At 45.2% G+C, this 428,622-nt stretch overlaps 1 protein-coding gene across 3 annotated transcripts; it reads right to left on the bottom strand.

Moving 5' to 3' along the window:
* Nucleotides 1-11,865: 11,865 nt before the first annotated feature.
* Nucleotides 11,866-337,261, bottom strand: CALN1 (calneuron 1). 3 transcript variants are annotated; one of them, XM_064478594.1, is made up of 6 exons: nucleotides 337,021-337,261; nucleotides 261,661-261,781; nucleotides 174,312-174,455; nucleotides 131,374-131,486; nucleotides 23,870-24,026; nucleotides 11,866-12,108 (listed from the first exon to the last, which is right to left on the bottom strand). In XM_064478594.1, exons 1-6 carry the CDS (start codon nucleotides 337,144-337,146, stop codon nucleotides 11,981-11,983), a joined length of 789 nt encoding a protein of 262 aa, XP_064334664.1. In that variant the 5' UTR covers nucleotides 337,147-337,261; the 3' UTR covers nucleotides 11,866-11,980. The 3 variants fall into 3 exon arrangements, with proteins under 3 accessions (XP_064334664.1, XP_064334663.1, XP_064334662.1); XM_064478593.1 differs by lacking the exon at nucleotides 337,021-337,261 and adding an exon at nucleotides 301,511-301,689 and having other exon boundaries at nucleotides 261,661-261,785; XM_064478592.1 differs by lacking the exon at nucleotides 337,021-337,261 and adding an exon at nucleotides 264,297-264,455 and having other exon boundaries at nucleotides 261,661-261,785.
* Between the last annotated feature and the right edge of the window lie 91,361 nt (nucleotides 337,262-428,622).

Below are 428,622 nucleotides of genomic sequence, written 5' to 3'. Positions count from 1 at the left end.
CCAAGAATCCTCCTCCAAATAAGCATGGATAAGAATGATTAATTTTAGGAAGGCGGTCATGCCCGAAGAGGGAAGGGAAGGAAGGATGATAGCACAGGGCTGTGACATTAGCCATATCCCTAAGGTTTTATTTCTTCAAAGAGAGAAAGAAAGAGAAATCTCAGTCAAAACATTCACATCTGTCAAATGGTGGTAGACTGACTGAAGTCTGTTACATTATTTGATACTTGTTTGACATATTTCATAATTTAAAAAATTTTTAAGTTTTTAAAATCAGCAGTGCTCCCTCGTTTGTCTGACGATAATCTCCTGTGAGGACGTCTTCCCTAGGGCTCCGGATCGGGCTGCGAGGCAGGCTTACACTCCCAGCGTTGTGTTTATGCTTCTCTTCGCATCCTGCTGGTACCTGGTGGACATTTGCCAGTTTCTCAAGTGAGTCTCCAAAGCATCAGCCACATAGTGAAGCCTGGGGCCACACGGTGGCCTTGGCGGGTGGCAGGTGCTGCCGGAGACCTGCAGAGATGGGATGAGGGAGTTGTGCAGAGCGGTTGGCGGAACCACAGCCAATGATGTGTTGAGGCTTGAAGACCTTGAGCTCCCACCTTTGAACCAAACCAAGGGGAGTGATGCTGGGGCTCCCAGGAAGGGGCGGTGGGCTTGTCTTCCAGCCGGAGGAGAGCCCAACCCTGTGGCCCCACAGGCCCTCTGGGAGCACCCTTCAGGGGAAACTGAAGGGGCTGAACTTGGTTCTTCAAAGAGATAAAGGACTTCCTGGACAGGCTGGAGGAACTAACACAAAACAAAGAAACACAGAGGGTACCTGATTTTGACGAAGTTGTGGGAACCAGGGTGCGAGAACAGGAGATGCAGGAACGTGGCAGAGGGGAGGAGGGCCCAGGAACCAATTCTGCGCCACTGGAGAATTTGGGAATCCGAGCAAGGTGAGCCAATCTGATGTGTTTGTTTGTTTATCCACTTAGCAAATGTTTCTGGAGCACCTGCTATGTGATCAGTGCGATGCTGGGTCCCGAGAACACAAAGATGAGCAAAATAAGCTGTTTTGTGGCTAAATAAGCTCATTTTATTTTATTAACTTTTTTACTTTTAATTTTTAAAAAATGTTCAGTGGGAGGGAGGCAATAGGCTTGTTTGTTCATTTACTGGCTGGTTGACTTAGTTTTCACTGGCGCTGTTAGGCACTGAACCTAGGCACGCGCTCTACCACTGAGCTGCACCCTTGGCCCCACCCCACTAAGCTTATTTTAGTCACGTAACTGAGGCCATTTGTCCACCCAGGGTCACAGATAAACGAGCCTGTGTGCAGCCCCCCCCCCACCCTGAACAACACAGCCCCGTGTCCTCCCTGATGACGGCCCAGCAGACACCTCCAACCCCCAAGTTCTCCTTTCTAGACTGGACACGTCACCCTCAGAGGAGAAGGCTGGCGGAGGCACTGGGGGCTGGCACTGGCCGGGAGACTGACCCGGTGACTGCCCCAGAAGAAGCCCGTCCATGCGGTTCCTGCACCAAAGAGTCTCAAATGCGTGAGGCCCAGGCTGGATCCTCTTCATTCTGAAAGGCTGGGGCGAACCGAGGTGGAAGAGGGGCCTAGCAGAGAGCCTCTCCGGCCGCGTGCCCACCACGCCTGGCCCGCACCTCCTCTGGGGAGCAGGGCTTCCTGCCCGAGGCACCCGGGGGCGGCCAGCTGGCGCCAGCTGCCCCACATCCCTGCCGGCGGGCTCTGCACCGTCCCCAGGCCCCCACCTCTGGCTTCTTCTTTCCGAGCCACGTTTGTACTCGTTTCTTATAATAGCATTATCGAGACGTAATTCACACACCAGACAATTCACTCCTTCTCCAGCTCAGTTTTATTCTGCTCTCATCCAGATTAATCTTAGGGAAGAGTGGGAGGGTGTCACTCATTCTGCACACTCCACGCCCACCCCTTGGCTTCCCAGGGACAGCCTGGCAGTCGTGGCTTTGATATTGGAAAGGCAGGAAGGAAGAGACGGAGAGCTTCTAGTATATAAGCCCGCCACACGTCCCAGGAGGGGGAGCAGAGGTGTCTGCCGCCCACACGGGTCTCTGCTGCTGCGCCGAGGGAACACGGGCTACCGCTGCCGGTGACAACCTGGAGGCCATGCCCAGAAAGTTCCTCCTGAGACCCAGGAGCTGGGAGCATCACTGAGGGGCCACCGAGGAGAGGGCCCCTGCCCCCAGCCCTGCCCTCTCAGGCTGCTGAGCTGACTCCGAGTCCCGATCTCCCTTCTGAATATTCCCCAGAAGCATCCTTGAGTGACCTCCCCGCCACCCGCAATCCTGTCCCCTGATGAGGTTCCAATTCCACAGATCTGAGGGGAGCCCCAGCACCTCGGCATTTACTCAGTGTCTGGTGATTCTGATAATCATCATAATTCTGTATTGATTCAGATGTCCATCATCATAAAAAAACAGTGTTACCAAGACAGAGGTCTCAAACTTGCGGGTGCGTCATGCTCAGAGTTGCCTGCAGGGCTGTTGTCTGTTCCACCTGCAGGGTCTCCGATTCCTCGGGCTGGGGCATAGCCTGAGAATTTGCATTTTGAACAAGCTCCCAGATTCTACCTGAAGGACCACACTTTGAGAACCACTGTGCTGAGAGGACTGGTATGCTTCTCCAGAAATCACCCAAATCTGAACAAGGAGGCGCTCCCTGCCCTAGCTCTTCACCCTGATCACTGTCGCCCTGGGAGTGAAAACCCCTGAGGCTCTGGCTTCATCCCAAAGCCATAGAGCCAGGATACCTGGGGCAAGGGCCAAGACATGCTATTTTTTTTTTAAGTCCCCCAGGCAGTTCCCATGTGTAACCAGAGTTAAGAACCATAGCCCTGAAGGGGACTTTGAAACTCAGCTAACATCCAGCTATTGTGAGAGCATAAAAGAAAGATGGGGAAAGAGTTGGAGGAAAAGGTGATGAGCGCCAGAGTGGGGCAATGAGCCCCAAAGGGTCTAGCAAGTGTGTCACCTTAGCCCAGGCCTGAAGCATCTCTTCAAGGAAGCACCAGCATTTTCTTCCTCACTCTAGGAAATTCGGAAGTGAGAGCAGGGTCTTTGCCAGCTCAGAGCCCTGATCCCCGAAGATTTCCCAAGTCTGAGGAGCCTCCTGGCCACACATAGGCTTCCACTTGGGGGCTGGAAAGTGGCCCCCAAGGGCGGTGCCTCAGGACCAGGGGGCCATCAGCAGGGTAGGTTGGAGCACGGCCACTTCCTCCCTGGGCCCGTTGCCCAGTGATGGAAGCCCAGGTGTGCTGGGTTCAAATAAAACCAGGGAGTGTAGAATAAGCCCGGAAACACAGCCTCGGGTCCTCACATCAGCTCCGTCACCAATCCTTTGCCGCTCAAGGCCAGGCAGCTTGCTACAGGTCAACCTTCTGGAATTGGCAGGAGAAGCGATGGTTCTAATTGTGTGCACAGCTGGACCAAAGATACATTTATCTGAAAGAAAAGCCTTTGAAACCCATTTATCACCAAAGTTACGGGAAAATCCCCATAGAATTCAAAGATACGTTCACATTTTAAGGGAGAGCTTTGATTTACCTCGGGTATTATCTGTGAGTCCACGGCTTCGTTATCTCTGTGGTCAGGGGTCAGACTTGGCTTCTGTTCCCAAGTCCCCTGGTGGGTGTTTGGTCCTGCAGGACACTCCCTGCTGGGGTCAGTACTCCAGGAGAATGAATATTCATAACTAAATGTTCCCTTATAATAAAAAAGTATTCTTAAAACCCAGATTAGAGAAGATAAAATTCAAGTCATTATCTCACTAGAATGTGCCAGAGGCCCCCTTGAACAGAGGGGAAAAAAATGCGTTTTATGCCTAGGATACTCTATTTTTAGAATTTTTAAACAAAAACAAATGCTGAGTGATTTACCTCATAGGTTTCCCCCAAGAAGGTGTACAAAATGCAACACTTAGAACTGAGGACCTTGAGAGATTCTGGGAGATTCTACCCATGGGACACTCAGATTTTTGACTTAATTACAAGACATCTGGGGTCATGTGCAATAACATTTTTGGAACATGAAGAGAATATGAGATGCCGTCATGAGGCTTGGAGACAGGAGGCTGGCGTTATGGTCCAGATCCAGGCAGGACCCCAGGTAATGCCTTTAAGTAAGTCACTTAATTTTTTGATGTCCTTTGTTTCCTTATATACCTGTAAGGAAATGGGTGGGGTTTTTTTCCCCTTATGCCCCAGAAGCTCAGATAACATTAAAAATTCTAAAAGCTTACGTGAAAGCTATGCAGTGCCTGAATGCTAATGTTGGGACGGGCTTGGCAAATGGAATCCCAAAAGGATGACACCATTAGCTTGGGTGTCTGCAAAGTCTTCTTAATTATACTGTCTGCTCCCCAGCCGGAAGACGCTTCGTAATTCTCACCATATGCTCCAGAGTCTGAGAACTTCCCCTTACTTCAATCATTCCCCTCCAAAGCCCCACCAAAGACCAGATCCCCAGCTGCTTCTCAGAAGGAGGTGATGCTGGATTGTCATCCAACAGATCTGGTTACCCATCAGGGTCCCAGGGATAAATTTCATAAGCCTTTTGCAAATCACATCCTTCCCCCCGATAATGAGCTGAATCTCTTGTCAAAAGAAAAAAAAAACTTTTATTTTTTCTATTGCATAAATAATGGTAAATTAGACTCTTTTTTTATACAGATTATATATTTACAGACAAGTTTGGTTAGAGAAAACATCTGGTAAATATGGCAGTCAGTTGTCCTTTATACACTAAGATAACATATTAATAATATGTACTTCATTGGATTGGTAAATCGCATGCCAAGTTAATTTATATTAATATTTACATTTTATATAAAGATTTTCTCTTGACTAATCTGCTGACTCTCTTATCATGTAATAGCAGAACTCATCAACTGAAACTGAATGGAAAAAAAAAAAAAAAGGAACGTGAATGAGGTAAATGGGAAGATTGTGACCCAGGACTTCAGTCTTGGTGGCCCATCCTGGACATGAGATCTGCCATGCGTTGGGTCATCCTACTTGAAACAGTCCTCAGCTGGGCTCCAGTTTGCAGCCATTTACCACTGTGCTTTGAGAAAAAAACTCATGTTTCACATCTAATGACCCCTGGGATCACCATGACCCCCCACCCCCACAGATGACAGCTTTCCAACCAGCTCCCTGGCCAGCTTTTCGGGGCTGATTTCCCTCCAAGGGCATTGCCTTTGGTTAGTCCTTGGAGAAGATAGCTTCTTCCTGGCATCAGGATTGGGGAAGAAAATCAAACCCCACTAAGAAGGCATTCAAGGACCCCTGATGCCTGCTTTCCAGGTTGGAAAGAAAGAATGTTCTTTGATTTTCCTTGGAGAGAGCTGAGAGACGGTAACTTGAGTAAATTTCCACCAGGAGCTGAGAGGGCCCTCTCCTGGCCAGTCTGGGTCTTTCCAGGCAAGAACGGCTGCATGCGCTTGCTATAAAAACAATGGAACCTCCATCCCCTTCGGGAAGAGAAAAAGGAGAAGAAAGGAGAGAAGCCTAGGATTTTAGGTTGTCACAGGGCAGGAGGGCCAGGGACTTCTGCGGATCCTGCAGCCTCCCTCTTCCTGCCCTGTGTCCCTCATCATGGCTGGACCACATCTAAAGCAGGCGCCTGTGCTCAGTATCACTCATCAGCCATCTAAAGGGCCATTGCAGGCGTCTGGTCTCCCCAGACTGTCAATCGAATCCCTGACAACCACCAGAGATCATGATTCTCTTCCTTCTGCAGTGTTACGAATAATTACAGCTACTATCACATCCACTGGAACTGCTGTCCAGCGGCTAGAAAAAAAGAAAAGGAAAGAAATGACTAGAAGTTGTGCTGTTTATTTAGTAACTTCTGGTTAGACCTTCTCAGATGGGGGAACGGCGTCTTTTCCCCTGGACTCTGGCTTTGTTTCGCCCTACTTCGGCATGAATTCTGACTCCCGCGGCCTGTGGTACAGTGATCACATCCCCTTCACTTTTACACTGGCTCGACGGGACGCAAAGCCCACCTCCGATGCTCCCTTGAATCAGCAAGCCCTTAGGGCGTAAACAAAACCCCTTGCCTGCAAGGCACACTCGACAGAAGCCGACTGGCATTGTTTCGTCTACAGCCAGCGGACGCCAAAAGGGATGCTTTATTACAACTGCCCCTTGTGACTTGTTTTAAAATAAGAAGCTGCCAGTCCCTGGTGCAATTCACAGGGGACACAGGGGCCCTCCCAAATGTAGGCATTCACTCTGATTCATTTCAGAGTCACGAAAGGAGGGCTCTTCTGGGCCATCTGGTTTACCTTTCCTCTTGCTTTAGAGATGAGAAACCTGGGAAAAGGAAGGGAAGTCACTCTGACATACCTGGCTGGTGGGGGTCCTGCCTCCCGTGCCCTTCCTCGCTCACAGCACTGCTTACATGTCCAGGTCTAAGCTCCTGTCTCCTAGCCTCAGTTCAACAGGTCTGAGCCCAGCCTGGGAAAGGCATTTTGGGCTTGGCAGATGTCAGCATCCCCCGAGGAAACGTGAGCCTCCTCTAGAAGTTCCCAGCATGCATCATGGGAACAGGCTGACGGGCAGCAGCCCCCTGGCCCTCCAGCCCCCGTGTGCTCCCAGAGTGGACCAGACATACAGGGAAGATGCTCAGAGGTCAGCCTCCACAGCCCTTTACAAACTCTCTTTCCCTCTCTCAGGCCCAGGGCTGGAGCAACATCACACTTGAATTTTGCATTCCCTGGAATATTCCTCCCTAATTATCCTGCTGCTCTACTCCCTGGGAAAATTCCAGCCTCTGCATCCATTTCATTTGGACAATAACGTCAGACAATGTGAGAAGCACCAGTTTGAAAGCCAACCCATCACACTCAAGGAAGGTATGCCCAGCACGGCGGGGTAGGAGTCGGGGGTGTGCTCAACGGATAAGCTTCCCAAAGGAGGAGCCGGGGCAGGACACGGGGCAACTTTTCTCAGGTCTCAGAAGTCTGCCTTTGTGGGGTTGGGAAAACCTGATTCTTTGTGACTATATTTCAAGCCAACTGAATCAATTTAATTTTGACTCCAGGACTTTGTGAGCATTGTTATCATGTCTCTTGAGACCTTATAAAAAGGGTCCCAAACGAATATTCAGGAGAAACGACAGTGGTTGACATGACCATGGACTTAGCATGAAGCATAGGCTATTAAGAGAAAGGCTTGGCTGGTTTGTGTGTTCTGACCTTTTCCCTCCAGACCAAGTGTCTATGACAAGGCCACATAACCAAGGACAGCCCCTGGAGTGACTTAGTCAAGGGAAGCTGAACAGGTCTGACATTCAACTTGTTGTGGAGACCAAGTCTGTCAGAGGCAGCCCAAATTCTCCTTTCTCTGCCATAGCCTTCAAGAATTCAAACTGAAAATCCTAGCTGGTGAATAATGTTTCTTTCCTGTTTCTGATAGATTTTTTTTTCCCCTTCTAGGGGAAGATGGCCATGGCGAGGCCATTAGGTTCTGGACTCTTAGCCCCGTGAGGATCACAGAGGCGCCCAACGAGAAATCTCTGATCTGTGGTCCTTTCAGACAGATGCTCTCCAGGGAAGGCCGCTCCGCCACCCTCCTGGTCACACAGCCAGCACGTGCCAGCGCCCAGGAGTTTAAACTCCGTCCGTCTGTATCGTCATGGCATGCTAGGAAAAGGGGCCCCTCTTCTTTGCAGTGGGGTTCCAGACCTTCTGTCTCTCTCAGGGGGACAGGATGAATAAAATGATCATGACAGGCTATTGGAAAAACAGTCAGTGCAGTAAAATGACCCAGTATGGTTTGAGACCTCCAGCTGGAAGGAGCAGGACTCAGCGGCTTCCGCAGGGATGGGAGGCAACAGCAGAGCGGAACAGGGCTTCCCAGCCACGTACGGCCACGCCAGCCAAGCCACGCAGCTGCGCCTGGCGGTCACACCTTAATTCTCTGGTCATGGCTTCATCTGGTCCCTGGGAGTCTGCTAGCTATGGGTTAAGAGCAAAACTCTCTTTGATTGATGACCTGAGCCTGGACTTAAGCCTAGAGACGGCATTTGGAATAAAAGATAAATTTCTCTCTCCCAGTTCTTAGATACATCACTTTGTGATTCCGTGGATGGGAGGTTGGGATGGGGCATTATTGTCAAAATGAGTTTGCCATCTTTCATTAGGTCCTTTTGGCTAGCCGCAGAGAGTGGACTATTTGTCATGTGAAAATTGAGACAGGAAGCAGGTATCAGGAAAGAAGGCCCGCCGTACACATCTTGTTCTCTGCAAATAAAACACCTAGAAACTTCTGAAACCACTGGGCTTGCTGAAGACCACATGTAAACCTCGGTTCACTTTAGTTCCCGTTTCTGGCTTGTGGTAGAGTGTCTCGACAGGCAAACAGATGCTTTTAAAGACTGAGGCTTAAAATATTTTTTGTCTTTCAGGTGGCATCTCTGCCTTTTTGCCCAGATTAAGGGGTCTTTGCTTGGGGCTCTGGGCAGAGGGGAGGGAACCTCCCGGCTCACAGGCAGCTCCTATTCTCCAGAGAAAATGGAGGGACAGGTTTAAACAGAAGAGGAAAAGACAGAGAAACCACTGGATCCTTTGAGGGTAATTTCTCCCACCAGTGGGACATGGATTCAGGAAGTCAGGATGCAATCAGGCAGAACCCGAGAGTTTGTTCTTTAAGGAAACATTCCCTATTTCTGTGTGCCTTGGCAAACTCAGGGTGGAATGCGAGGGTTGCCGTGGCAACACCTTTTTTTTTTTTTAAATTACAGATTGGTCGTGTGGGACCCACGCACATTCTGGAAGCCATGGGCTAATAGTTCCCATGCTGGGTCCCCTTTGGGGGCTCTGGGAGTGATGGGAGACCCCTTCTTTGGGGGCCAAGGGGATCGGGGTCCACATCCCTCGGCTCCCAAGCAAAATGTCTCCCTGGTCATCACTTTTGTGGTTGGAGGGGCAAGAACGAGCCAAGCTTGGTTCACCCACCAGTCACTCAGCCAGCCCATGACAGACTCCTGTCTATTCGCTGGGAGGACAAAGTGAGATTTGGGCTCCTCCTTCTCAGTTCCTGTGGAGGTCACCTCCGGCTGGGGCCACATGGCACACCTCGGAGGTGAGCACCAGGACCTTCCAGAGTCTTTATCCATGCGCATGGTAAGTCTGGGGGTTACTGGCGCGGGGGTGTGGAGTAGCACTGGTGTGGACAGGACTTGGGGTGGGGCCGTGGGAAGCCAGCATCTTAGGCCTTACAGAGAAGCCCGACACCGCTGACAGACCACCCAGGCAAAGCTGCCGGGGAGCAAGCTCTCAGCGCCCAGAGTCTACGGGCTGCCTCTCGCTCTGGGACGTCCCCACACCCCGAGCTCCCGGCGCCACACGTGAGGTTACCACGGTAGGAAGTTAACTCTGAACCCGTCACGGAGAATTCTATGGCTTCTTTCTCACCCTGTCTCCCGGGCAACACCTACAAAGAATGCCTTCTCCTAGTAGGATGAACTCACTTCCCCGTCCCTGGGGGAAAGGAAAGGGCCCTTTTTAGGGAGATGATGCTGAGGACTTGGTGGGGAACAGGCTGCTGGTGCCTCTCCAGAATGCCTTTCAATTCGCACCCTTGCAGAGGGGCTAATATCTCTTCCAGTGACGTCCAGCCCTCAAATCCTTCAGGGCCCCTGTTCTCCAGTGGGAGGCGGAAGAACTTGCAAAGCAGCCTTCGAAGAGGTACTCATTTTCCTGCCCAGAACTGCAATCCCCCTCAGAGGTCAGGATCCTTTAAGAACCATCCCTGGGGTCTCTATCCAGTCTGCTTGGGGTCCCTTCCCCCTCTCCCCAAGAGGACAGGGCCTGGTCGTTCATGGTGTCCCTCCCACCCAAGTGCAGTGGAAAGAGAGAGCAAACTGCTTCGGGCAGAAATGAAAGATGAAGTTGTCCTGTGTGTCCGTGTTCTGCACTTGGACCGTTCTCGTTCAGGAGCTGGGTCCTGAGGGGCGGTGGTGAGTCGGGTGCGGGGAGCGGGGGAGAGGCAGACGGGCAGAGCCTGGCAGGGCGGGCAGGAGGGGTGGGCAGGCTGTTGCCTTACGTGGCCTGGCTATGTCTTCCCAGGCATTTTCAGAGGGACTCTCCCCGCCCCTCCCCAAACCCCCACCCCGGGAGCTCGCACCTGCCCCTCCTCTGCACTATGGCTCAAACCCTAGTTTTACTTGTGCTCATTGTGAATATTTGCGTTGAGGAAGTTTCTAGAAGTGTTTGCAGAGGGGATGTGGAAGTAGACCCCCCCAAGCTGAGACCTTGGATGCTCCAAGGCTGAGAAGGCTAGAAGGCAGGGCAGGGAGGGAGGGGAGGCTTGAGGAGGGGTTCAGGGGTTCACACACTGCACCCCAAAGCGGCTGCCGTCAGAGAGGAAGGATTCCAGCCCCTCAGTACTGAACGGACAGGGACAAGAGAGAGGGGGAAAGCCTGGAGCTTTAGGATGCAGTGGAAAGAGGAGCCAGACAATCCATTATAGAAATAAAGACCTGAGCTTGGTGACACACAGAGGGAAATATTACAGCAAAAGGTTATCAGTGAATCAGACTACGCAAGCTTGCATTAACAGCCGTGGCTGACAGAGCATCGAGGAAAAGTCAGGGAATCAGAGACTTGAAGTGGTGTTGGCTTCGGTTCCCTTCCCCAACAGAAGTATTTTACCTGTCGAGTCAGCTAAGCTTATTCACATCTTTTTGTTTCCTCGTGAAAATGAGTCAGTTGCAGGATCCGACTGCCGGAAGATGTTATGTAAAATACAGCAGTCTGATCTTTCCATCTTTCCCGTGGGGACTGTGTTTCTCTTTCGATCTTGGGGAAGACTAACTAACAAAGCAAATGTTAAGATAAGAAAAAGGTATGATGCACAAGGACCTTGACTCACAGAGGTCTCCTGGCGTGGACATGAGTCTGGACTCCATTACTCTGGACCACAGGGGCGTGGCTTGCAACACCTCCTCACCATCAGCCCCAGTCCCTCCCCACCCCCAATCTACACCCAAAGGAGGCAGGGATGCGCGCCGGAGGACAAGCTTCTAACGGCAGTAAAGCGATTAGGGAAGATTGACGTCACATATGAAGAAGCCCAGAGTATACGTCAGTCTGCGTGTCTGTGTTATAGAGATGCCCACGGTTATACTTCTTTTTTGTCTAATGGCAGCAAGGCAGCAAAGCTGGGAGAAAGGCTCTCTGCAGATTCCAAAATGCTGGTGCGTGATGGGCTTGAGGAACAGAAAGCCAAGTGCCGACGGAAACCGAGAGCTCCCCAACTCTGCCAACAAGAGTCCTGTAGAAAAGGCAGTAAGAACGGAAGCGAAGGGGGCGCAACTTGCAAACCGCCAGGCGCTGCACCCCGTGCAATGGCTTTCCCCTCACGCCTTGGGGGGCTCCACTGGGTGGGGGAAGGAAGTCAGGGCGGGATGGAAAGCCCCCATTTCTGCAGCAACCCGGAAGTCAGCCTCTTGGAACTGAGGGTTGCCCTGGGGTGGGTGTGGGGGTGAAGGGGAGTCCCCAGTTGACTCCTGGGTTGAAAGAATGGGGCGTGGAGGCGGCTGTGTGTTCAGCCTCTCTCTTGCTCTCACACCACCGACCTGGATGGCCATTGGAGTTCCAAGATGGAAATGAAGTCTCTCTTTTGAGTTCCTACCGAGGGGTTGAAGCAGTCATCCGGAACTCCTGGCTATTTATTGCATTAGGAAACAAGACCATTAAAGCACTGAAGACAGCCCTTTTGTGTACCTGCCAAGGGGAGGAAGTGGGTTTGCAACAACACGGGTTGCACTGCAACCTCGGGTTCGCTGCCGCTGCCGCCGCCGCCGCCGCCGCCGCCTGCCGGTGCCGCGTCTGCACCGTCCGTGTCTGCTTTCGTGGAGGAAGAGTCTGCCCGCGGGGCAAGCACATGCGCGTGAGCCGGGAGCTCGGCTGCTGGGGGCGCGGCTGCTGGGGGCGCGGCTACTCCATGCCGCTCCGGAGGATCTGGTTGGCCGCAATCAGCATGACGCTTATGATGAAGGCCATGGCGAAGGCGCAGATCAGGCTCTTCCGGACGCAGGTCTGTCTGTTCTGCTTCTGGGAATGCACTGGAGGGGGGAGGGGGGAGGGGGGAGGAGGGCGGGGAGCAGAGGGCAAGGAGGCGTGGAAGGAGGGTGGACGTGGGGGAAGGGAGAAACAACACAGTAAAACAGGTTGCCCGTCTTCCTCAACAACACCCTCTTTAGGATGAAGGCTGGTCGCACAGCGGAAAGCATTTCTGGGACGGCTCTCGGAGGAGGCCCAACGCCATGTCTCCTGGCAAATGGTATGACATGCCAAAACTTCAATAACCCAAATCATGACACATGTGATGTCAGAGTGAGGTACGGACTTCCAGATGTAATAGAGTTGCGGTGATTTCTGAGCAAGAAGGTACATAACATCTCAGAGTGAGTCTCACCAAAGACACGATCCGGCCGTGGCCGTGGCCGTGGCCGTGGCCGTGCCTGGCTCCTGTTTCTGCAGCTGCTGTTACAGACAGAGCGAGGTTGGGGTGCTTCCCTGCCCATTCGTGCCGGGCTGGAGGCCACTTACCTTTCCTGGGTTTGTTCTTGGGTGACTCTGAGGGACTTCCGGCACTGGGGCAGAGCTGCACTGCCCGCAGCAGTGGTTTGAGTGCGGGGGCCCCTGAGCAAGCAGGAGCCTATCACCAACCAGGAGCTTATTAAAAATGCAGATTCTCAGGCCACCCCCTGCCCCCTGCAGATCTATCGAATCAGAGACTCTGGAGGTGGGGCCAGGGATCTTCCCTGTTTAACTGGTGCCTGCTGAAGTCTGAGACCTGGGGAACTGCACACGCTGTGGACAGGATCAGTGCCAAGCAGGGAGGCAAAAAATCCTCTCAGTCTTTCTGGAGGCAGGGTGTTTCTCCCCCCAGATCCTTGGGTCCTGGGGTCTGACCTTGGGTCCTGGGTGCTAGTCTCTTAATACTGTTGTTAGGTCAGGTCTTGTGTCATCATTTTTATAAGGCCCCCGAGAAACCCTTAGTCGGTCTTGATCAGAAGGCATTCACTAGTGGGTTACTAACAGGGAAATGGAAATCGCAAGAAAGAAAAGCTTCAATGAAGGAAGAACAGGTCTCTACTCCAAGCATAGTTTCCCACGCCAGCATCTCTTTCCCTTCTCTTTCCTCTTTTTAACTACACCTCCTCCCGTGTCCACCCTCGTCCTGCAGTGATCTCTACATACCGTTCACCGATTAGCTCAGGGGAGAAGTCTGCTCCTGGCCTGCAGCACTGGCACCGCCTGGGCGTCTGCCATCCATCAATGCGAATTCTCCAGCCCCATCACAGGACTGCTAACTCAAAACCTCTGGGCGTGGAGGGCAGGAATGTGCGTTTTAATAAGCTCTCCAGGTAATTAGGGAATCTGGGCTCCATTCCCAGAGCTTTTGATCCTGTAGGTTTCAATAGGGCCAAAAAATCTGATAGAGTTTGAGTTGTGGGGACAGAGGGGTGTGTGTGTGTGTGTGTTTGTGTACAGGAGTGTGTGTGTGTGTGTGTGTGTGTGTGTGTGTTAGCAGCAGGGGGCTGGAGGGTTTCAGGAAAACCCAATGCCAGGACAGAAGAACATTTTCAGATGACCTTCCATTTTGAAAAGGGGTCCTGCTAGACATTACACTCTACCTTTGCAGAGAACCACCAGCTGAGGGAAAGTGGTTTTTCTTTAGGCCAAATTAAGTGGGAAAAAAAAGAAAAAGAAAAGGAATGTAATTTCCCTTAAAATTGCTCTCTGCAGGAAAGAAGACTGGCAAAAAGGAAAAGGTCAAGGTAGGGTCCACATGCCTTTAAAGAACCTTGAAAGCGTTCAAGTCCTTCTCCCCCTGGAAACTTGGTGGCTCCTCCAAAGCCCTGGAAATAGTAGGGAAGAAACAGGAAGCTGGCAACGTTTGCAAAGGCAGACAAACTTCCCCTGAAGGCCTCTTGGGGGCCTGTCAAGGGGCCTTTAGAAATTACATCCAGCAGGAATGTAATCCAGCGAGCCACCGTTCCCAGAGCCCCCACGCCCCCGGCACAGCTCCGGGCTCCCTCCCCGGTACTCGGTGGTTATTTCTGCCTTAGTCTCTTAGGTCTCCTCTTGTTACCTTCAGTCCTTCTGGGTCCTTTGAGCCTCTGCTTCCCTGGGGTGATTGGAAGTATTTTTGGCTCCGTCCTCTATGTGCTCATCACGTCTGGGTCTTAGACTCTTACCCGTTCTTACCCGGAGGAAGCATTTCCTGGGTGCGGAGATGTGCCTGCCCCCAGGAGTGGGCAGATGCAAAAAAAGGCAGCAGCCCTCAGGAAGGAAAAGGGAGGCGGCATTTGGGGAGGAAAGGACGGGAAGGCAGAAGATTTGGATGTGGAAGCGGCGGATCTAACGGTTTCTGAGGACGAGCTAATTCATTCCGGGCTGCTCCTCAGCGGAAAGATGCTTCTGAAGGCAGACATCTACCTTTCTATCCTGAGGGCTGGCGAAGGCTTAGGGAAAAGAAAAAATGGTGCGATTGGGCTGAGGGAGACATTTTTTTTGCTGAAGCCCTTCTTTACTGAAGGACACTCGGAAGACAAGGTTACAGGCAACAGGATTATCCCCCTCCCCGGAGAGCAGCTGCACCTTTGATCTAAAAATCCTTCAAAGCAGTAGGAGGGGAGAGAGAAGGAGGGAGGAAGGGCCTGGAGGCCTAGCAGTTTGTACGTGAGGCCACACGAGTCCGGATCCAGACCGGAGTCCTGCCGGCAGAGTGAAGCTTCCAGCTCACTCCGGGGCTGCTCTGACACCCATCATCATCTGGGTCTGTGATTCAGACTCCACAAGGGTGAGAATTCATTCACACCCAGTTCTGATGTCACTGTAGGCTGTGTGGCAGAGTGAAACAGCAGTGACTTCCAGAGCCAGACCCAAATCTGAACCGTGACATTATCCCACATGCGAGCTGTGTGACCTTGGGCGAGCCAAGTTCCCTGGGCTTCAGTTTCCTCATCTATAAAATGGGGGTATTAAGGATTAAGAACATATGAAGGTACTGGAACATCGTCTGTGCCCAGTGAATGCTAATTCCCATCTGTAAACCTTGAACAAAACTCTGCTTTACTTACTGAGCACCCACCCCACTGGGCTAGGCATGTGTTCTGTGCTTTGTATACGTTCTTGCAGAATAGACAGTGAAGGTGTGCGGTCCTCATTTAGTAGGTCAGGGGCCTGAAACTCCAACAAGTGGAGTCCAAGCTCATTTTGGAAAATGGTGGAGGGGGATTTGAGCCCAGGTCTGAGTCTAATATCCAGGTCCAGAAGTTCTGCAGAGACTCTCCCTTCCTGATCCCCCGCTTAGCAATGGAAAGTTCAGCCATGGGAAGAGCCAAAGAAAACACACGTCACACACCTGGTGTGGCTGACAGAGCACGACCAGGCACTAATGACGTGTTTGTTGGTAATAATGGAATGCCTGCTTTGGCTGTCATATGTTCGCACTGCACTGTATCTTTGTGTATTTACTTGTTCTCGGTGTCTCCACCGGATTTCCTCAACAAGACAGTGGCCATCCCAGGATGACCTGTGCATTGGACATATGGCTTCTTCCTAACTGCCACTTAGGAAGAGCCCAGGGCACGTGACTGAACGTCTCTGAGCCTCAGTTTCTCTCTCTGTAAAAGGAGCTAATGACAATGGTTCTGCTAATCCCAAGAATTATTTCAAAGATCAATGGGTTAATAAAAAAGCAAAAGCTATGTCCAACTGTGAGTTGCTAGAGAAATGCAAGGTTTCCTTCTTATATCCCCTGAGGGCTGGAGAAAAGACTTGCTGGTTTTTCTCCTGTTCCCTGCTGCCTGTAGCACAGGGCTGATCCTATAGCAGGTGCTCCCCAAACTTTACTTTGGTCTCTTGCCTCATTAATTCATCCCGAACTGCAGAATGCTGTCATCACCCTAGACACATTAGAAGTCACTCCTCATTCCCGTCTCTCCCCAGCCCCTGGCAATCACTAAGCTACTTTCTGTCTCTACAGATTTGCCTATTCTGGGCTTTTCACATACATGGAATCATATACTATGTGACCTTTTGTGTCTGGCTTCTATAGTCTTCCCTGGGTTCATCCATGCTGTAGTGTGTATCAGTACTTCATTCCTTTTTGTGGCTGAATAGTATTCCATTGAATGGACGTACCACATCCTGTTTATCCATTCACCAGTTGATGGACATTTGGGTTGTATCTATTTTTTTGGCTATTATGAATAATGCTGCTGTGAATGTTTGTGTACAAGTGTTTACATGGAAATGTTTTCAGTTCTCTTGGGTAACAATCTAGGAGTCAAATTGCTGGGTCCTGTGGTAACTCTATGTTTAACTTTTTGAGGTACCTGTTCCATTTTAGATCTTACCAAACACTGAAAATGGCAAGAATATATCATGCTGCTGGCGATCTTTTCTATGTCTTTCTTCCCAGTAGATTTTGATCTCTCTTTCTACATAGTATTCGACACAGTAGGAGTCCAGAAAGTACAGGGGGATGAAATGTGAGTTAAGGGAGGTTGACACGGGCAGACATACAAGTGAGGTTTCCTGCTTTCTTGAAAGCTCGTTAGCGAGTCGGTACGCCGACAGACTCCTGGCTGCTGTGACAGGACCTGGGTTTGTCAGTTTTAGTGACAGACTGTTCCTTCCTCCTCTTATTTTAACAGAGACTCACACTGCTCTGCTTGGGAAATGTCAGGCCATGGCTCTTGAATTCTCTCCTGGAGACAGGAGTATACATGGATTTTGCCACTGACCAACTGGGTGACCCTGGATAGAATGGGTTCATAATCCTTCTGGCTTCAGTCCTCAGAGGCAGTGGCTCCCAAAGAAGGCAAATCAGAATCATACCAGTTCTGATTAATTGCCCCAGCAGAGACCGAGGTCAGTGATGTTTCTGGCAGGGAGTTTGGAGCTCAGCAAATGTTAGAACAATATAAAACCCAGCTCAGGTGATTTTCACAATAATCCAGATCTACCAGGTCTGGGGGCTATTAGAGTTCTGTGATTTCCAGGTCTAACATTATTGTATGAAATTGGATATTTCCATAGCCTAAAATGGAACTAATGAAGAGCTTGTGAAAGAGATTTTTCTACACATCAGTGATAACAAAAACATCCGGGCACCCATGTAAGAACTGGTGGGTGTGGCCTCTCAGGGAAGAGAGCTGTGTGTTTTATGATGCTTTTGTTAAGAGGAAGACGGGCCACCTCTACCTGTATGGGTGTGAGCTGGTCCCTTCTCCACCATAAAACTGTTTCTAGATGTCTGACAGCTGTGACTGGACTTGAGGCTCCCACCAGGACCCTTGGTGTGGCGTGGCCAGCTGTTATTTTGACTTTTCCAGCCATCCTTCCCCCTGCTTGTAAGGAAATTCATCTTTCAGTTTGGGACTCTTGCCTCTCCACCTCGTGGAACTCTCAATCCAGGGCCTCACCTTTCCCACCGTAAGGAATCAGATTGACCAGGTGGCGTGGCAGCCCGTGCTCTTGGCTTGGTCCGGGGGTAGGCACGCGGGCCAAGCAGAGTCAGTTGGAGCCCCTTCTTGGAACAGAGAGAGCTGAATCTTGAGAGAAATTCAACCTTGGGAGAGAGAGCCTGACCAAGGATAAAGCCAACCGAGAGGAAAGGACAGAGAGAGTGAGAGAGAGAGAAAGGCGAGGGCAGGGAAAGAATGCTGCCTGAGCTCTTTGGGTCCAGGTCAGCCAGAGTTCATCCCTTTGGCCTCCCCTATTATTTGAGCCAATGCTTTTTAGTTTAAGGGGATTGAACTTCTATTACTTGAAACCAAAAGAATCTTGACCAATGCTTTCGGGAACTCCAATGTTGGCAAGGACTTGACTTTAGGAATTAATTTGTCAAGAGGATGGTTCAAACCCTGTACATTTGATCTCTGCCCCATCTTTCAAAGATGTGGGCAAAGATTCACACATGCTCCTCAATATCTCCAGGTAAAAATTACACTAAAAAGAGAGCTGGGACCGGGGACCGGCTAGTTTTATCTGTTTGTTTTGAGTACTTACTAATGTGTTAAGCATTGTACTAAATATTCTCCCGTGTTACCCCATTTAATCCTCATAACAACCATAGGAAGTAGGTCATGATACGATTCCTATTTCACAGATGAAGAAAATTAGGCTCTTAGTATTTATTTATGAGCCTTACTCAAGTGACCTATACACGGTGAGGCAGGATTTTAAGTCAGACTCGTTCAGAGTTCAAAGCTGGAAATCTTAACCATCATGTCTATTTATCAAAGATAGCTCTCCTGGTCTCTATCTCATATCTCAGAATCTCCTCCTTCCTCTCTCACGGCTCCTGAAAACTTTCCTACAGGTTTGTTGTGAAGGGTCTCCAACTAGAATAGGAAAATCCTTTTTAGGCTCAAGCCCCAACTTTCTTTGAAAACTGTCTCCTGTCCCAACACCAGCCTGGACCTCACTTACACTTTAACCTCCAACATCCACCCGAGGAGAACAGGTTTTATTTCAGGAAAAGTCACAGCACCAGGCAAGCTGGGAGCAGATGGTACAGATGACACATCACGCCCTTTTCAGTTGGATGGACATGAAATGCCCAAGGTGCATGGCCAGGTCTCTCCATCCAGGTGTGCATCTGACATCCCGACAGAAACACTGCGACTTCCGCAGGGGCATCTGGGCTGGAGACCTTGGACATGGCTTCAAAGTTCTTTCTGACCTTCCAAGGAGCCCAGAAATGTTTGAATCCAGGTATGGCCATAGTTGTCCCATCTTGGCATTGGACAGATGAAAACATACAGCTCAGGGGTTTTTAAAATAAGTTACCCAGGGTCCTATAGCTAGTCTACCCAGGGCAGGAAACAGAAGCCACACGTCTGCACAGTGATGCTTCGGGGGCCACTCGGTCGGGGTCACCCCCCTGACACGTGTTTCTCTCGTCCGTCACACTGAGGTGCTGAATGGCAGGGAGCAGCTCCGCTGTGTCTTTCACAGCAGCCGTTTACTCTCCAGTTGATGGGTTTTGCTTCATCTCCCTCTCCCGTGCATGTTGTCAGAATGTCTACGAGAACCCGACAGCTGGTGTTCCATTTAGGGACAGCACTTGGGGGATGTGTCTTGAAAGGGCTCGCACACAGATCTTGCTGCACTCAGCGTCCAAATAGAATATGATTTCATTGGCGATGGAAAGGAAAAGGAGCAAGGACGATGAAAATCTGTTCTGTGAAGAGTCTCTGAAATGCCAGAGCCCCAGGGAAATGACCCAAGGCCAGGCAGGAAGAGCCAGAACAGGGTTTGGTCAGGTGGACCCGGGTTCAGATCCTTACTCGCTATTTGACTTTGGGTAGATTACTCCACCTTGCTGAGCCTCAGTTTCCTCATCTGTCCCACAGGGGCCACAGAACTGACCCCTCAGGCTGTGCCAACAGGTCAGCCCCACGTATTAACACAGGACCGGCGCTCGGCAGGCTTGACGGATGGCTCTCCCTCCATCCCTCCCCGCCTGGACTCAGTACGCACTGAGCAGGGATCCTGCTGGAAGCCAGCACTACCGAACTGAACACGGAACAACCGATCATAAGAACACTTAATAAGAATCGGGTGATAGGGCAAATGGATGATTCAGCCACAAGACCGCTCCGTATAGGTCAGCGACTGGAACCAAATGATAAAATATGAAACTTGTCTCTCAGTGTCACCGAGCTTCTGTTCTCCAAAACCAAAGTATCTGGTGGTTACGGATGGTCGAACCAAGACATCTTACAACTCTCCTATTTAGCACGGCGGGGAGTGGGCGCCGTGTGTGGTCACACCGCCTTATTGCTAACTCATTTTGGCAGGTGCTGACCTACTTATTTCCCCAAATAATTAGAACACAAATATTTACCACGCATCAGTACATCAGGCATCATTTATCTTAGTAAAGGAGATCAAAACTGTCTGAGGGGTTGGGAGAGTCTGGAAGTCCTACTTTTAGCCAAATATTCTAATTATTTTGGGGATGTATAGACTGCCGGCTAGTGGATGATGCCAGAGGGCCCCTGCGTTCAGTGGGGTCAGGTGACCTCTTGCCGGGAGCACCCAGCACAGGGGGTGACACCCAGTCAAGTGCCCGACACAGTCTGATGACTTCCTACCTGGAAACCAGGCTGTGAAGGAAGGAAAGTCCCTGTCAGAGCCCCTGAGTTAGATTCTTCTATTCTTCCAGCTGCTTTCGAAGGGGTGTCTGCAGACACTTTCTTTTGGTGCTTTAGGAAAATGGGTTCTACACGTAGTGTGAGCTCTGGGTTCAGGGTTTCCTGAAGAAGCCAGGGAAACTTCCCTTATATGTAACTTGTAATTTCATTCTGTCTCCTCTTGCCCTTTCCTTGGGAGAAGACGGGAAAAAGCAATGCTCACCTAAGGTCACAGAGCCCCACCTACCACACAGATAAGGCACGCTGGACTGTGTGAGGGGCTCCGTGTGTGTGTGTGTGTGTTGATCTAAAAATCAAAAATCAAGGCAAAACAAAAACTAAAAAGAAGACAAAAAAACCCCAAAGCTCTCCCATCAGGGGCACCACACCCTTTGCACTGTTCTTTTTTCCTTCTCTGTTCTTTTTCCTTCCGTTCATGTGGAAGCAATAATCAATACTTCCTGACCGAATGGACGGAATCTGAACACCTGTGTGAGAGCAGCAGACCCAAGTCTTACAAAAGTGAAAAACACCATCACTGACATAAAATGATGCTGACGGCACCTGGAAGCCCTCCGGGTAATTTCTAGCTGCCTCTAAGGACTCACACAGGATGCCCCCCGCTGCGTTACCCAGCCCCTCTCCCACTCCAGAATCGCAGCCCAGAAGCTCCGACTTTGCTGAGCTCAAAGCCACGTGACGTGGTCTTCTTTAAATCTGACTCTGCTACAAAATGCCTATTTCGTTGTCTGTCTCCTCCTTCCTTGCTCAGAGACACATGTGCCCTTTCACCTTTCTAAGGCAAAGTCTTTCTGCATCTTTAGGTTTTTTATTGCTCGTCGATTCCCTCCTCTGACACCAAATAGAGCGGGATTTCCAAGCCCCACGGGTCACCTGGCTCTGTGCGCGAGCTAGTCAGCATGGGCGCGTATGTGCTGCAGCAGAGCTCCAAGGAGGGCAGAGGAAGAGCTTCCTGAGCGGGGGTGGGAAGCAAGAGTGCAGGGGGCTGAGCGGGGCTCTGGAGTCGGGGGGAACATCCCACGTGGCTCCCTGCCCTCTCATCCGTCATTTGGGGTTGCGGAGAAGAAAAGAGTTCCACTGCTAAAGAGAGAAAGAAAGGAGATCACCTTGTCCCTTTAGAGTTAGGTGCCGGATTTATCAGGACGTGGGATGGTGGCAGCTGGCAGGTGGGAGGGGGATTCTGAGATGTCAGTGGCGGAGGGGCCGAAGGGGCTGGACAGGGCGGGTGTGCAGCCTGGGCCAAGGGCCAGAGCAGACAGGAAGCAGTCGACCACTCGGGGACAGGGAGACCCAAAGAACTGGAGGTTGAGAAGATTTAGGAAGCGCAAGCCGTTCACCTGTGAGGTGAGACTGTGGGGTAAGCAGGGCGAGGCTCAAACTGCCAGCAGGTCCCTGCTTGTGGGCAGCAGGCATGGGGGAGAGACGGAGGGGAGGAGGCCGTGGTCACCACAAGGTCTCTTGGTCCCAGGGCACCAGGGCGAATTCTGTGCCTGTGCATCCCTCTCTTCCCAGACACCTGTGCCCAAAGTACCATCAGGGAGGCCCTTTCCTGAATCTGGAGACAGCTGCAGGCTTTAAATACATGCACTGGTGACTCTGCTCATAGCTGAGATTGGAAAGATCTCACATCTCAACACAAACCAGTGAGCCTGTGTTTGCAGCCAAAAAGCGCCAGCATATTTTAAAAGCCCTCTCAGACATAAAAATTCGTAAAAAGGATTATGTAATCCAAGTCAAAGAGGTCATTCAAGAAAGCAATGTGCTAATTACAAGTAATGTTTCTTTTATTAAATAAGATCCTGGATTGTGAAGCATTTAGCACAGCACTTGGCCCTGATGGAGTGCCCGCAAATGGTAGCCGTGGCCAGTGCTGTGCCGACTGGTCATTAAGACAGACCGGGAAGACTTCTCCTTGAAACCCCTTTGTCAGCTATTTATTTCATTAATATATAAGCTTTTGAGTCATAAAAAGACAGAGCTTAGAGGTCCTGTTACTCTCCAGTGCAGGCTGACCTTTCTCAAATTATTAAGACTTGTGATGTTTCTCTGAACAAAACACCAATCCATAAACAAAGGCTCTTACCGAAAATGTAAGGCCCAGACTCTTCCCGCCCATTTCAAGAGCGTGGCTGACAGCAGGGGGGCTAGAGCCCCAAACACGTCTACTGTTTGAGCACAGAGTCTGCCAGCTGAGAACAAGAGAGAATGGGGAGGCCAGGCCTGCTGTTTTCCCAAATTTTAGTCCAATCCCTGCCCTCCTCACCCCTACTGGTCCTCCCAATCCCCTGCCTGCCTGGCTGTCAATGGCATTGGCTGTGATCCCCCTGCCCTTGTGTGGTCTCTGTGGCTGCGACTCCAAATACAGTCATTGATGCTATGGCCCAGGTCCCAAGTAGGGAGACCAAGGCACCTTCTGGACCACAACTGAGTTTTGTTCGCCATACACAGCACTTTTGAAGATTTTCAGTGTGGACGCCTTTACAAGGAGGCCTTGCTGTCAAGTTTACCTCAATCCTCCCTACGCCCTATTTCCCTGACTTGAGTTAATTTTGTCACCTCGCCTAGAAGCCATCACCTGTCCCCTGTAGCGGTTTCGCCCGGACAGGGCCTGGAGGAGCCCGGGTCTGGATGTGCTGCTGTGGCCACCAAACTAGCTCCGCCCATGTCATCTGCCTGTCATGAGGCTCGGCAGGCCCTAACACAGCAGCTCCGAGACCAGGGAACCAAATTCCATTCTGGCGTCTGTGTAACCGCTGACCGTCTGTACCTACTGACCTGTTTAAATGTTCAGAAAAAAAAGTAGAAAAAAAAATAGTTGACCTTTTTAAGAAGTCTCAACCTTCAATAAGTTTAAAAAAATTGCTGGTAGCCTGCTATAATGTTTTTAAAATTTTTAAAAAAATTCTGTACATCAGAGCTGTTCCAGAAGCTCGGATTTTGAAAGGTGGAAAGAGGGATTAAATTATTTAGCTTCCCTGGAACTCTCTACTGATTAGGGGGCAAGGTTGGCTGGTTTTATTTTTTCCTTAAGTTTTCTTTCGTGAGCCCAAGAAAAATGACCTCTCCTGGGTCTCTTTTTTGGCCTCAGAAGATTCTTATTTCTTCTGTAACTACTTGGTTGAGTTCATGAGAGTTTTTTCATGAGCAGGCCGTTTTTTCTTTTTTTTTTTTTCCGTCCCATGTGTTCAGAGAGCATAGCATAGAAGTAATCCATTTCTAAGGACCTTGTGAAGTAGGTGCAGTTATCCTGCTGTGTAGAGGTGTGGAGACACACTCAGAGAAACTACACCCCTTGTCCAAGGTCACACAGTAGCCACTGGACTTGATCCAGGTTTGTGGGCAGCTGAAACAGTCTTCAGGCACCACCCCACGCAGCCCCCACTAAATAAAGGCCAATATCACAGAGCCACACGTCAAATCACAGACCTTGGAGTCACAAGGAAGGGTCAATGGAGGTCTTGCAAAGATGCAGAGTTTGGGGAAAGAAATAGGAAGAAAAAAAAAAAGAGAAATGTACTGCATCTTTGCAACAAGGATCCTTTAACCTCAGTCCTCAATGTGTGGCTTCCGTCCAAGGCCCCTTCAGCCCAGGAGACTGTAAACACGTTTTCAAACAGAGGACATGGAGGCGCTGGGTACCTACCGCCCTCGAACTCCGTCTGGCAGTTCCCCGCAGTCTCGTTCAGGCTCTCTTCCTCATTGACAATGATGTTCTCGATGTCCTTCATCGTCAAGTGGTCCCGGAAGGCGTGATAGAGGACGTGCTTCAGCTCCTCCAGGGTTATCCTCTGCATGTCGAACTGGGGAGAGAGAGAGGCATGAGAGCGTCTGGGGCACGTGGTGGGGGGAACTCAGCGTGGGGCGTGACCAGCAAGCCCAAACCCTCCTCTATGGAAACACGTCCCTGCTTTTCAAGACATCAGATGAGCAGTTTTCCACCATGTTCAGCTCCAAGCATACTTGTGAACCTGCAGGGACTTACTGGGAATTGAGCGAGAGCAACTTTTCCCCTTCAGTTGAGATTCTTGGAGGGAAAAAAAAAAATTGCCACCTGCTAGTTTGGTTTCTCACTCACCCAGCCATCTGCTCCCACACCTCCACACCTCATGTACTTTGGAGCGGTGTCGCACCCCAGACAATGCAAATGTCTCTAGAAAGTTTTAAATCTTCCAAGAAGCCAGCAGTTCTCATCTGGCTCTAAGTGTGCACCTTGTTCGAACAAGACAAAACGCGCGCTCAGAGCCGTGTTTATGAGGAAGAGCAGCTGAAGACAAGGTGGAGCGTTTCCAGTTGTGCTCTCCCCCTGCGAGTGAGAGGATATATTTTTTCCACAATTTCTATCAGATTTGGTCATATCACTTTCTTGGCCAATGAGTAGAAGTCACAGAGGCCACATCCAATTAAAAGCTTTAGAGGGGAGGGTATAGCTCAAGCAGCAGAGCACATACTTAGCATGTATGAGGTCTTGGGTTCAAGCCCCAGAACCTCCTCTACAAAAATCAATAGATAAACCTAATTACCTACTCCTACCAACATACGCACATAGCACTTTAAGAGCCATTGTCTGGTTCTATCCTGCATCCTTTTCCCTCTGCTGTGATGCAATGAGAAATGCTAACTCACCCTTCAGAGAGGCTTTCCCTTCTGTCTGGGTCCCAGAATGAGGCTCTAGTGGAGAAGATCTCCCATAAAGGAAAAGTCACATGAGTAACAAATGCCCTTTCTTGTTATTAGCCTCAGAGATGTTGGGCTTCCTTGCTGCCGTAATATAACTCGATTTAAGTCAACAACACAGAAATCAGGACATAAAAATGAAAAGCTACCATAACAAAATTCTAAAATATGGTGTATGGGTTCCAGGGCCAGGCAGCGGGAAATAAGAAAACCGTTATTGGAGGCTGGACAGACAACAATCCATGTCATGCAGCAGCGAAACAGTTGATAAAACTGTTGCCTGTTATTGCTCGGAGGGTAGATACATACTGAATGAGTTTGTGGCTTTTGGTAAAAAGCTGGAGACACAGAATGCTCTGGTTGTTAACTGGTTGTATCTGACAGGATGCTACAGTAGAGGGATGAGCTCAGGATGAAATAAATCAGACAGAGAAAGGCAAATTCTGTATGGTCTCACTTAACCGTGTGGTCTGAAATACCAACCAACCAACCCCGTGCTCTTAGATCCAGAGAACAGGTTGGTGGTTGCCAGGTGGTTTGTTTTTGGTTTTTGGTTTTTTGGTTTTTTTGGATGAAGTAGAAAAGGCAGCTTTATTTATTTGCCAGGGGGTGAGGAGTGGTGAAATGGGTGAAGGGGATCAAAAGGTTATATATAAACTTTCAGTTATAAAATAAATACAGACTGGAGATGTAATATCCAGCATGGTGACTATGGTTAATAATACTGTATTATATATTTGAAAGTTACTAACAGTAAATCTTTATTGAGTTTTTTTTTTGAGGAGGGTAGTTAGGTTTTGATTTATATATTTATTTTTTAATGGAGGTACTGGAGAATTGAACCCAGGACCTTGTGCATGCTAAGCACGTGCTCTACCAGTGAGCTACACCCTCCCCACAAAGAGAGTAGATCTTAAACATTCTCATCACACGCACACAAACTATGTGTGGTGATGGGTGTTGACTAGACTTATTGTGGTGATCATTTCACAATATATACAAATACCAAATCACTATCTTATACACATGAAACTGATGGAAAGCTATATGTTAATTATAGCTCAATCTGGAAAAAAAAAAAAAAGAGTGAAAAAAAGAGATGAACTCAGGAAAGAATCAGTTGGTTTGCAAGCCAGGGATAGAAACAAACCCAAAATTCCTGGTCTTACAGGATTGAAAGAAGCAATTGTTTCTTATCTCAACTAGGAAGAGATAAAGTTGAGAAATGCTATAAATAACAATCCAACTGTATTAAATTAAAGTCTCCCTTGTTGAAACCTCTGAATGCATTAGGTGGCTCTCCCAAGAAGCTGATCATTAAGTTGAGAGAATGTCTCAAAAATAACCGTGGACGTGGCTATTAGCAGAAACCAACTGAAGTCAAATCGATTTTTAAAATGACTAAGTTTTTGAGATAGCTGTACTGGCCAAGAGCCAACAGCCTCAGACGAAAAGACTCTATGACTATTGGAAACTTGCCACAATCTTTGGGCTCCCAACCTTCTATGGGCACAAGTCATTTTGAGGATAAGCTACAAAGAGAACAAAGGAAAAGGATGGATCTCCTGGATAGTGGGGAAATCACGCAAAGAAATAAAGAGCAACTTCCAGGAAGCAGAACTAGGGTCTAATCAAGGAACATTCCTCACCCCGGGTTCCACTCAACAGGATCTCAGAATCACATTGCGTCTGTGACTGCTCTGTGTCTTCCACTGTTTGCTTTCTGGATGGGAATGTTTTGGTGGTCAGCCTGACCCTGTTCCACTGCCATATATTGAGTATGTGTATGGGGGGAGTGGGGTGGGGGTGGGGGGTGTGATTTGTCTTTTTAGTTCCTATATCTCCAGATCAAGAGAAGTCACACCCAGAACTGAAGGATATCTTGTGATTCTAGACCTTGAGTCTTGAGTTGTCATTGGATGGGACTTCTGGGTGTCTCCCTTGAGGAGGAGACGAGTATATTTTGTGGGTGAAGGGAGGGAAATAAATATTTATGAGCAAGAGCCTGGGCTGTAACAGGTTATGTTATTTCCAATGGTTTCTTTTGCCTTCCTGTGAGAGGATTGTATCTCCCTGCCCATTGGCACCAGGTTTTGGCCAATTAAACAAGAGTGAAAGTGACACATGAAAGTGTTGGAACGTCCAAGAGGAGTCTCAGAGCCCTCGTGTGTTCTGACAGTTCTCTTTTTCTTCTGCACAGAAACACAGCAAATAGGGACTGTTTTCCTTCATCCTGGGTCCCGGAATGAATGCAACGTGGAGCTAACCCACAAAGGACATGTAATTTGAGTGAGAAATAAGCCCTTGTTGTTAGCCACTGAGACTTCGCGATTTCTGCAGTATGACTGACTCAGTACAGAAATCAATGCTTTACGTTAGTCTGGATCATGATGAAAGGGAGTTTTAGACATTTTTTTCTTTCTCCCTGGATTCTTTGTAAAGCAATTCCTACCTTGCTTTAAATATGCCCCTTGCTCTGACGGATTAAATCGGGTTACTGGAACTTGCTGGAAATCTAAATGACTCAAGCTCAAAGCCATTTATATGAGTAAGAACAACCAAAGTGGTGTGTGTAAAGTGAGTTTGTTTTCTGCATCACAGTTTAACTGACTGTGGAAGTGGATCCTGAGATACACTGAGGGCTGACCCATGACATAATCTCCCTTTAGATTTGATAGGAGACAAGGTGGTGGTTAGCCTGGGGCTGGGAAAAGCCTGGCAAAATGCACGGTGGGGGTGATAGACTTCGCAGATGAGAAAGTGGGGACCCCTCTGCCACAGTCAGAGGTGAAGAGCGACAACACCAGAGAGACTCCGAGAAAATGAGTAACCATTTCCTGGAAGACCAACTGAAGGACTGGTGTGCCTGGAAAAACTCTCACCAGCTGAGAATTTGCTGAAATTCAGAAATTAGGTGGAAAAAATTGGCCAGGAGCTGTAAGAAGAGAAAGAAAGATGGAGATTCCGGAAATCTATCTTTTTCCTTTTATTTGGCTCTCTGGGTCATGTTCTAATATTAGGAGATGAATACTAGAGCAAAATTAGTTAAGTAGAATTCCATGTTTTCTGTATTGTCAGTATAGATCTGTCTTTTACAAGTTTGAAAGAAATCACTACAAAACAATGTGGGCACAGTGCCAACAAGTATTTCTTCCATGATCATCAATCTATTTCACTTTTTAACTTTTCTGGCGTCAGTTTTGGAATCATGTACTTTTTCAGAAAACCAGCCAAAAGATTGTCATTATTGTCAACGTGTAACTCTGCACAACAGCACCACAATTTTCAGTTTTTCTCAATACTTCTTATATCCCATTTTGGATCTTTAACCCTATTTATTTTTCTTCTAGATTTGATTTTTGTTGTTTTATTCTGTTTTCAGTGGACCTTAGTTAAAGAATGTAGCCTGTACATCCATTATTTTTTAGGAACCTGAGGAGATTTTCATGAAGTTAAAATCTCTATAAAGCCAATCACACAAATACAGTTATCCTTAGTAATTACATGATGCAGCCTTATAATTATCACCTGTATCTTACAGAACCTCATCTTTGGGGACTACTTGATTGGTCAAAGACCAGGACTAACATATTGCAGTCTGTGGAAAAGAACTGCATCTCCATAAACTGTTCTTTCAGTCCTAATTTTTTTTTTTTTCAGTGAGGCTCTTCTCTAGTGCAAAAAGATTGATACCCTAATTCAATGAATGGTCAGCTGATTCCACGCCAGACACTGTGATGGGGAGAATGGTGAGCAAGATGTTGATCCTGCTCTCAAAAGACAAGCAAATGAGCATTTAAAAAAAAAATGGGGGGGGGGAGGAGGTAATTAGATTTACTTACTTATTTATTTTAATGGAGGCACTGGGGATTGAACCCAGGACCTGGTGCACGCTGAGCATGCCCTCTACCACTTGAGCTATACCCTCACCTCCTACAAATGAGTGGTTTTAATCCAGTGTGATAACTCACTGTGACAAGGGCAGCACAGGATGGCTTGGAAACCCCTGGGGAATGTAAAAGCTCACAGGTCCATCACATGGTCATTTGTGGCGTTCTTCCGGGGACTTGGAGCAGGAGAAGGTGGTAGGGGATGAGGTGAGAGCTGTGGGTGGGGTGCTAAGCAGTAAAGGCCCAGATGCCGTGGTGAGGAGCTTCGCTGTCACTGTTGTTCTCGCTTTTAATTGAAGTATAGTTGATTGACAGTGTTGTGTTAGTGCCAGGTGTGCAGCAAAGTGTCTCACTTATACATATACATATACATATACATATACATATACATATACATATATATTCTTTTTTCAGATTCTTTTTCATTATTGGTTATTAGAAGATATTGAATATAGTTCCCTGTGCTATACAGTAGGTCCTTGTTGTTTATTTTATACATAGTAATGTGTATCTGTTAATCCCAAACTCCTAATTTATCCTCTCCCCTTTTCCCCCTTTGGTAACCATAACTTTGTTTTCTATGCCTGTGAGTCTGTTTCTGTTTTGTACATAAGTTCATTTGTGTCATTTTTTTTTAGATTCCATATATAAATGATATCATATGGTATTTGTCTTCCTCTGTCTGACTTGCTTCACTTAGTATCATCATCTCTGGTTGTTTTTTGTTTTTACTTTTTTTCTTGTGGTCAAATATATATAACATTTACCATTTTATCCATTTTTTAATGTGCAGTTCAGAGGCATTAATACATTCACACTGCTGTGCAACCATCACCACCACCCATCTCCAGAACTTTTTTTTTCGTCTTGCTCACCTGAAGCTCCTTACCCATCAAACACTATCTCCCCAACCGTCCTTCTCTGCCCCCGGCCCCCGGCCCCCACCACAGTCACACATGAATTTGATCCATGTGCACAGATGCCTCTGTGTTTGGGGTCTCGCCCTACGTATCTTGCCACTGACTTGGATCCTTTAATAGCCTTGTAATAAACTGTAAATCTAGTAAGTAAACTGGCTTCCTGAGTTCTGGGAGCTGCTCGAGCAAATTAATAGAACCCAAGGGAGGGGGGCGTGGGAACCTGAGAATGACAGACGAGTTAGAAGCACAGGGGACAACCTGCACTTGTGACTAGTCACCGATGTGGTGGGTGGGGTGGACAACCTGTGGGACTGAGCCCCTAAGTTCTGGGATCCATGCTGTCTCTGGGAAGGTAGTGTCAGAACTGAGCTGAACTGGAGGACGCCCAGCTGGTGATGGAGAATTGCTTGGCGGTGTGGGGGAAAACCACACATTCGGCATGGGTGCAGCACCACTGCAGTGTGCCTTGTTATCAACCCCCTCATTAAAAAATATTTAAATTCAATGTGCTTATTTTTAAAACAACAGCAGACACACAGACATAGAAAACAGACTATGGTTACCAAAGGGGAAAGTGGGGGGAAGGATAAATTAGGAGTTTGGGATTAACAGATACAAACTACTATATAAAAATTAGACAAATTACAAAGTCTTACTATAGAGCACAGGGAACTATATTCAGTATCTTGTAATAACCTACAATGAAGAAGAATATGAAAAGGAATATAAATATATTATGTAACTGAATCACTAGGCTGTGCACCAGAAACTAACACAACATTGTCAATCAACTATACTTCGATCAAAACAAACAACAAAACTCAAGTGCTTTCTGTTTGAAAAATATCTATTTTTACATTAATATGGCTATGCTTGTTTTCTTTCTATTAAATGTCTTCCCTTTGGTTTATAAACCATCTGTTATATTAAACACAGGTCTGTTTAAAATGGTAACTAGGACATTGGGCTGCACACCAGAAATCGACACACTGTAATTGACTGCACTTTAATTAAAAAAAAGGCATGTCTTTTATAAAGCAAATGTACGGGTCTTATAAAGTGAATAGAGTTGAATTTTTTAAAAATCTGACGTGAGATTCTTTGTCTTCCAACAGCAGAGTCTAATTACATTTTCATATACCGTTATAACCATGTTTGGCTGTGCTTTTATTATTTCGTCTCTTGCTTTCTGGTCTTTAGCCCTTCCTTATGTTTTCCTTACCTTTTGTCTTTTGAAACAAAAAAAAATCCCTACAGTTGTCCTAGTTTTGATTCTAGTGGTAGCTATCTTTCCATTTATCAAATGCATTCCTTAAGCCATAATTTCTTATATCAAAATTCGAGAAATTAAATTGCATTTTCTCATATTTCTCTACCTGTGATAAGAAAATGTTCAAACCCTCCTGTTCCTACCTCTTACCCTACACTTTATAGTCTTTGCAAGTTTAATTTGAGATTTATTATGACATGTTTTCCACTATTTGCAACCTGTTCTAGAACAGTAGTTGGTTTCCGCATTAAATTTTGTGACAACGTGTATAACAGCAACTTCATTATGTTTAATTGACTTCAACGCCCAGTTCCATTTTTGTATGACTTTCCCGACCCTGGGTACCTGATTTCCATCCAAATATCTGCTACAGAAAATTAAAAAATAGTTTGACAGGGAACTATACTCAATACATTGTAGTAACCTTTAATAAAAAAGAATATGAAAATAAATATATGGATGTATATGTACGACTGAAACATTGTGCTGTGCACCAGAAATTGACACACTGTAACTGAGTATACTTCAATTAAAAAAGAACAATAAGAGAAAAAAGATACTTTGACAATGAATCACTTGTGAGCATTACATTTCCTGAGTTCTTATAATCTGATAATACTTCCCCCTGCCTGCCATGTCCCATGACAGACAGCTTAGTTCTGTATAAAATCCTAGAATCGTACAGAATTTTCCCTCTAAGCTCCATGAGAATTTGTCCAGTTCCTTCTCTTGCTTAACGTGGGGGAAGAGCAAAGAGGCTGGAGGGTGGCCCGAGTTTCAACTTTGGAGATCATTTCTGTTTTCTTTGTGGACACTAGGAGCAATATGTCATTATCCATGAAACTAAAAAAAAAAAAAAAAAAAGTTTTCCATGCTATGCTAAACTATATAGTGTTGCATTAACCTTGGCTGGAGTTTTGTGAGGGGGTTTAAATTTTTTACACCGATGTCATTTTCTGCCTCCTGTTTCCTGACAGCTACTTTGATGCTCGTCTTTCTCCTGTTCTATCTAACATGGTCCTTCCCTCAGAACACATATTCTTAGATTTCTACTCTTTGTTTCTAAATGTTTCACTTTTCTCTAATAATTTTCATCACTTTATTTCATATTTCACATCACTTATTTTTTTTTTTCTTTTGCACTGTTAATTCTGCTCTTACCATCTCTAGATTTTAGAGAAAATTTTAACTGTGCTGGATCATTTTGTTTCCTTCCATACTATTTTATTTTATTATTTTATTTATTCATTCCTTTGTGCCCCTAATGGTTATGGTCGCTGCTTTTAAAAAATCTAAAAATCTCTTGTCACTTTTAAAGATGAACATACCCGAAACACGAGACGGGCATCTTCTTCAAGTCCACCTGGTTCCCCTTTCAGAGCTGCCCTGCTTTCTTTCCCTTGGGCGTGCTAAACCGTAATTAAGCCAGCGTTATGGGCGCTGCTGTTTCTGTTTCCGTACACGTAAATGAGAAACAGGAGACCCAAACACAGGACCTGCCACAGGAGAGAGCGGCTGCGATGTTCTCGGCCCCTGTGGCCGGTTGGCTGCGGGGATTTTCTCTAAGCATCAGGCGCTGTGCGCGTCCGTGGGCTCAGTTTACCGTTCCTGCAGCCGTCCCTCAGCTGCCCTTTTGTGGGTCCAGATTATCTCTTGCTCAGGAAGCTTAGAGTGGGAAGACCGCTGTTCATCCTCGACTGGTCCAGCCCCGTGATGCTAAAGTGTGTTCCCTGGACCAGCAGCACCGGCATTACCTGGAAAACGGTTGGAGATGCAATTTTCCAGCGCCGTCCCAGACCTGCTGAATCACACACTCTGGGGGTGGGTCCTCGCAACCTGAAGCAAGCCCCCCAGAGGACCCCGATGCTCACTCGAGCTCGTACTAAGGGGCATGAAGGTCTAGCACAGAAAGGAGAGCCGTGTCCCAGCACAGTGGCCGCCCACGGTGGTGGCAAAGCACCCTGGCTCTGCTTGCTTCCTCCTCGTAGGCTGGGAGTGACAGTCCCTTAATCAGTGCGTCAGCAGAGGAGTGATGGGACCTGGAAGCCCGGCGGCATGGCGGCTCCCGACAGACAGAAAGGAGCCCTCTCTCAGGATCCCCTCTGTCTTTGTCTTCTGGGCGGTGGCCGTGCCTGGGAGTTAGATGTGAACCGTGGGGGTGAGTCGGAGGATTCCCCTGGCCTTTGGGGGTTCTCTGTCCTGGTTTGTCTCTGAGGGGGGAGCACGCAGTATTGGCTGGACTTTCTGGGCCCACCTGCCTCCAACATCTCAGGGGGCTTGCATGGGGGCCCCCACGGCTCTTCCCGCTGGGAGCTACTTCTGTGTTTGCTGGCCGCTGGCGGTAGATGGCGAGGCCTCCGAGGGGTTCACTGCATCTTAGGCAGTGTTTACACTCAGTCCTCTTACAGAATCTTGTATGCAGGACAAATGTTTGCTGAATGCCGAGATGTGACTCCTTCACCTGCTTCCAAGCCCAGTCTTTCCCACGTGCCTTCCATCCCCACTCAGTGTCTCCCCCCAAATCCGTGAGAGAGCTGCCTGTGCGGCTCCCGTGATCAGAGCAGAGAAACTGAAGGTCTTCTCCTGCTGCGAGGGGAACCTCAGGGGGGCCTGCATCTCTAGGCAAGTCCTGGGTCCTTGCTAAGAGAGATGCCTGGCTGCCGCCGCAAGGATGGAGCCTTCCGCGCTCTGCTGCGTGCTCTGCTCTCGGAGGCCTGTGCCTCCAGGCCTGGTCCCGGCCTCATGCTGAGAACTGCAGGGCTTCGGGGGGTCACATCTTCCCTGACCTGCTTTTAGGTGAATTCAAACCCATTTCAACTTTCACAGAAGGTGTGAAATTAATTTCATGACATGGTCCTTTCTCCTCTGGAGATAAGGATGAGCTGAATCAGCTGCGCGATGGTGCCCATTTCTAGTTTTGTCTCTGCCCATCTACAAAGGCACCATCCTACTGAGAGAGCACTGCGCGGAAGATTGGTGGGCAGGGCCTCCCCACCAGGGGGCGGAACTGGTTACAGTTTGGCACGGTGGTGCCCCCTGTTGTCTGGGGCATCTGGACAGGGCCTTGGACAGAGCCCCATCCACAAGGCTCATCTGCTTATCTCAGTCCAACGTAAAAATAGAGCCATTTTCTAACTGTGCCCTGAATGTCAGTGTGGCAGGATCATGCGAGGTCATCTGAGCAACAGAATTTCCTGCCTCCACCTCCCCTTTCCTGGTTGGCCCCACACCATGGGCAACACAGTTTCCTCTGTCTAATGAGAACCCCCCTCAAGGGTGTGTCATGCCATCAGCCTGCCAGTGGTGGTGTCCGGATGCAAAGTACAGGTGACACCAGTGTCACCAGAGAGACTTCTGGAGTCCTTCCTGGCTCCAATATTTCCCCCACATGAAGAATTAAACAGTGAGATCAGAATGCAAGGCATTATGAGGCCCCTCCCCACCGTGGACAGAGGCAGACATGCCGGGAGCCTTGGACGAGATGTGCAGGTCGGACAGGGGAATGGGAGCTTGGGAGAAGCCCTGCAGAACACCTGTGGGTGCCAGGCTGCGACGACTGCACCTGGACGCGTGCAGGGTATGGCGGACTCGGTATGGGGGGGACATAGGGACACAGAGAGGAGAATGCTGTGTTCTTTAGTCCCACAAGGAATCAGTTTAGGCCAGCGCGGGGCCTGGGCGCTAACACGTGGCGCAGCTGCTGCAAACGCCCCCTGGAATGCAGTGGCAATGCGGAAGATGAAAACCCACAGTCACACCAAAACTGAGATTGAGCACCTATTTACTGCCACCGTCTGGAAGGAATTTTCCACTCTCTGCCAGACCTACAGAGCAGACACGCAGTTCAGAGTTGGCGGCTGATACTGACAAGCTTTGCCCTCTGAAGAGTCTCTGTCCTGAATGAAAGTAAAGCGATTCAACCTGCCCCGCTAACACCCTCGGCAGGCTCCCCTCCCCAGCCTCTGCCCCTGAAGCAGCTCTGACCCCAGCCCTCCCGGCCACTGGTTCTCTTTCTGCTCCTCTTCAAAGGGGATGGACCGCACGGCAGGTTGGCGGGGATGCTGAAGGGGCCTGTCCAGCGCCCGAGAAGGCCAGGTGGGCTTTTGCTGTTCCCCCCTCTGCTCTCATGTCCCACAGGCTCGGAGGTCACAGTAGTGCCTCCGGCTCCACATTTCTTGTAGAGCGCGGCCCCAAGCATAAGCCAAACACACGAGTGATGCTCAGGTGAAGAACTGGTCTCCAAGCCCTGGAGGAAACTGCGTACGTACTGACATGCTCTGGCCAGAGTCTGGAGTCATGCTGACTCTGTGTGGCTTTCGCCTTGTGCCCGGACCCAGGCTCCATGGAAGATGTGTTTCACTGCAGTGTGGGTAAGAGGGAGTAGCATTTCAATTGGCAATGCCTTTCTAGAGGGAGATCGATAAACACAGAGAACTTGCCTGGGGGCTGTGCCCATTGCTGGGTCCTCTGGCTGCAGATCTGAGAAGGGACATCTCCAGGACCAGACTGTTTGGATGTCAAATGCCTAGTGGCCAGCTGGTCCGTCTGGTAGCAGGCGGGAGCAGAGGTTAGATGCAGGGCAAGCTTCCTCTGTGTCAGTTACACTGCAGGCGTGACCTCATTGAAGCCTCATAAGGGTTACTGCTCTGAGGAGGTGGAGCCTACATCATGCCCATTTTACAGATGAAGATGATGGAGCTCAGAGAGGTGAAATAATGTAGCAGAAGATAAGGAGCAAAGGCATGGGATATATGATTTCAGATTTGGCATGAACTGTCTTTGTGCACACATGTGAACCTAGGAGAACTCCAGAGAACAGAATTATTTCTACCCTCCTAGAAGTGGGTTTCATGGTTAGGCTGAATAATGGCCCCAAAGATACCCACAACCTAACCCCAGAAATTTATAAACCTGGTCCTTTATATGGTAAAAGGGACCTTGCAGTTGTGACTAAAATTAAGGACTTTCAGATGGGGGACCACCCCGGATCATCTAGGTGAGCCCTGAATGTGATCATAAGGGTCCTTCTAAGTGGGAGGTGGGGGGAGATTTGGCTAAAGAGGAGATGCAGAGAATGAAAGAAGCAGAGACTGAAGGGATGAGCAAGAAGATGGAGGACGGGGCCACAAGCCACGGAATACAGGTGGTCACTAGAGGCTGGAAGGATGGGAAAACAGATTCTCTCCTCTGAGCCTCCAGAAAGAACACAGCCCTGCCAACACCTAGATCTCCGCCCAGTGAAAATGATTTCAGGCTTCTGAACTCCAGAACTCTAGGAGAATCAATTTGTGTTGTTTTAAGCCACAAAGTTTGTGGTCATTTGTTACAGCAGCAATGAGAATCTAATACAGGTTTACGTTTGTTTTTTGTTTACAAAGTAAGGGCATTTTGCCAACAGCTCACTGAGGCTTGGGAAGAAGGCATCTCCTTTTTGAGAGTTTGGACACAGGGTACCTGTGGTTTGTTGGGCGAAGGTGGCACAGCTCCTAGACGGCCCAGTCTGGGGGCAGAGGGTAAACTCTGGACACTTTCCCAAAGAGCTGGTTCCCATGAGACACAGGCAGACGGTTCCAAGAGTGAGCCCACTCTATTCAACCCCTGGGAGATGGTGCAGAGTCTGCAGTGTCTGAGGATGATGAAATGAGGACACGGGAAAGAGGCAGGGGAGCAGAGGGGAATCTTCATGTCCTCACAGCAACTCTGGAGAACAGAAGACATACAGCATTCCCCTCTGCACAGCTAAGAGGATGTGCTAATGGCCCCAAGTGGTTCACGGTTTTAATGTGAGCCAGGGTGTTCAGGTAGGTATGCAAGATGGGTCTGACTGAAGGGGAAGGCATAATGGAGAAGCCTGTGCGTGTGCGCGTGTGTGTGTGTGTGCGCGCGCGCGCGCATGCGCGGGCATGTGCACACAGAAATAAACTGTAGGAATAAATTGAGGACAAAGTCCATAACCTTGGTTTCTGCTTAGACATTGTCATGTACTGGCTGTGTGTCCCGATGAAAGCTACTGAAGTTCTCTGTTCCTCAGTCTTCCCTATGCAAAAGAGCGATAATGTTATTTATGTCATAGGATATGTGGACAAAGCCTTTTTTTAGTCTAAAACACACCGTTCCTTGCCCTTCACACTTTTTGCTTCTCGGACCCTTGGTTCGCTGTGGCTCACAAGCGGAAAGTTAAGTGGAGCCCGAGTCGCTCTGTGAGTTATCACAGACAAAGACTCAGCTGATGCCCAGATGCCCTTAGGTGGCAGTGATGGTGGTTTCAGGAAACGAGATGAACCAGCCGAGTTACCTGCACCATCGTGCAGATAAATGCAGAAAGGGGTTCAGAGTATTTGGGGGGGCGGAGCTGATGGGAAGGTCCTATGTGCCGGGATGCACAGACTCACAGTCTAGAGCAAGTTCCACCACTAACTAGCTGAGTGTCCTTAGGTCCATCGCTTAATAGCTTGGCATCTGTTTCCTCATCCACTGAATAGGTAACGGTAATAATACAACGAATAAGAGCAGTCATAGCGAGATGATCGTAACGATCATACCTGCCTTATCCACCTCACAGAGATTGTCTGAGTATCAAATAAAATCAGAAATAAATCTTTTTAACAACAAAAAAAATGCATGGTTAAGAGGAACAGAAGATAGAATTTTGGTAGGCCTATGTGTGATGGGGTACCCGGTTTCATCTCTGTATTTCAGCTCACGGTCGCCATGTCCGCCCCAGGCTGGAAGCTGACACAGGCTAAGGCATAATTCTGTCTGAGAAGAGTGAGGCTTCGGCTCCTCATGGCCAGGGCACACCAGCTTTTTTTTTCCCCCTCCTTATTTAAAGAATGTCCTTTAGGCTTTTCAGGATGCTTCTGACAGCTTCCATCTGGCTTCCAGCAAAGCCATAGGATGAGACATCAGCACATCACTTGTCTCGCTCTGGAACATTCCTCTCACCACACCCATGACTCTAGACAAGTAATTCTTCATGACCATCTTCTGATAGAGACAGAAACCATTTCTGATGGGGGGTGGCGGGTGGGAGGTGGGGCGGGGGGAGCCAAACAGCAACCCGCTACAAATACAGATGCGAAAAGGTAGATTTTCTCCGACTGAACAAATGAATGAGATTTGGATTTAATCTGATTCTGTCTGCATGAACTGTGACCTTTCTAGACACTGGTACTTGCCCTAAAATCAGGTCCCAGAAGCCAAGTGACCTACTGAAAACCCTTCAGTGACTCCCCAGAGCTTTCATTATGGAGTCCAAGCCCTTCAGCTCAGCTTCCCGAGAGATTCTGTTATTCAGTCTTGCCACCTGTCCTGCCTCATCCCACCTGCTCCCCTGAATCCTCCATGTGCTGCCCAGCCTAACCTCCTCAGGGCTTCCATGTGCACTGAGGTGGCTTTCGTCTCCGGGCTTTTGTCTGTTCCTTCCATCCAGAACACTCCTTCTGACCTGCGTCCTCCTCCAAATCGATTCATCCTTTGGGCCTCACCGTCTCTGACATCGCTCTGGTCAGCCTTCGTGAGTTCCGTGAGGTTAGATGCTCTTCCCCCTGCCCCGCGATACAATCCATGGGATTTTATCACGGCACCTACAACAGGGTATGGAAATCTCCTGTTGACATTTCTGTCCTGTCCACTAGACTGTAAGGCCCTTCGGGACAGAGATGTGTCCTGTGGCAGCGCTACCTGCACAGTAATCTAGCAGACGTCAGCCGTGGATCGAACTCTGTTGAACAAAAGAACGAGTACCTGTTATTTTGGGAAATGAGTAAAATGACCAGTGCATTGAGGAAAACCCCCACGCGTGAAGAGAAACATACAGCAAATGGAAATACTCAACAGCGTGAGCCTTGCGCACATATGCCTGTTAAAACAAGAAGAGGAACTGAATACAATCTAGTGACAATTAAGAGACCTAAAGAATGGAAAATATGGAATATGAAGTGGATGAAGAAAAGAAAAGGTGCCCAGAGTATGAAGAATCAGAAGACTCAAATCAAATGGGTCCAGGCTGAATGGAGAGTAGGGAAAAAATGAGTATGCAGACGTTAGGGAAAGTATGGCAGTGCAGAGCCATGTGTCCCTTCCACGCTATAGAAATACTAGGATCAATTGTAAAAAAATTATGAGAACTAAGATACTTTGTTCTGCAATTGAGAAATGAAACTAAGGTGATTTTTTTTTTCTTAGAACCCAAAGTTAGAATATGACCCAATTTGGGTTCTCAGAGGAAACTCAGCACAGTTCAGAGGCCGCCTTCTTCCTCCAGGAAACAACCAGACAGGAGCCCGAGGTCAGGCCCATGGTCCTTGGTTCACGGACCAGATCGCAAAGGCAGGCTGGGTTAAGACATTCACCTCTTTGTTTTAGTGACTGGAACCCAAATATGGTACGTGGGTGTGTGGGACAGCACTCTGTCTTAGGAGCTGGACCACAAACGTGGCACTTGGTTAAGCCCCTGGCCTTCTGTTTTAGTAACAGATCACAAGTGGAGTACGTGGTCCAGTTGTAAGGTCAGCTGCTTGGTAACCAGATGGCTCATCTCTTGGGTAAGTCGTGTGTCCCTCTGTTCACCTCATCCAATCACAGATACGGCCTGTGGTTAGGAACGACAGCTCTCTGTAACCAGATCACAGACATGGCACATGGGTAAGTGTTGGACTTTCCAACTGAGGGGCCAGACGACTCGCTTGGATTGCGGTTAGGCTGTGGCCTCTCCCTTTTAACAAACAGATCACACGTCTGTCAGATGGTGGCGCCTCTTAGATCACAAACAGAGCGCACGGCTGAGCTGCGCAGGGCTGCATTTAGTGGATTCAATTATACATCCCAACCTCATTTTTTAAAATTTTATTTGTTGCCTGTGAAACTTTAATTAGCTAAAGGAAAACTGTTTCTAGAAACAAGATAACCGAGGCCATAAAATCACCAGCTCCTTTAAAGCACTTAAAAAGGCAGGTTGAGATCATGCCGAGGAAGTTAGGGAGTTGAGGTGAAGGATTCTGGAAGAAACATGCCGACCCCACTAGACTGATGTGAGAACGTCAGAGCAGCAATGGAATAGACCGAGGACGTTCCATCTGAAACTGTTTTGCAATTGTGGGTCATCACACTGGAGAAGAGATGGATGTCACAATTTGAATTACTGCAGAGCCAAGTATTTATTCCCCCATCTCTAGTGTGACTGGTGAGCGTTCTCACCCCATTGGTGTTAGCCTGGGCCACGTGGCTTGCTTTGGGCAATGAGATGGTAGTGGGCGTGGCATGAGCAGAGGCACACGGGTGTGGCCTCGCGTACAATGATGTCTCAGTGAGAGAAACTTTCCCTGAGCTTCTGCTGCCTGGGCCAAAAGGAACACACGTGGGGCAGACCTGAACCCAATCTGCACCAGAAGCAGAGCCTCCCAGCTGAGCCCCAGCTGCCCTACAGCCCCATGAACATCGGCATTGGTGCTTCTCGCTAAGTCACTGAGTTTTGGGGTGATTTGCTGTGCAGCATCATTGTGGAACATTCACTGATGTGCTTGGAATTTCTGAGCGCAAGAGACACCACATGGTAGGAGCGGGAAGCAGCACAAAGGAAAAGGCCACACTGCTGGAAGTGCCTCTGGAATGGAGGTCGAGTCCAACAGGAACAGAGAAGGAAAGCTGGCCCAGGTTCCCGGGTTGTACCCTTCTGGAGAAGCAGCCCCACAGAGATGAACTTCCCTTAATGGACTTGCTCCTGCTCTTGGCTCTCTCAAGAAATGCTGCTGCCTTAATGGAACTTGTACTATTAAACTTCCATTATTTATCCTCCTTTATGCAAAGGGCAGCTGTACTGGAGGAGATGAACACAAAGGTTGCAACCTGTGAAAGGGATTCAAGACATAAGAACTGCAAGAGAATCAACCACTTTGGACACTGAAGAAAACATACCTTTGAAAGATATTTACAGGAAATAAGAGTAAACTTGACCTAGCAATGGCTTTGCGCTCTCTACATACTTGTCGATTGGAAGAAAACTGGTTAATATACAAGAAGTAATGTTTAAGACTCTGACAGTGCCAGAGCAGGAAGGACAACAGAAGCAGGAAAGAGCAAGGATTCCAGAAGAGAACCCAGACCCAGTGGTTCAGATGGCAAAACAAGTACCATTAGCTCTGACCGGCAGAGAGAAGGATTCAGGGGTGGAAAACATACGAGAAGAGATGATAAATATAAAGAATATGAAATAGAGACACACAGAAAATCATTATTTCTAAGGAAGAGCCAAGAAGAAGCACAGAAACAAGAACCGAAAAATAGAATACAAAACAACAACAAAAACAAAAAACACATTGCCTAAGAATTTAGTTCTCTGGATCTTTAGGGCTTACTGTTAACCAGGGGACATAATTTGAAAACTGTCAACATTTTGATATATCTTTTTTTTTTTGTGGGGTTGGTGGGGGGCAGGTAATTAGGTTTATTTATTTATTTAATGAAGATACCGGGGATTGAACCCAGGACCTCGTGCATGCTAGACACACACTCTACCACTGAGCTATACCCTCCTCTTCATGCTTCAATATATCTTGATGATGTGTTTGAAATGCAAGAATAAAGGGAAAACATTCTGCAAGCATCTAGGCATAATGAGTGGGTTAACTACAGGGTAAGAGAGCCACGCCCTGTGCAACTCCAAACTCCAGGAGACAGCGGAGAGACGTCCCTGAGATTTTAGGGGAAAGGGCTTTTACTTAAGGACTGGGCACCTGCTGGGGTTATGATACATCTACAAAGGCAACAGAACATAAGTGAGCTGTGCAAGAGCTCCAAAAGCATAAAATCCAACACCCTTCCAAAATAAATTATTGAAAATGCACATCAGCCCACTGAGAGATGAATCCAAATACAGGACCTCAAGAATGCAGAGACAAACAAACTAAATTTACAAAACAGAAACAGACTCACAGACATGGAAAACAAACTCGTGGTTACCAGCGGGCAAAGGAGGTGGGAAGGGATAAGCTGGGAGTTTATGAGATTTGCAGATACTAACTATTATATATGAAACAGGTAAACAACAAGTTTTTACTATATAGCCCAGGGAACTAGATCCAACACCTTGCAGCTACTTATGGTTAAAAAGAACATGAAAATGAATACATGTATATTCCTATATGACTGAAGTGTTGTGCTGCACACCAGAAATTGACACAACATTGTAAACTGACTACACTTCAATAAAAATGTATTTTTTAAAAAAAGAATGTGGGAATCGTGGTATAAAGGAAACTTTTCAGAGAGCAGAAACCATCCAAATCTAAAACTTAACAAAAGAAATGTATAAACATGGCTACAGAACCAAACGCAAGTAAGGAGGCAACCTCGTAAAAGGGGAGACGTAAACACGAAAAACCAATAATTTAACCATAATCAATTGGATCTAAGTCCTCTACGGTGTAAACAAGATTTTTAAAAAGTAGGAGCAGGAGGAAGACAGTACTATGCGATTTCTTTACTTAAACAGGGGCAGAGTTCTTATCTCATCGTCCTGGTTACTAGATGGTTACGTGATAGTTCTTCTAATGAGCATATTTGTCGTGTGTCTGATTTTAACGGAAATGCCTTGAGAGGTTGTATATAATTGTACTGTCTTGTCCAAATTTTGTTTTGTAGAAAATAGTTACCAGAAGTGAAGTGCTCTTCAACTCCCCCCCACCAAAAATCAAGATCCTTTCATGGTAAATATGAATGAGAAACATGGTACATGCTTTCTCCTATTAGGAATGAAAAATATAATTAGTATAAATTATAATTTATATATTAGTATATTATTAGTATGTATATATTAGTATAATTAGTATAAATTATAATAATTTCTGAGCTAAAGAGATCACTTTGATTTTTTATTTTATTTTTTTTAGTGTACCGTTTGCCAATAATGAACCAGGGGAACCTTTTCTTGGGTAACACTGTAGCTGACACTGAAGTTGTCCCCTAACATCCATCCTGTCCCAGGTGGGCACATGGCCCATTTTTGACCAAAGAGACATGCTCCGATGCCTGCTGAGGGTCTTCGGGAAGCATTTTGTCCTTGTTGAGAGAGACACACACAGAAAGAGACGCCCCCTCTTTAAGCTCTGGGTACCGTCATGTCCATATGTGATGTCATCTTGCTAATCAGCAAGAAAATGACCTTGCTCTGGTATCATAATCTGTCTAGAGTCTCCAACATCTGGGACCTCATTTGGAAAGACTCAAAAGCTGGGGTGATTTGATAGTCGGGAATGAATCAGCTGAAGACTCGTTCACTCACAAGCCTGGAGCCGGGGTTCGGAGGATTCCAGCCTAGGACTGCCAACGACAGGGCCTCCTCGCGTGTCTTAGCTTCCCCACGGCATGGTGGCCGCGAGGTGGTTGGACCTCTCACAGGGCAACTCAGGGCTCCAAGCACAAGAGTTGCAGCACACAAGGCAGATACTGACGGCCTCTCCTGGCCCAGCATCAGAGGACAAGGCAGCATCACTTCCACTGCCTTCCACTCTCACAAGCTCACCCAGATCTCAGCGGGCGGGGAGCTGGACCCCTCTACTTATAGGAGGTCTGCCAAGGTCCCATCACAGAAGGTCCTGCAGTACTGGGGCCATACTTGGAGAACACAGTCTGCACAGATGTCCACACAAAGGAGCAGGAAGGGGAGCCCAGCCATGTACTCCACCAACCTCGAAGCCCAGGCAACTCTGGACTTCTGTTTCCTGCAATAATTCCTTACCCTTCACGCCCGTTCGAATGACTGTTTGTGCTACTTGCAGCAAAAGCACTCCAACCGAACCAGACAGCTGTTAACATCCCTCAGAGCCACGTGCGTTCAGAAAATGGTCTAGACCGTGCTTGTGTTCTGGTAAAGAAGGCAGACCTTTGAATAAGAGAGGCCTGGGATTTAATCGCTGGGTCATCGTGGACATGGCTGAACCTCTCAGGGCCGAGCCTCGGTGTCTTTATCTGTGAAATGGGAATACTACTACTAATTGGGTTGTTGAGAGGATGAAATGAACCAGCATTTGTAAAATGTGTACTGCTGCTCCTGCACAGAGGAAACGGTGAGTGGTCGCCTTCACCGGCCCTGTTTTATCATGAAATACACAGCAGCATTTGGGGGTGGAAAACCACACTTAGGATGTATCTTTTCTATAGTTCACCAGAATGTGTGTGTGTGTGTGTGTGTGTGTGTGTGTGTGTTAGGAATTTGTTAAAGTAACCCTTCCCCTCTGAAAGAATGCCCCTTTAAAAGGAAAAAATCATGGAAGCACCTGTCACGAAATGATAGCTGAGAGATCTTCCATGCCTTAGTGCAGACATTTTGCAAAGAACAGAAATCCATGCGAACTGAGTTAAGCAACAAACGGGGCTATTTTGGAAGGACAAGGGGGTGGGGACAAGGACAAGGGACAAAGGACTATGAGAGAGGAAGTGAAGGATGCGACAGTAATTCTCAGGACTCAGGTGCAGTCAGGGCATCCATGCTCCACAGGATGACTGACAGCAGAACACACCCCCGCCCCCCGAAGGTGGCTGCTGCTCCCTGCCCCCTCTCTAGGATGCTAAGACCCTCGATTCTTTCTGCTTCTCTGTGTCCATGCCAGGGAGGAGCCCTGCACGACCCTTCAGTTCGTGCCAAGAAAAGACTGAATAAAATCACCAAGGGCCAACGCCAACAAGTCTAACATCTCCCAGACCATCCCGGTCAAAGGTCCACCTGGGTTCTGGCTGTGGCAGGAGGGAGGGACGCATGGCTTAGACCTCACTTGGAGAGACGGGGTAGGCGGGTGTATGAAGTCACACGTCTGCCTCAGAAGGACAGGATTCACCGGGTGTGACATTTGGAGAATCGCAGCTTAAGCATGGGAACTCGGATGATTCAAGAAAGAAATGCCAAGCTGGCTCGCTGGGGCTGCCCGGGGCTCCTTTGGGGGAGTCCACGCTGGGGGCTTTGCAATGTTACATAGCAGACTCCGATTTGCCCGGTGTCCCTTGCAAATGTCTCCTCTGATGTTGACAGCTGTCATTTTGTGTCGGTTCCCAGAGACTCAGAATCCATCTTCAGGGGGACTTGACACTTGTTTCAGAAAATGCGGGGCTGACTCAGAACTCTTGGGATTTTGCCCCTGTGGCTCAGCTGATTTCTTTCCGGGATACTGGCAGCAGGGTTGGTGGCAGAAGAGCAAGACATCCAAGTTTACAGTGAATTCTAAATTCAGCAAACCTCCGTGTAGCTTGGAAGCCAGCCAGAGACATGCACTGCTACACTTGCTTCTGTTTCCATCTGCAGCCTTTATGGATGCCTGCAAGCTGGGCTTGTTACGGAGTGCTCTGATAACAGGCTAATACACTTAGCGAGGTAAAAATAAATAATGGGGCCTCTTGGAGCTTTCCTGGCTTTAAACCCCGTAACTCTGAGTACTTCTGTAAGTAATTATCCCAAAGAGCCTACGGGTCCTTCCCTGAACCCTAACGTTGCCTGATTTCAGAGTTGTGCCTCCTTGGAACTTCAGTTGGATTGTAACACAGCTATATTTGACTACAACGCTGCATCTTATCCTAACTATCATCTCTGTAGACTGCATCTGCTTTACAATGTTTCTTGGAAAATCAGTGAGGGAAAATCCTGGACACCCAGAATTCTAGGGTGGTGAGAGGCTGTTAACTTCTCTGCTAGACACTCAGTAATAAAGACAGAGATATGAAGGGTCCTGGGCATCCTCAAAGAAATGTGGGTGAAAAACAGAATTTTGAGTACTCTGATCCTCCACGATGTCTGTATCCGATTCTTCTTCTCCCTTACCCTTGACTGACAAGGGGACAGTCACCTTCCCCTCTTTAAATACTCCTTTTCTCTGATTCCCGAAGATCTCTTAGAAGTTGGGGCCACTCGCAGAGGCACTGGACCACCATCCTGACTCATGAGTGCAGAACATGGCAGCCGGCCACACCCACACGCCATTTATGAGTATGAATAAAAACTTAAGAAAAAATGTTTTAATCCTTTACCCATGTAAGAAATGAATGTTTTAAAAATACAGCTTGTCTTGATTGTAGTCTTTCACAGTTTGAAATGCACTGGCTCTTGGCGTCCAAGCATGTTGGTCCGAGGCAGCTGGGGGGCGGAAGCCTTCCATTGTCCCTGTGGCTCCTCCAGTGGTCGGCAGAGGCTTGGAGGCTGACGGTGGACGTGATGACAACCTGGCTCTTACGAGTGCAGGGTCTTGAGCCAGAATCCCAGATTCAGATCTCACCTCCACTCTGACGAACCCTGTGACTGACAGCAAGTTACTTAAGTGCCCTGTCCCTCAGCCTTGTCAGCTGTAAAACGTGGATAATGAGAATAATGCTGTAAGATTGTCATGAGGATTAAGGAAACTGTCCCTGACACCAGTCTGTATTAAGTCATGTAAGTTCTCTGTTCTTTTTATTTTTTTTTTTTAATTTATAGTAAAGAGCTAAGTTCTTCAGGGTGAAGCTAAGCCCGGGTTTCCTCGTTTGTCAGATGGGGCTGAGATGGAGCTATTCCACGACCGTCGCCTCACAGGCTGCTGTGACATGAGGCTTGTTAAATGTCTAGCGCAGGCCCTCAGTGAATGTTAATTTCTTCCCCCATGTCCCCTTTCTTCCTGGGCGGTGACTGAAGCTCGCACACCAGATGGCCTGTGTAGTTTTGCGCAGTGTGCTTTATTTTCTGGATTCATATTTAAGGGAGAGGAAGTGGAGTAAAGGAAGCAGACAAGACAGTAAAAGGCAGGTTACTCAAGACTTGATCTCAGCTGCTTTGTAGCCAATGGGATGCCCTGGGCCTCTGGGCCTCTGTGGAAATGGACCCTGAAGCTGGGAGAGTCCCGTCGTATCTGCACCAGGAGCACCGATGCGATTCGCCTTTTCTTTCTTTGCAGAGTGGGCTACAAACAGAGGAGGCCTGCTTTTCCGGGGGTGGAGAAGCTGTATTTCTGAAGCCTCACGCTTGGGGTGGAGTCCTTTTATGATGGTATCTGCTTCCTTCCTTCTCAGCTGTCACTGCCGTCCCTGCACTGGAGATTTGCTCTTCCCAGGAAAAGATTTTCAAGCAGAGCTCAGTTTCTTCTGAGCGAGTCTTACCTGACTCCTTGATCCTGACTCAAGAATGTGGTGCTGCAGGATATAACTCAGGTTCTCAGCCTGTGCTCCACTCACCCTGGAAAGAGCTGGCTGGTGAAGAGCCAGCTTCTCGAGTGCAAGTTTGCTATCAAGCCTTAGACCATCCATAAGCAGATAGATAGCAAATGGGGAAACAATTCAGTCATTTAAATTGGAACAATTTCCCAAAATATCTTCTTGTTATCACTTTGACGCATGAGACTCCAGAGTTCTTGGGAATCTATCAAAACATCTCATTAAAGTTTTTAAGATGATGGAAAGGGATTAATATTGAATGGGCTGAAGTGACAGCAGGAACTAAGACACTTGATGGGAAGAGAGGAGAGAAAAGGAAGGAAATCTGGATAAACTAAGACGTGACAGTGAAAAGGAATCATCGCCGAAAAACACATCGGAAGAAGGGAAGAAACACCATCGCACAGTAAATTCTGCCTTCACCACAGGGTCTACGAATTATTGGAAACATTACATGTTACAAACAGGAGAGAATACACTCCCCCATCTTTGCTCTGTAATTGTGTCATATTATTAATTCAGCTTTACAGAGGCTCCCGTCTCCTGATCAAACAACCTAAGTCTGAAAATCAATGTCAACTGAGCATTTTATACTTGGCGTCAATATGACAGAATGCATCATGCTTTCCAATTCCGCACACATGCTACCTGCCAGAAAGAAGGGAGCTGAGGGGAGGCTTGCGAGGGTTCACACTTGTGTTTTTGCTTTGGTATGGTGTGGCTCTGTGTATTTAAATAAATACCCCGTCTATGCTTTTAGAAGCCGGCATCCAATATAAAAAGCTCTTGGCAAGTCGGTGTCGTCATTGGCCCAAGTCTTGGTCCCTCTTGACCTTGCCCTCTGCTGCCTGACTTTCGTGCAAGGATCCCGACTTGCTGCCCTTCCCCCCAGCCCCGAGCCCTAATGCTCACCAGTATTGCAGGGGAACCTGTTACAAGTGAACATTCTCAGGCCTGAGACTCTGGGGGTGGGGTCCAGCACGTAGAATCCAGGTGATTCTGAGGCATCGCTTCTGGTGCTGACCTGGGTTTCCCTGGATTAACTGGTACTCTCCCATGTGCCCCCTGCTTCTGACCGCTTGAGGAGGGCTGGATCTCCAGCCCTGAGAGGGGCAGTTAGGATATATCAATACTGACCCTGTGAAATCAGATACATTTCACACTGGGTATACATTTAGGTCAAGGGCTAGGGAGGTGGAAACCCCTCCGATGGTGTAATGTCTGCAATTCTGATTCTCTTATTTTACAGAGATTCAGGGACGTCCGGGGGATGCCAGGATGAGGCTGAGGCCAGAACAAGGCCCTGTCCGTGGTTATGAAAGTAATGACACTGACCCTTCATGATGACAGGAGGGCTTTTAGCAGGGAAGGCGCGAAGCACGGCTCCTTGGGAGGGTGCACTAGTGAGGGTTCCCCAAAGAAACAGAAGCTGTAGGAGAGATACATTGTATGCATTTGCCCTGATTCTGTGGATGATTCTCTTGTTGACGGACATTCGCTTGCTCCTAGTTTGCAGCTCTGATGATTCAGGGTGTCATGAACAACCTTGTGCACATCATTTCACAGACTTATGCTTTCATGTCTCTCGAGAAAATTCTGGGTGAAGAACGGGAAGTAGGGGGAGTGCATGTTTTACTTTGTAAGAAATGACCAAACCGTCTGTTCCAAGGAGACGGTACCATTTTGCATGGCTACCGTCTACTCCCCATCCTTGCCAACACTCGGTATGGTCAGTCTTTCAATCTTCAGCGTGTTTTTGTGGGCGAGAAGTGGGTGCCTCCGGGCTGTTTTAATTTGCGATTTCTCTGAGACAGACGATGCTGTATTTCTTTACGCTTAGGGTCCTTCTTGGCCGTTTGTGCACATGTTTCTTAAAGTGACCAAATGTTGTGCACATTCTGTGTTGGGTTGTTTGTCTTTGTACTATTGAGTTGTAAGAGTTTATCTACACATATACGTATGTATGCACACAGAAATGTATATATCTGCAGATGTAATTTCTGAGATACATGTATTAAAACCATTTTTCCCTAACCTGTGATTTACTTTTTCATACCTGTAGTGGTTCTTGTCAAAGAACATAAGTTTTAAATTTTAATGAAGTTCAGTGTATCAGTTTTTCCATGGTTAGTGGTTTTTGTGTTCTGCCCAGAAAACTTTTGCCTATCTCCAGGTTGTAAAAACACTCTCTTATTTCCTTCTTGTCTCTTTATAGTTCTGGCCTTTTGGGTCTATGAATCACCCTGAATTGATTTTTTTGTGTGTGTATGAGTGTAGGGTATGAGGTAGGGGCTAAGCAGATGGTAGAATTTTAACTTAAATTTGGATCCTTGCATTTTGCTTAAAAAAATCTCCACAAGACATAGGCTCAGAAGAAAACGCCCCATGACAGTGGTTTCCTCTGAAAAGGCATGGAAGGGGAAAGGGCTTGGGAGAGCATATAAAAGGGCTATCAACCAGATCACAATGTGATTTTTTTTTAAGAGGGAAGAAAAGGTCAGAAGCAATTACAGGAAGGTGGTGATGTCTGTTAGTTTTGCACAGTGACTACACTGGTGTTTGTTGGAAAGGCATGTTCTCTTACGAATATTCCATAGTTAAAAAGAAAAAGTACACTATCGTGTAACAATAAAAAATGTTACTTTGCATAATGAAGATTGGCGGTTTCACACTAGATAATACAATTAAATGTGGTAGATATTGCCAAATCTTTCGCAAAAAATCATAGAAATTTTCAAACTTGGAGAAGCTATGTGGCTGAATCATTCTTTGTGAACATCTGTCACTTAGGGGGCGATATCCGTCGAGATACCAAGAGAAACTATTTAACGTGAAGTTAAACATAATTCAATTAAGCAAAGCAGAGAGAATGTGGCTGCTGGTAAACATGAACAGCACAAAACTTCAGCATTCTTTGATACATTGCAACATGATACTGTCATTCAAAACAGTGCTAGAAGTTGTTATGTTGACAGGTACATATTGTAAAAAGCTGGGTGTTGTTCCAAGGCTCTGCCTAAAGAAATGCTGATGGCCAAAAGTGATTTAAGATTTAGGACAAAAAACTGATTTTTCATATCAAATGTGAATGCAGTTTAAACGCAAACTTTGTGCTAGCGAAGAAGAAAGTAACATAGAATTGCACGCATCAGGGGTGTGCCACGGTCAGTTACAAATTAACACGTGCTCTAGTGTGACCTTCAAAGTGAGGGCTGCAGAACAGCAGCATCGCCTGAGCGCTCACCACAGATGCAGAGTCAAAAGCCTCACTGGTACCAGACCTGCACAATCTCGAGAGATCCAGCCCAGCAATCCATGCTTTATGAAGCCCTGACGGGGATTCTTTTCTGATGTTGGAAAATTACTGCTCTGGTGAAAACCTGACATTTCTTTTTAGACACACAGCACCTGCAACAGTTTATTTTACGTATCAACTTGACTAGGCTAAAGGATGCCCAGGTAGCAGGTCGAAGCTTACTTCTGGGTGCGTTATGTGATGGTGCTTCTGGAAGAGATTAGCATTTGAGTTGGTAGACTGAGTGAAGAAGATCGCCCTCACCAGTGTGAGCAGCATGCAACCCGCTGGGTGCCCGAGCAGAACAAAAAGGCAGAGGAAGAGTGAACTGCTCTCCGCTGGAGCTGGGACATCCATCTCCTCTGATCCTCAGACATCAGGACGCCTGGTTTTGGGACCTCTGGACTCAGGATGAATTGTTCCATCATCTTCCCTGGGTCTCCAGCTTGCAGGTGGCAGATTGTAAGCCCCCTCAGTTTCTATAATCTCATGAGCCAATTTCTATGTCTCCGTGTGTGGGTGTGGGTGTGGGTGTGGGTGTGTACACATAAGGGGAGATTTATTCTATCATAGAATATATCTCTTTTATTGGTTCTGTTTCTCTGGAGAACGCTAATTCAGCATTTAAACTTCCTTCCTGTGTCTGGAGAGTCTTCCATCCTGTGAGCCATGGAAAGTATCACCATCTCATCAGAGAAGCCCCAGAGGCCATAAATGTCACCAGCCTCATATGCAGCTAGAATTTGGGCATGTGACCCAGGCTTGGCCAATCACCCTAGACCTCTGATCTGGAGCTACGGCTGCAGAGAAGCCCTCTGGAGGTTCCATCTGACTTCAGGCAGTAATGATATGGCACCAAGTGGCACTCTGAGTCCAGGGGCGTCAGCAGAGGCTCCACTGGAGCTGTTCTGTGGTGGGATTTGGACTCTGGTGCTGGCTACACAGTCTCAATTATTTGCTGTGTCTCCCCCAAGCCCGGCCCACCAGCCTTCCTATCAATGCTATGAACTACCCAGCAGCAAAAAACCAAAATTCTTTTATTTAAATTAGCTTAAATTAGCTAGAGTTGATTTCTGTGGCTGTCAGCCAGTATCCCACCAACATGTGCATTTAATGCAGTGTTTATTGATTTATTTTTTTTCCGAAGGCTCTTTTTACATTGATAGTATATTTTAGAATTTTTAAAAGGCCATATACATGAACATACATACATCTGGAATATATGAAAGTAAAAAAATCTGGAAAAAATAAACCAGACTGTTTTATTGTACACCTTGCTGTATTTTAATATTTTGTCTTCCCAGGAATATACCTTAATGTCAAAATAAAAAATTATAAAAAAGTTCTTACTTTTGGACAGGATCATGGTTCATGTGTATGGTGTAAACTGTAAACTTATCAAGGCTTAAGTAGTGAAATCATGTTATTCAAATGGACCAGACTTCTATCTTTTAAAAAATCAGAAAATCACACAAAGATTTGTGTCAAAAATATCTATTAATTTGTAATTAGCACAAAGGAAGTGAGTTAAACCACCTCACAAATGGGCAATAGCTAAATAAATGTTGGCGTATCCACACCTGAAAACTTATATGGCTAGGTAATATTATAATTTTGAAGAAATGTTTATTACACGTCTTCATGCCTCTGGCACCTTCAAAGCCAATGCCATATTGCTGAGTTAAGAATTCAATATAAGGAACTCATAAGAAATTTGTGAAATGGGAATTCAGGCTGTGAATCAAAGAAAAGTTAAATGAAAGGGGGCTGAAAACGCTGGCTGGGATGGCAGCACATCCATTCCGGCTGAGAGCTGCTGCCTGGGGCGTTTCAAAGAATCGATCCCTTTGGAAATCACCGGAGGAGGTCTGCATGCATCCATTCCTTCATTCTAATCTTCAGCCAATTGGATGTCTCCCTGACTCACTTCCCCTCCCCTGTTCCTGCTGTCTCTCTGAGCAGAGTTGCCCACGCTCACTTAATCAGACCCGCAGCTCAGGCTCTGAGACGGCAGGGACAGATCGCCCCAGGCAAGAGCTCTGCAAACCTTCCTTGATTCTAACGTAAAGTAAATTGTTTAATTTACTCCTTCCATCGGAGAAGGGTCCAAGGACCGAGGTCTCTTTAACCGAGAAGTATGATGCAACTATAAAACAATAATTAGAAAAGGAAAGGGAATAATAAGTAATGGCTGAGTTTCTCATGGTTCAGAAGCTCCAAGGAGCACGCAGCGTTCACGGGAACATCGCTCATGCTGTATTTCTGTTGTCAAGGAAGCAAGCCAAAGAGTTGCAGAATCCTGGCGCATAAGAAATCAGGCAGTGATAAAAACGTTCCAGAAGATTTAAACTGAACAAGCTTCCCTGAGCTCAGAGTGCCAGCCTTCCTCTCCTCGAGAGCAGTTTTTCCTCCTTTTTCTATTTCCCCCATGACACCCAATCAGCCTCAGCCTACAATCTGTATGGCTGTGTCCCCATCACTCGATGCTGTCTTTGAAAGGAAGGTGTGTGGGTTGTTCCAGGAATTTTCATTTTTCCTTCAACTTCTAACTCCCAAGTTACATCATGACCCTTGGCGAGATGAATTTAAGACTAATTGTTGATCATATGAATTTAAGACAAAGCGTTGACTCCTGTATTGAGTGGACTCCACATTCGTCTGATCTGGTTCTTCCCCTCGTTCCAAACTTGAAAGTGTCCTCGTCAGTGAAGGATATCAAACTAGAAACCAAATACAAAACTGCCCATCCTGGCCACCTGGTACTGCCCCGTCTGCATTTGGATGGGCCCAGGATGAAATAACCATCGTTGCTAATTCACCCTAATTGAGCTCATGTTGACATAGACTCGGAGTTATGACATAACCTGCAAAAAATGGTATGACGTTGATCACCAGGTCAACATTATGCCACAAGCTTTGAAGGCCACCTAACCACTGCTGGGAGAGGCAGTCAAAAGTGGAAAGACAGAGAACAGGCAGTGAGGAAGTCTTCAGGGCAATGGGTGTGCACAAAAGGAAACTTCCAGGGAACCCTCCATCCATGGCACTTAATGCCCGAGCCATGCCAGTGCTCTCCCTCACTGAAGCCACAGGGAGCATTTGCTGAGGGACATTTACAGGCAGAGGAAGATTCCCCAGAGAACTCCGTGCAATCGCTGTACCAACAGTAACAAAGGAAAACATCTAGTGCAAGGTAGCCTACATTATTAGATTAACAAGCAATCCCATGTGGATCTTCAAAGAGGAACTCTGGGTCCGATATACAGACAGAATGAGGAAAGAAGAGTCATCAGACAGAAGGGACACTCCCAACCCACATCTCCGAGAGAGCTTCCCTTGTTGCTTAATGCGTGGAGATGCATGGTTAACACTGGACCTGGAAGACCACTTTGTATGTATGAAGCAATCTGGGGGGTCTGTGTGATGTTTACGCAGGTACGAGTCAGTCAACACACATCAACTGTGTTTCCACTGGCAGCGGGCACCAAACTTAGTACGTTAAGAAGGACACCTACCCTTGCCTTGAAAGTGCCCGTGATAGCTCTGCCCATGATTTGGAATCAGCGTTCTTCACTTAATTTTCTTTATTAAATCGCTTTTTTGAATCCCTTCAGGCATTATTTCACAGTGCCAGGTGAAATTCAGATTTGGGTCCTCCTCTCAGAAGGACTCCGTAGGCTACGAAATCTGTGTTCAAGAGTTATATCTAAAAATGTTGATTGGGTTTTGGGGCCTCAGGGACTTCACTTTTACCTGATATGGATCTTTTCAGGTCCCTCATGGCACCAAGAGCAGTCTCCTTTGTGGCTTCCAGAGTTGCTTGTCTATTAGGCGGAAATTTTTGACCATCCAAAAGGTCCTAATAGGTAGAAGCAGGGAATGGGGGAGCTTCACTTTGAAGCTGCTGGCAGCTGGGATGTGGCTGGTTCTTCAAAGGTGAACACTTTCTCTAAGACATGGTCATCTGATCTTTCCCTGACCTTCTAGGGCTGGACAGAGATCCTGAGCCTAATTCTCAAGAGTAACGAGCCTCTCATAATCAGCAAAGAAACCTGCTGTGAGCATCTCGGGATCCAAGGCTTACTCCCCCTTGAACAATAAAGAGTGGGGCTAGATTAAGATTAGCACATGCTGGAGACTCTGTCGTATACTGTTAAGACCCAAGCATCTTGAGCTAGAATAGGCAGATAAATCTATTCCAGATTCTGGATCTATAATTGCCAGAAAGATTCAGGCAATCTTGACAAGCTCACATCTTTGCATACATTATCTTGACCAGTATCCAAACTCCCAGATTTTGCTCAGTGTTTCTTCTAAGTAAGGCACTACGCTTACCTATGATTCCACTGGCTTAGTCCTGTCAAAGACCCTGAATGATGAGCACATCAGAGCTGCCCAAGATGAGAACCTACTAAATAGCAGAAATTCAAGCAGGAGGTAGGATGCCCTCCAATGTGATCAAATGAACAGAGAAGAACAAGTCTCCTCTGATGACAAGAATTCAATGTGGACAGAACTTGCTTCAAAAGAGGACCTTAAAAAGAAAGGAAGAAAAAAAACAACAACAACAACAACTAACTTGGTGCCATAAAAGATATACGGCAAAACAAGGGGGTCACTTCTGGGAAGACTCCAGGAAGGAGTCTGTCCATGAGACTGATTATAAGACTAAGAATGATAATTTAAGAAACCACAGCATCTGCAGCAATCTGCGTCTAAATCTGCCCCCTAGTGTTTTCGTCGAGTCTCTGGAGTTCACAGTCCACCCCGATGATGGTTCTCAATCTACACATCCAGCTCTGCTTTCTCCCTTGACGCCATGTCTGTCTGTCTAACTGTGAACTCTCGGTTGGATGTCTAAACAGAACAGAAATCTAAAATTCAGCACGTCCCAAGTTAAGCTCTTCCTTCCTGCCTCCATGTTCTTTCTGATCTCAGACGATGTTACGATCCTCCTCCTAATTACTGACGCCTAAATCCTACTCCATTCTCCAGGCAGCACCTGGTTGTCTTTGTTCTTTAGAGCCTCTATTGATGTTAGTTTTATTAACATTTAAATCAGATCTCCCACCCCATGATTATGATCTTTCAAACAGCTTCTCATTGCCAACAAACACAATATTTGTCTCCATTCATACTAGGGAGAATTCTAAGATAACCCTCAATGACTCACACTCCTCTATAATTCCCTCCCCGTTAGTGTGGGATACCACGCCTGTGATCAGGCCACTAATCGGCTGACCTCGAGTTAATCAAAGTTGAATACACTGGGAGGGCCTGACCGAGTACGAGGATCCTTTAAGAGAAGGTGAAGTCAGTGAGAGGCTCCCGCTGGCCTGGGAGAAAGCAAACGTCCATGTTGTGAAATGACTACGTGGTCCACATGGCCAGGAACTGTGGGCAGCCTCCAGGAGCTGACAGTGGTCCCTGGCCCACAGCTAGTGAAAAAACAGGGACATCCGTTCTGAAACCACAAAGAACTGAATTCTGACAGCAAAACAGAATGAGCCTGGATGAGCCTGAATTCCAAATGAGCACCGCAGTGCAACTGACACCCTGTGAAGCCCCGAGAGGAGGGTCCAGCTGAGCCTTGCCCAGACTCCTGACCAGTGGGAACTGGGGAGATGATCAGTTTGCACTGTTCTAAGCCACTTAGTTTGCGGCAGTCTGTTATGCAGCAATAGAAGACGAATACACTGTGGTTCTCGAAGCCCTAATGCATCTGTCTCTTCCCTGCTCCTCCGGCTTTGTCTGCCGTTACTCTTCTTCCTCACTCATCGCGCAGCCATGGCTAACCTCGGACGGGGGGAGAGGCTGGAGGCCTTCTGCAGTGTTGAAATATTCCCTTTCTTGATCCGGAAACTGGCCAGGTGTTTAGTTTATGAAAACTCACTCAGCTTTGCATTAAGACTTGGACACTTTAATCTGTAGTACGACAGATTCAGTATAAAGCTTACTTAAAATTACTTTTGTAGATTAATATTTAAGAACATGACAAAATGCTCATTTTTAATATTTAAGCCAAAGAAGTCCAGATAAAAATTGCCAATTTTGGAAAGAATAGCAAATGAAACTTAAAAGTATATTAATAGTTTTATGAGGAGTGCCAAAACTGTTTAAAGCTAGGAAAGTTTTAATTATTTATCACATATATATGTATTATGCAAAACACATAGTACGTATGTTATTATATATGTAAAACACTATTACAGATATTTCCCCCCTTTTGACATTTATGTTAATTAATATAAATATGCTATAGATTAAAAAATGTGGATGACTGATAGATTCCGGAAAGAGATTTGATAAAATGCAATATTCAGGTCTGATTTTTAAACCTTTTAGCAAGCTAATAGTGGAATGAATAGAATCCTTAACATGATTGGGGCTATTTAACTGAAACTACTAGTTAACATCTTACTGGATGTAGAAGCCTAGAGGTGACCCAGTTAAAATCAGGGATAATGCTGGACAACTTTCAATTTCCAAATGATTTAACATTACTCTGGAATTTCAAACCAACATAGTGTAGCATAAAGCAGAAAAAAAATTGAAGTGAAGAGGACGAGTTCTATTATTTGCAGATAATTTGTCTGCTAGAAAATCTAAGAGCACTTAGAGTAGCACTACTTGAACTAGTAGAGTATGATCGGAAACAAAAATAAGCATACAGAATCATTAGGTATCTTACACATCAGAAGAAGTCTATTAGAGAATACATGGGGGAAAGGTTCCACTGAAAATAACATACCCACTGTGTGGATATGCCACAATCTGCTTATCCGTTCACCTGCTGATGGCCATGTGGGTTGTTTCCAATTTGGGGCTATTACCAGTAAAGCTGTAATGAACATTCACGTGTAAGTCTTTGTATAAACATATGCCTTCATTTTTCTTGGGAAAATACCTAGGAGCAGAATGGCTGGATCATATGCTAGGGACGTGTTCCACATTCTAAGAACCTGCCAAACTATTCTCCAAAGTGGTGATACTATCCTCCATTCCCGCCTGCAGTGTCTGAGAGTTCCAGCTCCTCCCCATCTCTGCCCACACTTGGTATCTTTCTTTCTGGTTATAGTTATTCTAATAGGTGTGTAGTGAGATCTCACTGTGATTTTAATTTGCATTGTTCTAATAACTGATAATTTTGAACATATTTTCATAGGCTTATTTCTCATATGTATCTCTTTCCAAAAATACTCCTTAAATACTGGTGTCTGGTCAACGTCTCGCCTTGGGTTCTAATACTCCTGTATTTGTCCCTTCGTATTTCTTTGTATAAAACCTAACAGGCACTCAGTAGTTTTTGGATGTGAATTTAAAGTCCAGGGAGAGCATTTGGAGCTACTTTGGCACCATTTTAACCTGGGAATAATTTCATTCTTGTAACATACTGCCTGTATTTTAATATCTGTGTGAGGTAGTCCATTTCTTACCCCACCACTTGGGTTATTTTAAGTTATTTGAAGGAGAAAATGGAATCTTGTAATACAGTTGGAAAATGTTATAGAAAAGTAAGTGAGTGAGGTTGATGGTTGTTCTTACAGTGTCCTGGGGATGGAGACGGGGGTCACCATCTCCATGGGCGGGGCCTCAGCTTCGCTGACCAGACCCCTGAGGTTTCCTCATCTTGCCAAAACCAGGTCCATTGATTGATGCACGGCAGGCAGTATCCAGGGGCAGCCATTACCCCTGGGGAGGGAAGGGGGGCCAGGGATGGGCATGGACTTTATCTCAATCTTTATTTTATTTCTTAAAAAAAAAAGAATAAACAACAAAGTCCTCCTGTGTAGCACAATGGACTATATTCAATATCTTGTAATAATCTATAATGAAAAAGAATATATATGTATAAGTGAATCACTATGCTGTGCACCAGACACTAACACAACACTGTAAATCAACTATACTTTAATTAAAAACAAACATTGTATATTCTTGCCTCCTTTGTCGAAGATTAGTTGACCAAAAGTTTGTGGGTTCATTTCTGGCTCTCTATTCTGTTCCATTGGTCTGAATGTCTGTTTTTGTACCAATACCATGCTGTCTTGATGACTGTAGCTCTATAGTATTGTCTGAAGTCTGGGAGAGTTATTCCTCCAGCCTCTTTCTTTCTCTTCAGTAATGCTTTGGCAATTCTCGGTCTTTGATGGTTCCATATAAATTTTATTATGATTTGTTCTAGTTCTGTGAAATATGTCCTGGATAATTTGATAGGGATTGCATTAAATCTGTAGATTGCCTTGGGCAGTGTGACCATTTTAACAATATTGATTCTTCCAATCCAAGAGCATGGAATATCTTTCCATTTTTTAAAGTCTTTAATTTCCTTCATCAGTGGTTTATAGTTTTCTGTGTATAATTCTTTCACCTCCTTGGTTAGATTTATTCCTAGGTAATTTATTACTTTGGGTGCTATATTAAAGGAGATTGTTTCTTTACTTTCTTTTTCTGTTGATTCATCATTAGTGTAAAGAAATGCAACTGATTTTTGAACATTAATCTTGTAACCTGCTACGCTACCTTGCTGAATTCTTCGATCAGCCCTAGTAGTTTTTGTGTGGACCTTTTAGGGTTTTCTATATACAGTAACATGTCGTCGGCATATAGTGACACTTTTACCTCTTCTTTTCCAATTTGGATCCCTTTTATTTCTCTCTCTTGCCTGATTGCTGTGGATAGGACTTCCAAGACTATGTTGAATAGGAGTGGTGATAGTGGGCATCCTTGTCTTGTACCAGATTTTAGTGGGAAGCTTTTGAGTTTTTCACTGTTGAGTACTATGCTGGCTGTAGGTTTGTCATATATAGCTTTTATTATGTTGAGATAGGTTCCCTCTATACCCACTTTGGTGAGAGTTTTTATCATAAATGGGTGTTGCAGCATGTAAAGCAGTGAAGCTAGAATACTCCCTTACACCATACACAAAAATAAACTCAAAATGGATCAAAGACTTAAACATAAGACAAGATACACTAAACCTCCTAGAAGAAAATATAGGCAAAACATTATCTGACATACATCTAAAAAATGTTCTCCTAGAACAGTCTACTCAAGCAATAGAAATAAAAGTAAGAATAAACAAGTGGGACCTAATGAAACTTACAAGCTTCTGCACAGCAAAGAAAACCATAAGTAAAACAAAAAGACAACCTACGGAATGGGAGAAAATTTTTGCAGATGAAACCAACAAAGGCTTGATCTCCAGAATATATAAGCAGCTTGTATGACTTAATAAGAAACAACCAAACAACCCAATCCAAAAATGGGCAAAAGACCTAAACCAGCAATTCTCCAAGGAAGACATACAAATGATTAATAGGCACATGAAGAAATGCTCAATATCACTAATTATCAGAGAAATGCAAATCAAAACTACAATGAGGTATCACCTCACACCAGTCAGAATGGCCATCATTCAAAAATCCACAGATGACAAATGCTGGAGAGGCTGTAGAGAAAAGGGAAGCCTCCTACACTGCTGGTGGGAATGCAGTTTGGTGCAGCCACTGTGGAAAACAGTATGGAGATTCCTCAAAAGACTGGGACTAGACTTACCGTATGACCCAGGAATCCCTCTCCTGGGCATATATCCAAAAGGAACCCTACTTCAGGATGACACCTGCACCCCAATGTTCATAGCAGCACTATTTACAATAGCCAAGACATGGAAACAACCTAAATGTCCATCAGTGGATGACTGGATAAAGAAGATGTGGTATATTTATACAATAGAATACTACTCAGCCATAAAAACGGACAACATAATGCCATTTGCAGCAACATGGATGCTTCTAGAGAATGTCATTCTAAGTGAAGTAAGCCAGAAAGAGAAAGAAAAATACCATATGAGATCACTCATATGTGGAATATAAAAACAAACGAACAAACAAAGCATAAATACAAAACAGAAACAGACTCAGAGACATAGAATACAAACTTATGGTTGCCAAGGGGGTGGAGGGTGGGAAGGGATAGATGGGATTTCAAAATTGTAGAACAGATAAACAAGATTATACTGTATAGCGCAGGGAAATATACACAAGATCTTATGGTAGCTCACAGAGAAAAAATGTGACAATGAATATGTATACATGTTCATGTATGACTGAAAAATTGTGCTGAACACTGGAATTTGACACAACATTGTAAAATGATTATAAATCAATAAAAAATGTTAAAAAAAAACAAACAAAAATCCAAAGAGCACTCCAAAGCAAATATAGCAAAATGTTGATATTTGTTCCTCTGAGTTTGTTAATTATATTTTTAGACTTGTCTGTACATTTGAAATGATTCATAATTAAAGATTAATTTTTAAGGAAAAAGGCTTAAAAAGAGGACAAAATATTATTAATGCCTGTCTTTGAAAAGTAGGATTATTTTTTGCCCTCCTTCCCAATTTTCTCTATTTCCCAAAACTTTTATATTGTGTCTTTGTTACTTTTATAATGAGGAAAAAATAAACTCCCCCCAAGTTATTTTTATAATTAGGAAAAACTTAAGTCATGTCACTAATCAGCTGAGATAAATAGGGATGTACTGAGAAGGAAAATGGATCAAGGATGATGCTGATAAAGTGGCAAATGGAAAAAGGCAATGACAAAGCATAAAATGTGGTTAAATCTCATTAATCTGTACTTTGCTTATTCTGAATTAATTAGTGGACAACTTGGTTGGAACTGGCACAACTGGTGAAGAAAGACTTTGCTGATTGGTACCAGGTAGCAGTCTATTCTTGACTCTTATTCTATCCTGTAATCCGACCACACATTTCCTCCAGGCAGGAGACACGTTTCCTACTCGTTTGGTTTCTCTTTCCATCCCAGGGATTTCTGGGCTCTTGGCTAGCTGACAACCCACAGCTGGAAAGGAATGAGTCAGCAAAAAAAAAAAAAAAAAAAAGAGCAAAATTGCAGGGAGATTCTCTATCTACTTAAGAGAACAAACTCTTTCAATAGCTGTTAGCTCATTAAATGTTGCAATGTAAATATTGTAGCTGATTAAATACAGGTTTCTTTATCCATTTTAGGAAGATCCAGTGGAACTTCAATTACAGAATAAATTTTTAATGAATAAAAGAGCATTTAAAAAAGCTATGTATTTGATATCACTGACTGACCTTTTTTTTTTTTTTTTTTTTTTTGGTCACTGTGACTTACCATAAAGTCTCATTTCCCTGGCATCTGTGACCTGTAGAACTTTCTCAAACAAAAATCAGGCACATCCAGCTCACCCCCTACTCCAGGTCTGCACTCAACACAACTGAATGTGGCTGGAGAAAAATATCCACCAGGTTGCCTGGTCTTACTGGAAATTCATCAGTCCCATCCTTAAGAAAGTCCCCGCGGTACCCAGCCACCATCCCATGTTTCCCTGCTTAGGTTCTCCTACGTCCCTGGACAACGGAGCACACCACCTCCTCTGCCCTCCTTCCTCCTCTCTCCCACTCGCTTGCACCTTCTCCTTCACCAGAAAGCACTGAAGCAGGCAGAGGAGACCCTCCCCCAGATCCCGCCCGCCCCGCCCATTCCCCTGCACTGAGCCAGGACACCTGGCCCTCCCTTCTGTGCCCCTGCGAGGACTCCCTGACTTGGGTACCGTGGCTCAGCCCCGCTCATTTCTCCAGCAGTCTCCTCTCTGTCCCGTATCATCAATTTTCCTCTTGACTGGATCCTTCCCATCGGCATACAGATGAGCTACCATTTTTTTCTTATCTTACAAGAACAAAAACGAAAACTAAAACCTGTCTTGATCCCATTTTCCTTTCAGCTACCACTTACATTTCTTGTCTCAGCAAAACTCCTCCAAAGAGCTGAGGATGCTGACCGCCTCTCAAGCCCCATCCCCCATTCTCGCATGAACCCATCCCACCACGCCACCCCAATACCCTTGTCAAGGTCACCCGTGGCCTCCACGTTGCTAAATCCAATGGTTCACTTTCCCCTTGACCTGATGGTAAGGTGGCAATATATGATAATGTATTGTAATTTGAGTGTTGAGAATGAAGGGGGACACTATTAATAATTGTGACAGGAAAACAGATGGACTCCAGACTGTGCCTGGCAAATCAGGAAGGAGGTATGATTATCTGACCCGACAAGGTTTTTGACAACCTGAAATCCTTTCTTCTTTTGTTTTTCCAAGACACCACACTCCTGGATGCTCTCCTTTTCTTCCTCCTTCATTGGTCCCTCCCTTCGTTTCAGAGCTCATCATGTTCCTGTGCCTGGAACGCCTCTCAGTCCACCCTTCCCAGCTGGGTGACCTCGTCCAGTCTCATGACCAAGACACAGGTGGCTAGCAGAGATGTACCCTCCCTCTAAACTCCAGATCCGTGCATCCCATGGTCTCCTCCACTTCTCCACTTTGATGTCTAACAGGCATTACCATCTTAACATGCCCTACATTTGTCCTCACCAAGTCTGCTAGTTCCATAGTCTGGGGCATCTCAGTAAACGACACGACCATCCTGCCAGTTGCGGAGACCCAAAGCCTTATCTCTGGGTGGCGCAGCCCTGCCTCTGCTCCCTTATAACTTACTTCCGGAAAATCTTCTTCTCTCTACTTTCATTGCATATCCAGAATCTAACCATCTTCCCACTTCATTGCTACCACGCTGGTCCAGGTCACCATCACCCCTTATTTAGACTACTGTTAAAATCTTGTAACTGGTCACTGCTTCAGCCCCTGCTCGCTTTCAGTCTATGCGCCACGCAATGGCAGGGTGGTTCTCCATGCCTCTCCCAGCAAGAAGGGACGTCCTCACCAGGGCTTCATCCTCCCACCTCCCCCATTCCACATGGGGCTCCCTGTTGTTCCTGGACCTCCCCCGACTTGATTCCTCCTCAGGGCATCTGTGCTTTCAGTTCCCTCTCCTGGGATGCTCTTCCCTCTGATTTCCTCTCCTCTCTTTTATGCCTCTCCTCCAACGTCACCTTCTTAGAGACATTCTCTAATCGATTCAAGTGACAACTCCCCTGTTGCCACCATGGCCTGTCATCCTGTCCTGCTTTACCGTCCACTGTAATACATTTCATCCCATACCACAGTCTAGATCAGCACTGTCCAACAGAACTTCCTGCAGTTGGACAATTTCCACTGTGCAGTATGGTAGCCACTAACTACATGGGGCTGCCGAGCCCTTGAAAGTGGCTAGCGCAACTGAAGAGCTGAACTTTTAATGGTATTTAATTTTAATTTACTTTAAGTTTAGATAGCCACGTGTGGCTTATGGCCACTGTATTAGAAAGAGTAAGTCTCTAATTTACTTACGTTTCTGTAACTTACTTATCCCCCCAACTAGTTTGTTCAAAGGTTGGTTGCTGGTAAATATGATCTTCACAACAATATTTTTCTCGTCCCCTCCACTAGAATGTGAGCTCTGGAAAGGCAGGTGACTTCTGAGCCTGACACTCAGTGGGGGTTCAGTAAATATTTGCCGAATGGATGACCTTTACCTCAAGTGTATCACGGTAAGTGCCACGATTTGTTCTGATTTTAAACATTTTTAGAAACTGTTCTAAGATCTGTATGTCCTTTTCTTAATTTGGTACCAGAATATATGGTTTCCTCGCAACTTCAGTGTCACTCTTCCGAACATAAATTGTGATGTTGCAATAAATTGTGTCCTCAGAGATCGTTAAGACATCCTTTCATCAACTGCACCAGATTGCTGGGCTTTTATAGTCTTTCTACTAACTGAGTGTTTCTCAGTAAGTTTTTCTTGCTGCCCGTCTCTAGTATGTGCCTTATTTACTTTTCAACAGAAATCACTAGAAAAGCTTGAAGGTGTTCTCTTTGCCCACAGAGTTAAATGCATACGATTTGTGACTTTTGCTGTGGATACATTCACAACCTGCTCAGAGAGGCTGGTTGCCTGTAAAAACAACCCTCACGAAAATAATCTCTGTAATAACACAGAGGGTGGTTATCGCTGGTTCTCTCACATCGACTGGAAAGGGAAAATCAAAGGCTTGAAACCTAAGGCCACTGAGTCGGAATTAAGACCCAAGTGTTTTCCTCTGAGTCCAAAGTTCACTCATCTGATCCAGTTGCTCTCAAAAGCACAGTTCAAAACCATCCACTAAAAATCCCTTGCACTGGGCTCCCCACTAAACCTACTGGGTTTGATCTTGAAGGTAGGACCCAGACATCTAAGACTCTGAGATCTTCTCTGCTAAGCTCACTTTCTGATTAGAAGTATAAGCTACCATGAGTTTTTATTCTATAGGGGGAAAAAATGATACTGTTTTTATCAGCTCCCTACTGATAAACTTGTAACAACTACTCTCTTGCAAGCCAAATGAGTATTTTAAGCACTGATACATATGTTCAGTGAATCTGCCTGTACTGTACAGTCAGTAGAGAAATGCTCAATAGGAAGTGTGTCTCAATGACAGATTCTAGGGCAGGAAATATTTCAAGATTCTTTCAGTGCTTCCTGGGGAACTGAGAGCTCCATTTGTCAAGTATGAAGACCTAAGAGGATACGCTTGCCGTCAAGACTAATAACAGGCATCTGAAAGGTGTTTATTCCCTGAGACAAACAAGGTCATCTGCAGCAGGTGCACTGCGGCTAAGGGCACTTTCTGCAACTTGGTTTCCAGCACGTGCGAGGACTTTGCGATCGAAAGCCTCGGTGGATATATAAACTGGGACTGCCTTGAGTTTTGGTGTTACTTGTGTACAGGAACCAGTCACTGCGGCAACCAGGCTTGGAGGACAAGAGAACAACTCCTTTTCTGTGATTCCCCGGGGAGATTTCTAGCAAGAAGGGTTCCTGGCAAAGCTTCTGGTTTTGACTGTGACTTCTGAGATGCTGAGTGATGAAAGGCAGGTCCAGAGAAGACCAGGGTCAGTGGGAAGGCCAAGGAGAGAAAGGTTCAGAGCGGGGACCGTGGAGCCAAGTCAAACAAGGTGGAGCCCACAGTCAGGAGAGATGTGTGTGTTTGGGGGTTGGGTGGTGGGGCTGGTAATATGACGGCCCCTGAGGGCTGTGTTAGCAGATGTGCAAATACAAGGAGCCACGCAGGGGTCTGGAGCTCCACCGGGACTGGGACAAACCAGCCCACAGTGGGGGCCACGTCAAAGTCTGCCATCCAGTCTCAGGGATCAGTTTCCAGAGAAACCCGCATCCCCAGGCAGGAGCTGCAGTCAACAAAGGCTCGGGATGCAGAGCGGTTAAGTCATGTGGTGGACGGGGGAACGGCGTAGAGAGCCAACTGAGGGCGTGCTGAGTTGTGGTGCAATGAAGCCAGTTACTGGGGCTGTGAGTCACAGGGTGCAGTTCTCCACTATAAGCCAGCGGTGGGAGGTCACGGCAGGAAGCCAAACACTGGGACGCTGGCACTGGGAAGAGGGGAGGACGAGCCTGCCCTGCATCCTCTGCTCAGCCACTGAGTGAGCCACTGTGGCAGGGGCATCGGAGAATGACCTGCAGACTGAGGCAGGAAGGAGCTGCCGGTCTTGCCTTCGAAGGAGAGAGAGAGGCGGGCTAAGAGGGCCCATGGAGGTTCTCAGCACGTAGGACGGGCTCAGATTCCAAATCCCATTAGTGTCCCCGGGAGGCTCCATGGGGAGAGCCGTCCTGCCCAGTCCCACGCGGTGAGGAAAAGGTCAAGCCCATGGACCACGGTAAGCAGCAAACGTGTGCCTGGCTTGGCGCGCAGGCTCAAGGCCAACAGCCCACAGGAGAGCTCCGCCTCCACCCCCACGGGAGCCTATTTATCAGATCAGAGGTTGGGGCTGTTTGGCCAAGAAACCACACAAGTGACTCCCTCTGCTTCACGGTAGGTTAACTTTTGGCAGTTTGAAAGGAAAAAGAAACGTCTTCTCATGAAAACATCCACAGCCCAGAGGGTGGAGCTGACTTTTTGGAATTCCTTGCAATTTCTATTCCAATAACCCTGGGAAGCAGATACACCATTCCCTGTTTAGTACAGGGGGGGGATTGTGATTGAGAAAGAAGAAGCAAGTAATCGAAATGGACCCACATAATAAAATGCTTAGAAAAACACAGTAAAAATTCCGTAAGGGCTAGCCATTTTTATTGCCCAAAGTTGCTCAGTTTGCAAGTGGCGGAAGCAAGATCTAGACCCAGATGGGCCAGGCTCTGACCCTCTGCATGATCACTGTCCCTAATGATTATTTTTTATTGGAGTTTTGCCTAGTTGAGCTGGTCGAAGAGGAGACAGCAACAGAGTCCGGCGTCCCTGCATTTGGGTTTTAGCTATTCAGATTCATGCTGCTTCCCCCCTGGCCTCTTCGCTTCAGATAATTCACCCAAGTAAGCAAATGGGATCCATTTTTTTTTAAAGTAAAGCTAATGAGACAGGAAAATTGATTGAGACAGTCATTTGTGCTTCATTCTTACTATAGAAGGATTCTCCAAAAAATGAGAACAACACACTAAAGGGGGAAAAAAAACCTCACTGGAACTATCAACAGAGGTTAGAAAAACACTTGATAAAAATCAACAGCCAGTCCTAATAAAAATCCTGATTAAAATCAGACTAGAAGGAAAACATTTAAATGTATTAATGACCACCAGAGTCTAATAGCAAGTATTATTCTAAGTGTTGAAACAGTAAAGCCATTTCAAGTTAAATCAGGAACTAGTCAGGTACACTTGCTTTTCCTATTATTGTTTCAACATTGCTTTGCAGGTCCAAGTGAACGCAGCACAACAAAATCAAGAAGAGAAGAGTTGCTCACAGGAAAAAAAAAAAAAAAGGAATACAATCATCTTTTTGTTGGAAATGTCACTACTGGAAACTCCAAACTACTGGAATTAACAAGAGATGTTCATACAGGGACTATGTATAAGATAAATATTTAGTTACCTTCTAGTATTCTTTCTAGTTTAGAAATGGAAATGGGAAAAATATTTAACCCAATACAGTGATCTCAAACTATAATTATTTATGAGTAAATATGACCAGAAAGCCAGGTGACCTTTATAAAAAAAAAACGATAAAATCTAATTTATGACAAGTAAAAAGACATTTTCTCTAGTGTCACAAAAATGCCAGTTATCCCAACATTAATATACATTGACTGCAATTTCCATTGGAACCGCAAGCTTTTTGTTCTTCAATTGGGTGAAGTTATCTTCATGTTCATGTGAAAGAATAAACACTCAACAAGAGCCAAGAAATCTGAAATAGAAGACTACGCTGGGGGGGGGGGGCGGGATCAGTGCAACACATAAGCACATCCAAGAACAGCATTTTAATGCATCCTCGAACGTTAGGCTGCATCCGAATCTGCTGGAGGGCTTGTTAAAACGCAGATGGATGTGTGCCACCGGAGTGTCTCGTGCACTAGGGCTGGGGTGCGGCCCAGTAATTCCTGTTTGTGTAAGTTCCCAGGTGAAATCTGCTGCTGCTGCGCTACGATATTCTTTGCGAACCATTACTGCAACGAATCAAGGTAATACTGGGAATCAATCAGTCAATCAATCAAATAAACAAGCCAGTAGAGCAGACTAGAGAAACAAGAAACTAGCTTCATATATATGAGCATTTAATAAATGACAAAGGATATCCATGCGGTGTGACTGAGTAAGAAGAGTATGAAGCATGAACGTCTGTAGAGTGTGGTCTGAAAGAAAACACAATACCCTGTGTGTGTGTGTGTGTGTGTGTGTGTGTAAATGTATATATTTTGTATAGATGTGGTTAACAAGGGAAATGACGATGAGAGAGAAGAGGAGGAGGGGCATCCAGCCAAAAGGAAAAGGAAAAAAGCAGCGTTAGAAAATTGTCAGTATATACAATATGATCACCTGGATGCCCTGATGTAAAATTCCCCATGGCCACGGTCCATGGTCCGTTTGTGATTATGGAGTTAGAGCTGTGATCCAAAGACAATAGCAACTACGTTCCAAAGTGAGATGCCAGGCATGCCCATTTATCATCCACTTCACAAAGAAGTATTAAATGGCTGCAACGTATGAGACTCTGATCCAGACAGCAAACACAGCAAAGCCCCCTCTCACGCAGCTCACATGCTGTGGATCTGCGTCATGAAGAATTTATCCAAAAGACAGTGAGGGAAACTTGTTATTGGGCCCACATCACAGGGGCCGGCACCGCCGGGGAGAGGATGCTCAGAGAGAGTCCTCCCCGCTGGAAAGGGGAAGTGGGGGACCCCTGCCCTTCCTCTCAAGCCTTGAGAAGGGTCTCCTGTGAGATTCCTGCAGCTCAGGGGCAGCTTTCTGCCCTGGGAAGTCCAGAAAGCTTGCTGAGCGGCAGAGGAAGGCAGAGAGAAAGGAAAGGGGGTGGTGCTGGGTATTCTCCACTCTCAGAGGGTATGTAAATAGGGCAAGTGGCCACATAACTTTTTCATCCAAAATGGGACACTTTTTAAGCATGAAATAATGCTTAGAAAATTATGCTTAGAAAACAGGCATAAATGGGATGGTCCTGGACAAGCTGGTTGGATGGTCCCTGCAGGCACAGGACGAGCTTCTCATGGACCAGATGGGTCTTTTGAGACAGAGCTCGCATGGGGCTGTCCAGAGGAGAGGACCACCGCAAAATAATAGAATACATTATTTCTGCCTCCGGTTCCTGGCACTGAGCTCCTAAATCCCTTGTCATTTCAGTGATAAGGACACTGGAAGCATCTCTTATTCTTACACTTGGTCTTTGATCCTGGCTCCTGACACACAGCTTCCAAGTCCCTGGGGATTTCCTGGGTGGTAAGAGCATCTTTAGTTCTTGGCGGGCTCCTGGATGGGGGCTGGGCACCAGAAAGAACAAGTCATCGAAACTTAGTAACGTATCATAGCGTACCTGTTAGGATGGCTATTATTAAAAAGATAAGAGGTAACAAGTATTGCTGGAGTATGGAGAAAAGGGAATCCTTCCCCTGCACTGTTGGTGGGAGTGTAATTGGTGCAGCTACTTTGGAAAACAGTATGGAAATTCCTCAACAAATTAAAAACAGAATTGTCATATGATCCAGAAATTCCACTTCTGGGTATATATCTGAAGAATATAAAATTATTACCTCAAAGAGATATCTGTACCCTCCAGTTCATTGCTGCAATATTCACAATAGACAAGATATGGAAACAACCTAAATGCCCATCAACTGATGAATGGATAAAAAAATGGAGATATATATATATATATGTATATCCATCCATCTATATATATATATAATGGAATATTACTTAGCCCTAAAAAGTGATATCCTGCCATTTGTGACGATATGGATGAACCTGGAGGGTATTATGCTAAGTTAATTGAGCCAGACAGAGAAAGACAGATACTGTACGGTATCACTCATATGTGGAATCTAAGAAAAAACTGAATTCATAGAAACAAAGAGTAGAATGGTGTTTGCCAGGAGCTGGGGGGGGAGGGTGGTGAATAGGGAGCGGCTGTTACAAACTTCCAGTTGTAAGATGAATAAGGTTTGAGGATCTAATGTATAACATGGTGACCACAGTTGATAACACTGTATTATGTAATTGAAATTTGCTAAGAAAGTAGAACTTAAGTGTTCTCACACACACATAGACAAAGGTAAATGGATGCATTAACATATGGTGAGAATCTTTTCACAATGTATACATGTATCAAATCATGTTGTACACTTAAAGTATATTACAGTTTTATTTGTCAAATATACCTAAATAAAGCTGAAAAAAAGAGAAAGTGATGGAAAAAAATATTATTACTGCAAATTAAAAAAAAAAAAAAAGTCCAAGCCATGATTAGAAGCTTGGAACTTTCAGCCATTATCCCTACCTTCCAGAAAGGGAGGGGAGAGGGCTTGGAAACTGAGTTGATGGTCAGTCATGCCTACATGATGAAACCTCCATAAAAATCCCCAAAGTATGGGGTTTGGGGAGCTTCCAAGTTGGTGAACACACCTATGTGTTGGGAGGGTGGACACCCAACCCGTGGAAACAGAAGCTCAGGACCCTTCTGGACCTCACCCTGTGTACATCTTCATCTGGCTGTTTATTTGTATCCTTTAAAATATCCTTTGTAATAAAGTGACAATAGTAAGTAAACTGTTTCCTGATCTGTGAGCCAGGCTAGCAAATTACTGACCCCGAGGAAGGGGTTGCAGGAACCCTGATTCACAGTTGGTTGATTAGAAGTACAGGTGAAGACCTAAGACTTGAGACTGACATCTTAAGTGAGCGATGCAGCCCTTAACCTGTGAGATCTGACGCTATTCCCAGGCAGTTCATGTCAGAGTTGCTTGGTGTGGAAAACCCACAATTCTGGTGTCAGAAATGTTGTGAGTATGAGAGGGAAGGAGAAAGCAAAGGCGAGTGAAGGAGAAACAGAGGCAAGTAACCTCAGAGCAGAGAAGTCAGAGAAACCACGAATCCTCAGAGGCTGAGGAAGTGACCCGCTGGGTGGGAGGTGGGTTTGACCAGACATGGGACCCGCAGGGGACAGGTCCTGAGCCGTGGAGGGCAGGGGCTGTTCTGAAAAACAAAACAGAACAGGAAAATGCCCACGAGAGAAAGGGGAGGCTTTAACCAGCTGCCAAGTCTGGAGAGCTGAGATGCCCGATCCTCACAGCGGGGCCAGTCAATAGAAACACCCCCTCTCCTTCCCTGCACCCCGCTCTAGTCCCTGACGGCTCAGAGCCACAGCTTTGGAGCTGGAGGAGGAGCAGGAGAACCAGGTGGGGAAAGAGAGACATGTCACTCAAGCCCCTTCCCTGCTGATTTCCCCCCAACAGCCTGGGGCTGGGCTGGGGTCCTGGGAGAACGGTGACTTCAGATCAGATCTGCAGTTTTGGCCAGACACATTCGGGACTGAATTAAGACTGTGTTATGTGACTTAAAGTGACGATAGCATAGAACGTTTTTATTGTCTGAGAACGACCAGAAACATCTGCTCATGTTTTCCCCCAATAGCAGGGGAAGGATCAAGTTAAAGGACATGGGGAGATGAAAACAGAGTGGCTTTATTTCAAGATGTTCAATCTAAGAGTTCTATAAAATCATAAAATATTCAAATGCATTTCAATAGAAAAAAACTGAGATTGCTTTTCTGTTCCTGCTAGAAAAAGGTTGTCTCTGTGCTGAGTGGGGGACACCAAGTCTTGAGAGCCATTAATAGCTGTAGAGTTTCAGCCCCCAAAATGGAAAGGTCTGGTGTGTAAAAGGTAATCCCACCCATGTTCCCCTCTGAAGGTTTTGTGGGAGAGGTGGAGGCCTGTCGAGGGGAGGGGAGAGGCAGAACTGGTCTCCAGTGGGTAGAGGTTCCCCTTCCAGGGGCTGAGAAAGGGCAGGTTTCTGAGAGTTGTAGAGACCTGACCCCGCTTGTAGCTTCTTCCCTATGGGATGGAATGAGTGCAGGATAGCTGTCAGGCTGGCCAGTGTTTTCTCAGGCTTAGAGAATGATGACCAAATGGGAAGGATACTTTGAGGCGCATCCCGGCTCAAGAGATGGCAGAGAGGAAGCTTCTGAACATCATCCTACAGCAAAGGGCAAGGGTAACCATGGTGACCTTTTCAGAAGGACCGGGGGACCCTCCCTGGGCTCCAGGTACCACTTGGATTCTCATATGCCTCTGGAGAGTGAGGAGGTGCTCCTAAAACATAACAGAGGTGGAACTTCCTGCCACTCTGGTGAGGGAGACTCAGAGCCAGATTAAGTCTGATTGCAAAGTGAATTAATAGCCACTCAGGAACACGACATATTTTGGCTATCTCCACTGATGCTCCAAACATATACTGTAAGTGAAAGCCATGAGAAGCAGAGGTTACAGGGTTTCACATCTTCCAACAGTTGCTCAAGGTTGATTAGTTTGATCCTTAAATTGAGCTCATCCACCTTAAGGTGAAGCTGGGAAAGAAATTAGCCCGACGGTGCTAATTCTACATTTGATCGCATCCTCCTAGGGTTGAATCTGTTTCCTCTACCAGCTTGCATTCCAGCGCAGGAGGAATGTGATGAGCTCATCATTACTGTCGAGCGCACTTTGCTCGGCTTTTCTGTGGCTTGCATGGCTCAGGCTGGCCTCTAAATTTGGGAATGACCCAAGGCTCAGTCTACCTCTGGCTCCCCTCCCTTCCATCCCCTCCCTTTTCCCTGTCTGGTTCTCTGTGGATGACTCTTGTATTTACTTCTTTGCTGCAACCTCTCCCATGATGATGTGGGAAGATATACCCTTCCTGGGTTTCTCCGTTACTACCACACTCCCAATACTTCTGACATCAGATGTGCGGGGTCTTCCCACCTCGGGCGATTCTCTGTAGGACACCAGTATCTAGAAAAGTGTGCAGCACAAAAGAGGTACCGTCAAGTATTTGATGCCGTACGTATAAATAAATGAACTCATTCACCAATGTAGAATGACGCCAGGAATGAGAAGCTACCTTTAAGAGTTCTCAGGACTCCGGAGAACTTTAAGTCCCTAGTTGTCAGTCTTTCTTTTCCCCTCCCTCCACTTCTCAGGAATACAGTGAGCAAAAGGTGACACTACTGAAGCGGATTCCACATCTTGAGCGGTGTGAGCTCACTGCTTCCCTTCCCTCCATCCAGGCATCAGACGGGGCAGAGCATCACTCTACCGTGCCGCAGAATTCCATGAAGATCAATGGAATGGAGAACTGGACAAAGGCCACAGACCTTGGCATTGGAGGAGGTGGGCACTGGGGCCATAAAGTCATCATACTCTCAACTTAAGCCAGGTTGGTCTCTTGGTGGTGGCAGTGTAATACGGAAGAACAAAGCTGACTCCATGTGAGATCCGTTCCTCTAGCTCTCGCCCTGTGCTCTGTCTCCTGTGCTGAGTCACGCTGGCCCTGCACCTTTCATAAAAGAATGCTGCCTATGGGCTGAAATATACAGGACAGCCCATTCTTAAGGCTCTGACCTTAAAGGATATAACACTTTCCCATTCATATAGAGATAAAAAGTTGCAGAACAGAGAATAGCATTTGTCTTGTTGGAGCTTTACCGGAACAGCATGACGTGACCCACGTGGACAGCTGCAAGAACAAAGGATTCTGACACCAAGAAGTTTGCACCAACCAACCACACCCCCTCCCCTTTTAGTATAAAAGGAGCTGGAATTCTGACTTGAGTAAGGTTGTTCTCTAGGACATCTGTCCCCCATCTTTTCAGTCTACTGGCTTTCCGAATAAAGTCGTTATTCCTTGCCCCAACACCTTATTTCCCGATTTACTGGCCCATCATGTGGCGAGCAGAATGAGTTTGGGCTCGATAACAGTAGTGTATGTTGGGGATAGACATTTTTTAAAAATGATACTGTCAAAAAATGATACTGTCTCTCCCAGAAAGTGAGTTCTGTCTGGGCAGAGTAAGCAAACTCAGGGAAGTGCTGAGCTTAGCACAAACTATAAACAAAACAAATAAACAAGAGTGAGAGGCACTGACCTGGAGCAAAGAGATTCGCCAAATGTTGTTGCCTATTGCAGATCCCTGGCTCTCTATCTCTAAGGTTCTATTTTCATCCTTTCCCCCTTTGGGGAGAAATTCACAGGAGCATTGCAAATGTGGCCATACAGCCTGAAAATCAGGAAGGAACCACAGAAGTAACAAATTCGTTTCCATAGTAACAGGCTCCAATCCATCCCAGCTGCCAGTAGAATGCGTCGATTTGATTCATTCCAGTAAACAGATCCACAAGAATGACAAAAAGAAGCCAATTGGAGGATCCAGAGAAATAGCTTGCTCAGAAATTCAGTGTGGGTTCCAAGTCCTAACAAACAACCCAATACAATTTTAACGCAAATCTAAAAGGAGGTAGCAAGTTTTCTCTGCTTTGAAGGGAGTGATTCATCATCTCACTGTGACACACAAAGCCCTCACCCCCTGAGGCAAATGTCCCCTTTGAAAGCTTCGTTGTTAAATTCAGTGGGGTCCACATGACAACTCAAAGTCATGGCAGCCCCAGTGGACTCTACTGACCCGAAGTGCCCCGGAAGAGATTTCAGAAACAGCTCTTCCTTCCAAAGCCCAACATTTTGCCACTCCTGCTTCCCCTTAGCAGTCAAGTCTTTTTGTAAAGGCTTCAAGACATAGGTTCATCTGCTTATTCATTCATTCATTCATTCATTCATTCATTCCTGCAACAATTCTTGTATGCCTTCTATTTCGTGGGTATGGTATTAAGCACCGAGGATCCAAGAGCACTGAGAAAGGGTACTTGTTCTTGAAGAACTCATATTCTGCTGGAGCACAGAGACATGTTACAAAATCACAACAACGCAGAAATGCCAAAATAGGATCAGGTACGAGGTGTTGTGGGAACTTGAGGGGGAGCATCTACCTCAATCTGAGGTGACTGAGTCGCAACTTACAGGCTGCAGGAGATTCTGCAAAAGGGAAATTCTTAACAGGGGAAATTCCAAATAGTTTCAAATATCAAGATGTAACAAGGATGGTGTGTATGCAGAACACCGGGGATTCTATGCAGGGGGAGGGCTGTGTGAGGTTGGCAAGGCAGATAAGGTTCTGCTCAGGCAGGACCTTGAAACTGTACTTAGTGTGTGGGCTGGATCCGTTAGGCCGAGTGCACCGGCCACACACCACTGATGGCTCTTTGGCCAGCAAGTCTGTGATTACATCTGTAGTTTAGGAAGAGAGCCCTGGCAGCAAATGTGGACACAGGGAGACCGGGGTGGGGGTGGGGTCTCTGTAATCTGCAGGAGTCAACGCAAGAGGTGATGAATGCCTGAACCAGGACAGCAGCGGTACTGGAAGAGAGCTGGGATGCAGATAAGACACACTTAGGAATTTACAATAATCAGAACTTGGTCACAGGCTGGAGATGGAGGATGGAGGGGAAGAAGGAGGGTAGGATCGCATGGCTTAGCTTGAGTGACGGAGGGAATGACGCTACTGATTGTATGTGGAACAGGTGGCATCGGGGGAAGAGCACCTCTGATGGTGGAAGAGGTGAGCCAGGCATCCTTCAACGCACAGGACAGCCCCCCACTATGAAGAATTATCTGGCCCCAAAATTGTAATAATGTTGAGCAGCCTTGTTTTAACCCGACGACTACAATCTAGCTAAAATAAGATGTTTCTGGGATGTCTGAGGCTATGCTTTGAATTTCAAAAAGACAGTACTGTGAGATGGTGCCTTAGGGCTCCCTCTGAGCCTCTGTCATTCTTCTCATTTTGAGATTTGAGCCTCTGGGGAAATGGGAGGGCAGATTTGAGAAGCTGAGGAAATAACACTGGGGCAAGGTCATCTTTGAGGGATCTGTGGGCGACTCCTCTGCCAATCAGGCTTGGGCTGCTTCCCATGGTGCTGCCCATCAGATGCTATGAAGTTGATAAAACCTCCTGAGATTTATCAAGCTTGGAAATTTTGATCCCTTCTATTCTGTCAAGTTGTCCAGGTTTCAAAATCCCAGAGCTGCTGGAAGTGGGTCCTGGGTACCCGATTCCCTAACCAGATCCCCAAGTTCTACTTGTGGACTTCCCACAACTCTTACTTTAGTTCTCAGTAGTTTAATTCAGATTATTGCTATATGTTTCTTTATTAAGGTTACTCCTCTGTGCTTTATATTTTCATTGTCCTTAGGAGTGAAATCCTCTTCCGTATTTCTGACTGGTTTCTGCATATAAGAAAAACTGACTTTGGAATATTTATGTTGTATTGGGCGACCTTGATAAATTCTAATTTTAACTCTAGCCTTATTGCTCGTGATTCTCTTGACAATTTTTATCACATATTCATTGTTCCTCTTGTTTTTATTTCACTGAATTGCCTAGAACTGTTCGATGAATGTCAAGTAATTATGACGATCCTGATTTTTCATTAAGTCGATTGATGAATTGTTTTATTTCTGCTTTTGGTGGGAATGCTCCTTGTACATCACCTTTGGCTGGGCTGATTTCCCCCCTTCCCTGCTGGGGGAAATTTCTGATTTGGTCTCATGGGGACTGAATTCTGATATAAAGATTGCACTCACGCCTTATGGCCACCGGAACTGTCTCTAAGAGCTGTGGTCGAATAACAAGATAACCTGAAGGGGAACACAATTACCTTGAAAAGAAAGGACCTAAGAGGAGGAGTTAAGCCTTCCAGATATGCACCCACTGGTTACACGCAGTCAGACAGAGTTCGTGCCTGACTCCAGCTGAGAACAAAGCGATACGTAAATAGTTCTGCGACATCGTTATCTTTTGTCTTCAACTAGATGGAGGGATGCTACAAATTTCAATTGTTAATAAGGTTGGAACCATGCTGGCCATAAAAATGCCTTGATATACTTATTTCCTGAAAATAATAATCTCAGTAAGCTATCTAAAATAAAAGTAGAATGCCTATGTAATGCTTGCTGAGTCTCAGAAGTCAATTGAAATCTACAAAGGGCCCTGATTATTATGAAAATGACACATACAATGTCTTTCAGTTTCAATAATACATGCTTACGTTTTCTTTTAAACTCTGTTCATTTGGAGTCATCACCTAGATGTGAGAAAGGATGTGACTTGACTGGTAATGTCACATTTCTTTGCAGGACGCTGAGCCTCACAGACAACGTGAATACTTAAAAATCTGTGACTATATAAACTCGACAGCTGAGGGCTGATTTGTCACAACCCACCATCTCTCCTTATTAAGTCAGCATGTCCCGAGAGAATTCGGTGCTCTCTTGCAAGCTCAGCACTTCCTAATGTTTAATAAAAGATTAGGTTTCCAAGAAATAGCTGAGCTGGTTAAAATGGAATCAGCTTGCAAGTCCTGATGCAACAGTTCCCAAATTCTCATTAAAATACTTGGGAAAGAACAAAAAACAATAAACGCTGAAATTAGACCCGGATCTTGAAGGAATTCACAAGTACAGGTCTGCCATGCTGGATTAACAAACAGAAAAGGAGGGCTTGTGTAGATCCGTGAACCTTCCTTCTCTAGAGTCTGCAAGGGAGGAAGGAAAGGCTCCCTCAAGGCCGTGAGAGCCACAGACTGAACCAACAGCAAAGCTGTTCATGGTGGGAGGGGTACGGGGGTGCTGTGAGCACCTCCCCACCTTCGCTTCCACCTTAACCTCTTTCTCTGTCCCTGCAGAGTCTGCAACTCCCAGATAACACTCTGCTCCCCACTAGGGGAGGATTAGCCAGCCTCTTGGGAGGTGGGTTCTCACTGGCAAAGCCCTGCCTGTGGGCCAAAGTGGAGACTGGGATGTGCTGGGGCAGAGGTTTTCCTGTTCTTTTCCTTTTCTTCATTTCAGGGAACCATGAAATAAGGACATGAGAAGACCCCATCTCAGTCCAGCAGAACCTTACTGGATGAACATTTGCTAAAAACAAGACACAAACAAACTCCTGGAAATTTGCAAACAGCTCTGGAATTGAACGCATCCTCTAGCCATGGACATATCAGGATGATTCTACCTGCACCCAGAGGGCCAGTGAGCAGAACCAAGGATGTGCCCCATGGGCTCTGTGTTGGTGAATGCTAGCTCTGTACACATTTCTTCCTGTTCAAAAACTAAAAACAAAAAATAAAAAACTTACATTGAACCAAAAGAAAATTACCTTAACCCATGGTAAAGGGAATACATCCGTGAGTACTCAGAGTAAGTATAGATCTTTGAAAATTATTTCCTAAGGACACAGGTGAAAGGAAATTGAGCATCTGCTCTGTAGCAACAAGATTTAAGAGGACCCTGCTCTGGGAAATGAGAAGAGGGGCTGGAGGAAGACAACATCATTCCAGGCCTCAAAATATTTCTGCACATAGTGCTCAAATCCAATGTCCAGCAAACAATCAAAATAGTGCAGCCAGTAAAGACAACACGCCATGAGCCAGAACCAGGAGAAACAACAGAGATGGAAACAGACCTGCAGGGACTTCAACACTGACGTTACAGCCGCAGACTGTGAAACAATGAGGCTTACAGTGCTCACGATGAAATAAACCCAGCTTGACGAGTTTGGCAGTGAATTGGACACTATTAAAAAGAACACAAACATTGCCAACCAAAAAAAAAAAAAAAAAAAAAAGAAAGAGAGAGAGAAAGAAAAGAAAAGAAAAGAAAAAAAGAATAGAACTAAAAAATGATAACCAAAAATTAAAACAAACATCAGTGGATGGGTTTAAGAGCAGATTCAATATAGCTGATGAAAGGATTTATGAACTGAAATACAAGTCAGAAGAAAGACTCCAGAACGAAGCAGGCAGCGGTAGGAGAGGATATGAGGCATACATGAGACAGGGCGAAGATCCGACGTAAGATGACCCCAGAGTTGCGGAAGGAGAGGAGGGAATGTGGCAGAGGCAACATGTGAGGATTTAAAGCTGAGCTGCACAACCCGTGGTTTGAAGAAGCCCAGCAAAGTCCAAGGAAGACACATACAAAGAAATCCACAACTAGACAAGTTGTAGTAAAACTGCAAAATGCGAAGCAAAACCCCCCAAAGCAGCCAGAGAAAACAATGGGGGACTGTCCTCAAAGAAGTGATAGATGGACAGCGGACAGAGTAGCCTCAAAGAAACAATATTGACAGAGGGTTGTGTTCTCAGCACCAACAGAAGCAAGAAGACGGGATAATACCGTCACACTGAGGATGCGGGAAGGAGCTAACTGCCTAGAAACTTATTCCAGAAATAAGAGGCATAACTATCCAAAATTAGAAGGCCGAATTATAATTTTTTGAACTCTATATAATCATATTATCTATAAAACCTAAAAGACTCAGATTCAATGGGATTAATGAAATTCGGTAAAACCCGGTTGGCTCCCCTCGAGCCAGTACGACAAAGGAAAAAATTCCACTCACAACTTCCCTCTTCCGCTTTTCCTCCCAGACTCCCCCAACACCCTTTATAAAATGTCAAGAAATAATGCTAGCGAGAAATGCATGGGGTATCTATGGAAAATAGTAAAAAAAAAAAAAAAAAAACTCTACTGAAATTTATAAAGGAAAAATAAATATTTAGAGAGCCATTCCACGTTCTTGAATGGCAAGCGCCTCTTATCTTAAAGTAATTTAATAAACATGCCAATGATATTTATTTGGGGATTAGGGAAAAACATTCTAAAGTTGATATGAAAAATAAACATGGAAGAATAATGTGAGAGGCTGGATCTCCAGATACTAAAGCGTGTAATATAGTTCAGAATAATTGACACGATGTTGTAATGGCAAAATAATCCACATGAGTGCCTATGGCCCAGAATATGTCTAGACATATATAAGACACACTAGGAAATTTGGTTCTTTGGGGAAAAGCTCAAATGAAATCCTCATTGTGTAAATGAAAGTAAGTCCTGGAAGGATTTAGGAATTTAACGTTACTAAGTCAAGCCAGAAACCATAAAAATGAGAAGGATAGATAACTAACTCATCACTAAATGGGGAAAGAGTTTTTCATCATAAAACGATGGAGTAAATGACAAAATTAAAAGTTTCTGAACTCATCAACTTTAAATTTTTTAAAACTTTACCAGGTCAAAAGCATGAGAAAAAAAACAAAACAAAACAAAACAAAAACACAAAGGGAAACTTGTAAATCTTCTCCATGACTGTGACAGACAAATGTTTAACATTTTGAGTCTTGGAGACTTTATAGATTAAAAAGTTAAAATCGTTGCTCTTTTAGGCTAATAAGTAACACAATTCGGGTCACAGAAAAGAAAATGTATACAGCTTTGGTTATCTGTAAAAATGGCATATTTAAAGGAGGAAGTTTTAAAAAAAGATCAAATTGGCAAAACTTCAAAAATATATATGTATATAGTGTTTAATTCTGTGAAACGGACAATGGCTGCTGGGGGCCGTGTACTTCGTGCAGCCTCTCCAGCGTGTTCTGTCTGTCATTAATATAAATACTTTATGCTGTGGAGTTTGGCAGCAGTTAAGCATAACTTTCCATTTTCCAGGCTTTGGAAAGTGCTGTTCAGATGGAGACAAGGTAGTTCCGGGGCCAGGAGCCAGCAGGCAGTGAGGGGGAAATTAAGACACACTGATCCAGTTGCTTGGAATGTGTGGGGCGGTGTTTATGGGATTCAGAATTCAGGGAGGAACACAGCAGGTCACTGGAGTTCCAAAGCCCAGGACAGCAGGCACACATAAAGGTCAGGTTAAGAACAATGGGCATAAAGTTTCAGTTAAGCAAGATGAATACACTCTAGAGATCCTACGTTCAACAGTAATGTACGGACACTTGAAACCTGTTAAGAGGGTAGAGCTCATGCAAAGTCTTCTTACCACAATAAAATTAAAAAAAAAAAATATATATATATAGAACCTTAGTCAGGACCCAGGAAGATAGCACATAAGGATGGCAGGTAAATGCTGGGTCGAAGAGCTTTGATTCAGCAAATAACACGGAGCGGGAGCTGAGACCAGGCTCCGTGTAAGTGCTGGGAATACGATGGCGACAAGATTGCTGTACTCTAACAGCAGGGACCTGACAGTGTAGCTAGGGACACTGGAAATAAGATAAAACTAAAAGAAAACCAGGCAAACAGACAAAATAATGCAAGTTTTTGTGGGTGTGATAAAGGAAATAAACGTGACATTGAGACAGAGTTAGGGTGCAGGCCCTAATTTACAGAGTAGACCAGAGAGCAAGGAGGTGAGGCTGGCAGGAGCCCAGGTGACAGCTGGGTTGTTCCGGCATCAAGCAGGTGCGCCGTGTCTCTTTCTGGGGAAAGAAACAGCTGCATGCGTGTCAGTGGCCCATGGCTCTGCTCCACTCCCTGCCTCCGTGCATGTGGGTGGGGAGGTGTCCGGGCCTGGTTCAGGTGGCGGAGCTGGAGGGCAGGGCCCGGTACCGCCACCCTGGGCCGGGGCCGGCTGGCTGAGGACAGGGAGCCGTGCAACGGGTGTGGCATGGTTTGTGTGTCTGCTTCCTCTGGTCTTTGCTGCTTGGGATAAGTGAACATTTAAGTGATTGTTCCACTTCATAAAATATGATCCAGGGAGGCACTGTGTAAATTGCTAAGTCAATTTATTTCTAAACAGAAATGAGGTTTAAAAGAAAAAACAGCTAAATGAAGTCTTGATGTGTTTCATTGCAAGAGTCCCCATAACAGTGTACTTTCCTCGCTGTAAAGCCATGCTTAAACGTTCTTGGGAGGCAAAGCAAAATGACAAAGGTGGGGGATTTGAATGGCAACGTTCTCATTCTCACTTGCAAAGGTCAGAGATTCTCCATGCATAAGCTGTGAAGAATACCACGCGGGGCTTGACCATCAGCAGAATAACGTGGAGGGTGAGAACCTGGCTTGGAGTCAGGAAAAACAAAACAAAACTGAACTCTAACTTCAATTCTTCCACTGTGTGACTTGGGGGCAAATTACTGAACTTCCGGGCCTCAGTGTCCTCCTGTCTGAAGAGCCATTTCACTGACTTTGCTAGGTCTTGCTGAGAATTAGGTGACTTTATAACAACAACAGTAGCTAACCTATTGTAAGCACTTGTTTGGGGCCAGGCACAAAGTCGAGCACTCTGTCTGTGGATTCTCAGATGCAAATATCCCTGAAAGGTGCAACCAATTCATTTCCCATTTTAGAGCTCGTGTGTGTCACCTGCAGAGCACACGTGGCTGGTTCTCCCACCAGTCTGCACGATGACTGGTGACTGGTCAGGCTCACACTCTGCACTCAGAAGGGTTAGATCTGATGACCTTTATGCCCCATAAAAGACTAACCAAGAGTGCGTGTGCCCGAGTGCCTCTGTGTGTGTGGATGGTATGAAAAATCATTCTTTTGATTCAGAAATGCTTCCCATAGCAGATCATTGTGGGTTTCAGATCTAGGCTTCAAATCACTGTCCTAATCATTTTCATCTGGTTCTGCTGCTCTTCAGACACATGATTTTTCCTGACTTCCCATTTCACATCTGCAGTGAATGCAGATTGAATCCTGTTTTCCTCTCTCACTGACTCCCATTACCCCTAACCTCCACCCCAAATCATCCCATTTTTGGCCCCAGTCTCCCACAAATGTAAGCTTCAGATGCTGCAAACCTGGACTCTTCTCCTATACTTACGCCCTATAGTTTTTTTTTAATTACGTTGTTTTTACTTTGGAATTATCCTTCTTCCAATTGAGACTCAATCATGGAGCATAGAGTTTGGTCAAGAATAGCTACTTTCAATGCCGAAAGGAGACAGACCATAAATCAAAAAGTTAACATCACAAGGTTACTGAGGTTCCTGGAGAAACACCAAATCTAAAGGTGACCTGGGAGGTCTGGTCGGGGACAGAAGACAAAAATGACTTTGCTTTAATTTTTTAAAGTTCTCAGATTTAGGAGAAGGGCAGACATAGTAAAGAAGACTGTGAAATACACTGAATGACTAGGCTGCTTTTATTCAAAACTCTCCTGTGCCTGTCTTGGGATCTTTACTGCATCCTTAAGAAGCAGGGTAAGGCGAGCCCAGAAATGTCTTACTCATTCAACGTCCTGAAAGGAAATTGCACTAGGGGCTCCCACAAGTGGTCAACCCAAGCGGCTTGAGTTGATGAAGTCAAGTCACAGTGTCCACCACCAGTCTCTGGACCAACGAATTAACTGGGTCTTTTGATTCAGGGTAAATCTCTATATCTCTAGGGATGTCCATTAGGGGACCCAACAACTTCTAGCTGGGTCCATTTATGTTTTTTCCTGTTTCATTTCTGGACATATAACCTTAGGATTATATAATTATAATCTTATTTTCTCTATGATATTTACTTTTGAGTTTCCCGTTGTGTTAAGCCAGATTTACCTGTCAGACCTAACTTCCTTGGGATGAAATCATGCATGTAAGTACAGGCATATGTTTCTTATATAAACACACTACTAATTCCTCTTTCATACAAACTCTTGCTGGTTAAAAAAAAATGCTGGCTGCTAATGGAGGCATTTTGGGCCTGACATTTGAGGCACATTAGCTTCCTATCCAATGATAATTCTCTAAATCTCAGATTGATGGGATGAAAAGGCAGATGCTCATTTGAGCAGGATTGGGATGAAATGCAGGCTCCCCTATCTTTTCATCATACTTATGCTGCTTCAAGTTGCAAGCCAGGTTTCTCCCCAGGTTACATGATGGATGTTTGCTATCACTGCATTCCCTCTATGTGAACACTCTGTAGGACACTGTGTAAGTGGGTGCGTGGTTTAGGAGAGTCTGGGTTATGCTACTGAAACAACCCCAAAGACCATTGATGACCATCCTGCAGAGACTCAGTTGACAGAGGTTCCATTATCTTATTATGCTGCCATGAGGACACGAGGCCCGAGCGTTTGCCCTTGTTGGGGGAAATGTGCAGAGTCACACACCAGCTCTTAAATGCTTCCATCCCAGAACCAACCCACATGGCTTCCGTGCAAGTTTCATGAGCTGAATCAAGCCACGTGGCCATGCCTAACTTCCAGGGGTTGGGAAAGGTATTCCTCCCACATGCTGAAATTCAAGGTCGGGCGATACTGGTGAACACCAGTAATGTCTACACGCAGGACATTTGCTGGTTTGCGCTGTTCAGTGTCCACATCTAACGGGTGGGTAATCCAAGCTAGATCAACTGTACCTTCCCTCCAGGGTGTCTGATTCACCAAATGCTTGAGCTAGATAATCCCAAACTATGTTTATTTAGCCTGAAATACCAATGAACTCGAGGGGTCTGGAGATCAGATTCTCTCCAGGGACCTTTGCTCTTGAGTGGAGTTATGAAACAACTGGGGGAAAATAGGCTCGTTCATTCTAGCCGCCTTTCTCTGCTAATACTGTCAATCACTGTCTGCGGTCAGCCCCCTTTGAAGCTAGCGTTGCTTCCTGCCCCTTTTTGCTCAGCCTGTTTCTTTAACTTTCCTATGAATTTTGAGGGTTGCCAATACTTTTCTCCGGAGTAAGACTGGGTTTTTGTTACCTGCACCCCAAATTTTCCCAAACAGAAAACGAAAGCTGAAAATAAAATTCCCAGCTGATGTGATTTTTCTCGGTGTGATATGATTGGGGGGGGGGGTGCATGGGGAAGAGAACCAGGCTTGAAGCCACAAAAATGGAGTCCCAGTCTCAGCTTTGTCATTGGTCTTGCTGTGTAAACTTGAGCAAACCCCAAAACTCATCTGTAAAATGGGGGTCTGGGGCAAGCTGAACTTCCAAGTCCTTCCCAGCTCCAGGGGACCATGACTGTGTCATCTGGGGACTGTTGAAACAAGCACAAACCCTGTATTCCGGTCCCTGATTGAAACCAGAACCAGGCCCCACACTTGGATAAATAACTTGTCAACTCTATATATTTGCTTGGAATCACATTAGCCTAGGAATTCACGGATTGCTTACAGTTTCCATTTCAAATGCAGAGACACCTTGGCATCTATCTGAGGACACGCCATCCACCCTGGGAATTCAGTTCAGCATCAGGGGTGACATTCAATGCAAATGATCGTGCTCATCACTCCTCTGATTCTTTCTCATCATGGACCATGTCCTTTAGTTTCTTGAGATGAGTTTGGGGCCCTTCATTTCCATGTGGGCTTAGTACCCATACCCAAGAGGCAGAAGAACCTGACATTTCCAGAACGAGGTGCTATATTAATATCAATAAAAGTAATGATTACACAACCTTCAGCTCCCTGTCTCTGATTAGAAGAACCCTAGGCACTGGGCTGAGAAAAAAATCCTAAGTATGTCTCAGCAGGTGCGTGCACAGATGAAAAATGAGATGACTTTCCCTGTGAATAAGTTTCACCTCTGATTAAAATTCTGCACAGAAGGATGATGTACTGAGATACGAATGACTCACTAAATCAGAAGGGCCTCTCTGTACACTTTATTCTTTCTGCCTTTAGCCAAAGGCTGTCACTCTTATATTTATAAAAAGGGGATTTTTTTCAAGATATCCAGCCCTGGTGAAGAAAGAATGAAGTCCAGGTGCTACTGGGGGCAATGGTGATGCTCTGTCTTACCTACACATGAAGGGGCTTCACCAAATCACAGAAGGCCATGGTCAAGGGACTCTTGGAGGCCATTGGTTCCAGAGGCTGTGGTCAGAAGCAACCTCTGTTTATGAGCTTTTTTCCCCCTTCTCTGCAAATCTACCTGAGTTGAAAGGGCTCAATCTAAAGGCTTGAGGAGCTGAGCAGAAGAGACATCGGTTGCCCAGATGTTCCAGAAGATCCTGACAAGCCAGGGCCCCTCGTGTGAAATCTGAGGCTTTCCACTGGGCACAAAGTCCTGGTGGGACTGGCCCAGCAAACCTGCTCAGTCAACAATTTGAGGGTCCGGTGGCTCCAGCAGCCCGGCTTCTCAAGCGTTTCAAAAGCTGTTTTTCTTTTAAATGCAGTTGCAACTGTTAGACCATAAAACAGAGAAACCACCTGCGCAAACTACGTGCCTGTTTGCATTTGATGTCGGAAATGCGGCCTGAAACGTCTCCATCTGTAAGGCAGGGTAGGGGAACTTCTTAAACGATTTGCTTCCCCCCAGTTCTGGCTGTTTCTCAGCAAGGACTCAGTGGCAGATTAACTGAGCTCCTGCTGACCTTGGCAAGAGAGAGGGAACCCGGGAATTTGGCAGAACGGAAACCGCGTCCCTGCAACCCGAGAAGCAAGGAGTCCGACTGGGGACACGGTGGGCTGAGGGTGGGGAGTATCCCCTGCATCTGGGAACCCGGTGCCTGTTGGTTCTGTCAGGGCCTTCGCTCTCGATCTGTGTTTTGCAGTACTGGGTCCCAGGACACCACCTCGTAAAAACATGGGATTCGCATGGACTCAGCAGTTTCAGCTCAGATGGGCCAGCTGCGCTGAGCCAGTGGTGTGACTGAACCCGAAGTCCTGGAGCGCAGGCGTGGGTGCTGAGCTCGCAGCCGGCCAGCACCTGTGAAGTGGAGGCTGGGAGCAGCGTCCAGCACAAACATTTTACAGGTGATGGACAAGGAGTATTTCCCATTAAAGGCTGATGCTCAGACCAGATGTGCACCATGCCCCCCGGGCCTACCTCCTCACCTCGGTGTTTGCTGCCTCCCACCAGGAAGAGGGAGAGGTGAAGGGATGAAGGGAAAAGAGCCATGGAGGCAGCCCTGCAGGGCGTGGAGGCCGGCTTCCACCAGCTCCGAATTCCCGCAGTAAGTCACTTAGGATTCTCTGTGCCCAGCGAGGCTAAGCCCTGCGGAGACTCCTAGGAGTCTGCCATGTAGCTTCTAAAAGCTCCTCTAGTGGGGACTTATTCAAACAATCAGAGGGTCAGTAACACCCCAAGGGATGATGTTTCAGCTGAGGAGATAAACAGTGCCCACTGCATAGGTCCTAGTTACAGAATTCAGGGGCTGGTGTCTCTTTTTCAGGACAGAGAAGGATGGTGGTGCAGAGTCTACAGAAGGTTTTCAGCGCTCACTGACCTTTAGATCCTTATCCCAGGCCTGGGAGGGGGCAAATCTAGAATCAACGTCTCTGGTTTACGGATGGTTGAGCAGAAGTGCTGGGGGGATGTGCCCACCCAGATAACAGGCTAGGAGGGCGCAGAGCTGGAATTCTTTAATTTGCCACGCTGTCTCTAAAAGCTTATACAATGCCTTCAGCTCTTATTGAAGCATATATAACTTCTCTACACATAGAGTATGGTGGCAACACCAGTACAAGACCACTTCGTTGTGTTGTTTCAGGCAAAATTATAAAGAGTTTGGAATCTCTGCAACCCCGGGTTTCTGCAGGACAGCTTTCAAGCAGGTTTGGGTTTTCCTCCCGTTCATAACCTTAACTCTATTATAGGACTAAGTCTCACCCTCGGAGAGGTTGCAGCTCCTCAGAGCAACGAGAGACCAAGCAAGGATGAACACAAAGCCACACGTGTACTGCCTTCCTTAGAAATGAGAAAATAAATGAGGCCACCTCAGTGGCACTTCCTTTGGAAGAGAGGCGAACCAATTAGGTTCCTGACAGCCACTCTCTCTCTTTTCATGTCTTCCTCTCAAAAGAATCACAGAAGGCTCTGAAACCAAATGTCCCGGAATAGGGACGCAGCCTGGTGGATGACAAGCGGCCACAAAAAAATGCGTAGATAAGAAACAGCAACCAGCTGCCAGTAATATCCCCAGAGAGATACTGCATTCATAGAAAAGTAAAAATGCAATACTATTAAAGGAGTAATCAGAAAACATGAAAGAACTCTTAGAAATTACAAAATGCGAGAGGAGAAATGAAAAGAGAAAGAAAGGGATGAAAGATGAAGCTGAAGATATCTCCCAGAGGAGCAAAACAGTAACAACAATTAAAAAAACCCAACCAAACCCAACCAACACCCCCCCACACACACCAAAACAAATGGGAAATAGGAAAGAACATGTAATAAAAATAGACCCCTCTCTGGAAGACGCAGTATCTGTATGAGAGGGGTTCCAAGAACTGAGAACAGAGGAAACAGTGGGGAGAAAAATCATCAAACAAATAAATCCAAATTAACTTCCCGTAACCAAAAAACCCCGAGGTTCCAGATGGAAAGACTCACGAAAAAGACTCACGAGGGATAAAGATAGAGCTTCGCCAAGGCGTATCAGTGAAAATTTCAGAATGCTGGGAAGAAAGAAGAGATCTACACGATTTCACAAAGGAAAAGGGAAAAAACAGGTTACATATTAAGAATCACTAAGCACGCAGGCTCCCCACTGACCAGCCGTACTCCTAGAAGCCAGAAGAAAGTGGAACAATGTCGTCAAAATCACAAAGGAAAACAATTTCCAATCCAGAATTGTCTGCAACCAAAATGTCAATTAAATATAGAGACCAACTAGGGATATTTTCAGGTATGCAAATTACTTTGCTATATCCTGTGCACCCTTTATAAGAGAACTAGGAACTTCCTCTTAACGAGTATCCCTAGGAGTTCGGCACCACTCTCTCCCTTTTGCCCCTACGTTCTGGCTGCTGCAGCTTCAGGTAACTGAGAATGTTACATATGTGGCCTTGCCTTTTTTCCTTATGTGGTTAGATAAATTTTAAAAATAAACTAATCTTTATTATTAAAAAAAAAAAAAAAGAAAGAAAGAAACACCAATCTAACTAAGGAGTGAAGCAGGGCCCTGAGGCCAGGATACTTCCCTTAGGAGCCCATGCTTGGGATCTGGGGACACAGCCCTTTGCAGACCCAGCCCCCAGCCCCTGGAAATCGAGGGCACCATTGTCACTGCACATCTGCAGCAACACGTGCCTAGTAACTACAAGACACCACCCAAGGCCCACCAATTCTGGAGAGGAATTAAAGCCAGAGGGAGAGAGTATTTTTCCTCCTTGCTCTTTGCTTCCACCCCTTCCCCAGCCCAGCAGATCTCAAGACTGGATCCACAGTGAGTTTTCCTGGAAATCAATGCCAAGGGAGGGTTATTTTCCTAACATGGGATACGACATCTGAGCCAAGGCTGGAGATGGGTTTCAGCCCAAAGGGTTGTGCTCATTAAACTTGCCTAGCACGGCGGCATAAGAAAGAGGATCTCGAGTATACACTAGACTAACTAGAGGTTACAAACATCTGGCAGCCAATCAAGCGTTCTCAGTCCAGGAAAGGAGAGGTGACCAGGGAGGGACAACGTAGACTCTTTCCTCCGAAGAGATGTTGAGTCACCTGCGGCCAAGCGGAGGATTGGGTTGAAGTCAACGGGAATTTTGAAGAATCAAGACAGATGTTAGACACACAGCAGACAGAAGGAAAGAAAGGCTGGAGGGAACCGTTGAGGTTCTGTCCCTGGGCCATGGGCAGCCAAGTCGGAGCACCCTGTTGTCTCAGGACAGCTGGGGTCCTTATCAGACTGTGAGGGTCTCACCCAGGAAGTCAGGGACACCCAACTGTCACCTTGTACTCGGCAGAGATGACAAAAGCCAACACCTTTCTTCTAAAGATAATGGACACCACAGCCCAAGGGAGAGAACTGAGCTTGTTCAGGAGCCTCCCGGAGATGTGGAGACCTAGAACTTAGAGCAGCAGAAACACAGTGCTTCATCTTTCAGGAGCTTTTGCTGGAACCGTCTCATGAGCCATGGCATGGTTGGGACTATGATGGAGAGCTAGGGATCTTCATGAAACCCCAGGATCTGAAAAGTCCAGACTTTGGAGCAAACACATTTTGGGTTAATGGCACATGCTGCAAAAGGATTCTCTAATTTCTCATTTTGTTCCAGATTCCTCACCTATAAAGTGTGCATAATAATCTCTGACTTATCTAGAAGACAGGGATAGTGTCAGGATCAAACTGAATTACACATAGATGAATGCTTTGCAAAGTATACAGATGAAGGCTCCTACCACCATCCTCACCGATAATAAAACACCAGGGACCCCCGTGTGTGCTGCTGGGGTGAACTGTGTTCACGAAGACCTGAGAAAAAAATGTCTGCTGCCATCTTTGTCCAGCTGAAGACTCTCAACGTTTGTCAGGCAGGTTACTTACGAAACTTCTCCCTTGGAAATGATGTATCTGTGTGAATCCGGGAAGTGAATCAAGGCTTCTCAATATTAAGCTGATCCAAGATGGACACTGAATAAATACGTTAACTCTCTGAACCTCAAGTTTGCTCATCTGTAAAACGGGAATGGTTACTCAGCCCTTGTAAGGTTTCTGATGAATAAAAGAGGTGTGTCTGTAGGCTACTTTCTCACCAGGAGAACTGAGGCGTGTCAAGGTTTTTGCTCCTTTGTCTGCCTCTGCATACAAGCATCCGGATGGGAAAATCATGAAGGAATAGTTGGCCCTAGGCCTGACATTCTTGAAGAAGGTTTCTCACCTTCCCAGGCAGAAAACGCACAACCCAGGAAGGGTGAGTGCCAACCTGAACCATTCTAGACCAAGGACATTGGCTGAGAGTCACCAGGGAGGGGCCCTTCTTGATGTCCACCCAATGCTCAATCCAGCCACCAGCCCCTTGGAATTCCATCCATCTCTTAAAGCCGTGCTCAAGCCCCTCCTCCTTTGTGAGATATTCCCAGACCTCCTCATTTGTAATTTCTGTGGTTCCTCTCGTTCTCACCCTATCTTTCTCCCACTATATAGCATCCTTATAGTTTGCCATAGTTTATTATTTGCATGCATCTTGGTTCAATCTTTCCTATGAAACTTGGGAGAGCAAGGACTATGTATTTTTCATCTTTGTGTCCCTTACATTGCTCCATAATGATATCTACTTTTAGAATGAAATACATTTCAAACTCTCACCTCATCATCCATCTAGAGCTAATCCTATAAATAAGCAATGAGGGTCATCTTTGCCATCACCACGTAATTCCTGGATGCTGCAACACTTCTTAACAGACCTCTTGCCTTTAGACTGGCCTCCCCGATTCATCTTCTTTGAATGCCATTTTAATATCTTATTCAAATTTCCAACTTAAAATCTTTTAAAGGCTTTGCACTGCTTACATGAAAAGTAAAAACTTCAAAGCCTTGAGGGTAAGGCTTTCCACCAGCAGGCTCCAATCCAGCTATTTAAACTCATTTAACCCACACATTCCCAAACCAGTAAGGCCGGTTCACCCATTCACCCATCCATCCATCCATCCATCCATCCATCCATCCAGTATGGGTAAAGTGCCTGCACTGTGTTAGTCACTGTATTAGATATTAGAGCTCTCTATATAAAAAGGGATAGTCCCTGATATCAACGCGATTACCATCTAGAGGACTGGCAGAAAAGTAGAATATTGCAAGGCTAAGTGATAAGAGATCCTGGCCGTGTGGAAGAGCCAGCACCCAAGTCAGCCTGAAGGAGTCAGGGGAGCTTTTGCAGAACAGGGACCAAGTCAGACTGGTTTCCCAAGAAGACACAGTGAGGTGGGGTAACGAGAGGGCATTCGAGACAGAGAGAAATGAACATGCAGGACCCAGGACATTATGAGAACGTGGCAGAAACTTACAAGTGGTTCAGGAAGACCTAGTTGGAGCTGAATTCAAACTAAAAGGATCCCTGAGCTGTGTGAAGTGCTACCCGATTGTCTATGTCAATATTTCTCAACTTATGTTCTTGAACCCAGTTCTGAGAGGCATCAAGAAAGACTGCCGTGAGGACCAAAAAAACTTTTAAGGGTTCTGTGCTCAAAAAATTTTTCAAAGTAGATACATGTCTCTTCCACCTTGAAAGGTTAAAATATTAATAAGCATATTAAAGGTTCTGCTAAGTTTTGCAACAAAAGACGCTGTTTAAAGTGTCCCAAATTTATTTATCCAAAGAAAATAACACCACTGTGTATTTCCTGCCGAATGGGATCCAAGGATGGCCAATGGTGTGGAACACCGGGCTCTACCTCTAACCTGGACCACGGGCTTCAGGGATGAACACATTTGGTTTTGAACCTTGTCTCCATCACTTCCTTACTATCTGATCTTGAATAGGTTACTTAACATCTTTGCTGGACAGTTTCCTCATCTGTAAAATGGGCATAAAGTATACTTTCTCTATAGGGTGATTTCAGTGAGCAGATCTGCCTGACACATAAGATGTGCTTAAAAGAAACTTCTTTCATTATCAGTGGCTAACAGTTATGAATCAAATCTATTAGCTGAAATAATTGTAAGAAACTTATGGGTTCTACAGCTTGGTTCTTCCTTCAGAATTCTAATACAGTTTCTTTGCAGTGATTCTCAAAAGATTCTTGCTTACTGATATTCAAACTTCAGCATAAAAAATATTCCCTGAAAGATTGCAATTATAAAAATTTCAATATTATAAAAATCGCAATAGAAAGAAGAAAAAGCAAACACATTATCAGGAATGGGCTGATAACGTTCAGAATAACTCAACACTCTGTAGTGACTGAAAAATAAGCTATGTAAAATGTAGTCTTGAAAACAGAAATATTTACCATGTGGGGATTAAGATCATGGCTTGTTAGAGCTGGAAGGAATCTTAACCTGCAGGTTTTCGAAAGCCGGTGAGGACGTGCCCTTTTCCATGTATGGCCTAGAACACATGCTCTGTCTTTGGCTTTGAAAGCTCTTCCTTGCTTTGCCCCGTGGGAAATTCCCACACATCCTTGAAGGCTCTGCCCAAACCTCGTTTCCTTTTGTAAAGTCATCCCTGACTCCCTAGGCTGAGCTAGGGAAAACCACCTTGGCGCCTAAAGCATCCCGTGAACACTTCCGTTAGGTAACGTTTAACGCCTTCTCACCAAGTGGCCACAACGACCAGGGAGCGGAAGATGTAACTGATGGCCAAACAGGGGTGGGCCTGCCCTCCCGGAGCTTCGAGCCTGACGGGACAGCAGACACCAAGCAGGAAAAGAGACAAGCAGAGTGTTACACGTTGAGAAAGTGCTGAGAGGGAACAAAAGAGATGTCACAGAGCGTCAAGGGGTTCTGTCTGAAGGATTCACCTTGCCGTCTCCTCTGCTGGCTGTGACGTATTTGCGGGTAGTAGCTGGTTCCATCTGTGTGACCTGGCATCGTGCTGTCCTCACATCTACTGGGCATGACTGCTGAATTCAATGAGTTAAAACAGATACAGAGGGCTTGCCTGAGGTGACAGCTAATTAGTGGCAATTTAGGGTACTGCTTTCATTTACAGTGGGAGAACGCTCGTAAACCCACAGCCAACCTCAGAACAACTACTTCTGTGTTTTGTTGATACTTGGTTTTACTTGACTGCTTGTTTCTCTCAGGCCCTGTAAAAATGCAGACATAATCAATGGCTTCAAACTAGAGCTGGCTTGAAGGAAGAATGCGTTTTATTTGGGAAATGGTGGCTGCCCCCTGCAGTTGTGATTCAGAGAGGAAGCAAATGTGTATGATTCATCCAATTAACCTCAAAGGTGTACCTTTCCAGCAAGGTCCAGACAGTAGGCTCACTCCATTATTCCAAAATCCTTCATTAAACCAATTCCATCTGGAGCCCACACCTTCATGCCACTGTGCTTCTGAGGGGCAGGCAGTGGGATTACCTAATTGAATTAAAGACCTAGCTCATTGTTTTCCTTCTGGGTGCCAAGAAGATTTAGAGCAGTGACCTGGCTCAGGGATAATATCTTCATACAATTTTCAGATTCTATGAAAAACTAGACAGTGCACATAAGGACGCTCACATCCCTCCTGGACAGAGGCAGACAGAGATGCACACAATTTTTTAAAACATCACAAATGACAACACTGCCCCCCTCCCCAAGGCTTGATTTTTAAAAGCCACCAATGTTAGCACTATCTTTGATGAGTCTGTACCCAGAAGCTTGCTGCCTAAGACTGAGATTTCAGGGGGTTTTGTTTTGTTTTTGTTTTGTTTTGTTTTTGTTTTGTAGTGGCTGGCAGAACTCACCCCCTACCTCTGAACATGCTTTTCCAGGTATAGAATACAGTTTCTTGGTGGGAGATATGAAATTAAATATTTTCCAAAATTCTAATATAATATTCAGTACATACAAAAGAATGCATGTATGGTACTTGCAAAGCAATGAAGCATAATAGACCAATTGTTGGCAGAGACAAGGCTCAGGAAATAATCTTGAATTAAATGGACTGGATTTGAATTTAAAATGCTTGGGTTTGCAACGTTCATAGTGGCACTATTTATAATATCCAAGCCATGGAGGCAACCCAAATGTCCACTGACAGGTGATTGGATAAAGAAGATGTGGAATATATACAATGGAATACTACTCAGCCATAAAACAGAATGAAGTAATGTCATCTGCAGCAACATGGATGGACCTACAGATTATCATACTAAGAGAAGTAAGTCAAACAGAGAAAAGACAAATACCATATGATATCACTTATATATGGAATGTGAAAAAAAAATGGATACAAATGAACTTATTTACAAAACAGAAAGAGACTTATAGACAAAGAAAACAAACTTATGGTTACCAAAGGCAGGGGAGGAGGGATAAATTAGGAGTTTTGGATTAACATATACACACTACTACATATAAAAAAAACCAACAGGAACCTACTGTATAGCATGGGGAACTATATTCAATATCTTGTAATAACCTATAATGGAAAAGAATCTGGAAAAGTATATACATGAAAAGTGAAAAACAAAGTGACTTCATCACTTTTCTGAATACCTAAAACTAACATGTCATTGTAAATCAACTATATTTCAATTTTTAAAAATTTTAAAGAAAACAATGGAATCCCTTTGAGAAGTCTGCTTTGAAGTGAGCAGAATGTTAAGCTTTCTCAGTAGAGGATGCTGAAGGGACGGTGGAGGTGGAAGAGGCTTCCTGCAATTTCTGGTGTTGGCCAGGAGGAGTCAGTGTGCGATCTGTCAGAAACTGCCCTAGCTACCACTTAGAATGAGTTCTCCTGCCACCTTGCAGCCTCAGCCTGGCAGTAATCTTTCTATGTCCCTGTCAACTTGGAAGGCATATCCCCACATGCCTGCCTGGACTCCCTTGGCTAGCCCCCAAAGGTTTTGTAAACAGCTGCATGCGTCTTGAATGGTCATTCCTCCTGAAAGTTCTCCCACCCCCGGGCATGCCCCATGAGCTCTGAATGCCTTTTGCCCCTGCCAGCACCCAGACTTCCACTATATGCCTGTTCCCCAACCTGCATTTTGGGAGATTATCTAACGTTTCCTCAGTAACTCCAGACCAGCTCTGTCCTAGCCAAATGAATGGACTTTTCTGCTACCCAATAGCCAGACTACACCCCCTCCAATGAGGTCTATACCCGCTTCTACATTTGTACTTCCTTAGGTATTCCTTCTTAGTCCCAGGGTACCACATAGAGATTTCATATACTGTTTTACCATAATCAATAACTCTGTATATAAACCTTCACTCCGTTTAACCTACTGTGTGGTTTCTACCTCCTGATTAGACCCATACTGTTTATTATAGGATTGTCTGAGCTTCTTTGATCTGTGTCTTGATGTCTTACATTATTTGTAGAAAATGTTATTATTTCTTCAAAGAGTTCTTCTGTCCCTTTCTCTCTTTATAATCCTTCTGGTATTCCAATTGCATGCATTTTAGACTCTTTGATACTGGCTTATTACATTTGGATGCTCTGCTCTGTTTTTGCTTTTGTTTTTTTAAAATTATTTTTACTCTTTCTTTTCCTTTGTGTTTCATTCTGGGTAATTTCTACTGATCTGTCTTCAAGTTCACAGATTCTTTCCTTGGTTGTGTTAAATCTCCTGATAAGTCCATCAAAGCCATTCTTTATCTCTGTCATCATGTTTTGTATTTCTAGCATTTTCATTAGACTCTTTCTTACAGCTGCCACCTCTCTGCTGAAATTCCCCATCTTTCATGCATGCTGTCTATCTTTTCCACGAGAGCTTTAACCTATTAATCACAGTTATTTTTAATACCCTATCTGATAGTTCCAATCTCTTGGTCATCAGTGAATCTGGTCCTGTTGATTACTTTGACTCTTGACAGCGGGATGTTTTGTCTTGCATTTTTGTGTGTCTCATAATTTTTTATTGTATGTGTTACATTGTGATGTATGACAGTAGAGCTTGGGGCAAACAGTATTTATTCTTAGAATTCTACATGCCTGTTCTGCTGATAGCCTGTTAGGGTAGGATATTTTAAAAAATCTAGTTAAGAGTGGAGCTGGGTATGGTTTCGGTTGTTGTTAAGGTGACCTTCAGTGCACCACTGGTTTCAAATTCTTTCAGCGCAACTTTGTGCTTTGGGTGTGGGCTGGGTTGCTGGGAAGTTTTTCTAATATTTCTGGTTAACCCTTAGCTTTTGTCCTTCTCTGTGTATCTGTACCTCAAAGGAAGTCTCTCTCCATGCTGTTATTTCTCCTCATAGTGGTAGACTGCGGCTGCTACTTGGTGCTTGCTAGTCTAGTAATGATGTATAGGAGGGAAAGGGGTCTCTGCTTTCCTGGCAGAGTCTTGGTCTTAGGCAAGCCCTGTGTCTGCCCTGCATCTCTGAACCTTGGGAATAAGGCTTTTTCTGCAAACATGACTCTCCTCCCTGTAGCAGCCAAACTATAAATTGAATGGTTGGCAGGTCCTACGTGTGGGAGAGTTTCTTGCTCTTCCTCCAGTGGTAGGAGATCTTTAATGGTACAGAATGGGAGAAAATATTCACAAGCCTTATATCTGGTAAGGGACTAGTATCCAAAATATATAAAGAACACACATAACTCAATAACAAAACTGCAAAGAATCCAATTAAAAAATGGACAAAGGACCTGAATAGACACTTTCGCAAAGAAGACACACAACTGGGCAACAGGTTTATGAAAAGCATTCAATATCACTAATCATCAGGAAAATGCAAATTAGAACCACAATGAGCTATTGCCTCACACCTGTTAGAATTAAAGTAAAATTAAAAAAGAGATAAGGGATAAGAAATATTGGTGAGGATGTGGAGAAAACAGACCCTTATATACTGTTAGTGGAAATGGAAATTGGCACACCATCATGGATAGCAGTATGTAGTTCCTCAAAAAATCAAAAATTGAACTACCGTATGACCCAGCAATCCTAATTCTTGGCAGTGTATATCTGAAGGGATCGAGATTGGTATTTCTAAGATATCTGCACACCCTTGTTCACTGCAGCATTAATTACAAAAGTCAAGATATGAAAACAACCTGGCATGTTTCCAAAAGGTATGCTGCCAATATAATTCTTGCCCCTAGGAAATCTCCAGGATAGGTTCAAGATAGAAGCCAGCAACCTGCTTTGAATTTCCACCTTAGCAGCAGCCAGCATGCCACCTTTCGATGGCTCTGTATTGTTTTCTAGAGGCATGAAGCCTGCTGGGTGAGACGGCGGACTGTGGAGTCAGCCAACAGGGTGTGAGTCCCAGTCCCAGCCCCACCACTTCCAAGCAGTGTGACGTGAGCAACTTAGTGCCTTCTCTGACTCAATTTCCTTCTCTATAAAATAGGACGGATTGTAACTGTTGTGACAACCATCTGTAAACCCTAACTGTATGAATACTGTGGGCACTACTGTATCCCTAGCACCACCTCCGGCACATGGTGAGCACAGAATGAATACTATTTATCTATTACCTAATATTGTTGGTTCCTGACCTGAGTTTGTGTACCAAGAAGTTTAACATTTATACCTGCCTTTCTTCTGTCCTCTTATTATTTTACTAGAACTTTGCTGAAAATCTTTCTTCTACGTTGTATCATTTTGCTTCCTTCCAACATTCCACTTTCCATCATTCATTTATTCCCTCGATCTGAAAGTATGAAGTGTGTGTTCGGCAATCTGTTGCTCCTGTAAGCATGATGTCATCCCACCTCCTGCCATCCCTCCCTGCCTCTCTCAGCCCTTGATGGACCTCTGTGCTGGCTGCATCCCTCCAGGGCTGCTCTCACATCGCTCACATGCTCATCCATCCACCTCCCCTGGCACACGCTCACGCGCACACACACACACACACACACACACAGGCTATTGCGCCCCCCAGATAAGAAATTCTTGGAGCCCAGTCAATGACCCTGCCCTGATTCCTGCCCTTCTTATTGCTGACCTCACTTCATCCGTTCATTTATTTACCAAATGTTTATTGAGCATCTTCTGTATTCCAGGCACTGAGGATATAGCACTGAAGAGGCAACAAACTCTCTTTTTCTGGGCAGGGTAGGGACAGCTACTTATCTCCATATATGGAAATTGTCTATAGAGAATGAAGGTCCAGCATTCTTGGCGGAGGGTACCAGGGAAGCCTGTTTGGGCCTTTGGCACCAGGAAAGAACACAACCCCATCCCTATGATAGCCCTTTTTACTTCTGTCTCTTGGGAACACTGCCAATTTTTTGTCTGCGGAACAATTTTTCATTCTATAAGCTTCAACTCAGACGTCGCCTACAATGCCCAGACTTCCCTGACTCCTCCAAGGGGCCTGAGTGCTACATAAATCTGAGCTGGATACATACGGACATGGAGAAAATAAGTGCGGTTCTGGAAAAAAGCAACGAATTTGGTGCAAGTGTGGTCTCGCTTTCACTTGAGTCATGGATGGGACTTGGTTTTTTCCCCTTGAAGAGCAGCATTTCGGAAGAAGACATAGACACAGTCTTCAAATATTTACAATGTAAACATTTAAAGAGGTGCCTAGTGGAGTCTGGGATTGGGAAACAAAATTAGGAAAAGCCTTCAGGAAGGTAGACGACGGGGAGGGAACACGCTGGAAGTGAGGGCGGCTCAGCAGACGGGACCCACATGTCCACTCGGAGCCTTTGTTGCAGCCTCACATCTGACGTGGAGGGCCCTGTGTCCCGGAGCCCAGAGGAAACGGTGACCTCCCACCAACCAGAAGTCCCCAAAGCCCCAGAGAGGGGTTAAGTAGTATCAGCGGCCCTTCTGGCTGGTGTTCGGTGCCGGTGGAGTGAAGCGAAGCCCTGCGCACAGCTATTTTTAAGCAGTCAGATTTACACAGCCATGCCAAGAGGGCCTGGGAAACTGTTTACTGTTAGATTAAACCTGCGGTTTCCGGAAGCCTTTTTCTAACTCAGCAGGCTATGCGATTAGAGGCCTGACATGGTTTCCAGCCGTGGGGAGGAGAACTTCCAGGGTATTATTTTAAGAACGTCTCGACCCCGTGCACAACTTCACCCAACACACCTGGAAGTCTGTGCTCCGCTGACAAGTCAACACTCCCCACGTCTGCACTGTCAAAATGAGGCTATAGGGACAGGTTCCGAGGACAGCGGAAGCCGTGGATGCTCCTGCAACCCTGCAAATGGCATTCTGTGGCCGAGCGTCCTCGTTACCACTGGGCAGATGAGTACCTTCAGTCCACTCACAGCTAAAGATGGGGAAGCAGTGCCCCGTGCTGTGACAGGGGGGCTGTGTGCTGATACAGCGTCCAGACGGCCTTGCTCCTGGCAGACAGGCCTCTCCATCCTAGGGCCATGACGACCTCGTCTTTCTTTACCACTTACAGATCATTTCTCTTCTGCCCTCTGCTCTCCTCTCTTCATTCCGATCCTTTCTGGTCTGCGAATAGCTGAAACAACTCCTTAGCCAGATGCTAACAAATTTCTTCCTTCTATCTAACATCTGAGATAGCATATCTAGAATATGATCGTTCTTTGGTATTTCAAATCCCTTTGGTATGTCATGAAGACTGTTTAAGACAGAGGTTGCAAACTTCCGGCCTAAAAGCCAGATCCAGCCTGCGGACCTATTTTGTCTGGCAAATACAAGCTAAAATTTTTTAATTGGTTGCCAACATTTTTAAATAGGATGATTTCTTTTTTTAATGATTTTAATCAAAGTATTGTTGATGTACAATATTATATTAGTTTCAGGTATACAACATAGTGATTCAATATTTTTATAGATAATACTCCATTTAAAGTTATTATAAAATATTGCCTATATTCCCTGTGCTGTGCAATATATCCTTGTATTCTGTTTATTTTACACATAGTAGTTTGTATTTTTTAATCCTCTACCTCTAACTTGCCCCCCGCCCCCGATTGGTAACCACTAGTTTATGCTCTATGTCTGTGAGTCTGCTTCTGTTTTATTATATTTATTCATCTGTTTTATAAAATAGGGTGATTTCATATAAAAACTCAGATGAATTGTTCTGGAAAGAGGGGGCCAGCATTCCCACATGACAACTCCAATGAAGCCGATCACAGCTGCTAACTTTGCTCCGGGATAGATTTCTAGTTTCCTCCATCCTTGCTGCCCCGACTGCTCTGCACCCACCCCATTTCACCCACATACGTTACCTGTCTGGCCCTGGAGTTGATACCTGTCGACTCCTCCAGGGTCTGTGATTATCAATACCACTGTGAGCCTAGCTCTGTGATTTAGAAAGAGTCCCTCAGCCTATAGGACTTTGCATTCTAACTGCGAAATAAGTTAATATTTATAGAGAGAAATTACTCAGAGAACACAAAAATTTAGAAGTGCATTCTTTTAACACACTTCATTGAGCTTTTACGGACTGCCAGGCGGCTGTGATTCAGAGCTGAATGAGACAAAGTGCCTGCCCACAAAAAAGCTTGCAGTCTGACGGAGAAAATACATAGGAAAATCAACCATCTTTATAGCATGTGCACTGTTTGGAATTATGACAAGTAGGGATTCTAAGTGGGAAGAAACAGAAGAATAACGTCCCACGCCTACCTAGATTCTCATATGTACCTGTTGCGGTCAGGTGGTCAACAAAAGATTCTATTTGATGTAGTTTCAAAAGTATTTTTAGGGCACACAGAGAGTTCATTCACAGGATTGTTGGAAAGTCTCAGCTTCCATGAACCACTTCCCAAACCATACTACAGACTTGGGCCGCCAAAGAACCCTCTGCCTCTGGTGTGACAGGGAGGCTGCCAGTTCCAGGAGCCATTTGCTGAATCTGGAAGCCCCACCACAACTTCCAGCCCCAAAATCACCCCAGCAGCCTCATAATCCAGGCCAGCAAGTCGGACGCCCAATGCCCTGCTTCTCTCCTCCTGCGTCTGTCTCATTTCTGAATCACTGGGTTGTGTATGTACATGAGGTTAGCAGAACCCTAGAAGCAAAGCACAAATAAGTCTGTATCTTTCCAGACTCCGTAGACGGGGAAGACACACCAGAAGAACATCGGAATGGCTACCAATTGAGCCGATCTATAACACCTGCCACTGTAAACCCCTTATCACCCTCCTCAAAAAGGGTCCCTGGGCAGCCATTCACAGTTCTGGCTGGGGTTATACGCTATCCCTCAGATGTCTTAGATGTGAGAAAGGACTGGGACTCCTGCTCTAGAACAAAGCCAGGAAACTATGGCCCATCAGCCAAATCTAGCCCACCATCTGTTTTGGTAAAAATGGCCCAAAGCTAAGAGTGGTTCTCATGGATGAACACGTGCTATCAATTGGATGACTGAGGACACTAACTCGGAATCCCAATTGAGCAAAACGGTATCTCCCTTTCAAAAAGAATCCCATTTTTCATTCATAGATCTGTATTACCAAAAAAGAACTCTATTATTGTTATATTTTAATTTTACCAATTTTGAGGGGCAATTTGTTTTCCCTCTTGTTATTTAGGTACCTACATAATTTCCTTAATTTTGTATCTTGGCACACAAAGCTTAAAGTATTTACTATCTTACCCTTCACCATACAAAAGTTTGCAGACATCTAGAAGAACACACAGTCTTAGATAAGCACCCAAAAGCAATATCCAAACTGGACCAGGAAGTCCAAGAAGGCTTTGCCTTAGGTTGTGCTTAACCTGAAATGCAATTAAGAATTAACAAGATTAGGGGTGATGGCTAAACGGAAGAGGAGCATTTCTTTCTGCGGTGATGAAAAGATTCTAAAATTGACGGTAGAATCGCACAACTCTGTGCATATACTAAAAATCATGGAACCGTGTACTTTAAATATGCAAATTGTATGTGAATTTTCTCTTGGTAAAACTGTTCCCAAAAAATGAAATGAGCTCATGGAACTACAGGAGGTATTTTCTGTTGGGAAAAGAAGGTGCAGTGGAGGAGCCCAAGTACACAGGGGTAGTGCCCAGATAACACAGGGCACTCTGCATGCTCATCAATGTGATCTCAATTTTACTGAAGCATTTTAAGCAGAGGCGTTACCCGATCAGATCAGAATCTCAGATCACCCTGGCAACGGTATGGAGGGTGCCTTAGAGGAGGAGAGATTGGAAGTAAAGAGAAGAGGGAGGAGACTGCTCTAGCCATCTCACCTGGATGATTAAGCCAGAGGAGCTTAATGAATTAAGAGAGAAGAGCATAACCAAGAGACTAGAGGTCTTGATGTGATCAAAAGGACAGTGCATTAGGAACAGCACAGAAGAGATCTAGGCTGTTAGAAAATAAGGGTAGAGAGCGATTTTAATGAACTACCTCAGAGGTGGAGAAGTTACAGGTAATAACACAGCTCACTGTGCAGCTATAGGTCTGAATTTCTAAATTGTACTCAACAGAAGAAACATTAATGCCATTACAATAAGCAAGTGCATAAAAAAAGAGTGAAGTAATGCCATTTGTAGCACCATTCATGGACCTAGAGATTATCATATTAAGTGAAGTAAGTCAGACAAAAATCACATGATATCACTTGTAAGTGGAATGTAAAAAAAATGATAAATGAGCTTATTTACAAAACAGAAACAGACTCACAGACTTAGAAAACAAACTTATGGTTACCAAGGGGGAAGAAGGTGGGAAGGGATAAATTGGGAGTTCGAGATTTGCAGATACTAGCTACCATATATAAAATAGATAAACAACAAGTTCATACTGTACAGCACAGGGCACTATATTCAATATCTTGTAGTAACTTATGGTGAAAAAGAATATGAAAACGAATATATGTATGTTTGTGTATGACTGAAGCATTGTGCTCTACACCAGAAATTGACATAATATTGTAAACTGACTATACTCCAATAAAATATATGTGTGTGTATATATATATATATACACACACACAGAATCTATAGAAAAAAACATAATATAGAATGAAAAGAAGTAAGAAGTAGAAGATCTACAGCAGTGTAACATTCAACTATATTTTTAAAACACAAATACACAAAACAACACACTGTGTTTTAAAACACATGGGAGATACAGTCCTGCAGAGTGCTTAGAACTCGGGCTCCCTGTGTAAGCTGCCTGGGTTGAATCCTCACTCTGCCACGTGCTAAATGGGAAAGTTACTTAACATATCTGTGGCTCACTTTCCTCATCTGTTAAGGAGGAACAGCAAAAGAATTTATCTCACAGTGCTGTTGGGAGGATTAAAAAGGATAGAGTACGCAAAAGATGCTATTAACAGAGCCCTGGTAAACTCAACTAGAGTTATTGACAATTAGCATTTTTCAAAGACATTGGTTAAAACTCTTAGGATGGGTATATACAGGTAGGATGAAAATGGGGACGTGATGATGAAGACGGAAAAATAATGAAATAAGTCAATGCAGGGTGGTGAGGGAGGCAGTCTTTCATGGGCTGATGCTCCATAATGGTGCATCCTGAACTGAATAATGAGAATAATCAACTCAACTTTCTGAGCCTGAGATTCCCCAAACCTGAAAGAGCTCAATTTAAACCCTGTGCCTGAGTCATAAAGTGTTACCACCTACTAGGAACGCCGTTGTCTAAACTAAAACCTTACGTGACATCATCTATGGAGCTGAGCAAGACTACTGAGTAAATTTATGAATAATTTTCCTATTGTTTCTGATTAAGTTACTTGAAAACTAACTTCCGTTTAGTTAGTTAATAACTAATTATGAATTAGTCAATTACTTAACAGGTCCCACGTTGAGGTCCTATGATGTTTACAAACACTTGCTACCCTCCCTCTGATCTTGTAACTGTGTTCGTGAAGAAACTGGGTACCAATCTGGTACCCGCCGCCCAGCATTCTTGGAAAAGAGTGGGGGAAGAAAACACACTAAATGACTTCCCTCGTCCTGAAATCTAGCGAAGTGAATACTCAGAGGGCTCAGTTCAGTCCTGAGACAGGGCAGAACGTGGTGAGCGTACACGCAAGTGGTGAAGACCGTTCGTGCATCAGGAGTTCAGAGAGGGCAGTGGAGTGATGCCCTGGGCAGGTTTCTAAAGGACGGATCCACAAAACGGACTTGTGGTGAGGAGAGGCACTGGGGAGAGGCCGCTCTGGGGACGGCCCCTGGCAGGAGCCTGGATGCCAGCTTTGTAGCTCCATTAGGCAGCTCGGCCTCCAAAAGCATTTCTGGAAATAGCAGACTCCAGGGAAATGGTAGACTCTGGGTTCATTTTCTCTTAATTAGCTGAATAACATAACAAGGAAGAAAGTCCCTCCAAAGGAGGGAAATCGGGTAACTTCATACATTTCTATTTTTGTCTGTTTCCAAAGACCTTGAGTAACAAACTCCAATTCATATAAAAATAGTGATGATAACAAAGGTAGCCTGAATTTATATATATATTACCATTCCGAGGGCTCCAAGAACAAACACATAATTTCCCACAACTGTCTTAGTGAGAGAAGCACACAAGGCCCCCATTTTTTTCCCCTGAGATGGAAAATAGGCTTTGAGGTCTGGGGGGTGATGCCTGACACAGACTAGAACCAGGCCTCCTGATTTTGAATCCTGTGCAGTGTGTGATGGGGAGGAAACTTCTAGTTTGCAGTCATCTGCAGCCAGAGGGGAGTGGCTGCAGGGACAAGTGTTAACTGCCACTTATGGAGGGTCTGTTAGGCACCAGCTCTTTGCTGGGAGTTTTACGTTCGTTGTCTCAGTTGATGTGGCCACACCGTGAACGAAGGCAATTTTACTGAGAAATCAAAAAGGTTAAGCAGTTTGCTTAAGCTACGGTTGACAACGCAGGACTTTGCACTTGCTGATCCTTCTGCACAGAATGCCACTCCCGCTGTTCTTCCGCGCCTCCACGCTCGCATTCCTCTCCCAGCCACTCCACCTCCCTGGAGAAGTGTGCCCTCACCAGCCATCCCCAAGTAGCCCCAGGCTCTATTCTTTCACCCGGCTTTATTTTCACCGTGGCACTTATCAGTCACAGACATTTTCTTGTTTGTTTATTGACTGTCCTTCCCTCTGTTTATTCACTGCTGATGCCTGGAACCTGCCTGGCACATGGCAGGCTCCTAACGGCTCTGCTAATGTATGATTGCGGTGGCCGCCCGTAGGACAGAGCACACGTTTGGGGATGGCATCCTGGCATTTGATCAAAGAGCTCTAGCACCAGGCAGTCAGTTTCACGAAAATACTTCACTTCAGTGAGGAGGTGAAGAATAGAAACAAGGCTTTCCAGCTTCCGAGAGAACTCAGGGAGTTTAGTTCGTTACAGCATCTCAAAATACAGTCTTTGGACTTGAAGGTGTCACATTCCACACTAAGACCACCCAGATGGTAACCAGAAAAGCCAGCAACTTGGCTCGCTGGCTTGTTCCGCTGGGTTCACCCAGCATTTGAAATCAGAAGCACTTGACTCTGAAACGCAGTCAAGTGACCTGCACGGTCGTGGATCGCCTTCCTTCTCAGGCTTTTTCTGCGCTCTAGTTTGTCAAAATGCGGCCGCCTCCCCCTCCCCACCCCCGCCCCAGGAGGTGGACTCAGCCATCAATCACTTGCCCAAACTAACAGATGCAGCTGCTGATTGCAGAGTGAGAACCAGGGCGGGACCATCCCGGAACAGAGTCTGCTTTCTAGGGCATCCTGAAGGGAAACATTTGCTTGCTGAAGCACGAAAAATGAACAGCCTCGCCTTTCCAACAGCTTCCTCCTTGTGTCTCAATCAAGTCACTGATCTGTTGAATTAGGTACGCTGCCTGCCACTGCTGGATGGAAGAAATCAGAGGCAACTTGGCAGTGCTTTCCTGAGCCGTGAAATCCTCATGCTCATGCCTTCCCATTCCTGGTTCCACCCCTGGTGCCTCAACATCCTCCCAGGGGCCTCCCACATATAATTGAAATCAGTTCTTCTTCTACAACATCCCTAGCTGTCTTCCCCTGCCCTCCATCTACACGAGACCCTCTCAGCCCTTACCTGGACTATCACAGGAGCCTCCTTACTGATGCCCCAGGCTCTGGACTGGTCCTCCTTGCACAATCCACTAGGATTATTCTTTCTGAGATGAAGTTCTCCACATGCTCCTGTCAGCTCAGCACTGTGGGTTCCCTGCATCCTTCTCACCTTCACCACCAAAGTCCATCAGTCTCAAGACATCTCCATAAAGTCTGCTCTGATTCCTCGAGTGGTAGGAAACGCTTCCCCATCTAAACTCTGGTACATGCCTCTGCAATCTGCGTGTGTCTCAGTCCTCCACATCTACCACCTTGACTTGTTGGCGCCTGCCAGATTTTCTCCTCCACACAGCTGTGCGCCTTGCACTGTTTGAGTAGATGCTATCAACACACACTTGTGTTGAGAGAATGGGTTTATTATTTTGATTGTAGGCCAATAAAATGGCTGTCTCATTGACAGGGGAAAGATAATCACCTCATTTTCCCCTTTTTTGCATCATCAAGGGTTTTCTGAAAGGTCTACTTCATTTTTAATATATATTCTTTCCACAGTCCTTTTAGCTTTCTAAAGTGTTTTCACATCTGTTACGACATTTTATTCTGCACAACGGTTCTTGCAAGATGTGTTTAAAAGTGTTTTGAATAATTGTAAATACAATATTCTGAGAAATAACTATATACTGAGTGTCGTTTATGTGCTAGGCATCGTGCTAGGTACTGGGGCTGGTCAGGAGGGCCTGCAGGCTAATGACAGAGATGGACAAGTGCAGGGGCAATTTCCACATCATGTGGGAAGTGCTCTGATGGTGGGGGCATATGTTGCTATAGGGGCACGTAGGAGGGACCCCTCTCCCAGAGGAAGTGACAGCTAGGGACAATCTTGAAAGAGAGGGAGAAGATAGCCTGGAAAGATGGGGTTGGGGCTGGCAGTGCAAAAAAAGACACAACCCAGGCCCAGAGGTAAGAGAGAGCCTGGCTTTCTGGAACAACTGCAGTGAACACATTATTGCTGGAGATGCAAAAGTGGGATGGAAATGGAGTGTGACTGCTAGTATTTTTAGGGCAATTATTATTATTCTCAAATTTACAATGTGGAAACTGAGACTTAAAAAAGGGAAATAACTGAAGAGAGTGACTGTAAAGAGCTAACGCACATCCCAAACCCCTCTGGGAAAGACCCCCAGGAAATGCACAGATCTAATCACAGTCCGGGTGCAAGCCAAGCGCACACTCACATACCCTTCCTATTCTCTCTCATTTTACACCAGAGTTCTTGAATCTTCTGATTTCTGTCACTGATTCTTCCCAAAGAGAGTTATCAAAGGACATCAAAAGAATTCTGAAAGCCTGAAAGTGAAGTCTTTTATATATACATTTGACTTTGGTCATTAGTTAAACATCTCTTTAAAATGCTGTTGGTGGGCAGTGAGGGTTCAATAAATGTGTGTAGATAAAGTTTGCTTTATCTTTTCCACCACTTTTCACTGGCCCCTGCTAAAAAGAACACACAATAATGTAAAAACAGTATTTTTTGGCCTGGTGCTTCACGATTTATAAATAATAATAATAAGATAACTATAAAGACAGTAACATTTATTGGTACAGCCAGATACTGCTCTCACTGCTCAGATGTATAAATCTGAGAGCTTTTAGCATATTTTTAAATCCATGGGCACAGGTGGGGTCTACACTGAGATGAGTCCAGGGGCAAGAAGGGTCAGGGTCCTCCAAGGGTCAGCAGCCAGGGGTGAGGAAGAGCTGACCGAGAGAACAGGAGCATGTGCTGACCTGGGAGCCAAGCGAAGAGGGTGTTGCGAGGAGGGCAGCACGGCTGACTGGGCCAGGGCAGCTGGAAGGCCAAGCAGACAGGGCTTCTGAACTGATCTTTGGTGGGTGGGTATAGCTCAGTGGTAGAGTGAATGCCTAGCATGTATGGGGTCCTGGGATCAATCCCCAGTACCTCCACTGGAAAAATAAATAAACCTAACCTCTCTGAACAGAGTTTTGTTTGTTGTTTTTTAGGGGTGAGAGTTGTCTTAGGATGTCTGTATCCTAACGGGGCAGTGGAGAGGAAGAGGAGGATGAACATTATATATATATGTTGTTTTCTTTAAGCCTCAAAACTTTGCTCAGCGAGGTAGCTATGCTTCCTACTTTTAAGTGAGGACTGTGAATTTGTGAATTTAGAGGTGACATAGTAAGTGGGACAGCTGGATTTCAGACCTGGGTCTGCTGGGCCCCAACATGAGTGCTTTTCTCACGGTTCCACGTGGGACATGGAACAAACAGGCCACATCAGGTTCCATTTCCTTCCATTCAAAACCCAACTAATCACTATCAGGTCAGTGTAGGGGACAGACCTAAGGGTTTGGGGGTCCAGGCTCAGTGGGCCTGTGAGGTTCTGGAACTTGGGGGAGCCGCGCAGGCTGGAGACAGTTCTGATGCACTCAATGCCAAGTGGGTGAATGACTGCCCTGAGGAAGATCAGAGATATAACCTATTTCAGGAGGGCCTGGGGGCTTGAGACTGAAGTCAGCTGCGCAGGCTGGCAGCCGGCTGGTCCCTAGTGATCCCAGAGCCGGCGGTTCCGCTGAAAGCCCCCAACCTAGAAAGTGTAGACAGAAAAACAGCCCTTCTGTGATGCCCGGAGCACAGGTGTATGATGTGGGGGAGGGGCCGCAGCAAGGCGAAGGCTGCAGACACGGGTGCGCTCTGTGTTATCTCAATTCAAAGTCTTCATTGAACTTAGCAATGCAGACACCGTGGGCCAGGAGCATGTGTTTTTTCTTTTCTGATAGCTGCCCCCTTCATCTCCCTTCATGGGAGATTTGTGAATTGGTGGAGAATGCGGAAAGTTAAATGAGGCACCGAAGAGAGACTGAAATTAATCATCTTGTTTTTATCTCAGCGAAAGTCACGGTCTGGACACTCGAGCAATCTAACAGCCACTCAGCCTAGACTGACACTCCTCTTCCATTTTCTGTGAAAGAATTTTGATTTACTCTCTGGGGGAAGGCTGATGGGTAGTGGGTGGGACTGGGATTCGTTTTGATTCATGGTTCAACCTAATATTTTTCTTGCCTGCAAGACATTTATCATTATTGATTCTGGAATGATGAGAACATAAAGCAATCTGATATAAAAGCACAAAAAGTAAAACAAAAAGGTTGGAAAAAAATTAAACAAAGGCAGTCTTCTGCTAGAGGAAACTCCAGAATGAAATAGTTCACCCTTCAAAAACTCAAACCCCAAAAGACACTGCTCCCAAACTCTGAACTGGGTGTGGGTCCAATGAATTCACACCTAGGACATTTAAGGTGCACAAAGATCACCTCCCATCAGACACTCACAATGCCAGGCTCTGTGCTATATGGTGGGTATACAGTGGCAGAGAAGACAGACAAGGAATCAGAAATGGAGCTTACATTCCCTGGGGAACCTCTTCTCTAAAGACAGATATTAAAATCTTAATAGAAATTTGCCTTCCAAATGTATTTATAAATAGCACCCAGTTGCGCTCAATGATGGCAGATGAGATTTATCTGAGGAAAATGTTACCTTGTATTTCTACCTTGGGAATCTGCCTCATAGACCAGTCACGCCCCATCTCTTTTCTGCCATAAAATGCTTAGTAGATGATGTTCACGTTTCTACCACATTCCCATGGGGACTGTTAATTGAAATTCTCAAACCTCTTTCTCTCTTTGTTAAAAAAAAAAAAAAGGAATATGAAAATGTATGCTGGAAATTCTCTGTTTGCCATCCCCCCGCCCCCATCCATTTTCTGCATCTCCCTGTCCTGGGTCCCGGGGCGCTGGTCCCTGGGGGCTGCATCTCCTACACAACCTCGCTACTTGGCTTCCAGTTGGTTTAGGCCAATGGTAGACAATGGCAGGAAATCTGAGGGCAAGGCTGGAGTATTTCTCCTCTGTCCGCTTCCTCCCGGGACCGTGCGATTCTGGCAGTGGCTGTGCCCCTCGGTGACCCCAGCATGCACTGAGTGGCACCTCTTCCAGTTCTAATGGGGTTCCAGTAACCCTGCCCCCTTCAGCCACTGGTGGGTTGGGAACATCTTCCAGCTATATTAGCCTCATAATTCCTTGCTTGTTCCATCAACCTGCCTACACTATGTAAACAGTCTCTTCACTAATGCCTCCTCATTTGTATCTGGCTGCATTCTATTTCCTCATAAAATTCTGATACAAAATGTAAGTGATGGAGAGGAAAATTATTATGGGAATAATCTGAATCCAATCACATATGCACAAAACACTGATGCAGGAGAAGCAAATTATTTGTAACAAACCTCACTACCAGTATTGGCTCCATGCTGAGGAATGGCTGACCACGAGCCAGTCATCTGTGGTCCCCCTGTGTTCGCTACCAACGTTTGGATGGACATACTGGACTATATAAGAGTGACTATTTCCTCTCGTTTTAACCCTTTACATGGGTGAGACTGGGGACTCAAAAGAGTGAGATTGACTAGGGAGATTTCAAATTCCTCTAGGAACCTCCCATTATCCAATGACCTTTTAAAATTCCACCTTGGCCGCCTTGAGGAAAAGATTTTTCTCCTACGTCTTATCTACAAATGGCTGAAAATGTAAAGCCAGTTTTATCTGTGTTATGTCACAGTAAATGCGGGTCTCTCCCTTCCAACCTGTCAGGGATTGCAATTGGGATGTGGAAAAAAAAAAAAAGACAAACCCTGTTGAGTTAATAAAGTGTCAAGAAAAAGTGAAATCAGAAGCGATCAGCAGAGATCTCAACAATTCAACACTTACTCAAGTTTCTGTAACCTTGAAAGATTCAGGTACAACAAATGCTTACACGAGGACCCTAAGTTGGCTTTCAAATACTGTAACGAGGACAGCTCTAGACACGGGTATCTAAGATCTGAAACTGTTGTTGAAGCTTTGGAATATCAGATAGCAGGGAAACCTGGAAAGTTTACTCTGCCCAGTGTCACAAATTAAGATCACTTGCCCCAAACAGTAAGCGCTAAGTTAAGTTTCTTTTTCACTTTGGAAAATATTTTGGTATTTTTTTGTAAATGTAAATATATATGTAATATATGATCCAGCTCCAAGGTATTTACTCAACTGAAATGAAAACATATATATCCATATAAAGACTTGTGTATGAATGTTTATACAAACTTTATTCATAATGACGCTGCAAAGGAATGAATGAATGTAACTGCCCCCAACAACAAATCCTTATGTTGAAACCTAACCCCTAAGGTGATGGAATTAGGAGGTTAGTGCTTTGGGAGGTGTTCAGGTCGTGAGGATGGAGCCATCATAAACAGGATTAGTGCCCTTATAAAAGAGATTCCAGAGAGCGTCCTTGCTCCTTCCGCCCTGTGAGGACACACTGAAAAGATGACCATCTGGGAAGCAGGAAGCGGGCCCTCACCAGACACCCAATCCACCAATGCTGTGATCTTGGACTTCCCAGCCTCCCCAGTTGTGAGCAATAAATTCCTATTGTTTATACCCATCTGGTCTTTGGTGTTTTTGTTATAGCAGCTGAAATGGACTAAGACACACTCCAAGCTAGAAACAACCCAAATGTCCACTCACTAGTGAAGGGATAAGCAAACTGGGTGCAAGTTGTAGTGGGACACTGGAGTGCTGCTGGTACAAAGGAATGGACCACTGCGACACACGACACGGATGAATCTCAGAAGCACTGTGCCAAGTGGAAGAAACCAGACAAAAAGGTAACATACGGTATGATCCTATCTACATGACATTATAGACAGGACAAAACTATAGGAAATGAGGCCAGATCAGTAGCTGCAAGGGGCCTGGGGAGACTCACTCCAAAGGGGCAGGAGGAACTTCTGGGGGTAATGGGAGTATGTTATATCTTTATTGCAGTGGTAGTTATGTGAGTGTATAAGTTTGCCAAATTCACAGAATTGTACCTCTAAACCACATTTAGGAAATTATATCTCAAAATACTCCATTCAGTGTTCTTTTCACTTAGAGCCATGAAAGAAACATCTTGGCACCAGAAATGGCTACACATCTCTTGAGTACTGAGGTTGTTTTTACCTTTTGGAGACTGTGAATCATAGAACTGATTAGAATGATGTCTTTGCTGGTGCTGTGGAAGCTGAGGTCCAGGTGTCTGACATGGATTTAGTCTTACCCTGGCCATCATTTTATTTTTACTGTTTTCATTTGCCTTGTGACCTGACTTCTCCCTGACAAATTGTTTTATCTTAATGTGGTCTATGTGCTTTTCAGAGATGAAGTATTTTTAATCAAGGTACAGTACACATAACAAAATAAATAAATACATCATGGGATATGCAGTAAGTCATAGAAGTGTCTCCTCCTGACACACACATATAAAAGTACACGCCATAAAATCCTAATTCCGTACCATCACGCAAGACCCAACATGTTTTATTCATTTCTGGATGCTTCCCTTCATGAAGAACAAGCAAGCATGTTTTATTCATTTCTGGATGCTTCTCTTTCCAAGGAATGAGAATCAAACACAGCATTACTGGGAAAAAGCAGAATGGTACAGAGGAAGCAGAGGACTGGGGAAGCTTATCTTGGAGAAGAAAAAAGATAGGGCAAATATGAAAGCTGTGTTCACATATGTTATGGGTTGTCAGGTAGAAGAGGGGTGAATTAATTCCGACTGGTCCTACTGGATTAGGAATGGGACCCATGGGGACAGGTGATACAGGACCACCTGGGGCAAGATATAAGGAACAAACAACACGGATGCAATGTACTGACAAAGGAAAGAAAGTTTCTGGCAAGGGATACAGCCAAACATAGGCTGGATAATCACTTCGCTAGGGTCTCATTTAAAGATTCATTTAGATACACAGTTGCTCCTTTTTAATCTCCAAATCCAATAGTTATTTACTCTGACGAAAAAACAGGACCCTTCCAATATGAAACAAACTTACTTTGACTAAACAAACACTATTCTTTTCTTTCTTATCAATTTGTTTAGTTTTGTTAAATTGTACCCTAATCCCCACATGTCAGGGCATGTGAAAAGGTTGTAGCAAGCAGACATTCTTACAACTCTTCTAGGATCAGACCCCTGAAAAATAAAATGCAAAATTGTCACTAGAGCTTTATGGCTCATATTTGTAAAACACACCCTTTTCTTGCACAGCCAGCTGCCCTTTCCTGCCCTCTGGAAACAGGCAGGCAATCCAGCGCTCTCTGAATGGAAGTTAAAGTGATTTCCCGCTTTGTCCTTGTGCTTTAACACTGAGGCAATAAAGCTCATGACATTTTCAATAAAAAGCTGAAAAAGAGAAGTGCTACTTATTCATGGAAGAGCCCAAGCCAGCATCACCCCGGCGTGCTCCCGTTCGACAAAGCCCAGTCTTTGCCAAGCAACCAGGCTTAGGATTTAAAACTCACATCCTTCAGCACGAGGGACTGAGGGTTCCTGGTTCTGCAAAATTTGAGAGCCAATTCCAGGTGGGCTTGAATGCCTAGGTTCTGAAGCAGCGTGGGTTCCCTTGCATTCTCAAAAGACACAAGTAACTAACTGGTGAAAAACATCCTGAAGGCATTTTAAGTCTGATAACCACACTAGGAACTGAGCAGAGGAAAGAGTAAAAAGCAGCTTTATAGTATGAGGGGGAATTACAGACATAGCTACAAAAGGAGACCCCGAAGTCGGGGAGTAATGAAGATGCTTACTGAAAGGCAAGGTACAAAAGAGGCCAAAAACAAGGGCCTGGAGAGACATTTTTCCAAAGAAGACATACAGATGACCAACAGGTATGTGAAAAGGTGCTGAACATCACTAATCATCAGGGAAATGCAAACCAAAACCATGGTGTGATATTATCATCTCACAGCAGTCAGAATGGCTTTATATCGAAAAGACAAGAGGTAACAAGTGTTGGCGAGGACGTGGAGGAAAGGGAACTCCAGTCCCCCTGACGGTGGGGCTGTAAACTGGTTCAGGCGCTAAGGAAGACAGTAGGGATGTTCCTCAAAAAATTAAAAATAGAGCTGCCATTAAAAATGTCAACCCCACTTTGGGATATATAGCTCATACACACCCACCCACCCCCAGAGTATTATTCAGCCACAAAAGGAAGGAAATCCTGCCATTTGTGACAACATAGGTGGACCTTGAGGGTAAATCAGATAGAAATAAGTCAGAGAAAAACCAAGACTGAATGGTCTCACTCATATGTGGAATCTGAGAAAAAAAAAAAAAAAAAAACACCTTAGAAACGGAGAGTAGCTTAGTGGCTGCCAGGGGCAGGGGGCAATGGGGAGGTGCTGGTACACAGGATCTATAAAATTCCAGTTATAAGATGAGTAAGTTCTGGGGATCTAATATGTATGTGGTGACTGGGGTCAACAAGCATGTACTGTATACTTGGAAGTTGCTAAGAGAGTAGGTCTTAAACGTTATCACAACAACAATAATGTAAAAAAAAAGGTGAGGTGATGGAGGTCTTAACTAACCTTCTTGGGGAAATCGTTTTGCCATGTATATGTGTATCAAATCGTCACATCAGACACCTTAAATTTCCACGGTGTGATATGTCAATTCTCTCTCAGTAAAGCTGGGGAGGGGAGGAAAAGGCCAAAAGCAGGAGACAGCTGATGATGTCAAAATGCACCCAGCTACCCCGCCAGGTGTTACATCCTCCCCACACCCCAAGGAAAGCCCCTCATAGCAAAGAGATTGTATGTCAGTACTTTCACAGATCTTCAGTTTGAAAGTGCAGGCCCCCACCTGAAGGCTCTAGAGAATAAGCCATGGGCTGAACTGATAAACAGGCTGTGAGAAATGTCACGTAGCCGGCTGGATAAGAGATGGCCTCTTTAATGCATCCAGTGTGGACGGCTGGCCAGCCAATGACGGGTAAGAGCCTCAGAGGAGGACAACCTAAGACAGGCACAGCCGGCTGGGTAAGAGATGGCCTGCTTAATGAAGTTTCGTGACGAACTTTGAAACAATCTGTCCTTGATCATGTAACATCCTGTGCTTACTGCAGGAGCCTGGGAACCTGGAGCCTGGGAGCCTAAATGGCTTAAGATTATTAACATTGTTATAACTTAGATGATACGTGAGGCACCATGCATGTTCTATATAAACCCTTTTCTAAGAATCAATAAACAGAGTAGCCATCAGCTGTCTCCGCATACGGCGTGTATGTGTACGTGATATCGCGACACCAACAGAAAGTTCTTTTGCGGGGTTAGTATATGACAGGGGAAGTGGGAAGGACTCAAAACAATAAACAAATAATTATTGAGCACCTACTATGTGCTCAGGACCAAATTAGGTATTATCTGTACACTGTTCATTTCATCCTCACAACGACTGCGAGAGACAGCGTCACACTCTTCCCTTCACTGGACGTCTGAAGAAACAGATGGTCAGAGTATTTAACCTCTCTGTCCAAGTTCAGCCTAACCGAAAAGAGTGGAGTACAGGTTGAAGACCCACAAATGAATCCACCAAATGGACGCACAATGACCTCCAGACATCTGGACCCTAATGTACTGGAATTTTCCCCTTCCTCTGAAACCTCCAGCCTTCCAGGGCCACACGAGCCCGAAGCTCCGTGATGACATTCAGCTAGTTCTGAACTCCCCAGGGAACGTTTCCATAGTGAGCGACTGCATTTTGTTGCGTGCTTGGAGAAAAGAAACTTAGTGTGTATCTGACCTCAGAGTTGCTCTGCCCCAAAGACATCAAGTTTTGGGGCTTTTCTGGGGAATCATTACACAGAAGTCTAATCCCTTTTTTAAAAAATTGTTTTAGTTTTTATTTAAAAGGAGAACATTTTTGTCTCCTCCTCTGTTTTTGTCTGCTAGGAGAGAGTTCCATACGTGCAGGGAAAAAAAAAAAAAACAGAGCAAAGATGTGATAATTTGGCCAAAAGTGTGTCCACTTCTCTGTTCATATTTTGTCACAAGCGATAAATGGTGTCAAAGCTGTCAGATGAGATTTTGAAAGTGTGGAGGGTGGGAGCAATCAATCTCCAACTTAGGGAAGGTAGCAGGTTTTAATGAGCTACTGCTGCGGAGCACCATGCAGCTTTTAACTCCAAGCTTCACTGGCACGTGTGCCTGGCAGTGATTGATAAACTTTTTAACTCCTCTAATTTGATTCTTACAAAGCGATCAAGTGTCTTCTGTCTCAGCTGCAATCAGGAGAGGCTGGTTGGGAGACCTGCAGAGCACGTGGCCAGAGTGCAGTCTCCTGGGATCTCCTGCTTGTTCCCCGGATTTTGCAGCTCAGAATAATCATCTGATGCTCGCTCACGAAAAGGCCAGGTGCCCAGCGCTGAGTAGCGGGAGGTACCCAGCAGGTCACAACCACGCTTCCCCTCCAAACCCAGCACATCATCCCCAGACGGGGTAGTGGCTTCCTGGCGGGCAGATGCTGACACATTCGGGTCGGTGGTCTCCCAGCGCCCGGCACAGGGAGGTGCTCGGTACACTCGTGAGAAAATCATCCTGCACTATTTGACGCATTTCATGAAAACTGAATTCTGCTCCAAGGGTTTTCTGTTTCTGATGTTCACACCACAGAAAAAAAATGCATAAGCTGGTAAATATGGGTCTGTGAGCCAACAGAGAGCAGACTCACCGTGTCGTTAGGACAGAAATGTGTCTCCTTTTTTTGCTCAGGATGTAGGCTTTTAAAACTAACGATGCACTTATAAACTGTAAACCTTAAGGATTTTGGATTTGGCAAATTTGGAATTTATGATAATTTGATGCAAGTAGGGCCTAAGTCTCCCTCTTCATTATCACTGAAAAAAAAAAAAAAAAGAGCTGCCTGGGCAAAAGAATTGGGTAAACAAAATTACAGAGCTATGTTTAAGTAACTTGAGGAAACAGAAAACTGCTAGGGACTTTGGCAGCTCAATTGAGGGTATAAAAGGATGCTAATTATCAATGTGTCTCAAAGCTTCCATTCAAAAACACTTTTAAAAAGTAGCAGTTAATTCCAACTACCTTCGATACACAATAGTGTGGGGAAATACTGGGATAAAACCCCACTTCATGAAAATGCCTCGGTAATGCGATACCTCTAACGAATTCAGGCTGACCGTCCCCATAGAGTCCAAAATGATGCAGTTGAACCAAATGTGTAGCAAACAACATGGCCATCTTTATTAATTTGGGTCTTCTTTGTGGTGAGGGGTAGGGGCAGGGGTAGGGTTAAGCCAGGAGTCATCACTGCTGTTTGATCGTCCCCTGGGAAGGCAGGCCAGGTCCTCCCGGTCTTCCGAGCCCTTGCTCCTCTGCTCTCTGGAGTGTTTTCTTCTGCTACCACACTGATCGTTCCATCCCTAAAGCCTCTAGGACAGAATCTGTGGGCAACAGCGACAGCTGTGATTCTCCGTGACCTGGATGAGTTGGCAAGGATAGGTGGGCAGATTCCGGCAAGTTCTAAAGGCGTGAGCCATCCACAGAGACAGCTGTGACTCGGAAGATGTAGGAAGCAGATGTCGCTTCCTCGGCCCTGCTGTCAGCTAGAAGGAACTTCCCTGCCCCGAGGGAGAAGAGCTGGTCACAGCCTGGTCCCGGCTCTGCAGCCCCGGCCTAGGCGGGGCAGTGCCGCTCAGAGGAGGCGCGGTCAGGCTGGAAGCCAGCACGGGCTCCAACTGCGCGGCGGTTCCAGGAGCTGGACCGGGGCTCCTGAGACAGCCTGCTCTTTGTTCTCATTAACCTTCTGTCTGGGGGAAGCGGGTCCCATTCCCCCAGCCAGGAGCCCACCTCCCCTGGCCCCAGGCAGGGCTTCACCTCCACTGGGCCTTCCACCAAATCCAGTTAGTCCCTGGCTCCACTTCCTCCCATTGGAAAGGAGGGCGCTGTGCACGGATGTGCTTCTGGGGGCAGACCCTCCCTACACTGGCCCCGAGAGAGGCGCTGCACAGAGGCACATGTTTAGGAGGGAATCGAGCATCTCTAGCCCTTTTCCTCTCATGCTACCCATCTGACATCAGTGCCTCTGGTCGGTAACATCTCTGCTCTCAGTCACTTAAAAAAATGAAGTTTAAATACTAACTGGAAAAGATACTTGCACCCCTATGTTCACTGCGGTGCTAATTACAATGGCCAAGACACAGAAAGTGTCCATCGATGGACGAATGGACAAAGAAGATGTGCCATATATACCAGATACGTATATATTTCAATGAAATACTATTCAGACATTAAAAAAAAGAGAAATCTTGCCATTTGCAACAACACAGATGGATCTTGAGGGCATTATGCTAAGTGAAATAAGGCAGACAGAGAAAAACATACACCGTACGATCTCTCTTATATGTGGAATCTAAAAACAAGCAAACAAAAACCGCAAGCTCACAGGTACAGAGAACAGATTGGCGGCTGCCAGAGGCAGGGGGTGGGGCTGGGGCTGGGGGTGCAGAGTGAAATGGATGAAAGGGGTCAAAAGGTACAAACTTCCAGTCATAAAATAAGTAAGTCCTGGGGATGTAGCATACAGCATGGCGACTGTATTAGTAATACTGGGCTGCATACTTGAAAATTGCTGAGAGAGAAGATCTTAGAGGTTTTCATCGCAAGAAAAAAAAATCTGTAACTCCGTGCGGTGACGGACTTAGTGTAGTGACCGTTTTATCACACATACAAATATCAAATCATGATGTTGTTCATCTGGAAGTAATATAATGTTGTGCGTCAGTTGTATCTCAGTTTAAAAAACACCAAAAAAAAAAAAAAAGCACGCAGTGTAACACCAATGTCGGAGTGAGTACGTGTACCCCCCCTCCCACTCAGCACCCCTTGTGAATTTCCCTGGCGTGCTCCGCACCCAGCGGCGACCAGATGCTTCGTGGGAAACGCCCATGCTCGTGAGGCTCTGTGCCCTGTGGTCCCCCTTCTGTGCCTGACACGGCCCCGTCTTGCTCCTCTGGCCTCTCTTCCTGTCAGTTCTAGTATGAAGCACAGTATTACCGGCTGTAGGAAAGTGTTTCTGTTTGAGATCTCAAGTATGCTCTGCCTGACTTAAGGCTCCATAAGAGACAATTTGCACAACTGATTCAGAGGATTCTTGAGATAAACTTTGTTGGTGTTTTTTTTTCTTTTGGTGCTCAGGCCTTGGTCAACACTTGATTTTGTCTGGACAATGATTTCAATCAAGAACAAAAAAGTGTCCCCGGATAGAGTGGTGTGAAACAGATGAGGGTAAAGAAAAGGCCGCCCAGCTGGTCATGCCAGTGACTGAAAGGTCATGGCCACTGTCATGTCCCCGAGCAGGGCTGATTGAGAAGCCAGAGGAAAAGGCAAATTTGGCAGCTGGACTGGACATCCTAGGCAGCCGTTCCTTCAGAGAGGGCAGTGATGGGGATGGTCCACCACTCCCAATGCTAAGCGATGCTCTTTGTATCAGAGATGTCCCCTCCCCAAACACAGACATAGCAAGGGACTCTGTCCTTGAGCAACAGTTGCCTCGACAGACTCCTACATGGAACCTGGCCCAGGCTCACATCAGCTGGGAAAAGAGGGCTGGATGGGGGAAGGGCTGAGGTGTCCCCAGAGATGGGAGGTGAACTAGGTCCTGCCTTGGACACTTGGCCTATTTGTAAACACATGTGCTTGGCGAGGACTTCTAACCTAGAGGAGGTTCCCTGCCTCCTTCCACCGGATTTGACAGTCAGAGGGGCTGGCGTACGGCATGCAGCCTGACAGACCTGTCCCAGGGGTGACAAATCAGAGGATAACAATCACTCACCTTCTCAAAAAATCCTATAAATGATATAGTAGAAACAATCAAAGGAACAATTCCTTGCAATGAGACCAAGAAAAACATTATGGCCACTCAGCCAGCAAAGTTATCAGATTCAGATGGAACAGAACAGGTCTTCCAGGCCTTGTAGAAAGTCAGATCTCACTGGAGGGTGCAGGAGAGAGCAAGAAAGAACAGGCAGCAGTGTGAAATGGTTGGGATTCTTTTGAACATATAAATGAGGCGGCCAAGAAAGTACAAAGAATCCAATCAAGTAGGGTTAAATGTTCCATCTAGTCTGCAGGGTGTACAATCCACACTGAGTTGCCCTGTCATTGGACACACTCACCCATGAAATAAACAGAAATTTGAAGAGAGATTTACTGAGTCCCCCTGAAGAATCACAATAGCAAAAATTGCAAAAAAAATATGATGTTATGAAGGGGAACACTTTGTGTTATATATAGAAGGGTTAATTTGCTCCCCAAGAACTGAGAAGAGCATCTGGGTAATGCAACCAGTTCCAGCATCCAGTGATGCCAGCTAAGTCAGTTTAAGAAATAAACCATAGACTTACAAATCTTGCAGTTACCTCGCCACACTGTCCAGACAGTTTTACTCATTTTATCTAGATTCCTCTACAGGGGAAAAAATGGACCTCCTCTCTCGCCTGGGGAGGTGGTGATTTGGCATGAGTTTGTAACAATCTCTGCATAAATTATTCTCTCTACCTTTGCTAGTACCCAGGAGGACTGAGTCACCCAGAGGTAGGAGTTGAACAATGAATCAAACCAATCAATAAAAAAAAGACACACCACCGAACTGGAAATCTGGCAAAGAATATGAACAGGCAAATCACAAAAGAGAAAACCCAAATGGCCAATACGCAGAGGGGGGAAAACCAATCACCCTCTCCAGGGTGAGAGGCAGAGCAAACTGCAACGACCATGAAACTACCATTTCACACTCTGCATCTTGGCAAAGATGAAGTTGCCAAGGATGCTGGAAAGTGGGGGCCGCAGGATGCGCCGGTAGGGCTGTTAAATCGAAACAAGTTCTTAGAAAACAAATGGCCAATTCTTAATGGAGATGAAGGCGTGTGTCTCCACAACACAGCGATTCCAACTGCAGGTATGTGTCCTGCAGAAACTCACGCACAGGCACTTAAGCAGATTTTAATAGCGGCACTACTTTGTAAGAGGGAAGACCCGGAAGCAATCTAAATGACCGATGGGATGAGATGGACTGTATCACTGACGGTTCGATGGGCCACTTCGCAGCACTGAAAATAATCAAGATCTACACACATCAACATGCATCGGTCTTAAAAAGCATCTTGAGTAAAAACAAAAACCCAGCAAGGTACAGCACTACACCATTTAGATGATATGTTAAGATGAGCTCTTGCTTGAGACACACAGAGTGTGTGGGAGTCTGGCTGAGTGGCGCTGAAAGTCTTGATCTTTGCAGGCACCACCTCCAGTCGATACCGTTTATCTAAAGCTGTAAAATAAAGGATTGTTTACAGAACTTTGGCATAATGGAAGAAAGGGAGGAACATGAGCCCACGTCTATAATATTTAATTTCTTAAGAAATTCTGAAGAAAATACTGCACCCCGTTGCCTTTCGTTCAGTCTGAGTGATATGTTATGTAGCAGCGTGTTTGTTCCACTCGCTCGGTGCTTTTCTGTATGAGTTAAATATTTGATCCTTAAGAGTCTCGTGAACAACAACAAAAAAATCACAGGCTGCCAGGGTTTTCATCTGGCGGCAGTGTGACTGGGACTAGGTACACTGTAAATGGGCAACAGAGAACAGTGGTGCTCTGGTGACGTCCCAAGGGGTGCTTGCTCAGAATCCTGCTACCACTGCTGTCAGGCCGATGGCCCACGTGCTGTCACCCCAGCAGAGGCAGGAGGCTGTGAGGACTGGGGAGTAGGACCCAGGGCTGGAGGCTGAAGGACACACAGGCTACACTCCCGGCTCGGGGGCCCGAGGGTCTCCCCGGTTTGGGGAGTTGAGCAGGATGGGAGGGGCGGTCTGGGCACAGGTGGACGGTGCGGAGGCAGGAGGGAGGGGGATACGGTCAGGACTGCGGCTAGCTTGGGACGCTTGCTGGGTAGGCTTGTGAGGGCGTTGCCAGGGGCACTGGGCTGAAGCGGTGAGCAGGGCAGACCAGAAGGGGTTGTGGAATCCAGGCCTGTCCTGAGGGAGAAGTGGAGCTTTTGGAAGATTTAGAGCAGAGGCATGACCTTGAGGGATCATCTCATTCAGTTTCTTGCCTTGAGGCAGATAAATGTCTAAAGCTTTCTGGATGGCGGGCCTGTCTCTTCTGCAGCGTCTCCAAGGACAGACTCCGCCGTCCCCATCCTTCATCTCTCACAGCGTTGGGGCAGCTACAGCTGGGAGTGGAGAAGGTGACTGCGGCAGGGCGAGGCAGACGGGGAAGGCAAAACGGCAGCTCTGGGGGCCAACAGGCATGGGGTGGGGTGGCGGGGACGGGAGGGGTGGTGCATCAGGCCCGCAGAACGCGGTGTGCCCGGGTGTGGCAGCCTGCGCCGGAGGGTCTAATGATGACAACCATGATGGCCAACGTCAGCGTCAGTATCATCAGCATCGTTATTACGCAGCCAACACTGATGACGCTTGCCATGTGTCAGGAAGTGACCCAAGGGCTGTACACGGTTCAGATAACCCTATGAAGCAGGTACTCTCTCCCCATTTTAAAAAAGAGGAAAATGAAGCAGAGAGGAGGAGACGGAGTCTGGCTGTGGTCCCACAGCTTATCAGAGGCAGACCCTGAGTTCACAAGCAGCCTACGATCCTAACCATGACACTACATGGCATCTCAAAAAGGAACATTGGGAGAGTCCTGCCAGGCAGAGAAACATTGGCAGAAGGGTACCTCGAGGAGGAATCTCAGCATCCCAAGCCCACTGTCCATGTGGAACGGGTCTCTCTCAGAGAATGGAGTCCACGCGCAGACCAGGATCTGGACCACGAGAGCAGGGCTGGCTGCAAGAAGTCTGTCTGGATGCTTGCTGCTTCGATCAATGTGGAGCGCCGGAAACAGGAGGGAGGGGACTGAACTTACAAGATCTTCAGGTGCAGTTCCCATTTCACTCTAAACATCCCTGTCACGTGGATATTCCTATTATAGGTGGGGAAGCGGAGACTCCAAGAGGTTCAGTAACGGACTTACAGTCACACAGTAAGCAAGAAGCAGATCTGGGAGGAAGACCGTTTGCCTCAGAAGCCCTGGGTGTTTTCCTATTACCGCGTACTGCCTCCCGGGGTTTTTCCCAAGTATCCACTAACTGGATGTGAGTGCTGGCCTAGAGTCAAACTACATCTGCTTGCTAATTTCCCCAAAGAACACACACAGGGGTGAATAAACAGGAAAGACAGTCAGTACCAGCTGTGAACTGAAGATAAGAGAAGACCACAGGCCAAAATCTGGGAGGAATTTCCATTAACGGCCACGTTCCTGGGGATGAAGTTGGAAAGAAACCACCAACTGCACCCTCTGCGCCACAGGGGGAAACACACTGGCCTGAAGAAGCTGGGGAGCCAGGCTAAACAGCCTTTGTGCTCTTGCAAATCCCACAGGCTTCTTTCATTTACAAGCACAGTTGAAAAAAGCCAAAATGGATGGCAAATCAAAATTTAAAATTACGTTACAAATTTAAATTACATTAAGAAAATGACCTGCCATGACAACAAATGTAAATCCTAGAAACGTAAAAATTGTTTAATATTAGGGAAGTTATTAAGCATTACATCATATCAATAAGTCAAGACAGGAATAATCATGTGATCCTATTATTCGTGATTCAAAGGACACTTGGTAAAAGCTATCATATATTCATGATGAACAAAACTATTGGTCAGTAAAATGTCAATTTCCTAACAGCACATTTCACTCTTCTTGTGTATTATTAATAAGCAGGTTTCAGTCAATACAAATGGAACTAAGATGGATACTGCCAGAAAGGAGGAAACAAAATCACTGCAACTTGTAGACAAAGTCACAGCAGACACAGCGAACCTAAGAAAATCCCTAATTCTCTAATGAGAATTTGCTAATTCTTTAGTGAGTGAATTCAGTAAGGAAGCAAGATAAAAGCCAAAATTCCAAAACTGCTTTCCACTACACTGGCAGAAAGTGATTAGAAACATGCAATGAAAAATTAAAATCCTGTTCGTGATAGAAAAATAGGAAAATAAAAATAGTGGAACTAAAACAAGCAAGTTTGGGGTGAGAGCCTGGCTGAGAGAGGGCCAAGGAGCTTGGTAAGAAGGGCTCATGGACCAGAGGGAAGAGCTGCTGTGGTCACCTCCCCCTGCCTTTCTGGCTGCACCCGTGAACCTCAGAAACTCGATCATGTGGCATTGAGATCATTGGAGCCACAGACAGGTGTGCCTAGCAAATACTGTATATCACTTATATGTGGAATCTAAAATAGTCACACTCGTAGAAGCAGAGAGTGGTTGCCAGGGGCTGGGAGTAGAGGGAAGCGTAAAGGTGATGGTCAAACAGTAGAGTTTCAACTGTAAAAAATTAATAAACAGAAACCTCAATTAGAGTGGGGAGACCAGTAGGGGGAGCTCTCATGTCCTGTGATGATAGCAGAGCACAAGAAGACCCTTCTTCCTCAAGAAAAGCCCTAGACTGTATACTTTAGCCCCCCCCCCAATCCCCCAGCTTCCTTTTCCTTCTATAAAAGCATTCTTCTTCCTTTGCCCTGCGGGAATTTGCACACGCCTTACCACGGTTGCAGAGCTCAAATTACAATTCTCTGCTGATCCTGAATAAATCCATCTTTGCTGGAGAAATATCCGGCAGTCTGTTTATTTCAGCTCGACACAGTTATGCAAGAAAAGTTCTGAAGACCTATCATACAGCACAGTGCCTTCAGCTAACAATATTGCATACTTACAGATTGCTGAGAGGGTGGGTCTTAGGTTGTGTTCTTACCACACACACACACACACATACACACAACAACAACAACAATAATAATAATAATGGGGTGAGAGGAATCTTTGGGAGGAAATGGGTATGTTTCTAGCCTTCATGAGGGTGATGATCTCACTGGTGTACACTCAGCTCCAAACTCTGAGTTGTGTACATTAACTATGTACAGCTTTTACATGTCAATCATAACTCAATAAAATGGTTATTTTTTTAAGTGTCTCCAGGACACCAACCCCAAAGCACAGGTGAACCCCAACCCCTTCAAAGGTAGCCTACCTTTGGGAGCTACCTGTTGTGGGTTTTAGAGGATCCATCTGCCTGACCCCAAGAGGTCCCCACCAGCTTTGATGCCTGCCTTGTTCCTTGCTCTGCTTCCTCTGAACTTTAATGCAAGATTCTTCCCTTGACAGAATCGGTCCCCACCTAGGTAGCTTTGAAGGAGAATTCCATGCTTTTCTGAGGGTCTACAGTATATCCATACTACACATAGACCCTGCGTGTGAGATCTTTAATGTAAGTAGATGGAATAAAAGAAAGTAACTTTACATAAAAAGTGGGGAGAGTCCATCCAGAAGACACAATAATTGTCACTGGTGCCAGGACTTCCCTGGTAATATGACCAGTGCCCTTCTCCTCTTTGTGGCTGAGGTAACTTGCCAGCCCATCCCAGCCACAGACTCGAGAACCCATCATGATTTTATTTAGAAGGGATATTTCAAATTACTTTCAATTTCTTTTTTTTTTTTCTGATTATGAAACCAATTCAGGTATTCCCCTAAGGGGTGAGTTTTCAGCATCCTGACTGGATGTAAGGTGACTGACATGCTGGGGGCCCGCAGCCAGCCTGGGGTCTCCTGTGGCTTCCGCCGCAAGGGGCCACCAGGCGGCTGCCACGCAGGGGCCTCGCAGGAGTTCCTTTCCTCCTGACGGCTGCTAGCTGTCATTTTCAGTCTACGCTTTTATACTCTCATATAAATTCTGTGCTTTACTTACCACAACAATGAGCATGTGGGTTAGAAAATCCAATCACTTTTTTTTTTGCCACCGAAAACAGTTGTTTTAATATGATTTTTGTTAATTTGAGATTTCGTTAACTTCACTTTATAATAACAGAATAGATCATCTGGTCGAATTGCAGACATTTTGGAAAATACACACAAGAATAAAGGAAACTTGCGTTCACTTTCATTCCATCCATAAGCATCAGGATCGTCAGAATTACTCCATCCCCCCAGCTTTTGTCTCCGTGCATGTAATAGACGCAGACCAGCAATGTCATTACACTGTAAATTAAATCTCTAGGCTGTCAAGTGAAAACGTTGTTTTAAATAACAGGACAATCTTCCATCTTTGTCTACGTGCATTTTTCTACGTCTCTGACTAATTTCATACGGTGAGAGTCTCAGATGTAGGATTATTTTTAATCATAGGGTTTAACTCTGGAAAAGTTGCAGCTTACTATCACCAAATCGTTTTCAGAGAAGGTTTACAATTTACATTTCCACCAGTAGCACGTGCGTTTGCCCATTTGATCACACTCTTGATAGCACCATTATCATCTGTTTTATTCTTCTCTAATCTGATAGGTGAAGACTGTTACCCAATTACTATTTTAATTGACCGTTCTTAGATTTCCAGTGAGGCTGAAAACTGTTTTAGTACGTGCGTTGAAAGCATTTATCCCATAGAACTGTCTTATTCCTTATCCCATTTATCTATTGTCTATCTAGAGGTTTTCATATTGTTTCAGAAATGCTCTTCGCATATGTCTTAGACTATTCATTGTTGTATTTTTTTCTTGCTTATTACTTTTTGAAATATTCTTTCAACTTAATAGTTTAATAGTTTTTGTTTATGATCCTTCCATGGCTTTAATGCTTAGAAAGGCATTTCCTACTCAGAAAATTAGTTCTATATTGACAAGTAATTTCTCCATCTTTTAAGAATAATTAAAACTTATCCTTATATAGACTAAAGACCAATTACCCTGATGAATATGGATAAATGAAAGACAAACCCAAATTACCAAGGTCTGAGCCGGATCAGTAAGCCCAACGAGATGCCTGCCCCATACGCCAGGATGGCTGAAATCCCAGTGGCACTCAGACCTGAGCAGGCGTCAGTCACCGGGAGGGCATACGGAAGCCCAGGTGCTGGCCCCACCCTGGAGGTTCCGATGCAGTGTTTCCGGGGTGGGGTCCAGGCATTTGTATTTCTAACAAGTCTCAAGTGATGCCGGTGCTGTTGGTTCGGGAACCGCACTTTGAGACCCACTGCTGACGTGAGTGAGTTCCCTACTCCATACTTCTCAGGCAGTCACATCGCTTTGGGGATTCACGCGCTCGCTGTCAGTCTGACAGGACTCGTGATGGGCATAGCTACTGAAAGCTGTTTAGGTTTCATTAGATGATTAAGAACTGAAGAACAGCAGCTTTGGATCCAAATCCTGACAGAGTGGCACGTTGACAAAATATTGCCAGGAGAATATTTCTGTTGGTGCCAGATTTGATGGGAGGAGAGACTCTGCCTGCCGGAATGCAAGTTATCTCTGATAACAACAGTAAAGGTCCTGGTATTTGTAGGTCTTGGCCTCATGCAACAAATGCCTCACGTGAATGAACATGATTTCTTCTGTTTTATTTGCTTTCTCGGCAAGTTTTACCAACAGCCAACCTCATGGGACAGGTAACCTACAGTTTTATGGATGAAAAATTGTAGGTATTTAATAGGTATTTGACTAGCTGAGGACTATATTTTCTTTCTCTATTTTTTTTCTGATTATAGAAGTAACGCATGCCCACTGTGGAGATTTTGAAAAATACAGAAAGATATAGTCATTCATCATCCTATCACATATGAAACAGCAGTGTCAATGTTTTGATATATTTTTTTCCAGCTCCTTTATGCATAACAGATTTGGGGTCATACTATACCTGTCGCTTTGTGTAGGGTTTCTTTCCTGTGCTGTAAACATAGAATGTCAAGTGCTCTCAACTGGCCATGAGTCAAGAATTTTAAACCCAGCTCCCAGCCGATCTCAGCCATGGCCCTGGAACCAACAAATAAAGTGTCCCAAGCAAACGCTGGGACCTGGGCTACAGAGGACTGGCCTTTGGATCAGAGCATGGAACAGAGATCAAGAGTCCAAGAGCAAAGTAGAAATGGAAACCAGAAAAGACATGAGGCCAGAGTAAGAACTTGGGATGGAGAGACAGAGGCCAAGCCGGGAGAGGTTCCCAGGGAGCAGCTGCAGGTACTGTACTGCACCTGCTGTGTATTAGCTCACCAGCTGGGGAGGAGTGGACGCCTGGAAAGGATGCTGAGCAGGCCTGTGGGTGGGGAAGTCAGTGTGACAAGCAGGCTTTGATCTGGACCAAATCTGGGGACAGGTGCCCTGTGCACTTTTGTGTTAGGATATCTTGCAGTGCCTCGGACATAGCACACAGCTGAGAGAGAAGCCAGCTCTGATGATGAGCTTGCCAGGAGCAAGCAAAGGCTGGGGACATTTAGACAACACTCTCGAGCACCCACAAAGACCAGGGAGTCCTGTGAGTTTCTTACTTCTTGACCTCTAGCCCCAGACACATTCCCACACATCCAGCACCATCCAGTGAACAGATCCTTTTGCTTAAAGATTACTGTGTTTCATTTCTTAAATCAGAAACTCTAAATGAGTGAAGTCTTAGTGAAAGAAGTTTGATTGTGAATAAGGCAAAAATTTGAGCCAAGGAGCCAAGGTGTTTAACCTGCACTGTCCAGAACCCACTGTAAGACACCAATGGCTCCACTCTCCTTGCTAAGGGCGAGACTCATTTCTCTTTCTTCAGAGGGAGAAGAGTTTAACAGAAGTGTTGGCTGGACCCTGGGATAGATCAACAGAACTGTATGATCTCCTATGATCCCTGTCATCACCTTTGCCATCGGATGCTGTCTGCAAACTGTTGGCAGAGCACAGCTGCGCACGGTGCTGGAGGTCAAGGAGCAGAAAAGATGCAGGGTTGCGTGGAGACCCAGGTGAACCTGAGATGCAGATACTCTGCCACGTGGGAGCATCTACTGCATTAGAGACACATTCTTGGGCACAAGTGGCCTCATGGTGTGCAGTGCGAGTGACAGATGGAACCAAGTGACTTAGAGGACCCCACTTTTCTGCAGTTGCAATGAACCAGAAGCATTGAGCTTGAAAGCCCTCCCCGGATTCTGGGTTTGGTCCCCTCAGCCTCTCCCTCCCCTCCTCTCCACCATTAACATATACCAAGTCCTCAGGCTGATTTCAAACACAGTATCACAAGTCCTGCTCAAATACATCACTGCAGTAACAGCAAACACACAGGATTTTGAAGAATGCAGGGTAAGAAGACCATAAGAATTTCACAGGTTATTATTTGCTGCAGAAGAGAGAGGTTCTGAACTGGCTGCCAAGAAATCAGTGAGTCTCACACCCAGAGGGCTGAGTACCCTGGGAAGAGAAGACTCTGGGGTGTGGCCCTTAGACCAGCCTCCTTGGGAAGGAGGCTGGGGTAGTAGCCAATGACATTCCACCTTCACTGATACTAATTTCCTGCAAAGAGCCAGGGGCTCGTAACTTTCGGGATGAGCACCAACTGATAAATAGCTGTTTTTTCGCAGAATCCCATTTGATTTTATTTTACCCTTGGCACTGTAGGCTAGAGTGCCAGTAAGGAGCAAGCACTGGAAGACAGATTTAATTAGCAAGATGAGCCTAGGGCCTGGTGGGATCACTTCTCAGAACACAGAGAACAGCCACGGTCACGGTTTTCCTCTAAGGTAGGAAGAAACCAAAGCCTGCAGAAAATGAAAGGCTGTGACAGCAATGTCAGATCGGAAGTGGAAGCCCAATTATAGAATCTTTCCCCTTTCTGGTACCTAGTCTCCAAGGTGGCCCCCAATGGCTCCTGCCTCCGGGTATTTACTGGGAAGCAGTCCTCTCCCCACTGAACAGAGATGACCTGTGTAACCACAGGACACTGCAGAAATGATGGAGTTTGATTTCCAGTGCTAGGTCATAAAAGGCATCATGGCTTCTGCCTGGTACTCTCTTGGGTCATTTATTTTTCTGGAAGCCAACTGCCACGTCATGAGGACACTCAAGCAGCACCATGGAGAGGTCCACATGGCGAGCACCTGAGGCCTACTGCCAACATCTAGCATCACCTTGACAGTCACATGCATTTGAGCCACCTGGAAGCACACCCTCCAGCCCCAGTCAAGCCTTCAGATGATCACAGCGCCAGCCAGCATTTTGCCTGCAATCTTCTGAGAAACCCTGAGCCAGAAACACCCAGCTAAGCTGCTATCGAATTCCTGATGCACAGAAACTGTGAGAGAGTACAAATTCACTGTTTTATGTCACAGGCTTTTGGGGTAATGTACTATGCAGCCATAGATCACTAATACAGCTTTCCAAGTGTACCATCCTGTCTGTTTCCACAGGAAATTGATTTCATCCCTCATAGAAAGCCTTGTCAGTGTTCTCAAATGGATGGTCTTCTCCTTTCTAAAATATCACTCCCTCCAGACCCGTCTTTCCTCAGGCCCTAAATCCATTCCACCAGCAGGTCCTGAGGTCCTTCCCTTTAAAGTAGACCTTCCTCGTGGTCAGTGACCTTCCTTTGCTGACTGTCTCTACCTTTTTCAAACTCTCATCCTGACCAGCCTAGAATGCTCTCTTTCCTTTCTTTTCTCATTAACTCCCTCTCATATTTCAAGGTTTGAAGCAAGTGCACACACTTCCTGAAGCTTTATCTGACCCCTCAAGACCACGTGTGTCTCCCATCTTGAACTTTTATTTGTTCTACTCAAAACAATAGTTACTGAGAGCCTGCTGACTACATTGGGCGAGGTGCTGAGGGCACCACAACAATGAAGTCCCTGCTGCAAGGAGATTACAGACTAGTAACCATCACACTAGCTCATCACTTCTTTGTTCTCTCTCTCTTAATTGTGTTTCCCCAACCAAGTTCTTAAATAGTCAGGACTGTCTCTTAAACGCCTTTTGTAAACCTCATAGTGACTACCAGACTATGGGGCAAGTAACAAGTTCTTACTAAGAACTTGTAGGTTACATGCAAGATGGGAAGCAGAGTAACACTAGAGATACATGTCAACCACAATCCTCATCTAGGTTAGAGAAAAATACATTAAGAAACCATGCTCTGTTTGAATGGCGTTTCACTAAACAACAACTCAATTTAACTTGACAAATTATTTAAGTCAAATTTTTAAATAATTATTGATGAGCCATGCCCCAAATTCCACGATCACAAAATAATAGTCATATTTTAAGATTAAGGAGCTAATATAAAAATGATGTATAGCACATTAATAATTTGAAGGTAGATATTTGAAATTTCCTAAGAGATTTTACAAGACAGAAATAGAAAAAAATGAGAAGCATCAAATATAAATTTTTAGATAAAACCATTCTGTCCTATTAAGAGTTTTGATAGGATCCAAACACACAAGGCGACTGTGCCAACTTCCCAGCAAGGATCTCCTGGAACCAAGGACACAGTGGGCTCAGGTAACATTAGTGTCCTTTCTAAGTGACTCTTGTGAATCAGAAGTGGAGGAATCTCATTTCTCCAAAATGTAAAACTGTTTTTGTTATAAGGAGAAAAGAGGAAGCTATTTCACTCCTCCAAGCCAACCACTCCTGAGGTGGTTTCCTGATTTTTGGTCACAAAAGCCATTGAGTATAGTTTTGATTTCTTGTTCAGAGGACCCAGTATGGATCTCAACTTAGACATCCTGTTTAAGGAATGTATGTCATTTGAGCCCAGAAGAGATCTTCATGTGCAGAACAGAAGCTCAAAAACTCAGAGTCAAACATCAATCTTACACACGTTTACTGTCAAACTTCATCTTTAAAAAAAATTCTCACTTACCTGCCAAAATATGCTATCTATTGTGTTTCCGAGAAAACCATCGCGACCTTCAGAAGACACCAGTTTGGGGCCAAGGATTGTCATGAATTCATCAAAATCCACCTGGCCATCCCCTGGAAGAAGAAGATACAAATACAAGTTGAAAAGTAGTTGAAATTGACCTACCCAATGAAATAAGCATCTCCATGCTTTTCTCCTTGGCATGACCTCAGTCAATGAAGAGCTGAACCCATTACTGAAAATTGTGCAATATTCTTAAAACACCAAAAGAAATACAAGAAACTGGCAAGGACTGGTACCTCCAAGACAACATAGTCCTAATCATTTGTCAATATTTCTGTCTAAATACTCAACTGGTACCTCCCACTTAAATAGCCACAACGTTACACTTGCTGTACCTCCTGGACCCCAGCTGCTTGGCTGTACCTGAGAGAAATTACAGCTCCATCCCTATCTCTTCCTTCATCCTCATCAATCACGCATGAATTTAGACATCAAGTCTTACTGGTTTCACTTCTTAAATAACTATGGCTGGTCTACCTGCCTTGTTAAATCAATTGCTAGTCCCTTTCCAAAAAGACTGTGGTGGGAAAATGCTTCCAAGAATGAACGTTCCTAGTTACAGTTATAATGTTCCTAGTAAAATGGTTTGTGCCCTCACACTCTCCACACCACCTTCCATACGGTTGAGTTTACTTCCCCCAAAGCATATATGATCATGCTTTATAAACTTCAATGGCATCTTTGACCAAAAATAAGGAAACCACCTCAGGATAGTATTCAAGTCCCACTATTCCTTTTGGCACTCTTTTGTTCTCCACCTCTGCCCCAAATGCCATGCTCTTTCGGAGTGCCATGCCTCTGTGTATGCTGTTCCCTCCATCCAGATGCCTTCTCTGTGTGTCTACCTGGGGAAGGCCAACCTGTTCTGTAAGATGGAACATAAATACCATGTTCTCCTTCTGTATTTTTCCTGACCCTTCCTCATCTCACTAGACAGCGTTGGGCAAACTTTCTTCTGTCTCTCCAACTAACTTAATGTGTATCTATTTAGAACTTACCACCCTACATCTCAGTCACTAATCTGCATGCTAATCTCCCACCTGGCTTGTGAGCTCTGCAAGGTCAGGGACCCAGTCTGAAATGCCTGTCACCCCTGGTGAGGTCCCACAGTTCATAAGAGCTTTGAAGCTCGCGGGCATGAATCACGTTTTTACGAAGACCTCACAAGCCCTTAACTACAATATGTCTGTCAGACTGGGTCACACAAGCTTCTGGCCGTAGTGCAGAGGGCACCGCTCTCTCTCACTTGGGAGCCTGATGGGGTTGGGGATCCACAGGACACAGCAAAACACCTGCTTCTCAGCCCTGGGAGAACGAGGCCGTCTTTAACAATCTACATTCTGGGTAGGAAAGAGACCACCCACCTCTCCGAAACCTCCCCTCAGGGTGACAGGAGATCAGCCTGTGGAACTGGTACATTTCAAGGGTCCACAAGGAACTCTGGTCAAAGTCAGCAGGGCGTGCTCCCAGAGGGAGCCCTTGGCTGAGAACCCCAAACCCGAAGCTGACAAGTGGAAACGAAGCTCCAAACTACATCCTGGCCTCAATGAAAGGGGCAGCTTATCCACTACTCACAGCTTCGGCCAGAGGGAAGGTGCTAGGGGAGGGGCCTCAGGACCCTCTGGGCAGTGCCGGCTGCAGCACAGGGGGCTTGGCAGAGACTTTCCGCTCCTTGGAGGAGAGGTCTGGTTCACAGGAGGATTTGCTTCTACCTCCTTAACAGAAGACATCCGGAACCTCAGATTTTTTATTAGTCAAAATGTGATTCTCCACCCCCAGACCCTTTTAAACTATCATTGAGCAAAGGGAGATCCCTGCAGGCCCACAGTTGGAAAAATAATCAAGGTGGGACCCCCTCACCTCTGTCTTTCTTAGGATATTCTTAGTACTGGTTCCTGGGTGTGTGTGTACATTGCACCTTCTCTGTAGACTTTCAGTATATGAAGGCTCCTCCCGCTAACACACAGCTCAACACCAGTCCTACAAGCAGTGCAAGGTTCTATTTGGATTTAGACTGAGGAAAAGCTCTCTTCAGCAGATCCTAGTCTAAAGGGAAAACAGGCCTGGGAGCACCCCACAAGCTATCAGTGCCGCTCCCAGAAGTCTAGCCTCCATGTCTCCACCCCCTCACTCCATCCATTGCAGGAGAACTGAGACAAATACAACCTCAGAGAGAGGCTTTTCACTAAGTGTCTTATATGAAAACCACCTCCAGGATGAGGCAAGGTCTGGGAAGTCTGATGATGATCTTAATATCTAACATCCTGAGCACTCATGATGCAATGGGCATCATTTAAAGAAACTGCCACACCCTAGTTAATTTAAGCCTGCCAGCAGGCCATTCTACAGATGAGAAAATTGAGGCACAGAGAGGTTCAGTAACTTGCAGAAGCTCACACCGGGGAGCAGAGCTGGGATTCCAAACCCAGCAGTCTGCCTACGCTGTTGCTGCCTGGAGGTCGGGTGACATATGGACTCTGTCAGGAACCCTGTTTCGTCTGATCCTGTTACCGAGTCCAAACTGGTTCTCCTCGCCATATGACAGGCCAGTAAATAGGGAGACAAGGTGTTGGGGCAAGGTATAATGACTTTATTTGGAAAGCCAGCAGACCGAGAAGATTGAGGACTAATGTCCTAGAGAACCATCTTCCCTAAGTCAGAATTCAGGCCCCCATGTATATTAAAAAGGGGAGGGGGTGTGGTTGGTTGGTACGAACTTCTTGGTGTCGGAATCCTTTGTTCTTGCAGCTGTCCACGTGGGTCAGGTCATGCTGTTCCTGTAAACCTCCAACAGGACAAATGTTATTCTCTGTTCTGCAACTTTTTGTCTCTATATGAATGGAAAAGTGTTATATCCTTAAAGGTCAGAGCCCTGCGAATGGGCTGTCCTGTATATTTCAGCCCATAGGCAGCATTCTTTTATGAAAGGTGCAGAGCCAGCGTGACTCAGCACAGGAGACAGAGCACAGGGCGAGAGCTAGAGGAACGGATCTCACATGGAGTCAGCTTTGTTCTTCCCTATTACGATCCCAGCATTCCCTGGCCCGGGAGTCTATGGCAGCCTAGCACAGAGGAGCAAACTGAAATCTAAGTTGCTCCTGGTTTAGCTAGTGGGTCTCAGGTCAGCTGCCAGAGGTCCTTCTTAAGCATTTTAAAGAGTGATAATAAGCAGCAGGAAATACTGATTTAACATTTGCTCTGTGCCCGACACTGAACTCCAAGCCTTACGTATATCATCTTGTTTGATTCTACTGTGACTAGACACCGCTCTCCATGTTTTAATCATGGGAAAACTTCCGCGAGAAGAGGTTAAAAGTAACCAGGTCGAGGCCGTGCAGCTCACATGCGCCAGCTTGGGGATCAGCTTGGAACCCCTGATGTTACCTCCACGTTGCAAAGCCTCCCTCCGTGTCTGAGGCCCCTGCATAATTCCTGGCCCAGATTCATATCTCTCTTCAAAGTTTGAAAGTATAATGCGTTTTTCTATATGGGCATTTAGGAAGGAATTTAGTGGGAAATTGGGAGGATGGACTTTAAGGACATGAATGCAAACAGCTACCACTTGAAAGCTATTTGTTCCCCAAATTGCCATTCTGTCTGCAGTCAGAGTCTCAGTAATTCTCCTGGGGTGGTCAGTTCTCAGAGGATCCCAGTCTGTTGCATACAACCCTCCAGGTATCTGAAAATCTGAAACCCCTTCCACCGAAAAGAATTGGTCTGAGGAATGAGGCCCGTGTAAGGCCTTTCAGGGTGACATCAGGCTGGCATCCTGGATTCACATGTCCCCTAAAGACAAGGTGGGTGTCTTCTCAGACCTGCCACCTTTCACAGAATGCAAAGCTTCCTTTGGTCACATTGTTTTGCAAATCTTGAACAAGCAAGCAAGTGCAAAGTGAAAGAATGAAATTCACTCCTACCAGGCCTCATTCCCCCTCCATGAGCTTCCAAATATCATGATCCACTTATCAAGACATGCAGGAAGCTAACCTGCCCAGGACGGCATCTGATTGCTTCCCACTGCTATGTAAGTCAGAGTAATGAACTTGAACGAGGGCAGGAAGCCGCAGGAGGGCCGCAACTGCACAACATTCATTAAGACCAACCAGCTGAAACTTCCACAAAGAGGTAAAATAATGATAAAAATCCCTGCAGAATAAAAGGAAGGAAAGGCAAAGTACAGAAAAAAACGGTCCTAGAAGGGTGACAAGGAGACAGATTAGGAGGAAGGAAAAATGTCTGCCTGAGACTCTGTTCAGATCAATTGACTCGACTCCAAAGGCACGCCTGCTTGCACGGGAGGGATGAGAGGGTGGGCAACAGAGAGATGAACAGCTTATCCCCCAGGGGGTTGCAAAACATCACCCAGGACAGAATCAAGTAGGGGCCGTGACTGACCTAAAAGCACCGAGCTAAGGCAGCACCAAGGCGGGGAGCAAAGGCTCCAATTAGGAGATTCTCAGTGGCTCGGCAGAGAGTCCTGCAGAGAGAAGGTTCTAACCAGCAGAAAGAGATGAGGTGAGCAGACTGAGCAATGGTGGTGGGGGGGTCAGCAGGAAGGATGGAGGATGGTAGGGAGCAGCAACTGCCCGCCCTGAGTGCTGGGTCGATGGTTCTCATGGGAAGAGAGTGGGAAGAGATCAGCCCTGCTTGTCCTTGAGGCAGTCAGTGGCAAGTGTCCAAGTGGGGAGTGAGAGCATTACGCACCACCAGCTCCCTCCCATGCAGTTCTTCTGCCTAATGCTTCAACTTCAACCTCAAATACAGTGTCAGGGGATGAACTGTGTCCTCCCCCACCGCAAAATTCATCGGTGGAAGCCCTAACCCCCAATGTCACTGTATTTGGAGATAGAGACTTGAAAGGGGTAATGAAGGTTAAATGAAGTCCTAAGGGGAGGGGAGGGCCTTGATCCAATCGGATTGGTGCCCTTCTAAGAAGAGGAAGAGACAGCAGGCACGCAAGCACCGGGGAAAGACCACGTGAGGACGCAGCCAGTGAGAGGGCAGACGTCTGCAAGCCAAGAACAGAACTGCACCGACGCCAAGCCTGCCAGGACCTGGATCTCGGATTTCCAGCCTCTAGAACTGAGAGAAATAAATGTCTGTTGTTGTGGATGTCTATCAGGGGGAAAGGTGCATGGGGTGAAGTCTGGAAGAAATCAGGCACAAATTTCCAGAATTCTCTCCCAGTGGAGTCAACAGGAGGTGCTTAATTTCCCCAGAAATGTGAAGTGGCAACAGACGTGAAATCCTGTGTACCAGGAGAGCTCATTAGAGTCTCGCTGTCCAAGGTATTTATTGGGAACTAGTCATGGAGGCACTCTGTCCCTGGCACGTACTAAAATTCAAGACTCCCAGAAGGGATGCAGGTGCTTAACAGAAACCACACTGTAGGTACAGCTGAGGATCAGTGAGCCTCAGCTCTTATCTCTTAGGAATGATGGGAACCCTCCCCAAATCCAATGTTCCAGACCAGCCAAAGACTAACTGTGCAAGCAGGACTTTTTAAGGACAGCCTGTTGCGTTAACACTTTTTTGCACACATTTCTACCGTCATTCTAAGTTCCTGAGCCATTGAGCTAAGGCCACAGAAATCTATCAAAACCAACATTTATCCCTAGAACAGGAACAGATGCCCAGCTTCTCACGGTTCCGAGTTCCTGCTGTAGATCCCTCAGCTGCTGGTGACACAAGGTAGGGTCTTCCTAGATCTGCGAGGCTTCGGTCTGTGCAGCCCCGTGGCTCTGCCAGGACGCTGAAGGGGCTAGCTCAGTCTCTTCCTCCTCTGCTTCTGCTCACAGAACCTTCCGTACATCAAGTCCTCCTAGTTCCTCGTTCCCCATCCTCACCCTGTTGGTCAAAGCCGAATCGAGGCCTAGACAACCCTGAGCAATGCACCTGCCTCCAGCAAGCCAGCGTCCCAGGAAGCCTGTTTCCCACGTGAGCTGAACACTCAGCAGAGTTTTTACATCTGTTATAGAACACAGAATAATGGACCTAGAAAACACGCTTCTCCTTCCACTCTACATTCGAATGGGAAATGTCAGTGGACCACAGTAGAACAAAAAAGTCAGAAGGTAGTAGGGGTCAAGGCGGGGGTGGTGGAGGCTGGTGGCACCTCCCAGCACTGCCACTGCCCACTCTCACTTCTCCTCCAAAGAGGAGCAGGAGCTAATCAATAGGGCGGGCTCTCAGGCGGTGTGCAAAGTTCGTGCTCACAGCTGGGGCCCATTCCCTGCGATCATCTATGTGATAGGTTCATCAGGCTAGGTCTTGCCAGAGGAAGCCCAGCCATCCTACGTCCTCTCTTATTTTCTGCCTGGGGACACAAGCCATGAGCAAGAATGAAGATGAAGGGACATTTTATTTCTCATCCTACTGCTCTTATGCACACGTCTCCCTTGGGGATCCACATGCAAGAGAAACTGACAAGACAAGACAGACCATGCGTCTTACTAGTACCAAACTCCCCTTGTACTCCAACAGCAGCAAGGTCATTTCTAAACTTCAGAGAACAGTTTTGACTTAAAAGTTCTGAGAAAATGGATGCAATGACTGCAGAATAAGCTTGACGTCAGGATTAAGAAGAACAAAGACACTGAGCATCTTTTTACAGACCTGTTGGCCATCTGGATGTCTCCTTTGCAAAAATGTCTATTTAGTTCCTCTGCCCATTTTTTAATTGGATTGTTGGGGTTTTTCGGTTATTGAGTTGGATGACATTATTTAGGGTCCATACTCGCAACTAGTCGGGAAGTAAGTCCTGGAGATCTAACACACAGCCATTGATCGCAGCCAACAAAACTGTACTATAAACATTAAACTTGCTAAGAGACTAGATCTTAATTGTTCCCAACAATAGGAGAAAGTAATTATGTGACACGACCTGGTAATCATACTGCAGTATAAATATATCAAATTAAAAAAAAGAACAAAGATAGTTTCTAATGTGTCTTTGCTCAACTTTCCATTAAAGAGTCCAGGAAACTAGAAAAAGACCAAAAAAAAAAAAACAAAAAAATCACAGAAGTTCTAAAAGCTGAGGCTACCCATCAACCACTTGTAAAAATCTGGGGAAATGTTCATCGACCACAGCGCTGGTGAAGCAGGTGGAGAGATAAAACGGGTGGTCTGTGCAGGCTGCACTCTTGGAAAGGGTACTGAAGCACCCATCAAGAAGTGGTAGGAAGAGCCATGAGCACGATACACGGCCCTCCCCAAGCTCGGAGACCCGGACTCTGCAAAACCTAGAAACCCAGGCAACCAGTTCCCGAGCGTGCGTGCTTGGGTTGCTAGGAAGTCAGGCGCCTTGTCCTCGTCTCTTGTCACCCCTGTTCTCTCCTTCCCTGGTCCCCCACTTCCAGCTTCCATTCACAGGCACAAGCCCAGCATATGCCACGGGCAGAGGTTCCAGCATCGGCCAGCATCACGCTGCAGGCGCCAGTCTCCGCGCCCTAAGCAGAGTGGAGACAGGAGGAACCCAGAGCGTACTAAGTGTTGGGAACTGTTGTCATATTTTAATATACTGCTTCTTGATCATGATTCTTTAATCATAAATGCTTCTCAGATTTAGAGAATCGGTGAGTGGGAGCAAGAAAACAAAAACCCTGTCCAGTCCTCTTTTACTGAATACTTACTAGCCACCAGCAGCTGCACTAGGTATTGCCCGCTTCCAGCCCATAGCTGGAGTATTCTGAAACCCAAGTGGGAAAAGGAGGCAGTCCATGACACCCACACATGCTGGTGGTGGGCCAATACTGGGACCCAGGTCTCCATCGTTAAGAATTGAAAACTAAGGGGAAAAAATAGGGATTAGTCCAAAAGAGAAGAGAAACATTAAACTGAATACCCAAAGAAAAAAATTTACTTCCGAAAATCACTCCCTGTTAGAGACAGGAGGAAACCTACGGCATGCCTGCTTTGTATTCCCAGTCTGATAGGTGAGAACAGCCCTATGCCGGCAAGAGGTGGTGCAGACATATGAGGATGAGGCGAAAAGACAGGAGGCTGAGACACAAAGAAGGGGGACCCGGCCTCAGCAGGGAGAAAGTGTGAGGACACTAACGATCCTCTGGCCAAGTCAAGTTGGGACCCGCTGGCAATGAACCGCAACTCCTAACTCAAGCCAGCAAATAGGTACCCGAACCCATTATGTGAGAGCCGTTGTGCCAGGCCTGGGATGTTGAGTTCTCCAGGGTGGAAATGAGCAGGCTACATTCTCCTACTCAAACCCAAAGAAACTAGGACTTCACAGTAAATTCTCAAGCAGAAATCCCTGTATCTCTCTGGAATTAAAAACACTCTCCTGACCAATGAAAAATATAAATTTGAGATAAATTTTAAAGAAAATGGCAATGAGAATACACTGTAACTCAACTATGTAAGTATTCATCAAAGCTGTCCTCAGAGGTAAATTCAAAGCATTTAAAGTAATTTTGTTATTTTAAAAGATAAAGGGTGGGAAGGAAAGAAAACATTCAAAGAAACATTTAGAAAAGAAGTGAGACAAAAAGATAATAGAAGTAAGGATATAATAAAATTGGGGTAAGGGCAGACTTAATTAACTGGGAAATAACACAAATAGACATGGTAACCACTGTATTAAAAAGAAAAGAGCGAATTCTTTGAAAAGAACTATAAAATGTATAAATTACTGGCATATCAAATTTAGAAAGATTCAAATCAAAATGCAACTGAGAGGGTATGTAGAAACAAATACAGAAGAAATAAACTCATGAAATACTTTGTAAAACTGAACGCTAATAGATTTTTTTAAATGGTTGTGGAACTAGTGCTTTTATTGAAAAAGAATAATTTATTGATAGTTATTTAAGAAAAGGTAGAAAAGCAATGGAATAAGATACAAGAAGTTGAAAAGTAATTTTTAAAAATACCCGAAAAGCTTCTCAAATAGGAAAAATCACATCCAAGTTTCTCATGTTTTCAAGAAACAGATACTCCTCATGTCACATAAACTATTCCAGGATGAAAAAAAGAGGACGTGTCAATATGATTCTGATACCAAAATACACAAAAGGAGAACAACTGGAGACCTCACTTACAGATACAGACAAAAATCCTAAAGCCTGAACTGGAAAATCTCATTTAAAATACATTAAAAGCACAGCGTACCATAGCCAAGTACAGACTATTCCAGGACTTGAGTACCTAATATTAGGAAAATCAATTAATATGAGAAATCCAATCAATATATAGAATTAAAAAGCGGTGATCTCTATGGATACGGCAGAGAAGCTGAGTGAAATATAATATTCTTTCAAGACTTTATTTAAACTGGAAAAAGAACGATACTTCCTTGAGAAAGCAAGAGTGATCCGTCTCAAGGCGGCAGCAGGTCTCCTTGTCTAGGGAGGCATCCCCATTCTGATAAGCAAGACCCAGGCTTCTTGCTATCATTTTAATTCCACACTGTTCTCAACGTGCTGGCCAACACTACGATGCGAAGTGGAAGTGAGAAATAGGACCTCAGAAACGGAGAAGACAAAATTATCACCACTCAGAGGGCAGTGGTGATTGTCCGTCTAGAAAGAACAACAGTAATTCTGGGGAATTTAGTAACGGCGGCTAGGCACCAGACACACATTTAAAAATCAATAGTTTTCTTGTGTGACAGTGGTAACCATTTAGAAAATTTAACAGAAAAGAAGAGCCAAGGGACTTCTGAGCATGCGGCAGGGCGGCGGGAGCCTCTCCCTTCTCCCTCCCAGCCTCCTGGCAAGTTCCCTCTGCTGTGGGCCAGGGACTTCCAGAAATGATGGGAGGGGAGGTGGCGGGACAGTACAGAGACGGTAGTGAGGGTCCACACCTCCCAGGGGCCAGCAGAAAGGGGGCCTACCTCACCTGTGAGGCACCTGGGGAAAGGACCACACCTGTTCACATAAGCAGGTTGAGCGGTGGGGCGGTTCTGGACCCACTGACTCCCAGCATCTGGAGAAAATCTGCACGGTGGGCTGTGGTCTCCTGGCTCCTGGGTGGGGGAGCCCCTGCAGAGAGGGCTTCCTGCTGCAGCCTCAGAGGAGGACAGACATTTGTTCCCTGCTCATCCACAAGATGTGGAAACTGGGGGCTTCCCTCTACCTGTAACTTTGCCACTGACTTGGCTGAGAAGGAGGACAGAAAGGCACAGGCAGGCAAAGAAAAGGCAGCTCATTTCAGGGGATGTGATGACAAGAGAGGGTGACCATTTGGAGCGTTTAGAGCACTTGGCTCCCACTCATTTATAGCTGGAGGAGGAAGAATCGAATGAGGACTTAGAGGAAAAAGAAAACAGAGAGGAAAGAAATACGAGCTCTCAGTGGAATTAGAGCAGAGCAAAGTCTCAGGAACCCTAAGGCTTGATTTCCAAAGATGCAAATTCACAGACACACTGTGATAGCGGGTGGTAAGGGTGGAGGGCTGAGACAGTCGCCTGGCAGGAGGTAAAGCCTCATGGGCCTGGAGCCTAGATCCCTGAGACTCCAGGTGAGAAGGACAAGGATTCCAGAGAAAGAACAAAAGAGCAGGTTGGGTGGGGGGAGGCTACTCCTGATAGCTAGCTGAGATTCACTGAGCTCTTCCACCTGCCAGGCATTGTGTTAGAGCATCGTGAATTAACGCATTCACAGCACACTTACGAGGGAGGTCTTCTTATTGTTGTTTCATGTCCTAAATCAGTGCAAGCAGGAACCAGGGAGGTTCTGCCTGATTTGCACTGGCCAGACCTGGCTGGGTGGGGTCTGAATGCGGGCAGCCGGACTCCAGGGACCAGGATTTTAGCTACAAAGCCAGCAATGATTCATCAGTATATTGTGATTAAACAAATAATAGAGAAAATGACCCCCATCTAAAGAGGAAAGTTTCTAATTTATAAGCACAAGGAAGAGACAAAATAACCAGGAATAAACTTGAAAATAGTATTTAGGACCCATATGAAGAAACAATTTTTATATATACAATTTAACAATAATGTAATTATATTATTTATATATATTTTATATGTAAATGTCATATGTATGTTATATATATATATAGCTATACAATTTGAGTGAAATATTTTAAAAGCCTTTAAAGAAAATGGTAAATAATGCCATACTTCTTGATGGGAAGATTATTGTAAAGATGTTAATTGTTTCCAAATTAATTTATATGTTTAATGTAATTCCAGTTAAAAAGATCTCTATGGAATTTTTTTTGAAGCCCTCTCAGTGACTCTTAAGGTCATTTCGAAGAATGAGTAGGCAAGAAAAGCTTTAAAAATAATTAAGAACAGTAATGCTATAGCAAATAATAAAATGTATTACAAAAGCACAATAATGAAAAAGGATGTAAGAATGAACAGGTAAATAAAAGAGGACTGTTTGGAAATAAGCTACAGTAAACATAGATAATATAGAGAAATAAATGAATAGAAACTAGGTTTACTTGACAAATGGTATTGGGAAGACAGATTAAAAAAAATCAGTTTTCTCCTCATTTCATATTTGACTCTGAAAAGTTATATAGAGGAAATGTGCAGGTAAAATGAGGAATAACTTTTCTAAGCTTAAAATCAGTAAAAGAAAAGCAGAGATCCAGACTTGATAACATACTCAGCATGTTAAAAACACGAGAGGAAATTAAATATTTAGCAATAAACTAGGAAAACCGTATGCAATAAAGATGGCAAAGGGATAATACTGTTCAAATACAAAGGAATTCACTAAAAGACATAAATGCTACAGAATGTGCAGAGGTAATTCACAAAGGAAAAATGTGACTGGGAAACACGTGGGAAATGCTCAACTTCAACAGTGTGAAAATAAATGCAAATGAAAGCCATAATGAGATAGCATTTCCCACCGCCCTGGTACGGGAAGATTTTATTTTTAAGTGAGAAGACTCGGTGTGCAGTTTGCTGAGACTTCTCATTCCCACTGACGGGAACAGGCCTTGGCACAACCTTTCTGGATATTAATTTGGCAATGCCATTTAGATAAAAAGTTCCTCTTTAATGTTCTTTCCCTTCGATTCCATAATTTCTTTTCTGGATTCTGTCCTAAGGAGTTAATCAGAAATCTGAATAAATATCTCTGAACCATGTTGTTTCTTGAAGCATTATGTATAATAATGAAAAATGGAAAAGAATAAAGAACATTAATAGGAAATTAAAAATCAACATGTAGAAATAACATGAGTATTTTCTCCTAAGCAAATAAATAAACTAATTGAAATAATATTTCCCTGCCCTTTCTACTATTGGGAACATTTGCCAAGTTGTTAAAAACCTTTAAAACATAGCTGGTCATATAACATGTTACAGAGAGCCACAGTTTTCTCAGACAGTCCCCTATTTTTGGAAAGTCTGAATGTTTCTATAACAGCATGTAATATGGTTGTAATAAAACAGTATGTTATTTCTCTTGTTTAAAGCTTTTAAGTGTCCATATGAAATAGTTCTTAGGGGTTAATGGTTCTGCTGGACCAAGCACGCAGCTGAATGTTGAGGACTTCCTCTGTGGAGCACGTACCACTGCTTTCCGAATTGTACAGAAGTGAGATGGTGCTTGGCACCAATCCGTCTCATACAGAATGTTATACAACCGCCGCCCGCATCATTTCACGCAAAGTTAGAATTGTATAGAAAATTGCTCTTCTGGGGTACCACTGCTACATGACAAATAAAAAAATCACAGCACATTAAATACCTGTATATGCTACACATCTCATCCCAGTGAGTCCCTGGATGATCATAAGTTCCACTGTTCTGCCTCCAGAAATTACCAGCTTGACTGAGTACAAAGTAAGAGTAAATATTGGGGGGGGAGTGCTGGAGCTGATGAAGGCGGAAACCACCTGGAATCTCGAGAGCACACCCACGGGTATCTCCATAGCGGTGTGTCCACGCACTGGGCAGGAGGCCAAGGGTCCAGGGCTTTGGAAGATGGTGACTTCTAAACTGAAATAGCGGAGGAAAATAACTTCTCCAAATTCCCTATGAAAACTATGCCTTAACTCCATGTAGATCACAGGCGTGGGCCACACTGGGAGGTGACACAATACAAAGGGACGGTGACGTGCAAAAGAATCTATGACATTCTGCATTAAACAAACAAGAGCTGAAAATAAACAACTGTTGGAATTGTCCGGCTTGGAAACATGGCTGTCAACAGAGGGAAGTATAATCATTCGGACAGGTTTCCATTTCATTGAGGATTCAAGGTTTTAAATTTGGACTTAAACCTCGATGTTATGCTGCCTGGATTGTGAATATCCAATTTCATATACATATATTTTAAGCTGAAACTTTAGAAGTGTATGAAACAGTTCAGAAAACTCTAGGATTTACAAAAGACATGCAGAATTTGTTTCTTTTAAATGGTCTCTTAAAAAAACATTTATCAAGAAAAATGAACAAATCACTCTCAGGAATGTTACCCAATCTACGGATTGCAGAGTCTTTCTCCGTTTATTTATTTCCAAGATTTTGACCTCCTAACCTAGGTCAGGAAGGATTCCTTCCTCCCGACAACATCCCTGTCTCTTCCTTAACAACGCTACTGCAGGGATGGTGTAGCAACACTCACGTGAGAATATTAGGGATGAAGGTTCTTTAATACCACATGACAAAGGAAAGATGGGCAGATTTGAACCCCAAATCCTGACATTCGTCAGACTTAGGGAGCTCTCTAAGTATTACGGTGCTGACAGAAGCTTCCAGAAAGAAAAATCCAGTTAAGTCAGCACTTTAAACTAAATTTAATATAAACAATGTATTTGGAAATTAATTCACTTTGAAATTTTATTATAATTATATTATATTATATAATTTAAATAATTTATAATACATTAAATAATATGATATATTATAAGCACAATATTTTTTTAAAAAGAAATTAATTATAATAGATTTCAGGGGATGGTTGTCAATCACAGATGCAGATGTTCACAGAGAACCAACAGTGAAAGACTCACGACAGCTGACATCCCTGTTTCTGGGGAGTCCTGGGGCGTCCACTCAGTATTTACAGACCCTTGATTCTCCGCAGCTCACATATAGTGACTTCACTTATGATCGGACACAATTAACCGTGTACAGGCTGAAGAAAACTTTTGTGAAAAGCTTCCCAGGGTTTCTGGTTAGGGGTACACAGACCAACATTCCACCCCATCTCCTGCACTGAACGCAGCTGTGAAACCTGAACAGAATGCCTGGAGCAGCCATTTGAAGACTCTGAGACATAAACTGTGGCAGGGGCATTGGGGAAGGAGACCTGAATTGGAAGTATCCCCAAACCAGCCAAGAGTTTACTGTATTTTTCTAGTGACATTCCCAGACGGGATGCACTCCACTGTGCAGCCTGGAAGTGGACACTGGTGCGGGCAGTGCGAGCCCTAGGAAGCCCTCCAGCGCTGGCTTCGGGAGAGGGGTCTGTCCACGCTCAGAAAGAGCAGGGGGAATGCTTAGTGTCGCTTTCGCTTCTCATTCCCTCATGCCCACACCCAAGGTCACCTGCAGGTGCCTAAGAGCTCCGACTGAAAATGGAACTTCCCCTCCGATCAGAGAAGCCACTGTCTCAAGGAGGGGAAAACCCCTGATTGGTTTTGTTTTCTCTTTCTGTTCTCTTGCTGTTTGGACCAAGAGGCTGGCCCAGCCATGGAAAGTGTGCAACAGAAATGGGACAGAAACCCAGATTTCTGGCTGTAAGAATAAAAAAGGAAAGAACTGGAAAGTGAAGAACTTGGCAAAGCTACTCCATAATATTGTTGATGAAATCCCGGGCTCGCCCACACACTGCTCATCCAACATTCCCTAAACAACTTACCCGTGACTCTGAACTGGAAAATGGACTGACCGCTACCCGGATCCCAGAATGGCCAGTGGGTGGTGCACAAGCTGAACAGATCTGAACAGCTCTGCAAAGTCTTTGAAAACGGAAAAGACATTGGAATGACAACCTGAAGAAAGCTGGTCAGACTTAGCGGCTTAAACCCAACCGACTCAACTGCGCTTAAGCAGAAATATCAACATTCTCCATAGGATTTAAGAAGGCTCACTCATAAGATAGTATTCAAAATGTCCAGAGTACAATACAAAATTACTCAGAGAAGCTTCTACCTGCATAAGAAAATACAATCAGCAGCTGCCAATGACACACCTGTTGGAATTATCTGAAAAAAGGTTGGAATAAAACCATTATAGAAATACTGCAAGTGAGAGCAAACGTTCCTGAGAGAAATGGAAAGACAAAGAAATGATGAGTTAAATAAGAACTTAAAGGACATTTTAGAACTGAAAAAAAAAAAAATCCAACCACAACAAAACACCTCCATAGATAAGCTCAGTTACAAAACAGAAATGATAAACAAGTTGAAGATAGATAAAAATTTGGGGTCCTTCTCCTCTTGCGTGATTAATGTTCATTCAATCAGAGCCATGAAAAGAGATGAGAAAGGCTACGGAGAAGAAAAAAAGTGTTTAAGGGACTAATGACTGAGAACTTCCCAAATTTGTTCATCAAAATAAATCACCAGATTCAAGAAGCTCAGTGAATCCCACACAGGATAAACCTAAAGAATACACACCCAGGTACATCATCATCAAATGACTGATGAGTAAAGACAAAGAAAAAGGTCTAGAAAGCAGCTAGAGGAAAAGGATGCAATTTTCTCAGGGAAGCAACAGTTCAAATGGCTGCTGACTTTCCATCATGAAAGCCCTGTGGAAATGGAATAGCATCTTTGAAGTGCTAAGAGAAAAGAACCGTTAATCCAGAATTCTATATCCAGTGAAAATATCCTTCAGGGATGGAGGTAAAAAAAAAAAAAGTCTTTACATTTTCGGATGAAGAAAAGCATAGAAATTCATTGTCAACAGATAAAGGAACTTCTTCAGAGAGAAAGAAAATGATACCAGAGGGGAAACTTAGAACATCAGGAGTGAAGGAACGGTACATCTCTGGGTAAATGGGATAGATCATTCTTACCCCATTTTGTTCTTTTAAAAAATGTTTGAGGGTTGAAAACAAAACTGCTAACATGTGTGATGGAGTTTTCAACATACGTAGATACAATATATAAACTCTGAGCAAGAAAGATAAAGGAGATGGACTGATTCCTTGGATAATACAAAACTCACTAAAAATAAAAGTTATGATGACATAACCTGAATAGTCCTACTGAAGCAATTGCGTTCATAATTTAAAACTTTCTGAAAAAGAAATCTTGAGGCCCAGATGGCTTCACTGGCCAACGCTACCAAACATCTAAAGAGAAATAATATCAATTCTACACGAACTCTCCCAGAAAAGAAAACAGGAAGGAACACTTCTCAGCTTATTTTATGAGGCTAACATTACCATGATACCAAAACCAGCCAAAGACATTACAAGGGAAAAACCAAAAAACCAAACGAAAAACACCTAGCGCCCAATATCTCTTGTCAACTTAGACACGAAGGATTTGGGGACATGATTCAAGCCGTTCTGTACGCTGAATGCTGTCATGGTTCCATGAATCTACACATGTGTTAAAATTCATAGAAGCGTATACCCAAAAGAAGTCAGTGGTACTGGACGATAATTTAAAAATCTAAATTCAAAAGACAAAAATCTTCTAAGGCTGAAGCTCTCAGACTGTACGAACGGGCAGGATCCATCATCTGCAAAACCATACAATAACCTTTCATGGTGGTTTGACATGTGATGCAGTGTAAAGAAAGGGAGTCGGTGCTCTCTCAGGAAAGTCTTCCTCTCTTCTAAAAGGTGACACACCTTGCTCTGGATGTTGCCCTATGAAGGTATGTTGTGTGGCAGCCATCTTGCACCCATGAGGGGAAGCCAAGGAAACCGCAGAGTTGCTGGCTTAACACCTTGACACCTTGAGTTGCTGAATCAACCAGCCAGAAACTCATCCTACCTCCAGACTTCTCGTGAGGGCTCGTAAAGCCGTATCATTTCATGCTCTGGCAGCTGGAAGAGTCTAACCTGTAGAATAAACTTGAATGTATATTTAAATTACTCTGCACAGCTTTTATCGATGAATTGGAAACACACCCTCTTGTTAACAGAAAATAAGGGGAGGGAAATGTTTCTCTCTATAAAGATTTTATAAGCCTTCAAGGTAAAACTGTACCTTTTACTGAGAAAACTATTCAAAGTCCATTAAGGTAACATAAAGCCCTTTTGGCTGACACTTTTGTTTGCCGGATGGACAATTCTAAACAACCCCATCAGACTGGGTAACTTGTCGAGTTAGGTGGGGAAGAGTTTGGTAGCCAGCTCATGTGGACAGGCTATGATGGTGTAATCCCACTGAAAACTATATCTGGCAATAGCTATATTATTTTAACGTAGAAAGAGGTGTTTGTAAATCCTGGCATCCAGTCTTCCGACTCAAGGTCATCTCCTTCACGCTCCATGGTGCAGGACCCCTGGCTGTCCAGGGAGTACTTGCTCAGGCATTAAGTTGATTCCAAACTCACCTTCGAAAAAAATGACCTTGCTTTTATGTGGTTCTGGGGCCACCATATTTGGGCATGAATAGATATCAGGCTATTCCATTTTGATGACCTGTGTCAGCTATACATTTGCGATCTAGGAAAACATGAGCTTCCTTTATATCAACAACACAACATATCCTTAAGTCTCAGCCAAGGATCTCAACTCTAAACGCCTAGTTCTAAGGTGTACTCCCACTACCATCCAACCACCTGTGGACCACTGGAAGTGTTCGTAGTAAAAGCACTCCTGACTCTACACCAAACTGCCTTCAAAGGAGGGGTTTGCAACCACTGTCCTCTGTTTTAGTCTTGAGGGGCCCCCTAGAAACCATTTAATTCTTCAGCATGTCAGCCTTTCAAATATCAAGAGGCATCCTAAAATATGTGAAGACAGCTCTCACAACTTCCTGGAATCGTCTCTACAAAGCAGGCGTTAGCAGCCCCGCCTGATTCATCACAGAACACGATCCGGAGTCCGGCTGGAATTCCGGATCTCCCCTCCACATGGGCTCTATGGGATCTTAAGGTCAGGAGGCTAGAACTGAACTCCCGGCTTCATCTGTGGTCTAAACAGCAGGAGGAGAGGAGGGTGATTACTTGTCTTGTTGAGATACAATACCTCTAACTGCACAGCCCGGAAGTCCAATTCCATCGTGCCGCGGGTCCACGTCACAGCCGGTGCCGAGCGTCCGCACCTGTGCTGAAACCCACCCCTCCCTTGTCATGCTTCGTGCCTTCTATCCTTGCAGACCTGGATGTGCGGCGGCAAGGGCGAGACCTTGCAATTGTTTCTGCTCAGTCTCAGCTTGTTGGATCCAGCCTAATTACTCCAACCTGTCAAGACCTTTTTGGATCCTAATTCCATCCTGCACTGGCTTCAGCAAATCCCTGCTAAAATTTCTGAACAAAATAAAGTCGGCAGCAAAGCCCTGTGGCACGTCGCTAGGAACCCTCCCTCGGGCGTAGTTATTCACCCAGTTACAGGTCTACCCAATGGTAGTAGCATCCAGCCCATCCTTTTCCAGAGTGTCCATTAGTACTTTTCTATATAAGTGACCAAATGTCTTGGTGAAACTCTGACACACTCTGTCTAGGGCAGCCATTTCCTATTCTTTTCAGGACATTTTTTTTTTTTCAATAAAAGCAAATGCTTCCAAAACCAAGCATCCTTGTCTGCTTATTGCTGTCTGATCAAATTCAACTGTACAAGGATGGATCTGCCTTTGGTGACAATCACTCTATGAATTCTAAAAAGGATTCAAATCTTCAACAGACACAATGCTAAAATGATGATTTAAATTTGTGATTTGGCTTCTGCAAAGGCTAGTGGAAGTACCAGATGTCAGAGAGGACCAACTTTTGAGAACTCCATGCTCTCAGACACTGGTTTGTCCTGGCGGGGTCTGATGACACAGTGAAACTTTTTAAGGACTCCTGCGGGTCATTATGGATCCTGCACAGCAGTAGTAGAAAGAGACAGGGGTTCTCAGTGTCTGAGGAGCTCAGATTCAGAGTTATCCAGGCACCTGTTTCAGAAGAGGGCTCTCTGCCTGATGGAAAGACTTAGCGCGTCAAAATTAGCCTTTCCTGGTCACTTTGACAACAGCAATGATAACGTTAGCTTACACCTTTGACCACTTATTTTGAGGCAGACATCCTAAGAAATTTAAACGTCCAATTCACTTAATCCTCACTACAACCCTATGAGGTAGGCACTATTTTTATCTCCTATTTTATAGGTAAGAAAGTGAGGCACAGAGCAGTAAGGAGCCTCCCTGAAGAAGAAACTCCTTAAGCACTTACACCCCAAGTAGGACTGATCTGAAATAGAAGGAGAAGCCACTTCTATGTTTTGGTCTAGTGATGGGAAGATGAGAATGCAGAGGCCTCTGATGCCTGCAGAGCCAAAATGGGCTCCTCACTCCTTTTCCACGGTTCCCCAGAGCCTCCAGAACACTCTGGAGAACAATATTTTGTAGGGAAAAATGAAAAACTGTTCATCAGTTATCTTTTCAAAAAAGAAAAGTATAGGGGAATTGGTCAATGCATCGCTTTGCTAAGGAGGAATCGGCATGGGCTGCCCAGTGATGTACTGAACGGCCAGCCTCTGTCCTGTGTCCACACATCACACTGTCTGCATGGGCCCTGGTCCAGCAAAGGCTGACCTCAGGCCACCTTGGGTGCCTCCCTTATCTGCATAATGTGGCCAACAGAAATCAGAGGTCAAGGGCAAGGAAAGTCAGCTCATTCCATCCCACCTCACAATCATGGAGTATCTTAGTTTTTCAAAACTCAATCCCCCCATCCCTCTCTGCTTCTATGCGTGTTGTGTTTTAGTCATAGTTTACATGTCTGGCTCCCCGACCAGTCGATGAGTTAAACTAGACTAATTCAGTAATCTCATCACCACCTACCAGTTTGTGTCCACATGTTCAGGCATAAATATCGCCCTGAACCAAACCTCAAATCATCAGTCTGGGCTAAAAAGGACAATGATGAGGGAGAAGAGCAAACGCCCTACCTTTTCCAAAAGTATACACTTCCATCAGTGAATGAGTTTAAGATACATGTGACAATCATTTGCTCGTAAGTTAGATGCAAATGCTATTTACCTGTCAAATATTAGCAAAAATTTGATTTTCTCCTTAATTTTAGATTAAAAATAGATACGTGGAAGTTCTAGTATTTTCTTCCTGCACCTCAGTGGATCTTCCCTCCTAGCTGCATCCACACCACTTTGGATCCCAGAGGTACAGACCACGCGGAACTTGAAGGGATCCTGGATGATAACCATGGCTTTACATTAATTACTTATTGACCTGGAACACAGTCATTTCTCCTCTTTGCACATCACTTTCCATATTTTTCTACTGGACTAATCATGCTCGCTACGCTACCTTACTAAAGATGGTAAAAAAAAAAAATTAAATTAAAATTTAAAAACCTCTGAAAACCGTAACAACAATGCAAAACGATGCTATTTTTATTATCACGATTTATACATTGAAGACTGCATTAAAACTGGAGGGAAAAGACACACTGAGAACTCTCAGAAGTTGAAGCAGACTGGTTCTAAGCTGCAGTACAGTTCGGAACCATTTTTGAGCACAGTGAAAATCACTTCCCCATCCAGGACTAGTCAACCAGAACAGCAGATGTCAAGGCAGCACATGGGGAGCACAGGTGACACTGAGGAGTGACTGAGGACCTGTGCGTTGAATTACAGACTTCACGAGAACCACCGTGACTGTCAGAACTCTCTGATCTGGAATCGGTGGCAGTAGAAGGTACCAGTTTCAAGCAGGGTGGGCTTGGGCAGACACCCATCAAGGATGGGTGGGCCACTTATTTGCCTGTAGTAAGTGGCACCCCGGATTAGTTTCCTATGGCCGTTGTGACAGATCATCACACACTTGGTGGCTCAGAACAACAGAAGCTTATTCTCTCCCAGTTCTGGAGACTAAACCTGAAATCACCATCCCTGGGTCAAAGTCGAGAGCACTTCCTCCGGAGGCGCTAAAGGAGGACCCATTCCTTGCCTCTTCCGGCTTCGGGTGTCTGCCCTTGTTCCTTGGTTTGTGGCTGCATCACCCCAATCTCTGCCTCTGTCTTTGCATGGCTTTCTCCTCTGTGTGTGTCAACCCTGCCTTCTGCTTCCCAATTATATGTGATGGCATTTAGGGTCCACCCAGGTAACATAGGATAATCTTCCCAGCTCAAGATCTTTAATCACATCTGCAAAAAGACTCTTTCCTTCTATATAAGTTAAGTTCAGAGACTGAGAACCTGAGATCTTTGGGGGCCATTTTTCAGCCCACCTACTGCTCTCTAGTTCCCCTTACCCTGAGGTGCTATGGTACAGCACAGATAAAGCAAGGTATTATGTAAATGGCATAATGAGTTCAAAAGCAGTCTGGGATGGAGGCAGAGCCAAACCATGGTCCCCTGGGGATGTACGGAGGACCCACAGGGAGCATCCTCCCCATAAACATGGCGTCTGTTCCCCAAACCCCGTGGGGCACCGAGGAGAGTCCCAGGGCCTGCTGGTCCCCACACAACTCCTCCAGGCCCCAGTATGTCCTGTCTTCTTGTCCTTTCCACCTGATATTTCCTAACTGCCTTAGGAAAAACTCTTGTCACTCTGTCAAGACCAGTTTGGCCAGCCAACCATGGCGATGTGTATGGGAGAGGGCAGATGAAGGTGAAATGCTATCAGGGATGCAAAACAGTTATTACATTCTCATTTTTCTTCCCCCCAAAAAAGTGAGAAGAAAGCTTGCACGAGGTCATCATTTTTACATGGCTTCCTCTGGGTGCCCAGCATTCCGCTCTTCATGGGAGCCTCTGGAACTCAGCCTCAACCTCAAACATTAAATCTATTCCACCTGCTCGAGACAGCTATTTGCAATTTGTGGATCTCCTTTACCACCTTGGAATCCATGTATGCCCCCCAACTTCTCTCCTCTTCAAGAAGGGAGGGTTTCCTGAACTATGGGTCTATGAAGGAGAACTTACTTTTCTGTATACAAAACCTCTTGTTCAAGATCAAAGGGACCCCAAAGCACCAGTTTCAAAACCTGACGTATAATACTTTAATACTGGGCTATCTGTCTACAGTTATGATACAGATTTTCATCGTGTCCCCCTCGTAGCCTTTGCAGCTTCATTCCGAGGGGGCCAGATTTCGTCATGTATTTTTGTAAGGTCTCCTCCACCCTCCCTCGATGACTCAGTTTCTTAAGTCCTACTGGAGGGCTGATTCAATAGGCCTGCTGTGCAACAAAGCAGAAGTGCTTCTAGACCCAAGGCCTGAAGGAGCGCACCCAGAAGGTCAGAACAGAACCAGGTGGAGGGCCTCCGATCAGCCCTGTTTTCTCTCTAGTTCCTTGTGGCTTCAAGAAGCCATGATTCCAGACCACAAGTGTGGGTGTTAAACCTTTGCGGGGGGGGGGGGGGGGGCGAGTATCACAAGAGTGTTTTTTCTAGAAACATAAGAGGTGGGATTAGGGTTGCATTTAGCCCCTCTTGCAAAAATTTTTGTTGAGCACCTACTATGCACAAGGGGTCAATTAATGGAGGGACCCTGCCCTTGAGAAGCTGACCCTACCAAATGGATAGAGAAAATGTGCTGTATACATATACATACAGGAATATGATTCAGCCACAAAAAGGGAAAGCTTACCATTTGTGACAACACAGATGGTATTATGCTAAATGAAGTAAGTCAGACAGCGAAAGTCAAATACTGTATGGTCTCATTTATATGTATAATCTAAAAAAGAAAAACAAACTCAGAGATACAGAGAAGTGATTGGTGGCTATCAGAGGTGGGGGGAGGTGGGCAAAATGGATGAAGGTGGTCAAAAGTACAAACTTTTGGAAGCTAAGTAAGTCCTGGGGATATAACGTACAGCATGGAGATAGCTAACAAAACTGTACTGCATATTTGAACATTGCTAAGAGAGTAATGTTGTACACTGAAAATTAATACAATGTTATGTGTCAATTATAGCTGAATAAAAAATTAATATATAAAAAAGAAGCTGGCCATCCTACACGAGGCATAAACCATGAATACAGTGATCACGTCAGTCTTTCTAGATTAGACAGCCAAGATCAGCTTTTGGTCCATTAACTGAGAAGGCAAACCAGAGAGGTCACATCAAAAGTCATATTATGAGTTCAGAGAAGGAAAGTATCACATTTGGACTCAAGACAAAAACCATTTCCAGAGAGAAGATGCGGTCCAAGCTGGGTCTCAGAGGCGAGTCGGTGCTCTAGTCATAGGCCCCTCTTGATGGCCCTGTGTGGCCAGTTCCCCACCCCAGGACGAACTAGCGCATTTTATGGGAAACCCGGCATTAGATGCGCTTGCCTGGTGATCTGCTTGCCAAGTCCGCAGACGTTCACTTATTCCACTAATCAACAAATATTAACAGAATATCTACCATGTGGAGGGCGCTGTGCTAGGAGCCCGGGGAGCCAAATGCAAATTCAAGTAGCTCATGCCTGGGAGAAAGTTAAAGTCTCATGAGACAAGAGCTATTTTTAAAAAGATGTCAGAGTTATCAGTTAAATGCTATAAAAACTGAAGAAAGGAGACATTCCGTCTAGCCAGGCAGGAAGGAATTACTTTGTGGAGGAGAAGGCATCTGAAGATGTGAACTCAGAGACGGGAACGAGGGGCTGCAGGCAGAGGTAACAGTGGCCTATTACTCAGGGTTCCCCAGCAAAACAGAACCAATAGGCTGTGCGTATGCCTGTGTGTGTAGATGCATATTTATTACACGGGATTAATATTACAAAAAATTGGCTCGTGTGATTACAGAGGCCAAGAAGACCCAAGATCTGTATTTGGTGAACCAGAGATCCAGGGAGGCCAATGGTATAGCTCCAGGGCAAGTGCCAGAGGCTCGAGCTCCAAGACGAGCAGATGTTTCAGTGTTGAGTCCAAAGGCAGGACAACACCCCAGCTCAAGGCAGGGGAGTCCCCCTTTCTGGGGGGGAGGGGACAGCCTTTTCATTCTGTCCCACTGCTTGGATGAGGCCTACCCACACTGCAGAGGGCAATCTGCTGAAAGTACTCTACGGATTCAAATCTTAATCTCACCCCCAAAATACCCTGACAGACACATGGAGAATTACGTTTGACCAAATATCTGGGCACCCTGGAGCCCACTCAAGTTGACATATAAAAATGAGACATCACAGATCCACCCCTGATCAATCTGGCATCCATACTCATCTCCTTAAACCACGCTTAATTTCTTAATTTCTAAATAAAGACAACAGCAAGGTCATAATTCCACCTGACATGACATAGCTCCCCTGTGTACAGACAAAATGCACTAACTCGGTCTCCAGAAGAGGAGGCAAGTCCTCAAATGATGTGTAACTTTCTCCTTGATGTCCAATAATTTAAGTACTGTACCAGAAAATTAACAATACTTAAATACTATGCCGTATAGCACAGGGAACTATATTCAGTATCCTGTAGTCACCTATAATGAAAAAGAATACGAAAAGGAATCTACCTGTGTATACGTATGACTGAACTATTATGCTGTACACCAGAAACTGACACAATGTGGCAAACTGACTCTACTTCAATAAAAAAAATAATCAATTAGAAAAATCAATACATCTTACCTTACATGAAAAAGGACTAGGAGAAGAAAGAAAAGAAAGGAATTGGCCATGTATTTTCTACACACAAGAATAGCTTCATAACAGAAGGAGGAGGAAATAACCAGGACAGTCACAGCCCTCGTTTCTATAACTGGTCACACGTTTCACAGCTGGTAACCCTCTCCTACTACCCATTCTGGATGCTCTTTGCCTTCAGCAAACACTTCAGCTGGTATAGTTCTTTATGTAGTGGGGTGAACCAAACCTTCCCTCCTGAACGATGTGGACCATTAGTAGTCCTGCCCAGATTGGGCTGTTACAGTTTTCCATTGACCCTAGTCATAGGGCAAGGTAATTCTGATGCCTTCCCTGGAAAAAAAAAACCTATAGGGATGTGTGTGTGCATGCATGTGTGTGTGTGTGTGTTGATACCCCAGGATCTCACACAGACAGGCATGTGTCCAAGGAGACAAATGACACAGGAGAAACTTGCATTTGACTACCTTGTGCCCACGGACGGACAGGCAGGGGAACAGCCCTGGTGCTGCAGACTGTTTTCCAGCAAAATGCTGTTCTTCCCATGTCCACTACCTGGTAACTGTCACTCACAGCTGATTGGAAACCCCCAGGTCCCTGCCTGCCTAAAATTCTCCTCACCCATCAAGCGCAGGGAGAACAGTACAGGCTTCCAGACAGTTTCCGGAATGAAGTTGGGCTGGGCTCACAGGTCTGTGTCTGGAAGGCACGGTTGCCGTGGCAACCCGCGCTAATGAATAGGTATGTAAATGAGGGGAGAATGTATTCATCATCTGCCAGTTGTGCTAAGTGCCTGCCCTTTCTGCGGCTTAGGGGAGCAAGGGCTGGGATGTTAGAAAAGCACACGTTCCCTAAAATTTTGGTGAGATGTTTGTGTTCAGAGCTTGGCACGAGAAATGATTATTTTTGGTGGGACCCTCGTAAAGTGATGTATTGGTGGTTACCTACTCTGAGAGGGGAACTGGGATTAAACAAAAACACATTGGAAGAGGCCACCTGTACTGAGGGCCCCTCAGAGAAAACTGCAGCAAACATTTAAATCACAAGCAGTGAACCTAAATTTTGGTCCACCTGGGTACTGTGTGCCATAAGTAAGGCCTAAGAGACTCCCAAGCTGTCCCGGCAGCAAGCTAGCAGCGCCGGCCTTACCTTCTCCTGGTTCCTAATTAAAATGCCCTGAAAATCCACAGACAAAAATTGGCAACAGCAACTTATACAAGCGAAATCCACCTATACAATCCTGCCCAGATTTGCAGACTGTCAAGCAACCATGCTGCCTAGGGTAGACCCTCTGGGTAAGGATACTTCAATACCTTCCATGACTGGGAAGGAAACAGCCCCTCCTGCTCTGCAAATAGATTCTGTTCCTGCAAGACTTGGCATCCATATAATTTTGGGAGACCCTGGGCAATTTATTTAATTTCTCTGTGTTCCATTCTGTCATCTGGAAAAATGAGATCAATAAAAGAACCTACTTCATAAGATTGTTGTGAGGATTGAGTGAGTTAAGATGGGTAAACTGAATAGTTTCCCACTGAGAGAAGCTCTACACAGGCAGGGATGTGGCTTGTTTGTTTGTGTCATCACAGGTCAGTGCCAAGTGCCTAGAACAGTGTGTGGCACATAGAGGATGCTTAATAAGCATTTGGGGGAATGAATGAGTTGGCTATAGACACACAGAGGAATATTATGCAGCCATGAAAAGGGAATGGAGCTCTGATACATGCTATGACATGGATGAACCTCAAAAACATGATGCTAAGTCAAAGTAACCAGCCACAAAAGAAAAATACCGTATGATTCCACATATATGAAACATCTAGAATAGGCAGATTCTTAGAGACAGTAGATTAGAGGTTACCAGGGGCTGCGGTAATACTGTAATGATGAGTTATTGCTTAATGGTTATAGAGTTTCTGCTTGGGGTGATGGAAAAGTTTTGGAAATGGACAGTGGTGATGGTTGCACAATATTGTGAATGTACTTAATGCTGCCGAATTGTACACTTCAAAAAGCTTAAATAAAAAAATGCTTAAAATGGCAAATTTTATGCTCTGTATATTTTATTGCAATAAAAAATTCAAAAGTAAAAAGATATTTCCTGTCAGTCAAAAGTGGACGTTACTCTTCTCTAGTAGAAGTGCAATAAAATAAATGCTAAAAGATGTTTAGGCTGAAAGGAAATGAAACCAGATGAAAGCTCAGATATGCAAGAAGGAATAAAGAACACCGAAAAGGTGAAACATTGATAAGTACAATATAAAATATGGAGCAGTAAAATACACGACAACATAATTTATATGTTGTAAGATTCTTAGATCGTTCATGAAGTAGTATAAAATTATTTGAAGAAAAAATGTGCTAAGTTAAAGATGCATTTGTAATTTCTAGAGCAAACACCAAATACACATATACACAGCAACATAGCTATTAAGGCAGTACGAGGGATACAACAGAATACTCAAACACTCTCATTTCACACAAATGATGGCAGGAAAGGAGGAAGAGAAGAACATAGAATACATGGTTCTAATAGAAAATATATATCAATGTGACAGACTTAATTCCAATCTTACCAATAATTATACAAATTGTAAATTGACACAAATTTAAAAAAAAAAAGATTGGCTGACTGGATAAAAAGGAAACCCAATTATTTGAAGCTTCTAATAAACAGACTCTAAATACAAAGATGGTAAAAAGTCAAAACACTTGAAAAAATACACATGCAAAGCAATATAACTCGTGTGGCTATATGTACAGCATACAAAGTTGCACACCTCAGGACAAGGAATATTATCAGACATTTCATAATGACAAAGAATCAATTCATAAAGAAAACAATTTAAAACATGTGTGTGTATCTAATAATAGAGCATCAAAATGCACAAAAGAAACGATGGTAGACCAGGGAGAAACAGACAAGCCCACACAGATGGAGAATTTAACACCTCCTGACAGTATCAATAGAAAAGTTTTAAGGAAGATACAGAAGATCTGAACAACACTATAACCTAAATGACATTTATAGAATACTATATCCAATAATGCAAAACACACATTCCTTTTAAGTGCATAAGGAACCACATGCTGGATCACAGAACAAGGTGTAAATTTCAAAGGATCAAATTCATATAAGGTATGATTTCTGATGGCAATGATAATCAAATGATAACGGTAAGATATTTTGATGATATTTAATGATAACAGTAAGCTATCTACAAAATCTCCTATTATTTAGAAACTAAGCATGAGATCTCTATCCAGCTCGGGAGTCAGAGGGGGAAAAAAAAACAGATGAGAGAAATTAGAAAATATTGCAGACTGAAGATGAAAAAAAATCATATCAAGATTTATGGACTAAGCAACAGGTTGAATGTCTGGAAGAGAGAAAGCAGAATTCTCTGTGTAGCCAGGAAGAGCAGGTAGGGTCTCCTCCGTCTCCATTTCCCCTTTTGTCCCAAGACACTTCCCACCTGTGCAGCCACCCACTCACCCACACTGATCATTACAGGAATGCTGGAGGAACACGTCAGGAGAAAGAGGTGAGGACACTTTTCAAACATTAAAGATACTCATGTAGAAGCAAATAATTTCTATCATTGTTGTCATTCATGTTATTATAACATTCCAGGATCTGTCTTTACAGCGTGGCAGCAGGTTGGAATGAGAAGCCAGAAAAGCTAGAAGTGAAACCCCAGCCCCATTATTTACTAGGTCTGTGGCTTCTTGGGTAAGGCTCTTGGTTTCCTCATCTGTAAAATGGGTATGTGCTTCCTTCCTTAACACATGAAGGAAGTCCTCCATCAATGTTAGTCTACCTGACCTCTTTTCTCTACTCAAACCAGGCCCTATTCTCTGAACATATAATAAAAGTTACTATAATTTTCTAAAAAGGCTTTATAGAATGTGGCTAAAGCTTTAAATACTTGTACTGGAAAAGAGAGGTCTAAGGGATAAGTTAGGAGTTTGGGATTAACAGATACACACTACTATATATAAACTAGATAAACAACAAGGACCTACTGTATAGCACAGGGAAGTATATTTAATATCTTATAATAAACTATAATGGAAAAAATCTGAAAAAGAATATATATATATATGTATATGTATAACTGAATCACTTTGCTGTACACTTGAAACTGATACAACATTGTAAATCAACTCTACTCCAATAAAAATTTTTTTAAAAAGAAAAAGAGGTCTAAAATCAATGATCTAAGCTTCCACTTTAACAAGTTAGAAAAAGAAGAGCAAATTAAACCCTGGTAACTTGAAGAAAAGAAAGGTTTAAAAATAAAAGCAGGCCATCATGAAAAAGTCCACAAATGATAAATGCTGGAGAGGGTGTGGAAAAAAGGGAACCCTCCTACACTGCTGGTGGGAATGTAGTTTGGTGTGGAAAATAGTATGGAAATTCCTCAAAAGAATAAAAATAGATTTACCATATGATCCAGCAATCCCACTCCTGGGCATATATCCAGAGGGAACTTTAATTCAAAAAGATACATGCACCCCAGTGTTCACAGCAGCAATATTTACAATATCCAAGACATGGAAGCAATCTAAATGTCCACTGACAGATGACTGGCTAAAGAAGTTGTGGTATATTTATACAATGGAATACTACTCAGCCATAAAAAAGAATAAAATAATGCCATTTGCTGCAACATGGATGGACCTGGAGACTGTCATTCTAAGTGAAGTAAGCCAGAAAGAGAAAGAAAAATACCATGATATCACTTATATGTAGCATCTTTAAAAAAAAAAGACAAATGAACTTGTTTACAAAACAGGAACAGACTCACAGACATAGAAAACAAATTTATGGTTAGTAGGGCAGGAAGGGGGTAGGAAGGGACAAATTGGGAGTTTGGGACTTGCAGATACTAGCTACTATACATAAAATAAACAACAAGTTTATATTGTATAGCACAGGGAACTATATTCAATATCTTGTAGTAACCTATAATGAAAAAGAATATGAAAACAAATATATGTATGTACAAGTATGACTGAACTATTATGTTGCACACCAGAAATTGACACAACATTGTAAACTAACTATACTTCAATAAAACAATTCTTTTTACTCTGAAAAAATATAATAGCAGAAATCAAGGATATAAAAACAAACAATAGAGAAAATTGTCAAAGTCAAAGTCAGTTTTTAAAAAATGACTAAGAGGATTAAAAATCCTTTAACAAGACTGATGAAGAAAAAACAGTAAAAACAATTGACAATATTAGGAATGAAAGATCCTACAGACATGAAAAAGATAATTAGAAAATATTAAGAAAAATTTATGTTAATCAATTTGACAATTTATTAAAATGAACAAATGTCTTGAAATACAAAAGTGACACAAACTATGCAAAAGGAAATAGAAAATCTAAATAGCTCTATGATTTTAAAGAAGTATTTTATAATCAAAAACTTTCCCATGTAGAGGGATGAATGGATAACAATAAAGCAAATAAAGCTCTGCAAAATCAGTGTGATGAGTATGGGTGCTCACCGTACAAATGCATTCAACATTTCTGCGTGATTGAGAAATTTTCTAATATAATGCTAGAGAAAAAAAACTCCTTTTAACAAAGAAAATTCCAGGTCTAGATAGCTTCAAATAAACATTTAAGGAAGAAAAAAACGCCCATCTTAGACAAACTCTTTCATAAAAAAGGAAAAAAATACTTTCCAATTCATTTTAGGAGACCAACATAAATCTGATACTTTCATTTGACAAAGAAATGACAAAAAAACCCAGAAAATTACAGACCAATATACCTCATAAACATAGATGCAAAAATCCTTAACAAAATATTAGCCAATCAAACCCAGCAATATTTGAAAAGGAAAATATACTATGAGTTGATCTGGTGTATTCTAGGGATATAAAGTTGGTTAATGTGAAAATATATCAACATAATTCAGTACATTAACAGAATATAAGAAAAAAAACATGATGATTTCGATAGATGCAGAAAAAGTAACTGAAGAAATTCAACACCTGATCAAGGTGAACACTCTCAGTAGTCTGGAATAGAGGGAAGAAACTTAATGGTGAAAGATTCTCCCTGATATCAAGAAAGAAATAAAAATGTCTCCTCTTATCACTTCAGTCAATCCAAGCTGGTGTTATAAGGCAAGACAATAAATAAAAAAGACAAAACTTACAAGGGAAGAATCAAAACTAGTAGTCACAGACAACACCTTCGAGTATGTAGAAAATCCTGTGGAAGCTATTAAAAACTACCAGAACCAGCAAAATAGCAGGATACAAATTCAATTTTAAAAGCAACTGTATTTCAACACGCCAGTAGCGAACAATCTGAAAATGAAATTTAAAAACAATACAATTCATAGTGGCATCAAAAGTCATCAAGTACCCAGGGATAAATCTAACAAAAGATGTACAAGTCATCCACAATAAGACATACCAAACATTGTTGAGAGACGTTTAACACAATCTAAAGAAATGGAGAGACCTACCCTTTTATAAATTGAAGGACCTACTATTGTTAGTATGTCCATTGCATTAAAATTCATCTACAGATCTAATGCAATCAGAATCCAAATCTAACAGATAGTTTTGTTAGCAAAACTGGTAAATTGCTTTTAAAATTTGTGTGGAAATGCAAAGGGTCTAACCACAACAATTTTGAAAAAGATGACCAGTTTCAGGACCTACCCACCCTGATTTCAAGACTCTAGGAGTCAGGACGCTATGTGTTAGTGAACAAAAGAGACAGAGCAAAAAGATCAGTAGGAGAGAAGAGTGAATTCAGAAACAGGCCGTCACATTTGCGGTCAGTCGATACCCAATCAAGGTTGAAGTCAATTCAACGACTTGGATAGAAACGTCTTTTCTTCCTGTTTCTTCTTCTTCCTGTTTGGGACCCTCTGAGCTTCTTATACCTGGATGTCTGATTCCTTCTTTAAGTTTGGGAAGTTTTCAGTCATGATTTCTTCAAAAACCTGTTCAATCCCCTTTGATCTTTCTTCCCCCTCTGGGACCCCTATTATGTGAAGATTGGCATGCTTTATATTATCCCATAGGTCCTTTATGCTATTTTCATTTGTTTTTATTTGTTTATCTTGTAGCTCTTCTGATTGGGTGCTTTCTATTGTCCTGTCTTCTAGCTCAGTAATTCGTTCCTCTGCATTATCTAGTCGGTTTTGCACAGCTTTTAGATCATTCCTCATCTCAGTCAATGAGTTTACCCATTCTACTTGGCTCTTCTTTATAGCTTCAATTTCATTTTTGACATATTTTATATCTCTAAACACTATCTCTTTTAGTTCCGTCAGCACTTTGATCACTCCTTTTTTGAAATCTTGATCTAGTAGGCTATCGATGTCTGTTTCATTGATCGTTCTTTCAGGGGATTTCTCTTGTTCTTTTAATTGGGAATGGTTTCTCTGCTTCTTCATCTTGTTCATATGTCCAATTAAATAATATATATCATCAACAGGTAAAAGAATTGAAACTATATAATTCTTTCAATAGACGTCAAAAAGCTACCTAAGAGCCATTATTGATTTAAAAGAAAAAAAGTAAACCAAGAATAGGATATTACCTTAGCATAATAACTATATTTGTATTAAACAGCAATCTATGCTATTTGCAAGTTTAAGCCCAAACCCTGGGGATGTTTCCATTAAAATCAAAAATTTTAAAAAGTCTGAAATTACCACTATTTGGTCTAAAATTCCTAGCCACGGAGATAGGCAGAAAGGAGAAATGAGGTGAAGCCACATAGCCCAGACACTGAAACTTCAGGGAGCATTTTTGACAGGGGTCCCAGGTACACTGGGACTATAAGAGACACCTGCTTGGATTCCTTGTCAGTTTTCCTAGGTTGCTGAATAAGTGCCTGCCTGAACGCCCTCACAACACCCGTTCTCTGCGTGGCGCTTGAAGGGCAGGTGCTGCCCTGCACCCATCTCTGCTGGAGCCTGGTCCAACCCGACCCTGAGTCAGTTAGGCACGCTGGATCTGTCTTTATGGGAAAATCAGGAGACCCAGAAGGGATGCTGTGGTTCAAAGTCACCGCCAACTGTCTCAGAACTCAGCAACTGCCTCAGAACCCCTCAAACAGATGTACTGAAGATTGTTGGACACGCATCCAGTTTATTTCCTCAACAGCACGGGGAAGACGTCATATCAACCAAATTAGAAAAGGGACAAGAAAAAATTACAGAGATGAGAAGACACTGTCACAAAAATAAAATCCAGTGATCAGTAGACTTTTCAAAAGAAGGGAAGAAAAAATACATATATATATATATATATATATACATGAAAAATGTGTAAGACTGAAAAAAAAGATGGAGAAAGAACAGCTGTGAGGGGGAAATGCAGAGACCAGAACCCAGGATCTAACCTGCGTACAAGGCTAGAGAGACTGATAGCTACAAAGCCAAAAGGGTGGAAGACAAAAAGAGTGCAATAAATATTTTCTAAGGAAAAAAAAAAAAAAACTTCAGAAAATTGACAGTATGACTCACACCGCAAGGAACCCTAACATCAGTGACAACCGAGCACCAACCACCGTGAGAAACTACAACACAAGAGAAATAAACAGACGGATGAGATGTTCACACTTCACAGATAATGATCACGTCCGAAAAAATTAGCTTTTTCACAAGGAAAAAACAGTAGGTTAGTCATGAGCTTCCTGACAATATGTAAAACCAAAAATAAGGGAGTAGCAATCATAGAACTTTAAAAGCAAAAAGCTTAAACCCAAGAATTCTATAGCTAAGTCAAGTTGTCATTTGTGTGACTGTCAAGAGAAAGGTATTCTCAGATTTCTCAGAAGATTTAGGATTGAGGTAAACTTCCTGAAAAAAAAAGTGAAATTTTATTTTAGAAAGCTTATGCCAGAACAACATACATTAAATAAAGTAAGAAGCAGAAAATGAGTAAAATATGGCTGGTATCAGCACTAGAACTAAATAAATGTACAGGAAAAATAAGTGTTTCAGATAAGGTTGTAAAACTGACCAGTTCCTTAAAATTGAAAATAATAAAATTTGTTTTAAAAAGAGGGGAGGCATATTTCTAACAACCATATATTACATTAACAAAGATCAGAAAAGAGAAAGAGGGAAACAATTATTTCTCATCTTCCATGGGCAAGTATGATTAATTTGTAACTGATGTTAGGAGTTAAATGCCCCAAAACTTTATGGCTATTACTAGAAAAAGTGAAAGTAAGACATCTAACTTCCAAACAACTGACAGGGTAATATTTTTTTAAAAAAAGAAAAACACCCTTTCTGTACAGCAAAGGAAACCACCCACAAAATGAAGAAGCAACCTACTGAGTGGGAAAAAAATATCTGCAAGTCATATATCTGATAAGGATTAATCTCCATAATATATAAAGAACTTATACAACTCAACAGCAAAGAAAAAAAAGACAAACCCGAACAATCTGATTTTAAAATAGGCAGAGGATCCGAATAGATATTTTTCCAAAGAAGACATACAGATGGCCAACGGGTACAGGAAAAGATGCTCAACATCACTAATTATCAGGGAAATGCGAATCAAAACCATAGTATCACTTCACACCTGTTGGAATGGCTACTATCAAAAAGACAAGAAAACAACAAGTGTTGGCAAGTATGTGGAGAAAGGGGAACCCTTGTGCACTGCTGGTAGGAATGTAAATTGGTGCAGCCGCTATGGAAAACAGTATGGAAGCTCCTCAAAACATTAAAAATAGAAATACCATATGGTCCAGCAATGCCACTTCTGGGTATTTATCTGAAGAAAGTGAAAACATTAACTTGAAAAAATACCTGCACTCCCATGTTCATTGTAGCATTATTTACAATAGCCAAGATATGGAAACAACCTGTGTGTCTGTGGACAGATAAATGGATAAAGAAAATACAACACACACACACACACACACAGAGGAATATTATTCAGCCATAAAAAAGAGGGAAATCTTGCTACTTGTAACAACATGGATGGAGGCTGAGGACATTATACTAGATGAAATAAGTCAAACATAGAAGGACAAATACCATATGATCTCACTTACATAGAATGAAAAAAAAACAGGCTCAAATACAGAGAACAGATTGGTGGTTGCCAGAGACAGGGCCTAGGGGGTGGGCAAAATGGGTGAAGGCGATCAAAAGATACAGACTTTCTATCATAAAACAAATAAGTCATGGGGATGTGATGCACAGCATGGTGACTATAGTTAATAATACTATAACAAGACTATAGTTAATTAGTTGCATAATTCAAAGTTGCTAAGGGAGTCGATCTTAAAAGTGCTCATTACAAGAAAAAAATTCTGTATCTATGTACAGTGGCAGACGTTAACCAGACTTACTGTGGTGATCATTTTGCAATATACATATCAGATTATTACGTTGTACACCTGAAACTAATATATGATTGTATGTCAATTATACCCCCAATTAAAAAAAAACCTCTGTAGTCTGAAAAGAAGACAAATTAAATAGCCAGTGCGCATGGAAACCAGCATACAGCAAAGTGACAGAATTAAGACCCAACTGAAAAGTCCTGAAATAAATGATCAGTTAAGCTTGCCCATAAAAAGGCTCTCAGAATTATTAAAAATTAAAACACAATGGTACATGATGTTTTATACACCTAACAAATCACACAGAAAGGGCAGGAGTGCAGTGCACCGTGCTCCTGGAAGAAGCTGAATAATTGTGAATGTTCCCCAGTAACCACACACAACAATAAATGTTATGCAAACACAGGCAAAAACATTATGGGGCAAAAAATCAACAGAAAGCAAAAGCATTAACTCAAAGGTATTTCAAGAACATTTACATTGATAAAAGGTAAAATCCACTATGAGGGCAGACAAGAGCATTGAAAATTAAAATTAAAACTGCTGGAAGTAAACTAAGGAAGCAATGTAACAGCACTGGAACACATCACAGTAATTTATCTTGGATAAACTAACCAAAATACAGGTGGAGGGGATATAGATAATATGAAGATAACTTCTATGCATATATAAAAGCCTTAAACCATAGAGGCAATGTCTTCATAAAAGTTCATCTTATTCTTGCGTACAAAGAAAATCCTAGCAAATAGCAGGTCAGATTTATTTTCCAATGTGCAACGAAATAGAAAATTTAAATGTACACTAGAAATTTAAAGTCTTAGGAACTTGGAAATTATCAAATGCTTTCCTAAAAAATTAACAGAGCAGCAGAAGGAATTAAAATATGATAAAATATTATAGAGAAGACAATGAAAATTAAAATGATCTATCAAAATTTGGGAGGTATTATTCAAGTCTTCTCAGTGGCAAATTTATTGTCCTAGTTGCCTTAATTATTAAATAATGAGGAATTAAATTAAAATAAGTAATCTACTGAAGTTGCTAGAAATGTCAAACAATAAGCAAAACAGAAGCAAAAATAGAAAAACAAAACTAAAACACCCTACAATTAAAACTAAGGGAAATGAATTGATTGCCACAGCAGTGAAGGATGCTCTCATCATTCACTGGTCCATTTAGGCAGAGTCATAGACTCCCCAGCCCACAAGGACCAAGCTAGGGCATCAAAAGAGACCAGGAAGGTGTGAATACATTTGAATATATGTAAGACAATAAGGACTGGTGGAGACTGCGGCATTTGACCTGGCTAGAAAGGACAGCTACTCAACTCCACCAAATTATTGCAATGAAGGAATGCAGGGCTAGACTTGCCAAATTCTCTGATATTTTAAGAGGGAGAAATGTAGATTTTTGATATGAGACTTTCTACTTTAGAAAATGATGCGTGAGCCAAATTAAACATGGCTAACAGCTGAATTTGGCTGGTAGGCTGCAAGTACGCAACTTCCGATTTAGACTACTTTTAGCTTGAATCAGTTTCAATAACTTATATTTTTCCAAAAATCTCCATTTCATGTAGATGTTCAAATGTATTCACAAGAAATGGCCTCAAGTATTTTTTCAAAATCCCCCATGTTTTTCATTTCTACTTTATTTTAGTGATAACTCTCTTTAATTTTTAATTAAACATGCTTTATTTGTCAATTTGTTGCATCTTTTTCAAAGAATTGGCTCTTGGATCTGTTCATCACATTGAAAGAACTTTGGTTTTTCATTTTTAAATTTCCAAGTGGGTGGGATTCTTATTCAAACTTTTGTTATTAATTTCTGGTTTAGTGCATGGTAGTCAAAGAATGTGCCTGTAATGTGTGTCCTTTGGAATTTAATTAGGTTGTCTTTCTGGCTTAATACATACTCATGTTTGTTAATGTTCCAGAATCACTTCAAAAGAAGAGTTATCCTCTTTTCAAGGGTACAAAGTTTATACTACACGCATGCACACACACACTCATATACACACACATTCAGTGTCATTCAAAATCTGTTGCTTAGTTTTATCTACTTGATCAAGCTGCAAGGAATATGTAAAATCTCCCATAATAATCATTCTTGCCCCCTATCCATAGTATTCCTAAAACTTTTTTCCTGAGTTAAAACTTTTGCAATGAATGTGACATTCTAATAAAATATAGAAAAGGCCTAAAATCCTTAAGTCATCATTAGTGTTGTTCACCAAATATTTCCAGTTCATTCCCTTCTGGTCATGGAGTCAGATTCAACTTCCTAATACTCCTTGATATTAGGGACAGCCATGTGACTTGCTTTAGTCAATGAGATGTGAACAGAAGTGACAAAAACTTCAAGAATCCCTATGTGCTTCACTCAGTCTGTCGCCCCTGCCACTGCTGTCATGGAAGCACAGGGAGAAGTCTCCCTCTGCCAGGATTCCTGAGTGAGAATGACTAAAGGAAACATCCAGCCAATCCACAATGGCCATACAGCATGAGTGAGAACTTCTATTTTGTGATATTAAGCCACTGATATTCAGGGGAATTATTTATTACTGCAGCATAACTTAGCCTGTCCTTACTGAAACAGACCTTCCCCTCAAAAAGACAATCTGCAAAAGGAAAAGAAAAAAGGATAACCAATCACCAGATGAAAAATACATCATCTCATTTATGAAGGAAAAGAAACCAAGTCCCCATTTTTCACCAATCATTTAAGTAATGATTTGTTAAAAAATATTCAATACTGTTCAGCGTGTTCTGAGATGGGCATTTTCATTTAATCCTTTTGGTAAATCCTGCCAAAGAGAAATATCATTTATGTATGAGGAATTTCAGCAGGTTCTTATCTTTCACATAATACTCTCCCTTCTAGGAATGCAGCATGGTTTCAGTTTTCATGATAATGCACTATGTGATACCAGGAGGAAACAAAGTTCCCAGGTGGGATTCTGAGATTGGTTTGCTTATCTATGATCTTAAATGAGGGGCTGACCTTCCTGCTAATGAAAAATGGGATAGTTATCAATGGCATGACTGGCATCACAATTAACTAAATGTCATCTGTGGCTTCTTGGGATAAAATAATTACTGAAAGCAAGGATTCTGAAGACCCGTGGAGCTACTGTGTTCGACCTTCACACCAGCAATGATGACTACAAGGACCGTGGGGTGGGATGGCTGCGTCTAACGAGCTCAGCCCTTGAAACGCTCAGCTCAGGTTACAGTCAGAGAACTAGAGTACTTCGAGCGTAGCTCGCAAATAATCACTTACTTCTTACAACTAACTGCAGGGAAGACCCCAAATCTAATCGTGTGGTCGACAGAATTATAAGCTGAAATCTCAGACTCATCAAGTCTCTTATGTGAGATTTAGGACATTGGTTGGAAAGAAGTGGGACCTGAGGCTCAGAATGGGGACCTCTACGTGGATTCAGAAAACTGAATGGCTGAGCCTCCCTGGTGTCCCCTCTGATGTCTTCCTGAGGTCAGACAAGATCAGCTTCATGTAGTCTGTGGCTAAGCATCTTCCCACTCATACAAAAAGAAGGATGTATCTGAGCTCAAAATAGACCTATGCCGGTTCCAGAGCATCCAAATCAGTACACTGATTTGTGTGAATGTGCCGTGGCAGTCAGCTGGACTTGGAATTAAACACATACTTTTCTGTCTTCTAGAAGCTCACAGATGAAAACAGGAGAGTCATAACCATATGACTAATCAGCAAAGGATGAATGCTTGTAATGAATGGGTAGGAAGAGAGGAGAGATGTGGACACGGAGCCTAGCAGCAGGGACACTGCTGGCTTTCATGACTCCGACCATAATTTTGTTCTCTGTGGCTCAGTGGTTCGTCTCAAAATGAACCAAAAGTGAGTCTTGCCAACCATAAAAATAAGAAAATTCACACACAGTGGACACTAGATAAATCCTTTTTAAACGGAACTAAACTGAATCATAGTCAGCATCCAGTGGTGCGCCTAAAACAAGACAAAACTAAAAACCTGTCGAGAGATAAGAATGCATTTCAAACCCCCAAATCTGTTGGAGTTTCATGAGATTCTGCATCTCTGAGCAGCAGAAGGAAAGTCCAGGGTGTGGGGAGCAAGGTCTGCATTTGTTTTGTTCCTTAAGTGCAGGAGAGGCGAGGGCAGCTGAGAACAGGAGAGGGTCGCATTAGGAGATGTGAGATGCTGAAAACATTGCCTGCTTTGATAGTTTCAGGGAACTACCCACAAAGCTAGCTGGATTCAATCCAGACGGCCACGGTGGTGTGGCTGGTGAAACCATTAACACACAGAAGGCAGTCAAAAATGTCTCTTTGGTCTTGAAGATACCAAGCCCTTATTCCCCAGTGAATGATGCAGGATGCTCTCAGGGGCCCCAAGAGGTGCTGTGGGAACCACAGAGCTGACAGGAGCAGGTGGAACGGGGCAGAGCCCACAATCACTTTCTCAGCCCGCATCTAGGAAAGATTTAAGTTCAAGGATACTTTTCTGGGGGTGACAATTTTATCAGTTCTTCCAGGGACTGTACCTAACTGGTACTGAGATGCGTTGGAGAGAATTGGATTTCCTAAAGCGAGGAGTGCCTCAGGGCACTGGGCTTAAAGGCCTCCAGGGGCCTGAGTGAGAGGGCTGCAGGCTTCCAGAATCTGGGCTGAAGGAGAGATCCTGGCAAAAGCATCCAGGAAAGGGGAAGCCTGGTCTCCAACTGGTGTTCGGACAAAAGTCATCTCAGCTGCAGAGGCTGAAAGAAGCTTTGCAGGAGCGAGCCAAAGAGGAAGCTCTAGGCACGGGGCAGAAGTTTGGCTTTTCTGTTACTTAACTCCGAGCAGTCCCACCTATGCGGTGCATGCACGCATGCGCGCGCGCGCACACACACACGCACACGCACACGCACACGCACACGCACACACACACACACACGCACAGAGTCCCAGCACTGAAGGCAACTTGGCCCTGGCCAAGAGAACAATTCCAGATCCGACTGCCTGTCTTCCATTCTGCCTTCTGGAAATCCAGCTCCACACTCCCACTGGAACCGTCTGGCTCCTGCAGGCTCTGTGTCCAGGAAACCCCGCTGAGTTCCCTAATCCAGGGAGGTTACTGTTACACTCAGAGCCCAGCAAGGCCACCCCCTCCCAAAGAACCACCAAATGAAAGCCTCCTGTGCAGACCCAGGTTGCACAGACGCACGCTAATTCCATCTGGGCCTCGTGCCGAAGGTATGACCTCACCGTCGGGCAAACCGACAGGGACCCCAGCAGGGAACGATCAGTGTGTGGGCCAGACCTGCTTCTAATCGCGGCCAGCTGGGATGGAGGGAGGCACCGCTGCCTCTCTTGCCGCCCCTGGGTGCCAGGACCAGGGTCTGCGGACCAGGAGGCATGGTCATCTTACAGCGAAGAATCTCAAGTTCCGGCCCAGACACTTTTTGTCTGTAGTGGGCATTATCCCCATCAAAATCTCTGCCATTCCACAAGTTTCATGCCAAAGAGAAGCTTAATTAGGTAAGGCCAAATCTCTGTGGAGAATCCCCTGGGACAGAAGCTGGGAGAAGGGATATAATTAGAAACTGACTTTTTGTAAAAACAGAATAGCTCAAAAGACCCCATTAAGAGGACACTGAAAAACAGTAAATCTGTCCATATCCAGAACCCAGGACTGCAGAAATTTCACTTACCAGCATCATTTACAAAACAGAAAGACGGTCAGCCTGGGCAATTTTCCCTTGGCTCCTTCCACACTGAAGCCTTTAGCACACTGCATAAGGCAATTCCTCTTGCCTACACTGCCGCATGGTTTTTATATATTCTGAACTGAAACTTTCATGGGCAACAGAACAAAACTTCGAGGAAGCTACACTTCAAAGGTAAATAACTGTGTTTTCACCTGGTAGAGTCACCATGGAAAAGCTCATGCATGACTTGAGCTTCTGTTAAAGGAACTAATGGAAATTCTCTACACATTTTGCTTGGAAGTTCTGCCCTCAGCCTTGGTAGCTAAGTAGGATGTTCCAAATAAACTGGTGATGCCTGCAGTCTCTTAAACCGCATCCGCTCTAGTTTCTGCTTGAGTCCCTTGGACCGCACCATCACACGAGATCCCCTGGGGGCTCCAAGCCCTCATGGAATCAGGGAGGATTTGCAATAATAAAAACTTCCCCATGAGCCAGGGTCTGATGAATGAATATATAAAGACCAAGGATGGACTTTGATGAAGACCCTTAAATCTCATAGGAGTAACTCTCCCACGAGAGCCCCAGCTCATTTTGCCTAATGTTGCTAATTCCATTTTCTTTCAGTCCATTTGACCATGTTTGATTTCCTGAATTGTGGGAGGAGAATCAAAAACACAACAACATTCTTCATTCCATACACAGGGGTAGAGATGAAGATTTTTATTATTTTCAGAAAGAAACTCTTTCTTTTTTTCTGGAAACGCACCTCTGAAATGAGGATGAGAATCCATGGAAGAGACTCCACTCTACAACGTGGGCTCTGCTCCAGCTTCTCAGAAATACCTCTAAATACAAAGCAAGGTCGAACCAGGCCTGCAAAGACCCAGTGAGTCACAACCAATCGGAGTTGGAAGGACAGGTTGGCACGGCACACACAACTGAACATCCCTGATAAAACGTCTCTTTCCTGAACCAGAAAATAAATGCCCACAGCTGCACTTGGCGGTGGGTGATGGGGTCCATCCGCCATATGGTCACCCTTATTATCATCCTCTCAACAAGTCCAGCAGGATAATGGGACAGCCATGTTCTAATTAGTCTGCAGGCCAAGCAAAGATCTCCCTACCATGGTCTCGGTCTACTCCTCCAAAAGACTTCCTTCCCCTGCTCCTCTCTTCCCCTTTACTTGGTCTGTGCTTCGTGCTCATGGGGACCCGATAGTCCTCAGAGCCCCCCATTCTGGACGCCTTCTGCCTGGAATCAAACTGCTTTTCAGAGGGGAAGAGTGTGTGCTGAAAAAGCAAAATAAGGAGGCTCCTTCCTGGACCTTCAGCTCAGGCGAGATCTTAATGCCAGGAAGGTCACGGACAGTTTGGGACAAACTCTTAGGGTTTTAGCGCAGGAAAGAACCTGAAAGATAATCCCATGCGGTCACTTTTCAGAACTACTTAAACACAGTGGAACTCGTTCCCTCAGTGAATGACCCTTTCCCTTTTTCTCAATGTATCTGGAAACCTAGTATGTAAAACAGAGAGAAAAGAAGTGATTACAGCTAAACAATGGGATATGATCTGGCCGTGAAAAGCAGCGAAGTAGTGCTACAGGCTACAATACGGAAGAACCTTTCAAATATTATGCTACGTGAAGGAAGCCAGGTACAAAGTGTGTCATACGATTTCATTTACATGAGACATCCAGAGGTGAGTCCACTAGACAGAAAGCAGCTTAGTGGCTGCCTGAAACTTGGCAGGGATAGAGGACTTGGGAGGTGATGACTAAGATGGACAGGGTTTCTTTTTGGAGTGGGGAAAGTGTTCTACAATTGATTAAGCCATTGGTTGCACAAGTCTGTGAATATTCTCAAAGCCACTGAACTGTGCAGGTTCCCTGGGTGAACTTTATGGCATGCGAATTCTGTCTCAATAAAGCCGCTTCCAAAACAAAACAAAACTGTTCCCACTGGGCCACCAGCCAGGCCTCCTTCCTCACCCGACTCCCTCTGGTGGCCCCAGAACCACCTGTGCAGACCCCTAGAATCCTTTGGAATGTTGTCTGAAAAACCCTGATCTAGTTCAAGTTTCCATTCCTCAAATATCAACTGAGACATGAAACTGAGTCTCCCAACTGTGAACACGTGGCCCTCTGACCCCAAGGCCTCGCTGATGGGCCCAGGCTCGCCCCGGGGCTCACCGTCCATGTCCAGGCGCTGCATGATGATGGCCAGCTCCACCTCGCTCGGCATGTACCCCAGAGAGCGCATGGCCATTCCCAGCTCCTGCTTGGAGATGAAGCCATTCCCGTCTCGGTCCAGAACTCGAAAGGCCTCTCGGATTTCTACAAGGGGAAAGCAAAGAAAGTCCAATGGTCACGAGGCTTGGTCTACTGCATTGAAATCACTGGCGACTGTTGAAAGCCTCTAACTAAACTGCTTTACAAGTAGTGATATGTCAAAACCCTTTAATCCAGTAACAAGGTGGCCAAAAGAGGAACAAAAGAAAAGAAAGGGGCGGGGAGGGAATGACAGGAAAGGAAAAGGAGGAGAGAGGGAGAAAAAAAGAAAAACAGTTTGGAAGGAAGAAGGAGGTAACTGGCCTCGAGTACACTAAAACAGTGTAGTGCACACACAATTAGACAGTGGTCCCAGCTAAGGATCGTGTTAGCCAAGGACACTTTCCCAACAAGGATGAGGGTGAGGTTTTGCCTGTGAGAAGACGGCTACCTCTTAGCTTGGGCCATTAGGACAAAAGGAGAATGAGACTCCCCTTTGGCAGACTTTTATTCCAGCTCCCTGCTGCTGTAGGAACTGTGCAGAAAGCTTTTTCAACCTCATAGGAGGACAGGAATTAAGTATCCTGCTGTTTTTATTTCATTCCTCTAATTTACAGCATTTTTATGACTATAAACAACCTCAGATCAATAAGGGCGCCATAAAAAGCCCAAACGCATCTTTAATCACATTCTCTGGGGCTGGCGGAGAATTTGACTCCGCCATCACTAAGGCCATTTCACCCAGCAGGGGACTCCCATCCTCTTACCCAACCCAGAGCCCCTCCCTCCAGAGTCCCCGCTGCCTGTTTGCCCTGGGTCGGCTGAGCACTTCCTAACACACCACACCCCTGCGAGGCATGCCATGGGAATCTGATGCGAGATCACAGCCTCGAGATTAGAGGTTCGTCAATCGTATATGAGCACCAGGCATGGATGGCTTTGATTTTTTCATCAATAAACCTGGTGTGAGCCCAGCACAGCAACTGTCAGCCTTTCTCATTCCCTTCAAGTATTGGCCACCTATACCTGAGGTCATATCCATTTACTGTCGTTCCTCGGTGTCTGCAGGGGATTGGTTCCAGGACTGCCGAGGATATCAAAATCCATGGATGCTCAAGTCCCTTAATATAAAACGTATAAAATGGCGCAGTACAGTTCGCCCTCGTATCAGTGGGTTCAGCCCCCTTGGATACGGAGGGCCACGTGTACGCATCTCTTCTCCAAATACCTGACTGGCCTCCCAGCAATGACCTGGAACCCTGACCCAAGCCAGCTTTCCCTTTCCTACTTGTATTAAATTCCTGTGGCTGCTATAACCAATTACACAGACTTGGTGGCTTAAAAGAACAGAAATTTATTCTCTCACAGTCTGGAGGTCAGAAACCTGAAATCGGTTATCACTGGACCAAAACCCAGGTGTGGATAGACCTGCGCGCCCCCGCGGGCTGCAGGGAAGATCCTTTCCCAAGTCTGCTTCCGCGGCTCGTGGCCGCATCACTCCGATCTCTGCTCTGTGGTCACATCCCCTTCTCTTCTGTCTGTGATCTCCCTCTGCCTCCCTCTGATAACGATGCTCGTGATTGTCTTTAGGGACCTGCTGGACAACCCAGGATAGTTTCCCCATCTCAAGACCCTTAACTCAATGACATCTTCAAAGACCCTTTTTCCAAAGTAACATTTACAAAGTTCCAGGGATGAGGATCTGATGCCTTTGGGGGTTGTTTTTCAGACCTCTGCACTCTCCCATCCAGTACACCTTGCACCTTCCACTCTCCACCTGAAACACCTTGCCTTCCTCTTTACCCACCCAAATTACATGGGTCCTTCAAGGCCAAGTCAGGGGCTGTGTATGTCACCAGAACGCCTTTGCTCACCACAGCCAAGTTATCTCCCTCCCTGCCAGCTGTTCAGCAGGCCATTTACTCCTTTCATGTCACATCTAGCACGTGCTACCTAGAAACGTGATGCAGAAACACGGCTTCTCTGAGCCGCCGGCTCCTCGTGTGTTTCATTTCGCAGTACGTTCCCACCTACACTCTGAAGGGGGCGCTGGATGGACAGCTGTTCCACGGACTACGGGTCTGAACAAGTAAGGACCAGATATTAGCAGCAAATTCATTACTGATACTAATTCAGCACGCTGAGGTCGTCCTGTGAGTAAACGTGTGCTCCAGCAGAGGGAAGACCAGCCTGTGAGTCAGGACCTCAGGCTCCCGGCCAGGCGTATTAGCTAATTAGGTCTGCAGCCAAACCCCGAGGCTTCGGTGTGTCCTTGTGTAAAATGAGCTGGGTTGGCCAAGAGAATCCTTAAGGTCCTCTTAGCCTCTTTCTGAGGATCCGTAGACATCGTTAAAGTATTTAAGAAAAGAACAGGAAGCCTGTGTTCTCTTTCATACCCTATTAAACTGCTGTTCAAACATCCTGCTTTTTTCCATTGATGATATAGGAAATGTTTTAGTCCCATCCAAATTCTGAATCAAGGGGTCTGTCTGCACGTTTAGGCTTATTTCTCATCAACAAAACGTGCCCAAGATTACCTAGAGCAGCCATGTGTTTTCCTACCAGGTGCCAGGTGGCCCTCAAAGAGCTTAGAGCCACTGCTCAGTCTGAGGTCAGGGCACGTTTTGTTGACTATGGCCTCACTCGGCTTGAGCCCAGATGCTAAGGACAGGAGGATGCACAGGGAGGGTCTCCTGAGATGGGAATCAGCCCACAAGGAAGTCCGTCTGGCTCTGCCCTGTGATCAGGGCATCCCTCTCCCTCAGCCTCAGTGTTCCCATCTGAAAAATGGGTTGGCTTAGATCTCCTTCCAGCTTCCATGATAGGGTTTTACATCAGTGCTGACACATACCAGGCAACAGGAGATGTCAGATGATGACAAGGGCCCTACCTGGGGTCCCAGAAGAGGCTGGGCTCCCAGGTGGACCAGCTGTAGGTGAGTCATGCCCCCTCATTCTCTGGGCCACCTCTTTCCTGAAGTACCATCTCCTCTTCCCATCCCTCTGACTCAATCCTGAACTCCCTGGGTTGATGTTATCACTCTGAAAAGATGGTCCCCATTGGTTGACAGGGCCCAGCCTCATTCCTGTGGTTCCCTGCATGGCCTAGATCTTACTGGCAAAAGAGCTTGTATCCTTACACTGGCCAACCCAGAGGGGCCTGGTTGGGGTTGTCTGAGAACTTGACCTGGAAATGAGGGTCTTGGTAGATATGTCTCCCGAACCCCATCAGGCTGCCTGGGTCACTCCCGGAGTTGTCTCACCCCTGGGCTACCGGGTTTGGTAAATCAGACCTCAGACAGGGGTCTCCTCGGAACTGCCCTGCTGGGAAGGGACGTGCTCCCTTGAGGCCTCAAATACCCAGGGCTTACCTGTCTGCAGTATGCATCCAGGCTGGCCCCACCCCAGCCGGAGACAGGACAGGGCAGGGGCATCTCAGCTCAGAGCTCTGTTTTCTGGAGCCCCCAGGTAAGTGGGACAAAGCCATCCTTCTCTATTTGCATAGAATATCTGCTCCTGTGTGTGTGTGTGTGTGTGTGTGTGTCTGTGTCTGCAGAGGCAGACAAAGCTCACTAATTTCATTTTCTTTCTAAACAGCAGGGAGGGGAGGGCGCAGTACAAAACTAGAAATCTGTAATGGGAGCCTCTGGAGATTTCATCTTTCCAGGGTAGGGAAAGCCCAGGAAACGAGAAGCTTGTTAGAAGGAAACGAGAAGCTTGTTAGAAGGAAACGGGTCTTGCGGTCTGAGACACGTGACGTGTGCCTCATTTTATTTTTAATAGCAGAACAGGGTGTGAGAAATATGCCCATAAAACAGCGGAGACATGGGAGCAGGCCGGATCCCTCTGCCTCTGGCTACAGGCAGCCTAAGCGAAGCACGAAAGGGGCTCTGGCCTCTTTCCACCGCCCTGGGAAGTGGAGACCGCAGATCAAGTTTTCAGGAACACCCCAGTCATGTGGTGTGCTTTTCACTGGAATTTATCCCCTTTTGGGCTACAGTCCCTGGTGCTCCGGAGTTACATAAGCTTGCTATGCTTTTGGTCTCTAATTCAATTTCAGTTGCACACAACGCACGCACGCCAGCACGGCCAACACTACCCGCTCCAAGACACTTTCGTGGACAACAGAAGGGGCGTCTGTGATGGTGACAAGAGCCTGTCCAACTGTCACAGTGTGGAGCGTGACAGGAAACACGGCAACACACATCCTCCGAAAAAAGGGATCCACTCTCTGCCTGTGGAATCTTCTAGAACCAAAGTCTGCGATCCCACAGGGACCTGTGCCTCTTCTCCCTGGAGGGAGGCTGGTGTCCTGGAGCCGAGCCAGGCCTGGCCTAGAAATGATCCTACTCTAGATCCCAGAAGATTTACTTCTCATGATGCCAGCAAGTCTGTATTCTTAAAAATACCAACAGCCAACACTGGTACCACCTGCATCCTGACCCAGTGCCCTCTGAGAACCGGGCCTTGGTTCTGTGACGCTCCCAGGGACACAGCCAGCACAGGCAGGAACACTGGCAGAGGTTCGGTGACCACGCAGAACAGACCGATCAATCAGGTCGCCCAGATAGAGTGTGTCAGATGAAATCCAGACACCAGCTAGAGTCAGGATTCGCTGGCGAAGGGGCTACTCCTGCAGAATCAGCTGAAACTCATAGTGCTCATCAGCAAACTCCAACTGGAAATGAAGAATAATTTTTCCTAGCTCAGTCCCCGTTACATGTGAAATCTATTTAGTCTCCACAGAAAAGTATGTTTAAGAAGAACGTGGGGTTTTAACCACAAAAAAAGTGAGGGCTTTATGAATGAACAAGATGCATTCTGTTCCTACACGTCATCAAAAATTGGAGGGAGACGCAGTTCGGCGAGGCTAGGCAAGGCAATTATTAAACCCCGACACACACCAGAAAATATAAGATACAAATCTGGAGGTCTTTGTTAGGGAGAAATAATAGGACAGGGTCACTGACAACGAGTCAGTGACAAAAGGGATTTAGGAAAGCTTCCCCCTTCTCTGTGAAAGATCACACATGAGTATGGAGAGTGATTAATACAGCCGTTCATTCATTGAAGGGGTGTGGCTTATTTATTACATGCCACATGCTGTGCTAAGATAGACAGGTAGCCAGAGAAACTTCCCAGGCTCTGAGCAGCTCGTATTCCAGTTGGAGGGACAGAGAGGTGACCAGATGCTCTCAACAGAGAAGGACAAGCACAAGAATACAGGCCCACGCAAATCTCATGGGGGTCCTTCCATGTGACCGAGAGACAGCTCTACGAAAGGGTCACGCTTGGATCTTTTGATTCTTGAAGCCAAGAAGAGAAGGGAAGGGAGGCTAAGTGGGGAGAACGTGCCGAGACGGGTGTGTCTAAGGTACTGGCTGTGCGGCGGGTGGAGAAACGTGGAGAGACTTGGAGGACTGCAAAGAGCCATCGGAGGACTTTCAAAGCCATCGGAGCTTTGCCCTGCAGCCAGGGGTTGGCAAATGATGACCTGTGGCCAAACCTGGCCCACCACCTTGTTTGTTGATAAAGTTTTACTGGAACACAGCTATGCCCATTTGTTTCCGTACTGTTGTCCATTGTTCACTGCTTCTGTACTGCACAAATGTAATTGAGTCATTGTGACGGGGACAGTTTGGCTCACAAAGCCTAAAATAGTTACACTTGACTTTTTATAGTTAAAGCTGGTGAACCCTGCTGTAGGCCACAGGGAGTCCCCAGTGGTTTTAAGTTAAAAAAAAAAAAAAAAAAAACAGAGAGAGAGAGAAGGGATCAGATTGGATTGTAAACCGAGGGCTCTGGATCAGAGTGGCTAAGACAAGCGTGATGAGAGGTGAGAAGCCTGGACTACACCTGGAGCTGCAGGGAGCGGGGCCGAGAGACTTCTGGGTGGTCCGGGCTCAAGGAGGCTCCAGTGTCCCAGGTTTAGCAGAAGGACAATGTGAGGATGACACTGGATACTGAGGACTCTCGCTTGCCTGATGGGTGAGCAGTGATGACATTAACTGAGAGAGAATTCAGGAGGAAGCACAGGAGTCCAGGCAGGGAGGGATGGATGGGCAGTGGTATTCTGGCCACACAGAATACTCCAGGGCTCTGATACCCAAATGGTCAGGGCTGGTGAATACACAGAAATATCCAGTGAGCATTTGGAGATGGTGATACTGGAAATATGATGAGAATAGAAAGCAGGACTAGAATGACCAGAATTGCACATAAAATGCTGGTCCAATCCTGGTGTGGGTTTTCGTGTGAATGGATTCCAACTTAATTATAATCAATCAGTCCGCAAATACAACTAATCGGTTTCAGTAATTAGGGAACACGGAGGTGAGAGCTCAGACAGCGAGGGGGCGCGGCCCTCAAGGAGGAGGGGAACGTGCTGGGAGGAGGCAGGGATATAACAGGAACCTAGAAGTGTCCAGAATTCAACAAAGCTGACTCGGCACAGGCCACAGAGATGGGGACAGGGTGGGGGGTAGGGCGCTGCTTCGGATAATTCACTTTTTTGCCAGGCTTTTTTCTCCCTTGGTATACCTTCAGAAGGGTGAACGGACCCTCACTCCTAGGTTATTTGTTATTTGAGGTGTGACTGCGTCCATAATTGACTGTCCTTCCCTGAGAGCATAACATTATCTGTGATCCATGGTTAGAATCCAGGGCTAAGCAGGTAAGTTCCCTGGCCCCAGGCTCACCATGGGCCACTGTTAACCCTGGGGGGCAGGCGGTTCAAAGGCTCAGTGCTCAAGGCTGGTGGGACAGAGATTTAGCTCCATACTGTGGTTCTCCGCTGTCCCCACACTCCTGACATTTTTCCTCACCTCAGGGCCCCAAGGATGCCTTGAGTTCAAACACAAAGCCAACTCCTTCCCTAGCTAGCATCTGGAACAAAGAGCGTGTCAGTAACTTACTAGGTGGCGAAATTATGCAGAGCATCTCTGGTCATGAAAAAGCAATCATTCTCTCCTAACGCAGAGAGGCACCAGGCAGTCACAAAGCTAGGGGCCATTTCTAAGGGTTTCAGAGCTAGAACAGAGTTTATCTGTCCCCAAAGTTTACACCTCCATGGATTACGCTGAATTGATTTTAGCAGGCCGGGTCTGGTAAAGCTAATGGAAAATTCCCCAACAGCAAAAGAACGAAGCAAATGAGAGCTGAAACTAACAATGAAAGTCTGTCTGGGCCACGGGCACCTTGTGACAGACTGACCGCTCCCTGAAAGGAGAGCCAGGAAACTGACTTGAACATACATGGGAGTGAAAAATTGCTGGAGGGTCTCCATGCCAAAAAACAAGGGGGTAAGTGAAGAGAGAGGAAGAGGACATCTAGCAAAGCTGCAGTTTCCTTTGTCTTGAGGGCTTCTGGATTTGCCCTCTGGGATGGGCACAGCCCCCTCAAAAGACCAGAACTACATCTGCAGAGGGATGCTACAGTTTTTAGTTTATACGTTAATTTTTGCTTCTTATGAAAAATGCCCCCAAAATGTATAAAGAAAAAAAATAATCTATAACTTATTGGTCAGTAAGAACCACTGTTAACATATTAGGGTATTTTGTTCCAAATGTTTTTATGTACAAATATTCTTAATTAAATGGGGATCATGCGCTCTCTATAACTTTATATCTTTTTTTCATTTAGCATACTATCATTTCAGTCTTCTGTATAGCTAACTACTCTTTAAAACATCATTTTTGATAGCTACATAGTATTCCATTAACAGCCAAACTGATTTCACCAGATTCCTAGTGTGGGACATTTAGATCACTTCTGATTTTAAAGAATGCTGCAATGGAAATCTTTGTATATAAATTTTCATGTATTTTAATAATCATTTCCTTAAGACAACATCCTAAGAATGGAACTACTGGATCAAAGGGCAGGAACTTTTTTAAGGTGTTGAATATATATGGCCAGGTTGCCCTCTGTGATCTGTTTCTACTCACAACACGCCTGACACCAAATGTGTAGGGGGTTTTCCCACACCAACTAATTCTCCAGCTCTCTGGATACCAATCTGGTGTCCCAACGATTTAATCCAATTTTGATACTAACTACTCAGAGTCCGTGCAGACCCCAAAGGTTAGGCACTATCCTCACTTCAGATGTGAGTCACAAATTTAGGCCACCTGTCCTTGTGACCAACTGGTTATAAAGTCAAGGGTTCCCACCGCCCTTTCTTGGATTCGATAATTTGCTAGGCTAGCTTACAGAATTCAGGAAAGTTCTTTACTTACATTGGCTGGTTTATTATAAAGAATAGAACTCAGGAACAGATAAATGGAAGAGATGCACAGGGCCAAGTATGGTGGGTTCCAGACCCTTCCTGGGCACACCAACCTCCCAACACCTCCATGTATTCACCACTCCAGAAGCTTTCCAAGCCCCATCATTTAGGGTTTTTATGGAGGTTCCATTATGTAAGCACAGTTGATTAAATCACTGACCATTGGCAACTGAACTCACTCCCCAGCCCCTCTCTTCTCCCTGGAGGTCAGTCAATGGGGCTAAAAGTTCCAACCTTCTAATCATGCCTTAATTTTTCTGGCAACCAGTCCCCAACCAAAAGCCACCAGTTATCTCATTAGAATATGAAAGACATTCTTATCACTCCAGAGTTTCAGGAATTTTGTTTTACTTTAGTTTTCAGGGTCAATTTCAGACCCAGGGTTTCAGGAGCTTTGGGCCAAGAATCAGGAAAGAAGACCAAATATATTTTCCTTATTGTGTCACAATATCACACTCTCCAAAACGTCAGCATCAGTTGTTGCTGCCCTCCATTTCACATCATTTTTATGAATAGAAACTGAATCTCCTATGACATGTGCCTACCACCCAGCTATCCTGAAGCTCAAGACCCAGGTGGTTATAAAGGGGGGCGTCAAGGAGAGGGAGACCATTCAGATATTTTCTGAAAAAGACCAGCAGGATAACCACGGGACCCTGAGTGGACTCCACACTCAGCCCCAGGCCTGATCCAAAGGAGGTGTCCAGGAAACACCTACACTCATGGCTCAGGGGGCTCCCCTCACACAGGCAGAGGAGGGATCCAAGCAGAGAGAGCCACCCTCCTGACTCCAGGCCAGGACTTCCTCCAGGGCAGGATGCTGGGTAGTTTGTCCTAAGAAGAGATGGACCACCTCCGTGGTCCAGCAGATGAGACCGCATCATGGGGACAAGCCTGTTGCTTCTCCCCAGAAGGAGCCATTCTTCACCCAGCAACAAGCACCCGCTCAGGGAAACAGCCCAAGGCAGGAAACAGGCGTCGGACCACTTGGCACGTAAGGCAATACTGCATGGATCTGCCGGCAGCAAATTGAGTAGAATTTATCTGTGAGCAACATAGTGATAATCAATACAATTAATTTTTCATTAAGTCACACTGTTCCTCAGCTGAATATGCTGAGATCAGAGAATAATCAGCATTGGAGAAAACAAGACCATTTTGTAGATTTAGCACCGATCTGGAGGCCAGAAAAGCAAGGACACAAGATTCAAGTTCCAGAAAACAGACCAGAGGCAAAAGGCCTGGAGAGCAGGGGAGGGCGTCTCAGGCATAGCTTGCACCCCTCCCCTCCTGGGGATCTTGGGAATCCTCTGGAAAAGCTCAGTTTATCTTGACATTGTTCAATTCAACTCAATCCAACAAAGATTTCTTGGGCCAACTTCCCTCATATTTAAAAAGGCCAGCAAGTCAAAAGAAAATTGCTTAAGAATATGAGCAGACAGTCCCTAGGAAAGGAATTATGAATGGCTCTTAAACATACAAAACAATATTCAACGCCACTCATACTAAGAGAAATGCAAATTAAAACGACGTTTGTGTATTTTCACCAGTGAGGCAAGTAAAGATCAAGAAATTCGACAACACATAGCGGGTAAAGCTGCGAGGAACCGGGCCCTCTGACGCTTTGCTGGTAGAAATGTAAATCAGTATAACCTCTTTGAAGTGCAATACGGTCATCTCTATTCTACTAAAAAAAAAGGCACACTTTAACTCAACGACCCTACCAGAAATGTACCAGACAGCTACACCGACACACATGCAGTATGAAGCACGAACCAGGCTCCTGGTTGCAGCAATGATTATACATGTTTTAAATGATCAGATTTAATGGCACTAAGGGATTATTGTTCGTTGTGTTAGGTGTGATACCGGAACTGGTTTTTTTAAGTCATGTTCTAATCTGCACTAAAATAATTACTAGTGAAAGGATTAAATGTCTGGGATTTGCTTTAAAATAATACAGGAAAGGGGAGGGTTGGCAGAGAGGGTGCAGATGAAACAAGCTTGGTTCCAAGTTAAAGCTGGGGGATGGGCCCACCGGTGTTCATCACACTTGAATCTTCCATAATACAACATCAAAAATTGAAAAGATCAGAATCAACTCAAATGCCTATTAACAGAAGACAGGTTAAATCAAACATAGCATACCCAAGCAACGGGCGAGTATGCAGCTGTAAAAAGGGTAAGAATGTTGTTTACATCCTGATGTGCCAGGATGTACTGTTAAATGAAAAACAAGATGTATTGTTAAATGAAAAAACAAAGCAAGGTGCGGAAAAGTGTGTATCAGATACTACCATTTGCATAAAAGAAGAAGAAAAAAAGAGGATGCATACTTGCTTGTAAATGTACAGACTCTCCCTGGACGAATACATGGGATCCAGCTAACCCTGGCTCCCCTGGGGCAGGAAACTATGTGGGAAGGAAGGACAGGACAGAGGGACACTTTCATTACACACACTTTTCTACCTTGTGAAATTTGTAGTAATGATGCATTACATACTCACATAAAGAAATAAATATCTGATTGCTATAAATTCAAAATGGCTTAAAGACTTAAACATAAGATACTATAAACCTCCTAGAAGAAAATATGGGCAAAATATTCTCTGACATAAACCTTAGCAATGTTCTCCTAAGGCAGCCTACCCAGGCATTAGAAATAAAAGCAAAAATAAACAAATGGGACCTAATTAAACTTACAAGCTTTTGCACAGCAAAGGAAACCATAAGCAAAACAAAACGACAACCTACGGAATGGGAGAAAATATTTACAAATGATGTGACTCACAAAGGCTTAATTTCCAGACTATATAAACAGCTCATACAATTTAATAACAAAAAAACAAACAACTAACCTAATCCAAAAATGGTCAGAAGACCTAAACAATCAATTCTCCAATGAAGACATACAAATGGCCAATAGGCACATGAAAAAATGCTCAATATCACTAATTATCAGAGAAATGCAAATCAAAACTACAATCAGGTACCACCTCATACCAGTCAGAATGGTCATCATTCAAAAGTCCACAAACAATAAATGCCAGAGAGAGTGTGGAGAAAAGGGAACCCTTCTACACTACTGGTGGGAATGTAGTTTGGTGTAGCCATTATGGAAAACAGAGATTCCTCAAAAAACTAAAGATAGACTTACCATATGATCCAGCAATCCTACTCCTGGGCATATATCCAGAGGGAACTGTTATTTAAAAAGATACATGCACCCCAATGTTCATAGCAGCACTATATACAATAGCCAAGACATGGAAGCAACCTAAATGTCCAACAACACATGACTGGATAAAGGAGCTGTGGTATATTTATACAATGGAACACTACTCAGCCATAAAAAAGAATAAAATAATGCCATTTGCAGTAACATAGATGGACCTGGAGATCATCATTTTGAGTGAAGTAAGCCAGAAAGAGAAAGAAAAATACTATATGATATCACCCATATGTGAAATCTAAAAACAAAGAGAAGAAAACTAAAAAGAGGACACAAATGAACTCATTTACAAAACAGAAACAGACTCACAGACATTGAAAACAATATTATGGTTACCGAGGGAAAGAGGGTGAGAAGGGATAAATCTGGGAGTCTGAGATTTGCAAATGTTAACCGCTATATATAAAAACAGATGAAAAACAAATTTCTTCTGTATAGCTCAGGGACCTATATTCAATATCTTGTAATAACCTTCAATGAAAAAGAATACGAAAATGAATATATGTATATATATATATGCATGACTGGGACATTACACTGTACAGTAGAAATTGACACAGTGTAACTGACTATACTTCAATCTTAATTAGTTAATTATTTTAAAATGAAAGAAATGTATGATTGTTAAAATATACACTAAATTATGAATAGTGGTTGTTGCTGAAAGTTAGGGTTATGGGCAAGTATTACTCTTTTCCAAACATTCTGCAGGGAACACGTATCTCAGGCGATTCGGGGGAGAGACAGAGGTTGTGCTTGAAAAGGGAAAAACCAGGAAATGACTTAATCAAAGAGCTTGTCTGACCCGTCACACAGAGGGTGACCCAGAGACTCCGTGTTGCCTGATGCTGCCACAGCTCTCTTCCTTCCAGCGCCACTGAGCCTCCACGGGTCATCAGGGATCAGGCTGGGTCAGGACGTGATGCTGGGCGAGATCCGGCTTTGCCCTTAAAGCACTCATGATGGGGCAGGTGAGGGAAGGGGCAGAAACGCAAACAGGCAATTACAGCGCCGCGGGATAAGTGCTGTAACACTCACAACTTCAGGAAGCCGGACGTGGGGAGCAGTGTCACGGGAGGAAACTAACTTTTCAGTGGGGAAATGCATAAGGTCTTTAAAAATGGATGGTAATTGGAGTCAAGATTATATGGTGATGATTCGGTTTCGTGTCAAGGATAAAATGTCTGACCCCATTTGTTAACTGGCTTCCCATGGTGACTCGGCACTAACAAAGTTCCTATCCTCTGCACTGGTTCCCCGGGGCCGAGCTAAGCCGCAATGACTTTCGCTTTTCTGCTTTGACCCTGTATCAGGACAGCAATCTTGCTCCATTCCCAGACCCCATGATTCTAAGTAAATTCACTACCCTTAACCACTGCTTCTCAAAAGACTTATACTTCCACTCCACTCAAACCCAACACACGGCCACATTCCGGTCCCTGTATTCACCCAACATTGCTCGACTCTGGAATCGTAAGCTCTAAAATTTCACTCTCATACCACGATCTCATGTTTTTTCCACCTGTCACTCCCACTAGGCTGCTCTTCTACTTTTTAAGACCTTCATTCCTCAGCATTGCTCCAGTTTGTCAGCCCACCTATTCAACCCAAATAGACAAGTTCCCTGAAGCCCAATTCAACGCAACCACTGTCTTCCCGACACTCTTACCATCAACCTCCTAGTTTCTCACTAGGTCTATTCTCTGCATTCCAAGCAGCCTCTCCATCTCTGTAGCCAGACACAACCCTTTCCCCAGGGTTCTCTTCAAGATCTTCCTGAGTCTCCTCAAACTCTCCATCCCACTTCCTAAAACCACCCCAAGCTCTCAGTGAATAATGTAGTCCTCCAACTGCCCTTCAGAAAAGAAAGATGTTATCACTCCAGAATGGGTCTAATTTTTCAGCCCTTTTCCACTGTAAACTCACCTGCTACAACATACATTCTCATTTCCTCTCTTGTTGTAGACAAGTGCTACCCTCTTCCATTTCTATCAGCCTCCTGACCTCATCCCTCTCCCAAACTCTTGGCCACTTGCTTTGCTGTAGCTGTCGTCAGCATGGTGACTCAAATCAGACCCTGTTAGGGCCACGCAACCCCAAGGCCTGATGCCATGGCCAGGGTCTCTCACTCCCCTGTAGTTTCTCCATTTGGATGAAGCACCACAAAGTGTATGCAATCTGGCCGCCAAGGGGTGGCCAGATAGGTTTGATGACACACTCCAGAAGCACAAGGGTAGTCACTTCCTAGAAATTCAATTTTGACCAATTAGAAAGAGAAGAAAGGAGAGAGCTATGAAATAAATACCCTCTCTGCTCCTCTCTCCAATGGACTGTCCCCAGACAGTGTTTCTCTGCAGCCTATCTGGAGACATCTAGTGTCGCTGAGACATCACGAAACGGGGGCCAGCCTGGCAATGCATTCCTTGGGGTTTGCGTTCCATCCTTCCCCCTCTCACTCCTCTCTTCTGTTCTTGCTGCCCGGGCTTTGCAGCTCCCCAAAGACATGAGCACTGAAGCCTTGCCTCAGGCTCTGCCTTCCAGAGATCACATGCCAGGCAGGCTGTGGGTTCCAATACTTCCTTCCTGTCTGCAGACTCTGAACCTTCGTTATCCTCTCATTTTTAGAGCGTAATTTTTTGTAAATACAGAAAAGCCAAGGGAATGATATAAGTGAACCCTTATAAACCCACAACCAAACTGTATCAAATCTTAACACTTTGCTATTTTGGTTTAATTTTTTCAGAAAAAGGCAATGAGATTAGACACCACAAATAGAAGTGAAGCTCTCTGTATCTCTGTCCTGTTCCCACGTCTCTCACTCCCAGGCTAGAATCACTATCTTGATTTTGTTATTTATCATTCCCCATCCATGTTTTTTTAAAAAAATCTTTCTTTCTTATAAAATATTTCAAACATAAGAGTCCAAGAAAGAGAAAAGTGTAATACACATGTGTTTATTTCACCCAGCCTTATCAGATCTATTCATTCTATCATGTTTACTTCAGAGCCTTTTTTTAAGTGGCTTCATGGAAGCATAATTTACATACAATAGTTTGAAACCCCTCCCTCTAGGTCGCCTCTCTACTTCATCCCTCTCCTTCCAGCCCAATAGGAACCACTGTCTTGACTTCTAAGTACTTACTGTTGCCTCGGACTTTTTCACCTTTATTCTGAACGTGTATGCAGTCGTGTGTGTGCACGTGTGTGTGGTGGGCATACATATATAGTATAATGGGTACACACACACACACGTACTGACCCATATGACTCTGGTTTATTTTATCTACTGTGTGGTTTCCCATCACCAGCTGACTGGTATACGGGTTGCTGAGCATTTTTTCTGGGCACAGTATTCCCACAATGAGTATTCTTGCATCCTGTGTAGTCGGTGCCTCTCCGTAGCAGCTGCACAGCAAGTTACAGGCTGCGGTCCAGGAAATAATCCTGCCCAAATATGCTGGACTTGCCTCTGCTCTGTGTGCCAACTCTGTTTCTGATAAAATTCTGTGTTGCTGCCTAATGAAACAAGGGCTTCAGCAGGGGTCTCTCCCAGACCATGGCGGCCACCAGGAAGGCTGAAGCATTAAGTACATTTGAGGGACACAGTGCAATTACTGAAAATAATGTGGTAGAGTCTCCATGACATAGAAAATGTTCACAATTTATTGCCAAGTGGAAAATTTCTCAATTTTCTGTATTATGTGATCATCATTTTCAATGATGAGATTATACCAAAAAGATCCAGGAACCTGCCTGAAGGGGCTACTGCTACCATCAAAATAAACACTGATGGAAAGAGATGACAGTCTATTAAATAAAACAGGAATTGAGTTAATTCTGATATAAATGACTGAATGAATAAATGTGGATAAGAAAAGGCTCTTGCGTACTATGTAATGTCAATAAATCTAGAAGCAAAGATGGACTTAGAGAAACCATCATTTGGTAACCACCACAATAATCACTGATTCAGGCAAGGATCACTGATGGGCACGAAAACCAATGAGTGAAAGTTTAATGAGGAGCAGACATTTATATAGTAGTTCTACCCCACAAAACACTTAGTAATTATGAAGAGGAAAAGAGATGCTTTACAGTGAGAAGCCTGGCAGACTCTATCTTAATTCAGTGATCAAAGTTCGTATCACCAGTCATGGGACAAACCATCATTCCATGTCACCTGATCAGATGCCCTGAGAGGGACATGCCATCGTCATCTCTGTGATATTTCTGCCAAAGCTGCACAACTTAAATCTAATCACAAGGGAACAGCAGACAAACCCAACGTGAAGGGCATGTTGCAAAATAACTGGCCTATAACCTTCAAAAATGTCCGGGAGGCAAAAGTAAAAAGCAAAGCAAAACAGAAAACCTAAGGAAACTTTTGAGATTGGAGAAAACTGAAAAGACATCACAGGAAAATGCAAAGTACGATCCTGGATGGCGTGATTTTGCTGTAAAGGGCAGTACTGGGATAATGGGGGAAATGTGAATGGAGACTATCGATTAGGTGGCAGTATTACCCTACGTTTCCTGATTCTGCTGATTGTATCGTGGTTAGGCAGGGAAGTGTGGAAAATACATGCAGAGTATTCAAGATTAATTGGGACATCATATCTGCTGCTTACTCTAAAAACCGCACACATTTGGGAGGGAGAGAGAATGATAACGTAAACGAATCCAAATGCCAACAATCAGGGAATCTGGCTAAAAGATATGCAGGAGTTTGTTGTACCAGTCTTGAAATTTTCCTCTCTAGTTGAAATTACCTAAAATAAAACAGTAAAAACAAACAAAAAAAGACTATGCCGTGTCAATTTAATTATAGCCATATGGTAGAATTTACACACAATCAAAAGTCACCTTCACAAAGCGACATGAGAAAGTCTACTTTCTTAAAAAAAAACCAGATAAAAACTTACATGAACAATATGATTTTAAGCCTAAAAACATGCCCAGGGAAAAAAGACAGGAAGAAAATACAAAATGCAAAGGTGGGTTACCATGGAATGGTGACATTCCAGATGACAGCAGGCCGTTGGCGGTGGTCATGATACTTTATTTCCAAATGTGTTCATGAGTCTAATTTTCGTAAGAACCAAATGTAATTTTTACAAACAAGACCAAAGCCGTGAACGAACTAAGGGCTTAGGTATAACCTCTCTTTCCATCCCGGGGCCCATTTTTCTGTGACTATCTGAAATCTCAAAGCGGAAACCACGAAACTCAAGTCATCTGTTCTTATACGTGATTCCCCTGGAGACTCTTTTTTTCCCAGCTCAAATGCATCAGCTCAGCCTCAGGAACAAACCAGTCAGAGGCTCTGCCCTTAGGTGGGTTTCGAGGTGCATATTTTAGCAGGCGCTGACAACTGAGTGAGCTAATCGCCATAGAGGGCGCCTGCCATCCCATTCAACAACATAAAAAGCAATTTGTCTCGGGGGAGAGAAAAGCCATTTCAACATGAAAATTGGTTCACGACAACATGCTTGATAAAAAACAGCACGTAAGGAAAAGTGTCGGCAGGTCCATCTCCCCACCTGCCTCCTCCCTCTTTTATTCATTACCCTTTCTCTCTCGGGGGTGTCACCGCAAACGGAAAATGAGGGTTTCTCAATGGAGAAACAAATTGGGACTTTATTTTTTAAAACTCTAGAGCAGTGAACCGGGACTGTTTACACATGCTATGAAGAAGGAAAAAAAGAAAACCTACAAAACATGTTCTCATTCTGCGCTTTCTACCTGAACACATTCCAAAGGTTTCAGTGTCATTATCCACAGTTCAACCCCCAAAATACACCCCTCAGCTCCTCCCCTGCTTGGTGACTGTACCTCCATTATCCAGAGTTTTGGGCCTAAAACAGAACATCAAACCACAGTTTGGTGGGCATCAAATTCCTCCCTGCCCCCCACCCACTCATTAATTCAGCGAGCACCCACGGGGCTGCTATCCCATGCCGGCCAGAGCACTGCAATGGGGAAGGGCAGACCCCTCGCCCCACTGGTGGGCCAGGCTCTTGCCAAACGGGGCCTTGGCTGCCTTCTTCCTGCATCTCAGTGCCCCCCACTCCCACCCCCAACACAATGGGTACCAGCTTTTCCTTCAAGACTAAACGCTGTTCTGCTACTCAAAATACCCTCTCTCCTTTGCCTTCTGCAAACGACCAATACCAAGCTTTAAGATTTACAGCCAAAGTCAGGTTTCCCATCAAGCTCTTTTGCAGAAGGGAGAGAACTCTCTCTCTGGAATCCTGGGGGACAGGCTCCCGGATCAGCAGGCACATGTGCTCAGAAGGCCGTGGGGCCACAGCTCACCTCTTTGCCTCCTGCAGGAACTGCCCAGATGCTTCTGGTACAGGCAGCAGAACTGGGAGACCTGCTCAGAGGAAAGTCTGGTGAGGGCCTGTTCCCCTGCCATTTGTCAGAGGAGGGGAGACAGAGCAAGCAGCCCCCTGGGGGTGATACCCCAGCTCTGCAAGTGGGATGCGGTCTCTCTGGGACTGGGCAGCTCCACTGAGAAAAGGAGCTCAGGGCATTGAAGGCCAGCCACCTGCCAGATGGCACGTCGTGACTCATGTCCCAGTGAAATGTTGTCTCAAATAACTGCTCCTGTAGCTACTGGTCTACCGTCTGGTTCCCCCACACAGTGGTGCCCAGTAACTGTCTGTCAAACGGCAGAAGGAATCAATGAACCGGGGCAGCACTCGTTAGAGCTTGAGTAGCGTGAGCTGGTCCTGCACACGGTTAGCAGGGTGGCCTCGGCAGGGTCCTGGAAACTGCATGCGGCATCCCTGGTGGCGGGCTGTTGGAGCTCACGGACTTACATCACAGGATAGACTGTGGCTCTGCCTCTCTGGCTGCCCCGACTCCCGGGAGAGGAAGGGAAGGATGTGCAGGGCTGAGCACCGCCGCCCACCCCAGGGCACTGGCACCTTGCTCTGCAGCCCTATGGCAGCTGGTCTCCAGCTGTGAGGAGGCAGGCAGCACTATTCTGAAGCTCCCTACGAGGGAGGGTAGAGGACACCCACCTCCCGGTGGGGACCACGGCAGACTCGGGCTAGAGCAGCCCCCACGCACCGAGCCTGAGCTGGCACTGCGTTGTCCACTGAGCCCAGGCCACAGTCCCTGGCTCCAGCCTCTCTGCCTTCCGGGGAGAGTGGCAGCAGTCATCCCGTGGGAAAGTGAATTTCCCTGCCACCTTGCCTCCTCCTCCCACTTACAGGCCCGCGGAGGGGAAGACCCAGGGGCAAAGCTTCCTCCAGCTCCTAGTCACTGCGAAAGGGCTACAGGCCAGACGGTAGCTACCTTTTGTTTAACAGCTCTACCGATGCAAGATGGAGCCCAAGTTCCCCATGGGGGCTGGGGGTGCCCCCACGATTTGAATAGTTAAGTAAAGGGAACTGAGTTCTTGAATACTTTTTCTGCTTTGGGAACAGATGCAGTTTCTGGGATAGAGGACTGAAGAAGCAGGCAAGGTCCCTGTTCTCATAAAACTTACATTCTAGTGGGTTCAGACAGATGACTCATGAGTAAGCAAGAAGGAAGTTCCAGACAGTGGCAAGGGCTATAAAAAATAAAATAAAATAAAGCATGCAGCGTGTGGAGATGACTGGGAGGGCGAGAGGCCCTCCCTGAAGACGAAGCATCAGAGCTGAGGCCCAAATAGAAAAAGGAGCCAGTCATGCAGAAATCTAGTGGGAAAGCAATCCGGGCAGGGGAGCAGCCAACGCAAGACCCTGAGAGGGGGAGCGTGACACTGACAGAGCAGAGGGAACGTGCGGGGACCGGAGCTCAGGGAGTGGGGCTGAGGGAGGTTGCGTTCCGGCTTCTCCACCGATCAGTCGTGTGCTCTTGGACAAGCTTCTTCCTTCTCTGTGCCTCAGTTTCTTATACTTGTAAAATGAGAATACTAACATCAACTCTGTAGGGTGTTAAGGATTCAATGATCTAAGACGTATCAAGTATGTATGTCAGGCACATAGTAGACACTCAGTAAAATTAGCCATGATGATGATGATGGGGATGGTGATGGGGAAGATGATGGGGATGATGGTGAAGATGATGCTGATAGGGATGATGATGATGGGGATGGTGATGATGACGACAATGATGGAGAAGAAGATGCTGATAGGAGTGACGATGACATTGATGGGGAAGATGATGCTAATAGGGATGATGATGATGTGATGATGAAGATGGTGAAGATGATGGTGATGCTGTCATTGTCAAAGGCCTCCATTGTGAGGCTGGCATCCCCAGTGACAGAAACACTCAGCACTGTCTATCAAGCAGACCCGATTCTCACCCTTGGCCCACACTGCGTTCCAGTCCTTAGCATCCTCCTTGTTGGATTCTCACAAGTTCACCACTGCCTTTAAGACCCTGATCTGTTTGCTGGGGTTGCTATAACAAAGTACCACAGACTTAAACAACAGAAGTTTATGCTCTCAGACTTCTGGAGGCTGGAAGTCTGAGATCAAGGTGCCAGTGGGGTTGGTTCCTTCCGAAGATGTGAGGGAGAGTCTGTGCCCTGCCCCCTCTCCCCCAGCTTCTAGTGGTGTGCTGGCAGTCTTTGGTGTCACTTGGTTTGTAGATCTCTGCCTTCATTTTCACATGAAGATGTGTTTGTCTCCATCCAAATTTCCCCTTTTTATAAGGACACTGGTCATTTTGGATTAGGGCCCACGTGAATGGCCTCTTTTTAACTTGACAACCTCTGTAAAGACCCTATCTCCAAATAAGTTCACATTCTGAGGTACTAGGGAGTTAGGACACCAACATAACTTGTTTTTGTGGGGGACACAAGTTGACCCACAACAGACCCACACTTCCAATTTGGGATTCTGCCATCAGCTGCCTCATATGTGCAGGCCCCCTGTCCAACGCCATCTCCACTTTCACATCCAATTCTCAGATCAACGTTTCGGACCAGCCAGCCAGAGAACATTCTGAGTGTGACTGAAGACCAGCCAGGTACCTAGGCCCACGTTCCAGCCCAGCAGATATACATTCTTTCCAAACCCAAAGCTGTGACAGGAATTCATCAGTCTCTCTGCCTTCCCTATGGGAGGCCAAATGTTCCCTGTGAAGAAAAACATGATGCTCTGCTTCTGCCAGGTGACTGTGACTTCAAAGGTGGTCACCATCACATTTGCCACCCATCCCTGTAGATGACTGATTTCCTGTGAAAGTCTCACCGAGCCACGGTCTTTACGAAGCTGGACCTTGCATGGGCGAAGGGTGTAACAAAGGGAAGACAACCTTCCAGGGGTACTTCAGTCCATCCGATGCCCCGACAACATCCAGTGCGTAACAGCAAGGTTTCACACAACCTATTTCCCTGCCAGGAAACACTTGGGAACCACGGTTGCAGGAGTCCAGGAGCCCAGCCACAGGGACAACCTGGAGAAATCCATGGTTATGCTCCCGGAAGCAGAAATCTGAGGTGCCACCAAGGCAAGCACAGGATTCCCTGAAGGAAGCCTGGTCCTTGGGAAAATTCTGGTCCTTAGACTCAACTGCCTGCCACCAGCCAATGGAGAGGGACCCAGACAGGACTGGAGACTCTGCAAGCTTTCCATAGGATTCTGAATGTGACGGAAGCTTTCCCCAGGCTATGAGCAAGTCCCCCTAGGCTGTGCATAAGATGATTCGGGTCTCCCCAGGCTGGGGAAGGTTATCCAAGGTCACCCCGTTGTGGAGAGGTATATAGTAAGAATAAACAGTTCCAAATAAGGCATTGTTTTCCCCAAACCATCCCTGACCACTTGGACAAATAAACCCAAATACACAGTTGTATTCTCAGTGCCTGAAGCTACGTCCCTTCAAAGCTGAGTATAAATCAAGACTCTCACCAAAGCAGGACAAAAACTCAGGGCTTACACTGGGCTCCCTGGGCGAGCAGAATTGAGACACTTTTCCTGTAAATCGGTCTCAGGCAGTGATTGTTAAGACTGACACTTCTTGTTTGCAGATCCAAATTCTCTTCCAAGAAGTATATTTAAGGATCTGCCTCTAACACCTCTGGGCTGCAGTGGTCACACCTGCCAGTATGACACCTACGTCTGGGCCCCTCCACCAGGAAATATGCCCCCTGTTTCAACAAAAGGGGCCTGGTCCTGCCCCCTGGACTTTGGGAATCTCTAGGGTAGGGGCAGAAGTGGCTGAATCTCAGTCAGAAACTATCTGCATGTTGCCAGGGCTGGATTTCCTGCAAAATGTCAGACAAGAGGCTCTCTGAGGGGAGGGAGGTTTCTGCATTGCCCTGGGCCTGCGACTTCCAACACGGGATATCATCCTGGCAGATTCTGCTGCTGTAGAGCTGTCTGCCCGGTTTCAGTATGGGAGCTAGTCATGGCTAACGTAGGTTCTGGTGTCCAGAATCCACTTTCAGCCTCCAGAACTGTGAGAAAATAAATTCCTGTTCTTTGAGCCATTCAGTCTGGTTGCACTTTGTTATGGCAGCCCAAGCTGACTAATACAGCCTCATTTTGGGTTAAAAAAAAAATGAATACTCCCATTTGGCCAGACACAAACCCTCTGTACTAGGGCCATTGCAACATCAAGGTAGGGACAGTATATCCGCTTCCTATTTCTGCTGTAACAAATGACCACAAACTTAGTGATTTAAAGCAACACGCATTTATTCCCTTACGGTTCTGTACAGAGGTTGGAAGTGAGTCTTGCAGGTGCTGGGAGGAAAGGTTCCTTCTGGAGACCCCAGGGGAGAATCCTCGCCTTTTCCAGCTACTAGAGGATGCTCCTGGCCCCTCCTCCCACCTTCAAAGCCGGCTGTGTAGCATCTTCTTTCCTCTCTGAGCTCCTGCATCCCTTTGTGATGACATTGGACCCACTCAGATAATCCAGGAGAACCTCTTAATCACAACTGCAAAGTCCCTTTTGACACATAAGGTAACATACTTACAGGTTCCAGGATGCGAACACTTTTGGCGGGGCGCTGGTCAGCCTACCACAGGCAATGACTGGTCTACCAGCATTTTCTGGGCTTCTCCAGAAGAAGCCAAAGTCCAGGGGAGCAGAGGCCTGTAAGGCCACCGGGACCCAGCAGTGAGCCTCTGTGTCCATGCGAGGGGCAGGGCTTGGGTTTACCAGGCAATGGCAGACCACCTCCCAGGGGAAACCAGGAGCGGGGACACTGTAGGCAAAACAGCGTGGACAGGACAGGACCGGCTGCTCCTCCAGAGAGGCCCCCTGTGGGCAGGATGCTGGGAGCAGCCCCTGTATCCTCAGGCTGCGCTGCAGGAGAGGGTCTTCAACAGCTTCACGGGCAGCTGGACACTCAGAACTGAGCCCCAGGCCAGAAGCTTGGCTAGAGCCCCACGCTCACTGCTCACTGACAGGCCTGGAGACACCGGCTCTGTAACCGGGAGCCAGCAGAGAGCCGGCCAGGGGGACTGATCTAGCTGCTCCCCGTTTTTGCCAGTTTGGCGCCTTCTGGAAAAGTGGGAGCCCTCTGGGCAGCAGTCCCTACCAAAGCACCTCAGGATGAAGGAATCAGACAACATGACCGCGTCTGGCATACTGACCCTGCCCCCGACGTCCAAGGCCTCAGAGCCTCTGAGCCTGGACTTTAAACAACCCAGCATTTGATGAACCCCTTAATCTGTATGAGGGGCTGTGCAGGGCTTGAGGGGACACAAGGACTGCCGAGACACAGCCTCTGCCCACGGAGGGGGTGACCATCGTGGACGAGACAGATGGTCACGGAATGCTGACGGGAAGTATACAATAATGTCCTAATTTGCTAATAAACACTGGGAGGATGAACAAACAAATGTAGTGATCCCACCTGTCCCAGTGGGAGAACTTGACTGATGACCTGGGGACGAGGGGGTCAGAGCGAATTCATTTGTTCATTTACCCATTTGCCAAATATTTGTCAAATGCCCTGCGTGCCAAGTACCGCTCTCAACAAAGATATACAAAGATGAATCAGGATGGCTCTTGTCCTCAAGAAACTCCTGATCCAGGAAGATAAACAAGTACATAAAAAACGTCACTGCAGGGTGATAAAAACAGCAATAAACACATGCAAGAATGTAGTAGATAGACAGAAAAGGCAGTGTGATTGGCTTTGGGGGTGCCTACATTTTCAACTATTTAATCAGCCAGTCATTCAATAAATATTTCTTGAGAGCCAACCTTATTCCAGGCTGGGCACTGGGCATACAGCAGGGACAGGATCTCTGACCACATGGAAAGTAAGTTCCATTCTATGAAATACCCAGGACTGGCACATCCATAGTGACAGAAAGGAGGTTCATAGTTGCCTAGGGTTGGGGGGATTGGGAAAAAATGGGGAGTAGCTACTAATGGGCATGTGTATTTGTGGAAGGAGTGATAAAAATGCTCTAAAATTGATGGTAATGATGGTTGCATGACTCTATGAACACATTAGAAGCAATTAAATTGTACATTTTAAGTAGGTGAATGTTTTGAATGTGAACACTATCTCAGTAAAGCTGATTTTTATTTTAAGTGATGGTGGTAGAGAAACACAAGGTCACAACAGCATGCGATGACTTCTAGGATGGGCAAGCCCAGGAAGATTTCTCTGAAAAGGTAACATCTAAATTGAAATCTGTTTCCAGAGAAGGTCTGAGTCAGGCGAAGTGAGAAGCTAAAACAGGCCTAGGTGGACAGAGGGAAGCATGGAGAGGGAGGGAAGCATGGAGAAGGAAGGAACCACGCGGTGCATTTGAAAACCTGAAGAAAGTTCCGGAAAGCTGGAGAAGAGGGGAGGGGTGGGGAGGAGTGGGCAGAGGCGAAAACGCAGGCCCGGATCATTCCATGAAAAGCCTTACAAACAATTTCCAGAAAATGTGACTTTATCTCAGAGGCAGAGGGAAGGTATTTGAAGGTTTTAAGAGGGGACGTGACAGAATCAGGTGTGCATTTTGGTCATTCAGCCAACAAATAGCTAATGATACAGTACCTTTGATGTGGGAGGCCCTGTGCTAGGGGGTAAAGCTGTGAACAGAACAGACAAGGTCTCCTCCCTCACGCAGTCTGCATACTTACGAGAGATACCGGCAATAAACAAGTACACAAAGAAGCCAGCCAGATAACTATACGCTTGGAAAGACCCGTCTGGTAGCAGGAATGGGGGAGAGGACTGAAGGGAAGGACGACTAGAAACAGAGAAAAGGTAGGAGGCCCTGGCCACAGTCTAGGCGAGAGACGTGTGTATGTGTTATACTCTAATGAATGCCTCCCCAGAATAACGTTCCTTCTATCTCCACCGCCACCCATCCCAGTCTACCTCCTGGCCAGGAGAAACCACCCTCCACTCTACCAGCTCAACATGCCAGAATGTCACGTTTCCAGCTTTCTCTAGCTTGAGCATGGACAAGTGGCCCAGTCATGCCCACTGGGACCTGAGAGTAAGTCTGCAGTGGGACATCTTAGGAAGGCCTTCCTCATGCATAAAAAGTGACACACAGCAGGACAGGTCTCTCTTCTCTGCTTGATGCGGTTGTGTGCACAAGTGATGCTGAGAACAGCCAGCCAGCTCGTGAACCTAAGGGGATAACATCGTCGATATACCAAGCGTAGTGGAGTGGAAAGTCTGAAAGCACTTGTATCTTGATGATACTTATAACTCACCAGGTTAGCCCTAGAACTGTCCCAACACTTGTTTCTTAGTATGTGAGATTGATAGAGAAACAAACAAAAAGCCTTGTAGAGACTGAGCTGCCTTTTTTTGGGTATTCTATTTACGACAACAGAAGTCAGCTTCAGGGACGTGAACGTGCACTGCCAGTACGCTGGCAGTGGAAGTCTCAAGAAGTGGACCAGCGTGAAAAATGTTTAGGAGGAAGAAACAACAGGGCTTGGTGATTAATTATCAGCGAAGAAACAGATGCCTCTGAAGTCTGTGACTTCAACAGCTCGACAAGTAGACTGTCACTGGCTGTGGCAGGGAACGCAGGAAGAGGAGCAGCTGTGGACAATTTGGAGGTTCCTTTGAGATGCCCAAGTGAAGGCTGAATGAGAACAGACAGAGAGGCAGGGGCTGGTCTGGGCAGCCAACCCCAATAAACCCAGCGGGCATCCCCCCATCCTGTCAACTGCACTGTAAATTACACAGTGACAACAGAAGGGAACATGGGGCTTCCCTTGAGCAAGAGGTGACGCCATCCTCGAATTACAAGCTCCCCTCTGAGTTCTCATGATGCACACAGGGAAAAGAAGGCGTAAGTCCAGATCATCAGCATTAGGGGCACTTGATTTGTATGCAATGCTATCGTTACACATATTTTATATGTATTATATATGGTATATTATATAGTATATAAGATATGCAGTATTATATAGTACTAAGCTTAGTATAGCATCTATATAGTATCATATATATATAGTATAGTGCTAATGTCCTACAATATTGTATTATGATGTGCAGTAATCCTACACTATGTAATACTACATATTATATATTACATATCATATACTATTATATGCTATATATTACATCTGTATAACTAATATATATTATATTATAATAATATATACTAATATACAGATACTAGTATCAGTCAACACAGGTTCAGTGCTTAGATTTGTAGCTACCACATTACAAGGCCTGTATATTGTGTGTATAGATGCATATGTGTGTGCGTGTGTGTGGAAATGGTAGGAAAAGTTTCATACGTTGGTATGTGTACAGCATGGTGACTGTAGTTAATAATACTGCATCGTGTACTTGAAATTTGCTAAAAGAGTAGATCTAAAGCATTCTCAATGATTTTTTTAAAGGTAACTATGTGGGGTGATGGATGTGTTAGTAAGTTGATTGTGGTAATCATTGCACAATGTATATGCATATCAAATCATCATGTTGTACACTTCAAATATATTACAATTTTGTTTGTCAATTATACCTCAACATAGCTGGGGAAAAAACGAAACAATCCCGGTTGTGTCTCACAGACATTACGGTTTATGAATGAAGACAGACACAGAAGAGCACACACATTGTAAGATTTCATTTATACGAAGTCCAAACGCAAGGCAAAACTAATCTACAGTGATAGAAAGCCACAAAGTGTTTAACTACGAGAGGGTGAGAACTGAATGGGAAAGGGGACTGATGGAACTTTCTGGGGTGATGGAAATGTTTTAATACAAGGGTCAGCAAACTGCGGCTCATTGGCCAAATCCAGCCCACCTCCAATCTGTGTAAATAAAGTTTTATTGTAACACAGTCATGCTCACTTGTTTACATATGGGCCACAGATGCTTCTGCACGACAAAGGCAGAGTTGAGTATGTCAAACAGAGAGTTTGACCTACAAACTGTGAAATATTTACACCTGGTCATTTACCAAAACATATTACATAGGGTAACACGGTTACACGGGTGTATCCACTCACATGGAGTTATGGGATGAATTATGTCCAAAATATATACTGAAGTCTTAATGCCTAGGACCTCAGAATGTGACCTTATTTGGAAATAGGGCCGCTGCCAGTAAGCCTGGCATCATTATGAGAAGACAGTCACGTGAAGGCAGAGAAAGGGAGAAGGCTGTGTGATGAGTGCAGAGGTGGGAGTTGTGCAGCGGCAGGGCAAAGAATGCCAAAGACGGCTGGAAACCACTAGAAGCTAAAATTAGCAAGGAAGGATTCTCTCCTACATGCTTTAGACGTCCAGCCTCCAGAAACGTAAGACAATACAATTCTGTTGTCTTCAGCCACCCAGTTTGCAGTACTTCGTTACAGCAACCCCAGGAAACCAATACACGTGGTTACATGGATTTCTGTATTTACAAGGTTCCATGAACGCACACAGTTACCAAAACTCATCAAACTATGCACTGAAGAGCTGTGCATTTCACTGCTTCTAAATTGGTAGTAAAAAGGGGGAGAAATCTTTTTTTTTAAAGAAAGTATAAGCAAGATATCTTTATCAAGATATAAGACTGGAGATTCTGGTAGCAAAGAACAGATTCAGCATGATATCTACCCACCAGAACCTATTGTTTCAAATTTCTTTAAGGCAACTGCCCCTAAACTTAGGTCTAAGAAGGCAGAACCCGGAGAGTTATAGGAACAGGTGAGAATCATCAGATTTTAAAAATGATACCTAAATAAGATCTTTAGCTATTATTTTGTTGCCTGGAAATAGAGCTCCAGCCATGCGAGTTATTTCCTAGTAGAAATGTAAGTGCTGGCTAGATGAAATCAGGGAAGAAGGGCGTGACGTATTGTGCCAGGAAGCCATCATAATGGTCCTGGACAGGCTCTGTAGTTGGCTGACCTGGCAGCTGTTCCTAACCTTCTTCTCCTTCACCATTCTTTACTAAAGAGGCTGGAAAGCTAAATATTCACTTTTTTAGCCTCATCTACAGTTAAGACTGGCCATATGTTACAGTTCTGCCAGTAAAAATCTTAGGAGAAAGCCCCTCATCTCAAACAAGGAGAGTCTCAGGAAGTGAAGATGTTCTGCCCTTGTCTTTTCCTTGATGCTTCAGATGGCTGGTGTGAGGCCTAGACCTAGGCAGCCATCTTGAGACCATGAAGCACCAGACGTGAGAACAAAAAGCCAACAGCTATTTATACAGGGTAAAAAGCTGGAAAGAGCCTGAAGGCTTAAGGCCATCAATGTGTTGCTGCACCAGCCATAACCTGCCCACCTTCAGATTTCTTATTAAGTAAATAATAATTGTCTTTGTAATTTAAGCCACGGTTCATCAAGATTTCCTTGTTGGCATCCTCTAGCATGAAAATATCAAAGTAAAAAGTAAAGCAGTAAATAATGAAACAAGCAGGAGGAGAAGAAAAATAAGAATTGTTTACATTGATTGATGGCTTACTGGGTTCTAAGTGATTTGGATGCATTGCATTATGAATTCAGATAGGAACTCTTGTACCATGATGATATCAAGAAACAGTCCGAGTAAGGATGCTAAAGTCAGCCAAGTATCTGGGTCTGCTACCAAAATTGTGAACTAGAGAAAAGAGCACTAGACTGAGAGTCAGCAGATGAGCATTCTAGCTCTGACACTTCCACTTATGAATTTGGAGAATTACCCAATATCTCTGGGATAGTTTTTCTTTCCTTTGAGGCAATTATCCACAGGGTCCACTTAAGAGCTAGCATTCTAATTTCCAACCTGTTTAGTCTGGCTCAAGTAACTTGGCTTCAGTAATTTGGCCAGATTTGTAAGAATTTATAAAATACTTATGAAACATCATAGTCATGTCAAGGGAGCTATAGCCATTGATTATCCTAAGCTCCAAACACTTGGCATAAATGTTCAGGGCAGGATATAGAAGACAGAATTCTGTCAATAAAGATAATTACTTCCTAAGCCCTCTCAACATGCTAATACAGAAGCCGTGAACTTCAGGAGGAATTATTGTCCGGGTAAGACGTGGTTTTGTGATCACAGCTATAAATTCTATGTTAATGGCCAGGCGCCATTTGTATTTGACTTGGAGATACCATGATGGGTTTTTTCAGACAGCAAAATTATTTCTTTCTTGACTTCAGCGTTAAGTTAATTGACATTTTCTCAGCACACACCTTTTTTTTTTTTTTTGCAGAGAAAAAAAAGGACAAAAACAAAAAACAAAGAAGGACTTAGACCGTGACAATTGGGAAGAAAGCCTGAGATGAAATAGTCACATAGACAGTCCACAAAGCCAATAATCTTCAGGGCGGAGTAGCAAAAGTTGATTATTTATGAAGTGGACTGTGAATAAATTGGGAAAAACAGTTATTCAAGCTGTAGAAAACTACATGGATTTGTTTTTATGTTTAGCATCAATAGTAAAATTACATTTTTGAGTGAATCTACAGCTCAGAGCTTAAGTATAGATCTTTAAAATGCACCAAGCAGAATTCCAAGGATTACAAGAAATGTTTTATTTATAATGTTTGCATGCAGTGAGACACTGTGCCCATCTGTTTCTTCCAATATATTTTCAAAACCAGATTTATGGACTATAACTAGAAAAGCAAAAAGGGATAGTGTTCTGACTCCTTCCCAGGGTAATTCAGTCTATTATCATATTTTTCGTTTGCTATAAACTTGCCAGGATGATTGACCACAGTACCCTTTGCCAGTTTCATAGTAGTATGTTTTTTTGTCTTTTTTAATGATAAATTCTTCAAAAATGCAAAAGTAATATCTACATTTGATTTATCACCCCCTCCTCTGCAATGTCTACTTGATGCAGTGCAAGAGAAATAATCATTGAATGAAGGACCAGAACGCTATTACACTGCATCTCCTTCTTACGACAAGGACTTGAAGGAGAAAAATGTTCCCCACAAAAAGTGAAATTTCATCCTCCATGGTCCCTGCTTGCCTCTTGTCAATACCCTCACTCTCCCTCTAACTTACTCTTTTGCTGCCATTTAGTTCCACTCTCTTGTCTATTTATGGTCTCGATGACTCTGAAACTAGTTAAGAAAGCACCTCACTCCTTTAGCAATCATGACATCTAGGCTTCGATCACAGACAGGTCTGCTCTGAGCCAACTAGATGAGCAGCAGCTGCAAGCACTTGCAAGGCAATATTTAAAAGGATTTTTTAAAGTTCATGGCCATTTTTAAATAACTCAATCAGTCTCAGGAACGTCAGGCTGAAGGTCCAGTGGCATCGTCCCTGCCATTCCCCCAGAGTGTATACTGTATGATTCCATTAATACAAAACTCTAGCAAATGAAAACTCATCTGTGGTGACAGAATGCAGGTCAGTTAGGGACAGGGAGGAAGGAGTATGGAGGAAGGGATGGACTTCAAGGGGTGTGATTTTGGGGTGTGATAGAAGTCTTTGATGTCTTGATCATAGTAGTAGTTTCATATGTGTATACTTTGTCCAAACTCATCCAATTGCACACTTTAAATAGGTGCAGTTTATTCTATGTAAACTATATCGCAATGCTTTAAAAAAAAAAAAACAAGAATAAACCAGAGCAAATTCAGAAAAGGGTGAAGGGGCAAGAAAGCATCCCATCTAAGAAACAAATGAAGATCCTGGGGAACATAAGCACTGCCATCAGGTGTCCGGTGGGCCACTGAATTTACGAGTCCAAGGACCAAGGTAACCTGATGGAATCTGAAGACAACAAACTTCATCTGCAAGTAAGGAACAACTTCCTAACTAAGAAGAGTCATCTAAAAATAAAACCGGCCGCCATGTTGGAGAGGGAGTTTCTTGGTATTGGAGATATTTGTGGAGAAGAAGGGCCAAGTAAGACTTTGTAGAAACATTTTTGGAGAGGTAGAGGTGACCTTTAAAGCCTCTTCCAACCTGAAGGTTCTAGAATTCTGTAAGACTAGACGTGCCCTGTTGTTTGCTGTTAGCATAGGAAAGCCCAAAGTTACGCCATCTTGCTTTACTAGATGATTTTCCCGAAAGACAATTAAAATGTCAGGATGGAATTGAGGAGGAATTTTCTGCCCTCTCTATTTGCTCTGACCTCTAGGAACACTTTCACTGAAGATAGATGACTTTTGTTTTTGATCCTTTCCAAAAGCTCATATTATCATAAATAACTTGTCTGAAGTTAGCACAAACAGTGGTGGCTGAGTGGAAACTCCTAGTGTAATCTGGCGTAGCTGATTCTCAATGTCATTCTCATGTGACATCTAACTCACATCTTTGTCTCCCATCAACAACGTGGGTGTCAGCCTTAAGCATTATGACAAACTACAGAAAGTGCAAGCACTCATTCATTCAGTCAGTCATTCATTCATTCAGTGAACACATGAGCACTCTACTGGACCAGGACACTCTCCTCCCTGCTTTGACTATGAGCTCTTCTCAGGGTTATTTCAAGTGATTAACCTGACTTGGGGAGGAGGAAACTCATAGGAGAAGACACATTTAAGGAAGTTATATAGAAATCAGACCTCCTGGGCTGCCAGGTGACTTTCATGCGAGCCTGGCCAGAGGGTCAGTGATAGACTGATAAACAGCTCAGGACTTCTGCTGTTAATTTCTGATTATGCCCGAGAGATTTCAGGCTCATAAACTTTATAATAAAGTGGGACATCTTCTGGAGATCTGACCCTACTGTAGAATGAAGAGTCACTCCCCAGGCAAGGCAGCTAAGCGCTGGCTCCTTCTTGCCCCTCCTCTAGCTTTCCCCTTTCCAGACAGGTCAGTGTTCATGAACACCTTCACCAGGTGTCTGCAAGGGCGAAAAAGGGAACCCACACGGATCCCATCCCTTGTTTGCCAGCCAACTGCTCATGTTCAGCGAGGGAAGGCAGCAGCTCACTTGGTCAACAGCTTGATCGGAGGATTTTTAATTTCATTGATCTCCCTGGCCCCAGTTTGAAAGGATAATGGGGAGGTGTGTTTGCATTTAGTTCTTCCAAATAACGTCCCGAAAGTGCAATGGAAAACTCTGTGAGCTATTCAGATGGAGAATAAGGTCCAATGCCTACTGGGTGAAGGAAGGGGAATCCATGAAGAATAAACGAAGGATCGGAAACAAAGGTGGAGTCAGGCACGGGAGGAAAGACCCCTTTCCAGAACAATCCAGGCCCTGGTCAGCACTGAGAATTATTTCAGCTCTACATTAAAGGGAAATTCTAATAAAGAAAAGGCAATGGGAAATGTGAGCACCGAAAAAGGCTGCACTTAATCCCGGTTCAAGAGACCAAACTAGGTGACAGCCAACACATAATCACTGTGACGACTAATTTGAAAATGGGCCCTTTATTTTTTCAGAGTTAGGTAGATGACAAATCTACCTAAAGCATCTTTTTAATATTAATCAACTTACATATGAATAAACATTGAAAATGGGCTCTTTGACACATTCTCATTTTTTTTCACATGCTGAGTATTTTTTAAGCACACCATAGATGTCTATCTCAATTAGAGACTGCAAAATCCATTTTGTCAGATTTAGAGTTCATTTAAAAAAATGGTAAACTCTGAAATGCTTTTATCCTGTATTTTACGTAAAACTCGTTTGATAAAATCTGAAGTCTGAGCTTTTCCTGTTTGTTGGGTTTTTTTTTGTTGTTGTTGTTGTTTTTGTCTTTAGGCATCACAGCTTGCTTTAAAGACTGACTCTGAAACAAGATCCGGTCTCCTCTGAAACAAGCAAGATGTTATATGAAAAGTGGTAAATTTTTTAGACTAAAATTAACAAAGTCAAATTTAGACATTTTCTCAAGGGCAAGTTAAGTTCTTAGTCAGATTCAGACTTCATTTGGACTATGAGGCTGAAAAGTTGATCGGAATTAGAGATTCTTTAAAATAAATTTCTCATTACGACTTTCAAGGGCATTCAATAACAAAAGGAAGTAGATAAGAAAAATACTCTATTTACAGATCTAACCAGGACAGCTCTGAAGACTAACTACATTTCATGGGTAATTAATATCATTTGCATGAAGACTAATATGCCTGAAATTAAAAGCTCTTTTTCAAAGGACACAGAATTTTCTTGAATATCCCTTCTCCGTCTTAGAATAATGCCTGGCCCATGTGAACACATCTGCCCCAGAAAACCAAACAGGTTAAGGGAAGTGTTATTAAACACTCTAAGGCAGACCCTAGGTTCCATCCATCGAAAGTGGCAAGTTTTGTTTAATGAAGAGTCATCCTACACTTGTGGATAGCTTAACTCACCACAGTGGTAAATTTCAATGGTGAGTTAAATTACCACGGAAGTTAACACTGACGTGGAAAACCAGTATCATGTACATATAGATGCACGTACACACGTGTGTACATACACGTATATAATTGTATGTGTTATATACACACTTTCAAACATGCTCAGAATGACAGACATAGTAAAATGAACCCCCACATAACCATCGTCCAGATTCAATCAATTTTAAGACTTCGCCATAGATGCTTTATCTGTTTTCCCCCCTTTATTGATGAAATATTTTAAATCACATCTCAGACAAAATGTCACTTTACCCCGACATACTTCAGTGCACATCTATTTAAAAAAAAAAACTTTTTCTTACATAACCATATACTGTTCTCCCACTAACAAAATAAACAACAATTCCTCAGTATCATCTAACACTCATCCATAACCCCATCTCCCTGATTGTCTGGCAAGTTCATTTCACACGATCACATCAGACAGCAAACAAAACCAAAGGCACCCGTATTACCTGTCTTCATCTAGACCCGACCACCCTCTGCCCAGCCACTGACTTGTTACAGAAACGAGGTCCCCTGTGTATGTATTTTTATATACACATATAAACATATACAGGTAAAACCACTGAAATATATGTCTCTATATATCAATATATAATATATATATCACCATTATATATGTGTGTGTATATATACATACACACACATATGTATATATATGTAATCGGTACTTAGATTTTTTCCCAATGTGTTTTTACCAACTGCATTCAATATTCCTTTTGTTTCGTGTTTGTTTTAATTGAAGTACAGTTGATTTTTAAAATATTGTGTTAGTGTCCCATGACTCAGTGATTCAATTACATATATATATTCTTTTTCATATTCTCATTATTCTCATTATTCCTTTTGATGCTTACTCATATTATCCCATCTGGGGCAGCAGAACCCCTTCTTGTGGCTCCTACTTCTCATTCGTCATAGAACTTAACATGCCACCTAGCTCACAGTAGTAAGTTTTACCACGTTTTCCTATGATCCTGTGAAAGCTGAATTTATTTCCACATGAAAATGATCAATAAGAGCTCAACTATTCAGCTTCTTCAATACATCGATATCACGAGGACGCAGGGGGTCCCTACTCTGCAGCAGGCACCGTGCGAGGTGGCTGGAATACAAAGGCAGAGAAAACACACAGCCTGTTCGTGGATCAGAGCCGCTGTCTGTGAACAGGCACGCAGAACACCAGCACTCTAGGAGCAGGTGGGAAGTCTGCCGTAAACCATTTATTGCTTGTTGTAGATAAGAGGAGGGATGTTTGCAAATGGCTTGCTTTAAAACCCAAAAAAATGAGAACAGGTTCAATGTCAGCCCTCCAATGCTGACAGTCTCAACGCATCCCAATAGGGGGAGGACCAGGGGGCGGATACAGCTGAAGCCCTGGGCGATGTACATGGCAATGCGTCCCCGACACCTGCATCATCGATCAAGTGTGTCATGGGCTAAGGAAATGCTGGTCTGGTCAGAGAAACGTGTCATCGGATAAATATAACACGATGTGATAGGTTCGCACAATGCTACAGGAATACTGATGAGCGTATTCAGTAGGATTCAAAACATCTCAGTGAGAAGGGAAATATGAGCTGGGCTTTGAACAACAGCTGAAAACCAGCGTTGGTGAAAGGAAGGACAAAGGAGGGCATTCTAGGCAGGGACATCAGCTCTGCAAAGGTTTAGTGATGTGACAACTGTGTGGACACAGCTCTGGGTTTTGTGTGGACAGAAGACAAAATGCGTTTGCAAAGCAGCAGAGAAAGGCTGGGTGGGGCCGAGCGGTGAAAGCACTGAAGGCTGCAACCAACCAGAGGTCAGAATGTCATCATTAGGCTGCAGGGAACCATCAGGGTGGTTCAGTGAGAGCAATAAGGCCAGATATACGTTTTAAAAGGGTAACTCACAGGAAGCAGGGAGGGGCAGGGGGGTCAATGGATAAAAAGGGAGAAAAAGAAAAGAAAACATGAGTTAAAGCTTACTATAGACCAGGGGGAAAGCATGAGGTCTAGAAGTATTGCTGAATTTGCCAGAGAAAGGAGGCAGGGATGAAATTAACAAGTTTTTCAAAGGCAAAACTGCAAGGACTTGGTGACGGAGGACATGGGAGATGTCGGGGAGATGGAGAGGACCGGGCGACTCTGAGGGCTCTGCGTGTAAACAGGAAGTAGTTGAAATGCAACTCCCTTCCCTAACTAGCCAAATCAGAGTGCACATTGATTAAGAATTCATAGTGAGTGTATCTGCAGATAGGCAAGCTGCAAAAAACATCTCGGAGAAATAAACTCATCAGGATTTCCATTTTGAAAATACATGCAGGGCCACTAACATTTAGAGCCTATGTTAAAAATTTAATGTTCTGTTCGTAGTAAATTATGAATGTCCACTAGGCCAGGATGACAGCCCTGGAGTCAAAGAAGAGTCCCACATTTGAGGTATAGGTTGCCTAGCAACCAGAGTTCACTTGAGCAGAGAACAAATGATTTTTTTTCCCCCCAGTAAAGTCACAGATCTAAAGCAGGAGCAGGGGAAATGATCATTAAAAACTGACCTTATGACTTGGGTTCAGTTAAAGAAACTTGAATTTGCTCAGCCAGCAGGGGGCATCCTACCTTCTCCAAGAATCTGTCTGAAATCCTCAGTGCATGCTAGTGCCCATTTCTCATCCTTGATCAATCCCAGCACAGCGTCACCTCTTCTCACTGGTCAAACCGCGGAGACACAGCCCAGCACAGCTTCCCAAACAGACTGACATGCCCGAGGCCATACTCTCCCATGTCAAGGATCCATGTGAAGATACAGGCCCTGGAGCCTGGCTTCCTATCTAGGCTCCAGCCCTGATTATCTGCATGGTCTTGGGCGATTCTTTAATGTCTCCGTGCCTCAGTTTCCTCATCTGTAAAATGGGGATAGTAACAGTACCCTCCTGCACAGTGAGCATTAAGTAAGTTAAAATAGTGAAAGTGCTGGACACAGTTGGGGCACAGGGTGCACATTCAATAATCCTCGGACATGATGAGTGCTGCTGGTTGCCTGTGTCCTCTGCCGTTTCTGGAGACAGAAACACACAGCATTTGTTATTCAAAGAATGGATGATTTTCTGGTCCTTTCCCCACTGCTTCCTACCCCTTAATTCCACTCTGTAATAAAAATATTCCAATGTACCTCAGCGCTCCAAAGGTATCTCGGGAATTGGGTGAGAAGTCCCCAGGGCTGTCGGGGACAAAGCAGTCAGGCGGAAACACGCAGGGCATCTCCTGACAGGTGTGAGGAATTGGCATCCTGTGGACAATAGTCCTGAAGACCCTTTCTCTAGGTTAGGCAGCTCACCCCCAGAGTCCAGGCACAGAGCTTCCTCTCTAGTAACATAGACACCAACACATCAGAGGAAGGAACATTTGCTGGAGACGCTAAAGACTGCCTTCAAGACGAAAAGGACAGACCAAAAGGAGGATGAGCCTATGACAAATGGGGAGGCGCGGGGAAATGGTGTGAACATAGTCCTGGATGAGAATACTCATGGGTTATCATTACAGGAAATTAGCCAGCTTATTTGTATCCCAACCTTTGAAGTTGATGTCAAGGAGCCAAGTAGTTCTATTATTTCTTCTGCGTCTGACTTTCCAAAATAATATTCATAACACTATGGGGGAAATGGACATTTTTGCTTTACCCTTGGCTTTATGGAAAATGATTCTGTATCTCTATCAGCTAAAATTTGGTTCTTGGTTTCAAAGAGGATTTTATTATAACAGAATGATAAAGCTTTAGTTGGCAATAAATATTGCACTTTGTTAAATCATTTCAATAGGTATTGAGAGTATTTTTCTTCTCTTTCTTAAACTGTTAATAAGATGTGCTATGTTAATGAATTCTTTCATACAGTGTTATTCTTGTTTGCCTAACGTAAGCCTCCCTCCCTATCTTAGAATGCCATACTTTGAATGCATATGGCCAAGTTCTGTCCACTAGTAAATTCTTTTGGACTCTTGTGCCCATATCAACATTTGCTAAACTGCTCAGCAGGACGTTATTAAATGTGCAATGATATTTTAAAAGGGCCTATTCTCTGGCTTGAGGGGTGGTAGGTTAAAACACCATTAGCGGGTCTCTGCTGCGTGACTATTCAGGCTCTATCCTGCTAGCATGCACTGTGAATCTCAAAGAGACGGGGAGACTGGGCTGCATTTCCAAAACTTTTTTGACTACAGACGTTTTCCCCCCCAGCACAACTGCTTACATTTCCCGGAACAGTGCTCTGCAGAACACCCGTTTTCAAATTGCCAGTTAATTAAAGAGCAGGACTTGTTTATTTTATTTGTTTCTGAAATAGCTTTACTGAGGTTTGGATTCAGGATCCTGTTTGCCTAATGGAATAAATTTAGTAAATAAGTCCATGTTTCAGAAGGGCTTTTCAAATTTAGGAATCACTGATACCTTGAAAATTTCAAAGAATCCACTGTGATTCCGTCAGCTGTGTCTCACAGGAAAGGGCAGGATTTTGATAAATTTTATCAACATTAGTCCTTTCTTACCCTGCTCTAGTCCAGTATCCTGCTTTATCAGTTTACTTTTTTTAAGTTAAAAAACATGCTCCTTTGTTTAAAGATGAAAACCTGATTAGCATTCAGTTGTATGTTCTCATGTTCAAATATGCTTCCTTGCTATTGTCTTACACACACACGCTCATCTCTAATTTTGTTCAATCTTTTGCATTTGTTCATTGAACAAAGAGCTTGAAGTCACTCTTTCAGAGCAGGAACCAGGCATGAAAAATGGCTACGTTACTGTTTTGGGGGAAACTCAGTCTAGTGTGAGAGACACATAAACAAACAATTACGATTCCTTGTAATAAGAGAGGCAACTAAAGCAGGCAAACAAGCTGTGAAGACAATGTTAACATGACTAACAGCCTGGAGGGGCTGGTGCCTGTCTTCAAAGATTTCATGTCCTAAAAGATCAGTAGAGAACCACACAGCAATTTAGGAAGAGGCTACAGATGACACAAGAGGAGACAGAAAAATGGCACGTGAATTAAGAAAGGAACGGAGTCTGGAGAACGTGGGTTGGAGGAGGGCAGGAGGTGGGGCTGAGATAGTGAGTTTGAGCCACAAGTTTCGGCCTTATTAGTTTCCGACTGCTGCTATAACAGATCACCACAAACTTGATGGCCTAAAACAACACAAGTGTATCGTCTTACAGTTCTGGAGGTCAGAAGTCTGAAATGGGTTTCACGGCGCTGAAATCAAGGTGTCAGCAGGGCTGTGTTCCCTCCATAGGTTCTAAGGCAGAAGGTGTCCCTGCCTTTTCCAGCTTCCAGTGTCCTCCTGCACTCCTTGGCTTGAGGCCCCTTCCTCCATCTTTGAAGCCAGCAGTGCTGCATCTTCTTTCCTCTCTAACCCTCTGCTTCCTTCATCCCATTTTCTTCTCTCACTCTGACCCTCTGGCCTCCCTCTTACAAGGAGCCCCGTGACTGTGCCATGAGGTAACACATCCGCAGGGTCTGGGGAGTAGGATGTGGACAGCTTTGGAGGAGGAGGGTGTTATGATCTCAACCACAAGGACCTCCAATGCCCTGCCCGGATTCTGGGTTTCACATCACAGGCAATGAGGGGCCACAGGAGATTTTTAAGCAGGAAAGTGACATGATCAGGTCACAATAAAGAACTCTGGCAGCCTGGAGCAGATGCAGACTGCGGAGGTACAAAGACCCACCAAGATATAATACAAAGGCAATGTAGAAAGAGTGGGGATGGTAAGTGGTACCTAATCACTGAAACAGGCAGAACTGACGGGACTTGATAACTGACTGGATGAGGAGGGTGATGCCATCAACCAAGATCGGAACTCTCCCGAGTGGAGCATGTTTGGGTGAAGGGGTTCTCCTAACTGGTCCCTTCCCTTCTGTTCCTCCCTCCCCCCATACTATACCCTACTATTCTCCCTCATTCTTCTGTTGTCCCACGTGGTTTGCATTAAAATCAATTCTTCAGTCTAACATACGAGAGGCACTTCATGGTCTGGCCTCTACCCATGTCTCCAGCTGTATCTCTTACCACTAGTCCCATTCCAACCCTCAACATTACCCAAGTCAAATTGCTTCACGGTTCCTGTTACCTAGTCACAGGTAGGTGTCTTCATGCATCTGTTCATCCTGCCACCACTGCCTGGAAGGTGGGTCCCACTGTGACTGCACACATACTCATCCTTTGAGCCTCTGCACTTTTCCGTGGCCCTCCCGGGTAAAACAACCACTGCCCGCCTCTCATCAGTGAACTAGGTATGAGCTTCCCTTCTTTAAGCAAAGGCGCATGCTTAGAACCATAAGTCTCCCACTGCTGGAAAGTAAGCATTCTGAGATCAAGAAGAGTATCTGATTCATCACCCTATTCTTGGTTGCTAATAAAGCACCTGACATCTTATAGCCTCTCAATAAATGTTCAGTGAATCACTCAATGAAGAAAGATGAATAATGAAATAAAGTCATTGTAACTTGCAAGATGCCATAATTGGTCCATCAACTGGTGAATGGATAACCAAAATGTGGTACACCCATACAAGGGGATATTACTCAATGATCAAAAGGAATGGAAACATGCTACGACATGGATGAATCTCAAAAACGTGAGGCTAAGGGAAAGATGCCAGTCACAAAGACCACATATTGTGTGATTCCAGTCATGAGAAATGTCCACAATGGGCAAATCCATAGAAAGAGAAAGTAGATTCATTGCTCAGGGCTGGGGCTGGATCCATGAAGAGCTGGGGGTGTAAAGGCTAAAGGGCACAGAGTTCCTTTATGGGGTAGTAAAAATGTTGTAAAATTGATCATACTGATGGACACACAACTGTGTGAATATCTTAAAAGCCACTGTACACTTTAAGTGGGTGAGCTGTGTAATATGTGAATTATTATCTCAATAAAACTGTTAAAAAAACGATGTCGGAGGGGAGGGTATAGCTATGGTTAGAGTGCATGCTTAGCATGCACGAGGGTTCAGTCCCCAGTGCCTCCATAACTATCTCAACCTAATTACCTCCCCCCACCACACTCACACAAACACACACACACACACACACACACACACACAAACCCCAAAAACGATGTCAAATTTCACACCAAATATGACTCATCAGTGAGCAAAAAGAAAAGGACCAGAAAGGCACTGGAAGATAGACCCAAATGATGATGGATATCCACCCAGGCAGGAAGTGAGCACCAGGGACATGAATAAGAGTTAGTACCTGTTAAACTCCCACTGTGTGCCATTCACTATGCTGGGCACCTTATCTGCATTGTCTCCTTTAATTCTGTAAGTTAGGTATTTTTATTCCTACGTAAAGATGAGAAAACTGGAGCACAGATCGTTCCAGTCACCGGCCCAATAGCACCCAATTAGCAGGGGACAAAAGCCAGGGTTGAAACTCAAGTAGACCTGCTCCAAAATCCACACACTTGACCGTTTCGCTTTGTCCGTGGAGTTGGTGGGTATTGTTAAGAGTTTTTTTCTTTTCATTTTTGGCAAGAGAGGAGAATCTTTCCAAGTTCTTTAGTTGAATGAATTGTTTGTTTTCCTTAGTAATGAAAGTACTTAAATCTAGGAAATTACCTCGGGGTAATTTTTCAGTGAACTTTGGTCAGATGTCATTTGCGCGGACCTCAATTTTTTATTGCCCAAATAATTTGTTTTTTCTATATTTGCTTCCCTTTTGTTAGGTTTTCATTATCACATAGTTTGCTTCTTTAGAGCGTGTTACATTATTCCCAGAGAACGTGGCCTGCGCAGTTTCTGCGTTGAGGGATTTAATACATTTTCTTTGCGATCTAATGTATTATCAAGTTTTGTAAAAACACCAGAAAAAAGAAAAGGTTCATTCTCCTCTCTTACAGCAGAGGTGCCAATGCTCCCCTGATACAGTAAGTAAGTTTTATTGCTTAAAGAACTTCAAAAAAGAAAATTCCAGTTTCTTCTTAAGTTATTTTCAAAATAGCAACGGCCTTCTCAATAATACATTCTTAATGCAAGCAACACACGCAGAAGTTAGAAGAGGGAGAATATAGCCACGTAATTCAAAAGGCCAGAAGAACCCAGCAATTTGTAATCAGATATTTCAATCCTTGCAAGGCTTTTAACTTCAGCATGACAAATGGCCATAAAAAGATATAAACCTTCTTGTAAAAGACTTGGCTTCCTCTGCTTTTTACATAATCAATTTGACATTTGAATTTTGGCAAAGGATTGCAGGTACCTTGCTTTATTTATTACCTGAGATTAGATTAAAAAAAAAAAAAACATCGCTGTTATCAAACCATACCAGGCTTTTTCCTAAAATAATGTGCAATTTTTCAAGCAAAGATCACTGTGTCCTGACATCAACGTCTACAGAACAGGATTTCCAAGTAAATTATACATAGAAACCATTCTCCTCCCACCCCTCCAACCCTCTCCTCTCTTCCCTGCCCACTACACACCCCTCCCCTTAAAATAACCCACTCCCACCAATTCTGTCTCCACCAACCACTACATTTATAGCAGGGCAACAACCTAAAAAGAACAAAGAAGTACCAAAAAAAAAATTTGCCATCACAATTGTGCCAGAGAAGAGCAGAAGGGTCCTCAGGCACCCAGTCTGTCATTCTACATATTGTGCAGTCAGCACTGAAAGGCAGTTAGGCTCCTGAGGACCCCAGGTTTGCTTCTAGTCACTCTGGGCAGATTTTTATCACTGGGGACGGTCTAAGAAGTGCTATGACCAGAGAAGGGTGTCCAGGCCATTGAGCCCTCACCAGTGACCTTTGTGCTCTCAGACACCCCATGGATGGGAGGAACTTTCTAGAACGTCTGGAGAATGAGGAGCAGGGGAGTAAATGTATAGTGTCTAACGCCCACTCTCTCAGCATCCTATGAAAAGCCAAACCCCCAAGAGAGGGCAGTTCAGCTCACCCTCAGCAATGAAGCAGATGGTCAAACGACAGCCCACGTCTACCTGTGATCTCCCCATCCAACCCTCAACCAAATGGCTGGTTTGACATGAAGGTCCAGCTTCGTGGTACCCCCAGCTCTGCCCATCAAACAAAGACAGCCAGCTGGGAAAGTCAGCAGGATGCTTCCGCTGACCTGTACGTACTACCTGCCTTTGGTCTTCCCATAATAGCAAACTGAGCTGCCAAGTAATGAATTTCCAGCCATGCAGGGCACTGTGCACCCAACTTCCCCTTTCCCTCCCCCTCCCTCCATGTCCCATTGTCTTTCTTCATGCATTCTGATGTTCAGGTAAATCAACTCAAAAAGAGCCAAATGACTATGAAATGTGGGGAGTGGAGGGAGTGGCAGAGACACAGTGACACCTCTCTGCAATAGTACGCTTGGGGACAATGGTGAAGAGCTCAGGTTCTGGAGTCGACTACCTTGAGTGACAGCCAGCACCACCACCTACTTACCGGCTGTGCCACCATGGGCAGGTACCTCAACCTCTCAGGGCCTCGTTCCTGTCTGAATTGGAAATCCTGAGTGCCTATCTCATATTTTAAAACCTGTGAAGTACTCAGAACAGTGCTTGGCCAGAGTGTGCACTCAGGTTTCCAGCCCTTTACAAAGAGTCTCTCATATCATCTCATTTAATCATCACAATGCTTGGCGTCCCATCGTACAAATGAACAGACTACACAGAAGGCTCAGAGAAGCTGTGCACCTGGCCCAAAGCAACGGAGCAAGGAGGGGAAGAGCTGGGACTTGACCTGAGGGCTGACATCAGGTCTAGGGGCTCTTGATCACTCTGCCTCCCTCCGCGGACAAAGTCCAACACAAGGGGTCAAAGGGAATACCAACCCGGGTAGCGGTATATGGGTGACGATGGTTGTTTATCAGATGCTCTGTGGGTTTAAAATAAAACAGAGCCAGACAGCAGAGAAACGACAAGATGTCACACATCAAAGCAGCAGCTGTACTGGATGGAAGTGACTACACTTGAGACGTAGGTCGGAGTCTCCTACACCACACTTGACGGCAGCTTTCGAAGGAGAGCTGACTGCCCGTCACCCAACTGGACAGAAGCTGCGGCCCCAGAACAATCCACATACCCTGCTGGTTGGCAAGAACTCCATCTGGACAGACCTTGCTTTGAAATAAGTACGAGTAAAAACTGACAGGGAGGTCTGTGAAACCATTTCAGAACCACATCCCTGAGTCCTGGGGGAAGAGCATGCCTTAGAAGAGTTCAAGGACACGTGAAATTCATGAAACAGGAGCAAAAAAACTATAGCGAGGGAACAGCCTGAGAGAAAAAGAAAACAGGAGGAGATGAAAAGGGCTGTGAGTAATACAAGAACTGTAAGAAGTCAAAACGCATTTAAATCCACATGGAAGTGAGGTGGGACAGATACTGTGGAAAAAATCAAATCGGGGATGTTAAGAATACACTTGAGGAGTTCTCCAAGAATGTAGAGGGAAAGGATAAAGAAATTAAACTAATGAGAGTGATAGATATGGGAAAACCAATTTTAACATTCCAATAAAAAAGATAATTGATTTTTTGGAAGCATAGAACCGAACAAAAACAACAAACTAATGAAAAAGGGAAGAGAAAACATTTTTTTCTTGACCTTTAGAAAAATCATATTCTATGAAGAGAGAGCCTCACACGGACATATCCTAGGAAAAGTATTTTTATAACATATTGGGAAATTAAAAACCATTCAAAGATTGGAATAAAAAATACTCAGAAGGGAACAAAAATCAGACTGATCCTAGCTTCTCTGCCATAGAAAGTTCTAGAACGCACTGAAACACCATCTAAAAGTTGAGAGGAAGGATTAGAGGTCCAAGGAGTGACCTAAGATTCTGAAGACACACTTGTGTAGTCTGACGTCTGTGAAGACAACACCCTTGGCTATTCCTGCTTTGAGAACATATACCACCAATGGCCATCTTTTTAAAAAATTGTCTTAAACTTACATCCCCAAATGAGGAGGTCATGCTAAGATGGAATAGGTGGGTTTTCCCTTAAATTGTTTAGTCCCCAAACTCCAGCATCCAGTGGGTTAAGGCTTGTGAGGATGTTTCTGGGGACCCTGGGCCAAGCATCCAGGGATGCTTCCCTAAGTGGTTCCCTTTCTCTGTTTGCTTCCCAGGACCAGGGCCACATCCTGCACCCACAGTTCACACCACAAGTTTTCCCACCACTTTAAACAACAGCAGGTGCTTCTCTGCTCCACTCTAATCAGCAAAGGCTAAGTTATTCACACTGCTTGCTGCACACTGTGTAAGAATTAACACAAAGAGCTTTATTTCTCCTTCCCCCAAACAGGGCAACAAAAACAGTTTAAAAGGTGTTTTCATCACCAAACAACTTGAGGTCTGATTTTCTGTTTATTATTTAATAACTTTTGGGGGGGGGTGGGGGGGATGCAGAAGCAATACATATGCAATGCCCCAAAGAAAAGACAAGCACCCATAATCCTGATGCCCAAACAAAAACACTACTAACCCACATGGCATTCATCCTTGTCCCATGCATATCCCTCTTATAAGAGTACTGTTTCTCACATGAATGTATTTAACTAACTATACACAGGTTGTAGCTTCCTTTGTTTACAAAGTATTAAATTATTTTTAAAATTCTCAATCAAAAAATTATTATTTTTGAATGGCTGTACAACATTCTATGCCATGAATAATGGACTCACAGTTGACTTAATCAATCCCTGATCTTTGGACATTAGAGGAATTATACTATACATTGTAAGTATTACATTATGTATATTACACTACGCAATGAGATAACTCAAATTTAGATTCGGAAGCAAACTTCCCCGAAATCAAATCCCTGTTCTACCATTTATTAGCCATGCAATGTTAGGCAAATTAGTTCAACAATCTGTGCCTCTTTCTTCATAAGCTTAAGGGGGATTTATAACAGTACTTAACTCAGACTGAGTGGATGAAATGAATTAATACATGTAAAGGTTTTAGAACACTCATTGCAGCATGGTAAACAGAATATATTTAGGTTATTCTTTTTCCAGTTCTTTGCTACTGTGTGGAATGAGCGTCCTTCTATATGTATCTTTTTTTAAACTTACACAATTATTTTTGATAAGGAATTGCTGGGTCCAGAGGCAATTCACTTTTAAACTTGTATACTTATTGTCTAATTTCACATCAAAAAGTTGTGCAATTTTATAATCCCACCCACAAAACAAAAAAAAAAAAAAAAAAGAAAGAAAGAAAATGCCTATTTTCACACAACCTTGCCAACACTGGATATCTATTCCAGCTTCCTCTCCTGCCCAACTCTGATCAGACAGCAAATAAAACTGACATTTTGTATTTCCATTGCCAATAAAGCTGACCATTTTTTCTGATGGCTTATATGTCATTTTGATTTTTTTTCTCCTTTTAAGCAAAACCTGTTTGTGTTCTTTGCTTATTGTTTGTTAGGAGTATTTTTCTACTGACTGTCAAAAAAAACCTTTATACGTTAGGAAAAAACATTCATATCCTATATTAGAAATATTTTATCCCCATTTGTCATTAGCCTTAACTATTACAATGTTTTGGTTCTTTAATGCTTTAAATTTTATAACATCAAATCTAATAAACTCTTCCTTTCTAATTAAGACATTGGGATTATAGTTGGAAAGGCATTCCCAAGCCCAAGTTTGTATGTGTTTCACCTACGTTGTCATCTCTAAGACTTCTCTGTGATTGCATATTTTATATTTAACTCTTTATCCAAATCCAATTCATTTATGCATCAGCATAAGGGAAGAAACTATCAATTTTCTTCCCAAATATTAACAAATTTTCCCAACCACTTTCATGGAATCATTTGCCATATACTAAACATGTAACCTTAAACACACCACTGGCTTCTCCTTTCCATTTTAGTGCCCTCCCCATCCTGACACTAGCCCCCTCTCTATTATTACAGTTTTAAAGTGAATTCTGGTATCTGGAAGAGCAAGTGCTCACTCACCATTTTGTTTTTGTTTTGTAAAGGACTTAATTGGCTCTTCCCAGCAATTTATTCTCCAGATGAACTTCAGAATAATTCTGCCACATTCCCCAAAAAAAGCCCTGTGGGAATTTTGTTGTTGCTGTTAGATTCGAAACACAACAGCTGTCGTTTTCTTTGTTTTGGACTCTTCTTCGGAAACATCAATTATCCGTGTGTTGGACCTTTGCTGACTGCCTTCTGTGCTCATAACTTCTCGAATAACTTTTAATTTCTTGTCCTTGTCTTCTGTGTTCTAGGGTTTTTCTCAAACCCATCTTATCACCAAACAGACTCACTGCAATATTAATTCTGCTCCTCACTGCTCCTAACACTACGTACAGCTTTGCCTCCAAGAGATTTGCTTCCTTGCATTCTCTTCTAAACTCTGACAAATGCATTTTCATCCTAGTCTGTTGCCTTATCATGTAAGCTTACCTTATATTTTGTCTCTTGTAGAGTCTCGGGTTTCGTGAATTTCCTTGCGACTAAAACAGATGTGGACTAAAATTTGTTTTTGAAGAAAAATCTTTTTTTAAATATGCCTTTCTTTACTTAATGCAGGATATGTTTATCTCCATTCATGTTGCAGATTTGTTTATGTGTCCTATATTGAGGGCTGTTATTCCTGCTTATTCAGCCTTCACTGAGAATAGACTTACCCCATGATGATATTTTTCTCATCTAGCCACCTGGAAGCTGGGAATCATGTTGAAGGACGGAGGTCCTATATGTTTATAAGAAATAAAGACTAATCGTCTACCCAAATGCAGACATTATCTGTTATTAACCCCTCTAGATATCACCGTCTGTTGAAAAGCTGCTGAAAGAGTTCCTATATCATCTCTGTCAATATGCATGATAAAATACTAATTAAAACATCACACACACACACACACACACACACACACACACACACACACACACACACAAAGACCTTAAGGAACTACTCCAAATGTTGACAAGATCTGAACTTTGTACTGTGACTAGCGAGGACTTACACAATCTGGTTGGTCCCTCTCTGGTTTCTTCTCCTCCACTCTCTCCCCAAATCCAGCCACTCTGCACCTCTGTCTTTCAGTCAAGCGCAAACGTATTCCCACCTTTGAGTTCTGAGTTGAAAAGAATACTTTGCCCTTGGATCTTCCCAGGGCAGACAACTTCTTGCTTTTCTGGTCTTCCTTCTCATGTCCCTCCCTGCCTGACCATAATAACTACCCCTTTCCTGTGTCCTTCCAATCTCACCAGCCTGTTTTCTTTTCTTTTCTTTTCAAATATTTTTCCTTCTAGTTTTATTGATGTGTAGTTGACACAGAACACTGGGGTGGTGTGGAGGGATTAGCTTTTACTTATTTTTTAAATGGGGGTATTGGAGATTGAATCCAGGAGTTTGTGCTTGTTAAGCACCCACTCTACCACTGAGCTATACCCTCCCTCCACCATTTTATTTTCTTGGTAGCATTTGCCAGTAGCTAAAATCATCTTTGCTTATCCTTTATCATATATTTATATATCCCCTGTCAAAAAATATAAACCTGGTTCATAGCAGCATTATTTACAACTGCCAAGGTGTGGAAACAATCTAAGTGTCCATCAGCAGATGACTGGATAAAGAAGATGTGTTACATAGATATATAATGGAATACTACTCAACCATAAAAAAGAATGAAATAATGCTATTTGCAGCAACATGGGTGGACTTGGAGGGCATTATGTTAAGTGAAATAAGTCAGGGAGAGAAAAACAAACATTGAATGATATCACTTATACGTCGAATCTAAAAAATACAACAGACTAGAGAATAAAACAAAAAAGAAGCAGACTCATAGATGTAAAAGAACAAACTAGTGGTTATCAGTTAGGAGAGGGAAGAGGGGAGGGGCAGTATAGGAGTACGGAGAAACAAAAGATCATAAAAATATATGCATATAAACTTGTAAGAGCAAGGGTTTTCTCTGTCTTTTCATCACTGTAACTCCAGAATCTAGAACAGTTTTATGTAAGCAGCTGCTGCTACTTACATAAAACATGTAATACATGTTTGTTGAGTGAACAATGGTTATACATGAGAAGTAGGACCCTGGGTTTATTTTTCTCTTATTTTTCTTTATTTTTTATATTTTATAATGAATTACTTCTATAATATATTACCTTTATAGTTTTAAAAGTATATTTTAGAACAAAAGAGTCTATGTAATTTTTAAATGTTCAGTTGAATTTCAAAGTTTTTAGCAGCAAATCTTTTTACAAAATCTTTGTGGATTTTTCCAATATATAAAAGAAATAAAAGAAGTATTTCATTATTATCAATGACTTATAAAATTCAGACTATAACCTTTGCTTCTTATAAAAATCAACCAATAAAGCAATGAGGCTGTTTTAATGAAAACTTAAACTTTAAATTGAAGAGTATGGATGAACGTTTCTATTTAATGACAGCCTCAGCTGACATTCATTTATGTTAATTTAGCTGTTTAATATTGAGAAAAATCCTGATTCATGTAGATAGACGGTTGCAATGGTAACAGTTTTTAGTAAGCCACTTGTTCTTATGACGTTCTTAAATTTAAAAAGGTATCTAAGAGAAGAGTTATTCTCAAGTTTATACAATCACAAGCTAACCAAGCTCCACAAAATTTCACATCAGTAGTTTCTAATAAATTTGGTTTATAATGCATTCGATTGTGTTTTATTTTTGTTACAGCTCTAAATAGATCGAAATATATTTAAAATACTAACTGTGACCACAGCTCTTACACAAACCACTGAAACATGTCCATGGGAGGTGGCAGTTTCATAGAAAATATTTTTAAAAGTAGGGGTGAGGGGATAACTCCTATCAGCAATTTTGTAAAAGTTAATATGCAAAGTCAAAAGAGTTGAAAAAGTTCACCAATATGTTAACAGTGGTTCTGTCCAGGTGGTGATCTTGGAGCTTTTTAATTCTTTTTGCTTTTGTTTATTTTCCAGGGATTTTTGGATGTATGTGTATTAATTTGTAATGGGAAAAAGAAAACTATTCTTATATATATATATAAAACCAAATCACTTTGCTGTACACCTGAAACTACCACAATATTGTATATCAACTATACTTCAATTAAAAACAAAAAGCAAAGGGTGTGTGCAATATGGACAAATCCCACAAACAAAACGTTGAGTTAAAGAAGCCAGATACAGTAGACCATTTGGTTCCTTTTATATAAACTGCTAAAACAGGAGACGCAAATACACTGTGCTAGAAGCGAGGGCTGTGGACCCTCCGGGAAGGCTAAGGAGCTGAGAGGTATCCCCACCTGGGCTTTGAAATTCTGGTCATATGCCCACCCACCCAGCCACCTATCCATACCCACCCATCCTTCCTTCCATCCTTCCCTCCCTCTCTCCTATCTTCTACATACCAATGTTTTTTTTTTAAGTATATTCACAGATATGTGCACATCCAGTAATCATCACAATGAACTTTACATTTTCATCACCTTGAAAGAAACCCCGTATCTTTTATCTATCACCCTCTCATCCCCAGCCCTAAGCAACCACCAATCTACCTTCTATCTATAGATTTGTCTATTCCAGACATTTCATATAAATGGAATCATACAATACGTGGCCTTTGGTGTCTGGATTCTCTCGTTTAGCATCATGTTTTCCAGGTTCATGGTCTGTTTCTTGAACCAGGTGTTGCTCATCCCACTTTGTGAAAATTCTCTGAGCCTGTGCACCACGCTTTACGTGCTTTTCTGTGCATATAGGATACGTCAATAACAAATTCCAAATAATAACAATGAAACACAAAGTCCAAAGAGGGTGTTCCAGCAGTGACCACCTGAGGCTCGCATTTCTGAAGATGTGGACTCTCCCCGATCCTCGTCCACCTTGGGGGGCCCCTTCCCGCCCCCTCACCACATGATTCCCCTTCGTCTTCCTCAGAAGGATGATGGTATATAGTGAGGTTTGCTCACACTTACCCTCTGCCCTCTTCCCCTTTTGGCCCGCCACCCCCACCTCCTGCCACGCTGACGAGGGTTCTCTGAGAAGGACTCCCTGCCCGCTCCCCCTACCCCAGTAAGAATCCTCTTGTATGTAGTCTATCCCCTGGGAGTCTTGCTGCAAGTGCAGAATAAATTATTTTGTATTAAGATATTTTGTGCTGTCAGGGTCATTATTCTAAAATGAAAATGATTGTTACACCTCTAATTAAATCTTTTCAAAGGCACTCCGCTGCCAGCAAAATTAACTCAGGCTCCCAGGAGCCTAACCCTCCAGGCTGTCCCTGACCTGCCCCTTTCCCAGTTTCTCAGATCTCAGTCTGTGCACCTCTTTTCCTGCCCTATCCAGGCTCCAGACGAGGGGGCCCTTGCTCCCCAAATTCATGCTTCAGACAAGGAGAGTGTTGTGTGGTTCCCCAAGTCATTATGCTGTTCCACACACCCCTGCTTTTGCTGAAGCTGTTCCTTCTGCCTAAAATGCCCTTCCCTGTTTCGTAAACAAACACCTACCAGTTTTTTGGTTTTTGGTTTTTTTGTGGCTCAGCCAAAACACCTCCTCCTCCTGACTCCCTACAGTCAAGCTGACCAGCTCGTCAGCACAGGTCCATTTTGCCTGTTTCATCACCTACTACAGCCCGTGTGGAACAGCATGTGCCCTGCCTCCTGACTTTGGGCAGGTTGACTTTATCCCCCTGAACCTCAGAGCGTCCATCAGTAAGATGATGATAACGACAGAAACAACTCCACCAGTCCTTCCAAGAATTAAACTAGACAACACACCTAAAGCATGAAAAGCAGTGCCCGGCACATCATAAATGTTCAACAGATGCTATGATTACAAAACCTCATTGAATGTGCTTGTTCATATTTCTGTTCTGTGCTTCTAAACTGTGAGCTTCTGAGCGCCGCCTTACTCGTCTAAAGTTGCCACTGGTGATAAGCTATCCTGCAATGGTGTCAGGCCTGAGTCTGAATTTACATTCTGCTCCCCGTTAGCTGGGCCAGTTTCCACGTCTCTAAAATGGAAATATAATGGTGTTGTTAAGAGGAGTCATGAAGACAAGGATAACACGCGCTTGGCACATGCCCTAGCCCACATTAAAAGCACCATAAATTGCTTCATATATAATTTAAGACCTGACTCATAATAGACGCTTGACAAATAAACTTTTCCCTGGTTCCCAGACTTTGAATAGTTTTCTACTTCAGAGCCATTTATCTTTCCTAACCACCACAGAGAGGCTCAACCTGCCTGATACGCAAGTGACCTGGGACGACTAAGGGCTGTGACTGAGGAGTGCCCCGTCCCCCCGGCCCCCCACCACAGCTGCTCCACAACATCTTCTTCATCCTCAGTGACGCACTGTGGTTAAGACGTCAAAGCCCAAGCTTAACACGAACACATTTCTAAAGAGGGTAGCCCGTTACCCTGTAAATAGTTACAGCGCAAAGCGCCTTTCGTTGAGGGGAACGTTTGGCTGGGGACCCCCTAAAATAGAAAGAAGACCCAATAGGACCACAAGAATAAAGCTCCGCCCTCAGGGACCTCCTTGCTGCCGGACCCTCACTTCACGGAGCATGCGATCAGATGAGGAATTTCTGATCAGAACGAAAATCACTCTCAGGAAAGGAAAGGGGGCTATTTTGGCAGAAACCGTGTGAGCCCTAAGACACGCTCTCTCACGCCTCATTACGATCACCGTGAATGCATCTCGTGTCCTAATTAAAAATAACTAAAGTCTGTTCACACATCCTCTTCCTCCACCCTGAGCGAGTTGCCCAGGACGGTCGCTTTTGCCTCAGAGTCAGAGGAGGCCAAGTGGCAACCCTTCCAGATGAAGGAATTTTCTGGATCGTTTGCTCTGTGTCTTAACCTGGGCTCCTGAAGCAACAAAGCCCGAGGCAAAAGCTTATGGGGCAGAAAAGGCAAATCTAGAGAAGCAGGAGGCAGGTTAGCGGCTGCCCCGGCTGGGGGTGGAACAGGGATGACAGCAAACGGCTCCGGGGATGTTTCGGGGGTGATGGAAATGTTTTAGAATTAGATTTTGGTGATGGTTGGGCAATGCAGTGATTTTTATGGTCCCTAAATTACACATCAGTAAAGCTATTAAAAAAAAAAAAAAAAAGCTTAAGGGCTAACACTTTACTGAGGGACAGAATCCCAGGAAGCAAGGCAGAAGAGATGGGGAAATGAGGCAGAGAAGTGGGTACAGGAGCTCAGAGAGACAGCAGGGCCATGTCCTCTTGCTGACACCTTCATGAAGGTGGTCTGCCCCAGAACTGGGGGCCCCAGGCAGGGAGGGAGAAGGGTGCACCCCCAGCCCTTCCTGCACTATTGGGTTGCACATGAGCCCAAAGAGGCTCCAGAAGCTTCTAGCCCCTCAGGGGTGACAGAGACGGGGGAGCCAGGTAAAGGTATTGAGCCAGCTGAGGGTCGAGGAGCTGCTGCCAGGGGAGCCTGTGGTCTGGAGCAGCAGGGGAGGCAGAGGTGATGCTGTGACAACCAGAGGAAAACCAAGGGCATTGCTGGGGTGGCCTGACCTCACGTGGCCAGGCAGGGGTGAGTGCACAGAGCCGGGTGGTGCATCAGCTGAATCTCATCCACTCTGCAAAGCCTCCACTGCCGCCGACGTCACACTGGTCCCCTGGCCCAAACAGAAATGGCAAACTCAGCTCAGCAACTCTCTTAGATGTTAAAGTCAGAGGAGAAAAAGGGCAGGGAAGGGGTAGGGAATAGAGCTTAGCGGTAGAGCGCACACTTGGCGTGCACGAGGTCCTGGGTTCAATCCCCAGTGCCTCTGTTACAGGGAAACAATTAAAATTAAATTTAAAAAAATTTTAAAGCAAAAATCACAATGATACACACATAGGTAGGTAGGTAGGTAGGTAGGTAGGTAGGTAGGTAGGTAGGTAGATAGATAGATAGATAGATAGAATCCTACTTAAAAAAAACACAAAGCCCCAAGAGAAATCACTGTTGTCCAATAACACTCTGAAAGACTTAAAACCAAGAGAAAACCCCAAAAGTAGCATCTGTCACATGGCAGCCAAGACCTCCCTTTAAGACAGAATGGGTCTCTGCTTGGGAGCCATGGCTGTGCTCGCCCCGGGCATCCCCGCCCACGGGACCTGGGCCTGGCCACTCCCACCCAGCACAGACTCCCTAATGGGCAACCCTGGCTGCAGAGTGGCCCGTGGGTTGGGCCAGACTGAGGCTGAGGCTCGCCTTGCCCTGTCCTGCTTCCAGCCCCTTAGGTTTCACCATTATTATCTCCCTCCCCCAAACCAGCCTTGCATTCTCAGCATCTCAGCGTCAGCTGCCAGGAAGACCCAAATGGCACAGGCGGTGACCTTAAAAGTCCATGTGACGCCCCCTTTCCATGCGGATCCCAAATCCAAACCTGCCGTCGGTCACACAACCACTTCTGAGGCAAAGGTTTCTCGTCCTGGAGGTCATGAATCCCAAAGAGACAGAGTCCATGGCGAACCCAGTCTGAGGGGCTAGAGCCTTCTAGGGGAAGGCCAGATCTTTTGTAGGGGCCTGGAGGTTCGTACCAGTCTTCTGTGGCTGCTATAACAAATCGCTATAAACTCGGTGGCTTAAAACAACAGAAAAGAATTACTATCTTCTAGTTCTGGAGGTCAGAAGTCTGAAATGGGTCATAGCCAAAGCCAAGGCGTTGGCAGGGCCGAGTTCCTCCTGGAGACTCCAGAGGAGAGTCTGTTTCCTTGACTCTTCCGCCTGTCAGAGGCGGCCCGTCTCCCTGGGCTCCGGGGCCCCTCCGTCTCCAAACCCAGCACAGCTGGCTGAGTCTTTCTCCTGCATCACATTGATCCTGAGCTTCCTGCTTCCTCCTTCCGTTTCCAAGGACCCGCTGATTAAGGCAGGCCCACTGGGATGGATAATCTAGGACAGTCTCCTTATCTTGGGGTCAGTAGATCAGCAACCCGAATTCCGTCTGCGCTCTTCATTCCCCTCACCATGTATGACATACTCCCGGGCTCCGGGTATTAGGATGTGTGCATTTTTGGAGGAGCCATCATTTGGCCATCACAGAGCACATCCCAAGTGGATGGTACCTGGAATCCCTGGGAGGTCGAGAAGCATCAGCCGGAGCAGGGGAGGTGGCGGGGAGGAGGGGAACAGCTCTAACTTCATGTCCCTTTCTTTCCTCCTCCCCTGTCTTCTCACTCCTGAGATCTGACCTAAACTGGGGCTGGGGATTCCTCCTTCTGGTGGGCACTGGGCACAAATGTCGGGCCAGGTGCCCCTCGGGTACCAGGATAAAGCAGGGGACAGTGAAGCTGCGTGGCTTCTCCCCCCACCCCTGAGCTCTTTCTCCAAAAGAGGTACATTTTCAGCATTTTTAAAGCAATGTGTGAATGTGACAAGATGTTAAAGGAAATAGTGAGAACGCCAGAAAGGACTCAGAGGTGGCAGTTAATGCCTTTTCAGAGTGTTTGCTTCCCCGCTGACAGAGACGCGGGCCTGTCCCACCTCCAGGCTCCCTCTAGGGCTGCGTCCACTCCACCACGGCGAAACAGACGAAAAGGACAAGAGGGTTCCAGGAAAGCGAGCGAGCGCGGCACAGCCAGCTGCCCGGGGTAGGAGGGCAGGGCCCCTGCAGGGAGCAGCAGAGCTCCGGAGCCCGGGGTGGCGGCAGGTCTGGGGCTGGGCCTCCTGCAGCTCGTAGTATGACTAATACCAGCCCCAAACATCACTCGAGAAAACAACTCTATAAAGCACTTGTCCACGCCAATAAAGCTCTCTGCCTGGCCCTGACATCACCGCTTCTATGGCAACCGGTGCACTTCAAAGAGCAAAATGTGGGAGACTGAAAAAGAGAGTCAAAACTGAAGGCACTAAACGGTGCCAAATGAGTAAGTTGGCCAGAAAGCCACGTAACAGTTCAGAGGTTGTCATCAAGGAAGGTCTGGGGAAAGAGATGTAACAGGCTTCGTCAGGTCCAGACCAGTGTCCTGCAGCAACAGTGAAGTGGTCTGTTGTTGAGATTGCTTTTTTCCTGTCCTGTGGGGTGGGGGACTGGCGGTGGGGGCAGGGGTGGGTCTCTACCCTGGCCGTGCAGAGAACAGCATGTTCAATAAAGAAGTTTCAAAAAAATAAAACATCTTTTTGCTTTAGTACACAAGGTTTATATAAACATTAATTGTCCCTCAAAGAACAAAAGGCCACTCAAGGAGACGCTGGGAAGTGTGTGTGCAGCTTGGTCATCGAGTCCTTCTTAGGGACATGAGTGGATGTGACCCGACAAACAACCACGGCAGGGTACCATCTTAGTCTGCTCAGATTGCTCTCACAAAACACCGCAGACTGGATGGTTTGAACAAAAGACACCTACTTCTCGGGGCTCTGGGGCGCGGAAGTCTAAGATCCAGGTGACAGACCCGGCTTGCACACGGCCGCCTTCTCTCTGAGTCCTCACGTGGTGGACAGAGGGAGCTCTGGTGTTGCTTCTTTTAAGGGCACTGCTCCCATCATGGGGACCCCATCCTCATGACCTCATCTACAGCCAATCACCTCCCAAAGGCCCCGCCTCCTAATGCCATCACGCTGCGGGGCTGGGCTGCCACATGTGAATTCTGGGTGGAACAACTTTCAGTCCGTAACGGGCAAAGTGTCCACCATTTGATTCTCCTCTGCAGGGGGACAGTGATCGTGATCTATTCAGTGGCTCAATTCACCTCATCTGTTCTAGCCCGAACAGTTGCCAGGGAGAGAAGAGATGCAGACCTTGCTGTTTCAAGAGCAGCTGGACGAAGGGAAGTTCGGATGCCAAGGGCAGCACACGACTGAAACAGGAAAACACCCCCACCCGGAGTTCCCCACCCTGACGCTGAGTCTACCGACGTGCACTTTTACTGGATTAGGAGTTGTGTAAAGCAGCTCTCAGCCGTTCTCCTTCTTAGTTACCTTCAGTCACTCCAAGATCTGATCGTGAGGACAGAACATTAAAAATCCCTCCCTAATAAACAACGAGGACCTAGTGTATAGCACGGGCAACTATATTCAATTTCTTGTAATAACATATAATGGAAAAGAATCTGAAAAGATATATATGTATGTTTATCTATAACTGAATCATTTTGCTGTACACCTGAAACTAACACTGTAAATCAACTACACTTCAATGAAAAACCAAATTTAAAAAAAAAAATCCCTCTCTAGTGGCGGCCATACAGCCATTCTTGAGTCCAACACCCTTCACTGAAGAGTCAACTGAACTTCTGAGTCAACATGGAAAGCAGAGGTAGGGCATGTGGTACACCCCGACCCAACTTTCCACTAAAATCCACGAAGACGCATGCACACGCGCACACACACACATGCACACACATGCATACTTTGTGCCGCACACACGTAGGCAACAGCACAGGAAACTACGAGTAAGAGAATGTTCTACGTGAATGGAAGGAATTTCCATGCAGAATTGTCAATCGGGTCAGTGTGAGAAACAAAATTCTAGAACTGGCAAGAGCGACCTTCTAAACCAGAGCAGCACAGGTATCAACGAACGCAGAAACCACTGTGACTAACCCCACAGACAAAAAGATAAATAAGTAGATTCAACCTCACTCGCAATCAAAGTAAAACAAAAATACAGTCGTATTTAAAACTACCAAGTTGGCAACAACTTTGAAAACTACAAACACAACGTTGGGGAGACCGTGGTGAAACGGGGGTTTTCACACACGGTTGGTGGGTGGGAGTGGACACTGAACTGAGTTTTCAGGGAAGCCATCTGGCCTCGCGTAACAAGAGCCCTAAACAACGTTTTATATGCTGTGGCCCAGGGCTTTCACTGGTACCCATGTGGATTTTAAAAAACGATCGCAAATACAGGCGAAGATTTCTCCTACAGTAGCTCATCTCGGCATTGCTTATGATCAGGGAAAACCAGAACTACAGCCGGAAGGCTGACAAGAAGGGGAGGACCCAATAAATGATGGTAAATGAATTTCTCCACTCACTGGTGTTTCCCCAGGAACACTCCCCTCTCGCTGCCATTAACCTGTGTCCACCCCCTTTGGCAGAACCTGACCCGAATCAGCTTCGTGTCTCCCACTCGGAGATGCGGTGAGTCTCACCAAGATATGGAGTTGACTTTCTGAATGAGAGATGAATTATGGAGCCTGCGGCAAAATATCCATGGGCAAAGGAATAGAGAAAGGAACAGACGAACGGAGGATACTGAACTGGCCAATCAACCTCATTTACTGAGGATTTCTACCCCCATCTTCTTCCCAAAGGCTAAAAAGACTTGATTTCCTTGTGAAACTCAACCTACCAAAAAAAAAAAAAAAAAAAAAGGCGAACCATTAAAAATCAGAACGGAAGAGGGGAAAGAGGATGAAAGGGGCAGAAAAGTAGCTGCCATCAGACACTAGGGAGTGAGTATTATTACCATCAGGTACTGAATTTAGCACTGCGGTTCCTGGCAGCTTCAGCAGGACAGGAAACACTTTGGGTAATAGAGTTCTTATTTTCTGATGAAAAAAAAAAAAAAGATAGAATGGTTCCGTTGGAGAAATTCATTATTATCAAGCTCTGAAATAAGATAGCAATATTCATGCTTCCTTCGTGTATGGCTTTATATAAGCGAGGCTGAGAACTGATGGGCAAAGCTCCCTCTGGCCCCCTTGGACGTGCGCTCTCACACCTTCACGCCTTCTCAGCTGCCCTGCGTCTCCTCCACTAGACAGCACAGCTCAGAGGGCAGGAAGGGTCTAGTTCCTTCCTACCCCGTGCCTTTTCCCTTGGACCCTAAGCCTCCTTCTTAGAGGCCGTGGTGCCGGGCATGTTACTAGGACCTGAGTCAATGAAAGTTGGTTCCAGGTTCAAATGGCATCTGGCTGCAGCCGCTGAGACAGCATCTACGTCCCACGAGACGCCAAAGAAGAAGCAAAAAGACCCAAGTTCCAACCCAGAAGCATCTCTATGACCTGCAAGTCAGACAGACAGACTGCAAAACGGGGCCGGTGGCACACTCACGCTGGCCAAGAGAAACGGAGCCCTGGCCAAGGCCGTCCCCACCAAACCCTCCCTGACAGCCAACCCCCTCCCCAGCGCAGTCCACCCCTCCGCAGGAGAGCAATGTGCACGCCTGCCCGCCAGCGTGCCAGCAAGCCTTCTGAAAGCGATGCCTCACCACCAAGGGGCAAATGGAGCAGCCATGGAAGGGCTTTTGGTGGTTGGCTGGTCCCATGCCCGTGCTTCTCCAGACTCTCTGTGTCAGCATCTGGTGCCTGGGTGTGAGGAACTGCTCCCCCAGGTAATTCTGGGGTGCTTGGGGGTGCCCCCTTAAGAACTTCAGCTCTACCACGTGGGCGCCTGGCTTGGAAGAGCCAGTGATGATTTCCCAGTCACCCCCATGACCTTTCTTTACATCACGTTGTGAAGAAGAGGCCACTCGTGCCCGGGGTGAGCTACGGGCTCCCTGGGAAGCCGACAGCACTGGGGCAGAGGCAGTGAAACAGAGTGAGGACGGCGGGTCTCCTCGCTGCCACGTACTCAGTGCGCCGTTGTCAGGCAGAGGGGAGAGAGAGATCCCGTTCTCGGGGGCCAGCAGAGCTGAACTTGACCCGAAATTGAGGCTGGAGCGAGGCACAGCGTTCAATGACCAGGAGAACGACAATCCCAAGGAATGGCTTCCAAAGCCCGGAGGAGGGAAAACACAAAGGAAACATCCCCTTTACCCTGAAAACAGGAAAGGAGCCCACACAGAGAAACTGCTCCTTCGGCTCACAAGCAGGATGGAAGGTGATGGAGGTTTTGAGAGACAACATATAGACAGAAGGAAACGTTTTCTCCCGCTGCTGCTACGCATGCTTGGAAATAAAATCCAGTGAACTGAAGGAAGACGCAATTCTGCTGCTTAAAAAGAGCAGGGACGTCTCATGCTTTCCCTGAACGTGCTTGTTCCCAGTGCCTCTGTGGTTCCCAGCAGGCTTCCACCAAGGAGCTCAGACAGACCCTGATGTCTCCTCCTCATCTCGGGAAGGTTCCATCACTTGGACCAGCACCAGGGGTCCTTTCTGGGCCAGCAGGCAAACCTTGGGCAGAGGCCAACCTCCGGTGCGTCCCTGCCTCCTCCGGTCCACCCCCTAAGTTCCTCCTCCAACAGACTTTATCCTGAGCGCCTGTTCCCAGGCACTCGGATCGGGGCGGGAAATGACATCCCAAAAGGGCCATTTTCAAAGAGTGAGCAGGGGATTTCAGCCATGCTTCTTCTGCTCTTCAAAAGGAGCAGATAGACAGTTGAAAGGGGTCATTTTCAGTTTTCTCTGCCGAAGACCAGCAGCTTGACAGGAACATCATATATCACTCAGTCTCTGAAGGCAGATAACACAGTGTGTGTTCTATTTTAAAGCCAAGCCCTCCGTGCTACCTTGATGATTTTGTAGAATTTACACTAAAAGGGCATAAAATGTCACACCATCTTGTGTGTTCCCCACTTCCATGCGCTCTTTGCAAGAAAATCAAACTCGACTGCTTCTGAACTCGTGGCAAGCACCCACTGGTCTCAGGCATGCAGTTTAAACTGAGCACATTTTCTGCAAAGAAAAAAGGTACCAGGAAAGAAACAGCAGTGGGGAAACCATTCCTGAAGCCAGGACTCCTCTCTGAACCACAATTCCCTCATCTGTGAAGGGAGGATGATTCCATCCACCTCTCAGGGGTGACAGAACAGCATAAGGCACAGAAATACCTGGAACAGAGTCTAGGACACGACTAGGTCCTGTCCCTTCCCTTTTGGGGCCTCAGTTTCCTCACCTATAAAACAGCAAGGAAGGACAGAGAAGGCTAGGCTCTACCCTAGATGACGTCACTCCCTATGTTATTAGGATTCCCCCTCAGACACGTCATCCAAGGTCAAACTCCACCAACCATGCGTCTTCAAGGCTGACATGGACAGGATCAAAGGGACCATCACCAACTGCATCTTCCATGGAGACAAGAGGGAGGGCAGGAAGTCTCTGCACCTGCATGAAGATGAGATGTGGAGGCACCGGAACGCCAAGGGAGCGTCCCCTGGGTTACACCGTGGGGTCATTGAACGGCCTGGCAAGTCTCCATCCCAGGACCCAGCATGCCCTTTCCCGAAGAGCTCTGCTCTCCATGACTCTGGTCTCATCTCCGCAGAGCCCTTCTGATGCCAAATTTCAGGTCCACAGCAGATTGGGACAGTTCAGTACAGCCTTTGGAAAACCGAATGCAGCCTTGACTTCCCTTGTTGTGGTAACGCCCAACACTACAGCAGACTGATCAGGACTGGGCTCATCCACAGAGATGTCTGCTGTCCCCAGGGCTATTTTTCTCATCTAATTAGACTGGCCAAAGAGGCAAAGCAGTATTTCTAAGGATGAGAAAGCTTTCTCTCTCCCCACGTTCCCGCCCTCTGTGCTCCTGTGATACACACAAGTAACTATTCCTGAGCTTTGTGAATCATATAATAATTAGTTTAAATGTCTTGCTTCCCCTCTGGACTGAGAGATCTCCTTCGGGGAAATTTTCAGGCTGGCAGGTATGTTCTAGAACTGGATTGTGCTGACGTATGCACAACTCTGTAAATTTACGAAAAGTCATTGAATTGTACACCTAAAACAGGTGAATTTTACAGCATGTAAATGACACCTTGATTAAGCTATTTAAAAAAAAAACTCTACCATCCATTAGAGGGTGGTCTGGGGAAAAATACCTCTCTGGGCCTCAGTTTCCTCATCTGTAACCGGAGTCAGTAGTAATTGATGTTATACAACAACTGTGAGGTTTAAATGAGGTTACGCATGGAAGGAGCTTCACGCAGTGCAAACACGCCACAAGCATTGGTTGTATTTATTATTCTTATCATTTGTCCAGCACGAAAGATACTATTGGGGAAAAGGAAAAAAATGACCTGGAAGAAAGCTTGGGTGCTGCCGTAGGCAGAAACATGGCTCCACACCAAAAGCTGCTCATGTCCTGAATGTGTGAGTATGTCCTCATACGTGGCAAAGGGAACGCTGCAGCTGTGATTACACTAGGGAGCTTGAGATGGGGATGTTATCCTGGATTATCTCCAAGGGCACAGTGTAATCATCAGGGCTCTTAAAAGATGGAAGAGGGAGGGAGGAGAGTCTGAGGGAGAGACTGGAAGATGTTACACTGATGGCTCCGAAGGTGGAGGAAGGAGCCATGAGCCAAGGGATGCGGCAGCCCCAAGAGGCTGGAAAAGGCCAGGAAAGAGATCCTCTCCCAGCACCCCCAGGAGGAACACAACCCTATCAATACTTGACTTGAGCCCAGCAAAGCCCACTTCAAGCCTCTGATTTCCAGAACTGTAAGATAATAACTTTGTACTATTTCAAGCCTCGAAGTTTGCGGTAACGGGTTACAGCAACCATAGGAAATTAACACAGGGACCATACTGCAAAAAGCCTTGACTTCCCAGGGTGCAAGTAGATTTAAGAGGATGCATGATAACCCGGAGCTATGCTTTTGTGAGGTTAATTTTTGGCAACATCTACGAGGCACTGGAGTAGCAGGAGGGAGGGAGCGGGGTGGCTCAGCGGGACGCTGTGCTTGGGAGACAGGGCAGTGAACTGGCGAGAAGCAGAGCTGCAGGGCAAGGGTGTGGGAGCTGGCAGAGTAAGCGGATAAGCCACATATGATCCGGCCACTGCCTGAACGTTGGGGCCAGAGGAGACTCAAAGAGATGAACAAGGCTGGCTTGTGGGAGCACAGGGACACCATCCGTCCACGGGGTTAGGAGAGCTGGCTGCAGCAGGAGGTGCGAGGCACTGAGAGGCGGTGGGAAGGTGGATAAACCCGGCAGAGGCATCAACCAAGGAGTTTAAAACTCGGGGCAAAAGCCTAGGAGTGCAGCCAGGGCTGAGGATAAACATTTGGGGACACAAGGGCAGAGAGGGAAGCCAAACATGGCTGAGGTCGTGGAAGCAAGTACCAGCATAGCAGGGCAGAGTGTGGAGGAGACAAGGTGAGTAACGGGCACACTGGGGAGTTGGAAGAAGCAGCAGCCAATGGAGGACAGAGCACAAGCCAGGGGAGGTAACCTGTGACCCTCCAAGGGCTAGCTCGACACCGCAGTCATGGCAAGAATCAGACTGCACAGGAGAGCTGGAGTAAGAGAGTGAAGGAAGGAGAGACATATTGTTAATAGCGAGATGGAGACGAGGAGGAGAGGGACTGAATGGTAGCCTGGTCTGGGAGCCGAGTGGGAGAAAAGCATTTCCTACGGTCAAGGGCTCCCCAACACACTCCATGCTTGGGGAAGAGCAGGGGGGTGGATGATAGATTAGGGGGAGGGATGGGAAGTTAAGGGTTTGAGGGGACAGAGGGAGTGGTGTAAAAGAGAAGAGACTTTCCCTTTCAAGAGATGGAAGTGAAGAGAGAGAGGGTGACAGTCAGAAAGGATACAGGGATATTTCCAGGAAAAAAAGTCAAGTCGAGAAGAGCTTTCCTTGGACAGCCACCATCTTTCAGGGCAAATAGAGAGAGGACATCAGAGCCTCACGGAGAGCAAAGAAAAGCTGAGAGCTTGGCCTTGGACGTCAAAAAGAGAAGAAAAGACACTTCCCTGAGAGCCCAGCCAAGATCAGACCCTGCCTAGGGGCCTTTGGCCAGGTAGGTGCCTCCCAGCAAAGTCAAACACATCTGAGGCCAATCCATCAGGGTGGCCTGGTCACAAATCCTTCACTGTTGCTTCCATTGTCATTTAAAGTCTGCTGGTCTAATCTTCCCAACTTGTTGAGGACAGAGCCCGTCTCTAATTTAAGCTTGCACGCCCCAGATCCAGGATCTCAGTAGGTGCTCAGTGAGGACTCAGTGACGGGTAGAGAGAAGCAGTACCTCATGGTTTCCCAACATACTGGTTAAAACTCGCTTTCAAGAAAGACAATAGACAAAAACTCACAAAACAGACAAATTGGAGTGTGACTCTGCCTTATAGAATTTCTTTAAACACTGAGCTCCCTGAGCGTATCTGTAAAAGAACCAGCTTTACAGAAATCCATTTTGGAGGCAACTCCTAAAGAAATATCTCCACGGTGTAAAAATGATGGAACACCGGAACAGACGGGCTTGCAAATGAAGGCCTTCGCAGGCCCACCAGAAAGAGCCCCACACACTGTGCTGTGCAGCAGAGAAGGGCGTGAAGGCAGCCCTCACTGACTCGACTGAAAAAGCCCCCGGGACTCCACTCGGGGGACCTGGCACATTTCTGAAAGTGCGAGGAAGCTCCAAACCGTGGACCCCACCATGATCTCTCTCACAGCTGCCTTATGCTGTGATTAAATCTATCCATCAGCTCTCTGCCTCTTGTCCTCAACTTGGCCATACAGTCCTGGAAGGTCACGCCAGGACCACCTCTCCCTGGAAGCCTCGCCCCGTCCCTGCCCCATCCTCACCCACCTGTATCGGCACACCTGTAAGATGAGTAACAAGCACCGCAGTAGGACAGCGTCCTAATTAAGACCAAGCCCTGGAGTCCAACAGGCCAGATTTCGCATCCTGGCCCCACCCCTTACTAGCTGCAAAATCTCAGAAAAATCAACTAATCTTTAAAAAGGGATAGTGGTCACACCGACTTCAAGGGTTTTTATATACACGATGCCATGACACACAGTAAGGGCTCATCAAGTGTCAGTGTTACTATGAAGTGTCTAATGAATAACTGATTGGCTTATAGGGGCTGAGAGCAAACCAACAAAATGCCCAGAGTCAAAATACTCACATAGCATCAGATTTACTATTTGGCTCACCCGCCACCCAGACCCACCAGGGGAGAACCCAATGAAATGGGGCGGTCTCTCCCCGAGGACACACAACACAGAGGCTCAAGTATTCTGAACAAACCAGGAAAGCAGGAAGAAAAACCTGGGGCCATGATTTCTAAAGCACCTCCTGGTGCTTCCCACTCAAACGCTCTCCAGTGTTGGACCAGCTCAGCTCGTGCGCGCGCTCCGAGCTCAGGGGTGATAGTTTTGACGTCTTCTGTATCCTGCATGAAGTAGTCCTGCACACCAATAATATCAAGGCTATAATAAAAAATTTAGTACACGTCTGTATTTTTCTATGAAAGGTGCAAAATCTTTCCTCAATTCTCCGAGGATCACTTTCCTAAGGTGTTCATTTTCTAAATCCCAAGGTTAGTGGACCTGTCGGGCAGCTGGCTCAGGAGGCCAGGGTCATTCTACAGAAAAGCCAAATATGGCTTGTCACGGGATTGAGCACGCCCAGCCCCTGCCAGCTAGCACTAGATGGGTCCTGGATACCAGCGAGGTTCGGAGCATCCTCTTTAAAAGCCAGCCGAACAACCCTCCAAAGTGCCTTTCCTACTGAAAGCAGGCTAGCGTTGGGCACTGCAGCCAGGAGAGGTAGGGACACGCACATTCAAGCCAAGGGGGACAGGCAGGACGTGGTGATTTCTACTCCAAGTCTCAGCTGTGCCTGAAACTCACGACTGCACTGAAATCAAGCTTCGGGTTTAAATATGAGCGAGGCTCTCCTACAACCAGCTCGTTCTGCTGCACAAATAAGGAAATAATCTTGGAGGCAGGCCCTCCTCGAAAGTTCTAACTGTCATGACGCGAGACTGATGTTTCTAACACTCTCCAGGGAGCATGGGGATCACCGAGGGGAGCCTCACAGGATCTGCTGCTGCTGCCGTTGCTCAAAACCCTTGGGGAACCTTCTTCTGAATGTCCTTTAAGGCCAGTGTCCAAGGAATACACATCAACCTGGTGGCGGCGCCATCGCGCAAGCAGTGTCACCAGCTGGGTCGGTCAACTGGTCCCTGGGGTGTGACTCAAAACAGCACCAGCTGATGCTAAAGCGAAATCCCTCTCCTCTCCAAAAAGAGAGAGGTTCGTCACGGGTGAGCATACTCCTGAAGATGTCTCGAGGGCCTGTAGTCAGCTTCCAAAAAAGAGATCGAGTCCTTTGGAAGCAAGGGTAGCTTTCTTGCAAAAAGAATGACTATAGGGTCCTTCATTCCCACTAGACTGAACTTTGTTTCAGAGTGACCTGTGCACGTCAGAGGGCATCATGCCTCCAAGTCTTTGCCACTGCTGTTCCCTCGGCCTGGGATGCCCTTCCCCTCGCCTGTGTGCCCTGGATAAACATTTGGTCCTTTAAAACCAGAGCTGCCACGGGGTCCTCCGGGAAAGCTTCCCTGAGCACGGCCACCAGCGCGTCTGCACATACGTTCTTCGACCGCCGCGTGGACCACGCTTTATAACCTGCTACCTACCGTGTCTTGTCATCAGTGTCTCTACAGTTGCCCCCTTCAATGGATGGGAATGGAGTTAAGCTATTTTTTAAACACCTTCAACTCACACCTGGCCTGAACTGCACTCCCTAACACCCAGGAGATTCATGGTTTACATCTGTTGGGTTTGAATATTTTAGCTCTAGTAGGTGTGCCTGAGAGTCACTGCATCACAGACAGACAGCACCCACTCCTTCAACGGGCAGCTACTGAGCGCCAAGTTCGTGTCAGGCAGGAGGTGAGGCGAAGTGGGAGCAACCTTCCTTAGACTTCGCCACTGCTGCTTTTTGGCGGTTTTGTTTTGCTCTGTTTTTGATCATAGTAAAAAGTCAAGAAAGTAAGAGCACCAGTCTGTTTTAACATCACACACGAAAACAAGGAAGGTTCGAACACCTCTGACACGGTACCCTTTCGTGTCTAAAATGACAGAGACTGCACCTTGGCCACACCTCTCTGTCGACAAAGGCACCAATGCTATCTGAAAAGCACACGCCACTAGGGTGAAAGGTCATGGAGTTAAAATATTTTTTTCAACCATTTTTAAGCACGTAACTCAGTGGTGCTAAGTGTGTTCACATTGTTATGCAGCCATCGGCATCATCCGTCTCCATAACTTTCTCATCGTACGAAATAGAAACTCCACACCCATCAAACATTAACCCCCCAATCCTCCGCCCCCCAGTCCCTGGCAACACCCTTCTTCTTTCCATCGGTATGAATTCGACTGCTCTAGGCACCTCAGAGAAGCAGAATCACACAGTATTTGTCCTTCTGCGTCTGGTTTATTTCACTTATCACAATGTCCTCAAGGTTCATCCACGTAGTAGCATGGGTCAGAATTTCCTTCCTTTTTTAAGGCTAAATAATATTCCACGGTGTGGATTCCATCCATCTGCTGATGGGCATTTGGGTTGTTTCCACCTTTTGGTTATTGTGAATGTTAGCACGAACATGGCTGCAAAAATATCTGTCTGAGACCTTGCTTTCAATTCTTTCAGATGTAGACCCAGATCGTATGGTAATTCCATGTCTGGGTTTAAAATCTTTTTTTGGGGGGGGGGGTGGTTTAAAATCTTAAATGTATTTTTTAACCTTTGGGAGTAAGAGCAACAAATTCATAATTTTTTTACATATTGCTGAGAAAATAAAATTCACCACAGTGATGGATCTGGAAATCTCAGGTTTCACTTGTTCATAAATAATCCAAAGAAAGTAAATGATCATACATTCAGAGACTTCTAGAAGTATTGGATAAACATTTGAAATTAAAAAAAAAAAAAAAACTAACTGGCTGTCAATTATTGCCAGAAAAATGATACCACGGTTAGCAAGATCTTTTGAAATCCACAGACATTCCCAATGGAAATGGAAATATTTCTAGAATATACTACATATTTCTATTCCTTCTCTCTAGCCTTTATTTACTGACTCAAGATCACTATGAGTGATTGCCGTCCTGCCCCTGCCCTATGTGGACTGTACGTGATCTTCTCAGGAGCTATGCAGAGTCTGTGTCTTGAGTTCTGTCTTATTGAGGTGAACCAGGACATTCTTAAAGTTTAATCTCCTTGCTCACGACTCCTGATGTAGAAAGTTCAAGAGATGGGCTGAAACTTTTTGTAATGCCAGAAGAGCACCTGAGTTTCTTTTCAGAAAAAAAACCTCTGACTTTTAGCCTTAAGGACCTTGACTTTTCACCACTGCATTCCCAGCACCCAGAAGCTAGTAGATAATCAGTCTTTACTGGATTCTAATAAAATGGTAAGGTAAAGAGCCCCCAAGTCTGATTATACCAGAATTCTGGGAACTGGTTCCAAATGATTTTGATTCGAAGCAATTCAGCGAGTCCACAGATGTGTGTTAAGTCCTGACCACGTGCGAGGCTCTGTTGTAAACACTACACAGAAATAAGTGTGTTCGACCCTCTAGGTTACAGTCTAGTACGTATTCAAGAAAAACTAAGACTTACTACCATTAAAAAAAAATCTTTACAATTTGTTACTGTGATCTAAGTGAGGTACAAGCCAAGTTCAAGTACAGAGAATAAATTCCATCTGGCTGGGGGCAGGCAGGTTTTGGACGTTTCATAGAAGAGGTGGCAACTGAAAGAGAGCAGGCCGGGCAGGACCCCAGCATATAAAGAACGGGCAGAGAGGGCCGCCCAGACAGAGGAAGCATATTTATAAGCAGCTTGGGGATAGAAAAATGGAGTTTTTCCTGTACTATCAATTGAAAAAGGGAGGGATCATTGTCTTTCTCAACGCCACATCTAGCACTAACTCATGTAACCTCGCACTTAACAGGGAGGAGAGAAAACTCAAATTGCAATTAATTAAATTACACCAAACCATCGGACTCTCTGCCTTTCACTTAACTCCCCATGGCTTTATCCGTGCCGTGGGATAGGGCGATGGAAAAGACACTTCCCCAGCCTCCTGCTTCACACGTGAAGGAAATCCATCGTGACATCACTGTCACCTTTCCCCATCCCCCAAACATTCCCTGGGACAGGTTCTCCCCGAGGCAGGTGCTCCAAAGACAGGAGGTAGACAAACCAACCTCCTCCCAAGGGGCTGAGAGGCTGATTGCTTTCCTCACTCCCTCCCATCTGTTCAAGTTGTCCCGCGTTCTCTGTGTCCACAAGCCTGACCCAGTCAGGGAGAGACCACCATCGTCATCTTAGCCACCAATTAATTGCTGGGCACCAGCTCTGTGCCAGGCTTCACCCACAACCCTACGTGGTGGACTGTGATGTGAGGCATCTTAAAGTTGAGTAAACTAGGATCAGAGAGCTGAAGTCACTTGCCACGTGTCACTCAGTCAGCTGGAGGTAAAGCTGGGATTGTCACCCAGGGCAACGTGATTCCAAAGCCTGGGTCTTTGTGATGCTGGAGCCTCAGAAAATTCACAGGCTCAATTCTTCGCTCTACAGGAAGTGGGCACAAGCATTCTGCTAGCTACTGTCTCTACATTTTTTTTTCCTGTTTCACCAGCAACAAACTGCCAAGAAACGCAGCTGCCCACAAAGTCTCCCAGCCCTTGTAGCAATGCTTGTATCATTATGCCTCCTCCACTTTTTTTTAATTGAAAAAATGTCACTATAAAACACAACTCAGACATAGATGTACCGAGACTCTCATGTCTCTCCTCACCGTGGGTCCCCTCTCCCACCCCCAATGCCAGTTTCCTGTTAGCTGACAAAAATCATTCCGGACATCTCCTTCTCAGGGTGAGGGTCCCATGAGTCCACTCCTGCCGGGTCCTGGGATGAAACAAGCAACTCTTTATGCAGTGGGACCTCTGAACCTCAGGCAGCCCTGCTTCAAAAACACCATCCTCCCTCCCTCCCACAAATGTCCCCCAAGTTCCTATCTTTGGGAGAGGACAAAAAGTCTCATTTCAAAATAAAAACTGGCCTGAAAATGATGACACCACTGAGAGGGGTGAGGACTTTCAGGAACCACTCTGGACTGACTTCAAGTGTGAAGACTTGGGCTCTGCGGGTAACTAACCAGCTGTCCCTTAGCCAGTGCTGGACCCGCTCAACAGAGGAGTTGGTCCCCAGCGCTCTCAGTGTCACTCCCCAGCCTAACATTCAGTGAATCTGCAAGTCCATGACTTCATGAATTCAGACAAGGTGGACATTACCATTACCAAATTCTCTTCTAGAGCACGCTTTGATGGGAGAGTAATGAGAAAAGGAGGGTATTCAATAACTGAAACTGACTAGAAGGAAAAAGACATGGGGTAGGGATGTGGCCCTTTGGCCAACTTATTGTTCTGCCCAGACCCCCTCTCTGACTCCCTCCCTCCACTGCCAAGCCAACTGCCCTCAATACTGCCACAGAACGTTTGATGTTATCCTAGACAGTCCCGCAGACATCCAGTGGCCACCTTCCTCCCCTTCCTCTCCCCAGTGCCGACACTCAGGCCACAGGCTACATGTTCTATGAACACAGGCATGTGAATCAGGAGTCCTGGAGCTGGCAGGGGTTTCAGTAGAGTATTTTTTTTAATAAAAGACAAACTATAATTATCATGACCCCCTTTACAGACGTGGCAGCTTCATCTTCCAGTAGACATCTGTATTAGTTTCCTGTTGCTGCTGTAACAAAAATTACCATAAACAAAACATATTCTAGTATAGGGCTGGAGGTCAGAAGTCCTATGGTCGGGGGGTGGGGGCTGCATTCCTTCCAGAGGTTCTAGAGGAGGATCTATCTCTTTGCATTTTTTCCAGCTTCTAGACACTGCCTGCACTCCCTGGTTTGTGGCTCCTTCTTCCATCTTCAAATCCAACAGCACAGCGTCTCCCAGTCATTCTCAGTCTTTCTCTCTCTGTCTCCATCCTCACATTGCTTACTGACCCTGACCCTCCAGCCTCCTTCTTACGAGTACACTGGTCCCACCCAGATACTCCAGGAGAAGCGCCTCATCTCAAGATCCTTAGTGTGATCACGTCTGCAATGTACCTTCTGCTACGTCAAGTAACATGACCACAGGGACCAGGAACAAGGACGTGGGCATGTTTGGGGGGATGTTATTCATCCTATCTGAATTTTTTTTCAAAAATCTTATCTCAGTCACATTTTGAGAATCGGGATAGTCCATGACAGATTGCATTTTTGTTGCTGGGAGACCTTTTTGCAAAAAGGTGTTTTAAGTTTGCGGGTACTCCAAGATAGAAGAGGAAGGTAAAAGCAAAAAGATTTTTTAACATGAGAAGATGAAAGGAAAGCTAGGTAAAATGATAAAAAATCACATAAGCAGTGGTAGGTCACTGAATCCTTCTTAAAGAAATGTTGGAAAACCACATGGCTTGTGCTAAAAAGCAACTAGAAATCCTATAGTTCCAAAGAACCTGATTAGACATGGTCAGACAGATTCGTCATTCTGCCCAGTGCCTCCCCCTGAGTGGGGCCGGACTCAGGCCACCACCGCCTGGCTCAGGGTCACTGCTGCTGAAACTCCAATGGACTTGCCAGCCTTATGGCGCCAGCTGAGAGCCGCAGAGGCGCCATCTTTCTGGGCACAGCACCAGACATGTGCCAGTGCACATCCCGTAAAAACCATCGCCCCGGCCACAGGGAGGCCACACGAGCACTTCCACCTCCTCTGTCGGGTCAGGAAGTCGAGCGCCTTCCTCAAGGTCACACGCTTCCATCACTGGTAGAGGCAGAACCAGTGCAGAGTGCACACCCCCAGCCCCAGCAGCCACCAGTCCATCCACAGAACCCGCAACAATAAATACACCTTCAGGGTTCCTTGGTGTTACCCGGTGAAGACCCTTCCTTTAACTCAAATAGACTCCTCTCCACAATTTCCTACAGTCCTCATTCCAAATCTTTTCTTCTCTCTCTCTGATACTCCCCCTCAAACTTAACTAAAAAATTCTATCTAAAGGCACTCAATTTTCTTCTTCCCTATCCATGACTAGATAAAGAAGCTGTGGTATATATACACAAAGGGAATACTACTCAGCTATAAAACAGAATGAAATAGTGCCATTTGCAGCAACATGGATGGACCTAGAGATCATCACACCAAGTGAAGGAAGCCAGACAAAGACAAGTACCACATGATATCACTTACATGTGGAATCTAAAACAATGACACAAATGAACTGATTTACAAAACAGAAAGAGACTCACAGACATAGGAAAAAAAAAACAACTTCTGGTTACCACAGGGGAAGGGGGCAGTAATTAGAAGTTTGGGATTAGAAGATACAAACTACTACATATAAAAGAGATAACAAGGTCCTACTGCATAGCACAGGGGATTATATTCAATATCTTGTAATAACTTTTAATGAATAAGAATATGTAAGTGTATAACTGAATCACTATGCTGTACACCAAAAACTAACACAACATTGTAAATCAACTATACTTCAATAAAAAATGAATAAAAAACAAACAAACTGGGGGCTTGGGAGTCAGGCAGCCTGAGTCTTCGACCTGGCTTGTCCTCACCAGCTGTGTGACCTTTAGGCAGTGCCTTACCCTCTCTGTGCCTCAGTGTCCTCATCTGGAAACGAGAATCGTAACAGCAAGGGCCTGGCAGAGCGGCTGTGAGCACCGAATGAGAGGGATGCCGGGGGCACCGAGGGGCCCCTGAGCCCGGCTCTTCACCACTCAGTGCATCGAGTTCACAGCTTCAGTTTTTATCTCTCATGTAGGGATTAGCTCTGCACAACCAGTACCTCAGTTCTCATAACCTTCCTCTGTGAGTGTGACTCCGAGATAAGGGGCCCCATTTTACTGGAAGACAAACTGAGACTCCGTTTCTGCTCCTCTCTCAGGCTCTGCCCGCTCTACTGCACTGCCTGACAGTAAACTAGACGCCCCAGTGCCCAGGACACACAGGAAGCTTCGGAGCCTTCTCAGTGACGTGCTGTCTTTCTCGCCCAGCGCGCTGCAGAGTCTCGCTGAGAGGTTCTTCTCGCTGGGTTTCCTCAGCCTGTCAGCGGACAATTTTATATAGCTGCCTTCTCCACACATCTCTGGGTTTGGGGGAAGGGGGGATGGTTTTGTTTTTTTTATTATTATTATTATTATTATTATTATTATTGTTCTTGTTTGGAATTGGCTCAGGGCTGAAATAAATTTGGGAAAAATGCAAAGAACATGATTGTGAGAGTGGACTTGATTTGTCTCAACCTGGTAATTTGTTAGGGCCGTGAAGGTACCATGTGATAGAGGAGGTCCCCACTCCTCAGCCTCCCCAAATGACCTGTAGCCACCCCGAGTGCTCACACACCGAGGCACTTCCTATATAAAGACAAACGTATTTTGCTGTGAGCAGGCAATGCTTCTAATCTAAAAAACATAATGAAAAACTATCATCAGAGACTTGGGAAAAAAACATGATCCTTCTACAGGTTTTTATTTTTGTTTTTGGTGGAGGGGACAGAGCTCACAGTGGTGATGGGGCCACAAGTCAATCTGAAGCCATTAGGACCTACCCTGACGTCTTATCTGACTTAGATAAATATTCCTTAGAGGGAGAGACGCTGAACAGGTGGATCCATTTCAAGATTTAACAACTCCTGGGGACATTATTAAGTGGTATTCGATGGCAGGCTTTATCACCTCTACGCTTCAAGAAAGACATTCCATCTTGAAGAATTCTTGCCTTAATCCTTGACAAACCGGCCCTGCTCACACGTGGAAGATGAGGAAAGACACTCTCAGCCCTTTAAACCCGGATATTACCCACACCTCCAGTGCCACTGCCTGGGCAATGGATGAGGACGATGAATGACAGAGAAACAGCCTCGTGTCCGTGTGAAATAAACACTCCATACACATGGATGCCTCTGCCCCAGTCTCCCTGCACGCCCAGCCCAACACCATCACCAAAAGGTTGCTGCGCTGTAATTCCACACAACCACGATGGCTTGTCAGGGTTCTGCAGAAAGACCCCTGTGGTCTGAGGACTTCCAGGGGGTCTGTGGAGAAGGCTCAAGGTCAAGCCAAGAATCTGGGCTCTCAGCACCCCTGCCCCCTATACACACACACACACACACACACACACACACACACATACACACTACCCTGAAAAAGATGAAAAGTTGACCACATTCCAGATCCACAGGTAAGATTTAGTTTTATTCTTTCACTTTAAAACACCCTTCACACTTTCTCATCTGGTTCAATCCATTTTTGAATCGGCTGGGTAGAAGAATGAGAAAAGAAATTCGGAATCTCCCTCTAGTCTCATTCCTTCCCCGCAGCCAGCCCAGCAGCAAACACTGCCAACAGCCCCCACAGAGCACTCTGCTGTGGGCCCAGCATCATGCTACGTGCTCTTCCCACGAGGTGGGAACCCAGTGACCCCATTTTATACATGAGGACATGGAGAGGTACGTTTAAAACTTGCCCGAGGGCACAGAGATAGTAAGTGACAAGTCCAGGATGTGCACCGAGCTCAGGCCCGCACCAGAGTCCCCGGAATTCGCCACCGCAGGCCGGCGGTCAAGCTCTTTATCCTTGGCCTGATGGTGGCCGGGGGCAGGCCTAATTGCAGGCAGGCGATCTTTGGGGTCACACAGTCCATTTGTAGGTCTATTCTATTAGGCTGAGAAAATAACAGCATGTTTCTAGGATATCCTGCAAAAGAGATTCGTGTGGCCAGGAGCCAGAATGAACTTTGAAAATCTAAGCCAGCTAATGGGTTTTAGGCAAGTTTCTCACTTAAAGAGCTTGAAAGAGAGGGGCACCCTCAATCAATCAAGCAAATTAATTGAGCACAAATAGGTGACCTACTTTTAACGCAATCCTTCTGCTAGAGGATTTTGACTTTTGAGAATACAAAGGATATGATATTCTTCTTCGTCCCAGGGGACGAACCATGGCATACGAAGCACAGTTAAAGGACATGTAGACACTTAGCTGGAGAAGTGGTCCCTCCCAATCCCCCAGTCACCAGTGACCTCCTGTGCTCAATGGACTGGATGGCTGTTGGGCCTTGGGATTTGGTCTTTGGCCCTCTTTCCTTTCTCCATCATTTTAATATAATGAAGAGTCCAAAATCTTTATCTCCAGACTAAATACTCTGGGCCCCAGAATTCAATATTCAAGGCCCCACTGACCCTCTCCAGTGGGATGACCTTTAGTTCTTATCATCTTCTTCTAACTCTGTTCAAACTCTTGTGACCCTGGTCTCAGTGGCATCACCTGCACCTAGTAACCTAGTTAGGTACCCATGCACCTGACTCCGCTTCCTCCTCACCCACCACACATCCACACATCAAGACCTGCCATGGTGAAGACGGTACAACATGGTGGTTAATGTAGGACATGGGCTTTGGCATCAGAGAAGGCTTGAGTCCTAGTCCACAAACTACCTTGACCTTGGGCAAGTAACTTCATCACTCTTACAGTACTTTCCCTCATCTGTATAATGAGGACAATGCCTCCAAGAGTTACTGTAAATATTAAACTGGATAACATAACCATTGCCAAGTACCTGTATTTCTAATGTCCCAGGCCCACTTGTCTCCAACTCACTGCCACTTGCTAAGCTTGGGCTGACACCCTTTCTCCTCTGACTATGAAAATGGGCTCCTGGTGGCACCCCAGCCTTTAGACCAACCCCACTAAAACCCATTCTCCACACCACAACCAAAACAGTATCTGTATAAAGACAAAGAGAACCTCACTAGCATGTATTGAGACACCTTGTCCAGTCTTGCCAAGGAAATCAGAACAGAAGAAAAAATCTTGACATAGTGACAGGTATAAGAGAAGCCCAGTTCACAAGGTGTGGGTTAGCCATTGGTGGTACCCTTTGTTGAACGATTTGAAGAATATGACAAGACTTACAGAGCTTCTCCCCAGGACAAAAGCACTACTCATACACACACACACACACACACACACACACACACACACACACACACGCACACACACACACACACACAAATAGTCAGAAGCTCCAGGAGATACACAGACCCCAGGTTCAAACTCTTGACTTAGAATGTTCTTCACCCTGGCCTTCAACCACCTCATCACTCTTCATAAGCCTGTCCCCCAGGCGGATTAATCTAAGGAGGATTCAAACTTTGAAACAGGAGGTTTCTTTATTTGCATATTCCGGGTCCCCAAAATCTGCCAAGAGAATTTAGTAGGCAGCTCAAGGCACTTTTCCCAGAAATAGATGGCACCTCTGAAGGGTTCTTAAAGAAAGTAGCATAAAATCACGATCAATCATGCACTTGAAAGTCTCAGAAGTTTTTTCAGCCTCAGCAGGTGCTGGCTAAGGAATTGCACTTGGTCGTCTGAGAAAAAGCACCAGGGAGGTGTAGGAAACACTGAGTTCTCAGGTGTGTCCCCATGAGTCCCCTTCCCCACTTCCCCCCAACCTGAGCACCAGATGGCAGAGAAACTAAGCCCACAAAGTCCCCTACAAATTGCTTAAGGGCATCAGACCAAGAATCTTAGGACCCATCCTTCCTACGACGCTTCTAGGCAGTGATGTCAAATTGCCACCCAGATGGCTGAGGCGAGTCACGTATCCTGAGGCTCATTTTACTGGAAACCAACAGAGTGGCACCAGCCTAAGAACAACTCTTACATCCGAGCATGAAAACGGTAGCACACGCGTTAGGCCAGCATTACTTTAGGTCCTGGGCCATTTGTTTTAGCAGATTTACAGGAGAGAAAAAAAAAAAAAAAAAAAGACCCTATTTTTCACCATCCATAAAGCTTTAGTGTTACAAACAAACCGTTTAACTGAAGTTGATGTTTATAGTTTGGAAGAAACATTCAAGCAAAAAAAGCCTTGAATTTTAACTGGATTAGGTTAGGGGAACCCTGAGAGAATGAGAAAAAGCCAGCAAAGAGAACACAACGGGAAACAGGACAGAAGCTACACCCAGCAAACCTGATGGGTGGGCTCTCCCAGTTCCAGAAGCCATCACTATTCCAACACAGCCAGTCCAGAGAGGAAGGAACTGAAGGCTTCTTACCAATGTGTTGAACTCCAAGAGCTGACAGTGTCCCCATCTCGAAGGGAGTGGGTTCTGGTCATCTGACCATGCTTTCAGCCTCCCCACCTCCCATCACCACCTCTGCTCCAACCCGTGGAGTAAACACTGTGACATACATTTAAAAATATATATATATGGGCCTGTTCATTCCTGATTCGTGGAAGTGTCACAGTGAGGATCTGGAAGGTTCAGCTTTTTCAGCCCTTCACAGAAGTTTCCCATGTCTGGTTCTCTCTCTCACAACAACCCAAGGTTTGGCAGCTGGTTTCACTGAGTCCTCTCCCTCCTCTTGGACAACTTAGCCTCTTACCTCCATTCCAGTGAGGACAGGGGCTCTGAAAGGCAAAGTGCCGAGGCTAAGGTTGGGGGAGGGGTACGAAAGGTGTCCCAAGGGGCTTGGACACAGAGAATCGTAATGGGATGTCCAGATTCTTCCACAGTGATAGGTCTTTCTAATTAGGGGCATTCACATCCTGCAGTGAGCCTGTCCTGACAGAACAACTGAACAGAATACTGGCTAGTGTCTTGCTTTTTCCTTGAAAGAGCCAATTTGCCCCAAGGTGGAAGTAATAATCCTTTGTCTGGATGTGTCTTGTCATTACTGTAGTGGTCACCACCATTGTCATCATCCTAACAACAGTAACAGCAGCAACTACCATTACTACTACTCTTATTATTCCTTGGGCACTTACCACCTGCCAAATACACAACAGTAACTCGCTCTGCATATATTACCTCACATCACCCCTCCAATACCTACATCGTCCAGGTCAGAAAACCGAAACTCACGGAGCGCTGAAGCAGGTCGTGTGATGCTAAGTGCCATGCGTCAGCAACCGCGTTTCCATAGATGCATCCATGCCATCCATACGTATCACCCCAAGTCCACTCTCATCTTAGAATGAATAATCAGGAACAAACTTCTCTTGTCAGAGGACCCGGCATTCATTTACTCAATAAGTATTTCTGTGCAGTCACCGCGCATCTATCCTCTCACTAGGTTTGCTCCCAGGGATGCACGTGGCACGTGTGGGCCCTGCCCTCGTAATGAGACAAACCCAGCAAAGGGTGACGTCCTCCCGGGGGCGTCTGGGGTCTCTGCCATCCGGCCTTCCTTGCTGGCTCCATCCTTTCTGTCCTGCTGAACCTCCTCCTTCCACATTTCAACACAGGACTTTGAAATAGAGTCAATATATATATCAGAAAAAGGACAGGCTTGCAACGCTTTGAATTTATAGATCCACCCCTCCAAATCTTCTACAACACTACTTCCTCCTCAAGACTAGTGAGCAGAAGAGTCTTGAAAGTAGCAGTATACATAAGACACTCATTTTTAAATGGGACAAACAGGTTTAGAGGTTGGGTCACTTGTCTGAGGTCACACGGCTGGCCTGCTGATTCAGTGGGTTTAGGTTCAGCTGTGAGTCACAAAAAGAAACAAGATAGAAGTTGGCTTCTCTCTGTTCCACTCTCCTCAGGTGCCTGGGAGCCTTCCAGCTCACCACTCTGCCACCCAAGGGTGAGACTCCTTCTTCATGGTGACAGTCGATGACATTCCTACTCCAGTAATAAGAAAGAGAGGAAAAGTACACCAAAGTTGCCCGATGTCACTTCTGCTTACATCTCACTGGCCAGAACTTACTAATGTGGCCACAAGGAGGCACTTGTGCGGGCTAGAAGCATCCGGGCACAGAAGAATGGGCATGGCAATGGGGGAGTGACCCTGACCAGAAAGGCAAGGTCAGAGGGATAAATACAATTGAAAAAGAATATATATATATATATATGGCCACAAGGAGACCGGGAAATGTAGTCTTTATTCTAGTATCCATTTGTCCAGCTAAAATTTTGCCTACGAAGGAAGAAATGATTTTGGGGAAGAGCTAACCAGCTCTGCTGCAGTAGCATAAGTGGGACAGTCCCCGATCTATGGGACTCCAGAGACCCCACCCTGTCAGATAGGCTTTAATTCCTATTGGACAGCAATGACCATTGGTCCTCTCTTCTTCACCGCAAAAAGAAATTGCTAAGTACGCCTTAGAACTTTCTTTAAAATTTCATTAGCTTTCAATTCAATAGCTAAAGACCATCTCCAAGCTAATGTGTATGGTCTCTGGTGGTTTTAAAATACACCTGCTAATGCGTTGATGTTCATCTCTTCAAAAGATGGAGCGTAATTCCACTTACCTTAAGTGTGGGCTGTATGTAGTGACTCACTCTTAACAAACAGATGTGGCAGAAAAGTGACAGTATGTGACATGTGGAACAAGATCAGAAAATGATCATTCATTCTAAGAAAAGCCAAATCTCATGTCATGAAGTCACTCAAGCAGTCCTATGGAGAGGCCCTCATGGAAGGAACTGAGGCCTCCAGCCAACAGCTCTGTGAGTAAGTTGGATGGATTCCCCAGCCACAGTCAAGCCTTCAGATGATTGCAGTCCCAGCAAATGTTTTGAGTGCAACCTTTTGAAAGACACTGGACCAGACCAGCCATCCATGCCATTCCTGAATTCCTGATCCACAGAAACTGTCAGATAAAAATATTTGTGTTCTGAACCAGTAAGTTTGGGAGTCATTTGTCACACAGCAATACAGCAATATAAGTTTCAATGTAAATTCAGTGCTTTTCTGGTTTGAGAATTTGAGCAAGTAGAAATGACCACCTTGATAGAGAAAATGTGCATTTTAAATGGCTACATCCTAGCTCATCACCCGCTTTTAAATGGTTTGGAGCAGTGTTTCGATGAGCTGCCCCGGATGCCACTGTGAAGAGGAAGGGCCAGTGAGCCATCCCTGCTAGAACACATTGCTAATATCACATCCCTGAGTAGTCCCAGGAAACAGCAGAACCTGCTCTTGGCCAATTACCACCAGGAAAAACAGCTCAGGATCAATGAAGCCAGCATCAAAATGATGAGTTTTGGCAAACTCTCTCCAGTCTCCAGATGGATAATGCTGAACAGTTCTACTCAACAGGTTAACTTATTTACTTATCTGGGAAGCACTGTGGAGCTTAATTACCTCAGTAGGTCCATTTAAGATGCATTTCTGTTGAAAGTGGAAGGTTCCACAGGAAGAATATCAAGGTTATTTCATGATGGAGATGAATTGTTGGTAACTCCTGTTTGGCAACTATCCCAAGTCAAAGGTCATGCTTTAAGATGCAGGTCCTTGAACTTTCATACCAAGATATCACCTCTGCCTGTATCTCAAGCAGGGATCTTGGGAAGGGGAACCAGAAAAGCACGTCCTACCGGGGGTACTTGGAATCATCTGGTGGGAAGGCTTTTTAAACTACAATCTGCCCTCATCTTTCTGCATCTGGAGTCTAAGGTCAGCACCTAGTCCTTTGCTGAGAATCACCACCATCAAAAGCCACCATTACTAGGGAAAACAGATTTTCAAAAATCTTCAGAAAGTAGAGGTTGAGAAAAAGTTGAAAGCCACCAACCTCTTTCATATAACAATACAGAATGCTTGTATATTAGGTATTTTTATTATGGACCAAAGGGTTCCCATTTAAAATACAGATGAGAAGACTCTTCTTCCAATAGGACCCTTGAAGACTGTCACTAGAAGACGGTGGCTCCTATTACCTTTTTGCCCCAACCAGCTGGAAGCTTGAAGCTAAATCTAATGCTCATTCGCAGTAAATGTATTAGCTGTAGGGGCTGTCATGTTTTTTTCTTCCTCTTTGTATAGGATTTGTATTTTCTATTTCTATTCTGACAGCAATTTATGTCTCTTCTTTTATCATATGATGTCTCGATCACTTTGGGAAGGAGGCAGCATATGAATTAACAGCGAAGACAACGAAAGTGGCAGGCATGGTACTCAGGTTTCCTTCTCATCCACAGCTATCAGAATGTATTTTCAGAACAAGATGCAGGAAACAAGAAGACTCAGGTAACTGTCCCTTTAAGGAGTGGGCCCTTAGAAGCCGCTACCATCGGAGAAATCCCGCCTTGGCTCTGCTAACAAAGCTTCACAACTCTCCAAAAGAGACTTCCCCTCTCAAGGCTCAAAGGCAGGTCAAGCCTCCAGAAGGGACATACTGGGGCCAATAAACGTCCCAGGCAGTAAGGCGGATTCCTAGCTCCGGAGCAGCGCAGTCTATCTGGCACTCCCACTCCCGCTGGATGACGTGGCTCATTGTGTAGGTTTTATCGCCTCCTCTGGAGGAGAGAATTTTGAGCCAACAGCCTTCTCAGATAAGAGTGGAGAGCGTCTCTTCTTGTGACAGTAATGTTTCTGCCTCCTTAAAACCCCACTTGAAAAGCCCGTGGAGGGAAGTATCTCAAAAAAGGCAAGCAGGGTGTGCCTCTGGGATTTCTAAGTCAACCAGCAAAACTAAAAGAGGAAAAATAAAAGTGGGGGGTGGTGGGTAGGGAGAGTCTTCCTTACAAGTAAATACATCATGGACCGGCGAGGCAGGGTGGGAAAGGGCCCCTCGGAGCTCACAGCACAGGAGCCGGCCCCCGACGAGCATGAACTCAAGCCCGTCACCAGGCTTTCCTGGGCTGCACTGCACCTCTGCTTCTCTGTGAGAGACACGCCAGGCTCACGCAGAGCTTTAAAAATATCTCTCCACCCACTGGAAGTCTGATTAATCAGCCAAGTTCTCACCTAGGTGTCACAGTGGTGGCAGTGATGCGTATGCTAGTGACAAGAGGGTGCACGGAAGGCACCAAGGGTCTTATCTAGCAGAGAGGAAGATTCAGAGCGTAGAACTTAAAAAGAATGAGCTCTGAAATCAGGGTGGCAGTCTGCGGCCCATTCCCAATACGTGCTAGTTATGCGACCTTGGACAAGGGGACTTACCCCTCTCCCTTTCCCACAGTTGCAAAAACAGAGTTATTAATGGACCCCGCATCAGAGGATTATTGAAAAGATTAAATGAGTTAATTCACATCACGCACTTGGATCAGTTCCTCACACGTAGTAAGCACTCAGTAAACTTCAGCTGTGATGATGATGATGACAATTGACAATGTCGAAACTGAACAGAAGGACAGGTGTTTGCCAGGTAGAGAGACCGTTCCTGAAAGAAGCAGCTGAAACAAAGGCAGAGCAGCAGGAGAGATGGAGAGGCAGCGGGAAACCACCTGAAAGGCAAGCGAGGAGTCAAAGCAAAGGGAAAGGAAGGGGCCCGGCCACCCAGGGCTTCGGATGCTTTGTCACAGACATTCGCTGTCGCCAATACAGCTACAGGCTGTGGAGAGTCACTTCAGAATTAGAAGCAGAAGTGAAGTATTAAAGGGTAATGTGCTATGATGGTTGAAAATTACTTTTAACTGGTTCAGGTAAAAAAATAAAATAAAATGATTGATAATCAACTTGTGCTACGACAAAGTCATTGGTACAGAAACAACCCTCCCACCACATACAACCATAAACCTGAACAAAATAGACAAAGCAAGTGTTTTCAGGCAATGAGCGGGAGGCGGCACAAGGCTGCATCTGCAGGGTGAGAGGAAAGTCACACGGTGAGCCCCCTGCTCACCCTGGGGGACAGTTTCCCACCCACAGTTCTTTCTTTGGGGTAGCTGAAGGGGCTAGGGTCTGCGGAGGCAGGCAGCAGAGAGGGGCCCTCAGAAGCCTGTGTGTGGGTTCCCTATGAATGCTCGGCTGAAGGCTGGGGAACCCACGTGCAAGTTGAGACTCGACCAGACTCACCAGGAAGCAGTGGCTACGAGGCTGAGAACAGAAGGCAGACACCAGAACTGAAGCATCCTTAGGAGACATCTGAAAAATCCTCCTTAATACCCCAGCATCCAGCTGAGACCCTAGAAGGACCACATCCTAAGAGAAAAGAACACACTCCAAAGGTCTCTGTTAGACCCACCTAAACAAAACCTAAAATCAAGCCCTAACAAGACCCACAGGGAAGACAGAGTGTGGAGGCTGAGTCCCTGTCAGGTTAGAGGGGCTTGGGAGCCATCCTGGCATTTCCACAGATCTACCCCAGCATAAAATAAAACATAAAGTCAAACCTACAGAAGCTTAAGGTGGTCAGCTCTAACTGAACTACCTATTAGAGGGACCTTCAAGATCCCACCCCCGCCCAGCAACGTGGACTGAATGAATGTCTTCTAGAAACTGGACCCTCCAGCTGGGGCTGAAAAGGGGAAAATGATCTCAGGTCTGGAATAAAGTAAAGATAGAATGAAGAAGGCTAAAGACGCTCTACAAACCTTGTCTGCTGACAGATACTGGTCCTCCAAAGAACTTTAACTGTTGAGTCACAAAGCAGAACAGGTAAAAGCAAAGGGGACCATATGAAAACATCTTCTAATGCGCAATAAAGAAAGCACATCAGCTGCAAGACTTGGAGAAAAAGATTTTTGGAATAAAAAGATCTCTAAATTTGCGCCACGAAACAGAAGAGATTTTCATCATCGGTGTACAAGTTGTTCTCAATAACACAAAAAGTTGGACGCTATTCTTAAAATGTGGCCCCAGGAAAGAGAGGAAGGGGTTGCCATGAGGAGAACATATCCTAAGACCACAACAGCAACACACAAGGCTGTGTCCTAAGAGCTGCAAACTTGAATACCCATTGAGAACAGAACGGATAAATAAATTAAGGTCTTTATACACGAAGAAACACTGTTTACTGATGAAAATGAATGAACGTCAACGACCCTCAAGAACACGGTCGAGTCTTTCACATGTAATGTTGAAGAAAAGAGGGTGGACGCCAAAGAATAAATATACTATGGTCCCATTGAGATGAAAGGACAACACAAACACAACTAAACAATGGTGGCGAAGTCAGGGCCGTGGTGTCTTGGAGGCAGAGGTACCGGGAAGGACCTCGGGGACTTCGGGGTGCTGGTGCTGCCTTGTCCCTAACCTGGGTGGTGGCTGCATGAGTGTTCACGTTCATTAACAACCGAGCTGAACACTAACACTCTTCTGTATCATCCTCTGACCGAATAGTTAAGGGGGAGCTATTGAAATAAAATCAAGCTACAAAGAAACTGAAACTTTGATCCATAGTGAAAATATGCTCTACAGGCAATAATAAAAAAAAAATTTTGTTTTGTCTGTTGAGTCTTGATTACCAGGGTTGGAAGAGAGGGGTGGGACAAATTAAGAGTATGAGATTCGCAGATGATGACTATATATATAAAATAGATAAACAAGGTCCTACTGTATAACACAGAAAAGTACATTCAATATCTTGCAATAACCTATAATAGAAAAGAATGTGAAAAAGAATATATATTTGTATCACTGAATCACTATGCTGTACACCAGAAACTAACACAACATTGTAAATCAACTATACTTTAATTTGAAAAAAAAGATATTTACAAAACATTCCTGAAACCCATTCCTCTCAAAAATAAAACAATAAAAGTAATCCTAAATTTTTTTTAATTATGCAAACAACTAAATGATGTGGTAGCCAGATGACATAGAAGTGCAAAAAAAAAGGGAAAACCGATGTGAAAAGAGGCATGTTTTATGGAAAACAAGGAATGAAGATCTAGCATGAGAAAGGTAGGCATTCCTGAAACACAGAAATAACAACCATCCAAGATGTGAGAGCAAACTAACTTGGACTCAAAGGAGGACCCAAGTCATTGATCTAAGAGCCTGACACTGCTACTGGCAAAAAAGAACACGAAACACCCACACTCAGACATGTCCCAATGGCCACCAGGCAGCCGCGAGGGGAGCAGACCCCAACACCACAGCTGCAACAGCAGAGGGCAGGCTGGCGTATATCCTAATGGCCCCAAACTGGAAACAACCCCAAAATCCATCCTGGATAGAATGGAAATAGAAATTGAGATATATTTATATACAATGGAATACCATACATTACTGAAAATCACTGAACTTCAGACAGAGGCAAGTTTAGTTTAAGACAGCCTCACAAGATTGTTCAAGAAATAGCACCGAAAAAATTGTCTTTTAAAAAATTATAATTCATGTGTCTAATAAAATTCCACATGAGACACTCTAAATTTGCAAGATACTGCTAATGAATTTTTTATGTGCAGAAACTCCCTGGGTAGCCTGCAAACTCCTTGGGAACAGGCAATGAATATTATACTTATTTGAATTCCTCCTCCACCCGGAAAGCATTTGGGTAAACATTTCTGTAACGAACAGATGAATAGAAATGAATATATACGAATGAACATGAATGAATGAATGAATGAATGAATGAATGACGATCTCAACCAATTCATCATTGCTGAGTTTATTCGTTGGGTGATTTCCAACTCCAAGTTGACTGCGTCAACTTGACGCAGCTTTGCATTATTTTCCCCTGAGCTTTGTATAAAGAGAAGAAATAGAAACTTCCCCGGGTGAGTGGCAGCTGGAGATGGACTGCATGGGGAGGGGCTTTGTTCTCAGAGGGTCACCACTCATGGACTGGATGCCTTTGACCCTTGCGCTGAAGGAAAGGGGCATCCGTCCCTGGGGACAAACACTAACCAGGTGGGGAAACCGGCCCCGTGATGATTCATAAGCAGGAGGCTGCAGCTTTTGCGGGGCAGGGACAGTAACACCTGCTCCCACGATGGCTGGACTAAAGGATGCTTCAGTGCCCACCAGTGTCCATCAGCTCCCTGTGCAATGCTGCCAGTCCTCTGAGGATGAGTAAGTGGCCCCAGAGTGTAGGACTTTAGGGATCGGCTGACAGGAGGCAGCTCGAGGAGCACGGGAAACAGGCACAGGCTGGGGAACTTTGGCTTCCCCGAGAACCACCCTGCAGTGTTTGAACTGATGCAGACCAGCTGGTTTTCAGACCCGGCCCACCTGCTCCACACTCAGAACACAGCTGCTCAGCCCTGCCCGGCGCCCCAAGATGCTCGTAACAAAGCCTGAGCAATCACGACTCAGGGTTCACCGTGGCTAAATAAATAAATAAATAAATAAATAAATAAATAAATAAATAAATAAATAAACAGAAGGAATCTTCCATCAGGAAATAAATGGCCCCTCTCCAGGCTGAGAGCCTTGATTACCCTCCTGAAGGACAAACACAGCATTGTCACCAGCCGGCCTCAGGCCATAGGGTCTAGCTCCCCTCAGCCAGGGGCCCCGCCCCGCCCCGCCCCACCAGGACTTCCACCTAACCCTGCCCACCGGGGCCTGCAGGGCTGGGAGACTCACTCCCCGCTGGTCTTCCCTGCTGAGAAGGCGCCTTTCCGCCCCGCTCAAACGCCTGTGCCCGGGTGAAACTCGGGATCCGCGCTCTGCTGCTCACCCAAGAACACAAGGGCCCGGCGGCCAGCCGGCATCCGAGTGGAGAAGGGCCGAAATCCAGCCAGCAGATCCCTTGAAAAGTCTCATTCCCTGGGGTGGCCTGGATTTCACAAAGGAAAAAAGTCATGGCACTGAGAGGTCGCAGAGAAGTCACCCCTTGATTGTTCATGGCCAAGTTGGGAAGAAGGAGGAAGAGAAGGGGAAAGCCAGGGCAGGAGAGAGCCGCAGACGATTTCCAAACTCCACTGGGTTAGTGTTCGCAGCCTCTTCAAGAGGTCCCCGAGACACACAGATTTCTCCCAGTCCCTCCTGCTAACTGAGGGCTAAACCAGGGGTGCCTACTCAAAGGAACAGTGAAACCCCCTAAATCAAAGCACCACCGCCCTGCTCTCCACCGGGAGTGGACGCCCCGCCCACCCAGGACGCAGGAAAACCTGGGTCTCGCCCCACCTGCCGAACACACCCAGCCCGGCCTCGGACTTCGTTGTGGCCGCCGGGATGGGCTCACTTCAGAGGCAGTCAGGGCTCTATGTTCTGCTTCCGTGTCCTTGTCCAAGTGGCCTTTGGCCAGTCGAAGGCCAGCAGATCCAAGGGTCCCGCTCTCCTCCCGGGCCTCCAGTCTGTCCAGGCCGTGGTGAGCAGCTCCTGAGCCTAAGGAACCTGGCTCCGCCCACACCACGCCCCTTCCTCTCACACCCTCCAGCCTCTCCTCTGGCGCAGCCCACCAGCCTCCGGGCCTCACTGCAGCATCATGTAGCTAAGCAAGCCTCTACGGGTAGATGTCCCGGACGCCGCGGGTCGGCTCCAGAGCACTGCCATAAAGCGGGTATCGCAACAAAGCAAATCCCAAACAATGTTTTAGTTTCCCGGGGTGTAGAAAAGTTCTGTTTACACTACCTTGTGGCCTATCAAGTGTGCAACAGCATTATATCTAAACAAACAGGTACATGCCTTCATTTAAAAGTATTTTATTGCTAGAAGGTGCTAACCATCACCTGACAATGCAGTGTTGCCACAAACCTTCAATTTGTACCAACTGCAGTATCTGCGCAGTGCGGGAAAGGGGGGAAGAATGAAACGCGGTCCCCCCCGCAGAGAGGCAAGCGGACAGCTCAGGCCCGTCCTTCGGCTGCCTCAGCTCCGGCCGACCACGAAGCAAGTCTGTCTTCCCTGGCCCAGAGCGGAATCTCCCCACCTTGCCTTGTAAGACGTGTGCACGGAGAAAAGCACACTGGTTCGGACCATTACACTTCAAAGCAGAGATGTGGGCCATCTGGGGTAATTTTAACTTCCCTATTTTAGAAAGTAAAATTAAACTTCTTGTTTTGAAACAGTGTTACCGGGAACACAGCATTCCAAAACAAGAAGGAAAACCGATCTGGCTTGGCCTCAGCAGATGCAGTACCTAGGCAAACATCTGGCTGAATCTAACTAATTTTCTATTCTTAAAAAACAAAACAAAACAAAACAAAAAAAAAACCTTCTTCCTTGTTTTACTGTTTTTGAATCAAGGGCCTGACTTCCCCTAGATACAAAGTGTCACTGTCCCAGGATGAATTCAGCAGTCCTGTCCCCAGGATTGTTCCTATCCCTAACCCAGGGCTACACTGTGTTATGAAGGCACAGAGTCCATCAAAATAATTGCTGGCCATTCCCACCTAGACACAGCTTCCAGATGATTCGGATCTGGGCAGGATTCAGAGCACCATGGCCACAAGTCAAGAGACAGCATTAGCACGGCTTCAACCTCCCCCGCAGCTGAGCCCTATCATGAATGACAATCTGAGAACAGGGCCAGCCTGGCGATAAAGATTCCATAAACTGGAAAATACATCTGGGGACTGGAAGGCTACCTCCCCAGTCAGTATCCAAAGGAACTGAAATATATTCCCCATAGAGTTTTCAGGCTATCAGGTCCATCCCACACAAAGAGGCCAGTTAGGCAGAAGTGATCTCTGAACTCTTGCCTGCCTCATCACGGTTGGACTTGGCCACAGCCGGCGGCCAGAGCCTGGCGCTTTCACTCTGGAGGCACAACAGCCACACATGCCTCCCCTGGGTGGCTCGCCCCCGACCCGGGGCAGGCTTCTTACCGTCCAGCTCCTCCACGGAGATGTTAGCAAGCTGCTCGCTGTCGCTGCCAGCGGACAGGGACCGGTTGAGGTAATTCCCCTTGTACAACAGGCCGGCGGTCACGTGGTGGAAAGGCATCTTCTCCCTGCTCACGATAGACGGGGGGCGGGGGAGAGAAAGACATCACCATTCATTCCTCCTTTCCTTCCTTGAAGGACCACCCTGGTGTTCAGGCGGCCAGCGTTATTTTTGAAATAACAGTCTAACATTTCTAGAGGGCCAGTGGGAGAATTTCAGGGTCCCCATGGCTGGAAGGATTCCCAAATGATCTCAAGCTCTATCCCTTCCCTCACTGGACGTCTGACGTCATTTTCCTCCTTTCATGATGAAGTGGAGCCACATCGTCCTTGCAGGCTGTGGGGTACCACAACATCATCCCACTGTCTCTCCACACAAACAGGAATATTCCTTGCTCCTTTCCCTGGCCTGAGAAACCCTTTATCAGTCCTCCTAAGAAAGGATCGTGCACCCCAGAAACGTTAAGCTACCCGGGGACTGGATGTCTTAGCCATGACCGTGTGGAAATCCAAGTGCTTCACGCTTCCCAGGTAAAGCAGGTGTTCCACTTAAACTGTGCTCAAAGCAGGTCAGAAATGCCAGGCTCTGCGTAAACACGGACAACGGTCTGCACCTCTGAGACACAGCCCCTGTGCCCGTTTGCACGGGTGGCTGGTGGGCACAGCCCTCTGAGACGCCCATCACTCCTGCCCTGCTGTCAAGGTAGAGCAGCATCTCAAGGTGGTCCAGAATGAAGCCACCTCCGGTACCCTCACAGGACATTAAAGCATCCCCTTAAGAGCAGACTAACAAACCCTCCAAGCTCCTCCACCCAGAGCGCCACCCCTGGGGCGCTCTGTGCAAGGTCAGAGGGAGGGAGGAGAGGTGGTTAAAAGAGGCCGAGTTAGAAAGGTGGCATCTCCCTATAGCGGAGAGCAAGGCTCTGTCACAGTGAGTGAGCCACGGGGCATGTCCGCTTTTGCTTCCCCATCTGCAAAGGGGGCTCAGAGGACTGATAAGCCTCTGAGCAGAATTAGGGAACCGGCAGGAAGTATGAGGAGTCAATTCTAGGGTGTGGGTAGAAAACACCTGTCTAACAGCACCAGGAAGGTGAACTGGGCAGCCCGGAAGGGGTAATCTCCCCGTCACTGGGCGGCATTCAAGCAGAGGCTGGGGGCTTCCCTGCCAGGGGCTCTGTGGGAGAGAAGTGGCCCCCACGCTCTCCCCCCACACACCTGTCATTCTCCACGTGAGTCACCTGTACAGTCCCTTTGGGGCCTCAGGTTGGCATCTGTGAGTTAAGCTGGGGTGGGAGCGGCCCCTCTGGGCACTGCTGAGTAACAAGGTGTAAATTACAGGAAGAGACAGCTGACAGAAGGCCAGTCTCCGGGGATGACTGTTCAGGGCTTCGAGGCACCCGAACCTCGCCGTCCCTCAAACCACACTCATGACAGCAACTGTCCGTGATGATGGATGTTAGAACTGGCAGGCGCCAGGGGACAGGGGGCCCTGTCTTCTTTCCCTGAGACACCACTGAGTGCCAGGCATGGCAGGACACCCCCTCCTCTCCCTTCCTCCTGTCTAGAGCACACCCCAGCACACCCCTGTTGGGCTGAGAGTTGATGAGTAGAGATCAACCCATGAGACTCCTAAGACTTACAGGGGTTGACCAAGAGCAGGAGGCTGGCTAGTGAAAGAATCTGAAAGAACCCGTCCTCAGACACAAGCCTCCTACGTGCTCTTCAGACTAAGAGCCTCAGCTCAGCATCAGGCGTTTCCACCCGGATGTCAAACTCCCGTTTCCAACTCATGATGTCTAAAAACGAATTAATTATCTTCCTGAAAAATAGGCCACACTTCCTGATTTCTCTATTTCTATCAAAGGTACTTTTCTCTCATCATAACAACTGGGACAACTCTCACAAATGTTCTGGGCTCCAAAACAGTAAAACGGACACGTGGCAGAGGCGAGAGCCAGCCGCCAGCCTCCAACCTGCTCTGAACTCTTTCCACAGCCAACAAAACGTACATACATCCACCGGCCGATCGCAGGTGACAGGCTGTAGTTGCAAAGTACGCGTGCGTTTGCCAATTGTCAGGGGTCCATCTTCAGCTAATTGTAAGTCCAACTTTGCCCCTCCCGGTCAAATCTCTCCTTACACATAAATAGAATGCAAGAGTCATTCTTTGAAAGAAGACTTCAACTACCATCTCCTCTTTTCTACAAGTTAATTTTCAGACCAAACAGGTTTAAAGGCAAGAATTAGTCTCATGAGCTGGGATCACTCTCCCTGTCCTAAAGCCAATCCTGATTCAGGGGGCCATGTGCTACCATGGTCATTGCACCCCGGACTGATTCCCATGGTCCGGGGGATGAGAAGTGAACATTGGCTGACACTTCCTGTGCGGTTTCAGCTTCCCCCTCAGCACTGGCCCCAGGACCCGGTCTCAGTCTCACCAGCTGTTATTTTAACCATTGTTTCAATCCTTCGTAAACATGGGAAAACACCCACACTGATCTCTACTTGTGCCACCTGGAGGGAGGCCCCACTCAGGTCAGTCTAGGCGTGAAAGCATTTCTTCCCACGCCACCACTCACCCCTCTAGTTTCTCAGCATCTTGTAAGTATCTTCTTGTGATCACCTTTTACTCGGTTGTCTGAAGCTCTGGACCTGCCACACACATTTTCACAGCCGCAGTTACAAGGTTATACTCAAACACGTATGTCCAAGCCACTCCCACCCTTGTTCTGCCACCAAAGAAAAACATTTGAGTAGTTTGCAGAGAAAACTGGTCACAACCGAGTCCCACTTGATATGTCAACATAATTTGCTTCTGGAAAAAGCAGCTTACAAAATTAGGTACACATTCAGTTTATTCACCCAACATGCTGAAACTCTAGTGGGAAAGAAAACATGCGCAGTTGAACCACCCATGTAGATAAATAAAGTCATGTTCAAGAAAAGGAAGAACATTATCCCAAGTTAGCTAAAAACAGCTGCTGCAATTAAGGACTAAATTTCACTCCGCCACCTGGGGAAACCCAAGCTTTAAGATTCTCTCTTTGGCTGAGGAAGGGAAATGTACAAGTTCATCAGCAAAGACAAACATGGGTCCCTATATGGAGGGCAATGAATAAAAATAGACATTAAATATTTTCAACAGCAATTTCACTCATTGAGAAATATTAGTTACATGACTGCTTATCATGTGAACAATTGTTCTGTATTTACTGTAAGGTGGTATAGTTTCATGACTAAGAATCAGGGATTTCTGGTCAAAAGTAGTGTTAAATTCTTTTTTCAAATTGAAGTATAGTCAATTTACAATATTGTGTTAATTTTAGAGTACAGCATAGTGATTCATTTACACAATACATATATATTCCTTTTCATATTCTTTTTCATTATAGGCCATTATAGATCTGAATATAGATCTCTGTGCTACACAGTAGGACCTTGCTGTTTATCTATTTTATATATAGTAGTTTGTATCTCAAATCCCAAACTCCCAATTTATCTCTCCTACCCACTTTCCCTCTGGTAACCATAAGTTTGTTTTCTATGTCTGTGAGTCTGTCTCTGTTTTGTAAATAAGTTCATTCAAATTTAAATCCTAGCTTTGCCTTTATTAGACATGTAAGTTAATTAACCAACACCATTTTGATACATACTGAATAGTGTTTTTGTAAATATGAACTAAGGTATGGAAAGCACTGGACTTCGCAGCAGGCACGTTCTCAATAAATACCATTGGGAATTATTTGCTAAGGGTTCCATGAAGCAGGATGCAGGGCAAAAGAAGGCTATGATGTATTTATTAGGCTGAAGGTAAAACACACTGCAGGGTTTCGAAGGAGGGTCAGGAAGGACCTAGCAGAGGGTGAGCTTCAGAGAGGAGTTGGCTGGCACCACACACCACGGGGCTGAAGGATCCCGTGTGTGACAGCAGACCACCGGGGGCCCCTGCGCTAAGCGGGGTCAGCAAGCAGCTGACTGTATCAGGAAGAGGGGGCTATTTGAATGAAATGCACCAGAGCTGAAAAAGAGTCTATTTCCTGGGCACCAGGGAGGCTGACTCTGTGGTCACATCAAGGACAAGGTGTCGGGAGGTTAGAAACAAGATGGGTGGGTTCCTGTTTTCCAGATCGAGGAACTGGTTCACCTCTTGGCGGAGTGATAAACCAAAAAAAAAAAAAAAAGCCCCGCTCATCTTGGCTTGAGATGATGCCCTTGAGAAATGGTTAATTTGGGGTCAACCTGACTGGGACACAGGGCGCTCAGATATCTGGTTAAACATTATTCTAGGTGTGTCTGTGAGGGTTTCGGGATGAGATTAATCTTTTTTTTTTTAATTGAAGTACAGTCAGTTACAATGTGTCAATCTCTGGTGTACAGCACTATGTCCCAGTCATGCATATACATACATATATTCGTTTCAAAGGTTTACAAATGTTAGCCACTGTATATAAAAATAGATTTTTAAAAAGAGAGATTAATCTTTAAATCGGTAGACTGAGTAAAGGAGATGGCCCTCCCCCAGGTAGGTGGGCCTCACCCCATCTGTTAGAGGCCTCAACAGAACAAAAAGGCAAAGTAAGGGAAAAATCTGTTCTTTCTGCCTGACTGATGGAGCTGGAACATGTGTCTTCTCCTGCCTTTGGACTTGGACTCAGCCTGAAGCTGACACCCACAGCTCTCCTGGGTCTCCAGCTCACCAACTGTAGACTGGGAATTCTCAGCCTCCAAAACCATATTAGCCAATTCCTTATGATAAATCTCTTTATATATACTTATGTGTGTATGTGTATATACACACATAAATATGTATATATACACACATATATATATATCTTATGCTTCTCTGGAGAACCCAGACGAATACACCTTCCATTTTTCTTCTCTGTAGCACCAAAGAAAGACCCAGGCACATTGCTGCAGGCTGATATTATTGTTCTAGGCAAAGAGAACATCAAAACATAATTCTGCAGGGTCTCTTACGCGCAGCACTCAAGAGTGTGGTGTGGGGACCACTGCCAGTTGAATACTGTTTGCTGCTGGTTTGCAACGAGATAAGGACAGGAATTGAAAGAAAGCATTGAAATTTTTATAGCAATTTGTAGCATTGTCCCAACACCTAAGCATGTGACTGGTTGACTTGGTTTTGTTTTGTTTTTTTTTTTTTGTATATCTTTGCTTTTTTATTTTATTTTTCCCAGTAATTCATTCTTTCTATATTTTACAGAAATCAGTCTGCTAAGGACTGGAGCTTTCAACAAAAAAGCAAAAAACTAGTCTTTCCCCACAAATAGTTCAGCTTGAGAAGCACTTCTCTCTAAAGTACTTTATTTAAGTTGCCTCGATTTCTGCTAATGGACCACAGCATGAGAGGAAGAAAGACTTCTAGAGAAATGCATTTTAACTTGCCTCTGAAGTTTTTCAAAGATGTTACTTAAGATTTTTAAGTCTTAGATGGACTTCCGAAAGGAGATGCAACAGACACAGAAAACAAACTTACAGTTTTCAAAGGGGAACGGGGATGGGAGGGATAAATTAAGAGTTTGGAATTAATATGATACACAGCACTATATATAACATAGTTAAGCATCACGGATTTACTGTAGAGCACAGGGAATTATAGCCAGTATCTTGTAATAATCTATAATGGAAAAGCTGTACACCTGAAACTAACATAATATTGTGAATCAGCTATGGTTAAATAAATAAATATTTTTTAATCCAAAAAAACCCCTCTATATACAATACGTCATTCAAACGGAATTACTATACCACATTGAAAAGTCTAGTGCTAAAAAGCACTTAAAAGTCTTCGAAGCATTTAAATGTCATAAACATTTCCAATACATGTGGAAATGAAAACCCCCTAGTATCCCTTGTTTCTAATTAAGAAAAAAAAAAAAAAAAGAAAAAGAAAGAAAGTAGGTGCAAGACATCAGCAGGAGTTCAGGCTCTCCGCAAAGTGCCTGGAGTGTGGATGGAAACTACTGCAGGGGTTCCGGTCCTCCAATTACCAGACATACAAGAGGCAATGCTGACCCTGCATTCTAGATGTTAAAGCACCTACCCAACCCTGATAGGGCCTTTGCCAAGCTCCCCTAGAAACATCCATGACGGCACACAAAGATAATCATATCCCAACAGCACGAGTGCCAGGGTGTGGAAGAAGCTTCCATTAAGTCAGCACAGTTAGGACTAAATGGAAAAGAACCACTGGCATACCCACTTTGAATTCAGAGACTAAATAATGGAGTCAAATAGTAAAGGGTAAGAAGAGATTTTTATCTACTGAAATCTCTTCTATTTCTGGGACTCAGGAAATACCAACCACGACAGCAATCATTCTTCTGATTATGTTGGGTTTGCTTTTTGTAAGCAGCCAAGGTCAAAAACCCACTGACCTTCACGCCACTGAGAAGCAACAGTCCCCTTCCTCTAGCTCCTCGGGGATCCCACCTCCCAGTCTGCAGCATGGCTAGGAATGGAAGGGGCTGAGGCAAGCATGAGCCCGACAGGTGAAGATGGGACACTCGGTGCTGGGATGAGTGTCAGTGAGGACAATGACCTATGGGGATGATGGGTTTCCGTGTGTTGCTTTTGATTAAGGAAGAACAGCAGAAGACCTCAGATACCCCAGGAATGTATGTCTCCTCCCCAGAGTCCAAGAGTTAAGTTATGGGGACAAGAAGACCCCATCTTACTCCAGCAAAGATGCACTAGATGGATGCCAGCTAAGCGCTTGGCTAAGCACTTAAAAAACAATTGTGTTCCCTTGTAAAGATCCTGCAGGGGCAGGCCAGTTGGCAAGGAGGGTTTGGACAGAGCTCAAATCAGACAGGAATGAGTAAGCAGAAAACACCAACGTGAGGATCTATATAAAAGTTCTGCATCATCAGAGGAGGGAGCATTTTCAAGACGATGAAGCACAAAAAGCAGATTGTCAACAATAATACAAGAAAGAAGACAATTCTACGATGTTTCTGGTTACGTCCTTTAAAATAAGAAAGTGGGGTATCTATGAAATAAGAATGCAAAATCATAAGGAAAGCTCAGATTATAGCGAGGTGATATCAAGTCAGAAAGAAAAGACAGCTTGCTGAGAGGCAAGCTGATTTGGAAAAGGTGCAGGTCTTTGCAAAGCAAAGGAGAAATCCAAAAATAGTAGCAGACTGAAAAATCTACATTAATGGAAATAAAGAGTACTTCAAACAAATGGAAAATTCCACAAATAATATAATGTACCCAAGGACCCACCACCCAGACTGAAAACAAGCTAATATTTTTCCTCACTTGCTTAAGGTTTTTAAAAAAAGAAGTAATATCTTACATTGAAGCCCTGCCTACCTAGTCTGTTTCTCCACTTCCTTTCCTCCATTGTGACAACTTTATTCTGGGGGTGGAATATATTCTTCGGGTCCATGTTTAAATTTTCCTACATTTGGGTATAACTATATAGAATATATTATAGTATTGCTCTATATATCTTTCAATTTGCATAAAAAATATCACACCATACATATGCTTTTGCAACGTGCACATTTCACTCTGTATTAATAGATTTCAGGGACTTACCCAAATCCATACACAAACACCTAGTTAATCTAGTTTTAACTGCTCCACAGTTTTCCATTGTATAAACATACTGCAATTTTTTGATCCACTATCCAATTGAGAGAAAAGTATTCTGCAATGACCATCCTCACCTGTATCTCTTTGTATACATTTGGGGGGATCTCTCTAGTCAACATACCTAGATAAAATATTATAGGATTTTGCCAAAGTGTTCCCCAAGGTGGTTGGGTCAGTTCTCTATCACTACATAAAAAATTACCCCTGAACACAGTGGCTTAAAACAGCAATTGCTTAGCTGGGTGGTTCTGGCCCAGGAAGTTTCATGAGGTTGCAGTCGAGACATTGACCAGGGCTACCATTATCAGAAGGTGTGACTGGGGATGGAGGATCCACTTCCAACATGATGGCTCAGTCTAATGGCTGTTCACAACATCCTTGTGGGTCTCTCTAAAGGGCTGCTCAAGTGTTCTTATGACATGACGGCTGGCTTTCCCCAGCAAGTGATCCAAGAGACAGAAGGAGGGAGCTTTTATGACCTGGTCTCAGAAATCACAAGGTCACTTTCAACACATTGTATTCATTAGAAGCAAGAAACTAAGTAAAGCCTACACTCATGGGGAGGGAAATTAGGCTCCACCTTTTGCAACATGGAGTATCAAAGAGTTTGTGGACATACTTTAAAACCACCATCTTGGTTTTGGCAATTTAGACTCACCCATTAGCCTAACAGCATGTCCTTTTCCCCCACTGCTTTGCCAACACTGAGTATTATCAGACTGTTTCATTTTTCTTAATTAGATTTCCTTGATTGCTAGTTTAGGCATCTTTTTATATGGTTATTGGCCATCCTAATTTCCTCTTCTACAAATTTGTTTCTCACCCTTTACCTACTGGGTTATCATTCGGGGTTGCTTTGTTCTTTCCGTTACTGTTGTCCAACATTTCAGCTCAACCTTACTTTTAAACCCCTCAATATATTAGCCATCATTATTGCTGTAGTTGTTATTGTTACATCTTACAACCAATGCTCATCTAGACTCCTCCACAAACTTACTAATTTCTCTGCTCAGTGTTGCTTCTTTCAGGGCACTCTTCCCTTCTAGGTTCCACAGAATGTACAAATTCTTTCATTGAGGAACTATAAATGGAAAGTTTTTAAGTCTTTTTTTTTTTTTTAAAAAAGGTCTTTGTTTCAATCTCATTTGAATTCAACTTGGTAAGGAATTATAAATTATTTCCTTAGTACTCTGAGAACATTTTGTTGCTAACGAGAAGTCTACTTGTTCACCTGTTAATACTCATTCTGGACAATTTTAAGTCTATAATTTCAGACAGAGGCTCATCTCGATACTTGCATAACGAGATATATTAGATGTATGTTGGACCTTTTCATTCAAGCTCAATACTCTTGCTTGGCTCATCCAACATCCATTCATACCCCATCTGACTAAAAAAGCTGAAAAGCTAGTAACTTTGTTTTCCAGACTCCCTTGCTACTAGAGCTCTGTATAAGAATGAGTTACAATATTAGAAAGCACGTGCACAAGGTCAGAATGCAGAAGTGAGATGAAAACAGCGGTCTGCTGGGTCTCAAAAAAAAAAAAATTCTTGATTTGGAGCCTTAACTACCCTTCATGGTGTAAATACTCCTACAATGGCCAATTCCAAGCTACCAAGGTGATATCAGTGAACACGGAATTGGGAAGGGATGTAAAACAGTATACAGCACACCATTAAACAGTATTTTCACCATGCAGATGCCATGAACTAAATTAACCACAAAATCATAGATAACACTAATGTGTATTCAAAAAATTAGGAAGTGAAGAGTTTTTAGTATTTATTACCTTTGTGTTATAATTTATTTCACTGTAAGTTTATATTTCATCTGAGAATGTAAGTCTCTGTTTCATTTATCATGCTTTTAAGAATGGCTACATTTAATAACTGGATTGTAAAATTCCAGAAAATTGAACAAGTGGCCTTCACAGGCTGGTATGAGCTGGCTCCAGCAAGTCACTGGATGAAGGTCTTTTTCCTGACCACATCTAGCTGTTTCTACAGGAACGAAAAGTCACAGAAGCATGATATTTTCCTGCAGCAATGCTCCAGTGTCCACTCTTCAGTTTCCTGGCTGTGAAGAAGCAGTCATGGTGATGGCAGAAGAGTTACGGCTTCTGAATCCCTGGTTCAACTTCAAGTCCATTCTCCAGCTTTGAGGGGAAGAGGAAGTTTTAGGAACAGCAAGTATATCCCAGTGGCAGTCTCAGTGGTAGTAAATCTCCTGGAAGGTCGAGTCTGAATTATTCTGGGAGCCATTCTGGAGACTCAACCAAAATCCAGTCCATCAGCCCTTCAATGATTTTTATAAGCATCAAATTCCCTGTATGAAATCCCTTCCTTCTTAAAATACGCAGTATGGTTACTGGTCCTTGAACTAAACTTTAACTGGTATATTACTGTATCTTCCAAGTTTCTGAAACTTTTCAAAAATTTTTCATATTTTTATCTGTGTATCTTGTAAGCAATTTCCTCAAACTTATTTTTAAACTCACAAATTCTTTTTTTCAGTTGTAACAACTCGCAGCTTAATCTGTCTGCTCAGTTTTTCACCTAAATGACTATTTTCCATTTCTAGCAGTTTAATTTGTTGCTTTTGCAATTCCACTTTTTATTTATCACTGAGTATAAATCTTGCATTATAATTAAATTCTTTTACCTTTTCTTATTTTATTCCAGAACATCATTCTATCATCTCAGTTTCTTAAGACACTAATCTTGCTTGCGCCCCTCCGATTGCCCTAGCAGGAGACAGCTTGCAGGTGTGGTTTCACTCCGTGGACAGGAATAGCTTCAGCAGGTGCTGCCCGTCCCTTTGGAGCTGCACATGCACAGAGATCCACGCCCACAGCACAGGTGCCCTGGGCTTCACCAGCTGAGGACCGGTCTGTCCACGCGTCCTTGACCTGGAACACCTGCACCCCGTGAGTAGTTTGGATTTGGACTGTACATCCTTGAGGCACAGGTTTGGAGTTCTAATTTGTCACAGGGGCCTTTTCCTTCGGCAGCCATAGCTCCTGGTAGAATTAAGCATCTCTGCCACCTTGCTGAGCAATGGGCAGACTGAGCCTAGTGCCCACTCACAGGAGGGGCGGCCACACCAGGGTCTCAATTCCCGCTTCCTGCCAGCTGTGGATCCAGGAGCACACCTCTCCTCCCCGCATGGACGCTGACACTGCCAACTACCAGGGCTTTTCTTACCCTACCGCAGCCTCCACCCCGACACGTTTCCCTCTGGGTTCTGAGTCTCCTCTTCCTTTCACACCAGCTGATTTTACCCGTCAGGGTGTCGTCAGGAAAGCAGAGCCCAAGTCAGCTAGTTCGATAAAAGGATCTGAAACAGTGAGCTACCTGTCAAGTGGGCAGAAGGGCTGCAAAGCCCCACAGAGCCTGGTCGGCAGAGATCAGCAATAGCAGAAAGCTGTTCCCACCCCGACGCTGGAGGGACACATGCAGATGGCGGAATTGCCAGGACCTCAGAGTAGGGGTACCCAGAAGGAGCTAGAACCACACTGTTATATTTTCACCCAGCATTTCCGTATTCACTGTAGGAAAATAATTCACATTAGCTTAGTGACCATGCTGACAGAACTAGATATCCCTGCGATCTTTTTTAATTTCAAAGATAAGGAAAAGTCTTCCAAGCATCCAGGTAGAAAATACAGGTTGCCCATGGAGGAACAGGATGAGACTCAGCTTCCTGCATGACAGCAAGCTAGTCTAGCACAATCGGGACACAATCTCCATGCGCTGCTGCCTTTAGACAGTCACTTAAAGAAAAATGAGTCAAGAAGTTTACAAATTAAATTATGGGCCTAGAATAAATAAAAGCAAGAATAAACAAGTGGGACCTAATGAAACTTACAAGCTTCTGCACAACAAAGGAAATCATAAGTAAAACAAAAAGACAACCTACGGAATGGGAGAAAAGTTTTACAGATGAAACCAACAAAGGCTTGATCTCCAGAATATATAAGCAGCTCATACAACATAATAAGAAAAAAAAAAAAAACAACCCAATCCAAAAATGGGCAGAAGACCTAAACAAGCAATTCTCCAAGGAAGACACACAAATGATCAATAAGCACATGAAAAAAATGCTCAATATCACTAATTATCAGAGAAATGCAAATCAAAACTATAATGAAGTATCAACTCACACCAGTCAGAATGGCCACCACTCAAAAATCCACAAATGACAAATGCTGGAGAGGCTGTGGAGAAAGGGGAACCCTCCTACACTGCTGGTGGGAATGCAGTTTGGTGCAGCCACTGTGGAAAACAGTATGGAGATTCCTCAAAAGACTAGGAATAGACTTACCATATGACCCAGGAATCCCGCTCCTGGGCTTGTATCCAGAAGGAACCCTACTTCAGGATGACACCTGCACCCCAGTGTTCATAGCAGCACTATTTACAATAGCCAAGACATGGAAACAACCTAAATGTCCATCAACGGATGACTGGATAAAGAAGATGTGGTATGTTTATACAATGGAATACTATTCAGCCATAAAAACTGACAATATAACGCCATTTGCAGCAATATGGATGCTCCTGGAGAATATCATTCTAAGTGAAGTAAGCCAGAAAGACAAAGAAAAATACCATATGAGATTGATCATATGTGGAATCTAAAAAACAAAAACAAAAACAAAAAAACAAAGCATAAATACAAGACAGAAATAGACTCATAGACTTAGAATACAAACTTGTGGTTGCCAAGGGGGTGGAGGGTGGGAAGGGATAGACGGGATTTCAACATTGTAGAATAGATAAACAAGATTATACTGTATAGCACAGGGAAATATACACAAGATCTTATGGTAGCTCACAGAGAAGAAAATGTGACAATGAATATACGTATATTCATGTATAACTGAAAAATTGTGCTCTACACTGGAATTTTACACAACATTGTAAAATGATTATAAATCAATAAAAAATGTTAAAAAAATTAAATTATGGGGAGAGACTCTAAGGCAAAGGTCAAAGAAAGTTCTAACTGCAAAACAACTCAAAATAAAAAGCATTGAAAGTATAAGGAAAGCCATTTTATGTTTTAAAAAGGTAAAATCCAAAATAATAATACATTAGTCACAAACCCCTAAGTATCATTTATCCTATCACAATATGAAAATAATTTAAATATACTTTTGAGTTAAAAAAACGGTGAAGATTTTAGACACCCTCTAAAGACACCCTTTTAAATGAACAAAAAATAAAAACAAGGAGGCTATAAATAATGTAGACACTTTTCTATGAAGGCTGATTTAATGTGTGTCTGTATATGTGTGCATGTGTTTTCCCATACTCCCTGCCTTTCATATCTCTGTGGAACATTTATAAAAATTTATCAAATATAAGATCACAAAGCAAACTTCAGTTAAGGTGTTCAAAAGCAGGTGTGGAACATGAATATAAATAAAAACAATAATAAAAGTCAATATTTTAAAAGCTAAAATTGACATTTCTTTCTACTTTTATTGAGATATAACTGACATACAAAATTGTATAAGTTTAAGCTGTACAACATGTTGGTAGCCTTACATGTTACAAAGTAATTACCACCAGGGCTTTAACTAACACCTCCATCACATCAAATCAACTATCACTTCTTTTTCTGGGGTAAGAACATTTAAGATCTACTCTCTTAGCAACTTTCAAGTATATAATATGGTATTATTAACTATAATCACCATGTGGTAGATTTGATCCCTAGAACTTATTCATTAAAATGGAAATTTTTAATTAAAATGGAAATTTTTAATATACTCCTAGATCAAAGTTTAAATTAAAATTAAGCAGGGGAGGATACAGCTTAAGTGGTAGAACACATGCTTAGCATACACAAGGTCCTGGGTTCAATCCCCAGCACCTCCTCCAAAAATAAATAAATAAGCCCTCTCCCCTACCCGCCCCCCCCCGCCCACAGAAAACATAAAATAAATTTTTTTAAAAAGAAAAATAAATTAACAAATTAAAATTAAAATTATAGGCTATATTTAAAATAAAAAGGGAAATTATTCTTATTAAAAAGCATATGAGCTGTAATAGCCAAGTAGTATTCAGATAAGCTGTGAGGTATTTAGATGCTCTTACTATTTTTAAGAGAAAAATGTAAACGCTAAATAAGTCCTCAACACTAACTACTGACAACAAAATAAATTAAGAAAAGAGGACGAAAGAAATACTGAGAGAGATGAATTAGAAAACAGATAAATTAAAAGAGCCGGTTCTCTGAAACAAAAACAATAAACCAGGCAAATCTCTGACAAGTTTATTAAAACAAATAGAAAAAGCACAAGCAGACAACATTCTGAAATATGAAAATTCTACGTGCAACTCCAGACTAATAAATTTAAAACACTGCTTAAATGCATTTTTTTTTCTCAAAATACAGAAATTGGATTTTTATTGAAAGGAGTGTGATTTAATATTATTCATGCTTACGGAAAATCTTGACATAACATTTTGTTATACAGTGACTTGAAGATCTGGTTTTAGGTTGGGTGTATTTCCATACTTGAGTTTAACATCTGCCATAACCAAAAATATACCTAAGGAAAATTTGCAGATCCAAATGGAAGAAAAATGTCATTGGCAGTATTTACTAAATCACAATATTCATTCTTCAATCCATCCTACAAGCATTCCAAGATTTTTGCTGATATTTGGCTGGTAAAGTTTCAGCTTCCTTAATGTCAACAGTTGATTTTGCAAACTGATTGAAAGCGGTTGCATTTTCACATTTTTAACAAATGGGTCTGAAAAACACTTGATCTCTTCATTTGGAAGATTCTTTAGCAGTTAACAAAATTCTCTTTCCAGATTTTTTAACTTCACAGATTTGAGTTTGTAGATAGCACACTCACATCATTTTTTTTTTAGCAACAAAGTCACATAATGGTTGAAACATTTCCAGAAACATCCATTTTCAAAACTGTTCTTTCCATAGTGTGTTTCCTTTAAAAAAAAGCAGTTAATTCCTGAATCTTTGCTAAAATGTCATCTTTAAGTGTGTGCAGCAGACAACATCCTGCCATCTCAAGAGACCACAAATGTGGACGATTTGTGACATAAAGTGTGTGACTCTGCTTCGTGTTTGACAACTCTTTGAAGAACTTTGTCATGATATAAGCTGTACACTCTATTGTGGTACAGAGAATCTGTAGTCATTTTCCATCTTACTTCAAAGATTAAGCCAGGTTTCATTCTTCATGAAAGCAAATATAGATCAACATTTTAAACAGTCTTTTAGAAGTTTTTAAATCGTTTTAGCCAACTTTTACCCAATCTGACAGCTTGTCAGTGTTTTTAACCCATAAAGTGGCTGATGAAGGTCTCCTTTGGGAAGCACAGGAAATGTCAGCTCGGCCACTGTCTTGTGGTCCACTTAGGCCTGCATGATCAGCATGATCCAGAAGCTGGGGCTCCTTGGCAGACATCTTGCTTATTTTCTGAGTGTTAGACTAGTTAGCCAGGCACTTGTGTCACAAGTAACTGGGAACAAGGGCATGAGGAAGGTCCTACTGGCAATGCCCCCATTTATGGGACTCCCACCTTCCTAAACACATCACACCTGTCACAGCAGACTGGCACGTGTATGGGCAACTGAGGGTGTCAGTGTCACTCTCTACAGTGGATATCAGTAAAATGTAATTTCTCTGTCCTCTCTTTTATCCCTACACCCGACAGAACACCTTACACACCCGACTTTGAAAATCACTACAGAGACATTGCCATTAAAATGAGAAAAAAAGGTAAGATGCCTATTACTTCTACTATTAAGTAACACTATCCAATAAATTCTGCCTAATGCAGTAAGCCATGAACAAAGCACAAAACTATTTAAAAGGAGTAAACCCAAGAAAAAAGTCAAGTACCATCAAAAACCTAGAGTGAGCTGTACGTAAATATTTAACTCATCTTTTATAGTTAAAGGACATTCAAAGTTTAAGTGTAGCTAAAGAAATTACAACGGAAAAGACTGAGAGCCTTGCCATTATAACAATACAAATTTCTAAACGTTATAGGTAGCATAAATATAATTAAGAGGCAAACGGGGAGTATGAAAAGTACAGGTACAGACAATCCACAAAACTGTAAAGACAACAACGAACAAAACATGAAAAATAATTGCGCTCATGAAAGTAATCAAGAAATGTAATTTGTATGCTGTTGTCTGCTTTTTCAGCGTGGGAGGAGGGTTTTGTTTTTCACATGCTAGTGAGATTGTAATGGGACTGGCACTTTGTAGCCTTTAAAACAACAGCTTCGAGAAAACAGTTTGACAGTTATGTATCCACTCAAAAAGTGGTTCTCACCCTTAGACCCCAAAACTGTTTGAAATCTATCCTGAGATATAATCAAAGATCTGTGCATCAAAAATTGTGCTGCCTTGTATTTAAAATGGAAAAAGAAAGATTTTTTTTTTAAAAAAAAGAAAGGGAGAAAGAAAAAAACAAGGAAAAAAATCTGAAAATATAGAAATCAATCAGCAAAGTACATCCATATCAGAGTATGTTGTATATCAATGATGTTTCCTAAAATTTTAACGACATCAGAAATCTTCAGAATATGCTGTTAACTCCATGGAGTAGGAAACCAGAACACAGTTCTCTCTCCTAAAATCCCATTAAAATCATGTTATAGGGAAACAAAATAGAATAAAATCACAAAAACCTCACAGAGGAGTGGGAGGGACTATCATCAGTTCAGAAAATCAGCAAGTCTCTGGAAGGCAGAATTATTTTGCTCATCTCAATGGACAAGGTTGAACAGAGTGAGGTGGGGCTGAGTGAGAAGCATGCCAAGGGAGGGCCGCGGTGAACAGAGCAAGCAGTGTGATGCCACAGAGCATCCCAAGCGACAGGCGCAGAGAGCTGGATGGAGATGGGGTGGAACAGGGGGAATAACTAAAGCCCTTTACCTAGAACAGCAGGGTGGGCTTCCCACCCAGAGGACGAGGTTTTAAAAAGAGTGATGTGCCTGAGGGTTGGCAGGGGTGCCCTGGGGTGAGGCATTTGCCTGGAGGCAACCTGTTCACCCCTTCCCAGTCTTGAACCCTAAAATGAACCCAACATGCCTCACACTCTGAAGGTTTGCTGCCATTCCTCTCACTTGAGGGGGAAGCTGGCATTTAGAGGAAACCTGACTCCTGTTGGCGCATGTCATTCAGACATATCAGACCTGCCAATGGCCAAAAAAGGACTGCCAGACACTTCAAGAAAATCAGCATCACCGAAGGGCAGGACAAAAAGGGTGACCCCAGAAACAACAAGGATGATTCTGGAAAGAGTAGATGACTTAGAAGAATTTAAATATAACACTTCAAATTGACATAACATTGTACACTGACTATACTTCAATTTTTTAAAAAGTAAAAAGAAAAATATATAAATTTAAATTTAAAAATTAAAAATCAAAAAAATAAACGTAACACTTCAGGGAGATCTGAGAGGCTGCTGTGCAAAACGAACAGTCTGAGATCAAGAATTCAAGGAAGTTAAAATTTTTAATTGGAAAAAAATCAGAAGGACTAGAGGGAAAAGTCATGGAAAACACAGAGAATATAGAAGAACAGAATTTATAGAAAATGTAATTAACAAACAGTAACAGTTAACACAGAAGGGCCACATCCACCTAACAAGCATTTCAGAACAAGAGAACAGAGAATGTGGAGGAAAGGAAATAACAGAAGAAAACATTTCCCGAGCTGATGATATGAACCTTCAGACTGAAAAGGCCTGTGAAATAGCCAAAACCTCATAACGTTACAGAACACAACCACAAAGAAAGCACTCTAAAGCTAATACAACGTTGTAAATCAGCTGTACCTGAATTTCAAAAAAAAAGAAAGACAGTACTCTAAAGCTTCTAACAGAATAGGCAATCTTCTGCGGAATGACGTTCATACTGGTATTAGGGGCATACTGGCATCATCAGCTACTAGTGACAAGGGAACAAGCTGTTTAAGCCTCACAGGAAAATTAATCTATATCCAGTCAAAATCCAATCAAGGTAGGGGCTTAGAAAGTCTTTCATCCATTGACACTTCCTAACAGAATCACTCAATTAATTATTTCAGCAAAACACAGGAGGAAACCAAGAAATCAGACAACTTGGGATGCAACTCATAGGTAAAATGTAAGGATGAGATGTGATCCCAAAGGAGCAGCGTGGGAGCAAATCAGATGCAGGGTGCCAAAGGAGGGGAGAAAAGGGACTCGCAGCAGCCAACGGTGTGCTGAAGCTGGATCATCTGCTTGAGAAGAAGGAGAGGCCAAATGTCCATATCAAATGTCAAATACAAAAAGATACCTGCACCCCAATGTTCACAGCAGCACTATTGACAAAAACCAAGATAGAGAAACAACGTTAAGTGTCCATCAACACAATGAATAATGAAGATGTGGTATATACATACAATGGAATATTACTCAGCCATAAAAAATGAAATTCTGCCATTTGCAGCAAGGTGGAAGGACCCAAAGAGTGAAGTAAGTCAGAATAGAAAGACAAATACTGTATGCTATCACTTATATATGGAATCTAAAAAACAAAGAAACGTATATAACAAAACAGAAACAGACTCAGATATAGAGAATAACCTAGTGGTTAGCAATGGGAAGAGGGAAGCAGGGAGGGGCAAGATAGGGGTAGGGGATTAAGAGATACAAACTACTCTGCACAAAATAAATAAGCAGCAAGGATATATTGTACAGCACAGGGAAATATAGCCATTGTTTTATAATAACTTTGGAGTATCATCTATAAAAATATTGATTCACCATGTTGTACACCTAAAAGTAATATAATATTACAAATCAACTATACTTCAATTTTAAAAATGCTATTTATATTAGCAATACAAAACAGAACTTCTAAATCACGTATTTAAAAAATGTCAAATACAAGTAGAATGGGCTCCCGCTCCCTCCCTCCCTCCTTCTTCCTTCCAAGTTATGGATTGTTTGTTTTGTTTTTTTTTAAATACATTTCTCCTACAAATGGCATAGGGTTAATGATGCAATATTTGTCTCCGCAGGGAATAATATTTATATAATCACAGTATCATAAACACTATTTTGTTTTCAAATCTGAAATCAATAGACGAATTATGGAAATTTCAGTTCTAGAGAACAGACTGTGCTTGACTCCATGATGGTCTAGCGATAAAAATTGTTGAGAAAAAGGAGAAAGGACTGAAGGGTATGAAGTACCTCATCTTCCACAGTGGGAGTTCAAAAGGTACCATTTTTTTTTTATTTATTTTTTATTGAAGTTGATTTACAATGTTAGTTTCAGGTGTACAGCAAAGTGATTTAGTTATACATACACATTTTTTTCAGATTCTTTTCCATTATAGGTTATTATGAGATATTGAATATAGTTCCCTGTGCTATACAGTAGGTCCTTGCTGTTTATCTGTTTTATATACAGTAATGTGTATCTTCTAATCCCAAACTCCTAATTTATCCCTCCTCCCCAAAAAGTACTGTTTAAAGTGAAAAAAGCAATAAAGATTTATGTAGATGGGCTAAAGCAATAGAGCTGTTTAATTTAAAGATTTAAAAATAAAAGTCACTGGGAGATGGAAGGAGGAGAGCTATAAAGGCAGCAGGGATCTATCTTGCATAAGAGAGGAAGGAGAGATTCTATTTAAAGTGGAGAATTAAAAACACTAAATCAAAAAAAAATTAAAAAGCATTTCATTTGGATCAATTTTATCACCCACAGGTGCTAACAGTTACAAATGATTAAAAATAGTTGCCTCTGACATGTAAAGTTTGGCTGGTGGGGACTCTTACATTTAATTTGTATCCACTTCCATTGTTTTTTTATTTCCCTATTCTTGTATTACTTTTATAAGGTCAGGCCATAAAATTATATGGAAAGCATAATCATAACCATATGAATATAATTATCTAATCTCCTGCATATATTGATACACATATTCATAGAAAAAGTTATTGGAAGGAAATCAACTAAAATGTAAATACTAGTTATGGCTGAGTGATGAATTTGCCATAAGTGTCTTCTTATTTGTTTGAACTTTCCACACTTAGTACCAGGGGTCTGTTTCATTTTTATAGCTAGAAAGAAACTGACATGATTTTACAAACTAAAGAGCCTACTGGGAATTTCCTCCATGGGGGCGGGGCAGGGAGGAGGGACCCAGGGAGCCTGAAGGCACAACCAAGGCTGCTTCAAGGTCAGGACTCAAATGACCCACAGCCATCGAGTGGGAGCCCACACTGTGGCTGCAGCACAGGCCTTGGAAGAGAAAGCCTTGGCCAGAACACGTTAAGGGCTAGTGTTAACAACTGGCTGTGTTGACCAAGATGGATATGCACCTCCTAAATCAGCTTTGATTTTGAGTGGAACTGTCTCTCCGAGAATTTCCAAGGATGGAGAGACTGCATGTGATGAGATGAATGCACCTGCTGGAAGAAAGTGTACACCAGTGTCATAGGAATGCTACAGCTCGCCTGCCAACAGAGATGCTTCTGGCAGATGATTCTGAGATGTTCTTTCTGAAAGTGATTACACAAAAAGTTCAGCTGTTTTTTATGACTCCCCCTAAAGGCTATTACAATTGTTTTTAATTAATAAGTTGAATATGAAAGGATTTAATTTTAATAAATGTTTATGTCTCTTCCTCTGAGATCCTTACATAAAGTCGCCTGCTACCTCTTCCAGGCATTTCTGGCTGCTCGGGCAACTGTATTCAACAGAGAGCCCTGGACACCTGTTTGCAAAAGTGGGGGTTCCTGTTGGCTGAGTCAGGAGCCCTCCACCCAAGATAGTGGGAAGCAAGAGATTGCTGGATCTGTGGGAAATAGCTGCACACAGTCCCCAACATTGATTGTAGAAAGTTCTCCAGAATGGGTCTTCCAATTCTTTACTAGCTGCCATAACAAAGTATTATAGACTGGGTGGCTTAAACATCAGAAATTTATTTTCTCACCATTATGGAAGCTAGAAGTCCAAGATTGAGATGCCAGCACTGGCTTCCTGGTGTGTAGACGACTGTTTTCTCTCTGTGTCTCCGAGCTGTGGTGTCTCTTCTTATAAGGGCACTAATCCCATCACGAAGGCCCCACCCTTGTGATCTCATCTAAACCCAATTATCATCCAAAGGCTCCATCTCCAATTACTACCCCGTTGGAGGTTAGAGCTTCAACATATGAATTTTGGAAGGGACATAATTTAGTCTACAGCACTAGCCAAGTTGAAAGCAAATACGATTAAAGATGGACAAGATCAAGCAGAAGTCCAAAAGTCTGCTGCTTTTTGTGATTTTTTTTAAAACTTGAATTAGCCCTATCTTACCTGGAAGAGGTTATAAGACACTGATAGAGAAAGGTACAGGACCCCTGGAGATTAGCCTCCAGTCCACATGAAAAACGTGTAAATTAGATTCATTCAACCCATCATTCAAATGGAGCGTGGCTTGAAATTTACCTATTATTTTGGAGTTGGCAGTCTAAGAATGTTTGGAAATAAGGCTATAGCGCTGAGGACAAGGACTTCATTTTTTTCCTGAGATTTCTTTCCATTCTGCTGGATAACTGAGGGTGCACCCAGAGTGGGGCTGAAGCAGACCTCGCCATAAGGGAGGTCTGTTCATCGTTCAGCTGTTCATGCAGCATGGACTTCAATCATCTAAAATACTGTGATCCAGGACAGTGTTACAGCAGAAGGCACAGTCCCTGTCCTCAAGATGAAGTGCTATCTGGGCCAAGCAACTGCTTAAGAACTCTGCACTTAGAAAAAAGGACAGCTCAGGAGTAAGCAGCCTGGCTGAGCCTGTGGTCCAGGTGGCGTTGGGAGGCTGACACAGGGCACAGGGTCTCTCACCTACAGGCTAGACACCGGAGCCCTGCAGGCAGTCACACCCAAGACAGAAGGCAGCCCCAGGACTGTCACAAACAGGACACAAGGTCATCCTGGGAGCCAAGGAGAGGACAGTGAATACAGGATGGCAATCATCTTGGGGACATCTGCTGGCAAGATGAGGGTCCCAGCTGACAGGAGAAGCCAAATGCGGAGACCAAACATGAACACAGCCCAAGATGGTGAGTTCACTGGGAGGCCACCCCATGCGGCTTCCCAGTCACTGTCTGACCTTCACAAAGACACAGTAGTGGAGAGGAATCTGCTCAAAGAAGTAAGAAGCTTTTTGATGCTCAAGAGACATGAAAAACCAAACATCATCAACAACCACAAAAACCCACCAAGTACAACCGGACTGTGAGCCCAGCACTGAGTCCAGCGGCAGGCGTGGAAGGTATACTCAAGGTGTTTGTTGAATGCGTGAACAAATGAATGAATGAATAAATGAATGCCAGGACGAAGCTTGTTCTGACAGAGAGGAAACAAGCTGACCCACCCCCTGGGTTTACTGTCCTTCCACAGCAGCCCTGAGACAGAACACATCCCTGGGGCCAGCCGGGGCAGAAAAGTAAAACTCGGGAGCAAGAACTCTCAGGGAGCCGTAGCGATGCGAGGAGTTTCTCTGGGGACCGTGCCCATCTGGCATGGAAATACCAAAGGAAAATTTCTGAGACTAGGTCAGGCATGAAAACAGTGGATACTTTCCGAGGGCTTGCTGTATGAGGGGCAATTCCCGGCAACGTTCGGGAGCATCTCCATTGTACCCTGGGAGGCAAGATCAATAGCATCCCCATTTCACCGAGGAAAAGGAAGCCCAGGCTAATTAAATAACTGCACCAACACTGCAGAGTGAGGAGGTGGGCAAGCAGGGGGGTCAAGCTGAAGTGGCCTGGCACCAGAGGCAACACCGAAGACAGCCTCTCCAGCTGCCTCCCAAGTCAGGGACCTAGAGAGAGGCTCTGAGTGGGAGAATGTTCAGAACTTATCCTCAGATGGACAGAGAGCAACAATTAAGGCATTCACTTGTCCTAGAAAGATGTATTCATTTTTCTGAAGCCATAATATGAGGGAAGGCCTCTGCTCTTTGAAACATACACACTAGTCCATCTACAAATAAGTCCACTGGAGGCCAGCATGAGGTTCAAAGGGTCCAAGAAATTCAGGAATGGGACAAAGGGTCCCAGGCAAGGTGATGGAGAGTGGAAACACAGCCCCATCAAGTGTAAAAGGCCGTACAGAAAACATGGCGGAGGGAAGAATCTGCATCAGGGACACAACTGGGGACTCACGGAGCTCAGCAGCGGTGCCATGATGGAGGGAAGGAAGCCACCTTCAAGAGCCCTTGGCTGAGGGCATCGGAGGGAAGCTGATGTATCAGGAGTGGCAGGTAAGGAAGGGCACCAACAGGCAAAACAGACGCGAGCGCGAGGCCCCCCACTGTTTGCTGTCTTCTTCCGTCCCTTGGCCGGTCAGGAAAAGCAACGCTGGATGGCTTCCCACTCTCCACGCCAGGCCAGAGAAGTACAAGAGCCAACCTGATTTAGCCGTCTTCGCCTCGCTCCCTCCTGAAATGACCTGACTCACCAGGGCCAGGGAGAGGCTCCAAGTCTGAACAAAGATGTGCTCTTCCTGTGCATGCTGCTTCCAGGCTGCCCGGGGGTGGGGGAGTTTCAGCCCCGAGTGGAAGGAAGAAGCAGACTCTGGTCAAGGTGCTGACATTTTCCGAGGGGCACCTGCCAGCCGCCTCCCACCTGCGTGCTCTGCCAGCATCTCCCATCGTGCGCCACGGACCTCCCCGTCAGGTCATCAGCCTCCGACCTTTCTCCAGGTCCAACTCAAGGACGTGCTTGGGGAGGAGGTCATTCCCAACCCTTAGGCCTCTAAACACTCAAGCAGAAGCAGCACAGTGGACTGGCATTCAAACCAAACAAAGCCCCGACCCAGCCCTGGCTCTGCCACATTCTTGCTGTAAAATCCTAGACGACGCAGCCCTTCCGAGTCTTGGTTTTCCCACCCATAAAACAGGAGTCATACGGTATCCACCTCACTGAGCAGCCAGGAGTATTGGCTGGGAGGCTCCAGAAAATACTTAGTGCAGAGCAATGCCTCCGGCTCCTGGCACTCAGGACGCTGCCTGTTACCCACAGCAAAGTCCTCCACCAGCAGGGCTCCCCACCGTCCGGCGTAAGGAGGGTCCAGGCAGGGTAGGGAGGATAGAGCAAAAAGAGTGGGAGCTCAGGGGCTGTGATGCTGATACCTCCTTGGTGCCACCCGAGGCAAGACCTGGGTAGTTCCAGACCTCGATCAGCAACTGGGATGGCCGCGGGCACTCTGATGCATCTGATGACATCAGCACCAAAACACACCAGCAAGAGTGAAATTTTAGAAGTGGCCAGTAAGGAACATGCATGTGGTCTATTATGAAAGGATTAAAAAGCATGGGAAAAAAATATATATGTATTTATTTGTTTGTTTTAAGAGGAGTAAGGTGATCTGCAAAGATTCGGATGCCACAGCCAGGCTCAGACTTAACAGAAAAACAGGGATGATCCAAGGGAACAGGAAAGATGCAAGAGATGTGCACAGGAAAGTGGTGAGGAAACAGGGGAGGAACAAACCAAAGATGATGGAAGGAACCTGCCACAAGGCAGCCATGTCCAGCCAAGTAGGACCCAGTCCTGCCTGGAACACACAGTTGACTTCTCTCAGCATCGCCAAGGGCCACCTGCCCAGACCACAGGGAACATGCCGGTTCCAATGAGCCACTCCTCTATGCTGCTGTGGTTTTTGCTTTTTAACCCAGGTTGAACCCACAAGCCATGTTCCCCATGCCGGACAGTACTGTGCCACTTTGAACTTGAGGGGACAAAAGAGTGCCTTGCACGTGAGCCATGCACACTCAGAAATCCCCATTCCAGGGTTTTTGGTTTTTTTTTTTGCAATATAACTTTCTTAAAATACAACTAATACGATTTCAGAAAAGATGCCTCAAAGTATAGAAAACTCAAGAAGGACAAGTCAGTCAAAGAAAAAAGTGACAACTGCATCCTTTTTAAAAGAAAAAAAAGGTTTTGACACGTTGAAGGATCTGGGATGTCTGGATAAACAGTTACCATGAAAAATCATAATTATTTTCCCATTGACAAAAAGTGGTAATTTTTAAAAATGTAAGAAATAATAAGGGAAAATTTTCCCTATCAGATTTGAAAGTTACTATAATTAAACCAGAAAAAGAACAGATGTGACAGGGGAGCAGAACAGATCAGATATTAGCCCAAGTCAGTATGATAGCTGGGGACATAACAAAGCCAGCATTTCTAAATTACTCAATTTAGAATTCAATAAATTTTTTGATTTGATATGGGAAAGACAGAAAACAATTTGGAAAAAAATAATAAAGTTAGATCCCTATATCATACCCCAGTCAAAATTAATGTCAGTTGGATTAAAAAGATTTCATGATGCAAAATATGTGTTAGACTTCTGGTAAAAACTGGCAAATCAGTCTCACTTGTTTATCGCCCTTCCTTCCCAAAACACTGCTCACACAAGAATGAAGGACGGAAGGCAGGGGAGAGCGTCCCCTGTAAGCCACAGGGACAAAGGAGAATGTCAGAAGAGGTGTCAGAGGAGATGTGGAAGCAGACAGGGGTGGTACCACCTTCGCAGAGGGAAGGGGAGCATGGATTCTGTGTCTGCCATGGTCCACACCAGGAAGGAGCCAGCCTGTCGGTGCCAGAACCCTGAGAAGTGCACACACTGGCAGTGGTGGTGCCTTGAGGGCCGGGTCCTGGGCAGACAGCATAGCCCCGGCCCCAGCCAGCAACCAGCACAACATTCCTGTGCCATGTCCCTGGAGACAGCTGGTCAACCTCAGCAGAAATGAATGAGAAGACATACCAGGCCCAGCGCAGGGCTAGGATGAGATGCTTACTGTCATCAAGGATGTAGCGGCCAATCTGTGCACAGGACCGGGAGTACCCCACCTGATCGCAGAATTGCTGCACGCCAGCTCCTGGACCCCTGCTCGGAAGAGCACTTCCCCAGGATGGCAAAGGACCGTCCCATGCCATTTGGTGTTTAGAAGCCATTCAACAGACTACCCAACTTTTAAGCTCTGTGCAATATACTGCATTCATGATTTTTTTTAAATTTAGAAGAAAAATATTCAATTTAGAGGTAATTATTTACATAATCTTGGGGGTGGGGATGCATTTTCTAAGCATGACTCCTAGACAAATATTTAAAAGGAGAAGATAAAAATTTGATTAAATATTTTTTTAAAAAAACAGTAAGGTAAAAATAATAGAAAAGAAACAAATAGGTAAACAGCAAACTTGGAAATTTCTGCAGCATAGAATAAAGAAAGGGTACTCTTCTTCCTACTAGTCCTTACAAATCATTTTTTAAGAAAAGAACCCCTCAACAGAAACAGACATAAAACATGAATACACAAGTCACAGAAGGAAAAATTAAAACAGCCAGTAAGAACATGAAAAAAAAAAAGTGTGTTTGTTTAGGATCCCAGAAATCCAGGATAAAATAATAATGCCAAACCATTTGGTTACCTAATTTCGAAAAAGAGTTAATGTCCATAGTGGATAATGAAGAGATATGGAAAGAAGCCATCGGAATGAGCCAACTCACATCTTCTTTAGGGGAGGTACCCAAATCCTTGACCTGATCATTCCCCTTCTAAGAATTTAGCCTTAGAAAAGTAACACGTGTCAAAGGTAACACCCAGCACACCCGTTTATGGAATAGAATGCATTCACTAAAAATGATGGGGTGGGAGCACATATAACAACCTGGAGAGACATCCACACTATATTCAGTTAAAAAATAGCTTATACTAGAGTATTCACATCACAACCCCTTTAAATAAAGAGTGGACTACTCCATAAATACGCACAAAACAACCACACGTATGTAGACACACACACAAATTCTGGGAGATTTTATCCGCAAGCTGTGATCCCTGAGTTATCTCCGGGGTCGTGGGATTACAAGTCAATTTTATTGCCATCTATTTGCTTATTCTCCAAAGTTTGACCACACATCTTGTACTTTTGTACTTGAAGCAACATTTCAATATGAGAAAGCAGAGACCAGACGGCAGCCTCTCTCTCTCCATTTTCGGAGGGCCCTGTGGGGCTGGTGAGTCTGAACGCCCATCATCCCACAGGGGAGTTTATTCCCAAATGTTTCTAAACAAAGGCTGAATGGATCTAAACTGGGCAGTTTAGTGCTACAACTGTTCCCACAACTCTGCTCACTCTGCCTGGCGGGCTCCCCCAGGGATGGGTGACAGCCAGCACCTGGCAGGATGGGATGGCTGTGGGATGGGACAGAGCTGTGACCCCAAGGTGAGCCCGGGTGGCCCCCAGATAGTCCTGGTCTAGGAAGCACCCCCCTTCATCTCCCCACCAGACTCAGCAAGGAGCTCTGAGCCAGAGGAAGGAAGGGGTGAGGGTGTGTGGGAGATGCCTCTCCCAGCCCCTCCAGGGTAGAGGACTCAGTGCCACACCCTCCAAGAGGCATCAGCTGCCCACCGGTCCTGGTGAACGCAGGGACCCAGAGACTTTCTTGAGAACAGTGGAACGTGGAGATGCGGGCATGCATTGGAAAGACGGAAAAAAGAATGTTAAGCCACCACAGAAAAATATTTCACTCAGTGCAACAGATTAAAGTCTATTTCCCAGTGATTTGCATTATAATATCTGACCTGCTGCCCTTAGTTATTTCTGATCGTACTTCCTCTTGCTGTTCACACGGCGGGTTTTCTCTGTCCTCACTTCCCTCTGTCAATTACCTAATGATCTAGAAAACTCCCTCAAATTCAGGAGGTGAGTTCCTTTTTAAGAGGACCTGATAGTGAATTACTCGCTTTCTGTGGAAATAATTGCTCCCTATTCCTCTGTTCAGATTGACTTCAAAGGTCCCTTTAAGAAACCTTAATTTTCCTTTGTTTCCTCTCCCGTTTCTTCTCCAGAGAATTCCAGGTACTGAAAGATGTGGTTCATTTAATTCATTTTCACTGCTCCTCTACCAGCCCCCTCCATTGCACAAGAGGAGTCTGAACGATTATCTTCATTTTACACCACAGCGAATGATCAGAGAGCAAGTGATGGAGACAAAGACCTCTTGCAGTGAGAAGAGCCACCTTGCAAACCAACACGGGTTTGTTCTTCCTACGCTGATGTCCAAGTCTTAAGACCACAGAGGGCCACACACACAGCTGATCCCCACGGTACCACCGTCCAATCAAACTTAAGAAACATCTCGAAAGCAACCTAAAGCCTGGCACAGATCCCTCTCTCGGCTTCTGAAACCAACCCTGCTGACACCCTGATCTTGGACTCCAGCCTCCAGAACCGTGAGAAAATAAAGTTCTGTTGTTGATTCCACCCAGTCTATGGTGCTTTGTTACAGCAGCCCGAGCAGACTGATACAAAAAAGCTGAGGGGGTGGGGGTTAACCTGAGGAAACGGTGATCGATGGTGTCAGATATTGCCAAGCATGAGAGTGAATCCACATCGTTAGGTGTTTTCAAATGACAATGTCAGTGGCCTCTAAAAAAGCAAGTTTACAATATATTAAGTATACAAGACTGATTATAGCAGGGGCCCAACAGGAGAGCTGGCCGGCAGCAAAGGGTTAATGGATAAGAATAAGGTCACAAAGTGAGAGTGGCAGAGGCAGAAGCCTTCCAACAAAGGGAGGGAGTGAAACAAGATGGCAGCCTGGGGAGGCAGTGCGGTCAAGCGAGGCTTGAGGAAGACTGGCGTCTCTGAGCTCAAGGAAGAAAAGTTTGAGACTTGAGCCGAGGACAAATGGAAACGGATTAGACTCCTGGCTCAATCAAGTCTTCCTTGTAAAAGAGTAAAAATACCTCTTCCTCTGAAACAGGAAGAAAGGAGAAATTCTGAAGCAGAAAGGATGGTGAATGTTAAGGCTGGGGGAAGAGGTGCTGGGGTTCTGGCCCTCAAGCTCAAAGTAGGAAGCAGGGTCGTTTGCTGAGAATGAATGTGGGCGAGGGGCGGGGAGCAGGAAATTAAGAGGAGAAGAGACTCAGGAATACAGTCATTGTGTTTCTGGTCAAGAAACCAGGCAGAATTCAACAGAAGGATTCGTAAAAACAATTTAGGACCCAGCTGTTGTTGAACAACATAAAATTTTAATGGAATCAATTTAGCCGATTGAGAACTTGAAAAAGTGAATGGCTGGTTTTATTCAAGGTCAAGGGTTGCAAAGTGAATATAGCAGTAGGTCAGGAAGGTCAACAGGTACAGGATTCTAAGGAATTCAGAGTAGAAATCGTGATCCAGGGTCCTAGGCAAGGCATGCCAATGACCTCTAAAGAGACAATTACTGCAGAAAAAGGCAGTGAAGGGTCATCCGGAAGCAGGGGGTCAGAAAACTACAACGATGGGTCAAAATCCTGCCCACCTTCTGTTTCTGTAAATAAAGTTTTATTGCAACACAACTACATGTGTTCATTTACATCGTGTCTATGGTGACTTTCCAGCTACAAGAGCAGAACTGAGTCACTGAAACAGGGGCCAGATGACCCACAAAGCCCAAAATATTTACTATCTGCCCCTTTACAGAAAGTTTACCAACCCCTAAGGAACAGACTGCAGAAAATCAAGCAGCAACGCCAGACAAACAGGAAGAGACGGAGAGCCAAGACCAGATCAAGATGATGACCAAGGCAGAGGGCATGGGCTGCGGACAGCAAACCATCAGCTGGCCCCAGCTCACAGCTGAGGGCAGAGCAATCGTGGCACAACTCAGGGGAGGGCTGGATCCAGGAAAGCCGGGCCAGAGACCAGGCTTGAAGTGACAGAGAACTTGGGGGGTTCCATCTGTCCACCAGGTACACAGTTGCCCCAAATGATATTCCAACCCTACCAACTGGATTCTCTTCCTTGTTTACGAACAAGGGTTTGCCCAGAGGCGGGCCTGTCAACGGACACATCTTCAGAGTGCTAGAAAAGTAAAGACTGGAGAAACAGAGGCCTCCACTCAGCGGTCACAGGGTGCACCCAGAAGGGAATGGTGGGGTCGGGATCTGTGTGACGATGTCCCGGGGAAGTTCTCTGCAGCCCCGGGCACATCCTGGACAATCAGGATTGCAGAGACAGTACAGCCTGGTGGCTTAAGGGCATGGCTTCTAGAGTCATGAGTTAGGCATCACCACTCATTAGCTGTGTTAACTTCAGTAAGGTACTTAACGTCTCTGTGGTTTGCTGTCCTCACCCGTACAATAATGGCATCCACTTTCACGGGGTTATTGACAGGATTTAATGAGTCAACACACGTAATGGACTCAGAAAGGAGAACTTATATAACCATTAGCTATAATTATACTGCCTCAATCTTGATACTAACTTTCCTGGGCCCCTATGTCTTCTCCCACTCTGTTTAAAGACTTGACCCTCTGGGGCAAAATACATGCACCCTGAGAAAGCAACATCCATTTCAGTCCCCAGACTTCACACCTTCTGTCTTCATCTCAAGTTAGTTTATGAAGCACAGAGAGACGGGCAGGAAACCGTCCCTGTCAACACTGACATGCTGAACAGGTGCCTTGAGTTGAAAAAGCGGAAAAAAAGGATCCAACAAAATATAATTTATTAGTCATCACATGCTGAACACGTCACGGCCGGGTGATAAATGCCAAGAACATCAATTATGAGCTATTCTTACAGCAGGTTTAACATAATTCACCACGACATCAAGAAACCTGTATGTCCAGAATGTTCTCTACATGTCTGGCTGACAGGAGGGAAATATTTGGGTGAAGATGGTAAAGGTAATTGTTTTGCATGAAGCCAGGTAGCCTGCGTCAGCGTCCCACTTGGGATGTTGAACATCTGTCAAGGAGTCAACTCCAACTGCAGAAGCAGAGAACTGGGTCACTCTTCTGTGACGTTACCTAAAGTTGGTGGGGTGGCTGGAGGGAGGGGTCGGAGAATGACCGGCATCGCTGGCAGTGATGTCTCTTGATTCACAGGTGTATTAATGTGACTATATCCAAACGTCTGTGTCTTGTGACTCCCCTGCCCCGGGACCAGCACAGAGGAGTCTTCAGCCCAGGACTCCTCCTCCCGGGTCCCTCCTCCTGGTCTCGAGTCCAAGCAGCCCCAGCCTGATGATCTGTGACTCAGGGCAAATCTGACCCTCAGCTTCCTCCTCTCCAAAACTGAGTGGGTCAGACTAGATAATTCCTAAGGTTCCTTCCAGCTCTCCCAGCCTGTCATTCTGACTCTGCAAATGCTGACCAGGGACAGGACAATGTGCTGGATCCAGAAGGACAAATAATGCAAATGATTTGCAACCATGATATCAACTTGGGGCTCTAATACTAGAGCAATAATGTATAAATGTCCAGAGATGAACTTTTAACGCAGATTTAATTGCTCTATTATTCTTTATAAGAAGACACAGTAGAAGAGGCAGGATCCAGGCCCCCTGTTCTCCAGCCCTGCCCTGAATCAACCAGAGGCCGTAATCTCATGAAAAGGCGAAGATTCCAGAAGCCCTCCATGTGAAGCTAAGTAAGTCAGGAACATGACTCCTCTAACCAGGCCTTGCCCTCCAGGGCGGTCCACCACCACCAGCAGCAGCAGCAGCAGCAGCGCCTGGAGCTGATTAGAAATGCAGGGTCTCAGCCTGCTCCAGACCCAGGCGTCAGCATCTGCATTTGAACAATATCCCCAGGTACCTTCATTTGAGCAAAGCTGTCCTAGCTCCCTGGCTCTCCAAGTTGGCTGTACATTGGAACCACCCGGGGGGGGGGGGGGGTTGATCAATCCCATCCCCCACTCCGTTAATTCAGATTTCACTGGTCTGGGATGTGATGGGGCACTGGGACATTTTTAAGGCTTTCTAGGGAACTCTCATGTGCAGAAAACATTCAGAAGCACTGAACTAAATTCTCAGCTTCAAGTTCTAAAACTCATCTCCAGAGCCAGCCAATCTCCCTCTAGAAAGGTCTGTATCACCTTTCCGAGGACACAGCAGGGTCACCCACACACAGGAGTCCTAACTGATGATGGGTCACCAGCCCCAATTCCTGCCTCCTGCGTCTGCCCTTGTGTCTGAGATTATCTTGCTGGAGCCTCCAAGCTCCTGCAGGATGCGGCCCTTCCCGGGGCAAGCTCCCTGACAGCACAGGCTCCCTCTCTCTTCCTTGCTCTCTGTCTCTCACAGCAGCTGAAATGCTCTCAATCAGAGGGCAGAACTCACCTCTTCAGCAACATCTTTCGGGCAGGGATCTCCAAGCACGGGTACACCCCGGCCAGCAGCTAGAACGCAGGGAGACATAAGAGTCCAGGGCAACTCTGCTCCCCTCTGGTGTGTGCGATTCTGAGTCAGCCTGCATCACAACTAGTAACTGAAGGCTAACGAAGGTCTCTGAGCGAGGACCCGCTGACAGTATTCACCAGCATTTATGTTTCCCTCCTTTTAAATGACGTGATTCCTCCCAGTTACCTACTGCTCTTTGAGGGCTGTATGGATTCCGTGCTTCAGGATTTTCGAAGGAAATATTTATCTCCTTGGGTAGGATAAATTGAGAACTTTGGTATTTATGTAAAGACAGCACAGGAGCCAAGCCAGAAGCCAGCAGTTCTGGAATCTACCAGAGCTCACAAGCCAGTTAGTGATGGGGCCACTAAATTGAGGACTGAGTCTTGCAGTGAAAAGAGAACCCACCAGCCTCAGCTGGGGGCAGATGATCTGTCCTCGACCTGCCACCACCAAGTGACTCAGGAAGGGAAGGGACTGGGGCCACCCACAAAACAGACTTGAAAACACCATGCCCGCAGAGAACTCTCTGCAGCTCTACATTCATGAGTTTGCCCAAATGAAAAGTGATTAAACTAAAGTGATTTCGTCAAGTCAGCCCTGATCTTTATCGCAGAAAGCTGGCTTGTCTTTGGGAGGCAAGGGAAGGTGGAGATTTTAGCTAGTGAGTCACACGCCTCTGGAGGGGAGACCCCGGTGGGGGTGGTTTCCATCCACGACGGACTAACCTGGGCCCCTGAGCAAGGTACCGAACCTTGCAGCATCTGTTTCTTCATCTGTAAAATGGGGGAAATACTAATGATCAGAGAGTTGGTGACACACAAAAAGTACGATGCAAGGTGGCTCTGATTACTTGTCACTTCCTGCTGGATGTGGAACGTGTGTTTATGTGTCTGTGCGTAAAATGAATCATCCGCCCTAGACCAGATGAAATCACAGAGCAACTGGTTTTAAGAACAAGCAGGAGGAATGCTGGAGGCTGAACTGCTACATCAATGTGCGGTACAGATGTTCGAGGTTTTCTTACCAGGCTATAAAAATGTTTACACAGTAATTAGGCCTGTTATCAGTACACAAACAGATTACACTGTACAGAATGAATGAGCAGCTCAAAACCCTCCCATTTTTCATCAGGTTCAGAGAGCCCTCCTAATTCTCAGGCTTCCCTAAATAAATTCACTTTTCTAACAACACGGAGCCAGCGCCAAGTGGAGGGAAGAGGCACTGGGGCAGGGAAAGCGATTCTGTTTGATGGAGCGCGTGTTGTTTGCTCTCTTTCTGGTCCGCCTTTTCTCCCCATCTGTAAAATGAGATAACCAGGGTTCCTGCTCCCTCTTAAACGCCATGCTTCTGTTACTTTACAAGCATTCTCTCCTGAGCACGTATTCGCTCTCCTCTTCACCAAGAAAGGATGTGTTTAATTAAAGCGCTGATGGGAAAGGTAGCAATTCTGCTGAATCACATAATGAGCCTCCCATCCAACACATTAACACTGAGTTGGTGGCAGTTCATTCCCAACACTGCAGCCCCCAAACCCAGTCTGCACGGCGAGACCACGGAGAGGACAGGTCTTCCCGACATCTCAGTGGCTCCAAGTAACACTTCATTGAATGCTTTTCTTTTCCTGTTTTCAAAGGTAAGATTCCATTGCAATAAACAAGTCACCAAAATAATTAACCAAGCTCCCTGACTTGCACGTCTAAGTTTTCATATTAGCAAACTGGTGTTAATGAAACAGTAGAAGTGATTTGTAATCGTGACACCAACTTTGGGGTGCCAACCCTGGACCAATATTGTTTAAATGCTTGGAGATGAACTTTTAATCAATATTTAATTGCTCTATTCTTTGTAAGTATGAAGTCTGCTTTCAGTGAACACTCTGAATACTAAAAAGGCAAGATTCAGTTTCTCCTCTAAGTTATGTGTTCAAGTTTCCTGATGATTTTGTTTCAAGGGGAAAAAGGTCACCGAGGTTTCAAGCTCCAGAGGAAGGAATCTGGGAGAGTAATTTAGAGATAGGGTAACTTGTTACAGCAATATCCCCAAATCCTTCAACAAAATATAAATGTAGATATTTGAAATGCATAGAAAGAAAAGCTAACAATATCTGCATGGAAATGTTAATGGTCTGGGGAATGAGAGTGCAGAAAGGTGTTTGTTTGTTTGTTTTATGTAACAGCTCTATATGGCTTTAATTTCTTTAAAAAAAAAACAAAACAATGTTTGCTTTCATATTGAAAAACATTTTTTTAAGCATAAAACAAAGAGCCACCCACTGGACAGCAGGTGCAGAATAAACATCCTAATTTCTGCCCCAGTCAGGACCATGGGTTTTTGACATTAAAATTTCTAGAAATAAAATGGTAGGGGAAAAAAAGTATTTAGTAGATAGAATCTCAGAACACTCAATTCAAGACATTTGTGGTCATCATTAGTGTCTACATTTTAAAACAATTTGTTTCTGACTACAAAAGAAATTTGAGTTCATTTTCAAAAAAGAAAAACCAAAAGCCATTCATCATGCCAACTCCTTTGGACAAGCCGTGTTAACATTTTTAGTCTACTTCTTTCCATTATTCTTCTGTACCATGTTTTTAAACAAAACTGAAATCATGCTAGAAGTGTGGTTTGGTCCATACCGACGTTTAATTGGTACGTTAGAAACCACTAAATTAAGGTCATCAAAGCAACTTCTCTCCATCTGTTACTCTTAAACACTACATTTCATTTTCTACTCTGACGAATAAAGACTCACTTTATTGTACCAAGGCAGTGCACACAGAATGGACAGCTGCCAGGGCAATCTTTTGAAAACATAAATTAACTTGTGTCATTTTGCCATTTAAAACCCTCCAGGGGCTCCCATCAAACTTGGTAACAAACCCAAACTCTGCAGGGTGACCTCTGAGGCCCCCCATGACCTAGACCCTGCTTCTCTGTATACATCCCCTGCCACACTAGCCTCCTCCTTGTTCCTCTAAAGCACCCAGTTGTTCCTACCCCAGGATCTTTGCACTGGCTGCTGCCATAGCCTGGAAGTTCTTCCCCAGATCTCCCCTCAACTCACCCAGCTTAAATATGGCTCCCCAGTGAGAACTTTCTGACCACTCAATCTGAAGGAGCCTCCACATTTGTCTTAAAGATACCATCTAATTTTATTTTCTATTTTAATTTTTTATCGTGTCTTACACCACTAGAATATAGGAGTACCACCCCTACCAGCCTAATGCACCATCATCCCCAGTACCCAAACCAAGGATGCTCAATATATATTGGCTGAATGAAAATGTTTTCAGAGTACCCAGATTTGTGGGGCACGCGCTAAAGTAACCTACTTAAATAGGCCTTATTCACAGCAGCACGGCTGCTTAATGAGACTTTTTAAATTAGGCCGTCACCTTCTTCCGTGGCCTGGTCACGGAGAGCTGCCCAGAGCCCTGCCGGTGGGGAAACAAGCAAGTTATTTCGTCCTGGCCAGGCTTTCACTTTGTTTATCCAACCCCTTACTTAAACCAGAAACCCTGTAGTTACACCCTTCCTTCCTACGCCAGTCAGTCAGTACGCCCCGCCACCCGTCCCTCCTGGGGAGGCCATGCCCAAGTCCTTGAGCAGGATCCTGCCAGTTTCCTATCAGAAAAACTGCCTCTCCCCATTCTGATGACCTTTCAGAAAACTACCCCTGATATGGAGACCCAACGCTATGCCAACAGGACATTTCCTCTGAGCATTCTGAATGTAGCAGAAGAAGAAGATGACGATGATGGTGATGATGATGGAGGAGGAGGAAAAGGCTGGAGATCATTTACTTCCATAGCATCACTAGAGAGAAACCAAAAGAGGACTCCAGCCACCAAGATCCTCTAGTCTGCCTAACTGCCATCTGCCCCAAGCCCAGCTCTTCAGGTGTGCCCTCCGCCTGGTGACTCCCCAGCAGTACTTCTAATACCTCCTGTATGTTTCAGTTGTTCACCAGAGTTGGTTTCTGTTGCTTGCCACCCAGTAACACTGATGATTCTCCTAAATGTCTGCTGAGTCCATCTCTTCTCCTCTGTACTCCCCATGGTAACCTCGGCACCAGCCACCTCACTGCTATCTACACCTCTGGTCTTCTCACTGCCCAATCCATTTTCCATGAGGTCCCCAACCGGACCTACCTAAAATTCAAATCTGACCACGCTGCCCGCCCCCTAATGGAGAAAGGCTGAGCCCCTGGTCCTGACCAAAGGCCTCCTTCTATCACTCCAGCTTCTTCTCTGGTCATTCCCTGCCTCACCCTTTAAGCTCCAGGAGCTCCCAACTACCGGCTGCGTCCTCATATTTTCCATATGTTTTCTTATCTCTCACCCTGTGCCCATCCTACCTTCTCTGTGTTGGGATACCCATGTAAGGCTGGCCACTTTATAATCATCCTTTAAGCTCAGCTCAGACATCACTGCCCTTCTAGGCTAGCTGCCTTCCATCTCTGCTCACAAATGTGTATCCCTCACACATGGGCTGCCTTCCCCACTAATCTGTGAATTTTTTGATGACAGCCACTGTGTCACATTAATCTCTATATCCGTACCACATAATAGGCACTGAATACATTTCTGTTAGATCTTAAATGATTAAAAACATAATTCACTTGGAAAGCCCCAGGTTGGATGCAACAACTGTGCTTTCATTTTCCTCCTCTACAACCGCATGCAGAATTACCCTCCAACAGAACGACCGAGGGATCAGCCAATGCCCTACCCATCTCGAAGGATGTTTCATTGCTTGAGAGCCAGGATGCACACTGTTTTAACAAGCATCAGAGGCTATGGCTGGTGGCGCTGCCTCATGGTTCTCCACCATGAAAGGACATGCAGGCACTCTGACTACATCAGGTTAAGCCTGGAGGGAAGGGCAAAGACGCCACCCACCCCATACCAACGTGGGCGTAGATAAGGAACATGCAAACAAGAAGCAGCACCCGATCATCCAGCCAGTCTGGGCTCGAGCCTCACGTGGTTCCAGTGTGGGCGCACATGGAGGGCAGCGCCTCCTCCCTGGACCTGCTGCCCAAGGCACAGCTCCTCCTTTGCCTGAGTTTTCTCATCAGAAATGAGGAATGAGATGCCTCCCTAAACACAGACAGGACACTTGCCATGGGTCTGACCCTAGACAAGGCACCGAAGGTGAAAGGTTACTGAAACACTCTTCACATCCTAAGCAGCAGTGGGGAAAGAGCCCTGGATTTAGAATCAGAAGCCCCAGCCTATTAGCCAACCACAGCCCTGCCTCTGACCCACAAGCTACCCGACCTCAGGAAAGTTAGTTACCCTCCAACCCCCCACTGGCATCAGTTTACACATATGAAAACAGAGGGTGACGTGAGCTCCAATGTGTAAAAGTGTCTGGCACCAAGCAAAGTCTCAGAAACCTGAATGAAGAGGGTCTGCAAGGACCTTAAATGTCCCAAGTTCTCTCCGAGCCTGGACAGTTCCTCTCCGTGGAAGAACGCACGCCCCCTTCTGCTGCCCACTGAGCACTGCATAGGCTGTCAGTACTGGAGGGGGCCGGCAGAGCCAGCGGGACTGCAGACACAGCACCAGGACCGAGGACCACTGCACAGATACCTCTCCAGGGGTGCTGACCGAGGAGCACACTGTCCCTCCAAAGCCACTCCCTACGGAACAGAAATTTCTAGATTGGAGCCCAGCCCTGCCCAACACTTGGGTACTGATCAGAGGCCTCCACTATGGAGATAAAACCAAGCAGCTGTCATACAGGCGCCCTCACCCCACCCCTATCCCCACCTCCCCTCAAACCCTGGAGTCATGGGTCTCCATCAAGTATTGCCCATCATTTTCTCCATGGAACGGGCTGAACTGAAGTATTTTCTTTCTAAAAAGCCCTTATGCCGCACCCTCACTGAAGGCCTGATTACTGGCAAGAGTTACACTCCGAGTTCAGAGAAAGGTGATCTTTGTGAACAATTCTAAGAGGATTTAGCGCTCTTCCAATAAAATATCCTAGGGATTGGGTTTCCAGAGTTTTGTTTTCATGACTCCACTTGGATACCGCCAGCAACCCAACATCAGGGTTGCAGACCAGCTCCTCGGCAAACACAGCCCGTCTTCAGGCAGCTACTGCCATGAAAAACCCACATGTCTGCAGTGAGCTCAGAAAGGGGGGCCACTCCGCTGAGCCTCCACCAGAGCAGGCCTTGGGGGGGCTCAGACCAGGGGTGTCTGTTGGGCATTCATGGGGGACAACTGCTTAAGGAACTAGCAAAGTTATGCAGCTCCTGGAGCCCAGGAATGAATCCTAAGCTGGGGTGTCCCCACCAAGCTGCAGGCACAGGAGAGGTCCAGACTTCAGAGCTTCATATAAACAAGTAGCAAATAAAATGGGGACCCCCACGAACACTTTCTTCTTCTCCCCCCAACAGTTCCTCCCACCCCACCAAGATGAAATAAAAGCCATCAAGCCAAGGAGGAGAGCTGGAGCTGGCCTTCGATAAAAACCGTGCCCTGCTCTGGCCCCAAGGCAATTTCACACCAAATGGCTTTAAAACCCTTTCCAAAGCTCTGACGCCTGAATTGAATAAAGAGTTTATCTTTCTGACTGAAAGTCAGCAGTGAAAGCAGCAGAACGCAGAAATCCTAGGATTTATGAGTTTTCACATTGGCACAAATGCCGTGTGTGTGTGGACACACAGAGGGCAAAAATCGACCCATTCTTCCTAGAGAAGGTCACCTCGATTCTATCCCTGGGGATGCTCTTACTCACTCTAGAACGTAGTTATTATTAGCACTAATCAGACTTCAGTGGACACGACCCAACAGAGCCACACACAGCCGACACTGAGCTGCTATTCTCCGAGCCCGGGAAAGTGTCCTTTCCTGCAAAAAATCAAGCTCAGGGCCTGGGGATGGCGCCCCGGTCTTGGCACCTCAGGAACTGCAGGCACCGTTTCACAGGGCAAAGGGCTGGAACACCAATTTCAAGGAAGGTGCTTCCCCCACAAACTGGTCTTCAAAGAAAAAAGAGAAGACAGAAATGATTCTGGGGGTGGGGGCAGGGGGCGCACGTGGCTGGCGCCTAGGTGGCAAAAAGTAGTCCTCTGTCCACGCTCAGCACCCCCATCCCGTCGGTGTGAGGCGTCCTCCGCTCTCTCTGGCCCCCAGGCGGGCCCCAGAACTACCTGCTGCTGACTCGGCGCCCTCAGGCCAAGTCTGAGGAAGTTCACTCCCCGTCGCGCCAGTCCGAGAGGCTGGGGCACCGGGTAAACCCAGACCGCCAGGGAAAGTCGGCGCCCGCCCCTCCCCGGGCGCGGGACTCAGGGAGCTGATGGGGGCCTAGGGACCAGCTGAGTGACAGCCGTGTTCCCACCTGGGCTGCTGGAGGCCTCCGGGTGATCCCGCGCTCCCTGGAGCCCACGGACGCCGGGCGGGTGGCAGCGAGCAGCGTGCGCCCAGGAGGGGAGCAGCCCGCGCTGGGGCTGGAGGTGGAGGTGGAGGGAACCCTCCCGCGATCCCCAGGACTGCCGGTTCCCCGAATACCTGCAAGCCGCCCGGCTCTCCCACCTGAGCTGCGGGGCGGCTCCCCTCCCTTCCACCAGCCGGGCGCCCGCGGCCGGGGGCGCGCAGATGAGCAGCTACTGGCGCCGGAGACTCGGCGAGCGGCTCCCAACCTGCAGCCCGCACAGCACCGGGACACCCGGGTGGGACACCCGCGGCCCTGTCCCAGCCCCACGCCTCCAAGCGGGCCGCCCGCAGCCACCCACAGGGAGGGCAAGGTGGCTCCGACCACCCCCCGCCCGCCCTGCGCCCTCTGCCAGTGCCAACAGGTATGGGAGGCGTTGTCGCCCGCCCGCCCACTCGGGGGCCACTCGCGACAGCCCCGGGCTCGGGGCGCGATGCAGAGGGGCGAGCACGGAGGGAAGAGGCGAGGGCGGGAGCGAGCGGGCGGCGGCACTCACCTCAGGCTGGGCCGGGGCCGGCCGCGCGGGCCCGCCGCCCCGAAGCCCGGGTTCCGTGGCGCCTCCGCGCGTGCGGGGGGCTTCCTCCGAGGTCCGCAAGGAGGGGGCGGCGCGGGGGGAGGCGCCGGCGCGCCGCGCTCAGCCTCGCGCTCACACCCCCAGCCGGCCGCCGCGGCCCCGCGCCGGCATCCTCGCTGCCGCCGGCTCCCACGGCGCCCCGGGCCGCTCCCCAAGCGCGCGCCGGGGCCGGCGCGAGCCCCTCGTCGGCTCGGAGCGCGATCTGGGCGCGCTCCTCCTGTCCTTGTCCTCGGCTCCCGTCTGGGGACGCTGCCCCGCACCCCCGGCTTGGCGCGTTCCTCTACCCCTCCCGCTCCCGCTGGCCGTGCAGAGCCCCGGCGCGCTGGCTCAGCCCATGTGCGCGGCTGCCTCGCTGCGCCCCGGAGCCCAGTGGCCGAGGCCCCGCCGGAGTTGCGCGCCCTAGAAACTCCATGCAGCTCCGGCCTCCTCCCCAGCTCCTCCCCGGCGGGCTCCCCGGGGCCTTGAGGCCGCCCGCAGCGCCGTCCCCGCCCTGTCTTCGCCCGCGTCGGGAGCCGGGGTTCGGGGCGCGCCTCGCCTGCGAGGGTCGGGGGGGGCCCCCACCCCCACCCCTACCCCTCCGCCTCGCCAATGGCTCCCTCGGTTTCCAGGCAGCGCAACCTGAGGAACGCCTCGGCGCGCGCGCACTCACACTCGCGCACACACACACACGCGCGCACACACACACACACACACACTGCACACACAGGCACACACGCGGGGGGCGAACTCGAGCTTAGCAGACGGTCCTCCTTCCTTCCTCCCCAGAGAAGCTGCCCACGTTAACTCCGGCAAACTGCTGTTCCTCGGTATTGGACAACTCACCCAAGCGCCCCCCACCTTAACTACTTCATCCCCGGCGCCACGATCACACCTGCGTCCGCGCCCAGGGGGAGGGTGGGCACCAAGTTGAGGGACCGGCGGCCAAAACTAGGGGAGGAGGATTCGGGGTGCCCACCCCATCACCATCTAGGGAAGTACTTCTCCAGCGATCGCCCGCCCACCTTTGATCCTGCTCCCTGGGGCCTGAGAATGCGTGGTTTGGCCCCCCACTTCCCTTTCCAAGGTCACAGAATGGATTTGATGAGGGGGAGAGGGTGCTTGGACACAGGTGTGAGCTAGACATCGCGAAGACTGTCTGCAGTCTGCCCTGGCACTGCCCTCTGCCAAGTCCATACCCAGACAGACCCCTGTCCTCCTCTGCCCCATGCCTCAAGGGCAACTCGTTAGCTTAGAGTCTCCAGTCACCTTTCCTGGTCCCCACCTGTCTACCCCTCTTGTGCCCAGAATCCGATAGAATACTCAGTTCTACCAAGGTTTGTGTTTTTTAAAAATTAATTTTAAAAAAAGGGGGGGAAAGAAAGAAAAGAAAGAAAAAAACCACAACACCAAGATGCATCTGTCTGCCCCACAGAGTCAGACACCTACCAGTCCCTTTCTGCTCCCCCAAGGGTGTGCTACTGGAGAAAGAACAACCCACCTGACTGAAGCAGGCTAGTCTTTCCTTACAGCACCCTCCTTTCCAGGGTCCCCAGTTTCTTGCCCCCCTCTAGGTGGCAGAAAGATGGCTCCACTAGCTCAGATTCCTCCAATTCCCAGAATCAAAGAAAAGATATATATAAAAATTCTCACACCAATCAGGAACAAAGCAGGCAATAATGCCATAAGCCTCTGTCCAAACAGCTCAGCAGTCACCTCTCTTCTGGCTGGTGCAGCTGCCAAGAGACTGTGGTTATTGGTCCTGCCAGCCAGCGGCACAAGTTAATAAGGGTCCCCAGCTTGCCTGCACTTCCTGGTTTGCAGCCAGGGCGTGGTTCCTCTGAGCCCTGGTAGCACTCATTGCTCGTACCATACCTTCGGCATTTAGCAGTTGCTACCCTGTATTCTCACTATCTTTTCTTGTACCAGCCTTGCCTCCCAGATTATCTTCTTTCACCACTGGCTGAATCTTATGGACCTAGTTCATAAGAGATGTGCACAGGAGGCATTTCGAGGGGAATCCCTGAAGTGTCACGGGCAGAGTCTCACACTGATCTTTCCCTCTGATCTCTTAGTTTGGATGAAAGCTGCAACTTCTAACAATCTGTTGCCTCTATCAGCAGTTGTTTTTTTATCATTTTCTGGACCACAACCAGATCACCAGAGTCCCTTAGCAAGTCTATATATACACATGGCATTTCTGATAGAAAGTAGGGTCACCATTTAACCAGAGAAGGACACATGTGTCCAAAGTTCTCTGCCCTCACTGTCTGTGTGAATTTGGACAAGTTGTTTATTCTAAGTCTCACTGTCCTCATCTGTAAAATGGGGGTAATTACAGTATCTATTGCATACAGTTGTTGTAAAGTTTAAATGTGATAACCAGAAATAGTTCATTCACTTAACTCAGCTCCGGGCATAGAAAGCTTTCAACAAATATTGGTTGCTGTCATTATTCGTGAGTAGTTAACATGTATCAAAGACATTACCTTGGGGGAAAAAAATCAAGGATCTCAATGGGTATCAAGAACTAGGAAGCCAGGTGGCAGACTTTGGTGCAGACACTACGTACATTTTCCTGGTCCTCGCCAATGTTGACCATTTTGAGACTTCCAGGGTAAGAGGGTTGCAGGTTCTCAGGCCCTGATACCCTTGCTCTGACTTTTATTCATTTGCTCAATATATATTTATTAAGGGTCAAAATGTGTCACCTCCTTCCCATTAAACTGCCAAAGAAAATCTTGTACCAAATATCAGAATGGAAGCTAAAATCAACATAGAACAAAATGGGTTCCATGCATTGGTAGTTTGATTTAGCATAAGTACTCTGTCCAACCCAGAATAATCCAGCCCTCCAGGAAACAGCTGGGGGTAGACATTAACTTTGTTCCACCACCTACCTCTAGCTTTAGGACTCAGAGTTATACAAACCAGACACCTGGACACCTGCTACCTTACCAAGTGGTAATCAGTGTTTAACCAAGTGGTCAAAGTCATTCCCACCTCTATCTCAGCCCTCCCCTCATCTTTCCTTCTTTTGTTTTACCTTCAGCAAATACATCTACTTCAAGTGCACAAGACAGCCAAGGGTAGAGGGTGAGGAAGGAGTCTTGCATTTTAAGGAGAAATAGGCAGAAAAAGAAAACATCATTTGGGGATGCGCTAGAGGGGAAAGTTTTTCATGTATCCTATCCAAATACAGAATATGGAATGCACTGGCTTCTTTCCAACACGCACCCTCGACTTTGTGGCAAGAGGTTTTTGAGTGGTTTTTAGGCAGCCACAGATAACCAGAACAAAATCTGGTATCTGGAAGTAGAGTGCTGCTGTAACAAAAACTACAATTGTTGGCTTTGGGGTTGGACAACGAGCAGAAGCTATAAGTGCCTTGTAAGACTGTTGGTGAATGCTGCAAGGGCCTCAGGAAGACTCCCGGAGAAAACTTACAGGACACTGAGAAAACTGCTCCTGGAAACTGGAAAAGAGCACCTGAGCCAGGTACTGGTGGGACAGTTAGCAGAACGGTTGCCTGTGCAGATGGAAAGTCTACCTAAGGAACTCGTGGATCTGCTTAGGAGAGCTCCAAGCAGAGCACAGAGAGAGCCAATTGGGATTTTCTAGATGCCTATGATAAAAGACAAGAAGAGATGAATTAAAGCGGAAATTAGCCCTTTTTTAAGTAGAATTTAGAAGAAATAGAAAGAACCAGGACTTGCTGGGTTAGAAAGGATAACTGTTTCTCGTTCTGACACCTCCTGGCAAAAGTGTTCAAGTTCAGGGCAATAAAATGTGGTCTCCAGACTAAGTTCGGGATGGGGCAGTCAGATCCTTTGTTAAGACCTCACACATATCTAAGGGCATGCCTAAAAGAGCTTTCAAGAATCTTAAGAGACCTGGTCCCTCAGCAGCCTGAAGATAGAGAAGGACCTGTGTTTAAAGAGATGTGTAAGTGTGGCTTTTGTCTAACGGATGGATTATAATTTGAAGCATAGGAAGCCCTTCATGTTTCTAAAGAAAACATACTAATTTGGGACTGAAAGCGGACAGAGACAGCACAAAAGGAAAGGAGGTCTTTGGATCCCCAACCCTCTATAGGCAATAAACAGGCTGCAAACGTGGGCTGTTTCTTATGGGAGAGGAAGAATGACTCAGAGAGGAACTGGGAGCACAAAAGGTGAAGCCAAGAGCTGTGAAGAATCATTCCCAAGAATCAGGACTGGGCCCTGATTAAGGAACGGATGACATGTTCCCAGCTGCATTTCAGAATTGCTATGAACCAGTCAGACTGCTACAGAAATACCACCCACATCCTCCCTTACTGAATGGGGTGTCTACTGCAGTTACTGTATCTCGGCCTCACTGGTCTATGCTGGGTGTTTAGGGGAGAGGACGGACGAGTTTACAGATCATCAGACTGAGAAGAACTTCACCTGAAGAACTCAAGAATGGGGCCAGGAACCCACAGAGAAGGAAAAAGCACTGGTGTGAACCTGCAGTCTCTGTTGCCTTTGGTTGTAAAACATCAGCTGATTTCCAAGTAGCATTGGACCAAAAGGCCGAAAAGAAAGTAATATCTCAGACATTTGGAGAATATTACAGGCTTAAAGAGAAAATAATCAGGTGGCAGTGCTACCAAGACAGTCAGGACCTGAGGGACTAAAATCCAAGGAAAGAAAACCTCAGAAAAGTTAAAGTATCATTCTGCTCCATTTTCCCCCAAAGGCATTTGCCTCATTTGAAGCAGCACAGAGTGAAAGGCAAAGAAAAGAAACCAAGCAGCAGCTAAGTGGCTACACGGTGGGAAGAATGCTCGGGAATCTCACAATGCCAGCAGGGCAAACACCAGAGTTTAGTCAAAGACAAAGCAGACTCAGAGACATAGAGAACAAACTAGTGGTCACCAGTGGGGAGAGGACGGTGGGGAGGGAAACACAGGAACTGAGGAGGAAGAGGTACAGACTATTAGGTATAAAATAAGCTATAAGGATATATTGTGCAACAAGGGGAATACAGACAGTATTTTATAATAACTATAAATGGCACATAACCTTTAAACATTGTGAATCACAATACTGTACACCTGTAACATATATAATATTACACAGCAACTGTACTTCAATTAAAAAATACATTAGAAAACACTCAAGGCATAGTGATTGACATAGTATGTGGTTATAAATTGGTAGCATTAATGTTTTGAGAAATTTATCAGATTGGTCAAGGTGTATTAGATTCAAGTCAATTCAATAAATAATCATCTATGAGAAATTTTTTAAAAATTGGAATTTAGAACCTGCCAAGGGAAGGGCACTGATAAACACCCCAGGGTTTCAGTTGAAGCTCTTGAAAGACTATATGCATTAAGATGAAAGGCAAACCAGAAGCCTTCAGAGAATCAAGTCCATCTTCAAACTGCATCTATCAGTAAAAGGTGCTCTACATCTGTCCTAACTGCCTGCCAGATGGAAACTAAAATCCCTCTGAGGGTAGTGAACAACATCAGGCCACAACAATGTTTCAGATATACTATCTGGCATTTAATTAAAAATTGCCAAACATGCCAGGTGACAAGGCCAAATTAATAAAAATCAAGAGAGAAAAACAGACAATAAAAACATAGGTGATCTGTATATTGGAGTTATATAAAACAAACATTAAAACAATTGGGATAAATGTGCAAGAAAATGAATGATAAGACAAAAGTTTACCAGGGAAAAACTAGAATGTATTTTAAAAATTGAATCAAATAGTAATTCTGGAACCAAAACAAAATGCTTTCAATATATCTTCTTAAAGCAGAACTGACACAGCAAAAGAGATTAGTGAACTGTTAATTAGGTCAGGAGAAAATCTCTTGCTGAAGTATGTAATGAAGGAAGAATGAAAAATAGAGAAAAGAGCTTAAGAGATACGTAGAACATGGTGAATGGTCAAACCTGAAATTGAAATCTGAAAAGGAAAGGGGAGACAGAATGTGGTGGATGCAATCCTGGCTGAGAATTTTCCAAAACTGAGTAAGTCACAGATTCAGGAAGTCCTACTAACTCCAAGCAGGACATGTACAAAGAAAGCCACACACAGGCAATCGTAATTATATTTCTAAATCTCAATGACAAAATATTAAAAGAAGACCCCTCCTTCACACACACACACACACACACACACACACACACACACACACACTACTTTCAAAGGAACAACAGATGACTTCTCAACAGAAATAATCAAAGTTAGTATAATTTACAACCATTAGTATAATCTTTGATATGCTAAAAGAAAATACCTTCCCACTAAAACTTTGAATGCAGTGAAAATACTCAATAAAGAGAAAGCTGAGGGATTTTTGCTTCTGAGCTAGCGCCAGACTTGCCCCTCCTACTCAATGTTAACAACTAGAAAACTAGACAAAATATGTAAATTAACTGTTTTCAATAATTAGACAACAGCCAGTGCAGGAGTGTAGTCCATGAGAGAAGAGCAGTAAATGACATGAGCCCTACCATTGCCCAACTCTCTTCCTGGAGCCATTTCCTGTACACCATAAAGGGAAAAGAAACCAAAGCACAGCACAGGGGTCTCACTGAGCTGAGGAGACAGAGACCAGACGTCACGGAGGCTTAGGTAGCTGGAATTTGTTAGGCAGAAAACTAGAAAGAGAAAACCATGCAGCAAAGAGCTGAGAAAACCATAGGGATTTCTTTGAGTTCCTGGTTGATAACTAAGATGTACGTTCATAGGGTAAAATTCCTTGTGGCCAGGAAAAGAACAACTGGCAGAGAGCTGTAAGTGGAACAGTTCCAGGGGTAAGAAAGAACTGGAAGACACTCAAGTTCTGATGAACCTGAGTGGGTAAAACACCTGGGATTCCAGTAGAGGCCCCAGGTAGACTGTACCTTAGAAGTAGGACAGAATTAGTATTAGAATAAAGGTAACTACCATAACCAAGCTTAAAAAATCATCAAGTGGATCAAGCTAATTCTCAAGTAACTCATCTGCCTAACAGACAAACTTCAAAACTCTAAAAGGACAACAACAAAATCCAGAAACTCTCATGTAACATTCATAGTGTACATAGAAAGAGAAGCAGAAATAATCAGAATAAGGGGATTAGCCAACAGAGGCTTTCATACAGCTATTATAAATATGCCCAAGGATTTAAAGGAAAATATAAACACAACAAAAAAAGGAATGGGAATTACTTTTAAAGCAAATAAAATTCTGGAGCTGAAAATATAATATTTAATATTAAAAAGTTGCTTGCTGGACTTGATTAGATGCTGTAGAAAAAAGTAAAATGATGACAGTTAGAAACTCAGGAATGAGGAGAGCTGGAAATGGTAAATATCTGAGTAAATATAAACAATTTTGTTTTCTCATTTTTAAGTTTCTCTAAAAGATAATTTTAAAGCAAAAATAATACCAATGTATTATGGAGTTTATAATAATGTATGAGTAAAATGGACAATAACAGCACAAAGGATGGGAGGGAAGAAATTAAAGAATACTGTTATAAGATACTTAACACTATCCATAAAGCAGTATAATATTATTTAACATTAGATTGCTATATGTTGAAGGTGCATATAGTAAACCCTAGAGCACAAAGAGATATAGCAAACAATCTCCAATAGAGATTAAGCGGGATATTTTTTAAATAAGTGATGCTAAGAAGGCATGAAAAGAGGAAAAAATAAAGAACAGATGGGACAAATAGAAAATAAACAACAAAATAGTAGACTGAAACCTAAATATATTGTGAATTACATTTAATATAGAGAGTCTAAAGCTATAATTAAAGGACAGGAAACCTAATTACTAACCCCCCCCAAATAATAATAATAAAGGGCAGAAGAGATCAGGCTGCATAAAAATACAGTAACACCCAATTATAGACTGTTTGCAAGATACACTCCTTAAATATACAAACACAGATAGGGTCAAAGTACAAGTATAGGAAAATGCATGGGATGAAAAGATTAACCATAAGAAATCTGGAGCAGCTATGTTAGTATCAGACAAGATGCACTGCCAGAGATAAACAGGGTTAATTCATAATGATAAAGAGTCAATTCATTAAGAAAATATAATAATCCAAAATGTACCTATAACAAAGATTTAAAATACATGAAGCACAATACATGAAGGAAATAACAAATCCACAAATATAGTGGGAGACGTTGACCCACCTCCCTCAGGACGGAGAAAACCTGTAAAGATGCAGAAGACTTGTCAGACACCAGCAAATAACTTGACCAAACTGAATTTATAAAACACTGTGGGATACACAGGCTTTTCAAGGACACGTGGAATGTTCATAAAAGACAGACCATACGTTGGGCCTCAGAAGGATTTTTAATAAATTCAAAAATATTGAGATCATCCAGAAAATATTCTCTGACCACAGTGGAACTGAATTAGAAATTAATAACAATAAGATACTTGGAACATTCTCAAGCCGTTTATTAAGCAAAACACAGTTTTATGTAATACATAAGTCAAAGAATAAAAAACCAAAAAGTTTAAAAATATTTTAAACCAAATGAAATGAAAATGAAAATACATGTATTAAAATTTGTCGAATGCAGCTAGAACAGTGCTTAGAGGGAAAATTATAGCTTAAAGTGTTTATTCTAGAAAAAGATGAAAGGTTTAAAGCCAATATTCTAAGATTCCACACTAAGAAGCTAGAAAAGCAGCAAATTAAAGCCAAAGAAAATAGAAGGAAGGAAAAACTAAAGATAAGAGCAGAAACCAATGAAACAGAAAATGTACAAAAATAGAGAAAATCAATGACAATGTCAGTGAAATTGGTAAATATCTGTCTAACTTGACTTTAAAATCTGGAGAAAATACAAATTACCAAGATCAGGCATAACGGAAAGGGCTTCCCTCTAGATCCCACAGACATTAAAAATAACAAAGGAATATTATAAATAACTCTACTCCAAAAATCTCAATAAAATAGAAAATTCCTTGAAATATACAAATTAACAAAATAGATCCAAGAAGAGACAGAAAATATGAATAGTTTTCTATCTTTTAAAGAAATTTAATTCATAATTAATAATCTCCTCCTTCCAAAAACAGAAATAAACCCCTTCACACCCAGGTGACTTCTCTGCTGAATCCTAACATATACTTAATGAAGGAAAACATCAAACTCGTTAAAATCTTTCATAGAGAGTGGCTCATCTCAAGTCATTTTATGAAGCCAATGTTACCCCATTAACAAAATCAGATAAAGGGTTTACAAGAAAAGAAAAGAAATATAAATGCAAAAGCCTTAACAATATATTAGTGAATGTATGAAAAGGATAATACATCTTGGCAAAGTGGAGTCTTTCCCCAGGCCTACAAAGTTGGTTTAAATTTTTAAAAATTAATCAGTGTAATTTATCATCTTCAGAGAAGAAAAAAATCAGGATCATCTTAATGCATGCATAAAGAGCATTTGACAAAGTTCAACGCCCACTCGTGATCAAAAACTCTCAGAAAATTAGGAATGGAAGGGAACTTCCTCAACCTCAGAAAGGTCATTACACAAGATGTACAGCTACCATCATACCAAATGGTCAAAGACTGAATGCTAACTGAATGCTGTTCCTGTAAAGCCAGGAACAAGGCTTCTATTGAACACTTGGTGGGGGTTCCAGCCAATGAAATAAATAAAATGCATACAAATTGGTAAGAAAAAAGTAAACTGTTTTTATTCAAAGTCAGCATGATGTATATGTAGAAAATCTTAAGGAATCTACCAAAAAGGCTTTTAGAACTAATAAGTGACTTTAGCAAGGTCACAAAATACAGTATCAATACCACAAATAAGCAACTGGAAAATGAAATTTGAAATAGCACCATTCACAGTAGTATAAAAAACATGAAATATATTAGGGGGTAAGTTTAACAAAATAAGTGCAAGATCTGTATACTAAAAACTACAAAACACTGCCGAGAGAAATTTTAAAAGATTCGAAAATAAATGGAAAGATATAGCATGTTCATGACTTGGAGTTTTGATATTTTTAAGATGCTAATTTTCCCCAAAATTGATCTATATATTCAACGTAATCCAAATCAATATGCCAGAAAGCTTTTCCTCAGAATTTGACAAGCTGGTTCTAAAATTTATACATAAATGCAAAGGACATGCAATAACCAAAACAATTTTTAAAAACACAAACGTTGGAAAGGACTATCCGATTTTAAGACTATAAAGTTAATCAAGAGAGTGTGGTTTTGGCAAAAGAATAGACATAGAGATCCAAGGAAATAATAGAACAGGAATAGATCTACACATATGTGATCAACTGACTTTTGACAAAAGTGCCAATTTAATTCAATGCGGGAAAGGATAAGTCTTTTCATCAAATTGTGCTGGACAGACAACTGGATATTTATGTAGAAATAAATGAAACTTGATACTTACCTTATCCCATACATATAAAAAACTCAAAATTAGATCACAGACCTGAATATAAAAGCTAAAGCCACAAAACTTAAAAAAAAAAAAAACTTTGCAACTTTGTAAGCAGAAGTTTCTTAGGACACAAAAGCACAAATAATAAAAGGAAAATATTGATTGTTTTACTTCATCAAAATTGAATTTTTTTACTCTTCAGAAGATATCTTTGAAAAACTGAAAAAGGCCACAAATAGGGAAAATTATATATATAATTTATATTTATATATTATTTATATGTCATATATACATATATAATACTACACATCTGGCAAAGAACTTGAATTAAGAATATATCAAGAAATCTTGCAAATCAATAAAATGAAAATAAACAACTCAACTTTTAAGTGGGAAAATTATAGAGTAACACTTCACAAGATACATTGAATGGCCAACTACACATGAAAAAATGCTCAACATTGTTAGTCATCAGGGAAAGCAAATTAAAACCACAGTGGAAAACTACTACACAACCAGTAGAATGGATAAAATTTAAACACCTGACAGCACCAAGTCTTGGCAAAAATGTGGATGAAGTGGAACCCTCACACGATGTGATTAGGTATGTAAACAGTTCAATAATCTTGAAAAACTGTTCGTCAGTTCCTTATAAAGTTAAATGCACCATCACACTATGATTCAACCATTTCAGTTGTAGATAACTGTCTTACAGAAATAAAGTCCACACTATGACTTTTACATGAATGTTCGTAGCAGCTTTATTCATTATAGCACCAAACTGGAAATAATCCAAATGTCCATCAATTGGTGAAATGATAAACAAATTATGGCATATGCATACAATGAGACATTGCTCAGCAATGAAAAGGAACAAACCAGATACCCACAACGTCATGGCTGAATCTCAGAAACATTATTCTGAGTGAAAGAAGCCAGAACACAAAACAATCCATACTCCATAATTTCATCCTTATGAACGTCTAGAACAGACAGAATAAATCTATAATGACAGAAAGAAAATCAGTGGATGCCTAGAGTAGAGACTGGGAGGGGTAATGACTGAAAAGGGGCACAAAGGAATTTTTTTGGATTGATGGAATTGCTTATGTCTTGATTGATGGTTACAAACGTTTCCACATTTGTCAAAGCTCATCAAACTGTACACTTAAAATGAGTGTGTTATTGTATATAAATTGTCTTCAACAGAGTTAATTTTAAAAGAACAAATAAAGAAAAAGTGAAGGCTTAAAAATATGATTGAAAAACATTAGTGAAGGAAATATGTTTTTTAGGCACACAGATGAGAGAATTTTTCACCAACACTCATCCTAAAAGAAAGGTTATAATGAGTTGTTCAGGCAGAAGAAATATGATTCTGGATAGAAGAATGGAGCCAGAAAAATAAAGAGCACTGGAAAAGATAAATAGGTGGTAAGTCTAAATAGCAATTATTAAATTTAATCTTATAGTAATACATCTTAATAATAAAGTCTGGTAGGTGTTAAATATATGAAGAAATAGAATCCATGGCAACAATCATACGAAAGGTGAGAGTGGGGTAAATGAAATTAAAAGTGTCCTCGGGTCCTTGCATCATATGGAAGTGATCAATGTCCTAATTTAGGATATATACAAGGGGGTCAAGGATACACGTCGCAATCTCCAGCGTAATCACTGAAAGAATAATAGAAGAATGTACAGTTTGTGGGGGAAGGGGATGGATAATAAAAACACTTGATTAGTTCCACAAAAAGGAAGAAGGGAGTAAATGGAGAACACAGAACAGAGATGAATAGAAAGTAAATTGATTGTTGATTGAAATCCAAATAAATCAGCAATCGCATTCACATATAGTATCAAACTAAAGATATTCTAACCTCCAAAGACGGCAGATTAGATACAAATATAAAACATGTAGATTTTGCTCATAAGAAACACACAGTAAATACGAAGCCATGAGGTTTTCGAAAGGATGGTGTATGCGAACACCACCTGCAAGAAAGTTGGTACAGGTGTGCTAATATCAAACAAAGCAAATTTTAAGGTGGGAAGAGACTCAAGCCGTTTTGTGGGTAAGAAGGAAGCCAGGATGCAGGGTGCATGCCATGAAGGTGGCAGGTGTCTTTAGTGCGTAGCAGAAAACATTATTTTCGCATAGATCTTTGTTGACTTTGCCACTGATGACTGATGGAAAGGAATCAATAAATTGCACTTTTCTTCTCTCTCTGGTTGAAATTTTTCTTTTAAAGGATGGGGTCAGGCAGACAGGGATCAAAATGTCAGCTTCCGTATGCTGCACCCGGAATGGGGTTATTTACCGCCTGGCCAGTCACAGGAGGCGATGGGCAAATGCAAGCTCACGGCCAGCAGTGCTCTTTGCAGGCAGCGATAGCCCAGACGAGAGAGCTACCAGTCCTTTCCTTCTTCCAAACTGACCAATCAGCAATGTGCATGAGGAGCCCTGCCACACTAGCTGACAGCACGTGGGGACGGGACACCCAGGACTGACTTCTCCCTGGGCAGTCCTAGGTGTTTGTTCCTCCACACTTCTGCCAATATCGGGTGTTCTACTGACTGTGCTAAAAATGTTATCTCGCAGTGGAGACATTTTTCAACTACATTCGTTGCCTGGGCCTCAGTTTTGTATGATGCAGATTCGGTTGGTTTGGCATGACACATTTAAAATATTTTAAAACACTCAAAAATCTCATTCTTGATAATCATGTTACACAGCTGAGATTGAGACAGCTCTGACATTTTATAGGAGGAGGAATGAGGTGGTGTCAGCAAATGTTATCCTCTACCTCTGCTGTTCCGCTTTGATTGGAAATTTGCTTTATTTCCAATCAAATTCCTCCCTTTCCCAATCAGAAGGCTGGGATACATTAAGAGCGGTCATGCCGGGACACCCAGCCGCCTCTGCAGCCTCTCTGCTGCAGATGATCTGAGGTGGAGGGGCAGCCTTGCTCCTTCTGGGCAGACCCCTATCCCCAGATCTCTGCTCTAGCTTGCTGTGGAAGATGCTCTCAGGGAGGCTCTTGGTCTACAGCACTGTGCTGGTTCTCAAGCTCGGGCAACTTGGTTAGCCCCCAGCATCCTGTTTCCTTTTGGTTCCAGTTGTGCTGTGTCTGGCAACGAACTCTTCTTTGGCATTTGTACAAAAAGGATAACGTTGTCCCAAAGTTTCGGCTTAGTTTTCACTTTAGTTGGTAATTCCGTTTGTTGATTTTTGTAAGTTTCAGGGAAGAGGCTTTAAAAATACCTACGTACATTGCCATATTTCCTGGAAGTACCTCCTTCTTATCCTGAATTTAAAAAACTAAGCTCAGAAGTGTTTATGTTGAAAAGTCATAAATTCTTGCCCCAGGCTTTCTCACCTGCCTTGAGGCAACTGTGTTTAAACAGATCTGTTTCAGCATGTACAGACTAAATAATATGCTCAGACTTTTTCCTTAACTTACAGATTTTATATATTTTGATTCTTTAATATTTTGATCTATGGTTGTTTTTAGAGCTTTATTTACTGTATCAGTCAGATTGGGCTAGGCTATGTGTCCGATTCTGTCAACTTCGCTTTATGTATTTTAAGCATATGTTATTGGTGTATCCAGTCCATCTCTTAAGTCCCCTCACATGGTTCAAAACTCCAAAGTGAAGAAGAATACTCAGGGAAACATCTCCCTTCTGCCACGCTCTCCCCCCATCAAGCAAGCACTATTATTACCTTCTTGTGTGTCCTGCCAGAGATACTGTACAGCTAGAAGCTGCTTCTTTATACGTATGGTACCACACCATATATATAGTTTTGCATCTTTCTTTTCCACTTGCCGGGATACTGTTTTTAGGTAAAATTTACATATGTGAGGTGCCTGGATCTTATGTGTGCCAATTTGATGACTTTTGATAAACAATATACCTATATGACCACCACGCAATCAAGATACCAAATACTCCCATCACCCAGAGTCAGATTACTTTCATACCGCAGACGTGTCTCAGTTTGCCACCTTCTCCCCACAGCCAACAGAGCACTCTAGCCAAGTTGCCATCCTCTCTGCCAGCTTATCCAGTGGCCAACCGATGGGGTCCCAGTGTCACACTGCAGTAGAGTGGTTTTCTCAAAGGCTCATCTGGTTGGGGTACCACTCCATCAATACAATACATTTCCTTGACTTCTCCTTTGCTCTCTGGATGAAGATACAAATTCTTCCAGGAACAATGACCACCCCCCCGCATTGCCTGGTTCCGTGACCTCTCTGTGCTCCCCTGGTACTGTGTTTTACTGTGTATTCGCTCTGCCTTTCCACATTGCTGGCCGTCATTTTGTTCTTCCTATGTGCCCAGTTCCCACCCATCTCTAGGATGTTCCCCTGCATTCCTTTGTCTTCAAGACTCTGCCCTCGCAGCCCCATCTTCAAGGAAGTAAAGGTACTAGTCCTCCGGATCTCCGCCCAGTCATCACCTCCTGGGGGCAGCTTTCATTTCCTGCTGACCGCCTCCACCAACTCACATCCCTCCGTTAAATGCTCCCCTTTAGAGAACTAACTGCAGCTGCAAGTTTACAGTAATTTATAGGCTCATTTGATTAATGCCTGTTTCCCCCACTAGAAGGTAAGTTTCATGGGGAGAGGGGCTATATCTGTTTATGGTCAACATTGCGCCCCAGTGATGTGCACAGTTGGCACTCCGTAAATTCTAGCTGAAAAATAAATGAACACATTCAGCATTTTTTTTTGCAATCGTTAAAAAATGGAAACAGATCCATAACTTCATATTGATTCCAAAGACATTTGCTATAAAGGAGGAAAGGAGGGACAGTTCTTTTCACAGAGGAATGCCAACTAATAAATATAAAAGGAATAATAGAAATTAAGTCGCCAGTTCACAGCCACTAAAGCAATGATTGATATCGGCAAGAATTATCAGTCTACCTGTTTAGATACAACTCTCCAGCCAAGAATGGTTTTCACATTTTTAAATGATTGGGGGTGGGGGGAAGAATACGTGACAGAGAACTTCTGCAGCCTGCAAAACCTAAACTGCGTACTGTCTAGCCCTTTACAGAAAAGTTTCCCTACCTCTGCATTAGAAGAAAGACAGCTGGAGAACAGACTATGGAGGGATCTGGCAGGCACGACTTTAACCAATGAGTAAATTTAGCACAACAAATAGTGAGCCATCCTGGCGTTGTGTACCTCCTAACTTGCTAGACTGATAGAACAACATCGTGTGTGTGGTGTTCCTGCCAGACATGCACAACCTGATTCCAAACGCGAGGAAACATACAAACTCAAACTGAAGGACCTTCTGCAAATCAACTGACCTTAATTCTTCAAAAAATGTCAATGCCTTAAAATACATTCAAAGAGGGTAGGAAACTGTTCTGGATTAAAGATCTGATGACTACATGTAAAGTGTAATTATGGTTGCATCTTGGATTTAAAACAAACAACTGTAAAGGACATTACAGCAATTATGGCCACAGTCAGGGAAATTTTATGTTGGTTTGTATTTACTATATCAATGTTAACTTTCTTGGGTATGATAATTATATTGTGGTCATGGAAAAGAATGTTATTGTTCTTAGGAAATATATGCTAAATATTTAGGGGTCTGTCATAAAGGCTTCAATTTATTCCCATCTAATTTTCAAAAGGCTCAGGGAAGAGAGAGAGAAAGAGAGAGAATGAGAACGGGGTGATATGAACAAGTATAAGGGTGTTTCCAAAATTATTTTTGCACATTTTCTCTAGGCTTAATTTTTTAAATAAAAAATTAGATAAAGAATGAAAACTTTATACATACTTATAAAAGCCTAGAAAAAAATGGGTTTAATAAAAACCGAAAGTGGCAACATCGGTTGTCAGTCACCTCTGGGGGATAGAATTGGGTGGAATTTGATAGGGGAGTAAACACTATAATATTCCTTATTCTATTCACTTCTGCCTTGTTGGCGTTTGCTACAATGAGAATGTATTTTTAAAAATATTTTGTATTTTAAGAAGCTTACTTTTTATAATTAAAAAAAAAATCTCCATAGATTATTCATGTACAAATCAGGATTAAGAATCAGTGATTCTCTCCAAGTGCACCCAGTCACCCTCACCCCACTGCTGGAGACCCTGGATTTCCCAGGCCCAACAGCCAGGGCTCAGGGAGACGGTTCTAGAACCCTGGTCCCTAGGCTGGGACGCTGAGGTTTGAATATCACTTCCCACAAAATCCATTAATATGTAGAATGAATGTTAACTAAAGATGATTCCACGCATCCAGAGGTTAACTTGTACATATAGATGTGTTTACAGAATTTACCATGATAGCATACACTGGACCAAATGATACCACACAGATATGATAATGTAGTTTACTGAAAGGTTACCAGGTTACCATACACTGTATTCAGGAAGGGTTAACTGAAGAGGGGGAGGAAGAGGAGGAGAAAGAAGGCAAAAATCTGGGAGAAAATCATCCATACCCTTATCTTTCAGAGGAAAGGTTCAAATAGAACCTGTTTCATTTCAATTATTGAACTGAAACACATGTCTAAGCAGTAATTTAAAGTCGTAAATTAGTAGAACTAAATATCCAAATATACATTCCGAATCATCAGAGAAAAAACTTTTTAAATTGTAGGATACTATTTTTTAAAAGACAAATGCACACAAAACTCACCTTTTAAAAGAAAAAGGTGTCATGCTAGGTTTTCTATTTTAAGAAACAAAAAATTGAAAGTAAAAGAACTGATATCAAGCATTCATTGGTGGGAAAACATACGAGTTAAATGTCTTAAAGGGATATTTGCAATATATGATAAAAATTAAAATGCATGTATCTTTTCATCCATATGTTTCTTTTATAAGAATTTGTATTCCTCTTTATGTGTATGTATATTTGAACAAGTGCACAAAGATGTTCATGGAAACATTGTGGTAATTTCCAAAAGAAGGAAAAAAAAAACTTGAAACAACCCTAGTTCCCCCTAAAGGGTTTTTTTGGGGGGGTTTGGTTTTCATATTAGAAAACAAGCATAAGTGTAGTTAATAAAACAATTTTAAATCATGAGGTCGATTGGTTTATATGCAGTGATATGGAGAGAAGATCAAAAAACATTATTAACTGAAAAAAGCAAGTTGCAAAATAGTATGTTAAATGTAGTGGCATTTGCATACAAAGCAATTTGGTTTCCATGCTGCTACGTCCACAGAAACCAGCTCTGGAGGAACACTGACTCAACTTCAGCAGTGGCTATCTCTGGATTGAGAGATTAAGGGTAACTTCTGTTTTCTATATAAACATTTTCTGTGTTAAATATTCATATGTGTTGTATAATAAGGAATTTGTCTGGTCTTTGTCCCCAGTTCCTGGTACAGAGCTTCTAAAACTCTTGGAATTTCCCAAGTGATGAGTGTCTTTGTCATTCACGAGCCCCTGGATCACACCTGAGTTTTTGCTAATGAGTTGACTCGTGGTGGCCCCGTGATGGTGTCAGGACAGGGGCTGGTGACCAGAAAGACCAATCTTGTGTCTCAACGGAGACCTTCTCTCACCCCACATTTGTTTTTCCTGTATCACTGGGAATCCTGAAATTTGTAGGTAGTTGATCAGAATTGTGTGTGGCCTTGGGACCCTATTAACTTGAGGCTGGTGTCCAATGACGGGGGCCGTCTTACACGGGACTGAGCCCTTAGTCTGCGGGGTCTGCACTAACTCCAGGGGGTTAGTGCCAGAACTGAAGTGCAGTAACCAACTGGCGTGTCTGAATAACAAGCATATATTCCTTTTGTAATAGAAATAAAATGTATCAAGTGAAAGTACGGATAATGTAGGCCAATTCAAAGAAGAAAATGAAGCTCACAATTTAAATATCAGAATTCAAGATGCAAATGGTTAAACAGGACAGAGTCACTTAGCAATGATAAAGAGTATAATCCACAGGGCGAATATTTGTAATGTACTATTATGCAACAAATAATCTAAGAACAAATCAACTGAAAGACTATGACGAACAATATTCACTTAAGTGAGAGGTTATAAAAAATACATACCAAAATCAATAGCTTTCTTTTTTACAACAATAACAAGATATGAAACATGATAAAAGCAAAATACAATTTCATTCACAATAGCAACCTAAAAATAATCTATACAGAGAAAATATTTAAATTCTACTGAGGGACAGAGAAGGACGCTTGAATAAAAGGAAATTCGAATAGAAAAGCCCACCTTATCATTAGATAAGAAAAAACTATGGTGAAGAGGTCAAATCTCTCTAAATTAATTTCAAAATTCAGACAATCACAAGCAAAATTCCAATGCGACTTATATTAGAATTTGATCAGATGATTCTAAAGTTCATCTGTAAGATTCAATATTTACAGAGGCAAGATAATTAATGTAAAGAACCAGCTTTACTCGATATTAAAATATACCATAAATCTACAGTAATAAAAACCTCATCAGACTAATTCAAGAGATGAAATAAAAATGTTTACAGGTTATTATCTGTCTTTATATCTCTCTCTGAAAGGTTAAGTCCATGAAGACAGGGATTTTGTCTCTTCTTTTTATTTTTTTTACTGATGTGGATAAAGTGCTTAGAAGTGCCTGACACATAAGTATTTGTTGTAATGAATGGACAGACAAAGCAGTAGAACTGGATTCCCAGTACAGAAATAGACACGCAGAGAACTTAGGGATTTTAGATATTGATAAACTCATATTTCAAATTAGAGCAGAAATAATCAAATTAAGTGTTGGATCAGCTGGTTAGTTGTTCGGAAAAGAATCAAACTAAATTCTTTATTCCACACAGTAAAAGAGATTTCAGGTAGACCAAAGACGTAAATGTAAAAAATAAAATGATAATACGCTGCAAGAGAAACAGAGATCAGTACATTATAATCTGAAAACACGAGAACACTTCTAAAGTATGAAACAAAAGCCGGGCACCATAAAGGCAAAGATTTGTAAAGTTGATTCCATTTAAAGAGAAAGCAAAAAACAGTGACAACAACAACATCAAAAACGTGTCCCCAGACAGCAACCACAACACATAACAACCAAATGAACAGGCAGACAAGAACCTGGAATAATTATTTGTAACACAGACAAGAGTCAAAGAAGTATTTTCTGCAGCATATAAAGAATTCATAAATCAATGATTAAAAGATAACAATAGAACGATCAGCAAAGTACATAAAATGAGAAATACATTTATAAAAAGATACTTAAATTCACTAATAAAGAAATATAACAATGCAAAATGTGAAGTTATTCTCCTATCAGATTGACAAGAGTTAAGAATAGAAGGAAATATACTGAGAGTGAAGAAACAGAGAAATGTTCCCTTGGTCAATGTCGGTGAGATTGTAAATTGCACCTCATTTCAAGAAGGAAATTAGACAATGTACATCAAAATTTAAATGTACATGGGCATACCCTTGGATGCAGAATTTCAGTTCCAAGCATTTACCCTAAAGTGATGATCTGTCAGTTGAACAAAGTTTATAAGAATGTGAAATATTGCACTGTTCATATTACTGAAAAACTGAAAGCAAAGAAAATGCCCATGAATAAACAACAAAATGATTAAAGTACGATATATCCATATAATGAATAATATTAATTGGCATGGAAAGATGTCTATGACCTATTGTTCAGTGATTAAAGCAAGTCACAAGATAGTTTCTCTAGTATAACACCATTAATTCAAAGTTATATACATTTAAATTGCATGAATAAGACTCAGCAATCTCTCTCAAGTATATAACCAATAAAAAAGGCATACAGAAGACACGCACTCAGATATTTACAGCAGCACTATTCATAATAGCCCCAAACTGGAAACCACCCAAATGCCCACCAACAATAAAATGGATAAATAAATTATGACACACTCACAATGGAGTGACAATGAACCTCCACCATGAATTAAATATAACCCCCTAAAACCATATGGATGAACCTGACAAATACAACGTTGAGTAAAAGCAGACAGATAAAGCAAAATGCTTCATGATTACATTTAAATACAATTTAAAATCTGGCAAAAGTAATCGATGTCATTAGAAGTCAAGACGGTAGTTATCCTTGAGTTGGTGGGGAGTGGGTTATGACTGGGAGTGGAAACAAAGACTCTTTCTGGAATGTTGGCAAGGTTTTGTTAACCGATTGAGTCCTGGTTCTGTGGGTATGTTCAGTTTATGGTAATCTGTACACTTATGATTTGTGTACTTTTCTGCATACAAAGACACATACACACACGCACACACACAAGCGTACACATGCACAGAAAGATGTCAGGAAGGATGCTGGCAGAAATGTTAACAGTGGTCTCATCTGGAGAGGGAGTTCAGCATGACTTTGGCTTCCTTCTGTATAGTTGTCCTATATCAACAGATTATACAGAAGAATATAATTTAACTGAAGAAATGAAAATAAATTTACTGAACATTCAACTCAAGAAGTTTGAAAAAGAAACAATCAAAATGGGAAAACAGGATGAATGAAGTAATCAAGAGAAGAGCTAGAGAACAATCAGATAATATGGAGGCAGCAACTGATGCACATCCTCCACAATGACCACTAATGAACTTATGAATTTACACAAAAAGACAAAGCGGAAAATAGCACTTTAACCATAAACCAAAGATCCAGGGGGATTTCTCCCGATTTCACTATCACAGAGAATGATTTGAAAGCTCATTTTAAAAACAGGCTTATTGGGGTATAATTTACATATAATAAACTGCAAATAAAGTGTACAGTTTGGTAAGTTTTTAATGCATGTATACACCCGTGACACAATCACCATAATCAAGATGACAGATAGTCCACTGCCCCCAAGTTTGCTTGTCCCTGACATGAGTGCAGTTGCACAAAGGGTGCAGTAGACTGGGGCAACTGAAGCTGCAGTTTTCCAGCTAGGGGACCAGACTGAAGAGTACCAGAGAAATAAACAGTGCTGACAAGATCAGGGATGGGGAAAAGTTTGCTAACGCGATTACTCTGATTGTTTATGAATTTGGGACACGACCCTACATGAGTAGATTGATCTGGCCCTAATGAGCACATGCAGACTTTGGGGACTGACTAATGGATAAGCCCAGGTAACAAACTGGCCACTGGTGTCACACACTTGGGACAGATCTGAATAGTAGTATAAAGGCTTTGAAAACTTAACTGACATTGGGACCATAGTCAACATAAGATTGGTTGGAACTTGAGGCCTGAATCCAACCAGGCTGATTGCCTGCTAATGTACCAAAAATTATCATTGTCCATAGTGTATAAATAAGTCACATAACAAAATATTCTAAATATCCAGGATATAATTCTAAACTCTCAAAAGACAAAGAACCAGGAAAATCTAAACTTGCTTGGGAAAAGATAACCAACAAACGCCAGCGGCAACAGGACACGGACCTGGGAATTGTCTGACGAAGACTTTAGAGCTCCAAGTAAGGGTGAAAATTTTTGAAAAGAGTGGAAAGATAGAAAGTCTCCGCAGATAAATAGAAGATAAAAAGAATAACCAAGTGGAAATTTCAGAACTTAAAAATATAGCAACCAAAGGGAAAACATACTTGATGAGCTCCACATGAGCTAATATAGAAAAGAGCCAGAGAACTTGAAGACAGATCCACACCAATATAGATCCACACCAATCAAAACGGCAAAAACCAAAACCAAAAATGACAATACCAATTGCTAGCAAAAATGTGAAGCAAAAGGAACTTTCTTCCTTGTGGTGTAACACAAAAATGGTACAGTCACCCTAGAAGACAGTTGGGAAGTTTCTTACGAAGCTAAACATAGCCTTGTTATACTAGCCAGCAATCATGCCCCTAGGTATGTATCCAACTCACTTGAAACCTTGTGTCCACACAAAAATCTACATGCAGATGAATAGTATTATATTTCTTTATAAATATATTTTATATATGTAAATATAAAGTATTATATAGATTTACAGCAGCTTTACTCGTATTCACCAAAACAGTGGATGCATCCAAGATGCCCTTCAGTAGGTGAATAAATGGTCGTGCACCTATAAAATGGAGTATTACTCAGCAATAAAAAGAGGTAAGATACCAAGCCATGAAAAGACATAGATGGATCTTAAATGGATATATGTAAATGAAAGGAGCCACTCTAAAAAGGCTACGTAATATATGGCTCCAATTATTTGACATTCTGGAAAAGGCCAAACTATAGAGGTACAAGAGATCATTGGTGCCAGAAGTTCAGAAATAAAGGAGGAAGGCTGAAGAGGTGATGCTCAGGGTATCTAGGGGGGCAGCAAAACTATTCCATATGATACTGTAATTGTGGAATATGACAATATGCATTTGTCAAAATCTATTGAGCTTCAGCACAAAGAGTGAAACTTAATGTCTGCAAATTAAAAAAAAAAAATCATTTAGGAGGTCAGTAGACTCCCAGGATGGAAGGCAGAAAGCGACAAATCAATTTGTATTACGTATGAATGGAACGACCCCACTGAAGGGAGAGGGAGGAGTGCCGACATAAGTAACTTTGGAAATGAGAGGAATCTGGAAAACTGAAGGCAAAGGTACTATGAAGTATCTTAGTTGATAAAGTAGTTTCCCACAGGGCATTTGTTAACAAGTCTGAGACTGCTATACACGCACACTGCAATCACACAATTAGGTAAATGGATGGTGGGCAGTAGAGCCTGGATTTCCCTCTGTTGTGGTGGGAGATCACAGAGAAGACAGGGGAGGAAGCTAGAAGGATCCACGTGATAGTGGACTAGCGTTGGAGACATCAGTATAAAGCCATGTTGAGCTTGACATAGCTACAGATGGCTACATACAGAAATATGTATAGATATGTGCATATACACAGCTTAATACATACACATATATTTTCTTGCTCTGTCAGTTGAGAGGACCTAGAAGCAATACCTCAGTAGCAACAAGCACACCTAGGGCTCAGATCTTGGTTTCTAACACCTTTCCCTAATAAGGAAACCAGGACAGGAAACTGGGTCAGGAAACACACAAGATGAGCCTGGAGCATCTTGCAGTGTCAGAAAGTAAGAGGCTGTTCAAAACACCAGAGCCAAGAGCTCCCAATGGCCAAGGCTGCAACCATTTGAACAGCAAAGTTGTATTTCATCATTACCTAAAATAGAAAATAAATATCCATGATCATCATTCTGAGTGAAGTAAGCCAGAAAGAGAAAGACAAATACCATATGATATCACTTATATGTGGAATCTAAAAAAAAAAAAAAGACACAAATGAACTTGTTTACAAAACAGAAACAGACTCACATAGAGAACAAACTTACGGTTACTGGGTGGGAAGAGGTAGAAAGGGATAAATTGGGAGTTTGAGACTTGCAGATACTAACTACTATATATAAAACAGATAAACAACAAGTTCCTACTGCATAGCCCAGGGAACTATATTCAATATCTTGCAGTAACCTATAATGAAAGAGAATATGAAAGCAAATATATGTATGTATATGTATGACTGAACTATTACGCTGTACACTAGAAATTGACACAACATTGTAAATTGACTACACTTCAATTGAAAAATAAAGAAAAGAAATATCCATGAGTCCATATGTATGGAAATATATGATTGAATAAATAAATAGGAAAAAGGAGACAAAATCTCCTGTACGGAATAATTCCAAGTAATTTATGTCCTCATGGAGATGAAGCGTAACTCATTCCTTGTGTAGCCTGTGCTTAGTAACTTCCTTCCAAAGAGTGCGTATGGGAAAAGGGAAACATTAATAACTCTGCAGTGGAGCATCCTGACAAACACACCTCAGCCAGGTCAGCATCAACAGTGATCAGACATGTTGACAGTATATACCCTCTGTATGATGTGGTGAAAACAGCACTGGATCCCCGTGGTCTTCCTCCCCAAAAACCATAACCCCAGTCTAATCGTGAGAAAAACAGTGGACAAATCCCAATTGAGGGGCACTGTACAAAATACTTCACCAGTACTCCTCAGAAGTGTCAACGTCATCAAACACAAGAAAAGTCTGAAACCTGTCACCGCCCAGAGGAGCCGAAAGAGAGATGACAATGAAATGTAATGCCGTATCCTGGATGAGATCTTGGAATAGAAAAAGGATAAAACTTAAGGAAATTTGAACAAAGTATGGACCTTAGTTAATAATACTGTACCAATATTGATCCATGAATAGTAACACATGTGCCACGCACATGGGAGATGCTAACAGAGGAAACTCAGTGTTAGGTATTATTGTTCCAATCTTTCTGTATATCTAAAATTGCTCAAAAAATAAAACATATTTTAAAATATGTTTAGTCTCCCACATTGTCTCCCCCAGGTGATGTGTCTTGGCACACGGTCACAGGTATCCTGCTGGCCTCCAACCTGAAGTTTGGAACTAGAGGATTGGGGTCCTTCTTCTAGTCTGTGTAATGCTTTCAGGAGCCCTGGTCCCTGCCCTTCCTGTTCGGCCTCCTCTCGGCTCTACGTGGCTGACATCCCTGGGTCTCTGCTCCACCCTCCATCCAGGTCGGGCCTGTTCTGGGCACATGCAGGTGTTGCTCCTGGGGGCAGACCAGCGGCTCTTCATTCAGTGTCTCTGCCCCACAGCGATTTAGTGAGACTCAGGGGAGCTACCTTGTTCCACTCTCCACACACTGTACCAGACCAGAGGCAACGTCTTGGGGCAGGTGCCCTGTCTGGTGGGCTCCCAAAGTCCCCAGAGAGGAGTGAGGCTCTGTCCTCAGCCGAGAGATGGAAACAGAACATCCCTTTGCTCTCCCACCTCCTCACCTCGCCCCCTCCCTCCAACCTTTGCCCAGAAAATAGAAAGACATTTCCTTCACTTCTCCTGTGTCATCCGGCTCCAGCCTCACCATTAAGCCTGAAAGGTGGTCAGAGGCACCTTCTTTAGACCAGAAGAATCCAAAGGTCTGAGTCTTCCTGCAAGCCTGTAATCTCGCAAGACTTCCCTGCCCGTGAAGCCTGGCTTGGCAGCCTAGCGTCTCCCCACGAAGTCAAACACCTGTCGTCCTGTCCTGGGGTGAGAAGTCTCCACCTTCATATTGACATGCACCCGTGTAATATCTGCCAGAAGGTTCTTCCTATTACCTACTGCCAGGCTGGACTGACTTTTATGGGCTGCCCCTGCCAGGGAGGAAGTCAGAGGGAGCCGGGTCCTGGAGTCGGGGTTCAGGTTTCCTGAAAAAGGGATGGAGATTTGCCCTGGGAAGGCCTGAAGAAAGAAGCCAGGAAACAGGGCTCAGTGACGCACCACACAGGGGTCCTGAGGGGCCCTCACCCTTGGTGGCCCAAGGATGGAAGCAAGGGGCCTACGAATTTGGATGGGAAAGAATATACCTTTATCTTCATCAATCTCTTAACAGAATCTAGCATTCCATCACGAATGCAAGCCACACGGCGCCATGGAATTAGCAGTACTGTGACTCTGCCGCTAATGTTTTCCAACCTGGTTACAGCTGCAGAATTATCTCCCAATGCTGTTTACAAGTACGACTACAGTATTTCAAAATTATGATAGTTATTACAGACTTGCTCCTAGATCTTACTATTTAAGGCGGCAACAAGATAGCACATGTATTATTACATCACACATTTGTTTTGTTTAATAGTTTGATACTGTACTTAAAAATAATTGATTTCCTTTATGGTTCCCTCGATTATTCTATTTCCTACATTTAAAAACATAATTCACAGGCTTCGCCAGACTGCCAAAGGGAGCCACACATGAAAAGCCCCTTTAAAATATTTTTATTTTCTCTGGCTCAGAAGATTTCTTTGTAGATGGTCATTTTTCCCTGTATTGAAATTCCCCCGTTATTCCCAGGCCTTCGGTAAAATCTGTGATTGATATCCGATCGGCCGTGTGTGAGCGGCGTGGTGGGGAAATGAGCGAGCATGCTGCCGGGGAAGTCACGCCCTCCCATCAGCAGCGCCCCTCCAGGGATTGGTGACTTGGCAGCTACTGTTTATTGAGAGAAGACGGTGGCCCCAGAGTCCCGGGTGTGGACCCGAAGTGGACATGGGGCTGACACGCTGAGCCCTTAGGTCGGGGCAGGTACCCAGCAGCAGCTGCAGGTGCACTGACTCACGTACAGACCTGAGGTCCACCTGCTTCCCCCAAATACAATATGAGACGATGACCCTGGTAAGGGAATGAGACAGACATCTGACCGACAGCAGCACAGTGGTACTGGTTACTGCTTTCCTTTAAATAAGTCCCATCAAAGCTCTGTGTGGCCAGGGCCCAATTAATCACACTCTCTAAGTGCCCCCTGGAGTCGTGGTGTGTACCAACTGCATACTGATATGCCGTGGCCTGGCCACTCTCTCTCCTGGAACATACTTTGTTATCAATTTCCCTGAAATCCTGTCCTTGTATTGTCTCTGACCCTGTGTCTAAACTTCCTGTATTTGCCATCGTGTGTTTTGCCTCCCTGTCCTTTTTCCTCCTGGAGTCTGGCACACATCAGGTTAGGAAAATTTAAAGCAAGATAAATACTTTTTTCTTTTAACATAATAATGTTCTGAGGTATCCACAGGATTCTCAGATCACTGGGAAGGTCCCTTAGCTTGACTCCCCCACCCACCCAACACCCTGTTCTTCTGTGCCACCATCCAGAATCCAGAAGATGCTGAAAAAAGTGCATCGCTGGGAGCAGGTGGTAGAAGGATCCAGGAATCACGAAGGGAAAGAGTGGGAGTTTTACAATGTGGTCCCCAAATTCTCTGACTCTCCTCGCCACTGATATGTGCTCTCTATGCCTCCACCCCCTGAATCTAGGCAGATGTGGACCACTTTGACTGCCAAAATATGCCAGAAGTGATGCTTACAAGGCCAAGTCATAAAAGGCCAACCAGGTCCCAGCCACTGCTCTTGGAGCTTGTCCCTAGATGCTTGTCTCAGAGGCCAGATACCACGCTGTGAGTCCTATGTAGGTGCTCCCAGTTGAGCTGGTCCTTCAGTCACCACAGCCCAGGGACCAGATATATGAGTGACCAAATGATCCCAGCCCCAGGCCATCTGAGTCTTTCCAGTGGAGGCACTGGACATCACAGAGCAGAGATAAAAGCAAACCCACTGAATTCCTGACCTGGAGACTCGATGAGCATAAGATGTTGGCCAGTTTACTCCATTGAGTTTGGGGCGGTTTATTACAAAGCAGTAGCAACTGAACTAAGAGACAAGATGTCCAGGAGGAAAAGGTTCCTGCAGTGGCCACATTGGACCATGGGCAGAGAGGGGTCTTGGCTCCGGTGGGAGAGACTGGGGAAGGAACACCTGATGGGACAGGTTGGAGGGGCCTCTGTGTCTATCCAGTCCCCTTTGAACTCTGCGATGGGCAGGACTGACTTAACCCTGAAGGAAAGTAGTTGTCTACAGTTTTCCACTGCCAGTAAGTCCATCAGGGCAGGGATTCCACTGTCTCCCCTCCCCCTGCCCCACTTTCCCAATAGGCGCAAAACACTCAAATTAAAATTTGATACAAACATAGGAATGTGCTAGATGAATCTGGTCTGTCCCAGGGATTCTAAATTTTTCCATAAAAGGGCTTCTGATGAGAGAGAATGATGGGGCCATAGCCCAAAACATCCCCCTGAAAGCAAGAATCCGCTTTTGAAGTCCAAGATGTTTGTCTTAAAACCTAGCATCCTGCACCATAACATCTCAAGCTTTGTTTTAATATTGAGCCGCCTTAGATTACTGGCCAATGAGGTGAAATGAACACTGCACAAATGTGTACCCTGTTCAGCCCACGATGCAGGACCAGCTCTGGCCCACTGCTGCATCCCTCATGCAAACGCCAGGACAGGCATATAGAATCCTGACACCCAAAGCTCACCCTCAAGAAATCAGGTTCCTAGGGGCCAACTAGCTGGGTTACTGCACATGGAGCACTTTTAGAGGAGTATTTATTAATATCAATGTTAGTCATCAATCTGTGGCATGTTTTATTAGAAGAATCATGCAGGAGGTAACAGGTCCTGAATGAAAGGAGGGTTTCCAAGAGACCGGGTCAGAGACTCTCCAGGGGGGTGCAAGAGTGACCAGAATTTCTCAGCTAAGATCATTTGTTACATTTTCTGGGGAGCCCAGAATTTACACTGTGGCTGTGCCTGTAGATTTCTTTTCCTCGTGGAGACTGTTCTTGATCCTCTGCCCCCACGCTTCCTAAGAGACACTACTCCCATTAATTATCGCCTTCCAGCTCCCCTCCTCCCTTGCCTCCTTCCCCTCCACTCCAGTGCCCCCCTGTCCTCAGAAGCCCTTCCCTTAAGTAAATTGGTACCTAATTCTGGAAAGCAGTTTGGCAAATCCAGCAAAAGAAAAAAAAAATGTGGATCCTTTCTGACCCAGAAATTACACTTCTAGAAAATTTATATTTAGATAAACTTGCACAAGTTCATACAGATAAATACACAGAGATGCTCATGGCAGCACTGCTTATGAGAGCAAAAACAGAGCAGCCGAAACAGCCAGCAGGAGGGGACTGGTGAAATCAATCAGAGCACAACGGAAAAGGACGTTGGTAATACATTGTGGAGGGAAAAACGTCTCGCGGGCTAATGTGGCCACATCAGTGACGACAAACTACGCATATTGAAGTGGGTATGTGTTTATTTATTCTAGGTATATTGCACAACTTCAGGGGGTGACATTCACATTCTATTCTTGTTTAATAAGTGTACCCTGGAGCTGTACAACTGCCTTGATGTGCGTGCGTGCGTGCGTGTGTGTGATTTCCTCGGTAACGCTCCTAGGCACGCCCTCCGCGTGAATTTATCCTAACACATAAACTCTATGATGAGTTTTAATCCATCTTTTCCATGAGCCTATAAACCGTCTGAGGAAAGGGGTTAGCCATCTCTTTATTCCCAACACCCAGCCCAAAGCCTGGTGCACCACTTAATGGTGTTTAGGTGAATATGGGCACCAGCATCCCGCGGGCTTGGGATATATGGGTTACTTACTATTTGCATAGAGCTAGGTGTCCCTGGGAAGGGAAGCAAACACTTAGTAGGTGGTTTCTTGGCTTTTATACACACACACACACACACACACATATCTACTCACACCCAGGGTTCCAGGCCCAAACTGTGTTTGGAAAAGCCGAGTTAAGCAAAGATAACCCATTTTCTTTGCTGTAAGGCACTGCTAAGGTTTTAATCTGCATCGATGGTCTCTAACAGGTGGAGCTACTATGCAGCATCGTGTGAATTTTACCGGTCATGGAACACTTTTAGAGGAATATTTATTCGCGCTGATGTTCTGGCGATCATCACTTTGGAACATACTGTATCAGGGGAATCATGAAGGAAGTAAATAGGTCCTGGGTGTAAGGAAGATTTCCAAGAGAGAGGGTCAGACAATCTCCAGGGGAGTGAAAGAGTGATTAAAAGTTTCTTAGTTAAGATCATTTGAAATTCAAATCGGATGGCCAGAACTGATAAAGAAAGGGGACGGGAAAAGATCCGGCCAGCACAGGAGTGAGTGAGCAAAGCATGCTTACTGATGTGACATCTTGTCAGCAGGGCCCCTCCCAATTCTTCTGGGGACCTGGCGGGGCTGTTGGGGAAGGTCCCAGGGAGAAGAGACTTGGAGACAGCAGATTTCCAGGTCCCATCTGAAAAGCTTATTTCTTAGGTAGAGTTCATGAACACCTATAGATTTTGTAAATTTACCAGATAAATTTTGATGATGAGCTGAATTCTGAACTGGTCACTCCTTGGCATTGTTCCTTCTGCTCTAAGGCTATCCCTTGTTCTAGCCAGAAGATGACCTATGGGCTGATGGGGGCAGAGGCCAGATCACAGTGAGTGAGGGCTGAGAAGTAAATGAAAAGTGGAGAAACAGAGCAAGTGTAGGCAATTGTTCCAAGAAGCTTGAAGAATTTAAGTCCATATCAGCTTTTTTTTTTTTTAAGATAAGCAACATCAGAATAAATGTTTATGCTTATGGGAAGAAGAAAGAGGCTGAAGAATAACTGAGGAGGGAGAACTGATGGGATTCGATCCCTGAAGAGAGGGTGGCAGGGAACAGATGTTCACGTGGTCCTGAACTGGCCTCCTCCTCCACTATGATGTGCAGGGAGGGGCAAAGGTGAACTCGGACGCAGAAAGAGTGATGGAGAGGTGTTCAGGAAGTTGGAGAAGTTTCTTCCTGGGGCCTTTGTTTTATGTGTGAAGGAGGAGGTGGCACCATTCTTAGATGAGTGGGTAGGGGTTGAAACAGTCATGATGGAGAATGGGAAGGAGAGTTGGCCGTTAGAAGAACCTCTGAGCCCCACTGAGAACCCGCTGGGGATGAAGGCTATGAGTATGTAGGGTCACATACCTGCGTCCTGCATCCATGAAGGATTTTCTCTCTGTATGTTCCACATCCTGAAATAGGAACAGCGGTGGTAAACACCATCAAGGAGGTTGTCAAAGAGGGGAGTACTGCAGTGTGAGCTCTCGAACATGGGGTGTTCTAGAGGATAACCGTGGCAAAGCTGAGGCTATAGGAGTGAAAGTCAAGAGGCGGGAAAGTCACTGCAGTTGAATTTGAAGCAACAAGAGGTGGAAATGTTGTCTGGTCATCCACACAGTTCTCGCTTCCTCATATGACATCAGGACTTGGGGCAGACGTAGGACAGAGCAGGCACTGAGATATTCAAGGAGCATGGGGGTGATGGGAGGAAAAGCAGGTGATGACAATAAGGGGAGGTCGGAGGTGAGATTTTCCCACAACTTTTAAGGAACCATGCTATGAAGGTCAACCAATTGTCCCTCCCAGGGAACCATCTCACTCTTCCTCTCAGGGGTCCTGGAGGATCTCCCCATCCTCCCAAACACACACACACACACACACACACACACACACACATGCACACACGCACATGCACACACACACCTTGATCCAACCAGAATGGATCTCCTCTTTATTGTTTTACGTAATGGGATTCCCCATAAGACTTCTTTTAGAAAGTGTTTTGCTACCCTTGTACTCAACCCAAGAATGAGTGCAAGGCCCCCAGCGAGTTGATGGAGATGCCCACTGCTGCATCCTTCTACAGAATCACACAGTGTGCACTCTCCCCCAGGATATAGCCCCCCAGAGCGAATGCTCATTGATGGAGCATCCTTGTTAGGGCTGATGAGGTGAGTGCTGCTGGGGTCCAGCAGAGCTGGGCACTGTGGGGAGGGAGAAGCAATGGCCAGGGTGGGGCCATGGGATTCCCTGGACATCTGTTAGGGACATGAGGAGGAGAAATGAGTAGGGGCAGGCCAAGGGGGCCTCTGGTCGATAGTTCCAGTCTAACTAGGGAGCCCAGCTTAGTAAACAGGCAATAAAACTTGAGTTCCTTCCGTCTCTCACTGCACAGGACCTTAAATCATGGAGGAGTTTATGGGTCCTGTTTATGAAGAGACTTTTTATAAGCTATTCAGAACAGAGGTGGGAGGGAAAAATAGGGAGAGAAAGATTCCCTTTGAATTTCCATTGCTTTCAGAGTCAGCAATTTAATGAGTCATGCATTCTAAATCCTTGCTTTGTCTACACATTTTCATTTCAAAATACTAAAAAACACTTTGTTTGGAACATGGGCTATTTTTAGCTCATATATCAATAGTGCACATCCATTTCTCCCCTTATTAGAAAAGCTTCCTTTGGATCAGGTCGGAGCAGCACCGTGGTAGTGGGGTTGTTTACTTAGCTGTAGTTTGTCAAAGCTACCTGTGCATCTCTCTAATCCCAAAGACTTTCTTCCAGTGGGTCTCCTGGGCCTACTGACCGTTCATGAGTCAGCTTCAGGCCTGGCCCAAAGAGCTCCAGATCCCAGAGTCTGGACAAAAAAAGGAAGAACATCCCTTCAGGCCTCCAGCCCGAGGGCTCAGCGCCTTGGTTGCTGTGTGTCCTTGCGAGACTCTTGAAGGAACAGAGCAGAAGAAAAGGAGTTCCCCATTGATGTCATCTCCTCCAGACACATCAAGAGGAAGCCTGGCCACATGGTGGCAAAGACAGAGCAACAGACAGTCTGGGGAATTCTGCAATCCTTCAGACTCACAAGCAGGAGACCAAGCTGGGAGTGGGTCCTACCTTTCTAGTCCCTGCCTCGGCATGAGGCCTCTCTCCACACTCCACTGCATCCATGTACTCTCGCCAGCCAACTACCCCACTGCTTTTGTCCCACCAGTGATAGCTCGCTCCTCTGGGTCTCCTGGGGGCCACCTTCTTTCAAAGGCTCCAACTCAGAGCATTAACTATAAGCACCTTACCAGCACCTAATGGATAGCCAACCAAGTTCAAGAATGGAATATAAAACCAATGTCTGAAGGAACTGGGATGAGGAGGTGCCCCACTTCTCTGGTCACTGTCTCTCCACCTTTTCCATCCACATATTTATAGTGAAAGCAACCGTGCTCAGACCCTCTGACCCTCCTCCCCTGGGCACTGTTGATTATAAGCCTGTTCCCAGGGAATTGGGGATTGAGACCACACCAATTCCCAGCTGAGGCCAGCTGCCAAATTGACAGGGATAATTTTCATATGGGCAGAGAAACCGGAGAAGTGTAGACAGATAGAAAGAAGCAGCTTTCTCGGGTTCTTTACATCCCTGAGGCTTCGGATTCTATGAGATAACTCCCTTCCCGACCCCTGCCTGGGATCTTCTGCTAGGATGTCAGATGTGTCTGTTTTCACTTAGGAGAATTCCACTGTACTTCAGTTACCAACAACCAAAATGGTACCAGGAGGTGTGAAAATTACCTGGGGCGGGAAGACAGAACGATGCAGGGAGAAGGCTCCTCCTGACTTTATAATTTTGCCTACCCTGCCCACACGAGGCACAACCGCCGGGGCCCAGGCTGGTTCAGGTCTGAGGCCCTGATGCTCTGTAGGCTATCTGAAGGAGGCCCCCAGCCGAGGAACTGGACGACAGGGGGGAAGTGTACTCTGAGAGACCTCACCACTGGAACTTCATACAAAAACATGTTCCAGGTGGGCTGTGTCCCCTTTCCCCTCTGCATCCAACTCCTGGTGCCGAGACCGAGACCACAGAACTCCATTCCTTGGCCCCATCTCATCCGTCTTCCTTTTTGCTGTCTCTCTGCCCACTACACAAAGAAATCTTTGAGAAATGTGTGTGTATGCCCCCAAGGAAGGAGTAAGCAGAAATGTTATGAGTGTTGGGGTGTGGGTGTGTATGTGTGATGAGAAGAAGCCAGGAACCCTAGAGGCCCTCAGCCGGTGGTCCAGGAAGAGTTCGTGCCCTTCCCCCGAGGAGAAGCTGATGGCTTGGGAGCAGCGGATTCATTCTTCTTGGGCTACTGCTACGCCTAGAGGCAGGGAGAACTCAACTGTCTAATTCATGCCCATCACAGGTTTGGCCTCAAAATTCTAAACCCCAAAGTCACAGGAACAAAGGGGGAAATATTTTTTACTGTGCAAGTATGTTGAGCGTAAAGGGTTTCTGACTCCATCTGACTTCTTCGTCTGTTTGCTGCATGATAATCTTCACGTTCACTGAGGTGGGCAACTGCCCTTTTCCTCTGTATAATCAGCCACATTTGTCATTTGCCACAGCTTGCTTAGGACGTGCAGAACCACTTCTCTGCCCCAGTCCTTACCTCCTTCCCTCGACCACCCCTTCCCCGTTTCCCAGGGCAAGTGCCCAGTATCCTATCACTTACCCCAGCCTGAGAAAAAAGAACCAGGAATTTCCTCCTTGGACTGGACCATGCCTCCTGCTGGGGCTCCTCTCCTGGGATGGGGAGGCCCAGGCCAGGTCGTCCTCTGACCCCTGACCAGCTTTCCTGAGCTGAACCTCACTCTGAGCCTGCCTTCAGCATATGTCATTTCAGCTGCACCTTGCCCTCTTCTAGACCTTTCCTCGGGGTCAGTGAGAAGAGCTTGCACTGCAGATCGGCATGCCCTTGGCCAGGGGTCTCATCAGCTCCCATCTTGGATTTCCCACACAAGGAGTTGTGTTGGAGAAGGTTCTGGATAGAATCTCAGAGCACCCTGTGCTGGGCCCCGGCTCCTGAGAGAAACTGCTGAAAACCAGGAGCTCTAGTCATCAGAAATACGTCCACTTCCATTATTCCCCCATAAGCCTAACCCTAAACTTACAGCCCCACCATGAACACTTGTGGCCCCGACTAGGAGCTGGAGACAGAGTTGGCTGGAGGTCCCATTCCGACGACGCTGGGGAGACCACCATAGAACATACCCATTTAAAGGACTTGCCACAGACCAACTCCTGGAAGCCAGCATCACATAGATCAAAATTCCTTCTCTACAAAACCACCCGGAGTTGAAATTCCTCTTGAGTTTTTACAGCCATGAATGTCTCCAAGGAAAAGAAAGAGAACAGGATCTGACCCAGGGAAGCCTGTGGCTCAGAACACATCCAACCACTCCCTCTGAACTGACCTCCTCACCCACAAGCAGGGGAGAGGCAGGGGAGTCTAGTGGTTAGGAACAAGGTCTGGACTCAAGAGATGTGGGTGGGAACCCTGGGGTTACCTCTGCCCGTGTGATCTGGCCTATGTGACATCACTTAATGGTTATCTTACTTTTCTCCTGTAAAGAGGGGGTTAATGACACCCGTACGGGGTTATCGTGGGGACTCACTGAAATCATCTATGCGAGCTCCTGCCTCCACGCTGCCACATCGTGTGCACTCGACGAGCACCCCCTCCAACCTAATCAGTCCCTGACAGAGTCAGCTTTCAAAACCATCCCCACACCCGTCCACACATCTCAGATACAATCAATGGAAAGCTGTCAAGGCTCAAGACAGATAGTCAAATCTGTCCCCGCTGGGACGCGCATCCTCCCGGGACCCCTCACTGGTGTGCTGTCCAGTGGGTCTCCTCTCCTCTCCCCCCTCCCCCGACACTCAGCACAAAGGCTCCCAGCCCCCACACCACCCCCTACCTGCGGGCTGAAACCAATCAAGTCCTGAGCAAATATTCGAGAAAGCTTGTTTCTGCGGGGGCGGGGGGGGGGGTTGGGGGAGAAGACTTGCCAAGTGGGGAAGTCGGGGGCCCGGCTCCTCCTCGGCGGTTCCTCTCCCCCTCCGGGGGCTCCTCTGCCCCCCTCCTCCTCATTCTCAGGCTTCCCCTCTCTGGGTTGCTCGGGCAGCCGCATCGGGGGTCCAGGGCGAGGTTCTCAGGGAGATTTGTGAGCACATCAAGGGAACGTCAGCGGGGACGCTGAGACTCTGCAAGGAGTTGACAGAAACTTACTGCCTGCACAGTGCGGGTTGATTATTTACTCAAAGTCAGTTGCCTAAATAATTCACACCCTCCCTTCCGTGTCTAAACAGGACAGTGGCAGAAACACAATCCTGGCACAAGAAATATAATTACAGTTGTGACAGATGTTTAGTTATTAATAAGGCCTCCATGTCACCAGAGGGTATTACACAACCACCCAATAATGTGCCTTTGGAACCGACCTTAATGTTTACAGGTACTTTTCCACTCACGCTCCTGTGGGCTTTGCTGTGGGGTAAGTGATGTGGAGGGAGCTCCGGCAGCCAATGTGATTGCAACTTGCAAGAAAGCCCGGGACCTTGCCAGCATAATTTGTTTCCTTGCTGTTGACATCAACAGAGCCACAGAAACAAAGGGGGGTCGGAGGGGTGGGCAGAGTTAGACACAGCCGTCTAACAGAGAGACTCCTGCCAAAGCTCTTAAGCTTGCAGCGCTGCTCACCATCCCGGGGCAACATCATCCTAACCTCCTGACACAAAGCAAAGAGCATCCCAGACTGAGTGTCCCGTACCAGCTCTGGTCCAGACTTGCTTTCTGTGTGTGTGGAGTCTCTGGGTTGGCTTGACGTCACCAACCCAGTGGTGACTTCCTCTCTCCCTCTCTCCCTCCCTCTCTCACATGCTCACGCTCACACATGCTCTCTATCTCTCTCCTCCCCCTCCCCAGACATCTGGTTAACCCCTCCTTGTCCTTCATGACTCTGCTCAGGGTAAGGCACCTGGCTGGGTTAAGGCATCCCTCACGTGTACCTACATCTGTTGTGGTCCATGGTCTCTGTCCTTCTCTTCTCCCAACACTGCATTGAGAAGAGCTGCAGGCAGGGAATAATTCAGACGCCTATTGAGTCATCGGGGCCCCGGCAGGGATAACCTGAAAATAAATGGTGCTCAATGAACACTTTTTTGCGGTTGTTATTATTCGGGGGGGGGGGATTTAATGGAGGTACCAGAGATAGAACCCAGGACCTCATGCATGCTAGGCATGCACTCTACCCCTGAGCTAGACCCTAGCCTCTAATAAACACTTACTGAACTAACATTTAATCAATTTTGGTTCTCGGTGGTTCCATACTGAAATTTAAAAAATAGTAATAAAACAAAGAATCTCAAGAGATGCGAAATCCAGAGAGGTTAACTGGAAGAGCCGTAATGAAATGAACAAGCCCTGGCCACTGCGGATGGAGCCCTCGCCTGAGAAAGCTGGCCCGTGGGGAAGTGTGCGCATGGCAGCGGGCACCGGCCTGTCCCCGAGACAGGCAGAGGGGCCTCCACCCCTCACAGCTCAGCCCCTGCACGTCACATCCAGGGAAAAGGCTCCCGAATCTACTTCCAGCCTCTTGGTTCTGACCGAAAGGGCACTTCCATGCCTGGGACACATCCTCCTGGAGAAGCCAGCCCATTAAGAGACGAGGCTCAGAAAATGTTTTCAGGAAGCAGAAAGCCTTGGAGCAGTGTGTACAAACGTGATCATGGTGGTAAATTATGGTGGTAAATCCACACACGTGGCAGGCACTGAATGTCAGCTCCACCCCAGGTCACGTGGGACAGGCTCAGCCCCATGCCTAAAGCATGTCAGTTAGTGCAGTGAATGAATGACAGACACACAGATTCTGTGTGCTTTGTAACGTCCACCTTGAACAGAAACCCCTATCGTCTAGGTCAGGGCTGGGCCAGACAGTGTCTGGGTGTCCCTGATCTCTAGGATTTCTGGCTCTCTGAGGTCTTTGGCATGGGTTGGGCCCTCTCTGCAAAGAGAAGCTCTGTCTCCTGTGATGGGGCTGGAACTTCCCAAAGGTTGGGACCAGAGGGACACTCTGCATAGAGAGACAGCCTCCCAAAGCCAGAAGCCTTGTCTCACCAAACAAGAGCCCATCATATCCATGCAATAGCACTCGTCTGCAGACACACCTCCCCCAACACCATGTCTTCAGGTGCATGCACACACACACACACACACACGTCTTCAAACACTCACAGCCTACGTGTGATCTCAACCCAAAATTCAACCCCTAACCTCGGACATACACACGAAAGGACTCACTCCACAGCCACACAGCTGCACACACCATCCCCATCCACGTGCGCATCCCCACACACCCACCCCCACACACACCCCCCTCACATGTTCACACACACTGCCGCACCCGCTTACCCACACGTGCGGCACGCACACCCATCCTCTTTTAGTCTCTAGTTATCGTGTTAGGTTAAAAAGGAAAAGCGCGCTTCCTGTGTCTTTACAGTAGAAATGCAAAAGAAAAGTGACATTTTATTTTCAGATAGGCTTTTAGTTGCCATGACAGTCCCGGCACCATGGAAGCCATGATCGGTGGCAAATGCAGATTTAGCTTAGCTCCCCGTATACAAGAACTTCTGACTCTGTTCAGTGCCCTCCTTGTCAGGCCCTCCAGGCAGAGTGGATCCCAGGGCAGGGGCAGCCCCCCCCCAGTGCTAGTCTGGCTGCCAAGACGGCAGGTGATGGGACTGGACAGGAGCGCTCAGCAAGGATGTCCAAGCTGACGGTCACAGTGGCTTTAGAACCCAATCCACTTAATTCCTTGGCACATGCTCACAGCTGAGCGGGAGCATGGCACTGGAGGTGGCGGCTCCCCACGAGGAACAACTGCTCCTGCTGTTCACTGCGGCACTCAGGACGGGCCGGAAAGACACAAAGCCGGGGGGCTGGCCCTCAGCCAAAACAGGAGTTGGCTTCTCCAGCCAGAAGCCATCTCACCAGAATGCTCTCTCCAGGTCACGGCTGGCCTGACACACACCGGGGGAGGCCAAGCTGCCCACCACAAGCTGGGGCTGACCGCCTGTGGCCAACTAATGACCACCCAGCGTTGGCATCTGGATAGGAGATGGACCTCTCCCCCTTTCACTAGGAGCTTCTCAAAGGCGGAGCCATGGTATGTGCACCTTCCAAGTCTCCAGTGGCCTTATACACCTTGGGACCCAGTAAATGCCTACAGAAATTACTCTTTGACCCCAAATTAGCTGGTATCTCATTTTCCAATGAGATGCCTAAGGGCAATGAATTTCCAGGATTTCGCCTCCGAGTCCATCTGCCAGTTTGTCTTCATTGTCATCATCTGAAAGATGGGCCAGGAGCTGGTTTTTGAGCCCAAGTCTTGAAGTTAGAGCTTTGGGCTAATTCCTGGACCCACATGAAGGTCCTCTTCAGCTTTTCACTTCAGCAAATGACCCACCCACTTCCTTCAGCACCTAAAATGTTCTCTGAAGCACTGGTCACCACTGTGAGGCACTCGGGGCTACCCAAAATGTGATGCTACCTTGGTTCTGCCCTCAAGTACTCCACTGACCCCATCACTTTTACCATCCCATAATATTCAGAGATTGGGGTAGTGATGTGCCTAAGAACATGGCTAACTGAATTAGACTGTGCCATTCAAATCCTGGTTCTCCTTAAAAGCTGTGTGGTCTTAGGTAAGTTACTTAACCTCTCTGTTCTTCAGTTCCCTCACCTGCAAAATGGGCTTGACAATAATAGCACGTGCTTTGGAGGGCCAGTGTAAAGTGTTTGGCAGAAGTAAACCTACCGCACATACAGCCCCACAGAGCTCAGAACCAAGCTGGGGACACAGACACAAACACGCAAACCAGAGAAGGAGGCTGCTGCTGCTCCTTCAGTTTGAAGAGTCAGTTTGTCCCTGAGGGTATTTGAGAGGGGAGGTTTTGACTGTCCTCTTCAGTGCCACCAAGTATGTTCTCAAATGGATTCCCGTGCCTGCCTCTGAGAGAGGGGGACATATGGATACAGTCTGGGCGACCTGGTCAACCTCATTGTTCCAGCATCTGCAGCTCTGAACATCTAGTTGGGTGCACAGGTCACAGGCAAACTCAGTCCTTCACAGCTTTTGGCCCTTTTTGGAGTGTCTAAAATTACAATCACTGTGGGAGCAGGAGATGGATGAAAATCTAATGTTTATGAACAGAGCGTATGAGCCTGCATTGTTTATTGGCATGAATAATTCATAAATATGGGGTAGATGATTCTATTTTGTTTCTGGGAAACCCAAGAAACACTGCTTCCCAGACTGATACTCCAAGACCTAGTTCAAACGTTCACCAAGAAACATCCCCTCCATTCTGATCACATTGGGCTTCGGGTTAGAGTCTTTTGTGTCTTGTGTCCCCTGCTACAGTTTAGGGCTGTTGATGGTCACGTTACAATCATAATTGTATCCCCTGTAATGCTTGACAAGGGTTTTGCACGTGGGTCTTTTCTCTCAAAACCTTCCACACATGTGTCATCAGATTTTATCCACAAGTAAAATTTATTTCTGTTACAGCTGAATATAATTCTGTTTTCTGGGCTTTTTTTGTTCATCACATTTAAAAACCTTGTTATTGGGGTTTTTAAAAGCCTATTTCCAGTATACAATACATTATTATTAACCCTAGTCCTTATGCTGTACATTAGGTCTCTAGAACTTACTCATCTTATAACTGAAAGTTTATATCCTCTGGCCAACATCTCCTCTTTGCCCCCACCCCTCAGCCCCTGGTAACTACCATTCTACTCTGTTATCATGAGTTCAATTTTTTTTTTTTTTTTTTAGATTCCACATATAAATGAGATCATGCAGTATCTGTTATTCTGGACCTGTCTTATTTCACTTAGCGTAGTGTCTTCCAGGTTCATCCATGTTGTTGCAAATGACAGGATTTCCTTCTTTTTCTGTGGCCGATTAATATTCCATTGTATTTTTCTTCATTTTCTTTATCTATTCACCTGTTGATGGACACTTAGGCTGTTTCCATATCTTGGTTTCTGTGTATAATGCTGTAGTGAACATGACAGTGCACATATCTCTTCAAGAGAGTGATTTTCTTTCCTTTGGATATATACCCAGAAGTGAGATTGCTGGGTCTTGTAGTTCTATTTTAATTTTTCGAGATACCTCCATTCTGTTTTCCACAGTGGTTGTACAATTTACACTCTCACCGACAGTGCTCGAGCGTTTCCGTTAATATAATTCTGTTTTGCAGGTACCTTCTGGACAAAGTGTTGAGGGGAGTGGATCACACCACGTGGTATTTGGTAAGGAACAAGTCGCTGAGAGCAAGGAGCCAGAGGCATGTGTGACGCCCAGCCAGCTCCCAAGCGGGGTCCTGCATCCACGGGAACAGGCGAGCACTGGAGCTCCTTCCTTGGAGGAGAGGTGGTTAAAGCGGAAAAGCTCTGATCAAAGTGCTGATGAGCAAAACAGTCTGACCACTGTGCTGGTGTTTACTGACTCTGAGACCCTGTCATCCTGGGAGCTAACTATTTACCATCCTCTTAAGTATGTTAATACGAAAGAGTACTCAAAAGCACAAATAAAAGATAAAAAATAACCTGTTTGTCTAGTACACAGGAAATGTCCATAGAGTTCCTGAAAAATGCAAAAGCACATGCTAACTGTTCCCTTAAATGTGACATAAAAATGAACGTTACATTTTCTCTGTTTTGTCCAAAACGAACTTAATGTCATGGGGAGAAAATGTATACCCAGGGAAAACCAAGATTCTAAGCCCAAGTCTAAAAACTAGAACTAATTCCTCAAAAGCACCTCAACACAATGCTTCTGCGAGTGCTCCATCTCAGGAGCCCTAGTGTCCCTGTGAGAGCTGCTTCAGACTCACATACGCAAAACATCCCACACCCTCATTTCTCAAAATGAAAACCAGGAACTGTAAATAGATCAGAGCAATTAAAGTTGAAAACCACAATAAAGGAGGAAACAATGAATATTTCCGTAACATAAATACACACATATTCACATCAGTTCAAAAGCCAGCATCCAGGCTCTTACTGAGCAAGAAACACCAGCGACTCTGTTGCTAAAAGCAGGAAGAAGTCACTGTCACCACTCCTGTTCACTGTGTTGCTCTCTGTCTCCTTTACTGTAAACACCGTGTTGTAGGCATTAACCAGCAGGAGACAGACAATTAGAGGCATAAGACTGGAAAGGGAGAGACAAAAATAAACAAAATAATCTCTCCTTGAAGATGATATGATTATATATCTGGAAAACCCTAAAGAATTCATGAAAAACCTACTACAAAGAATTTACTGGCATCAAAATAGACACATAGATCAATGGAACAGAAGAGAAAGCCCAGAAATAAACCCACATTTATATGGACAATTACTCTACAAAAAGGAGGCAAGAATATACAACAGGGGGAAAGACAGCCTCCTCAATAAATGGCACTGGGGAAACTGGACAGCTACATGCAAAAGAATCAAGTTGGACTATTCTTTCACACCATGCACAAAAATAAATTCAAACTGGATGAAAGACTTAAATATAAGACCTGAAACCATAAAATTTCTAAAAGAAAACCTAGGCAGTAAGCCCTTTGACATCGATCTTACTAATATTTTTTTTGGATATATCTTTTCAGGCAAGAGAAACAAAAGCAAAAATAAACAAATGGACTATATCAAACTAAAAAGCTTTTGCCCAGTGAAGGAAACCATCAACAAAATGAAAGGCTACCTACCAAACTGGAGAAGATATTTGCAAGTGATATATTTGATAAGGGATTAATATCCAAAATACACAAAGAACTCATACAACTCAACATTAAAAAAAAACAAACAACCCAATTAAAAAATGGGCAAAATATCTGAACGACGTTTTTCCAAAGAAGACATACAGATGGCCAACAGACACATGAAAAGATGCTCAACATCACTGATCATCAGGGAAATGCAAATCAAAACTGAAATGAGGTATCACCTCACACTTGTCAGAATGGCTATCACCAAAAAAACAACAAATAACAATTGCTGGCGAGGATATAGAGAATGCAGAGAAATGTAAATTGGTGCAGCACTATGGAAAACAGTATGGAGAGTCCTCAAAGAAAGAAAAATAGAACTACCATATGATCCAGTAATTCCACTCCTGGGTATTTATCAAAGAAAACGAAACACTAATTTGAAAAGATGTATGCACCTCTATGTTCACTGCAGCATTATTTACAATAGCCAAGATATGGAAGCAACCAAAATGCCCATCAAAAGATGAACGGATTATGAAGATGTGATATATGCATACAATGGAGACTCGGCCATAAAAAAGAATGAAATCTTGCCATTTGTGGCAACGTAGATGGACCTAGAGGGTATGATGCTAAGCGAAAAAAGTCAGACAAAGATAAATACTGTATTGCTTCACTTAAACATAAATCTAAAAATCAAAGCAAATGAACAAACATAATAAAACAGAAACAGAGTTACAGATACAGAGAACAAACAGGTCCTTGCCAGAGGGGAGAGGGGTAAGGGAAGGAAAGAAATAGGTGAGAGAGATTAAGAGGCATGAACTTCTAGTTGCAAAATAAATGAATCATGGGTATGCAATGTACACTGTGGGGAATATAGTCAATAACTATGTAGTATCTTTGCATGATGATGGATGACACCTAGAGTTATGATGGTGACCATTTTGAAATGTACAGAAATATCAAACCACTATCTGGTATAACAGGAACTAACACACTGTTGTAGATTAATTATACTTCAAAAACAAACAAACTCATAGAAAAAGAGATCAGATCTTTGGTTACCAGAGGCAGGGGTTGGAGGGAGTGGGAATTAGATGGAAACAGTCAAAAGGTACAAACTTCTAACCATAAGATAAATAAATACTAGGAATGTAATGTAATGATAAATATAATTAACACTGCTGTATGTTATGTATGAAAGCTGTTAAGAGAGTAAATCCTAAGAGTTATCATCACAGGGAAAAGGGTTTTTCTGTTTCTTAAATTTCATATCTATATGAGATGATGGATGTTCACTAAACATCTTGTGATAATCACTTCACGATAAATGGAGGTGACATCATTATGCTGTACAGCTTATACTTATACAGGGCTGTATGTCAATTATAACTCAATAAAACTGGAAGAAAAACAATTTTTTAAGAAAAAGAAAAAATCTGTTAGAAATAAGAGAATTTAGTAAACTTGTGGGGAATAAAATTAACATAGAGAACTTATTAGACTTCATATATAGAAACAATACTGAGTTAGAAGAAACAGTATATGAGCAGAACCTATTTACAATGGCAAAAATAATTAAATAAATTAGAATTTTTACATATTTTTAAATTATTTCAAAAAGAAAACTAAAGCAATTCCTAAAAACAAAAAATAAACTAAAACATGCAAACACAACTGTATTTCAAGTTGATGACTTAACTATAAAGAGAAGAATTTTTTCCTTTAAAACATAATATTTTGACTGTAAATTCCAAGTGAGACAGATCTTAAGGACAAAAAAAAAAAAAAAAAAAAAAAAAGAACCCATGGAGAAAGCATAAATAAGTTAATGTCATTAGGAATCAAGATTTTCTGTATTAGAGAGACATAAATATAAAATTTTAAGGTGAAACAAAAATGCTGAAATCTAATTTGAATAAGAATATTAGTATGAATTCAGGAATTATTTTTCTCTTTCAAGGAATATATGTGTCCTATTTCAGTCTCTGAAAAGGCTTCAAAGTAATTAAAACTCAGTAGCAATAAGCACCATGAGTACTCAAACTGTGGTCTCTAAATACCATTTCTGGCTCTAAGTAATCAGATCTAGGGGAGGAAATATAAAAGTCAGCCTGGGAGTCCTTGTCAGGCCTGAATGCAGGTAAGCTCCCAATGATGTCAAGTAACAGACAAACAAATCTGAAGAAATGCCCAATGGCCAGATATGGGGCAATCCATTATTCTAAAAATTGATTTGGATGTAACTGCTAAGGTACCAGCTAATTACTATTTTAAAAAATGATAAACAAAAGAATCAAAGCAATTACTCTGCCTTTTCTACAGTGACTGTATTATAAGGTAACCAAACATTTGATGACACAAAGCTCTTCTTTAGAGAGGAATCACAACTAATAAATTAAGGAGAAAAGATAGAATTAGAACATAGAGTTTTGCCACCTCTAATGAAATAATAAGTCTCAGGAGTGACCATAAATGGCTCCTAAAATCATTAGGTGTAAGATTGATGGACGACTTGACCCTGGATGTATCAGGCTGATGGAACCTCAACCTTAATTAGCATCAATAAAGTGGGACAGCCAGCTATTAACTGCCTTCTGATGAGAGGCAACAGAAAGCACACGGCATGATCTGAAAGTGTTCTTTCGATGAAGAATAGAATATGAATCTAATCAAGTCCTCAGATGTAAACAGAAGCTCACAAGAGCATAGAGAAATCTGTTAAACAACACGTGAGAACGGAGGAAGCCAAAACCAGAATGTGTGAAGTTTACAGGAAAATTATACCATTTCTGTAAAAAATCAATAGCATGGGAAGAAAAGGAAGGCAATCATTATGGATTAAAAGACACTTAAGAAAACTAACAACCAATTATGATATGTGGACCTTATTTGAATGATTTGAATACACTACATAATTGAGGCAACTGGGAAAACAGAACATGGAGATGATATTGAAGAATTATTGTTAATTCTGTTGAGGGTAACAATTGTATTTTAGTTGTGTTAAAGAAAAAGCATCTTTACCTTTGTTAGAGATACTTAATGAAGTATTTACATGTGAAATCACATGTTATAAGAAGAACAATAAAGCAAGATTGAAAGAACATCAGTAATAACTGAAGTCTGTGTTTAGATACACGTTTCATTATACTAGTGTCTCTTAGTTTTGTGTATATTTGAAAATTTCCACTGTAATAAGCGTTTTAAATGGTTGGAAACAGGGCTTCATGAACTGGATCTTGGCATGGGATCTTGTGTGTATGAAGGGAAAAGAAACATGCTCTGGACACATAAGGTCAGCTTTGCATTCAAGTGGGGCTGACTGACACATAGCATATGCTAAGATGAGCTGCAATGCAGATGGGGAAGCCAAGTTAGAAACCAGGGCACAAGACAGCAGTCTTTTCTTAGCTTTCCTGGGCTGAGTAAGATGGCATAAGAGGGTTTCTGCTACCCTTGCTATGATCATTGCTAGGCCTGTCCTTCCAAGTAGGCTCAGGGTTCGGCATCTGTAGACACCTAGTAAGTGTTTGTTGAATGACTGTCAGATGTTATCAAGTCAGCTACCTATAGGATGTGCTGTGATGCATTCCAAACGATCCACCCCTACTCACAATTACCCGTCTCACACAAGCCTATGACAATGGCTATAATTCCCACAATCATAAACGCTCCTTCAGTCCATGGCTTTGTTACAGCAATTGTCCTCAAAGGTGGGGTCTCTATGTAGTGACATGGCATAACTGGTTTTAAGGTAAGTGGCAAGTAAGCTGTTACTAATAACAGTAAAAAAAAAAAAAAATGGAGACTTCATGGTATAAGGATATTAACATTGCCAGAGTCTGGCACGGAATGGCAAGGAAGGAGGGGACATCTGGCGCCTTGCCTCAGTCTTCAAAGGCCCTGGGAGGCTCAGTCCTGCTCAAGGGCCAAGTGCGAGGGGCAGGGCTTCTCCTCCTCACAGGCCTGCAGGCCCAGCAGGACTTGATGTTCAGTGATTCTACCAGCCCCAGCCTCCCGGATCCCAAGTGTCCCCTACCACCTTAACCTCACCCATCCCTGCTGTCTTGACCCCACGTCCATCCTCTGACCCAAGGACACAGGACCTGAGGGGCCTCAGAGTCAGGTGGTGTCCTGCTCTCTGTGTTGGCGCAGTCACAGGCTCTGGTCTGCCTCCAGACAAGCCCCCTTTGCCTGATCCTCTCCTCACCAACACCAAATAAGACTGTATTTCATCGCTTCCAAGACTAATTATTCCATGTTTTGACAGCTCTGAAATCAAGGCGCCTTCTACAATCATTGGCATCTTCAACTGGACAAAACGTCTGGGAACAGTTGACACAAATTGTGCACTTGCTCCATGCCAGGCATACTTCTAGGTGCTTTACATGAATTTACTCATTTCATCATCCTCATAATAATAATGCAATGAGGCAGGCGCTAACATTAATACTGTTCCCATTTTAGAGATGAAGAAACTGAGGCACAGAGCTGGTGAGGGGCAGAACTGCCAGCTGTGCTCCCAAACATGGCTCCTCCCCCTGAGCTCCCTGCTAGTGCCCCTCCCCCCACCAGTGCCCCCTCCTCCAAGCCTCGGGCGGCCACCAGAGCATGCTGGCAGAGTCCCTCTGGCCACCAGCAGCCTCCCTCTTTACCTGGTGTTCTGTACAAATGTCACTTCCCACACGGGCTGTGGCACAGCCCTCATCACCTCTCGAGCATGCCAAGGATTCCAGGGGCCAGGGGTGCTATCTTTGCTTTCTGATGCTCAGCATTCTGTCATGAACCCTAGTGTGGGCCCTGGTCCCCTGCCTCCTCCATCCTGTTCCCCTAACCAGGGTGAGGCACTGCTCCCCCAGGGTACCCAGGCTCCTGGCTGGCATCAGGCCACACTGGAGCTTCATTGTCTGGGGACATTGAAAGGTTACTAAGATGAGTCCCAAATATGGACTCAGAATGCTGACTGTCGCCTGGACCCTACCCTGGTCTGGCTAGGTCCCACTGTCATCCGCAGCACAGCTGAGCCCTTTGGTTTCTGTGCCCTGCCCCCAGGGCCAGCCACTGGATGAGTTGATTCCAGCCCCTGTCCCTCGATCTTGTCCCACTGAAGCTGCTTTGGAAAAAAAATGGAACATCAAAAATATCCCAGATCCAACCCCAGGCCTTGGTCAAAGCCTTTTGTTTCCAGCCCCAAGAAAAGTTTCCAGAACCAATCGACTACAGGACAGAGGAAACAGCAGCGCCCCCAGCTCTCCCTGGAGGATCCCTCTCCCCACCCCAACAAAAGGAGCTTTCAGACCATGACGGCTACAGCCCAGGCCTGGCTTTCCCTGTAGGACCATATTCATTCACCCACCTCCTGGCCAGAGCTGGCCCTGCTGCCGCCAGCTTCCTGAGAATGATCCCTGAAGGTCATGCAGGCTGGCACGCAGAACACACCCAGGGCAGGTCAGTCCCACCTTCAGACCCGGGGCTGCCTCCCGCACCAACGGATGTTAGTATTGGCTTTTTCAGTGCTGGGCATCCTGGCAGAGGGGGCAGAGGCAGATTCTGCTACACACAAACACACACACACACACACACATACACACACACACACACACACACACACACACACACACAAACACACACACACATCCATTCTTCTGCTTCCAGAATGTCTCTGCTGTCTCTAAGGCTTTCTGTTTTTAAGAGTCCCCTGCTAAAATTAAAATACTCCTGAGAGCAATTAAGCTTTGGCAGCTATTAACTTAATTATCAGGTAATACCGTATCTTCTCATCGCCCTCGCCAGGTGGGGAGCAGCGGTGCAGGAAGATGATTCACAGGCTGGTGTCAGATGGTGGAAGGATCTGAGACCAGGGAGTTTAGCAAGAGGCCCAGAACAGCCCATGGTGGGACTGAGACTGGATCATTCATTCTGTGTGTCTACCCAGGGCTGGGTCCTTAACCAGGCCTTAAAATTATGTGCTCAAATCAAACACACAACCATGGAACGAGATCAACCCAGTCACTCCCCAGTTCACACCTGGGGAGACTGAAACTCAGAGAGGTCAGTCCACTTCTAAGGGTCACACAGCTTCTCTCACAGGCCAGAGGTCTTCCTGATGCAAGACAGGGGCTCCTGTGATGGGTGGTGGAAGGATGCTCACACCACCGGCCCAGAACCTCCCACCGCTATCACCCCCACCACAGCAGGGGAGCACAGAACTTTCCAGAGATACGACAGAAGAGTGAAGATTGTAAACGCTCAATGTAAACCGCCAACACGTGGACCAGACCACACGTTCTCTGTGCCCTCAGCCTTCCTCGTTACTGGATCTGTATCTTTCACCACCATCTCCTTCCGTTTTTGTGACATGTCTGGGTGACCTGAAACCCCACAGTCATTTAATTTCCTTTCCCCATGGCTGTCCTCTTGCCTCCAAATGTATATCCTGAATTCCAGCTATGCTATAGACTGAATTGTTCCCCACCCCTGCAAATTTATACACTGCAACCCAAACTCCCACATGACCATGTATGAGACAAGCCCTTTAAAGAAGTCATCAAGGTTAAATGAGGTCATACGAGTAAGGCCTTGATCCAATAGGACTGTGGCTTTATAAGAAGAGGAAGGGATCTCTCCCTCTCTCTGCCCCTCTCGCTTTCTCTCCCTCTGTCTCTCTTTTTCCGCCACGTGAGGACAAAGTGAGAAGGTGGACATCTCCAAGTCAGGAAGAGAGCCCTCACCAGAGCCTGACCACACTGACACCCTGATCTCAGACTTCCAGCCTCCAGAGCTATAAGAAACTAAATGTCTGTTTAAGCCACCCAGTGAATGGCACTTTGTTATGCAGCCCAAGCTGACTAACACAAGGTTAGCATCCTTCTCTCTGCCAGGGCACTAGAGTCTAATTCATACTAGTGTGTGACCCACTGCTGGTACATCAGCATTACTTCTTTCTTATTATAAAACAGGGGATGGTGACTCCAACGCCCAAGGGGCTGGGGGTAATGTAAAGAGGCAAAGCAGCCAAGAGACAAGCAAGGGGGTGACCGTGGTGAAGTGGTCCACCTTGTCCAAAGGTGTAGCCACAGCTCATCACCGACTGGCTGCTGCTGTGAGGGACTCTGACCCAGCACGGCCAGATGTAATGTTTAAAGAGAAGCTGGAAATCCAGGTGGTTAAAATAATAAACCAACTGATATTTAAGTGCTGGCAACTACTTCAGAGTTTTAAAACACTTCGTGAGAAAACAACCACGACATTAAAAAACACAACGACACAAGACCAAACACCAATGGTAAACCTCTTTGTGGGCTGGCTCTGGCCTGGGAGCCACCAGGTCACAATCTCATTTTGGAAGAACCTCCTGGGACAATTCTGGAAGCCAGAGCAGTGGCTCAGATGGTGGGAGCCCGGGCAGTGGGAAGAGGCCTACGAGAGCTTGGGGCACGGACTGGCCATTGGTCTCGCCATGGGAAGTGCAATCAGGCTCCCAGTAGTGGCTTACCCCACTAGTGGTCACCCAGATGGCTGTCTCTGATGTATTCCCTGGGGCCCAGGACCCTCCATCTAGAGGCAGCACAGAAACTGACTGACAGCCTTGACCCGACACCCAATTTGCTTCCACAGCGCAGGGCTGCTCTTCTGGAAGCTGACCATCAGTGCCTATGTGGGCCCCTTCCCCACCCTTGACACTTTCCAGTCCCCACCAGGAACATCACACCCAGCTGAGGACGGCACAGGGCTGGTACAGGAGGCAGAGGAGGGCAGGGCAGCAGCAAGAAGCCACAGGGAGCTCAGGCCAAGGCCCTGGTCCAGGGTGCCCGTGGCCAAAACATGTTTCAGGTGCCAGGTCAGCTGCCAGAGGGGGCTCCCACAGAGGCCCGAGTCCTGGTTCAAGCTGGAGACCAGGAGACACGCTCCACAAGAACAGCTGAGGCGGCCCGGGCTGGAACCTGGGAAGCACCAGTGCTGGTTGCTGCCCTCACCCCCCATTCCCAGGGAGGGTCTGGGCAAGGCTGCCCACTCACTGGGGTCAGCAAGGTCCCCAGCTCAGTGGACTCTGAGGGTTGAGGGCTGGGGTCCCCGGCACACCAACCACATCCTGCAACCGCTACTCCGCCTCTCCAACCCAAACGAGACAAAGATTAAACACCAGACAACAAAATCAGGGTCAGAAGCACCACGAGTCTGCGTGGACAAGCAGATGAGGACCTAAACTGAAAGTGACAAGGAACCCAGTTTCAGGCCCGCGGGGGCTCGGCTGGCACCGGCTGCAGCTCCGGGCCCCCCAGCCCTGCTCTGTCAGCCACGAGCCTCCCCTGCCAGTGCTGGTTCCTAAGTGACTTTTCCGTCAGGCCCTGTGTGTTTGAATGTATTCATTATATTTTAATATGATTATGTTCAATCCAGTAGACTGAAACAGATTTGTCCAGATGTATAATTAGCTTCTAAATGCTTGTTATTCTTGGTGGCAGTGTTGGCAGAGGTCTGAGAATGGACAGGAGTCCATTAGCTCATGTCCATTAGTCATGGCTGTGGGAGGGTCATCTGTGGGTCTGGGCTCTCCCTGGCTGCCCTGGGACGCAGGGACCTCAGACTCCATCACTGGGATCGCTAGGTCTCCAAGTCCCGGAGCCCCCTCTGCCTGCCTTCTCTTCCCCATTCCTCGCCTTTGGCAGGGCTCTCCCGCCCTGACCCCCACCCCAGGACGCTGGAGGATGGCAGTCCCCACATTCGCATGGTGTCCCTGGCACCCAGCACAGTAGCTGTATCTTCACCACACCTGGCACTTGTGGTCGACCGGCCTCCGCAGCCCCCGTCCCTCTGTCTCTGCGCATGTGGACTCCTCCAGCTTGAGAGAGCCTGCCGCGGCAATGACTACTCTTTTGGCCAACCCTCTCTGGATGAGCCCCAGTGGTTCAAGCCCTTTCCATCCCCAAATGGTAACTTCACTTCGGGGCAGACCCCGACCCACAGAGGAGGCTGGAAGGAAGAAGACCCCAGGAACACTTGGTCTCCTCACCGGTGCCGGGCAGGGCATCTATTGGTCATCTTTGACTCAGAGCTGATATCTGGGCCGTCTTGGGTAGTCCTCAGAGCTGGGTTTGGGCAGTGCTGGCTGCTTCTCTCAGTCCAGACTGCAGGGATACTGATGCTCCGGACGCCACTCTTTCCCCAGAGTCATCCTAGGGGTCTGTCCTATTTTCCGAGCACTCCCAGGGTGGATATGGATATCAGGTGCTCACCATCATCCTAACCCTGACCCCGACCTTACACCTAACCTCCAGGCTATATGAAGACATAAGCAGCAGGCAGATTGGGAAAAGAAGGCAGCATGTAGCCAGGCACAAAGGTTTCAGACAAGACCTAACACTCCACCTGGCCGTGCTCCAGGCCAAGAAGAAATAACTACCCAATCTCACCCCACGCCCTGCAGGCAACACCGCCTCCTACAGCCCCAAACAGACTTGCTTTTTGCTTTGCACCAGGTAGATGCTGCCTGAGGCCTCATTCACTGCAGATGGAGACGTGGGTTCCAGGGCCCCTGCCCTGCAGCGGGGGAGCAGAGACGCAGAGGGGGAGACAGGCTGGGCTCATCTGAGCACCTGGTCCCAGGATAAGGGACTCACTGCTTCAGCAGAAGGCCTGCTGGGGCTGATTTATTTTGGGGGATCGCTGGGCATGGAAATCCAGGCAGGATTCCATACTTTCCTCTCTGCCCAGTGCCTCTGGGAGCCGTCCTGAGCCCAGCCCCGCCTTGTGAGCGACCACCCCGCCTGGCTGTCTATTTGTACAAGGAGCCCCGCCCTCACAGGAGGCTGAGAAGCTGCAGGGGCCCAGGCCGCTTTGGGTTCCTCCCCTGAGGATCACCCCCTGCTCGGAGAACCAACCAGTTACAAACCCACGTCCTGCCTCCTCTGCCCCTAACAGGCTCTCTCTCTTCAGGGGACGGGCAGCTGTAATGGGCTCTGCCTGTGGCGCCAAGCACCCCGGCACCATGTTCTTCTTAAAACACTCCCTTCCAGGGAGATCGGATTTTAACACACATTTATCACTTACATTTTTAATTCTTCTTGATCCTTCACATCAGCTTCTACCTTTTCATCCTGCTTCTCTTTTTTAACCTTCCCGTTAACTTCTTACCTTGCTGGCTTTATCTCTGACACTCATCTCACCGATTTCATCTTGTAGGTATCACTGAATCTTTAACTGTGAGTTCAGGTGTTCAGAATTTGCTCTTCTTTTGATTTCCCCTTATTTTTCTTTCAATCTCAAGTTTCAGTTTTCCTGCGTCCTACCATTCCTACGTCATTGCACACGGATGCTTCCTTTATTTTTTTTTTTCATCACTCTTTTCTCTTTTGTTTCACTGAGGAGCCCACAGAAAGCCCAGCCCCAGGGCAGGGAGTGCGAGGCTGCACGCAGGAGAGGGAGGAGGCGTCCTTCCTTCTCTCCAGTGAGGGCTGGCTCTCCAGATAACCTCGCCCCCCAGAAGGCAGCAGGGGGCACTTGCTCCGCCCAGAGGGCCTTGCATCCTCATGCCCCGCACAGCGCACAGTCTAGGGGACCTAGGATGAGGCCTCCCATCTTGGAATCCAGCTTCTCTGCAAACTACCGGCATTTAAATTCAGGCCCTCCAGGCAGCCAGAGGGAGGGGCCCAGCTTCCCAGCCCTGAGCAGGAGACCCCTCACCGCCAGGGACTCGCCTCCGTCACGGGTTGAATTCCAGACTGATGCCCTGTGTTTTGTGGGACTTCAAGAAGACACTTCCGCTGGGCAGCCCCTCCAGATTTCCTTTCCTCCACCGCATGCAAGTGTCTAAGTGGGCTCCCAAAACGCCGGCCCGGCTGCAATGCAGCAGCAACATCTGGGGCGTTCACATTTTTCAAGTACCTTAAAGTCTAAGTTTTTAGAACAGAGAGCTAACACTTTTAGTGCCCCAACCTGGTGGCACTTGTAAAGTGTGATGATGAATTCTGGACCGGCTAAACCCCTGCCCTAGCATTTCTGAACCATCTCATCTTCAAACCATGGGCCTCACAAAAAATAGGAATGGAAGGCAGGGTTGTTTTCACCCATCCTCCTTCTTTTCTACCTTTATCACCTGAGGCCGGTCCTAGATGAACCGCCAGGTTCTCAGGGTTCAGGCGGGTCTGAGGCTGGGCCCGTCTCTGAGGATTCTCTTCCAGGGATGAGGCGGGTGCAGGGTGACTTAATCAACCCGGGGGCTCCTGGCTTCACTGGCATGATCCCCCTTTGCGTTGCTGCAGGACCTCAGAAAGAGGGAGCTGGCTATGCTATCCATCCCCCCCCCCCCCCCCCGCACAGCCTCACCGAGGGCTCCTCCTGTCCCGTTTCCACCAGGGACTGTGTCCCTGGAGCTGCAGGTGCCCGTGATGGCGTTCCTCATGGGTCACGAGTTCCAGCACAACTCCAGGCCCCTCTGGGCTGCGTGACACTGTGAATACACTCCTGGTCGAGTGGGCTGGCCATCCTCAATTAGGAACATTAATATGTAGCATCATTACTAATGCTGCTAACACTGACTGAGCGCTTCCTACCACCACGCCCTGTAGCACACTTTGCAGACCATCATCTCAATCAGTCTTTCCTCTAATCCCCGTGGCCAACCCGTGAAGCAGGGGGTGTTCCTATTTCTGCTGATGGATGAAGAAACCAGGATGAGAGAGGTCACAGAATGTGGCTGATGACGGACACCCAGATTGGAATCCAGGCCCGCCTGCACAGAGCCCAAAGCCTGGGCTGCCCACGGTCCCTAAGAGCCTAGAGAGATGCTATCTGTTGGGCTTAGTAAAGAGGTTCCAATAATAAAAACTAGTCGCCTTCCTCTTTCCAGGGTGCCCTTGAAGGGAGCCAAAGACATCAAGAAGCCCAGCTGAGAGGGAGCAATGCCTCAGACTAAAGGCTCCCTGCTGCCCCCGGCAGGCTTCTCTGCTGGGCTGCTGGCTCCCTGCTCAGGCTGGGAGGCCAGGAGGGCTCTTCTGCCACTGACTTCCAGGAAAAGGATATACGGCAGGATGTGAGGTCCAGACTTGAGTCCACTTACCCTCGAACCGAATGGAAGAGGCTCATCCGGCAGAGGGACCAGAAAGGGCTGCGGGCCTGGTCCAGCCCAGTCTTATGAGGCTGTTGGCTTATCTAGAGACGGCCGGTTCTCTACTTGAAAAACCATGAGCCCAAACTTCCCAGAGAGGCAGATGGGCCCAGGCAGGGCTCTTCTGCTGTGACCACGGGGCTGAAAGGATCCCCCTAGGGGCACTCTCTTGGGAACCACTTCTGTCAACCTCCCCTAAGTCTTGGTTCTGTGGATGGTGACCAACTACAGTCAGCACAGACCGCTGGTGTCTGCTGCTCATCCAGACTCCCCACTGCTGGGGCCCATCACCCCTGGTTACCATTCTTGCCCCGGCCTCCATCCTCCCCATTGAGAAGACCACAGCAGCCTGCTTCCACTCCTGCCTGTTCTCCAAAGACCCAGAGAGATCTCCGGAAAGCATGAAATAGATTGCATCGGGTCCTGTTGAAAATCCTCCTTGATTTCCAATTCTATGTAAATTAAAAGGCCAGTGCCCTCCGTGGCTATGAGGCCCCGTGTGGTCCGGCCTCTGACCACCCACTCTACACACCCAGTTCATTCTTGCCTCGGCATTTCTATACCTAATGCAACCCCTGGAGGGCTCCTGCCCAGACCCGTGACCATCCGGCTTCTCTTCATCAGTCAGGTCTCAGCTCAACATCACCTCCTAAAAGCAGCTCTTCCCAGCAGTCAGGTGAAGCGACCCCTGCACGTACACACTCCAGACACTCTCTGTCCTGTTTTTTCCATCAGAGCGTTTATCACTATCTGAAGTGATCTTATCTAGTGGCTGGCTAGCTAGCTATTTACTTGCTCAATATGGGAGGTCTACTGATAATAATTGCAGAGTAGCTCATGTAAAACGAACTCCCTACAAATAACAATCATAAATTCTGGGCAATAACTAAAAGGCAATGTTCAAAAGACACTGAGAGTGACCACACACAGGAAGAAAGTGAAGGGGAGTTGATACGTGGAAGAGTGAAAGTCATTCCCTGTTTTTATGGCTTTTACCTAAAGGAAGCTCCCTCCCCACAAGCCCCTGTCCGTGCCCTGTGAGGCCAGAAATTGAAGGAATCAGAAGACAGAGTTCATGGCATCACCGGCAGCTAGAAAGTAGAGGGACGTACCAGAAGGGAGAGAGTCAGAGAGGGGAGACCCAGGTATAGTGAGTAACTCTGCCAAACCTCTGGTCGACCCCAGGACTACACTCCCAGGACAGGCTCAGGCAGCCTGGCTAGGCCTCAAAGAACTGAAGGGATGTTTCAGCTGCTGTCCAGCTAAGTCAACTTCCTGCCAAAACAAACAAACTGACAAACAAGTCAATAATCTTTAGATGTATATAACAAAAACCAGCGTCTTTGACACGTTTCACTCACAAAGTCCAGGACTCAACCCAAAATTACTAGACATACAAACAAACAGGCAAAGTGACCTCTATTCAAGAGAAAAGGCAACTGATGGACACCAAGCTCAGGTTGATTCAGATACTGGAATAGCTCAAAGACAGAAGAAAATATTTGCTAAATTCGTACTGTCTGTCTTTCCCCCCTGGAACGTGAGCTCTGTACGTGTGAGACTCTCACCTGTCCTGTTCCTTGCTCTAACCCAGCACCCAGAATAACAAATGGTCATAGAAAGTACCCCAAGATATGACTGCGATGTTAAGTAGGACTGTATTTTTCCCTCCTTATTTTCTGTCCTTATAGTTTGAGGCCCCTCTTAGAGTCACTGAACATGCAGAGAACAGAATGATCATTATCCTCTTTAGAACAGAGGGCATGGTTTTATGGTCGTGAATTAGTGGCTGTTATAGACAAGTAGCTTTGATCTCTAATTACTGCCAAAAAGAAGGCATGTAGATCAGTTACTCTGAAACCCAATGTCATCATTTTTTCAGAAAACATTCTTCATCATTTAACTGCCTTGGAATCAAACATACGTATATAAAATTAGCTCGTTCCAGGACGTATATGCTTAATTTGTGGCCAGTTCATTTTGGAGGAAATGATAATGTCTAAAGGTAAAGATAATAGTTTTTTTTTTTTTTTATGGGAAGGTTAATTGCCAAGGTAGATGTTGACATTTTTTTCTGGATTAAAAGTTTTTCTGCCACAGTCAGACTTGGGGGAGTTGCTCGATCCTTGTTCTAGACTTTACATGAGATCCCAAATTCTCCCAGAGGAGTTTCTCAGCTCTCTGCAGGCAGGGTGATATTCAAAATGGACAACAACCAATAGGGTGCAGGCACTGACCAATCACAACAGAGGCTAACTGAGTACCAACCCGTCAGAAGAGACGCCAGCTCTAAAGAGCTGGTCTGGCCGTGGATGCGTTTTGAATAGCAGTTCTATTCAGTAAGGTGTCCTGCTCACCTCCTCGGTTTTTATAACAGGATTTCAGGGCCACCTCCAGCTCCACCAACTGTTTAAGCATATGGGATTGTACGCAACCAGCAGCCCGGGGCAGCTGCCCTCCGAGGTACTTGTCAAGGAGGATTACCTCAAAATTCACTGCCCAGTGCTCCCGCTGTTGGGAGGACAACTGCCCATCAAATTAAGTTGAATCGTTTCTCTAAACCATGATTTTAAGCTATTACTAATGGGAGGGGACCCCTTTCTTTAAGTAGATGTTATGAGGAACCCCAACATGAAAAATGCAAGGGACAATGCTAAGGGGCTTGGGGTGGATAAACCCTCAGTGCACCCCCATCCTTTACATTCCTCCCAACACACACACACACACACACACACACACACACACACACACACACACTCCTTAAACACTGCAGGAGTCTCTGATGCCACATCTTGGAATCACTCATCATGGAGAAAGGCTTGAAGGAAAGGCGATTTGAAATCATCTCAATTCTGATTAAGACTGAGTCAGACCTTCAGAGAGTGTTTTGGGGCAGCTCTATCTCCCTAACCATCCCCCCTACCTTGAGGAATGTTCCAAGAGGCAGCCCTGTTAAACTCCTTGCCATATGGCAGTAAGGCCTTTCGGGACACTGCATGGTCGCATTATAACTGTGTCCTCCTTCCAAGGACCCACAGGGAAAATTTCTCTCTGTATCCGGTAACAGGAATCGCTGTGCCTTTTTTGAGCAGTTGGTTAGCTTTTATTGCACGGACGCTGGGTCTTTAATAAGGGACTGCTTGCGTCTCTGTGTTGGCTGAGAGGAAGCGCAGGGCTGCCCCAGAGTTCCACCTCTACCCAATGCACAGGCTCTGATGTCATGAATTTTGGGTCCTCACCTCATTCTGGCTCCACTCTTGCTTTTCCTGTCTTGTTTTCCCTTTGTCTTGTTTTCTTTGTCCACTTATTTTTTTCATTTAATTACATCTTGCGGTTGGATATGCATCTTTGCAAACCGCCTTCATCCTTCCTGGAACAAGGTAGAGGAGATATAAATGGATCCTAAACGTGGGGTTTCTGCAGTGCGCTCTGGCTCTCTTTAAGTTGGCCACTTTATGACCGACTTCAGCAGGCACCAGCTCTCACATCAGCAATTTCACTGTCTTTTAAAACCAGGAAATCACTCTGCCTGGCCAAAGAGACAATGCTGATGAACTAACTAGATTTCACGTTGTTACATATTCATGTAATCTTGTTATCGTCTGTGTATACGGCTCAACCATGCCAAGAGGAGGTGGGAAAGGAATAAACCCATCGCTCTGTCTGCATCAAAATATTTGTTACCTTCCCGACACGGCCCATGGACTATCCTTAGGCTCCAATGGGGCAGAGGAAAGGGGAGGGAGGATCTGGAGTGCTGGACACTCACAGGAGGTTAGGTGCCTTACATTTCTGCTGGTATAATTTCATTTTCCTCCAAATCAGTGACGAGAAGGGAGAAAGCCATCTGCATCAACAGTCTAAAACATTGGTCATTCTCCCCACAACTTCCCACACAAGTGGCGGTCTTAGTGACCCAGGGTCAGAAAAACGGCCTAACCAGGGTCCCCACAGGAGCAGCACATCCACAAGAAAGCAGGAACTAGTCACCGGGTCTCCCCAGCTCCTAGTGCGACGTGAACTCTGATGCTAAGGCATCAGCTATGCTCATACACAGGGACAGAGTAGAAGCAGGCTGGAGGAAACCTCTCCCGCAGGGACTGGGAAACCAAGATCTCCCCTGCTGGCCTGGGCTTTTCAACTCACCATGGACCACACAGATCACGGAGAGGCTGGGAGCCCCCTGAGCTCAGGGCCCAGCTCCCCCAGGACTCCATGATGGTGCCTGTGGTTTCTGGTATGTTATGAGTGGAAATCCACAGGGTACCAGTGGGTTGAGGAGACCCCGAGGGCAACTCCAAGGCACAGTGGCAAAGACACAAGGAAACTCTCAGTCTTGGCATTTGGGGAACATTCTGAGCTTTTCTTTCTTACTTTTTTTCAGGTGGAAGTGTCTCCCGGTTCAGGTGAGTTTACAATCTAACTAGTCTCAAGGTGGCAATAAGAACCCTGGACTAAAAACCCAATGAGGATGCTGCCATCGGCTCAAAAGCACCTCTTTGGGGTTTGGAGACAACAACTTGGGACTTGGTTCAAAATGCACATGGGAAGTCATGGATCTCCCCCTGCCTCTCCCCTCCCCTCCCCCCTCCATCCTGAGGTCTCGAGAGAGCATTTCTCTCTGCAACAGAGGATGCATCATCCCCCCACTTCCTACAGAACTGAGCAGCAGGGAAAATGCCCCAGTCTCATCTTCGGAGGATGCTTGGGAGACCTGGACAGCCCAGTGACCAGCTCCCTGGTGATGGAACCACCAGGAAACATCCATAGCTGAGCAGGGGAAAATCTGGCACCTTTGTTTGGTTCTCAAAAGGCAGAATGGGAGACAGGCCTGCGGATACGGTAGAAGAAAACATGGTGAAAGACCACAGGCATCAGCCTTCTGAGCTCGGACATTCGATCCCAGGATCAGAGAGGGGAGGACCCAGGCCTCCTGAGTGGAAGCACGCTGGCGAGACGTGAGGCCCCCACCTCGGCCGACCTGGGACCTCCCTGAAGGGGACAGACGGGCCGCTCTCCCGTGGGATGGGGACTTGCAGCCCCGGAGAGCCCCGGGCAGCGGCTAGGAGAGGCAGCAGCCAGCAGGGCTCTCCGCGGACCTGTGAATTTGCTGCCCCGGCAGGACTCTCTGGAGAATTCCAGGAGCCAAGTCTCGGCCTCCCTTTGACAGAGTCACTTTTCATCTTCTTTGGCTCTGGGCGCCGGCAAATGCACACAGGCAAAAATCAGTTAATAACTATGCACGTTTTATAATAAATTTTAACAATTTAAGAGTCTGGTACAGCTTTATTATAGTTTTTATTTCACCACACTAATTCAGTGCGTAATAACCTGCCAGAGACACAGAATTCACTTGACATATGCTCTGAGAGCCAAGATAATGGAATACGCTGAGGAAAAACCTTGGGTCACACCCAGCGATGCGTTCCTCCTTCCCCTGGGAATCGGGGAGGGGAAGCAGCTCTCAGCGTTGCTGGAAGGGGAGTGTGATCTCTGAGTCCCCACCCGGGTCCCAGCAGCGGGCTTCCCTGTGGTTCTGTCCCCTGTAGAAGGACGTGTGGAGGGATGCGCTGGGCTTAAGGACAGCCTGACTCTTTTGGGATTAGTCTCGGAGCACAGCCTGCCCCACTGCATTCCTGGGATCTTTTGGTGAGAAGGTGGAATGGCTCATCTTCTTGGGGCTGGCAGCTGGCCACCCGCACTTCATTCAGGCCTGACTGAGGGAAAGGAGACCAGCCCAAAGGAAAACCTCCTGGGAGTCAGATCCGGCCCCACCCCACCCCCAGCAGTGTTCTCAAATTGTGGCCCCAGACCACCGGCCTCTGCATCACCTGGGAAGCTGTTAGACAGGCAAATTCTCAACCCCACCGCAGTCGTACTGAACCTGCCATTCCAGGGGGTGGGGCCCAGAAGTCGGTGTCTTAACAAACCCTCCAGGGGATTTTCAAGCATGCTGGAACTGGAGAAACAGTCAAGTTTGAGAGCTCAAGAGGGGGAGTTCTGGAAATGCCCACTGACCCTCTGATCAAGCAGTCCTGAGGTCTGGGGGTGAGCTCTGCCGCTGCTCTCTTTGCCTGGCCAGGAAAACCCAGGCCTCAGTCTCCTCATTTGGAAAATAAGGACACAGGCTGGACACGCGCTAGGGCCTCCCACAGCCCTGACGTTCTGGGGCAGATGGCTGCAGGGAAGCCAGCAGGTGTCACACAGGGCCCGTTAGGGAGGGGCCGGAGTGGAGCACATCCTAGAGGCCCCCACACGGGTGTGTGGCGGTCAAGGGCATCTTAGCTTCAAAACAAAGGAGAACAGTGTGGAGGACAGGGGTCCATGGCCAGGAAAGTTAAAGAGGGAGAAAGCAAGTTACACCGAGAGAGGGTGTGTGTGTGTGTGTGTGTGCGTGTGTGCTCATGTAACTGCGCACACCGCAAGAATTTATCCAGGTCCTTGCTTCTTTAATTTTCTTTTCTCTCCCCTTTATCTCTTTCCTCTATCTCGTGACCATCTATTTCTCCAAGAACATGATTAAGTCTCTCCCCTTCTATAGAGAACTAAACAAAGCGCATCCTGAGGTTTGTCCACTCCCTCTGCCTGCCACCCTCTCTCTCTTTCCCATCAGAAGGGACCTTCCTGAAACAGTGGTCCCCACTTAAATGCGTCACTTCCCAGCTCCAGTTCCTTCCTCGGCCTCCCTCAATCTGGCTTCCGCCTCATCGCTCCAGGAGACTGTGCTGGGCGCCTCCTGCTCTCCAAATCCGAGGGTCACTCCCCAGCCCTTACCTTGATCTTTCTCTCTGGCATTTAACTTCCCATCCTCTCCGGGGTCTACCTTCTGATGCTAAATAACTGCCACTCTTTGACCTTTTTTCTCCTTAGTTTAAATTTTTATATTTGATGTTCCATTACAGACGCACATACATGTCATACTATCCAAAGTAAGTTATGGAAATAGACAAGGTAGAGTCTACCAGATTTTCTCAGTGTCCCTTAAATGAAACTCCAGAAGAAAATATTCTTTTAGAACTAAATGCCAGAAAAATGTTACCGTCCTTAAGGAACTAGCACATCATCTCATGAACAATGAAACTCAAGAAGCAATTCCCAAAAAGTTGGGAACGGTCAAATTGATCATGTCAGTCCCTCGGGAGACAGGGGGGTTCTGGGGTGTGACCCATGTCCTGGATCTTGATCAGAGCACTGGTGACATAGTATGTTCCGTTAGTAAAATTGTATGGAGCCATATAATTAATGATAGGGGAACTTCTAGGGTGTGTATTGTACTTTAGTAAATATTTTCAGGAATTCCCATTTTCCTTTTTCTGACCAGAAGTTCTGATCAGATTGGAGTCTCCATTATATTCTTATACAACCCTTTGACCTTTATTTGTGCATATTATTTTTTTTCTGATCTTGTTCTTCTATTGTAAATCGCGTTTTCCTTGGCACAAATTTTTTCTCCTTAGTTTATAATTATATATTTTACATTTCAATATATATACACAACCAAAATGCTATCCAAAATGCTTTATGGAAGTAGACAACGTAGAGGTAAATAGATACTCTTTAAAGTGGATAAAGCCTATTTTTTTTTCCTCTGCATCCTTCATGCCTGGCACATAATAGCTGTTCAAGTAACACTGAAAAAAGAAAAGTCTATCTGTAAAGGAAAAGAGAAAAAGAGGCCAAAAGGAAATGGAGACCTTAGAAGTCAAGAAAGGGTTCTTTTTAAGATGAAGGAAACCTGAGTGGGTCTCTGAGGATGTTGGGAAGAAGCCAAGAGAAAAGGACAAATTGCAGATGGGGAGGGTGATCTCTGAGCCTTGCTCCCAGGACAGGAGAAGAGACGGAAGACACGAAGGGGAGAAAGTGTCTTAAACAGGAGAGACATCTCTTCTTCAGTCTCCTTGACTGGTTTCACCTCCTCTCTTTAACCTGTAAATGGTTGTAATGCCTCAGCCTTCAGTGCTTAGTCCTCTCTACCCATCATCCATCTCCTGATGATCTCACCTGACACAGCTTTAAATACCATCTGTACGCATGGCTCCCAAGGCTGCATCCAGCCCAGATCTCTCCTGGGCAGTCTCAGTACTGCCCACTCAGCATCTCTGCCCGGATACTCAACAGACGTCTCAAAGTTAGCGTAAGAAATATCAACTCCTGATCTTCTCCCAAACCTGTTCCACCCACAGTTGTCCCCACTGGAGGCCAAAGAAGCTTGAGTCATCCTTGACTCATCTCTATCTCACACAACTACCTAAGTCATCAGCAAATCTCACTGCCTCCATCCTTAAAAAAAAAAAACAAAACAAAACCAGAATCCCAGCACTTTGCACACGTCCACTGCTACAACCTCGTCCAGCCACCGTCCCCTCTCACTGGGATTCCCTAATCACCTCCCATCACCTACAATCGTTCCCCAACACAGTAGTTAGAAGAATCATTTTTAAATGTCTCTCCTCTGCTCAGAAACCAGCGCAAACTTCCATCTCACTCAAAGTACAAGCCAAACCTCTTAAGACGCCTCCACGAGCATCATTCCCAGCCAACCTCCTGTCCCCATCCCGTTCGGGATTGTGCACACCCAGGCCTGTCACTGTCCTGGCCCCCCAGCCTCCTTCTCTGCTCTATTTCTCTCCACAACGTGTTCCATACAATTTACAATTTACCTTTCTGTGGCTTATTTTTTGTCTACCGTGCTGGATGAAAGCTTCACAAGAGCAGGAGTTTCTGCCCGGCTTGTTCACTGCTGTATCCTCAGCGTCCAGCACGCAGCTTGGTGTCTACGCTTCGTGCTCAGTACATACTTGTGGAATTCCCATCTTCCCAAGTGATTCTCTTTCCATCTCCCTTAGAATAAAGTCCCCTCCTTTGCGGGCCCCCAGGCCCTTTGGGCTCCAGCCCGTGCCCACCTCTCCGGCCTCCTCTCCCACCACATTGCCCTCCGGAACACAGCCGGATGGAATTCCCTGCCACCCTCTCAAGTGGCTCATCCCCTCTGCCCAGAATGCTCTTCCAAAGCCACGTCTCTGGGGACTCATTTTGGAGGTCAACCAAATAAGTGACCCGAGCCCAGGTTAGGGCAGGTCCCACCGCTGTGCTCCACGGTCCGCCGGACTCCCGCCTCTCCCAGCCTGTACCGTCCGCACGGACACCCTCTGTTCACCTGTCTGCCCCCCACCTGGCGAGCAGAGGTGCTGTGACTCTGGGGCTGACGCCCGCGGTGAATGCGGGTGGTGGCGGTGTTAGTTCTGACGATTATTACTACTATTGCTATTTCTATTATCTGTGATAAATATGCATTAAATCCATGACTCTCCCCCAACAGGCACTGTCTACCCCTGGATCAACTTGCTGATTAACTGACTGATCTTTTGATTGACCTGTCCTACACCCCAGAGTGACACAGCCTCTTTGTCAAAGAGCGGCAGCGTGGGAGCAGCCCACAGTGAGGGGAGGCGGAGGCCATCGTGACACTCGGCACGCAGAGTGGCTCCCAGAACACGCCTGGAGTCCCCGGGCTCAAGCTGCAGGGCCCGGTGCAGGAGGTACCTTAAAATACGGCTCAGATTTCCCCACAAGAGGACACATTTCCGTCCCAATTTATTACAGTCCTGGGGCTCTTTGATGTGCCTGGCTCAGCTGCATCTCTGAAGTAAACTGAGTGGGCAGTGGTTTCACTTAGCCATTAAATGTCACCTATGTTGAAGGTGACATGGCCACAGACCATCATGTATTCATTCAATAAACTTTCATGTAGCTTCACCGCCCTGCCAGGCCCCGTGCGAGCCACCGGGAGTGCGGTAATGACCGGGACGAGGTCATCCCTGCCCTCAGACACGGCGCGGGCCAGTGGTCAGTGAAGGAGCCACTGGAGCTATTTAAATACTTCCACCCTTCGTGTTATGGCTGGTTTGCCTCACTGAGGGCGGCTGCCTTCACCGGAAGGGGAGGACGGTGTCTCTCGTACCTGCTGTGTTCCCAGACTGGAGCAAAATGACTCCCTTTCACCCTGACGGCTTGACGTGTCACAGATGCAGAAGCTGAGGCTCAGTGACATTAGGTAACTAGCCCCGGCCACACGGTAGTGAGTGGTGGAGCTGAGACCCCCACAAAGCTCTGTCACTCCCCGAAGGCCCCGTCCTTTCCTCTCCACCACCCTGGGGGAGTGAGGGCCCACCAAGGCCATTCAGGGAGCGCCCGTGGACCACAGAGCTGTACAGAGTTGCCAGGTCTAAACAGAGTCCATTGGCATCTGTTTATAGCTCCCTGAAAGCCCATCCAATCAATGTAACACACACACATACATACCATTAAGTTGAAAAGGAAAATTGACACCAAGGAACAATCTACTTATTTACTTACTGTGAACGGGCCCCGCCAGTCTGAGGACACAGAGACACCCAACCCAGGCCTCTCCCTGCCTGGGGAGGGGTTCTGTGAAGCCCAGGTTCTCCTGGCTGCCTCTAGCAAGTGGAGGAAGAAGGGTGTTGACTCTTGGGCAACAGGGTCTGGAGAAGCAGAAGGCCTGTGACCATGAGGCCCTGAGGGGGTGGAGGGAGAGGGGAGGAGGAGGGGCCCCTCGCTGTGTGAGAAGCGCCCAGGGTGGACTCTGTCTGTGAGCTCAGGGAAGTCACCCAGCTTGCCTGGGCCACAGTCCCACCTGCTCGGAACTCCAGGAGAGAGCCTGACCCTCGAGGACGCCACTCACGGACCAGCTGCAAGCAAAGCCGGGGAGGGTACCAAACCCACAGAGCCCCTCCCATGGGCCTCCCCCAGCATCCTGTGGGGCACCGCCCTCTTCCTGCTTCCACGAGCCTCTCAGTTTGCGGGGAACATCTCTCCCCGGGTGCCTCCCTCAGAATCTCCAAATTATGACCCGAATCCACTGATGGGCACAGTGATTAGGAATTCCACCAAGCGCTTCATTTGTAGGCTGTGAACAGTCTCTCCTCACCAGAATGTTTCTGCCATGGCTGAGAGTTTTATTACCCCGAGAAGACGAATCACGGTGCACCCCTGGTTTCTGAGAGGCAGAGATGCTGACTTCCTCAACACTCTCCCAGAGAAAGTCCCCACCTCCTTTGCGGGGGGACTGGAAAGGATTTAGCTGCACGCATTATAACTAAGGCTCATGTAAACAGCTCAGGACTCCGCAGGCAACAACTTTGGGGGGAAATCCCCACGCCCGTGAGCTAGGTTTTGGCTCAGATCCCTCTCCAGACTAGAGAAGCAATGTGAAATCATCCACAGTGTTTCAAAGCCCCTGGAAACATCAGTAAAAGTGCCTTGCCTCCTTAGTACCTTCCCAGGGCTGGGGGGTTGCAAGCCCTGGGAAACCTCTCAAAGCCCACGGACCAGTGTTTTGGTCTCCTGGGGACTGTTCCTCAGGATGATGAAAATGGCTCCCTCTGCCAGGGCCTGGCTTTCAGGGACATCTGCGAAGTTGTGTCAAGCTGATTAAGAGGAAACCTTTCCTTCGGGTAGGACTCGAGAAGCGCATTTCACCCAGAAGGATGCTGTGGGGGCGAAAACAAATCAACGAAGGATTTGCAGATAGATGTTCTCTGGGCCCGAGTACAATTTACAAAATGCAATGAACAAGAAGATCAATCTCCTCCCTCTCTCTGCCAGGCTAGAGCCGATTCCTGAAGAAAAACAACTCTTTGCCACAGAACCTTCGACTCAGCTAGGAGTGAGTTTCCTCAAAAGGCACAAGGAAAGGGTTATGAATTCCTGAAATCCTACAGCAGGCGTTTGAATCTAGCAGCATTCAAAGTAAAGGGTGGGGGAGACAGGCGGCGCCACACCGGTGTTCCTGCCGGGACAATTTACACAGAGAAAGTTGTATGAAATGAGTTTTCCAATGACACAGGAGAACAGCCGCATGGCCATCTCCAGACTGACCGAGAGGCAGGTCACTGATATAAGAAGCAAGTCAAGTCAGGGTTCTGCCCTTTCAATGCTAACCTGAGGGAGGGGACCCAGCTGGGAGGAAATGGTCTCGCAGGAGCCCGAGCTTGAAGAAACACGTTTCCCCGGCCCCTCCAAGCCACTTTGGCAGCTAGGTGAAGCCAGGGCCAAAACAAATACATCAGGAGCTCCCTCCAGACCCCCGACCCCTCCCCTTCCTCCGAAACCCATGAAAACTTGATTTGTCTCAACTAAACACAAGCTGGGAAATTGGAGAGGAGGCAGGGGGGAAGCAGGAAGGAAAGAGGGGCCAGGCAGCGTCCATGCAGTCAGTTGTGTTATTGATTTAGAGCCACACAAGCCCCAGAGTGCCATCGACAAGGATCATACCTCCTGCTGATCTCGGGGGAAATTCTCCAAGATCCATGGCTGGGAGTTAAGGAGAATCTCTAAGCCATCAGGAAGGAGCGGAGCACTGCAGCTCCTCAGAATGATGGACCAGGGCGAGCTTTAATTAACAGGGTCTGATGCCTCTTCTTTTTTGGTAACTGAGCAGATTTAAAGGGCTAGAGTCTCAATTCGGAGGGTGCCGGTGTTGTTCCTGCTGCTGCCTTTGCTGCTGCTCCGGCCGCTGCTCCCGGCTGCTGGAGCAGCTTCCTGCAGACCTCTCTCTTCAGCAAGGAGATGGAGCCATGAAGGTGGAAAAGGGCAGCCGGTAACCCCAGGGGGGTCTTGGGCTACATGGTTTGAATCAGAACCACAGGGCTGTGGACCTAGGCGCTGCCCAGCCAAGGGAGTGCAACGTCCTGCACATTGGCTCCGAGGCCGGGGAGAAGGGCTGGGCTCCTTGCGTGCAGGTGACCTCAGGAACACCCTCTCCAGACGTGGGGCTGGAAGGACAGTACCCTGGCCAGGTGGGCGGCGTGGTCTCTGCTGTGTGCTCCTGTCTTGAGAGTACTGCTGAGTGATGGCTGCACGCATGCACACACATCTGCCTCTGCCCCTGTACACACACATACATACACACACACACACACACACACACACACACACACCTGCCCAAGTCCACACATATCTGTCCATGGACACATACATGCATGCCCATGTATACACACACACACACACACACACACACACACACACACACACACACACACCTGCCCAGGTACACACACATGCCTATCATCCAGACACTCCCAAATACAAAGAAACATGACCTGCAGCCAGACGCCCAGTCCATACACCTGTATTTTACAGGTAGATCGATAAGGGAAATAGTTGTGACACAGAGTGTAGCTAGAAGGGAGCCAGGTAAGGTGATGAGGTACAAGGGAGGAGCCCCCGCCTCTCTGGCTGCCTTCCCGGGAGCAGGGCTCTGTGTCAGGGATACTTTCAATTCCAGATCGTGACCCCCACAGACCCCTGGCCACGCACCCTCTTCCCACCTGCTCCTGCTGCCTATCTGTGAAGCCCCATCTTGGGCAAGACCTCACTGCCTCACTCTCATACTAGCCTGTCCCGGGCTTGGCATCCTTACAACAGAGTTGATTTTTCTTCTGTGATACTTCTTCAGCCAATACAGCAGCGCCTTCTGCGATATTTTTAATACCATTTCCCCTAGCAAGCGCTCAAAAGAAATCTGGCCAACTGGGGCTCAGCAGACTCAGAGCCTAGCCTTGGAGTGAGTGCCGAGGGGCGCCCGGGGTGGGGGGAGCTGAGCTGTGGGATGGTGGGTGAACTCCAGATCCTGCCCAGCTCTGCTACCAGCACAGCGGCGACCCTCTCCCATCCTGAGCCTGGATTTTCTCCTTCGCGAAATGGCAGTGTTGAACTGAGCCAGCGGTGCTCTTCAGAGAGGAAGCAAAGAGGGAGACACGTGGTCTTTTAGAAAGTGTGTTTCATTGTTCGAACACCAAGCCGGACCAAATCTTCTCGGCCGACAGGGTCAGCCCACTGCAGAGGGCAACTACTGAAAAAAAAAAAAAAAAAAACACCTAGAGAAGCACTATGCAGGATAATCTCCAAGGGCCACGGAGGCAATGAGGGATGGAGGTGGGGGGACATGCCCTCCCTGACTGCCACCTCTCCTCTGAGCGGCAGATCCTACACACAGCCAGCTCAGGGGGGCAAAGGTCAGGAGAGCACTTCCAGTTCCAGCGGAGCCTCAGGCAAACTCACTGACAGTTACAGTCTCTCCCCACCTTTCCTGCAAATCTCTCTCTACGCCCACTTCACCCCGACTCAGCACTGTCCTCTCCCCCTCAGATGCCAGCGCCCTCCAGCCCACGGGCCATAGAAACCTTCCTGGTGAAGAATCTGCTATCATCCACTTAGATGTCAGCTCCGTGTGATTTCCTGTCTCCATCTTCCAGGGAGACCTGCATATGGCATCTTCTCTTGCCTTGAAATAGAGGGAGTGAGGGAATCAGGGAGATGGGGGCAGGAGGTGAGGTGGGAGATGTGTTCCTGGCATGAAGAGTGTCCACACAGACTCAGCCCCGAGCCCTCTGGCACCTCGGGGCGTCTCCCAGGAAGGTGGGCTCTGGGGTCGAGAGGGCTAACGCAGCAGAGATGCACCCGAGGAAAACCACGCAACAAGTGTCTGGGGGGAATGGGATTCCAAGTCCCACTTCTACTACCAAATCCTTGGGATCCCTTTCCCAGTTTTCATTGATAAAATCAAGCCTCACATTTTTGAGACTGGCAACAAGAGACCGCTCCCGTGGGAGGAACGGTGGCCGTGACACCCTTTGCTCGGGGACCCCAGAGCACCCTCCCCATGGGACCAGGGCTACCACCGCGGTGGCCTCGTGGGCCCCAGAGCCCCCTAACGCCACAGGTCAGGTCTTTCCTCAGCTGTCTCCACAGTTCCTCAGAACAAAGGTCTATGGGCCCAGAGAGTGACAGGAAGCGAGGCCCCGGGGCAAGGACAGGGGCTGACTCAGCTCTGCCCCCGTGGGCCCTCGGGAGGGAAGGTCATCCCAGGCAGCCACCACCAGGAAGTGCCCTCGTGATGATCCTGGCCTCTCAAATCCAAACCGAAGGGACCGTGGCCTGAGAGAGGAGGTCCACCGTTGGTACCCCTTTCGCACAAATGATGACCCGCCTCTTCTCCAGTAACTGACAAATGGGGATATCCTCCCTCCTCACTCCTGTCTGCAGGAGCTTAACGTGATCTGACTTCTGCAAGATGAGCTTATCAGAACACAACCCCAGGAGCCTCACTCTGCAAGGAGCGGGACTTTGTGGCACCCCGGAATTGGCCTGTCCCCAGATCTGCTTCTGTGAATCTGGTTATTCACCCTGGTGCCTCAGCAGAGGCCAACTGCAGACACGCTGCCCTGCTGGGCCTCGGCTCTCAGGCCACTCTTCCCAGGGACCCCTGCCCGCTGGCTCCCGGTAGGTTCAGTCAAAGGAGGACTCGAGGGGGATGGGAAGGCCGGGAGGGAGAAAGCGCAGGGGGGTGGCTCCTGCCCCCAGCTTCCTTTGCTACTGTTGAGACCAGCCTCACTGCACCCCTTCTGAGGTCCAGCACCGGCTCTGCCCGCCTCACAGAGGTGCCAGCACAAGCTAGGCCATGTTCCCAGGGGGTCAGAGCACCAGCCATCGACACTTCATCCCCTACCCCTGCGTCGCCTCGGCCATGATAGTCCTGCTGGATTGATGCCTCCCTCAGGCGTCTGAGTCCCTGCCCAGTACGGCCCCTCTTAAGCCAGATAAGACACACTTCTCTCTCTTTCCGCAGCCCTAGAGATGGTAGCTGTTCTTGCAATGATTAATTCTTGGACTGTTTCAGCTTCCTAGTTCCTGTGTAACTAATCCTCTGTGTTAAATACCATCTGTTTGAAATATCTACTGTGGTTTTGTTTCCCTGACTGGACGAGAATTTTCCTTGGAGATCCCAACTTGGAGTGTTCTGATAGTCATGATCAAGTCAGAATCTGAACATTCTGGCACATACCACATGTTTGGGAAATAAATGTTAACATTTGCAGGTTAAAAGAAATTACAAGGGAGAGAGTCAAGTTTTAAGATCATTCCTCATGTTGGAGCCCATGGGCACATCCGTATGTTACATATTTTGTCATTTATTACACCAAGTTTGCAGAGAGCAAAAAGAGAAAAACTACACTCCCGGTCTAATTTTAAATCTACTGGATTCAAACCAAAAGATTCTTAAGGTGCAGCTTAGGAAGTCAACCTCAGGAGAACTGAACAGAACGCCAGCCCCGCAGGGAAGGACTTGGGGTAACTTACACATGATCGTTCCGCTTACTGCTCAGCTATGTTAGGTGCTTTAGGTAAATCTTTGTATATTTCACCAATATTTTGGAACCTGGACCGTGCTGACTATCAAGGAATTGGAGAGTCTTAATTCATCTCTTATTTCATCCCCCTGGAGATCTGATCTGAGAACAGAGAGCAAGATAAAATTGTTCCTCTTCTACGGGCAGGGGTAAGAATGCGGGGAGAGGGGGTAATATGTTTCTGTGGTCTGTGACATCACCTTGACCTCTGCCCACTCTCAGGATGCCACGTCCAGTCTGGTCAACGTGTGCTACCCTAGAGGTATAGTCCCACGCCATCCCCTCCTCCATTCCCACTGCTGCTGGCTTCGCTCAAGCCCCCTTCTCTCTCAGCTGGTCTCCTAAAAGAAATTTCTAAATGACTCTCCCTGCTTCCGTCCATTCACAAATAGTGCCCGGGGTCCTGCCAGGCACGGGAAATATGGTAGCAGACACGGGAGATGAAGCCCAGCCTTTGGGGAGTTCAGGAGCTCGAGAAAGATAAACATCAAGCAACTGCAAAGGGGAATGTGGGCAAAGAACAAGAAAAGCACAGGGTGACTGCCAGCTCTCCTCGCGAGGGCTGACTTCCTCAGTGGGACCTGGGGAAGGCTCCTGAGGTGGGACCCGGCAGACAAGCAGGTCTTGATGGGATGGGGGAGTCACTGACAGACAGGACAGGCTCTAAGGCACCAAGCACCAGGCACGGCTGACGCCAGCACTGACCAAGCGGAGAGACTGGTTCGTGGTCAGAGGGAGAGGTAAGCAGGGGGCACCCGTGAGACCTGAGGCTTCAGGATACGGGACAGAGGAAGCTGCTACTACGGGGCTAAACTGGATCGGGACGTGGTGAGATGCACCTTTGTAAACGATCCTCTATCAATATGAAATATCTAAGGAACGTGTGGTACAACCCAAGTAAGCACTGCAGGGAACGTGAACAAGGGTTTGCAGCAACTGGAGCACAACGGGAGCGATGTTTCTGAAATACAAAACATCGGCTACCCGTGGTGTTCAGGGTAAAATCAAACTCCTGAATCCACCCAAAAGGCTCTTTGTAAGCTGCGGGCACTTTCATCCCCTCTCATCGCCTCCCAGATCCCCTCCTAATACACATCAGTCAGCTCTGGCCTCATGAAACCACTTGCGACTCCAGAAGAGGCCAGCCGCGCACATCTCTGGGCTGTAGCACTGCTGTTCCCCCAGCCTGGAATGTCCTTCCTTGCTGCCCTGGTGAACTCCTACTTATCCATCAAGGCCCTACTCTGAGGTCACCTTCTCCGGGAAACCTTCCACCAAGGGCCACCTTTCCTCCCACTGCCAGCAGCCAGGGGTACCTACCTCCCCAGTAGCAATCACCACACTACAGCGATTTTCCCTCCCACGTGACGGTCTCCCACTCCATAAGGGCAGCAACAGATGTCCGTCCCCCTCCTGTTCTTAGTGCCTGGTACAGGGTGGTCCCCCAACAAATCGTGGTTAAGATGGACCAGATAGAGTTCCACATTAACAAGCTAAATGAGCTTAGCTCCCCGGCGTAAAATGCACACTTTGCAAAACTCACGCCTGTGAAGTTCGAATAAAATGTCAACAATCTGGGAGCCACTAATGGCCTACAATCAAGGAACGGTCTGCTCAATAAGTAAATAGTTTGTATTTGTTAGAATAAACCACAAGTAATGATTTAGTAATTTTCTCGTATTTCGCACATTAGTCAAATTTTCTCAAGTTGTTCCACTGTGTCCCTGCCCGCAGAAGTAGGCTCGACCCACCCAACGCAAGGACGAGAGGCCTCCTGGAGGCAACTGCTCCTCTTGGCTTCCCTGTGAGTTGCTAAATCAAGGGAAATGTACAGGGTCCCAACTTAAAGGAAAAGTGTTCCAACACGGCACGGCTTCCTGTGCACGGCATGGGGGCAGGCAAGATTCAGAGCCACCAGCTCACGAAAGCGCCAGAGTCCAAGCACTAACGTACAGCCTTCTCCCACGAAGGTAAAAAGGTTAAAGTTGGAGATAAAAATCCCCACGCTCACTGCCCCACGAGAGTTTTGCGACCCCACAGGATGAACTGAATAAACGTAAGGTCCTGGTTAAAGTTGCGCCTTGAGCCCCAGATCTAACTTCGTGATCAGCTCTTCCGCCCTGTTCTCTGACAGACCACGGCAGCCTCCGTGGCCACACTGACCTGATGGCTGTGGACTTAGTGCAGGTGTTGCTCTGCCGCCTGCAGCCCCCACAGCAGGGCACAGAGCCTTGTCTTCCATGAGCCCAAGTTCAAGGGCTCAGGGGGTTTGCAAACAGCAGAAGCCACGCCCTGTTGTTCCCTCCAGCCACCCTGATTCCTCCCTCTCCGCGCCCTCCTCCTCCTCCTCCTCCCCTCTGTCTATCCCACTCCCTGGGCTGAGGGGGCGGCACACCTGTGCCACACAGCACCTTAGAGAGGGCACGACAGATCCAAGCATGAACTGGGCACACGAGAAGTCGTTAGTGAAGTGTGTCCCCTGAGCATGTGGGCTTTGGGCCTCAGGGGCCCGTCTAAGTCCAGACACAGAGGCGCAGCCGGGGCAGACACTGGGTTCCCGGGCAGATTTCCTGCAGATGACAAGTGGCTCGCAGCTGGATGGACAGTCTGCTCCGTCCACCTGACCTGGGGCATCAGCAGATGTGAGTGGCAGTGTCATTTCCCTAAATCACACTGCTGTCACTTGGCAAGGCCATCTACTGACGCTCAAAGACCCAACTTCCTCTCCTTATCTCATAGCCGAACGAGATGCCAAACTCCACGGTAAGACCACTGGCTTCTAAGAAAACAAACCAGTCAGACAAGCCCATGTTTACAGCCACAAGCTGAGGCCAGATGAAGTAAAGCAGAGTGACAGCCACCGTCCCAGGATCCTGGCTCCACACACAGAAAACCCACTGCGGAGAGAGGGCTGCAGTCAAGCCCTGAGATGCTGGGCGCCAGCCAGCCCTGCCACCGGGATATTTTCCGGCCAAGAGATGGGAGCCATGCAAGGAACCTCGAGCAGGGATGGGCTGGGGGCCGCCCCGATGCCCAAAGCACCCACTCCCCTCCCTGAACCCAAAGACGCCCCCATGTGGCTCACTCCAGCCCAGCCACTCGTCATAGTCCTCTCTGAGGTTTCCCTGGCCAGATTCCTTGTTAAGTTCCAGGTAACTTCTACACAACTAATGCATGCCCTTCACTGAAAGTTAGAAAGCCCAGGGAGGGGGTCTTCTCAGATGCCACCATCCAAGGGTCACCTCCATGAAAATTTATTTCCATTTACGGCCAGTGAGAGCCTGGCAAAAAGCTTCCTTCCCCACTGCCCACTTCTTTATAAACCATGACCCGGCCCTAAGGCGACCAGGCTCTGAGCCTCTCCTGGAGGACCCAGCCCGCTATGCCCCACCTGCCGAGCCAGCCGGGAGCAGAGGCTGGGCCACAGGGCTCAGCGTCTGCTTGGGCAGGCTGTCCTTGGAGGCCGAGACTGGACCCCCCTCATTTGCCTTCTCAGGTTTAAGAACTAGCACATTTTCAGGAGGTAAAAGACTGCCTTGGAGCCATTTCTTCCAGAAACTCAGAGGACTCCAAGAAGCCGAGGATGCTCACTGGAGGATCAGAGAGGAGGGTCAGCACAAGTTAAAGGGGAAAACGCGTAAGGCCTGAGGCTGCTGAGTGCAAGCTGGTCGGGAAGGGGACAAATCTGATCTCTTGCTGAGTCCCCACCTCACTGTTGGTCACAGCAGTCTGCCCCCACCCCCCACTCCCCGGGGTGGCTGTCGAAGGGGCGAATGCTCCTGGGGTCCCGCTTCGACTTTGAGAGAGAGGCCGTGGAACAGTGGAAACGTGATTTGACTCAAAGGACAGAAAACTGGTCACGTCAGGTTCTGTCGCGTCTCTGTGTAGCCAGGAAGAGCTAGGTATGTCTTTATTGGGTGCTGCACATGACGGGACTCGGGGACACAGCTAAAAGCCAGGGCAGAGCTGGAATAATACTACTTTGCAAAATAAATTAAAAAAAAAAACAAACCCACCATCCCTGTTTTGTATGTTATCATCCCCCAGCCCACCTAGACCACAAGCCCCCTCAACAGTAATAAGAAGAATAAAGAGCCCGTCCCTCAAATTCATATTATAATAGCGTCCAAATAGCAGTACTGGACACATCCACCCCAAGGGCATCCCACTGCCAGCCCCTCCCTCCACGCTAATCCCACATATTCCCGGCTTTTCCATCTTGTCCTCTGTTTCATGTGGCCAAGGCCCACCAAGGCCTGAGGCTAAATCTTTCTTGGCGCTCCTAAGCCCGTCTGAGTGTTCACTGAACTTGGCAGAGCAAAGCCCACTCTAGACTCTCCAACTGCAGCCGCCCCAGGTAATAACGCGGCCGGCACGGCTGACTCCAGCACTGGGAAGTATATCACTCAAGTAGAGTTTGAGCGGCATCCCCAGCTCCCTTCCTCAGCCACAGGAGGCGCAGTCACTGCTAGGATGGCTTACGGCTCCCGCTTGGATTCCTAAGGTCTAGTCCGCGGGATGGATGTCATCACATAGCAAAGGTGCTGCGGATGGGAACCACCAACATCCTTCATCCCAAACTGGGACTCATCCCGTATCTGAGAACCTCCTGGACAGAAGTCAGGAGTGGTACCACATATGGCAACCCCAAGGCTTTCCAAGAACCTCCAGTCCCTCTTGAGGTCTCCACATCTACCTAGGGTCCAAAAGGAATAACCACTGGTACCTCGGTCCAGCTAACGCTTCAGAAGGCTATCAAACCAAACTACCCCACACAAAGCACAGGCAGGCACCTCAGATGCCTCTCTGGTGTCTCCAGAAGGTGAAAGAGGGAGGGAGTTTGGGGATCAGGGCACAGATGGATACACTCCTGGATAACTTTGATTTGCTCTTCATGGCTTAACTCAGACATCATCTCATCCAGGAAGTTTTCCTTCATGTACAAGGTTAGGCTCCCGTTCTCTGTGCTCTCAAAGCATCATGCACTTCCCTTTCAGACTTCCGACACCACATTTTAAATGCCCAATGGCCTGTCTGCTTCCAAACACACACAGGAGTTTGCGCCTAGGGGCTGTGTCTTACTCACCTCGATGGGAGGCTGCAGCAGCGATCCCGTGTGTCTGCCAGCGGCCTGGCTGCTCCCAACCCCGAACTTGAGTTTTAAGACCTGGTCTGTGTCTATTTGCACTGAGATTAACAGCTTCCCACCCACCCCTCATGCCTAATTGCTGCAGCCAGGGGAAATAAGAAACAGGAATTGAAAACAGAGTTCTCCAAGGCCAAACCAATAGGAGAGGGTTTTGTAATGTCACAGACAAGGTTGGGAAAGAGACAGACACTCTCCCAGCATAATAAAGTCCAAAAATTATGCTAGCAGGAAGACATGAATCTTGTATGTAGATCACTGAAGTCTGTGGGCAAGAGAGTCACACCTACAGTATAAGTGATTTGTTGTTTAAAATAGTTTGGAGTGATCATACAGGAACAGAAAGAAAAAGCAAGCCTCCACCCAGAGGGCAGGGTCCTCTCCCTTCCCTTGTCTGACTTCCAGGCTCCAAGTTTCCACCTCGCTCTGAGCAGCAAATAAAATGAATGGGACTCTAATAACTGACAAGGAGCTGGGACATCCCCAGCCCAGGGAACAGCCCCCACCCAGGGAAGGAGGAAAGCAAAAGCAGAGAGGAATGAGGATGAGAAACAGGCCCAGGCCAACCAAGAGGACCTCCACCTACAGATCCAGGCAGGGAGACTCATGCTTGTTATGATGTGGGGGTTGGAGCTTTTCACTTTAAGGCCACCATGTCCACCCCTCGGCCCATGTCCACCCCGATTCTGTGTAGTTTAGGTTCTATCACAGAGACCTGGATTGGAGAACAGATTAGACTTTCCTTTAGGTCGTGTGTGTGTGTGTGTGTGTGTGTGCGCGCGCACGCGCGCGCACAAGGATGAACAGGTACTTGCCTGGCAGAGAGAAGGGACTAGCCTTCCTTCAGGTCAACATCAGGCACCCAAGACACCTATAAGGTCACTGACATGGAGGTAAGAGGACCCCTGGAAGCGGTGTGTGTAGTACATACAATACAGTATATTATATGTAGGAAGTGCGGGATGCTTTGAGGACACAGAGAAACGTGACGTCTGTGTTGAGCTCTGAAGATCAAGTAGAAGTTAACCAGAAGCATGTCTGTGAAATATCCCCCACTCTCACCCCCAGACAGCAGCTACAAGCCCTCCTGTGGGTCTAGGATAAGAAGACCAGTGCAGGTCACACACCTCAGATATGTCAGAACCACTCGATTCCCCTAGTGAGGCCCCAGGGCTCACAGACCCTCTCACTTACCTGTGTTCCTGGAGGAGGTCTTGGTCCCTTTTCCTGGAGCTGCCAAAGTGGCCCCAATCCCACGAGCTGCACTAAGAAGATGGATTTGCAGTGTCTGCAAAGTCGGGGAGCCCTAGTCCAGAGCTGGCCCCAGCCCGGCCCCTTGGAGCCCACTGAAGGCGTGCCAGACCCCGGCGAGGCCGGCTGCTCGGGCTGCAAGGAGGAGAAGCGAGCCACGAGCTCCCGGGAGCCTGGCCAGACTCCTCGGGCCGGCCAGGCAGGTGGAGGAGGAGCTGGAGAGAGCCTGACAAAACCTCCAGAGCAGCAGATTAACTCCTGAGGAGCCACAGAATCAGCGGGGCTGACCCGAGGAGCCCCTGCAGAGCTCCCCCCACCCACCCCGGTGCCTGGGTCGGGGTGCGCCTCCCTCTGGATCTGCCCCTGGTTAACTTGCTACTCAAATCCGAGCTGGACTTCGTGCCCCACCCCCACCCAGCAACACACCCTGGGGAGAGTCCCCGGCTATGGGACTGGCTTACTCTGATCTTTCTTTTTTAAATATATTTTGTTGAGATAACATTCATACAACATAAAACCAACCTTTTTAAAGTGAAGAATTCAGTAGCGTTTAATACGTCCACAACGTTCTGCAACCACCACCTCTATCTAGTTGCAAACTATCTTCAACACCACAAAAGGAAACCCTGTACCTGTTACTTCCCCTTCCTTCCCGCCCCCAGCCCATGACAGCCACTGTCTGTGCTCTGTCTCTATGGATTTGCCGATTATGGATGTCTCATATAAATGTAATTGTATAACATGTGACCTTTCGTGTCTGGCCTTTCACTCAGCGTAAGGTTTAAGGTTCATCTACGTTGTTGTGTGAAGTTTCACAACCTGATTCCCTTCTATAACCAAACACTGCTTCACTGTGTGTATACAGCACAATTTGCTCACCCATTCACCCACTGATGGACGTTTGGCTTGTCTCTACCTTTTGGTCGCGGTAAATAGTGTTGCTATAAACACTCAGGTACGAGGATTTGAGTACCTGTTTTCACTTCTTCAGGGTATAGATCTACGAGTGGAATTCGGTCATATGGTAGCTCTATGCTTAACTTTTTGAGGAATAGTCAGTGTTTTCCATGGTGGCTGAACTGCTTTACATTCCCACCAGCAGGGTACAGGAGCTGCAAATTCTCCACATTCTCACCAACACTTACCTTCTTTTTTTCTTAATAGTCATCATTGTGGCTGTGAAGCGCAGTCTCACTGGGGTTTGATTTGCATTTCTTTAGTGACTGGTGATGCTGAGCATCTTCATGTGCTTGTTGGCCATCTGTGTGTCTTCTTTGAAGAAATGTCTATTCAAATCCTTTGCCCATTTTGGGTTTTTTGTTGTTGTTGAATTGTAAGAGTTCTTTATATATTCCGAATCCTTATCAGACATATGATTTGTCAATATTTTCTCCCATTCTGTAGGTTGTCTTTTCATTTACTTTATATTGTTCTTTGATGCACGAAAGTTTTAAATTCTGATGAAATCCAATTTATCTATTTTTTATTTTGTTGCTTACACTTTTGGTATCATATCTACCTCTTAATTCCCTTCATCTATTTCACCTCTCAACCCTCTCCCATCTAGCAACCATCTATTTGTTCTCTGTATCTATGAGTCTGTTTGTTTTGTTACATTCATGCGTTTGTTTTTTTTTTTTTTAGATTCCACATACAAGCAAGATCATATGGTATTTGTCTTTCTCTATCTGACTTATTTCATAATACCTTCTATATCCATCCATGTTGTCATAAATGGCAAGATTTCATTTACGTATGACTGTGTAATATTCCATTGTGTATATATACCACATCTTCTTTATCCATTTATCTATCAATGGACACTTAGGTTGCTTCCATATTTTGGCTATTGTAAATAATGCAATATTGTAAATATATGCACATGGCGGGTGCATATTATCTTTTCTAATTAGTGTTTTTGTTTTCTTGGGGTAAATACCCAGCAGTGAAATTACTGGATCATATGGCAGCTCTATTTTTAATCTTCTGAGGAAACTCCATATTGTTTTACACAGTGGCTATGCCGTTTTACACTCCCACCAACAGTGCACGAGGGTTCCCTCCTCTCCACATCCTCGCCAACGCTTGTTATTTCTTGTCTTTTTGATAACAGTCATCCTGACATGTGTGAGGCGGTATCTCACTGTGGCTTTGATGTGCATTTCCTTGATGATTAGTGATGTTAAGCATTTTATCATGTGTTTCATGTGTCATATGTTGGCCACCTGCATGTCTTTGGGAAAAATGTCTATTCAGATCCTCTGCCCACTTTTAATTATATTGTCTGTTTTTTTTGATGCTGAATTGTATGAGTTCTTTGTATATTTTACATATTAATCTTTTATCAGATGTATTGTTTGCAAATATCTTCTCCCATTCAGTAGCTGCCTTTTCACCTTGTTGATACTAATCTTTGCCATACAAAAGCTTTTCAGTTTTATGTAGTCCCATTTGTTTATTTTTGCTTTTGTTTCCCCTGCCTTAGGAAATGTATCCAAAAAAATACTGCTAAGACTGATGTCACCCTTCCCAATTTCAAACTATACTACAAAGTACAGTAGTCAAAACATTATGGTACTGGCCAAAAAAAAAAAAAGACTCATAGATCACAAGAACAGAACAGAGAGCCTAGAAATAAACCCACAGTTGTATGGTCAGGAGACAAGGAGGCAAGAATAGACAATGGAAAAAATACGGCCTCTTCCATAAATGGTGTTGGGAAAACCGGACAGCTGCACGCAAAAGAATCAAACTGGACTACTTAAACCATATACAAAAATAAACTCAAAGTGGGTTAATGACTTAGATGTAAGACCTGAAACCACAAAACTCCTAGGAAAAAAATATAGCCATGCACCCTTCTGCTGTGACGGGGCTGTCTGTGGGCATCCTGGGAGGTGGGGCTGGTTCCCCCAACCAGGTCATGCCTCATGCAAGGGCTGGGGGCCTACTGGAGGGCCAGGCAGGCTTCCTGCATTACTGCCTGGTCCCCGCACGGCCTAGGGGTGCCGCTACAGGTCTGACTTTGATATCACCTGCTGCGGGGAACCCTCCGGCCCGTCCCACCTGCTGGGCCAGAGCCCACGCCGGCCCCAGCCGAGCCCCATGCACCCATGCTGAGCTGAGCCAGCTCCCCGCGCCTGTGCTCGCTACTCGTCACCATCAACCAAAGCTGCCGAGGCCGCAGGGGACCCGCCTGAGTCACAGTCCTCCCTACCAATCCCCAAAGTAACCTTCCCAATGATCTCAGGTACCCTCTAGCCCCCCCTCAGCGGGGCATCCCAAAACTAAGACTGAGAATATGGCTCCAGGCTCTCCAGTCCTGTCACCACTCACACTTTCACAGGGATTTCTGGCAACATCATCGGCATCAAAGTACGACTTTCAAAGAGTTAACGTTGTTCTCACGCAAATACATAATGAAAACACATCAAAGATTTATATAACTTATTAATGAGGAGATCAGAGCACTGGGTAAAGCCGATTCAAAAAGCATTTGAGGAACTGGGTATTCACAGGTTTTTGAAAAAAGAATAAAGTTGTTAGGTTAGACCCGAAACTGGTTAACGTCCTGATAGTTCAATAAAGACTTTAACATTTGGATTTATCTTTCCTACCAGGCAAAAATCAATTGCACTTCCACTAGGAACAACAAAACAAAACAAAACATCATGTTAATATGTAACTCCCCAATATCTGGGTTTTCAGCTGACGATGAATAGAGAATCAAACAAAGGTACATTCCCCTGTAATTAAATGATGCTTGGGGGCTGTACAGCAATGCCCCTGTGTGATGTCGAAAGATGTTGTCCTTTCTTTAGCTTATTTCCAGGATATAGATGTTTTTCTTAACTCTGTGGATGGGCTGTGAAGGCCTCCGTTAGACATTTCTCTCAGGGAAATGTCTTAAAACGCGGACCTGCCGAGTTTACAACCCTGCAGTGACACCTCGTTTCCTTCAAGGACAAAGCCCAGCCCCTGGGCAGGACACCCACAGCCCTGCGTGCACCGAGCCTTCACCAGCCCGCCCGCTGCCACCTCTGCACGGGCACCCAGCACTCCGGCCATGCAGACCCCCGAACACACTGGCCTCTTCCATCCTTGACTTTGCCCAAGCCTCACTGTTCCCTGAACATGAAACGTTCTTCCCCGACTTGTTCATCTGGATTATTCCTGCGCTGACTTCAGGACATGCCTCAAGGGATGTTGATTCCAGAAATTCTTCCTCAACTTGTTTAAACCTGGGGAATCCAACCCGCTCCCTAATTTACAGTGGCAATTCTGGCTGCACTACCAATTACCAGGGTTTTAACACATGCTAGTCTTTGTCCTGAGTAATTTATTGATCTTATCCCATTTAAACCTTTCATAAAGAGTTGAGCAAAGATCCTTTCACCCCACCTTCCAAGTGAAGATCACAGAGCTGGAAAGTAGCCAAGGCAAAGACTCAAACGCGGATCTTCCAGATGCATAACTGTGTTTGTTCCTCTACTCTGGAGTACTTTATTTTTCACGCTGTTCACGCCGATTTTCCTGAATTCAAGGAAATGAGTTTCATGGCACGTATCCCCTGCACAGAATGCCCAAGAATATCTGAAAATTGGACAAGCCTGGCTCCCGCAGAGAGATAGAAAGGTCCCAGAAAAGGAGCATCTACTGTGGAGATGCTTGAGAGCCCTGGGGATTCTGGACCTCAGCTGGCAAAGCCTAGCCCTTGGGTGAAGCGGAGTGCTGGGAGCCACTTCCTGATCGAGATCTCTGAGTACCCCCCCACCCTCCACCACAGAGAGTGCAATTCTGCAGGATGCGCCCACATCACAGCTCAGCCGGAGCCCGCCAGCACCCTGGGGGCCTGCACAACAACCCCCTCAGCCCTCAGACACTATCAGCCTCTATCATTCAGGGCTGCTTTTCCAGCTTCTCTTCAAACTATTCATTCATTCATTCCACACAAAGACGCTAAGCACTTAACCATATGCCCGACACCATACTAGGTGCGGGAGGTGGAGGTTAGCAAATCACTCAGGGGCAGTCCCCTGCTGGAGAAGATGTTCTGTTGTGGGGAGAAAGCAACTCCATAAGTGCACGCAGAAATGTGAAATTACAGTTGGGATAAGTGCTCGAAAGAAAAGGTGCCTGTTCTAAGACTGGAAGAGAAGGGACCTGTTGAGTGGAGATCGGAAGGGGGCAGGACTGTATTAAGAGAAGCAGAGTCAGGGATGGAGGCCAGGGAGGAGAGTTCGCAGCTCGCAGGAGAGTTACAGGAGACCTAACTGATGTCGCTAGAGGCCACCACCTTCTCTGCTTTTTATCACCTGGCCAGGAGACATCTCAGTGTCTACTAGTTCCTCCCAAGACAACTTGCCCCCGTCTCCAAATTCTCCTGTAGGCAATCTCCCTGTTCCAGCTGAATTCACATAACACTTTTCTTACATCCTTACCTTACCCATTAGTTTCTAAGCTCCATTAAGACAGGGATTGTGTGGTATTCATCTTTAGATCCTCCTCAGGGCCTTGCACAATGCCTGGAACAAAACAGGCAGGAGATGAATGAACGTATGAATGATGATGGTACAACTCTGGGACATCTGTAATCCAGACATGACAAGTGCAGCCCGGCCCTTCTGGGCAGACTGATTTTAATAAAGGTAGCAAGCCCAGGGGAGGCCCTCGACATCTCAGAGCCTCGCGAGGGTGCCAGTTCCCCATCTTCAGATGACTGCTCACTGACTCCCCCCCAAATCAGTACACTGTCCTGACACCCCAGTGTGTAGGGATGGATTGTGAGTGCATCATAAAAAACTGGGTACAGAAAATAAAATCAACATTTGCAAATAATCTAATTACAATAATAAATTACAGGGGGCATATTACAGTTTTAATTTGCATGTCCCTAAAGACTGACGTACTGATCTTTTACTCACAAGCTGATTTGCCACACATACAAGTTCTTAGTGAAGTGTGTGCTCATATATTTTACCCATTTTAATGGGCTGTTTATTTCCTTATTATTGGGTTTTGAAAGTTCTTTACATATTCTAGATATAAGACCTTTTTAACACATATGCTTTGGAAATATCTTCTCCCACAAATATGTTTCTCTATGTTGCCTTTTCATTCTCTTAACAGTATCTTATAGACAGATTATTAAAATTTTGATGAATTCTAATTTATCAGTTTGTACTTGTATGGATCATGCTTTTGGTTTTTAATAAAAATTTGCTTCTGTGACTGGCTTATTTCATTTAGCATAATGTCTTCCATGTCCAGCCATGTTGTTGCACGTGGTAGGACTTCCTTCTTTTATAAGGCTGAATAATATTCCATTGTGTGTATATATCACATTTTCTTTATCCATTCATCTGTTGATGGACATTTGATTCCCCTTTTATGAGGTATCTAAAACAGTCAAATTTATAGAAGCAAAACACAGGTTGGCAGTTGCCGGGGGCGGAGGGCAGTGGGGGGTGGGGGTGGGAATAGGGAGTTGCTGTTCAGTGGGTGTAAATTTACAGTTACACTAGATGAGTAGGTTCCAGAGACCCACTGTACAACATAGCCCCTATAGTTAGAGACAGCGTAGTGACTTAAAAAAAAATTTAAGAGCGTAAATCTCATGTTAAGTGTTCTTACCACACACACACCAAAACAAAGCAAAGGGACACAAGGAAATTTTTGGAAGTGATGGATATGTTTATCATCCTAATTGTGGTGATGGTGTATCCATATGGGTATATGGATGTATACATATGTCCAAACTCATCAGATTGTATATATTAAATATGTGCAGGGTTTTGTATGTAAATTATACCTCATTACGCTGAAAAAGAAAACAGGTTGTAAAGGTTTTCTCCTATGTTTTCTTCTGAAAATGTTATAATTTTAGGTTTTGCATTTAAGTCTTTGATTTTGAGTTAATTCTGCACATGATAAAAGGCATGGATTTAAGTTCCTTTTTACATAGAGACATTCAATTGTTGTAGCACTATTTATTTAATAGACTATACCAGCCTTTCTCCATGGAACTGCCTTTGCATTTCTGTTGAAAATCAACTGTCCATATAACTGTAGATGTATTTCTGAACTTATTCTATTCCATTGAACTTTTGTCTACTTTCATGCCAATGACACACTGTCTTAATTACTGTAGCTTTACAATAAGCCTTGGGATCTGATAGTGTTAGTTTTCAAACTTTTTTTTTTCTTTCCAAAAAGGATGCCTTTTATTTCTTTTTATTACCTTACTGTGGCCAGAACATCCAGTACAATGTTGAACAGAATGGTGACAGTGAACACACTCATCTTGTTCCTAATATTAGGGGAAAACATAGATGCCCTGTATCAGGTTACCTTCTGTTCCTAGTTTTCTGAAATTATTTTTCAGGAATAAATGTTGGATTTTGTTATAAGTTGCATTGGTTTACTTTCAAATGTTAAACCAGCCCATCATTCTTGGGATGAACTCCATTTGTTTGTTCTCATTATATATTGTTTGGATTTGCCAAGAATTTGTTTAGAATTTTTGCATCTATATTCATGAGGGATATTGGGCTACAGTTCGCTTTTTTTTTTTTTTTAACAATGTCTTTGTCTTGTTTTGGTATCAGGGTAATTGGCTGGAACATAGTCCCTCCCTTTCAATTGTCTAGATGAATTTGTATGAATTGGTATTATTTCTTCATTAAATGTTTAGTACGTTTCACCAATGAAGATATTTAGACCTGGAAATTACTTTGTGGGAATGTTTTAATCTACAGACTCAATTTCTTCACTAGACATAGGGTTTTTCAGGTTACCTATGTCTGCTTCAGTGGGCTTGGATAGTTTATCCTCCAACGAATTTGTCTTATAACTATATCGTCAAACTTGTAGGCAAAAAAGGTAGTTCATAATACTTCCTGTCTGTAGAATCTCTAGGGATGTTACCTCTCTCATTCCTGATACTGACAATGTACGTATGTCTTCTTTCTTTTTCTCCTGACTGGTCTGGCTAGATGTCTGTCAACTTTGTTGATCTTATTAAAAAAAACCAACTTCTGATTTCATTGATATTCTGTACTGTCTTCTGTCTTCCATTTTACCGACTTTTCATTCTGATCACCATTTCCTTTTCTTCTAACTTGCCTTAGACGTATTTTGCTCTTTGTTTTCTAAAGTCTTTAGGTGGAAGCTGGGGTTCCTGATTTAAGACCTTTCTTCCTCTCTAACATAGGTGTTGTGTATGTCCCTTTAACTACTGCTTGAGTAGCATCCCACAAGTTTTGATACGTTGAATTTGATTTTCATTCCATTCAAATGCTAATTTCATTTTTTATTTCTTCTCTGACCTATGGTTTACTCAAAAGTGTTGTTTTCCAAATAGTTGGAGATTTTCAGAAGATTTTTTCTGGTACTTAGAATTTAACCTGATTTCTAATTCAATTCCACTGTGGTCATAGAACACATTTCTATTACTTGGATTCTCTGAAATTTATTGAGACATATGTTTTATAAGTGTCATACAGATCAACTTGGTTGGCAGTGTTACAATCTTCTATATCAGTACCGGTTTTCTGTTTACCTGTATTCTCAAATATTGATATAGAAGTATTGAAACCTTTGATTATAATTGTGGATCTATCCATTTTCATTTGCAGTACAGTTTCATCTGTTTTTGCTTCAGATATTTTGAATCTTTGTTATTAGAAGCATAAACATTTAGAATTATAATGACATCTGGATGAACCCAATCTATTATTATAAAATCAACATTTTTTTAACTGCTGGGAATACTCTTTGATCTGAAATCGACATTTTCTGATATGAGTATAACCACACCAGCTTTATTTTGATCAGTGTTAGCATCATTTACATTTAATCTCTTTGGATTTTTATATTTAAGTGTGTTTCTTTTAGGCAACACATACTTAGGTCTTGCTTTTTTATCCAAACTGAAAATCTCTGCCTTCTTACTGGGGTGTTTAGATCATTTACATTTAATGTGACTACTAATATGATTAGGTTTGAGTCTATCATCTTGGTATTTGTTTTCTATTTGTTCCATTTGTTCATTAGTTACTTTTCCCTCTTTTTCTATCTTCTTGTGGATTAAGTGAGGTTTTTTTATTCCATTTTACCCACTTTGTTGGCTTTGCTTTGTTCTTTTAGTGGTGGCTTCATGGTTTATAAAACATACCTTTAACTTATGACAGTCTACCTTTAAGTGCCATTATATCACTTTGTATGTAATGTAAGAATATTACAGTTGTATTCTACGCCCCCACTCCCAGCCTATCTGCTAGTGTTGCCACATACTTTACTTTTCCACATGTAAACCCAATATTCCATTATTCATATTTATGTTTAAAGTCAATATATTTTTAATTGATTTAAATAATACAGAACAGTATTGCATGTATAAGTAGTTACCACTTCTGGTGTTCTCCATTTCTTTGTGTAGACCCATATCGCCTTCCAGTAACATTTTTCTTCTCCCTGAAGGAATTCCTTAGACATTTCACAAATTTGGGAGTCTGCTGGTGATTGTTTCAATTTTCTATATCAAAGAACTCTCCCGCCTTCATTTTTGAAAGGTATTTTGCTTCTAGTGTAAAAGGTAATTTTTTGTTTGTTTTTTGTTCTTTTGTATTTTAGAGATGCTGTTCAACTAGCCTCTCAACTACCTTGTTCCTAACAAGAAATCCATTGTTATCTTTATCTTGTTCTTTTATATGTCACATATCTTTCTCACTCTGCCCGATTTTAAGATTTTCTCTTTATCACTGGTTTAAGCAGTTTATGATATATCTTGGTATAAATTTTTTTCTGTGTTTCTTGTGCTTTGGGCTTATTGAGCTTCTTGTATCTGTGAGTTTATAATTTTTATTAAATTTAGAAATTTTCAGCCATTACTTCTTCAAATATTTTTCCACTTCATGAAGGAGTCGCTCCTTCTTGGTCTCCAGTTACACATTTATTAGATTGCTTCAGCTCCCAACAGTTCACTGATCCTCTGTTCCCTATTTTCCTCTCTTCTCTCTGTGGTTCGTTTTGGAAAATTTTTACTGTTATATCTTCAAGTCACTTAAAAAAACACTTTTATCTTGAAATGTCTAACTGGCCATTAATTTTATCCAGTATATTCTTCATCTCAGACACTGTCGGTTTTATTTCTAGAAGTTTGATTGCTTTTTTATTGTATCTCCCATATCTCTACTTAACTTTTTAAACATATTGAGTATCATCAATATGTTTGGTATTAATTTGAATATAATTAATTCAATGTCCAATCTGCTAATTCTAACATATTTGTCAGTTCTGCATTGGTTTTGATATTGATTTTTCTTCTCATTCTTCACATGCCTGGTAATTTTTTACTGGATACTAGACACTGAATTTTACCTTGTTGGATGATGCCTATTTTTAAATTCTTATAAATATTCTTGAGGTTTTTTTTTTTTTTTCTGAAACACAGCTATTTGGTAATAGTTTTATCTAGTTGGATCTTGATTTTAAGATTTCCTGGGTGGGCCCAGAGCACTGATTAGAGCTGATTATTCTACTGAGGAGAGACATTTTGCGCACTCTACCAAATAGCTCATGAATCGTGCAGTTTTCTGTTCTGGCTGGTGGGGGTAAGCTTTATCTCCCCAGTATCTGTGACCGTCAAGCATTGTAGCCTCTAATCCTTTCAGATGGTTCTTTTACCAGCTTTGGGTAGTTTTCTCACACCCATGCACCAGTTAGCACTCAGCTGAATTCTTGGGGGCTGTCCTCCGCAGATCTCAGGAGTCCTCTGAATTCGAGCCACTTTCATTGCCCCAAACTGTCAGCTATCTCTTCTCAACACAGGGAGTCTGCCAGCTCTGCCTGGCTTTCCCCTCCCTGCAGTGCTGCCTGAATACTCTCTCAAAGGAGCATCCAGGTAGTTACAAGGCCCACCTCATTCTTTCCATCTCTTAGGGATAACTGTCACTTTTGGCTGATGTCCACTGTCTTGAAAATGTTACGTCTATAGATATATAATTATATATATATATATATATATATATATATCTCCACACAATTATATATATACATTTATATATGTATGTGTGTGTGTGCGCGTATATATGCTCATTTGAGTTAGATAGTTGGTTGGTTGGTCATTTAAGGCTGGTTAGTAAATCTGGTCCCTGTTACTTCACCTTGACCAAAGCGAAAGTCCTATACTTTCATGAGCGAGAGAGAAAGGGGTGATTCATACCTGGCCTGCAAGACAGGCAAATAACCCATGGCTTCTCTTACCTATGTCACCATTAATAGTTGTGATCATGAATCATCACAGAATTTATTTTGAAATTGTTCACTATTTTAATTAAAACATTACAAAATCTATCAATAAATCTCATTAAAAATAAGGAATTGAAGAAAGTTTAAGTGGTGCCATCTACAAACACCTTGTGCACAAGCTAGACTGACCTACGGTCATTCTGTGTAATTTGAGAGTGAGCTGTTAGTAGACCAGATAGAGATATAATAACAATGCAAATGAAATTCTCAACAAAGGGACTATGGTAAAAATATATGTAAATCTCTAAATCATACCCTTTTTTTTTAACCACACAATAAGATCCATTTATGCTGTCATTTCACTGTATATGGTGAGTAAAAAATAAAATTTAATGTTTTTAAACTTCTATTACCACCATTTATTTTTCTTTCATAGTCTTCCTTCATTCAACCATTCATTCAACAAATATTCATTGACTGCCTACTACTGTACTATGCTAGTAGACTTCCTTATAAGAACACCACATTTAATTATTTTAATGGCTACTTTAATTACAAAGTTAGGAAATGCATCTGGGGCAAGTTTTTTTTGCTTCTATAAAAGGTATGACAGTGGCCCGGATATTCCCAGGAGGGCAGTGCACAGGTGTACACTCTGCTTCATGCATGCGCCACACGCAAGCATGATCTTCATAGACGCAGATGTGTCTCTATTTGCTTTCTGATGTGGGTCAGGGATGGATAAAGATCTGCAGGGATAGACGAGTTGGGGAGAATATTATGAAAAAAAAGAAAAGATGAGTAGGCACAGGAGAAGGATCCAAATAGGAGGTTGTAAAGGTTTGACACATGTGACAAAGACGGAGAAGCTGCTTCTGGACATTGACTTTGGGGAAGAAGCCACCCCCCCACCCCACACCATGGGGGATGAGAAAGTAAGACCAGCAGGGAGGGCAGCTGGAGCATGAGTTCAAGGTCGAGTACTCTGGAAGCTGCTGGAGGTTAGAGGGTCCAAGTCTCACTCCCCCTTTTCTCCAGGATTCCAGGTGATAACACAACACACACAATGGGGCAGGGGGAGGGGCAAATGGATACCAAAGGATCATCATTATTAATGGGCCAGGTGGTACCCATGACTCCAAGGAACAGGGCTGGGTGCTAAACTCTGTGAGCACCCGTGCCTTGGGCCACATTCCCGGTGGGTCCCTCTTCCCTGCCCGCCTCATGGAGGATCACAGGCTGGCCTCACACACGCAGTTACTTCTCAAAACTGGCCCCTGCGCTGACCCGGGTGCTTACTCAGAAGCTGAGGAGACGCCGTGGACTCTTACCTGCCCACGAGGCAGGCGGTCTGGATGGATGCAGTGGAATATTTTTTGCTTCTGAAGCACAGTGACTCGGCCCCCCAGAGATGTGGATCAAGGACTGTGGGGTCCTGAGAGCACACCAGCCACCCGCTGCCCATGGGAGGAGCCAAGGAAGCAGTGGGAACGGGTGTGGAGGTTTTCACCCCAACCCTCCTCCTCCGGGACACAGACCAGAGGGCGTCTCCTCTTTGGAAACACACACAAAAAAGGAAAAATCACTCCCCGTTTACCAGAACAAATCATTCGAGCTTCTCTAACTTCAATTCAAGACACACTTGCTGAGCACCTGTGCTCCCAGCCCTCCTGAGGCTTCGATTTCTGACACAATCTTATCTGTTAGCAGTCTTAGCAGAAGTCAGAAAGCAGAGTTTGGAGCTTTTTATTTTTTTTAAGTCACATTTTCTTTATACCGTTTTTCCCACAGCTTAAGCCCGATGTCCTCTGAAGTTGAGGGATCAGGCCCAGGACAGCCTAATCTCCAGGAAGAGCCTCTCTCTATTAAAGTGGCTGAATCCCATCGACCTGGCTCACCTGCTGGAAAGGCAGAACAAAATGCTGCTTCTTGGCTGTTTGCCTCAAGGGAGCCTCTTGAAAGAGCCTTTATTTGATGTTCCTGAAAACTGGAAGGAACAAAAAGACAGGGGGTGGGGTGTGGCGACAGTGTGCTCCAGGACTCAGTGAGGATGGGAGGGGAGCTGCCCTATCCAGGGGACGGGTCCACATCACAGCCTCAAACTACCCGGGCAGGGGCATTTGCATGTATTGCTACCTCACGGTAGAGTCTGGCTATATTCCCCGCAGGTGCCCCATGCAGACCCTTCCCCAGCGCTCCCCGGTTCCAGGGCTGCTGGGATGTGTACCCCAATGCCTCTGTCGTCCCGGTGTACGCCTCAGGTATCAGGGAGCCCACACGTGGCCAGATCTCCTGGCTCCTACCCGGCTCTCTGGACAGCCCCGTGGAGATCGGCTCAGATACAGGTAACTCTCTTGGGTCTTTGTTTTTTAGACAAATGAATTGCAAATAAAGCTTCAAGAGATTAGGGACTGAAGAAAGACTTAAAAAAGAGACGGTCTTCTCCCTGCCAGATAGAAAAAGACCCACCACGCTGGTAGAGTGCCCTAGAATCCTGCAGAAATGGTTTATCTACAGTGTGAATCCATCACCTAAGGACCCCCCAAGGGCTGGGGGTCTGGTGGATAGAAGACCTCCAGAAAACACAATATGATCACAGTTACGCAGGAATAAGACAGGAAGCCTGGCAGAGAACACGACAAAACGTTAGGAAATTAGATTACATACGACGAGGACCTGGAGTGGGCCAGGCTTGGATTTTCATCTCAGCTCCGCCGCTTACTGGCTGTGCTGCCGGGGGCATGTTGTCTAACTTCTCCAAGCCTCTGTTTTCATCTCTGCGGAGGGAAACAGGAGCAAGGACTTCAGAGAGTTGTTGTGAAAATTACATTACGTAATGTTTGCAATTACACAGCAGAGTGCCGAGTGCTTAAAATAACGCTCAAAAATTGGAAACAATTGACTGTTGTGGCTTCTGGGTGGTGAGGCTCTGGGTAATAAGCTTTTCCTTCTACTTTCTTGCATCGTCCCCACTCTGCACGAGGAATGCGTTACATATGCCGAATCACAGCTCGACAGCCTGGCAAGAGTTCCTTCCACCTTGTCTCATTCAACAAAGCTCCGCACTGGGTCTTCAGGCTGGCTGAGGGAACCCTGCTCCGTGCAGAGCTGGCTGTAGTGGGGAGGGAGTGGGATAATGGGAACCAGGGGGGCAGAAAGGAAGGTCACTGCAGACAACTGCATTGTTTTCCCCTCACTGAGTGACCAAAGACCCTGAAAGAACACCAAGCATCATTTTTGTGCAAGTAGAAAACACGAGATGCTTTTTCAAGCAGTATGTCATCCCAGATGCTCCAAGCTACAGTCCCTTCCTGCAAACAGCACACAATGGGCAGAATTTTCCCTTTGAACTAAGATACGGGGCAAACCACGGAGGCCAAGCAAGAGCTCAAGTGGTCAAAGGCAGCTTCTCCAGGGCCCTGTCATCCCCGCCAACCGTACCCTCCTCAGGGCACAAAGGATCAGGCACCTAGGCTGGGCAGTAGGCAGAGTAACCACAGATTTTCAAACTACAGCAACTGCTAACAGCAGAGACAGCAAACAGGTAAGAGACCGGTGGAGATTCAGCACCTTTTCTGTTGGGCTTCAACAGTTAAACTACATTTGTTCCCAAGAGTGTAAACCAATAAACAGCTGATGGAATTTAGAAGTGAGGATGACCTGACAGTTCCAAGCCTTGATTCCCATATGAAATTCGATTTACTGACATACCCAAGGTCAGAGAGAACTCAGAGAGTGATCTTGGTCAATTCAAACAGCAGAGGCAGGACCAGAAGCCAAGCCCCCGAATTCCCAGCCAGGGATGCTTCCTCTAACGATGGATTTTGCTTTGTCTCAAATCGCTGAGATTGTTGGTTCCAGAGTGTTCCTGGAGGTCCGTACTCCAGGGGCTGTCACGCTAACTGGAAGAAGGCAGATCTTGGGTGCAAGCTGGGGAAGACTTGGAAGCACAGCCTTGTGACCCGTGTTGTTCCAGGGCTGCTGTTCCCCACAGCCGCAGGCTCTTGCAGATCCCTAGCAAATGCCAGCAGGGCTGGAGGGCACTGTGCCAACCTCTAGTGGCTGCCCCATGGCTCCGGTAGTGGGACTGATGATTAGAACACTGACTTCTTTCTTTCATTATCCGTGAATGGGGACGACAGGCGAGCCCTCACAGCACCACGGCAATGATCATAAAACAGATTGACTGCAAAGCCCTGGAACGGTCATGTCCCTACATGGGTCCCTGCTGGGACGTGCTATCCAGGATGCACGGGCAATCGTATGTTCCGTCCTTGGAAAATCACAATTTCCATCACTGGTGACTAACTTATTTTCAGAGACTAAATCAGGGGGATAACAGGATGAATGTAAAAATGTAGCTGAACATTATTCATGATTTTTTAAAGCTTTGAGATATAATTCATACACCACACTATTCACCCATGAAAAGTATACAAGTCAATGGTTTTTATTAGATACACATAATTTTCCATCATCACAACCTAATTTTAGGGCACTTTTATCACCCCCCAAAAGAAACTCCTCACCCCTTAGCTGTCAGCCCCATCACCCCATTCTCTCCTGCCCTAGGCAACCACTAATGGACTTTCCCGCTACAGATTTGCCTGTCTTAGACGTTTCACAGAAATGGAATCACAATATGTGGTCCTTTGTAATTGGCCTTTCATTTAGCATAATGTTTTCAAGGTTCATTTACACTCTGGATTAATTCTTCTTTTCCTGGTTCTTGCTGCATCTTTTCTGGATCTTTCAGGGCTTTCTGGGCCACCCTCAAACATTTTGGCTACCACTAGAAATCAGAATGAAAATAAATTCTATGTATTCAAACTTTTCATGTGCTAACGTAGGTGACACTGTATTATTTCTAAGATGAGGTAAATCAATTTGTGTATCTGTATCAACAGCCACTAGATACCTTAGCTTTGGAAATGTTCAGCTGTGTTTTGTGGGTGTGGTTTTCTGGTCCTATAGGAAAACAGGGCTTACTGCAAGAAACAATTATCCCCCAAATAACAGAGCCAGGGAACCTGGGGAAATGTCCTGTTTCAACAGATGAATTTCCATGCATCTCAGGGATGCATTATACTGCCCTCTGCTGAGTACTATGCCAGCAAGACTGAAAATCAGAATATGAAGGGACATCAGAGGGCCAGAGGATCTGCTTCTGACAAACTCACCTTTATTTGTTCATTATTCAAAGACCATTTAAAGGGCACCTACACTGTGTCAGGCACTGAGCCATTAGTAATATAAACCTGGGCAGTGATCCTTGTCCTCCAGGAAATCCTTGACGAGAGAAGTATTTTCAGTCACATGCCAGGACTGCAGCTCCACACAGCCTCCCCACCGTCAGGAATTCGCTGGACCCGGACGCCGCCCAGAACACTTGTCTCTGGTGCCATGTCAAGGGCAACCCGAAGGGCGGTGGTAAAATGTAAAAACAGCATAGATCCTCAGGGCTAAAGAGAACTGAAGTGAGAGTCCATCGTCCCAAATCTCAAAGGTTATGTGTAACAAATCACCCCCAAAAACCAAGTGGCTTAAAACAATAATAGTAATTTATTGTCTCTCAAAGTTTCCATGGGCAGGAATACAGGAGCGACTCAGTGGGTCATTTTGGTTCAGGGTCTCTTGCAGGGTCAGAATCATCTGAAAGTCTGACTGGGACTGAGGGTCTGCCTCCTGGGGGGCCCACTCCTATGGCCAGCAAGCTGATGCTGGCAAGGTTATTCCCCTCCTCATGGCCCTTCCACAGGGCTTTCTGAGTGTCCTTACCGCAAGAGGGCTGGCTTTCCCCAGAGTGAATGGTACAGGAGACCCAGCTGAAAGCTGCAACGCCTTCTACGACCTGATCTTACGAGTCACCTACCATGACTTCCACCATATTGTTGGTCACAGAGCCAGCCCCAATTCAGCATGGGAGGGACCTACACAAGGCCACAAAGTCACGAGGCAAGAACCACTGAGAGCCACCTCAGAGGCTGGCTACCACATTACTATTAAGTTTTCTTCCATTTTCCACCCTGAAGGTCAAAGCCCAAATGCCTAGCTATTGTCTGAATGCCCTCTTTAAACAACCCGGTGTTCATTCAGCCACTGCCTGAATCCTTGTGGGCAGGAGCTCAAGGTCCTCCAACTCTGACCGCTCCGTCTTCAGTGGGCACTGACCTCCTCTGCACACTGAGTCAGTTCCTCCTACATGCGAGACCTTCAAACACTTAGCAACAGCGACCATGTTCCACCAGTAAACACTGACTGAGACCTACTCAGCATCAGGCCCAGCGTGACAGCTGCTGGGGATAGAGCGGTGAACAAGTTACAGCTTTTGCCTCCAAACAGCTCGTTCTGGTTTAGCTTCTTCACTGTTCCAACAGGCCCACACCACACCCCGTGAGCAAAGGACAAGAGTGTCCATCTTCTCTATATCTGATCTCAGAGGAATCTCCTCTCTTTTGCCAAAGCTCTTCTGGTAGCAAATAACAGAGAACAACACTCAGATTGCTTCAAGAAAGCAGATAAATGTGAACAAGAATTGGGAATAAAGTTGCTCCAAAGCTGAGACAAATCTTTATTGTTCTTAAAGTATAGTTTTAGAGACCAAGAACTGATGTATGGAAAGCAACAGATTTTTTTTTAACATTACTCTAATATCTAGCATCCTTCCTAACTCTTACTGTAATTAAAGTTTTTTTCTATAGATTATTTTGGAATTTCAAATCATCTGCAAATAACTCAAGTCCTGTTTCTTCCTTCCAATTCATACATCTTCTCTTTCTTCTTGTTTTATTGCACTTGTTAGGATCTCTAGTGTTAATACGGAATAGATGTAATGATAGTAGACATGACTACCTTATTTATCATTCTTATGTCTGATACTGGCAGGATAGCCTGAATCAGATGAAACCCACCTGCTGATAACAACAATAAACTATGGACAAAATATTACTATAACTGTGTAATGTCCTCAGAGAATAACCAAAATCAGGCAGAAATTAGGGGGATATAAGCCTTAGAAGAATGGAAGTAAACTCTGTGAGATTCACATTTAACCAGCTTTTCTCCTGTAGGCATTCCTCAATCCACCTGGAGCATGAGGACTGAAGTTCAGTCAAACATCAAGCTATTTCTTGGTTGTCTAATTTTAAGTATTAACTTCTGACTTCCTAATGTGGAAGATGAAGATTTTAACTTTCTTATAAATCTTCCCTCATCATCCCAACATTGTTATAATTTTGGATTAAACCAATATTGAGTACCTATACAAACACTATTCATGGTTGAGCATTGGACTGTGGAAACAATTTCTATCTTATGCAACATTTTCTTTACCTTGGGGTGAATCATGGTTGTCTCACTACTCCATTTGCTTGTTTTCTACACCCATCAGAAATTGTACGTAACTGTATAACTCTGGCTGTGACTTATTCTAAGTGGCGGGTGGACTTCAGTGTGTTCATTTGTACTTAACACCCCTGGTTTCACTGCAGTACCCTGGCCCAGTGACTCTGAGTCCAGATTCCCTTGAGATGAAGCTTTCCAAAGAGGAGTCCTGCCACGTTCTGCTAAGGTGGACAGCGTCACCACAATCGCAGGGTGTGGGAGAGGACATGGAGATTCAACTTCTTACAGATTTTCCACCAATCCTTTTATTTTGAACCCAAGTTGTATCCTCCACTTTCAGAGATACCTGTGGCTTTCTGGAGTTCACACAGGCAACTCTGTGTTACATTTAGCCTTTCCCTCTGCAAGCTTGAGTTTCAGTTTTCTCCAATTTGCTGAGTGCCTTTCCATTTGTTCTTCTTATTTCCAGCTTTCCATACCTTGTTTCTATCATGACATCTCCTGGAAACTGATTAAGCCAGTACCAGAAACCTTCTCTGAGTCTGCTTCCCAATCTATTAAATGAAACAGTCATGCTCTCCTCGGCAGCACCTGGACGCACATCCCACAGCATCCTCGGTTCATACACATCATCCCAGCCCCCTTGTGCTGTGAGGATCTCTGAGGGCTTACAGCCAGAGCTGAGGATGTGCTAGAAACGCTAATGCTTGACTTCGGCTGTAAGTCTAGGTGGAAATGTCTTGGTTTATTAATGGCTCCCAGAGAATTGTATAAAAACTTTTTTCAAACTTTTCGTTACTGCTCCTAGTTCTAAGAATTCTAGAAACAAATCAAGTCACCCACAGAGGGGATGAAGAAGGGAGATGAGAAGAGAAAGAAAAACAAAGGGGAGAAAGGGGGAAGTGCAGGGAAAGGGGAACACACGGGAAATGGACTGTCGTTCACTGTGTCTGAACTCCCCACGAGGATGTCCCCTTCCCTCATGCCATGTCCCATGTGGGTAGGCCCCCCATTGGGGTGAAGTCCTTGGGTGGCCACAATCGAGGCTCAGGCCGAGACTCCCACAACATAAAGGTGAAGGTTATGACGGCAAACTGCTCTGCTTGACTTAGAGGGTCATAAATCTCCTGTGTCTTTGATTCTTCTTACCCTCTTGCTGATAAGTCTGTTCTCATGATGAAATATTATTCCACAAGCCCCGCTGGCTGATGGATTAGGAAACGTACAAGACTAACTCCAGTGAGTCCTTTGAAGTGGATCAAAACACAGGCTTCATAAAAACGGATGTCATCCAGGGTCACTGTTTCAAGGCTGGAAGCATAATTTTCTTTCATAACATAGGTCTCCACTTGGGACTTCAGATGGCTTTGCCCCCGTCTGCAAGCGAAGCTCCTGCCGCCTCCCAGAGCAGCACACGGTGCGCCCTCTCCCTCTTCCCACACACGTGTGGGCCGTGCAGGGGCTCGCCCCACAGCTCTGAGGTCTTGGAAGGAAAGGTGGAGGTGACACCAGTCACTCCAGGCCCCCTCTATATGGAAATTCAGGTAGGAAGTTCACAAAAGGCACCTTGTAGGAAAAAATGGGTTATATGGGAGGGGTAGCAGTTGGGAGCTGAGAACAGGGGGGGCCCGCACCCACGGATCTTCGGTCTGCTGAGCATTAAGAAACACCAGTCTTCTTTATCACTAGTTGCCAGTCTCTGCTGACTGCTGAGTAGAGGGACCCTAGAGGGCCTGGGGGCTGGAAATCCACTGAAATAGCCACACTGGGTTCGCTCTCCTCCCAGCATGCCTTAGAGGTCTTCCTGGGAACCAGATGTGCCAAAAGCAAACCTGGAAAAACAGAAGGGGGCTGGCATGAAGTGAACCTTCGATCAAGCATTTGCCCAATGTTTTCCAGGCTACCTATATACCCAGACCTCTGAGAAACTCCCCTACTATCTTCCAGTGGCTATATCCAGAATCCTCAGCACAAATCTGTTCTAGACAGGGCCTCAGTACCACATCCCAAGGTACTCCATCGTCCCCAGATCCAAGTACATACCAGGAAACGACAAAAGTTGTATTAAACCATTACACAGGTCACTAGGGATTTTTCTGTCAGAAAAATAAGCTTGTAACTAATTAATGAGAAGGTAGAATTGAGATACCCCAAAATAAATCTCTATGCTCATAGTCAATTGATTTTCAACAAAGATGCCAAGAAAATTCAATGAGAAAAGAACAGCCTTTTAACAAACTGTGCTGGGAAAATTGTGACACACGATGGACAAAGATGAATTTGGACCCTTTTTCCTAACACTACAGACAAAAATTAACTCAAATGAATCTAAGATCCAAATATGAGAGCTAAAACTATAAAGCTGTTAGTAGAAGACAGAGGAGAAAATCTTCATAATCTTGGTTTCTTAGATATGACACCAAAAGCACAAGCAACTAAAGAAAAAAAAAAAAAAAACAGATGAACCGGCCTTCTAAAACGTCTATGCTACAAATGGTTCCATTAATAAAGTAAAAAGACAACCCACAGAATGGGAGAAAACTTTTGCAAGTCACATAACTGATAAGGGACTTGTATCCAGAGTATTTGAAAAACTCATACAACTCGATAGTAACAAGATAAATAACCCAATTTTAAAAATAGGCAAGCGATCTCTTCTTTCTCCAAAGAAGAGATACAAAGGACCAGTAAGCACACGAAGAAATGCTCAACATTATTAGTTCTCAGGGAAACAGAAATCATAACCACAATGAGATATGACTGCACGCCCACTGGGATGGCTACAATAAAAAAGACAGATACTAACAACTGCTGGCTTGGACGCGGAGAAATCGCAGCCCTCATCGACCACGGGGGGAACGCAAACTGGTGCAGCCACTCTGGCCAACAGTCTGGCAGCTCCTCAAAATGCGAAACATAGTGTTACCATATGACCCAGCAATTCTACTCCTAGGGATGTTCTCAAGAGAATTGGACGACTACACAGACTTGCGCCTGAGCGCTCATAGCAGCATTATTCTTAACAGTCAAAAAGCGGGAAAAAAACCAAATGTCTCTCAACTGCTGAATGGATAAACAAAATACAGCATATCTGTGTAGTGGAATACTATTTGGTAATAAAAGAAAATGAAATACCGATACATGCTACAATAAATCTCAAAAACATGCTCAGTAAAAAAAAAAAAAAAGCCAAACTCATCAAGAACACATCTACACTGACTGTCCGGAAAATGCAATTCTATAGAGACAGAAAGCAAATTAGTGGCTGCCTACGACTGAGGGCAAGAATGGGGAGCAAAGGAAAGTGGGCATGAGGTTTCTTTTGATGAGACGGGAATGTTCTAAAATGAGATTATGGCATCGCCGCCCCATTGTGTAAATATACTAACAATCATTTAATTGTACATTTTAAATGAATGGGTTTTATATAACATAAATTACTTTTCAATAAAGCTATTTTTAAAAAGTAGACAGGCGCTATATAATTGCAAAAGCAGCCGAAGAGCCCAGGACCAATGGACCTTATTCTTTTATTGATTCTTGTTAAAAATCATCACCTACGTGCTTAATGGTTCACAAAATTGTGGGGAAATCCTGCACATTAATGACTGAGTTAAAAAGGGATTCAGAAGAGTGAACTCCGAATGTGAAGAGGTATTAGTCATTAACCCAGTGGCGCTCAAAGTGCAGCTCCTGGACCGGTGGCATCGGCTTTACCGGGAACAGTACAGGATTTGGGAGCCCCACTGAATCACACCTCCCAAATCAGAACCCCCGGGGGTGGGAACCAGCAATCCGTGTTTTCACAAACTCTCCAGGTGATACTGATACCTGCTTAAGTTTGAGAATCAATGCCGGCTTCAACCGTTTCACTCCCTGCTTAATGTAACTATATCAGAGATGGGGCCTTTAAGGAGGTAATTAAGGTTGAATGAGGTCATATAAGGATGGGGCCCTAATCTGATAGGACTGATGTCTCTTCCTAAGAGAAAGAGAGACCAGCAATCTCTCCCCGTGCATGCAGAGGAAAGACTATGGGAGGACACAGCATCTCTTGATGGATGGATGGATGGATGGATGAAAGAAAAAAGAGCCATGCTGTGGGTCTGTTTTCATTTGTAGCTTCAGTTCTGGGGAAACTTTTGGAACTGCTTCTTTCCTTATACGCACTCTTCTTTTTCTCTGTGCTCTGTTTCTAGAACTTCCATTATTTGGATGTTGGACTGCTTCAAGTAGTCCTTGCATTTTCTTATCTTTTCTCTCCTATGTTCCATCCCCTTTTGCTCTACGTTACGGGAGATTTCTTAATTTTATCTCTCAAACACTACACTGAGTTTGTCATGTCTTCTGTCATGCTTTTAATTTCCAAGTGTTCCTTTTTGTTCTGAGTGTTCCTTTTTTTTTCAGTAGCATCCTGTTCTGTGCTCACTTAATGAATGTATTGTGCTCTCTTACTTCTCTGAGATTATTAATGATTGTTCTTTTTAAAGTTTTCTTTTTCCTGAATTGTCTCTGTTTCCTCCTAGGTGCTTGCTGGTTGGGTGTTTGTGCAATAATTTTTCGTATTAGAGCACTTCCTTAGCCTGATGTTTTCCTGGTGTTTGACTCTTGTTGAGAAATTGGGGACCAAGATTCTGGCTGGAATCCGTGAACCCTCAGACCACAGCCTCGCATGGAAGGTGGTCCTGACTGCACCACTTCCTTGGAAATACCCAGGTGTCAGGATCCGTTTTTTTTTCATTTTTCAGTTTTATTAGGTAGAATTGTTACAATTTGCCTGCACATATATGATATATTGCATGTAAATACATATACACAATATATTGCGCATATTTTAAAAATTTACATATATGTACTGTTCATTGTTTCTAAGAACACTTAGAGCTTTAGCTTTTTAAATGCACATAGTTATCAAAGGAATAAAGCCAACCACAAAATAAGAATTAATTCAAAAAGATACTTACACCCCACTATTAACAGCAACATTATTTATAATTGCCAAGATATGGAAGCATCCTAAGTGCACATCAATAGATGAGTGAATAAAAAAGACGCAGCATACACATGTGATGGAGTACAACTCACACAGGAAAGAAGGATATTTTGCCATTTGCGGCCCTTCATTCACTTGTTTTTTTCACTTCAAAAAAACCAAAATTTTATAACTGGCATAAACATTTCCATTGCATAAAAAACAACAAAATACCTAGGAATAAAGTTAACCAAGGAGTTTAACTATACTCTGAAAACTGTAAAACATTGATGAAGGAAACTGAAGATGATACAAAGAAATGGAAAGCGATCTTGTGCTCTTGGATTGGAAGAATCAACATTATCAAAATGGCTGTACTTCCCAAAGCAATGTACAGATGCAGTGCAACCCCTGTCAAAATCCTCACAGCATTTTTCACAGAACAAGAACAAACAATTCCAAAACCTATATGGAACTATAAAAGCCCCTGAACTGCCAAAGCAATCTTTTGTAGGTCTTTTTTTCCCCCTTCTCTTTCTTCTTTTTGTTCTCTTTTCTTATGGTTTGATGGCTAGAGAAGGTCCTTTAACATTTGTTGTGAAGCTGGTTTGGTGGTACTGAATTCTTTTAGCTTTTCTTTATCTGTGAAGCTTTTGATTTCTACATCAAATCTGAACGAGAGCCTTGCTGGATAGAGTATTCTTGGTTGTAAGTTTTTCCCTTTCATCACTTGAAATATATCTTGCCACTCCCTTCTGGCCTGTAGAGTTTCTGCTGAAAAATCAGCTGATAATCTTATGGGAGTTCCCTTGTATGTTATTTGTTGCTTTTCTCTTGCTAATTTTAATATTTTCTCCTTATCCTTAATTTTTGTCAATTTGATGACTATGTGCCTTGGTGTGTGCCTCTTTGGGTTGATCCTGTGTGGAATTCTCTGCGCTTCCTGGACTTGAGTGACTGTTTCCTTCCTCAAGTTGGGGGAGTTTTCGGTTATTAAGTTTGGAGTTTTTGAAGGAATTGGTCAACTCGTCTAGGTTATCAAATTTATGGGTGTAAAGATTTTTGTGGTAATTCCTTTTTATTTCTTAAATCTGTGTGAGTTGTGTAGTGACATCCCCTCTTTCAGGAATATCATTCCTGATGCTGGTCGTCTGTATCTCCTCTCTTTTTATCTTTGCCAGCCTTGAGAAAAGTTTAATTTTAATGATCTTTTCAGAGAATGAATTTTTAGTTTCATTGATTTTTCCCCACTCTTTCCTTCCTTCAGCTTGATTTGGGTTTATTTTGATCTTCTTTCTCTGATTTCTTGATGGGGAATTTTTAATTATTGGTTTAAGGCATGTCTTCTTTTCTGATTATAAGCATTTGTTACTATAAATATCCATCTGAGCTCTGCTTAGAATGTCAAATGTTGATATGTTTTATTTTCATTTTAATTCAGTTCAAAAATATTTTCTAATTTCTCTTCTGATTTCTTCTTTGACCCGTGGATTATTCAGAAATGTGTTATTTAGTTTGCAAATATTTGAGTTTTCCAGATATCTTTCTGTAAAAAAATTCTAATTTAACTCCACTGTAATTGGAGATGATACTTTGTATGAATTGCATCTTTTAAAGTGCATCAAATTTCTGGCCTGGAATATGGTCTATCCTTGAAAAATGTGTATTTTGCTGTTGCGAGTGTTCAGAACTGCCATCCCAAAATACGCTGCTCTGGCATATTGATTATTTTGAGCTGAAGGCACTTGAGACACAGCAGATGAGAAGGGCTCTCTGACCTTCCCCCTTTTACATAAAAGCAGGCATAAAACTTCCCATGAGAAAGGTACCCGCCCTGCACCAGGAAGCGAAGACTATTCTCATCACCAGAGACTGCGAGTTGATGATAAAATGCACCTGTACAAACAGACTAAAATAACCTTAATCGTCCATTAGCTTCCTCATATCTTTTTCTAGTCCCTGTCTCACAATTTACTGCCCCTCGCCCAAGCCCCTCTGCCTTGTCCCTTTCACACAAATTACTGTCCTTTGTGTAAAAAGGTATACAAGCTTTGGGGCCTAACAGCTTTCTAGGTCTCCATTTCCCTCCTGAAGACTCCCATCCACATGTAAAACTATTAAATAAATCTGTATGCGTTTCTCCTGTTAGTCTTCCTCATGTCAGTTTAGTTCTTAGGACAGTCACAGAACCTAAGAGGGTCAAAGAGGGTTCTCCCTCCCTTACACTGTTGTTGGATAGAGTTTTTATAAATATCAATTAAGTCAAGCTGATAGATAGCGTTGTTTAAGTTCTTCTACAACCTTAGTGATTTTCTGTCCACTTGTTTTATCAGTTACTGAGAGGACTGCTGAAACATCCAGCTATAATGTCGGTACAGCCATTTCTGCCTGCATTGCTGTTGGGATCTGCTTCATACATTTCAAAGCTCTCTTTTTAGATGCATAACTGTTTAGGATCGCTGTGTCCTCCTAATTTATTGAGCTCTTCATCTTTATGAAATGACCTTTTTATCTCTGGTAATATTCTCTGCTCTGAAATCGACTTTATTTGATATTAATATCGCTACTCAGCTTTTTTCAAAATTGGAGCTGGCATGGTATATTTATTTCCCTCTTTTTACTCTTAACTTATTTATTTGTGTGTCTTTATATTTAAAGTGGGTTTTTTTGAAGACAGAATACAGCTAGGTCGTAATGTATTGTCCAATCTGACCACCTCTGCCTTTTAACTGGAAGGGTGCCTATATATGCCCTTTAATTTAAAAAGATGTTTATATCATTTATATTTAATGTGATTAATGATACGGTAGAATTTAAGTCTACCATTTTGCTACTTGTTTTCTATTTATTTCGTATGTTCTTTGTTCCATTTTCCTCATCTTCTTAGTACTCTATGCAATGCTATTCTGGCTGGTGGGAACAGGAACTCTTTCTGCTCCTATCTGAACTCTAAGGCTTGTTCCTGCTAATCTTTGCAAAGGATTCTTTCCCAATGCCACTAGTTCCTCTGACTGAAACTCAGCTAAAGACTAAGTACCTCTGCAGATCTCGAGCCTTTCTCTCTATGCGGCTCTCTTCTCTCCAGTACCCTGCCCTGAAAATTCTGCACATCCTGGTCTCCTTGGACTCCCAGCCCCATATCCTCAAACCAAGGAGACTGTTCGGCTCTGTCTGGGTTTCCCCTCCATGCACCACGGCCTGGAAGCTCTCCTTAGACTACAAGCTGGGGCAAGCATGGGGCTCATCTCATTGTTTCCTGTCTTTTGGCTGTTACCATCCTTTATTGCCTGGTGTCCACTGTCTTGAGAGTCATTATTTCATATAACTTGTCTGTTTTTATATCTTAATATAAAAATATATTTTAGATATTTTGCCCAATTTGTGGTTGTTTCAGGCAAGTGAGTAAATCCAATCCCTGTTATTCCCTCTTGACTAGTAACAAAAAAAATCAGACACATATAAATTTTATAGGTAATAAAGGAAGCATATCAAATCAATGGTAAAGGATAACTGACAGTATGAATGGTTTTAGAGAAAGCAATTAGATATATGAGAAAATATCAGATTAGGTCTTGTTTTCATTACATTCACTAAAATAAACTACAGAGAGACAAAAGAATAAAATAAAATTCTAAACCTTAAAACATAACAACATTAAAGCTAAATACAATGACTATATTCATGACCTCTATATGGGCAAAAACTTCCTAAGTCTAAAATAATGAAAAAAGTAAAAATAGTTCAAAGATTGAGTTTTTGCTTGTTTTAAATAAACTTTCATTTTGGAATAATTTTGGATTTGCAGAAAAATTACAAAGACAGTATAGTTTCCATAAACCCCTTACCCATTTTCCCCTAATGTCATCACCTTACATTATCATGGTACTTTTGTCAAACTGAGAAACCAACACTGATACATTTCTATTAACTAAAGGCTAGACTTAATTCCGATTTCACCAGTTTTTCTACTAATGTCTTTTTTTTCTGTTCAGGATTCAATATATCCAATTTAAGATGCATTACTTTTAGAAGACGTATTTTGACTATGTAAAAATCACTCAAGCACCTGTTTAAAAATGCAAGCACAAACTGCGAAACCGACAAACTGAGAGAGAGATTTCTAAGGAAACAAAGGATCAATAGTCTTCAGGATCAATTAGTACTTAATCAATATATAAAATACTAACCCACCAGTTAAAAATGGTCAAAGGACACGCAGGGACAATTCAAAAAAGAAGAAATACCATTTACTGGCTAATGAACATAAAGAATTTTGAACTTCACTGGTAATCAAAGACTGTTTTTAACCGACCATCCTGGCAAGGAGTTAAGGAGTAACACTAGTCAGAAATCATTAGGCAAGTATCCCCCACACACTGACGGTGAGAGTAGTCATACAACTGATCTGAAAAACCTTAAAAATGAAGCCCCTTGGACTCATTACATGCACACCTCAAATTCAGTTGGGACACTGCCACCAAGTCCTTCATGTGGCACCCCAACTCCCTGCCTGCTTCCACAGCCACCGGGGGCACCCACTAGGCCCCTTTTCCCCTGGCCAGCCTGCTTCCCTGGATGCGGCGTGAGGACATCCTCACATTAGGAGGGGAAGCAAGGCAGGAAAGAGAGGGGAAAGATACAGAGGAAGGAAAGAGAATATGAGAAGGAAAGAGAAAAAGGGAAATGAAGAATAGCATTCACACTTAATGGAGGAAAGTGAGAAACAGGCAGATGTCAGAAAAATATTTATATCTGTATTGCAGTCATTAAAAATAGGTTTTTAAAGAATATCTGATCACATGGAGAAAAAGTTCATAATAAATTTAAGTGGAAAATATAGGCTCAAAATTAGCATCCTTGTTTTTTAAGAGTATAAACAAACTCTAATCATGGTTATATTTAGGTTATTGAACTGGAAATAGTATTTATTGTCTTCTCTGTGTTTTTCCATATTATTCTACAATAAATACGATCAAAATAACACTGAATATTTCCTTTTTAAAAGTATTAATTTCTGCATGACTTACACGTGGCTTATGGGACTGAAAATACGTTGTTCTAATATCACATTTCTGGTCCCAGTGCTCCTATCTGTTAGGAGCCTGCCTGCTGTGCAAGTGATTAAGTGCACAGACTTTCTTTTGAACAAAAAGGAAATGTTTTCAAAAGTTCTTTGGAGACCCATCCGGAAGAGCTGAATAAATTCTCCAAAGGAAAAAGAGACTTAAGGCACCATCTGTGTTTGATGGTCTTTCTCTCTCTCCCCATCCTGTCTCCTCTGCTCCCTTCCCCTTTCTCCCCTCCCAATCCCCCTCTCCCTCTCTCTTTCCTGTGTTCCAAACTTGGAGCAAAGATCCAGGCCAAGCCTAGCAGACCAACCTGTTTGGAGGGAAAGACAGTATGCAGTGTCTGGGCGACCCAAGGAATGTCAGGGAGAAACTGCCGAGTCATGAAAAGAGAAAGCATAAACAAGACTTCAGAGGGTCATCTGAGGACAGATGGGAGGACATCTGTCCTGAGGACATCCCAAGAATGAGGTTGGGCTGGACTGGACTAGATCTTTACAATATTCTGGAAAAGAGAATCCACATCACTTAAAGACACATAAACAGGCTTTAAGGATAATTTGGGCAATGACTACAAAATTTACCCTCCAAATTTGGGGAAATCTCCAGGTAGATATTTGAGCAGTCCTTGATTCTCTTTAGTGTTTCTAAAGTAGCCTGAAGACCCTAAACATTAGAATCTTCTTGGGTGCTGGTTCAAAACACTGACTCCAGGGTCACACTCCAGATCTACCAAAGGTGACTCTCTGGGCAGTAGAGTTTGGGAATTCGATTTTGACACACACCAAGAAGTCTGACACACATTAGACTCTGAGAATCATGTCTCCATATTCTGCTATTACCCATCAATGGAGGAAAATGGGCAAGGCTGGGCAGATGTGTGGAGAGTTTCATTTTTTTCACGCATCAATCAGTATATATTTATATTTCCTACTGTGTGTCCGACAATGAGTCTAGTACCATCAGATCACAACCTAAGAGGTAAGGACATATCTGCTTATAGTGAGGAGATTAATTCTCCTTGGGAAGGCTGCTTTAGTGAAGAATATTCAGCTGCAAGTTATAGAATATCGAGCCAAAAGCAGCTTTAAATTACAGATACTTAATTATCTGTGAAATCAAAAAGTGTAGAGGGAAAGGACTCTGGATTTGGTGAGGAGGTCAGCAGTACCGTCACAGTTCTTGCCCTCTCAGCAGGCTGCCAGAGTACAGTAAATGTCACCTCCTTTGCCTCAGATGAAATATTTCTTTTAATTTAACCTGAGGGGACATTAGCTTTTTTTTTTTCCTTTTTTTTTTTTTTCCTTTTTGGCAGCCACATCAACTCTAAACATGATGTCAACATATACTCTTACTTTTTTTATATGTGCTGCTTTGAAGCCACTCACTCTGACACGTAGTTTGCACAAATTTGATTTTATTTTGCTGCATTGTTTTTGACTTAAATTTTTTAATTTAATTTAAAATTAAAAAATTAACTTTTCCAAGACTGATCCCCTGCAGGATAGCTTTGCAGAAAAAGAGCTCCTGCAAAGCTAAATAGAATCTAACTACGGCCCAGTGACTAAGGTAATCAAACCTGTTCAAGCACAAGACTTGGACCTCAGTCTCTTGATCATGCATCAGAGGAGGAGGTGCTGCCTCACTGTAAGCTCTTCTGGGATAAACCCTGCCACTGGCAACTGCAAAGAATCATCTCTGGCCACTAGATCACGCCAGGATGGGAGCTGATGCCCGTCCCCCTAAACACACATCTTGAGCTGGGAGGATGGGGCTGAACCCAAGAGTCTGTCATGTCATATGGTTATTGCATCCTAGCCTCTGATCATGTCAAGTGTGCGTTTTTCCTACTGCTTTTCTAATAATGTAGCTTAAAAACCCCTCAGCTTGAGAAAGGTGGGGAATTGAAGGCACTTAGAGTTTGCAGAACTGAATACAGGAAAGGAGAGAGGGACACAGAAAGAGAGCCTCAGAGATCCACAGGAAGTCCCCCTGGAGATTTCAACCAAACTATGATCACCTCATTAGTGTAGGGAAAACTGTGTAAGGCTGGGGAAAGATTAATCCCAAAAGGATTAGAATGAGCAGTGCCTGGTGTTCACACAGACACAGGGAGAAGCCTGTTCCCACTAGTCAGATGCAGGGAAAAAAAAAACCTGTAATTCATGGAGCATGGGGTAGAGTGTTCAGGAAGCTCTTGCCTCAATAATGGGGAATCATTACCCTCGACTAAACACTGCTCTGATTCCACCTAATGAATCTTTAAAGCAAGACCCTAAAGGATGAAACTCCTTCCACATTGCTTCACTGCATTCTAGGGAAAAAGCCAAGAATATAGGAATAAAATAATATCCAGCACCCAGTAAGGTACGATTTACAAAGTCCTGTATCCAATCAAAGCTTACAAAGCATGAAAAGGAGGAGGGAAACAGGACCCATCAGGGGCAGAAAAGGCAATTAACTGAAAATGCCCCAGAACTGACAAAGATATTAGAATTATCAGACAGGGACATGAAATCAGTCTTGTAATTATATTCTATAAGTTCAAAGAGTTGAGTAGAGACATGGGAGATGTCTTTTTAAAATATTACAGAGATGAAAACTACAATGTCTAAGACGAAAAATACAGTGGATGGGATTAATGGCAGATTAGACACAGCAGAAGAAAAGAAAGCACGAAGATTTAGCAAGAGAAATTATCCAAAATGAAATACACAGAGAAAAATTAGTTTTCAAAAATGAAAAGAGCCTCGGTGCACTGTATAACAACTTCAAGTGACTAATATACATGTAATTGTAATCCCAGTTACAACTGGGGAAGGGGCAGAAAAGATATTTGAAGAAATAATAGCTGAATAATTTACAAGTGTGATGAAAACTATAAACAAGAAACATGAAAACGACACCAAAGCATATCCTTACCAGTTGCTCAAAACCAAAGATAAAAAAAGAAAACCGTAAAAGTAGCAGCCAGGGACGTAAGGACACGCCACATACACAGGAAGAAAGATTAAATGGCAGCAAATTTCTTGTTAGAAACAAACAGGTAAGATTACAATAAAGCAACATCTTCAAGGGAAGGGGGCAAAGAAGGCTGAGAATCTAGAATTCTATACCTAGCAAAACTGTTTTTCAAAAAAATGAAGGTGAAACAAAGAGGTTTTCAGACATTGAAAAGCTAAAAGCATTAATTCTTAGCAGAGCCCAAATACAAAAATGCTATTAAAGGAATTTTTCAGGCAGAAGTAGATATCAAATCAAAGTATGGATAGACACAATGGAAGGAACACCGGAGAGGGTAAATATTCATGGCTGTTGTATGGATATGTTTAAAAGGTAACTGACAGAGTAGACAAAAAAAAAAAAAAAAAAAGCAAGGTATTGTGAAGTGTAAACACATGACAAAGTAAAACACAGGGCAGTGGTAGCATAAAGGTTATGGGGGAGAAGTGGAAGTCTGCTCTTGAAAGGTTCTTATCCTCCATGTCAAGCTGCATAATATCACTTGATGTATTCAATAAACCCTGAAGCAGCCACTAAAATTTGTAAAAAGTCTTCAGACTTAATGAGCCAACAAAGGAGATAAAATGAGATCATAAAAAATACTCGTTAAACCCAAAAGAAGGCAGAAAAAGAGGGAAAGAGGAACCAAGAATAGACAGGACATAGACAATAAATACTGAGTTGGCAGATTTAAGCCTAACAAAATGAACAACCACATTAAATCTAAATTGCTCCAGACATCCCACATAAAAGGCAGAGAGAGTCAGACTGGGTAAAAAAGCAAGACCTAGTTATATGCTGCCCTTAAATTGCACTGAAGTATAAATAAATAAACAAATATAAATAAAGAAAAAAGTAAATAAATCTAAAAAGATATACCACATAACAGCAGTCAAAAGAAAAGCCGAAGTAGCTACGTTAATATCAGGCAAAGAGGATTTCAGCGCAGCAAGTATTACCAAGAAGGTCATTTCATTATGATAAAGGGGTCAATTAATTAAGGAGGGCATGACAATTCTAAATGTGAATAATATAGTGTTTTAAAATATATGAAGCAAAAACCCAGAAACTGCAAGAAGAATGAGGAAAATCCACTACTTGTGGATTAAATGCAGATTAAAACTACCACGAGATACCACTATGTATCTATAAAAATGGCTAAAACATACCACATATTGTGACAGATGTGGAGCAAATGGAACTCTCATACGCCAGCAGTAGAAAGGGAAAATGATACAAACACTTTGTAAAAGAGTTTGGCATTTTCCTCGGAAGTTAGTACGCGGGGTCTGTTCCAGACCACCTCAAAGACACTGCGGGGTCTGTTCCAGACCACCACAATGAAATAATTTTGCAATTAAGTGAGTTACATAAATTTTTTGGTTTCTCAGTGCATATAAAACTCATGTTTACACTAGACTGTGGTCTCTTAAGTGTGCCATAGTATTATGTCTAAAAATTAAAAGTATATACCTTAATTAAAAAATACTTTATTGCTAAAAAATGCAAACCATCATCTGAGCCTTCCACAAGTTGGAATCTTTTTGCAATAGTAACAACAAAGGTCAGTGATCACAGATCACCACGACAAATATAATCATTAAAAAGTGTGAAATGTCGTGAGAATTAGCAAAATGTGACAAAGAGACACAGAGGGAGCAAATGCTGTTGGTAAAATGACACCAATAGACTTGTTTCAATGCAGGGTTGACACACACCTCCAATTTGAAAGAAATGCAATTATCTGTGAAGCACAGTAAAGCAAAGTGCAATAAAATGAGGTATGCCTGTACCTTCCTTTTGATCCAACCACTCCATTTCTAGGTATTTCTCCAAGAAAAAAGAGGATATGTGTCCACATAAAGATTTGTGCATGAATGTTCATGACAGCTTTGTTTGTAATAGCCCCAAACTGGAAATAACACAAATAACCATTAACGAGCGAAAGGACAAATTTTAGTATACCATACAATGGAGTAATTACTCAGCAATCAAAAGAGATGGACCATTGATGTATACAACAACGTGGATGGATCTCAAAGTAAATACTCTTTATTGTACATATCATTTGATTCCATGTATATAAAACCCCATGAAATGCAAACTAATTGTTACAAAGCAGCCCAGCAGTTGCCTGGGAGGGAGGAGAGGAGAGTTGATAAAGGGTTACAAGGAGATCTGGGGGGTGATGGACTGTCCACTGTCTCGACTGAGATGATGGTTTCATGGATGTACACATAGGTCATAATGATCAAACTGCACACTTTAAATATGCGGTTTATTGTAGGTCAATTATACCTTAATAAATTCATTAAGAACAATTTTAAAAGGCCATCAGGTCAAAGATGGGGTCCATTCCTGGAGTCTGAAGTAAGTCTTCAGCAGGTCGGGTGTGCATGCTGCGTGGTCCTTGGTCCTCGGTCCTCGTTTGCACGTCTGCGTTGAGAGCATGACGAGGCGGCCGCCTAACGGAACGCAGGCTGCTGTGGTTTCCACACTGCTGCCCCTCAAGTTCTCAAAGTGGAGGGGGCGGCTGCCCTGCTCAGGAAACCTGGGCTCCTGGCTCTCCTTAGATGGAGACTGATAGGCAGAATATTCCAGAAATCCAAGGGGAACTGAGCCCTTGTCGTGTGGACAACGGTCGAAGCGACGGGTGTGGAGGTCCAGAGAAGAGAACCTGAGGAGCTGGCTCTGTGCTTCCCAGAGGTGAGGACCAGGACCGCGCGTGAGAACTACTGGGAAAGACTTAATTCTGCTCAAAGGAACCTCTCGTGAGTGATTTCACCCCCTCCGAGTGGTGGAAAAATCTCCATCACCGGAGGCGTTCCAGTCTGAACTGGACAAAACCAGTTTAGGACTCTGTACAAATAATGGAAATGCTGGCTGGAAGCTGGGCTCCAGGGCTTTGAGGGTGCCTTCTGGCTCTTTAAATCTTTGATTTTCTACTCAACATCCCCATGTGTTCTGCGTGCTGTGGTTACTAGACAGGTTAACATTGCGTTTACATCGGGAAGATTCTATAGGAAAGACTTGAAACTCACACACAAACACACACACACACAGTTACTAAAAAGCCTCAACTTCAAAAACTCACTTTGCTGAATAGCAGCCCTCGTCACTGCCTTCCATGAGAAGTCTGCAAAGTTAGTCTGGAAGAGATGTACCTGCTTCCAAATCAGATCCAGGAGCCTGAGGAGCAGGTGACCGGAGTTGCCACCCTCATACCAGGAAGAAGTAAAATGGGGTCTCTTTCCAAAGCTGTGACAGAGCAGGTAAAGCAGCCCCCTGCTCCACATGGAAGGGAGAGGAACATTGACGGGGACTCATAAAATGGAGCCAACACTGCCCATCTCAGGATGCTCAAAGCACCACGACTGCTTTGACTGTTAAATGACGCCTTCCTGCAGATGTCTCCTCCCAGGAAAACAGACAGGAGGAAAGGGGCAGAAACTGATCATAAACAGGAACTCAATTCTCTTGGTATTTCTTCAGAAATAACTCAGTGTCTTTCAGTTCATTTTGGGAATCCACCTATTTGTGACAAAACAGGACAGGCTCTCTCTCTCAAGGCGACGCTTTGCCTTTTGCGGTATGAGGAGCAGACAGAGACCGAGTCCCCCAGCAGGGTTCTCACTTTTCGTTCTGTGGCAATGATGAGATGATCAGGCTCAGAGGGCTGCTGGGAATCAGATTAGAAAAGCCTCAAATATTTCGAGGGCATTTTCTTTCATCTATTTTCCATTTGCACCTGAGAGGAAATGAACATCTTAACAGCCCGAGAGAGTGAAATTGTCAGATGCCGTTGCCAGGATGGAAGGGAGACAAGTGGGCTCTCCAAGTCAAGAGGGGCAGTGGGGTTGCAGGCTCTCTGACGACTCCGGGGGGCCGTGGAAGGGCCATGCGGGGCTGTGGGCTCCACCCCAGTCTGCAAAGACCTTGTCACAGCCAGGGCAGTGAGCCAGCCCATCACAGAGGAGGCCAGAATGGATCGTTCTAACAGAATCTCTGTGTCTCAACTTTCTGGGGGCAGCTTTGGGGCCCCAAAGCTCACAAGTCACAGGGCCCTCCCCCAGCCTCACCCTACGCTTGTCCAGTGCACATCTGGCCTCAGGAAGCCTGCCTGGGTTTCCCTTACAGCACCCCGGGCCAGGCCCCGTGGAAACCCCGCCCTGCTCCCATAGGGCGCTCTCCCCTGCCTGCTCCTGCCACCCACCTTCTTCTGGGTTCTTTTTCCAACCCCTCCTCTGGTTGCAGGTGCTGATGAGAGCCTGGCTAGCCATGGCTGACCCTGAGATCACACTGTGGAGGCCTCTGTACTCCTGGCCGCCCTGATGTGATTCTGTTCCCCACATCCTCTCAGGCTCCTGGCATTACTCCACCCGCCAGTTCTTAGGGCCTGTCTGCCTCTGGCCTCCCTCCTGTGATGGTTAGTGTGTCCACTGAACTGGTCACGGGGTGCCCAGATTAAACGTTATTTCTGAGTGTGTCCAGGAGGCTGTTCCCGGATGAGATTAGCACTGGAATCAGTGGACTTAGGAAAGCAGATCTGGTTTCTTTGGTGTGGGTGGGCATCGTCCAAGCCATGGGCAGCCAAAAGGCGAGGAAGGAAGAATTTGCCCCCTTTTGTCTTTCTGCCTCAATGCTTCTGCTGGCATATCCCATCCCATCTTCTCCTGCCCTTGGAGTGGGATTTACACCACCAGCTGCCCTGGTTCCTCAGCCTTCAGACACGGACTGAATGACCCCACTGCTTCCCTGGGTCTCCAGCTTGCAGACGGCACATCGTGGGACTGCTCAGGCCTCATAATTGCATGAGCTAACTTCCCTCCATCAATATTTATAATCTCCTGTTGGTTCTCTATCTCTTGAGAACTCTGACGGGCACATCCCCCACTCCTGTAGGCCCGTGTTGCTAAGCCCCTCCTGTTGAGTCTCAAAGCCAAGTTCTCCAGAATAGGCTGCACACATGTGGCACAAACACAAGTCACTGCTCCCATCTGCCCTGGTTTGGTTCTGAGTCAGGAGTGAGCATGGAAAGTTACCAGGGCACTTCTTTTTAAAGCCCAGTGATAAATTTTCTCTTTTAAAAAAATTCAGGTATATCTCTGGTGAAACAAATCAACAACCAAAACCCAGATTTCTGTGCAAGGAGGAAGGAGGCACTTGGAGATCCTGACAGAGACACATGCTGTTTGCACTGGTTTAGATTCAGTGACCTCAAAATACACGATTCATCAGAGCTTCTGGGGCTGCCGGTTCCTAGATGTGGGTGATCCTGGTGACACACAGGGCAGACCCCCAATCAAGACACATGCCCAACAAAGCACTACCCAGAAGCTGCTGCTGTGTGTGGAGTGTAGCTCAGCTGGATCCGGGGGAGCTCTTCTGGAGCCCCACATACATGCGATTCCCTTGGGGTGGGACGTGCTCAAGTAATCCTTCCTCTCTCTCCCATCCAGCTGCAGGCGTGGTAACATTTCCTCATCCTTAAGCAGACCCCTTGGTCTGTAGTCCCTTCTGTCTTAAGAGCATTTTGCCTTAGATAATAAAGCTACAGGAGATAAGATGAGGTTTCTGAGGTCCGAAGAGGAAGTGAAAATTGCTTCCCCATCCCTTTCGAGGATTTTCCAGCTCCTCTCCCCAAATATGTGTTGCTGTGGTGATGGGAGGAATGGACGCTAAAACTGGGGGATGGTGACATGTTGCAACAGGAAGTGGGGTTTTGAAAGTCTAATGAGTCTTCTCCAAAATGCGCCCCTTTTAGCAAGCTAGTGGGTGTCCCATGATCCAATGAGTGGGTAAGGAACCTTCCTTAGATGTTTCAACGTATAAATCTCTGTCTTCTCTGCATGACCATAAACATCTGTATCCGTCCAGTTTTGCCACGTTGTGCTGTAACAATGAACAACTCCAGAACTGCAGGAGTTTATAACCACAAACTTTTGTTTCCTGGCTGTGGCTCTGGTCCAAGTGTCTTCACTAGTCTAGAAAGGTGAGCTGAAGGGACAGCTCTAATCTGGGACAGTCCATTTTCTCAGCAAAGAAGGAAGGAAAAGAGCTGGCAGAAATACTCACTGGTTCTTAAAACTTCTGCTGGGGTATGATGTATGTCATATTGCTACCAAACTCAGGTTTGCCTGCTTGCTGTTCAAAAGCCAATAATCAAGAGGTAAATGTTGGTAGAAAGGTAAGTTGTTTGAATCAGAAAGCCAGAAATCTGGGGAGAAGGTGGACTCACATCCCAAGACCAACTCCAAAGATTCTGCTCAGCCATGACAGGTTTTTAAGGGAAATGGGGGAAACAATCTCAGTTAATCATTATGGTAGGAGGTTAGATTCGTCTCATTTTTCCATTGTGTGCAGATCTGCTGACTTCTCCTGATCTTCCTTTGAATGGTATCTTGTCCACATGGTCCACCTGCAAATTTATTAAGGGGAAGCTAGGAGTAGAGAGTCAATCATTCTTTAACTACTGAATTCTTCATTCTTACTGCTTTTAATCCAGTAAAGGTATCAGGTCTGTCTTCTGCAGCTTCTTCATGCTGACATAGGGCACTGTATTTTCAGAGTGGGAGATGTCGACATGGGTCTGTAGCATCTCTTTGCTGACAATTTTAGTTGCCTGCTTACGTATACAGGCAGAATAAGCTACAGTTGTTTTGATGCCCTTAAAGATACAGATCATTATAAGCAATAGTGTTAATCCCATTCTTTCAAGGGCAGTTCTTGGAATTGTGCTGGCCATAAATTCAGCGCTGCTCAAGATGGAGCAGCCTCTGTCATGACTTCCGTCTGCTCATCAGCACTTACCTTTTCCCTCTGGTGGCCATTGCAGCGTCTGTACAACAACTCAGGAGTGTGCATCAGGCACTGGACGATTCTGTGACCCTACTGTCTTAATCACGAACTGCTTGAGCCTGCTCTTTTGTGACTCAGCGAGGCCTGGGAGGTTTTGGCTTCCCTACAAACAAGAGGCAGGGGACATGGAGGGTCTTTTGTTCTGGGGAGTGCCCCCCCCCCCAGAGTTCTGCTCAGTTCCAGGACACATGACACTGGCCAAAGTAAGTTGAACAGCCAAGCCTGAAGCTGGTGGGACACGAGGGCCAGGTATCCCTCTTAGCGGAAGCACGGGGAGGCTGCTGAAGTGACGGGCCCAGGGAGGGGCAGGGAACACGTGGGACCAATCATATAAACCACTGCCACCCCCAGGGAGCAACGGTCACTTGAAAGGGGCCCTGGTCTGCTGACGCCACACATCAGGACAAAAGTAATCAAAGGTACAAAATATTTTTAATCCATTGGAAGAAAACTGTGCTATAGATATTATGAGTCATTCACAAATGTTCTCAGTGCAGACTGGTATACCTTAAAAGGAAAAATTGGTCCTGCTGAAACTCAGAAAACCATTTAGGGCCTTTCAAAACCAAAAGAGATGCCAAGGCATTTTGAAAGAGGCCATTAGTAACAGACGTGGCAGTTCCCTCCAACTTATTAAAAAAGAGAACAAATTTATAAATGAGTCCATTAGAAAGAATTCGTGAGATATTAGGGCTCTGAGAACGGGCCGAATAGGAGGGAAGGGAAAGTAATGAGGGCAGTTAGAAATCTGTTATGTTGTGAGTTTGCCAAAGGAAAGAATTCCTACGATCGTTCTTCGGCAGGAGATAATGGCTTTGCAAGGGGCCTGCACAGACCTGGCCACCGCCAGGAGGAAGGTGACGAGGACACGACCTCCTGCTGGGGGCTCATGTCTCGGTGGGGGAAGGGACGCAAATATTTAGACTAACAAAAGGCGACCCCACGTGCAACAGACAATATTAGAAGTGTGTGCAAAGAAAGGGTCGGCTCCCTCAGGTGGGGGCGTGGAGGGCCTCTGAGGGGCCATACAATCTTGGTCATGTGTAGAGGGGTGAACAGGCAAGAAGTGAAACGGGGAGGCTGGAAGGGCACTCAAGGTGAGGGAACAGCAAGCAGAGAGGGCATCGAAGGCAGTTGGATAAACAGGCTTGTGGTTCGGGGAAGAACCTGGGGCTGGGGCCATCCATGTAAGCGTGATCAAGACCTGAGCAGCCAGGGTGGGAAGGCGAGGGTCAGAGGGTGCAGGGTGGAGAGGAAGGGAGAGATGGAAAGCCAGGGCAGACTGCCTCAGCAGACTGGAGGTGCAGGCGGAGGGGGCCGGAGAAGGTGAGAGCAAAGTGGTCCTGGGACCAGGAGCTAGAGAGTGGGATGGGATGAAGGGGAGCATCTGTTGGATGTGAGGGTGGGCATCACCGGGCACTTAGCTGAAGTGAAGCCAGGCGGGAGCAGGCTCAGCAGGGAACTAACTGGAGGTGAGAAGGGGGCTTTCTTCAGCTTGCCGGACTTCACGTTCATAGGAGTGGGAAAAACGAAACTCGCTTTCAGAGAACACTTTCCAGCCCCCCGAGCCACGGTGCGCGGAGGCCTGGCGTAGGGATCCCACCACCCTGGGGAGGTGGTCTACTAATGAGATCAAATCTAAAAGTATTATAAGGGGAGTGCAGAGTTCACTGGTAGAGCACATGCTTAGCATGCACAAGGTCCTGAATTCAATTCCCAGTACCTCCATTAAAAATAATAATAATAAAATAAAAGCACTAGAAGCATGCACTTTATCTCTAGGCGTGTTTGTGTAAGGCAGTGATTTAGGGTGCATTTTCTCATTTCCCAATAAGACGAGACACACACAAACTGGCTTTAGTAAACAGAGCACGGTAAAATGAGGGTGCAGGGCCGAGGGGCGGACGCAATTTTCCTCTTGGGTTTTTAATGAAGTACGTTGTAGTCCTGCCTTCACCCCCGGCCCTGCTGCAGACAGCACCGCTACTCCACCCTGCACAGTAATCTCTGTAACATGACAAATGACATCAGCATCCCGTCCCCCTGGCACGACGGGCTGACTCTTTCAGAGGGGATGCGGACAAGAGTGGGCAAGGATGCAGTGGCCAAAGAAATGATCAGTCTGAGATTCTGCGTCATGAATCGTCATAATTAGAAGGCAGACAGAGTACACTGCTGTTGTTGTAGTTGCTGCCCGTCCCCTGTAAGAGCTTTGGGCATTAAAGTAATAGGCTTTTAAAACGAGAGCCAGGTAGGGCTCTACCTAATGGCCTGCACACTGCGTGTTAGCAGCAGACAGACCCAGACAGACCTGTGGCCGACTGGTCCTGGAGAAGACAGATTGAAATGCCACTGCCAGGAACACCTGCCCCCAGGCAAAGGAGCACGAAAGAACCCAAGAAGAGGGGACCCTCATTACTCACAGGGACAGGCTGAGGAGGAGTCCCAGGGACTCTGCCAGCAGGAGCTGGGGGTTCAGAATGACCTAGTGGGGAAGGATAACTTTGTGATCACAAACTCAGTCATTCAAGAACACTCAACTCCTCACCACTCTCCTAGGAGAGAGAGGCCCTGCTGAGATGAAGTCTTGGGCTGGGGGCTGAGCCCGGGAAGAGGGGAGACTGGCTGGGGAAGGGAAAATGCTGCCCTGGAAACCCGGCCACCTCACATGGTGACGCTGCCATTCTCCATCAGCAAGACCCGGGCCTGGCCCCGTGCATCACAAAATCCTTTCATGCTGGGGTGACCTGAGATGGGGAAGGAAGGGAAGGCTGGATAAGGGGATGCCAAACTTTGCCAAACCTTCCTGCCTTTTATTTAGGTCTGTGTACAAGTCTCTACCCAACAATCCCAGTGGGTCTTTTCTTTTTGACAGTACTTCTTTTGTTTTTAATTGTAGTAAAATGCACATAACAAAATTTAGCATCTTAACCATCTTTAAGTTCAGTATTACGTACTTTCAGACTGCTGTGCAACCAGCCACCAGAACTCTTTTCATCTTCCCACTGGACTACAACTCCCAGTTTCTCCCTCCCACCGACCCCCAGCAACCACCATTCGCCTTTCTGTCTCTGTGAATTTGACTACTCTAAGTACCTCATAGAAGTGGAATCATACAGTATTTGTCCTTTGGTGTCTGGCCTATCCCATCGAGTGTGATGTCTTCAGAGTTCATCCATGTTGGGGTACGTGTCAGAATTTCATTCCTTTTTAAGGCTGAATAGTATTCCAGTCTACGTATAGACCACATCTTGTTTATTCATTCATGCATTGATGGACATTTGAATCCCAGTATTTTTACAGCCCCTGTGGATGAAGGCTTTTGGAGGAGTCACGCTGGGTTCCCAGATCTCTGACTCATCTCGTCTTAGCTGCCTAATGGACTCCCCTCCTCCCTGCAGGGTGTTGAGAAGCACATTGAGCCTCAACACTGAGTCACATCCCTGCCCGTCCCCACTCTGCATCCCACTCCTCCAATGCAACTTCTATCAGGTGTAACTCGGCAGGTAAAGAATAGAAGGGGCTGACTTCTCACTGGTCCAAAAAGTCCTTGGGTATCCTTTCGAAAGGAAGGGCACTCACTCTCTGAAGCAAGGCAGGAACCAAGCAAGTGTCAAGTCTTTTGCCGCCCTGGCTTCCCTGACTTTGAACATGGTTGTCATGCCTGGAGCTATGGTGACTGTATTGTGATGCAGTAAAATGAAAGAAACATCATCATCTTGCTGATGATGTTGAGCCCCTGAAGTAAATGCAGAACACCCACCTCCAGACGTCCCCCCACGTGAGATGATTAAATGTCTTTCGTGCTTACGCCACTGTTGACATGGGACTGTTACTTGCAGCTAAATGCAACCTGCCTGCTGGACTTCCTAGTCTCTCCCATCAGCGATGCTTAGACCTGCCCACGTCTAGTTCAGATGCTCCCCAGGTACCCAGCCTGACAGTTCTACCTGTGCCTCCCGGATCAGCCGGCCATCAGGGCAGGTGATGGCAAGTCTCAGGACTCAGAATGTGATCTGGGGTAACCCGCGCTCGTGGCCAGGCCCGCTGAGATTGTGGTGGCCTGAGTACTTGCGGTTCTGAACAGAGAATCAGTGAGACATTGCCATGGTGGCCTCAAAGACATCCTGGCCCAAGGTCCCCGTTAGTTTCCTGAATCCTCACAGAAAGGCAGCAGTAACAGCTGGCCCAGGAAGCGGGGGGGGGGGGGGGGGTGCTGGGAGGGGCAATTTAGACCTTTCTTTATGGAGACAGCCAGGGCTAATGGGACAGCCTCCAAAGCATCCTTGGAATGTCGTAGAAGTGGCAGCAGCACGAAGGCTGGCCTGGGATCGGCCTCTGAACCTGAAGCATTCACTGATGTACGCTGTCATTTGAAGGGTATCAGAGGCCCACCCTCCCCTCAGAAGCCCCCTCAGACGCCTAAAATGTTAGCACCAACCGTAAATTTCCCGGTATTAAGCAGTGTCCTCTTTCTTGTCCTTCAAAAACTCGAAGTCCCCACAGAGGAGCAGCACAATGAGGGTGCCTTTCTCTGGGAGATCTGGGTGGAACAGAAGTCACCAGAGACCAAAGGGAAAGGCCACAGCAAGGTCTGCAAACACTTTCCATAAACAGTAAAAATTTAGGCGTTGCAGGCCCGTATGGTCTCTGTCACAGATGTCCACCCTCAGCCACGGTGGCGTGAAAGCAGCCCCAGATGACGCGCAAGGAGATGGGGGTGGCTGTGTTGCAATAAACCTTTACCTGTGGACGCAGTGACATTAATTCCATATGACTTTCACGTGTCATGAAATACTCTTCTTCTGATTTTTTTCAACCATTAAAAAATGTCAAACCTGTTCTTGCCTCGCAGCTGTACAAAAATAGGTCTCAGGCTGGAGGTGGCTCGCGGGCCCTGGTTTGCTGATCCCTGGGACAGGTGCCCTCGGGGGGGCACCGTGTTCAGGAGAAGAAAATGTGGAGCCAAGAAGTCATTTACCTGCTTGTAGGATAATCCTGTCGCTGGAGCTTGGAGAAACCCCAGCTGGGTGGGCTGCCCGGCGAGGTACTAGAATGTTGCTGATTTTGTCCAGTCTTTGTGCTCTGGCCCACGTGACAGCAAGGTAATGGGCTCCCCTGGTGAGTGGACTCCAAACCCAGGGGAAGGTGTGAAGGTCCCAAGGGGGTGAGAAAGTGGGAGGGGGGCCCAGGTCCTCACGTAGCTGTGGGTCTGACACTGGCCTGCAGCAAGGCAGCCCCGGGCTGCTGGGGCCACAGGAGCCACTGGCCACAGACGAGAGGTCCCGGAGAGAGGGGAGGAGAGATGCTGAGACAGGCCTCACAGTTGTTTTTCTTCCCCCAACCAGACTCAGCGGGACAGAAGAGACGGCATCATGGGGACAGGGACATTACCAGGAGAGGTGGCAGCCAGGCGGCAGACAGTAGGCTTTTGCTAATGAAGTGCTATTAGATTAGCCAAGATTTTATTGCAAGTGATAAAACCAGTTCCAACGAGCCCAGGTGGAAAAGGCGATTTGTTGCTTCCATAACAGGGCGCGTGGGAAAGCTGTGCAGGAGGATCCCAGGATACGAGCATCCGGCCCTCACAGGTCACACGCTCCGTCTCTCAGATCAGCCTCTGCAGGCTTGCTTTGGAGAAATCCAGGAAAGGCCTTCAGTTAGGCCCACTCACGTCCGGACCCATCAGCATCCCCAAGGGGCGGGCACGGCTGCTGCCTGGTTCAGGGTCATCTGGCCGGGATGGGGGAGGGGAGACCAAGAGCATAACCTCCACTACACACCCCCCCGATACAGTGGGTGAGGCCAGTGCATCCCCCAAAAGTGGGGATGTCATCACGGGCTGAACAAAGAATAAACACTGAACACAGCAGCCCGTACCCCTTCGGTCTGGCCCCTCCCGACTGGGGACCACCGCAGCCCTCTCCACGGCCCTGGCCCTGAAGACAGAGCAATATGAATAAGGATGCTCTGCCACCAGGGTAATAGCACATGCGGTAAGATGCTCAGGTGCTGAGTTATGCAAATGTGTTGAAAAGCTCTGTGCTAAGTTGCCTTGGGCGAAGAAACTCAAGGCAAACGTGCCCTTTAACTGGCAAGCCAATGAGATCCTCTGAGTGAGGTTAATCACAAACCCCAGCTCAAAAGTGTGAGTGCAGAAGCTGAGCAGGAGCTGGTCAGGGCAACTGAGGCAAGGATGGGGAACGACAGGTGGAAGCAGCAGCCCGAGCGGCTCCACGGGACCCGGCAGTGGGGTGTGTCAGGCGGAGGAGTGCGGACTTGCCTACCGGCTTGAAGGAGACATGGGAGGGTTTTGCTGGAAAGGACAGGGTCAGCCGTGCATCCTAGAACCCTCACTCCGGCAGCCTGTCCGGTGGCTGGACAGGAGGAGGGAGACGGAGCTGGGGTGAGGCTCAGAGTTACAGCTCCGGGCGGCGCCTGCCGCTGAGGCCCCGGGCCCGGAGGCAGAGGCCAAGCACAGCGCCTGGTCTACAGGAAGCGCTCAAGAAATGGCCAGTAATTACCTCTCTGATTATGTGTCCCCCAGCCCGTCTGCAGACTGATGACCAAAGAGAGCACATCCACCAGAGGACGCTGCTACTGCGCTGGACTTCCACCCGCCACGCGGAACACCAGCGACACAGCGCGCACACACTTGCGGACAACCTGCTTCGGCGGCCTTCCAGCTGCGCCTCCCCTGCCAGGTACCTCCTCCCCATCTCTCACCTCCACAGTCTGTAGACGCAGGATGGCCTTGCTGTTCAGACTGAGCCCCAGCTCCCAGCCCCGACACTGTGACAGACAAAGAAAGCACTGACTCCGGGTCACCCGGGAAGGGGCCAGGTCAGAGACTAGTCAGAGGAGCCCAAGCCCCCAGCAAGAAACGCGCCAGATGCGTGAAGGCCCCGCCCCGGGAACTCCTAGTCCGTGGGCAGCGGGTAAGCGGCAAGAGTTCCAGGCCCACCTTGCTCCCTGCAGACCCCACCGCCTGACCGCCTGACCGCCGGGCTCCCCTGCTAGACCCAGGTGTGCCGAAGGCCCTCAATGCAGTGCTCAGGTGAGCTTAACCCTGCTGCACGTTTCCATGAAGCCCCTTCTGCCTCGCGGCCCTGGAGTCCTCCTCTCTATGGGCTCACTTACCCCTGAGCCGGGGTCCCATGCTGGGGGCCAGCCCAGGCTCTCTACCTCCCGCGTGACAGGGCAGATCAGGGGACTGCAGGCTCCCCCGTGCAGGAGCGGGGAGGGGTGGGACCAGCTGCTAAAAAGAACATTTCGATTTTTCAGCAGTCCAGGTGATTTGATCCCTCTTCTCCTTAGCCAGCAACCAGAGCACACATGTCTAGAAGTCCTCAGTGAGAGCCAGTTAATTAGCCACGCAGTTAATTATCTTCCTCAACAGAGAGGAAGGTGGAGGCATCATCTGGTGCTTCAGTGTCTCGATAAGAATTTGCAAAAACTAGAGAAGGAACCGCAAGATGTTTGCGGGTCCGGTTTTCTGCAAACACACGCTCCTTTCTCACTCTGAAGTGGGCAGTTCCCCTCACAGCCTGCTGCAAACACATCTGCCTTAGGCTGAGGTCTGGGGCCACTCTCAGCGCCCTTTCTCTAGCATCAGGGGCGGAATTCCTGAAATCAGTGAGTAGAAACCTAAACACACTAGGGTTCCTTCCAAACAGGAGGCTCTTTTCTCCCAGAAAGGCAACGACTTTACAATGCCGTACCAAACAGCTTCAAAACCTAGTCCTATGAGAGTAACGGACTTTATTATGCTGAATGAAAAGAAATCAGTAAAGGACAAAAACACAGAGCAGGCTAATAGCCAAGAAGATTAGTCACTGCCAACTCGCAGGAAATCAACGGTGCCCTGGGAAGAGTTCATCAATTTGTATTTAAATAAAAAGTGAGAAAAGCAACCCAGCATGCTGAAAGAAAAACAAAACAAGATTAAATAATCTTTCAGCTGACAAAATACGCTGTTTTGAAAATATTTAACTCCTACTGTAGGCTGAATTCCAATTTCAGGGTCTTATTTAAGGGAAAGCTCGGGGGCTGACTCCCCATTTCCTCATTCCTCATTTATTGTGCTGCTCTAATTAAAATAACACATACTCATTCAGACGTTTCTTCATACACTGGGTTTCTGCATCATTAAGGTGATAACTGTAATTCTGGATTCTGTGGTTCAAACTCAGCGTTATGTCATAAACATCTCCTGTCATTCACAAGCCTTCAAACACTGTTGCTGGAGTGAGCGCTTCACGGCAAGTACTGATCAGGACCTCATCCAAAGGATGTTCTCCTGTCAGGCTCTGTGGCTCACTTCTCGCTGGCCTCTGGCACTGTTCTCCAGTCTTCTCTTGATCTGCCCTCCCCCTGGGTTTCTGTGACTCCAGGGACCTGGTTACTCTCCTGTCTTCCCTGCAGAAGATGTCAGGGGACTTCCTTCTCAGCCTGCCCACTACCTGCAAGAGTTCCTGGAGGCGTGGCCTCTCCTCTCCTCATTTTATACTCGAGGCTTTGAGTATAACCCACACCACGATGATTCACACGTCTTCCACCCCAGACCTGTAAGCCTAACCACTGGCTCGACCTTCCCCTTGGAAGTCTTGGAGTGGCTCAGAGCCTATGTGTCCACAAGCGAACTCAGGATCTCCTCTAGGCCTGGCCCTCTTCCCAGTATCAGTCATTTATCCTGTTCTCAAGCCAGAATCCCAGGAGTCATTCTTGACAAGTCATCCCTCCCACCTCCCTGCACTCCACCCTCCCCGACAATCTAACCAATTGGCCGAATCTATAAGTGCTTCCTTTTAAGGTCGCCTTCGAATCCACCCACTGGCCTCTGTTCCAACCACCAGGGTCAGCACGCAGGGGTACGTACACACTGCACAAATGCGACCACTTAGGCCATCACCTCTTGCCTGTTCTACAAGAATACCTACCAACTCATCTCCTTCCCTTTTGTCTTCTCCAGGCCATTTTCCAACCGAAAGCTAGTGTGATTTGATTAAAATGCAAATCTAATCATGCTGTTCCTTTGCATAATTGCTCTTAGGGCTTGGACTGGCCTACATCTCCCTGAGTCATCACCATTATGTTCCCCTGGTTTCCCTGCAGGCCTGGCCCTCTCCTACATCTTCGGCAGCATCCTCCAGCCACTGTGGTCTCCCTACAGCTACTCGGAGTGGGGGGGGGGGGCATGACCCTCCCTTACGAGGCCTTTGACCATGCTCAGTCCTCTACCTGCAATGTTCCTCCTCCCACGTCCCGCTACCTCTCACACTATTTTTATAGCTACAAGGGGTTCTGAATGTGTGGCCGCTTAGCAATATTTGCAGAACCCAGGAACCTGTTGGAAAAGCAAATTCTTCTGCATTGCACACCTATAGCATCAGAAACTCTGGAGTGGGTCCAGAAATCTGTTTTAACAAACCCTCTGGGTGACTCTGATGCATGAGAAAGTTGGGAGCCACTGCTCAAGAAAGGCCTTCCTCACCCAAGGTTTCTTCTGACCTTTTTGTTCCATTTGACTCTTACTGGTATTTAGTATAAAGAAACAGAACTACCTAATTTTTTCTCCCAAATCCTCACGGACTTAACGATGCTTCCTTCAGCCTACACTGGTTTTCATAAACATTCAGACTTGCCTTTGTGCATTTTTTAAAAAAAGTTTCACCAAGATACATTTCATATCCCTTAAAATTCACCTGTTTAAAGTGTCTAGTATAGTTTTCAGTATACTCTCAAAGTTGTACATTCATAGCTGATTTTAGTTATTTGCATATTTATTCGGTCAATTTTGTTGATTTTTTTCAAAGAAGCAACTTCTGGTTTCACTAGTTTTTTCTACTGCTTTTCTTTCCTTTCCCTTTTTTCATTTATTTCTGCCCTGGTGTTTATTATTTTCTTCCTTCAGCTTGCTTTGGGGTTAGTTCTTTTTCTAGTTCCTTAAGATGGACGTTCAGGTTATCAATTTGAGACGTACCTTCTATTTAAATGTAGGCATTCACAGCAATGAACTTCCCTCTAAGCACATCAGCAGCACCCCGTAAGTTTTAATATATTGTGTTTGCATTTTCCTTCAGCTCCAAGTCTTTTCTGATTCCCTTCTGATTTGCTCTTTGACCCATTGTTTACTTAGGATGTTGGTTAACTTCTACATATTTATGAATTTCCAAAATTTCCTTCTGCTGTTGATTTCTAATTTCATTCCATTGGTCACAGAATTATACTCTGTGTAATTTCAATTCTTTTAAATTTATTGAGACTTGTTTTACAATCTAACACATGGTCTATACAGGAGAATGTTTCATGGGCACTTGAGAATCTCATGGTGCTGGTGGAGTGTCCTCCAGAGGTCTACGAGGTGTAGCTGGTCTATAGCGTTGCTCAAATCTTTTATTTCCTTGTTCATCTTTGGCCTAGTTGTTCTACCCATTACTGCAAGTGGGTTATGTGAGTCTCTAGTTACTACCGTCTCCCTTCAGTTCTGTCAGATTTTGCTTCACATATTTTGAGGCTCTGTTTTTAGGTGAATATATGTTTATAATCATTACACACCTTCCTAATAAGATGAAGCTATAAGTAACTATAATGGCTGTGATGTGTCATTATAAAATGTCCTTTCTGTCCCTAGTAACAGTTTTTTGTCCAAAATCTCTTTCTCTGATATTAGCACAGCCACTCCAGCTCTCTTCTGGTCACGGCTTCTGTGGTGTATCTTTATTGATCCTTTTAATCTTTGAATCTAAAGTGAGTCTCTTAAGACAGCATATAATTGGATTTAAAGAAAAATATATTCTGCTTCTTTTGATTGGGGGGGTTTAATCTATGTATATAATATGCTGACCCTTAAGGTCAGATTTATGGCTGGCATTTTGGCTATTTGTTTTTTGAATGTCTTACATCTTTGTTGTTTTGTTTCTGTTACTATCTTATTTTGCGTTAGATAGATTTTCTAGTGTGCCTTCTAAATTCTCTTGCTTCTTTGTGATATTATGATTTATAATAAGAAATATATATTTGGTCTTCACCCCAGTTCCTGGCATAAAGCTCCTAAAACCCCTAGAATCTCCTGTGTGATGACAGCAAACAAACAAACAAAAAGTGTCTTTTGTCACGTTAATGAGGTGACTTTTGGAAAGCCCTTAGGTAACCTAAGGAACCCAGCTTGTTGGCAGAGGAACCAACCCTGTGCTTAGAGGGTTGGAACTTTCAGCCCCATCCCTGGACCTCTGGAGAGAGGAGAAGGGCTGGAGATGGATGGAGGTCAATCACCAACAGTCAATGATTTAGTCAGTCACCTATGTAACGGAGCCTCCACAAAACCCCAAAAGGACTGGGTTTGGAGAGCTTGCAGGCTGGTTAACATGTGGAGACTGGGGGAGAGTGGCGTGCTAGGGGAGGGCACGAAAGCCCTGTCCTCCTTCCCACACACCCTGCCCTGTGCCTCTCTTCCACCTGCTGTTCCTCGGTTATGTCCTTTTATAATAAACCTGTAACCTAGAACGTAAAATTTCTATCTGAGTTCTCTGAGCCACTCTAGCAAATTAATCAAACTCAAGGAAGGGGTCATTAGAACCTCCAGTCAGTAGCTGGTTGTCAGAAGCACAGGTGGCAACCT

This window comes from Camelus dromedarius, chromosome 24, assembly GCF_036321535.1.
Source record: "Camelus dromedarius isolate mCamDro1 chromosome 24, mCamDro1.pat, whole genome shotgun sequence".
Taxonomy (NCBI): domain Eukaryota; kingdom Metazoa; phylum Chordata; class Mammalia; order Artiodactyla; family Camelidae; genus Camelus; species Camelus dromedarius.
Note: the sequence above shows the minus strand (reverse complement) of the source record. Positions and strands in the feature narration are given on the sequence as shown.

What these genes read in the sequence shown, in the direction of transcription:
- CALN1 (XM_064478594.1), bottom strand. Translation starts at nt 337,146, where the DNA reads ATGCGGCTGCCCGAGCAACCCAGAGAGGGGAAGCCTGAGAATGAGGAG. An exon ending in CTCCGTGGAGGAGCTGGACG is followed by an intron (nt 174,456 to 261,660) that starts GTAAGAAGCCTG and finishes TTCCCCTTGTAG; the next exon opens with AAATCCGAGAGGCCTTTCGA. An exon ending in TAGATAGCATATTTTGGCAG is followed by an intron (nt 24,027 to 131,373) that starts GTAAGTGAGAAT and finishes CTCTCTCCCCAG; the next exon opens with TTCGACATGCAGAGGATAAC.